This window comes from Chelon labrosus, assembly GCF_963514085.1.
Source record: "Chelon labrosus genome assembly, chromosome: 8".
In the NCBI taxonomy this organism is placed as follows: domain Eukaryota; kingdom Metazoa; phylum Chordata; class Actinopteri; order Mugiliformes; family Mugilidae; genus Chelon; species Chelon labrosus.
Window position 1 is genome coordinate 21,684,842 of NC_140358.1, and position 576,716 is coordinate 22,261,557.

A 576,716-nucleotide genomic window follows, 5' to 3' on the forward strand; every position below is an offset into this window, starting at 1 on the left:
CATGTCTATGGACTACTAGACAATGCCAGCACGCATATGCTTTCACAGTTTTTCCAACAGTAGGACACCAATTAAATGACTGAAACCAGAGTTATGTTCAGAAATAAAGCAACGTTTATGTATTTTGTTTGTCTTAAGTTGTTACTGTACAGGATTAGACTAAACTGCTCATTTTCTCATACTGATTTAATCACCAAATTGTTCACACATAGTCCATTTCTTTTTTGATAAACCTCGCTAATCTCAAATCACTCTGGCTATACCTATACAAAATGAAATGTGGTTATAAAATAAAGTGTAATATTTTATTTAATCATCATCCGTTTTAAATAAGTGCATAGTAACATAAAATCAACTGCAAGCAATGACTTGCTGAGCTGAAACTTCCAGATATTTTGCAAAGGCAGTCTCTCTCTTCACTAAACATGATTTCTTCTTGTTTCCCCTCTCGCCTCATTCTCCCGCCTCCTCCCTTCTCCGTCGTCGCCGTCCCCGTGTGATGACGCAGACGCCTCGGCGTTCACTATGGCGGCTGTGTGTTAGATAATTGTTTTCATAGCTGCACGAAGGATACCAGTTTGTTTCGGAGAAAGTCGCTAACTACCGCTTTTCGCAATGACCAACAGGACCTCTTACTTTTACGACCCGGACGTGGGCAACTTTCATTACGGTGGGTTTGCTTATCGCAGGTGGACGGGCCCACACATTGAGCCGGTGCTAACGAAAGCTAGCTACATGCTAATAACGATTCATTTTATTTCTGTGTGTAGTTGGTTACGTGTAACGTTTTACCTGTGCATTTGGAGACGGATTTGCCCGTTTTCACTAGCATGCTTTTATATGTGTGTTGCATTGTGACTTAATGTAAACAGGCTAAGGCTAGCCCTGTTTACTCACAGGCTAGCCTTAGCCGGGCTAGCCCTGTTTACTCACAGGCTAGCTTGTTAAAGTACCGTCACTGTTGTGGCACATTATGTTTGATATTAGCCTCTCTAGACGTTTGCTAAAACACATGTTCACTTTGTGCTCTCACTTCTAGCTCTGAATGCTGTGTGTTGAGAGTAAAGTAAAATAATATCACAACTGACATATTGCCACATAGTACAGTCGCTCAGATTCACTGTCAGTAATGTAATAAAGCTATAAAAATAGCAGAGTATACACACACAACATGTATAACTACTTTATATTGCCTGTTATTTCACTTTTGCAACCACTATATATATATAAAATTATTTCCTGCACCTTATTTTATTAGTCAGGTGATCCAGCCTTGTTACTCTCAGCCATATTTTAACCCTGGAAGTATGCACATCTTTATTTATTATTTGTTGTTCTGGACACTGTGCTTATGAGCAACAGTATCCCAAACTTTTCCATGCCAAGGTCCCCCAAACAGCATTAGCTTCTGGCCGAGGACCCCCTTTTGCAAACCCACAGACAGTGCTTCAAAATATGTAAAGAAACATCAACTTTTATAATGTTTTTTCTTACTTTTATTCACTATTCAATAACTATTACATTTGTTTAGCATAAGTGCTGCCTCATATTTTCTGATTTTAGTTGGCCAGGAGTTCTTAGGTTTTTTTTGCAGCAGTGTCCTCCACATCAGGGCCTGTTGGTCTGTTCCTTCGGTCTCTTTCTTGTCAAAAACCTGCTTGAGGAGCAAAGCAGTTTGATAAATGGCACAAACCGCCAGGTCTGCACAGATTATGAACGACGTTTTGACTGGCAGGGAATCAGAAAGATGAGCATGGCAAATAACATTTCGATATGATATATTATTAATTATTATATTTTATAATAATGATTAAAAATAATTAGATTAGATTTTTTTCTTATCTTCCCTCCAATTGTCTGAGGCCCCCCTAGCGCCCCCTGGCAGCCCCCCAGGGGGTCGCAGCCCCCACTTTAAAAACCACTGTTCTAGACCCTCTAGAACTCATTATTGAAATATTTGCTCCATAATGTGTCTCCCCTAGGTGCTGGCCACCCTATGAAGCCTCACCGCTTGTCCCTCACTCACAGTCTGGTGTTGCACTATGGGCTCTACAAGAAAATGATGGTGAGCAGTAATAATTCAGTTTCTGTGGATGCATTTTACTCTGAAATAACATTTTATTAATTAACACAAGAGTGCATACTGTGCTTATTTTAATATATATATATTCTAATTAGGTGTTTAAGCCTTACAAAGCCTCTCAGCATGACATGTGTCGGTTCCACTCTGAGGACTACATCGACTTCCTGCAGAAGGTCAGCCCCAACAACATGCAGGGCTTCACAAAGAGCCTCAACACATTCAACGTGGGAGACGACTGGTGAGTACTATTGATTTTTGCTAACAATGTTTGAATTCTGTAAATACACCTGCTGGCAGAGGTGTGGCAAAACCAAAATATTTTGTGTCTCTGTGTGTTAGTCCTGTGTTTCCAGGTCTATTTGAGTTCTGCTCAAGATACACAGGAGCATCTTTGCAGGGAGCTACACAGCTCAACCACAAGGTAAGACAAACACAACAGTGTTTTTGGCGCTACTGTGGAAGTCTGCGGTCTGTAAGCTCTGATTCACTAGGGTTTTGTTATTATTTCAGTTGCACCCACGTTGACTTCCTGTGTTGAACTGATGATTAAGGAGACATGCGTGTAGCACATGATACATAAACCACTGGGTCCTTATGCTCTGGAAGTGTCAACACTTTTGTTTTTGTTGTTGTGTTGAAATGGCATCGACATGACTGCTACTTTTAACCCTGACCTGAATCCAAATGTTCCTGTCATGTCATAAGCACATCATGTACTCATATTTGGAATGTACTGTATGTGTCACTCCACTTCTATTACTCTTGTTAAGCTTGAGGCATTACATCTCGCTAGAAGTGAGAATCTGTTCTCGCTCCTAGGGCTGCGAGAACAAGAAAAAGTCTTCATAGGGCCCTCCCACTGCAGCATACGTCAGACACGCTAAGAATTGTGGGAGATGCGGGAGATAGACAATCAGAGGCAATTTTCTTATTCAGATTTCAGATGTCGGCCAGTCGTGTCCGTTGGCTCACGTCGTTCATTCAGCATGCACCCACACACAGTATACCGATTAGCAGTCACACTGCAAATATTAGCATCTACAGAGTGGCCGCTAGTATTTATGTGGCATTTATTAACCACACCCACTCCAATTTCTGACCAATCCCAGGATAGTTGTCTGACACCACACGAGAAAAAAGTTCTGCCTGTTTGATGTGTCGAGAACAAGCTGCAAGAACTCCTAAACGAGGGCTGCGAGAACAAAATGATTTTGTTCTCACAGTCTGAGGAGCAAGAACAAACTTCTCACTTTGCGCGGAGTATGTAGCAGCCTTTAATATATGACTTATGGCTGTTAAGTCATATGATGTAAAATACGTATTGAGTCCACCACTGCTTTCACTACATTATGGAGATTATTTTTATTATCACATAATCAATAGATTATTATTATGTTTAGACTGAATGGATTAATTGATCATTCAAACATAGACTACAAAACATTTGTTACATCTTATCAGAAGTGACGTCCTCAAATGTTCTGATAATCACTGCACTTATGACTCAACTGTTCATTTTGTTTTTGGCTTTATTTTCCAGATCTGTGACATTGCCATCAATTGGGCTGGAGGTTTGCATCATGCCAAAAAATTCGAGGTCAGAGCCCAGTCCGGTGTCATTCCTTTCTGCCGAGCTTATTAAATGTAAATGTCTCTTTGTGTAGTTAAGGACTAAGATCTGCTTCCTGTCCTTGTAGGCTTCTGGGTTTTGCTACGTTAATGACATCGTCATCAGTATACTGGAGCTCCTCAAGTAAGAAGACACTGAACACCTGAATCACTTTCACTCTATGTTTGCTGTGTTCTCTGTTTATAATTTCCCTCTGCGTGTGCTGCAGGTATCACCCGCGGGTTCTGTACATCGACATAGACATTCACCATGGCGACGGCGTCCAGGAAGCATTTTACCTGACTGACCGAGTCATGACTGTGTCCTTCCATAAATATGGGAACTACTTTTTTCCAGGAACAGGTGAGTGCTGCTTTAAATATATAGCTAATGGTTTGTTAGTTGTCTACATACAGTATATGTGTGCAGTACTTACGGTGTCCAGTATCAGGAATTAATGGACAATGTGGAGGCCCTGCTGATGTACGCCTCGTTGGGATAAAAAAATAGAGCCATTAACACATTTTGGTGGTTCTTGGTACCATATGAGGGTTAGACTAATACCTGGAACCATCATTACGATCCCATAGGCTTCTAACGTAGTGGAAACGTTGTTCGTTATGCCAGTAAATAGAACAAACCTTTGGATTTGGCGATGGGAATTTTGCAGAATGAAGTCCGCTTAGCTCATTTAAAAAAAAAAATGTCACTGTCCCTAAATCGATATAAAGATTTTCTCCAACTATAATAGGTCATGGGGGTGGCACAGTGGTGAGGTGGTTAGCACTGATGCCTCACAGTGAGAAGGTCCCAGGTTTGAATCCATGGGCCGACTGGGTCCTTTCTGTGTGGAGTTTGCATGTTCATCTTTTGTCTGCGTGGGTACTCCGGCTTCCTCCCACCGTCCAAAGACATGCTGGTTAGGTTAATTGGTGATTCTAAATTGGCTGTAGGTGTGAGTGTGAATGGTTGTTTGTCTCTCTGTGTTAGCCCTGTGATGGACTGGAGACCTGTCCATGGTGTACCCCGCCTTTCACTCGATGACAGCTGGGATAGGCTCCAGCAGACCCCGCGGTTACAGAAGATGAATGAATGAATGAATAATAGGTCGTGAGTACTGCCAGCGGTTGCTGAGCAGGGAGATGAATAGCAAGTGGGATGTGTAGTATAGGCAGTGTAGTTTCTGTAGTACTTCTGGCACCTATACATTTTTATTTATTTATAAAATATAGTTGTCAGCCAAGAGGTCTGTAGGCCAGACTAGAGAAGCACTTTTAAGACCCTGAAAATGGTTGTAATTCCCTCACCTTTCCCCCAATTGGACACAAATTAAAGCCAAAAGTCTGTCCTTTAAACCCATACTGATTAATAACTAATAAGAGTGGGTCAATGTCCTAACTGTATATTGCAGCAGAAGCTGCAGCGTGTTAACATGATGCAATAAACTGTAAACAAAAGCTTTGGTTGCACCCTTCTTGCTGTGGTTCCCCACCGCAGATACAGGCCGAGCCACAGTATTCATTTAGAAACTACTCTCCCGCTCTGCAGCCAATCAGAACTGAGCATTTAGCCAGACGATGACATAATACATAATGTGTTTCCTGTAGGTGACATGTACGAGGTCGGGGCAGAGAGCGGCCGGTACTACTGCCTCAATGTTCCTCTGAGAGACGGCATCGATGACCAGAGTGAGTGCAAAAAATCAGCTTATTGATTATAACGGTACATTATTATTGTGTTATATACGGTTGTGAACCAGAAATCACGTGAATCGTCATCTGTGTTTCAGGCTACAGGCAGCTGTTCCAGCCGGTTATTAAACAGGTGGTGGATTTCTACCAGCCGACCTGCATCGTCCTGCAGGTCAGTCAGTGGTTCTGCTTCCTGCTTTAAGTCGCTGCAGAGCTAAAGTAGACTCATTTAGTCTGTGTGTGTGTGTGTGTATGAGAGAGAGCGGAAACTACAGATGTTTGTGTGTCTGCAGTGTGGAGCAGATTCTCTGGGCTGTGACAGACTGGGCTGCTTCAACCTCAGCATACGAGGACACGGGTAAGAACAGCATTATTACCTGTGTAGTCTTTCCATTCACGTCAACATATCCTGTATGGACAGCATAAAACACATGTAGGTCATATATGGAGTTTAATAACTCTGACAGATGTGCCTCCTCTCATCTATAGCCTGTGTCTGTGTGTGAATACTGCCCTCTGTCTTTCAGTGAGTGTGTGGAGTTTGTAAAGAGTTTCAAGATCCCTCTTCTGGTCCTGGGCGGAGGAGGATACACTGTGAGGAACGTGGCTCGCTGCTGGTTAGTCTGACTCAAAGAAGAAACAAATGAATGTGTGGCATTAACAACGCACAAACCGCTTTTTTTAAGTCTGTTGTTTTGTCTGTGAGGTTCACTTCTGTTTGTGGTGTGTTTTAGGACCTTTGAGACGTCTCTGTTGGTGGATGAATCCATCAGTGATGAGCTGCCGTACAGCGGTGAGTTGGACTTTGTACTTTAGTCAGGTAGTTTCTCGTCGTCCAAAAGGATAAAATGAGTCTTGGAGGAAATGCAGTGTGTTGAGGCTATTATATGTGTGTGTAACGGTCCCAAACCATTTGTTTCACAATGTTCGGTTTGGTATGAAATTCCCTCGGTTCGATGCGCCCTTCGAGCCAAACTGTTCCCGTCAGAAGTCTGTTTTTGTCGACACACTTGAGCTCCCAGAATGAAAATCCCACCTGGAACATGGCAGAGCACCAGTTGTTGTCCATCAGCCACAGCATGGGAGCAGGGCTACTGTGGAGATGAGTCACACTTTTAATCTGCTTCCCTGCAGCCAGAATCATCTGTGACTTCTCTGCTCATGCTGTACTGGTTAATAGACTGATCAGTGCATTGATTATTAGTATTATTATATTCTAGCTGCATTTTTGTCTTAGACGTGAGAACTGCTTTTAGCTAGTTGCATATTAACACGTTAAGAGTTTTAAACTTGGGAGGAAAAAGAATGGAAATCATTGTTCACATTGTCTTATCCTTATTGATGGGATTTGCAGCTCTTATGAGGGAGCTGGATCTCGTGGATCCGTTCCTTTTCAAGAGACATTTAAAACACTGGCTGCCAGCCTAGGGATAACTCATTTTATCTGGGAATTAATCACTGGGAGGAATGATAGGGTAAGATTTGGATCATTCAAACCATATTCTATTGGTGGGTTATCTGACTTAAATCTGAGTTAAATTAGTTTGAAATATTAATTCTCAATACGTAGGTTTGGTAAAACCCTTACACTGTGCGATTGTGCGCTCATTTTGAGACGATTTGCCACTCGTGCGACTATTTTTTGAATCGGGCCGAATTTCAGCTCAATCGCGTGTCGTGCTTCGTGCAGTATACGTGGGGTAACGAGGAGAGATTAACACCTCACGACGAGCTCCCGATCACAAATCGCGTGCTCGCAAGAAAATCAAACTTGTTTGAAATCCTGGTCGCTCCTCATGAAGGTATCACACAGTAGAAGCAGTGCCACGAGCCGATTTGCCTCAACCTCTCGCACAGAGCATGCGCGATCGCTGAAGTTACGTCAAAACGACTTCGATGTGCATCTCCCACTTCCGGGTTCCTCTTCTTCTTCTACTTCTTTTCGACGTTGCAGTTCCGGATACAAAAGTCTGACGTGTGGTATATAGATGTACAGTGTGAGCAGTCAAGTCGCATCAGAGCATCAGGCCGTATAGTGTGAGAACATGATTCATAGGCTGTGAACTTTTGAACTCAGCGATCTAGTCATGCAGTTTGAGATGGAGCTGAATCAAAGGATTTAAAATATCTTACAGTGTATGCCCGGCCTTAGCATTAACAAGGAATCGAAGCAAAGGTTAGCTGCTTGGGAGGCCGCTATGCTCAACACTGTACCACCAACGCCATGACAAACAACATTTGCAAGAACCGTTCAAAAGATTCGGTTCATTCATGAACGTCACAACTCTACTAATCATTTCCCCGTGCCTCCTGTTTGTGTCCTTCTGCAGAATATTTTGAGTACTTTGCTCCAGACTTCACGCTGCATCCTGATGTCAGCACCAGGATAGAAAACCAGAACTCCAGACAGGTAAAAAAAATAAAATAAATCATCATCACACACCCAAAAAGCAACAGTTTTTTAATATCGTGCAATGACATGAAGCCGATACACGAGCTCCTCCATCTTCCTCACTGTGTTCGTGTCATTTCAGTACTTGGAGCAGATCCGTCAGACGGTGTTTGAGAACTTGAAGATGCTGAACCACGCGCCCAGCGTCCAGATCCACGACGTCCCGTCAGACATGCTGAGCTACGAACGCAACGACGAGCCGGACCCCGACGAGAGGGGCGGCGAGGAGAACTACACCAGGTCAGTACGCCCGGGTTTGGCTTCACGTATTCAAACGTTTTTCCGCGCAACAGTTTTCTGAACTTCCTTGTTGGTGACGTCACTTCCTCAGGCCGGAGGCGGCAAACGAGTTCTATGACGGCGACCACGACAACGACAAAGAGAGTGACGTAGAAATTTGACCCCGACACCTCGACTGCGCTGCAGACTCTTAGCATCGCGGTTGTTCCCCCACCAGAACTCAACAGAACAGACGTAATGTTGGCGGACAGACGCAGAGGAAGAACGAGCCTAAATGACTTCTGTGCAAAGTACTTTTTATGTGTCCTTTTTATGACTTTGAAATGTAAGGTGCATCTGCTGTGTTACTTGCAGCCGTGTAAAAAGTGTATGGTCTTTTTTTTTTTTTTTTTAACAGTATAAAAAGGGCAGTTTTCACACTTAGTTTTCACAGTTAAGTTCCCATGAAACGGTGAGCTGAGGGCTATGAGCTAGGGAGACACACACACGAAACAAAAGGAAAAAGAAAAGCAGGCACCATCCATTCATGTTTGAGGTGTACACGCCTCGAAGTGCAACATTTTTAAATCCTTTTCCAGAAAATTATGACTTCTAAAATGACATTTTCCGCCTTTTTTAGTATTATGCGGCCACAGTATGGATGATCTACAGTACAAGAACTTACATGCTAATCAGATTTATTAAAAAATGACGGGCAAATCTCATCTGCAGCAAGACTTGCAGGTGTTGAAACACGACCGGTGACGCGATCTCTCGTGGACTGAACTTAAATGAGCACACACGACCCCAGATGGAGATGCACTCCCTGTTAATCCGTGGGATTTAAGAGCAGCTAGTGTGAACCCTGCGTGACAGAACGCGGCTCATATATGAAGGCACTCGTTGGAAGAGGGAAAAAAAAAATGTAGATGAGCACCAGGTGTCTGGGAAAGGCATGAGGAGCTTTTGATTTATTTCATGTTGCTAGACTTGCTAATGCAAGTGCTAGACAGGATCCATTCGTCACACATCAGCCGGTTCAGATGGCTGCAATCACGCTAACGTACAGATTATTCAGAATGCCATATCAGGGATTTTATTTAACAATCCCTATGGAGCCATTTTATTTTGATCCTAGCATTATTTCAGCTTTGAGAAGACAAGCACTGACTTTTTCCCCACATCACTGTTTCTATAAGTGAACGTCTATACACGAGGCCACTGTGCTGCAGCTGATTCAACCAGGACATACTCTTGTGTCTTTTCATTCCATTTTCTTCTGCTTTCTCTTTCCTTCACTAACTCTGCGTGTTGTCAAAGTGGAAAAGGACAGCTGTTATTGATCGGATGTCAAAGAGTCCAGGCTCATTACAAATGTACAGAACTGTTAATTAGTGGCATTAAAGCCACAGTAAAAACACTTTCTACCATCCGTTCCCTTCTTTTAACCAGAAACAGTTTTTATGTGATTTTTTTGATATTGTTGTCTGCATCTTTTTGTAATAAAAAAATAATAATCAACAGTGTGAATGAGTCAGTATATTAAACTCAGATTTTCTGCAGCAACCCTCCTTCCCGCCACCAGAGGGCGACATGATGACAACATAAATGAAGACGGTTAAGAAATTAAAACTGAAGTCACATAGACTTTATTCCTCATTCATCCAGTGATACATAGAACTTCTTACACAACAAACAGTACTTAAGGAGAATGCACACGACTACCTGCAGCTTAATATCTCCACAGAGTCTTAACTTCCTCTTGTGCTTTCAGCAAATCCATCGTTTAAGCCTGTTCGATCCAAACGCCCCAGAGTGACGAGCTAAAAACCACTGGATCCAGTAGGTACGAGACACTTGAACGATTCAGTGTAAATCCAGTCCTAGTACATCTGTTTTATACTGTCACTACATATGCGGCGGCATTTAAGCCAAATGTCTCGAAGGCACCGATCTCAGCTTTCTATGGACATCTTAAAATGAATACCTGTCAGAGTAAAACTCTGGACACACAAGGTTAAATGTCAGATTTTTCACTTACATGCAGATCTAGACATAAATACAAGTATTTTCAGGGGTGAAATGATCTTCAAGGTAGGCAAGTCAAGCATCATTTTTTAAAAGATCTGTTTTCTATGAGGCCAGAAATAGGGTCTTAGCGCAGGCTGGCACTGATACCCAATTTAATTTGAACACAAAGAATGAATAATACATGCATTTCAAGAGAAAATGAAGACTTTCTCCTCTGGAGTAAAGCGCTGAACATCTCATCTGCACTGCAGATGTGATTCAAAGTAAAATAAGTTATGTAGGTCTGAACGTTGTTTTGTGTGCCGAGTGCAGATCAGGTTTCGTTTAGTTTTAGTCCGAGTTGCTGATATTATTATTATTATTATTATTCACCTCTGATTGCAGAGGTCCCAACACTGATAACTAATAACTTCAAATAAATAGCTTCATTCACTTACACATGTGAATACCTTTTAAAAACACATACTAGGCTCAATTTACACACAGCAGTCTCTGAGCAGTGACCAACATCTCAAGAGTTTTGACGAGTAAAAAGCTTGTATTTTGTTTTCCAGTTAACTTCACTGGCACACGTCAGAGGCAGCAGCAGCAGCTGTGATTCAGAGACAGAAACAAAAGGATCCTTAGTAATAATTCAGTAAAAGCGGAAGGAAACGAGGATGGGAGCTGGATGACGGTGACAGAGGATTAAGGAGCAGTGCTGGATTGTGGGTACTGTAGTTGGTTACTGTGTTGTAAGCTATACAGCAAAAGAGAAGTGCAACTTGAGTTTCAAGAAAGTTTCTCTAAAGGAACATTTCTCTCTTTCAGAACAGATGGCAAACATATCCCGTCATCTGTGTGTTTTTAAAATGTGCAAATATAATAGATGAGAAAATAGGAGATGGTGCTACTGTGCTGTGATTGGCCACCGGATAGAAAAAGCTGGAAAACGCAGAGCCGGCTGTGTCTCTCCATACCAGCTCTATTAATACATCCATGATGTAGGAGTAGTGTTCTGCTGAGATCAGACAGGCAGGCACACGAAGAGACGGAGAAAGGGGAGCAGAGCAGAGAGACTTAGAGGCTCAAACATGAGCCTTAAACAATGACCAGACTGACAGAGACAGAAGGGCACAGCGGTAACACACAGCGGCAGATGGACGACACGGCGAGTGATATTATCCCAAGTGTTTTTTGAAGGTCAAGCTTGTTTCCTCAAAGAAAAAAACTTTAAAAGCAGCTCTGAAGATCACTAAACCTCTGAAGGATTAATTTCAAACGTATAAGCTAACACACCTCTCAAATAATAAAGAACAATCTCCATCACTGCATCACAGTTTACCGTCTGCGCCTTAGTGTTGAAAGTTTTGCAAAGCTAGTGTGCCTCGTACATCAACCATAAAGTGGAGCTTGTTTAATAAAGCGTACTGAATCTGTCCTGGGATGTGTGCTCATCTCATCCACCTGTGTTTCCGTGTTGCCGGCTCGGTTTTACAGCTCCTCGCTCTCGTACAGCGGGGCGGTGTGCTGGGCGGGGCTCTCCACCGTCAGAGCGGGAACGTGGCTCAGGGACGACAGCAGCTTCAGCGTCTTGGAGCCGGGGGGCGCCGTTTTCATGGGCTGCGTGGTACGAGCTGCGAGGGGGCAGAGGAGAGAAGTCAGGTATTACATCAGTAATAAATCTGTAAAAACCTGGTTGAGTTGGAACGCTAAATCCACATCTTGTCTACACTGAATCTGGCATGTTGGTAATCTCCCACATCCAGGAGAGAGAAGCCGGCTTTTCAAGGCGTCTCTTAGAGTCCAGCAGATAACACCAGAGGAGACACCACAAGCAGCAGCAGCCAGGGTCCATTCTGGTGGCTGGACTCAGACTTAAAATTCTTCTCATGCCAGGTGTCTGAAAATAACCCTTCTACTCTGCACACCATGGCTCAGTGCCAGATATGGTGACCAGCGCATATTTGAAGGAACAATGGTCCCACAGCTCTCTTGATATTATTCTCACAAAGGCTAAACGTATTCTTAGACTGACCAGTTTATTTTTAACACGACAAAAGGGCAAAAGCATCATCCCCTGAATAAATAATACATTGCATCTAATTCAATTTGTTTTTAATTCTGCACACTAATGCCAGCCCTTATCTCCTGTCAGACATGCAGGAAAGGCTACTTATCTTCGGACCATTTAACGGTCGATAAACTTGTATTAAAAGTAAAACATGCCAGTGTTGTCAGCATTAGAGCTGCAGAGCAGTCGAGGACAACACTTCAGTTTGTTAGACAGGTGTCAAATGAACTGCTGCTAATGTACAGCACATGCAACGTGCAGCAGTTCCGGTGACGGGACAGAAAGTAGCACATGTAAGCTTTCAGTTTGCAGGATGCACTCGTAATATGTAATTATCAGCTATGATTCCATGTAAAAAGGTCCCAGGTTCGAATCCACTGGCCGACTGGGCCTTTCTGTGTGGGGTTTGCATGTTCTCCCTGTGTCTGCGTGGGTTCTCTCCGGGTACTCCGGCTTCCTCCCACCGTCCAAAGACGTGCTCATTAGGTTAATTGGTGATTCTAAATTGGCCATAGGTGTGAGTGTGAATGGTTGTCTGTCTCTCTGTGTTAGCCCTGTGATAGACTGGAGAGCTGTCCAGGGTGTACCCCGCCTTTCGCCCGATGACAGCTGGGATACGCTCCAGGAACAAGCAGTTACAGAATATATAAGAATAGATCATATCAACAATACATTATATGCAACCCTAAATTTTTGCAAATCAATTGTAATAGCAGCACTTAAAGACTTGAATCAGATATCACTACACTAAAATGGACCTCTCCCACTCCTCTACAGTCTAAGTCAGCTGTACGTCTACTGTATTTTTAGCCAGACAGACTCATAATTAATTTTGTCTTATTCCCTAAATGGGTCGTGGGGGTACTGGAGGCTAATCCCAGCACAGAGAACATGCAAACTCCACACGGAACGGCCCCCCAGCCAGCCAGAGGGTGGGTTTGAACCTTCTTGCTGAGGTGACACCACAGTGCTGATTCCACTGTGGTGAATAGATCAGGGTCTGTCTAAATACTGCACATAATCAGTCGGCTGAAAGGATTCCTTGTACTAATTGGGATATGCACATGCACAAATGTTGACTCTATGAAACAATGAGACGATAAGTCAACTCTCTGGAGAAGCTCTACTCCTCCACTGTTCCACTTCCAGTGTCATTTACAGAAAATACACATTTCATCAGTCAGTGAGTAGTGATGTTTACTGACTGTATAGTCCATTTGTTTAGTAGTGATTGTCTCTAATACACACAGGCCTTGATGTGGAACTCAGCTATTTTCATGCAATTTGAATTTCCTTGCTGCAAACTGCTCTGATTATTAAAAGAACTTTACATCAAGTCTACATCTTTGGAGACTTGGTAATATGAGTTCTGCTCTGGTCTAAACTCACTTTCAGGTTTTTGTTAATCAGGTGCTGCTCATGTGTAACAAGGAGCCCTCCACAGAGCAGATGGCGTGTTATGTGATCAAGCAGAAACCCAATAGCCGTCTTGTATTTTCCTCCATAGTTATGGTTCGGACTCAGTGATCACGCAGTATTCTTTAGGTGAGCCAAACGGCACCAAGGCTCACGATCATCAAGTTTCCGCTTGATCACATAACGCAGCATTTGTTTGACGTGTTCCAGGGGACAGAGCTGGATTCACTGTGGCACTGAGCACACAGCATTCTCCATCTGCTGTTTGATTTTACAGCCTGCGCTTCTATGGTAACTGGCAGGGTATCTCATACGGCAGATAGCTGAGACGGGCCCTTTAAAGCGCATTTGCATAGGAAAAGATGGGACACACTCACTGCCTACGTCCAGCCTGGCGTTACATGTGGACATGCCGGCTTCGTTAATGGCGGAGAGAGTGTACCAGCCAGCATCTGACTTCATCACCCTCTCTATCAACAAGCACTGCCGGCCTGAACCGTCCTGGTACAGGCTGTGGAGAAACAAAGAGAGATTATGAAGTTAACACAGAGGCTAAAGCGTTCTGATAGAGGCTGAATATGTCAAAGAACTAATGCATGTGCAGGAGATAAAATGCCACACTGCCCCAGTGTTGAAGACAGTGTGAACATTACTTTTTTAAACCACTTTAACAAAACATAAAGATCATTTCTGAGCATAATTATAGACTGAAAGTTACAAATCCATCTCTCTAGCAATACAGCAGCCACTTTATCTTGATTAAAGACACTAAAAAGTTAGGAAGTGCAAAAAAAGCTGCAGTTTCTTCCTTCGCTCCCCGTGTTAAAATGTCCGACTTTACAGCAGAAATATATTTACAGCTGGGTTTTTATGTAACTCACCGATTTCACTTCTATTTTTGAATTAGCCAGGAGTTACTGATGAAAAATACTGAGCCCAGGATGCTGTCGCACCCAGGCAACTCACGGAGGAAACCACTCACAGTCATATTACTTATATCAACAGCAGGATGGAGGCAGGAAAAAAAAAGCTTGGTGTGCACTAGTGGAGTGCAGTTAGAAACAAACTAATAACTTTAGCAGATGCACCTCATTCTGCTGGGATCGATGCGCAGCATGTCTTTGTCTTTCTTCCAGAAAAGCTGCGGAGGAGGGGAAGCGTCCACTTTACACTCTAACCTAACAGTGTCGCCCTCTAGAGCTCTGGAGTTTGACATCTTCTGGATGAAAGTTGGAGGACGGAGAACTTCCTGAGCTGCAGAGAGGAAGAAGAAGAAGAGGTTGCACTTTACAAGGTAATACTGCAGTAGCACATACATGAAAATGGGCAACATTTACAAAAATACACCATGAATATAGTGTCATTTTTACCTATTACATCGAGCCTCATGGTGAATCTGCTCTCCCCGGCTCTGTTCCTGGCTACACACTCATACACACCGGCATGATGCACCGTAACAATCTCTATGATGAAGGAGTGCATCCCTTTCTCACACACCAACATTTTATGGTAGTCGTCCGGACGGATGGCTTTACCGTCCAGGTACCAGCAGACATCTGGCGTTGGGAGGCCTCCAACCTGAATTTATAAAAGATTAACTGTTTTATTCCCTGTTGCTTTGCTTTGAATACTCAAATTTGCAATGGCTTTATTTGTATGAGGGAACCCTCCATCTTGTATTCAGGACTTCAATGTCTTGATAAACTTTAAAAATGACATGTGATGTTTACTTACGTGTGTGTTTTAATGATTTACCTTGAAGTCGATCCTACAGAAACGTCCCTCCTCTACTGTGAGGTCTGGGGGAATCTGCAGGAAGCGAGGACCGTAACATTTCTCCTGTATAGCTGATCCCTCGTTACTCCTCTCGTCTGTCCCTGAGTGGTGCCTCCCCCTGCCGACACATGGTTTATTTATAACCTCACTTTCAATGACTGAATTTTACAGTCCATTGGTGACACAAGTAACCATATTAACAGGAATCCCTGTTTCTGTCCTTTGACAGCATGGATACTGCACAAGGGACCGGAGCCTTCTGTATCCCTGTTGGGCAGTTGGGCGTTATTAGACCCGAGATTTAAGAATACTTAGGGCCCCACACTTTGTAGAGATTAAGTTAACACAGGTTATAAATAGGGATGGACAAATACTTTCCTGGAAATGTTCAATCCTTATACTCATTTCTGCATAAAACTTTAAAATAGCTTTGTTTTAAATCAAGCTTCTTCTTCTTCTTCTGGAAACAATCAGCAAGAGAAACAACTGATGCAACTTTTAAAAAACGGACCCAGATTTTCAACCACTGTGAGATAAATTAAAGAATTATCTTATCTTATCTGATTTCAGTAGCAGCTTGTATGATGTAAACACCGGGTAGCACGCATGACTGCACAGAGCAGAGCTGTACTAATATTATTTTTCATTTAATTTAATTTAATTTCAGACAGGCTGATTTATTTTTATAACTGCTCTGATAAAGTAAATGCAGTCATGCTGAACAGAGACCTCAGGGGGATATCCCATGTCCAAGGTTATAATGTTACCATGGGTTAATAATTAGATGCAGTATTGATAGAGGCGTATTTACCATAGTCCACCTTTGTGTCTTCCTTCTGGTGATTCTGGCTGTAACAGAAAAGAGGCGAATATAAACAGAGGTAATTCTAAGTTTCTTATTATACTGGTCAATGGGATGACAGAATACCAGGAGGGTAACTCTGCGCTCTGTGTGTATTGAGGCACAATAGTTCTGTTGTCGCCAGTAAAAGGGGCCCTTTTCTCAGAAAGCAGGCTAGAAATAGCTGCTGACAAACCTTGTTGGCTTGAGAGGACGACGTGTTTGTGGAAATGCATGCATGTGTGTGTGAGTGTGACAAAGAATAGATGCAATGCCCTGTACGGGACAGAGGCTTTTTGACAGAACAATCCTGGACTCACACACTGAACCGGCTAAATGAGAGAATGAAGCAGCGCTCTGCAGCTACTGATTATACTGCCAGGCTTTTTCAGCTTTGGGCCTGAGAGCCCATCGGGGGGCCCTGAGAGGGAAAGTGGCTCCCTGCGCAGTCTTTCAAACCTAAATGACTGTATTAATGTGAGATCTTTACTTAATAGCTATTGGGGATTTGGACCGGAGGCAATGTAAGTGTCAGCACTGCAGTGCAACCTAAAACCCACTGTTGACACAGAAGGATTTTTAGAATAAATAAGATGGCCAGTGATAAAATAAACGTTGTACCTGGTCGAGTGAGTCTGAAAGACTGTCTTGGTCAAACATGTCGGTAGCGTTGTCTGGACCCAACAGCCTGCGAGCCATACGCTCCTCATAGGACAGTTTCTGTCAAAATGAAGCTTCATATTGGTAAATTATGATTTTTCACACACATATAGAAAGTGTGTTACTGCTATTCTTTCTAAACTAAAGTTACTTTTGTTTCACACACTGTACGTAAGCTACAGCCTGAGTGTTGATGTGGGAGAGGGGGGGTCAGGGTTTTGTGGGGATGAAATGGAGGGTTTCTTCACTTCCAACACAGTTTGCAGGACACACACAAACACACACAAACATTTTTGCATGGCTATCTTACTGAGGACATTCACTGATATAATGCATTCTCTAGCCCTCACCTAATTGTAACCTTTACATTAAAGGGGAACTACTGTTTTTTACAAACTGGACCTTTAGATTTACGTAAATCCATATAGTGGGAGTGACTGGGGCACCGAAACGCAGCCTCTAAATAATGCATTATCTGCCGCGAAACTCGTTCATTTCACCAGTATTTTGTTATCGTACGCTAGTGCTTTTCCCCGTTGTCATCATCATCTAGGGTACTAGGGTACGATTAACAATTTATTGGTGAAATGAACAGGTTTCGCGGCAGATAATGCGTTATTTAGAGGCTGCGTTTCGGTGCCCCAGTCACTCCCACTATATGGATTTACGCAAATCTAAATATCTCTCGAATGACTACAAATTACACAAAGTTATATGGGTGAGTAAACGATCGTATTTTATGCCAGAAATAAGGTCCAGGTTGTAAAAAACAGTAGGTCCCCTTTAAAGTCTTAACCCTCCCTTGTAAAAAAATGAGGACCGGTCAAAATGTCCTCACTTTAATGGTGTAGTCCTCAGAAAGATAGCTGTACAAGTACACACACACACATACTGCCCACACTGCACACCTGGCTGTTTCTCCTCCTGGCCTCCTTTGAACGAAGCTTCTTTTCCAGATCCTGGATCAGGGCGTCTTTGGAGCCTTGGATGTCTCCATCTGTGGAGCGAGCGGAAGAAGGACGGGGGGCTACAGACTTCTTCAAGATCGGTTTGGGAAGACTGGTGGACGGGAAGAGAAAGAAGGGAAGTAGGGGAGAAGTCAAACAGAAGGCACAGAGAAGACACCAGGTTTAATCCCATAATGATTTATGCTACACATAGAGAAATGGGCTACGTCCTAATTTTAACAGATCGGCTGTTTCTCAAAAACTTGCATAAATCAACTTGTAATTTGATGTTGCTTTTAATCTCTGCATATCAGATGGATAATGGGAGAAGCAGAGGTCATGTAACTGAAATTATTTTCCTAGCATATACCCCCTCAGTTGGCAGTTTATTAGGTACACCTAGCTAAAACCAATACAGCCTAATACATCAATAAATACCACCTTTATGAATATTATAATGCTCAGTTTTGCACTTGTCTGTAAACAAGTGCATGCCAATTGGATGTGTACTTCAACTCACATGCTTGGCGATGCCTTATAGTTGGCGGGCAGGGAGACCACAGCAGGCGGTACCCTGTTCTGACTGTTGGGAGCATTGGGCTGTGGGACAGAGGAGGAAGAGGGGGAAATAGGAGAGCGAGGGAGGGAAGGGGACACTGGTGACGGTTGTTGCAGAGGGAAGGCTGGAGAGGAAGGGGCCCTTGCTGGGAGGAGAGGGCTGGAGGGTGCAAGTGGGGAGCGGGAGGGAGAGATGGAGGGGTGGGGGAGGTTGGAGTTGGGAGACAGTTTAGAGGAGAAAGGGGACTGGGAGGGCAGCACAGAGCAGAGGTAAGCAGCAGATGCAGATATAGTATCCTGGTTAGCTGGCAGCGTGGCGCTGCCGAGGCCTGTGGCGCTGGGGATGCTGGGAGTGAGAGTGATGGTGGAGCGCATGGTGGTGCGTGGCAGAGAAGAGGAGGGGGACGGGAAAGGAGAGGAAGAGGTGCTGGCAGAGGGACTGAGCAAAGAGGTGCTGGAGGAGAGAGGAGGTGCAGCAGAGAAAGCTGGGGTGGAAACAGGAGAGCTGAGGCTGGATGAAGTTGGAGACGACTTGGCCGTTCCGTTGACCTGAGTCTGGATGTGTGTCTGGGACGCTGACTGGGTTTGGTTCTGAGTCTGACCGAGGTTTAGTGACTGAAACTGAGACTGGGTTTGGTTCTGAGTCTGACCGAGGCTTAGTGACTGAAACTGAGACTGGGTCTGCAACATGGACTTCGACACCGACTGAGTCTGAGAAAAAGACTGACTGTGTGTAGTTTTACTTTGACTCTGTGCCTCCATAACATTTTGACTAGTCTGGACAGCGCTGAGGTTCTGCTCCGAGTTATTCTGGTTCTCCTGGGCCTCCCTCAACACGCTTTCATAGCTGGGCGCTTGGAAGGACGGCTGTGACTGAATAAAATGCCTCGGCCGCTCATAGTTGAAGGCGCTGGGAGGGAAGGCACTGGGGGTGAAGGTCGGCAGGTCCGAGAGGTTCATGGTGTTACCTCCTGGCTGGGCGGACTGGAAGGAAGAAAACAATCAGATTCACAAAAATGAAATAAGAACGAGTTATGAGTTTTAACTGCAACAGAGAGCAAAAGAAAAGTGAAATATTCTTACTGTGAAGTTGAGCTTGCTTGGGGTGAACAGCTTGGGTGTTGGGGCTTTCTCGTTGACTTGTGCTGCTGGTGGTGGAGAGGGTGGAGGAGGGCTGGGCGTACAGGCTCTGATTATGACCTCTGGTGACCTTTGGCCCTCTGAGCTCAGGGCACTCTCCTCCTCGCTGCGACCAAAAGGTTCCTCAGAGGAGTGGTTGGCCGGCTGAGGCTCAGGATAACTGTCAGATAAAGAAACACATGTTTAAAAACCGACTGATGAGTGAGATAGAAACGGTTGTGATGATGAGAAATGTCAGATGCATTAATAAATAATACCAAGAGGACAAACTGCATCAGACGAACATCGACAACCTTCTATCACATACAAAGTCTTATGCACATCCTCAATTAAATAATAACCTTGTATTCAAAATCCCAACATTTAAAGGGGAATTACTATTTTTTGCAACCTGGACCTTATTTCTGGCATAAAATACTATCGTTTACTCACCCATATAACTTTGGTGTCATTTGGAGTCGTTCAGATGATATTTAGATTCTGTGGTGCGCTGCCTATATCCATATAGTGGGAGTGACTGGGGCACCAAAATGCAGCCTCTAAATAACGAATTATCTGCTGCGAAACTTAGTAGGTCAATGTACAGACCCCAGGTGATGATAACAGGTAACTCTGGACTCAACAGTTATGTGTATCCTAACAAAATATTGGTGAAATGAACGAGTTTCGCGGCAGATTTAGAGGCTGTGTTTTGGTGCCCCAGTCACTCCCACTGTATGGATTATATGTGGCGCTCCACTGGATCGAGGGACTCCAAATGACACCAAAGTTATATGGGTGAGTAAACGATCGTATTTTATGCCAGAAATAAGGTATAGGTTGTAAAAAATGGTAATTCCCCTTTAAAGTCCCTATTTGTCCTGAACTATTTCTCTAATGAAATAATCAAATCATTGTCCCATGTCACATGTTCACACATAACAGATAGATACTGTGCAACATGTTGAAAACATTTAAATAAGCAGGGTTGGGTTCCTTATCTCCTAAAAAGAGAAAGACGTCAAAAGTAATAGACTCAGTTTGGTGTCCTGATGTCAGACTGAGTCTAAAACCATCAGTAAACCTACAAAAACATTGTTCTTCGACGAAAGAGTCCAAATAAACATCCAGGTGGGGCAAAGATCCATAAACTTATGACCACTGTTGAACCAACAATGAATATCCTAAGCTACAGTCTATAGTGGGTTTCAAAATGACTGCCACTGCACCAGTGGGACCGTCTAATGAGAGGAACAGATACGAGTGGTCCTGCTCTCGTTTCAACCCACTCGGTAGTTTTCTTCCTCTAATACCAGGCCTGGCTGGTCCTCTACTTTTCTAATAGGAAAGAATGCTGTTCCCATGACGACCACGCAGTCCCGGCTACGCAGGAAGAATGATGACAATAGCAGTCCCTTTCTTCTCGCTCTCTCACAGATTTACTTGCTTGCACACACTCGTTCACATGCTCGCCGCATTTCCCCCTGCTGTCTCCGGATGGCACAAGATCGCTTTGACGCACCAGCATCGGCTGACCGAGAGTGGGAAACTGTAATCTTGATCAAAACACACTAATAGACATATAGTTTTTATTTTATTTTGTTAAATATGGAGAACTTTTGAACTTGTATGTGGCCATTAGGTAGATGGATACACATTAAACCAAAGAGTCCAGAAAAATCATTTTAGTTCGGTCCAACTTTCAAGCAAAATGTTTTACAGACGTAGTGTTTTTGGCTCAAGGCCTAATGTCCCACCAAATTTCACTGAGGTTTTTAGGCTTAGACCCAGACTTAGTTAAACTTTATTGATCCACAGGGGATATTGCTAGGTCAAAGTGGCTCAGTTGCACAGAACAGAACAGAAAACACTCTTGAAAACCACTAGTTAGAAGAAAAATAGGTGTAAGAGAATTTACAATTTCTTTGCAATATCCTAATAACTTGCAGAGGAGAGGATTTATAAACTTCACTGTAAGACAGTCCAACCGGCACTGAACTGTAGTTGGCTGATCATATTTACGATAAGAATCTATGTGATACTACGAGCTAATGCTTGGAAATATTAAGACTGAGGCTGCAGAAAGACATTTTGACTTCTGTCTGAGCAGAGAGATTACACAGTAGTTGTTTCTAATTACCTAAACAACGTTAGGTGCGCTAGCGTACACACTGGGTACACACTCTACTGAATTATTTGTTACACCTGTTACTGACAAAGTCAATATTAGTAAATCTATGTAAACAGAGACCAGAGGTGAATAATCAAAGCTCAAAAACATCTTCATCTTGCCTCAGCTGTTGTCGGACGAGAGGCAGGGTGCACCCTGGACAGGGTCCCCAATTAACCTAGCGAGCATGTCTTTGGACAGGGGGAGTTCCCATGAGAGAACCCATACAGACACAGGGAGAACATGCAAACTCCACACAGAAAGACCCCAGTCAGCCTGGATTCGAGCCCAGAACCTTCTTGCTGTGAGGCATCAGTGCTAACCACTAGTCTTATTTTAAGTGTGTATCGGTGGATATTAACAAGCCTGGTGTGTGATTTAATCCTGTGACAGCATATGTGTGTGTGTGTGTGTGTCTCAGTGTGTGTATTTGTGTGTGTGCCATCAAGTGGGCAAAGCTATATTGGTCTTGGTATTCGGACATCAGCTGGCAGGTGCAGACACTATACTGGTGACCCAACCCTTCTGACACACACTCACACACACACACATAAAGAAGTGCATAGCATTATGGGTAGGAGCACGTATGACCACAGACGACAACAGAGGGACAAAATATAAAGGTTCGACTTTTTTTGATTCAGAAAAGACTGGAGTTAGACATTTTTTTTCATACTGGGTGGTGAGAGGTCATTTTCAAAAATATATTGCCATGTTTGAAATATTTTATATTACAAAACTTAATTTATTCTAATGACAGCTGCAGAACTTAAGGATGACATTTTGATAATAACAGCGACCGACCCAACAAGGTTACGTAACTGGATTTACCAGCATAAACTCAGCAAAGAGCTGATCAGTAACATCATAGCGCTGCCTTCACATACTGTCATTGTATCAGTAGTTCTGTGGACAACATTTAAATCACTTTGAGCATTTTTTGATATTTTGATGACAACCTGACAATGGGGCGAAGATGCTAAAGCAATAAAAAGTCATGTACCAACTGGCAACATGCAAAATGCTATAAAAAAAAAAATTAATCTTCACCCTGCAGTTTGTGTCCTCTTTCAACTGAGATTGTTATTATGATAGGAGAAGGAAAAAAAAAAAACCCAAAAACATCCAAACCAACAGATGCACTCCAAGCTAGAGATAATCCATCTCCTCTTCTTCCATTACAAATCAAAACCGCTCTCAGATGAACTTAAAGTTGGCCAAAGAACCTCAACATGACCTTAAAACCCAGACTTCTGCCAACACTTTCTGAACAACTGTTGTTGTGTGCAGCACAGAGGAGTGGGGGGGTTTCTGAAGGACACAGACGCCATGTCTGCTCTTCACATTACAGATGAGCTCATGGTCCTGGACACTGATATAGAGGGCTCAGACTCGGCCAAGCATACTTCACACCATGAAGCTCTCGCTGAATCTCACTATGAACCCAAGTATCAAGTCAAAGTTAACGACACACTCCGTATCAAACATCAAAAAATACTGAGCACACTCTTACTTTACACCCACTAAGCAGCAGCAGCAATAGGATATCCCGTCCCATTTACAGTTTCAACATTACCACACACACACACACACACACACTGGTGGAAGTTTGAGTATATTTGTGGTTCAATATCCTCAAGTTCATTGCGTTCACATGGGAGAAGCTACTTTTTCCCATTCTAAATGAGTTCCAGTGAACGCACCAAATTAGATGCGTCTACATGAGTCACATTAAATATATGTAAACATTAAATAACTTGTCAAAAAGGAAATATTGTTTATGAAATATTGTATTTTGGGTTAGTTGCGTACATTGTCCAAACAAAATGGTGAGAAAAGTATACAGCTGACGTTTTGAACTTGAAATTGAAAATGTCAACGGCGCGAAAAAAAAAACTTTCATTTCAATTACCTGACAACTAGTCCCCCGCTGGGCTGTCCGAAACAGCAAATGATACAAACCCCCCCTAAAATAGACTAAAGTTCACTTTCCAAGCGCTCTAAACATAGTTTGACCTTTTAAGGACGACATAGCATATTAGGTTTCCATGATATCAACAAGGAAGGGAAATTAACCTCTTTAAACATTAACCACCGCGCAGGAATACATCACTAAGATGAAACGTTGACTCCAAACTACAAAAAAAAAAAAAAAAAAAAAAGTTCCTGGTGGCTTGTAAAGTGAGAATCCGCTACCGGTGCAGAGACAAGCAGGGTCTTACCTCTTTAAACGTTTCTACACCGCTGTCCGTACACCTCAGTAATGGCTGAATGAAAGCAGACTTTCTCTGCAGGGACACGGGATCTAGACTCCGCGCAGAGGAGCGGGAGGCTGGACTGCAACAGGTGACACCGCGCGCTCACGAGGAGCACGGAGGGACGTGGCCGCGCATGGTCCGGCGGACAGGTTTATTTTTCCAAAAGCTCAGCATCGTCTCCATGCTGGTTCAAAACACAGACGGCTCCTCTCTGACGCACTGCTGCCGGCTGGCTTGTTGTTTGATTTCACCGCATTTGTACAGCATTTAGTTAGCGTGTTGTATGTGTTTTGTGTATCTCTGATTAATTATTAACACGGCATACTAATAATTTTAAGGAAATTCTCACGGTTGACTGCTCCGCGCGTTTATAATACAACAGCGACCTCATCTGGAGGAAAAGAGAAACGACAACAACTAGTCTGGATAGATAGATAGATAGATAGATAGATAAATAGATAGATGGATAGATAGATAGATAGATAGATAAATAGATAGATGGATAGATGGATGGATGGATAGATGAGTGGATGAGTGGATAAATAGATAGATGGATGGATGGATGGATGATGGATGGATGGATGGATGGATGGATAGATAGATGGATGGATGATGGATGGATGATTAGATAGATAGATAGATAGATAGATGGATGGATGGATGGATGATAGATAGATAGATAGATAGATAGATAGATAGATAGATAGATAGATGGATGAGTGGATAAATAGTTAGATGGATGGATGGATGGATGAGTGGATAAATAGTTAGATGGATGGATGGATGGATGGATGGATGATTAGATGGATGGATGGCTAGATAGATAGATAGATGGATGGATAGATGGATAGATGGATGAGTGGATAAATAGATGGATGGATGGATGGATGGATGGATGGATGATTAGATGGATGGATGATGGATGGATGGATGATAGATAGATGGATGGATGGATGGATGGATGGATGAGTGGATAAATAGTTGGATGGATGGATGATTAGATGGATAGATAGATAGATAGCTAGATAGATAGATAGATAGATAGATGGATAGATAGATGAGTGGATAGATAGATAGATAGATAGATAGATTTTAATAATAAAGTCAGAACAATTGATACAGATAATAGCTTAAAGCTAAAAGTAAAAAATATATATCATGTCATAAAATATATCAGATTAGTTGTGATGCAGGTAGAATAAGGCCAAGGGTCAAAGGTCATTGAGAGCAATAAAAATAAAAAATACTCTCACTATCACACACAGTGAAGAGCACCATAAAACTATTAGTGCTTCAGTGGTTTAATATATCAGTGTGTGCATAATGTTTATGGATGCTACTTGACTGGGACTGATGTGCATGTGTACTCACTCGGCGACAGGGATGTTATCTTCCAGAGGGCTGTCTGGCCACTCCGGAGGGGGGAGGTTCACACAGTCAGGCAGCACAGAGGGAAAGTCCTCGCTGGTCGTCCTGGAGGACAAAGTCTCCCGCTGGAACACTGCTTCGTTTTCCTCTCCGAGAGAGATGGACTCGTGCTGTCTCAGAGCCTCGATCTCCAGCTGCTCCTCCAGGTCTTCACGGAGCAAAGCAAGAAGGTGACTCAGGTGAACTTGTAACAGATGAGTTAGGGTAAATATATATATAAACTCACCATTGTAAACCTCCAGTATGGCTGAGCAGGAGACAGTGCCGAAGGGGTTGTTGACCACACATTTAAACATGCCTGAGTCTTCAGGGAAGGCCTCAGTGATCACCAGTGTGCACAGCTCCTCTGCAGATTTTAACACAAGGCCATCACTGTGTGCATGTCTTCATGAGTCAGCAGCTGCGTTAGACACATAATCAAAAGTGTGCTATGCCCCATTAGTTTGGGATCCACGAATCAAAATCCAATAGTGACTGCTCATTCCCTCTATGCATTTGTAAGAAAGCAATCGATGGAACTGAAACACTTGTTGAGGCAGAAGACTTCTCAAGCAGTTACCTGTGATGTCCATTTGGTGCCGCCAGCGTGTCAAGTTACAAAAACATAAGTAGTCTCAGTAATTTAACAACCACAAAGAAAAAAAATATAGAAATATGTGAATACACTTGTTTTTTAGTTTGTTTTCTTATTTTTATCCCTGTGAACAAATGGTGCATCCCTCAGTTTTAGAACCACTTCTAACAATACTCAGTGCAGTCAGTATTCGACACTCACCCGGCACAGATGCAGAACTTGCCTCTGCAAAAAACAAGAAGAGGAAAAAATGTTTCTGAAATAAACTTTTACATTTTGAATGCATAATGTTTAACTTGAAATAACACAAATCTGAACTGCTGTTAATATGTAAAGTCAATCGCAAGCAGCACAAATGTAAGGTAACTCTGTCTTAAGGATGAATGAGGTTGACCATCAAGTGTAATATTACAGGGCTCACCTGCAATGTTATACTGCATAAAATCCGTTCATAAATCTTTATAAACTGCTGTTTTTGGATCAGCCATTGTTAATATCAGGACATTTGTGTCTAACCTGACCCAGAGTCAGCCACAAACTCCAAAAACAACTGTCAGATCAAAAGTTTGAGTGAATTTCAGGTGTAGATCTTTACTAAAGAGATACTTAAGACATGGGCTTCAGATTATTTCCATTCATAAATTATTGATTACAAGCACAAATAAATTGCAAGATGTTCGATTTTGTAGCCAACGCATGCAGTCACATCGATGACCCGAGTGCACACTCACTCTTGCGCAGTATCCTAAAGTCATCAGAGTCCAGGACTTGTTCATCCTCTCTGTACCACAGGACCTGCAGGGGCGGGGTTCCCCTCAGTCTGCACTCCAGGACCACCAGCTGACCTTTTACTGTGGACAGGTCATGGAGGCACTGATGATGATGATGATGACGGGGATGGTGAAATGAAAAGAAGAGACAGTGTGATTAAAACCAAAAGATTACTTTAACAACTCTGCTCCCCAAAAACACACATACAGTGTGTGCGTTTGTTTTACCTTAACAAATGTAGGAGCCACTCCACTCCCTGAATACTGCTGATTGTAGATGGGACTCTGAGTCTGGACACAAAACACATTTGGATAAATTCATGCATTCATTTGCATAAGGTCAGCTGCACCTGCATACATTTGGGGGGGAGTTGAAGTGTTGTTTACCAGCATAAAGAACATATGCACATAAACTAATAAACAGATACAGGGTTAAAATGATTCATTGTGAATAGATGTGATTACCCTCTGTGGGCTGACACACAGCGGCTGCACCAGGCTGGAGTGTCTCTGTGCGAGGAAGGTGGAGGAATCGGAGCTGGAGGAGCAGGAGGAGAGCTCCCGGGAGGAGGATGCAGAGGAGGAGGAGGAGATGGTCAGAGACATGGTGCTGGTTTTCTTCTGCACCCTCTGGACGCTACAGAACGGTACAGAACAGTCCAGTCATCATAAACATGTGTGTAATCTTAGTACTCATGTTGTCACAACTTTTCAAAGGGTTAAAACGTGTTAAGACTTGTTTAGAGGATAAAGGTTACAATGAGGTTAGTAGAAACCCAGAAATTTTGTAAGTGTGTGTGGGTTGATGTGTGTGTTCTTGCACAGCTATCTATCTGAGGACTAGAGTTGTAGACCATCAAAGTGAGGACATTTTGGGAAAGTGAGGAATTTTTGACTGATCTTCACTTCTTCTGCCAGTTTGAGGGTTTAGGGTAAAGGTTACAATTAGGTTAGGATATTAGTTTTGATGAGTTGATGTTATGTCAATGAATCTCCTTTAAAAAACAGCCATCCAAACATTTGTGTCTCTGTGCAGGTATAACTTACTGTGCCATGTTTCAGGCGTTCCAGGAGGCAGTGACAGAGGTTCTGCAAACACAAAGGCAGACATCTGAGACATCTCCTGATACACATCGCTCAGCAACATGTCTAACTGCATACACCCAGGTGTTAATACATATATCTCTATGAATAATAAGTAGGGATTTTCAGAACAAGCCTGGTCAGCAGTTTTTTCCTACTGAAAGCTTTTCAAACAAAGGGCAACAGTGGAATAAAGCAGCCACATAAGAATTCAGAAATACTCTAAAAACTCAAAACTATGAAAAACTTGCTGAAGAAACTTTTTCTGAGTTTTAAACTAATCAAAAGTGAGTCGTATGTTATACAGTTATACAACAACGATCATGCATTTTTCGAGTGTTCAGGTCTATTAAGAACATGGTGACTTTTAAGTACAGTAAAAACACGAATATCACCTAAATTTGTTCCTTTATGCAACAACATAACATCTAATTTTCATTTGAAAAGCAAATTTGATTTGCAAATCCCTACAGAAGAAAAGAAAAACAGTATTTTTAGTTATATTCTATTTTATTGCAGGTTTAGAGGTTTAGTGTCGGAATTCAAGCTCAAAATCAATCAAACTGCAATAAACCACACTTTCACGCTAACACAGAAGAAGGATATGTACACAGGACTCCACTGCCAGGTCAGCAAATGCATCATTTCATGTGCACCAAATCCCTAAGTGTCTCCATTGTGGTCTTGCTTAGTTTGGTAAAGTATGGTGTGTGGTACCTCAGCTAGTTGAAGGTGTGTGGAGTCTCTCATCGTTTTACACCCAACAGGCCCACAATTTTCAGCATGCTGCCCTCTGAGCCTCTGTCTTGAGCCCAGAGAAGGAGCTGATGGAGGAGGCTCAGGTTCAGGTTTCCAGGCTAAATTAAACTCTGCCACCTACTAAGCACCGCAGAGAGTCTCTCTGACCTGAGAGAAATCTCAGCTTCTCCACTAACAAGACACATACAGGCAAACAGAGAAAGATGAAAAACCACTTCACTGCTGATTTCTGTCTCCTCTTCCTCTCTTTGAGATTCACTGTCTGTGGACACTCTGTACAAGGATCCCAGAGCACAGGTCAAACTGTGTATATGTCTACATGAGAGGATCATAGATTTAGAAAAAAATAAAAATAAAATAGTTGCAGCATGTATGACATCCATGTGTACATCCAGTTTCCCCCTCAGATAATCTCTCCAAACAGGTGTGCTTGTGTATGCATACCTTTTTAAAGCCCTCTGTTGATACAACAACAACTGCAGCTAAACCCCTTTGTATCAATTGTCTCGGTTACGTAATTGCAGAATTTCTGGCAGCGGCAACAGGCTGTATTCACACAGTGTGTCAAATCTGCTACCTGGCAAGCAACAGACAATAGAGGTACGCAAGCAGGGGCAGCAAGTTCAATCAGTACATTCATATGCAGACTAATGTTGCATGGATTTTCAGGACATGAGAAAATATTTCAATTTGATACGAGTAATGTCAAGCGCCCATTCTGTTTGGTTTTATTCTGACTGAGGCCCAAACATAGCTAATTAAGACATGTGGGATATGCTAGTATTATATTAGATCTAAGAGTATTCCTTCGACATGACTTTCAGAATATACTGTGCATCTCAGTTGGGCTGTGTGAAACAGTTTGCACCCAACAGCCTTTTTCCTGTTAATAGCCAACACTGTGTGCGGTACACACACCCACTAGCCAACATTTTGCAAGGCTGATGTAGAGCTGCCTGCTCGAAAGAATTAATTTTCATTAGCCATGCAAAAATCTGGAATCAAGACAGCATGCATAATGGTCATTTCAGCTTGCTTTTCTAGAAAGTTGGGCATCCAAGAGAAGTCATATTTAGAAAGAAAAGATAAAAACCAAAAGGGACAAGATATTCCCACATTTATCACCTTATGTACATTAAGCTCCAGAAGCACATAATCCTACATTTCCAGTGCTGCAGCTTGATGGTGTCTTTACAACACACTTTCCCTGCTTGATAATGACAGATTTAGGCGTCTTTCCAATGCCTTGCCAATACCACAACCCCTATGGCCATCACTATGACTTTCATGTCAGAAATATTGGCCTCCAGACCGACAGAAGAAATAATAAAACAAGTGCTTTTTTACAGACTGAGTATATAGAAGATGTACTGAGAGGATCTACAAGGAGCAGACCCAGAGGCCCAAAAGGTCAAGGCACCCTTAGCTCAGTTAAAAGACATGAAACAAGCAGAAACAGAGCACAGAGATACACAAAAACATCACAAACAGATGCAAAACGACCACAGATAAATTTAACTGAATACCAAAGACACAAACCACCACAAAATCATCGCAGAGACACTATAACTATCACAACAAAACTAAAAAAAAGACAAGTAGTTATTTCTAGTAGTTATAGATAAGCACGAAAATACCTCAGTCTGAGCTCTGATCTTAAGTCAGTGTAGGGAAGTCCCTGACTGACCCAATAAACTAGTTTTAGAGAGGTTTAGCAACAGATTTTACCACCAGATTTGTGCCAAAAATAGCTGCTAACATACCTTCGTCCACGGCTTATTTTTGTCTGCGTGGTGAGTGGCATTGGTACAATATAATCCGTTTGCGAGGTGACTAATTTTAGACCAGGTGTAGAATTAGTAAGGCTCTGTGTATGGTATGTTATTGATCAATAGCTCTTGCTGTGTGATCTTGCATTTGAACTTTCACGCTGGCCTCAGAATTGTGCGAATCGTCAGCGTAACATAACAAGCAGATGTTCTGCTAATGCAGTGTCGTGACCCGTGGCAGATAAATAATGATGGCTGATATTTTTTTTTAGCAACATGCAGCCTCCTGGGATGACGTTGGACACACTGGTTCTGTTCCACTGGAAAGAGTGAAGATGTTACTGTTCACTTCCAGTATTACAGGAACTTGTGCTGCCAGAGCACCTGTTCTCACCAGGAAGGAGAGAGCGAGCCTCTCAAGATGAGTCATGGTGGGGAAGTTCGTCATTCTGTTCGCTCTTAAACGCAGTAAAGTGCTGTAAGTTAAGATGTATGTGTATATTAAGATCCTTATATCTGCATCAGTTTAGCATGAGTAATCTGTTCTTTTCATTAACAGCATGTGCATATGGAGTGTATTTATTTCCTCTATTTTCAGATCTGTACCCTAAAACACAGAACTTTTACTGTAGGTTTCAAATTAATTTATTTTTTATCAAAATGAAATGTCCAGATTCTAAAAAATTGTCTATCCTAACTATACCTTTTAAGGAAAACCTACACCTACCAGTAATCCACCTGGATAATTTAAACAAACCACCCACTGTGTAATTCCAGCCCTGCATACCCCCCGCAGCTCTCGGCTGTGGACAGATTTAGCACAACCGTGGAACATTTTAACTGCAGGGCTGGATAAGTGGACCCTACCGTTATATAAGTCTGTGGGTTTTGATTGACAGGTAGCATTCTTATCTGTGAAGAAAAAAATAATAATAATCTGTCCCTGCATGAGGCTTGCATTCTGTGACTAGTACAACAGTACCCAACATACTGATGCACATGGTATATATATTTACTGTGAACAAGACCAAAAGAAAACCACAACTACATTTTTCAGACAGAAGCTAAACTCCATAAGCATTTTCTGAATGTGCAGCATAAATGGTTGCTTTATGTAGCATTTATAGATACTGTATATACTGTATATTGTTTTGGTGGTTGTTTAACGTCATATAATCTACTAACTGGGAGACTATGCTATCAACTCCATTTCCCTATAAAAACCAATTTAATGTTTACATGTTTCTGTGTGACATGTCACCTATACATCACTCTCTGGCCCAGCACTGACCAGAAAAAGTCATTTTGTAGGTGGTAGGGGTATTAGGGGCATTTCAGAGCTTGTAATTTCCTGGAAAACCATTGATGACTCATCCTGCACTGGAGGGTGTATACAAAATTTCCATCCAAAGTAACATGCCCCTGTGTCTTTAACTTCACTAGCAGCGCTGCTAGCTTCTGCGCTAAAAGCATAGACTGTACAAAAAAATGGACAATGCATCCTCACTTCCTCCCATTGGTCAAACTGATACGAGTATCCCGGGGATACGGCCAGCGCCATCTTGCATGTTTGGAGACAGTGTGAGCAGTACTGTGTGAGAGTAGAGCCACGTTTATCGGTGACCCTGCCACACTTCCTCTAGACTCACTGGCATTTGTGTTTGGTTAATACTGCGCTCTGCTCCACCTCCACCAGTTACAAAGAAATGTTGGATTAAATACTGCACTCATTGTCAAGGGCAACTGTCAATCATCATGATGTCACATCCTATTTTTTATAGCGTCAAATAACTAACTAAAACAAAACTTGAAAATGCATCATTATTATACGCATTTGCCCAAAAAGCTGATATAAAATATTTCTTACTTCTTCTCATGAAATGATTGTGACAATGTGATTTAAAAAATAAATAAATAAATAAATGTATTTGATGTGTACTTTAGTGTTTCAGTTTGGCCCACGTCCCATCCACTAACATGGAGGGGGTGGAGTTTATGACCCATACTGCAGTCAACCACCAGGGGGAGCTCCAAGTTCTTTGGCTTCATTTTTGAGGAGCTGTCATTGTGACCAGTGATTTTACAGTCTATGGCTCAGAGTTATATTAAGGCATTTTGTTGACAGGCTTTTAGAGAAGACTGTAGAAGACCATAGTATTAAATTCCAGAAAGCTGCATTAGGCAGGTTTGCTGTTTGTATTTCCTTACGGTGGTAATAGACTCAATTTCTTTTTTTCCTCTGCAACAGAAGTCTACAGCTATGCAACCAAAGTTCTCAATATGAACACACTGAGCTAAATGCTTGTGTCAGCATGCTAACAGACACTAAATAACAAGGTTGATGTTTTGTCCATCATGTTCTCCTTATACCACTGTGCATAAAAGGTGGACGTAGCCCCTGGGTCTGAAAGGCGAAGCCAGAGTGGGAGCAATTTCAGTACAACACATAAAATGCTTAGCCAATAATTTGAAAATATTTAAATTAAGAAGATTTTTGAGAACAAGGTATGTCTATGGGCACGTGGGTCTATGTCCAAGAAAAAAGATGAGACTGGAATGACATTAATTGTTTCCAATGATGATAAAAAAAAATAAAAAATGCTTTGGTGCGAACCAAAGATTCAAAGACTCCCACTTCTATGAATGTCTATCTGGTTACATAGCTCTCTATCCAGGTGTTGTAAATAAATAAAGACAGTAAACAATCCAAGCACATCTCCTCACTGATTAATATCTACACAAACAATGTTATGATGACGAGGTGAAACCTGACTGTAGAGGCCCCAGTGTGAGATTCAGATTATTATATTATTACACAAGAGCAGCTGTATTTTTTGGCTCAAAAGGGCAATTTTGAGCCAAAAAGTACAGAAGCAGAATAATTCCTCTACTTGGCCGCTTAGAACTTTTCTGAGTTGCATTGTAATAAAAAAAAAAAAAACACAACGTCCAACCCTGCAGGTCTCCTGACTCCTCAACTTGGTGTGCGGGACCAATTTAGCGCCGACTGGGTCACCTGATATCTCCTACCGCCAACCAGAGCTCAGCGGCTGAACACAGCGTCGCAAAGGCATGCCAGGCTTGTCCCGGGCTTGTGTTGCCTCACCCTGCAGGCTATATAACTGACACACTTTTTGTTTTTTCACTAGTACCCTTTAAACTCGTGAGCGGATGTAACAGATTTTTCAGCAACGTATTGGAGCTAAGGTGTTTGGATCTTGAACAAAATCCATGCTCGCACACACATATCCAACCTCAGATAAACAGTCAGATAAACAGTCAGATAAACAGATAGACAGATAGACAGATAGATAGATAAGCACATGGGCGCTGCACATATATTTAGCTGAGGACAGATCATCTCAGCTGTCCTTCTTTCTGAATGCAAACTCTCTCGTTCCAGCGCTGCCTGCAGTATCAATAACATGCACAATCAGGAACCTAATGGCCCTCAACCAACTGAATTACGCCATTCGATATTCTGATTGCCATGACTTGCTCTCTCTTGTCTCGACCAATCAAAAGAAGCATCAAGGAGCTGGGCGTAAACCTTCACCCTGTTTAATTTCCATCCCGTGCCAGACTTAATTCTTTTGGACACAAGCAGCAAAAGCAAATAAGGCTAACAAGCTGGTGTATAAGCTGGGCTGGACGTCTTACTCCCTGCTTTATTTGTGCTACCACTGATCTAGCCATGCACATGTGAGACAGGCCCAGCTGCAGCTTCAACACAACTTTACTCCACCTGTAGTGAATCTTCAGCCTTACCTGTCGGGTCTTTTTCCAACGGGGTCCAAAGAATGACAATATAAGCAACAAATGTACCGATCCACCAGGAGGATGATCAAATTATTTATCCAGTTGTTAAAAGCAAAACTTCGGTGTGACTGTGCGGCCTCCTGTCATGGCTTAGTCACTGGATTCTCCCTTGCTCTGGGTGAGCTGACACACACATTTACACACAAATAGAGGTGTGTGTGTGTGTGTATTGAAGGGGTTGCGGCGGCGGAATGGGGTTAGGAGGGAATCTGAGGCTTGTGAGGATTGGGGGGGTGGGGGGTTGAGGAGGGCAGGTGGGGGTTTAGCTGGAGCGGTATGAGGAGCAAATTTAGAGTGGAGTAAAGTGTTCGTCAACAGTGACAGAGCAGAGCCTGTCCTGTCACCGGGCGGTGGAGCTCTAATCCGCTCCCGTGTTCAGTCTAGACTACCCAAAACTACAGTTTTAACCAATTATTTGTTGCACTTTTTCACAATTTAACATATTTTAGGACAGACAAACCGCAAAGACATGTAATCAGAAATGACAACAAGATGGCTGAGGTGTCATGGCTGGAGGATCAACGAGTTAACGTCATCCAAGAGTGGGAGACAGGGGCCAGGAAACCTGCGACTGGTGCCAGTGAGTCGTCAGGGGACACTTGAGACCCGGAGACAGAGAGAAAGAGAGAGAGAGAGAGAGAGTTGAACACACGAGTTGACATAGTCGACCTTTTACCCACCATTTATTTGCTAACCGGAATGAAGAAGGTTAGAATTTAGCTCATGCTGAATCTGTTCGCCAACGGAAACACAAACGTCAATGAAGCAGCTCAGGTTGGCCTAACACTAACAAACAGCCCGACGTTCTTGTCAACTGTTAAAGCTAAATTTTAAGATGCACTAAAACTGTTAAATTTCAGTAAATGTAAGTACATACGTGTTATCTATTAGGAATTATTTGTTGTGCTCATTTTTATATTCAAGAAAAGGCAAGAAAATAAAACAAAAAAATGACAAAGTTTGCAGAGGACCTGTCACACATTTTACGATATTGCGCAAAAAATATAGGACAGAAGTGGGCGTGGCCTATAACAATACATGCAGCAGCCTTTAAATGAAGTCAGAGGTTCAGTCCTGCTGGTCACAGCCTTTCTCTGCAGAGTTTGCTTCTTCTGCGTGTTTATTCTTCTCAAGGTACTCTGGCTTCCTATGCACAGTCTAAAGATATAAAGTTAACTAGAAATCATAGACTGTATTAAGATGGACGGCGGAACATCTCCTCAAAAGTGAAGCCAAAGCAAGTAGAGCTCCCCCTGGTGGCTGGCTGCAGTATAGGTCATCAGCTCCTCCTTCTCCTCCATGTTAGTGGATGGGACTTGCGCAAAACTAAAAGACTAAAATACAGGATCATGATGACAAGTTGCCAAGCCTAACACTCCGTTAAGCGGTCATGTGGGCCCATGAAAGTTGGATTTTTTTTATTTATTTTTTTAAATAATTACAGTGTCAGTTTGATCAATGCAAAGAAGTGGGGGCATGTTGTACATATTTATATACAGTCTATGATCTGAACTGACTGTATGAACGGATGTGAACACGTGAATAGTTGACTGTCCTTCTGTTCTGTTAACATTCGATCTTCTGTAATGACAATGTGCACATTTAAAATTAATAGATGCTTAGATTTAAAAGACCAAATCATCATAGATAAATCTAAAAGACAATCTGCTGACCCTGTTTTACCAACTAGCACAGGTTGACAGATGGAAACAAAACTGTGAGTCTGATAGAAATCAATTAGAGTCATTGTGAAATGTGTAAGAAACAACAACACCGCAGCCACACACACATGGATTCCACATATTTATTGTTGTCTCACTGTCTTTCGCCTCTTTACAGGGGAACACAAGCAGGAGGGTTACAGTATATGACGCATCAAACACAGGTCCAGTGCAAAAATAATAACCAAAGTAACAAAAGAATCTTTTTCTATAAATGGTACAGGAGGGCAAATATATATATATATGTTCAGATATACAGTAGATCTAGATAATATTTGGTCTTGGTAGAGCTATATAATATTTGTGGGAACACAACTGTTCTGTGTCTCAGACATCAGCAAATACCAATTAGATATCTATCAGCGTTATTGGTTCTTTATAATTCAAGATCGTGGTTATTTTGGCCAACTGATGAGTGATGAGTGTAAGGTGGATATTTAATATTAAAGCACTATTTATTTAAACCACTATCCCTTCCCTTCTTCTTCCTCCTTCCCATTAACATAGCCATTATTACCTAGATATTTAGATTTAGCTACTAGCTAGATATTGATTAAAATAAATCATACCTAAACTTTTACCTGTGAATTAAATTGAGGTCTTAAAACATCCACGTTCCTTCTATTAACTATTCACACCTGACTCAAGCCACCGTCTCTCCTCTCTCTAAATATCCTTCCTTCGATTTTGAACACCTGTTCTCGCACAACTCCCACGCATGCACACTTACTTTAAATCCCATCAACAGACCTTTTTTTTTTTTTCCTCATACACAGGCTGGAAAACAGTCGACACTAAACTGAATACAGAAAACAAATCCTGCTATTTTTTTTTAATCTGCGTCATGCTTCATCCCACTTCACCTAACAGCAAGAAAAAACAAATCCCTCCATTCTTTAAAAGTATTTGGTGCAATAAAGACGTGCAATGTCTCAAAAAGTAGTTAGACTGACATTTGTGGAAGCATCTCTTTAACTAGGAGTCAGAAATATGAGGACAACATCACAATACTGAGTATTAATGACATGACCCCATCATTCCTGACAGTAGTCAGTAAATAAATAGTAAGAATATAAAATATAAATCTTGCCTGACACCCTCTCAGAAACCTTCAGAGAGAATAGTGGATGGGAACAAACAAGTAAAGACTGTCGAGATCCTAGAGAGTTGAATATGAGCGAAGAAAGAAAAAGCAGCAGTGAGACGAGACGTGTCGGGAAAAGTGAGAGGAAAAATAGTTTGTAGGAGAGTTTGAGACGTGAGTCACTGCGGGTCTGAAACAGAATCTGTCATGATCTTAATCAGTGGAAGGTGTGGGAGGATCTCCCACTCTCACCAGAGACACAGCTACACAGCAACAAGAAGATGAAAGGAGAAAGAAGACAGAAGTTTGCCTCTGGTAAACCACGAAAACTTTAAAATGAATGAATTAAGGCTGACAGGTCAGACATCGTTGTGATGTGACACTGGTCAGCTGGTAGGAGAGCTGATTTCTATACGCTTACGTGAAGCAGGATGGAGAATGATGCAGAGAAAAAAAAATCACAGTCACAAACGTGTTGTTAAATGTGACAATTTTAAGTCTTCTGTGGAGCCATATAGATATTTTATAAACATAATAAATAAAAGACCTCAAACTTAGGGAGAAGAAGGGAAGGAGACACATGCTTTGAACAAATAGTCATTACAATTAAAGAGCAGGCCATTGTGAAATAATTGCATACAGAGATGCTAAAACAAACAAAAATTGGATGGAAAAAGTACAAGTATACGCAACCAAATTTAAGTATTTCAACTGGAATAGGAGCATTAATTAATTAAAGGCTTAACTTTGTTACTAATTTTATAAAAGTCAACTGTTTGTGCTTACCCACATGCATATTTCCTGAAAGGCTATGACAGAGTGTGTTGGATGGATGAGTGCAGCGGATATCAGCCACATAACTACTGTACATTTAGCTTTAATCTAAGCTAGAGCTGAACTGAAGCTAGAACCACTGTGCCAGTATGGGACTAGCTCTGGTCCGGTGTCCTGTCCTGTGTCCTGTGTCTGGACTCTTTAATGGTCAGGGTCTTGCTTGGGAACCTGGCCAAACCTGCCGGTTCTGCGCCGGTCGCCTTTCAACAGCTGAGCGCACCCGAACAAAGCTAACCGCAAGCTAGCACGGCGGCTGATTCTAAACATGGCATATCCTGCACCAAACCGAGAAAAATATACAGTACATGTGAATGCATTTATGTTAGCATTATAAAATAAAACCTTAATGACTTCTGTCACATTCACTCAAAACCATTTGCTGCAGCTGTCGGCTGCAAATCCTATTAACATTTCTAAAGTGTGCAGAAACCCTTGAATCTATGCATTAATAATAGCTCAGTGTCATAATTACATGTAGAAATGTGACACAGCTTGTTCCTGCTAGCCAAGTTTCTCTTTTAGCTAATAATAAAAATTAAGCTAGAAACTACAAGCTAGCTAATGGTTCTTAGCCAATGCTAGCTAGCAACTCTGTTAGCCTGCGAAAACTAGTTCACAATCCTGTAGCCATGTTAAGCTATCTGGTCTTCAGTATCAGAGAAATGCAACAAATGTGATATGAGATTTGGTAGAAAGCAAAAAACAAAACAAACAAAAACAAAGACAATCAGCAACTTTGTTTTCCAGTTTGAAATATTCTCACAGAACCAGCTGCAATATTTTTTTTTCTCAAGTCTGTAACAAAAACTAAGTCAAATAATCACTGAATAGAAAAAAAATATTTTTTGATTATTAGCCACAAAACCCAAGGCCCAATACAATGCAGAGGATAACGTAAAACAAAGTTAGCATTTCAAGCTATATCTCATGGAGGAGGATATAAATGGGTAAATGAATCGCAAATTCACATTTTAAGGAAAAAAAAAAAAAAACCTATCATAATGTAATGCATACATGTTTGGCTATTACATACACGGACACTAGTATCTTTAACTTGCATAATTAAATTTTGTTGTGTTGGTCGCCATTTTGTACAGTTTACACGCTGCCTTCAAACGGAGTTATATTTACCTATGCACCATCTAGTAAGTGGACATTTTTGGAGCGGCCGGAATTCAAAAGCTGTCATGGGTTTGCTGATGTTTTCAGAAATGTTGGTGGTGGACGGTAAGTTATACAGTTTTTTTATAGGGGAAATTCCCAGCGGCCTCATCCTTTTAGTGTGCCTTTACATTAGCATGCTAGCTGCTAGCCTCGGCTGTTTCTAGACGGCAACAGTTGCCAAGCAGCAATGTTCTCTTGACTTATAGTTGTTCACAACTTCCCATGAGCTCAAGAGATCCATCTGAAGGCAGCGACGGTACAACTGTATATCATTATTATTATTTTTCCATCATGATTCAGATATCAAATCAAATAGTTGTGATTAGAATCAAGGAAGCAAATCAGCGAAGCTTTGGTCTTTGGTTTCCTGTTTGTTGTTCAATTTGTAAATGACAGTAACACGTCACGGAAAACATAAAAATTATCATACAGCGTATTTCTAACGCAACTCATTGCATCTCCTCGGACTCAAGCTCAACAACAACAACAATAAAAAAAAGATAATTTCATCAAATTGATCCTTCAAAAACTTGTGTGCGTCCCGTACTGGGTAGTGTAACAACAACAACAACAAAAGCAGTAATCTCTTCAACACTGACAACAGAATGGCTTCAGAAGTTTCCACTTTGATCCATCGGTCATTTCAAAGTGGGACATGTAAAAGAGACGACATGTACAAGAGGGCCATTGTGCAAAACACCAGACTTATACACACTGGGAGAAAATCAGCCTAGAAACAGAACTTCTGTGTTTGATCTTGAACGCTTCAACCTGAACAAGAGCCTTCGAATTCACTGTCAGTAGCTCGGGTTCAAATTCACAAACATCCAAAGACCAAGAAAATAACACGCGTGAACTCTTGTTTCTGGGACTGAATTCACACATTCATAAGCCTATAATTCTGTACATTTATAAAATATTTAGAAAACAGTGCATTTTAAAATATTATATACATCCTAAGCTGTACAAAAGAGATGCAGAACTGGAGAAAAGCATCTTTATCCTGTTACCGTGGGACTGTACTTGTTATGCAATACATTAAAAAAAAAAAATATGTGGATTCTACAGTTAATTAAAATATTATTTACGTCTTTATCGTAGAGAAATAACACTAAAAGGACATGGTCCAGATCTAGAGTGAATGCTCATACGTAGATGGAAGAGGATTTTTGGGGAGCTGGGATCAAAACACATACTGTTACGATTTTCTTACCATAATTGACAACGGACTGGATCTGTTTGGTAGGATAAAATACTGACTTACTGTCCTCGTATTACGAATGAGAGCAGAAGAAATTACATAACTTTTGATTGTGCTTAATATAATACTTGAAACAAACAACATATTGATTTGGTAATCTGTTTGGATCCTACACTTTCAATTATTGCATTAAATATTGATCTGTCTTGGGGTATTACAGACAATGTAGCCTCTCGTGGATCTGGAAATGTATTAAAGGGGAATAAATGGGGATAAAATGTGGAATGACATTAAGTTAACTGTCTTATTTCTGAGGAATGCCAACATGATGGTCACGAAGCACAATAAAAGACCAGAGAAAAGGAACATCACTCTTCTGGTCTGTGTCAGGACGTTAAATGACATCAGGAGGCTGCGTAACTAAAGCAGACATAAGTGAATAACACTTACAGATAATTAGTCGATACAGATGAACACTTAAGCAAAAAAAAAAAAAAAAAAGATCTAACTTATCCAGAAGAGGTGAGTTAAATGTGGAATAAACCGCTACAGAGGAACAGGCTTTTGAGGCCAGATGTTGACCAGATGTCCAAGTGAAATCACTGAACCCCAGAAGACGTAACATACAAGACATTGGTGCTGTGGTCAGTGGAGCCTATTGGGAAAGACTTTTCACATTACAGACGCAGGCACTGCTAGTTGTACCTCTGAACGTTTCTGCGGACGGGTGACGTGTCGGCGAAGTAAAGCTTTTTTTTTTCGCGCTGCTGCAGCTGAAGGAGCAGTGATCCAGGCTTCAGTAGTCAAGCATGAAGTGACGGATTCAAGCTTTTTTTTTTTTTTTCCTCCTCCGCAGGTGGACTCATGAATAAACTCCAATGTGGATCCCTACACATTTACATGGACTCTAAACAAGGCTTGAGGGAAGAGTCGAGGAATATCTAGTTGATCCTTGTGTGGCGTCCACTTCTCACGGAGAGCAACGTCAGTCGGTGCAAATCTTAAAAGGCATCGCCAGGAAAACTCAGAAAAATGAAGGCCGGCCCCCACCAGTTGATCCCGGAGCTGTTACCAGTTGAACAGCGAGTTCTGTCCAAGAGTCATGAAGTAAATCTGACTGCTGCCTCCTGACTGCACTGAAGCAAAGAACACCTGCGACAAGAGAGAGATGTTAACAAGGAACTGTCGTAAAAACAAAAAATTGTTCTGACTTTCTCATAGCTATCAGAAATACGCTGGAGGTTTGCTCGAGTCTTTGACGCAGATGTTATATTTTGTTTCAGGGGCTTGTTGTAGAACGTTAAAATGGATATTTTTTGACAGTGTCAGGTAGTCACTACTTTATTAGCCCACGGTTTGGGTGAATACTTGATTCTGATTGGATTCCTGATACAGGAAACCTACTGAGTAGCTCCAGTGAAGCTGTTTGTTCACTGTTTTAAGTGGCTGTATCTCAAGTGAGTAACCATAGCAACAGAAACAAGCTAACAACATCTGTTAAAATATATCTAGTCTGACCTACAGGAGATTTGGATCAGCTGGCAGCGAACAGCTCCACATTGGAAATAAATAAAAGCAAGTAAATACGAATATCTCAGTGTAAGTAAATAAAAAATATAAAAAGAGGGAACATGCTGGAGAATATATGGCTTGTTTTAGACAATCATGAAAAGGACTGAATGGAAAAAAACTGAAGTGATTCAAAACAACTATAGGTAAAAAAAAAAAGAAAAAAAAAGAAGCAAGTGTAAGTTTAGTATCACTCCCACCTTGTCATTCCTTTCACACAGGAACTTGAGTTTCTGGGCCTTCTTGTGCATAAAAACTCCCTCCAGGTTCCCCGTGTTGGCTGATCTCAGTTCAATGGCCTTTTCTCCCCAACCCATCACCTGGTTAGACTGGAGGTAGGCTGGAGAGAGGGGAGAGAAAAGGGGAAAGAGAGGGGCAGGAAACACTATGAGAGGACAGAATACAATAAAAATGTATATAGAGTTCTCTCTATGTGTCTATGTATGAAGAGCACTATTCCCCACAGATAGTCCTCATCCAACACACACAAGCAAGCACACACACTCTCACACACACACACAGAATGACGGTCATCTTATTTTTAGCCCACCCTGTCCCAAATCTGTCTCCACAGAATCTGGTTCAGGTTAAGTTCTCAGCGCTCTGGACAGCTGCTGATCTAGAACGATTCTTTTTAGCAGTAACTTAGGAGTAAACTGTTAAAAAAATTATTGATCTTTTAGTTTCTTTACATTTCAGAATGTGCCGTAGTTCCTGGTGCAGCCACATGGACACACTGTGTGTATGAAAATAGCTTTTACACTTGTTTTTCTGTGTGCATCTGCTTAGTAATAAATAGGGTCCAAAGTTACCGACGGATGCAGGCATCTCCCCCCACTGCAGCACTGTGTCCTTGGTGATGCGGCCATAGGTGTCAATGTAGACGCCCTCGTCTTCATAGCAAACCAGAACCTCTGTTCCAGATTTGTTTGGCAGAATGATGATGGCATGGGGGTGAATCGAGCCCTGTATCTGTAAAACAAACATTATTTCAAATGTATTAAAAAAAATTGTCCAATTACTGCTAATTAATTGTTACAACTATTAAACGGAGTATGTTACTACCATAAATACTACACAGACTCCTACAAGGTGTCTGGGAAGTGAAAATACTAAATGACTTTAGACAGGGACAAATTTAATTTTTTTTAAAATGTCATGACATAACTCTGTCTATGAAGAAACCCATGAGGAACTTTCAATGACAAGATTTCATCATAAAACTGACGTCCCTGACTGACGCATACAGGAAATATTAATATCAGTTTCGAAAGCAATGTATAGGAATATGCAAAAACATCTAAAACTTAACAGCACAATAGGTCAAGTCTTTGCACTTCAACACTTTTCTGTCATTTATCATTGTATTCACGTATGCAAAACGAAAGTATGATCATTACCAGCTCTGTGGCAGTGAAATTAACTTTCATACAAAAACAAATAGATAAAATCACAATCTGAACAACGATAGAAAAGGGCAACGGATAAATTCAGTCCATCCATGCAACTGCAAACAGATATCATCCAGCAACGTGTTGAAACTTCAGGACTGAACAGGACTGAAACAACTGTTCTACATTTATCCAACCAGTTTAGGAACAGCAGTAGCCAGTCAGGGGAAAAAAAATAAAAACTTAAAAACTGTTCAGAAACTTTTCCGTCAAATCCACTCTCTAAATATGCCCCACATATACATCCAACTACTCTAGTAATCTAAACTCACCGGGTCTAAGTTGATTTGAATTAAGTTCTAACCACATTTGGGACATTTATCAAACAAGCTAGAAAAGTCTACAGTTCAGAAACTCCTATACAACCAGTTCAGAAACTTTTATCTTATTATTTATCTAGCAGTTCTGAAATATTAATCAAAACAGTTCAGAATTTTTTTTATCCAACAATTAAGAGACTGTTTAATTCAAAAATATTGAACAAACAGTTCAAAAACACGTATCTCATCAGTTCATAAACATTACTTTAAAAGTTCATCAACTTTTGTGTAACAGATCAGAAGCAGTTGTCTAAAAGTGAACATCTTCAAAAAGAAAATATCTGCACAACTGATAATCCGCAACAGGTTTGGTCTAGAATGAAAACAGGAATAAAAATCTAAAAGAAGAAACAAACAAGACTATGTTCTGTGCTGCGTTACAAAAATACGGTTAAATATAGTTTCTGTGTTGCAAGCTTCATACGTTACCGGAGTGTGAGCCACCACAATCCTGAGCATGAGAACCGGCATCCACAGACGCAACGCAATCTTAATCCTCTGCCTTGGAATCAGCATTGTTACATAGCTCGCTGACAACAACGGGAGATTCTTGGGTGTGTGTGTGTGTGCTGCTTTAAGTGGGTGAGTGCATTGTGTGTGAGAAAGCAGGTGTTTGACTTGTAGGATGTTTATATAAATTGCTAAATTGCTTTTCACAGCCAAGAAAGAAGTGTAAGTGTTAATGTGAGTGGATGCTGCAGATATAGTGTGCGTGGGAAGGGGTGCAGATAAGAAGTTGTGTAAATGAGTGTGGTGTCAGAGCAAGGCTATACAGCCACAGAGAAAGGCTGAGAGTAAAGTGTCCTCTGGGTAGTCGAAGAAATTGTGAGTGGGTTTGAAAGCGCACAGTAGGTGAGTGTGTATGTGGAAGAAAGCTGGACTGTGCGGAGGGGAGAAAAATGAATTCGCAGCTACAGCAGCAGTATAAGGCACCGGTGTAGTAGGCAGCTGTGTGCAGTCTCGCCTAATATACCAGAGGAAGAGTGAGGGGGAAAGAAAAAAAAAAACTCTCTCAACAGGAAGCAAGAGCAGGTCAGCACTCAGTTAATGATCACCAGAGAAGGAGGACAGGAGGGATGTATTTTTAGAGCTTATTTCTATTGTCGGGCGTCTTTTCCCTTTCTCACTCCAACTGTCCCTTGCTTATAGAAAGTAGCACACATTAGAGGTGGCATGGGGCAGTATGTGTGTGTGCCTTTATGTTTAGAAAACACCTAAACACAAAATAAATTAAAAATAACCCGACTATACACTATGAATTATTATTAGCAGCATCACACTTAACACAGGAGCTAATCCTGAGTCTCCAGCTGCCTCTGCTCGTGCTAAAAACATATTTAACAGGATGTGTGACAATGTGGATGTGACTCACCACTGGCTACAGCAAGGTTTACATGCCCACATACACCAGAGAAGAGGAAAGAAAAAAGAAAAAGAAAAAGAAGGATAACCTGCTTCGTCTCTAATTGTAACAGCAGTGGGCGATTTGCTCACATTTAAAGACACGTTCATTTGCACCACCACTGCATTGCAACCTTTGTAGAGATGGAAAAAAGTTTTTCAAGGCTTCCGTAAGTCATTAAAACTCAAAGAAGTCTTGTGATTAACTGAGACTGAGGAAGTGAATGTAGCTGTGGTTAAATTTAGCAGTTCAGCGATTTTAGAAATCAGGGTTTGGATCATTGATGCGGTTTTCTGGCCCACAGCTTCTGTCAGCTTTCATTGCCGAGTAGTTAGCTTCCCTGCTCTTAATATATTTTACAGAAAGATATGTACATCACTTTATCTTCTTAGTGCAGAGTGATAAACATTGTGAGCAACCATTTGGGGAGGGGTGGAAGGGGCTGGACTCTATCCCAGCTGTCATTGGGCGAGAGCCGGAGTACACCTTGGACAGGTTGCTAGACTACTAACCTAACTAGCATGTCTTTGGACGGTGGGAGGAAGCTGGACTACCTGGAGAGAACCCACACAGACACGCGGAGAACATGCAAACTCCACACAGAAAGGCCCCAGTCGGCCAATGGATTCGGACCCAGAACCTTCTTGCTATGAGGCATCAATGCTAACATCAATGGCGCCTACCAATGAACATGAGGAAAATTTTTAAAGCGAAAGAGCTAAAGTAGATAATTCCTCTTAAAGGGGAACTCCGGCGCAAAATGAACCTGGGGTCAATAACACATGTGTACCGAGTTCGACCGTTCTCTGGTATTTGTTTTCATGCATTTGTTTTGTTAGTCAAATGTGACCAGTTTTCTACTCTCTTCGTTCAGTGCTTCTCTATGCTCTCAGTGCTTTCTTCCGGCAACAGACAGTTCAGTTTCCCCAAGATGGCGCCCGCCTGGATATGCGAGCCAGACGCGAACGGTACTGTGTTCCTTTTTTAATAAACTGCCTGTATACTTGCAAAGTTCTCAATGGTTCGGTTTACATGTAGAGACCCTAGTTATGCTACCGTGTAAGTGTGGTGATATTGTGAGCCTTGTTAGCGGTATAGAAATAGCGATTTCTTTGTATGTGTAGGTGTGCCCCGAAGGCTAGCGTTATACGCTAAATAGTGGTTTGCAAGAAAACTGGTCACATTTGACTAACAAAACAAATGCATGAAAACAAATACCAGAGAACGGTCGAACTCGGTACACATGTGTTATTAACCCCAGGTTCATTTTGAGCCGGAGTTCCCCTTTAAGTTGGTAAACAGGAAAACAGAGCTAAATGGATATTGGATGATCAGATCGACAAATAAATGCAAAAGGAGCTCTGACTCTCGGCGGTGGAAGTTTTAAGCTACGTCTTATGTGGGCGCTGAAGGAGAACCAATCAAGAATTCAAGCTTGGGTGGTACTTCTGCAATGGCTCTACAGAGAGACCACACTGTAGCCTACGCACTGTTGTAAGCATTTACATGTAAATAATAAAGCTGAGACAAAGGCAAGCTGAAAACATTTCACTTGCTTTCTGTTATGAGCTTGTTGCCAAACTGTGCTAATTCAAAAGGGCATCACTCATGACAGTCCTACAGAGGCAATTCCAAGAAATGTCTAAAAACTGTGGAGTGTCTCTTTAAATATTTTCCAAAATTACACCCCCTCCAAAGAAACTAACATACCAATAAACTAATCCTCATAAAACAGCCATAAAACAATATGTTGCAAAGATCAGAATGTGCACAAACATGTTTTTGACCCTGTCCTTATTAGATCGATTTCGACAGTTTTAATGAAAGCTCAAACGCCGTAAGAGGACTAAAACACAAAGACGTCTGAATAGAGAGGCGAACATGAGTCACAACACTCTGCTGCAGCCCACAGATGGAACAGAGAGGAAGAGGAAGAGAGCAATGCTACTTTGGTAAATGCAGAAAGAGAGAAGGTAAAAAAAAAAAAAAAAAAGAAATTAGGTGAAAATGAGAAAATGAACAATGACACACTGGTTGACAGGGTGACAGAGTGGGAGGAATAAAGGGAAAGAAAGATGAAAGACAATGATGTTTGACAGCTGTAGGCTGTGTGGGAGGAGAGTGGAGGGAGGTGGAGAGAGGAAAACAGGAGAAAATAGAGGAGAGCAGTGACTGACATCTGTAGAGGGTGAGTGGGCGGAGGAGTATGAGATACAGTACATCATGAGAGACATGAGGGGAGTGAGGGGATCCGGTTTACTGGGGAGATAACCGAGCCAAAAACAAAAGTCAGCTTTAACAGAGACCTCCAGCTACAGTGAGAACGATGTCTGTGTTATTGTTATATATAGGCAACCTCAAAGATCTCTTTGAAAGTTGATTGCCTATGTGTGGCTTTCATATACAGTTGCTACAGAAAGCAACTGGCTCTGCTGATCCTGCAATACATTCATTTAGTGACATATAAAAAAAAGGCTCAGCACAAAGTTTAGGAATAGCAATCAATGCTATACCATTTAGTAACCTGGGAAAAACTGTCAATTTAAGGGTAACAGCCACCTAAACATTACTGAAGACCAGGTATACACATGTAAGACAACAGTAGAAGGGGTTCAATGTGTTGCCCTCGCCTACAAAGTCCCCAGATCTAAATCTGATCGAGCGTCTGCGCCGCGTAAATCTGATCCACAGCAACTGAACCTCGAAAAAGACTTGCTGCTGACATCTTGTTGCCAGATAACACTGAGAACCTGTGGCATGTGGATAACCAGCAACACATTCTGTTTGAGGTTTACAACGCAGTTCATCAAAACGGCAACCTTTACAACTTGCTGCATACGTCCGTGGTGGATACTTACGTGCGTAGGCAGGTAGAGGTCGTACGGCGTCCCGGAGTCCACGTCTATGGCGTGGAAACCAGACAGAGAGCCGTAGATGACTTTTAACCTCTGACCTTCCTCCACCGTCAGGTCAACAGACAGTGGCTTTTGGGGGAGAGACCTAAACGACTGGACAGAGATATTCACACAATGAAAAATGTTAGATGGGATAGTGTGAGCACGTAAAGACAATCATTATCTTCACCTGCAACCTAACGAAAGTTGCTCCATTAACAACTACTTAGCAACTGACTATCGATTTGAAGAGCAGCTGTATAAGACATGGCATATTATCACTTCCAGAAGGTAGTATATTTTTGGCCTTTTTCCATGAAGAGAGGATTAAACTCCATAGAACAAGAAGGAAAAGTAGTCCAGGCCACAGAGGACAAACTTAAGTGGGACGCAGCTCTGCGGAGGGTGTCTGCGTGTATGTGTTTGGCAATAGAAGTGACCCAAATTTCTTTTCCCAATTTGTACCAATGTTTTGTCCTAGATATGAAAATATACGTGGTACAGATAAGACAATGGAGGACGGCGGGGTTAACCTGTTGGGTGATTTTAACTACGTCAGACAACGTGATCAAGGACGAAACTGAAGGAATCAAGAAGCTAGTTGAGCAGGTTAGATTGTAAACATATTGAATGCTTGAGATTAATTTTTATCCTCTGTATGGAGGCTATCTTGGACAGGACATATTATGTTTGTTAGGCTTTACATAGTAAAATAGTCTAAGTTTCACTTCACTCTAAGTTAGCATGCTACACCCAGCTTGCTAACATGACTACAATTGATTTATCTTGACCTGAAGTCAAGCGTTAGCTGGAAATGTTTAGGGTTACCAATATTTATATTGGTCTGATCATGGTCATCCCAAGAGGCTAACACTAATGAGTCTAATAAGACCATTGCATAATATTGTGGTCAGTGTACACACTGTATTGACCTATCATTACAATCAGGGCAAAGAGCTCCTAATGCTTTTCTTGAAAACACACACATAACATTTTATATTTAAACGCTACCAACCTTAAAGGCCATGAACTTGTGGTAGGGTTTTGGGGCCCAGGCATACACCTCCACCGCATTCTTCAACGCAATCACCAGGAACTTTATCTTCTCGTAGCGTACTGAAAAAAAAAACAAGGCAGACAAAAGAATCTTAAAAAGGTGAGTCCTGATTACATATTGAGCATGCAGTTCCAAAAACTTTCACCTTTATAGTTTGCACCGTAGAAAATAAAAATTGCAGCTTGTACTTACCCACTTTATAGTGTACGCAGCCCTCCAAGTCACCTACTGACGTCCAGCCCTGTCTCTTCTCCACCTCAGGGTCATTATGGAGGATTTTATTCCTTAACCAGGACAAGTAGTAGAGACGCAGCTTGTTCTTTTTACCTATAGTCAGAAGCAGAAGGATGAAGGTGAATCCTGCTTTATTGACACATAGAAGAGTTATCATTCATCCAGTTCTTCTGACTCACTGAAAAAATTCCCTCACATTATCATATGATACTTTGGGATAAGAAAGGTGAGAGGTCAAAATGCACTTTGTTTACTCTGTTTATGTTTGTATCATTGTTAGGAATAAATCAAATACACCAATCAGCCACAACATTAAAACCACTGTCAGGAGAAGTGAATATCATTGACCATCTTGTGATAATTCAATGTTCTTCTGGGAAACGTTTGGACATGGCATTCCTGTGGATGTTACTTAGACATGTAGCACCCGCCTAGACCTGGCCTCGAAATTCACTAGATCTCAAACTGATCAAGTATCTGTGGGATGATCCACAGAGGCCCCTCCCCTCAAAGGACCCCACTAACAACGTTCTGTTGCCAGACACCACAGGACACCCTCAGAAGGCCCATGTCCATTCTCTGATGAGTCACAACTGATCTGGAGGCACAAGGGAAACCTACACAATATTAGGAAGGTGATCATAATGTTATGTCTGATTGATGTATTGTAACATTATAAAGCAACCCTCAGTCAGTTACTTCCTAGTTTTTCTAGGTCCTCTGAAGGATGTATATCCTGTAGGTGTACTGCACTGTGTACGGTCAAGTACTGAATGTCATATACGTGAACTTGCACCAACAGTACCTGATATAGTAATCAGCACGTTTAGTCCTTCCAACACATCCATCTGTTGAAACCTTCTTCTGCTGATGAGTGAGTAGACTTTCCCTTGACCACTTCGATCCAGCAGCCACAAGCCGTTCTCTGTCCCCACCAACAGATTCACACCTGCAGGACAAAACAAACACACAGATCAACTCTAACTCTTCATGCATCCATCTATATATACACTAGCCTGGAGCAGCCAGACTCAATTCACAAAGTTTGTGGATGAGAGAACTTCAAGATGGCTTCCAAGCTTACATGTATACACATAACTGTAAATCTGTATTTCAGTGAAGCATTCTTTTGTTTCATTCCCTGTCACGTCTACATGTTGTATAAATAAGGTATTTCAAAGACAAATATAAAGTTACACACCCCACAGTCCAGCACAAAGAACCTCAGCGTTGAACTTCTTCTTGTACTTGCGGATCTCTGGAGTGTCGCTTTGTGGTCGAATGTTTGTTGGGTTCACATTCACCACAGAGCCCTTCCTGTGGTTCTCTCTCTTGATTGGTTCGCCCTTACTACCCGCTGCACCGGGACAAAAAAAAAACAAGTAAAATATGGTTGAGATTTGTTTAGTTGCACCAAAAGAAAAACTGTTCTCGCCTACAATTATCTCTACAAAACAGCGACAAAATATTACTATTATTATAGAGGATTAATTTAAACTATGTTTAATGATTTGTTGTCTAACATTTGAAACTGTATATCTGATTATCATCATTAATAATTACACCAATATCTGGCAGCTAGCACAGCTTGTCATGCAGTAGTACAGGAAGAATATAAAAAGCTATTATTCTTCAATGGGAAGCCATTGCCACACCCTCAAACTCACAAAGGCCAAACTTCAATTGGACAATAGTGTGTGGAGCTGACTGCGGCATTTAAAATGAAAAAGTAATTAATTAATAAGTATTCTAAAGTGTATGTTTGTGTATTGTACAGTAAGTGTACTCACTGGGGCTCTGTGGTGGCGATGACGTGGGAATCAGTCTTGGATCAATGAAGGACAGGAAGGAGGAGGAAGAAGATGTCGGGGTGTTTTTGCCAGTAGGACTGCCGACATCCTGATGAGCACAACGACAGACACAGTCACTAAGTACAATTTCTTTTTTTTTTAATTGCCTGATATCTTCGCTGCATAAACAAAAACACAATTACTACTCGCGGCTTCACAGATCAGTGACTACAACTCTGCCATCTTCCAGCAACGATCCGTCTTTGTGTTTTCTACGTGAGACTTATTCCAGTCTTTTAACAACAAGGGCAGTCTTGCTTCTAATTGTGTATAAGGAAATATAAAATGCAAGGTTGGCTGAGCAAGAAAGGTTATTCTGAATGTAGATGGAGTAATAAAACACAGCACGGTACTGATGCTGATCACGCTACACTGTGCCACCACCTCCCCCTGGTGGATAAATGTAATTAATGCAGCTGGATACATGTATTTCCTAAAGCCATAAAAACAAGACCCAATGATAACTTGGACTTTACCAAACTGAATAAATCTCAACAAATTAATGTGTATGTGTGTGGATTCCTGAAAGGTTGTCTATCTGTTTGTGTTTGTTACAAACTGATCCCATTAAACTTACATGTAGTTCCTGGTGCGTGGGCGATGCAGGAGCCGAGGGCGATCTCAAGTAACTAAGTTCATGTGTTCGCTGCTGCTGGCCCAGTGCATTATGGGTAGGACTGGAAGAAGACGTTTTCTGCAGAAGATCCGGCAACAGGTAGGTATCATCTGAACTTAACCCCGAGAACTACAGGACAGTCACGGACAAAGCAGCAAGATAAGGGGAGTGAAATGGATGAAAAGCTCCAGGAAGTCTCCTAAAGAGGGACTGCTCAGCGAACACAGAGCTTGTTATTATGTGCGTCGGGTACCTGGTTAAGATTGTGGTGAGGTTGCAGGACGATGCCATCGGGTATTCCTCTGAAGTATTTGCCTTTTCCATTGGACAGGCCAGACCTTGAAACACACAGGTCAAGACTTTAGACCAGAATCTGACTACATGCGCTGCATTTAGTAGTTAGAAACAACATCAATGCATCTTACAGATGAGCAGTTATAAAAAAAGTAAAGAAAACAAGGCAGAGTTACTTCCTGGGAGCAGCAAAATATTATATTCTACTAATATAGTTTTCTTCTGTATGTTTGGGATGACCAATGACACATTTAACATAGGATTCAATTCCTGCGTGATGCAAAGTGAGAAGTTTTGAAAGCGTTGGTGGTTTAACTTTGCCTTGGTAGTCAGCAGAAATATTTCAACATGCAGAATTTCTCAGAATAGGCATTTCCTTAGTAGGCACAATGACTTTTTACTAATTTCTCTTCTCCGGTTTGTTAATAATGGTTTCACAACTGGTGCACCGTATCTTGTAACAGGCCCTGTCTCGTAACTGTGTCGTTTGGAAACAACGGGGAGATCGCCCTTTTGGGCTGGCAATGTACACTGATCAGCCTTGACATTATTACCACCTTCCTAATGTTGTGTAGGGCCTTCTGAATGTTGTTAGTGGGTGCCTTTGGGTCCTATGGGTCCTATGGGTTGAGGGGGTCTCTGTGGCTCTCAGGCTTGTTCCAGTGAATCCCACAGATACTTGATCAGTTTGGGATCTAGGGAATGTTTTTAGAGTTGTTCCTAAGCCGTTTTTGTGTGTGAGGATGGCTGCTGACATCAAGGAGTGTCATTGCTATGGGGTGGGGTTGCACAATATAACATCCACAAAGCAAGAACTAGACCGAAGGCTTCACCTGGTCCTTTCTTCGTCGTCGCTGCTTCCAACCTCATCACTAGACGAGGAGTATTCCGTGGCCTTGTTGAGCCGAGCCAGGGCGGATTTGACTCCCTGCGTGGGGCGAAGGAACAATATGAGTAAGAGAGGTGAAGTGAGTCAAAATAAATCACAGCTGAGTGGTATGTATGAAGATCAAAACATGAGGAAATCTTTAGTGTTAGTGAAAAGGGGGAATTTTGTTGATGGCGTGGGACATTTGTACATCAACATCCGGTGTTCTTGTCATTTTTGAAGTGATCTACTCAACCTAGATTTCCACTCCATTTACATTGAAGAGTCAGATTAGGCAGATTTATAAGGAGCATGTTGATATTTGTACAAATGTCAAAAGAAAAAAAATTGTACTTACTTGTGTCTGTCCACTGGTTATGTTTTCTGTCCTCCTATGCGGCTGCTGCAGACGGTGCTGTAGGAGAGGACTCTCCAACTTGAAGTAACCTAAAATACACGGACACAAACACACACGTTGGCAGGGGTTACGCAGCGTGAGAGTAACAGCTGGTTGGTGTTAAGCAAAAACACCCTTAACAGACTGATATTAGTGGCGAGATGCGTAATTACCATGGACAAACGAGGCCATTTTCAAATAATGGCAGCCTGTGCCGGCCTCTACGTGGGATCACTCGGTTAGACTGCTTTATAGCCATAAACTGTAATTGCGGAGCTGTGCTGGAGTAAGTGCTAATCACAGGACTAAGAGACTACTCATATTGTCTACACTGCTAATTATTTTAGAATAAACGTATTTTTAGATGAGACAAATTGTGTTAAAAAGGTGACCGCTGATATTGAAACACATCTAATGACAGTGTTTATTTCTAACCCTTGACACGGCGCAATGACAGGTAAACACATCTCTGGCATATTTGCAACATTAGCATTAGCATGTGGCAATATTCACTCTATTCATAGCTCTGATATGATTTAAATATCTAAAAAGCTCTTTAGCAGCTAAATCCTCCACCATCTTCACCAGTTAATTGCCAAATGTTTGGTGCTGGTTGGTACTATACAGTGGGCTTTTAATGATTTTCCACTGGAAACAGATGACTGGTGCAATTGAATAAAAACTGTAAAGATGCAGGCAGTAAAATTCAAGATGCTGGACCAAAAACAAAGCTACAAAGTTTTACAGAGCTGAGAAGAACTGCAAAGTTTGGACATAAGTCGCTGTGGCGTTTAAACTTCAAACCACCCCTCTCAAATTCCATCTTTTTATTGTATGCTATTATTAAAATATCGACTGGAGCAGTGTGTTTAATGTATTTGTGGATTTGGGTTAGTACCAAGTTGTTCCAAGAACCACTTCCTAGATGGTACAAGAAGAATTGTCTCTGTTGTTGCTACGGAGGTTTCAGCATTGTGCTGCAGTTTTGAGCACAAATATGATTGTTTTGTAGAACAAAACAGGAAAAGGCCACTGTTTTTTTTTTCATTGCATACCAAGAGTTTCCGGCAATGGCAGAAATGTGAGAAGCTGAGAAAATTCCTCTTTGCTTCAAGAATCAAAGGGCTTCATGGGAAATACATGACAAACAGGCTACTAATCCCTCGCTCCACAACCAACTGCATTATCACAGTTTTCTTATCAATCTTTAAATTTAATACATCAATGCCACAAATCTGCTCCGCAATAATAATATAGTTCAAAGAAGTAAGCAGCTTGTTCTTGGCTGTGAATGAGCAGATAAAGGTAAAGGCTTTTTACCACAGCAGAGCTGCAGGGGGGAGTCTCAAGGAGAATCTCTGATCTGTGGCTCCACACAAAGGTGGCCGAAGCCACCAGCCAAAACTGAGTGGGAGGTGTGAAAAGTTGCTTCCTTCCAACTACACACAGAGGGCAACTTTGAAACACTAAACACATTCCCCCCCCCCCCCCCCCCCCCCCCCCTCCTCTCTATCTATCCCAACAAAAGTAGCCTCCCTGCTGCCAGCCACAGAGGACACAGAGCTTTGCTGGCTCTTTCTTCCTCTCTGGACACACAGAAGAGAGGGCAAGCTTTGAGTGCATCGCAGTGTTGTTGTACAGCGTACTCCTATCAGCCACAACATTAAAACCACTGACAGGAGAAGTGAATAATATTGATCATCTTGTGACGATTTACTGTTCTGCTGGGAAACTTTTGGACCTGGCATTCACTCATGTGGATGCCAGACTTAGACATGTAGCACCCACCTAGACCAGACCAGGCACCCCCACCCCATAGCAATGACACTCCTTGAAGGCAGCAGCCATCCCCAGCAGGATGCAGCTTGACACAGACACACACATAAAAACGTAGGAACAACTCAAAAAAAGAACAGCACAATGTTGACCTGGCCTCCAAATTCACTAGATCTCAAACTGATCAAGTATCAGTATATTAGGAAGGTGGTCATAATGTTATGCCTGATCAGTGTATGTGTCAGGCATGAGGTGAGAGTGCATAGGTCTGTCGCTAAGAAATAAAGCTAGCTCTTTAAAACAAACTAAAATTATTTAAAAAAAACATAAAAGAAAAACCATGAAAGAATCGTCCACTTTATCCAGGACCAGCTCCAGAGCGTATATATTGAGGGGTTCATTTTTATTTACTGGTAACAGCACATGACTGAAGGTGACACAAACCTGGGTGGTTGCTGCTGGAGGATGAGGTTCCGTGAGACGCAGACCTTCCACTCTTATCTGCCATAGACACTGGACTGCCACTAGATGGCGAGAGAGGCACACAGACAGAATCGCAGATTAAACACCAGAGGTACAGTCAGATCTGCTATATACACATTCATGTGTCTGATCTTGAGCATATCTTTCACACTGTCACTGCAATGACCCAATTTTCCTCCCTATTATCTTGGTCTAATTGAAAGTGATCACCCAAGCTAAACTAATCTGACCTGTCCACCGAGTTGTAGTGTGATAGAAACCCTCACCATATATAAGACTCACTCTAGCAGAAAGAATACCTGCGTGGTTAAAATACCTTGTTAATACCATGGCTACAATACCAAAGATAACTGATGAGGTATGTATGTTAGCATTCTCCTGCAGACTAATGTTATTAGTGCTTCTATTGCTTCCAATTTAAGGACAAATGGATTTATTGTTTCTTAATGATGCTGAGCTATCCCTCCAAATTCCATTGCTCCAGGCTTCCAGCTCAGTTGATGTAAATTGAGCTGGTACGTGGTCAAGAAGAAACCCACTGACATCCATCTGTTGTTTCAACCAGTAGAATACATACGTTATTAGAAGAACATGTGGTAGACGGTAGTTGTGTGGAAGTAAAGGAGTAAAATGAGATTTATTCGGATATATTTATATACAAAGTAATTACTCTCAAAGTGACATGTCATTTTTTTTATTCCTAAGACTACATTAAAACACATGAACTACACTAACTGGATGCCACCAAAAGGAGAAATGAGTCACAAGGCAACAATCTCTGACGGAGCACGGACATCTCCCTAGAAAGACACACCAACGTGACACATCAAGTTGTTGGCTGGCCGGGTGTCAGTGGCTGTGACCCTAGTTTTTCCGGTGTCTCCCACACCGTTGCCACAACCAGTGTCAGCGGTTTTTCAGCCGATTCAGCATCAGAATGAGCCGATGAAGAGCCATCACTCTGGCCTACACGCAAAAGACGTTCCTCTTTGTTTTTATTTTCTATTTTCTTTAAAATAAGCAGCAAAATGATCATCTATGATCAGCATGATTCAGGAGAGGCCAGCGCTGTGTGACAGCTTCTAGACTTTCTTAGCTTCCTAGCCTCCCAGCTAATAGTAGCTCTTCCTGTTTCTCCTTTGAATGACGAATACTGACTACTGCCACCTGCTGGTGTGGAGAGTTACTTCCTTTCACACGGGTACAGACGGTACGTGCTAGCTGGCTGCTGTCTGTAAAACCGCAAGCTAAAGGATGCTAAAAAATGCACCTTAAAGCAGAGGGGAATTTTGCATTGCAATTAACCATTAAGGGATATAACATTAAATACATAATACATTAAATTTCTACTCAAATTCCACAATCCTGATACCAAATGTGACACCAAAAAGACGCCTTAAACCAATGAATACATTTTAACATAAACAAAATAACTGCTGCACCCCTAAACATTGCCTTTAACAGACTGAACCAAAGCCTTTGCGAATGCTATGTGTGGAGCATTACTACACCCTACTCCAGCTTTCTTCCTTTGGTAACAATTGTACAACAGAAACACAAGCGCTGTCATGTTTTGTTTGACATTAACTTGGCACTTAAGTTTCGGTTCTAGAGATCCCTAGTGCAATAAGTGGTCTACCTCGAGGCGGCCCTCTTGTGTCCCATCACCAGCTCTCTGCAGTAGAATTTAGAGGTAGTGCGTTCTGGGACCTGGAAGATACAAAAGCAAAGTCAATTTACCAGATTGAAAAAAAAGAAAAGGAAAAGAAAGAAACACACATGGATAGAGGATACAAAGATCATAGTCTCCCGGAGGTCTTGACTGCGTGTTTCACTTTTCATAAAGAGCTCTTAACAAGAATCTTACATGCAGCCAAGCAGAGTTTCATCTAATTATAGGAAGGTTATGAAAGCTTTATATACAACAACGTTTGCAGTGCCTGAAAGGCTGCAGAGCTGTGCGCAATAAAAATTTTAATAACCCACAGAGAGATATTTATTACTGAGAATCTAACGAGACCATTTGGCTGCGCTATTTATTAACAGTTCGGAGTTGCTCCTCGAAACACATGAAAGCCAAGTCCAAATCTTACACTATCTTATAACAAGGTATTGGTTTTGACACTAAAATCTTTTCTGGATATCAAGCAGGACAAAATACTATCATGGGATATTTCTGTTCTGACCTTTATTTTGAAAAAATACTGCACTCATGATAAAAGAAGAAGTGTTTCTGTGAGTCTCTGTGTTAACGTGCCAAAAGGCATTGTGTTCTTTTTCTTTTTTCACGTCCTACCAAGCAGCTGGCAACCTTCTGACCTCTCGTCTCGTGGGTCACACGAGACAGTCGCGGAGAGGAAGACACACCCAGCAAAGCAGGAAGACATCTGTGGGAATACCTATCATCCTCTTGACAAGATGCCCACATCCTGCATCGACCCCTTCTCAACACACACACACACACTTTTCTGTGGCTATCTTTGTGAGGACAATCACCGACGCGATGCATTTCCCTCGCACTGATGTGACCGTCTGAAGTAAGCGGCTTAATCTAAACCTAATTCTAACTTTACCCATAAAACCAAGTCTCTAAAACAGCTTAAACAGCCAGTGGGAGGAGTGTGAGAGAAAGTGTGGACCTCACTCTGATTGTCTAACTCTCACTGGTCATACAGTGTGTGTGTGTGTGTTGTACAAACACAAACACACGGCTTCCTGTCTATTACTGTGGTGCACACATTACAAAGCCCTGAGTACTTTAGGCTTTTGACGGCGTAGCTACCCCGACAGCGCAGAGCATACGCAGACACGTAGCTGATGTGCACTTCCCCAGAAATGTTACCACGCACCGCGGCGACGCAGGCCGCAAGAGCTGTGATTGGTCCGCTTGGCAGTAGCGTGTCTTCGCTTCAGTATTACCGGCTGCTTCTCCATCTTCTCCAATTGTTTTGGATCAACAGAGATGGAAAATACTGAGGAAAGGTTGACTGAGGAGGGTCGAAGGTTCAAACATTTGCATGACTCGTCTTCGGCGAAATTTGGGCGAAAGTTTCAGTCCCTATTGTTGAAAGTGAAGCAGGAAGTGAAACGCAGCTACGTGCGTAGGCTACGTGCATAGGTTACAGCGGGTATGTCCTGCAGTACCTAAATGAGGATTGGTAAAGTGAATGCAAACAGATGTCAAATGTGTGACTGCACAGTGTTGCTGGTGCCCTCATCAACAGTTTCATAGCCTCTCTATTGGTTTAAAGCAGCTACAGTCACCTCACCATAAGAGAGAGTAGAGTTATCAACTGCTCTATCGACTCCATATGGCCGCCTGTGGTCCTACAACACAACATAGCAGACATACAGCTTTATTGGGCCCCCCCTCTGGTCTCTGTGGTAGTTATTAGTTGTTTTATCAACTCCATATGGTGTTCCGTTAGTAAATACACCTACCAGCTTATTCTCTTTGTAAAGCACTTAGCAGGGGACCAGAGATATTAGCAGGAGAGAGCGAATGAACGGTGCGTTTTTTTTTCTGCTTGTGAGGAAGATGCTTTTCGTTAGCGGCACTCCGCCACAGCTCCTCTCCTTCCTCCCATCTCGAGTGCACAAACAAACTTTCCCCATAAACAAACACACACCCACGTTTATACCAACCCTCATGCTGCGCGCACCACTTCCTCAGCTCGGTGTGACCAGAATATAAGATGCCTAACACACGCATTATGCCACGCTCATGTGATGCTGGCTGCATCCTGTGACTGGCATGACAATAACAACAACTTCCTCCTTTTGAAGGCGGACAGGAAAACAAAATAAACATCAGGTTGGTTTATGTCTCATTTATGCCAGACGTCCAAAACTGCTGGCGCTGTAACCCGATGCGTTATTATTAAGGAGCTAAAAGAACAGATGATTACTCACTTTAGGTGGAGTCTCCATGGGGTCCCAGAAGACACTGTCAGTTGGGGACATGGGGGGATATGGGGATAAGGGGGAGATGGCCATATCTGACAAAGAGCTGCTGTGAGGGGCATCTCGACTGGAGCGGAGATTGGCATTCTGGGGGCGGAAAAAAATAATCCAAGGATGAATTTGTGGCTAAGCACTTCAAGCAACATTATCCAAATTATTCTGACTGGAAAACAGAGTGAGTGCATAATGTGATATAATTGTGTATACCTGGTTGAAGTGAGCTCTCTGCATGGCAGGAGTACAAGGACTGGAGCTGCTTCCAGATCCCAGCCTCGAGTGCATCTGGCTGGGCAGACCGGCTGCCAAAAGCAACCTGGCCAAGTTTGATTCCTGGAGTTCCATCTAAAACATAAAGCAACGCATAAGACTGCCTCGTTTCTGTCTGTGTGTGTAGACTCTAGTCAAAAGGAGGTTGGAATGAAGGTTAGAACGTGGTTAAAACATTAGGTATGTATTCTAATACTACAGTCCTGCACTAAATCTCTCTTCATTGTTCTTATGTTCAGTTCGTGCTGAAACAGCGTCAGAAAGGTAAAGGTAATTCAATACAGATCATTCTGGAGGATGTAGCTGGTGGTGCTGTTACATTAGTGGACTGGTAAGTGAGTTTGTATCTTGTTGGAACCTTTTTTTAGGTGTTGATTGAAGAGCATCGTAGTATCTAGAAGCTGAACTAGTGTCTGATAGTCTAATAGAACTATATTCTGTAAACTGAGAACTAGTCGCTCTGATAACTGTTGTCATTAATTCAGAGATCTGATCTGATATCATTCCAGCGCACTGTATATCGAAACTGTCCACGCAACAGTGGGAGATGTATCTTACCTATGCTTTCCTCCGCTGTATTCTGTGCATTGCTAGAGCACAGTGTTTGATGTGTTAGTCTTAATCACGATAAGGAAGTGTGATGGGAAGCAGCTATGACAAAAACTAATTTGCAGACTCGTAATTGGATGATTCAGCTTAGAGGGAGGCATTGCTGTTATTTTTTGTAGTCCTTGCAACCTGTAGGCCTATTTCTGTAGTATTCATTCTTATGAGGATCTAACTGGGCTCAAAACTATTCCTATTTTTTGGATCATTTGTTTTTCCTCTTAGGGCGAGGTAAAGTCTCAGTTGTTTCTGCTTTACAAATCACCATATACCTGTGTAATCTGTTACATTTATAGAGAAAATGACAATATATATATATATTTTTTATTTATAAACCAAAGTCAGTCAGCCACAGACGGCCCTCGTGACTGGCTGTTTGATCACTTCTGGGAATGATGCCTGTGGTTTGTGTCTTGTTCGTGTTCCTTGTGCGGTTTAGCTGTCGTGATAAGAACAGAGAGCAGAAGCCACATGCTGTCACTCCTACACAGTCAGCATCAGCAGTCAGGCATTTACAAAAATACCTGGAGCTGATAAAATCATCACAGCCTCACAGAAAGAAAAACAAACATGTGAGGAGAGTTTTTAGAGTTGTCACACACTGGCCCGCTAACGGAAAGGTCAGTGCTGGTGGGATCCTTACACCAGCACCAGCTCCACTACCACACTCTGCTTCCCCTTCTCTCTTGGCGTAAAGGTTCGAACTGTCCTACAATTTGGCTTTGCTTTCTCCAGGTTGTAGTGACCTTTAGGTAAAAGAAGTCCAAGCAGTGAGATAAGACTGAGGTGAGAAAACCAAGCAGAAGAGAGGAAAGGGGACAAAACTAAATAAGTGAGAAAAGAAGAGCTTACAGGAACAGGAAGGAAAGGCAGACAGGAAGATGTAGAGGTGATAAAAGGTGCTAGACGCCTGAGGAGAGCAGGGTTTACCGCGGAGCGCTGGCTGTTTGCAGGGCGGCTCGGGGAGGCGGCTATAGCAGCAGCGGCAGCAGCAGTGTTCCCACTATTTGCTGTTAGCTTCTGGGCGGCTGCCACAGGCATTTCTCTCTGCCTCTGCCTCTGCCTCTCTTTCTCCCTGTGTCTGTGGTCGTGTTGCAGCGACAGGAGCTGGGTTTGGTCTTTGGGCAGGGTGCGGTGGGATCTCCTGCCTGCCGAGGGCTGCTGATGCTGGGCCAGAGGCTGGGGCTTGGCTTGCGGCTGGAGCGGAGGCTGGGAGTGCTGGGCCCTATGGCGAAGCAGCTGGCTCGAAGGAGCGGCTCTCTATGTAGCAAACATGAAAAGCACACACACACAAAATGACGGAGCCTGGAAGCGCATATAGGAAATAGGATGCTTGATGCGTATACTGTGTTGTAAGGTAATAATGCAACACAAAAACAAAGCACAGGGACAGAGAAGATACTTACTGAACAATGTTGACCTTAGTAGAACTAGTATTAACTGTTAAATGTAACGGTCCAGATGTTTTCTATACATCAGGGACATACGATGGTATTCCTGTCACACAATCTCTAAAGCAACTATTTATTTAATTTAATTTTTTTGAGTATTTTAGAGAACAAATCAATGACATATTCCTCTTTTAATCCATCATCCAATTGCCTGTCGCCACTCAAAGAAAATACTTGATTTGATTTATTCTTTTTTGTTCAATAACGCTGCTTTGATGAAGTGTAATTTATTGGTATCATCTAATCAGTTTGATACGGTAGAGTGGACTAATATGCACTAATCAAATTGGACTTCAGAGAGATTAAAATCACTTCAGAATCACATGGGATGTGTTATCACAGCTTCCAGTTAGTCTAGCTTTTTATACTGTTAGGGAAAACCGAAGGAGACAGTGAGAGCTAATGGTTTGAGACTGCTCGTCGTGTATGTCTGATCCACTCAAGCGCATGTACGACTGACTACATATCGTAACATATTGTGTCACATGTGCCTAACTCTGAGTGCAAATAAGCTGTGTGCACGTGCGATGCTGTCACAGGATAATCTACACCCCCAGGCTGTAAAAGAAGCCGACAAGACAACCCACTGACATGGCACAGAAACCCCGTGAAGCGAAAACCCTGGATCATTAGGCTAGATGTGACTGTTTGGTGTAAAACATAGACCCACATGTGAAAACATTCATAAAACAGCAAACAGTCTGGCGCTGGCAGCGAGGCTTGGACATATGACAGCATCTGGAGCTGGCAGGCTGGCTTGGGAATCTGATTTGCAAGCATAACTTTCTCCAGAGGAAATGCAATAAAAGCACGAGTATAAAAACTCCTGTCATCTACGCATCTCACGGCTGATTTTCTTTAAGTTACAGATGTCCTCTTTTAAACAGAAGACGTTTTATATCGGCTGCAAGATGAATTTAAAGAGGAGTGACAGATATTTTCATACATATTATGCTTGTGTATATTGGCCATACTGTAAAAAATTTTATGTTTTTGCACATCAACACCCACTGTAGCTCCGGGTGTAACTAAACAGCCCACTGAAGAGGAATGCAAAGACACACAGTGAGCTTTTAAGTTTGATTTGTGCTGATGCTAGCGACAGGAAAGCAAACAAAGCAGATGTACTGTAAATGCAGCGCATTATACATACGATCAACGCTCGAGAACTCTGGTAAGGAGTGTAAAGACTGTCGGCTTCTATGACATGCCCAATAAACACATCGCAAAAGAGTCTCTAAAGTGCTAGAAATAACGATAGCTTCTCATTTGCAAACACAGACACGCCATGCACTTACAATCAGCATGCAAAGATCTGACCAATCAGATGCAACCCTGGATAACATGCACTCACTAGATACAGCTAGCTGTCAGCTACCCTGGTACTGACAATGTGGTGGTGTAGTTAGCTAGAATGGTGGCTGTGGATGGAGAGAGCAGCAAGAAAAACATTGGTATACAGTCTATTTATAATGTCTGTCTATCATAATACGCTACTGCAATATAACACATTTATAACAACACTACTGCACATCGGAGATTTTCCTCGTATTGTGCAGGACGACACTCCATGATAATACTCCATGTGCCACTGGCCGCATACCATCGTTCAAGACGCTAAGACATGAATCTGGCGTCCGCATGCCAACTGGCTGAGGCAGGAATTTTGTCAATGCTTCCAAAGAAGAGATGCCATTTTATATTTAATAATGTTTTCCTGAGAATGAAAAGACAAAACAGGAGGCGCACAGAGCCGGAATACTTTACATACTTTTCTAATCTTGTTCAGCTAAACTGCACATTGGCCATGGGAACACATCAGCTTACTCAGTCCACGAGAAAAAAAAAACGAGTCCAAGTTAACAATCTGCTGTCACCACTGAAGAATGGTGAGCTCAACAAGAACACCAAGTTGTTCTATTTACGTGAAGTCAAGTAAAAATAAAGATAGAGAAACATGCATTGATATGGGAATCATATGGAAAGATTTGTTTCCTGTTAAAATTCAAATGTATAGCTCATAGTGGGACCATATCTACTTGAATGTCCTAGCATGGCAGTAACTACACAAACAACAGTTGTTCAAAGGGGAAAATACAGTTTTTATCCGTTTTTTGCTTAGCACAACTCACCAAGATTTAAATACTACAATCTGAACTCTCATAAAAAACAATGAAACCAAAATATACTGTTAGGCCATTCTGCGATTGCCCATCACCACTGAAGCATGGTGAGCTCAACAAGAACACCAAGATGGCATCGACCATTTTTTCTTACTGTAGAAAAACGGCAGCGCCACATTGTGAGTTTTGGAGTTTAGTTAATATAATACTGATGCATACACAAGTGTCCATTTTTCTGATAGAAAAAGGATGTGACATCATGCTAACCACAAGTTGCCATGCCAACCGCTCCATGAAGCGGCCCCGTAGGACCGTGAGAGTTGGAATGAATGAATGAATGAATGAATAAATGAATAAGTACAGAGTATCATCTAACATTTCTTTGTAACTGGTGGAAGTAGAGCAGAGCGCAGTATTAATCAAACGAAATGCGAGTGAGTCTGGACAGTACTTCGCAGACTCACTCGCTCCAAACTTGCAAGATGGCGCTGCCCGTATCTCCATAAAACTAGCATTAGCTTGGCCAAAGCCAGGAAGTGGGCATGCGTTGTTCATATTTATATACAGTCTATGCTTTGTAGATCACAGTCGGTCACTGGTAAATAAACCTGGCTCTGGTTGGCCTTGGTTGCTCCCTCATATATGTCCCACCCCAAATGTTTCCAAGTGAGACAAGCAGAACATAAATTGACGTTACCCATCACCAAGAACTAGCTCTATTTTATGTTTAAAAAGAAAACACAAACAACGACACCCCATCTGGGTTCCGTTGTGTCCCTCATCTACAGGCTATGCAGCAAAATCAAGAGGACTCACAACAACAGTCCATCCAGGGAGACACAAGAGAAGAACAGAAAGATGTCGGACTTGGGGGAGGTAGTTAAGAGGAGAGGGAATGAGTTTACTAGATAAGTGACAGCAAAATGAAACATGGTTCGCAAATTTGTATGTGTGAAAACCCCGCTGAGATTAGACGGTAACAATTTAGCAGGAAAAAAAAAACAAGACAAGTTGAAAGAGAGATGTTAGAATGGAAAGAGGTTCCATGCTGCGAACGATGGAGGGATGGATGGAAAGAGGAAACTAGCGAGGAGAGGAGAGAGAAGGCATGCTGGGATGAGCAGAAACAGAAGACGATAGAGAGATATGGAGAGGAAAGGCTTTAAACAAAGTGACGGCACGCTGTGATAAGCATTGGCTTTAAAGCCTGTCAGGAGCTGACACTAGCGGTACAGTACCATGTCTGTCAGCACAGTCTCCCTGAATTATTTTTTATTCTCACACAAATACTACATTTAAATCTACGTGTCAGTCTCCGTGATTGAGAAGCCCGCCAGACGTCCACAGCACAACTGAAACCGCTTTGTCTTCTTCCATAATAGTAAAACATAGACCTCAAATGTGAATGTGTCCTTGTTTCATCTCTGTGTCTTATTTATATTTACCCGTCTCACACTTCCATTTCAGGTACTCTAATAACAAGTTCCTTTATTCATGCAAACTCTTTCTTCTGCATTTCTGTCTTTTGATCAAACATATGCTCTGTTCAATTCAAAAGCCACCAAGCCTCAAATAACTGACTGGACCCATAAAAGCTCTAAAAACTACTGTCAAATTCCCATCTGCAAGTCCCAAAGCTCCAGGTGACGTCTTTGAATGATCAGTTCTGTGCACCCAACAACAAGTTCACCATCAACTCATGCAACACTTGAGAAAATGAAACAGGAGTTTGGAATTTTTCTTCAGAAAACGATGACTCAAAAGAAAAAGACAACAAAAAGGGTTAGCATTTAGCACAGAGGCTCGCTCAACATGCACCCGACCCCCGCACCGTGTGGCATCGCGGACCGAAACCATCGGCGGCATTAAGGGTCGGCCCACGCTGGGAACACTTCAAAACAAATTCCACCTGCTCTCAGTCAAACGGAAAATGGAGAAATGAATGACAAGTGAGTGAAGGTTCGTTACCTGCTCTGCCGTGGAGTCCAGAGGCCTCACTGAAACGTCGGCACTCCTCTGTCTGCCCGCCTGGTCCTGTTCCACACACACACACACAAACACACACATCATACGAACAGAAAGCCACGTGGTTGAATTAAGATATGACTCATTATATTCCTTGAAGTGAACTTTTCATTTAACCCTCGCAACCAATTGTATTCTAATTAATCAAACTCTTAAATCCTCCTCATCCATCCTTACACGTTATTGTATTATTTTAGGTCTGTACAAGAATATAAAAACTATTCAAACCACATACACACACACAGAGGGTTACTTTAATTAGGGTACACTAAGGTCTTGAGGAGAACTCTGAGAGGTGGGAACTAAAATATTCAGAGTGTGCAAGATGGCATGGAGCTTTTAGCCAGCGTCCTTAACTCTAAATATTTCATTATGACCTCATTTGGAGTTTCTCCTGGAATAAAAAAAAGTCCAAATTGCTCTTTTTTTTACATTCACAATGGTTAATTAAATCTACCCCATTTACATATTTGCAGCCATTGCACCATTGCCTCTAAATTGTGTTTATTCAGCTTGGATCTGAGCGGTCACATTAAGCGGAGAAAGGGCTCAAGCAACAGCTTCATTTGATTACAACGCTTTGATGGCATCGATGGCTGGACCTAAAGTGAGCCTCTGAGCAATAATCAAAGGCGAGCAGTCACACAGATCATCTGAGGCCCAGGAGAATATTTAAACAGCTACTGCCTCTAATGGATCTCTACCGCTGCTCCAGAACCGAGAACAGCGCCGCCGTTTTATGTGTGTGCATCAGTTGTTATTTATTGATCTCCGCCCTGATGTTAGTTAGACCTGCACAAAACTCAGATTATAACTCCAACCAAGATTCCATAAACACTTATATTAAATACTTTAATTTGTAAATTCTTTTAGTTAGTTAACAGCTACAAAGATAGAATATATTAAAAGGCTCTCATTACTAATGAACAGACATCACTTACGGTGCTTTTTCCTATTTTGTATTCATAATAGCAGTGTGTTGTGTTTTTAGAATGAATGAGGAAAAACTCAGTTGATGCAGAAGCACACCTGTTGGGTATAGGCGGTCTTTAATGGAACTCAGGACGCATTGCGTTCACAGTACCAAAGGAATGCAGACACATGCGGCCCAGATCACCTCCAAATGTGGATCGGATCTCCCAAATGCGCCCGGATTGAAGCTTAATACAACGTCTGAACAGACCCTTAAAGAACAAACTAATACTGAACATTCATTTCCCAGTGAAAAATAAGCACAGGTTTTCTTATTCTTATTCTTATGGACTGGAAGAAGTGCTAAGTCGGCAGCAGACACAGTGTTAGGGTATCAAATGGAACCCACACCGTCCCTCTGTGAGCTGGGGGTGTGCCGACCACAATCTACTCTAGGTAATGCACTGACTAGAGGTAAGTACCTCATACAACCCCACTTCAAAGAATACCTATCCCTTTAAGGGAGGGGTTTGGTTTCACACACTAGAGTTGAGTAATTATCAATCACTTTTACCGTCTTGCGTGGAGAGATGCAAAGCCTCTCTATTCAAGCCGCCAAAACCGCCCTGAAACGCACTGTGTTGTGCTTGGCAAGCCGATCGATGTGCAAAATGACTGGAGCCACTGCCCCAGATGAGTTCTTCAGCTGACAAAATACAAGACATCACATCACGCACTCACTGAACCTGTCACATAATTAAATGCAGATGCATTAAAACTTAATGAAGCGTCTGATAGATCCATTACGCACGCTGAACTTAATGCCTATGAGGCAGTCTGTGTAATCAGAATCTAATATGTACAGAGCTCCCCGCCACACACACACAAGCACGCCAAATAGACCGATAATAGAAGTAGACAGATATTAACAGCATTGATATACTGTATCTTCTACAGCAAGATATCAGTTACTGATTTGCTCTTTGATGGTAATATGCACCCACTGAAACTCGCTGGTGTGTGGGATAGATTCATTAAGCACGTGTTAAAATTAATGAGTAAAAAATGAATTTCTAAAATAGTAAAAAAAGAACCGTGCCTTTGTTTAAAGTGACTGAAATTGGTAAAGACACTTCACCCTGTCTCGGCATACTTTGTCAAAAGCGCACGCACGCTCGCACGCATAGGCACACACACAGTTTCAATAGCTTTGTGACATTACCTCACAGACAATGGGATTAATTTCCCACAGACCTGTGTGATGTTATAAATTAGGTTTTAACAAGGTAAAAGATAGCAACTTTACGGACGTGAAAGCCCTTTTGAGAGGAAACTGCACAAAAGAAGCCAAACAAAGGGTTTCTTTTTCAACCTCGAGCTAATTTACAAAACTCCGACGGTGCTCGTATGAACCTCCTCTTTTATGCATATTTAATTCCTGAAGATGTCATTCAAGTTGCGGTGGCATACTGAAAGTCCTTTTCCGATACAAAGACGCTCCAATTCCTGTGCTGCAATAGGATTAAAGTTGATAGAAATGCGCCGACAAGTCGTATCCCATCTCATAAAGTTTCGTCTTCCGCTGTTCATAATCATAAACTTCACAGATGCGCCTTCTCTTCTGGCCCGCTGCGTCGAGGAGAGAATGTTTTTATCACCTGGGTGACGGAGGCTGACAGGTGCAACCGCTACATCGGAGCGGTGAACATCAGACACACCTTGAGCTCACAGAGGTTCCGAGGGAAACACGCTCGTGCGTTAAACTCACCGCTGCATCAAATATGAATGGAGCCTAACGCACACATACACAGACCTAGTGTTTTAACGCGCTCACTTGCCACGATGCATTCCTTCCGACAGGTAACTTAGGCTTTATGTAACTTTGCTCAACCTGCACAGAGATGTTTTATTCATTTTCACCAGTGCAGGCTTAACACAAAGGTCAGATTTTTTGATATTTAAGTGTTTAAAAGGTTAGTGAGGACATGCCAGTCTATTGGGAATGTATTTCAGTAACGAGTAACTTATATCGACATTTCTTCACTTTTGTCTTTTACCACAGTAGGCAGCTGTGTTTGGCGACAAAGGCTCAAATAAACAGACTAAATGACAACTATTTCTCCACCAGAGATTTTGGCAACCACATCAGATCAAAAAGGAAAAGTGACCTTTGTCTTACATTTGCTGATCAGATGCCGAAACAACAACATTGGTGCATGTCTGCTTGCAAGATGTGGTCATTTTTCATGTTTGCATTATGTACTTGCCCCAGATCAAGAACAAAAGACTAAAACTCATACTTACTTAGAGGCACACGAGTTCAGATGATTGTGTTGCTAAAAATAAAGGCCTATTTCTCAACTTCTCTAAATTTGTAATTTACATTTGAGGAAGTGGAAACACCATTGCATTAGGTCAAGGGCTGCTGCACCTCCGAGTAACTACAGACACAAAGTTAGGGGTTCAGTATTTGTTTACCTGTCTCCTGTCACACCTCCTGTTTCTCTCGTCCAGGAGGATTATGTTGTCATGGAGATCCGACTCTTCCCCGGGGAAGATCTCCTGAAGATCCGCCCACTGAAAGGCGCAATCTGTCAGCTGCTGCCTCTGATGCTGGAAAAAGAAAAGATAAATGTTGACTTTAACACATGCACCAATCAGGCATAACATTATGACCACCTTCCTAATATTGTGTAGGTCTCCCTTGTGCCTCCAAATCAGTTGTGACTCATCAGAGAATGGACATGGGCCTTCTGAGGGTGTCCGGTGGTGTCTGGCAACATAATGTTGTTAGTGGGGGCCTTTGGTTCCAATGGGATGAGGGGAGGGGCCTCTGTGGGGATCTAGTGAATTTGAAGGCCAGGTCAACACCTTGTGCCGTTCTTCAGGTTTTTTTAGTTGTTCCTAAACTGTTTTTGTGTGTGTGCCTGTGTCAGGCTGCATCCTGCTGGGGATGGCTGCTGCCATCAAGGAGTGTCATTGCTATGGGGTGGGGGGTGCCTGGTCTGGTCTAGGTGGGTGCTACATGTCTAAGTAACATCCACATGAATGCCAGGCCCAAAGGTTTCCCAGCAGAACATTGTATAGTCAATGTTCACTTCTCCTGTCAGTGGTTTTAATGTTGTATAAATATATAGACAAACAAAGCCCACATTCTTAACAACTGCCACTTGGAAAAAAACCCACAGCTCTTTGATCATTGACCTGACACACATTTGCAACGGTTGCAGGTACTGTGGGCTCACATGAAAATTTCCAGTGAAGGTTCCATAGCAGATAAAATGGGCTGTGTGATATGATATGACTCAGCAGGTGGAAGGAGACTCTGAAAGGTTTCTTGTGAAGATGCAGATAAGAGTTTATTTATTTTTTTATTTTAAGCATCACTCTTATCTGTTGACTGGCCTGCCAATGCTGAGTTGATACTGAGAAAATCTGAATATAAACGTCACTTACGTCCTCTAACTTTTGCCGTTGCTCTTGTTGCTGTTGGATCCTCTTCTGTCTGTCGGCCAGAAGCTGCTGCTTGTATCGCTCCTGCTCTGCCTGCTGCTGCCTGTGCTGCTGTAATGCCTAGGTGTGAATTAATAGATAATTAATAGACTGCAGTTAAAGAGTGAAAATGACTCCATAAATACCTTACAAAAAGTACAAGTGGCTTCTGTCTTGACTTTGACCTTAGGTCTAATCGCTAAGTGTGAAACAAGATTAAAGTTCAGAGAGCAACTTCTGATAAACTACGTTTTAAACTAACAAGGCTCATTTCCCCATTTGAGCCGAGATGACCTATAAATGTGTAAAACGTGCTTCTAATAAAAGGTTGAACAATATGAATTAAATTAACACTTAAGTCTCGGTTTCACTACCGTCAGTAGTAAAACCGAGACGACTAATACCACAACTGAAGAGACGACTAATAACAACTAATAACAATGAGCTGCTGGTAAAATGATTTCCATCATTCAACTGTTGTTGGGGTTTTTTTCTGATCAAGTGAACTTTTGCTATTTGTGTCTGTGACACATGTGAAGTGATTTGCCTCTTTCGTAACCAATACTAATAATAAATATTAACTATACACATAAGCACTAATGAATGAACGTTACCGCAAGACCTACCTGTTGTCTTTGTTGACCGCCACCTCCTCCGTGACCGCCCTCTCTGCCTCCTTCGCGATCTTCTGTCTGTAATCGAAGAAACTCTCGTCTTAAAGTCCATTCCCCGGGAACATTGACTATGGAGCTGGGAGAGGGACGGACAAAGAGAAAGAGAGAGAGAGAAGTGGTGTGAATACGACACAGTCCTCACATGTACTTCATTGCATGATGCTAAGAGAAAATGGGCACAGTTACATGAATATACACTTAAAGCTCGTCCTGGGAGCAAGTGCTCAGTTCGCAGTGCCATCTGCTATTTGACATCCGGGGACAGCGACAGGGAGGCTAGTGCATCTGTCCGTGCACATAAAGTACCCGAATGCCTCACAGTGGCTCATTAGCAATGCGTGTGATGGAGCAATAACAGTAAGTGTAAATCTACGTTAAACGTGTAGACCAATGTCTTTCTACATACATACATACATTAAGGTGCCGGGTTTGACAAGGCTTTTACCTGGGTTCTCCTTCCTCTTCTGTGACCTCGTCCTCGTCTTCATCACTCCCACTGTACTCATACTCTGGACCCTCTGGGAAAGAGAAAGAGACAAAGAGGAGCAGGGAGGAATTTGTTGGGTTATTATGAGGTTTTAATATCGCTTGAAATTAAGCAGCAGCAACATACACAGATCAGGCATAACATTATGACCACCTTCCTAATATTGTGTAGGTCTCCCTTCTGACTCAATAGAGAATGGACATGGATCTTCTGAGGGTGTCCTGTGGTGTCTGGCAACAGAATGTTGTTAGTGGGGGGCCTTTGGGTTGAGGGGCCTCTGTGGATCATCCCACAGATACTTGATCAATTTGAGATCTAGTGAATTTGAAGGCCAGGTCAACACCTTGTGCTGTTCTTCTTGTTTTTTTGAGTTGTTCCTAAAGCGTTTTTGTGTGTGTGTCAGGCTGCATCCTGCTGGGGATGGCTGCTGCCATCAAGGACTGTCATTGCTATGGGGTGGGGGTGCCTGGCCCATTCATGTGGTGCCTGGTAACATCCACATGAATGAATGCCAGGCCCAAACGTTTCCCAGCAGAACATTGTATTGTCACAAGATGGTCATTGTCATTCACTTCTCCTGTCAGTGGTCATAATGTTATGCCTGATCGGTGTAAAGCCAACACCAAAGTGCCAATGACTGTTGCTCATAGAATGACCACTTGAGGCTGGCTTTAAAATTGAGTCAATCCCCACAGACCCCCATGTAGCAGAAAACTTTATGGAGAACTAATACTTTTTGTGTAACAGGAGGCTACGATCACATGTTGCTGGCTGTCATTTGCCTTGGCATCACCCGTCCCGTCCCCCTCAGATACACTCTCATTCCACCTTTTTGACCATTTTTTAATCATCTGAGCGTTGAGTGGAAGGAGCCACGTCCAAGATGCCGGCAGCTGCTGCCACCCACAGTCAGCTTCAAAGCCGCTCATCAGGAAACCTATAGGTGACGCCGCAGAGGGTTTGCCCACTTTCACACTTAGACAATGCCTGCACCGTGTCTGAGTGTGAAGCAGCAGGTCATCTGCTGCGAAACGTAGCATTTAGCGTTAGACAAGATGTGGTCATGGGTGGTGCTTTGGGTTAAACGCCTCTGATGTATCGGCACTAGGGTGGGGTGGGGATTCTCATCTGTCTCTGGTTTCTCAACAATTAAAAGTTGCTCCACGCCTGCCGTCTGGATGCCTCCTCGTCTGCTGCCAGTAACAATTCTGTCATTATCAAAGCCACACGAAAGTACAGCGTTAGCAATCTTGTGCGACAACAAAGTGAACGAGAGTCTTCTTTTGTGGCTTTTTTTTTTTATTATACTGCAGAGCGGCTTCAGAACAATTATGCTCAATCAATTGTAATCTTGACACACTGAAAACACTAACAGCTAGTTTCTTTCTCTTATATACTTTCTACCAGGGGACTTTTTACACATGCATGCTTTAGAACAGGCAATTAATATATTTTGAATCGGAACTTGTTCATAGTTTTACAGCCACATGTTAAACAATCGCAAAAAAATATATTTTGTTATGTAGTTTTGAGTGTGGCCACTGAACTAACATCACCGTCCCACGGGAGGCCGCGACGATGGGCCCCCGCCACAGCAACACATGGTGCGAAAGCAGCTCGGGCTAACATTAACTTGACACGCCATATGTCGCCCTTAACAAGCGGCGAGGCAACGCAACGCAGGTGTGTTTGTTCAGAGCGGAAAGAAGGAAGAAGACTGACTTTTCCGACAGACAGAGGAAATCCCAGCTTTGTTGCTGTGATGTCATGCCTGAAAGTCTTGGCTCACGTTGCGTCTCTTTGAGCCAAAGCTGCGGGAGAGTGGAGCAAATCTAAGCGTTAACGTGTACTTTTGGTGACCAAGGGAAAAAAAAAATTCTGGAGTGAATCGTCTTCCAAAACATAGACCATCTTTGTCCAAACTGCACTCTTGGGTGAGCTGAAAATGACACATCCTTTTCGCATCATATCCGGAGCTTTGATTTTTCTTTTTTCTTTTTTTTTCTGGAGTTTTTCCCACATGCACTAATGCTATATGCATTTTATTGCAATGTAGGCGAATAGGGTAAACACACACACACACAAATCTGGTCATGAACACATTGCATGCACACGCACATGCACGACACATACAGCATGCAGAAAGTCTCCCAGTCATTAGTGTGTTTTTATAAGCTAGCAGAAGATTAGAACCAGATGGTCACTCTGTTTCCTCCTTCCTTCCCCTCAGCTTCTCTCTCTCTCTCTTTCTCTCTGGTCTGTCTCGCTCTCTGTCTCTGCCTCTTTCGCGTCATCACTGCCTCTCTTTCTGTCTCTTTTTCAGCTTTTCAAATGAAGAAGAATTAACCTCATGGACAAGACAAGGATTTCTTATACTCCCTAAACACCAATGTGAAAACAAAAGAGGAACAGTGTCGTAAATATCTGTCTCCTCTTCCCCTCCCCTGACTGCTCCTCTCGCTGTTTGACTGCACATATTGGCATCACACATTCGGCACATGTAACTCATGCAGAGCAGGGATGAGGATAAATTATTCTCACACTAAATGTCTCTCCGCCTTCCTCCCTCCTTCTCTGTATTTTTGATTTGTTGTTTCGGCCTGTTTCCATCCCACTTTTGTCCCGTACTTCATTTCTGTGTTAGTTCCAAGTAAATATGACAGAAAAGAAAAGCTCAGCTGGTCAGATATGCACCTCCTTTAGACCTGACCCAACATTTGACCTATCACTCTCTTGTTCGACTTAAAATCAAGTGACCAAATATCTAAGAACCTCCAGTACCGATCTTTTAATATTTAGCAAGGACCGATCCAAGTCCCGATCTGATCGTATAGAAACAAAATGTCCTCCCCTGGAGATTCATAAAGGCTTTTCTTATGTTGTATTCTCCTAGTCGCTACTCTGTGCGATTGCAGTGGTGGCGTCACTGTGTTGGTGGCATTGAGTGACAATCTCCTTGCAAACCACCTTGCAAAACATCCACATTGCACAATTTACAAATTTCCGTCTGACGTAACTTTATTTCACTCATTCATTCATCTTCTGTAACCGCTTGGCTACACCCCGGACAGGTCGCCAGTCTATCGCAGGACTAACACAGAGAGACAGACAACCATTCACACTCACACCTACAGCCAATTTAGAATCACCAATGAACCTAACCGGCATGTCTTTGGACAGTGGGAGGAAGCCACAGTACTCAGGGAGAACATGCAAACTCCAAACAGAAAGGCCCCAGTCGGCCTGGACTGTGACTTTATTTTCCACAGTAAAATACTTCTACACAGCGGCCGCAGTCATTTAGTCATGGGATTTTGGGTCATCATCTCCTTCTTCTTCTTCGGTTTTTGTAGCTAGCCAACCGTCACTAAAACAGAAGTGGACGAAGACGCTTTGACGCTACGGGAACGCGGTTTTGGTTTGTGGCAGACCTAAAATAAATAACCATAAAAGATCTGGCTTGGCTGAAGCCTGATACTGATCCACTACAACAAAATCCTATTATTTAAAAAAATTGTCGGGATCAGCCCCGTCACCGATCCCCCCGATACCAATCGGGACATCGTTAAAAACCTCCATAACTATAGCGGTGGTGCTTCCTTCTGTAAAGTGTTCTTCTTGATTTTTAAGCACTGCGCTAATAGTTTTAGTGATGAATGAACGAATATAAAGCTTAAAGTGTAATTTATGCTAAAGAAGTTGTTTAAATTGTGGGTAAGCCTGGCGCGCTTTTAATAAACAGCGTGCTACAAATGTGCAGAAATGAAGCATTTTGTGGCAGCCAGAGTAAAACAGCTGCTGCTGCGCTATCAGTGCAGCTGGCTCACTCTCTCAGCTTCAGTGTGCAGTTCTTTCTTTCCAAACGACCGGCCTGAACTCCACACAGTACAATGAACTTGAAAAACATAAAATTCCTTATACTGGAAATACACAGGAATATGTCAGTACGTAAAACTTTGGTTACTATAATTTACCAAGTCTCAAACAAACTACACATTTCTAACTGTTTGTGTTACATGAAGTCAAACCTCTTTGAACCTCTTTTCCAGTGTGTTTCTACTGTAAAGCATCTGGCCACTTTTGTGTGTATGTCTGTTTTTAATCCAGTCCCTAATCCATGAAATAGTAAATAAGCAGCACATGTTCCCCATCATGACAGCAGCCCATGTCAATATTCATCAACTGAACAGTTCATGCAACAATGCAATAACTAAATTATTTGTGACTCACTGTAATTGAGTCCAGTGAACCAGTCTGATAGGAAGGACTGAATAAAAGAAGACGAAAAGAAAGAAAAATCTTTTCGTCCATTGAAGCGTTTATCCATTTCTCCTCACCTTTCTCCCGCTTCTTCCTGGTTCTGTCCAGGTGATCCTTGAGCATGATGCGGACTTGTCTCTCATTAGCCAGGTCTCTGATGAAGGCGTGTCTCAGGAGGGCGTCTGTGGTGGGTCGGTGCAGGTGGTTCTTGACCAGACAACTGTCAACGAACGACAAGAAACGCTTCGACCTGTGAAAGACGAAGAAGAAGCAGACTGTGAGACAGGGCGTAAGGGGGGGAGGAGGACCGAGAGGAATGTGACCATGAAAATCAGAGTTGCGAAAGCCTGTGTTGTGCCAATGTGAGTCTCCCTGCCAGGATTGCTCCACCCTCAGGGATAGCTACTAGGTAAATGCGTCCCTGTCCAGTTCTCTTGATCCTACATTATTTAACATGTATTTAAATTAACACTTTTCTTTTAAAAGGTTGAATTTGGCTAGCTTCACAGTACATCATATTATCTATAAGTTACTTGTATTGTTGGTTGTGATCGTTGCATTGTGAAAAGCCGTTCACTTTATGAGAGAAAACATACGGCTGCCTCAGTTTTTGATGAAACATTCTGGATTCAGGGCAATAGAATAACTTTGATGACACCTCCAGTAAAAAAACTGACATTTATTTTGAGCAATTATTTTGCAAAACCCAACACAACTCTGTAATATTGAAGAGTAATATCAGTGCACACTTCCTGGCGATGATACCTTGCACATTTGGCAAAACACCTGCACTAAATGGTTTATATATGTGGTTTTTGGATAACCGATTAAAGGGTTTTACCTCATATAAAATAAAAGATTCTAGGATTAATTAAGTTATTTTGATTGTAGTTTTTGAAGTAGCTTCAGTAATGCACACTCATGACGACTATATTGTTGACATTATATAGTTGCGCTCATCCAGCTAATATCAGCAAATGCAATTAATTATTTTGTTTAGTCAGGCATGCATTAGCCGCCATCTGTAGCCCAGTTCGTGGCAAAAAGCTTTGCGAAATAAAGCAGGCTATAAATAATGCGGAGTTTACAAATAGGAAGTGTCATAACTGAATAGCTGTTTCACACACACGCAAAACCGCTAACACCTGTTATGCCCTAGTTAAATAGGTGGAAGCCATTTTATTGACTTGAGTTCTTATTGTGAAACTTGGCGCAATACACTTCACGCACTGCACTGTTCAGTTTCGCCTAAGTAGGTGTCAAAAAAACAAGAGTGGTCTGCGTCAACATCAGCCCTGAGATGACTGTAGTGTAATTAACAACAACAACAACAACAAAACCAGAGTATAGACAAATCGTGAGCTAAGATAATATGTAAACCAATACGCAGCCAAAATCGCACAAGGAGACGGAAGACTGTGTGAGCGAGCTACAAATCCCTTCTTAAAGTATTACCGAGGAATATCTATTCCATAATCTTGAGCTGATGTTGAACTTTAAGGAAATATACACCAGAAGCACTCCTGAAATCGTAGAGGCATGTCGTCAGTACCCTGAGCTCATAGAAAACGGGCAAGGATTATGTGTTGATGCCGCCTTTAGCGAGGCCTGGAGGAGCAGCGCACCCCAGACCAGTGGAGCTATTAAAAGCTGTCCTATGAACTACAGTGTTTCTGATGACATAAATACTGAATGAAAGACAGCATGAGTCCACTGAGGAGTTCAATCTGAAGTGGTTATCCATTATACATGGAGGAGAAGGAGAGGAGGGAGAGGAGGGTGAAGGAGGGAGGGAGGACGATAATCAAACCATATTAGAGATTGAAAACTGATGTATGCAGTATTTGTTTTTGAGGGGGGTCGGGGGGTCTATTGAATTCTAGAGTTTTTAAAAGGTCTCATGTACAATGAGCCTGTCTGCAATGGGAAGGGACCTTCTTCCGTATTGCTTCACCAAGTTTCTACAGTAGTCAAGCACAGACCAAACCAAACACTGACTCTAGACTTTGTTAGTCATGTTTCTTAGCAGCCACTCTAGGTTCTCCAACATGTAAACTTGGAATGGGAGGGTGGCATGAAGGGTATCTAGTCTGCACTAAATCCTACTTAATGGACCTTTAAGGGTGTACTCAAGCAAGGTGGCCAGGACTGTGCCAGAGCACATTTGACCTGCCAAATCTGGTTCAGTTCAGCTGGACTCCGGCACGGGACGCAAATTATAATCAAGACTCATAATAATGTAAGCATACTTGGGCAAAGAACAGTGTAGGCATTGTGAAAGTTGGGAGAGGGGCAACTGTACTTGGGCACAGTTCAAGGCCAGTTTGGTTAGACCTACATCTTATCTTAATATGTCTAGACATGCCGGTGGCTTTGAGCTTCTACTCTCTTCATGAGAAGAGAGTGCTGAAATATCTTTTGTCTGATACATGAAACCCACAACAAAGACCACGCAGGGGAGAAACCCTAAACGCTGTCATCTACATCCTGTTGTGTGTGTGTGTGTGTTGTGTTATGAGTGTGAGTGAGGGTCGGTGGGCGGGTGGGTTCACAAGCTTACCATTTCTTTGATTTCAGTTTGGGTGGAGCATTTCGAGGAATCAAAAACAGCGCTCTCATTGGATGCATGTCGCACAGAGCTAGGAAAGGGTCCAGAGAGGGAGGGAGGGAGGGAGAGAGAGAGATGAACAGATGGGAACAGGAACAGTTAAAAGGAGAGAAAAAAAATAATCCTAAGAGGAAACATACACAGTGAATGGTACAAACAGAAAATTCAACATATCAGTCAGTCATGTATATGTAGATGTATTTCCAACTTACGAGGGGCTCCTTCTGCCATCTCTAGCGCCGTGATGCCTAAAGACCAGAGGTCACTCTAAGAATGAGAGGGAAAACGGTTAAGAGCTTAGTCTGAGCTCCATTCATTTCCTGTTAACTTTGGATGTCCTCAAATAGTGAATCAGTTTGTGTATAGGGGTGAGAGTAGACGTCCAGGGATTATAGAAACTGTTTCACAAACAAGGCTTCAAGACAGGATTCTGATATTTTACAAAAGAATCTGTTGCATCCTCTCAGTGAAGTACTGGATTTAAAATGTCAATATCTAATTACTATGAGAACGACACACAAGTTTAAGGATTTTGGATAAAGTTAGCCCAGCAATACAAAAGTGATTCTGGTCGTGATTAAATACTTTCATTAATATTCATGGAAATCTGTCTGTTGAACTTATATACTATTTATAGACTTAGTCACTCCATGCGTCCTCAGAGGTTGAGACAACACACAAAAAAAGCGTTAATTAATTCAAGACACATTCCACATGAATTGAAAGCCATGCCGGGAGGTGAACCTATTCAGATGTTAATTCCTATGGGTAAATCTTCCTGGAAATTAAATTTGAATCAGCTGTGAAAAAAAAAACAGCTCCAGTGATTTCCTCTCTGATGATCACACAGATAACATGATTTGCTATCGCAGAACCTTTCTGATAAGTGCAGCACCTTAATGATCTATGCGGCTGAGAGGACAATGATCTGCACGGACTAGATAGCGGTGCCGTCTGTGTTCTTGTGTGAGTTTATGAACGGCTAAATTTGTTAACTAAACTGCTAAAGTGCAGACGTTCTTATTCTTCTGGCATCTTTTGGCAGCTACCAAACGGCTCCAGGTGCCTTCAGACCGATGTAGGGCTGACCCTGCATTACATCTAGGCCAAGAAAACCAAGATTAAGAGACCCCTATATTGTGCTCATCTATACAGCAGACAATTCAACCATGTTTGGCGTCTCTTTCTCATGGGCATACCTGCATCCATCCTGAATCTATCCATTATCACACATTTTCTGCTTAATGTCTCCTGTTTCATGTTCATAACTACAATGATCAAAGCCAAAACATGATCAGAACTGTGCCTGAACACATCCTGTGTAAACACAATGACAGCTGCTTCAGCCAGCCACAATGCTTTTGTAAGTAGGAGGGGCACATTAATTTCATCTAATTGCACAGCATTCCATGGATATGTTGATGCATGCTGTTGATTAACTTCAAGATTAAAATATTATTTCTTTGTTTTTATCATCACATGACATTTGGTCAGAAACTATTTGTGTATATTTGGATATATCTCTCTTTCCAACATCTTAAAAAAGACACTTAAATGTGCAGAATGTTGTCGGGAACGTTGCTATTTCTGTGTCATGAAGTACCCTGTAGTCATATGTGGCTTCAGGGTTCTCATCACACGCGATGACCTCCGGAGCCATCCAATAGGGAGTACCGATGAAAGTGTTCCTACGACCGATGGTCTTATCCAGCTGAGCCGACACTCCAAAGTCAACTGGAACACAGAAAGGTAGCACCGTTTCACATACAATACAACCGCCACAATCTTTTCTGGTTTCTGAAGTGTTTTTTGTGGTTGTGTGACTTATGTAGGGGCGTATGACTGCGCGATTGTTCTGCAGTTCTGCCTGAGGTTACGTGCATGTGCTAGACGAACCGCAGTCCGTGTGTGTCAATGTGTCATACCCAGTTTGACTTCGGCGTTCTCTGTGAGCAAAACATTTTGTCCCTTAATGTCTCGGTGGATCACATGATGGGAGTGAAGATGGGAAAGACCCTGGAAGACAAACACGCACACACATAAACACAGCAACACACACAGTCAGATGACCAGCGCCACTATAAATATTAATCTCCAAACACTGTCTTCAAAGAGAAGTTGCATCATGGGTCCATTCTGGAGGAGCATGAATAGAGAGTGCGATTTATTTCAAGCTTGTTGAACCCGATTCTAGTAGGAGGCCCAGCGGCACAGTCTACCAATCAGTGGCACAGTTTCAGAGTGTGTGTGTTTGTACTCTCGCTTCTTCAAAGGAGGTTAAATAAACAGAGGAAGTGAGTCTTATTTCAGACAATGACTTCACCATGCTGTCTGTGTGTATTTGTGCGTGTATGTTGTGATGTCGAAACAATGGGGAGACAGCGTGGCTGACAGCAGCAGAGAAAACCCTGGCGATGGTCCCGAGCCCTTTGTCTCTCAAGTTTTTTTTTTCTATATTACAAAAATAAAAATAAAATCCCCGATATCATCCCTGATAATATCAGCTTCAGCGACAGACTTTTTTGAACTTAGCTGATAGTCCAAGTTGATGTACTGCTTGTGTACATGCAGGTTTGTTAGTAAAGCCACAAACACAACCGCGGAAAGCAGCGCAGAGTCTTTCTCAGGACCTTATGATCTCTCATAATGATAACCATAACATCTCACAAACATGTGTTCTGAACTTGCCTTTTAAGTTTACAAGTGAAAAATAAATGGATCATTCCCACAGAGGATATGACCCTAAACATAAAGAAGTATCGGTGTCAGTTTGGATCCTTCCTCTCTCGTGTTTTGGCAAAGAATCACTATGTCTCTTGTACAACAGCAGTAACTCATTCAGCCTTCAGTTCGCATCAACAAGCAAATTACTACCTATGTTTTTACCAGCGCTAAAAAAAGCCTTTACAGTCACAACACCTCATGAAGAAGTTCTCGCTTGATTCTTTATGTGTATTTGTTCATGCAGGGTTATTTGAAGACTGAGGGTTCAATGGCCACATCACATGAGCAATACAGCTCAAGGGATTTGTGGGTCATATACTTTTTACATAGCATGTACACTTCCTCAAACTAGAGTTACACAGGGAAAAGAGTTATTTTTAAATACAGCATCATCTTCTGCACGTCAATATTAGTTGTCTGGTATTTGGATGTGCATGGAAATTTACTAGTTTGATGTGCTGCTGCATTAAAAAAAAAAAAATCTCTGCTTCTTTTACAGTAAGTCTAAGGTACGGGCCTTTGTAATTGTATTTTCATCAATTTTTTTGCATAATAACCAGAATTGCCAGAACTTTGGGGAAAAAATAAACAAGAAAATGTAAATTTTGCTTGGCTGGGGTGGAAAAAAATCTGTCAGTGCATTGGAAACAGACATAATGAATTAACTATGATGGATGTGACATAAACATCTGCTGACCTTCCACTGAAGAAATTATGTACAAGAGGAAAACACTAGATCTGTGTGGTGTATTAAGACCGTAACCTTCTTCTAATTAAGACACTAAAACCATTCTGCAATGGAAACTTGGTTCACAGTCAGCAGTTCAGAAGGAAAAATCCAACCAGAGCTTAACATACTGTACAGCTCAGTGCTAATGTCCAGTGGAAGCTAAAGACTACACTTTGTGGAATAATACTAAGTGCAACAAAGCCTTCAGAATTTACTACAGCTTGATTAAGAGCCTGAACACCTAGAAAAGGAGCAAGAGCCTCATGAGTATTGGAGCATTTAGAGTTGCTATATCATTCACTGATATAACTGAAATGATCGAGACTGATGCCCACAACATAAAACTGTTTCACTGCATCTTCCAGGAGAATGACATACTTATGCTGAGAACCATGAAAGATGGTCATTAGGGATTAAAACTGCAATAATGCCATGGAAAGAATCTGAAGTACAGTCGTAGCAAATAACTTTGCCCCACAGGGGACAGTAATACTCCCTGTAGGGTCAGAACTACCAAAAATCCCTAGAGTCAGAAGGAGAAAGCAAGCAGACACAAACAAGCAGAGATGGCTAAATAAACAAGTCTTTTAAGCCCTGCCAGATGTTTCTTTCAACAAGACCAAAGACTTGTAGAGTCTCTCAAAGACATTCACCACTCACCCAAGTAGCTTCTTCAGTTTCTAAATGACTGGTGGGGAGTTCGGGTTAAAGTGTGGTGAAACGTCTTCAAGAAACTCCACAAGTCCAGCTTTTTTTGGCTATATAATGACCTCAGTGACTGAGAACCTTCACAGACATAACAAGACCAAAGTTATCTGCATTTTACTGTCAATATGAACTCAGTTATGAACTGAGCAGGGAGCTTTCTGAGCAGCTGGGATGTTGAGTAATACAAACTTGAATCATATCCCTTCAATTTAAAACATACATCTAAAAATGATTTTTAAAAAGTGTGATTGGTTTGTTTTAATGCATGTTAACTATGGAAATCATGTGATTAATCGCTACTAGATATTGTAATCTATTAACAGCTGTGGTTTAATATAACAGTCCTGCACTAAATCTTATCTTCGTGAAGGTTATGGTACAGAATTAGTTTCAAATAACTGAGAAAGCTGTGGTTTTATTCTGGAGGCTGTGGTTTGTAGTATAGTAGTGTTGAATTGTGTTGTAGCCCCAGTGGGCTACACTGAATACCAGAACAGACAGTCATGAAACAGAGATTTAGTGCAGAGCTCATTCATTTACACTAATGGTTTGTCAAGGGAGTGTATATATTCTATACATAATATGCTTGCAGTGGTTATGCTTATGTTTTTTTAAGTTGACCTTACCCTGAGCACCTCTCTGCAGATGTAAGCAATCCAGTCCTCTTTCAAACAGTTTCCCTTCGTCTTCTTCACCAAGTCTGTCACAGAGCCAGCTCCACAGTACTCCATCACTAGCTAGATGGGCAAAAATAGACATGTTAGACACACACAGGGACTCTTCAAAATAACTATGAACATTACTGTCTCATGGTTATAAAAAAGGAAACACAAAAAAAGAATGTAAAAACTTTACAAACCCAGAGTTGATGGTCCTGTCCAGCAGGGCTTTTCTTAATAAAGGCACCGTAATAGGTAGCGATGTTTCTATGGTGGGAATAACTTTTCAACATGTTGATTTCCAACTTTATCTCCTCTTCTTCTTCCTAAACATCAGGGCAGACAAAGAAGAATCAAACTTTATGCAAACACAAGTCCTACTGTCAATGTGATTAACAGTAGCTACTGAATGGGAACTCGTTGGCGGGATGGGGGGTGATATTTCTGTTTCGGGGGACTCTTTGAACATATTTTTCTAAGAGCAGCTCAGTAGTAATGCAGAATGTCACACTAGTTTACTTTTAACTATAAAGCAAAAATGTCGTGTTTAATTTTAAGGCTGAAGGATGTCTGAAAAAGTTCCCAGAGTTCATACAACACATCAGCATCCAGAAAGATACCATCTCCAATCAGGCTGTTGTGCAACCTCTAGATGACCCTTCACCATATATCCACCACTGGACCTTAACTGGACAACTCCCATTTCTCAACAAAACAACTAAGGTTGGTCAATGTTTTGAGACACAAGGGCAGAAAGAAAGAGGAAACAGGGTGCAGCCCTTTCTGTTTTCTGACTATAAATCCCGGAAATGACTTGTGACTTCTCCAATTCAGTGAACCCCTAAATCTACTTTGGACTGGAGCAGAGCAGAGGAGAAGAAGAGAGGTGGTGGAGAAGGAACAGTGAAGCTGGACGAGTTGGATGTGGCTGTTAATCAGAAAAGAGGAAACAACAGAAAGCTTCTCCCAGTGGCTGGCCTCCTTTAAATCTCCACAGGACAGGATGGGAGAAAATGACAAGGCACAGTTTGAACTTTCACCTCTATGTGAAACACAAAGCCTTCTGCCTGTGACTGCAGCCTGTGTGTGTCTGTCTGAGAAGGCAGATAATGGCCAAGAATTTCCTGCTAAAGACTTTGTCTGAAACACAGAAGACATTGACTTCCACCAACTGCAGGAAGTCTAGACAAGTTCAATCAAGTAAATCTTGCACAGAAATGACTTAATCCATGATTGCATTTAGCTAATTTCCTGAAGATTTCTGACATTTTTTTTGCATCTTTCTTTGCGTTCAATTTCTTTCAATTCATGTATTTGGTTATTTCTTATTTTTTACGTACCATCTCAGTTTTGTAATGCCCATGGTGCTCTGCACTCTGCACTGCATAAACCCAAAGATATTCAGTTTTCTATAACATAAAGCATGACGCTGAACGTCTAAAGACATGCAAGCAGCTCTTAGAGGATCTTCTTTTCTTTTTGGCTGTTCCCTTCAGCTTTCGCCACAGCGAGTCTTCCATCTCGCCCTATCCTCTGTATCCTCTTCTCTCACACCAACTACCTTCATGTCCTCCTTCACTACATCCATAAACCTCCTCTTTGGTCGTCCTCTGGACCTCCTGCCTGGCAGCTCTAACCTCAGCCTCCTTCGATGTTTGTCTACGTTTATTAGGAAGACATACAGGGGATGCTCATCCAGCCTAGGGTTACATATAAAAATACTCCTGTACAAAACCTCCAATAGTTAATGAAATATTTCCGGATGGACCACAATGGTGGACTATCATAAAATGTCACTGCCTCCTATGGTGAACTGCTGCTGGTAAACATAAAAATAACTGCAAACCGATATCTTTCACCATCAACTGATCATTTCAACCGTACGATCTACATTAGTCAAGTAAACAAGTCAAGTGAAGAAAATGTATTCATAGAGCACATTTAAAAACAGCAAGCCGTGGTACCACCTGCAGCATGGTATTATCATCCATTTAACCCTGTTTATTCAACACAGTTTCTCTCTAGCTGTAAACCACAGCCGATATTTAAGAAAAGAAATACCACACATTTCACCAGTTTGTCTCTTTGTGCAGCTGTAAGACCAAAGAGTAAAATATCAAATCATCTGTATTCATGTCTAAACTTAATGTAGGTGTACTCTGTAGTCGTGCTCCCAGTCTGTAAACCAACCCCAGTCCCTGTAACTAAAAGTATAGCTCCAAGAATTATTATTTATTTATTTTTTTCATCCTCAAACTGAGTTACAACGTAATGTGTTATTAATATTTTATATCACTAAGACGATCAAACACTGTGGCTTTAAAACTGTGAAGTGATCAGAAGTTTAATATCACAAAAATCTGTCTGGAATCTAATAAAGAGGAAAAAAAAATATTGTGGGTTAAAACAGAATTACTGGTGGAACTCTGAGAAGCGAAAGAAAGAGAAGGGTATTTCTTGTAAGCGAATTTTGTAAGGCCAGCAGTATATTAAAGAAGACTCCTGTTTTATCCGTGTTGTATGTGTGTGGAATTAAGAGGGGTTGTCAATGAACTCAACGTCAGGGGGAGAAATGACTGGAATCAGTTTCAAAACCAAATCGTGTTTGGAAACGTGAAAATGCTGCAATATTGGTTCATTTGTGTCAGAGGGAAACTGCTGAGAAAACATAAGTTAAATAACATTTTGTCTTTTTTAAGGATAATGTTACTTGAAAGGTAACAACTATGACAGTAAAGAGAAAAGAAGAGCGGAAGATCTCAAAATATTTTACAAATAATTCATTTAGGGCTGTGTTTATTCTCTCCTTTTTGTTTCCCTAGATGTTCTCTTAGCCTCACAGAGCCACAGAAAACATTCTTTCACATTTCTAAACTTAAACTGAAATCTATTCAACCTTAAATTCAGAATAAAATGTTTTGAAAACTAATATCCTCTCAGAATGGGAATTTCTGTACTAGTGATAGCGTTCCTTTTCTCCATAACAGAGTAAAATCATGTCTGGTATATCTAAATAGAGTGTGGATCATATAGTAAAAGGTATAATTTACAGTGGCTGCATTATTATCTATTAGTTGTGGTAGTGCTGAATTTATTATTTCTTATTGTAAGGGACATAGCATGCGTTCAGTTAAATACTGTTTTGAAGTCTGTTTTACTACGTCTGAGGAGACCAGGGCCGGGTATCACTACTGATTTACTGAATCCATTTGATTTGATTGTTGTACAGATACTTCAGTTTCAAAACAAATGGTTTCAGAGCTTTGTGGTATTTCCCCAGTATTTCACCTCCAGTTGACTCGTCTGGCTTTCGTTTAGTCCAGCTCTGATGTCATACTTTTTAAATCCAATCAGCTTTCAGGCCTACTTTCAGAGCTGGAGCTTCCGTTATGTTACAAAAAAAAAAAAATGTATTTGAATCAATATCAGATCTTTGAAATCAAATCTGATGTAAAACGGAAAATGTGAGGAGACCATGTGTAAAATGATCCCTACAAATCTAAAGCCCAGGCCTGCTCTGAATGGCTCAGTTGTTAACGTTGTTTATACAATTTGGTACACACACCAATCAGGCATATGATTATGACCACCTGCCTAATATTGTGTATGTCTCCCTTGTGCCTCCAAAACAGTTGTGACTCATCAGAGAATGGACATGGGCCTTCTGAGGGAGTCCTGTGTCCTGTGGATCATCCCACAGATACCTGATCAGTTTGGGATCTAGTGAATTTGGAGGCCAGGTCAACACCTTGTGCTGTTCTTCAGGTTTTTTTGAGTTGTTCCTAAACCATTTTTGTGCGTGTACCTGTGTCAGGCTGCATCCTACTGGGGTGTCATTGCTATGGGGTGGGGGTGCCTGGTCTGGTCTAGGTGGGTGCTGCATGACTAAGTAACATCTACACGAATGAAAGCCAGGTCCAAAAGTTTAACCGCAGAACATTGTATACTCACAAGATGGTCAGTGTTATTTATTTCTTCTGTCAGTGGTTTTAATGTTGTGGCTGATCAGTGTATATGCAGATACGGACTTTGACATTTTGAGTAAAGAATGCGAAATAGAGTGAGGCGCTGTATTAAGTGATGAGTGCGTCAGGGTTTTGTAACACCTGCAAGCGCCCACTCTAGACCACAGCAGTCTACACGGTCTTAATCAAGCACACAAACCCAACACGTTGCAGAGTCTTAGTCATAACTGTGCAATATAATTGTGTATTACAGCAATGAGGAACATATAACTATAGCAGCTGGGGGGCAGTGCGGTCAGAGCAGAATCATTTCATATCACCAAACAACCATTTTAAATCGATGTAGGTTACTTTATAATTCAGTCATTCAAATTATTTACAACCTAAGCGGAAGTGGACAGCATAAGAGGATCTGCGCCCTCCAGTTTGGGTGTGTGTTGGGTGCGGGGCTTAATAGAGAATGATAGAGGGAAATAGAAGGTGGAAGGTGGACTTTCTAATCATGGCCTGGTTTTTTAAGAAGTTTTTCTGTAGGTTATTTATAACTTAGTCGACCGCTGCTTTGTTATTGTTTGGCCCAACCCGCCTGAAACCGTGACATTTTGCTATTTAAGTGTACATAAACATTATGGGACGACGTAGGTGTCATTAAGCCAATGTTTTTTTGATATGCCGGAGGAGGAACATCGGACTAAAAAAAAATGTGCATCACTGTCCACTTTGATATCCTCAAAGATGAGAGCCAGAAAAGGTAGAAAAACAGTGTGTTTGATTTAATGTGAAACACTTTTACCTCTGTGACCTCCATGACTTTGATAGCTGCCAGTTGACCTGTCTTGACATGTCGGCCCTGGTGGAAAACATGAACAATGAGTTAACATCGCGACATATTTAAAAGAATGAGCGCCCCACATAACAATAAACTATTACCACCATTAATACACACGTGATCTATTCAGGTTTTGTCACAAAGTTGTAAAAAAATATAAACAAAAAGCAAATATAATGAATGAATTGGGTGGTGAGATTAATAGAAATTAAGCTGTGGCACTGCAATCAAACCTGGGATGACGTAGATTATGAAAAGGAAACTCTCTCTGCAATTTCCATTTTAGTAACACACACACACCCACACACACACACATTAGAACCTTTTTCTGAGTGAATACTTGGATTGTGGTATAATTTCCAATATACCGTGGACACGGCTAGGTCTACCTAATTTCATTTTCTCACGAGAGGCACAGTCAGAAAGAACAAGACATGACGCAAGATGAGAGCGAGAGAGAGCAAGGGAGAGAGAGCAGGCCTGCACCGGAGGACCGGAGCTGTTAAAGTGCAGTCAGGTGAAAAGGAGGAAAATTGAAAACCTTGTCATGAGTCAAAAAGCTGACAAGATACTAGAGTAGCTACTCCATAAGCCTTTAAGCTGTGATGTATGACAGGGTTGTGAGTGCGTGTGTGTGTGTATGAAATAGACCATAGGGCATGACAAATCCAACTATACTCAATCAGTCAGCAAATACTCAGGTGCAGACACACACAGAGTCGGTGGGAAACTGGGCGACGAGGATGAATGGAGAGGTTGAAAATGACACTTCATTTTAAATATGCGCTTATTTATTTTTTATTTTTTTCTCTGCAGCCACGTCTCTTTGAAACACTCGACCTATTTCCAATGAAATATTACTCACTGGAACAATTTCTCCATTATATAGCAGGCCACAGAGGACAAGTAGTGTGTTGAAACCTGCGTGTCTAGATCAACTATTTCCACATCAGAAAAGTCTTTAGGAGTTTCCAAGAATTAAACCCCACAGCACAAACACATCAGTCACAGTGAAGCTGCGTTCTACATTCGCTGTTTGTCTGTTTCCCTCTCTGATCGCAACACCGAGAGGTGCTGAGGTGGATTACCGAACTAGCCTGAATGACGCAAAATAAAGAGAAGTGACAAATATTTAGTCACGCAAGAGGTAAACTTTTTATCTCGATTTTAGTTTTAGTACAGGTTCAAGTTAATGTGAACTATTCCCTTTAGACACAACAACAGTACAGCAGAACAATATTGAGTTTCTCCAAGTTTAATGCACAGACTTAAACACAACAAGCGACAAGTGCACGTGACACAACCTCAGACTAAATATAGATATACCTGTAGACACTGAGACAGGCTAAGACAGTTTAACAGTGGTTGAATTTTGCATCAGAGTGATGAAAAACACCAAATTATTGTTGTTTAAGTTTAAAAAACACTGAATTGAAATGACATCTGTGGGCAACAAATGGGAAGTTTGCAGAGTTGCAAATATTACAGCAAAAAAAAGATTTATTCACAGTTAGTATGTGCTGGAAGCTCAGAACAGCAGTGAGAAAGATTTGGTGCTAAAAACTACAAATGTGCTGGCTAAAGGAAGCAAACAGATGTCTCGCACCAGCAAGAGTCAGCAGATGTTATGACGGGAAAGCAACGGCCTGTTTTTAAAACAAAAACATCAGTGCTGGTCAAACCTTTAAGACGAATGAAGCGGCCGGTGTTTCTGCTAGCTATGCATTCCCCTGCAGTTACAATAAAGCCAGACTTATAGTTGCACGGCACTTCTATGTCACAGATACACCGTGGGCACACCATTAGTATTGGGTAAGTAAAGACCCTATGGTGTCATCTACACCATAGCTTGACAAGGACCTCTCTTGAAGTTTAACTACGTATTGCAGGGACACAGAAGGCAACAGCTGTAATTGCTCCAAAAAGCATTTTCTCATTCGTCCTTTCCTGGCTGGACAAAAAAAGAAAATCCACCCCTTCTCATAGGCGTTATTGCAGAATCATGCCAGTACACGTGCTACGGTACAGGGTCCGTGTAGACCTGTTACAAGACTATAAACCCAGCTTCAGTGCAGGTAAAATCTCCTAGAGCAGGACACTTGACCAGGGTGGCAGTGAAACCTGTTGTGAATCAGAGAAACTTGCCTAACCACATGGTTTAACCTCAACCATGAGCTTATTCTAGGCCTAATTAAGCGGTTTCACTGCCTTAACCTTACCATATAGCAACTTAAAATAAAATTAATAACACACAATAGAAACAATAAGTAAAGAATGTTAAGAAGTATCCAACATGGGACATAAAAATCTTGATCTACTGGAATCTGACTATCCACCTCTCCTCCTCCTCCGAAAGTTTCTTTATACCACCTCACACATGGTCATACACGTTGTTTATAAATTTTGGCAATCACCTTAATTCTGAATCCCTGCAAACTGGGACATTTAATCATTAATACATCCGTGTTTACCTACTGTGACAAGTCAAGATATCTACTGTAAACCAGGCCTATTGTGAAAGGATATTTATATGGTGCTATTATATATAACCAAAGGGGCATTTTTAACCATTTGGCAATAAATCTCCAGTAATGAAAGGTAGTAGCACAAAATGATCTTAAGTTGTCTTAATACGTGAAAGCTTACAAACATCTTCCCCCTCATCAGGGCAAGCGTGCATCCACAGAAAACCCAGACAAGTAGTCATCTTACTGTGTAGGGTGCTCACGGGCACTGGATCCTGCACCCTTGGGGCAACAATATTTCTATTGTCTATTGTGGCCTTATCCTGAATTTACATGAGTGCACAAGTCCCTAAACTCCATTCATGAACGCTTCGACAGGCATTACGATAAAGTTTATTAAAAACACCGCAGAACCAGCAGCCATGAAACAGCCTTGTCAGATACCAATATCATCCTCATATACTATACGTCATATTGACTGTGAGGTGTACTGTGTAAGGCTCACTGACCCCTCTTTATTCTGGCCTTGATTCTGTCCCCAGGCAGAGGACGGCGTCTCCATAATTGCAAAGAATTGTAGCATACCAGCCAGCCAGCAGCCTGACTGTGATAAATAAGGAAATGGCCTTCCTGTCCCCTCAGACTCTACGGTGTCTGCTCGCTGCCACCACAGCTAACAAATGTGAAACGATCCACTCTCGACCCGAGCTACTTATTAACAATATGCAACGCAGGCGCGCGCACACACACACACATTTAAAGGGCTCTCCGCACCAGAATTAATTGGAGTGAGCTTGGGCACTTTTTGACCCTGAAGTCCACTGAATCAAACACACAGGCTCAAACACACACACACATGACACATTACAACGTCAAGTGACAGGAATCAAACACATACACAAATAAATACAGACTGAAATGCCTTATGTGTTTCTGTTACTTGTTCTCGGACACACACATACACACTGGAGCAGAATTAGGAACACTACAAATACTGTGTCAGTGAAAAGGTTACTGTAATATATTCATTCATATGCCAATTAGACACAAGAAAGACATTTATAATGCAGACACTGCAGAGGCAAACGAGAGAAACACTCTTACTGTACCTATCTGTTACTGTCTAACTATGTGTCTCACCACTCTCTTTATATAAGTCTCCGTCTCTCCCTCATCTCCGTCTCGTCGGGTCTGTCCATTACAGAACAGTCTGTTTGTTACATATGTGTACTTACTGCTTGGATGGACTCCCGCCTACAAACTGAAGGAATGGTGTTGTTTAATTGCTGCAAGCGTGTAAACTGTGCATGTGTATCGTATACATCTGTCTTTAGGAGAACCAAACGGGTGAAGACATTTTTTCCCTTTCAAATAAATAGACATTCAGAGAGCTATTGGAAGACTTGGTGTTGCGGTTCAAGTTAGAATTGGATTTAGTTAAGGGCTAGCACTGCTGCATGACATTTAGCTGTGATTGGTAAGGTTACGGAAAGAGGCTGAGAATGCTTTCTGTCATTGAACGTCTGGAGCTTATTAAAGTCTAAAGGCCATGACAGACCAGGTCAGCCTTTTTGGCGTGTCGGGCCCTTCGTTGAGCATCTGTGGCCGCTTTGCCGCATGTCCCACAATGTTGCCACCCCTGTTGGTGGATTAGGTTGAATCCGCAGTGGAAAGTGTTGGTGTAAGAGATTGGTTTGACTGTCTGATGAGCAAATGAACACTGACAACAGCCACTTGATAATGTGAAAAGTTATTTTATTCCAGGCACAGAACTTATGTGCCATCTAGCCATTGGCTGTAGTCTAGTTTTTGTGGTTTGTTCAGTGCAACCTTTGGGCCCTGACACTTGCAACATGAGGTGTTGTAATAACAGATGTACCAATTCATTCACAGAAAAGCACACACGCCGATGTCAAGCACTGGGAACAACTTAGAGTTCAGTCTCTTGATCAAGAACACTTCAGGATGCCGCCCATGTACTGGAAATCAAACCACTAACCCTCTGATTTATGGGACAACCCGCTCGACCTACTGCCCTACTTGGTGTATCCTGGCCTTTAGAAAATAACTGTCATAAAGTCATCACTAGGGATTGGTATCGGGGCCAATCCAGACTTTTTTGACACGACCAATCTCTTGTAGTTATTTATTTAAGGTCTGCCATAAACCAAACCCACGTCCCTGTAGCGTAAAAATGTCTTCTTTCTCTTCTGTTTTAGCGGCGGTTACTAGCATCAAAGCTGCCAATAATAGAAGAAGAAGATGACCCAAAATCACTAAACATGTCTGCCGTGTGGAAGTACTTTACAGTGGAAAATGAACTCAGTCAGAGGGCAATTTGTAAATTGCGCAATGAGGATGTTTCGCAAGGTGGTAGGAGGAAAAAATATTCCAGAGTTTATGGTGTTAGATGACCAGCCCATTTGTGTAGTGCCAAGGTGTGCTACCCTTTCCTCGCTATATTAGCTTTGACAGCGCTATTTATTGGAATTAATAGAGTCATGGATCTTGGAGAATACCAGTAAGACAATAAAATCCTTCATGAATCTTCAGGGGTGGACATTTTGTTTATTTAAGATTTTATCTGGACTCAGATTGGCCAGTACTGACTATTAAAAGATTGTATCGGATCGGGGGGGCTAAAAAAAACTTGACTGGGACATCTCTACTCATTACAGTCATATATGTGTGGAATTATAACCCTGGAATGTGGAGTTTTAGAAACAAGGTGTGCACTGATCAGCTATGCAAGGGCCATTATAGAAATCCTAGGATTAGCACTGTTGAAGGTTGACTCATAGGAGGGACTAAGAATCTGGAAATGCCAGCCTCTATCACCCTGATTTTTGTACTTCTTCTTCTCAGTTTTACCAGTCCTTCAGCCGTATGGAGGTGCAGTCCTGAATCACTGATGCACTTTAATTATAACTTTGGCATTTAAAAAGTACAGAAATGAGGCCAGTTTCGCCTGTGGATGTTCCAACTATTGGACTTGCACATAGTCTCACTGCTCTGCTACACGCAGGTAATCAGCACAAACCATAGCTCTAACCCTCTTGGGGGTCTGATTTCCTTATCTCTCGCTAGTTTTCATCTGTCTCTTTCTCCCTCTTCCTTCCTCCCTTCCTCTCTGTCAGTCTGCCTTTCACCTCTGCCTTCCTTCCTTTGCCCTCTCTCACTTTACTCTCTCTCTTTTTTTTTTCCCTTTGTCTCTCTCCCCCTCTCTTTGTGTTTCACCTCTAACAAGCACAAACACAGCCTCTGTCTCGACTTATCGACTGTGCTGGAGGACGGTTTCTCTCTCTTTTTAGTCGGCTCAAAGCTCAACACACCACTGCTTAGCTTTGAAACCATCGCACCAATATATCTTTTCAAGCCTTTTTAACGTTCCAGATTTAAAACTATGTGCAACAGAAAAACACTTGAAAACAAGTTGAGTGGTATAATTCTAAATATGAAGAAGGAACTTATCATTTGTAGCATTAAGACGTTATCCTGTTTAGCTTAGGTTGAAGTTAGTTCATTTGGAGCAGTTGTGCAGCAGCAGGAAGTCCCCAGCCTCTTATAAGAAAATGGAGTTGGTCCAAAGCCACATTTGGATATACCATTTATTTATTTATTTTTTTGACATGTTGGTCAGCACATCTGAACATGAGTAAGCCAACGGCAATGATATGTGGGTGACAAGAAAGGGAAGCAATGCTACTGAAACCAGAAAGCTTTGAGGAAGTGTAAGTGATTCACTCTGGGAATGGTATCACGGCCAGCTGTTTCATGGTTACAACACGGGTGTCACTGCAGTTTTTGGAGATGCTGAAATGGAACCGCAGAACACATGGACACGGCTTTAACCTCTCACAAGTTGAATTGAAGTGCACTTGAAACGTTTTGAAAGTTATGTTTTGATGCGGATGTTCATGAACCAGGCAGGTCAGCTACTCACAAACTGTCTGCCCTTTCAAAACTTCCCGGCCTGTTTAATTTAATCAGAGTAACTTCAAAAATAACATATTTACATACTCGCGATTAAATACCAGTAACTGGGTCAGTAAACTACATGAGCTCTTATGTCAGTGTTAATGAGGGAAGAACCGTTTTGCATCAAAGATCAGATCGAAACGTTAGATGAGCACACGCACACACACACACATTTATCTTACTATTTTTGTGAGGACATTCATTCACATAAAGCATTTCCTAACCTCTCTTCCTTACCTTAATCTCAACTAGGCGCCTATCTTACCCTAAACCTAATTCTAACATTAACCTGAAAAGCAGAGCTTAAAAGGCGACTTCGTGAGGACTGGTCAAAATGTCAACACTTTCCCAACGAGTCCTCACTGATGGACTAAAATTGAAACTGGTCCTCACAAAGGCGCGCACACACACACACTCACACACACTCAGATGACTCTATAACAGTGGCTTGCAGGGAAGGGAAGTTCCTTTTGCAAATAGGGAAACGCCCTGTGTCTCTTGGTATGTGTGTGTGTGTGTGTGTGTGTGCATGATGTGCACATATTGAGGAGAGAGGCCCTCTCGGTGCACTAAGAACGTCCAATACAGCATCTCAGTAACTTCACGCTTATTTTAAGTTTTACAGATTCAATAGCTACCATGTGTCACTGTAATATTACGCATCGTATTGCTTGTTAGCTCTTAAGGAACTTCTCATCCTTATTATTATGGTGCAGTGATTTTTTTTTTACTTTTTGACAAAACAAATTATTGATAAAATGAAAATAAGTTAAAAAAAAAGTGCCCTCAGATTGTCAGGGTTGGATGATACTACAGAAAATTATACCCCAGTGCATGTGTGTCTTTCATCAGTTAGACACAAAAAAAACAACTCTTGACTTTGCCAACTCAGTCAATAAGGTGTAAAAGACAAATAAAAATTTAAAAAAGGCTACTTACAATCAGTGAAAAGCGAGAAATTTGTTCTCACTTCTCGGGCTGTATGAACAAAATTTTGTTCACACAGTCCTTGTTTGGGAGTTCTCGCAGCTATGATTGGTCAGTAGGTCAGTGGGCCAGCGGGCGTGGTTAATACGGAAATGCTAGCAAGCCACTCTGTGAGCTCCCAGATGCTAATATTCGCAGTGTACCCGCTAATCTGTATACTGAATGAACGGCGTGATCCGACAGGAGAAAATAATAAGAAAAGTGCCTCGACTCGGCCATCTCCCGCATCTCCCACAATGCTTAGCGCGTGTGACGTATGCTGCAGTGGGAGGGCCCTAAGAGAACTTCAGCGCAGTTCTGCACTTGAGCTTGAGCTTCTTGTTCTTGCTCACCTCGAAAACAAGAACAATTTTCTCACTTCTCACAGCATGTAACAAGCTGTAGCCTGCAGGAACAGCGTTTCAGTCCTTGTCCTCAAACTTTCCCCTGCTACTATGGCGCTGCTTTCGAGTCAGCCAAAAAAATATAAGGGTGGAGTCTACAGTACTGAATGTGACTGGTCAAACACAAGCTTCATTATGCAGTTGAACAGACAAAACTAACTCTTATTAGATTCTCTCTACTGTGTAATCTCTGTAAGTCTCCATGTCTACATCCATTCACACATCAATCACACAGATGACACCGTATTTTCTATATTCACGCAACAATCAAATCTGAATCAACACTGTGACTTATTAATCGGTTATTTCACCATTATGGTTAAACATAAAAGCAAGCGCCCTCTTTGAGTTCCTCAGTAGCCCCTGACTTCTCAGTTCCTGGGGCAATGTGGATGAAAAGGCCGGATTGTCTCCAGCCCTCCATCTCCTCCAAATGTGTCCGTCTCAGTATGCCAGAAAAGCCAGTCTGCTGACCAGGAGGTTGTTCCACTCAATTCAAATGAAAACGAGGCTAATAAGGCTCACTGTCCTCCAGCGTCTGCTCCCACTGACACCGGAGCTTGACAGACATCAGTTCAGACTACCAACTGACAATTAGTGGATTGAAAAAAAAAAACTAAATATATGAGTCATGGGAAAAGTTTCAAATCCCTACAATCAACTCCTGATGTTAGACCCAGGTCAACTGTAAGGTTTCAATTTAGAGCAGAGCTAATTGGCAGCGTAGTCGGAGTTGGACTCCAAACCCATTTTACAAAACAACAGACAGCGGAACAACTACAAACTGCACATTACGCTACACATATAAACACTGTCACGGTGACTCCTGCTCCATCTCCCTCCTTTGCCTCTTCCTCTTCAAACTCCCTATTTGGCTGCACGTCTTTTCGGACTGCTCACATCCCATCTAACCTGCTCTCTGTCATCGCTTAGTTTTCTTTGCACTGAGGTCAGGCTTCTTCGCATGTAGTCGAATACACAGAGGAGCTTTTTTACTACATATTTGCCAGAGGGCTAATGTTGCTAATATATCACATGGTTCCAAACATTTCTTCCAGCAATCGCCTTTTCCATGCTTGAATCTGTTGCAGTGTTTTCCCACACATTGACTTTGATTGGGTTGGACGCCCAGGTATATTAATGGCCACCAAAGTACATCTGGCCAAACATTTTGGCATTTCTTATTTTTCCTTTGGATGTCATTGGTCATTGATTAACTACAGGACGATCTCTTCTCTCGCTCTTCCCCTCCCATACCTGTTTGTACTTCTATTACACATGCTCTGGAGAGAGAGAGAGAGAGAGAAATACATTCTCTGTTATTATGTTCCAAGACGCTGACACAGTGTTGCTAGATGATATCAACAGCTTGTACAAGTGGATAAAAGTGTTAATTATTTAACTCTGACAATAAATGTTTGAGTAGCAGGAAACACACATGGGAAAGCTAAACAGTCACACCAGTGCGATTTGTTTTGAATATTTCCAGGTTTTAGCCTGTGCGGGTATGGCTGCGAATCAAGAAGATGGCTGTGAAGAGAGCTGTATGAAAAGGGCATGCAGCGATGAGAGAGCTGGGCACAGGGCAGTTACTTATTAATTATTTTAAGAAAGTGTGGGTGTGCAACCTTCCGTGCACATGCCCCCATACACTATCGCCACAAATAGAAATGAAATTAGTGAAACACTGTGTTGGCTATGTTCTTCTAGTTGTGTGGTTTGTGTTAGTTTCAGCCTGTGCCCTGCCCCATCTGATTTGTTTGCCTGACTTCACTGACCTTGTTCAACCCTGCCACTTGCTAACTGTGAACCTGTTAACTTGACGTCAGACCAGCTCCTGTTCATATAACCAGTCGTTTCTCGTCTGCTGTTTCGATCCAGTAAACTGCTGCTTCACAAACAATCTTCATAAGACTGCAAAGAAACTAGCAAATTTCTCAGCTACAAACAAAAACCACCGTTCCACACCGTTGGCTGTGAGTGTGCAAGTGTGCGTTTTGCTGCAGCACAGTTTCTAAAATATATGCATGCCTCATAAGGGTGGTGACAATTATCTCAGCATGTCTGTAAACTTAAAATGGGACTTCCTTTGCCTGCGGCTGTGCACTATACTCTAAAAGCTCCGTATGATCACACTGCGACTCACAGCTACGTCTATGAGACATGACATAGGGTACAGGAGAAGTGGACTGGTGACTGTAGCGTCACGGGTTTGAATCCTCTCTACATCCATGGCCAAAGTGCCCTCGAGCAAGACACTTAACCTTCAAAACTGTTCCCTGTGCATGTTGTATGGCTGCCCTCTGTGTGTACAAATGCATGCGTTAAATGCACAACAAAAACCTCCTTGTATAGTACATATATACTTGACCAATAAAGCTGAATTTCAAATTTCATATTTATTTCAGATAGTTAATATCTTTGGGTTTTGAACATTTGATCAGATAAAACGAGACAGGTAGGTAAATCAATAATGTAAACGATCGTTAGTTGCACCTTAATGCAACTATCATCTGACCGTTTGCTGTGTCCAGATCTTGTCTTCTGGAAGACTTATGAGATGCATTTTATAAAGCAACTAATTGCTAAATTTCAAGTCATAACGGTGACATATCACGGAAATGTTCCTCTTCTGTACTCTCTTATTTTGTAATATGTATATTATGACAGCGACGTCTAAACCCCAGATCAGCTGTTGCTGGGTTTCCTGCCCGTCTTGCATTACTACACACTCTAAAATGCAGTGAATATAAATAAACAGTGGAAAAGCCCAGATGCTTTGTCAGCATCTTCTGCGCTCACATCAATCCACAAGTGAGTGTTTTTCTAAGGGGCTGTGTGTGTTTGTGCGGCACAAGTTATTGTTCTAAAGGCCCCGGTCCTGTCCTGGTTTCCCATGATGAGAATCACACACACACACACACACACACACACACAAACTAACCATTGAAACTGTACACGGGAAAGTAGATCTGCACAGTCCTTATTAAGGTCTGATTGATTCGCTGTGAGCATTACACACTATCATTATTACTTTTCCACCATCAATTCTCATGAACCAGAATCCAGTTTTGATGAACTGTATTACCAGCAAGACATATGCACATATCATTCAAAATATCTGATATGAATAAGGGAGAGCGACCGACTCTGGAGCTTTCAAGGGCAACAAAAGCAGCGCGTAAAAATCCTGTCAGATACAACACAGGGTGGTCTGCAGATTATACTGCTGTTGAATTATCGCTCACCCTGAAGGAAACAGCTCACCATTCATACATGGCAACTTCCTCCCTTGCTAAAGCATCGGTGGACGTGAGTCATAGGATGAAATTTGTGATTATCTGTGTAACATCTGTGTTAAAGGCAACACAGACCTCACTGTCCTGCACGTCTCTTGCAACATTTCCCCTTTCAGGAAATCAAGTGGCAATCAAGGCACACACACCCACCTTCTGTCTCACACATCTAAACACACACACACACAGGAGTGAGCTCCTCCGAGAACTCTCCGTGGATTTCATTCATTCTTTAATCCTAAACTTTTAGCCTTTAGCTTAAGGCGAACGCATACCTTAAAACTACAAGATACACTTTTTGAGAGACCGTACCAAAGTTCCAAAATAGTTTCAAAGCTAGCTTATTTGCACATGATATAGATTTATAGGTACAGGAATTTGCTCCCACTGTGCATGTCTTGTTCTACATGAACCACAGTCATCCTCCACAATCTATATAAACACGTATTTGTACATTTGTTTGTATTTTTCCACATGTCAGGTAGAGGGGCAGTCATGTTACTGGCACCGTAAAACAATGAAGCCTTTTTATTTGGGTCAAATTTTAACATATGTCTAAAAGCGACTTCTCACAACAAGGCCTGAGCTACCTATTGTACGACCTGTCACCCAATGAAACAAAGTTTGTAAAGCTCAAAACTGAAACCAATCCGCATAGGTGTAGTAACAAGAAGTTTGCGGTATTGCAGAAGCCTGCGAACCCAGGGCAGAGCCAGCTGCAATAACCTAAATAAGGCCAAACACCTCCTGCAACCACAAACCACTCATACTCGCACATACACAAACAGATGTTACGATAAGGAAGTGAGCCCCACCCAGGGCCTTTAAAAGATGCTGTAGATGCATGTGTGTGTGTGTGTGTGTGTGTGTGTGTGTGTGTGTGTGTGTGTTATGTTTGCAAGATCTACAGGATATTTCAGTGAGCAGACATTTCTTCTGTTTCTTCCTAACTAACTGGAAATGCACGTAATATTTACCAGAAGTGACGCATCAGAAACCGAAATATATAGTATGACTGTGAGTGTCATGACTTACGGTGCACAGCTTGTGAGCCAGGCCTTTATTTATTTAATTTTTTTTTTTTATTTATTTATAGAACTTGCTGACATGCAAACAACATTTAGGTGGAAATGTGACACTTCAGACTTAAATATATCTGCTTACACCAGTGTTGCTATGCACAGAAGCGTTTAAGTCCTGCAAAAAAAAAAGAAAAAAAGAAAAAGATGGGCTGAGAAGCATCACAGTGGGGAACTCACCTTGTACACCTGACCGTATGTTCCATTGCCAACCACCTCGACCAACTCAAAGATCCCTGCAGGGTCCTAGAAGAAAAAAAAAAAAGCAACATTGGTTAAGAATAGAGCGAATGATGTGAAGCAACGTGGTTTGATATATCTGCGTACGGCAGCATGGGGAATGCACGGTGCAACAGGTCTGCGCCAAGCAGGGTTAGGGTTACGTGAAACAGCTGCATATGCCTGCTGTTGAGGATAGATGTTGGAGGTGTCTTTGGATGTGAACCGAGGAAGAGGAAGCGCAGGTACTGAGAAGAATTGAGGTTACACAGAGTTATGGTTTCAAAATCACTGTGTGCATTTAAACTTTAGAGCATGGCTTGCTTCAGTGAGAGCACAGAAGAGATACAGTACAAAGATTATTCACTCAGCTAGGAGAAACTGATTCAAGCAGCCAATACTAGCATAAAACTGCATTTTTTTTTTTGTTCTTTTCCTGTGAATAAATCCACATTTTCACTAACTTGACATCAACCACTTGTTGCATTGTTGCATGTCAACTTTTCAGCAAGTCACCCAAGAGGAAAATCCTGTGTAAACACTGTAGCTTGTAAAACTTTCACCAAACAGGACACAGGGCAGACAGAAGGCATGAAGGCACAGGATAAAACAAGTCGGTATTTTAACACCGAGTTAACACACACTACGCTTTTATAGCAGAAAGTAAATACGAGTTGTTTTAAAAAAAATAACTACTGCTCAGTTGTTGTTGCCTGAAACTGCCGTTGACTCTCAAGCAACACCCACCACATCCTACAGTGTTTGCTCAAACATTTCATTAAAAGGACGACAAGCATTTTTTTCCCCCCCCCACTAACTTACTCGTAAAGCAGCGAGGTCTATACTGTCCAAACTTCGAGTGGTGTTTTCTCTCGACATCGCTGCCCCGTAACTTTGTCAGCGGGTTGATATTTGGAGACAAGACATGGACGGTCTCCGCGGACTTTCTCCTCTAACGTTACAAACTAACGGGATTTTCTCTCATTCTGAAGTTTAGCTAGCAGCGGCAAGCTAGTCAGCGACAAAACACACCCACTTCCGGGTGTGTCTTTCAGAATAAATGTAACGGTCGGAAGACTGTTTTTTTTTTTTAAATAAATTTAATAATTAAGTAATACATTTATTAACAATGGTGGATATAATGCTAAAACTGTCTTATATCTACACTACATATATTTATGATGATATTAAATTTTAAAAACCCTTTAATATGAAATTAACTTACGCTATTTCCGGTTGCATTAACATTCATTTTTTTGACACTACAGAGTTTTTCCTCCTGAGAAGTTTTTTTCTTTTTTTCTTTTTTTTTCAGAAAAAAAAACTTTGACATCCAGTATATCGCTGTGTACCCTGGAAACACAATGGGGTTAGACTTTTCAGATCTACTACTTATATAGTGTTTATTCTAATGAAAATAATGACAATACACAAAAGTTTATTTTGACCAGGTTAAGGGGAGAGAAAGGTAGGGGAGACGGGGGTGGGATGAAGGGGTCGAGGGGATGGGATGAAGGAGAAGAGAGATGTAAAGGAGGAAAAGAACAGAGAGGGTTGGGGTGGAGGGGTTCGATAACTGAGTCAAACATGATTTTCCTAAAAAAAAAATCATCACATTGCCTTTTTGAAAATCAATATGGTACAATTAATATACATTAAACATTGCTAATCTTAGCTCACAAATAATTCAAGGAGTGTATGTGTGAGCTTGTCTTGGGTGTCGCTTCAGTATCCACTGATCACTATGATATATGATTTGCTTGCATCTTGTTAACATATATTAGCTGCAATTTACCCAAATAATTTTAAGTATATGCTAATACCTGGAGTAGAGTAGTAGTAGTTATAAGCAGCAATAGACATTTTTTTCACAGTAATGGCTTCTCGTGAGCTGAGTGTGGGCCAAATTTTTCTAGATGCCATGCAGCTAGCAGCGAGCAGGGTTTGACTGGATGACAATGCTGTCGTCAAAACAATGGGCTGGGCTCTAGTAGGTAACCCACCACATATGCCGCCTTGAAATTGAACTTATGAACTTGTGATTACAACACGGGAAGTGGCGTACACAAAATGGTTGGCGTTCAAGTGGTAACATCGAGCATAAGTCGAGAGAATAACGCTGCTAGGCAACTGGAAGTCACCGTGGCTAACTAGTTTAGCAAGCTAACGACCAATTAGCTGGTTTAATGAAGGAAATGGCCTAATAGCATTGTACAGGCATAATGAAAGGATGAGGCCGATGGGGATATCTGCATTTTTTTTACTCATATAAATTACAAAACGACAAAGAAACAGTTATACAACAAAATTGCAAAGTATTACTTCCGTCATGTCTGAAAACATTAGCAAACACAATACATGTCACATCCCGTGAGCCCTGACCACATCAAAAAATTTCCACTTACGAGTTACGACATCAAGAATACCACAAGAGAAGGCTGTTCATGTTCAAGTTGAACTGTGAATATGATAAACACAGAGCTATTTGAAGATAGCAATGCATGCAATATTTTGGCAATCTTAAGCTAGCAAACTTGTGAGCCTAATAAGCTAATAAGGTAGCTAAGTCATGCTAGCTAATTAGTAAGCTAATTAGCCTGCATCTGACAACTCTGGTGATGCATGCTGATTCATTACCACCATATTTTTTATTATTTTGAATTATTTTCTTATTCAAAATGGCGGCAACCATTTGAAAAATAGACTTTTACAGGTGCTGCTATGAGTTAGCTAATGTCACTTTTAGCTGTATTGGGTCTTGTAGACTGTTGACTTAACTTCTAGCTGTTTTTTCTTTAATAACCCTCAGAGCTGAGGGGAAAGTACACTTACCAGTAAATGTTTCATGTTTATTTTAGATATAATATAATCAAATAACATACACTAAGAAACACTGTATTTTCATGCAGTCATAAAGGACTTCATGTCAGGCAGATCTCCCAGGTGGGCACAGCCTTACGTGCCATGAAATATATCCCCAGGACATTACAATAAGTATTTTTTTTTTTTTACATGTATAATTGTGTTTTTAAGTGTAAAATGTAATAGAGTGATGGAGCTTGACATTCCAGTCTCCTGACTGAACCAGTGACTCACTGTCAGGGTGGTGATATAAGGGTCATTATGCGGTGGGACACAGTCACTGTGTGTGTGTGTCGGTGAGAGAAAGCAATACTATGCTGTAGGAGAATGAAAGACGGCAAGTGACTCTCTTGCACCCTCTGTATGTGCGTTTCTGTGTATGTTAGCGAATGTGACAAATTAAAGAGTAAGAGCGGAGGGGAGAGAGGATGGCTGTGAGTGTGTAGTGTCGTAGTGAAGAATAGACTCTCTGTGGTCTCACACAGTGGCCCTGTTCACACCAGGGTCAGCTGCCTGCACGCACACACACACACACGCGCACACACACGCACGCACGCACACGCACGCACACGCACGCACACGCACGCACACACTTACTTGTTGGACTTGTATCCAAACTAAACAAGACAACATTCTGTGAAACAACTGAATAAGAAAATTCCAGAATGTTAGAGGTCCTTTGTGTGTCTACATATCACTCTTATTTCTGTGTGTGTTGCAGACTACCAGCAAACAGTCAACTTATAAGGTGTTTTGTATCGAGAGGAAGCTGACATTCCACTTATATAAACCATTTCCTGAGGGCACTTGCATGAAGGGAAGTGCTAATATATATATAAATATGTATATATAGCACTTCACTTCCCTTTCAGACTATGTCATAAAACCAGCTGTTTTTGTTGTTTGAGGTAATTGTGTGATGAGTTTTTATAAGGCTGTTGAGATCTGTATGGATTGTTTTGACTGTGATATCTCATTTATGGATGATTATTCACTGTGCTGCGCAGAGCAACACGCTGAAAAGGGTTGAGTGAAATGTGTGTTACCAGTAGTGAAAGAAAAAGCTGCTGACAAGACACATGGCAGATGCTCAAGAAGGTGAATCCTGCAACTGAGAACAGAATAATTAAAAGCAAGCTTCCCATTCTTTGAATTCAAGATGGCAAGAACATCAGTGTCAGATTATCAGAGAGATAGATAAATGGCAGTAAACAAATTCTCTTCTTCATAGAGATGACAGCAGAGACATTTTCTACCTACACCAGATAGAGGAAACAAAAAATGTTCATGGGAAACTCATTTTTGAAGCCGGTTCATTTGCCATATTGTGGAAAGGCAGTGGCTTGGCGTCAGCATCAGCAAACCCTTCTCTGCTGGTCTAAAATTTATCAAATCATTTGCCATTAATCTTATTAAATTATTTCCAATAGCTTATTCTTTTCATGTTATGGCTTGTCTGTCTCTCAGCTGTGGTGCCTCAAGCAGCGTAACTTTGCATTAGAGCTTTTATCCAATCATATTTCACTTGTTGCCAGAGTCAAATAAATCTGCAGGCGGCTGAAGCTTGAAACACATTGCAATGACGCTGTTCCTTTAATCAATCACATTTCAAGTTCGTATTCTTTATTCGGTCTTCTCTGCGGCCTACGGTAGCCTCAATGTTTTCGCTTCCTCTGATTGTTGGCTCAGAGAGTCAAGCTAGTGGTTCATGTCCATCTGTTGCGAGCTGCATGACCAAATCGTCCCTGTTAACGTTTTGATAGCTATTTTTTGAACTCACAATAGAGGAAGGAGGAGAGGCTGTCGATTTGGTTGCAGATCTACTCAGAAAGACATTTTCATGGTGGACTTTGAAGGAAAAGCTGGATATTCAGAGGAAAGCCTGCCCAATCCTGGAGCTAGCTGACCCATCCGGGAAAACTTTCAGGGCAGTGACTATGAGCGCTATCCTGGGTTGACAGGCTCCGAGGAAAACTCTAAATAGTTTCTTAAGTTCTGGTGAATAAAATTAATATATTTACATCTTTTATGTATATTTTTGGCATTTTATTGGGTCAACATTGATGTTTCTGCTGGATTTCAACATATGTGGCGCTGTTGTGCAGCTGTAGCACAGAGGAGACTTTGTGAATTGTTCAAAGTGAGTTTCTTGCTTTAGTAATGGCATTCATCTCGCTATGAGACAAAACCTCCTGTTTTATTGTGTATCCTATGTTGTTGATGGTTTCTAAAGCAGTGGCCTCATAACGGAATAAGGTTGTAGGTCTCCCATGTGCCTCCAACACAGTTCTAACTCATCCGGAACTGGAAATAGAGCTTTGGTAGCAGGACTCTTGGATTGGGCATTTCCCTAACGGTTACTTGATCTGTTTGGGTTTTGGTTCTGAGTTTGGATGTCCGGTCAACACCTCACGTTATTTGTTTTTTGAACTGTTCCTAAGGAGTTTTTGTGATGTGGTAGGTTGCATCATCCTGCTGGACAAGGGTGGCGGGTACAGTGTTTAAGCAACATCCACATGAATGCTCAGACAAAATGTTTCCGATGAGAGGACTGTAACATGATCAGTGTTTTCATTTGTTTTATGTTTTCATTGGTTTTACTGTTGTACAGTGTACAGTGTTTAAAATTAGATCAATATCATTAGAGCTTACCAGTCTGCTGAAGAACTCTTGACCAGGGCATTCAACCATAACCCTATTGCCCCAAAAGGATGCTCGCTAACATGAAATTGCTGAAAAAGACCATTCGAGCTTAGCATGCATTTATATTATTATCTCCTAACTTGTTAACTGGTAATTACATTTACATATACAGAACAAAACAACATAACGTGGCTTTGTACCACCTTGTACCGCCTTCAGAGCAGCTGTAGCTGACTGTACATGCAGCATCACCTTGCTACATATTCTGTCTGCGTAACATGAGTATCAACACTCCAACAGCCATTAAGGATATAGAGGGATTCAAATCATTTTACACATTACCAACTATTTCAGCGACCCAAATGGATAGGGATATTGTCATCCCGGAAATGGTCTAATTTCAAACACCATGCAGCTGCAAAAAGAAAGTTTGAGAAATTTCAACAAGGCAACTTGGAAAGTGGAAATGAGGAGCTGTAGCTCAAATGGCAAGTGAGGTCAAGGCGATGTAGTTGGCATGTTTTGCCTCAGCAGCGCACTAAATCCAGCATAGCGTGTTGCTTGACTTCTCCAGGACTTGAGATGGACAAATTCATTGATCAGATTCCGGCCCAAAAAACAGGTGCAGCACAAAATAAGTTTATTTTTGGATTTACCAAAGTAGCAAGCCACCACAGCAGCATCTTCCTCACATGACATAATGTTTCTCCGTGTGTTTATCTGTTAGAGGATATTTGATTCTTGCAAGTTTGAATTTGCATTTTTCTTACTTTACTGATGTACAAAACAAAACAACCCCGTGAGGGCTCTTATTAACAGGTATTAAAAGTTAATTAGCAACTGGACCTTTTATTTGACAGCATTTGACTGACTGACTCACTTCTGTATTGGTCTCTGTGCAGTTTCTCATTCACCTGCTTACCACGAGGGGGTGCTGTTGCTTAGTTTGCGTTCCACTTGCGATGGCTTTCATTACTGTAATGTAATGCATTTGAGAGTGACAAAAATCCACCACAGCTGTGAGAAAGGGCTGGTTTCAGATCACGATGCCAGTTCGGGAAGAGGTTTTACACGTGTTTGTTTTTAATTTGTTTTGGTGTTCGGTCCTTTGTTCCTGTATACGGTCTTCGACATATTTATCACAGAGTTGGTCAAGAATGGAAACGTTTGAAGAAGGATATACGTGTAAACCAGCCACAGGCTCAGTTAGCCACAGATCTGTTAACAGTAACTCTATAATAAGACTGATAACAGACCTACGTGTGAAAAAGATTATTATTGAAAAATCCCCTTTGGTTATCCGTCCTATTATAAAATGCATGAGAATCAAGGGGTGACAAAGTAATCGCTCGAATAGTCATAGAGTGGATGTAAAAAGTCATCCCTGTTAAAATAGCACATTATTATGATATTAAACATCCATCAGAACATTTATACCTTTATTATAAAAAAGTACACACAGGCTGTTGATGGCTAAGCATCTATTTCTTGTGCAGGGCCCTCTTCATATTCCCCTGCAGACTTTTCATAGGATTCTGGTCTGGGCTCTGGCTGGGCCTTTCCAAAACATCAATCTTTTATTGGTGAAGCCATTATTTTGTGGATTGATTGATTGCAGCTTTCAAGCAGACGGCATAAGGTTCTGTTCCAAAATTGACTGGTACTTGGAGCCGTTCATGATTCCCTCCAACTTCATTAAGGCCCCTGTTCCAGCTCAAGTAAAGCACGCCCAAATTATGATGAAGTGACCACCACCGCCTCCACAGTGGGTAAGGCGTTCTCTTTGCTGATGCGCTGTGTTGTCGTCGTGCACTGAAATACCTTCAAAAGTTCAGTCTTTGTTCTCATCAGACCATAACACATTTTCCCACATATCTCTGGGAGACTGGATACATCTTTTTGCAAGTTTTAGCCTTGGGCTTGGATGCATTTGATCAGAAACAGCGTGCATCTTGCCACCTTGCCCCACAGCCCAGATAGATGAAAACAAAAGAGGATAGTCGTCTCGTGTGGGGAGCAACCAGCACTTGACAGAAAGAGCTACAGCAACTTTGGCAACGTGGACACCATCAAACTCCTCAAACTCTTCTGACTCCTAATCTTAACAACACTTTTTGGTGAGAATGGCATTGTTTGCATGACCACATACAATGAAATAAAAAACAAACAAAAATCCATCCCAAAGTCTTTAAATAAATAAATACATTGTTGTAACTTGTATATGCCAATACAGTTATAAAGTGCATCTTTAAAACTCACAATTTTTGTGACATAAGAGTTTTAACAGCCACTTTCTGCACTATTCTGATATGTTTCCCATACATCCAAAAGCTGTTTAGAGTTTTCCAGTAATGCAATAATGACAGAGTTCCAGTAACATTTGCTTTTAACAGGAGGCAAAATCCACCTAAACAAAGCACCAGGAGGAGGATCTGTCGGTGCAACTCCCAAATGTCTCATGCAGAGACCCAAGTACACATCTTCAATATAAATAGCTTTAACATGTGAAGATGCCTCCAGTATCTTGTTGGATAAATCCAATGAGAATGCATAACCCAGTCCCATGGGATATGGTGGATACGTGGACTCAGGGTAGACAGAAGTGGGCAGAAACCACTTTGAGTTACGGTTTCTAAAAACAGAAGCACCCCTTATTATGAGTCCAGTCAGGTAATCATGTCGGGGGGCTTCCAAAAGCATGTCAATGAGTTTGGGGACATTGAGGAATACATCTGAGTCCACCTTCATGGCGTAGGAGGTTTTGGGGCAATGAGTACTGAGCCATTCGAACATAACCATAGTTTTAATGGTGAGGTTATTGTAGCTGTCCACAAAGTCACTCTGGAGAATGTCATGATGTTTCTGGCTTTCAGATAACACCTGAAAAAAAAGTAAATAGATTACTGAGTTTAAAGAGCAGTAGTATAAATAACTTTGTAAGTACCCACATTTTAGTTTGATCATCTTCTGGTCAAGTCTCTAGCAACTAGTTCAACATCTAGTCCCAAATGAATCTATTTATTAGTGCCGAAGATTTTCTTTGCATGACGTCCACGTCTGAAATATAAAATAACTGTGTAACTGTAGTCCTGCTACTACCAAGACAGCTTTTTTCTTCAGCTGACACTGGTGGAGGCAGTGGGTTTCACATCTTAGGGCTGCATCTAAACCACAGACAGTATAAGGATGGACAGCAGAACGGCTCCTCAACAGTGAAGCCAAAGCAAGTAGAGCTCCCCCTGGTGTCTGGCTCTTTTTTTTGTTTTAGTTAATTATTTGACGCTAGAGAAACAGGATGTGACGAGTACAAGTTGCCATGACCACTCTGTGAAGTGGTCCTGTAGGACCGCGAGAGTTTGAAAAAATAAATTAATACAGTGTACAATCCACCATTTCTTTGTAAATGGTGGAGGTAGAGCAGAGCGCAGTATTAATTAAATGCAAATGCGAGTGAGTCTGGAGGAAGTGTGGGCGTGTCATCAATTCGCAAGATGGCTCCGCCATATCTCCGGGAAACTACCGTCAGTTTGGCCAATGCAAGGAAGTGGGGACACATTGTCCATATTTATATACAGTCTATTGTCTAAAACTCATAGTCTGGGCTTGCCTAAACACCCAGCGTTCTATTTCACATAGGCTGCACCTTCTGAGAGCTATCAGCTCACCCCAATAAACTGCGCGAGACAAGGAGTATTCAGACATGCCAGGCGGATAAAAATGTATGAAGAGCAGCGAAATGAACGAGAACGCTGCGGACAAGACATCATCAACACCATTTTTCTGCGCAACAGGTGCAAGCCACAGAAGGGGGCAAATCTAATCTCTTCAAAGGGTCTGTTGCAAGGGCGATGCACAGAGTCGCTGACCTATCACCAGGAAATAGAGGATTTCACTACCCAGCTGTGATAGTACATCTCCGAGGGGACTGTGTCTGAGGGGACAGTTCTTCTCTGAGGTGTCCTCAGAAAGCTTGAAGTTTAAGAGGTCCAAACTAGGTTTGGGAGACAGATCTCTGCAATCTGCCCGACTGCTACTGTCTCTCTCTCCCTCAAAATGGAGACTGGTTAAAGCATCCGCTCACCACTGCAGCTCTTCCACAAGCAGACGAGCACAGAACTGGCAGGTGGCCTGCATGGTGAGTGCTAGGCCACCACGAACAGCATCAAAGCCAGGATTGCAGCGGGGGGTGGAGATCTGGCAGGAAGATTTAGCTGCTCCAACAGCTACTGCACAGGCCCACACCGCTGGACTTCTTTAGTCTTCACTTTTCTTCGTACCTCTGATGTTTACTGCTTGATTGTTAAAGAAAACTGCGAGCAGGACTGTGCTCACACAGTTATTATACACTGCAGGTGTGGACGTATTATGGTGCCCTACTGGGCACAAGGCAGAAAAGCAAATCTTAAGGATTGCACATGCTTTGGGGCTTACCAAAGTTGTGGTCTGGAAAACTTCAGCAGTATAGCAAAGACACTACTTTTCACATACACATTGTCATTTTCTTACTTACAAAAATCCATTTAGAGCTGTCGTAGTAGTAGTTTTATACAAATCTGCTGTTGCTCATTGATATCAGACTAATTAAATGTAAATACCAAGAAAAGAAGTGTGCCTGGAGTTGATTCCTTCTCTTGTTTGATGCTTGAAGTGGCACTGAAGGAGAACGTTAACTTCAAAAACGCACCTGCTCTGTCCCTTTTCCCTCCTTGGATCGTCCCAGCAGGAAGTAATGGTGGACCACCTGGCCTTGCACTGTGGCTTCTTTCCCCCATGTGTTGCGGATTACATCACGGGCCTCCACATTGTCGGCTGTGACAGGAATTATAAGAACCAAGAATGGGCTTTCCTGGCGACATCTGTTTGGCTCATCCAATATGTAATTGTAGTGGTGCGGGTATGCCACAAAGTACCGTGACGTTGACTCCTGGGGCGTTGAGATCTCTCGAGGCGTTGAGATCTGTTGAGGCGTTGAGATCTGTTGAGGTGTTGAGATCTGTGCAAGAAGAGAAGGTATGTGTTGTTTGAGTTGCACCTTGTACACAATTCATATTAATTGTCAAAACAATATATAAATCTATTCTATGTTCAAAAAATGGCAACACTTTTTAATTGGCACATATCTTGACTGCAAGGCTGTTTTTTGTGTCAATTCAAAATAACAGCCAACGTAGCAAACGTACGGATTTTTACTTTACTTAAATTTTGGAATTCTTATTTCTGAAGAGGACATATTTATACAGGTTTTTAGGATGTCAGGTGCCAAATGTAACACTTAATTAGCAATAAAGAAAATTTGTTGTGCAGCAGAACGCACATGGAGGGCTACAAACCCTCAACGTTCAATGCATAGGCAGCTCATGACAAAACACAATGGCTGCCTTGCTTTATTTATTTATTTATTTTTGTCTTCTTCCGTCTCCTATATTCTCCTGTTCATTAGTATCAGAGAACGTCTCTGTTAGTATTCAGTCAACTCACTCCTTCAAAGAAATACTTCCGGTATATACACCGATCAAGCATATCATTATGACCACCTTCCTTGTGTGGGTCTCCCTTGTGCCTTCAAAACAGTTGTGACTCATCAGAGAATGGACATGCGCTGAGGGGAGGGACCTCTGTGGATCATCCCACAGATACTTGATCAGCTTGGGATCTTGTGAACAAGATTATTATTGTTAACGAAAACGAGCGAAATAACGAAAATTAAAATTGAAAAAACAATTTGTTAACTGAAATAAATAAAAACGAAAATTGAAAGAAAAAACGATAACTAACTAACTGTATTGCGTGTTTGGAAAACGAACTAAAACGAACTGAAGTTATAGATAGCCTATACCTAATTCCCTTCATTTTCCTCTCTGTTAGTTAGAAGCCTCAACTGGTTGGATTCATATGATCGATTTATTCTGCTCTGGCAGTTTTACGCCACCTGGCGGCAGCAGCACCTTACTGCACTTCACGGTCCGTGACGTCACCTGGCAACACCATGGCGGTTGCAGCAAAAGCTGGGAGAACGCGGCAAAGTCCCGTACGGGACTTTTTTGAATATGACGACGAGAGAGATAAAAGCAAGTGTCTTGTAGTGAAAACAGACTGTGACAAAATATGTGGCTTGATTCTCAAGGGGAGAAAGTCCACGAATCTCAAAGTCCGTTTCAGAAGCTCGCACAAGGCGGCTAATGTCGAGTTCCAAAACAAGCTAGCCTCTGTGAGTCTGCCGCCTCCCCCCGAGAGAAGGATTAAAGGAATAGTTCACCCAAAAATAAAAAGTCAGTCATTATTAACGCCCTCATTTTTTAAACGTATCTTTTGTTGAATTTTATTATACAATACTCACCTTGACCTTTCTGAATCCTGCACCTGACAAATAACCCAAAGTATGAAAAAATAAAACTAATACTTAAACTAAGCATTTTTGGAAATATAAAAACCAGCAAAAACTAATTAAAACTAACTGAATTGGAGGTAAAAAAAAAAAAAAAAAAAAAATTAAAAAAACGAAATAAAACTAAAATAAAAAATCCCAAACTCTTATAACCTTGTTAGTGAATTTAGAGGCCAAGTCAACACCTTGTGCTTCTTTTTTTTTTTTTTTTTAGTGGGAGTTGTTCCTAAAGCGTTATTGTGTGTCTGTGTCAGGCTCCATCCTGCTGGGGATGGCTGCTGCCATCAAGGAGTGTCATTGCTATGGGGTGAGAATATCTGGGCTGGTCTAGGTGGGTGCTACATGTCAAAGTAACATCCACATAAATGCTAGGTCCAACAGTTTCCTAGCAGAACATTGTATACTCACAAGATGGTCAATGTTATTTACGATCCTGTCAGGGGTTTTAATGATATGGCTGATTGGGGTATATGGGGCAAGCTAAGTCCCTCTTATCTTTTTCAATAGTAATAATTTTGTAAAAAAAAAAAAAAAAGCAGATTGATTGAAATTTTGGTGGATCTGGGAGCAACAACAGCAGGTTATGTGTATTTTCCAAAGCCAGAATACATGAGCAAACACTTGGTCGTGGTGAAATGATGATGTTTTATTCCTTGGTTTCAATAAGAAGGGCACTAGCAACCAAAACTGGATACGAATTCACCTTTTGTATCCCTGCTTGCTTTTTCTGGAGGAGGCTTGTAACCAACAAGGAATTGTGTATTTGAAAACATTTTAAATATGACTGAAATATGTGCCAGAAAGCTTCATGATTTGATGTTCTCTAGAGACCACTTAAAAGATCATCACTGTTGTTTCCTTCTTCTCTGTCAAAATACTGTCTGTCTCTCTTCTTCAGTAACCATTATTTTTACTATGGTTGACATTTTAAGCTAGGCACGGTGTTTGACACAATGTGTTGCAGACGTGTCGTTGAAGCTGGGGTAGAACAAGTTTCGTTGTACATTCCTAGGTGGGTCTAGGGGTATTTCAGATTCAGATTCAGATTACTTTATTTGTCCCCGGGGGCAATTTAAGGCACAAGTGAGCAGCATGACGTGCAGGTACAAGACACTTTTAAGGAACAAAAAATCTAACAATACACAGTATCTGCAAAAAACTATGCCATAAATGTATTAACTATCCAAACTGTCCATGGGGGATGTAAACATGACTGTAAGAGTTGCAGAGGTAGTATGGTAAATAAATATAATAAAAAATTAAAATAAAGGGCGGCCCAGTAGCGTGGTGATTGATGCCCCCCTGGGACCCTCCAGAGGAAAAGTGGTTACAGAAGATGAATGAATGAATAAAAACAAACATAAATGAAAATGAAAAGATTATAATAAATAAATAAAGGTGCTTGGAAGAAAAAAACTCCCTCTGAGTTCTGCAGGCAGGGCAGTGGAGCTGCCGTCCAGAGGGGAGCCACTGAAATGCTGAGTGGAGGAGGTGCAGTGTTGCCAGATTAGAAATATCGTACCAAAACCTCAAAATTATCGTTTTTTGAGAAAAATTATCGTACACGAACCAAACGCATACAGTATAGCTATTTTCAAACAATTTTATTTTCCAAATGATTTTACAGCTAATTTAAACAAGCTGCAATACGCTCACACTAACTGTGTTGACGTGCAGGGGACACCATGTGGTGCCTGTGTGTGTGTGTAGGGCAGGCCTACTGTACGTGCTTGCGTGCAGGCAGGCGAGCCTGCGAAATGATTCGGGGTCAGAGAGAGAAGCAGTAGGATGTATGTTTGGACGAACGACTGAAAATTCAGAAATTATCGTACATTATGGTATTTTTTTTCATTATTGATCGTACATCGTACAGAGGTCTAAATTATCGTACAAATACGATAATTATCGTACATCTGGCAACACTGAGGAGGTGTGAGGGGTCTTTGGTGATCTTGCCTGCTAACATGAGAGTCATGAATGTGTGAGATGGTCACTGGTTTTGATTCACTTTCCTCTTTTACTTAGCTATTAAAAAATTTTTCGGAATATACAGCACTAAATGCATTGTTCTATACTTATATAGCGTAACTTATAGTGTTATAAAGCTGTATAAAGCAGCGGAAAGAAATAATAACAACATCAACACTGGTGTGTTTTGCCAATGAGTCAGAGAGTTTCAGAATAGATAAACAGGGCAGAAACACCACTGACACATTTTGGATTTTTCACCGCCACGGTCATCATCAGTTCAAGATGACGATGATAATATGAGGGCCAGTGAATATACTTACATTTCTAGCCGGGATGGTCAGGTACTGGGGAGGTCGGTTCAAATGCCACTCCTCAAGGCCTGAGCTGTAGATGAGCAACATTAAAATCCCAATCATGAAGAGCAGCATCACGCAATGCCTCAATCTGCCTCTTGTCCTTGAAGTCTTTTCACTGCCAAGATCAGAATCAGAATCAGCTTTAATGGCCAAGTATGTACACATACAAGGAATCTGACTCCGGCAACTTTTCTCTCTAGTACAGAAGCATCTTAAATAAGTGAAATAAAATAAAATAAAATAAAATAAAATAAGATAAAAATAAAATAAATCTCAATTTGTACACATAAAATATAGGATAATATACACCAAACCAGGGTTATTGTACAGCGAGTATATACAGCAGGGTTATTGATTATTGTTCATGTGGATGGACTCACACTCTGTTCAGAGTTCAACAGAGCGACAGCCCGGGGGAAGAAACTGTCCTTGTGACGGGTGGTTTTGGCGTACAGTGCTCTGTAACGCCGGCCTGAGGGGAGGAGTCTAAACAGGTTGTGACCAGGGTGTCAGGGGTCTGTGGTGATTTTCCTGGCCCGCTTCCCGACCCGGGACCGGTACAGGTCCCGGATGGATGGAAGATCAGTACCGATGATCCTCTCTGCAGACCTGACTGTTCTCTGCAGTCTGTCCCTGTCTTGCCTGGTGGCGGATCCAAACCAGACAGTGATGGATGTGGTCAGGACAGACTGGACTATTGCATTGACAGACTGGACTATTGCAGTGAATTATTGCAGAGATAAAAGCAAACTTCTTTAATGCCTCACACCAGGGGGCAACAGTCCATCGATAGACTGAAATCAGAAAGTGCTTTACCTCTTCTTATCATGTAGGAGTTCTTCGACAAGTCTGCAAAAACCACAACCAGAACCACAAACTGAGCAGCATCTCCTGTAAGCATTAAAAAACTTGTTGTCAAGTTACTGCAGCACACTCTCCAGACTGATGTGAACATTCTCCCATACAGCGATTAGTCAACAGCTCTTTAACCACAGTGTGAAACTCTGACTACTTACGGATTTTAGGTCCAGACCGAAACAGATACTCACACAGAATCCTATCCAAAGACAATTCAATGCGCTTGATATTTACATGTCAGCGCAAATCATGAGCATTCAAGAGGTGAGCCAATTATATAAAAAAAACAAAAACAAAAATCATCTTCCTGTCACATGTCTCTGTCAGCTCTGGTGAGCTTGTGGTGAGACTGAGAAACTCTGATGAAAAACACTGTATACTTGAAACTCAAGTTTAAATGGTCTGTACTCGCTTGTCATTTTAGTTTTTGTTTTGTACGACAATACTAACTCTGACCTCACAGCTGCTAGTAACAACCGTTTTTCCATTGTTATACAAAAAAAGAGGAATAAATCTTTTAAAGGGTGCATGTGTTTTTTTTTTTTTTTTGCAAAATGTCTCACTGCATTCGTACCAGACTATTTTACAAAAGCACAAAGTGCACAAAGACGCTCTACGTCAGTACTGTGGACGCGAGTGCTAAAAAACAAACAAAGAAAAGACACGGCAAAAAGTAAATAAATGCAGTTTTCGACGATCGAGGGAAGGTGTTTTTAAATGCACTATATGGTTTTCCTGTTTTTAGTCAAATGTATATCACAATATCTCAGAGCTCACATAAGACTGGCAACCTTATGAAAATCAGATTGAGGTCACAGTCAAGTCGAGTCGTTACGGAACACATAACTGGCAAAAATAGTTTTGAACCTTATTAATTAGACAAATCCAAATACCACATGGCACATGCATTTAGTCTTTCATTATTTTAAATGTGATTTTATGCATATTAAATAAATGTGACAAGATATAAATTGACATTACCACTAAAATCATCTGGTTTCCACTGCAGAAACTCAAATAGGGCACTTTGTTGAAACTGTAAAAATATTATTAGATATTTTGTTCGCAAAAAAAAATATATATATATATACAATAGAAAAACAAATGCATGAAGAGGAATAATTATTTGTACATTGCAACTCGAGACGTTAGCTTCAATGTTTGCAAGAATTGGTCCTCATTGCAATAAGTCCGCCTGATCGCATCAAATGTTTCCATCTTTAGAAAACCCCAGCGAGCCTCAGCTGGGCTTTTCCATCGTTTCAGTTCAATGCATTTAAAGTAAAACAAAAAAAAACAAAAAACACGCTCACCCTTTGGGAACACAGTCCTCCATCATTGTCAGAAGTCAAATGACACTGGTGTCAGGTGCACTAATTTCCCAGACAGACAGTAGATCTGAATGAGGATGTTGCTTTTTGTACCCTGTGGTTTGTGGTGCGTCGAGTTAGAGAAATGCGCTAGACATCTTTTTGACCAGACACAGGACTGATAGTGCTCTGGAGAAATATGTCTGATGCTGATTTCTGATAGACTGGATAAAATTTAGAGGTTAGCATCCGAAAAACATCTGTTGACCCTGCTTACTGTCTGTACTTTTGGCGGCTTGACCCATCAGGCCTTCTTACTAACGCTGAGTCACTCTCTCAGCTCTCTACACTGTCTCTCTAAAAAAAAAAAAAAAAAATGCAAATGCAAACTGCATAATTGTATTGTGTTGAAACTCTTATCCACATAATGAAAAATGACTTCAGTTCACTAAAATGTCTTCTGTGAGTCAAACTGAACGTTGGAACATTTCACATAATGATGACAATGATGGGTGGAAGGCTTTCAGAATAAATAGACAGTCGGGGTGCTGAGTTTGTGGTAACATCAACCAGATAACACGTGCAGATTAGCACGACAAACACAACTGCAGGGACATTCTTTGCAATGTGATTGCATCTCGTTGCAAAGAATGTCATTGGTGGTGGCAGTGGTGCAATGTCTTGTGGAAGCTCAGTGACGTGTGAGCGTCACAGTGTGTGGTCAGTTTAAAGTTTGCTTGAGAAATGCACCTTAAATACATCCACGGTCGTCCTCATACCTGCTGTTGTATGGGCTTATGGGCCATAGTTTAGCAACACTAAGAGTGCACCAAGTTAGGGTTGGTTGTGGTTTTGCTTCAAAGTGAAAGTAAAAGCAGTAAAAAGAGAAGCATCTACTATCAAAACCCACCAGCTAGAAATTTCCTGTAAAACATTACAGTAGAGGTGTAACGGTACACACAAGTCACAGTTCGGTATGTACCTCGGTATGGGGGTCACGGTTCGGTATGGGATCGGTGCAACGGGAAAAAGCAACAGAATCTCGCACATATATAGACCAGATTGTTTCATTTATTTTTAACAGACACCAATTGACTGGAAAAAAAAAATAAAAAACACCTCCTGTTAAAAAAGTAAAAAATTGAATAAAACAAAACAAAATAAATTAGGAGGGTTCTCATGCTATTCATTCATGTTGTTCATTCAGAGGAAAAGAAAAAGGCACAATTTCTTGTAGGCATAAACAGGTAGTCAGGTAGCAACTGGCAACTTCAGTTAAATTCATAATAAGAAACTAACTAAACTAACTCGTTACACACACGTTTTTTTTCCTCGCACCAGCAACAGACATATCAGGGTCATGCTGTTAGCACGTTTGATGTACCGTACCTCCTCAAAACATCGTTGGTATACATCTTTGTCTGGTACACCACTTGCGTGCCATTCGCCGTAATGTTGCAATGCAAAACCACAGTGGGAACACAGTGGGGATTTAACCTTTGTGTACTACTGGGGATGAAAACAGGCACTTGGAGTCAATTTTTGCTCTTAATTTGACCATAACTTTCACTCTATTGCAGCAAATGGAATGATTTTTGTTGAGGAAGCTTAATTTTACATCAATTTTGAAAATATGATCTCAAAATTTTCAATAGATCAATAATACACTGTGGGCAAAAACTTAAAATATATCGGATAAATATTTTTTCAACTTTTTTTGAATTAAATCTGTTAATCAACTTCAGTCCTGATCAAAAGTGCTAAATATTAAAAAAAGTACCCGAATTTTAACCCTTTAAATACCAATTTAGAAAATAATGTCACTGATATGGAGAAAAATACACACAAAATGACCTATTTTCAGTATAAAAAATGATCGGAGACAGGGGATTTTCATACTGTTAGTGGCTCAGAAGGGCTCAAATTTGGCAATTTTACTGTTGACCACGAATTATATAGGCCTATGTTATAAAAAGCTTAGTTTCTGTATTTGATATATGGAGTTTATGAGAATATTACTGTGTGTGTGTGGTGTGTGTGTGTTGGGGGGGGGGGGGGGGGGGCTGTGACCTTCAAAATGAAACATAAAGCAATAAAAATAGAAGCATCTACTGTCAAAAACCGCCAGCTAGAAATTTCCTGTAAAACAACACAGACAGGAGAAGTAAATAACATCGACCATCTTGTGACTATGTTCTGCTAGGAAACGTTTGGACCTGGCATTCGTGTGGGTGTTACTTAGAAATGTATCACCCACCGAGACCAGACCAGACACCCCCACCCCATAGCAATGACACTAACTCACTCACACTGTAAGGGTTGTCTGGCGTGTAGTTGTGAGGATTCAGATTGCAACCAAAAAATGTGGAAGTACCCTGAATCTATGGTTTGTCACTTCTAGACTAGTGCAGATACATGGCAACGCAATACTGGGTAAGAGGACATTCTCTATGTGTATGTATGAAAGGCTCAGTCCAAGCTTACAAAAGACTTATTACAAATAGAAGTGATTAAAACGTAATTCTGATGACAGAGTTTCATTTCTTACCCACCGGCTGTTTTTAGCCCGTTGCAACATGGGAGAGAGATTTTCACCACGTAACAGAAACCACAATATTTTCCTGACTGCAACCAGTGCTTTCAGTGTCTAAATATGAACGCAGACAGATCGTGATGGAAACAGTTTTTACCACTTATCAAAACGACAAATCTAATCTTATTGATCCAAATCTTACCCTATCACAGTGCTTATTTTGAGGATAAAACAAGTTATACCCAGGCTGGTATCTTAAAGACAAATTAATATCAAAATAAGCCAGTCTTTTGAACAGCTCTTTGACAGGAACGGAGCCAAAAGATGATGATAATAATAATAATAATAATAATAATAATAATAATAATACATTTTATTATAGGTGCCTTTCAGGACACTCGAGGTTACCGTACAAAATTGTTAAAATAAAACACAATCAGAACCTGGTTCTCCACCAACTTCCTCAAACTCAACAGTAGTAAAACTGAAATTCTTCTCATTTAATATAAATAACTTCTCCATACTCCGGCTTCCTCCCACCATCCAAAGGCATGCTCATTAGGTTAATTGGTGATTCTAAATAGGCCGTAGGTGTGAGTGTGAGTGGTTGTCTGTCTCTCTGTGTTAGCCCTGCGATAGACTGGAGACCTGTCCAGGGTATACCCCTGCCTCTCGCCCAATGACAGCTGGGATAGGCTCCAGCAGACCCCCGCAACCCTTAACAGGACTAAGCGGGCATAGAAGATGAATGAATGAATGAATGAACTTCTCCATTCAGATTGACAATTCCCCAGTCTCCCCCTCCTCCCAGGTTAAGAGTCTGGGTGTCATCCTTGACACCACTCTCACTCTCCATTCTCAAATTAACAATATCAGTCGTTCTGCCTACTTTCACCTACGTATATCTCCCGTCTCTGTCCATCCCTCTCAACTGACAATACTGCCACTCTGGTCCATAGCCTAGTCACGTCCCATCTGGACTACTGCAACTCCCTTTTATTTGGTTTACAGGACAAATCCATCCATAAACATTGAAAACTCCACTGCACAAATCATCACCAGAACTCCCTCCATGAGTCACATAACACCGGTCCTGCAGCAACTCCACTGGCTTCCTGTCAAATTCTGTATCACCTGCAAAATCCTACCTCTCACCTTCAAGGCCTTAAACAACCTCGCCCCTCAGTCACCTCAGTCACCACCTTCAAATCTCAGTTTAAAATTTATTTATTCAGACAAGCCTACTCTATTCCATAGTCTCACTTCTAGCTGTTGTCATTTTTATGTAACTATATGTTCTATATATAAAAGATCCGGCTCCCTTCAAAGAACTACCAATCCCATTTCGAGTATCCAGTTGTGCAGTACTTACCCTGTTGGCAATGCCTTAAATACTGCATGATGAAAGTATTCCAAAAGGTATCTAGCTAAGCACGCCATTTATTACTGTACTGGGTATTTATTGCCTGTCTCACGGTTTGCACTACCACACTGTAGGATAATCTGTTGGTGAGTGATTGCTTTATATGATGCAGAGCATATTCACAACCAGTTAGTTCTGATGTGTTCCTTCTGACGTCATGCTGTTTCCTCACAGTTTCCTTCACAAGAAGCACAATTTCCTGGTTTTGGGGTTTTTAACAGAAGGGATCTAAAACAGTTTGCATCGGCTGACATTGCAGATATGAGCCGTCTCATGATGACAGGTATCACTTCTCTAAATGCTACTAAATCAGATTTTAAGGTCACCATGTTCAGCATTTAGTAGGAAGACACAACAGATTTGTGTCTCATTATGTATGTGATGCAATACGTTTTCCACAAAAATAAATAAATAAATCTAGTAAAATATTTGAGAAATAAGTTTAAATCATTTTACTTGCCAGATTATTGGTATACTGGCTCAGTTAATGACAAATAAGTAGATGTCTGATATTACTATCCCTTTAAAATTTTGCACCAATGCACCACAATCACATTCTTGTAACCAATATATAATATTGCCTCAAAGCTATATTTCCTACCAAAGTAAAAGCCCCTTCAGATTTAATGCCTTAGGCTTAATTTAGTTTACTAATTAAATGAAACCTTTATTTTGCAAAGTCCTTGCGGCATCTAATGTATTCTAAGAAACTGCAAAGGAAGCTGAAAGCGAATGACAAATTGCAGTTTTTACCCACAGCCTCACGACTACCAGCAACACAGGACACGAAACAATCAACACCCCTTGTGAGAGAAGAAAGAAACATGTAGAGCAGTAATAGCACAGTACTGATCAGTCATTCAGTGTGCAGTTCATTTTTGTGTCGAGAGGAGGGAACTGATTTGGCTTCTTGTGCTTTGATGTCTCCGCAAAATGAAATAAACTGCGCAACAACGGTATTTACTGAAAAATGTTGCAGTCCGACTGAACGGGAAATGCTTCCTTCGTAGTGTAAATCAGGCCTTCATTGGTCACTGTGTTTCACACCTAGGAGCAGACAGATAGTAGTGATAGGGAAACAATATTACTATCATTAATATACAGCCAATGCATTATGCAGTTTAGCAAAAACATGTAAATTGTCATATATATATATATATATATATATATATATATATATACACACACACACACTGCCTGGCTACAGCACACACTCGCTGTGGCATTGTTTTGATAAGCTTCTGCAATGTCACAAGATTTATTTCCATCCAGTGTTGCATTCATTTTTCACCAAGATCTTGTATTGATGATGGGAGAGTCTGACCACTGTGCAAAGCCTTCTCCAGCACATCCCAAAGATTCTCAATGGGGTTAAAGTCTGGACTCTGTGGTGGACAATCCATGTGTGAAAATGATGTCTCATGCTCCCTGAACCACTCTTTCACAATCTGAGCCACATGAATCTTGGCATTGTCATCTTGGAATATGCCCGTGCCATCAGGGAAGAAAAAACCCATTGATGGAATAACCTGGTCGTTCAGTATATTCAGGTAGTCAGCTGACCTCATTCTTTGGGCAACAAAATGTTGCTGAACCTAGACCTGAGCAACTGCAGCAACCTCAGATCATAGCACTGCCCCCACAGGCTTGTACAGTAGACACTAGGCATGATGGGTGCATCACTTCATCTGCCTCTCTTCTTACCCTGATGCCCCCATCACTCTGGAACAGGGTAAATCTCGACTCATCAGACCACATGACCTTCTTCCATTGCCCCAGAGTCCAATCTTTATGCTCCCTACACTGTTAAGTATTTTCCTGGAAAATAACAGTAAAGAACTGGCAGCAGGGTTGCCATTATGTTACTGTAAAATTAATATATTTTTACTGTCAGTAAAATTGACAGTTTTGTGCTGTTATTGAAAAATACAGCATTTACTGTTTGTTAAGATTACTTTCACAATACTTTACAGTCAACTGGTTTGTTTAAAAATACATTATCAGTCTTCACAAAATCTACTAACTACGTGCTTTGTGAAAGAACAGCATGTAATTCATTCATTCATTCATCTTCTGTAACCGCTTGTTCCTGGAAGGGTCACGGGGTCTGCTGGTGCCTATCCCAGCTGTCATCGGGCGAGAGGCGGGGTACACCCTGGACAGGCCTCCAGTCTATCGCAGGGCTAACACAGAGAGACAGACAACCAGTCACACTCACACCTACGGCCAATGTAGAATCACCAATTAACCTAACAAGCATGTCTTTGGACGGTGGGAGGAAGCCGGAGTACCCGGAGAGAACCCACGCAGACACAGGGAGAACATGCAAACTCCACACAGAAAGGCCCAGTCGGCCCATGGATTTGAACCCGGGACTTTTTCGCTGTGAGGCATCAGTGCTAACCACCTCGCCTCTGTGCCGCCCGAACAGATCCAGCTTCCCGTGTGTAGTTTGGGTTAAATTTCCCAGAATGCAAAAAATACATCATGATACCGTCATTTAGAAGGTTTGGATGAATGATTAGCGGTAAAATGCTGTATTTTAGGAAAACAGTATAGTTCTGTTAAAAGAACAGTAAATCACCAAAAAAAATTTTGTTTGTATTAACAGTAGAGTGATGTATTCACAAATAACAGGTTAATACTGTTGGAATTCTGCTGTAAATTAACAGCAATTTCTAACAGTGTAGCAAATTGAAGCCCTATTTTTTCGGTTAGCCTCACTGATTAGTGGTTTTCTTACGGCTACACAGCTGTTCAGTCCCAATCCCTTGAGTTCCCTTCTCATTGTATGTGTGGAAATGCTCTTACTTTCACTATTAAACATAGCTCTGAGTTCTACTGTTGTTTTTCTTTGATTTGATTTCACCAAACGTTATCGCCGATCACAATCAATCAAGATATTTTTCCGACCACATTACATCCTCAAACACGATGGTTCCCCACTATCCTTCCAGTTTTTAATAACGCACTGGACAGTTCTTAACCGAATTTTAGTAGTTTCTTCAATCTCCTTAGATGTTTTCTCTTCTTGATGCATGCCAGTGATTTGACCCTTCTCAAACAGACTAACATCTTTTCCACGACCATGGGATGTGTCTTTAGACATGGTTGTTTTTTTGACTGAATCATTAGGAAATACAGGTCTGTCTGAAAGACAGGAAGCAGGCTGCTCACGACAAGAAGATGAGCAGATAAGATAATAAAGAGAAAGGAGAAGTAACCGAAGTGGAGTAGCAGCGTAGACGGCTGACAATACAGTCTGCAAAAACTGAAATTTAGAAAGAGGAAGTCTGGGAACAGTTGATTAGGTCAAGACAGCAGTCATGCAAAATGTATTAAACAACTCGTATAATTTTTATTTGCTCTCAGTTAAATTATTTCAACCAATATATCCAAAGAATAGTCAAAGAAATGAGCAGAAAGGACAACCACTATACTGTATATTGCCAACAAATATAACAACTCAAATATTTAATTATTGTATCAAACAATCTCAAATATTCAGAATTCATTGGTTCTAATAAGACAATGACAGTACCTTTGTGTAAATTCAAAACATTATCCACGTTGCTTAAATATTATGGTAATAATCATGATTTTTTTTATTTATTTTTTTTAAAGCTCACTTAGAAGAATGTGGTCTGGATTCAGCTTGGAGAACAGCTGTTTATGCAGTGAAGCAATTGACTAGATGCAGGTTACTGCATTGTAAGGTGGCGTGCTGGCTGGAGTCCAGTCTCGCTGCGCCTTTGAGCACGCTCCTAGCTCGAGTAGTAACTAGCCTTTCAGTGAACTAGCTCATACAACTAACTGGTCTCCACCTAACTGTGCTTTCTCTGTTATTACAAACTACCTCGTCTTGTCATTCTCACTGAACTCCATTCTTGAAGTCAACCAGTTCAGTTTTGAAGAGCCACACCCGGGTAGCTAGCTGTAGAGAAATGCTTCCAAGAGGTTGACTAGTTGTCTTAAGGTGGTCTGGTACTCTAAGATCATTGCTTGATGTCTGCCTCGTCTGCCTGACAAGCCACCTAGTCGACAGGCAGATTCTGACAACTTCCGTAACTAGAGGAGCAACTGGCATTCAAAGATTACGCTACGTTTTGTTTTTCAGAAGACCCGTATACTCATATGCATACTGGATACTCACTTGTCATTAGGTATCTAGGACCTTTCATTGAGTTTTGTAGTTCTTCAATGCACACATTCATACCTGTCTACAAACTCAGCATGATCTTTCTCCCAGCATGGCCAGGACACACGCTGTTCAGTAGCATTCGCTTCCGGTAGTCGTGGCTCAGTCTGTTACCAGTTTGTAGGTCCTTTTATGAACAGTCTCTAAGCAGTCTATGGCTATTATACCCAATACGTGTGAAGCCAGTCCCTTACGCAGTCGTTAAACAGTCATTTGTTCACAGCACTGGGAGAGGTGGCCCAAAAGCAGTCCGCAGGCAGTCTTTTCTAAAAACCAGTCCAACAACAAGTCTTTACACAGTCCAAGAAACCCGAAAACCAGTCGACCAACCAGTCTCCCAGTAGCCAGTGAAAAACGAGTCTGTAAACCGGTCCTGTGGTCCAGTACCAGTGGAGCAGTCCGTCTACCAGTTGTCAGAGCTTAGTTCTCTGCTGGTGAGTGGCACAAAGGTGCTGTTCAGGTGGAGTTCTGGCTTCTTCCCAGGGGTACTGCTCTGAGATACCTGGGAAACACACAACACCACGGTGATGAGCGCTAATTCAAGGATTCAAGGATTCTTTATTGTCATTACGACACATGTTGGTACATGGGAAGGAACGAAATTGGTTACTCTGGTCCCGATTCAAGCCATAAGTAAAAAAAAACAACAAAAAAAAACAAAAGTATAAATATAGAATATAGAATAAACTTAGCTTTCCAAGTATTGTACAAAATAGCAGGTGTGTATAAATATAGGCGGTAAAAAGTATCAACATAGAATTTAGAATTAACTAACATAGAATTTAACTGCAATGAATTGAGGTAGTGTGCAAATGGAGTTAAAGTGACAGTGCAAAACAAACTGCAATCTGTGCAGATGTGTCCGTGAGTGGCTGTTGGAGAGGGGGCGGGGGACGGGGACGGGGGCTACGGAGGTCTTTCAGCGTTCGACAGTCTCACAGCCTCCGGGAAGAAGCTGTTCCTCAGTCTGGTGGTCCTGCTCTTAGTGCTCCGTAGCCTCCTGCCTGAGGGGAGCGGGACGAACAGTGTGTGTGCGGGGTGAGTGGGGTCTTTCCTGATGCAGGTGGCCCTTTTCCTGCATCTGGAGGTGTAAATGTCCGTGGTGGTGGATAGACTGTGTCCCACAGTCTTCTGTGCAGCTTTCACCATCCTCTGCAGAGCTTTCTCCTCTGCTGCAGAGCAGCTGCCGTGCCACACTGATGCAGGAGCACAGGACGCTCTCCACCACACATCTGTAGAAGGATGTCAGGACTGAGCTCCCCAGTCCGGTGCGCCTCAACCTCCTGAGAAAATAGAGGCGCTGGTGTGCCTTCCTAATCAGGCAGGAAGTGTTGGTGCTCCAGGTGAGGTCGTCGGTGATGTGGACGCCCAGGTACCTGTAGCAGGAGACCACTTCCACCGCAGACCCTCCGATGTGCAGGGGAGGGGGGAGGTGTCTGCCCCTTCTGAAGTCCACGATCATCTCCTTGGTCTTCTTCACGTTGATGCAGAGGTTGTTTTCTCTGCACCAACCCTCCAGGTGTTCCACCTCCTTCCTGTAGTCAGACTTGTCGTTGTTAGCGATGCGTCCAACCACAGCTGTATCGTCCGCAAACTTCACAATCAGACAGCTTGGGTGAGTTGCTGAGCAGTCGTATGTGAGCAGGGTGAACAGGAGGGGGCTCAGCACACAGCCCTGGGGGGAGCCGGTGCTGAGGGTGATGGAAGTGGAGGAGACGTCGTGGATCCTCACAGACTGCAGCCTGTCGGTTAGGAAGTCCTAGACCCAGTTACAAAGGGTGGAGATCAGTCCAAGTGTTGTAAGTTTATGTACCAGGGTCTGTGGTATGATGGTGTTGAATGCTGAAGTGAAATCCACGAAGAGCTTGCGAACATAAGAGTTCTTGTTCTCTAAGTGGGTGAGTGCTGTGTGGACCACAGAAGATATGGCGTCCTCTGTGGATCGGTTCTTCCTGTATGCATACTGGTGTGGGTCCACAGTGACGTCGATGCAGTCCTTGATGTGGGCCATGACTAGTCTTTCGAAGCACTTCATGACTATCGGGGTGAGGGCTACTGGCCGATAGTCATTCAGGCTTGTCACTGTGGACGTTTTAGGAACGGGGATGATCGTGGCAGTCTTCAGGCAGGTGGGAACTGACGCCTGTTAGAGGGAGGTGTTGAAGATGTCTGTCAGCACATCGGTGAGCTGGTGTGCACAGCCCCTCAGTACCCATTCAGCAGCGTCATAGGGATGTTGCAATAGCTAGACATGGCGCCCCCCGGGGCCCAGGGTGGAGAACTGCACTGTGGAGGGGGGTGGGAGGGGAGGTGACATGGAGGAGGGCTGTGGAGGAAGCTGGAACTCGTAGCTGCGACAGAAATGTCTCATTTGGGCGGTGTGGCCCCCTCCTAGTGGCAAGGTCATCTGGTTATAGTCAGGGATTTCTGTTGCCAAGGCAACATGTGAGTAAAAAAAAAAAAACTGATTACTTTTTTTTAAGCTGGTATTATTACATGAGAAACGACACATAGTAATTTCTTCATGCATTATCATGTGGAGATATTTAAAGGGCCTGATTCTTAGCTAAACTGTGAAAACAAGCAAGATGAAGAACATTAACTTAAGATCTGACTCAAGGTTATTATCGTTAACGAAAACGAACGAAATAACGAAAACTAAAATTGAAAAAACTATTTCATTAACTGAAATAAATAAAAACGAAAATTAAAAGGAAAAAAACGATAACTGAAACTGTATTGCGTGTTTAGAAAACGAACTAAAACGAACTGAAATTATAGATATAATTCCCTTCATTTTCGTCTCTGTCAATTTAATTATAGGCCTCAGCCTCAACTGGTTGGATTCATATGATTGATTTATTCCGCTCTGTCAGTTTTACGTCAGCTGGCAGCAGCAGCAGCACCTTACTGCATCTCACGGTCCGTGACGTCACCTGGCAGCACCATGGCGGTTGCAGCAAAGGTTGGGAGAAAGCGGCAAAGTCCTGTGCGGGACTTTTTTGAATATGACGACGAGAAAGATAAAATCAAGTGTCTTGTAGTGGAAACAGACTGTGACAAAATATGTGGCTTGATTCTCAAGGGGAGAAAGTCCACGAATCTCAAAGTCCGTTTCAGAAGCTCGCACAGGGCGGCTAATGTTGAATACCAAAACAAGCGAGCCTCTGTGAGTCCGCCGCCGACGTAATGAGCCCCCCTGGATTAAAGGAATAGTTCACCCAAAAATAAAAAGTCAGTCATCATTAACTCACCCTCATTTTTTAAACGTATCTTTTGTTGAATTTTATTATACAATACTCACCCTGACCCTTTTGAATCCTCCATCTGACAAATAACCAAACGTATGAAAAAACTCAAACTAATACGAAAACCAACAAAAAACTAAACTAAAACTAAGCATTTTTGGAAATATAAAAACTAACAAACCCACATTAAAAACTAATTAAAACTAGTTTTATTTCGTTTTGACTTTTTCCCCTGAAATTCAGTTAAACTAAAATAAAAAATCCCAAACTATTATAACCTTGGTTCTAACTCATCTGGAACTGGAAATAGAGCTTTGGTAGCAGGACTCTTGGATTGGGCATTTCCCTAACGGTTACTTGATCTGTTTGGGTTTTGGTTCTGAGTTTGGATGTGCGGTCAACACCTCGGGTTATTTGTTTTTTGAGCTGTTCCTAAGGAGTTTTTGTGATGTGGTAGGTTGCATCATCCTGCTGGACGTGGGTGGTGGGTACAGTGTTTAAGCAACATCTACTGTACATGAATGCTCAGACGAAATGTTTCCGATGAGAGGACTGTAACATAATCAGTGTTTTCATTTGTTTTATGTTTTCATTGGTTTTACTGTTGTGGAGGATCAGTGTATGTACAGTGTTTAAAATTAGATTGACATCATTAGAGCTTACCAGTCTGTGTTTATCTGTTAGAGGATATTTGATTCTTTCAAGTTTGAAAAGCACAAGCACAGACATTGCACAAATACTTGTGTGTTTTTGTTATCTGCTTATCCTTCTGGCATTTTTCTTACTTTACTGATGCACAAATCAAAACAACCCCGTGAGGGCTCTTAGATGCAGTCTCTGTATCCTGCTCAATGTCATTTGTTCTGTCTTTATTAACAGGTATTACAAGTTAATTAGCAACTGGACCTTTTATTTGACAGCATTTGACTGACTGGCTCACTTCTGTATTGGTCTCTTTGCAATTTCTCATTCACCTACTTACCACGAGAGGGTGCTGTTGCTTAGTTTGCGTTCCACTTGTGATGGCTTTTTTGGCTTGCGAGCTACTTTTACAATGACCAAGTCAAAGTGATCTACCCGAGCAATTAGTGTGACTATATATATATATATATATATATATATATATATATATATATATATATATATAGTCAAACAAATGTCATATTAATTGTTGCTACAGTGTTAAAAGCTCTATCCATCTTTGTTTTTATTTTTAGCAAGAAAAATTATTGCACCTTTAGAAAAATAGCTCTGTCTCTTTAAGAAAGACGGTAGTTTTGAGTTGTCGTTGAAGTTGTGCGTGGCTGTGGATGTGTGCCGCTGAACTGAGGGCATACTGCAAATATAATGTAAAAATAAATAAAGATGAACGTTTGTCTTGCTGTTTGTTTTGGAGTTGATTCATTCATTCATCTTCTGCTGGAGCCTATCCCAGCTGTCATCGGGCAGGAGGCGGGCGTGTTTTGGAGTTGCAACGGATAAATGTTTTAGACTAACATCTAAAAAAATTTTTCATTGCGATCTACCCGTAGACCTACTACCTTCGCGATCTGCCGGTCGATCGCGATCGACGTAATGAGCACCCCTGCTGTAATGTTATGAGAGTGACAAAAAACACACCACAGCTGTGAGAAAGGGCTGGTTTCAGGAAGAGGTTTTACACGTGTTTGTTTTTAATTCGTTTCGGTGTTACTTTGTTCCTGTATACGGTCTTCGACATATTTATCACAGAGTTTGTCAAGAATAGAAACGTTTGAAGAAGGATGTAAACCAGCCACAGACTCAGTTAGCCACAGATCTGTTAACAGTAACTCTATAATAAGACTGATAACAGACCTATGTGTGAAAAAGATTATTATTGAAAAGTCCCCTTTGGTTATCGTCTTATTATAAAATGCATGAGAATCAAGGGGTGACAAAGTAATCTCTCAGATAGTCATAGAGTGGATTTAAAAAGTCATCCCTGTTAAAATAGCACATTATTGTGATATTAAACATCCATCAGAACACTTATACCTTTATTATAAAAAAGTGCACACAGGCTGTTGATGGCTAAGCATCTATTTCTTGTGCAGGGCCAGGGCCCTCTTCATATTCCCCTGCAGACTTTTCATAGGATTCTAGTCTGGGCTCTGGCTGGGCCTTTCCAAAACATCAATCTTTTATTGGTGAAGCCATTATTTTGTGGATTGACTGATTGCAGCTTTCAAGCAGACGGCATAAGGTTCTGTTCCAAAATTGACTGGTACTTGGAGCGGTTCATGATTCCTTCCAACTTCATTAAGGCCCCTGTTCCAGCTCAAGCAAAGCACGCCCAAATTATGATGAAGCGACCACCAACGCATTGGTTCTCTTTGCTGATATGCTGTGTTGCCGTCGTGCACTGAAATACCTTCAAAAGTTCAGTCTTTGTTCTCATCAGACCATGACACATTTTCCCACATGGCTCTGGGAGACTGGATACATCTTTTTGCAAGTTTTAGCCTTGGGCTTGGATGCATTTGATCAGAAACAGCTTGCATCTTGCCACCTTGCCCTACAGCCCAGATAGATGAAAACAAAAGAGGATAGTCGTCTCGTGTGGGGAGCAAGCAGCACTTGACAGAAAGAGCTACAGCAACTTTAATGTTAGCAGCGTGGACACCAACAAACTCCTCAAACTCTTCTGACTCCTAATCTTAACAACACTTTTTGGTGAGAATGGAATTGTTTGCCCCGTAAGACTCGCAAGTTGCATGACCACAAACAATGAGATAAAAAAAAAAAAAAATTCCATCCCAAAGTCTTTAAATAAATAAATACATTGTTGTAACTTGTATAGGCAATACAGTTACAAAGTGCATGTTTAAAACTCACAATTTTTGTGACATAAGCGTTTTAACAGCCACTTTTTGCACTATTCTGATATGTTTCCCATACATCCAAAAGCTGTTTAGAGTTTTCCAGTAATTTAATAATGACAGAGTTCCAGTAACATTTGCTTCTAAAAAAAGGCACATTCAAGCTAAACAAACTACCATGAGGAGGATCTGTCGGTGCAATTCCCAAATGTCTCATGCAGAGACCCAAGTACACATCTTCAATATAAATAGCTTTAACATGTGCAGATGCCTCCAGTATCTTCTTGGGTAAATCTAATGAGAATGCATAACCCATTCCCATGGCATATGTTGCATACGTGGACTCAGGGTAGACAGAAGTGGGCAGAAACCACTTTGAGTTACGGTTTCTAAAAACAGAAGCACCCCTTATTATGAGTCCAGTCAGGTAATCATGTCGGGGGGCTTCCAAAAGCATGTCAATGAGTTTGGGGACATTGAGGAATATATCTGAGTCCACCTTCATGGCGTAGGAGGTTTTGGGGCAATGAGTACTGAGCCATTCGAACATAACCATAGTTTTAATGGTGAGGTTATTGTAGCTGTCCACAAAGTCACTCTGGAGAATGTCATGATGTTTCTGGCTTTCAGATAACACCTGAAAAAAAAAAGAGATGAAATAGATTACTGAGTTTAAAGAGCAGTAGTATAAATAATTTTGTAAGGACCCACATTTTAGTTTGATCATCTTCAAGTCTGTAGCAACTAGGTGAACATCTAGATCTAGTCCCAAATGAATCTATTTATTAGTGCTGAAGATTTCCTTTGCATGACGTCCACGCCTGAAATATAAAATAACTGTGTAACCGTTATCCTGCTACTACCAAGACAGCATTTTTCTTCAGCTGACACTGGTGGAGGCAGTGGGTCTCACAAAACCATAGACAGTATAAAGGATCGATATGTGGCTCCACTCTTGGACCGTACTGCGTCGACTCTGGCTCCAAACTCGCAAGATGGCGCTGCCCTTATCCCTGGGAAACTAGCATCAGTTTGGCCAATGGAAGGAAGTGGGGACACATTGTCCATATTTAAATACAGTCTATGGTCTAAACTCATAGTCTGGGCTTACCTAAACAACCAGCATTCTATTTCACATAGGCTGCACCTTCTGAGAGCTATCACTATTGGGACAAGAGGGAGCACGGATGTGGTCAGTGCTTCACAATCCCCCCAATAAACTGAGCGAGACAAGGAATATTCAGACATGTTAGGCAGATAAAAATGTACGAAAGGACAGTGAAATGAACGAGAACGCTGCTGACAAGACATCATCAACACAATTTTTCTGCGCAACAGGTGCAAGCCACAGAAGGGGGCAAACCTAATCTCTCCAAAGGGTCTGTTGCAAAGGCGATGCACAGAGTCGCTGACCTGTCACTGGGAAATAGAGGATTTTACTACCCAGCTGTGACAGTACATCTCCAAGGGGACTGTGTCTGAGGGGACAGTTGTTCTCTGAGGTGTCCTCAGAAAGCTTGAAGTTCAAGAGGTCCAAACTAGGTTTGGGAGACAGATCTCTGGAATCTGCCCGACTGCTGCTGTCTCTCTCTCCCTTAAAATGGAGACTGGTTAAAGCTGTAAATGGTGTAATGTCATCATAGCTCTCGGTTCTGCATTTGGCCGCAGCTATAACCTGGAATCTCAGCCTTCTTTCTTTAGTCTGTTTTATACAAATCTGCTGTTGTTCATTGATATCAGACTAATTAAATGTAAATACCAAGGAAAGAAATGTGCCTGGAGTTGATCCCTTCTCTTGTTTGATGCTTGAAGTGGTACTGAAGGAAAATGTTATCTTCAAAAACGCACCTGCTCCTCAGGCTGCTCTGTCCCATTTCTCTCCTTACTGGATCGTCCCAGCAGGAAGTAATGGTGGACCACCTGGCCTTGCACTGTGGCTTCTTTCCCCCATGTGTTGCGGATTATATCACGGGCCTCCACATTGTCGGCTGCGACAGGAATTATAAGAACCAAGAATGGGCTTTCCTGACGACATCTGTTTGGCTCATCCAATGTGTAATTGTAGTGGTGCGGGTATGCCACAAAGTACCGTGACGTTGACTCCTGAGGCGTCTCTTCAGGCGTTGAGATCTGTGCAAGAAGAGATGGTAGGTGTTGTTTGATTTGCACCTTGTACTGTACACGATTCATATACTATACTATCAAACAATATATTCCACTTTATTTACATTCTTCTTTTTAAGGGTGTTTTATATTTTTCACAAGTGTTTTATCTAAATTTTGTTACGTTATTTATATGTGTGCCTCTTAAACCGGGAGTCTCTACAAAATTTCGTCATGTTCTCATAATGACAATAAAGACTCTTGATTCTCTTGATTCTTGATATATAAATCTATTCTATGGTCAAACAAAATGGCAACACTTTTTAATTGGCACATATTTTGACATCAGGTTTTTTTGTGTCAATTCAGAAAAACAGCCAGTGTACCAAACATACGAATTTTTGCTTTACTTCGCGTAAATTTACGAATTCTTAAATTAGAAGAGGACATATTTATACAGGTTTTATGATGTTAGGTGCCAAATGTTTGTCGTGAAGCAGAACGCACATGGAGGGCTACAAACCATCACCGTTTAATGCAGCGGCAGCTCTTGACAAAACAATAGCTACGTGGTGGCTTGTAACCAGCAAGGAATTGTGTATTTGAAAACATTTTAAATATATGTATGCCAGAAAGCTGCATGATTTGATGATCTCTGGAGACCACTTAAAAGATCATCACTGTTGTTTCCTGCTTCTCTGTCAACATACTGTCTGTTTCTCATCTTCAATAACCATTATTTTTAATGTGGTTGACATTTGAAGCTGGGCACGGTGTTTGACATAATGTGTTGCAGACATGATATAGAACAGCAGCCGTGTCGTTGATGTTGGGGTAGAACAAGTTTTGTTGTGCATTCCTAGGTGGGTTTAGGGGTATTTCAGATTCAGATTCAGATAATCGGACAATTTAAGGCACAAGTGAGCAGCATGACGTGCAAGACACTTTTAAAGAACAAACAATATCATAATAGACAGTATCTACAAAAAACTATGCCATAAATGCATTAACTATCCAAACTGTCCAAACATGGAGGATGTAAACATGACTGTAAGAGTAAAGTGAATAAAGTGCAAATGTAAACAAGATTTACAGGGATTATATATTTATGTGTTATTGCAGAGGTAGTATGGGTAATAAATATAATAAAAGATAAAAATAAACAAAAATAAAGGGCGGCACAGTGGCGCAACCCTCCAGAGGACAAGAACATAATAATAATAATAATAATAATACATTTATAGGCGCCTTTCACGACACTCAAGGTCACCGTACAAAATTGTTTAAAATAAAACACAATTAAAATACACAAAACAGTTAAAATAAAACACAAAGTACACAAAATAGTTAAAATAAAACACAGTTAAAGTACACACAAGCGTATACATAGAACATATAGTTACATACAAATGACAGATAGAATGGGCCTGCCTGCTGCGTTGATTCAGCTTCGGTAAGAGGATCAGATGGTTAAAGTTGCAGTTCCTCCCTGCCGATGCTGAAATGTTGGTGGTGCAGTTTTGCAAAGTGCTGTCAGCGGGTCTGAGCCCTGGTAGCGGTTAACTTAGCCGGCGCAGCTGAGCCGCCGGTGACGAACAGCGCAGGTAGTCTCAAACAGCGTATGTAGGTTAAACGGCTGGCAATTTCTGCGGATCCAGCAGAGCTGCGATAGTGAACTAAACGAGAAGTAATGCAACGCTAACACTTCAACCCGGAAGATGATTACAGAAGATGAATGAATGAATAAAAATAAATGGAAAATGAAAAATATATCATAAATAAATAAAGGTGCTTGAAAGAAAAAAAAAACGGTGCGGTGGAGGACTGTCTATGGGCTGCTTGTTGGTAGAGCTTTCACCTAGAGTCTGTTGTTTGTGTGGTCAGGGGGGCAGGGAGATGTGAATATACCATGGTTGTGTGTGTGCTAGAGATGAGTGGGTGTACGTGTGTGTGTGTGTGTGTGTGTGTGTGTGTGTGTGTGTGTGTGGTGGTGGTGGTGGTGGGGGGCACTGGTTTTGACTCACTTTCCTCTTTTACATTGCTATTAATTAGCATTCATTTATAGTGTTTCAGTATGATTTAATCTCAGTTACAACTGTTTCTGTATTCTGAAAGTACAAAAATAATAAGCATATGATTATTTTTGTACTTTCTATGCCCTCTGTCGATTAAAGCACTTTGCAAGTTAACTTTTTTTATATGGCTACTTTTAAAAATATGTTATTACTTTAGTATGCAATCCGACCAACGTCAACAATTTGCTTTACATTCTGTATGATCACACCTTTTGAGAAAATCTCCCACACTAGTATTTTAGTATAAAGCGCTGGCTTCATAAAATGTTTGGGGGATTAAATTTCTAAATTTCAAACATCCAAATGTCAAACAGCCTGTCTTGGAAAGAAAGAAAAGAAATATCCCTCTGCTACAAACACATTTTGATCGTAACAGAACAGCGGAAAGAAATAATAACAACATCAACACTGGTGTGTTTCGCCAATGAGTCATTCAGAGAGTTTCAGAATAGATAAACAGGGTAGAAACACCACATTTAAGATTTTTCACCGCCGTCGTCATCAGGTTAAGATGACGATGATAATATGAGGGCCAGTGAATATACTTACATTTCTAGCCCGCTCCTCAAGGCCTGAGCTGCAGTAAAGCAACATTAAAATCACAGCCATGAAGAGCAGCATCACCAAATGCCTCCATCTGCCAAGATGAAAGCAAACTTCTTTAATGCCTCACATCAGGGGGCAACGGTACATTGATAGACTGAAATCAGAAAGTGCTTTACCTCTTCTTATCACAATAGTGTAGGAGTTCTTTGACTAGTCTGCAAAAACCACAAACTGAGCAGCATCTCCTGCAAGCATTAAAACACTTGTTGTCAAGTTACCATGGGCGTGGTAGTGGGGGGAAAAGGGGACCTGACTACCCAGGGCCCGAGTAGGGAGAGGGCCCATGAAAATCCTGATTTTTATTTATTTATTTTTTTGAATGAATTGGTTCAATTAATTGGTGTCATAATGTATTTCAAATATATTGATAACATCAACTGAGAGAATGAACTTTGTGTCACAATATTTGTGATATTTACGTGCAAATCACAAGCATTTAAATGTTTAAATAATAAAAAATAAACAAAAATGATTGTGGGGTTCATCTTCCTGTCACGTCTCTGTCAGCGTCTCTGGTGAGCTTGTGGTGAGACCGAGAAAACGCTGATGAGAAACACTGTATACCAGAAACTGAAGTTTATATGGTCTGTACTCGCTTGTCATTTTAGTTTTGTACAATACTAACTCTGACCTCACAGCTGCTAGTAACAACAGTTTTTGCATTTATATATAAAAAAGAGGAATAAATCTTTTAAAGGGTGCATGTGTTTTTTTTTGGACTGACAGTGGTCTGGAAAAATATGTGTGATGCTGATTTCTGATGGACTGGATAAAATTTAGAGGCTAGCATCTGATAAACCTCAAACATCTGTTGACCCTGCTTACTGTCTGTACTTTTGGCGGCTTGACCCATCAGGCCTTCTTACTAATGTTGAGTCATTCTCTCTCTCTCTGTTTACACTCTCTCTCTCTCTCTCTAAAAAAAAAAAAAAATAAAAAATAAAAAATGCAAATGCAAATTGCATTAAATATATATTTATATATATATATATTTTAATGTTACCTATAATGTGGTTGGGTTGGCTGTGCTGAAACTCTTATCCAGATATGGAAAAATCACTTAAATTCACTAAAATGTCTTCTGTGAGTCAAACTGAATGTTGGAACATTTCACGTAATGATGATGGGTGGAAGGCTTTCAGAATAAATAGACAGTGGGGGTGTTGAGTTTGCAACGTGATTGCATCTTGTTGTGCTCGAATGTCTTGTCTGTGGTGGCAGTGACTACCGTGTCATTGTGCAATGTCTTGTGGAAGCTCAGTGTGTGGTCAGTTTAAAGTTTGCTTGAGAAACGCACCTTACATACATCTATGGTGGTCCTCATACCTGCTGTTGTATGGGCCATAGTTTAGTAACACTACATGCTATCTCAGAGTGCAACAAGTTAGAGTTGATTGTGGTTTTGCATTGCTGTGCCCTTCAAAGTGAAAGTAAAAACAATAAAGAGAAGCATCTACTGTCAAAACCCACTGGCTAGAAATTTCCTGTAAAACATACAGTCACATAAAGTAAAGGCATTGTCACAAATGCCATTACCAACCACTGTACTTCTTCTCAATATACACCAAAAACCAGAGACAAGAGAAGTAAATAGCATTGATCATCTTGTCCTTAGGGCGGCACAGTGGCGAGGTGGTTAGCACTGATGCCTCACAGCAAGAAGGTCACCGGTTCGAATCCATGGGCCGGCTGGCCTTTCTGTGTGGAGTTCGCATGTTCTCCCTGTGTCTGCGTGGGTTCTCTCCAGGTACTCCGGCTTCCTCCCACCATCCAAAGACATGCTCATTAGGTTAATTGGTGATTCTAAATTGGCCGTAGGTGTGACTGTGAGTGTGAATGGTTGTCTGTCTCTGTGTTAGCCCTGCGATGGACTGGCGACCTGTCCAGGGTGTACCCCTGCCCCCTGCCTCTCGCCCGATGACAGCTGGGATAGGCTCCAGCAGACCCCCGTGACCCTTAACAGGACTAAACGGGTATAGAAGATGAATGAATGAATCTTGTCCTTAAGTACATCCATGGTCGTCCTCATACCTGCTGTTGTCATGTGGCGTATGGACGATAGTTTAGTAAAACTACATGCTATCTTCAGTGCAACAAGTTAGGGTTGATTGCAATGACACTAACTCACTCACACTGTAAGGGTTGTCTGGCGTGTAGTTGTGAGGTTTCAGATTGCAACCAAAATATGTGGAAGTACCCTGAATCTATGGTTTGTCACTTCTAGACTAGTGCAGATACACGGCAACGCAATACTGGGTAAGAGGACATTCTCTATGTATGTACAGGTGAAGGGCTCAGTCTAAGCTTACAAAAGACCTATTACAAAATAGAAGTGATTAAAACGTAATTCTAATGACAGAGTTTAATTTCTTACCCACTGGCTGTTTTTTAGCCCGTCGCAACACGGGAGAGAGATTTTCACCACATAACAGAAACCACAATATTTTCCTGACTGCAACCAGTGCTTTCAGTGTCTAAATATGAACGCAGACAGATCGTGATGGAAACCTTCAGTGTTAAGGGAAACAGTTTTTACCACTTAACAATACGACAAAAAGCAACCGACAAATCTAATCATATTGATCCAAATCTCACCCTATCACAGTGCTTATTTTGAGGATAAAATAAGTTAAACCCAGGCGGGTATCGTAAAAGCATATAAACATATAAAATGAGCCAATCTTTTGAACGGCCCTTTGACAGGAATGGAGCTAAAAGATCCGGCTCCCTTCAAAGAAAAAGCAATCCCATTTGTAGTATCCAGCTGTGCAGTACTTACCCTGTTGGCAATACCTTAAGTACTGCATGATGCAGGTATTCCAAAAAGTATCTGGCTATGCACACCATTTATTACTGTACTACCACACTGTAGTATAATCTGTTGGAGAGTGATTGCTTTATATGATGCAGAGCAAATCCACAACCAGTTAGTTCCGATGTGTTCCTTCTGACGTCATGCTGTTTCCTCACAGTTTCTGGACATTAAGCAAAATTTCCTGGTTTTGAGGTTTTTAACAGAAGGGATCAGAAACCGTTCACATTTACACATCAGTTGAAGTTGCAGATATGAGCCGTCTGGTGGTGACAGGTATCACTTCTTTAAATAAGTTTGCCAATTAGTAAAATATTTGAGAAATAACTTGTTTTAAATCATTTTACTTGCCAGATTATTGGTATACCGGCTCAGTTAATGAGAAATAAGTAGACGTCTGATATTACTATCCCTTTAAAAATTTGCACCAATGCACCACAATCACATTCTTGTAACCAATATATAATATTGCCTCAAAGCTATATTTCCTACCAAAATAAAAGCCTCTTCAGATTTGATGCCCTAGGCTTAATTTAGTTACTAATTAAATGAAACCTTTATTTTGCAAAGTCCTTGTGGCATCTAATGTATTCTAAGAAACTGCGAAGGAAGCTGAAAGCGAATGACAAATTGCAGTTTTTACCCAGAGCCTCACGACTACCAGCAACACAGGACACGAAACAATCAACACCCCTTGTGAGAGAAGAAAGAAACATGTAGAGCAGTAATAGCATAGTACTGATCACTCATTCAGTGTGCAGTTCATTTTTGGGTCAGCCTGTGTCGAGAGGAGGGAACTGATTTGGCTTCTTGTGCTTTGATGTCTCCGCAAAATGAAATAAACTGCGCAACAACGGTATTTACTGAAAAATGTTGCAGTCCGACTGAACAGGAAACGCTTCCTTCGTAGTGTAAATCAGGCCTTCATTGGTCACTGTGTTTCACACCTAGGAGCAGACAGATAGTAGTGATAGGGAAACAATATTACTATCATTAATATACAGCCAATGCATTACGCAGTTTAGCAAAAACATGTAAATTGTCATATATATATCTATATATATATATATAGATATATATATAGATATATATACACACTGCCTGGCCAAAAAAAAAGTCGCCACCAAAAAACAAAGGACACACACTCTAATATTTAATTGGACCGCCTTTAGCTTTGATTACAGCACACACTCGCTGTGGCATTGTTTCAATAAGCTTCTGCAATGTCACAAGATTTATTTCCATCCACTGTTGCATTCATTTTTCACCAATATCTTGTATTGATGATGGGAGAGTCTGACCACTGAGGAAAGCCTTCTCCAGCACATCCCAAAGATTCTCAATGGGGTTAAGGTCTGGACTCTGTGGTGGCCAATCCATGTGTGAAAATGATGTCTCATGCTCCCTGAACCACTCTTTCACAATCTGAGCTCCATGAATCCTAGCATTGTCATCTTGGAATATGCCCGTGCCATCAGGGAAGAAAAAACCCATTGATGGAATAACCTGGTCATTCAGTATATTCAGGTAGTCAGCTGACCTCATTCTTTGGGCACATAATGTTGTTGAACCTAGACCTGAGCAACTGCAGCAACCTCAGATCATAGCACTGCCCCCACAGGCTTGTACAGTAGACACTAGGCATGATGGGTGCATCACTTCATCTGCCTCTCTTCTGATGCACCCATCACTCTGGAACAGGGTAAATCTGGACTCATCAGACCACATGACCATCTTCCAATGCCCCAGAGTCCAATCTTTATGCTCCCCAGCAAATTGAAGCCTTTTTTTCAGTTAGCCTCACTGATTAGTGGTTTTCTTAAGGCTACACAGCTGTTCAGTCCCAATCCCTTGAGTTCCCTTCACATTGTACGTGTGGAAATGCTCTTACTTTCACTATTAAACATAGCCCTGACTTCTACTGTTGTTTTTCTTTGATTTGATTTCACCAAACGTTATCAAAATATTTTTCCGACCACATTTCATCATAATAGTGTGTTGGACAGTTCTTAACTCAATTTTAGTAGTTTCTTCAATCTCCTTAGATGTTTTCTCTGCTTGATGCATGCCAATGATTTGACCCTTCTCAAACAGACTAACATCTTTTCCACGACCACGGGATGTGTCTTTAGACATGGTTGTTTAAGAAATGAGAAGCTACTCATTGCATTAGTTGGGGTTAAATAACTTGTTTCAGGCTGAAAGATAATCACCCATGCAGTAATTATCCAATAGGAGGCTTGTATCTCTTTGCTTAGTTAAATCCAGGTGGCGACTTTCTTTTTTTGGCCAGGCAGTGTATTAAACAATACTGTAATTGTAAAAACAAGCCAAAAATGAGAATAGAGCAGCTACTTGTGTCTTCCAATGTTTTTGAACGACTGAATTGTTAGGAAATACATGTCTGTCTGAAAGAGAGGAAGCAGGCTGCTCACGACAAATAGATGAGCAGATAATAAAGAGAAAAGAGAAGTAGTGGTGTAGACGGCTGACAATACAGTTTGCAAAAACTGAAATTCAGAAAGAGGAAGTCTGGGAACAGTTAATTAGGTCAAGGCAGCAGTCATGCGAAATGTATAAAACAACTCGTATAATTTTTATTTGCTCTCAGTTAAATTATTTCAACCAATATATCCAAAGAATAGTCAAAGAAATGAGCAGAAAGTAAAGGACAACCACTATACTGTATATTGCCATCGAATATAACAACTCAAATATTTAATTATTGTATCAAACAATCTCAAATATCCAGAATTCATTGGTTCTAATAAGACAATGACAGTACCTTTGTGTAAATTCAAAACATTATCCACTTTGCTTAAATATTATGGTAATAATCATGATATTTTTTTTTGTTTTAAAGCTCACAAAGAAGAATGTGGTCTGGATTCAGCTTGGAGAACAGCTGTTTATGCAGTGAAGCCAACCTTTAGCTAACTGGTAGTGGTCAGGTTCAGTCCGTTAGCAGGTTAGCAGGGTTGTACTGCCATGATCCATCCATCCATCCATCCATCCATCCATCCATCCATCCGTCAATGAAAAGATGAACAGAACAAAAGCAAAAAGAGGCTTTCGAGCACACACATACAGCAGTGTGGGTGCTAACAGAAATTGCAGTTGACCAAATCACCGTCATGTATATGTCTATACATAAGTTATGGAAGCTGTACAGAGATTAATGTAACAAACAGACAGTAAAAACAAAGCCTAGTAAAAAAAAAAAATCCTCACTGATCTTCTAAAAGGATAAAACTGTTTAATAAAACGTAACAAAATGAATGCTTTTGGAGGGACGCCTCCTTTTTTTCCCCCTTCGTCAGTCGTCGTCACTACAGGAAACAAATAAAACCGTATCAACAGAAGATGTTTATTAGCCTCCACGTTAAAAGAGGCTGCGACAAATGATAGTGTCATTTACTCTTTTATCTATATTTATTTGATTATTATTATTATTATTTTTTTATCTAAATGGGTGGTCATGCAAATAGAAAAAAGCCATGTCCTGTATGCTTTTAGGTTGGTGGTAAAAGTTGACCGTTCATCGCTTGGCCGGTTGGTTTGAGTTGACTAGCTGCAGGTTACTGCATCGTAAGGTGGCGTGCTGGCTGGAGTCCAGTCTCGCTGCACCTTTGAGCACGCTCCTAGCTCGAGTAGTAACTAGCCTTTGAGTCAACTAGCTCATACAACTAACTGGTCTCCACCTAACTGTGCTTTCTCTGTTATTACAAACTACCTCGTCTTGTCATTCTCACTGAACTCCATTCTTGAAGTCAACCAGGTCAGTTTTGAAGAGCCACACCCGGGTAGCTAGCTGTAGAGAAATGCTTCCAAGAGGTTGACTAGTTGTCTTAAGGTGGTCTGGTACTCTAAGATCATTGCTTGATGTCTGCCTTGTCTGCCCGACAAGCCACCTAGTCGACAGGCAGATTCTGACAACTTCCGTAACTAGAAGAGCGACTGGCATTCAGAGATTACGCTACGTTTTGTTTTTCAGAAGACTCGCATTCCAACAGCTGACAAATCATCTGGTTTTCACAACAGCTGACTTCAGAAATCCTTTTTTTTTTTTTTTTTTTTTTTTGTGTTTTTTTGTGCACCAAGGTCCATCCTGACATCATGTTGGACAAACAGAGTTCCACATACCAGATACTCACTTGTCATTAGGTATCTAGGACCTTTTCATTGAGTTTTGTAGTTCTTCTATGCACACATTCATACCTGTCTACAAACTCAGCATGATCTTTCTCCTAGCATGGCCAGGACACACGCTGTTCGGTAGCATTCACTTCCGGTAGTCGTGACTCAGTTGATTTCAGTCTGTTACCAGTTTGTAGGTCCAAAACCAGAGTGCTGTCCCTTTTCTCTAAGCAGTCTGCGGCCATTATACCCGATACATGTGGATTCAGTCCCTTATGCAGTCCTTAAGCAGTCATTTGTTCACAGCGCGGGGAGAGGGGGCCCAAATGCAGTCCGCAGGCAGTCTTTTCTAAAAACCAGTCCAACAACAAGTCTGTACACAGTCCAAGAAACCCGATGAAAACCAGTCGACCAACCAGTCTCCCAGTGAAAAACGAGTCTGTAAACCGGTCCTGTTGTCCAGTACCAGTTGAGCAGTCCATCTACCAGATGTCAGAGCTTAGTTCTCTGCTGGTGAGTGGCACAAAGGTGCTGTTCAGGTGGAGTTCTGGCTTCTTCCCAAGGGTACTGCTCTGAGATACCTGGGAAACACACAACACCACGGTGATGAGCGCTAATCTCCCCTGCATTGAGATTACTAGCATGAATCTACAGCTACAGCCTTACAAATTAGAAAACAAGTGCTTCCTTCTACATTATATGGTATTACTGCATGCCAATAGTGTGCCTTGTCTTATATACAACAAATACAGCACTGTATATGATAGGTATCTCCCAGTCTGTTAGAATAAATAAATATCTCAGGTTGGGTAATATGAGGATACTATTTTCTTTCTATATTCTCTTTTATTCAAACAGACCTCTTGTTCCCCAGTGAACTGCTCTGAACCCCTGGGGAGAAAAGAGGGGTTTTATTTTAATTGTGTTTAAACTCTGAGCACATGCACACAAACAACAGCATGGAAATTTTAGAAAAGGATACTCTGTGCAGATGTTGGATGCTAGAGACTAGCTTGGTACAACAAAAACACACAGGGCCATCAGCCTTCACTCCCACCTGTCCATTCAGGAGCGTCATAGGGATGTTGCAATAGACATGGCGCCCCCCGGGGCCCAGGGTGGAGAACTGCACTGTGGATGGGGGTGGGAGGGGAGGTGACATGGAGGAGGGCTGTGGAGGAAGCTGGAACTCATAGCTGCGGCAGAAATGTCTCATTTGGGCAGTGTGGCCCCCTCCTAGTGGCAAGGTCATCTGGTTATAGTCAGGGATCTCTGTTGCCAAGGCAACCTGTGAGTAAAAAAAAATTTTGCTTACTTTTGTGAAGCTGATATTATTACATGAGAAACGACACATGGTAATTTCTTCATGCATTATTCTGAAGAGATATTTAAAGGTCCTCCTTCTCAGCTAAACTGTGAAAACAAGCTAGATGAGGAACATTAACTTAAGATCTGACTTCAATTCTCTTGGACCTAAACTTTGAAAACTTCGCACTTGGTCAATCGTTGGAGCCGGGCAGGCAGCTTTAACTACCTGAAACCAACTATATTGTCTGATTTGATCAAAACATGGATACAGACAATAAGACGTGAGGACTCAGCAGGAAGAATGGGAAAACTGGGGAACGTGACTCTCAGTACGCCTACAACTGAAGCAAGCATTTTATCACTAGTACGTCAACATCCAAATGTCAATTTTAGGCCGCTGCATTTCTGACAGTTAAACTAAAGCATTTGGACATTGTGCAACTTCTGGTCTATTCTTTTCTTTCTAACTCTCCATGCATTCCAACAAGGTCTCCGTCTATGCCCCCCTGCCGTCCCCTCTATTAAGGCCTGGACTCTACTCTACTCTACTCTACTCTACTCTGGCCTGGAACTGCACATTTCTGATCTGTTGAGCTGCATGTTTGTGATCTGTTGAGCTACATGTTTCTGATCTGTTGAGCTTCCAGTTTCTGATCTGTTGAGCTGCATGTTTCTGATCTGTTGAGCGGCAGATTTCTGATCCGATGAGCTGCACATTTCTGATCTGTTGAGTTGCATATTTCTGATCTGTTGAGCTGCACGTTTCTGATCTGTTGAGCTGCGCGTTTCTGACCTGTTGAGCTGCACGTTTCTGATCTGATGAGTGGCAGATTTCTGATCTGATGAGTGGCAGATTTCTGATCTGTTGAGCTGCATGTTACTGATCTGTTGAGCTGCACATTTCTGATCTGATGAGTGGCAGATTTCTGATCTGTTGAGCTACATGTTTCTGATCTGTTGAGCTTCCAGTTTCTGATCTGTTGAGCTGCATGTTTCTGATCTGTTGAGCTGCACATTTCTGATCTGTTGAGTTGCATATTTCTGATCTGTTGAGCTGCACGTTTCTGATCTGTTGAGCTGCGCGTTTCTGACCTGTTGAGCTGCACGTTTCTGATCTGATGAGTGGCAGATTTCTGATCTGATGAGTGGCAGATTTCTGATCTGTTGAGCTGCATGTTACTGATCTGTTGAGCTGCACATTTCTGATCTGATGAGTGGCAGATTTCTGATCTGTTGAGCTACATGTTTCTGATCTGTTGAGCTTCCAGTTTCTGATCTGTTGAGCTGCATGTTTCTGATCTGTTGAGCGGCAGATTTCTGATCTGATGAGCTGCACATTTCTGATCTGTTGAGTTGCATATTTCTGATCTGTTGAGCTGCACGTTTCTGATCTGTTGAGCTGCACGTTTCTGATCTGATGAGTGGCTGATTTCTGATCTGATGAGTGGCAGATTTCTGATCTGTTGAGCTGCATGTTACTGATCTGTTGAGCTGCACATTTCTGATCTGATGAGTGGCAGATTTCTGATCTGTTGAGCTGCATGTTACTGATCTGTTGAGTCGCACATTTCAGATCTGTTGAGCTGCACATTTCTGATTTGTTGAGCTACATGTTTCTGATCTGTAGTACAGTTATTCATAGATTATGCTAGCCTTCCGATCTCTTGAGCGTCTCTGGCCTAGAGCTGTATGTTTTTGATCTGTGGTCCTCCATACCAACCCAACTTTATATATTCATAGATTATCCCAGCGCTTCCCTCTCTTGACATTCTCCGGCCAGGAGCTGCACATTTCTGATCTGTTGAGCTACGTGCTTCTGATCTGGTACTGCCATCACAGTTTTCCATAACAATCTAACTTTATATATTCATAGATTACGCCAGCCCTTCCTTCTCTTTGGTGTCTCTGGTCAGCCTCAAGCAGAAGGGTGTGCCCATATCAGCTGGGTTGGGCTCAAGGTTTTTCCTTACCACCATTATTTTTGTGTTTGCTCTGGACATTTCAGACTCTCGGTTCTGTAAAGTGTTTTGATACAGTTTCTATTGTTGTGGGCGCTATGAAAGTAAAATTCAATTGTTAATACACAGCTATAGTGCAATCGTTGACCTGATGATGTCCATGGCGATTCTCATTAGGGGGCGCCAGGGTGGCAGAGGTGGTTGTCATAGCAATGGTGGAAACAGTCGTCTGTAGGTCACCAAAGAGGCCCTGTTCACCAGAGTCCATAACCTGTTAATAGAGAAGCACAATATATGGATTATGACTGTAGTTTTGAACCTACGTATTTGTAGTCACACGAAGACTGGACCTAACCACAAAATGACCATACTAATACATTTAGTGAGCCACACTACTGCCCTGGGTGAAAATTTAATCTGACAAGAACATTTTGCAGTGGTTCGGATTCAGAGCACACCTGACTGTCGTTCAGTGTATGCTGCTGAGCGTGATAAATGTCTTGGATTCTTCAGCATTCTTGTACAAGTTAGCTGGGATTTGGGTTCCTTGGCCCTTAAATTTAAGTTCTTGGATACATTTGTTTTGTATTAGGCTCTCCCAGCATGAATAAACAGACTATCAGATATCAGTGTCTAGCTACTACTCTGCTGGTCTAATAAATAAAAACTGAAGGACTAAACGTAACATTTAACTTTGAAAGAGCTGTCCAGACATGCTGCATGCTGTTTTTTTTTTGTTTTTTTGTTTTTTTCCAGTGGTGCTTACATTAGTTCTAGCTTTGTTCACATTCACAACCAGATCAAGTGTTTTGAACTGGTTATCAAAGGCCAGTCAGTTCTGACAGAGGCGGACTGAGGCATTTTTATTCTGACTGGGCTACTAATTAATTAATTATTAGTGACATACTACTGCCCATGAACATTACAATTAATAGCATCCTAATTTTGCAGTTCTATATTCACTCTGTCATTGGTTCTCAGTGATTATTCTTCAGGGTTAGGGTCAGGGGAGAGTAAATTTCCTTTGCACTTGTTTTTTTTTTTTTTTGCCTCCAGGACATTTACTGGCGATAGTGTTTTTATCTTTGTAGCCATACACTAGCTAAACTTGTGTTTCGTCCAGTCCAAGGGTTTTACTGAATATATATGAATGCATGAGGAAATGCATCCATGTTTAAATCTATTTTATCTTCTTCTTTGGTTCAAACTTGGTTTTAGTGAGAAAATAACTATTTTTTTTTTAACTGTAGTATTTTTTGTAAATAATAATAATAATAATATGTATAAAGACAAAAACTTATTTAAAACTTAAAAGCTGTACTTACCTGGCGTCTGGACAGCGTCTCTCTGCGTTTAGCAGGCATCTCATAGACCACCTGTTTCCAAAACTTAGAGGACAGCTCATTGCTCTTAGGACCCCTCCACTTGATGATGGATAAAACCTGAGAAGAGAAGAGAAGAGAAGAGAAGAGAAGAGAAGAGAAGAGAAGAGAAGAGAAGAAAAGTTTTGGGAGGTTAAAAATACCCTTCAGATCCCTCCCTCCATTCACTCATCCTTCTTTCTCCTTACCTTGATCGTGTGTTTAAGTGTCTCCACCTCCTGGTAGTTGATGACATTCTTCAGGTCTGCACACTCTATCATGATCACCTGGAAGGGAAGATAAATTCATAAGTATTATTGGGCATAGATCCTCGAACATGTGGGAATGTGATCAAGTTTCTAATTCGTACCTTGATCTCCCCCGTAACCAGCATTGAGTGGAGGCGTGTCTCTATCTGGAAGATGCTCCACCCTCTTTTGGCGACAAACTCTGGGGTCAAAACGATGATCAAGCGTCTGCTCTGCTCCACGCTACGAGCCAAGTCCTCAATATAGGCTGGGAGAGAAATATGTGGAGTGAATGTCATGATATTGGGTTGAGGACTATTTCTATGAAATACATTTTCGCAGTTCAGTTTAGTGAGTAATGTCCAGACTAGTACGCTGGGGGAAACAACCCATTGACAAACACGTGGCTAAACACATAAGAGCCAGAGAAGTCAGATGGTTTGAAAGGGGAGTAAAGGAAGCCATCTGTCAAACTGGAAACCCCCTGTCTGGACAGACGAGACGGACTGAGACATAATCTGCCATCAATCTACAATACAGGCTTAACAACTGTGCCCAAGAGTTGTACCACTCATAGGGCAAAGAAGCTTGTTTCTTCCAAGTACAGGTAAGTAGTAGTTGTTGTTAACAGACCCTAGTCATGTGATTTTCAGGTGGGTAACACCAATAGGTGTTCCTATATAAACCCCAACTCCCCACCAGCCCTTTAAAACCAAAAAAGCTACTTGGATGAGTGGTGAAAGGCCTTGTTTTCAGATTTTTTTGGACATACTATGATGTGGATTACTTACAACCATTCAGACATATTCCTGATTTAACTAGAAGGGTTCCCTCATCCCGTGTCTCTCAGTTAGTTTTACTTCCTGCCACCTTTGTGACTGTTTTCACCTGTGTCCTGTCACCTTTGCCTTCCTTGTGTCCATATGCTCTCCTTGTCCCTTGCTAGCTTTCTCTGTGATATCCTGTGTTTCTCATCTTTAGTTTTCTTAATCTTTTGTTGCACTCGTTTCGAGCTCTGGTTTGTACTTTATGATGATATGATAAGATTTATGACGCTGTAGTCTTTTTGGACTTTTGGTCAGTTCTTCTGTACGTTGTGTTTGAGACCGCGTTATCAGCATTTTACAGAAAGCTCGCCCCTTCACAAAGAGCATCTGGGTCCCCACTTTTGTGAAACATAACAGTGAAATAGATGAAAACCCAGTCAGAACAATGTATAAAACAAAATCACGCTGTTTTGTTAATAATTTATGACAAATAAATCATTCTTTGTCGTGTTTTGTTTTGTTCCTCTGTATGGGTGATAAAACATTGCTGTCACAAAAGGAAGGGAATAAAGTAAGAGATAATTTGAAGCTAGACATGAACACAGTGACATCCAGTAGAAGTCAAAATGTGATTAGCCTAGCTTAGCATTAGGAACTGGTAGCGTGGAGAGTAAAGCTGGCAACTGACTCAGTCCAAACTCGAAAAAACAAAACTAAGGAAATCATACTGTGTAACTGTTTCCTGGTGAACACAACCTGGGTGCAGCGAACTGTAACTTGTGTAAATAAGACAACTGTAATGTTGATGCCAATAATACAAAGAAAGCCAAGCCAACTACTTGCCTTTAATTTTGTATTTAATGCACAAATATAAGGTCAATTTGATAAGGTCAAGGTTTGCTAGGCCCAAACATTTCTGTATAACCTCTTTTAATACAACTTTACAAAAGGCAAAATCAAGTAACATGTGCATACATCTTCATTTGTAAGCATTAAAGATGCTGGCATGCATATTTTTGAACTTTGGAGACTGACCACAGACCTATCAGCCTTAACATTATGACTGACGGGTCATATTATTAGTCAAGTGAATAACTTATCTGGCCATTGTGGCACCTGTCAACTGACGGGATATGTTAGTCAGCAAGGGTATTTTTTGTCCTCAAAGCTAATGTTCAAAGCAGAACAAATTGGTAAGTGGAAAGATTTCAGTGACTTTGAAGGGTGGAGCAAGGCTGGCTAGAGGGATCCAATCAAACAGATGAGCTACTTCTAGCTTAAACTGATGAAAATGCTAATGCTGGTTCTGGTAGAAAGGGTTAGAGTTAGAACATCAGTTTGTTTTGTATGGGGCTACAGACCAGTCAGGGTGTTCTTGCGCCTACAATGGACCTAGGAGCAACAGAACTGGACCATGTAGCAATGGAAGAAGGCGGCCTGGCCTGATGAATCATGTTTTCTTTTGCATCATATGTATATGAGGGTGGGTGCCACCCACACATGTTGCACATATGGAACCAGGCTGCAAGAAATACCCCTTTGCCGTTGCCATTAGTGTGTGCTCGGTCTGCAACGATGTTCAGGAGGTGGTAGGTGTAAAAGTAATGTCCTGATCAATACCAGGAGCCTTGGTTTCCCAGAAAAAAAACATTAAACCGTAACAAGATCATCAGTGTTATTCACAAGTTGCCTCTTGTGTCTTGTCTTTTATGCTAAATTCCTGGCTCTAGTTTACAGACATAAACCGATAACGCTCGCAAAGGAGCTAATTAGTGTATTTCTCAACATGCCAAACCAGTCCTATTAGTCATAAATTAGTTGTATTCATTGCTGGATTATGTGGAAAACCAAAAATGTAAATTTAACATTATAATCTGTTGGATAAACTTCTTCTATCCTCGTATCTGGCTCTCCTTTGCTGGCTGCATCCTTCAAGTCATTTTGTCTATAAATGCTTTGAATGACTGACGGGGGAATACAGCAGAGTGACAGAAATGCTTGTGCGAGACTTTTGGCTCTGACACAGCGCAGTGTAGTCAGCTCTTCAATAAGGATCAGAGCTGTGCTCACACGCCTCCATCAGCTCTTACTTGGAACTTAGGGAGGAAATTGTGAACTCCTGGCGGAGATGGGGCAGGTGATGAGAAGTGGAAAGAGAGTAAATCTGAGGTGGAGCTTCTGTACGTGTCAGCATAAATGAACTTCACTTCGCCAAGACCAGCGAAAACCCATCTCCCCAAAATGACTCATTTCCATTTATTTGTTCGCATTTAGTTTTTTTTTTGTTATTATTATTATTTTGGAGCACGCGGCCACTGAAATTGCTCATTATTTCTCAAATTTGTAGTTACTGAAAATGTCTGTGTTCCATGAGCGGCAGATTCCCTCCCTCTCTCCCCATCTCCTCACTTGCTAGCTAAATTAATGACGGAGACTCTCCAACAACACATTGCAATTTCACGCTCAATTTGAGGGGCGCAAATAGTACCGCGCATCCCCAAATTGACTCCCTTTCTTTCTGTTCCCTCGTTTGCCGTTCCATCTTTCTTTTTTTTTATCTCTCTCCTCCGCTCACGCTCTCACCTCTCCTCCTAGCCCCTCTCGCCCTTCACTTCCTCTGCCCACTCTTCCGTTTGTAAGGATTATGTACGTCAATTAATAAACAGCGCGCAGTGAGGACCCCGTCGTCACCTTCTTTCTGTTCCTGTTATTTATTCCTCGCTCTCTTGTTCATTTCAGACAGCTAAGTGGAGTGCATAATTGAATGGTGCATTGTCGCGCTGCTCTGTTGTGGCTTTGGTGAGCAATAAAAAGCCACCTCTATCTCCCTCTGTGATGCTCTCGGCTCAGTGTGTTCGCCACACTGTGTAACCTGTAGACCATGTGCAACTTAGACAAAGCGATGTTTGTTCTTATGCACAGCGGACATTTGTTTTAAGGATGTTTTCAGGGCAAAGAGAAGGAACCCCACACTGGGAGAAATATGACTTTTTGAGTGTGTGTCGAGGCATAATTTTAGCTGAGGGCAGGCTGTGCAGGGCAAGGCAGTTCATTATGAACCATTTATTTATGTATTTTAGGGGAAAATGTTAAATAATTCAAAGAACGCACATTAGTCTGCTGCTTTCTAGCTACATTATAAAGTTGTCTCAGACACTGCGTTATTTTTGTTGTTGTTTTTGAAGTTTTTAGGACAAGGAGGAAGGTGATTTGGGCAACAAAATGCTAATTCGCAGGCGATAATCGCTCAATATTTTATTCCACGCATTAATCTCACACTTCAGTTGAATTAACCAGAGACCTCGGCGACTACTGAATCAGTTTTTTGATGTTTCTAATGCGCCAAGCTAGTAGATCACACGTTATTACACGCTCAGTCTCCTGAAGCGCTAAGTCACCTTGCCTAAATTATAGCAGCCTATCAAAGTACACACGGACTGATTTGTAACTGGCCCCATATCAACAGTCCACAAATAGTGGATATGCAGCATCCATAAAAATGAAAAATATCCAAGTGCCGCTGACTTTTAACTGCATTTTGATTAGTAATAGTTTAATTTCTGACCTGTCTGCAGGGACTTTGATACCTGTAGCTTTCTGCCTTTGCATCCTTATTTGCCTCTAGACTGCTAACTGTCAGATAAAGGCTAAAGGACATAAAGATCATTTAAAAGAAAAAAATGAATGAAAATATGTCTGCTCATATCTTGGATGCTGACCTAGTATCCAAAACTGTCTTCCTAACAGGACCACTGAGTTAAATTGTCCTTATTTGTGTCAGAGTACATCAGTTTCAGTGCAATAGCGGACAATGGGGCAACATTAGTATTCACTTTCAGCTTTGTCTCCGGCTACATGGTTGATGTAAGACCAATATTTACCAGACTTTCCTCTGTGTTTGTGTTTCACTGACAACCGAGTGAAATATCTGGGCTGGAAAACATAGAGACTGGGAGATCTGAGTCTGGCAACGACTGTGATTTAGTTCCCGTGAGCGATTCTGTCATCATACGATCCGTTTTTAATGAAAAAAATACAGATAATTGCAGCTTTAATGTCGCACTCTGTTGTATAAAGTACTAGAAATAAATAATGTTCTTACACCACAAACAGTTCTGTGAAACAGATCAACCTGACTCCACTCCAATCTAAATGATCCATTCATCATTCCTGCTGCGGGCAAGGCCTGAGTGGAGCCTAAAAGTGATGGATTTGTGTGTGTGCATATGTCTACCCGTCTGAGAATACTGATATACCTCTGTATAAACTGTACATCCTGAACATCTTCCGCTCACGAAATGTTTGAAAGTTGACCTGGAGTCGCTCCATTGGTAACTGATTATGCTTCAGCAAACATCTACCAGGCCAATGAAATCATTTGGGTGGATTTCATTACCAACTGCATGCAGAGATACTTTTTTTCCCTCTATATCAGCTGAAACACGCCCCATAATGAGATTCAGACTGAAAGACACTGTGCAGACTAACAGCTGCCCCTGCCCACGAACATGCACAGCTCTGGAACGCTGCATCAGCCCACGATAGAGAGACACTATCTACTGTATCAGTTGATCTACTTACTACCACTGAAACTAATGAAACGGTGCTCTCAATAAATTCTCAGAACTTTAGATCATCGTATTGTTTCTCGTGGTGTACCGCTTTTTCATGGTTGCTCTAGGACATGGCGGGCACGGCTGCAAGTTGCAAAAGTTGCACAGAAAAGGGTTACAAAAAGAACGGTGACTAAGCGCTGTGCACATTTACAAGAGAAGCAGTGGTGACCCTATTCCATTGTGTTTACACCGAAAACAGCGGATGTGGCGAGGACAGCAAAACATACATCATTAACAACGGTAAAATGAAGGGCCACAGATAAATGTGTGTCTGTGTCAGGTAAGACCAACGACTGACTGACAGAGCAACGCGGTTATATTTTACCCTCCGGTTGTGCAGGGTTGTAATGTAACCTTAGAAATGAGGACAAACGACGTGTGTGTGTAAACAATATGCATTCCATCGGTCTTGTGCAGCGTGTGTAAGTGCATCTGTGGGTAGTCATATGGGACAAGCTTGAAAAAAAACCTCACAGATTGTGGTTTGGGTGTTTTGAGACTGCGTGAGAAACGGAAACTGTGAAGCTCCACTGTAGCGTTCTGAACCACCTGTGTATGTGCGTTCTGACCCATGGGAGCCAGACATACGTGTGTGTGGCTGTAACTGTGTCATGATGAAGATCTGCATACATTTTTATTTATTCTGACAGACTGATGAATTCTGGGTGTTGGGGATTATATTGTTTGACGGAGGGTAAGAGTTAAGAAGGGAGGCAGTACGCGTGCGTGTGGGTGCGTGTGTGCATCAGGCATCCACTGTAGACTGATTGATACTCACTGCTGCTGGGTATTAAATCTCTGTCTGGTATAAACAGCTTGTATCCATAATGTTTCTCCAAAACGTCCGGCAAGATCTCCAGAGCAAACGTTTCCTCGTCGCTGCTCGATCTGCAGGGAGAGCGCATACAAAACTGTTAGTGCACCTGCTGGTGGCTGCACATGCATTTAAAGGGTTAAAACGAAATAAAATGACTTTTTTCTTCGCTTAAAATTGTCAAACATGAGTCATTAATGAGTTCTACAGTGCAGAAGCTGCAGGGAGCAGTTCGATATACAGTAGCTAGCATGTTTGACATTTGTTTAATGCTCATTTATTAATTTTACTACAATATGTACACTGACAAAACATAACAAAGGCACTTGGTTGCGGTTTTAAAAGATTATGAGCCCTTACAAAACTTTATTGTGTTCATCAGCAGCAGCAGCAATAAAGAAAGAGTGTTTTTTTTTTTTTTTTTTTTTATTATTTATTCAAATTAAACAACAGTTATTTTTATTTAAACATTTCTAAGCCACGGGTTTGAGGTGGGTACTTTCCGTCCTGCAGCACTGACAGCTGTGTGTTCTAGAGTCGACGTGTGTCATTAACACGACAACTGGCGTTCACAAACAGCAACGCGCAAAAGTTCTAGGTACTTGAATGGATCTCATGTATTCTGCGGTACTGTCAGCTACACGTCTGACAAGTATATTTAGAGGTGTGAGAATGAGTGCAAACATGCAGAAGAGCAAAGAGCCCTGCAGCAGAGGACTATGCCAAAAAGACTGTTCAAGTGGACCAATACTGTTTTGATTTGTTTCTGTTTGCAGCACTTGGTAAGATGTTAAATAAGAACAATTCATGGCAGACAGTGTGGTATGTACATTTTTGGAAGTATCCACACTTCTGAAGTACCCAAAACCTTTGCACAGTGCTGTTCACACTGGGTGATCTGTGGAGCCTGACCTGCCCAGAGAGTCGAGATCCACTTTAGTGTAGGACAGATAGGCGTCGTACTCCTTATTGTCTGTGGAGAGAGTGAGAGACACACACGAGCATGAGCGCAGTAAGTGAGACGTGAAAGAAAATGAGGGAAAGGACACAGACGGTGTAACCTACGCATGTGTCAGGCTAACTCTGCTTCTACTTCTTGTTTCACTTTCAACAACGGTGACTGAAGCTTTCCCTGAAATTTCGCCGAAGACGAGTCACACAAATGTTTGTATGTCTGAGCCTCCTCAGTTGACCTTTTCTCGATGCGTTCTATCTTTATTGATCCAAAACAATCGATTTGGAAATTGTGGCGCTGGAGAAGCAGCTGGAAATACATGGAGGAAACATGCTGCTACCAAGAAGACCAATCACAGCTCTTGTGGTCTGCGTTGCTGTGATGCATAGTTATATTTTTGGGGAGGTGCACGTCACGTTACAGAGTTAGGGTCTGCGTAGGGTCTGGGCTGATGCCGTAGCTACGGCGTCAAACTGACGCAGAAGTATTAACTGCGCATTAGGAGAGCTCCATCAAAATACCTTGACTCCCTCTGGTTTTACCTCCTATCGTGCCAAATTCACTATGAGAGTCTCTATAAGTAATGCATCAAGAACTGCCCTCCTCCTGGATGACGACACTTGGATCATTCCTACGTTTGGACCTGATGAGCCTAAAAGAACACAGCGATTCATCTTTGAAACTTGGGAGTACTCTCCTTAGAAAATGAGGCAGCCTGAGGACCTTAACTTAAAATCAATACTTTAAATCAACTTACATCTTATTTTTCTTTTCTTGCTATTTTTCTCGGTTTTGTTAAGGTAGCCATCATTTATTGCTTTGTCAGTTTTACTTTTGAAAAGGGCCGCATAAATAAGCTCATGATTCCTCCATCAGTGGATGAAAAAAAAAAAAGCTCATTTTCTCTGGCTTTGACTTTGATGTAGTGAAACTTTTGTGTTTCTTTTGTGCTTTTGATGCTCACCAACATGTGTCTGTAGTAACTTACTTTTAACTTTTTTCTTTTTTATGCCTCTGAGCAGAACAGACGTGAAGCAGAGGCATTCAAATTTTGTGTTTCCTGTCTTAAGTACTGACGTCTGCCAGTCACATTTCCAGTCAACATGAACATAACTCATGAAGGACAAAAAAGACACAACTTGGTGGTCCACAGCTCGTGAGCATGAAATCTCAGGAACAACTGTAGGAAACGTCCTCAAAATTGGCACAAACTTGAAATCAAGGCCGAACTGATTCTGACCACATTTCACACAATTATCTAATATTAAAATAATTCTATATCCAAGATTCAAAGGGCCACCTCACTGTGATACCGTGACACTCTGCAAAAACACTTTTATTAAATTCCTCACATACACAGATGCTGATACTGAAGCCTCGTTCTGATCTTAGTAGCCTGCTGTGCCAGTGTCCCGAAGCAAAAGGAGCTCGAGAACGAAGCTCTCGAAACGTCTTACCGTCTTCCGTTTCATCACTCCCGAAGTGTCTCCTGTAGCAGAGCATGATCTCCAGATTGTAACACTTATAAAGTGCAGTTAGGACTCCCAGCAGCAGCAATATGACCCCGAGACCACCGGCTAACTCCAGACGATACATATCTGTCAGAGAAACGGATCGGGAGTGGGAGAAGAAGAGAAATTGATGAGATTTATATCAGTTAATGTTCTGAGGAATAAGCAATTGTGCCCGGGCTTTGTTTGGTTTGTGTTTATTTTGCTACGTTTTGCTTTTTTTTTTTTTTTTTTTTTTTTTATATAAAACTGCCTTGGTCTCATCTGAGCCCATCCCTGGCAGTATGACTTTGGGAAATCTAAAAATGAGAATTTCAATTACCTTCAGATTGGCACATTTTCTACACCGGTGATGAAGACTGAAACTCATTCACTCGCACAAACACAGACACAGGCACAAGCAGGACTGCTGATATTTGCTTTTCATTTGACGTGGTGATTTTCTTTTATTTATTTTTATTTTTGGATGAACCACAGCTGCATTAAAAGGCATCATTAAGAGTCTTCCTGCCGGTAAAACTGAACTGAGCTGCATGAGTGCCGCACACAATGGCACCAGCCTGCACACAGAGACACTGAACTGTAAGACATGTTAACACAACTTGAACCGTCTAATTAATTAGTAACCAATAACGCTTGTTTGCTTCATTTGCTCAGCAATTATCTTTGGACTTCAGGTCAGATGAATGAAAATCAGAGAAAAAACATTCAACCGAAGCTCAGTGAGGCAGAATTTGATCTCATTATTTGATCTGTGATGTGTAGGGGTTAGGTACATGTATGTCTAAAGCTCTCTCAGCACTAATGTGGCCCACACAGGTCCGAGGTGGAGCGGAGGTGCATTTACATTTAGCCCTTGAACACTGACCTGCAGTCCTTTGGGACTTTAGCCTTTAACTATTTCAGTATAGATATAATTCCTTCTATGCGGTGAACAAAGCTCGTGTCCAGGAGCTACTGAAAGAACTGGGTCATGATGTTCCCCAGTAGAATAGCACATTCCCTAAGCACTCTGTCTGTGATTGCGTCTGGTCCACAGGCTTTGCAAGGATTTACTCTGGACAAGACAAGAGGAAAGCGGCCACCAGTAGGAAAGCAGTCGCAAACTATTTTAATAAATTAATGATCTGAGCTAGATTTAAGGTGGAATATCTCACATCACGGCCTACACTGTCATTTTTTTTGACGCTGTACCCTGTACACTGTTGTACTCGGTGTCAATTCTCCGCTGCTCCGTTGAGTCTCTGTGTACTTCCAACAAAAGCATCTGGAACCAAATAACTCACGTTGTTGCTAATAAATGTTGAACAACAGTTACTTTAATTGAAATCACTGCAACGCCACTGCAAGACGAGACACCAGAGTAAGTCATGTGTGGGACAGCAACCGAAACAACACAGGCGTCCCACTAAGGAGGGGCCGGCCACTGAGGGATGTGGAGACGAGGAAATGCTTTTTGGACCAGCCGCAGCCGTTCTGGTGGTCTGCGTCATCGTGACATGCATTTACATCTATATCTGGGGAGGGGGGTGCAGAGCAATGCTGTCCCTGTAGATTAGATCTGATGCAGAAGCATAAATCTAGCTTTACACTAACAACTATATCCCACTCTACACTCTCATATTATTTCAGAGCTGCTGTTGCTGTGGTGTTGGTGTCTTTACATGGTTTTACATGGCAGAATTTTGACTGGGTTAAGTCACAGATACACTGAGGTGGTCCTCTTCAACCACATCTAGTCCGTTCAAGCCTCAGACAAAAACAGACAGAGAGGTGAGATTCAGCGTTGTCAGATACCTCAGATTGTTTCAGCCCCCATAGTTATTCCAAAACGCACACAAAATTGACCAAAAATACAGTATGAGATACTATGAAGCCATTTGATGACGTCATGTGGTCGACTGATAAACAGATTCTCACATTTTTGGGAAGAGTAAATGCACCTTGGTTTTGTTTCAGACCAAAAAGTAAAATGATCCAAGACCAGCTCAAAATCAGTTCGCCTGCCCAACTATATTTTCTTCTGCAAAGTAAAATTCAAAAGCTCCAAGTTGGGTGTGAAATATGACAACACTTGTGAGATTTATTATTAGCCTGCTGGAAGCCAGCCTGGTGTTAGCCCTGCGATAGACTGGCGACCTGTCCAGGGTGTACCCCGCCTCTCGCCCGATGACAGCTGGGATAGGCTCCAGCAGACCCTTCACAGGACAAGAGGTTACAGAATATGAGTGAATGAATGAATGAAGCCAGCCTGAGCTTCCTTCTTCTACAAAATTTTTTGGAGTGGAACGTAGATCTGGAGTCACTCACTTAGGAACTGATAACGCTCTGGCTGGGCCAATCGAATAATTTGGTTGATTGGTTGTAGGACTGTCCAGTTGTGTGAAGAGGTATTTATGTATCTGTATTGGGTGAAACACGACCCATAATGAAATCCAAAATGGTGTTTTACGACCAAAATTAAATGAGGCGAAGCCCGGCTAGCCTGGGAGAGTTTTCAGATGGGATGTTCACGAGAAAAGTTGTTTAAAAGTGAGAATTTAGACGCGTGACAAGTGTTCATAGAACAAACGATCCCACCTCCAATAAAGAACAACGCCCAGTGGCCGTCCCACACTTTGGGAACCAACCTGGACTGTCTCCACTGCAGCGGGTTTAATAGCCTCAAACAGGACTAGCGAGGTGAGGAGCTGAGTGTTACACAGAACAGCAGAGAAAAGAGGCAAAGTCAGCCGCGTCACAAAACGTGTCGCCTTAACTGGGAGAGACAGATGAAATCACGTCAATGTGTCACAGACACACACATACAGGATGTCAGGTTGGGTGTGTGTGTGTGTGAATGAATGATAGTGCTATCATAGGCAATATGAGGGTATGGGAGATTAATGGAACATGGCTGGTGAATGACACCATGGGAAATATGATCCATTACGGTCTCAGTCTCACTCACGTAGCCTACACACACACACACCCAAACAAACACACACACCAACTTTTCTCATCCCTAAAACTTTTGCTGGAGGTGCTTCATTTTCAAACCACAGTTTATTGATTATTTGAAGTGATGGAAGGAATAGTAGCTTCTACCACATATTCACATCCTACGATATAGAGCACAAACACAATCCTGTTGATACAGATAAATGAGATTAACTACATTATAGCAGCACCTAATATGATAAAATGATTTTACCATTTCCGCCTAGCAGAGATTCTGCAGTCTTTTGTGGCTCTGTGGATCCCTTCCTTTGTTCCTTGTTTCTGGTTAGTGAGTCACAATGCCACCTATTGGTCTGAACCAGTCTAATTGCTGAACTGCAGTAATTATGGAATTAATTTGTTTTTAAGCACTTTTTTTTCTTCATGCACCTTTTCAAGCACCTGTCCTATGCCTTATTTGCTGCTGTCTCCTGTTGTTATGTATTACCCATACTACCTCTGCAATGACATGTACATATATAATCAGTGTAACTCCTGTTTACACGTACCCTGTGTGCAGTTTGTTTATTTTATTCATACAGTCATGTTTACATCCCCCACAGACGGTTTGGAAAGTTTCAAATATTAATGGTATAATTCTCGTATTTGTATTGTGTATTTTTTTGCTTCTTTAAAAGTGTCCTGTTTTTGCAGGGTAAAAAAAGCAGGGCTCTTAAGTCTCACACATTGAGCGTGAGTTCAAGTTCACACGCCACACATGACCGGTCTCATGATGAGAAGTGTTAAAACTCGCCACAAAACGTTAGTACTGATGCCTCACAGCAGGAAGTTCAGGGTTCGAATTCATCGGTGTACCCCGCCTCTCGCGACCCTTCACAGGACAAGCAGTTACAGAAGATGGATGAATGAATGAAGTCACATGGTTCTTTGATTCCTATTTAAAAAGTCCAGGATGGGCAGTTATGGAAAACCGATCTTTGAGTGACAGCCCAGCAGGATGATATGACAGCTGACAGCCTCATTAAAAGCTCGTATTACAGCATAAGAGCAGAGAGGACTGCTGCTACTGTATCGGTCAAATTGGTGTTAATCTTTCTTGATTTGAGTTGTTCCTATCTACTTGTCTTATCTCTGAGTGTGTGCATCTGGCCACATCGGGGGAACCAAGTTATTTAAACATAGTATATAGCGGGCAACGGTGTTTATCATTAGCACAGTAAATGTTGATATATATGCACATACAGTACATATGTTGTTTTTTTTCTACTGTCTTCATCTATTCATTTTTATAATTTCGTTCATGTAATTACCGTTTATGTTAGAACGCTCCTTTTTATTGCTGTCCTATCAGATTGAATGACTAAAAGCAGACACAAAAATATCTCAATAACAGGTGAGGCCTTCTTTTAGATTTAACTGTGACCCTGGTGCTGCCTTTCTTTGAAATAGCCTCCCACAATGCATCTGTACCACCACAGCATGTATAATCCAGCTGAAGTTACCACACTTCACCAGTAGACGTCTCTCCAGCTCTACTCTCACCCGAGCAGTGCAACCTCCGCTAGACACGCCACATGGTAGATAGAGGTGGGACAGCGACAGAGTGGGGGGAAAGGGAAGGAGGGAGGGGGGAGGAAAGGAACGGCGGACCGAGGGGGAGAAAGAAAAATAGTCAAATTAAACTAATTGCCAAATATTTGCTCTACAGTAAAGTGAACTCATATTGCTTCCATTAGTAATGAGACACATTTAGAAACCTACGTCTCTCTCTCTCTTTCTCTCCCCATCTCCCCCTGCCTCCATCCATCCCAATCGCCTCCCTTTGTGCCCTCCCCCCTGCCCCCCCAAACTCTGTCACCACTTCCCCCTCCATCTATCTTTTTCAGATATTTTCCATTAGTAATGAGTCACTTGCTGCCGTCTCCTGATATCAGTGCACGGGAAAAATGGGAGCGTAATCTTAAAGTTGAATTTTAAGTACGCTTTTTACTTATTAGGGATTAAAAGAGCCGGCGATTGCAATGGTGGCGGTGGCGTCTGCGTGTGACAGGAATAGGAGAAAAGAAATCTCAATGAGACGTTTTACATGAGTTTTCCTCCCCGTCATGCTCTTTCTCTTTCACACGCTGAGACGCAGACACTATGTTGAATTCCCCAAACTTCGCTACACCCCCCTTCCCCGCCTTCTTCTCTTTTTTCTTCATTTTATTTTATCTGGCTTTATTAGGAGTGCATTCAGCGTTCTCTGCCAAGGCAATATGTCAAAAAAAAACAACAACATGATGCAATAAAAATAGCCTGGTAGTTTGTCCAGCGTACCATCTGTTTCAGTTTGGAACCACCATTGGAAGCTTAATGCTTGAAGATTCAGTTTCTTAAAAGACCACGCTAAGTCAAGGACAAAGAAGCACACCGTAAAATATAGATTCTAAATCGCAGAAGAAGCTGAGAAGTATTTGCACCAACATGGAAAATAATTCTTTGAAGGGCCTAGACATCCATTCTAAACAGATCATCTCTCCCTACGGTTTCTCCTGTTACTAGTTCATAAAGTTTGGTGACCACACATGGTCTCTACACAGCTTTAACTTCAATCTGAGAACACCTGCGTCCTTATTACTTGTTCCCTTTGGTCGTGTCTTTGTGTGTATACACAGATCAGCCACAACATTAAAACCACTGACAGGAGAAGTAAATAACACTGACCATCTTGTAACAATTCAATGTTCTTCTGGGAAACCTTTGGACCTGGCATTCATTCATGTGGATGTTACTTAGACATGTAGCACCCTCCTAGACCAGACCAGGCACCCCCACCTCATAGCAATGACACTCCTTGATGGCAGCAGCCATCCCCAGCAAGATGCAGCCTGAAACAGGCACACACACAAAAACGTTTAGGAACGAGGTGTTGACCTGGCCTCTAAATTCACTAGATCCCAAACTGATCAAGTATCTGTGGGATGTTCCACAGATACTTCCCTCTCTCTCTTTGTTTGTCTCAGTTCAACTTCCATCCTCCCCATCCCGCAATTTTCTTAGTTCCACTTTCATCTTTCATTATAGGAACTAGGGGTACGAGGAGCCGAAGCTTCCCCACCCCCCATGAGTCTTGCTCCCTGTGTTCTTCTACCACGATCCATCCACCCATCCCTTCAACACCTCTCTTTCCTCCATCCATCTCCCTCACATTCTGTCTACCACTGAACCTCCTTGCATCGATTAAGGTGCTGTCTTTGTTAATGAAATGTCATAGATTACTCTACTATTACCACCGTACATGTCACTATTATCAGTATTACACAATACCAAATTAGAAATGTTCTTTCTTTAGTGCATAACCTCCTATGCTTCATAAACGTTCTGTACCAATTGTTTTGTGTCATTTGTCTTCAATAAAAAAAAAAAAAAACCTAACAATGGAGCTAAAACTTCATTTTTGTTGAAAGTCTTGTGAAATATGATCAAAAGCTCCACTGTTGGTAAATGGACTTTGCATAAAGACAATCACTTTCCACACAAAGACTAGATATCGAGAGAATTATGGGGTTTTTGTCTTTCTTTCTCATCCCAAATAGGTCCTCACGTAAATCAAATGAAACAAAAAATAAGTCTACACTTGAAGCCTGTGGTGAACCCTGACTCAAAGCTTCACAAACCTTCACAAAGCTTTGAGTGACACCCGAGAAACTATGTCCATGTCTTCCCAGAGTCCCCATCTGTCCATCTGTTTGTCATTTTCTCTCAATCCGTCTCCTCTCCTGTCAGCGCTTTCACTCTCTCTCCCTCCACGTCTCTCTCTCTCTCTATCTCTCTCCCTCGTCTCTCTCTCTCTCTCTCTCTCTCTCTCTCTCTCTCTCTCTCTAGTAAGGCTCTCGTCATGGCGGCTGAAGGCAGCTCTTTCTGCTCTGTCAGTTACAATAAGCGGATGTGTACGTTGTGTGTGCAGTAGGTGCGCGCGTCTGTGTGAGTGCACGCGTGCAGCATAGATGCATCAACCCCATTACCTTGGGTCATTGCAGAGTGAGAGCACATCCTAATTCAATCACACTCGGTGCATGAAATCAAGCTCCGATAACTCGCGCTAACTTAAGATAACTTGTGCTTTGTTCTGGGCTGTCATGTTTCGTTCAGGCACCCCAGTTCGACCCTGTTACATTTGAGGCTTCGGGCAGGAGGCGCAGGAACATTCAGCCCGCTTACCCAACTCTGATGCAGCCCAGACTAGAGGTGAAGGTTACAAATAACTTTTGCTCATTCGAATGATATTGTTGAGTCGTAAAGATGATAGCCGCCGACTGTGGAGATTTTTTTAAACATTACTGTTCAATACAGCCACATTAACTAACATTTCTGCAACTTTGTTAAAGTTTGGTTAAATGCTCAGTAACCAACAGAGAACCGGCTCAGTTGTCTTTTGTACACCGGCTTGTTTTGGGAACCACAGAACTCGTATCTGCGTCGTATTTTTGGTTTGAAATAAGTGAAATTAGCTTCTACAGTGACCAGAGTGGACTGGACGTAAGGGAAACATGGTGGGTGTCACTGTCGCCCATCATGGGACCATACGTTGACATGCAAACTCCACACAAAAAGGCCCCAGTCGGCCCATGGATTCAAACCCGGAACCTTCTTGCTGTGAGGCATCAGTGCTAACCACCACGCTACTGTGCTGCCCTGGGACCATAAAGTTGCAGGTAAACAAGATCAGGGCTGCCCTTGATTCTGCATCTTGGCTGAGTTGTACAGTGCTGTCATGAAAAATATACATATATTTATTCATGCAACCGCTTGTTCCTGTGAAGGGTCGTGGGGGGGCTGGAGCCTATTCCAGCTGTCATCAGGCGAGAGGCGGGGTACACCCTGGACAGGTCACCAGTCTATCCCAGGGCTAATACAGAGAGACAGACAACCATTCACACTCACATGCAGACCTACGGCATGTTTTTGGACAGTGGGAGGAAGCCGGAGTACCCCGACACAGGGACAACATGCAAACTTCACACAGAAAGGCCCCAGTTGGCCCGGATTTGAACCCGGAACCCTTACTGCTGCTGTAGACAACCGATTAATTTCAACCTTAGTTCCAGTTCCACATTCAAGTCTGGAAGGTGGCTAAAGCAACAGCAAGTTCTGCATATATTAGTTTTTTCAGTTTCAGTTTCATCATCATTCATGTTGCTGACATCAGTTTAACCAGTTCAGAGCAGAAAACTTATTTCAACTCAACGATCATTGCTTTTGAAAATGTCAAAGCAGCAGTCATGGACTTATTTGGCATTCACACAGATATAGATGCATCTGCTACGGAACGGTCTTCACCCACTGATTTGATTTCAGTCTCCTGTATCATATTTTGTGTAAACTGAGCTGATATTTATGTTTTGGGCCTAAACTCTGAGAGACAATGTAGTTTTAGTTTTAATTATCTTTGTGCAGTGGTTTGTCTATCTTGGTTTCATCAGAAAATATGGGGATTTGTTTTGGTAAAAACTGCAAAATCAAATCAAGGAACTCATTAGGTAATAACTTTTACAGCTGACAGGCTAAATAATGAACCTACAGACTGGGATGTCTCTGTTTCAGCAGCAATGAATAATTAGACAGCAGTTTATGCAAAATGCATATAAATTAATTTCTGACTATGTCGTTCAAATAGTTAAATGATTAATAATATAAGAGCTGCCAGGAGGAGAGTTACTCTAAATAAGACAGGAAGCTTCTAATGAGCTAAATCTGAGTTAAAGCTATGCTCTCATTGGCTCATTTACTTTCAGTCTAAAGTCCCGTTCACACCTGGTTTGAATTTTTGAATTTTTTCCTGAGTGATCTGAACACAAATGGCCACCGTTAACAGGTCTGAGGTTTGATCACTCTGACCAAATTTGGAGGTGGTCTGGTGCGCTTGTGACCACATTCTTTCAACAGTGTGAACACACACAATACGTCACTTTAAGGAGGGCCTGCTCAACAGTGGGGCGTTGAGGTAAGCGGAGTTTTCCCTCATTCATTATACACCAATCAGCCACAACATTAAAACCACTGATAGGAGAAGTAAATAACTTCGACCATCTTGTGACAATTCCATGTTCTCCTGGGAAACTCTTGGACCTGGCATTCATTTGAGTGAATGTTACTTAGACATGTAGCACCCACCTAGACCAGACCAGGCACCCCCACCCCATAGCAATGACACTCCTTGATGGTAGCAGCCATCCGCAGCAGGATGCAGACTGACATAGACACACACACACAAAAACGGTTCAGGAACAATTAAAAAAACATGAAAAACAGCACAAGGTGTTGACCTGACCTCTAAATTCACTAGATCCCAAACTGATCAAGTATCTGTGGGTTGATCCACAGAGGCCCCAGGCGCCTGACTTTGACTTACTTTTTGTTTTCCTAATCTATTCCAGCATTCACTCACTCAAACACACAATGCAAACATGACTGATTTACTGATTGCACATTTGATTTAAGTCAACACAACACATTTATTTCAAAGATTCATGTGTGGCTCCACAGGGTGCTGCACAAGTTTAAGCTTTGGGAGAAAAGATATGGATTGTTGCTACTCCACAGTAACTACCACTGTATTGTTTGTTTATGCCACTGATGTAAAGAAGATTTGAAGATTTGAGACATTATTCAGAAGAACTAAAAAAGAAAAAAAGGCAGGAAAGAGTGAGTGTGTTTCAGAATAGACTTCCAAGCAGCACACTATGTTTTGAATACAGCGCAACACATGCATAAAGAAGAGCTCTGTCTCCACAATCCAAAACACGCTGCACGTACTTTTCTGCAAAAACTTCACGGGTGATCTTATTTGAACCTGACGGTGCAGCTACAGAGGAAACACTATTTTCCTTCGGGCAGAGCTGTCAGTTTCAAAGTGTACCGATACCTGCTTCAAGCTCCTCCTACTGCAGTGTACCCGTGTGTTTGTGTGTGTGTGGTAAAGTCAAACATGTGACCGTGCTTTCAAACTATCCCATTCCACTTAATGTCTCCCATGTGTATATGCATCATGTCTGACCAGACACAAACACATATAGAATATGTTAGAAGTGCAGCCTCTTGCTTTAGTTTCAATCACTGCGCACACTGTTTCCTGCAGGTAATTGCGGTGTTAAGTAATGAGGACCCTACGAATCTCATCCTGACCCCCTCTGGAGGTGTGTGTCTGTGTGATCCCATGTGCTTGTGAGTCCCTAGAGTGCTAGTTAAGTATAGTAAGATAGATTTGACACCCAAGGCATTCAGCAGGAGTCAGACGGGGAGAGAGGAAAACCTGTTTTTAGTCCTCCTTCATCACACCCAATCCTTTTCATACACCCCTAACCTTTCCTCATCTTTATCTCTCCGTCTGCATCTATTACTTCTCTATTTTCTTCCTCGTTCTGCCTCCCACCGTTTCTGTGCCTGTTTATTTCTTTTCTCCAATTCGCCCCGTCCCTGCTTTTCCTCCAGTACACACATTTGTTTCATATAGTGGGCATTCATGCGGCCCCCTTCTCCTCCGAGATTTGAGGCAACAGAGACAATCCATCTCCTCCGCCAGCGCTGCTTTGCCATTCTCTGTTTCTCTTGGTCTCTCTAGGTTTCTCCCTCTTTCTCTGGGTCTTGGCCTCTGACGGAAACAGGCCCGCACTCTCTGCTCATCAGATGGAAAGCAAGATACCGCAGGACTGCTGCAAATGTTTTACAGAGAGAGTTGTGCCCTCATGCATTTTTCAGCTGAATATTTAAAGCGGTAAGTATGCGATCCGTTTTCTTTTTTTTTTTTCTTTTTTTTTGTCACCATCTGTGGAGCTCAACAGTCGTTGCTGTGCTGCTTTTTCATTGCACTTTCCGGCACCCACCTGTCAATCAAACAAGGTCCAGCACCGTGACTTCTTCCTTCCTGTCTGCAGATGAAGTCTGAGATTATAAAAACGGTGCTGTTTCAGAAGATACTTTTACATCTCACACATTTCTTGGAGACGGCGCACATTTAAAGCCTTAATTATCTTGGAAGCTGTTCACGTCCACAAATATTTACTAGGCCATAAAAGCGCTTTCAGTTCCTGAGCTGCAGGGGTATTCCTTGTTAACAGAATCTTAAAGGGATAGGATCTGTCCCAGTTAACTAGAGCAGATTTGGCTTTATATTTAGCAAGGTAGAAAATAAAGGACTGCATTTGGGAGAACAAAAAGTGGAATCTGTGAATCCAGAGCGTGACTTTTTGTTTATTACTGCTTGTCTGTTTGACAGAAAGATATATGTGCGTATTCTAGTCACATTGAGCATTCCTTTAATGTTTAATTTAGTCAATGGAACAGTTTGACGCAATGGGAAATTCACTTTTTGCTCTTTTGCCAAATGATAGTGGTGTTAACATTGCATAAAGTTCAAAAATACATCTGTTAGCAACTTTGTGTCTTGACCAAGTGTCCTATTGGCTAACTTCAATAGTATCTAGGCACTGCGACTTGACATTTTCACAGTGTAGCTAATTTTACTCTCAGGTTCGCGGGTTTATTTATTGTCATTCCGAACATGAAGAACTGTATTCATAATATTACAGCTAAAAAAAAGCTCTTTCCGAAGTATCACAAAGTGCAGTGGATAATAAAAACTGCAACTAAACTAACTTTGATCTTGCCAAACCTTGATCTTCCCAAAATAATGTTCAACTTCTCTCGCAACTAAAAACTTTTTTGGAGTGCCTCAAGGCTCCATCCTTGGCCCACTGCTCTGTTTTTAATTAACAGCTAGATAATTACTTTTTTAGGTTATGATGATGTTGGTGATGGTTGTTGTTAGTACAATCAAGCAGAGCGAGACTAAATAACAAAACTCAAAAAAAGCTGGTTCCTTTAATGAGCAATTTACCAAACTATTGTGATAAGTTGTCATTGTAGCTGTCACTCGTACAGATTTATTGTTTGAAGAAAAGCAGCAATGATGAGATGGGATTATTTGTGTGTGTGTTTGCCACATTTAAAGGGATTCTTTAACTACCTGTAATGAAACAAAAAAAAGTAACTAAGAGGGATCGAAAGAGACAAAGTGATACCTTTCTTTTGCAGTATAGCACTCCCGCTGCGCTTCCCTATGTGGTTCTCCACGTAGCAGGTGTAGTTGGCCAGATCTGCCTCCTCCACAGCATCAAACGTTAAGGACAGTTGCACCTCTTTCTCCCCTAAATGCTCCCTTAAGATCCTGGACAAAGAAAGAGACATAGAGAATAATCACACACTGCGGGGAAATCTTCTGTTCCTAAATGTTCTCTTTAAAACACTTAAGGCAGATGAGGAGAACATAAACTTGTATCGTCCCTTTGCTCAGATTGCTTCAGTGATAGAAGTAAATATATAAATCTTAGAGACAAAGACAGATCCATGTCTCCCAGATTTCTCCATTAAGGCATGGGATAGAGGAGAAGAGGTGCGGTATAGCACTACGGAGAATATAGGGTAGATATAAAAAAAAAAAGGAGGACAGAGGGAGCAAGTAGGCATGTGTAGAAAATACTGGCAACAGCTGGAGAAAGCCTCTCTCCTTACGGTGAGGTCATACTCCTCTAAAAGCCTGTGAGGGGGAGGAAGAGGAGGTGGAGGCTAGGATGATGTCTGGGTCGTGACGTGCACCTTTAAGCCTGATTTAAGGTCAGATGCTGCAATAACAAGTTGTATCTGGGTTCAGGCTAACTGTGCAGAGATGGCAGATTCAGAGCAGTTGGCACAGATGGTCCAGTAGAGTTACAGGGTGGCAGGTTTTTACCACTCTGCTTTATAAAGCTACAATACTGGAATCTAATTTCAAATGATCACTAATGCACATATTTTTTTATTTTTTTTCATATTTGTTATGAACTTTGTTTAATGTTTTAATCATTTAAATAATTTCATTATTCACCGGTCATATTTTTACTCCACAATACTCAAAGGACTGAATGCATTTTTTTTATAAAAACAGCACAGTGACCTATGGAGATCTCTGGACATATTCATTGCTGCGGTTTATATTCAAATTTCATGTGGTCTTTGAACTATGCAACACAATGCAGGCGTCTCCTCTTGTGTCTCGTTTGATTTTGCCACAGTTGATGATGCTTCCCATTCAACCACAGCTCAGTGTGCAGTTCACAGTGAGAACTGTGGGAGGTTTGATACTTGAATTTTGATTTGCAAAGTAAAAAGTTAGCATCCAGGCAGAAGACGGTTGGATTTCACGTTTGCATTAGAAAAGTCTGTACTTGATCACTGCTAGCTGCTAATTAAGTTCAGCAGCAGCTTTCTCACCCGGAACAAACTAAATAAACGTGATGCAAGTTATAGTTCAGGTAGGTATTTAGCATTATGATTTCGCTTCCACCGTATTGCTTCCCTTTCTCCTTGTCCCCTTTTCTGAATTGCTTTTTTTCATTTTGAACAGTGTGCCGTTGTCATACTTGACTACTTTAAAGAATCATGCACACGACTAGACAATGGGACTGAATATGCAGAGTTGTGTCAGGTGGCGGCCCCTTAGAAAGGTCTCCTATAGTCACTGAAAACTTACATTATCTCTGATGTAGCTTAAATGTTTGCAGGCTGTGCCTTTAAATATGAATTAAAACTGTAAGTGCTGGTAATAAGCAATGTCCATATCATGTTTTTGTATGAAGCACATTTAAAATCAACAAATGTTGACCAAACTGCTACATGAAGACTGCAAAAACACTATAAATAAACACACAATCAATACAAGATGTGCAAGTAATGTTAGCATCTTTTGCAGGTACATCTACCAATGTTTGTCATTCAGGTTTTTTTAATGACGTAACTAGAAACCAAACCAAACCATCTAGTTAGCTAATGACAATGATACACACACAGACAGGTTAGACAAGCATCCTCACAACAGTGACTAATAAAGAGTCGACCGGTGCAGAACATTGCTTAAACTGCTATTTCTAAGGATTTTGGGAAAGTCAATAAAAACTAAACATCTGAACCTCTTGCTCATGCACACCACTTGAACGCAGGGACATCTAAAGCACAACAGCATGTAGAATCATACAGTCACTAATTACCATCTGAGGATGAAAGTTAATTGAGCTGGCATATTTCATGTACACCAATCCCCTTAAGATGAACAAAATCTATTCCACTTTTTCAGAGGGTAAGACATTTTATAGCCAGTGTCTTGTGACGAGAACTGAGTGTCAGTTTTTAATACGTGAGTAGTCACAGCTTCAACCTCAGAGCAAATTGTTTTGGACTGGGCCAGGGCCAGAAATGATGAGTGTGAACCAAGACAAATCTGGACAGGCTTTCAGAGGGTCACAATATGTGACAAGACTCTTTTGAATATAGAAGGTCCTGTGTCTGCAGCCAGCGCTATATTTTTGGATTGGGCTGCTTTCACACAGCGCAGGGACATTTTTAATCTGCCATATACAGCACATTGGCAGTCATATGCAATAATATATGCAAAATCCAAATACAAACACTGGTATTTAATTAATATGTTGCAACAGGCGATGTCATAGAGTGTAAAAAAAGTGGACGCCATGACAGCCAAAGCATGTGGAGCTCCCCCTGGTGGCTGGCCGTATAGGTCATAAGCTCCACCTCCTCCATGTTAATGGAGGGACTTAGTCCAAACTAAAACACTAAAGTCAAGGATTATTTTTGTCACTTTAGGTAGTTAATATAATAGATATATGTTCAAGAGTCCATTTTCTGAGAAGTTTAGTTTCAATTTGTTATTTGATGGTGGAGGATGTCAATTTTCAGTGACAGTAGATGACCCTGCCTAAAGGGCCTCCATCTCCAGCTCTCAGTCCCATTTCCTGTCATGTGGCATGGTCCTTTAAAGTTAGCGAAGTAGAGTTAATGAAGCAGATAATCACTATTCATAACAATACTAAATAGCTGAATGGATTCTGCTAGTCTAAGTCTTTACTATGGAAAAGAGGCATTTGTGTAAAATAACTTCCATGGTTAACGTTAGTCAACTTATCTGCAGAGATGTGCGCAAGAGCCTCAACCTCATGTGAGCTGGCACAGGCCAACCATGGCAAGCAGGGATGAGGCAATGTGTTGTATTTTCTTGTGGCTCTGTTAGTTATTCACCATGAAAATGTAGTGTATCTGCCACTTTATCCAACTGCGTGTGTGCAAAGAAATCTGACACACACTTTAAGCGTGGGTACTCCCTGTGGGAACTGAAGCCCAAACCCTAACCCTAAGTGAAATCTGAATGCATGGCTGCCATAATTATGTAGGATAACATTTGTTGGTTATGAGCTTAAAAATGTCAAATGATCCTGAAGAAATATACCAAACGACTAGAATGATGTCTGTATGTGTGTTTTCACTTCTTTCTCTCCTTTGTGTGTGTCTGTGTCAGTGGTTTCCAGTGAGTGCATCACTTTGGTGTCTACCAGGACAGAGCCTCAGTGGTTTCTGTCAAAAGCTGACACTCGCTAAAATCCTCAATTTAAAACACATCGCCTTCTGTCTTCCTTTTTTTCATCACATTTCCTCCAGTAACTATCCACCCCCACCAACCCTTGTCAGACCTCCTTTGTTTTTCCACTTGCCTCCCTCCATCTCGCTTCGATTTACAACTTAAAGGCTGTCTTGATGACTACTATTAAACGCTACCTGTCACTCCCGTTAAACTGCACTGGGCTGAGATCTCTATATATCGTGTTGGTGTAATACTAATGCGATTAGAGACAGCGTTTGAAACGGAATCCATTACAGGTTACATTTCAAAATAAAAATCACCCTTTGCAAATAATCAGGGACTTCTCCTCGCCATCTCATTCTTCTCCCCTGCTCGCCTTAGAACAGTTACTGGCCACGGACCACTAAAGGCAGTTCAATTGAAACTCTTTCCCAAAGTGTACACCAGGGATCAGTGGATGGTCCTGTTCTCTTTATACTCTACCTGCTCACAGTCAGCGACTCTCACAATATCCAGCTCAATACAGTCACCTTTCAAAAACTAAACTCCAGTCTGACATCAGACATCATCACTTGTCAAGGGTCCCACCAAAACAACACAGTAGCTTTACTTGGTCTTTCTATTATCTCAGTGATTTCTCTGAAGCTGTAACCTTTCATTCAAATACAATGCAAGCTACCACTTTTGTTTAAAGAACAATTACTTAAAGATGCAGGCATTTGATACATCCAGATTCTACTGCAGTAGTATTCTAGTAGTAGATTAGAGGATAAGAGGATGAGGATAAGGTCAGCAATATTCAATGGCTTTCTCAATAGCTTGCTGATTTCTAATTATAAATGTTTAAAGGAGTACCACACAAATGTTACAAATCTATTTTACACATTTGTATCTCTAAAATTTCACTCCCCTTCTCATGACCACATGTCCTGCAACACATCACCTTGCCCCCTGTCCCACATCATTAATTTCACTCATCACATTGTATACAAAGCCCTTCATGACCAGCCTGTTCCTGCTGTACCTCACTGACCTTCACCACTTTTTAGTGAAAGCATTATGACTACTTCTGCCTAATACGCCGTTCCTTCCTTCCTGTGTTGGACTTGGCAAGACCTCTGATGTGCCCTGTGGTACAATATCAGGCACAGACTTTAGTAATGGTTCTTTACTAATAAACTGTATTGTACACAATATGTACAGTACATGTGCAAACATACGTGGCAATAAAGATTATTCTGATTATTGATTCTGATTCTGATTACAGCCTTTTTCTTTCCCATCTCTCCAAGTACTTGTTCCTGTGCTCATGGCTCATGGTTTGTCCCTCCTCAGGCACTGTTGGTGGGTACTCAAAAGTCTTGCTGTTTCAGAACGGCTGTGACCCAGTTGAACCAACCGTTCACTTTGATTCTAATAAATCACGCACTACGCGGTCTTGTTATGAGGTAACCTATATTATTCACTTCACTGTGAGTGGTTATAATAGTTTGGTTTGATATTGCAAGTCTACTTGCAAACAAAAAATATTTTAAAACAATGCTTTTCTTCTACTTGACATGGAAACCTAGAAAAGCTTTTAGACGGCTAAAGCGTGCACGGAAAAGCAACGCTGGTACTTTTAGACAACTTGGAAAGAAGAAGCATTTGCATTATAAAGTCTTTACTGATGTGGGTACAAACTCTCATGAAAAACATTAAAACTGTGAGGTTTGACAGGAGTTGGACTGGACCGCTGACATGAATATCAAGCAGGTAAAGAAGCCTTGCAGCCTCGGTACACATATGGGTCGGGGCTACCTTCAAGTGAAAATCTGAAGCAAGCACTGGCCCAAGTGGAAATAACTGTATTATGAATTCATTGCACATGAACAAACCATGAACTATGATAGCTGAGTTGCAGAAATGTGAAAAAGCTGGACAGCAGTGAAGCTGCGCTAAGCCAACATCTGGAGTAAAACTGATGATGAAGCTCTTATCGTTGACTGTGTGTTAAGGAATATTTTGACCAAAATACTTGAATAATTTAAAAGATGCATTTACATTTTCCAAAGAAAGAAGAACAGAAGAAACAAGTCTGAAACTCTCTTCACACAAATTCACAGTGAGAGTGTTATGTTCTCTGGTTGCTGTAGCAGTAATGAGGTCAACAGTTCTCTCCCATACTGAATAGGAACAAGCATTTGTAATTACAGGTATTCACATAATCATGGAGGCCACAAGACAGCGTTGGCCACTCTGCAAACGGACATGGACATTGTCCACAGGGCAGCGCTACAGCAGGTGGAGGCAGCTTAAAATGAGCAGATTAATGTGCAGCACAGCAGGAGTCTGCCTGCTGTAGTGTGATTGTTGAATTTAGAATAGCAGTGTGATTAGATCAGAGGTGGCCAGAGGACTAGACTGAAAGATTGAGAACTCATCAGGCAAAGGTTAATTTAATACCACGGGGCGTGATTAGTCTCAAGTTTAAACACTCCCACTCATGCACGCCGCTGTTCTCTTTATCTCCAGAACCATTTCCCCGGGAGTGAACACTTTCAAAGGCCAGTAAGTGGCTCAGCAGTCACAGATACCATCCTTGAGGCACAGAACCTGGGTCAGCAAGCAGCCCTCCTGCTGAAGTGTCCAGCAGCAAGAAACTAAAGCTCCCCCAGCTTCTGCTTTCGCGTAGCTGACTCTGACCTCCCTGTAGATGGAGCAAGGGAAGAGGAAAACGGGTTTTTTCCCTTCAGGGAAGATAAACACTTCCATTATTATCGGTGTGCTGAGCTGATGACATGAAATGTGATGGCTCTTTGAGCGGGAGAGAACATTTTGTCTAGAATTTACTTTAAAACACTTTTGTATTATAGGAGTTATTTCCATGTCAGGTGAGTGTGTTCGCGTTCATGGTTAAAACTAAAAGAAACAGCGTCTTTGAAATGTTAGAACACTTTTTGTTGGAAGTGGGAAGGCTGGACAATAACCTGGCAGCGCACAGTGTAGTCATTGTAGACGGTCCATTAATCAATGCCAGACTGTCTCCAAACTGCCATTGGCAGGGTACAACTAGTGCTGTTAAGGAAAAAAAACAAACAAACAGGCTTGTCCCTGCTATGCCATATGCTGTCATGTTCAAAGTAATAAAGCTTCACATTGTACTTTGATAGAACTTGACAAGACTATGAATGAGACTATAAGTTGAAAAGTAAACCAGTTATAGGTTAGTCATCTCACCATGGCTCATAACACAGAATTAAAATTATAGTAGTAGTAGTAGTAGTAGTAGTAGTAGTAGTAGTAGTAATATGACCTACTGCCTTCGTTGTACATAATCACAGTTGTCCTGACTAATTAGAGTTGTTATGAACAGCATCACAATGATAGCTAATCTGGCTTACCTGTGGACGGACTGACAACTTGACTCACTGTCCAACTACTTAGAGTGTTTGTTGTTTCTTCACTGAACCTTTCCTTTGTCATATTGCAAAATCTCATTGACTACTTTGGCTAATGAAGAGCGCAACACAGGTTTAAGGTATATAATGGTAGATGGACTTGTATTTATTGTGTCATTTTGACTGTAAAACGCCTTTCTAAGTCTTTTCTTCAGTCACACAAGTGCACGCACCAGGAGCACTTCTTGTGTCCATTCCATGTACACTTCGGGATGTGGTCCCTATACTGGGGATTGCACCACTAAACTCTAGCTTGTGGACAATCCACTTTGCCTATCTTGCAAATGAACTTAATTTTATACATTGATTAAATATTTCAGTGGGTGAAACCGCACTGACTTCATGACTCTTCTTGCATTAACAGGTAGAGTCAAGGCCGCCACCGCACTGCATTCATTTACGTGTAATTTTGTCATAATTGGAGTATGACGTGTTGAGTGAGGTCATTTGAAGTAGCTCATTTATTGCTAGTTGACATTTGACCACCAATATGCAATCTGTCTATTCTTGAACCCAAGTGAATCTTTGAGACTTTATGTGAGAAATTTATCCACATTGTTCCTGAGATATTGTATTCGCAAGAGCTGGATGTAAGTAAGTGCAGCCCGGAAATAATAAGAAGTGCAAACTCTTTGAAACCAAATGGATCAAATCAAGGTCGGGCCGACACATTAAGTCTGTATTGTGCTCTATGGAATTGGTACCACTTGCTTTGAAAAACCTAGAAACACAAAAAAAGTCTTTTATAAAGACCCACAATTCCCAGTTATCCCTCTGCATTTGAACACAGCAGAAAACAAGCAAAACCATTAACAGTCCCCACCTTTGAACAAGCTGTTGCTTTGAAGATAGACAGGCTAATGAAACAATTCATTTTCGTCACAATTTTTCCTTTTAACTTAATCTTGTACAAATTCTGGTGATGTACTGATATGAATAAAAGCAACTGATGGATTTTAAACATAAAACTACTTTCTCACACTGACTGATGTGTGTGTGTGCGTGGGTGAGTGTGTGTGTGTGTTTGAGGAAGAGCGCCTGGGTGTACATGCACTGCTGGTTGCCATGGTGATCCTTTCAGGTTGTTCTAATGATATTTGATGCCCCGCAGACAATCAAGCTTTCCCCAATAGAGTCCGATGTAATTGGTCCCAATAGGGGAGAAAATGAATTCAATTTAACTTTATTATTAGAATTCATAATTTTTTCGGAAAGTTGAGAAGAAACCTGTCAGAGAGCGCTCAACGAGTCATAAATCATAAGAAAGCAAATTAGATCCTGACAGTGTGAGGAGTGCAGCTGGAGTCGAGGCTTTTCAGAAATTAATTAACAATTGAAACCTATGAGCTTGAGAGAGTGTAATGGATACCGTCTTGAAGCCTGTTGCAGCAGTGGCACATCATGTGGATTAAGTCCTTACTCCACTTTGGTTTATTTGCAATTTACATGTCCTGTGGTTTCTTTTCCCCCCACGCCTCGATAGACAATGATTTGGGATAATAGCATGTTACTATAGATGCTGTTGTATTTACCTGACTTCGCTTTCTTTTATATGTCCTGCGAGTTCTTCGACAAACTTTTCTCCTTTCATCCAGTAGATGATGGGCCTTCTGTTTTCTCCACTGTAGCCAAAGAAGGCCTTGCAGTCCAGACTGAGAGGCATACCTGCAACGCACAACACACGACTGTTGGCAAAAGTGTAGTGACAGACAAAAAAAAATAAATGTATGGACTGAGCTGAGGCAAAAACTTGTCCCTAACATGGAAAAAAACAAGCTGACAACAAGACACCATTATGAGACAGTAAAACAATATTAGAAAACAAGAGGGAGCCAATAAAGCTGGAACATTTTGGCATATTTCCTTTAATTCTGCACTGGGGTGGGAAGGTGGTAGTGGAAAGCCAGCTCTCCCCCTAGGGAATCAGCACACAAAACTACTTTAGGTGTGCAACTAGGCGCCTAGTTGGGTCCTCTTAAAATGGCAATCTGATAACTACTGGATCCTTCTGGTAGCAGTAAAATCAGTTTAAGGAGAGGTATTGTGAAAAGATTCAGGGTAATAGCAGTCATCAGGACACATGGTCTTATCTAACATTTTATTTTTTCTCTACAGTTTTCTGCGTATTATGAGTGGCTCATAATAAAACTCTTCAGATGAAATATTGGTTTAATTAACGCCACTTAAAAGTATGACAAACGCCAAGCCAAGGGATCAAATCAGGACACTGTGTAATAGAGTCAAAAACCAGTTCCAGCTGATTAATATTTCTTGCTAATCAGGATTCTGCAATTACATGTTCAGCATTACAGATTTTAACCATCACTCCTCAACAAAGACCTTCCTTGACGGAGTTCCGAGAGCATTTCCTAGCTGGGGCTCACTTGCCTGTTTGCACTGATATGGCTAATCAACTTGCTTAATAAACCTGTAGAGAAGAGACAGACACACTTCTCACACAAAGTTGGCACTTGAAGCTTGGAACAAGTAAAGCCTGGACTGTTCGTGTTGATTTTATTGCAAACAGCCAATGCACAAAACAGCCCAGTGATCAAATTAGCACAAGAAGTTTTGTATGATTCTTTTACCAAACTACAGCTTCGGGAGTAAGACATACCCCTTAACATCAGAATATGATTTTTGTTTTCAAATGTGTGCAAAATGAATTTGCCTGCTGTAGAGCATCAAAGCTGCTGGAAATATAACGGAAGAAGAAGAATTTCTAGGATTTCTGGGATTCCATTTTAATTTATAATTGAAATAATTGACACAAACACACATAACTGTATATATCGACAGTATCCATGCAAGCTGTCACACACACACTTCAGTAAGACCTTGAAACCCCCACCACTCTGTGATTACAGCTATCAGTGGTGATGATGGGCCATTAATGAGCATTCTAATGAGCACGATCTCGTTAGGCAGTCAATTAGCAGATAATTATGATCGACCTTAGTATTATCATAATGATAGCACCATCAGCACAGTCAAGAGCCAACGATGAACGGTAACGTTGAGTGTACATCTTTGCGTTCGTTGTCAGACAGAAGGTTTGAACTGAAGGTTAGCGCAAAACATGTTTGCATTTCAGACATTCGCTGTAGCCGATGTTTTCACGTGGAGCGGGTGGGAAATGTAGGTGCTTCTGTGGAAGTTTTGTCTTTGTCCTTTAGCAAGGTAACGCCGAATTACCATTTTCAGGACAAGCGGTTACAGAAGATGAAAGAATGAATGAATGAATGAATGAATGAATGAAGTCCGAATATTCAGAGCAGCAGAGGTAAGAATCTTTTACAAACTGGTTACAGGTTGAATAAACATGAGGCTTTGTCGGTTGGCCATGGCGTATGGAAATGCCTGGTGATTGCTTTATGTTTGGTGTCACCGCATCACTTATTTTGATTGATGGGAAAAGAGGAGGGGAGTGGCGGCTTTGACTTCTGTCAGTCTCTAAATTATCATTTTAAAAAAGCGAAGAGAAAAAGAAGGGGTCACTATAGCCTTGTGTGTCTTGCATGTGTGTGTTGTTGGTCCGTCGGGGTGTGAAGTGTTGTGCTGAGGCAGGCGGTGCGTACTGCAGCACTGACGTGTAAACACATACTGCAGAAATCTGTTTATAAAATCTGAGTGAAAGAGTGAAATTGGTTTAGCTTGATTGTGTGCTTGTCTTTCTGTGTAAGGAGGTGTGTGTGTGCGTGTGTGGGTGTGTGTGTATGTGTGTGAGCGCTGCAGTAATTGATTAGCACCCTGAGGGTGTGTTTGTGTTCTCAGCATGTTGTGGTGATTAAAATCATCAACTTTGTTTGCACTTGTGTGTAGGTTGGTGGGAGTGCCTGTTTGTGTGTGTGTGTGTGTGTGTGTGTGTGTAGTGTAATCAGAAATATGAGCCCTGAAATCCAGTCTGCATTTCATACAGCTGAGTCGAGTCATCATTTCTATTTGTGGCTAGAGCAGCAGTGCAGAAAAAGGGCTGGAGTTGTGTTGTTGTCAATAGTGTCAAAGAAAGACTTTGTACGACTGATTGATGGGAATTTTCTCAAGTTGGTGCATCATCATTCACACTGCTGCAGAGTGCGATCACACCTTGATGCTGCTTCCTTTGGTGTGACACATAAGGGAAGAACTCCCTCTGCCCAATCACAAGTGAGTTAGGAAACAAAAGTCACATGACTGCCAAGTCAAAGCCAGTCTGATTCCATTCTTTGTAACTTTTTTTTATTTCAGACTTGTCTGTGCTCCTCAGTGTAGCTTCTCTGATATTCACAACACGTAGATGCACATAAAGAAGCAGCTGAATATGAGCAACGGTCCAGACTGTGCTTTGCCCTTGGTTCATTTTTTAATGCTGCCATTCAAGCATGAGGAACTGCTGGTTATCAGACATCAACATCTGTTTCCTTCCGTCTGTAAAGTCTTGTAATTCGAGGTTGTTTCCTGTCAAAGGTTCATATCACATTCTCACTGCAAAAAATTAAAATAAATAAAAATCTTATGTTGTTTTCTGCATTTGAATTGTTCTCACCAACCAGGGTTAAACAGATGAAGATGGAAGTCTCCATCATCCGTAATAAACCTCTCTGAACTCAGTGGTGTGGCTATGCAGTTAACATCCTTATCAGAACTATCCATTATTCATTAAGCTCTGAACTTTGGTGCCTTTCAGGTTTGGTTTTACAGCTACAGCTTGACATTAGTTCAGAGCAGCTGAATGTTGATAGAAAATCATTGTACGGAACAAGTTAGTGTAAAGCTGGTGGAAAATTCAGCATCTAAGAGCCAGATATTTCCCTCAAGATTCAAAATTTAAACATGAAGGTTGACTGTATCTACTGGATGTATGTTTTAAAGTCAAACAGTTTGTAAAAAGTTTTCCCTTTGGTCCACTTTCTTCCCCAAGAGAACCAAGATATATAACTACAAACCACACTGCTTACTGGTCACATGTATGTGGGGTGAGAGAAAGTAAATACAGGAACATATCTATGCAATTTAACATGGAACACCAGGAGAGTTGACATTTGCTAATAACTGGGGCTATTATCTTGATGATATATGTCTTTAAAATACTACACTGTTTCATAATCTATAGAGAAGAAGAGGTAACTTCAAACTGCTGTTCAGAATGGTAAATGGTCAATGGTTACATAGCACCTTTCTACCTGAGTGCCACCTAAAGCGCAGTGACATTCAGTCGCCCATTCATGGGTAGCGCTGCCGTGCAAGGTGCTTGCCTGTCATTAGGAGGAACGTTGCCATGGACGCTTTGGCATGTGGATTACCCAGGGATTTAACCATCAACCCTGCCATGGTCAGTGCCCTCTAGAGTTGCCCTAAGAACAAGGAAGCTGATGGCTACAGGAGTACCTGGGTACAGCTGGGGATTGGATGTTGCCACCACTCCAGGGTTATTTTGGGACTGGTTTTGGTGGAGTTCTGGTCCTCACCAGAGCCTGATTACCATGTCCACACCTGCCCAAATGAACCCAACCAGTCGTACCAGAGTAACCAGGCAGAAAACAATTTGTGGTTATTAGAATTTTAAAGGTGAGTTTCAAAGTATTCATTCATTCATTCATTCATCTTCTGTAACCGCTTGTTTCTGTGAAGGGTCGCGGGGGGACTGGAGCCTATCCCAGCTGTCACTGGGCGAGAGGCGGAGTACACCCTGGACAGGACGCCAGTCTATCGCATCATTCGCAGACAGACAACCATTCACACTCACACCTAGGGCCAGTTTAGAATCACCAATTAACCTAATGAGCATGTCTTTGGACGGTGGTAGGAAGCTGGAGTACCCGGAGAGAACCCACGCAGATACAGGGAGAACATGCAAACTCCCCACAGAAAGGATTTGAACCCGGGACCTTCTCGCTGTGAGACATCAGTGCTAACCACCTCGCCATTGTGTCACCTTCAAAGTATTCAGTTAATAACTTTTTTGTTTATAGCAAGACTCCATCTACATTGCAAATATCTAAGTATGACTTATTCTGATTTATGCCACTGCAAAATGCCAAATTCCAGGAGGAACTGATTTGTGTTATTTCATATATATGAAAAATGTGAGGAAGGAACACAGGGAGGAGGGACATTCATAGAAACACAGAGTCTGTCTTCTTTCCCACTTCCTATGTAACTCTTGTAGCTACTTCACATCATTAGTCTGTTTCACTTGTCACTCTTTGGGGTTCCCTGTTCTCTCCCTGTTTTTCGCTTCTCGTCTCTAAAATAGATTCTCTCTTACCTCTTCATGTCTCCCTGCCTTTCTTCCTCGGTGTGTCAGGATTTTCTCTTTGCCATTATTCACCATCATCTCTGTCCATCTTTTCTTTTGCTCACTCACCTTCTTTCCAATTGTCCCTGTCTGCACAAAACCCTTTTTATATTAATAACGTTTATAGCGTTCTGATACAGACCCAGCTGTGTCTCTGAGGCGGTGGAGGTGTTTTCACATGCACAAATGCATGTGTTACTAAGGATATCTAGGTGTTTTGTAATTCATCTAAAACTACATTAAGAATTGTCTCAAAAGGTATGACAGACACAATCTTTTTGAGCAGCATTAGATAATGAGGGAGAGATTATTATTTTTTGGAGTAACCGAATTCTGCCCGTATTTCGAAAGGAAATGAGAAAGGAGCAGATAACATTCAGGTGAGGGATCGTATGAGAGAAGTAGGACAAACCTTAACGAGGGAAATGAATCACTGAAAAGTCATTTTCACACACACACACACACACTACATCCACTGACTTGACAAGTACGTATGACAAGAAAGGACCCAGAAGTTAATAGACCTAGAATTGCAGCCTTTGACTGTCATATATTTTTATATTTCATGTTGTCTCTGATTCAGCCTCTTCATTAAACCTTGGCCTACTTAACACAGAGATTAACGTTAAATAAAGGTTATTGAATTGATCTGTCCCCTTCCCGTGGAAACTCAGAGGTGCCGGGGGAGCAGTGGAGCCGGTGAGCCAGATTTTTATGCACTGATTAATTTAACACGTCATACTTCATGGAGGGCGAAGATGGACAAAGGGGACAATACCGTAAAATTATATACACTAAGCCCCAGAGGGTGAGTAACCCACTATTTCCTAGCAGAGAGATGGAGTGACTTTGAAGGTCCACTGAGTGCCACATAGTGCCTTAAAATGGGAAATATGAGAGTGGGGGCCTGGGTACCATTAGAATCATCCCTCTGCAAGTATTTTAATCTTGATGCTAGCAATGATTCTATTTTCTGTTTTCACTGATGGATGAGTCAGAGACCAGGACCCATAAATAACATGTATAACCTTTATCGCTTAAAATGGAATATGCCCAACTATGATCTTATACAAGCAAACACATTTGCGGTTGATTGAACCCCTAAAACAGAGACTGTCTTCAAGCTGAAGTTGAACTATATTATCTTAAAGCTAAAGCTAGTGCAGTATAAATTAATGTCTGTTATATCCTGTCCCTTGCCAGACGAGTTCATACAATATTGATTAAGCTAACTGGTTGCAGGTATATTTATAAATGTGCTATCTGGTGATATTCCCACATTGGTGCACCAGGAGTATTTCATGTCGAACACCAATGTATTGTCAGTGCAAACAGCTCGTAGCAGCTACTAGCAGTATGACAGAGCCTATGGTGAAGAAGAAGCGAGAGTTACTAATGTAACTAGGTTTCTATCAATTCAAATTCCTAGTAAGCACTCACGATGCTCCTGAAACTCTACAGAAAGACACTCATGATCGGAGGAATTATGATTAGGCATGCAGTATATATCCTACACATGTTGACAGTTTGTGTAACTGACAGAAGGAGAGAAAAGATTTAGCACAGCTTTAACAACAATAACAACAATGGATGGAGGATCTGACAGGATCACCTACTGTGCAATGGTTGGACATTTGATAGAGAAACCAAGCGTGAACACCAAAGAGAAAATGAGGACATATAAATCCTTACATGCCTATAATTATGTCCTGGATGGTCATGAACAAGACTTAACTCTTTGAGTGAGACTTTGTGTTGTGTGAGCCGAAGTTCTGCCTAGCTAGCGACAAGTCTGGAAAACAAACCTGCTTCAGACTTGGGTTATTGCGAACTTTTGTACTCCTCCAATTCAAACACCCTACAACACAGTAAGATGACAATTTGATAATGGCAGCCGCTGTGTTTTTTTGCCTCCAGCTAACCGCCGTGACGTAGCCAGTTCCACATATGGAGGTTTACAGATTTTAAGTGTGTGGAAGGTACAGCATGGGCACCACCACAACACGTCAACCAGTAGTCTTGAGTAATTGGTAGAAAAGTTAAACAAGCGCTTTCTTCCCAACTACATGTGTATAAGTGGTGTGTCAACACAGATCCTGTCATTTGTCGAACTAAAAATAAGATCATATGACATGCCTAGAAAGTCTTCTGTTCTCCATCCACCTTCCGTGAGCCGCTCGTTTCAGGCCCAACTAAGCATGCAGCAAAGAACGTAGACACTTTTGACTGCTAGCCACGAGGCTTGCATAAGCACATTGTTTAATTCTGGCAGCAGCATGCTCCAGTAGCACTGGCTTAACCAATGTACTCGTCCTTTCCGCTTAAATCTTGTTTCTGTGCTGCGGCATTAAAAAAAAATTCTGCAAGAAGTGCACGCGGGTTAAAAAGCACTAGTGGTCCTAATATGTCCAGACAGCTCCTCTAGAGCCAGAGTGAACTGAAGCTTTAATTTAGGAGCACTTCTTGTTAAATATTGCTAAAAACTCTTGTCACATACTAGTGGTTGTGAATATTGAGGTCTGGACCTCTGGGGGTTCACTAGATATATGTGGGAGGTGGTGAAAATTTTGAGGTGGCAAGAAGAACATAATTGTAAGATAGCTAATTGAATTTGTTTAATTACCTAAAAGCTACTTTACATCTCTAGTGCCAGAATAGGGGTAACTGGTAACAGCCAATATAAAATGAAATCCTGAGATTTATTATGGGTAAATCTGACATTGATAACAAAATCAAACATGTGGGGGAGTCCATTATTCTTACTCTGTTTGGAGGGGAATAGCATAATCAGGAAAACCACAATGGATGCAGCCTCGTTGAAGAGAGTGCACTTGCCTCTGAGCCACATCACAATAATAAGATCTAGGATCATACGGCCATCATCGACAGAGGTACAGCGCTGTGAAGCGGTTCCAGGTGCATATTCCCCCTGAAAGTGCTTCCAAACATAGAAACACATGAATCTCCTGGATACATGGATACAGTCACCGGATGATGCTCATTAGCGCAGGGGGTTTCTGAAGGGACAGCAGCTCCCCCGTGGACATGGGAATATCATTTCACCTGTTTAAACCGCGCCTGATGAGTCAAACATAGTTAATTTGATTGAAAAAGAGGAGAAATTTGGCTTCATCATACGCTACCAGGCACATAATGATCCATATTCGGGATGATATTTCCTCCTGCTGCGGACAAATTTAAACCGCAAGAGGAAAAAAAAAAAGAAAAAAAAGCATAACACTGGAGGGGTGATTGCTGCTTTGGCTGCCTTCTGGTGTTTTATTCAAAATGTTCTTAATGATGCATCTTTTTTTTTTCTCTAAATAAAATGCAGTTATGTTTTGCAGATCCTTTTAAGGGTTTGGCTGAGGTCAAGATACACAATCTGAACCAATTACTTTACTACAGAGGCTCCATTTAATATCAGTTTCAGTTGTTTGTGTGCATATGTGAAAACTGGTCCCTGTGCATGTTTATTATATTAAAGGTTCATAAAATGAGCAAATGTATTTTGAGATTTAGTGAACTTCTCTCCTTAAATTTTCGTTTTTATCCGTAGCTTTTGCTAACATGCTTCCACATGATTCAAACAGGAGAGTTTTATCTCCAGCCAACTAGTGGGGCAGTCAACCATGCTACAAAGAGCGCGGCCGACCGACTACCGAATATATTTTTCACCAGAGACTTGACATCGCCCTCACATCACACACGTCACACACTCTTGAGTAAAAGAGAAAGTCATCTAAAGCTGAAACACAGTCTGCCCATCTGCCCGTCACTCTCGGTTTCTGTCTCTGCTTTATGAACGCACACAAGTACACAATTTGTCAGAAGTGATACGTCTCTGTCCATCTGTTCATTTAAAAGCATGCACAGTGTAAGGCCTTTAGGTGGTTTTGAACACTGTGTGTGTGTGTGTGTGTGTGTGTGTGTGTGTAGACCAGGTACAGGGTGTGGGGGTTGTCTTGGTAACAGCTGAGTTTTGGGTCTTGGGCTCCAAGGGAACGCAGCTGCACATGGCAACACAGATGGTGCTTCACAAACACATACGCGCGTGCACACAGTTGCACACACACACATATACACACACAAACTGAGGCCAGATACTCAAGATACAGACATGCATGTTCACACTCTCAGGCTACACACGCACACGCGCACACACACACACAGCCACGTGTCAGTAAGTGGGCAGCTCAGCTGTAACCTGGGAGGCTTCTCACGCTTTCATTTAGTATATTTCCAGACATCCTGCCTCTAACAAACGATCCCATATTAACTTTCAATCCTCTCTATTTTTGGGGAAACTATTTACAGAGCAGCGACGCTCCTCCAAAAACAGCGTCTTTTGTGCCAACTACAGTGTTTGGGATGTTGTAGCGCTAATTGTCTATTTCTATCTCTGTTACCAAGTGGCCATTAGTGTTGCTGATTTTAAACCTCATCTCCTCTGCATCGCTTCATTCATCCACACTATATCTACCGCTGTGACGTCGCTTATACTGGTTAGGTGTAAGTTCTGTCAAAAGTGTGCGCTGAAAGGATTTCCGCATTATGACCAGATAAATACTGCAAATCATTCTTTTTGGGCTCTGCTCAAAAATGCACAAAACAGATTAAAGCTTTCAAACAATATGCATAAACACACATTTCTTTTATACATACATTTATACATATATACATTTCGAGTTGAGTTGGCTCATGGAACCCAAAGTTCAATAATGCTTCTACCACCAAGCTCATCTCATTTGCTCACTTGATAAAACTGACATGTAACGATTCTTTTTGGTGGATTCAAAGGGAGTTGTTTCTATTACGCTATCGTATATTGATTCAGAAATTTGGAGACTTTTTTTCCCCCCTTAACCACTTCCAGCCTTTACGCTAAACTAAACTGTGCTAATCTACTTAAGAGTTTAACCCCAGAGTTGAAGAAAGGCAAGACACGAGAGAGACGTTGATGAGATGAAATGTGGAACAGCTCCTTCCAGTTCTACCTTCTCTGTTGTAGGTGTTGACATGGAAACAGTATAAATGGCGGGAATACGCCACGATAAACTCTTTAAATAACTAGAGAGATATTTAACCAATGGTTTCTGATCTCTTTATTTGGTGAGTGCTTATAAAGAAGTATTAGGGCCCAGTATCGTGTTTCTGGCGTCTCTGAATTTCAAAATAAGAGCAAAGTTAGCAAAAAGTCATAAAATATAGTTAGTATATCAGAATATTGGCTTTTATTTTTTTCTTTCCCATGATTGTCTGAAGAGTTGTGCTATTGAGGAACTACAACAGAAAAAGCCAGTGCAAGTTTAAAATCTATCAGTTTCTCTTTAAATTATCACTGGAAATAAATATGACCAGTTTCACTGAAACATTCTCCAAAAAAGAAAATGAATATAAAAGTTCAAAAGTTAAGGAAACTATTTCAAATAATTCACATGATAAATCTTTTCCTTTTCATTGATGGAAATCCATATTTAGCATGTTTACCGTGATATGAAGTCCTCTGACAGTCCCCGTGCAGACTTTCAATATAATTTGACGTTACTATCCCGCTGGAGAGACCGAATATTATTTAATAAAAAAACGAGACGGAGATTCACTCCTGGCAACGCAAAGGCCCAATTTCCTGTCTAACAGGAAACGAAGCTGCCACCAAGTTGGCAAGATTATTCTGCATAAAATAAATATTTTTCTCTCTTCATATCTGACTTTATCTTCATGGCCCTCACTCGTTTCCTCTGTGCACACACGCTCTCATACCCACAGTCACACTCCACCTGAGGTGATTCCCGCAGAATTAATAACTCTCAGAAGGAAAGTAATAAAGGGAAACCCACCCTCCCTCTTTGTCCATATTTGGCCATATTCTGACAGCTCTAATTAACTAAGTCCTTAATGCGTCTGTACCTGACATTTGATTGGCTGGGGGGCTGGCCTTGTTAAGAACAGTTTTAAATTAACAGATGAAATTAGATAGGAGATCGCAGCAGATACGCTTGACGAGGTTAATTAAATGACCAGTCACGAGGGGGGTGTTTTAAATCCAACAGCACCGACAGATTCAGAGGTGATACGCTTTCCCACACTCCCAGTTTTCCACAGTAGCTATAAGTGGCTCTTTAACATATCTTAAATGTTAATTTGCACGTGTTTTAATGCGATACCACTATAGCTGAGAGCTTCTCTGAGAGGCTAACATCCTGCATGCTGCAAAGCCTGCAGCTTGGTCACACTTGATGGGAAATCTGATTTATTCACTGAACAAATAAGGAAGAGAGAGAGAAGACAGTTGGTTCTTATTAACTTTAGATTGCGTGCTGCATGTCTCCGAGGGGGTTATTTGCCCTGATCCTACACAACCAAACAGATTAGCACAATGGCGAAGAATATAAGAAAAGAAAAAGATTTACTGGGAAGCCGTGCAACTGTTGAAGTTGTGGAGGTTCACAGCTGGATTAATTAATTTCTTCTTTGTTTATGATTACTTAAGGGTAGCAGAATGAGCTGTGAACACGGCATGATGTTTTACAGCCCTGCTTAACAGACACCAAGGAACAGTGGCAGTCATTTATTGGTATTCATTGTGAGTCATGTCTATCTCTTCTAGAAGAATTATGAAAAGTGTTCCCTCTCCTTTGACCTCTAGAACTGTTACTAGACTGTTACTTATATCTGATATGGGGCGGCACATTAGTGGTGATTAGCACTGATGCCTCCCAGTGAGAAGATTCTGGGTTTGAATTCTGGGTTTGACTTTCTGTGTGAGCTGTGTCTGCGTGGGTTCTCTCCGGGTACTCCAGCTTCCTCCCACCGTCCAAGATATGCTTGTTAGGTTAATTGGTGATTCTAAATTGGCCGTAGGGGTGAGTGTGGTTGTGAGTGTGGCTATCTGTATCTCTGTGTAAGCCTCGACCTGTCCAGGGTTTCGCCCAATGCTGGGATAGGCTCCAGTCCTTCCATGACCCTCTGGTTAGAGATAATGAATGACCATCGACCGTTCAGCTCATCAAACTAGTGCACAAGAAGAGATCTATCTATTCTGAACATTCAAATTAATGGATATGTTCACAATGGCACGATTCTAAAGAATGAATAAAGTGTGACCAACTGATCAGTATGATTGAGGAGAGTCCAGCTCAGCATGAGAGTTTGTAGATCCTCTTATAGCCTCCCAGCTAATAAATCCTACATTTTTCCATAAGGACAGGGAGTATGCAAACTCCACAAAGAAAGGCCCCAGGCCGACATGTTTAAAGCCAGAACCTTCCTGCTGTGAGGCATCAGTGCTAACCACTACACCACAGTGCCGCCCAAGGATAGACATTATCAGCTTAATTTATTTAGGGCAAGTGTGCACACATACATGATATTTATTCTCTTAACCTATCCATTTGTACACACAAAGACAAGGGAGAGCATTCCATTCAACAAGGAGCTTGGTAGTAGTTTACGTGTTGGTTGCCTTGCTCAAGGACATATCAGCCATGGATGTAGAAGGGATTTAAACCTCTGACTACGGTCCCAAGTCAACTTCTCTTACCAATATACCACAGCTCTCCCTATACATATCATTTCTGATAAGACACCACTGGAAATAAAGGCAAAACAAGATGACTAAAATTGATAACAGGAATGAGCAGATGGTTTTAGCCTTCGGGGCGGTCGGCTGTGAGCTGAATAGAGAGGCAAGAATCAGGAGGAGGAGTAAAACAAGGAATAAAGGAAAGAAAAAAGCATGTAAGCCCACATGAGGGTAGGAGTGCTAATAGTTTTGGTCTCAGTGGTGGTAGCTGGTGCATGCGTGTTGGGGCTTTCATGACAGAACTGGGTGGCAGGTGATGGCTGACTGACAGCTGTTACCTGGGGGGTCCCAAAACATCCAAGAGTGCTCCACTTCCGCGGGGTAGCCCCAGCGGTTACCAAAGTAAACCGTGAAGAGGACGGCATGGGAAATTGAATTTGGGTCCCTAAATTGTTTGAGTCATCTGTGGTTTGAGCAGCTGTAGGCCTTCGAGTGACTGGACGGTTTTAACTCTGTGTATGGTTTCAGGCGGTAGCATTCCCAGCTGGGCAGGTGGAAATAGACCAGACAGAAAGTTCTTGTAATTGGTTTAATGATGGCTAATGTATAAAACACACACACACACACACACACAAATATGTTCCCCTCGTTTTTATCTAAAGCCAGTTTTTGCCTGCCAGGCTGCTTTAACCCACTAATCTAAAAAAGCCTCAATAAAAACTGCCTATGCAGCTGGATATGAAATATTGCTTTTTATTAAGGATTAAATGTGTAATACAGATATGTTAAAGGTTAAAGATATCAGTGTTTTCTGGATAAAAATACCAAATGTTTCAATTTACCTGCTATGGTACAAACTTTTAATAAATGCTTACATTTAAAAATAATGAAAACATTTATCGATACCGTTCGGCGTCCCATTTTAAGCACGAAAACCTCATTATTGCCCTTCAAAGTTGTGCCAAAAGTTTCTGCATATCACTATCACGAGGTCATAAAAACCTTTTCTAAGAGCAGTTAGATGAGCAGCGGCGGCTATTACACCAGGAAGCTGAGTGAAAGAGACCTCTTAACCTCCATTACACATCTAAAAGTGATAGAAACAAACTATTCCACTTAAGACGCCTCCACGACTTCTCTCTCTTCTTGCTCCTACTCCCACAGCTGTTAAAGGTGTAAAAATGTTAAGAGGGATAAAAAAAAAAAAAAAAGAAAAAAGAAGGAGCAGCCCTTTGAGAGCGAGCACACGCATGGCGACTAAATGAATAAAGCTATAGACACGCGTACTGTATGGTTTAATGGATGAGTGCACAGATGTAGAGACTGAAAATGATCCCTTGCTTCATAAAGAAAGAGAAAAAATGCACATGTAAGATAAACAAGGACTGCTTCGTCGCTTCTTTTATCATCTGCTGCAAGAACACGTTTTTTAAAAAATACACAAAAAGAAAAAAAAGTCAAACCAATTAAAATGTGATGAGGATGGGCTTTTATTAATGAATGAAAGCTCATGTGGTAAATGATTGCCTTTTCTAAATGATTTAATAGTTGTGTCTCACTTTGCGCTAGCTGGAGGTCTGAACTCACCCACCACAAAGGAAAACTGCTGAATTTGAGAAACTCTTCGGGAGCTTTGGGATAATCAGAGGATTAAAAAAAAACTAGTTAGTGTACACAAATATATCAGAATATATTTTAAACCTTTGTGTATACATCCTTTGCTTTAGCTGGTTGACGGTTGTTTTCTTCACAGCTGGCTACGCACCGCAGAAACCACTTAGTCCAAACAAAGTAACTTAAAAAGACTTTCACAAACCAGGCTAGAAGCTCATTTTTCGGTTCGTAGAGCACTTTGTCCCTCACTTATGGTCGACAAATTACATCGGTGGGCCACCGCTTTGCATAAGCAAACAATATTTATGAGTAAATACTGTGAGCCAAAAGTATTTGTGAGAGAATTTTCATATGCACGGCAGATTAAATTATGAAGTGTGTCTAAACTTGTGTTTAATGTTGCATTACAAGAGCAGCTCTGGGTTAAATACCTTTCCCACATGACCATGTTATCACAATAGCTATCATAGTGGATTGTGACATCACCCATAGGATCCTTGAAGAGAGGTCTTCAAGCTCGATGAGGGTTGCTTGGGCTACCGCCATCTTGTCAAGGTCTGACTCTCCAACTCCCAGATAATTCAAAGATGTGACACACTCTTAAGGCCCGGACACACCAAACTGATATCAAAGAAGATCACCTGACATCATCTGAGTCTGAACCAAAAAGTTGCACTTGGACACTACAAAGACTACAGCCAATGGCCGACTGGCACAGCGGTTCTTAGTCTGCGTAAAAGGGAATAATACTTCCTTCCAGCTGATGCCAGTAGTCTTTATTTGTCATTTAAAAAGGGGATAATACACCGACCAGCCACAATATTAAAACTACTGACAGGAGAAGTAAATGACATTGACCATCTTGTGACAATACAGTTTTCTGCTGGGAAACTTTTGGATCGGGCATTCATGTGGATGTTACTTAGACATGTAGCACCCACCTAGACCAGACCAGACCAGGCACCCCCACCCCATAGCAATGACACTCCTTGATGGCAGCAGCCATCCCCAGCAGGATGCAGCCTGACACAGGCACACACACAAAAAAACTTTAGGAACAACTCAAAAAAACAACAGCACAAGGTGTTGACCTGGCCTCCAAATTCACTAGATCCCAAACTGATCAAGTATCTGTGGGATGATCCACTGAGGCCCCTCCCCTCAACCCATAGGATCCAAAGGCCCCCACTAACAACATTCTGTTGTCAGACACCACAGGACACCCTCAGAAGGCCCATGTCCATTCTCTGATGAGTCACAACTGTTTTGGAGGCACAAGGAGAGCTGAGGTAGGTGGGTTACCTCTAGAAAGACAGCTAGCAACCTGAGACAACACCTACCTGTCACTAGAAGTGGCCAAACCGTTAATTATGCCTTGAACTCTACTTTAAGTCTTGATATAATTTGAAACACAAAATCTCCTTACAGAACTTGTGTATAGAATAATATTTTTTTTTTGTATCAGGCTGTAAACGTTTTTATTTCTGACATTCTACCATAACCATATCTCGGGGATTAACTAACTTTTTTGGAGCCAGCATTAAGAGGCCATTTGAGAAACTGACCCTGTCACACGCAGCGCCAGTAGTCCGACAGCGAGACACGACCTGGCAAGGGCTAAATGGCAACTGTAGTGGATGCAGAAAAGATTAGATTAACTGTTGTCACGTTAACAATGAAAAGACATTAATTTACTAAGACAATGTGGCGGAGAGGCAAACGAGGCCAAAGCAGAGCAAGTCAAATGAGGGAAAAGTGGAGAGAAGTCAAGATGACAAAAAATGGAAAAACACACACACACACAGCAGAGAGAAGACAGAAAGATGATGATATCTACTTAGAAGTTGATATAAATAAATATCCATAAAGGAATATAAGCAATAATAAGATGGCAATAAAAGAAAACAAGAACTGGTGACATTACCTTAAAGAATATCTATAGACTGTAGGCATCTACTTCTAGTAATAATCTTTACTTTGTATATACTGTAGATTCACTATACAGTTGTTGCACAGTTGTACAGTCGTATATATCAAACAGTTAAAGTTGTCTATTTATATATTCTTTTGTGTATTTTGAATCATAATATATTGAAGTAGAACTAGTTAGAGTAGTGAAAGTGGTAGGGTGGTAGTAAAGGTAGGTTTTGTGTGGTACAGCTGCAGTAACTTCAATGACAATGATGAAACAAGGATTAAAACAAGTTTTAAATCTGTGTGCAATTTGATAAAAAACCCTATTTTGCAAAGGGGTTTGTTCTGTCCATCCCATCCACCGGGGCAGTAAGCAGCCAAATAAGGTCCCTGGGAAGCAGCTGCGGGGCAAGTAAGCCCTACAGCCCCAAGCAGACTTCTCAAAGCACTAATCCATAACAGCACACCATAGGCCAAGCCCGACACACACACACGCCAGGTGCTGTAGATGCTGCATGATGGAAATCCAGTCGTACTCACACTCCAGTCATTAATCCTTTCAAGTTCATTCATACACATATACACAAACATAGTGGTCCAGTGTAGGTAGACTCTCAAAGGGGATTTCTTTTTAATAAAAATTCAATTCTGTCTCCGCAAGATACATATCCCACAGAGAGAGTGAGAGTTTGAAGAAGATAGAGGGGGAGTGGAGAGTGGCAGCAGGAGGAATAATTACACCGTGATGAAGACACTGAGACGACAGAGAAACACACTGTGAGGACTGTTATTTTATTCTGATTTCTGCCTTTTTAACCCGAGATTAAAATTATGGTTTCACAACTGAAAACCGTGTTGAATTAAGATTAATTACAGATCGTAATTGCTCTTGACATTTGACCAGTGATTTTAGGCTTCTGGAGCCATATTGTTAATTTTCAGTGCATGGTAGCACTGGGTAAAACTAATCAGGTTACAATACAGCCGTAATAAATTGATTGGTTGTGTTTTATAAAAGAGGAGAGAGGATGAGGATAGAAACTGAATGACTGTGTGTCTAAGTGCAGCCTCAAAAATGAAACTTATTTTGCACCACATTTACAAGAAACTGACAAAGGAAATAACTGAATGAATATTCAGATCAGGCGTAACATTATGACCACGTTCCTAATATTGTGTAGGTCTTTCTTGTGCCTCCAAATCAGTTGTGACTCATCAGAGAATGGACATGGGTCTTCTAAAGGTGTCCTGTGGTGTCAGGCAACAGACATTTGTTAGTGGGGGGCCTTTGGGTCCCATGGGTTGAAAGTGAGGGGCCTCTGTGGATCATCCCACAGATACTTGATCAGTTTGGGATCTAGTGAATTTGGAGGCCAGGTCAACACCTTGTGCTGTTCTTCATGTTTTTTTGAGTTGTTCCTAAGGCGTTTTTGTATGTGTGCCTGTGTCAGGCTGCATCCTGCTGGGGATGGCTGCTGCCATCAAGGAGTGTCATTGCTATAGGGTGGGGGTGCTACATGTCTAAGTAACATCAACATGAATGCCAGGTCCAAAAGATACCCAACAGAACACTGTATTGACACAAGACGGTCAATGTTATTCACTTCTGCTGTCGCGTGGTTTTAATGTTGTGGCTGATGTGTGACCTTCCATAAAGGCCCTAAACACCTAGTATCTAAGTCATATTCTTCTCACGAGGACTCGAATCTAGAGTTAAACCTAGAGTTTAACACTTATTTCACATGAAAGACTTGTGTATTTGAGTTGCTGTCTTGTGTCTAAACACACACACAAACACAGCATATCACCTTTTTCAACCCGAGCCTTGCCCTCTAACATCTCTAACCAGTGAGAAGAACTGTTTTCTCACTTGTGTGAAGTGGGCAAAGCTCAGCTAGACAAAAGGTGAAATACCATTTTTTTGTGTGTGTGCCTCCAGGCTTCCAGACAACAGTGTATGAAATGATTGCGTGCGGTTAATGCCACAGCTTTCCGCTCTGTGCAGTGGTATAACAGTCATCAGACATAGCAGGACAAATCCTGATGGGCTGTTAGATCATTAAAAATAATAATAGTTTAATATTTCCAGCCCACAGACGACTGAGGCTGAAGGCAACATGTATTCAAGTTGTCTGTACACTCAACCAATATCTCAGGAATCTCATGGTGGGATTTCATCATTTATTTGTCTGTGATGTCATGACTTCTGTGACCTTACAGTGTGTCTGTCCAATTCAGCCCATAACTCAATAATTCATAAATTAATGAATACATACATGAATACAAATGATGTGATGATGACATTTCATATCTAAAAGAAAAACTGTGACCTACAACCAATCAGATTCAAGTCCATGGTTCACAGCTGATACGTATGACTATGTCGTTGTTAGTCTTCTGTCCGTTAACACATAAAGCCCACCCAAACGATATTATTGCCCCAGCAGATCTTCGCTGGAACATAATCACTTCCCAATGGAGTGATTCCAGACCAACAATTTGTGGGCGGGGGAAGTTGGGCTGGTTTCCAGGCTATATTATAAGAGTACCAACCATGGACTGTATAAATATGGACAATGTGTCTCCTGTCTCCACTTCCTGGCACTGGCCAAAGTGACACTATTTTCCTGGGGATACGGGCGGCGGCATCTTGCGACTTTGGAGCCAGAGTCTGCACAATACAGCCCAAGAGTGGGCTGAGTCTTGTTACAACTCTCACAGTCCCACGGGACGCTTTATGGAGCAGCTGGCATGGCAACTGGTAGTCACCATTATGTCACATCCTGTTTCTATAGCGTCAAATAACTAAAATGAAACTTATCCAAACATTTGACAATTGAACATGCACCAACATTATATTAACTACATAAAATGACAGAAACCATCCTCGAAAAGATAAATATTTGACGTGTACTTTAGTGTTTTAGTAGTGTTTTTTAGTTTTAGTGTTTTAGTAAGGCCCAAGTCCCATCCACTAACATGGAGGAGGTGGAGCCTATGACCTATACCGTAACCAGTCACCAGGGGGAGCTCTACTTGCTTTGGCTTCACTTTTGAGGCGCTGTTCTGGCATCCATCTTTATACAGTCTATGGTACCAACACACTTAACCAGTTGGTGGAGGAATATATCTTCAATGAGGTAAGTTATTTTTTATTTTAATTATTGTATTTATGACTGTTATGCTGCTGTCTGCCTTGTCCAAAATGCATTTTGAGTTTTTGTCCTTTGTCCTTATATGTCAATATAAATATTTCAATCATTGCTAAATCCTTCCTTTGCACTTTTTATTGAACCATAGGTGGGAACTAACTACTGGTATTGTTGCAGCTTAGCGAAGTTATTTTATTCACAACAGGAAACGCGCTACGCCTTATAAACACAAGCTTAGTCAGTGCTCGACATGGGGCAACACTACAGTTGAGCAACAGTTGAGTTTCCTTGCTAAGATCTTCCCTGAATCACTGCCAGGGACTTAAACCTGTGACCTTACAGCCCACAACTCCACACCTGACTTACTGCTGTTATTTTTCCCTGTAGGAACACAGTCAAACAGGTGTTTTAGCCGACAATCCCGTCTCCATCAGACACACATCTCTCCCCCTCATCATCTTTTCTCTCTCTCTTTCTCTCTCTCTGTCTCTCTCTCTCTCTCTCTCGGCCCCTCCTTCTCCATCAAGGTTGCAAACAAAGGCTGATTACCATATTCATGAGTCCCCCAGATGACGAATGAAAGCGGGGGTAAAAGAAAGAACAAAATCCTTTTTTTTTTTTTTATCGTGCTTTCATCGCACATTGATCATCCTTTCACCTGCAATTATTTTCTCAATCCCTTTGATGCTCTTCCTCCTCCTCCACCACTTTCATTTTCCCTCTATTTTCTCTGGCCTGTCTGTCAACAGCCTGTTTATATCAAAGCACCAAGACAGATGTGTGTCAGCGTCTGTGTGTATATGCGCGCTCACACATTATGACACTGATGGAAAGGCTAAACACCTTGTACTATATTATGTAATCTGATATTTTCTGTCTTCTCTGTGTGTGTGTGTTGTGAATAAATGGAGAGATTGATGAAGACAGGAGCTAGGTGTATGTGTGCTGACAATGATAGAGAGGCAACTCATACTCCCATAATATAATAGCCTTACTGGCAGGTGTGTGTTTGTGTCTGTGTGACCTTGAGCAACCTTCCTTCCTTGCTACCTAGCTTCCTAGATATGTTTCTTCTTACTTCTTTGTTTCTGCTTTTTCTTTTCCCTATCAACCTATCTTCTTCCACTCCTTCTTTTCCTAACTGATCATTTGTTGAACCGGTCCTGTGAGCAGTAAACCTACAATATAACACTTTATGCACTGTATCTAAAATCCCAGGTCTTTCAAGCTTTGAATTTCTCCCAATTTTGAACCAAGTGTACCGTACATCCAGAGGCAGAGAAACATTTTTGAGTTATAGATGGTGTAAACAACATTCATGCATGCAGTATTTTCTCACTAAAGAAATGTAAGACTGATATGGTATTCCATTGACTTTCATTGTTCTTCTTCAATACACTTTCTTCGTTTTAATTTAGAGTTTATTTCTAATATCCTGAAATATCCCAATCAGCCACAACATTATAACCACTGACAGGAGAAGTACATAACATTGACCATCTTGTGTCAATTCAATGTTCTGCTGGGAAACTTTTGGAGCTGGCATTCGTGTGGATTTTACTTAGACATGTAGCACCCACCTAGACTAGACCAGGCACCCCCACCCCATAGCAATGACACTCCTTGATGGCAGCAGACATCCCCAGCAGGATGCAGCTTGACACAGGTACACACACACAAAAACAGTTTTGGAACAACTCAAAAAAAAAAACATGAAGAACAGCACAAGGTGTTGACCTGGCCTCCGAATTCACTAGATCCCAAACTGATCAAGTACCCGTATCCAACAGTTTTGGAGGCACAAGGGATTAGGGAGGTGGTCATAATGTTACGCCTGATCAGTGTATATTTTGTATATATCTTTTTGGCCTCCCCATTTTGACCCTTCTTATCTCTCTATTGGTTGCTCTTTTGTACCTTTCATGTTCACCCTTCCTTATTATTTCCTTCTGTCATTATTCTTTTTAGAGTCCTCCTTCCTGTTCTCAACATCCCTCTGTTTGCTCTGTTGATCTTTTACCTCCACATTCTCTTATAATTCATTTTATTCTTTGCCCATTGTCCTTTCTTTCTTTTTTCTTTCACTGTTGTTTTTTTTTTTTTGTACCCACATACTCTTTCTCCCTTAATCCATCTTTAATTCCATTTCTGTCTAAGCACTGGTTTTCAGGTTTTATTACAGTGATGTGTTTTTTATCACCCTTAACGGGGCAAGCAAAAACAAATGAATAAATCATGGTATGTTTCTGTAGAAGATAATTTGACACGTCGGAGCTACAGTGCTGTATTACTCTGTCCTGAATTACGTGGCTCAGAATGACTAACAGCTGCAAATGCAACCGGGGCCCTCTCTCGCGGACAGAAATCTGAAATATAGAGAGCCTCCTCGCGTTTCATCCCATACTCCTCTCACCTCGCGTTATCTCCCTGCAATAGTTTGAACGTGGAATAATGACATGATGCATCAACGTTTTAAAGCACGGGAACGAAAAGAGAGAATAAGCTGAACGAGAAAGACAAAGGGACAGTTAGAGATATAGAGGGTGGCGAGGGGAGGACAGGCGGAGGGTGGACAGGCAGATGGAAGGAAAGCGAGATAGAAGCAGACACCTTGCAGGGAAAGAGGTAGACAGACGTGGAGAGATAAATACGATGGGAGAAGAGAAAAAAAAGACAGACAGAGAAAGAGAGACAAGAACAGAGAAAAGAAAAAGACAGAAACCCCGCGTCCTTATCTCACCCTGCCTTTCACAGCCAACCTCACACTGGCATCTAATACTACTCTGTATGTGTGAACTGTTGAACGTATCAGAGAGCAGGACTGGTTTGTGTGGCTGTGTGGTCTCGACTCAGGCTGAAACTAATGAAAATATCCATTGTTGATAAATCAGTGTGGGAATCTCTTACCAGCGTGTCCTGTCAATGAGTGCAAATATCAAGAATACTTTTATTCTAAGTCAACTATTGGATTAGTTGATAAATCTTGTGTTTTCATGTGTGTATAGAAATGTGCTGGCTTTTTCCAAACATAAGCTGTAGGCGTTTTTTAACAACTCGTTTAGACTACTGCAATGCACTTTATGTTAGGCTTAGCCAGACGTCACTGTCTAGACTACAGCTGATTCAAAAACGCTGCTGCTCGACTTTTTTTAGGTACCAAAAAGCATGATCACATTACCACGATTTTAGTGGAAATTCATTGGCTCCCTGTCCGTTTCCGGATTGATTTCAAAATTATTTTATTTGTATTTAAATGTATTCATGGCATTCCTCCTCAGTGTCTGTCCGAACTGCTCCAGCCGTACACTCCCTCACGCTCTCTTAGGTCGGCAGATCAGTCATTGTTGGTTGTCCCAAAGACAAAGAGGAAGATGAGAGGTGACCGCGCCTTTGCAGTTGCTGGCCCCAAACTGTGGAGCAATTTGCCTTTGCACATTAGACAGGCCGACTGTCTTCCTCATTTTAAATCCTCTCTTAAAACACATTTTTCTCTTTGGCTTTTAACTCAGCGTGAGATGTTGGTTCTTATTGTTTACATGGTTTGATTGGTTTTATGATTTAAATCTTGTTTTTAATTTTTCTTTGTGTTTTTATATTCTCATGTCTGTGTACAGCACTTTGGCCAACCTTGTTGTTTTTAAAGTGCTTTATAAATAAAGATTGATTGATTGATTGATTAACATCAGTGAGGCTATTCAATCCATATAACGCCAAAAATATACAGAATGCACATACATGCATGACAGTGTACACTGGCCTGGAGTCATGAGGTGGCATATGACCACAATGTTATGTTGAGTGTTTTTGTTGCATATGCATTTTTTCTACACCTTTAGAAAAATAGCGCTGTCTCTTTAAGAAAGAGTGTAGTCTTGAGTTGTTGTTGAAGTTGTGCGTGGCTGTGGATGTGTGCCGCTGAACTGAAGACATGTTGCAAATATAAAGTAAAAATGAATAAAGATGAACGTTTGTCTTGCTGTTCGTTTTGGAGGTGCAACGGATAAATGTTTTAGACTAACATCTAAAACATTTTTTTTAATGGCACGTGATCTACCCGCACTACCGTCGCGATCTGCCGGTCGACCATCCAAAACCATCCATCTTGTGTGCATGCTAAGCTTCCAAGCCAGTTTTAGCTTTGAATCTTGAAATGAGAATTTACAAATTTGCAACAATGATAATAGACCATTATTGTTCCATGTAACTGACTTGTTATTCACCTTTCTTTATTATTATTTCATTTTTAGATCGATTTATAGATAGATATACTTTTGTTGTGTAGTCATTGTTCAGTTTAATTACGTTTAGGCATGTGGACACTTGGTAAGGTTTAGAAAAAGATGATGTTTTTGGGTTAAAATAGACCTTTGCCCAGTGTTTAACAAATGATATAAAGAAAACCCCACAGCTGACTTTTTGGCATCATTGCAGTCAGGGCAGCAGAATTGCACAGAAATTCTGGAAAAGGTCATTTCTTTCGTCCATTTTTGCTTATTTAGAAAAAAAACCCTTCCCATATTCCATCTTTCACACCTCCCCAACTGCGAGGCCAAAACGAACAACCTTGGCCTCTATGAATGAGAGGGACTTGGCAGAATGTCATGATCTTAGTGAATCTGTTCGAAAAATCTCAACTGTAAAGTTTGCTACATACTCTGCAAGAGGTGAGAAATTTGGCTTTGCTCCTAGGGCCGTGAAAATAGAATGATGTAATTTTGTTTTCTCGCAGCTTGTTCTCGACACATAATCTGGGCAGAACCTTTTGCTCGTGTGGTGTCTGACAACTATTCTGTGATTGGTGAGAAACTGGAAGTGGGCTTGGTTAATGCGGAAAAGCAGAAATGCTGAAGGCCACTGTGTGAGCTCCCAGATGCTAATATTCGCAAGTCTGATAAAACTAATGAAACAGAAAGTCTATTTTAGTTTTAGCAGTACTGGGTGGTATCTTTATTGTCCTATATTTAAACTGGTGGCATTTTACCAGATTCTGGAAAAGGTTTAGACTGTTCTTTAGACATTCACTATGCCAGGCCAGGAATTAGGTACATACTCAGGTATTGTACACACATTTTCCTGTAGCTAAGAGAGGAGGCAATGACAAGTAGATGGATTGATGGAAACAGGAATCAAACCACGGATAACTTTCTGGATGGAGGAAGAGACGGATAGACAGACGACAAGAACTTTTGACAGACAAGCAATTAGCTGGGCTCCAGTGACTTAAAATATGAGTGACATTTATGTCTGAGAGCACCGGTTAGACAAATCACTGGAAGGAGATGATGAACCCTAATAATTAGTTGAGCTCGTGAGGAACTGAAGGGACATTTTACATGATCAGTGGTTCTCATCTAAGTCCTATCACACTTTATCATGCTTCAGTTTATGTACACTTTCACCACTACATTCATCCTGTTTCACTTCCTTTAGTACATTCATCTCTTAGTACGTCTGTCAACCTGGTCATGATATATCTATGACCAACAAGACTGAACCAAGGGCAACTGGACTTGTATTTCCTCCCATTCTTCGTATGTTTCTGAACGTCATCAACGATGTAACCAAGAGTTTCATAGGAAACTTAATCTCAGTGGCCACAACTGCCCCTATGTGAAAGGAAACAACTCTTCATACCAGCAGATGTTAGTAGTCTCTATTAGCCATTTAAAAGAAGAAAACGGAGGAAATACTATTTTCAGGGAGGCTAGGAAGAACTACACACTGTTGTACGGTGTATACTACAGTATATTAGGTATAGCAGAGGTCTTCAACAGGGGGTCCGCAACCCCTAGGGAGTCCGTGGAGGTACTGCAGGGGGTGAACTCGTGAAAGTTTTGGTTGATCAGACTTTTTTTTTTATATTCCCCCCCGCAATTTTTTCCCCAAATTTAAATGTCTTTAAATACACATATACATAAGTAGGGGGTCAGCGCTCCATCTCTCCATCAGTTTGGGGGTCCTTGGCCTGGAAAACATTGAACACCCCTGAGGTATAGTATGTATAGTTTGTTGGTATAACGTGAGAGAGAAGAGAAAAAAAAACTATTAATGTATTAAAGTAAATACAGTATTCTAAGGGTACAGAGAATATTTACAGTCACTGTACCAAGCTTTTAATAACTAGATAACTCCTGTGCGAATCGGCCATGTCCGTAATTTGTAAAGTAAAAATTACGCTGCAAATTACCTATCCTATTTCTCGTAACACAGAGGTCCTGTGGTAACACTAATCAAGTGCAAATCCGCAACTCTGTGTGATTTGGGGGTGAGTTTTTACTTTTTCAAGACTTTAGTATGATTGTATGCTCTTTTCTGCCTTTTGTCACTTTTTGAAGGGTGTGCTGTAAATCAAGGTTTGGACAACTGTTAGGGTGCAAAGTCGAGATGTCGCTGACCCATTCACACATTTAGATGGATGGAATCTTTAAATGAAGCATCAGTGTGTTCATCTGCAAAGGTGGAGCTGATTTAAAGACTGCCAGGTCATTCGTAATTTCTTCCCCGGGATCAATAGCATCAAAAATATATTTTTTATTATCCATTAGAATTTGCAAAGTAACTAAAGGTGTCAAAAGTATAAAATGTCCTCTTGCATGCAGTGGAGTGAAGCGGAAAGTAGCAGACATAACTACGGATAGTAAATTTGAGTTGAGTTTGCTTATCTTGTGCAAATGCGCCACGTGAAACACAGGCGTAGGGGGGTAGTTTCTGATTGACATGACGAATAAGGCTTAAGTACAGTTTGGTGGGGGAGCAATCAAAGTTAAGTAAGCAAAGTTAAGTGGGAAATGAAAACAAATATTGCACAGAAACGACATGGTGAGTAAGAAAAATACCTACAAGTCCAGTTGCCCTCGTTTCAGCTTGTTTTTTTGGATATACTGTGACCTTGATGACTGAGAGCCTTCACACACAAAAATACCTAAACAGACATATTGTCCAGAGGGTGTCTGTGTCCTTTAGCTGTGGAGGGAACTCAGCAGCAGTCCTAACAAATGCTGGTGTTGAAGTGTTTGACCGCTGCAGGGACAAAGGTACCTACAGAAGAAGGTGTAGCAGCCTCTGGTTGAAGGAGAACCAGGAGCTTTCGATGTGCCCCCTTGAACTTGCTTTAGCTTAGCTTTATCTCATCACATCCATTTTTCTAACTGAGCCAAACAGCCAATCAGAGCGCTCTTTCCCACTGATGCGATCCTCTGCCACAACAACAGTGTGGGACAAAAACGGCTCTAAATGTGCTTATTAAGGTGGAATAGGCATTGCTGTTGTTAAACAGGACCACCAGCACAAAAACACAGTATTCCTCAGTTACAACAATACAACAAGTAATCTAATAAATGTGTCTGTCATTTAAATAATTTACATATTGTCAACTTAACTTTTAAAGTATATATTTACTCATGTTTCTGTCAAATGCAAATCGTGTATATTTTGTGTATTACATTTTATTGTATTTATTTAATTATTATTTCTATTTTTACACAGTGCCACTATTTTTATTTTATTTCTATTTTTACAGTGTCGCTATTTTATTTTATTTTTACATCACACCACTATTTTTATTTTATTTTATTTCTATTTTTACACAATGACACTACTTTATTTTATTTTTACACAATGTTGCTATTTTTATTTTATTTTATTTTTACATCATACCACTATTTTAATTTTAATTTATTTTATTTTTACATCATACCACTATTTTTATTTTATTTCTTTTTTTAACACAATGCCACTACTTTATTTTATTTTATTTTTACGCAATGTTGCTACTTTATTTTATTTTATTTTTACATCACACCACTATTTTTATTTTATTTTATTTCTATTTTTACACAATGCCTCTGTTTTATTTTATTTTATTTTATTTTTATTTTTATTTTTATTTTTATTTTTATTCTATTCTATTCTATTCTATTTTATTTATACACCACTATTTTTCTTCAACTAGCGGTCTTCAAGAGTGCAATTGAGCCACTGTGACCAAACAATTTCCCTTGTGGATGAATAAAGTCTAAGTCTTAAACTCTCTAAGCTGATCATATTTACTGACAGTACTGTGTGAACATTCTGACAGTCCAGGATTTTATGGTATTAATTCAGCAGTGTGAATGGCTCCTCAAGCACCATTTGCTTTTCTGGTTTTAGTTTAAAAAAAATGAATAAATACTTCTATCATAAATCAATCTTTAATTATGAGCTCCCTTTGTCTGCTTATTGCCTGTAGACCACATCAGTATAATAACAGAGAGCATAATGAATTGTGTTTATAACCCAGAGCATTATGGAATAATGAGCAAAGTGTGGGGGGGAGTGCGGGGAAGAATGCGCGGTGGCAGAGACGGAGAAATAAAAGAAATCTCTATGAAACAAATGAGGGACAAAGAGGACAAGAAAGAGAAAGTAACAAAGGGATGAAAAGGAGGAAAGAAATTAAAACAAGTGAGGAGAAAGGGTGGGGGGGGTGAAAGAAAAAAAAATAACAACATAACTGTGGTTGCTGATGTAAATCTCCCCCAGGTTAAAACAAGATGATAATTAAAAATGTACCGCAGGGTCACACTATGGCTGTGTGTGTGTGTGTGTGTGTGGGGAAGAGAGTGTGTATAGTTGGCGTGTCTTACTGTGTGGCCTTTTTTTTTTTTTCTTTAAGTGTGTGTGTAGGTGTGTGTGTGTGTGTGTGGCGGGGCTGTGAATGCAGTGCCCATTAAAAGGTGTCCCTGCTGCAATCAGTGTACAGAGGCCTGAGGGCCTATTTGTTACTACATCAATCTGGAGTTAATGGAAACACACAAGCCTCGCGCACACCTCCAAACGCATTTCTGCCTACAGTGCTAACATTGTCAGAGAGACCGCTGAACAGCAGGACGCGCAGATGCATGCACGCACTCGTGCACTAAAACGTACACTCGCACAGCTGACAGCGAAGAACACGACACACACTGTTTAGTACACAAGAAAATCCTAATGAGATCCTTGCAATGTTTAATTCTCGTCTCTTTATTCATCCAAGCCTCTTTACCTGAACAGCTTATGGCGTTTTCACTCACCCTCCTCCATAACTTCCTCTTGTCTTTGTAATAGAGCCGCTGGTGCCGAAACAACCTTTTTGAGACGTTTGGAAGTTGCCAATAAAAACAACTTTTACTCCAAATCCGAAAATCCTCCAGTGAAGATGAGTCAAAGGGAGAAGACTCAGTTTGAAAATGTCATGGTTCTGACTGTCGGCCAGGTTTCATCAGCAGATAAGGGTCCAGTGTGGGCTCTGCAAATGTTTTAGCGCAAACTAAATTGGGCCGAGAACATATCTGCACACAAGTCAGCGTTAATCGCTGGCTTGAGGAGATAACAGAACAAAAAAAAAAAAAAAAAGACGTTGCAGGACCGAAATGGATAGAGTGCTCACCGACAGAGAGCAGAAGGCCCGCAGAGTCCTCACAGATCTTTCAATTATTCAGCCCAAGACACTAAATCCCTGCCAGTTCGGCGACCGCTGTTCTGTGGCCACACCTGACCTCTGACTTTTCCACAGATGGAGGATGTGACCGTTCAGGGTTCAGTCAAGTATCTCTTTACCATCTTCACAGGAAACGGAGCAGCTGGTGAGGTGATCTGGGTGAAGTGGCCACAGTCAGGATCACCAGGTAGCACTGACTGACCCAAAACATGTTTTTATCAATAATAAAAAAGAATAATAAAGAAGAATTTAGTCTCCACAGTCTGTGAAAAATACACTATGGATTGCAACCCATATTACAAGGAATGAGGTTAATATCTGACAATGCCACAATTCATTATTTATGGCGAAAACATGCTGAACCAAGGCAACTGGACTTGTAGAGTGTCTTGAAGCGATTTCTCCACTCATCCAGGTAGTTCTGTACCCTTAACGTAGGGAGGTGGTGTCTCAAAACAACTCTGTCTTTACACATGGTCGATACAATTTTGAGGAGGTGCATAGCTGCCAAAAAAGCTCTGGCAATACTCTACAACCCAACTGTGGTTATGACTGGTGTCCATGGACATAACTACCTACCTTCTTCTCTGTTTATGAAGCCAGTATTGTGTCCAGCGCATTATTGGTTCTAAGCAAAAAAGAGATTTCTGAGCATGACAACATTCTAGGTACCTGGATTGTGTACTCTAAGAAGTAAAGTTTCACTGTCAATGCTCGTCGTCTTGACTAGCGGAAAGGGGAGGGTCCACCATACAGTGTTCAAACTTGCAAAACAGCAAACACCACACAGATGTAACCTTACACAAAGTGTCACAATATCACTAAGCACTGTTATGTCTTTTGGAGTAATTTAGCAAAGTCTCAAAGTTTCCTGTACTGCAAAATGTAGCAGCTACTGTTAGCTTGGCTGTTGAAATTAACACACTACAGAAATGTGCACACAGTGTGTCCACAGTGTACTACCTGCAAGCGTACTGATTAAGTAGTAAAAATGTGAAATCAAGGTGATGAACAGAGGTGTTAGGCACCGGCACACATGGTTGATGACCAGACCAGCTGGCATTTTCATCTTAACCGTGATCTTTGTGATCAGAAAACCTCCAATATTTGTGTAGTTCCACATTTAGGACTGTCGGTGTACAAAAACAATCAGCTGTAATCAATCATAATCATGTCTTACAGAAGTACGCCAGAGCTTTGTAGCCACTATGCACCTCCTAAAAATTAGCAATGATGTCTATAAAGGCCACAAGATATCGAAACTACACGTATCAGATGCCAGAAATAGTTGCAGGAGATAGTTGACAGTGAAGACAACATTACCTGAAAGAATTATTGAGCAAAGCACTTCTTTTCTCAGTGGCTCCTGCTCTTTATTAGAGCAACTGAACCAACGTAAATAAATTAACTGCATGAAATAATTTCATCTCACGGTGGACCTGCTCGTTGACACTTGTATCACAAAGCAAACAAAAAACCGCAGATCTATTTAAATCCTTCAAACAACGTGCAGTACATTTGAAGTGTTAATTAAAACCTACAATGCAGAGTTCTATGCAGGAGGTCTTTTAATGCCCAGCAAGAGTCCAGGTACTGAGAGCAGGTGTACGTTTGTACCCGGGAAATTTATATCAGCTTTATTTGGCCAAGTATGTGCACACACAAGGAATTAGTTTTCTGCATTTAACCCATTAGTGGTAAGCACACCACTAAGCTGCACCAGAGGAGCAGTTTAGGGGTTGGGTGCCTTGCTCAATGGCATCTCAGCCATGTGTATAAAGGCGATTCGAGCCAGTGACCCTACAGACCTAAATCCACTTTTTTAGCCACTACTCCACAGGTCTAGTAGAAGGTTAAGGAAGGTTGAGCTAAAGAGCCACTGATGTGTCGTGACAAGGAAAAGCTGAAGATGCATCCCAGTGGGACACGCTGCTCTGTGAAGAAACACCAGAGCAATGAGCACTTTGCACCAATGATGGATCCACCATTCCAGAAATGAGGACCTTAAGGATTACCACTTTAACCCACGGATAAAGAAATAGAGCCAAGGTGTTGTTCCTTACCAGGTGTGATTTCAATCACCGTGTCTTGTCTCTCTGGGGGGAAAAGGACCTTGGGAGGCTGAGTGGTCTGCAGAGCTGCAAGAAAAAAAGAGAGGGAGAGAGATACAAAGGAAAGGTCAATGAGCTTTGTCTGGTGGACATGCATCATCATATTATGGACTCCCAGACAAAAGGCAAAAAGACAACAGGGAAGGGAGAAAGTTTTCCATTTGTGCAAATTAATAGTAACCAGGCTGTTAGGACTGTAGGACTGGCCTGAGTAGAGAAATGAAAATGTCATGTCTTTTAAAAAAAGGACAAATATTGAGTTTCTGTGGGGGGAAAAAATAAAGGTTTTCATGGACACCTGAAAAACACAGCTGCAGTGTAGCTGCAGAGCTACCCGGCGCAATGTTTTGTTAGGAGAAGCCCAGAGGGAGAGCTGATCTTTGCCCCGCCAATTGATCACTGGCCCGCAGCATGACAAAGCCAAACATAAAGAGAGCGGACCTCATTGACTGTCACACCTGCTCGATGCTGCCCCGGCCAAAGAGGCAGCTCAGAGCACAACTTGTCTCACCTCATGATTTCCTCCCTGTCTCTGTGCAAACAAACCTGTTGACTGACCGCCTTTGTTCTCTGATGGCCGGCAACACTCTCTGCGCTCACCCGGAGCACCTTTCAATTTCACCTCGCTGGACTCTGAAAACCAATGCTCTCTGCTGTCCAACACCGTTTCCCTCGCTACGACCAAGTGTCTAACAAGTATTTCAGTATTTTTCCATTCCTCTCTGAAGGCAGCCCTACACCATATGGAATATATGAGTCGGAGATTGAGAAGTTGATTTCTGGAATCGTCTGATCAACATATTCTCGTATGAAACAAGACGAGGAGCCAGAATGTGTAAATGACAGGTATTTCCGGTACATAAAGTACAGCATCTGTTCCTTCCTGATCAGAAAGTGACACTGCGAAAGAGAATATATGATGTGAAGATGTGCTTTAAGGTAAGCATCGCACAAACAAACTACACTCACCGTAGCCAAACTATAAGTGTAGACCTAGAAAAGGAAGTCTGTTCACAATGAAATCTCAAAAACAATTGGGCGAGATTGCCATAAAATATTCTCAAATGGCAAAAAGTATTGTATTAAGATTTGTGCTTTACAGGTAGTATTCACACTCAGACTGACAGAAAGCTATTTTGCAAGGTGCCACTGGGAACAATTAGAGGTTTAGTCGTTTGCCCAAGGACACTCTGACATGCGGGCAGCAGGAGGCGGGATCCAACTAAGCTCGAATATGATAAAGATAAAAGTACGCTACTCGAATATCTGTTCTGGCTCCCCTCATTAAACATAAGAAACCAGACAGCTGTGTTGTATGGGGTGTATTCTGTTGTCAAATGCTCGCTGTTGAGATGTGCTTAAGCAACAACATAAAGGTTGGAGCCATTAAATGTGAAAATGCAGGCTTTAGTCATAGGGAGGTGCAGCGCTCCGTGTTCTGACAAAGATGAGTCACTGTCCCCCAATGTTTGCCGTTCAAATGTGGGTTCGCTGGTAATCACACTTTCTGTATCCATCAGACTCTAACAACCGGAGCAATGGCAACGAAGCTGAGTGGAGTCCTCTCGAATCCGGTTTAATAACGCTGACTTTTAGCGAAACTTTACTCTCCCATTTTGAGTCGATGCTCTTTCTGTGACTTTTTCCAAAGTGACAAGAAGACTCTTCATGGAATAATTTATCATTGTCTTTTCTTTTCTCCTTTCTTTTCTTTCCCACTTCAGCTTCAGCCTCCCCCCCCAACAGCCCCTTCAATCCTTCTATCATTCCATCCCTCTATCTGTTTCTCTGACAAGACTGATCGTTTCATTTGCATTCTGAGCGTTCTGCTGCGCCCTTTTAAGATTAATGAGACAACCCTTCACCTAGACCTACTCCTCTCCTCCTCCTCCTCCTCCTCTGTCCTCTTTCCTCCCCCTTTATGTCTTCCTTCCCTCCCCTACCTGCGTAGTCACTATTTCCTCACCACTTTGCTCCACGTTACAGAAATAAATCGCAGCGGTTTTGCAGATTCTTTTCCTGATTTCTACCATTCACCGCGAGAATGCGTATCCAGGCTTTTCATGCAGTGACGGAAACATATTGCGGAGCGAGCGCCGCTTTTGCAGGGTTTACTCGGGTGTATTCACCTGGTCTTTTGGTGACTCATTGTGAACTTGGCTGCGTCAAAGTGAGAAGGAGACACAGTAGGAGTTGTGGCATAGTGATTAAGTAGTGGTGCAGTGCGTCTCTGCTCCATACATATACACCTGGAAGATAATCCTCAAAAGTCTGCAATACCTTTGTGTTGATGCGAGCTACGTTGTCCTTACTGACACAACATTAAAACTATACACAGCCTTATATTCTACCATAGCGAAATTGTTGAATACTTCCTCCTCCTGTTTTGTAGTCAGACACAGCCCTGCTGGATGTTAAATGACCAAGAATCTGTCACAAGAAGGAATATGTAAGTGTTTGGGGCCTGTCTTAATGTGAATAAAAATCTAAATATCAAAAGGTGCGCAGCAAATAGACGATAATAATGGGGTTGCTGTTTCCTTAAAGCGCTCGGCTTCACAGTCACAAAAGCAAGAGTTTTAAGACCTCAGAACTTTTCATAATAGTCGCCCGCTTTGGAAATTACAGGATGCTGTCGATGTCGAAAGTGTGGGTCTATGCCTACACGTCTGGGCGGAAGGTGCAATCGGTCAGAGGTAGAGGATGACTGTCGACAGAGTCGCAGGAAGCAGTGATTCACAATTTCAGCAGCCAGAACTCTTCTTAGTGCATCTGGTTTCCTGTTTCTCACTTGTCTGAGGGGCCATGAATACTACACAAAGCTTCCGTTTGATTCAGACAAAAGTTGTGCACACGACAAGACGGAGATTTTGCAGTCCATTGTGAAGTTGATTGTGTGATGTTTGAATTGATGCTCAAACTGATTAGTGCAAAGATAGGAAGAAAGACGGAAAAGGCCAGAAACGTAAAGCACTTGTCTCAAGAGTCGAATGCACATTAAATGCACCAACATGATGAGCTGTTAATTCCAAAATATTGATCAATGTAACTTCCAATTTCCTCTCTTGCCGTTTGGTCTGTTTGTTATTCTGAAGGCCGCTCTAGAAGTCATCCACAGCGAATGACGTTGTTTAACCATCTATTGGGCTTTAGCTTATGATTACAGCATTTTTCCTTGAATCTTTTGTCTGTGAAACGGCCGAAAAATGACTTATGTCTTCATTGTTCAGTCTTTGTCAGTCTGACAGTCCAAACCCAAAGATATTCAGTTAAAAAACTAATTAAATCCTCACATCTGAGAAGAAGCCAGCACCAGAGAAGCTTTTGTGTGATAAATGATTGATTAACAAATACTTTCTGATTCGTATTCTGTTGGCTGACTAACTAATTACTCACCTAAATGTCAAAATTATTACAGGAATGTTCCATAACAAATTATAACAACGATAATTACTGTTTATAGCACTTCAGACAGCTTTATGCTTCAGTGTCAGTCATAGTCAGGCAAGGGTACGTCAGAGCCTATATGAGTGCCCTATGCTGTCCCAAGCTTTTATATCTATATTCTGGTTATTGGACATGGTTTGTAATTGTGCTGCTAAAACATTAGCTGGCAGCTTGTCAGCTGCGTTGAGTTTGAATTATCCTGAGTACTGCAAACAACGGTGACTAGAACTGAGCTGCTCATGTAAGAGGTGGAGTTAATAGATGTTGAATCACAGTAACATTTACATAAAAGCAATGCAACGCAGGAGAGATGTGGGAGTAGACAGGTGTGTAGGAGGCTAAAGAAGGGTGAATTTTCTGTGCTTGTCCGGTCACTGAGAGATGTAGAGAAGGCAGTGCATTTGGGACTAGTGATGGTTGTTGAGGGCTGCATTGCCATGATGCGTAGTTCCATTTCTGCGGAGGTGCACATGACGCTATGGTATAGGTTACAGTGTAGGGTGCAGAGGACCACATTATGACCATTATGACCACCTTCCTAATATTGTGTAGGTCTCCCTTGTGCCTCCAGATCAGTTGTGACTCATCAGAGAATGGACATGGGCCTTCTGAGGGTGTCCTGTGGTGTCTGACAACAGAATGTTGATAGTGGGGGGCCTTTGGGTCCTATGGGTTGAGGGGAGGGGCCTCTGTGGATCATCCCACAGATACTTGATCAGTTTGGGATCTAGTGAATTTGGAGGCCAGGTCAACACCTTCTGCTGTTCTTCATGTTTTTTGAGTTGTTCCTATGGCGTTTTTATGTGTGTGCCTGTGTCAGGCTGCATCCTGCTGGGGATGGCTGCTGCCATCAAGTAATGTCATTGCTATGGGGTGGGGGTGCCTGGTCTGGTCTAGGTGGGGGCTGCATGTCTAAGTAACATCCACATGAATGCCAGATCAGTGTAGATCCAATGCAGAAGCATAAGTCTAGCTTTTGTCTAACAGTTGTGGAGCATACAGTCTGCAGAAGTTACAGACTTGCCGTCTTGGACTTCCAGAACGCGTCCCACAACAGCAATGAGCTTCTTCATCTTGAACTTACTTCTAAACCATCCTGGATAAAGGGGCACCCTTATAGCTCTTCAAGCAGACAGTACTGACTTGCAGTTTTCAATTACCCAAAACATAAACACCACAAAAGTTGTTAACTTCCTAAATAACCACCAATCAAGACTTACATTACATGTGCAAATAACAAGAGCCGTCAAACTCATCTCATCTATTGATCATTCTCACACGGTAACGTAAATATTCAGTAAACTAACAAGAAAAGTTTATTACAAAGACTCACAATGAGCCGTTTCAGACCTTCTTCATCTTCACTCTTGGTTTAAAATAATATTTGACCTTTTCCAGCTATGCAGTTCTCCATATACAGGAGATTAGGTCAAGGAGAGCACTACCCACAGACGTTAGACAGAGTAGTCAAAGTTTATTTTAGTTCTTATTTCCTGACATAATTTCAGAGAATGTAAATCTGGCATTTTGTGAACCACGGGGTAGCCCTGAGTGTGTGCGCATGCATGTCATCAGATATGAAGGTATGCGAGTGGCAGAAAGTCTGGGTCATATGAAAGTCATTTGATTAAATTCTTTTTGATTTGAGAGGACTTTGACTCCCGGAGTGTGTCAGCTCATCAGGTGAAAGCAAACATTGGAAATCTAAAGACAGCCATTGTCCGTGGCACTGGAAGCTTTTCTGTTAGAACAGAACGAGAGATTTATTAACATTTAAAACAATATTCACAATTACACTGCCATTTTCCCAGCATGATATTAATTATTCCTGCTGTCTGGCCTATAATGTCTTCTACTTACGGATCACTTCATTTTGACCCTGTGCTGCTTTCTGCTTCATCTGACCTTCGACACGCCGCACATTTCATTTTTGGGAGGGTTTGCTAATCTCATCGGAGGGACGTTTTGTGAAAGTATTAATTCATTAGGGCTGTTTTAGAGAGCCGTGCACTCATGCAGAGGAAGACGTGGAAACGGTGGGTCTGTATATTTTTACTGTCACAGTTGATTAGTATGCTTGAGAGAGAAAAACTGTGGGGTCAAACCTGGTTCAGGTTTAAAAAACAACAACCCAAAAATACTGAAAAATCACGACTTGTGATTGAAGGGCTCCCCATGGAGCATTCTTCTATTCACTCAGAGCAATGTTTACATTCAGACCTTCTCACTACTCTCCAGAATTTTGCATTAATTATTAATTATTACCACCCGCTAGCTTGCTCGATTCTTCTTCTTCTTCTTCTTCTGCTAGTCAGTGGAATACGATCAAACACAGACAGGACTGTGTTGGCCAAGACAGATGCTACAGACTGTATAAAAATGGATGCTCTGTGAGGTCACACATAGGTTTCCTAAAGAGCAGAAGCTCAGTGTGGGTGGCTCTGGCTGCTGCCATCTTGGTATTTACTCTATCTATCTATCTATCTATCTATCTATCTATCTATCTATCTATCTATCTATCTATCTATCTATCTATCTATCATTCAGATGAAGGGATTGTGATTGAAGAAATCAGCCCAACTTCTTCTGGTTTGACCACAAGCTCGTGATGGCTCATTGAGATTTCTGAGCCATGTTAAATTCAATCCTGGTATTTTATTTTTTTTATTTTTTTAATGAATTGGTATTTTCTAAAATAAAGCCCATTAAAAACACCGTTATTCCATTGAATTGTGTTGTTCACCTCAGCCAGCTAGTGCTGCTGCACAGTTTTTCTTAATGACGACCAGGCTCTCCGCTGCATTTCAACCCTTATTAGAGTGAAAATTACAGCAAATGTGATAAATTATTTGGTCACACAGCTGATTAACTCTGTTGTGACAGCCCGGTTGGCCAAATTTGCTACACCACTTAGCTTAACATTTCCGTTATTTCTCCTTTCTATGTTTTTTTTTTTTTTTCCTAGTAGAATATACTGCACATATTGTGCACAAATTTCAGGATGCAACTTCTCTTTTTGGCGAGGGCTCATCGACATTAACAACTGTAGCTGGTGTTTGGTCACATCAGCTGTCACTAGGAAACTCACATTTTCATGACAGGCAATTACAAAAGTTAGCTTTTGTTGGGGTTTTGTCACTCTTTTGTCTGTACTCTGGCAACTTGTGAAAAGAGAGGGGATGTGTTATTAGTAAAAGTAATTGGAGTCATTATCAGAGACACCCAACATTAAAGGACTTTGGTTTGGGACAGGGCCCCTAAAAATGAGATCACAGTCTCCCTAGTGGCTAAAGTTAGCGACCTACCTTGGTCTCTTTCTTGGAGCTTTGTTACCGGCCTTATAGAGTCAGTTATTTTAGAGTTGTCTTACTGTTAAACTACATTTTAGTATGTCATGAATAAACTTTACATTAGTTTTATGACAAGGAGTACATTGAGAGGCAAGCACAACATACTTAACCAGGTCACATATTTATCACAAGTTTCAGGTTTACATCATCTGATGAGACCTGAGTCAACTCAGGGTGCTTTGACATCTATATTTTGTTCCGATTCAGAGTAATTGATCCAATGTCATTACAATGTCGCATTCGACCTTGGTTCAGTTCATGGTCACATGGCAATCGAGACAAACCAATCGAGATGAAGTTGTGGCACAACCTCAACAATATGTTCCTGCAAACAGTTTTGTGATTTCTCGTAATTTTGTAGAAAATTGGAACTCGAACCAGGAAATATTCACAATGAGAATGGAGCATAAGCAGTGAGTGCAGATTTGTGTGGTTCATTTACCAGTGTTCTGTATATGAACAACATGCTAAGTTGGATCAAGCGTCTACGAGTTGAAAACAACGTTTAGATGGATGGAAGTGAGATGGTGCACTGCTGTTGCCAGACACCTTTACTGGGTGTGCAGCAGTAAGCGCTCTTCCAAAGAGGCATCAGCTAAACTGCCTGGTTATACAATCATAAGTTAGTCGCATTGGTCTGTGGGTAATATGTGTTCACGCTGCAAACGAACAGCTCTGGAGAGTGACTGCACTCGGTCAGAGACCACCCTCTGTAACCAGCTTGGTTCATTATTTTTCGGAACGAGTGCTGTGCAATCATTCCTGGTTTAACTTTGGTGTGAAAGCACCCTCAGTTGGCTAAATAAATGCTTCAAGATGTAATTAAAGGCTCCAAAGTACGAAGAATAAGATACTATTAGGCATGTAGTCAAATCAAACTGAGGCTATTGCACGTGCAAATATCGTTTATCACTCTGTGGAAGAGGATCATTTTTGCAACTTTAGCATAGCATAGCATAGCATAGCATAGCATAGCATAGCATAGCATAGAATAGCATATAATGTATATTATTATATTATATTATATTATATTATATGCAGTCTCATTTGACAAATTGATAAGATATGTACAGCTACAGTACACACTGTCTGTAAATAACTACAGAAATATAAAGTGAAATAGTCATATCCTAAAAATAACAAGCAGAAGTTCAACAACCTCCAAATTGTACTGAAGTATTTAAGTAAGCAGATATTTGTGTCAGCCTTCCTACTTTCTAAAAGCAGCTGTGAAAAATGTGTACATTTTCTGCTGTTCAGTGTGCATAATCAGATACTACTATACTATATCCTGTACATCAAATTGATTTGACCTTTCGGGGGAAATATAAAATGTCTGAGCAGAGAAGCGGGAGGCATTTATGTTTAGTGCCGGTACATTTGGACTTGTATGTCATGGCCTATTCACAGCAAGACTGATTTACTACTGGTAAAAAAAAAAAAATCCAGTGTAATTTAATTTAAAAAAAAAAAAAATGTGTGAGTTGGTCACTGTGATGGAGGCACCCTGGGTGAAATGTTGAGACAAAGCAGAGAGCAAGATGCTTTTTGCTTTTATTTTGAGGAATTAAAACTGAGTGAAGCTAAGACAATAAACAGACTGGAAACAATAGTCTGAAGCAGTCAACAAATCAATAAGTCACCATCCTTAATCTCCTTTTATGCATGTTCATGTTGTATTCCTCTCACTCTCCATCTTTTCATCACTTTATCTAATTTTTCTTTGTAAAGTTTCCTCACTCTTTATGAAATGTAACATCTTCTTTACAACTGCACATTTGTGAATTTTTCTTGTCCTCTAAATGTTTTGGACTTAACACTTTCAGATAGAGAGAGAGAGTGTCCGTGTGTCCGTATGCTTTGCACATTCAGAGTTAGGAAGTGAATGTTCCCACTGATATGCAAATCTTCATGTGTGGGTGTGTGAACACGTGTGTGTGTGTGTGTGTGTGTGCATTTGCCTGCATTTCCACATGCTTTTCTTTGCATTTCTTTATCTGTGACTGTGCCTGTGATTACACATGTGTCATTCATGCATATTCATTTCTGAGTTGTGAATCAGCTGTTTTTTCCTTTTATGACTGAGATGCATTTACGTCAGTAATGTTCATGAGTTTGTTTCACACACTAAGAGTTTAGTTGCGGCCTTTTATTTTGTGTTGCTAAGACTAGTGGCAACAAGACGACGGAGAACATGCATTTAAAGGTTTTTAAATCTTGATAATCATCTAAATTCACAAATTTCGGATTGCTGGAGTAATTTGCAAAGTTGCTCATGTGAAGACTAAAAAAATCCTGCCCTTGTTTAATGTAGCACTGTATGCATTACATTAGCAGTTCAGTATCTTCAGGGGTGACGTGTGGCTACTATGGGGAAAACTGCAGTTTTCCAAAATTTCTTAGCACCAACCTGGATTTTAAAGTTGTTTTCACAGTTGTACCTAAAACAACTAGGGATTGATTCACTGATTAAGTGTAGGATAATTAAAACTGGATAATCTGGCCTGAAGTCAAAGGACGAGTATGTAGCTTTTATTGCTCGCTATCCGTAAACACCACATTCAAATTTGGTACCTTGTTTGCACCTCAACAAAGAAGAAGGCGCAGCAGTGGTGAATGAAGAGGGGGATACCTTAGGGATACCTTTAGTGGTTTTTTGACTGAGCCATAGATGCTATTTGGGTTTATTACTACTTTTACTCAGGTGAGCAAGCATCCATATTTTCTTTACCTTTAATTTCAAGAGAAACCAGTAACAAAGCACCAATAATACTTTTTATTTTATTGTATTTAATGTATACTCTCCCAACATTAAACTACTTTACTTAGGGTCACAGAAGTAACTGGGTGTGGTTTGATCCTACATGGTCCAACATTTACTCAATACTGAGATATTTTATCAAATCACATTTGCCGAATAACACTAGCAACAGACAGGACTTTGGTATGTGAACTCTGGCCTCCAGTTTGGCAGTTGTGGGCTTTGGATGCCCAGCAGCCACCCCGACCTCCTCACCTGCTGACTCTGGAGCGGTTCATTAATGTTGTGCAGTCCAGAGTGTAACAGGAACACAAGTTATAGAGGAGCCTGCTTTCTATGAGACAGATAACTATTTGACCAGTCATGTTTATAAGTTCATGCCCCTCCCCTCAACCCATAGGACCCAAAGGCCCCCACTAACAACAGTCTGTTACCAGACACCACAGGACTCCCTCAGAAGGCCCATGTCCATTCTCTGATGAGTCACAACTGTTTTGGAGACACAACGAAGACCTACACAATATTAGGAAGGTGGTCATAATGTTATGCCTGATAGGAGTATATACTGCATGTTGTACCGTTTTAAATAATCCACTTCTTTAAATGCCATCCCAAAGACAAGCTTTCTTGTCAATTAAGATTTACAAATAAAATGTGAAGGGTGAGTCATCAACATGAAAGGGGGGAAAAAAAGCCTCGCTAAAACAGAAAGCTGAATCACAGCACAGATTATGTAAGTCCAGGCTTATGGAAATGTCAATACGATGATTTGGTGTTGTTTGAATCACACATCGGACAATTTCTGATGCAAGAACCACTTTCTGAAGAGAGCCGGAGGCCGAGGGAGGAACACACTGTGTACAACGAGTGTGTGTGTGAGATCGATGGGCTTTAATGTGACCCTGGTGCAAGTGCTGAGGTGGGGAATGCATATGCATTGTAGAGTCTTATCACAGATACCATCTGCTCAGGAGCAGTTCCACACTGAAGGGACACCCTGATGGAGGAAACAAGCGTTCTCCCTTAACTCTGCACATTGAGCAGAATGATTAGAGGCATAAATTAGAAATGAAGGGCTCCTCTGGAGGGAGGAGACGGGGTTGCAGAGGAAAAATACAGACGCTTGATGAGCTTGAATGTGACAGGTACAGAAAGTGAACTGGCAGCCTAGGATGTGCAGAGGATGGAATTCCATGTTACACTGTAATTTAAACAAAACACAGCCAGGTTCTGCACTTGGTTTGGTTAATTCAAGGCTCAGTTTTCGACAGTTTTGCAATGATTTAAGATTTATCCGTTGATTTCCCCTCCCAACAATCAGACTAGGAATGTGGACCAGACCTTACTTAGGCCTGTCTGGTTGTAGACCAATCAGGGCTGCCACTATTAACATCAAACATGAGTCTTTGGGTAAAGGTAAGGTTATTAAAGCGTATTAAAACTGACAGTTAAAGTCCAACCTTTCCAGGTGCGGCTGAAGAACACCCATTAACCATGTCTTCCCAACCATTTTCTCAACTACACATGTTTAGCCCCCACCTTCTTTTGATTTTGTGTTTGTACCACAGTCCTCATTTTGTCTACAGTCACTTCCACGTGTGATCATATGAGGTGGTACATTCAATGCTGCCTGATCTGGCACAACAATCGAAACAATATCCTGCAGTGTGTGTTGCCTTTACAAAAACAAGGATATGGATCAAATGATCTTGATCTGAGAGAATCCTTATGTGAGCTTGTATGTCTTAGTACGGTCTTCTGACAGTTAAGCCCAAATCTTTAAGCCACTGCCACTTTCGTTGTCTTTGTTAGAAAAGTTTAAAACTTAAATTCTTCCTGGGAAATATTCATCTTCCTTTTTCATTGACACATTGTCACCATGAAACCGCGTGTCAATGAGAAATATTATAAAATAAACTTATTTCAAAATCTAATTTTATCAGACAGAAATGTCACTAATGCAATACCTGCAATCTCGGCCTGGTGATGAGTCTCAGCAGAAAGGAAAATGCTCTTTGGGGTATAACAATGAAAAATCCAATTGGCTGTGACCCATGAGGTCTCTCTATATGTCGCCAGCTGAAATAGCCCCGCAGCCAGTTGTAAAATGATAAAAAGAAAGCTATGAGAGCAGGAAAAACAATATGAACAATAAAGAAAGAGACCCAGAGTCTAAAAACACAGGACTGGGAAAGATAAAGAGCAACGTATGAATGCAGTCTGGACCGGCTACATCCTTGAGAAGCGCAGCTCTACCACTATGTCCACCACCGACTCAGTGTGTGTGTGTGAAAGAAAGAAAGAAAGAAAGAGTATGGTTAGTGATTCTAATTAGTTGATTCAAATCAGGGAAGGGACTCTTACCTAACTGCCGCTGGTCCCACCGACAGCATGGATGGGAACACACACTATTTCCAGCATAGGGGCTGGAGGGGCCTCAACCACCCATTGAGATTTAGCTAATTATCTTTCTGCTATCTGTAGGCTAAAGGTCTCTCTCTCTTTCTCTCTCTCTCTCTCTCTCTATAAAGAGAAAAAGAGAGAAGTAACATTTAGTACACCTCTTTTCTTTATCGCTATTACTTGTGCTTTGTTTTACCACTACATTATGAATTATGAATTCATTACAACACACGACATCATCTACCAAAGGGCTATGACATGGAAATCCAGAAAGAAATCTAAAAATAAGCCAGATTACGCAGAGTTTATCCAAATCTCAGCAATTGTCCTGGTAAATGGTCTATTATCAGCGGCGCCAGCCAAATGAGAGCTTCACAAAACCTACCTCGGAAAGTAAGCATGCTAAATAATCAACTAATAAACATTTGAAGTGTGCATATTAGTCGCAATTTGCTCGTTAAGGAATAAAAATGTAGGGTTAACTCTAGGATCCTCTTGATCCCACCTCTGTAAACAATTGTATACATAGAGAGCATGCAGAATACCGCTCAAGCAGAAGGCAAAAACAAAGAGCATTAAATCGCAAGATGGCATGGTAGGCTAAACTGCAGAGGGCAACAACTTTTTATGAGCACCGTTATTTTTTGCACTGCTGCAATTGCTGAAATTAAAGTAAATTATAGTTGAAGCACTGACCAGTTTGTCAGTGCTTGCTGAGAAATCAGGCAGTTTCAGCTGAGCTATTTGGGCAGAGTGGTTGTAGTTGAAAGAGTCTTCTGTAGTTGGGGTCAAATCTTGTGCAACGTGGTGCCTCAAGCTACAAAACAACATGGCTAGAACGGAAGCAGAAGCCTCCGTTTCTAGCCTGTCACAGCAAGACTCAATCGGTATCTGAATAAGAAACCATTTGGATTTCATCATGGGGCGTGTTTTAACCAATACAGAAAAGAAAGACCTCTGCACGCAACCAATCAGAGCCATTTTGTTGTAACAGTGTCAACTCACAGACTGTATAAAGACGGACGACAGAACAGCTCCTCAAAAGTGAAGCCAAAGCAAGTAGAGCTCCCCCTGGTGACTGTCTGCAGTATAGGTCATAAGCTCCACCCCCTTTGTGTTAGCAGACAGTCTGGTACACCGCGAAAGCCAAAGTGTTCCCATTCTGCTGATTTAAATGAAGCCGGCGGCTCCATACTCTCCATTACTTTTCTTCTTCGTTTGTTTTTCTTCCTCTGCTGGCAGCTTTTGGGCTCATTACCACCACCTGGATTGAAATGAGGACTCGACATTTTCTTATTTTTTTAATAGCCTACTCACTCAGATGTATTTGCTGTATGACTGCATGCACCGAAACGTGACGCCCGTACCGTGAGACCGCGGGATGAATACAAATACCGTTACACCCCTAATCATCACTGTTAAGAAGTCACAAGTAATAAGTAATAAGTAATTGGAATTTGATCTAATGTGGCATTTTCTACCTAGTGTCTCAAGAACCCACGATATTAGGTTTTCTGCAGTCTCTAAATTGATTATGATGTACAATTAAAAAAGTACAAAGTACAGCTGAGTTAAATATATAGAACATTTTCTGATCAAACTAACTTGTTGTGCTGCCATTAGCTTTGGAGTGAAGCTGAAGATCATCTACTGTAGTAGCTGTACTAATGTTGCCCAGTCTTCACGGCCTGAACGCATCATTCTCCAACCTGCCTATGACGCCTCTTATATTCGATCATTATAGCAGCTAAGTCACCTGTGATAGAACAACTTGCTGTCACCAACAGCTTTATTTACATTCTTTATCAAACTCGAATGTAACATGCATCCGCTATATCTTGTATTTCCACCATGATTAGATTCTACATGCCCACTTTAGTCAGATGTATATGAATACGTATCTTTGACAGATGTATGTTTTTTCCTTGCCACCGTCTCCTTTATGCTTGCTCTGGGTGTTTCAGACCGGGTTTGCCATCAGCTCTTCTACAATAACATTACTATTTTTGCTACTCCTACTACTATAACTGTCTTCCGACTAGAAGTATTACTTATACTTTACCACTTCTACCATCAACAGTGTGTGTACAGATGTGTTCGCGTTTGAAAAAACTATGTGTGAGCTCTTGACCTACAAAAGGTCCTTGTACAACTTTTCAAAAAGGTGAGTTTGGGCCAAAGTGTTGCTTATGATGACAAATGCATAAATGACATTGAACAAGAAGTGAAGTCTCTCTCTCTCACTGTGTGTGTGTGTGTGTGTGTGTGTGTGCTACTGCGTCTGCAGAGAGGTGATAAGACCTTTAATAATGAGCTTGTTCATTCTGTCATCAGTCAATGCGCTGTCGCTGCCTCGGCCATATTCACTCATTAATGCATTTTTCATTTATACACAGACATTAACAGGGACAGAAAGAGAGAGAGAATGAACATTGAAAATGCTTGAGTGGGGTCTAGACAGTGACAAAGCCTCTTTCTCCCTGTCACACACACATTTTGTCAGCGGCGAGGTCACGCGCAGTCATTAAACTGTACATTTACATACCGCACGCGCCCCCCACACACCTTCACCTTCCATCATTAGTGTTAAATTTCTGAATTAAATATCACTTCATTTCCTGAGAGGAGAGCCTGTCAACGGATGAATTATGGGGGACATCTTTCTCTATTTCTCACACCCCTCGCTTAAACTAATTTGTATCTTTCAAGTGAAAACAAACTTGACGCCCAGAGCAAACGCTCGGTGGCTCACGAAGCATGTTGTCGCAAGTTGCTGCAATTTGTGGCTTTAACGAAGGTGACGTTATTTCAATAAGCTCTTCCTGAAGTTCGGTTCACCAATTTCCGTTGTTTACGGTGGCTGCCTGAACCGAGCGCCTCTGCAAATTGGGAGAAAACAACAAAATACATGTTGCTTGTGTCTGACATACAAACACACACTCATGCACACAATCATGTTTCCATCTCTGACAAACTTCCACTAATTCAACCTATCCGAACTCAAAGCATCACTACTACTTATCTAATTCTGACTATTAACCCAGCCCTAACAGAATCCGAATCATACCCTAATCTTAAACTCCTCATACTCTAATTTAATGAATTCAATTTCATTGTAGGGACTCGCCTGTTGTCTTTGGAAAGGATTTTTTTGTTCCCAGAAAATGAGTAATACGAGGACACACACATACACACACACACACACACACACACAGAAACTTAATGAGGATAGAGGCGGCTGCCAAAGAACAAAGTAAGCATATCACAACCCCACAAACATCGAGGGTAAAAACACCGAAACACACACACACCCACATACCTCCTGATCGATGGATTCTGTCCCTTGGCCCATGCTCAACCTTGCTGTGATGCACGATGGGCGATTATTCAAACCTTTACGTTCTAACGAGAAACACGTCTCCGATATCCATTCCATTAAATACTCTTGCTCATCAATGTTGTATTAATCTCTCATTATGAAATATGTGTTTCAAATACATAAGAGAACAGACACACACACACTCACACGAATAAGGAGAGCGTGGCGGGAAGCATTTCAATGCCATACATATTCATAATGTAAAATCAATGTTGGGGGTTAGGATGTATTGATCTGAATGTAAAAGCTGTATTTTGTTGGTCAGTACTGAGGCCACCTGGTCATGAACAGATGATAAACACCATTAGCTATGCACATTTATGTGAGGGAAGCAGCTTATACAGTGACACTTTTAAAGAATTCCACGTATGTTGAGTCACATTTTGTGGTTTACTGATGAAAGCATTAACATATTTATATATTTGCATTATTATGAAGTGAATCTGTTTTGACAGTCCTTGAAAGAAATGTTGTAACTTACTGTTAATGTAATCCCTATAAACTGATCTGATCTGGATATGAACTGAATTGAACTGATGGGTTCCGAACGCAAACTGAACATTTCCTTCAGCTGCAACTTTATATTAAAAGCATTTAACTGCCAAAACAGACTCTTATTTTGAAATACTTTGTATTAGTAGTAATTTGTATTCCTTCAGGAGATAATTAGATCAGCGTATATCCATGTAGTGGGAGTGACTGGGGCACCGAATGCAGCCTCTAAATAACGCAATATGTCTGTAGGTTAATCTACAGACCCCAGATGATGATAACAGGTAACTCCGGACTCAAAAGTGAATAGCACTAGTGTATCATAACAAAATATTGGTGAAATATGGTGAGTTTCGTGGCAGATAATGCGCAGATAATGTGTTATTTAGAGGCTGCGTTTCGGTGCCCCAGTCACTCCCACTACATAAATATACGCTGATCTAAATATCTCCCGAAGGAATACAAATTACACCAAAGTTATATGGGTGAGTAAATGACCGTTTTTATGCCAGAAATAAGGTCCAGGTTGTAAAAAACAGTAGTTCCCCTTTAAGTCTTTCAGTACGTTTTACTTATTTTGGCCTCATGAATTGTGGTTCATGATTGTAAACATTTCAATAAGCCAAGTGGTCCACTCTTTTCCAATTTTAACTAAAGACACAATTAATTAAAATTAAAAAGGCTGAACAAAGGAAGTGACAACTTCCTGATTCAGTATCAGCGTTCACTTTTTGTTCGGACAATCGGATGCAGCACACAAGACGTAAACACAAAACTGATATAAAATCACAAACAGTTGATTATTTACACATCCAGCAGACTAGGATTGATGTGGAGTAGTTTTTCTGGTCAACCTAAGTCTAAAATCCACTCTCTTTTGTGTTCTGTTTTGGGTCCGAGAGGAATATGATGCACTTCAGCTGCTATGTGGGTCTATTACGTTCATTAGGTAGCGACTGCATACTTTAGCTTTAAAAGTTTTCCGAAGTATTTTAAAGGCTCCCAATGGAAGATTAATTCCTACCAACTCAAATGTTTCTCCCCCCTTGTGATACATTAAAGTTCACAAAGGGTTTTGGAGTGATTCCTTAATGTATGTATAGAGAGCTGTTAGGCTGGCCAGGCTCCACAATGTCTGCACCCACAACTCCTGAGGTCATTTTGAGAATAGCAGAGTTAAAGCACTAGGGGCCCCCCAGCAAACAAACATATGTGTGTGCACACACACACACGGATACACACACAACCTGCTGCTGTCCCCATCTGCAGAAAATACGCACACACTGTCACGGTACAGAGGGGTTTTGAACTGTGGCCAAGTGGTTCTACTGAGCTTGCTGCTGCTGATGTCTGGGTTCTTTTCATTAAAAGAAGTGTGTGTGTGTGCGTGTGTGTTCACAGATACCAGCACTGCACCAAAAAACTTTTTTATTCAGGTTTGGACACAATAGCAGTAACAAATTGTCAAACTGAGATAATATGTCCTAAAACATAATGATTCATATAGGGGTTACCATGCTGATGACCAAGCTGGAAGTTCATGGATTAAAATGTCCAAAAATGTCAAAGAAAGGCAACTGGACTTTCTTAAAGACATTTCGCTACTCAGTCCGAGTAGCTTCTTCAGTTCCAAGGGACTGGTGGGGAGTTGAGGTTTAAGTAGGAACATTTGTGGGTGTAGCCCATCAGAAACCTGCTTGACTAGTGTCTGTAAATGACCAGATGCTGGCACGACTATGGTCTGTTAACAGCTAGATACTTACCTGTCATTGAGGGGGGACTGCTTGTTGCTGTCCTCTATCCCTAATGAATGGTGGTCTAACAACCCATTATCACTCAAAGGCTCCAGTTTCTGACTGATAACGTTCCTATTTAAACCTCAACTCCCAACCTTTAGAACTGAAGAAGCTAATTGGATGAGTGGAAAGACATCTTCAAGAAACTCTACAAGTCCAGTTGCCTTTCTTCAACGTATTAGGATATACCTTGACCGGATGACTGAGAACCTTTATGTCCTGTCCTACGACATAAAGTAACTCTAAATTTTGCGTTCGTGGATTAAAATTTAACCTTTAGCAGCATTTGGGGCAAAGTTGTTTGATCAGTCATTCATTCGTTCTTGGCGTGTTGGTAAATCATTACAAGTCTTTATTTTCATTGCTGTGCTTTAGACTCAATTAAAGAATCTTTCTGCATTCACTAGTCTTGAATGCAGATTTCCTGAACCAAACATTTAGCAAAACACATATTCATTAGACCTGATTTCCCCTCATCGGGGGTCATGCTATATGGAGCGCCAATACAACTGGAAAGTTGTGTCAGCTGTCAGTGTTTACAAAGTAAAATAAAACTGTGAAAGGTGTTCCTGCAGAGTGAGCATCGGCCCTCTTGGTTTTCATCGCATCACACGGCAGATGAGTCACACATACTCAAAGACACGTCTCCAGAAACGCCAACACAGGTAAAAAAAAAAAAAAAAAGCAAAAAGAAAAAGTGGCGTATGAAATATTCAGAGGAGTGTCATGCTCAGACTTGAAAGGAGACGGGCGCAATGCAAGAGTCACTACTTCTGTCTATATTGTGACTCTGCACTATGAACAGTCTAAGAAAACAAAGGCTTGATGTGCTACTCAACATATTGTGTTAAACATTGTGCAGTTATACTCATCTTACATGGACAAAACACAGTGCACAACATTATATATAATACAGTGGGTATTGCGTATTCTTTAATTAGTTCTCTAGTTATTCTAAAGAGTCTTTTTTGGAATTAGAGAATTAAAAAAAAAAAAAACTAAAATAAAGGCAAATGGACTTGTAAAGTTTCTTGAAGATGTTTCACCACTAATCCAAGTAGCTTCTTCAGTTCTTAAGGACTAGTGAGGAGTTGGGGTTTAAATAGAAACATTTGTGGGTGGTGTACACCTGAAACTAACACAACAAGGGTCTGTAACAACCAGATACTCACTTGTAATACATTAGGTGACTATATGACTGTTACAGACTTTAGTCAAGCCAAGAAATGTCAAACTAAGTTTGGAAAACAACTGGGTGTAGTGCATAAAAGTCTATGACACTTGACAAGCACTTTAAAGCAAACAACCCCTTCTACTCTTTAGAGTCACTGTGGTCAGTAGTAATGATAGCGATTTGTCTTTTATAATGGAAGAAGAAGATATATGTTCTGAGTGAAGTAACGCTGGGGTTTATATTTAAAACTGTACAGACAGCCTCATTTCGAACTAAAATGGACTGTTGCTCTGTCACCTCCTTGCTGCCAATGCACAAGATGAAATAAACATTGAAGATGCTTTGCTACAAGCAGAGACTGCAGGAGCAACTTAGAACGTGGCAACTGAAGATCTCTCCCATAATGGAACTCTGTAAGAGTGGTCAGCATGCATGCAGGAAGCCTTTCTGCATCCTCAGCAGGTATCTCAGGGTCACATACATTCTTATGCACATACATTCAGAAATACAGCAGTTCCAATGTTCACGTTTCAAACTGGACGCACCTTATGCAGCTCAACTTACTGTATTGACACATCTACCTGAGCTTCATCACAGCTACACACACATTCATGTTCACACACTTCCACACAGTGTATTCCAAAATACTTCACAGTTTAATCTTGTTCACATTTATATTTGATAGTGTACCTCAGTTAAAGCCAGACGCTGGCACAAACAAAGACACAACAAAAAAAGGCAACAATTCTTGAGATCATGAAGGAGGTCACGTTTCTTTTTTTTTATCTGTTGTCAAAGCTACAGGACATCTCAGACAACATCTCCCACCCGCTCCATGATGCTCCTGGACAGACTCAGGAGTACTTTCAGCCAGCGTCTTATCCAACCAGTGTGCTCCACAGAACGCCACGGGGAATCTTTCCTACTGGTGGCCATCTATGTTCAGTTTCTGCATAAGATCTGCATATAGAGTCCAGCATGTGGACTGATCCACATGATGGATGGAGCAGATATTGGCCCTACTCAAAGATAAGTTCTAGTTTATGAAAATGTAATAAAAATACAGAGATATCAGTAGTGAGAAAGTGATGACGGTGCTGAGATTACAAATCATAACGGAACTGTGTGTGCCCCCTCAAAGATGGGGAGTGTAAAACACTCATGGGAAATGAGAATCACCAATCACCTTGAACCTCTTTGCATTATCAGAATTTGAGCCAATATCTTCAGTAGTATTTTAAAAAAAATAGCTATTCTGCTCAGTTATTTTGCACCATTCCTGCTTGAGGGTAGACCGCAAAAAGTGAGTCAGAAAAGGATTCTAGTGTGCATGCTCAAAAAAAGAAAAGAAAAAAGAACATGTCCGAGAGCAACTTTTGCCGGAATTAATGGTGCGCTATCTTCACACTGCATCAGGCACATCTCTCTTGGTCTGGGTGCACGGATGTGACACTGTTTTGTGACACTGGAAGCAGCGGTCACACAGAAAAGGAATCTCTCAAACTGCAATAATCTGCTCTTGCAAGTTGAAACACCCTTGCCCAAACCGTTTTACTTTTTCTTTGTGTATTCTTTGTTGGTCCACCCTAGGATGCCTGTTGAGCCATAAAGCTTAAATACACAGAACCACTGAAAAATAACTATAAGCAAACTTTGCTTTGCACTGTATTTATTGGGTCTTCTGCCTGAGTCAGACAAGCTTAGCCTGATCCATCAGATTGTTTGTAACACAGAGCCACCTAAGAAGCTGTCCTCGGTAAGTGTTTGGTGAAGGCAAGAGTAAAGCTGGACGCCTGGTAAGACTGATTCATAAATGATCTTCCGATCTCACAAAATTCCAGGTGCTTCAAACGGTGAGGATTACCCAGTATCAGACAAAAAAGAAGAAATGTCTGTACAGGATTTATATCGACTCCCTTGAGGTGCCAACTCACAAACTTGTGTTGTTCGCTTAAACTACTTCAGAGAGAGACATAAAGAGGACAAATGATAGCTTTCTGTCCCGCTTGATACCCTGCCTTTAAGGCGTCAATTTTCACCATGCTCTAGTGAACGGGGTTGATGATGATGTTTAGCAAATGAAGTGACAGCTGGACGTTGATCATTCCAGCTTCGCATTAGCACCAAAAAAAAAAAAAAAAACCCTACTGGATATCGTCTCAGTGGATCAGCTCTAAATTCAGCCTCACCTCTGAGGCTTGGCTGCTCAAAGCTCCAGGACAGGACGTCTGGAAACTGTCATGATGTCTGAGAGGGATGCTGGTAGTTAGCAAGAGGAGCGGTACTGTGTGTTCAGACTTAGTGTGTGTCTCCTGCCCTGAGGGCTGCTGCAGTGTGTTTTAACTGGCAACTCGGCCTCAAGCCAGACAACTTTTTCTACAAGTCTAATGAAGCCTGAGTATACACTCAAGTTTCACTCAATGTGTAATAAATCTAAAGTATCAAATAAAAATCTCATAAAAACTCCAGCACATAATGTATTTTCTTACAGTTAAACAAAAAAATCTATTTTATAAACCAAGACGTAGTATAACGCTGCAAGATTTGTAGCACAGACTTGTATGTGAAGAAGTGTAAACACCATCAGGCAACATTTCTAGTAAAACTTGGAGAAGGTTGGGATTAGCGTTGATGTTGATGTCTTATACTGTATCCAACTTAAAGGGGAACTACTGTTTTTTACAGCCTGGACCTTATTTCTGGCATAAAATACGGTCGTTTACTCACCCATATAATGTTTGTGTAATTTGTAGTCCTTCGGGAGATAATTAGATCAGCGTATATCCATGTAGTGGGAGTGACTGGGGCACCGAAACGCAGCCTCTAAATAACGCACTATCTGCCGCGAAACTCGTTCATTTCACCAATATGCTAGTGCTATTCCCCGTTGAGTCCGGAGTTAGCTGTTATCATCATCCAGGGTCTGTAGATTGACCTACAGACCTCATTTACCTGTAATTTGCTACTGCTATGGTTCGTCCACAACCTCAGAATCGGACAAATATTCAGCCATGTTGCAAAAAAAACTAGCAGTAGCAAATTACAGGTAAACAAGCCGACCTTTAGCTGGTGCGCGCGGCGCTTAGAGATGACATCATCCAGATCAAATTATCTCCCGAAGGAATACAAATTACACAAAAGTTATATGGGTGAGTAAACGACCGTATTTTATGCCAGAAATAAGGTCCAGGTTGTAAAAAAAACAGTAGTTCCCCTTTAACGCCTTCCAGTCAGTGTGGGAGAACAGGTTTAATTGTTTTACTTTATACTGTGCCTTCAGTAAAAATGCATGGTTTTCTATTTTTACAGTTTTTGCATGAGGTTTCGGATCACAAGGTTGTAACATGTGAAATGCTCCCCTTTATACTAACACTGCGTGCTAAATCCTCACGTGGAAGCATTTCCCGACCACTGCTATGATGCATTCGGCGACATCTCGGCATTGTTTCAATTCTGATGACATTCGTAGAAATGTAGGGCTCGAAATTATAGGACATTACATTACATATTCTCTTCAATCTCAGCTATGGCATACTGTATATCACACTGTGTGTTATGTACCAGTACAGTGTAGACAATGTAAACAAATAACCATGCTGTTCTTACAAGCATGCTAAAACGGCCTTTTATTGTAGTCTGAAAGATGGTCATCCATGACCGGTGCCAGTGCTTTATTAAAACACAAAGCTCTCTGATATGTCTCAGTTTGATTGATGCCGTGTGGCAAATCAGATCAATATACAATGCTGGAAGACCTTTGCTTAGATTGGACGATAAGTAACACTGAAAGGTCAGGCTTGTATTACAGTTTTTCTGTGTTGCACCTGAGAGTTTGTTTTACCTCGAATACATTTCTAGGCATAAAAATAATGAAGTACTGAAAACACCATTTGCAGATACAGCGCAAATCTACTTCATCCACAACCCATCACGTACCCTGTGTCTGCTTACACATCCAATACTGACGCTCTTGCTGTCAATCTGGGATGTCCCGTTGGAATGTTAGGCATGTTGTTGATTTCAGGTTGTCTGCCTCGTCCCTGTCCCTCACCTTTCACATTGTTGAGTTTTCTTGTTAGTGTGCCACACAAAGTTTGACTTGACTTTACTGGCTGGGAGAGCGGGCAAAACTTTGCCATGGCCTAATATACGAGTGGCACAGGGACAGTCTTTTTGAGCTACTGGCTTCCAACCAGTGTTTGTATTGTCTTTACACAGAGGCCAAACCTGGCTCGAGTGTGAGGGAGCCAAAGTCATGCACAATCTGGTCAAAGCTAACCACATCCTCATATTTCCTCATCACACAATGGCCTTCAGTCGTTATCTTTTATGAATACAATTATGGAGCATTTGTACAGTATCCTGTCTGCATGAGTATATTCACACTCAAACTTATCAAACACTTCTAGTGGTACCCATGGTGTGTTTTCACTGTCTGTCTTCCTTTATACCATATGCTATCTGGTACATTGAGATGTGTGTTATGAGAAACTAAATGCTGGGAAAATAATGACAGACTGTCAGTTGGCTGGGTGATGTCGGCTGCTCCTTGCGCAATGTGTGCTCATTATTTCCAAATCCTGCTGTTGGCTGGGTTGGTTTGGCCAATCAATTAAAATCCAAACCAAACCTGACCATAACACAGCTAACCTGCCAGGCTGAACTCAGCTAATGGGAGCCGGGCAGTTCCTGTCAACCACATAAAATGGAGTTATTTCTGGTTCACTGCCTTGCTACTATCATTCAAGAAAAAGAAAGATTGTTTAGTTATAGATGCATATGGGATTAATTCTAAGACAATAAATACAACTCGCTGTGTGTACGTGCATAACAGTTGAGATGCGGCGTGTGCAAATGTGTGTGTTCAGGCATGCTGAGTCAGCTGTGAGGGTGGACTTTATTGATCCTGTCATTGAAAAACACGACTCACAGACGCACGTGCGCTTAAAAAATGTGTCCCTCTGCTGCTCGGCATAATGCAGTCCTTCTGCTTTTCGTTTGTCTTTCTGTGAGGGGCGAGATGCGGCAACAAAATCCCAAGGCGCACTTTTTGTGATGATACAAATAACGTGTGGGTGGAAGTGTGCGAGACTTGGCTTTACAACCCGCAACAGCAAGACTTGAAAATCCACCCGAACGCTGTAATGAGACCACAAGAGGGCTGACCTTTCAACCAAGTCAACATATGGCACGATACACCTGTCCGTCTCTGTCTACTCGCACACACAGGACACGGCCAATATGTGTGTGATCTTTTCTTCTTCCAAAAGAGACCAGATGTCCTCACAGTGACAAAAAAAAAAAAAAAAAAAAACAGTGAGCAAACACACTGTAAAATGAATTCATGTCGTTAATGTTTTCCAAAGAAAGTAAAGTTTCCGACATGCTTTCTTTTTTATGAATGAAATGCACGGTGTTGCTCAAAAGCATTGTGATCCAAAAGCGTGTCTGCATGCGTTCGTGCACTAGTGGACGAGTAGAAAAGGAAGGTACCAGTTATGAGGCAATCTGCCAAATGGAGCATATTGCAAATCTGTGTGTACGTTTGTGTGTGTGTGTCACTTTGAGGTTCCCCAGAGGTATTAATATTAGCAGGCATGCCAAACTGAACATATTGCAGATTAGGCAGGTGGAGGGGGCTTGAGCAACAATGTGCCTCCATCACCACCAGGGAAACAGATAACAAAGATGTTCAGCCCTCATGTACAGAAAAAAGCACACATGACACACAAACACATACCGTCCCTGTCTTTATGGAGTTTGACATACAGCACCTGGGCTACTTTTGATGTGACTGTACTGTTTCTAACTAGGTTTAGTGTACCATATTGTCCTTAAAGCACTCTGTGATGAACTTGGATGTCTATTTTTAAATAAAACTCCCTTAACTTTCAGTTCAAGTATTCATCTAAACCCTCAGGTTACCTTTTTGCAAAAACCTGAACCGAAATGACAATTTAGTTGAAATATTAGGGTGTTTTACATTCTGGCAGGTGCGTACCATACGGGCAGGCAAACCGAGTAATTGTCTGGGGCCCCGTGAAAAAAAAAGGAGTAAGCAGATCCTCCTACCTTTTGGAATGTTTTTCAATGACAGCCATAAACCTCATTAAACATATAAAGGCCCTACAGTCCATTGACCCCCTTCTACCTACCGTATGACAGACTTCATTAGTTTGGACTTAAGGGATTGCACATGAACGTCTTTGCCTAGTGCCCCCCAGAACCTAGGATCACCACTGCTTTCTGATCATTTTTTAGTGACGGCAACATTTAACTTAATTGAAACAGAAGCATACAACGACTCAATTCCTGATTAGATTAAATTTCATGCATCACTGAGACCCCTACCTGTCTTCACTAAGAACAATATTTCTGTTCATTAGCTAGCATGACATGGATCAATTTTTAGGTAGATAAAGCCACACAAGGCTGTAGGAAATCATTTAAATGCCTAACTGGACCTTTAGATGATTGTGATTCCCAATCACAACTACAGCTTGTCATTCAAACTCAGTTTCAGACGCCAAAATTAAATGTGAAAAAACAGAGGTCAACAAGAAAACAGACCTTCTCAAGTAAAAATGCATTTATAACTGGCAGATTAGGGATAAAAGCATGAACAAAAACCTTCTTATCTTATCTTGGTGACACAAACAAACAAGTGATGCAACAAGGATGTAAGACAACCATTAAATCAAAATCCCAACATTGCATACAAGTCTCCCTATAATCATTGAGCCTGTCTGGTTTTCACTTTGTTCTCCAAGGTAGACGCTGCTAATGTAGTATGTCCACCCGAACATGCAATCAGTTGCAATGTTAGTGGTACAATACATGCTTTCTGTTGTGTCTAAGTGTGATGATTTGTGTGGCTTTGCAATATTCAGTGTTAAAAATGCAATATTCAGTGTAGCCAAACAAGAGAGATTAAACACTTTTCTGTGCAGTTCAAAAAAAATAAAAAATCTTCATAGCTCACTTTTTTTTTTCGCCACAGCTGCTGAATTAAAGAGATACACACTTGCATATTGTCACACCAATTAGGCTGCTCAGACTTCGAATCACATGATCGAACTCTGCAGTGAAGCAAGATTTCTTTGGCTCCTAAATCACTCTGCGTTTGAATATTTTGTCAGAGCCGAGGCCAAGGCTACCCAGTGGTGGAAAAGCTTATGAATATCCAAAAGCCTTTGGGTGACTGACTCAGGCCAAATCAGCCTGGGGCTACATGTAATTTGAGGGCACTTCACACACTTTGTGCTTTGAATACTTCTACTACTGTATCTAATCAAGAGGCAAGCATAGAAGCGTTGAACTGTACATAACACAATGGACCTTGTGTAAAATGGAGAAAAACATTTACTTGGCTATTATTCAAAAATATGATTAAGCCTAAGAAAAGACCAAGAAGCTAAATGCAGTCTCTATCACTTTGCAAGGCTTTATATGAGAATAGTGTTGTTTTGAGCTACATGCTAAAGAATTCTTATCAACCTCTCAACAACATATTGGTGTTTTACAGATATAGTTCAAACCAAAATACCAGTGTATACATTTAAGACCTATTTGTGGATCTGAATGACAACTGGTCTGGACCAAAGGCCAGTGCAAAACATAGACTGTATATAAATATGGACAATGCGTCCCCACTTCCTCGCATTGGCCAAAGTGACGCTAGTTTCCCGGGGATACGAGTGGCATGACCCGCCCGCACTTCATCTAGACTCACTCGCATTTTCGTTTATTAAATACTGCGCTCTGCTCTACCAATTAAAAAGAAATGTTGGATTATACACTGCACTTAAATATTCATTTATTTTTTCCTACTCTCACAGTTCCACAGGTCCATTGCACAGAGCGGTTGGCATGCAAACTGGTAGTCCCTGTGATGTCACATCCTGTCTCTATAGCGTCAAATAACTGACTTATCTGAAAAATTATTCAACGTGTACTTCAGTGTTTTAGCTTGGCCCAAGTCCCATCCACTAACATGGAGGGAGTGGAGCTTATGACCTATACTGCAGCCAGCCACCAGGGGGAGCTCTACTTGTTTTGGCTTCACTTTTGAGGAGCTGTTCCAAAGTCCATCTTTATACCGTCTATGGTGCAAACCATCTAAAAGTCAGTGGGAACACAACAATCTAAATACAAACCCATCTAATAGTTTGACCGATTGTTCAACTAACCTGTCATCCGTAGAACTTAGCTGTCTCCCTAAGAAAGGCGCCTTGTGGTTTATAATTCAATTTCATAGTCGACACACAGCATGTCTTACATAATGTACGATGCACTTAAAGACAATGAAGAGGGCCTTTGGTGCAGCTCAATCAAGCGTTAGACAGATCAATAATAGAATGCAAATATAAAGAATCTGTACATTCCTGACAAATACTAGAGGTGCTAGAACGACTGATCTGATAAGTTCCGGTACATGTTCGTATAAAGTGTTTGAGCAGCTTCATAAAGGGGTAAAAAAACAGCTACTCAACAGTACCAGTTAGCAATGATGTTAAACAGGTGTACTTAGTGGTACGATGCCTGATGATTCATAGGATGCAGTACAGTGTGTTGGACCCAGGAGGAATGACACCGAACAACCCATCTAGACAACGGCAGCACAGAACATGTAACGTGAAAGAAAACAATCAGCAAATTCTTGACAAGGTAATCTCCATTTCAGCCTTAAGCTAGCACAGATATCCCTGCCCGTGCAAATGTGTACACACACACACACACGCACACATTTAGTCTTAATAGAGCATTATCTTGGCTGTAAGCTCTTAGATTTCCATGCTGAACATTTAGCTTGCCTATTAATACACTTTAATAGGGGTCAGTGCTGCTGTGTCGAGGGAAAATGCACACATAGATGCGGACGCTCACAGTTTCTGCTCTCAGATCTAACAATTTGTACACGCAGAGAGACGTACACGCAAGTAAGTGTGCGCTGGAATACACACAGAATACTCTGTGGTTAATTCTGTCTTTAGTAGTGACTGAATCAGGTTAAAGAAAGTAATTAACTCATGATAGTCTCAACCACACCACCAATTAACATGATGTGTGTGTGTTTTCGTGGTCATGTACACACTGGTTATTGTGGTTTGTAAATTAACGAAAGATTGTGTACATACATGTAAGAGCTTGGGATGTATTTGTGGCCGCTGTGAGTACATCTGTGTATGTGTGTGTGTGTGTCCTTCCTGGTGTGGATAAATTAATAGATTTTTTTTTTTTTTTCTTGGTCTGGGTGTATTGGGAAATTAATGTGACAAAATTAAGTGTGATTGCCCTAAAGGCCTTTTCCATTATTACTTAACACTGGCTTATACTTAACACAGGAGTATAGACAGCCTGATGGTAGCCTACACGGGGCAGTAAGGCTGAATGCAGCTCAAAGAAATAAAGGGAGGAAACTAAAAACATGAAGAAAGATTAGCAAAGAAAGTTAAAAGGCCATTCAGTCAGGCAATCTGTCAGCCAGTCAGCCAGTAAAGCTGTCACTCCACTGACAGCGTGGAACAGAGCACGTTACAGCAGTAGAGGCAGAGTTTGTTGATCTCAGTGAATCAGATCTCAGCTGGCGTCTGGCTGTTTGCTGCCTGCTGTCAGTCACTTTCCCAAAACACAACAGCTTATTTTTCTGTGCACCGCAGCGATGGCCGACGCGGAGAGAAGAGAAAAAGAGGCCGGGTAACACACTGTCCAGAGTTCATCAATCAAACAGCAGTGTTTTGCATTGCTGGCTGAATCTGGAGGCTGTGCGAAGGCCGTATGAAGACAGTGCTGGAATTAATTTCTGAAAGGCTATTGATATAGCGGCGCATAATTTTGCAACAAAATAGGCCACTAGCTGACATTAAATCAAAAGCGCGTGAACCGGAAAAGTACTAGAAATATAGAAGCAGGTTTGAAGCTGTATTACTCTGACTTGACTAGTGAGAATCAAGCCAAGCGGAAAGGAACAGAGAATCTATTTAGTGTACTGTCAGGCCGTGACAGCCATTTTTATATTATGTTGTACATTTGGGTGAGTGTTTCTTTCATGAGGGGACCCAGTATCTTTAAGTTTATTTGTATAACTTTGTAGAGATCAGTATAGCCTACATGCACCAAACCAGTGAATACAAAGTGTAATGAAAGGATGAGACCACTACAAATATGTTTTTACTCAGGTATACACCAATCAGGCATAACATTATGACCATAGATACTTGATCAGTTTGAGATCTAGTGAATTTGGAGGCCAGGTCAACACCTTGTGCTGTTCTTCATGTTTTTTGAGTTGTTCCTAAAGTGTTTTTGTTGTGTGTCTGTGTCAGGCTGCATCCTGCTGGGGATGGCCGCTGCCATCAAGGAGTGTCATTGCTATAGGGTGGGGGTGCCTGGTCTGGTCTAGGTGGGTGCTACATGTCTAAGTAACATCCACACAAATGCCAGGTCCAAAAGTTCCCCAGCAGAACATTGTATTGTCACAAGATGGTCAATGTTATTTACTTGTCCTGTCAGTGGTTTCAATGTTGTGGCTACCTAAATTCCACCTGCGTCATTTCATCAGTTATGTGGTCGTGGGTACCACAAGAGGGCGCCGTTCATTCTGAGTTTACTTGTGAACCTCCTAAACACAACACCATCTGAAGAAAGCATCAGTACACAAGGTAAGCAATCGTATGGATGGGAAATACACAAGGGCAGAAGTTAACGCTGACGGAAGTATAAAGACGTACTAGATTACAACTTAAAACAGGAAAAGACAAGCCAAGACCAAAATATCACCCAACACGCACAATCCATAACGAAATGACTGAAAATAATCAGTGTGCGTGATCACGGTGTTGGAGCAACATTTCCCACAGCGCAATTGTGTGTCACGGTCTATGTCAGACTTTGGATGCCAACACAGTGCTCGTCAGTGTCATGTTATCGTTGGTTCTTTTCAAGGAGTTAGATAGCTGCAAGGAAAATACTGAGGAATCAACACGAATCAAGATGCTCTCTCATTAGCAAAGGCTACTGTCAATCCCAAAACACAGACTGGCTGAAAACAACAGACACTGGTGGGAAAGAGCCATGCCTCGGCCAGTCAGTCTATTAGTTACTCAGCCTCTTAGTCAGCAAGTCAACAAACAACTGGCCGGTGACTCAGTGATTTAGCAATTCAGTCAATTAGTCCGCCTCTCATTCTCTCAGCTTGTCAGGCATTGAGCGAGGCATCCGGCTAACCAGCCAGCCCACTTAATGAATCCATTTTCATTATTCTACGAGGATGTTTCTTCCTCGGCAGTGTTAATCATATTAATGTGCTGAATGCAGAGCAAGTTGGAGAGAGTGCCGATTGCTAGCAAGTGACCGAGTCTGAAAACACAGCACAGAAAGAACTGAGGGCATTAGAAGCATCCACCTCCTCCGTCTCACTGTGGTTTTGACCTTCTCTTACTTTTTCCCCTGTATTTTGTTTCCACCATGCACCCAAGAAAAGAAAAAAAAACTCTGACAACGAAAGAAAGACTATAATAGAAATGTAACTTCACGACAGCATCAGGAAATCCTGCATACGTACTCTGAAGACAGATGGTTATGCATTTTTAAATCCGAGCATCGCACCGCTAAAGAGCAGCAGCTGACAAGAAAACAGCCTCTAAAATGACACACACACACACACACACCCACACACACACAGCAGGGGGCATGTATCGGAAACAACTTGAGGCATTTATTTTTTTTCCTCCCCTCTTATTTGGTTGAAGCCACCTGAGGCGAGACACGCACAGAGGCAAATACACACACTCTTATTTAGTTATGCCACCTAGGGCGAGACTTCTACATAACATCTGTCCAACATTTATCTGCCCTGACGCAGCCTCTCAGCGAGAGATGAATGAGATGGAGGAAAGGGGGAGGAGAATGCAGAAGTGGAGGAAATGAGGACGGGAGAGTAACAGAAAAAAAAAGGGCAAGAGGGCGGACAAGCAGACGAGGAAATGATCGCTGAAGGGGGAGGAATGAAGGATGGTGGATGGAGGATGAGAGGAAAAAACAAAGGGAAGAGAAGAGGAAACTGTGGAAGAGATTAGTGAGACAGTTGTAAAGAAATAAGGAAGCGAGAGGCGGACAAAGATAGAGGAACAAGAAAACAAAAAGGAACTTAAGGCCACTGAGGTTTGATCGAGGAAAAGTCTCTTGCTGACAGTTTGTGGGAAAAGTAATTTTTTACCACAAATAATGAATTTCCTGCTCTGTTGCTTTGGTCAGAAGTGTTTTATTTTATATTCCTGGACAAATTATCCAGAATATGTTCCAAGAGATTTACTCTGTTAAGGTTTTCGTCTTGGTTTCGCCTGATTTGTCTTATAATCTTCATGGCTTTGACGGGAGAGTGTATAATAGCTTTACCATGAAAGATTAATAATAAAACTGTGAAAACTAAAAAAAAAAAAAAAAAACTGTCACAGTCAAGTTTTCATGTCTGCGGTTCAGACGCAGGCTCAGGTGCAGCACTGATCTCCTGCGTTTTGCACAGCTTGCTCGGACAGAAGGAAGATTGTCGGTACACTTCGTCTGAACCCTAAGAGTTGGAATGGCAGGTAGATGAGGGTGAGTTTCCATGACTATACAAGTATGATATCTGCTGGTGTCTTAGTTAAACCTAGGAGTCTGAGTGAGGATGTGATGCTGGTTCTATTTTCATACTCAGACCTGACATCTCGGTTGCGCAGTGATGAAGATTTTCCTAAAACATGGACATAAAGCACCTGTTATATGATCAGATCAAACAGATGTAAGGGGACTCGAGTTACAATCATGGATTTCTTTATTGATACTGATCAGGCATAACATTACGACCACCATCCTAATCTTGTGTAGGTCTCCCTTGTGCCTCAAAAACAGTTGTGACTCATGAGAGAATGGACATGGGCCTTCTGAGGGTGTCCTGTGGTGTCTGGCAACAGGATGTTGTTAGTGGGGGCCTTTGGGTCCTATGAGGGGAGGGGCCTCTGTGGATCATCACACAGATACTTGATCAGTTTGGGATCTACTGAATTTGGAGGCTTGTTCCTAAAGCGTTTTTGTGTGTGTGTGTGTCCGGCTGCATCCTGCTGGGGATGGCTGCTGCCATCAAGGAGTGTCATTGCTATGGGGTGGGGGTGTCTGGTCTGGTCTAGGTGGGTGGTACATGTCTAAGTAACATCCACATGAATGAATGCCAGGTCCAAACGTTTAACATCAGAACATTGCACCCAAAACAAAGCCATTATTTTAAACAGTTAACAGAGTGAAACTGTCTCAACTCTCATACTCTCTAAACTCCACCTCCACTGTCATGTCTAAAGTTGCTGGTGGGACTGTGAACAATGACCAAGACATCATGGCCTGGATGAAACGCTTTTCGGTTCTGGCTACACCGAAAGCCCCAATTCATTGACGATTGCCCCCACAGAAGTGAAGGGCACATTATAATGCTGGTCAACGTACCCACCAGATAAAATAACATACTAATAGGAATTATGTTTTTGAACGTTTTTATGTGGATAATTATGGTTCCTCTCCATTATGAATAATGCAAAAATATTCGGGGGGCTACGGTTGGGATTTTTGGGCCACTTTGGGACAGTGGAGCAAAATTTTGATCACAAAAAGTGGTTATTATGACTAAACAGTCAAATGATGTTTATTAGATAATTTACAGTACTGTTTGCTTGTTTCTGAACTAATATAAGACAAATTTTCATGGTTTCCACCAGTTGCTGAAAGTAAATATCTAGCCTTTTTTTTTTTTGCCTGTTATGTAAATGCTCCGTGTTCACCATCTAGCTGCGAATGTCCGTTTGACATTTGGACACGGAGCAGGTAGAGTACAGACCAGCTTCCCGTCGTGGCTGGGGCTCAAGGGCCAGAAACCAAAAACAAATAATTGAAAACCGATGAATGCGTAAGCACAGAGCGCCTGCGGAGTCGGGTGATAATTCTTTGTGGGTTTGTCAATATGAGCAACCTCTTTCACTTCATGAACTCATTTGATTCATGTCTTATATAAAGATGTTGGTAAGCGCAGATTTAAAATGTCAACTTTAATTGTTGGACCAACGCAAATCTCCGGGGGTTGAGATTCTTCCTTTGTGGCTTAGTGGTCTGTGGATGGACAGCGTCGAATGCTGCACGACAATCCCTCTGACAGTTTTAAACCTGGCAAGCAACTATACACCGTGTCCTACGGAATTGTCCAAGTTTAACACAAAAGCTAGGCATTACACATCCGACAATCATCCATTTATCGAACTTAGAGGTGATCATAAGGCAGTTAAAAGGTTTCTCTACAATAAGATTTAAAATTGCACTGCGTGTGTTCCGGCTTGAGGTATTCTGAGTTGCTGTACTCAGTGTGTAAATGTTCTGAATGTGTTTAAGTCTTTTTTTAAAACATGCTTTTACTGAAATACATAGACGAGAAAGTGGGACGCTGTCCACCCACATTCATAGAAAAAAGAAAAGTTATTAACACAGTTGGAAATTCTTAATAATCCTGATATGAATCCCGCTGTTTGACTGTAACCTTTAAAGCTGTTTTCTCATTCAGAACAAGTAAGACCGTGCCAGAGGCTCAGCTGGCTCTTTACACTGACGCTCATTAATTCAGTATGTTACTTTCCTGAATTTAGCACGCTCTTAAACACACATGACACTTCCTATATTCACCCACAGTCTCAAAGGCCACCTCTTGAAATGCCACGTGCTCGTGTGACTTATACTTTTTACGAGTGCGTGTTTTGTCTGCAATTACATTTACCTCTATAATTCAATATTTCATCAGCTTGTTTTGTAAATGTGTCAGATGCGTGTAATTAACCAATAAATCTCTTTGTGTTGTCAATTGGATGCGGATCCGGCTGCTGTTTAACGGCAGCTTCTATACTGCTTTGACTTTAATGTTAAACAAAAACCTTTGGTGCCATGAGCTAATTAATGTAAATGAATGACTGGGATAATTAGGACCCTGCATATTGTTCAAGACCCTTTCGGGTGTTTTCACACCCAGGGTCATTGTTCTGAAACCAGGAGCCTTTCCCCCGCAGGTCAGTTTGTTAGAGCTGCCGTGAACAAAGCAATCTTTTCCAGAACAAATGTACTGAGCTGACCCCGGTTAGAGAGGGTGGTCTCAGCCCGATTGCAATAGCACCCCATGGCGGTTTGTCTGCAATGTGAACTCATGTTACCCTCGAACTGATACGACTACCTTATAACAACATAAACAAGTAGTTTACTTGATTTGATTTTGAAGGCATCAGCAGTGCACCGTCTCAATATATATAGCCTAAATAAATGCTCTACATGTGGCCAAGATGCTTCATCTTTGCCAGTGTCCTCACTCAATGATGATGCTCCACTTTTGATTTGATTATTCCCTGGTTTCCCTGAAATCTGTTTTTCCTGCAAAATTATGACCAATCACCAAAGTGTCTGCAGCAACGCTGTGTTGTCTCGATTGCCTTGTCTCAGTTGCCCTGTGAACACGAACTGAACCAAGGTTAAATGCTACACTGTAATGTTACTGTATTGATTACTACCTAAGTTGGAATGAAATATAGGTGTAAAAGCAACCTTAGACTAATCTACAAATATTAATGTCCAGGGCAGAAAATGTTTTTTAGGATTGTTTTTTTAATGACCTTCCAAATTTGATATCTATGAATACTTGAGTTTTTTTATTATTATAACTTAAACTATCCTTAAAGCCACAATTTTTAGCAAGTACATCATATTGGAACAGGCTGAGGTATTTTGTGTATATATAAAAACTATAAAAAAGTTCAAGTATGTTCCTAGTGTTTCCCCTACCACTATTTTTTGTTCTCTTTTTGTTCAGAGAAGACATTGTCTCCAGTCTCTAAAGTTTATTGCAATGACAGTACTTTTCCAATTTTCCCAGAAAAACATAATTCTGTCTTCTTGATTAAACAAGATCTGCAATGTGTTCTTGCACTCTTTCAGAACTACAAGGCAAAGTCACAGTCGCGTTGTGCAATCTTTCTAGTTCTAGGATTCTACTTCAGTCCTGTTGACTACCAGGGAGCAGAAATCCAAGTGTTAAACGCCTGGCGGTCGTTGAGAACTCAGTGAACCATAGTCACAGGCACGAGTCTTGCTTCGGAGTTTGGAAGCGTTTGAAAAGAGATCAGTGTGAGGATGACTGACAAACAGTTGGCAGTTGTTCTGATTGAACCCTTTGATTGAAATGCCCCGGCTGTAGATGCGGAAAAAATAAAAATTCAATAGATCAGTGTTCTGTCAGAGCTGTAAAAGGTTGCGGTGGTGTGAGTGGTCCAGGTAACCTCGGTAAGTTGCCCTTTAAACACATGTAAACGGTTTTATTGCTCCTTCTAAGCTTGAACCATTCTAGAGGAATACAGGGACAGATTTCTAAATTTAGACTCTTAACATTTTCACCCCAGCTGAAATAATGAGATTACACAGATTGTCCGTTGGGAGGATGGTTTCAGTCCCGTGCTGGCTCAGATTTATTTTGGCGTCCTTCCCCATGTGTTCTCCAGTTTTTATAGAAACTGTCCAGATGAATTTAAGTAATTCTGAGACTGGTGAAGCTGAGTGTACTTTGCAAAAACTTGGACCTAATACGCTGTCTCCTTGAGCAGTCGCATTCGCAAAACCATGAGTTTATCCACGTTCACATTAGAATTAACATTTCAGTTCTAAATAAATAAAGTGTACAGAGTGTTGGACGGCAAAATGTCCCAGCTGTCCCCAGAGGAAAGCAGTGTGCGACCTCAAGGTAAATGGTTTAAATCCCTCAATGAATGCCAATGAGCAAGGCACTCAGAGCTCCAACTAATCCAGCTGCTTAATATTGATGCAGCGCTTTGCCGTTCGATAGACTGCGAGTGAATATTTCAGTGGCCGTGTCAGATGAACAGCTGCCTCGGTCTCTGCCGCGTTTGTTGTGTTGCTCGCCCGAGTCTGAGCGCGTTGATGTTGATTGTGACAGTTTATTGAATAGATGTCAGATCTTCTCAATGTCTGTGTCTGGAGTAATGTTGGAAAACAACATGCAGACGGAAGATCAACCACGTATATAGACACATACAGTCTCTCTGTCTTGGCCTTCCTCTTTATCTGCCTCCTTTTGTTCTCCTTTGCTCTTATTACTCATTCTTTCTTGAATTTGAACAGCATGGCTCAATACCTACTTACTGTAGAACTGACAAAGACAAAAGGGAAAACTGATGGACACACGCATATAAAAATAATCATTCAACAACAAACGTGGTCATTACAACAAATCAACAGACTTTTTGATGGAGGGGTGCACACCAGGTCTTATACTGCTGCCAGCTGTTAGCATGTGTGCAGACACCCAGCCAGCCAGCCTAGCATCATCATCTTTTGAATCACTATCTGTTCATTCAGACGGCATTAGCCTTTTGATGCTTGGCTAGAAGATCAAGGGCTCACGACGCGGCAGAGGAAGCGTAAGGAAAAAGGTACCACCGTGCATTTAGAGATCAAATCAACCTGCCAGGGCTTATGAGCAGCTGTTGGTATGTTATCCCTTCACACTTCAGGCGCAGACTGTCTGGTTCATTTTGAAGGGATTTTCAGCTTTATGAGCAGAACAGTTAATACGATACAGGCGAGCATTCATTTGAGGTTGAATGGGCTGGATTGGACATTGTAAAAGCATCAATGGGTAATTTGATTTGTGACTCGTATCTATTCTTGAATGGATAAAGGAAATGGTTGGGAGATGCTAATGGTCACCAGCAGGTTGGGATGTACCTCTCAGCTTCTTTATTCTGAGATTCATTTAAAAGCAATGCAGAAACAATTCATTCCGTAATCTTGATAGCTTTTAGGTGGTGTTAAGACAGTAACAAACTGATGTCGTCAATCACTACAATGATATATAAGGGCATCAAGTGCAGGTAATGTCAATGAGACACATCAGCCTTGATGGATCAGTGGATCTGTTGTCTGTGAAGGTTCTCAGTCAACCAGGTCATGGTACACTGTTGCCCATGAAGTTGGAATAAGTTTGTTTTCAGAAACATTCCTCTTTTTATTCATATTTACATGAGTAGAAGTAAAGAATATTTTAGAAGTAAATTTATGGGCAGCAGTGTATATCCAAAAAAACGGCAACTGGACTTGTAAAGAGTTGCTATACGTCAAGTTGCCTCTCTTTGACACTATGACAATGTGACAATGAGCCAGATTGCGCAATACCAGGACCCTGAAACTGGAATCCGCCAGCAATAGTTTGATTACTGTGAGATGTTAAAATATCTTCTGCAAAGAATACATATTTGTACATGCCTACAGACTCATAGCGTGGCACTTGCCTGCTTATGTAAATACACCCATCCGTTTCTGTCAAAAAGTTGCTGAATACGTCTTTCAATTGCAACTCCATTCTCCTCCCTACATCCGATCCGACTTTCTACCCGCCCTTCACTTTAACTTGCCTCCGTCTAGACTAAGGGTGGAGATAGAGGGAAGAGGGATGGAGGAAAGGGGAGGAGAGATGAATAGAAGTAGTGAGTGAAGAGAAAAAGTGGAGGAGGAGGAGGAAGAGTAGGAGGAGGAGGAGGAAGGAGAAGAGATGTAGACAATATGTGTCTCTACTAGGTTTAATGATTTATATGGTGGAGAACCTCATCCTGGTAAAAAATAGCACCAGCCTCTCTGTAACAATGTGCTGTGAGTCATGCAACAGCCTGTTAAACAACGAGCACCGGAGAGGTGGATAGGGAAGATAGAAATAGAATAGAGAGATGGCGGAGAGGAAAGAGAGAGATAGACAGGAAGAGAAAGAGACTGAAACAACAATGCCTGAGTCATGCATCGATCAACCGAATAACACTGGATGTGGCAGTAGTGATTATACGAAATCAAAGCAAGCGTAAGATGTTTGGAAAGCATTTCACAGTTTACGAGAGCTGACTGTAAAATTATTCGTGACATTGTCCAGTAAACATACTGCAGTGAAGAATGCACAGACTGGTGTACTGGGCAAAACAACTTCTCCAAAAATGGATGTCTCAACATAGGACAGCCAGCTCTTCAGGCCCAGCCTATTATAGAGTGTCTGGTAACACTCTATTGGGATTTCATTATGGGGCATGTTTTAACCAATACAGAGAAAAACATACCTCTGTCTGAATTGGATAGTCCTACAACCAATCAGAGCAACACAGTTTGTGATATTAAGCAGCAACAATTAAGGCATTCTGGACAAATGTTAAATGTATGTACTTTAAAGTTATGTCGCTCTCAATGTCTTTTACAACAGACGCGCCAGTGGACTTATGCAGTGCACTAAACAGCTCGCTAATCCAATGGCGGCCATTTTGTTGTAAATAAACATTAGTGCAACAAACCCAAACCCAGTCTTTAAGAACAGAAGAAGCTACTTGGATAAGTTGCGAAATGTCTTCAAGAAACGTCCAGTTGTCCTTATTTCAGCTGGATATACCATGACCTGGTTGACTGAGAGCCTTCACAGACTAAAAACCCAAAGGCACTCAGATGATGTGCATGACTATGTCGCTGATACTCTTCTGTCAAATAATTTGATTGACCTGGCAGATCATCACCAGAGCATGATCACTTCCAACCAGAGAGACTCCAGACCAACTGTCTGCTACAAAAATATTGTGGATAAGGAAGTTGGGCTGGCTTCCAGGCTACTTAAGTTCAGGACCCAACAGTCAACCTACACCTGAAGGACAATGGACACTCTTTTCAAGACATTAATCTCCATATTTTACTTTGGCCCATGTCCCATCCACTAACATGAAGGAGGTGGAGCTTGTGACCTATACTGCAGCCAGCCACCAGGGGGAGCTCTACTCACTTTGGCTTCACTATTGAGGAGCATTTCCGTCGTCCATCTTTATCAGTCTTTATCGATCTATGCTTACAACACAGTCTTATCTGTTCCCAAAATGTTTTGCCCCCATCCACACCCTGAGTTTAGAGTCTCTGGCCATTAATGGGGCGTTAAAGTACTTCTAATTCTGAAAAAAGCAGGGAACCACCTGGGTTAATGAGCAAACTCCTCTAATTACAGGTATCTGGTTGTCAACAGACCCTTGTCATGTGAGGTTTAGGTGGGCACCACCAAATAAACACCTAAACACCCCACCAGTTATTTAGAACTTAGACGAGTGGTGGTATATCTTCAAAAAACAAAAACTCAAAAAAGTCTGGTTATTTTGTTTTAGCTTTGTTTTTGTTTTTTTGATAGACACATTGTATACGCACACTAATTTGAACTAGACTGCAAGGGTTCAATGACCTACTGAAATAGAGACACTCAAACTCTTACATGAAACCAATAAGTAATGGCACAAGGACAAGTACCATTATGCCAGCGTTCCTCCAAAGCACTTGTTTGGAATTTAAGATAGAAGAGTCTCAGACCTTTTTAAAAGGGCATATAGTTCAAACAAAGATAGAGGCATTATCTCGGGTATATATAAAGGGCTTATAAATATGAAAACACAATCGACCCTATATGTTAAAACAAAATGGGAAGCGGAGGGAGGAATGGATATAACGGAGGAAGAGTGGACAAAAATATGGACATATCAATGGCAATGTAGCAGCTCACAGAGCTGGAGGGAGTTTGGCTGGAAAAGTTTGATTAGATATTTTATCACGCCTTACCAAAAATCTCACTATGAAGGGAACCCCCCGACTTGCTGGAGAAATTGTGGGAATACAAATGCAAATCATTATCATATTTTTTGGGACTGCAATGTTATTGAAACTTATTGGAAGGGAATACATAACTCAATACAAGACATTTTTGGAAGCCACCTGCCTTTAGAAAGTAAAATATTGTTTTTTGGACTCGTACCCGAAGGATGGCCTAAAAGAGACAAATATCTGTTTAGTATCTTGTTAGCGGCGAGCAAAAAGGCCCTCACGAAAAAATGGCTATCACAGGAGAGCCCAACTTTGGACATGTGGACAGACATCATAATGGACATTTACAGGATGGAGAGAATAACAGCTGAGGTGAACTACAAGAGGGACTTGTTAGTTTCACGCTGGAGGAAATGGATGAATTATATAATGCCACGCAGACCGGACTTGGACCTTATAAACTTTGGATAATACACCCAGTATACATATGACAACAACATCCTACTCCCTATATGTTAATGTTCTTAATGTTTTTTTGTTTGTTTGTTTGTTTGTTTGTTTTTTTGCGTGTGTTCCAGAAAACAGAAAAGTACATTCAGGCAGAAATATAATAACTGAGAATGGAAACAGATATATGTGATGTATTGATTACTGAATGACAATAAAAAGTAAATTAAAAAAAAAAAAAAAAGATAGAAGAGTCTCCACATCGAGTGTGTTCCAATATAACATCTAAAATAAATTTCATGTTGCCTAATGTAACTTCAATGAGGATATGCTCCAGCACACTCTAAGAAATGAAATGATTCACTTCATCTAGTCATGGCAACTGGCCCCACAAAACATGGCTGTACGAATGGCTGTGTGAAAATGAATACACAGTTAATCGTAACAACACGTTTGAAGTGAATCTAAATGAACTGTGTAACGAAAAGGCTAGATTGTAGAGTTAAGCTGTATTAACATTTTCAAACTGAAGCTGCAAATAACTAGTTGTACCAACTTAGCATGACTGAGTTGAATTTGAGCTGTATGTAAACGAGTCGTGTCTTTTTGAACTCGGCAAAGACGTTGCAATGAAGAATTCCTGACAGAGGGAAGCAAACCAATGACCCTTGGGTTTTACAGCTGCTTCTCTAACCACTATGGCCTCAGCCCCCCCGTGACATCAGTTTGATAGTGACTAGAATGTGAGACAAGAATATTAAATTACTACTGTGCATTTGCGAGTACGGGAAAGTACGCTGGTTGCGTTGCCTAAAATAAGCAGTGTCATGTGACCTCGAAATCTCACAGAACCATATTAATGTGATAAAACGTGTTTATTTTGACTGTCAAAAATTAAGTAGGAGTAGTAATTTCACCATGAAACAATTATTTAATTCAAACAACACTGGTGTTTCATTTCTTAGAGTGCAGCGAGTCCTTCTATTCTGTAGAAGACTAACAAGAGCAACTGGAGAGGGGCTAAGAGAGAGAGAGAGACAGAATGAGAGAGAAGAATTAGACAAAGGTAGCGGGAGGTACTTGTAATTGTCTATAATTAATTGGCGTCTCATTAATCATATTCTCATCTAACCTAATGTCTCCACGGTTCCGGGCGATGGGCAGAGAGCGGGTGGAGGGCGGTGCATGTGCATGTGTGTCACGAGCAAACAGGGTGTTGTTGTAGCAGCGGTTAATGAAATGGGTGGTTATCAAGGAAAACAGGCTTCATTAAGTCCAGAGTAATGACCTGTGTCACATTTCATCTCATCCTCTCTCTCTCTCTCTCTCTGTCTCTTGGCTCTCTTTTCCCTCCACCTCTTTCCTTTTACTCAGCACGGCATACTTACAAGAGATTTACAGTGAAATTCAATTTGGAGCCCACCTCTCCTAAGTTTGAGCACATTTTGTGTCTGGAATGAAAGAAAAAAAAAAAGCTGCTTGTTGGGATATTGGTGGCTGGTAACTGGTTTTACTTTGGGCAGTATTATAACTTCAAATACAGACTTATTTCTAAAAATATCTAGTAAGTCCTCTAAGCTGTTTCCCCACTACCAAGACATTATGACCACCTGACTAATATTGTAGATAATTAATTAGCTGCTCTCTAAAACAACTCTAGGTTGCTGAGGCATGGACTCTCCAGGACCACAGAAGGTGCCACGATAAATCAATTATCATTGTTCTAGCACATCCTCAAACACCCTGTTGCTGGTTCCCCAATGCTGATGGCCAACGTCTTGGCTCGGCTTGGTGATGTTCAGAACCAGTTAACTGGTCATACCACCCTGCTAATAATAAGTAGGTCTCCCTTGAGCCTCCAAAACAGTTGTGACTCATCATAGAATGGACATGGGCCTTCTGAGGGTGTCCTGTGGTGTCTGGCAACATAATGTTGTTAGTGGGGACCTATGGGTCCTATGGATTGAGGGGAGGGGCCTCTGTGGATCATCTCACAGATACTTGATCAGTTTGGGATCTTGTGAATTTGGAGGCCAGGTCAACACCTTGTATTGTTCTTCATGTTTTTTGAGTTGTTCCTAAACTGTTTGTGTGTCTGTGTCAGGCTGCATCCTGCTGGGGATGGCTGCTGCCATCAAGGAGTGTCATTGCTATGGGGTGAGTTATCTAACATAATACTTCTAGATCTTTAAAAAGACTGAAAGTGATCTCGTACTTGTGTTTTACACACCAGAAACAAAACAACATAAGGACTTGGGTTATTTGAATATAATGGTACGACAGACATTAAGTTTGTCATGAGTGCAGCATTAAAGCTATAGCCTGTAGGTTCATTAAAAGCAAAACCATTACATCTGAACCCCAAAGCTTACAGAACATTGTTAGTTTCATATCTGGACCAGCAGGATAAATCTGGTTGGGAAAAGATAAGAGCAGCATTTAGTCCTTTTTCCACCAAGGGTCCCTTGGCCAAGGTCTTTAAGCTACAATGGCTCCCGTGGAGCTGCTCAGAGCGTTTGCATGTGACTCTGTGAGCATGAACAGGGGCTTTGCAAAAAAGAGAATTGCTTTTTCTAGTACTTAAAAAAAAAAGAGATATTCTGTGCACAAAGCTGACACATTGACCTGAAGTTTTTATAAAAGAAAGCTCAGCCTGTGTCAAAAATCCATTTGGAAGAGTTTGCACTAAAAAAAAAGAGGCGGGTTTTGGTTTGGTTTTTGGAAAAAATAAATAGTCTGTCAAACTATTTATTCAGCCGACAGTGAGTTTATTTATAATGCAGGTGTTGGAAATGTGGAAAACTTCTTAATTGCAGATAGAAAAAACTAATCGTCCCACTATCCCCGTCGCTACTTTGCCCATGCACATTATTGCTCGTAGCAGTAGAGGGATGGCATCCTGTACGCAAGTGTGTTATGAAATGAACATCTTCTTAGTGGCTGTTTATTGCGGAAGTGAGGGAAATAAAACAGAGGTCACCATTGGCTCAGGTGAAATGTTTCAGCAAATCTCACAAAGCAGGACGGCACAGAGAGAGATTGACAGGGGAGGCGATAACATTAAGATTAAAAGCAAAGGCGTGGAGTGAAGTCACTGTAGGTCAGGCTGTCCGGCCACATCAGGCTTGACGCACACAAGAACACAACAAAGACATGCAGGCACCACTCAGCAGAGACATGCAAGGACAATGCATCTCTCTCTCTCTCTCTCTCTCACACACACACACACACACACTCCAGATAGTGCCACAGAGACACATGATGAATCTGTCTGGCTGAAGTAGAAATAACCTTCTCAGAAAGATTCCCCCATCCCTTGTTAAAAAGATACAAATTACTCTCAGTCAGATAATATACAGGACAAAAGATATTCAGGTCGCTAAAAGGTTACACTGACATGCTTTATTATTCACTTTCACTCTTGTTGCTCTTTTCACTCCCCGTCTGTGTTTATCTTTTTGCCGTTTTTATTTTTTTCTTCGATTATTTTCTTTGCTTAACTTTCCCACCGCGCTCTCCTCTTTTCCCGCAGTTCGCCGACTCTCGTTTCATTGCTCTTGAGCAAAGCACTTAACCTTTAATTGCTCTACTTATTGGTCCACTGTAGAAAACTGCTGTGATTCGGTTTGCCATTTCTATAATGAATGAGCACACTCAGCAAACCTTCGGAGGAGAAATTAAAGGTAAGGGAACGCTTCGATAATCAGATAATTGAATTATTATCTGCTCAGCGAGTTCTAATTATTGTGATAAAAACAAATGAGTTGGTGGGAATGGATGTTAAACGGGGGGAGTGTGGGGGCGTGTTGCAGCAGAAAACATAATCTGAACTCACACGGATGCACACGTACGTAATTGGGTGTTTTGTTCCATTCAAGGTATGACTATGGATGGATTAGTGCATACTCTTCCTGCGGTTCCTCAATAATTAAGATGTCCTTGTAGATGTGTATACACTTATAAGCACGCAAAGAAAAGGCTGAAGCAAAATCTTGTTTCTAAAAGGGTAACAAACAGCTTGTTATAGCTGTGATGGATAGGAAATGGAAAGGATGAGCTGAAGGAAAGAGTGCAGAAGTGGCAGACAGAGGGGAAGCAAATAAAACGAAGAGGCAACGATAAAGGAAAGGGGTATATACTGTAACAGGCGACACAGGAGAAAAGACAAACATAAAAGTATGAAATTACAGAAGAATTGGGGAGGAAAAAGGCAAAAACAGAAAAGGATGAGAGAAATGAAACTCTGGAGAGGATAGAGAGAGATAATAGATGAAACAGAACAGACGGTGGAGAGGATGTAACTGCCATTTAAAAGGCAATAATGGACCTATTAAAAAGTGCTGTAGGTTAGTTGTAATAGGCCTGAAATATTAAGAAAAAAAGCAGTTGAGTCTCCCTCCTTTCCTCTTTCTTATGAATGATTGTTTCTGGGTTGTGGATAATGGGTTTTAGAGAAAAAGGGGGATGAATAATCACTGTTTGGAAGACTTTTATAGATTCAGTATTAGGCTATTTGTTTTTTGATTACGCTTAATGACTGTGGATAGAATACCTTAGTAAGAAGTGGGCCTAGTGCGGAGTTCTTGTACTTTCAAGCTTTACCCACTGCTTTGCTGTTAATGATTCCTGCATACCATCACTCACTGATAGGTACTCATGGGCGCTATGGATAGAAACAGAGTGTTCTCTTCCTCTGGCCAAACAGGCCCCGAGAGGACGGTTACTGCAGATCTTTTGACTTTCCTTCCAGAAAGAAAGCAAAGCCCAGAACTAATAACATTAACTTCGGTTCTGTTTTATGCAGGTGTCCCAATAAGCCGTGATAGTGATCTGGCCAGGAACACCTGAATGGAAAGCACCAATGATTAATATCATTGATTCCTGCACTTTTTCTGCAACTCATGTCAAAAGATGTGCAGCAAAGATGGTCCGCGTGCAGCTGCTTTCTCACTCTCAAACCACAGATGCCTTTTTTGCCGGTAAATGATCTGCCATCACGGTACAGTACAAATGTGGAGTCAGCAGAGAGTCCCTGGCAGAGAAAGTTCTGGCCAATGCACTTTGACGCTGGTCAAAATTCTCTTACGAATGTACGTGCAACTGATTTTTATTAAAAAATCTGACCAGATTTTAGAGGAATGGCTCAGTAGCATCGGACATACGCTTATTTGGTTATTCTGGGTCTGCTTAGCGTAGCTTAGCATAAAGACTTGAGGCTCAGGATAAAACTTAGCTGTCTCTCTCCAAACTTAAACAATCTACCTCACCATGGGTCTTTTTTTCATGGAAGCTATTGCGACACATCACAGTAGGAAAATAATCTGGCTGCTCCAGGTTCCTGGTCCTTCCAGAGAGTGACTTAGCAGTCCAACTAGCTCAGTCGGTAGAGCATGAGACTCTTAACCTCATGGTTGTGGGTAGCCCAATGAGCTAAAAGAAGCAGTTTTGGGACCGTTGGGTCATATACCTTGTCCATTGTTGAGGTTCCTCCTAATCCCCAAAATTCTTTCTGGATGCCATACAAATGTCAGATCACTGCTGTGTGAACTAATTAATGGGTTAAATGATAGATCAGTAAAGGGACAGATATTATTTTCAAACTGGTCACTATGGTTTAGAATAGAACAGAGTAGATCATTAACTTCACTCGTAACACCTGCGCTTATCAAATGAAAAAGTCTTAATAACACGTGTATCTACCTGTAGCTCATTTAATTTGTGGACATCTTGACAAACATCTGTGTACATTGAGCGGTACGTCTGTGCAGCTTCTCCCGGTGTAAAACAAGTTGTCAGATATATTAGCTGAACAACCAAACCCGACACCTTCACTGTGATGAAAACGCTCTGGGAAGCTGCACGGGATTGATGTTCATTACGAAATAGTTCCAGCTTCGAACCGTAATGGATCACACCATGGACATATGGCACGGTTGAAAGTCACCTTTAGAGATGGTAATGATCTTTTCCTGTCTCTTTTTGTCTGAGCCAGGCAGTGTGTCAAGTCAAATCTCTTTCATCTTGGAGACTGGGTGGGGTTTGTGGAGTTCAGTTCTACTTCTATTTTCAGGTACTGTTTGGACCATACTGCACAGACTCTGGTTTCAAAGTTGTAAGATGGTGCTTACCGTATCCCGGGACACTAGCGTCAGTTTGGCAAATGCAAGGATGTGGAGCCGCATTGTCCATATTTATGTCCATATATCTGAACGTGTGCAGAGCAAGAATGGTTTTTCTTCTGAATATTACTACATGTATTTAGCAGTGGTGATAGTGCTCTGTGGTACCTTCACCCAGTGTATTGCTTGGGAAACACTTGGTTTGCAATCCTGTTATTACAGACAAATGGGATGTACTGAGGTAGTGTTAAATACTGGCCAAATATCTTTTAGAAAAGGGTGTATCCACCTAAAAATAAATAAAAAAAAGAACTATCTCTAAGAACAGATCACATCTTCCTTTTAGATAATTTATGAAACATTTTTTTGAAGTATGGTAGATAGTGTGAGTGAGCTCTCTGCTTGGTAAACTAATCATATTCACTGCATATTGGTTTTTGCTGAGAGAGAAGAAAGAGATGATGAAATGTCCTGTTGTCTGCAGGACGCAGATAATAATTGCGCGGATAAAGTTTGTCAAAGTCTACCCAGAGTAAACAAAGTTCGTTATTAATGTCCCAGTGTGGATAACCTGGCGTAAACCAATTTGCATAATCGCTCCACTTTTTTTTTTTCTCCCCCACAACTTGTTTTTATTCCCTCATCAGGTTTTTCTTGTTTTGTTCTTTTTTGTTGTTTTTCTTCGCTCGGCTCTCTGTCAGAGGTATCGATGTGTGAGACGCAGAAGGGTCTGCATCTTAAGGTTGTCTAATGCAATTAACTTGACCACTGGGCTTTGTGTGTGTATGTGTGTGAGGGAAAGAGAAAGACACACTAGGAGAGAAAGTTAACATTGGTGCTCTTTTGAGTCTTTTTCTGAGCAAGTGTGTGTCGGTGAAAAACATGTGTTTGTGCCTTACTTCAGCACCGATGGACAAATTAAACTTGTATGCGCATGTGTGGGTGTGTGTGTGTGTGTATACATAATGAACCTCTTGACTCCCTTATTTTCCAGACCAGTGGTTGAATCATGTTGAATCACATTTCAAGTAGAAGAGAACAAAGGGTATCAAAACATGCACACATTTGGATGCAAGTTACAAACCAAGACAGCCAACCGGAGTAAAATTCGGTGTCTCCAAAATATAAATATAAAGCAGAAACATCATGTACACCCAGGGTTCAATCTATGCCTGCTGACAGAAAATCATACCACAAATAGAAAGATGGGTTTTTCCACAGCTGAAACTAGGTTCACTGACTCTGCCGTCCTAACACAACTTGTCTGGTGTCTCAGTTTCTGGAGGACAAGAACGGAGGACGTAGCATATCATACTAATGCGGTGTTGTAAGTCAAACTTCATCCAAAAGTACCAAAACATGTCAAAAAGTACCTCAACAAACCAGTTTCTGTCTCTCTCTAGCATGTCCTCGTGTACCACTGGATAAATCCTACGCTCATAACAATCTTGATAATAATTAGGTTGCTCCAAAAGATTAATTTGTGGATTTAATGCTATGACCTTCTGGCCTTCTTAGTTAATATAACCAAAGATGAAATGGTTTACTTTCATAGTCAAGCCCTTCTAAGCATGTTTGTGTTATTCAGCGAAGCTTCAGTAAAACCACAGTAAACATATACAATCTTAATTTCAAAACCACAGTTTTGAAAGCCAGGAACTGACAAGCCAACACATCAAGCTTCAGAACCGTTCATCAGGAGTCCTATGGGTGACAAGAAGGTTAACTTAGGCTGTAGGTTTAGCTGTGCCAGCAGCGTGGCTCCAGGTACAGCAATGTCAGCAAGTCTGTTGGGTCCACCACTTGGATCCACAGTGCAATATCCCAACATCTACACTGATCAGGCATAACATTATGACCTTTGTGCCTCCAAAGTGGTGTCAGGCAACAGAATGTTGGTAGTGGGGGCCTTTGGGTCCTATGGACTGAGGGAAGGGGTCTCTGTGGATCAGATGATCCTACAGATACCTGATCAGTTTGGGATCTAGTGACTTTGGAGGCCAGGTCAACACCTTGTGCCGTTTCTTGACTTGTTCCTAAACCGTTTTTGTGTGTGTGCCTGTGTCAGAGATGTCTGCTGCCATCAAGGCGTGTCATTGCTATGGGGTGGAGGTGCCTGGTCTGGTCTAGGTGGGTGCTACAGTAACATCCACACAAATGCCAGCTCCACAAGTTTCCCAGCAGAGCATTGTATTGTCACAAGATGGTCAATGTTATTTACTTCTCTTGTTAGTTGTTTTAATGTTTTGGCTGATCGGTGTATTTGATGAATTTGCGTGAAATTGACAAACCATACATCTTCCCAGTTGAAGGAATCCTGCTATTACCTAAATTGATCCTCTGACTTTTCTTCAATCAGCATTAAAATACAAAAACAAATACCGTCATAAATTTCGGATGCATGGCTACGATAATGTGAAAGTTGTGATAATTGCAACAGATGCCGCTGTAGCTCTGATGACAAACATAATGATTATGGTGATCCGCTGACTATCATAACACCAAACTGGCTACACAATCCCACTTATATTATAGAGAATAAACTGTTACTATAACCAACAGCCCTCCCCATGTATTTTCCCAGAGAACTACTATTTTAACATTAAAACCATTTTTTTTTTTTTTTTAAGAAGATTAAGCAAAGGTGCACCACTATTTCTTTGTTTCACCATCCTATTTTGTATTATTTTCCCTCTCTGTGTATATAGACGGAGTGAATTAAATTAAAACTAAAGCTTGGGGATGCGTGATAAGGGAATACACAATCCAAATTTTGTTGTCATATTTTATCAGTCCAAGGACATTGTGAGTTGAAGCTGGGCTCACTGTCTGCCTGTCTGTTGTGCTTTTCCTTTATCGTTATCCACAAAAAAATAAATGAATCCAAATAATCCAAAAACACATTACCTACTAATAGTTCAATGCAGCTTGTTGGAATTCTGTTTACAATATTAACAACATGCTGCCTTTATTTAACAAAGGGACTATGTTTTACTGTTGCAAGCATAAATTTGCATCACTATGGAGTTATTCCTGAGGTTATTTTGAGGACATTTGTCAAAAACATGTCCCCATAAATCATACCATGAATGTGACAATGTGTTACTGTTTTTATTTCACACAGACTTTTTAGGATCACACTTTTAAAGTGCAAAAGAACAATCTTGGAAAATTCGATATTATGCAGTCAAAACACCACGGGGGTTCTGTATGCATACTTGGTAAAATAAAATAAAATAGACTGCTTTATGGCGTTCAGGTTGTGGACTGTACCCTTAGCAGGTCAAGCAAAGCCTGAAACATAAAGAAAACTGGCAGGGGATGATACTGTTCTTACATGGATCATAAAGTAATTATCCGGTGCAATGTAAATATTAAGATGGATAACCTTGCTAAGAGCATAACCTCTGGTCCACATTTGTAAGATATTATTTAGTTTTTCCTTCAGGGCACATATGGGTTTTCTCTAATCATGAAAATGTGGAAATATTCAGGATTACACTGAGATAACTCAAGAAAGTCCGCTAAAGTGTACCAGACTAACAGGCCCAGGGCCACTTCTTTTGTCTTTACAGTGATGTATTATGTGGTTTGGAGAACGTGTTGGACCATCTACATAGCATCTTGGAGATACAGTTAATTATGTGTTTATTTAGTTACGTGTGGAACTGCATTTTACCATCTTCACTGCTGTAGAACGTTAAATATCCTAAATCTATGCTGTACATTTGCTAAGATTCTGAAAGTGCTTTCACACCAAAGGCGTTGCCCCAAAACCTGGGAGCGATGTGTGTTCTGGTGTGAACACAGCAATAGCTTTCTGTTCCAGAACAAATGAACCAAGCGGAGCCAGGATACAGAGGGTGGTCTCAGCCTGATTGCAATCGTTTATTTGAAAACACGTTACCTACGGACCGATATGACTACCTGATACGACTGCCTTATAATTATATACCCTGCAGATGTGTCTTTGAGAGAGTGTGCACCTGACAGGTGTCTGGCAGCGCCCTCTCATCACATACAGAATATGTCAAAGTTGTTTGAACGTACTTATGCTAATCTTTCAATGCGATTATTTCCTGATTTCTTGAAATCCTTTTCTTTCTGCTAAATTATGACCAATCACAAAACTCTCTGACATAGTGTTGAAGACGTGCCAGAACTTTGTCTAGATTACTCAGTGAACACAAACTGAACCAAGGTTCAATGCAACATTATACTGTAGGAACTTCTCCCTGAATCTGAACGAAATATAGGTGTGAAAGCACCCTCAACCAGAAGCACCAAAAACCTGAAACAAAGCTGAAACAAGGGAAACTGGACTTGCACGGTTTCTTGAAGGCACTTCACTCATCCAAGTACCTTCTTCAGTTCTAAAAGACTGGTGGAGAGTTGGGGTTTAAATAGAACCATCTGTGGGTGCGATGATTATTCCACTTACAGCTACAGAGCTGGTTGTTAACAAATCCCCACACTTCTTTTAGAAGTGAAGAAGCTACTTGGATGAGAGGTAAAAACGTCTTCGAGAAACTCTCCAGTGTCCCTTGTTCCAGCTTGCTTTTTTGGATAAACCAATTCTGGTGTTTGATCACCAGGGATGCATGATCAAAAAATACATTCTCAACAACACCCAGGATTTTTTTCTGACGTGCTGTCAGATTAGGCTTTGAGTACCAGCAACTTAAATTACTTTTTTAGGGTTAATCAGAAATTAAGGTCGTACCAAAAACAGCCAATGTTGTACTTCAGCTTCCTCCCTAAAAGGTTACAGATGCCACTTTAGTTCACATCATTATTTTGTTTGTAAAAAAAAAACACCTGGCTGTAATTTCTGTTAAAGATTATGTAAATAATGGACAAAATTGACAGCATGTCAAGCTGAAAGGGTTTATACATATTCAGGTTTGGCTATCCTATGTATATACAGTATGCATATATGATCTAATGTAGTGTCCGGTCTGGCATAACCTTAGTTTGACTCGGTTAGAAGCAAAGTTACATGGTTACATGGTTACATTCTTAACATTACAAAAATGTTATTTCTTCAATGTTGAGTGTGAAGTTTAAATGCACATTCAGCGTCCCAAAAATATTTCAATGGTAATTCTGCTCCATTTATTTATTTACTAATGTTTTTGTAACAGTTAAACGGTATTTACACCTCTGTACTTGTCAAACTTCATTAGGATGTACACCATTTAAGAAAACATTTTCTCTTTAAAACTGAACCTTTACCATCTTCACACCTTCAGTGTGAATTTTCACACAACCCTACTGAGAAGCGGTTCCACGCCATCACGACCAAAGATCATTGAGCCTGTACTTTCTTTGGCAAACATTCAGTCATTCAAACACAAAGAAACATCACTGGTTATTTCTCTAGTATCAATTTCTGCAGTATTTTCAGTCAGAGGTACATTGTTAAAGTCATTCTGTGGTCTTCCTGTGAAGAGAGTATCCCTTTGCTATAATAAACAATTGTGTTTTCAAAAAAAAGTGTTTTCCTAGTAAAATACATTTAAAATGGTGCATTGTAATTGAAATGAAGCATTGAAAACCTCTTTAAAGGCCGAAAGAATGCATATTCATATCGTCCTTTTGAGATGTAAATCTTTAGTGTGCAATAAGAATGGAACATTTTTTGAGATTCAGTCGTCTACATCAGGGTTCCTAGACCACTGGGCAGGGAGAGAGAAACAATATTATTATCCCAGTCTGCAAGGTGTGTTCTCATTATCAAGCAAGTCTCTAGGGCAAAACAAGTTGGGGCACCTTGATGCCATGACTATTTTAGAAGTAAAACTGTGCCTTGAGCACAAGTACCACAAATTGGTTTGGGGATGCAAACCCAAATGATGAATGCTTACATTGGTATCATGCGTTTTTAAATGTTATGGTGAAGAAGTCCTGAGCTCTAACATTTAAAGAAATGAATTCTCCCTCACAGCCACTGCACCCCTCTCGTTATCCTCACCCTACTGTCATAGGGTTTCAGTTTCAATTGCAATGTCATGTTAATGAGCTGTGTGTGTGTACTAACTTCATCAGGACCCTCTGTCTTTGGAGAACCGAACTAATTTCACAATGAATCAGGAGGTGAGTCTCAAACTAGGTGATGAGTCCTACCATGTGCACAAAACCACACATGCATGCATACACAATATATATACATGGGATGGGCAATATGGACCAAGCCGAATGGCAATACACAGTATATATAAGTTGTAAGTGTGAGATGACACAAGCACTTTTTAAAGCATTCATTTATTCCTTCATTTTCTGTAACCGCTTGTCCTCTGGAGGGTTGCGTAGGGGGCTAGAGCCTATCTCAGCAGTCACTGGGTGAGAGGCGGGGTACACCCTGGATAGGACGCCAGTCTATCGCAGGGCTAACACAGAGAGACAGACAAACACTGACACCTACGGCCAATTTCGAACCACCGGTTAACCTAATGAGCATGTCTTTGGACAGTGGAAGAAAGCTGGAGTACCCGGAGAGAACCCAGGCAGACACAGGGAGAACATGCAAGCTTCACACAGAAAGGCCCAGCCAGTCGATGGATTCGAACACAGAACCTTCTTGCTGTGAGGCATCAGTGCTGGGTTTTCTTCTGTTTTAAAATGAACCGTCTCTAGAGTGTAATACTGAGTGTTACCATTGTATTGCATTTCCATTCCGTGCAGTGTCAACGCTATTAAATCTCCTTGCTTATCTCCTAGTTTCTGTCCTGAATACTTATTTAATACACAAATACAATATTCTCATGTATACTTTTAGTAGAGCTGCCCGCTTTCCTCAGTTACTTATTCTATTGTTTCTGTTGTCGGATAATGAAATGAACAGTAAATAGTGACTAAATTATGACTACATAGTCAAAAAAACAGTCACTTCGAAGCCAATTAACCAGTTTCCACTGTGCACTGCAGCTTGCTGGTGCGTTCGTGGACATTTTTTGCATCTTGGATAGCAGCACTGACCCTTATTAATCCTTGCCCTGCCTCTTTTTTCTTTGTCCATACAGTCCATACATTTCTAGAAATCAATGGCATGTTACCCTGTGGGCAGCTTACTATTCCAGCTGGGTAACTGCTAAGGCTGGTCATGTTGATGCCTTAGATCTTATTCCTACCAAGTTGCCTTTAAGTTGTAGTTGACAATCAACACCTGTCCTAATCTGAAGATGTACAGTATATGGCTGTAACTTTCCTGTACATGGGGAGGAGATAATGGTCTCTGAACTAATAGGTCTTTCTGTGATGATCTGGTTGAGGGGTCAGGGCAATGCAGAACAGCAGTTGGGAGAGTACAGCAAGTCGATACGTGACACACTTGATGTAACTTGTGTGAGGACTTCGGAGTTGGCCTCCAGCGTTGTTTTCCACAGGCACACTGCAATGGTGATGAATCAGCGCCCTGGAAGCCATGCTCTTTAGTATCCATGGGTGGGAAATTGATTTACAGGCTTTCTTGCACTGATAGTCTGCCTAGGCTTAGAGTCTTGGATGATTGCTCTTTTTGACCAGCAACCACTGCTCAGTCCCTCTGGTGTTGTTTTCAGTGTCATTCTGAGCTTTGTTCATGTGCTGACTTGTGCACACTCCACTTTCCTGCGATGAAGCCTGAGAGGAGCTTTCCTGTTGTGGGTAAGCAAGGGATTGACAGGTAGTTCAAAGGTGTTTTACCCTTGTCTGGTTCCTTCATGATCAAGATTGTCTGGCAGTGTGTTAGCCAGCCTGGATGAGTACTGGCTGTTAGCAGCCCTCTCATTTGTGCTGATATCTGATCATGACATGTTTTGGTGGTATCTAGCTCTTCATGCCTCAGACTCATGTGATGTTTGACTTTGTGTGTCACTGGTTCCTGCAAGGTTGCTGTGATCAGCTCTTAAGTCCACCTGGCAGATACTTGTATTGCCTCTCGGATGCATTATTGTTCAGTCTCAGCTCTGGATGGGTATTTGGAGAGCAGGCCATTTATTCTCTTGGCCTCTGCCTGGCTGGTGTGTCTCAGTGCCTAGCAGCCAGAGCTGTGAGACTTTGTATGGCAGTCTAGAGCCTCACCGATGCATATCTTGTTGTCCTTATCCATCCAGGACCTGTCTCTTATGTCACCCTTGTGCAGCTCTGTTAGCTGACATCCTTCTGGGTTTTTTTTCATCTACCTACTTCTCCACAGAGGGGACTCTATGCATGTTGCATTCTTTATCTTCTTATTAATTACCTCCAGGGTGATACCATATGCCACTTGGTTATATTTTTTCGCCTTGTGGTTTGGGATAGTCAGTAGAACTGTGTTAACATCTGGATATAAATGCATCTGTGTAAGTACAGAATGTGCAGTGTGTTTTAAACTGAGAAAATGCCAGCGACAGAACAGGAGGGAAAGAGCAAGAGAATAAGACAGATGACGTGCACACTAGTGCCACAATGGCATGCAGGGGAAATAATATTGCATTAGGCTAAACATAATTCCAGTGAGGTTACGAATATTTTTAGACCATCGAAATCGCCTCTCTTTTTGTTACTCTCTCTCTCTCTCTCTCTCTCTCTCTCTCCCACTGTCTTTCTCTCTCATGTGCCTCAGTACAGAAATCCTCGGCAGTTAAATTTAGCCTGAATGCTGTGTACTTTGCTAACACACATTTTACTTTGAAATGCCTCTGAAATATTGATGAGATTTTTTTGAAAAATGGCTATGGGTGAAAAGAGAGTGAGCAAAAAGAGGGAAAACACCAAGGCTGGGTTTAAAATGATGAACTGTGGTTGAGGTGCAGTAAGCAAACGAACCAGCTCGGACACGTATATCTGGAAAACGTTAACGGGAATAGCTCAAATATTTAGCATAGAATAAAATGAAAGAAAATGACTGTCAGGTCAAGTTATAGAGCACAATGAAAAGATGAGCTCGGAATAACTGTGATATGAATGCTAGAGCCGCCACAATCACATACAAGGTCTCTGCAACAGATACTATTTTGTTTTATGTAATGCAAGTTGAGTGAGTCGGAAGTGATTTAAGTTGTGCTAAAAAAAGGTACACCAGTACCTCGCCTGTACAATAGTCCCTGTGGTGGGATATGGCACACAAACACAAAATGCACAAATTCCTTAGTGTTAAAATGTGCGTACTGTGTCAGCAACACTTTAACAATCCTCGCTCAGTTTGAATATAATGAATAAACAGGCTGCAAGGTAGAATTTAGATATAACTTAATTCAAGTAGCACGTAAAATAATTCAGTATTTGCAGTATAGCCATCTTGACAAAATGATCTCCATTGGCAACACATGGTATATCACACATGGACACGCACTGTTTATTCTGCAAAAGACCTGTAACACAGTAAAAGTGTGTTTAGTGTGCAGACAACGTCAGCGTTCCCTTCGCACTTCACATTTGTCCTGCTCTGCTGTAAAATGACTCAGGCTGATTAGACTAAGAGTAGGGGCGGCTTGGGTAGAAGCGTGCTGGGAACAGGGTTTCGTCTATGAATATAAATCTCTCTGTGTAAGTAAAAATAACAAAACCTTACAGGTAGATAGTCGTACCTGTCCACTAGAGGATGCACAAGTTCAGATATTTTGAAGTAGACAATTAATGCCTTCTCTGTGTACTGAAGCTAAAGGTCCAATAACTTTGACAATGAAATTCACCAGCAAATTGTTGTTTTGCAGCCTCCTTCTCTATTACTGCAGGACATTTGGTGAAGCTGTAAATTGACTGTTGACAGAGGATTTGGACCGTACCTCTGTTAGCATTTGTAGATACCTTTTCAGATGAGTGTGAACTGGAGGAGTACTTTTGTTGTATTTCAGGACTGACTTACATATTCTGCATGTCACAATAGTATGGGCTTCATCTGTAGTGAGGTATTTTCACGCCCTTGATGAACTGCTGCTGGTTTGCTGCAACGACCCACTGGACTCCTCACCTGTCTTCTCTGAGACGTCCATGTTGTTATACATATATTGACATGATGCTTAAAGCGTCATGGCCCAGCAGTGAAGTCGACAAACCAACTAGCCAGCTAGCCTGTACAACCCCTACTGTCAACACAGTAGAGATAAAAAATCTGGAAAAGCTTGTGTGTGTGAACTCTTCGTGTCGATTCAACTCTTAGTGTAGCGATTACAAGGAAATCTGTGATCCGTGTTTTGGCAGTTTCAGTTGTGGTACTGTCAGTAAAATCATATACTCCCTCTGAGGCCAGTATCCGTTTTAAAGTATAACAATATATAGGTGGGAGAACAGTTGTGCCCCATCACAGAATATGGATCTCATGATTGGCCCTCGATTTGCTTTTACTGTCAATTTCCAAACACGTACAACAGCTGTCCACATGAGTGCGCACACAGCGCCGGATACATCATACTTTTGTTTGTATGTTCATGCTCGCAGGCAAACACACACACTTAGAACAGAGCTGTGGTGTGGTAGGGATCAGATTGCTCCTGAAGGCAGCTCAGGGCTGGTGGAGCTCTTCACTGTGGGACATGACAGATATAAAAACAAACAGAGAGCTCAGTCTGTTTCTAGCTTTCCTTCTGTCTGTGTGCACAAACGTCCTTTAATAAAGAAGAAAGTATTTTATGGATCGATTCAGCTTTTTAATTCATAGGTACATTTTATTGCTTTGTACTTATGGTGTCGTTATAGATTTTTTTTGTAGTTATAGTTTTTCTGTTGCATTGAGACAATATCTTATAGATGAGGGGTGTAACAAGATGTGATCTGGGGGCACTGAAATACATCCTCTCACAGCAACACTTAGATAAATGTTGTCTGTCTTTACTTTAATCTCTGAACTTACTAAGATGCTACAATCACGTTTATGTGACTTAATGTTCACAGTTTTCAAGTAGAATTCACTTTGGATCACGCATAATATATATGAACCTAAAATAGACTTATAAATCAGCGCTGTCCTTTCTCATCACACCTTATGAAAGTTGCGATGGGTGAAATGTTTGCAGCTTGGTAGTAATATATTCCTTCCAAAACCACCTCTCAGCTGCATATATAGAGCTATAGCATGTGTAACGTCCTTTGGTTTTTCCTCACAATAAGGACAGCGACGAGTCAGTAACTCTGCCAAGAGTAATTGCTTTTGGGTTATTGTACTGGTGCTACTCGTGTCAGAGCAGCGGGACATCCTGAAACATTTCTCATGCTCACAGACAGCATTTCTTCATTACTGGGTTCTGCTTATGTAAGCCAAGTCATATTTATATAGACTATTGTCACAAATCCCAAAGTTGGGACTCGGAGGGCTTTACCAGCTGTAGAGCATACGGCATCCTTGGTTCTGTATCACTGTCTGCCTCCATTAGCCCTTCCTCCTGTTCCCCCTCTCACTGCTCATACATGTGTTTGTTTAGCAATACAGCCATTGGCTTAGATGACCTAACATTTGTGGCAACCTTGCGTCACCTGACAATTAAAATCAATCACAGTTAAACTCATGCCACCATATTGTGATTGCTCTTTCTTGGGACATTCTGTTCTGGACTTTAACCACTTCAGTCCCAGGGTTACAGTATCCGTTGTTATGGAAGACATTTAGTTTCAACCCTGCTTTACATTTCCACATTAGCTTCAAGCATTCAACGTAGCACGGACGTCAATATCCATAATCTGACCATAATCCAGTCAGCCATTCCACTGCCCCCTAAATTTAACAATGAAAATAATAAAACAGTTTAGAAAAAAAAAATCATTTCGAGAAAGTATTTAGAAACCACTAGAATACTATGTAATCCCACATGTTACCCAATCAGTCTACCAAGGATATCCTAGGGCTAAGAACAGAACAGCATTGTAAACACAAGAGATTATCCAGCTTTGCAAATTGTACACGTTCCTCGGGGACAGCCGTTTATTAGAAGCTGCAGATATTGAAAAAGTAACTGGAGTAATGAATGAGGTACAATGAGAGTGTGCCATTTACAACATCTATTCCCAATTGGAGTTTTGTCTCAGTCTCACAGGCGTCGTCAAGTCTATTTCCAGCACTTCTTTTCAGCGAAATGTATTTTGTTGGAAACAAAATCGTAGCCAAGAGCTGATCTTCAGGCTCTGTCTGTGTCTTTACTTTAATCTCCGTTTAGCGTTGAAGGCATCACGATAAAACCTCCTGCCAAGAGAGACAGACCTACACTACGTACAGGATCAAGGACAGAGATGTTAAGCCGAGCCACACATTGACAGATGTCTCGGGGGCAGGTTTTGTTGAGTATTGTTTACAGTGTTAGCATGCAGTTGCTGATACTGAGCTGCAGCAGATGAAACCCTTATTCTACCACGTGCTGGTACACAGAATGTTGCTCCTAAAATCCTGAACTCCCATGACATAGAGTGGTGACACGTTACACAAATATGCAGCTAGTCAAACATAAATTAATGCATGCACACATACACACACACACAAACACACAGTCACTGGCCTGGAATGGGAACTGGCACCAAAGTCTGCACGTACAGAGGCAGACAGAAAGAGCCAAAGATGCAAACGCAGATGAATATAGAAGGAAGGGAGGGAGGGGATGAGTGAAAAAACGAAGGGTCGGAGAGATATTCTGGCTTTCTAAACAGGGCACGGTAAATTGGACTCACAGCAGTTGGCATGTACAGCGTTCCATCAACACGCACATACACAACCGCACGGCACTTGGTTCATTCGTGCGTATGCTGCGTCACCGAGTTTGTCTATCCCCATATGTTAGCCTGCTTCAATTAGGTTACTTAGACAGACGACAAAGAAAGAAGGAGGGACACAACAGCTGGAAACTTTATAGCACTGAATATTAGATGACTTAAAACTTTATGAAACAAAGTTTATATTTAGATCAAATTAAATATTTCAACATGGCCACCTCAGACCAGTTGTTTGTGTTGTGAGAAAAATAACTGAACAATATAATGATTAAACCTGATCATTTGCCACGTAATGTATATTTAGACTGGCATTTGATACACTGATAAGCCACAACATTAAAACCACCTTCCTAATATTGTGTAGGTCTCCCTTGTGTCTCTAAAACAGTTCTGATTCATCTGAAAATAGATGCGGATCTTCTGAGGTTGTCCTGTGGTGTCTGACAGACTTGTGACGTTAGCGAACAAACCGAATCTATTGACTGGCTCTTTAAAACGAATGATGGGGCGCAGTTGCGAGCCGTTCTTTTTAAAAAAAAATTCAATTTTTTTGGCTTCACACATGAGTGTTTGAGTACCCAGCGAACTCGAGAAGAGGAAGGACACGCTTACTTGAAGTGAGTGGCTGTCGACTCGAAAAGACAAAATGAGCCAGAGAAAATGCAGAATACATTTTACCGAATTTTCCACGGGATAAATAAAGTATCCATATATTGTCTGAGTTTGAATGATTCTGATCAAAATTCTCCCTTATCATTCCTCCCAGTGATTTCTCGACTAAAATCTGGTATCTTAAAAATAAATAATCTTTTGAATGGCTCTTTGAAAGGAACGGATCCAGCTCCCTTCAAAGAGCCGTAAATCCCATCTCTAGTGTCTGACACCAGGACGTCAATAGCGGGATGGGTCCTCTGGGTGGAGGGGAGGGGCCTCTGTGGATCAGGCTTGTTCAATGCATCCTACATCTTTGTGGTATGGCAGGCTGCATTGTCCATGCTGGGTAAGACCCATGCTGTCGGAGAGTGTTGTTGCTACGGGGTGGGCATGCCTGGTCACCAACAACCTTTAGATGAGGGTTTTGACTCGAAGTAACATCGGCATGAATGGCAGGATCAGCAGTTTCCCAACAGAACATTGCATTTTAACGAGATGATCAATGTCATTCACTTCACCTGTCAGTGGTTTTACTGTTGTGGCTGATCAGCGTATTTGGCATCTGTCTGTTTTCCTTTGTAGTGTTCCTTTACATCTGTTTACTTTAATTACATTTTAAATAAGTGTGAACAATATAATGTTGTTAATATACGAAGAATAAGGCGCTAACAATCAGTCAAGACTGGATATTTCTAGTTTACTCAAAGGGAGTTCAACGCTCCCTCAAAACGTTTGGGATTATCTCATGATACGCTTTAGGTCTTGTCTGATCCACAGAGAAAGGTTAAGATACATTCTGATATAGTGATATGTATTATGTTGTACACCATCACTTGTTGTGACCACAGCACAAGTTGTTCCACTCAGAAATTTGTTGTTCTTTGGAGCGTTCACTATCTTCTACTACCAGGACAGCACGCAGGAAAAAAAGAATCATATCTGATCGCAGTGCTTAGATATATTTAAATATGACAACTCACTCTGAGAACAAACAGCAGCTATTTCCTTTAACAGCAGTTACAGTATGGAATAAGGGCACGGTGAGAAAATGTAGAAGATGTGACTGTGGTTTTGCATGTTATTTTTGTTTCACAGGCGAGTAGAGGGAGGGAACTCAGGAAATGTGGTAGCAAATAAGCTCATGGTAATGTAGCCATGCCTGTTCATATCAAGTGTGCTTATATTTTTTTATTTTTATCATTGCTAATAGACACCATAGGACAGCAAGCAGACATGCGCACACAATCATAGACTCCAACCATCTCCCCCAAACACTCAACTAAAGTGCAGGTGAAACTTAAACTCAAACGGCAAAGTGCAGATGCTACCACAGAGTCAAAGTTAAGTCCAAAGCCACTGAAGCTTGAAACAATCTATGTCTAATCTGGGCACAAAACAAATACAATAAAAGAAATACAACAGAGCAGTGCCAGGAATGTGAACGTACGCAGTTGTTTTAGGATAGATTGGTACTTGCATTCGAGGGAATTTTAAAACTGCTGTAGTAATGATGAATGATGTATTGCTGAGTCTAGGCATCTGTCAAAAATAATGGATGCTCTGGAGCCACGGAGAGATCTGTTGTATATTAACAGCAGGCAGAATACATATTGCTACCGTGTTTTAAGTCCAGTCTCCAAAAAAAATATACAGTCACTCATTCATTTTCTATAACCGCTGTCATTGGGCGACAGGCGGGGTACACCCTGGACATCGCAGGGCTAACACAGAGACACACAACCATTCACACTCACATCTATTCCCACCAATTTCAGATGTCTTAGGACTGTGGGAGAAAACCCAAAACCACTGATTGAATTGTGGCCAAATGAGACTTCCTACTACACCTAGCAACCTCAGTTTGCTGTCCCACTAGCCTGACTTGAGGTCCTCTGGTAAAAAATACCCCGGTTGTTCATATTTCCGTTTAAGTATCAAGTCCTATCCGGTTTTTGCCAATTTACTGTTTTACTTATTCTATTGTGTCCTGTCCAGATGTATTCAGTCTCATCTCCTATGTACCTTATCCTTCTTCTGTCCTATATTTATTTTAATTCAGCCATCGATCAATCTTCGGTCCTTTGGGGATAGTTGCACTTATAGCTATTGAAATCCAAAACACAGTTTACCTAGATGTATACAATAATATCATTCACATACTCTCTCAAAACACACCACTTCTTTGCAGAATCATCCAGCCGTACGTCCTACCTGTCACTTTGAGTTGCGTAGTCCGTCGCACCAGCCTGGATCCATACTGTAATTCACAGGTGTAATTTCCCCCGTCGCCCTCCTCTATCTCAGGGATCCAAATATTTGTGGTGTTAACAGTGATGGAGCTTCTCCACTCGACCCGCTCGCACTCCTAACGGGGAGATACAAGCAGAATTGAATCAGTTGCACTCTACGGAAGACTTCTCCAAACTTTGGATTTGTCTCATACCTTATACCAGGTCATCTGTGGTTGCTTGTATGGAGCCAAATAGTCTTCTATATCAGGACAGTTGATCATTTTGCTGTGAGTTATCTCGGCTTTCTCCAGGTGGCGGATTTTGCTGCTGAAGCACTTGCCCTCGTCGCTCTCTTCCACCGTCATTGACATGGACACTTTCATGCAGTACGTCGAGTTCCTGGACAGATTACAAACAAAGCAGAGGAATAAAAATGTTACAAAGCTCTCCAGTGACATTAACATATTTCATCGTTTCTATATCAGTTCTTGACACAAGGCACATAAAAAAAAAGTGAAACATAACCCTTAACATCTCGAGTTCCAGTTCTGGATGTAAACTACTTTGACATCCCGAACATAACACATACTGTGTGCGCGTCCATATTTCTAAAGCAAGTCAAGCACCCTCAAATCAGTCTGAGTGGGTTGGCTTTGAGCAGATTTATTTATCCATCCGAGAGTTAACGTGAGTCATTCCACTGAGACTTTGTGTGACATATTCTACTGGTTGGAGCCAACTGCAGTTTTAGTGAAATTATAACCTCTTTAACACCTTATTGACAGCATTGAATGAACAGGCATGGAGAAGACATAACAAGTTGTACAATATCTGATAAACATAATTTCACAAGAACAAGAACAGTTTTAGGCATAATTGAGGAAAGGGGTGTTTTTTATATGATTTGTTGCCCACAGTATTTTGTCCAAAGACAGGTCTTGTCCCATTCAAGGTCTTATTACAACAAAGAGGAAATGTTGCCCCAGCAGGCATTATTTACACCTGGGCTCAAGCTTATTTGGCACAGGTACGAGACCCAAGGTCTGAAATAACTGAGCCTAGCTCTGCCAAACTAGTGTTTCTCAACCCAATCACCAAACCTACCTGTTCTGCAAGTTTCTTCCAGCCTTGATTTTTGTAAACACCTGTTGCAATTAAGAGTTTTGCGAAACAAGAAGTGAAGAAATAACCTAGAAGAAACGTAGGCTCTGTGGAGGTTTAAGAGAAAACAAGTGTTGCTATTTGCACAAAGCTACACCTGTCATGGTGTGATAGTCTGTCCTTGAGACAAATTATTTAATGGAATAAGAAACTTTGAAGTTTTGTTTCAATGTGTATGATGCAACGTGCTGTCAGCATCATCTTAGACGTCTAAGATGTCTTAAAATCTGTACATGGTGATAGTAATTGTTTGTGTGAGAGTGTAATGGTGTGTGTGTGTGTGTCTGTGTGTGTAGGCCTGGCTGTGTGTGCTCTCCCAAGTTCACCTCCAGACACAAAACGACCCATTGATCTTCTTTCTTTTTTGCTCTCTCTCTCTCTCTCTCCCTCTCTCTCTCTCTCACACACACACACTCACCTATTGTGCCCTAACCAAAACCTCTCATCTGAGTGGATCTAAGCCACTTATCCCATCAATGCTGTGTGTACGTATGTGTGTGAACGTGTGCAAGTGTCTTACAGAGGACACTGGGATTGTTGTCATTGACCTGACCAAGACCACTGAGCATTGAACTAGAGGCCTGGAAAGCTTTTTATCCGTCCATCCCTCAGTTTCTCGCCTCCTCATCAATCTATCTCCAGCCTGCAGCATCTTGTTTTCTCCTCCACTGATTCGGTTACCTTTTCCAGTATGCTCCTGTGGCTCCCTCTCTGTGTGTCTTTATCTTCCACTGGGACACTGGGATCGTCCAGTCTTTTACGAAAACCTCCATGTCTCTGTTGATTTTTGGCCCATCCACACCACAGCTAGTAGTGTTAATTTTGTCAACAGTATTAAATGATCACCACCTCTCTACAACGTAATAAATAGCAACCCGCGAACATTTTGTATAGAGGATGTGTGCAGACGTAACTTTCCAACCAGAATACGGCCCCTCGTTCAGACTGAGTGGTAAAACATGCCGCAATGTGGCTGCCTCTAGTCTGAGAAACTTCAAAACCAGAAGTAAAAACTGGTTATCCGCTTTAATTAAAGGTGGTTGCACTTAACAGTGATCTGATTTTCACAATCTGGGAAATACAGCAAAAGCCTGAAGGCACGCAGAAGCCTTTATGCTTGGTCGTGCTTCAAGGCAGGATATGAAATTAAAGTGACAAGGTCACAAATGAATATTGTTCCATTACAGCTTTTATCTGGAAAACTGTAGGGTAGACTTTGTAGCTAATACTGCCACTCACTAGAGATAGTGATAATATTATTTTTAGAGAGTTAAGTTACCGGCTAACAACATCATCAAGGATATCCTCCTCTGGGGTTATTAGAGACACAGTCTTTTGTTTTTAAGATTTTGTTTTTAGTATAATCATCCCCTACCATGCTGTACTGTGGTGCACATAGCACCGGGATTAATCATGATGCAGGCAACTTGCTGAGATTCCTTGAGCATTTATAAGCACCAAGGATATTAACTTTGGACTTGCATACTTGGTAGTTCAGACTTGACCAGTTTGCCCCCGAATTGGAATAGCACCGTACTTGTTGATGCCTGCAACATGCAATCTGGGATTCCTGGCTACACCAAGTCCAAGTCAATGCAAACCTTGATAAAACGAACAGCGAAAGACCACATCTCAACCTCTCGACTTTACTTGGTCAGATATGTACTTTGAATTGGACTACTGCTTGGGCAGTGACCGATGATGTTTTACAAGTCCACAAGAACACAAGTACAAACAAGAATGCATATTGATAAATGCCTATTGTTTTTGGTTACATACAATTAGAAACATAGTTTCAAGTAACCATTTATCAGTTTAAGAGAAGCAATGAAACAATGAAACTGACAGTTGAATTAATTTATAACAACATGTAATTTGGCTCCAACAGAAGAAATATTTGGCGTTAGACATTATTGGCATTCTGGTATTTTTGCATTACTACAGATACCACTCCCCTGATGCTGCTTAATATCTCATGGATGTGTAAACAGAGACACATACTGGTAAAAAATAAGTGAATGATGTGTTTACAGATGCTCAAAACATCAGTTACTTCTTGTTTAATGTTACCCTGAATGTTGAGCTGCCCATCTTAAGCTATACCCAGACTATTAATTATATTTTTGCGACTTGGGTCTTGGTACCCACAGCTAAAAGGTTCTAAGATTGAACCCACTGGGGTCTTTCTGTGTGGAGTTGCATGTCCTCCCTGTGGTGGGTGCTTTGGCTTCCTACCACAGTTCAAAGACATTCTAAATTGTCTGTAGGTGTGGATATGAGTGTGAATGGTTGTCTGGTTCTGCTATCCCGGTTATACACTGGCCTGACCTGTACAGGGTGTACCGTGACATGTGACAACTTTACCTCACCTACTTTTCAAAGTTACTGCATGTAGATTAGATTCTGTACTAATATGTAATTGTGGAAAATATACAGATTGTAGAACATGTGTTAAACTTCCACATGCACCACCAACGTGGATATGTGATGAAATATCCAAACCAAAAGAAACCTGTCCTCCCTCGCAAAGGCGCAGATACAAAAGAAATTTCAAAAGGAGAAAAGGATTTTATGTAAAAGCAGTCTTTTATCTTGCAGCTTTGATGATGTTGCTCCATACATTCATGCCAGTAATGCACACTGAACTGAGCTGAACAGAAAGCACTAAAGCAGCTTTCTCTCTGTCTGCTGCGTCCCCTCTACATTTTCTCTTTTTTTGTGTGTGTGTGTCTGCCTTTGTCACGGTCTCTTCCCCTCAGCCTGTCCAACCCGGAAACCGGAAGCCAAACACTAAGTGGTACAAACGCACATCTATGTAAAGAAGTACGTATTATGCACATCTCGCTATAAACACAATGATTCAATTAGACTGCAATGCAAATGCTGTGTCAGAAGCACTTAGTGCATGCTGTTCAATCCTCACCAGTGCAAATTGTGAGTCTGTATGTGGGTGCATATTCATATGTGGTGCTGTGTGGAATACATTTAAATGTTTTTAGTTAGTAAAAATGTTCCGGAAGTTAAAGACGCTTCAACGTTAAGTGCAAGCGCTGCACATTTTGCTGCTGTGTTGCATGTCACCGACACAATGGTCTTTGGACTTAATGATGAAGTTATTTTGATGTTGGAAATTTGATATTCAGTGTATAAACATTTTCCCATCGCTGTCTACCTGCAAGGCAAACAAGTAATATTCAGCTCGGAATATATTTGGGATTACTGAAGAAGTAAGGACGTATAGTACAGTCACTAAAAATGAATATTCAACAGACTCAAGCTAACCTGATTATGTACTTCCCACATTTCATTACAATGCGTTTGCAGGTTTTGAGAGATTCTACGAAAAGCAGTAAATTACCAATTAAAACAGAAGCAGATGGGGCAGGATAAAAAAAAAAAAAAGGGGTATACCAAGATATAAAATAACACCATTTCATGCCAAACATCTCTTAGAACAGCGTGTTCCGGTGTATTTTTAGACAGTTGTAACTTTAATTGGCTTGTTCCGGAAAGAACTACGGTGAAGTTCTTGGGAAACCAAACATATTTCAAATCAATTCATCCGTTTACTTGCCAACAGATGCCGGCTCCTGATTTTTTATGATCCTCTGGGTGATTTGCCAGCAGACATTGTAGGTTACATGCCATAATTTGTCCTGACGGTGCAGTGTGAGGTTTCGCCTTAAATGTACGTTGTAGCATATTTTTGTGGAGAACTTTAGATTTCAGTTCCAGAGCTTGGGAAATACGTTCTGTTTTGTCTAGAGTAAGGCCATAGTAAATATAAGGCAGTTAGTTAAGCTAGCTGGAGGGAAAACAGAGACATCAATGCTGCAACAAATAACAAACAGTAGTTTTATGGACTAGATTCTTTCTCTGCTTGGAGGAACAACTTTCTAAAATAACTGCTGGTTGCCTAGCAATGCCGTGAGGGTGTCAACAATCAGCGTGGCCAGATCGGGCCCAGTTGGGTAGTTTCGATCTTTTTTGTGCAGCGTAAAAATGGGGTTGGGAAGGTGAACCTGTTTGCCTGTTTTTCTAATTGAGTGCTGATTTGAAACACTTCCCACATGGAAGTTGGAGAAGCTCCTTTTTTTATGATAGGCTACTCTAGTGGAGGGCAGTTAAAGTATAGTAAACAAGATATCAGTCTAACATTTTGGGTGGTTTTGTGTGCATTTAGGTGGTATTGAAAAGCTTTTGGACTGAAAAACCATCATCTGTACCAGATTCACATAGTGTAATAAATCAACTCCTTAGTCACAGTCAGAACTCAGATTTTGTTGATAAGTCTTGACAAGACTAGCAAGTAAACCAGTCATGGACATCTTAGCTTTTTGACTAATTATGTAAGACAACAGTGCTGGGGCGGGTTGTCCACGAATCAGAGGGTTAGCAGGTTTATACCCGGAATGTGCCACATGTCTTTGAGCAAGTGCTCCCAGTACGTGGCACTGGTGTGTGAATGTGTGTGAATGTGTGTGTGCTTGTGTGAGCGAATGGGTAGACGGGTCTGTGACTGTAAAGCAGTTTGAGTACCAATAGGTAGAAAAGCGCTATATAAAAACAAGGCCATTTACCATTTACCAATACAGGAAGCTCCTAGCCAGAGGTGGTTCTAAGAGTTTCCTGTCTGTATGCTAAGCTAAGCAGGTAGAGTAGCATTACTTTTTATACCTAACTTTTGACAAGAAAGTTAGTGTTTTACAAAAAACTATTAAAGATTTAGCTTTTTAGGGGATGTAATCACATATATTATATTATTGTTCTTTAATTACCTGTATCTGCATAATCTTAGCAGCAGATCTTCTTAACAAGGACAGTAAACACACGCAAACACATTACGCGAAGAGATACAAATTACATCTAAAGCACATTAAGATATTATTAAAGTTATATTTTCTACGACTCTCCCCTATCTTCAAAAACATTCAGTGTTTAAGAGCACAGTAAATGATATTAAAGAAATATCTCAGCCTCATAAGACAGCTGCTAATGTGCATATCTGTCAAGAGGAAGGCAGGGAAACATTTATGTGATGCGGGACTTTATTAAACAGACAAGAAAATATGAGGAGAAAAAAACGAGAAAAAAGATTTTCAAATGCTGAATAGCAGAGGCAATATAGTGCTACAGATTAGATTATACAGAGACGACATTTGTGGTTCATCTTGATCGTATTAGAGACGCGCTTGCGTTTCATGGCTCCTGGTCATTTCATCCTCATGAGAGGTGCACACACTGCGGGACAACAAAGCGGCGGTAACTGGTGTTTATCGGGATCGTTTACGAGACACGTTATCGGGTTATTGGCAGTCTAATTTGTTTTCAGCATATTTGCCGTACTCGGGCTTGCCACTATCTGTAGGAAATAAAGTCCCACTATGTGATTTGGAAGCGATTACGGGATCATTTCATCCACACAAATAAAGCCGACACCGTAGCCTGTGCAGAAAAGGGTTGCAGAAAATTAAAGGGTGAGTTCAGTCAGTTTGCAAAAGCAGTGGTGACTTGTCAACGAGAGTTAAGAGCCGTTAAATGACTCTTGAAGGAGTGAGTTGGTTTTAGATTGGTTTGGATTGTGTGTTATTGAAGGAATAGTTTGACATTGTTGGAAGGCTTGTTGTGTGTTTTGCTTGGGGTAACTTGGGAACGCTTAATGCTGTGGTGAGAAGACTGCACTCACAGTATATAGGATTTTTCTGCCTTAACGGATGAAGAGCTTTACATTTTTCTTGCCTTCCATGCCCCATTTACACAACATTCACACTTCCATGATGGCAGAGCTGCCATAAAAGGTGCTGGCTTGCCCATTGGGAGCAACTTGGGCTTCAGAGTCTTGCCCAAGGACACTTTGACACATGCACATGTGAAAGACAGTTCAACCCTGGGGTTGGTGGATAACGGCCCCCTCTACTAACTCTGCCATAGCAGCTACAGCTACCCGAGGGAAAGCTTCATATGTTGCCTGCAGACATAAATTCATTGTACATTTTTCCCCCTCATGGTTTCCTAAATTTCAGCTTTGTGCTCCTCTTGTGACAAACCCGTTGCACAAAGCACATACCTTCCAAATACATTTAAGCCTGACTTGACAATTCACCGCCACTAAAATCTGTCCAGTAAAGCTGCAACCTGTCTCGTGGGCTATAAATGAGGTGAAAAAAAGAGATTTAAAAGGTGAAAGGAAAGATTTGTGGCCACCGTTCTGGGTCTAATGTGAGCGGCTGACACACATAACCCTTTTTGTTATAGGGAAGTTTCTACATTAAGCTCAAGGCGTGTTGGTGAGTGCCGGTCATCTGCCGAGTGCGGCTTGTTATTTTGTAACATGGCAAAGAAAGGGTACAGTTGGTCGCCTTTATTTGCATTTGAAGAGAGCAATGAATAAAACATGGCATTTCGCTCTAACCGGCGCGTGGACGTGTGTGTTCGTGACTCCTTCCCGTGTGCATCTATTAAGACAAATGAGGAATGTGCTGTCATGCTGAAACAGGGAACAGGTGCGAGGAGAAACGCCTTTCAGCTGAAAACACACCTGATGAATCTACAGAATAGGGAGCAAGTAAAACCGCTTAGAATGAAATAATGTACAATATAAAAATGTAGGACCTCGAGACTGCAGAAGTCCTTCTTCCCCACTGCCGTCAGACTCCTTAAAAGGGAACCACTGGTTTTTACAACCTGGACCTTATTTCTGGCATAAAATACAATTGTTTACTCACCCATATAACTTTTGTGTAATATGTATTCCTTCTGGGGGTTATTTAGATCTGCGTATATCCATGTAGTGGGAGTGACTGGGGCACCGAAACGCAGCCTCTAAATAACGCATTATCTGCCGCAAAACTCGTTCATTTCACCAATATTTTGTTATTGTACACTAGGGCTGTAATTTGCTACTGCTATGGTTCATCCACAACCTCAGAATCTGGACAATATTCAGCCATGTGGCAAAAAACTAGCAGTAGCAAATTACAGGTAAACAAGCCGACCGTCGTCCAGGTCAGAAGACATCGTCCGTGACATCTGTAGGTCAATCTATAGACCCCAGATGATGATAACAGCTAACTCTGGACTCAACGGGGAATAGCACTAGCGTACGATAACAAAATATTGGTGAAATGAACGAGCTTCGCGGGAGATAATGCGTTATTTAGAGGCTGCGTTTCGGTGCCCCAGTCACTCCCACTACATGGATATACACAGATCTAAATGCCTCCCGAAGGAATGCAAATTACACAAAAGTTATATGGGTGAGTAAACGATTGTATTGTATGCCAGAAATAAGGTGCAGGTTGTAAAAAAAAGCTGTGGTTCCCCTTTAACAGCTGACAGCTAACAGCTTCTGTTTACATTTTTCAGTTCATTGTTTATATTCCAATTTGCACATCAATCCTTGCACTAGTTATCTTATATGTTGTATTATATTTTCATATTCCATTTTCTAAGATTATTTATATTGCATTAGGGTGGACGGCAAGAAGAAGACGAATTTCATTGTACAGGGAAACATGTTTCTACACTGGTCACATGACACTGAACTCTTTGAATCTTGAATCTTGAATAATATACACGTCTGTTAATTGGATTTTCACGAATCTAAGTCCTGATAAAAGTTAATATTCAAGTTGGAAGTGTAGTCTGAGGCTATAACATTGGCACAGAGACAGTATATGTATTGGGGCTATAATGATTTTTTTTGTTTATGGGTGTACTCTGACATTAATTTGAAAGGATTGCTGTTCATCAGTTGGCGTACACAATAATTTCCAAAGTGTCCTTAAGCGAGGAAGCAGCATGACTCCAACAACTCCGGGCACTGTGCACTTTGGCTGACCGCTAAGATATTTGTGTAAGATGTGTGTTTGTGGCAGAGAGCTCTCTCTCTCTCTCAAAAAAACAAATTCCAATTATATAAAATGCAAAATGAGCCATAAACGAATCTCCAAATCAGCTTGTAATCCACCATATCCACTCCGTCAATAAATCAGGCTCACCCTCCCTGCAATTACCCTCCTATGATCAGGGCAGGCTGCTGGAGGGTGCTTTGAATTATGGAGCTAATAGAGGGGGATGTATCCTGGCCAGCAGGCAGCGTGTTTATACCTGGACGGAGCTGCAGATTAATTTGACTATCAATCTAACTAACAGGCGGAGAGAGAGCGAGGACACCTGCGCATGCTGAGACGCTCACACACACGCACACACACACACACAAGCGTGGTCGCATTTCTGTGCATGGACTCCTTGGGACACATTTATATATGGTTGTGCATTAGTTTACAAGTTGTATCATGCTATGCTTCCTCGTACAGAGCTTTTTTTTCTGTGTTTAATGTGAGTTGAATGTACATTCCCAACAAATATCAGCAAGACATACCAATGGAACTTTAATTATATCAAAAATACATTATTAGCTTAAAGTCCAAACTCCTTCAAACATTCATCATTAGAAGCGGGTGCGTCTGCGATCATTAGCGTTAGGGTATAATGACTACAAGTCCCTTTAAGTGCATCATAATGCTGTGGACCTTCATGAAAAGAATCATTTCCTATACTTTTATAATTATGCTTTATTAAACAGAAGACACCAACGATGCTCCAAGAGACACGCAGAAGCCCATGTCAGCTCACTGACACATGAATATTGTTCAAGGCGGCTGCCACCCTGCTCTGTGTCAGTGTGCGCGCTGTGCCTGCACGGAGGCTCGCTCGCCGGCTATTGTGCGTTGCGTGTATGTAAAGCCACGGGTCATGCTCTCTGCCGTTTAAAGTTAAGTGTCAGTGCACTGCACAAAAGGGCAGATCGGTGCATGCGTGCACGCACGTTCCCCTTGAGTGCTAATGTTTTTTCTGTGTATAAGGTCAACAGCTCCTAACTGTGAAACACAGATCAATACGTGCCGCTATTGACAAGCAACCATCTATGTCCCAAAGAGCAGTTATACCAGAAACAATACACGCTTAAATGATTACTATACCCATAGGCATTACATACATGAATATGTTCCAGAATAGAAAACACACTTATCAACCAGCTTGATGAACAGGCAATCAACTGATTTGAATTTTAATTGCTTGTTGATTTTGGGCATCCATAAATCTGAGAGAAAACATTGCATCTCTGAAAGTTATTACATTAATTTAGCCGAATGTGTACTAAAATAGCAAAAGCATCTACATCATGGGTCCTTACAATTAGAAAGTGAAGCAGTTCTCAGCCTAAACTTTCTGTGCACGCAATATAAGAGAGGTGCTGAGACGCTGCAGGTACGTACTCAGTTACCTTGGGTGTGTTCCTTGCATCTTGGTGCTATATAAATAAAGCACCTGGCTATAGATGTGAAGAAAACATGGTACATCAGATCAGGCCACCTTCATTCATTACTCCGTGGCCCAATTCAGATGCACACCATTGTAGGTGCATTCCACAGTGGATGGACACCCTGACTGGTCTGCAGCTGCGCAGCTCCATGTACAGTGTAGCTTTAAATGCATTTAACTATAAAAACTAACCACAATCCCACTGTGTTTTAAAATAGCAAAAGCATCAACATGATAGGGCCTCAGAATTAGACAGAAAGGCAGCCGTCACCTTTCACTCTCTGTTCACGTAATGCATACAGCATTAACATCCACACTCTCAGTTAATTAAAATACCAGAAAGTAATTGCCTCATGGTGATCTGAATCATTTGCCAACTGTGCTCAGTTCAGTCACTGCTCAAACTTAACAACAACGTCGGTTCACCACTTCCACGCGGGCCATGCTTGTAGTTGTACTGCAATATCAACATATTATCATTATATAAAGAAGATCATAACTGTGTGTGATGAAACGACAAATATCTAACGGCCCATTCAGCTCTGTAGTTTCTGCAGGTTATAAATTAGTGAAAATGTAAAAACTACAGAGAGTGGGGATTAGCTTGTGTTACCCAGCATGAAAGCCAATGTGTGTGAGAGAAGAGCTGGCCAAGGTGACTCTGTTGAGTGTGTGTGTGTGCGTGTTTGTGTGCAGCAGCACTGAGTGCCCCCGGGCCTGTATATAAAATGAAGTTGTTGTGCAGGCTTGATTTTCTGTAAAGTCATCCATGTGTTAGACTGTTCGTGGTCTCATACTTCTTTTGATATTAACGCAGAGCAGCTATGTGACTCTGCCTGAGTGTTTATCTGCACTGCAGCGTACGGTATATTTAAATGTACTACAGAGCAGGGTACTTTATTTTTCTATTAAGCAGAGAGTTTATGGAGCACATCAGTATATTTTCTTAGAGGGGATCTGATTGCTGTTGCTGTGTCTTATTACACCAGATAAATGATCGTATTCAGGTGACGCGTGTTTCACACTTTTCCACTGATCAACAGGTGATGGTAATGCACAAAGAAATCTCTACAACTGCAAGATATGAGAAAACAGCAAACAAGCAAACATAGACTTTACGAGATACATGAGGTGGGAAATACACTGATCAGGCATAACATTACGACCACCTTCTTGCATGTTTCCCTTGTGCCCGTGGGCCTTCTGAGGGTGTCCTGTGGTGTCTGGCAAAAAAATGTTGTTAGTGGGGGCCTTTGGGTTATATGGGTTAAGGGGCGGGGCCTCTGAGGATCATCCCACAGATACTTGATCAGTTTGGGATCTGGTGAATTTGGAGGCCAGGTCAACACCTTGTGCTGTTCTTCATGTTTTTTTGAGTTGTTCCTAAACCGTTTTTGTGTGTCAGAGATACTTGCAGCCATCAAGGAGTGTCATTGCTATGGGGTGGGGCTGTCTGGTCTGGTCTAGGTGGGTGCTACATGTCTAAGTAACATCCACACCAATGAATGCCAGGTCCAAAAGTTTCCCAGCAGAACCTTGTATTGTCACAAGTTGGTCAAATTTCCCTGTCACTGGTTTTAAAGTTGTGGCTGATCAGTGTGCAGCTTCATCGCATTTTCTTAACCTCAAGGAAATACACAACCAGTTTGGCTGAGTTACTGGATGCAGACACATAACTTTACAGGGCACCTTTAAATGCAGCAATGTCAGTCCCAGACACTGAACTATGGTGTTAATTAAAGCTGGGTTAAATGTCACAGCAGCTAAAAGACTTTATGCTTCCCATTAGTTAACTAGCGGATGGCTGTCACCTTACCTGACACCTTAGTACAGCATGTTGGGCTTTTGGGAAATTAGAATACAAACTAAGACTCGCGTTTTTCACTCCACAATAACAGGTTTTTCTCATACTACCTGCTGCAACGTTATTTTACCTTCACCTTGGTCCTGACATTGATATGGAAGTTACTTTCTTATATACCACGAAAGTTTGGGCAGAATAAACAAGGAAACATCGCATTGTCGTTGCTATATGTTTCCCAGACAACACATTTGGTCATCCAAGTGACATAAAAGAAAAGACATTAGACCAGAACACCTTCTTCCGTCACTCTGTGGTGCAGTGCTGATGCCCACATGCATACTGTAGGCGCTTTCCACAGGGGTCAACATGGGCACCCTGACTGCTCTGCTGCTGCACCGTCCCATACAAAACAAACTGTCATGATCTGTGTGTTCTGACGCCTTTCTATCAGTACACGCATCAACCTTTTAAGCAATATGGGCATCTGTGAGCCTCGGCTGCCCGTGACCCTACCACTGGTTTTGCTGATTTTCCTTTCTTGGGCCACTTTTGATAAGTACGGACCACAGCAGAGACAGAACGCACCATAAGAGCTGCAGTTTTGTGCTATAGCTGCTCTGACCCAGACGTCTAGCCTTTAAATTTCATGTCCCTTGTTAAAGCCACACAAATCCTTCCACTTGTCCATTTTTCCTGCTTCTAACACATGAGCACATCAGAGGACAAAATGTTCACTTACCGCCTAATATAGCCACCGACTGCCAGGTGACATGATATCAAAATAATCGGTGTAATTGACCTGATCTGTCTGAGGTTATAATGGCTGATCGGTCATAGTCTCATAGGGCAATGGTATCATATTATGTTGTTACCATTTTTTTGCACAAGAAGAACCTAAATAAAAAGCCTGCTTGGACTTTGGTCATATTTTTCAGTGCTCTTCCTTCATATAAACTGAATAATGTGCCACACTTAATGTTGATTGTGCTGTAGTTGTTGCATACAAATAAAGCAAATGATATTTCACTAGGCTATTCAGCACCTCAAAATGTGTGTCTTGCGTCGACATCCTGAGCCAAGCAGCCCTTTGTATATCTTTCCTTACCATTAACCAAGTGTTTCAGTGGCCTAACTTTAAACAAACCCTACCCATTGCAGATTTGTAGTAACTGCAATCTTACTATAGTTGCCATGCACATGCATTGGTGTTTGACCATGTAGTAATGATACTAAATTGCACAAAATACACAACTGACAATGCAAATGATGCATCGCTAACTTCCCACTGCGGCACGTCCAGGGACACTGCATGGTCTTTTCTCTTGTGCACCTCGTACCTCCCGATCAGCTTGCATGGTCTCTCTTAGCCTTGCTATGCTGATGATACCCAGGTGTTCTCGCCCTTTCTGTCGGCTGACCCTGCGCTCGAATCTCAGCCTGCCTCAGATGATGGAACGTAACCTTCAGTTCTTCTCTCCGAGGCTTAAGATTAATTCCCCCCAACATGTCTGCAATAAATCTGGGGCCTCGTGATTAATGACCAGCTAATTTTTGCTGAGCACTTTGAATCTGTCACTCAGTCATGTTGCTTTCAACATTAGGAATATCAGGTCCTATTGGCTGAGAGGGTCATTTATCTCCTTGTCCAGGAAGCCCAGTTAAACCTCTGAAATGGTCTAAAGCACGGAGACATGTGGTTTCGACCAGACGACAGCTCATGTTTTTGTTATAGTCCACTCCCTACCACCATTCACATTGAGTTTAGATCAATAATGTTCACCTATAGAGTTGACAGAATCCTGGCATCATTTAGGTTAAGGAACCATCTTGTTCACCGTCTTTGAATGAATGCCGACTAGTCTTTAATATTGCTGCATGGCCAGTAAACATCAAATGTCCAAATGCTTCTCCAGTAAATTCCCATGGTGGTGGATAATGTTAAAGGGGAATTGCCGTTTAACCTGGACCTTATTTCTGGCAAAGAATCTGATCGTTTATTCACCCATATAACTTTGGTGTCATTTGGAGTCGTTCGGAGAGATATTTAGATCCAGTGGAGTGCTGTGTATATCCATATAGTGGGAGTGACTGGGGCACCGAAACGCAGCCTCTAAATAACGCCTTATCTGCCGCAAAACTCGTTCATTTCACCAATATTTTGTTATGATACGCTAGTGCTATTCTCAGTTGAGTCCGGAGTTACCTGTTGTCTATTCGCGGAGGTGTAGCAGTTTGTTGTTCTTTGGCCAACTGTTCCTCTCTCTGCCTCCGCATCCTCCTTTTAACGAGCTCCTCATCCATCTACTCTGTCTCAAAACGGTAAGGACGTCCATCATAAACAAAGTCGTCGTCCACAACCTCAGAATCGGAAAAATATTCAGCCATGTTGCAAAAAACTATCAGTAGCAAATTGCAGGTAAACAAATCGACCGTCGCGGGTGCTCACGGTGCTCAGAGATGACATCATCCAGGTCAGAAGTTAGTAGGTGAATCTACAGACCCCGGATGATGATAACAGGTAACTCCGGACTCAACGGGGAATAGCACTAGTGTATCATAACAAAATATTGGTGAAATTAATGAGTTTCGTGGCAGATAATGCGTTATTTAGAGGCTGCGTTTCGGTGCCCCAGTCACTCCCACTATATGGATATACGCACCGCTCCACTGGATCTAAATATCTTCTGAACGACTCCAAATGACACCAAAGTTATATGGGTGAGTAAACAATCGTATTTTATGCCAGAAATAAGGTCCAGGTTGTAAAAAAACGGTAATTGCACTTTAAGGTGATTGAAGAACAACATCTGATGATTTTTTTCTTTCTCCATCTCTTTTTTTCCCCCTCACATTTCAATCTCTTTTTAAATGGAGTAATCTCCTACGCCCTTACTGGCATCGTATTGTGCTGTGGACAGTGCATCCCCCAATGTAATACATTTAAATGAATACCATTTGTTCACAAGGAATGACTCAGTTGGATCATTTTAAGATGACGGTATGCTACTTTAGAGGGCGAAATTCCGCTCGGTGCTCATTTAGTGAGTGACTACGCAGATCAGTGTCTTCCTGAAGGACACTTATACGATGGTTGTGTTGCTGTGAGGATCAAACTACCACCTCTGCTTGCCAGTGCAGTATTTTCCACACTAGACCACTTTTCACACTTCCTCCTCTGCCCTCCTTTCTCTCGCCTTAGCCCTTTCCTCCATATCTCTACCAAGTCAGATCGCATTTCAGAGCACCTTAAAACCCCTTGAACATCAAAGTGTCAAAACCAAGGCTTTTTTTTTTCTTTTTCAAAAAAACGAGCAGGCCAGCAGGCACTGGCTCAAGTTGGCATGCACTGGCACATGTTAGCCCACATTGGCAAGATAGTGGTATCGACTCAGTGGCTGCCAAGTCACTGAGGACTGCCAAAGAAACTTCAAATGACCGCTCTCCCCTTCTCTGCTCCTATTTCGCTCTCCACTCCTCTTTATTTTACTCTCTTACTGCCATTGTCTTTTTCACTCCCACTCTGTCTCTCTTCATCTCTTTATCTCTTCTTCTTTCCATTCACTGTCTTTATCTCCTGCTTGGAGTCTGCTAATCTGATGAAGAGAAAGGTTAAACATTTGGCTGACATTAGAAAACACCCTTGTGACAACTATGCGTGCGTTCCTTGTGTGTTAGTGTCCACAGAGTGTAGAGTTTATCCTCCAATGCAAAGGGAGGCAGGTGGTTCAGCTTACTAGAAGACATCACAGGGGAATAGCTGAGAAAGAAAGACCAACAGGGGGAGGTACACAACTATGAATACAAATTCAGCCTTTTACTCAAAATAAAAAAATATTTCATTTGTAAATCAGTTAAAATGCTTGATGGAACAAGAAATATGAAAATGATGGGGAAATTTCAGCAGTCAAACAGTATTTTGTGTGTAGTCAATGAAAGACTGAGGCCATGTTTAAAAGAAATCAACCCTGACTGTTGGCGAAACAGAAGTTTAAAGAAGAAATTACAATGAGGTCTCCATTATATAAGTCAGACAGATTTCATGCCCAGCTATCCACCCCATACTCCTCTCTTGGAGTTTCTTTCCAGACCACAGAAAGTCACGCATCTGTAAAATGTCAACATGTGCCCTTTCTGTCGATATTGTTCAAGCCCATCTACCTGAAACGATATCTATATGGTCGCAAAAACAGACAACTTAAAATGTCAGTAAAATGACATGTCCGCTCACGACGATCGGTTTAAATAAGCATATCGGTTAGCTAGACCGAGAGAGTGTGGTCTCAGTTAAATATGGAAAAAGATACAACAGGAAGTTTTTTTTAGTGTCAAATGCCACTGTTTTACATGCCCATCATCTACCCACACCACCTCACTCAAAAAATGGTGATTCTGAACCTCAATATTATTACAAAACTAATTTATTGACAGGTTTAAGCTGGTCTGCATATTCAGGATAGAGGAGGAGGGACCTGAGTTTTGAACATGGTTCCCAAAACTGAAAGAGCAGATGAGGTTCCTGACATTCTGAAATGGTCACTCAGAAGCCACATACTTGAACACACAATCACTTTTGTTGTGTTCCTCTGAGAGGGCCAAACTTCCCACTAACCCAATCAATTAGCTTTAGTCAAGTAGCCAAAGACAGCCAAGGCACTGGCCAGTAAGAACCAGGCAGTCTGACAGTCAACCAGGCAGTCAGACATCCAGAACACCAGCCAATCTGCCCGTTACCACGCAGAAAAACCAATCAATCGCTGACCCTACCGCACCAAAGGAAACGAGCCCAATGGTCCAGCCAACAAACCACAAACTCACCATCCCAGAAGCCGTCCAGCTTTTCAGCCAACCAGTTATCATTTTCCCGCACAGAGAACATGCTACATTTCCACCTAATGTGATGTGTTGAGGAGAAGAATCAGCAAAGCCAGAGGCATGAAATCTCTCATCTCACGCCACCTTCACCATCTAACACTTATTATTTTGTTCACTCTGGGTCCTTCTCTCCGCCGCTTTGTCCCGTGTCTTTTTTCATTCTTCACCTTCATGTCTCCCCGCGCGCATGTGTCCCCATCTACTTTTTGTATTCCTTTTGTGCCTCGCTCTGAGAGAGAATCGAGTGTAGCAGGGTAGAGGTTTGGTGCAGTCTTTCGTGCAGTGTTACAGCCTCAAAAGTAAACTGAGACCTCTCACTGTGTGTATCAATTTCTTTCTAAGTGATGTCTGTGTGTGTGTGTGCACTGCTGCCCTAATCATAGTGTGTTGTATGGAGGGTCTTGGGCAGTCACTGCATGCCCTCTTCCCCTACTGAGGTCCTTATACCTGCAGAGAAAATGGATTTTTGCTTTTCTTTTCTCCTACACTCATTTCTCCATCTCACCCTACCTTCCCCTCGTCTCTCTCTGTATAATTCCATCTTCTCTCTATCAGCTTTCCTCTGTTTTTCTCTCTGTCTATTTACCCTCTCTCCCCAACCCTCCAATTTAACTACTTTCTCCTTGACTCTGTCTTTACCCTCTCCTCACTCTCCCTTTCCCACCCACCAGCTTTCATTTCTTTCGCCCTCTCCCTGTGCACATCTCTCTTTCTTTGAACCTCATGTCTCAGACAATGTTATTTTCCAGTTATTGTCTCCTGAGAGGGAATGTCACTCCACTTTTAATGCTCGTTCACCTTTGGTTTTATAACAGCGTCTCTTGGTTGTCCCCTCTCAGTGGCTCGTACAAACCTACACACTCCAGCACACACTGGGGATCTGCTGCGGCTTCAAAATCAACAGGTAAAAGACACATCTCGGCGTCCTCAATATGACATGAAGCGCGGCAAAGGATGTGGAGAGGGGCTTCGGTACACCCTATAGGCCGAGCATTTTCTCCCACAGAAAATCTCCCCCAAAAATCCTCATTCTAACAGCTGCAACCACAATGAGTCTAGAATGGTCCAACAAGGAGACATCACGTCTTCTGTAGAGGACAGCCCCATATCATCTGTCCTCGTCTATGCACTTCTGTAAGTGTCTACTTCCACAGCACATATACACCGATCAGGCATGACGTTATGTTACTCTGGCTCTACCTATAGGACCCAAAGGCCCCCACTAACAACATTCTGGTGCAACACTAGGATATAAATATAAAATAAATCACAGCCGCTTCATGGAAACCTACAGGTGCAACTGGCTGCAATGCTCGGAGCAGGCCCAGGGCATAATGCATGAAGCAGTGAAGGAGTCAGGCCTCTCAGTGGAGGTCATGAAAAGGACATGGTAATTATTTTGCCTTGAGCCACTTTAGTTCTGACTTGGATTTAAGAGTCCAACTTAAAAAAATAAATAAAAAAAGAGCAGCCCAGTAGTTCATATAATTTGCTTTGTTCCTCACACGTGGACTAGCTTCTGTGTGAACTCGGGAGAAAATTCGGTCACACAACACTAGCCAGGATTGTGTGGCCAACACACAAAAAAAAGAGGACACTGTTGAACTGGGTCAACACACATCCCACATGTTTACGCAAGTCATCGTCACGCTGAGATTTAACGCTTTTTTGCAGTTTTATTAGCAGCCACTAAGACTGATTGTGGTACCAAAAAAATAAATAAATAAATACATCTAAGTACAGACCATCATTCTGAGAGACATGCAATCCACGGGTACAATATAGCGCTCTGCGGTGGAGGAGGTCAAAACTTATAGAAGCAGCTAAAAGGAAAGGTATATGGAAGGTATAGAAAAGAAAGTTCCAAAGAAAAGCTCATCATTTTCCCCTTGACCCCCTCTGTCACGGATTGTTAATTCAGTAAAGACGAACGTAGACATCTCATCATCCACATCTATCACCGCTGACAAACACAAGGCTTGGAAAGATGAATAGAGGGATGGGTTGTTGAGAGAAGGGAAGGTTATAGATGAATGGTCAGCATGAAGAGACTAAGACAGGAATTGAGAGACAGAAAACAGATAGACCGGTCTACCATTTACAAACAATGCAAGATGATACAAGCAATCTGTCCAGAGGCAAATATAAAAGCGGTTCATCTTTTTCCCAGTACTTTTGTACTACATACATACAACTGATTGGCATCTGTTGGCTCTAGTTAAAATGAGATAAGGAATCCCAGTGAGACACAGCAATTAGAAGCTCTAAAAAATGCAAACTAAGACTGCACAGGGTTGGCACTTACAGAGTGAAAAATGAACTGTCAGTGTCACTGGTGCGAGGTACATGTAATACCTTAAGTTTTATTTATTACCTGTGCATAATCATGAAAATAAAGAGGCCGCACAGGTCTTTACCTTCCTCTAAAATAATCTTGAGAAGGCCAATGTGATGTCTTGCAAACAGACTCATCAGCTGTCACTGCGTAACATGCTGAACTAAATGTTAGTGTACTGATCACTGAGTCTGACGACTATTGCAATGTTCACTAAACAGCTGAAATGTGCAAAACTGTCAGTTCTCATTAAAGGTGACCTACCGTTTTTTTACAACCTGGCATAAAATACGATTGTTTACTCACCCATATACCTTTGGTGTTATTTGGAGTCGTTCAGGAGATATTTAGATACGCGTATATCCATATAGTGGGAGTGACTGGGGCACCGAAACGCAGCCTCTAAATAATTCATTATATGCCGTGAAACTCGTTCATTTCACCAATATCGTTTTGATACGCTAGTGCTATTCCCCGTTAAGTCCGGGGTTTGTAGATTGACTTATTAATTTGTTTACCCGTAATGCATATGAATAGTAATTAATCTACAGACCCCGAATGATGATAACAGGTAACTCCGGACTCAACGGGGAATAGCACTAGGTGAGTAAACGATCGTATTTTATGCCAGAAATAAGGTCCAGGTTGTAAAAAAACGGTAGTTCACCTTTAAATTCAAGTACTTGTGACCAGATAACCAAATGCTAACAACAAATCCGGTACAGGTTTATATCTATTGCAATGGACCAATTTCCACAGATCGGACAATAATTCAATGAGAATATATGAATCCTTGTGTTGTTTCTCCAAATTATAAATCATTTGTGTCTGTAGTTAAGGTCTGAATTATTGTAGATGACTCCAAAATGTAGAAGCTGCAAAGAAATCAAGGTAAAACGTCACAACAGTCCCTCGAAAGTTGATATACTGAAGAGGAGACTCAATGTGGAGCCTTGGGACCGTATGGAAATAAATTAAGTATCAAACTTTATCCATTTTTTTATACGACTGCATGCATTCTGTCAATCTAAGACAGATGCTGATGTTTTATTCTTATTACCTTGTGGCTTGTGAAATTAATCCTGATGAAGTGACTACTGTTTCAAGGAGATGGGAAGCAACAACAGCATCTATCAGATCAAGGGCAATAAACACATTTGAAAGTGCACTTTCTCTGCGTTTTTTTTCTTTTTCTTCTTTTTCCTGGACATGATTACATACTGTAGATACGACCTTCTAGTAATATAATAAGATCCAGTTGGTGGCTCCCCCGCTAGGATAGGAGGAGCTGCTGTTGTCCCTTTTTGCGCTTTCCTTGCGCGTGCGTGTGCATGCGTGTGTCTGTGTGTTAATAAGAGACCCAGAGACAATGACAGACACCAAGCCCTAATTAGGTTGTCATGCTGAGAGAGCAAGGCAAAGACAGAAAGAGAAAGAGTGTGAGGGAGAGAGAGCTTATTAAGGAGAATAGGTGTCAAGCTCTGGCAGGGAAAGGAGGTGGGAGGAGAGCAGAGGAGGGGGTGGATGATGGGGATGAAGGGTGAGAGGGAATCGGGCGCGCCGACGGGGAAAAACGGGAACGGGAATGGCATGGAAGATGGAACAGGGGGCAGGCAGCAGAGCGGGATGGAAAAGGAGAAAGAGGTGCTGGGGATGACGGCAGTCGTGAGCCATGGGAGGAAGAAAAGCAGACGAGGTGTGGGATGAAGAAATGAGGGAGTAGGGTGGCGGCAGTGATGGAGACAAAGGTGGAAAGGGAAAGAAGCAGGAGGAGGAGGATGAGCAGGATCACGTAGCGAGAAAGTGAGTAGTCAGGCATTTGGAAATGGCACCTTAGTAGACAACAGATTAGCCACTTTATTTTAACGTAAAACCAACTGGATAACATATGAGATGTTGCCAATAATCCATCAATGAACAGGATCACAAAACTAAGAGCTTAAAGCTGAACAGCAGATAGTTTGGGTCATAATTGTACCTTATACCATCTCTTCATGAAGGTGAAAACATTTGAAAGTTTGACCTTGAAAACAAATGTTTGAAAAACGGAAATGCAACCAAAAAAATAATTAAAAATGTCGGGGCTTACAACCAAATCTCATGACCTTCATCAGCAGATAGCAACAGCCCAGCTTTGGGACCATTTCTCTCATGTTCTGTCAAATGTGGGCAGATTTCTCTTGTTTCCTCTTGTTCTGCTTCTTTGTCACTTTTCCTACGTTCACAATTCTGACATCTCTAGACATGGACCTAAGATATTTCTTGCCTACGCTCTCAGACCCAATCAATCCTTGAGTACCGTTGTGTAAAAATCAGTGCCATTCTGTCTTTCTGCCTCTCAGACACATCACCTGCCCTTCACCCCCGTGACGTCTGAGATATTTCCTCAGCCGCTTCCAATCTTTGCTTCACCCCTAGGGTCTGAACTCTAGGATGTATCATGCAGGCCCACACATGGTGAAGAGGCTCCAGTGCCGTGCACCGTATGTGACAACTTTATGTGAGCTGTTTGTTGGATACGTAGGTCGTGTCATGAAAAGTAATTAGGTCCGTCCACTGATGTAGGCTGTTAGATGAAATGGTCTACCTTTTTGGAAATTATGCTGATGCAAGTGGCATTGACCTACTACTGTGTTCTATGTTATACATAGATCAGGCATAACATTATGGCCTAATGTTGTGTAGGTCTCCCTTGTGCCTCAAAAACAGTTGTGACTCATCAGAGAATGGACATGGTCCTTCTGAGGGTGTCTTGTGGTGTCTGGTAACAGAATGTTGTTAGAGGGGTCTTTTGGGTCCTATGGGTTGACGGGGTGGATCATCCCACAGATACTTGACCAGTTTGGGATCTAGTGAATTTGGAGGCCAGGTCAACACCTTGTGCTGTTCTTCATGTTTTTAGTTTAGTTAGTTAGTTTAGTTGTTCCTAAACAGTTTTTGTGTGCTTGTCTGAGTCAGTCTGAATCCTGTTGGGGCTCCTTGATGGCTGCTGTCATTGCTATGGGGTGGGGGTGTCTGGTCTGGTCTAGGTGGGTGCTATATGTCTAAGTAACATCCACACGAATGCGAGGTCTAAAAGTTTCCCAAGAAAACATTGTATGGTCACAAGATGGTCCAAGTTATTTACTACTCCTTTCTGTGGTTTTAATGTTGTGGCTGATCTGTGTATGTAATAAATGGACATACAGTACCTAAAAGAAAAACTTTGAAATCTGTGTCTTATCTTCATAATAGTATTTATTCAAATCATCTACAAATGCGGCCCAATTTAGCTGTCCATTGTGAAGACACCCTAACTGTCCACCTGCAGGTAAAACATTATTCTAGGCCACACAGTCAACTGGTATACACAAGTTTGTACCCCACTATCACCACTGTACTATTAAAGAAATGTACACTCACAAATATATATCCCTAAAGGGCTACATGGGACTCAAGCCACTTTCTAATGTGGTGCCAAGAGCTATGTTGTAAATATTCAATTTACTGAACTGGCAGCATTTCCTTTAACTGTTGGGGCAAACACACATTCACAGTCAAACACACACTACCAGCACCTAGCTATAGCACAAAGGTTTTGATATTCTCACAATCCACTAATGTGCTGCTGACTGACGAGTAGCCCAAATATGTATCTCAAAGCACTGATGATACAGTAGTATTGATTTTTGAGGGTTGGTTTATTGTTGTTTTGAATAAAACGCCACATTCTTTTAAGTTAAACACTGCCTTGTACCCATGCAATGTAAATAGACCACCTCTGAAGAGGCTTCACATTCACAGCCAGATATGTATTCCTAGTTCGTTCCCATGTGATGATATCAACACTGCTTTAGGTCAGAGTCGGACCAGAAATATTTTGATTGCATGCCGGTAAAATCTTTTGTTTCGTCTTACGATGCCAATGTGCTGGGGCTGAGAGTGGAACTTCAAAACAAAGTCTGTCTTTTGTACAGTGTGCTTTGACCCAGCTCCCATCGGGGGAGAGCAGCCGTATTTATGCGATATTCACAAAGTGTTATCAAGAATGCACTCAGCCGAACCAGAAATAATCCTGACTCATACGTCTTTGGAGAAACTAGGTTTTAGTTATTTTTTCCTCAGGGTTGATACATGGAAGTGCCAAGTTACTGGCCAAACAGAACACACAACAGCCCCGGGTGTAGGTGTGCATGTTACCTCAGTACACAGGTGTAGAATCCATTGTCTTCCATTTCGGCTGATCTGAACCAGATGGAGTCGTCTTCTTTACTCAGCCTGTGACCTGAGAAGATGATGGGCTCCTAAAGGACACGGTGCACACAATATTATAGATTAAACTATGGAAGGAAACTGTAGATTTATTCATATCCACTGTTTAAATTAAAATAATGGCTTTAATTCTTACTTTCTGTCCAGGTGAGAAAAGACAAGGAAGTTGCTGCATATTCATTTATCATTAAACGTAAAAATCACCAGGCCTCAGTAAGGCCTCTTTATATTAGACATGTATATTCTATCACCACGTTTTCCAACTCAGATTCAGTCCACACTGCTTGGAAAAGGGGGACGATTTTTATTTTTTTTACTACAGCACTCGGGACCGCGGTATGATTTATCAGTCCTTCTGGTTCCTCTGTATTGGCGATTACTCAGCCAGACACAGACAAGTGCAAAGAGAGTAAAGACGGTTATAAGGCAAGCCCATTCGGCAGCCGGCTTTACTTTAATGTGACATTATAAAGCGGCAAACTCAAAGTTCATTTATTTGGCAGCGCTGGCGAGAGACCCGGAGTGCTTTTCAGTTACCGAATGACGTAACTGAACTGACGACTGAAACGTGTTCCACAAAAAATAGTGTTAGTTTTCATACTGAGACGTTTCCAAACAATTCACGATTATAGTACTAGCATTTTTACACCTATTAACAAGGACTTCATCCAACCAGACTATGCAGTATATTGCTTTTTTATGACTTTTACTATTAATATTTATTTTATGTGAGCAAAAAATTTAATGGAAATTCAAGTTACACACGTGCTAATTTGAACGATTACCACTTTTTCTGCAATTCAACCTCCGTCCACCGGTGGCAGCACTGATCATGTGGCGAGTGAGTAAGAAATGCTGCCTTATTCTTTTAATTTCTACATACAGACCCTTCTTTGCCTGGGTTTCTTTTTTATTTATTACCTTCCTGCCTGCAAGTAGACTGATGAATATGTCCTGTATCAGTATGATGGACAGTGTTGTGTCACTGTCAGTCACACTACATGTGAAAATGCTTGATCGGGGCAATTCAGCTTCATTAAATAGGGCTGGGTTGTCAGTAAAACACTTTATTTAAATGTTGTTGTCTTACTTTTAGTAATAATACTACCAGTGTGACTATTTTATTTAAACCCTGTTCTTTATAATGACCTACATAAGACAAATAGATGGTTTTTGGTTTAACGTTGACAGTCCAGTGTTTCACAGTCTCCGTTCTTTGCATCCTACCAATCCAACACCTGCATATCCAACAAAGTAAGCTAACCTCTGCATCTCCTTTGTTCTTGTACCAGATGAGGCGCAGCTTGGCGTTGGTGGCCATGGTGTAGTTGGTTCGGATGTAGCTGTAGAACAAGGCACATTTGACCCGAACGGGCTCACCGGCCAGGACGTGGTACTCCTTCAGATCCACCGACCAGTCTATGCATCCGTCCACTGTGAGGAGGAAAAAAAATAACAGAGAAAGAGAAATATTGAGAACGTGTTGATTGATAATATACAACAATATAAAACATTATACACTGGACAGACTCCAAATTGGAAACGCAGCAGGGGAGAAGCATTGATGGAAACAGAGAACGGGGTTGGAAACTCAAATACCTCCGGGAGAGAAACACGAGCAGTCATCAAAAAGACTTACATAAGACTTTATATAAGACATAAAACTAGTTTTCATAAGGTGAGGGGAAAATGCTTGACAGGGAGAAAATAGAAAGAAGATCTGAGGGAGAGAGAAAGTGTGAGTGACAGGGAAATAGTTTTCCCCTGTTTCTTTGGCAATATTGTTCTTTACCTTTAAGGCAATAAAACAGTGAACATAAATTTTAAAGGTGTTTGACTGTTTTCCGAAAGAGGGGGCGGCAATGGAGTAAGAGATTAAAAGAGTTACATCAAGAAAATGTTCTATATTTTTATATATATATATATATATATATACATGCTGAAGGCGCAAACAGACGGAAATAAAGAGAGGATCCTGTAGCAGCAGCGATTGAATCAGACAAACTTCATTACTTTTCTTTCTTTTGATTTAAGTCTCACAAATGAACGTTTGCCTTAGCTTTACTCAATACATCTATTAGAGAGTAAAAAGGTGTAATGATGGCAGAGAAAGACATGGCGACAAAGATTCAGAGAAATGTAGAAAGAGGAGGAGGTCAAAGCCTAATAAAAAAAAGAAAAGAAGAGAGGGGAAAATGGCTGCGTGATTCCAGGGTGAGACCAGGTCAGCCGGAACGAACAGACAACAAGTTGTAGATGGAAGACAAGCGGGAGCTGGTGAGACGTAGAGGTCAGCATGGAAAATGACAAGGAGCTTTCCCAAATGGACTTCCCTCCGCTTGCTTCCTCCTCCTCCCCCCATTTCCCATTCTCTCCCTCTGGCCTCCTCCTGTTTTTTTATCTTTTCTCTCCATTTCTTGTTTCTCTGACTTCTTTTTTCTCTCCCTTCATGGTTTGAAGCTTCGATAGATGGACTCTACAGGGACTTGCCACGAGGCCTTCCCTCTGAATTACAGCCCCCAGCCTGCAACAGAAAACCCTCTGGACATGCCACCTCCAAATACCTCCTCACTCTGCTATCAAGCTCTCCTATTGTTTATTATTCACTGCTGGCGATGACCAGTTCGTATATCATCTGGATATGAAAAGACATTGAGCTCTGAGCAAAATCAAACATTCAGGTTGTTGCTGTAACATCGTCTCGCTTCGTAACAGTTTACCACGAATGTCATGCCTGCTCTGGAAAAATCTAGGATCTGGGGTGTAAGTTAGTAGCTACTCTGACGAAGACAAGCTTTATGTTGAGAAATGCACCTTACACCGATCAGCCACAACATTACAACCACTGATAGGAGACATGAATAAAATTGACCATCTTGTGACAATTCAATGTTCTGCTGGGAAACTTTTGGACCTGGCATTCATGTGGATGTTACTTAGACACATACCACCCACCTAGACCAGACCAGACACCCCCACCCATCAAGGAGTGTCATTACTATGGGCCTGACACAGGAACACACACAAAAATGCTTTAGGAACAAAAAACATGAAGAACATCACAAGGTGTTGACCTGGCCTCCAAATTCACTAGATCCCAAACTGATCAAGTATCTGTGGGATGATACACAGAGGCCCCTCCCCTCAACCCATAGGACCCCAAGGCCCCCACTAACAACATCCTGTTGCCGGACACCACAGGACACCCTCAGAAGGCCCATGTCCATTCCCTGATTGACTGTTTTGGAGGCACAAGGGAGACCGACACAATATTAGGAACGTGGTCATAATGTTATGTCTGATAGGTGTATTTATAAAAAATCCCTCTTGTTCCATCACAAAACTGACAATTTATATTCTAGAAATATCATTGAACTGTACTTCCACATAATTCTTCTAGCTCATACAAATTTGGCTCCTTCCACACATCGCAGTAAATCAAAAGGCAATTTAGACTTGATGAAGCTCTGCACCTAACTGGACGTCTTTGGATTTTAATTGAACTTCTCCGTTATAGACTAATTCTCATGAATGTGATATATATACAGTATATATATTTATATATATATATGAAAAAAAAAGAAAAAAAAGCGAAGTCCACTTCTATGAATACGAACAGATGGAAACAGATCATTTTCCCAGCAGACATTTTGGCTCATCGTTACAAGGAACAGCTGCTGTAAATGATGACACAAAAAATATCTGCATCTGATACCTATCCAGTATATATTTAGAGCAAACGGTTCCACAGTTGTGCCGCACGGCTCACCGGACTCCTTCATGGAACCGAGCCCTCTTCGCCAAAATCATCTCACCTGTGCTTGTTACCGCGGCTACCAGTGTAAAGGCGTCTGAGCGCTCTGTGTATAATGCGCCAAGTGCAATTTGTGTCAAGTTAAGTCACTACCCGAGATTTAAAGACTTTATCTGCATGTTCTGCTCGTGGGCTTTTAAAATTTACAGCCGCTCACTTAATTGGTTACATTTATTGATTCAGCAATATGCATTAAGTCATACGGCAGGCAGGAGAGATTTAGTATCGCTGTGCACACACACGCACACTTGTCGATTTACTGCACACACAGTCACTCTTTCACCCTCTGAAATTAGTACTCATCCACATCTCCTGCTATGTTACACACACACCACACTTAGTTTTTATGCCTGTATATCTGTCAACCTTGTTGGTGATTAAAGGGCTGAATGATTAAGTGTGTGTTTTAGCAGATGTTAATGCGTTTGTGAGGTGTGTGTGTGTGTGAAGGATTAAGTGATGAACAGGCCATCCTGACTTTGGTGGTTGTAAATTGATGAGCTGACACGACCGAAGGTGTGAGTTCAGTCCATTCAAACACAGAGCATCCCTCTTTTTCTCGCTCTCTCTCTCCCACACACACAGAAGAAGCACCCAGGGCATCACATTAATAGAAAATCACATTAGTTTGGTCTACTGAACTAATGCCTTTTGTTTTAGACAATGTTTAACACAAGTCGCACACACACACAAACATTCGTACACACGCTAGAACACATGCGAACGATGGGAGCATATGTGGCTGCGGGTCATAGCCGCAGCATACTCCCGATAATTCATTTATGGTCCCCTCTGCGTGCTTGTGCATGTGTATGTGTTGATCTGTGTAAGTGAGTGTATGAGCTTGTGTGTGCATGTGTTATAATACAAGCCTGCGATGTATGTTCGCGTGTGTGTGCCTGGGAGTGCAGCTGCGTGTGTCTGTAGACATATTAAATGCGTGGGCGAGGTGTTAGCATGGGCAGATATATCATTCCCTTCAGCTCTATCTGCATAAGGACGCTCCAGGACGGCAGAATGAAAACGACCCTGGGTACGTTTGAGAGTTTGGGAAAGTGGAGCAAGTTTTGGACAAAACACAAGAGTCACAAACACAAATGGTGAAGCTTTAACCTTTTAAGGTTTCTACATAACGCATCAAAATAGACTGGAGCCTATCCCAGCTGTCATTGGGCGAGGGGCGGGGTACACCCTGGACAGGTCTCCAGTCTATCACAGGGTTAACACAGAGAGACAGACAACCATTCACACTCACACCTACGGCCAAGGGAACAGGGAAAACGGGATTCAAACCCAGGAACGTTCTCGCTGTGAGGCGTCAGTGCTAACCACCACTCCACTGTGCCGCCCCCTATTGGAAACAAGTGGAATTAAAAGATGGTAAACTTCAAAGTTTGTTGGTCATAGGTATTCTTTTAAACTAAGTTCCAGGATGTAAAACACACATATTTGAATAACAAACTTTATGCTGTTAAAGGTTCTTTAAGAACATCGTAGAGGAAAGCGTAGGACGCCAATGAATGGGTGACACGCTGTCCTAAGGTTGCCGCTCTAGTATTTTCTCCTCTCGATTTGTTGCTGTCAGAGCTTGTCAATCAAATCCAATAAAAAATAAATAAATAAATAAATAAATGAAAAGACGTCACTTTGTCATGTGAATATGGTATATCTTCTCTTGATCACAGCTGGAGTAGTTGGCAGTCATGCAAGGCATCAGGGGAGCAGGTCGGATCTTTTTTTTTTTTAGGTTCTTGCTCAAGGCACCTCAGCCGTGAACATAGCAGGAATCAAACCAGTGACCTCACAGTCCCAAAGCTGCTTCATTGTCAAGTCCAGTGTTTATATGAAGGTGGAGGTTATGCACCATCCGAGTGATGTGTAAACAGCCTCTTTGTTCTTTGTGACACTCTGGAAAAATTCAATTATCACAGATCACTTGCAACAGATTTTATTCTGTGTGGAAAAGAGCTGAGGACAAGAACGCTGACCCTGGATTTGATATGTGTCCCGTAGATGTGGTGAACCTCTCTTACAGTTTGAGGAGAAGCTCCCAGTTCTGACCAGCTTCTGACAGCAAGTGCCTGTTGGGGGTCGCTGTCCATGGTGCTGAATTTCATACAGCGGAAGGGACATGAGGAGGAGGTTTTTCTGGACCCATCAATATTATTTGGACATTTTGATGAGTGAAAGAAGGTTACATATGAGAATTTGCGTTGTGTTGTTTTTGTCAGTTTTGATCACCTATACATTATATCTGTCAAGCAGCATATTTTTCTAAAGCACCAAGACTGTATAAATCTGACCCAGTGTGAAGGTGAGGGCCTAACTTAAGATCTCGGGAAAAACAAACAGAAAAAGAATGAAATTATGGCAACCAGAGAAACTAATTATTCCTGTTTTTAAATGGCTACCAGGGACTAATATTTTCCTATTACACTGATCATCAAAGGTTTACGGTACCCTTTCAATCCGATGGAGAATTCCTCCTGATCAGACTGGTCTGTTCTGACTGAGGAGGATGCATGATATACTTTCTGATTGGGTTAGTCTGATTATTGATATAACACTTAACTCCAAAGTCTATATAAAAGTATATAAGTGCTTGCATAAACTGCCCAGGTTTCTTGTCGGGTGCACATCACATCACATGCCCTATAGTTTGACAGCGGTAATGACAGTCATGAGCGCATACGTTTCATTCCACTTAATAGCCAGAGCAGCGTGCAGTTTGTGCAGGGTGCAGCATTTTTCAGTTCAGCCCCTGTCACTCAAACACAAAGCCCTTCAGAGCCCCCAGCCTGTCTGCACGCCTCCCACAATCCCCTGCAATACCACTACAGCTGCTGCCATAATAATAGCTTGACCTGACCCACACACACACGCACACACACACACACAGGTAATGATCCCGACATTCACAAACAGGTGCAAACGCACACACATACAGGAAAAAAAAGAAAGAAGTCAGACACATACACACACACACACCGGAAAGAGACGCACACGGACACACACACACATACACAAAGGAACATGAACACACAAGTGTCTGTCACCACTGCAGGGCAATTTACACCCTGGGTGAGGGGGAAAAGAACAAACGGAAGGAAAGGGAGAAAAGAAAAACAAGAGAGAGAACGAAGGTGAGAGCGAGATTAGAATGAGAGGGAGAGAGAAAGAGAGAGAGAGAGAGAGAGAGAGAGAGAGAGCGAGAGAGCGAGAGAGCGAGAGAGAGAGAGAGAGAGAGAGAGAGAGAGAGAGAGAGAGAGCACCTGCCATTTGTCCCAGTGGTTTGTGCTGATGTTCAATTTCAGCTCACAGCCAAGTTGATGGTTACTTCTTTTCTCTGAACACATTTTATGAGAATAGGCTTTAGCCTAGATAGAGCTTTATATATATATATATATATATATATATACGCCTCGAGGACATACTGTATTTGTGTGTGTGCGTGTGTGTGTGAGAGAGAGAGAGAGAAAGAGAGAAAGAAAAAGTGTGACAAAGACTGTGTTTGCCATTTTAAAAATGACTCCTCGAAATAACTTGCACCCATGCACGAGCCGGTGGAATCAACACTAAACACACGCACGCACTCGCACACACACACACAATGAATCTATTTTGTGAGCTGTATGAATATGGTAATGCATGTGTGGGTTATGGCCTTCATTCATCGCCGCGAAGTTACAACAGCATCTATCAGCATACGAGGCTTGTAGCCCCACTGCACACACACACACACACACAGCCACAGTAAAACGTTCAACTTTATATTAACACACACACACACACACACACACACACACACACACGTTCACGCATACACATCGGGGCTGAATAAATGGAGTTGACCACAATCTGCCCTCTGTCTAATGCTACCAAACAGACTGAAATTTATTCACTCTTGCATGGGAACACACACGCGCGCAAACACACTCCTTCGAACGATATTTCGGAACAAAAGAAATATGTGGCAGTTATTAAAAACAAAGCTGCTGCTGCTGCTGCTGCTGCTGCTGCTAATGCTTAAGCGTGCATGTCGGACAGTCAGCAGTGAACAAAGGGAGTAATAAATGTAACGTGCTGTTTTTCACGCAGCTGGACTCTGATGTGTCTGTTAGAATAACAAATCAAATTAATTAAATATACATGAATAACTTCATTTGTTCAGGATCAAGTGGGATTATTTGACTCGCCCTTGTTTTCAGACTTTTTTTTGGATAGCCCAACTTTCCTCCACCCGCAATTATTTTGAGGGGTCACTCCGTTAGAAACTAATTATGCTCCGGCCAATGAAATCGTTTGGGTGGGCTTTATGTGGTGGTTGGAGAGGAGGACTATTCAGTTGCATGCAGATGTATAAAAACACATCCCATAATGACATCCAAATAAGGAAATGGATCAGAACCTGGTGCGACATGGCCTTCTCTGACCTGCCACGCTCTATGTCTATTGACAGACAGCCACACCCAACTAATCTACATATTAAAATTAGGGCGACTTTTGCTGAGTAGGTAGAGCGGGTCGTCCATGAACCAGAAGCTTAGCAGTTCGACACGCCTCTGATCACATGCCAAAGTGTCTTTGAGCAAGACTCTGAACCCAAAGTTACTCCCAGTGTTTGACACAAAGCTCTGTAAAGCACCAACAGGTAGAAAAGTGCTCCATAAATACACGATCATTCACCATTTAGCAAGACCAGATCACGCTGTGGGCGTAATCAAGTTAATGAGAATTATTACCATATGGAAATGCAACGATGCACACCATTGTCCACTTAATATGTCCAAATGAGGATACGTATTATTAGCTTTGTTTGGTGGGGACCAGGGTTGCTGGTACAACAGAAAGTGTCTGTCCTCTTTTCCGTCCTTTCTTTGCCTTTTTGGTGGTCATTCATTGGTGGACCACAAATAGGTCACCCACCACAGGGTGCGCTTGTGTTTTGCTGTTTTCACTACTTTCAGTGGTGGATGCCAACCATCAGACACACACAAAGTACCGTCTGGGCCCCATCTTGTCGTCTCTTTTCCTATGCCATAACTCTTCTCCTACCCTGATTATGACCCAATAAACAGAACAGGCTTTTCTATCTCTGTCTAACAGTCTTTATACGTATCAGACCTGTCCAGGGTGTACCCCACATCTCGGCCAATGACAGCTGGGATAGGCTCCAGCCCCCCGCAGCCCTCCAGAAGACAAGCGGTTACAGAATATGAAAGAATGAATGAATGTTTATATGTCTCAGATTCCTTCCAGAAGAATCCCTCGTTCTGTGGCACCTATAAAGTTCTCTTTCTGTCACTAAATGGTCAGAGCTCGCTGGAACAGAGCGCACTAACTTAAAGAGGAGGAAAACTGGGATTCGATCGGTCAGGCTGGTGGCAAGAACTTCCAGCCGAATTAAATTCCTGCCACGTGCCTCTTGATACAGTCACTGCTTCTGCCATTTGCAGCCGATTTGCGGAAATAAGGTTCAGTGCATTCTGCAGACCGAAATTTTATGAAGTATCTTTAGAATGTGCTGCATGTTGGGTTGCAAATCAGGTCACGAGCAAGAGAATGGGCAACTGGAGGAAACGCACAGAATGAGGGAGTAGTTTTGTCAAGAAGTACTTAATGAAAAGTAATGAGTCCCATTTCCCTGGGAGGCAGAACACATTGGCCTTCCTATTAACTATAATAACTCCTCAAGAGGTGTATGTGGATGGATGAAGGGATAGACACAGGGAAATATGGACAGAAGATAGAGAAGAGAAACAAAGGGATGAACGTGGATGAGCAAAAAAGGCTCCAATCAGGAAAGATAATAAGAAAAAAAGTAGGTAACGCTTCCTTATCGAGCTACTTCTCATTGAATAATGATAGTGGAAACAAAGATAAAAATGAAGAAGATCATAAAGGGAAGATAGGGGAAAAAAAGCTGTTTGTTGCATTTGCAACATGAATGAATCAATGTCAAATTAACTGTAGTACCTGGGTATAATTACGCTAATGGATGAGATCAAGATGGAGATGACTGATGATCTATCTCACATTAGAGGTAATGTTAGTGTTTAGGGTAAACTGATTGCTTCCTAGTGCAGTCAACTCTATTATAAACCAAATATCAATACTGGAGGGACGTTATCTCTGGTCTGTCACTCATCTACAATTTCAATAAATGTTATTTTTTTGTCCTGGTCTGTGTCTAACAATCTGCACTTTTTATCAGCAGATACATTTATTACAGAGAATATACAGCAACCAGGCATAACATTAAAACTACTGACAATGACCATCTTGTGACGATTCATTGTTCTGCTGGGAAACTTTTGGACCTGGCATTCATTCATGTGGATGTTACTGTTAGACATGTACCACCCACCTAGACCAGACCAGGCACCCCCACCCCATAGCAATGACACTCCTTGATGGCAGCAGTCATCCCCAGCAGGATGAATTTAGGAACAACTAAAAAAACAAAACATGAAAAACAGCCCAAGGTGTTGACCTGGCCTCCAAATTCACTAGATCATCTGTGGGATGATCCACAGAGGCCCCTCCCCCCATAGGACCCAAAGGTCCCCACTAACAACATCCTGTTGCCAGACACCACAGGACCCCCTCAGAAGGCCCATGTCCATTCTCTGATGAGTCACAACTGTTTTGAACAAACAAGAGAGACCTACACAATATTAGAAAGGTGGTCATATTGTTATGCCTGATTGGTGTATGTGCGCAAGAAGCGTGAAAAAAGTCTTCAAAATGCCAGGCTTGGTGAAAGGCGACAGTGAAAATTACCTGTGAGCCGCAGCACTGACTACATTTCCCGTGCCATTTGTGGTTCAAGTGATAGGATTGTTGCCAAAAAAAAAAAAAAAAAAAGAAATAAACACAAGTAAGACAAAAGACGATGCAGAAAATGTTGCCAAACGATGAGAGAACCGAGATACAAAGGCAACAAAAATAAGAGAAATGGCAGATGACGATGCTGAGAAATGTAAATAGATGCAGCAAATTAGACAACATGTGGGAGGACACATACTGTACGACCAGATCAATAGACAAAGACACAAAAGAGAATTTCTTACAAGACTGACAGAAAGATGAAAATGGCAGACTTGGGATGAAGAAGCAGGAGCAGATGAAAGAAAAGGGGAGACAAAGACGATGAGAGAGAAAGAAAAATAACAGCATTTTGGAACATGGATGTACTGGATCAATCAACTGCATCCGGGCTGTAATGTACAGATGTCAGCTGCTACTTCCATGTTTTCCTTTGTGTTTACCACTGAGTTGTTTGCATCACATTCGCCGTAACAATTTACTGTCGGGTGCAAGAACAGCTCATTTTCTCCTTTTTGATCATTCTGATCATTGACATCCAACGTTGGCTTGCTGGACAGGTTCACGCGCAGGAATAAGACGATATGTTTCAGGTTTGTTCAGATAATGATTGTTTTTTTGTTTGTTTTTATGACTGGCTCATCTCACTTGCTGCTGTTACATGTTTAGTGTGAGTGTGATCTTCTGAAAGCAGCAGCGTGAGCGATGTTTGTGTCCTTGCACACTTCAAAACAACAGTGGCTGTTGGTTCACTTTAAACAGCGTAATGTACGGTTTCCTGATGAGAATAATGCTGCAGATATGTTCTGTGACACAACATTTATTACATGTGATCATTTTATAACATACAGTATTAGAACACACTGGAACCTAAATTACAGGCATTTTAAAACCTTGTTCTGCTGGGAAAACTTTAGGACCTGCCATTCATGTAGATATTAGCTTAGACATGTAGCACCCACCTAGACCAGACCAGGCACCCCCACCCCATAGCAATGACACTCCTTGATGGCAGCAGCCATCCCCAGCAGGATGCAGCCTGACACACAAAAACGCTTTAGAAACAACTTAAAAAAAACCATGAAGAACAGGACAAGGTGTTGACCTGGCCTCCAAAACTGATCAAGTATCCGTGGGATGATCCACAGAGGCCCCTCCCCTCAACCCATAGGACCCAAAGGCCCCCACTAACAACATTCTTTTGCCAGACACCACAGGACACCCTCAGAAGGCCCACGTCCATTCTCTGATGAGTCACAACTGTTTTGGAGGCACAAGGGAGACCTAGACAATATTAGGTGGTCATAATGTTATGCCTGATCAATGTATGTAACACTGCAACGGGTGAGGCAAATGCTTATTATTGATTAACACATAAGAGGAGCAACAAAAAAAAGTTGCTCCAGCTCAGATTTCATGTCACACGTCTCATCCGACACCAGTGTTGGACGTCACCTTGTCGCTTCATATCACCTGAGTCCACTGAAAATGTGTCGCTCTCTCACCGCTAGTGTGAACGCACTACAGGGCAAGCATCGATGACACAGAAGTGACAGTGATGGACAGACACATCGTAAAGGGAGGACCTGGGGTGGAGGTGGGGTACGAAGAGGCAGACGAATGCAACTTTAAAAAAGAGATTTGGCAATGGATGCTTCAGCTGATATGAGCTGGCTTATTGATTAACTATCGGCTGATGGAGAAGGACTTGTGAGCTGAACTTGACTCCGTGGCCTGCCTGAACCGACGGTATGCTTCGTATTCAACAAGGCCAATAGTCAGCCCCTCTAGAAGTTCTCTCAATAACACCATCTACAGTTTATTTGCCAAGAGTTGGTATCTCCCAGTAAAACTTTCCCAGAAATAAAATAAGTCAAATACAATCAGACACATTTCATTAATATTTCACATTTGCTCATACTCGTCTTATTTTCAGGTTGTAGTGTCGTCTCTATGTTGTGAATCCCATGCAAATCTTTTTGGGGTTTGCTTATTTTAAACTTATAAACCTTTTATGCCAGGTTCAGGTTGCTAGAACCGATCCTCTTTGTCTTGAACTTTTAGTCTTGTTGACATTGTGGAGTTCACATTAAACAAATCAGCCCACGCTGATTACAATTAGTCTTTTTTTGTCCTCCCATATGAAATCAGTACTCGCTCAAAGCTCATCCGAGAAGTAAAAAGTCACGATTGCTATTGCACGGTGGTTTGTGGTGGATGCGTGTCGTTGTCCAAATCCCTGCTGGTCTCAATCTAGCAGGAGACATTTGTTGGTTTGAGGGATCATTCTTAATTTAGGATCAATCTCCTGCCGTGCTCACCTAAGGAGTTTTGGTGATGGGCATAAGCAAGGCATGGCTCCCCACCAATCTGGGGAAAAGACTCTTACAGGTTGATGGATAGTTTTGTGGTTAGAGAAAGAAATAAACAAAAATAATAATAAGTCTTTTATCTGAATATGTGAAGTAAATACGTAGCACACACACAAAAACAGTTTAGGAACAACATGAAGAACAGCACAAGGTGTTGACCTGGCCTCCAAATTCACTAGATCCCAAACTGATCAGGTATCTGTGGGATGATCCTTAGAGGAGCCTCCCCTCAAAGGCCCCCACTAACAACATCCTGTTCCCAGACACCACAGGACACCATCAGAAGGCCCATGTCCATTCTCTGATGAGTCACAACTGTTTTGGAGGCACAAGGGAGACCTACACAATACTAGGAAGGAGGTCATAATGTTGTGCTTGATCTGTGTACGATTCCACAATCTGCTACGACACGATCCAAAATAACCTCCCCCAAACAGACAAAGCTTTGCAGGATTGAATATTATTTCATCACCCTGACAGACATTCCCACTTATTTGAAGAAAACAAGACTCAATACTCGATTAAACAACTTGGCAGGGTGGAAATGTCTCCTATGCTCAGTCGTCAGGCATCTGAGAACTCCTGCTCTGAATGAATCGGGGAGAAGTCTTCGCCGAGCAGAACCAAACAAGTTTCGAGCTTCAAAAACATCGTCCTCTGGTAACCGTTTCTTTGTGGGGTTGTGTGTATTTATATATAAATATATATAGACACACACACACACACACACACACACACACACACACACACACACACACACACACACACACTCGTCTCCCGCTCGCACCATTTGTCACTGTGTCGATGGAGCGTGCAGCACAGTCACTCCCACATTTGTCAGTTCTGTGGTGTGTTACGCACACACACACCCCTCACACAGGGTCCCCTTTGCTTTCCTCCTGCCTGTCATTAATAAAGAGAAGTAGCTGCACACCTGTTCACTGACAGCACCCTACAGAGAGGGAGGGAGGGAGGGAGAGAGAGAGGGGAAGGAGGGAGGGAGCGGTGGGCAACCGTGTGACAAGGTTTTGAAAGAAGGTAGGATGACTTTATTAACACACACAAAAAAGAGAGTGATGGTGAAGAATTAATACATTAAAATGAAACTCGATGCTTTTCTGGCTTGTGTCTATATTGCTGCAACGTGGTAAGATTTAGGGGCAGCAGAGAACTGGGGCATTTTTGCCCTTGGTTATACTTGCTACATACAATACAAGCTGCGAGAAAGAAGCTGACATGTTTCCTGACATGGGGCTTTATCGTGCTGGACGTAGCCATTACAAGGTGATAACTTGTGGTCATAAAGGGATGTACGTGGTCAACAACAACATTTAGATAGGATGCACTTCAAGCCATATCCCACTGGTATTGGGTTACCAAAGAACGCCAAGAAAACATTACACCACCAGCAGCTTTGATACAAGGCAGGTTGTGTCCGTGGATTCATTCTACTGACGCCAAATTGTGAGCCTGCCATTTGCAGATTAATCAGACTAGATGTCGTAGCCTTTCTCCTACCAGTCTGGTCATTTTCCTCTGACCTTTTCCATCGACAAGGTGTTTCTGTCTGCACGACTGCTGCTCACTGGGTATTTTTTTAGTTCTTCACTATTCAGTTTTAAATAAGAACCACTAAAGAAATACTTAAAGGAGCCTGTGCAACCAACAATCATGCTAAAGGTCAAATTAACTGAAGCTTCTTGCATTGCTGATTGCTGAGTCAAGTCGGACCGATTGTGTAATTGCATAAAAGGAGTCAGAGGTATTGCGTAGGAGAACAGATATCACAGGGCTAACACAGAGAGACAGACAATCGCATCTACCGCCAATGTAGACTCTTCAATTAAACCAACAAGCATGTTTTGGGATGGTGGGAGGAAGCCGGAGTACCCGGAGAGAACCCACGCAGACACAGGGAGAACATGCAAACTCCCCACAGAAAAGGCAGCCTGGATCGAACCTGGAACCTTCTTGCTGTGAGGCATCAGTACTAACCACCACGCTACTGTGTCGCTCTTGATAACGAATCAGAGAGGGCTCAAAAGGAAGCAGAAAGATAGGACTCCTTATTCTTACAAACTTTTTTTTTTCCACTCAGCACAGGGGTTGGTAGGGCGTAGAGAGTAAATGGCAGACACTGTATGTAAAGTCAGGAGAACAAAAACTCCTACACCTGTCACACGCTGCTGACAGATTCCTGGCAGCTTCACGTTCAACCTCTCTCTAACTTTCTGTTCCTCTTTGACTCTTCAAATCTGTTCTCAGCGTCTTCCCCTCACTCCACCTACTGCACCTATTGCTCGGTCTCCATCATCACTTTGTATCCCTGTCTTCTATCTCCCTGTGTGCGTGTCTCTCTGCCTCTCTACCTGTCTGTCTGCTGAATATTTCAAATGAACCACAGTGCGGAGCGCGCGGCTTGACGGTAAAACTGCTGAACGGCAGCAGAAAGCAGGCCGGGAGGAGCACGTCTCCATCTGATGCAAGCGCACAGCACACAGGGAGCGCACTCCCCAAAATACACATCTAAAAATTCAAAATGAAAAGTGATAAATTGTTACAGAAGGTGTACATTCAGCCCCAAGGTTGCTTTAAATCTCGTCTCCTTTAGCGGAGCAATAACCGAGTGAGAAATCACCTCAGAGGAAACTGTGTGTTGTACTCTGCCCATAAAGGTCACAGCGGGGGCCAAAGGATTTATTTTCAGGACAAAAACTGTGAAGAGTCCATGAGAGAGAAAAGGATGGAAACACTGAGAGAAAGAAAGATGAAGAGAGGTTAGCTGAGCAGGGCCGCTACGCATCAAGGTCTTTTTGAGTGCTGGAAGTTGGAAACTACACTTGACTCCGTGTGTGTGTGTGTGCTCACAGTTTTCTATATTTGTGGGGTCTGAAAGCATTCAGAGTCCATTGTATTCATAAGGCCTAGTCACTTTGTAGGGACCAAAGTGAACGCAGAAGGTTAACCCCTTAAATGAGGTTTAACGCTTGATTTTAGAGTTAGGCTAAAAATTTGGTTGAAGTTAGGGTTTGGGTAAGAAGTTAGGAAAGGCAGTTTGCAGTCCACATAAAAAGATAGCCGGAAAAGGAAGCTGCATGTGTTTGTTTGTGGGCTTTCATTCAAGCGTCCTTGTGAGATGCTCCAAAGCAAAACAAAGTCAGTTTTTGAATTTGAAATAGCACAAAGTGGAAAATGCTGTTATTCAGTTGTTAGGATTTGGTTAAAAGGTTAAGAATAGCAAAATTAATATGCCTTCCCTCGCCAGTTTATTAGGTACACTAGTGAAAACATTCCTGCAAATAATTCCCCTCCATTGGTGAAGGTTCTGGTGTTCAGCTTTAGTTTCAAATAACTGAGAGAGCTGTTGATTCAACTTTGTTTTCATTTTGGAGGCAGTGGTTTGTAGTGCTTTTGAACTTTATTGAGTTGTGCCTCTCTTTGCTCTGTGTTCTGTCCACTGGTCCTTGTGGACCTTTTATCTGGGTGTACCAATACAACCATTTCCTGCTCTCCAATCTGCCTGCAAACCCGAGTCCTGCAGTAAATATATCCTGGTCACTTGTCCTCTCCTTGATGATCCGGCCGTGTAAGATTTAGAATTTGTCTATATGTCCATGCTTGACTTGACTGTCCCTCTCCGTGCACCAGGATCTTTACCAGTCGCCTCTACTCCTAGATCTCCGGCCCGGCTCAGCACCTCTCCACTTACTCCCGGCCTGCCACTTCAGCCTGCTTCCTACCTGCCTTCACCTTAGCCCGCTGTCCACAACAAAGCATCACCCTTTATGACTACACCCTCAGCCTTTACCTGCAAAGATTGACATAAATATCACTTTTCACCACAAACCTCTGGATCTGGGTTCTCCTTCTGGGTCAGCCCGGTTTTATGTTATTTTGACAATCTCATATTAGGCTAAATAACAGAAACACTTTCGTGTTTAATTCAATCCACAAACTACATCCTCCAGAACGAGTCCAGTTGAATTACCACCCATGAATGCCTTTATTTTTTAACTAGTGTACCTAATGTTTTGTCAAGCGGGTGCATACATATATTCATTTTTGTATGAAGAGGAACTCGGTTGAAACTAAAAGCTAAATTTGGCAGCCGTTCGCTGGCTGTGGGTTTCCTGTGCGAGCGTATCCATGCCAGTCCTTCTGAAGTCGGGACATGCAGGAGGGGGATACTGTGCCACCAAACCTGGCAACCTCACCCTTGTCCGGTCACCTTGATTACCTGCTGCTACCGCCACAGTCACCCCTAGCACACACACACACACGCTGCTGACAGGGTGGTTGTGCGGACTTCTCCATCCTCACATGAGTACAATTTTGAGGCACTTGAACTTGACTTCAGAATTAAGAGAATCTGAGAATAAGCAGATTGATATTTCTGCTCAGCTACATTTAACTTGCATATATTTAAAATATTATTAATTATATTTATCTGGCAGCTGAAGTTAGCAGTGACTTTTCAAAATATCTTGTTATGTAAAAGATTTCTTTTAAGTAACAGGTACTTTGAGAACATTTTAAGTACAAAGTAGTATTTTGCAAATGGTGCTTTTACAGGAGAATGTTCACCTTTACTTGTAGTGGAGCATGTTTATATAGATACACAAAAGACATGGAATGTGTTTCCGCCGCTGCTCATTTTCACGCGTTTTCTGACCAGATGGGAAAACTCGCCATGCAGCCCCCAACAGCTAATGTGTCCAACGTTTAGACGGAATCATCGCACTCTTCCATTAATAGCACTTACGCTGTCACGAGCGTTTTGTTTAGTGAAGTGCTGCACAAATTATCATTGCGATTTAATGAGATGCATGTAATTGACGGTACAAATGTTTAATAACTCATGCACTCATCACAGGCCGTGTTTGTTTGCCTGCATACATCCTTGAAGTAATTAATACGCCAAGTGATCCAATTAAAGGAGCCGGATAAGGAAAGTGTTAAGTTGAGCAATACGGGGGCACACTGAAATTGATAAGCATGTCTTCTAAAGATATCTCAATTAAACTACATGATTATTTAGAGGATAAAAGAACCAGTTTTCAGCATAAGGAGGCAAAAAAGGGTTAGTCAGTCTGATAGATACTCTTTCACTTTGTCATTTTGGCGCAAACTTCACATAATAACCTCTTCTGATATGCACCAACTTGTTTGCTGATTCACATCAGAGTAGAGCTCACTTTGGTCTGGGACTGATTATAGATTCAAATTTTTCTTGAGGGCACTGCTTCTACCAAGTGGTTTGTGACATAATTAATAAACATATTAAGTTGATGTAATTCATTTAATTTGAGTAAATGGAGTCAAGACGCTGATTCATTATTGACTTTTCATGAATTTATGCTGGACTTCAAGCGATGTTAAAAAAAGGAGTGATCCAAATGCTCACGTCAGTTTAGCCTTTTAATGTTAACCACAGATCAAATGTACACAGCAGACACAAGCACAAATGTAAATGAATGCTAATGCTGACAACATGCTGTATGCAAACATGTTCGATGGATCAACAAGTGATACCATATTAGCTAATTACAATGTAAAAAGGAGATGCATTTCTGGCTCAACTTCTTCCAAGGAACGTGGAGGACGAAAAGAAAGATAGACCCTTTTATGGCCTGCGTCATGCCTACGTCATGCCTACGTCATGACTGCGTCCCAGGGGTTGAAGACAAAAACCACAGCAGCTACCTTTATCAACATGTCATCCTGCTGTATTGTAGGGAGCCAGAATCAGAGGAGCTAATCTGAGCTAATAGCTCCAAACTGAAATTTTACCGAACACAGGCTGCAACTCTGAGTCAAAAATATCAGAGAAACCTGTGATAAAACTCAATCGATGGAGGGAATGGGCCGAAGCAATCATCAAAAGTGCTTGTGTGTGTGTGCGTTCACGAAATAGCGTTTGCTAGCTCCCACCAGAAAGGTAGCTAACATTAGGAACAGTATGCTGCGCTGATACTTCGACAGCAAGCTTCATTTACTTCATATTTTGCTGAACATAACACAGAACAACATTTTGATTTACATTAGCCTCTGAGCCATTAGCCTATATAACTATTGCATATATAACACATATGTAGTTAACTATAAGGCTGACAAATACAAGGTGTAGGTTACCTACCCAGCCATGCTAGTGCAGTTAGCTGTCAAGATGTAGCCGTCGGTTTTTGTTCATAATAATACGGTTTGTTTTTAGTGTCCACGCTTGGTTTCTCTATCAAGTGGCAATGTCAGATCCTAAATCTGTTATTGAGTACGAGTCGGCCAATCTAGTCCTGTCTATTAATGTTAACTTTACAAGTAACACTCTCGGTCCTGGAAAAACAAGCTGCTAGTCAGAGTTAGCTAACATATTCCTGTGGACCGTTTTGCCTCCAGCGAAGCCCCGCCCACTAGAAAACGTCATCAGCGTCACAGGAGGGTGCTGAGTGACAGGAGTCGTTTACTTGCTACCACTAACATCTGTACCAGTCTTTAGCGTTGAAATATGGTTAAAAAAATTGTTGTGTTGCACAGTGCATAATGAGCATGGAGCAACCACAAGACATCAAACGAGATATCAAGGTTACCCGCTGGGTGAAGAGACTAATTTCTATTCTTTATTATTTTTTACTAAATAAAATTAGTACTATAATTACGTATTGTCGAGTCTGATTGCCATTTTCAAAAAATGTATTTTCAAAACTTATTTCTCCTACATTAATAACCATGAATCCTACAGTTTTAACAGTGGATTTTGGTTATTTTTCATGTTTGTTCTATTTCCCTCTTGCCATATTCTTTTCACATTTTCAAACAGCTGAAACTGAATAATGCATCCGCTTCTGTGCATGCATGTGCATGTGCCTCCGTGTGCTCCGTGTGCACCTGTTTTTCCTCCTCTGTGCCGTGAAGAGGAAGTGCTGCCCTAATTACTCGAGATTCCCCGTGGACCTCCAGACTAGTTTACACTCATCACAATAAATTACACTCACCTACGTCTCTACTGCCACACCGAGCCCTCTTCCCTTGGTCTCTCGGTGCGTTCACACCTTTTACTATGGCGTGGTTTCTATTTTTTACGTTAAATTATGCAGATCTCAAAGCAGGACATTCAGAGCTCTGGGAAACATCAGCTTACAGCCAGCCAACTCACACATTTTGTCGGCCCACAAGAATGCCAGGTCCTATATGTTGCAAAACTATAATGGTTGCTTCTAGAATCTCATCTACTTAGTGTATGTGTTTACTTTACAGCTATATATTTTAGTGGGCACGCTTACATGCCTATGTGCAGAGATTTATATATTTTTGAGCAGTATTTCAAAGGTTTGTTTAACAAGCTTTGTGCATAAAGATTAAGTTAGGTATAAAAAACAAAAACAGTAAGCATGAGCGTGCTCTTGATCTAGACGTGGAATATGTTCCCATGTGAAGTCACACGTGGTTATTAACCAGAAAAAAACAGTACATATAACATGGATAGATTGTTATTAGGAACCCAACTTGAATATTATTGTGCATCTAAATATACTCTAAAAAGTTGCTTTTCTTCAACTTCAAGTGCTTCTCAACAAAAGTCAACAAAGCCAATGGGCACAGAATATGACTGCAATAAAACCCTTGCTACTTATTTAATGGCCTCCAAGAGTCACAGAGGTTACTTTGTGAGTTTTTATATTAATCAATGGCAAATAGTCCAGTATATATATAGCACTTATCTACGAATCGGTACTCAAAGTGCTTTACGGTCACACTGACACAAGCATAGACACATTCACTTACCAAGGATGGAACCGCTAACCCTGTGGTTCGTAGAAAACCTGCTCATCCTACTGAGTCACAGCCACCGTTAGGAAAAGTAAATTATATTGATTAATATTGTAGATTTTTCTACAATAAGTAATAACGTGATGGGGAGGTGATGGTGTATTAGACTTTACGCACCATATGCACTGCTTTATCACGACTGCCCTCACAAAGCAACAACACCAAGGACTTTACTGATTAAAATCACTCAACATAATGGACAAAAAAAATCGGTTGTGTGGCACCAAGCTGCAAAACCACTTTGTGGGTTGGTAAACAGCAGAGCTGACTTTGATTTTGTAGGTGATATAATTGTGGTCAAGGGAAGCTACCTTCATTCCTATAATGCACCACATATAGAACGAGGTAATCATGAGAGCACTTTTATGCATCAGTGATCATTGTGTAGGATTATGGAGAGCTAGCAGAGTCTCACCTCCAGCACTCCTAAACCCATGTTTCAAATGGTTTGAGGTCGTGTTTCAGCACAAGATACGGCCGATAAATGGTCACGGCCTGAATGGTTCGTTTTGAAAAGGAGCAACGGGGCTCAGTGGTGCTGCATTAGTAGTACATAAACATATCTCAGTGCATCATCTGGCCGCTCTTTCAGCTACAGGTCTGACCCATCACAGACCTCTCAGGCGCTGATGAACACCAAGAGCCTTCATCCTGAGCGCCGAGTAAATGGAAAAAGGTTAGTTAACATGTACAGTGATCAACGAGAGAAGCCGGAGAAAATGGAGAAAAAGAGCGGCACAAGAAAAGGTGGCTCTACAGTCCACGCGGCGTTTGATTGGCAGGCGATCTGTGGGAAGCCCCGAAAATAATGAAAAATAACAATTCAGATTATAACACAGACGGAGGCACGAAAAGCATTAAAACCCCCAATTACTTGGAATTTTGAACCTGAAGTGTTCAACGCTCTCCAGCACCTTTCAGCCTCGAGTCCGTCTCTGCCGCTGTAAATGGCTGTCACTGTGTCTGTCAATCTAAATAATGCAAAGAGGAACACAGCAGCAGGCAGACGGCTAACGGGGGCTTACAATACTGTCACTCTGGTCAGAAATAAACCGTTGTTATAATGGCTGAGCGAATCGCAAATATGTGTCCATTACGGCGCTGATTAACAGACTGAATGTGTCACTAAAACGTCCCGCATTTGGAGAAGTGAAGAATGAAAAGACAATAAGATGGACACAAGTGAAAATGGAGGGGTGGGGGGAGGGGGGACATCTGTAAATAGAACTTGACAGATGTATGACTTCTCAGCAAAGGGGAGAGCGGGGAGTGAAGAGAGGAAATGGGAGATGACAGGGAGAGGGGTTTTCTTGGAAAGACAGATGAGAAGATGGAAAAGAGTGGCAGAGAGGAAAGGCAGAGCGGGCAGGAGGAGGGGAGAGTGATAACGTACGAGAGAGAGGGTGGGGAGGTGGGGGGGCTGGCTTATCCTAATAGTGAGCTGTGAAAAGCAGGAAGATGGCCAAAGACATTTACACGACTAGGAACAAAAAATAAAGTTGTGAATATACACAACGACCACAACATTAAAACCACTGACAGGAGAAATAAATAACACATGATCTTTTCTGGGAAACGTTTGGACCTGGCATTCATGTGGATGTTACTTAGACATGTAGCACCCACCTAGACCAGACCAGGCACCCCCACGCCATAGCAATGACACTCCTTGATGGCAGCAGCCATCCCCAGCAGGATGCAGCCTGACACAGACACACACACAAAAAAGGTTCAGGAACAACTAGAAAAACATGAAGAAGGTGTTGACCAGGCCTCCAAATTCCGTAGATCCCAAACTGACCAAATATCTGTGGGATGATCCACAGAGGCCCCATAGGACCCAAAGGCCCCCACTAACACCCTCAGAAGGCCCATGTCCATTCTCTGATGAGTCACAACTGTTTTGGAGGCACAAGGGAGACCTACACAATATTAGGGAGGTGGTCATAATGTTATGCCTGTGTCACTTTCCTGTGACTGGATGTCTGCCTGTATAGACCATTAAAATCTACTCCATTATGGCCGCAATTAGCAGTTAATTGAAGAATCTTTAGCACACAGACATTTATGTGTTGTGGCTTAATTTCAAATTTGAACTCTCTAGCTCTTAAACACAGTGACATGAGTTGAGGAATGGTTTTACCTCAGCCGTCGGGACAATTTCTGTCCCTAAAATGTGGTTCAGTCGGATAAAAAAAGAAAAAAAAAGAGAAAAAGAAAAGATGCCCCGTCTGAGGGGATACACATGTTTGTTCATTTCACATGGCTCCAGTGCTTTCAGCGGTCTCAGTGAGGCACTAAAAAAAGCATCTTCGAGCTCTTAACATTTGTCTTTCTCTCAGAGTGACACGGCTTAAAGTGCAATCAGAGATTTCTGCTGCAGCTCGCTCGCTGAAAACACGGCACGGAGGCAAGTCGTGGAGCGATGCCGACCATTTCGGAGGCGCTCAGCTAAACGTTAAAAAAAAAGTGGGTTTGTAAACACGACAATCTCAGCAAAAATGATAAACGCTTCTCTTCAATGCTCTGTTCTAATTTCAGTGTTGGTGCGTTCAGTTTGAGATCTTTAAACCAGGAATCTGATCATTGGTATTTATATCCAAAAACGTTAAAGAAAGGCAACTTGCGGGAGTCATTTCTCCACTCATCCAAGTAGCTTCTTTAGTTCGAAAGGACTGGTGGGGAGTGGGGTTTAATTCCCCACCCATCCCACCAGTCATCCACGTCATATGCCATGAAAACCTTGGTTTTTATGTTGGTGCGCCAACGGTAACAACCCCAGCATTACAAAAGAATCTCTGTGGCTTTGATCAGTTGTGACCTTTTTCCTGTCAGCTGTATCGTACTTTAGTAAATCAGTAATTTAAGATTTGATTAAAAGAGGAAAGTTTTGTAGTTAGTGTCTAAGTTAACCCTGTAAGGTTTATTAACTGGCTCATAGTTAAAACACAAACAAAGTATCATGTATGCAGTTTTGGCAAGATGGTGAGACCAAGTTCGGCTGCAGAATATTTATTTCCAAGAGCAACATATGTATATTTTTATACGCAGATATCAAACTGCAAGCTAAACTGAAAAAGTATTTGTGAAACTCACAGGCTTATATAGCTTAGCTAAACTAGTTTGTGGGCTAGTTAGTTGTAATTTCTGTCCTGATGGTTATATGTGTGTACATTGATCTGAGATTTGAGACCAAAGCCCAAACTGTTTGTCTCTTTAGCAGCTAACAGCTGGACGCTAACTTTGTCTGTCTGCCGTTTTGAGCTCGGCAGGTGGTGCACATAGTATTTCTGGCTTGGAACAGGCATCTACTGCAGCTGAACACAACCTTGGGACGGTGAGGTGGAGACTGAGATGATAATACTCCGCTGGTTCGTCACTACAACCGGCCCCTTTCACAACATCACATTATTTGTTAATGTTGCTCTATTAATTCAGACCATTAGTATTATAGTAGGCTTATTATATCATATAAATACAGCCTGCAGGGCTCAGCCGGGTGAGTTGCGGTGCAAAGACTGCCTTCGTGTTGCTTTTATGAACCAAGTCCTTGTCCTTTAAATAAATCCAAATAATGCCCTTTTTTTTTTTCTTAGCTTTGGTTTAGTTGAACTTTTGCCCTCTCCTCAGTGAATGCCAAAGGCTGTTGGGTTTTTGTTTTATTGCCTTACAGCTCTGTATTTGTTTAAATATTACTATTACTTATAACCATGTGATTTTGGGTAGTTTAATTAAATCTACAATGACATTATGATAATTCTGCAATTTCTCCAAATGTCATCACGTCGTGTGACTGACCTTTGACCTCCTGATTTAAATGTCATCTGGGAACTATGTACCTCTGCACTCAAGTCGGTTTAGAAAAGATCCTGTGTTTTGTTACGCATCATTAGGCTGCAGCACGACACATCAGGAAACAAACTCCTTCTAAATTTTTCCAAGGAAGCTACAAAGTCCCATATGAAAGAGGCAGCATGACATTTTGAACAGAACCCTGTTACTTTTGCTTTGCCTGGCACGCGTTAAAAAAAGTAATTGCCAGTGGAGGAAAACGCAGTTGAAACACAGGGAGTAAAAGAGCTGAGGAGATATACCGAGACAGAAGGAAAGGAGCGAGAGAGTGATTCTGCTTCTGAAGGACAGAGAAAGAGTTGCAGACACTGCACTTCCAATCAGATAGGAAAAGACCCAGTCATCAAGGTTTAGACTCGATGCATGTGTGTGCGTGGGCGTGCGCATTCGGGCGGAGGGAAGAGTGTGCAGTGCCGGGTACGTGAGTACAGGAGGAGTGGGGCGGCACCGTGGCTGCATGTGCTGGAGTGTCATTTAGCTAACGTGTGTGTGTGTGTGTGTGTGTGTGTGTGTGTGTGTGTGTGTGTGTGTGGGACAGAAGCTGTCAAATCAGTGCTGACACACAGCAAGTACATTTTGAATAATTTATGAATATGTAAGATCAGATCTGCAATATGATGGATTCTGCAGTGAAATTAGAGGAGAGGCGAGGAGCATGTGGAACTCTGAGGTGCTGTCAAAGTCAGGAGAAATGGAAACTTAATTTATTGCTCTGCTGAAATGGATTCAGAATATAAAGTAGTGGATAAACAAATAAGATAATATAGTAAGTAAAAGTAAGATCACGTCAGGTGTCAGGTTAAAGAATGTGTTATTATTACTCAAGAAAAAGAGCAAGTGAAAAAGCCTCCACCTTCATGTAGTTATTTGGATATATTCCAATATATCCTGCTCTGTTCTGCAAATAAAAAAGTTGTTTTTGGTTTACACTACCTTTCTAATGATCACATGGTAAAATACAACTTGATCCTGTCTGAGCAAGTCTTAACTGAGCACAGACAGCACAGGCAAGACGGCTAAAGTTATTACACTCATTAGCCTGGAAGCAGTGTTGCCAGATGGGAAATGGAGAAATACTGCTTTAAAGGTATTGTATTTTGACCCAAAAAACAGCTTGAGAAATCACACACTAGGACAGAGCATTTAAAAACAAAGCAATTCTATGTGCATGGAATTGCAATAACCTAAGGAATCCTGAACTATCAAAATAAAAGCATCAGAACTACACACTGCATGCAGAACTGCCACGACAAGAGAAACTGAACTGTTTTCTTACCGCTGTCTGCGTCTGTGCTGCCAGACCCTTTTCTTTTAGTGCTTTTTTTTCTCCTCCGAATCCAAACTCACGTTCACTAAAAGTTTGCTGCGATGTCAGCGCAACTGTGCAAACAAACAGGATGTGATTGGCGGTGAGGGGGAGCCAGGCAGGTATGAGCTGATCGGGCATGAGCAGGCATCAGTTTCTGGTGATGTGCGGGTCGGGAAGTAAATGCCAAAAACAGGGGCGTAGCACCTAATTCTGGGCCCTGTACACTCTTAATGTCAGTGGGCCCCTATCCATGCCAGTGCAGGAGGTGCACAAGCAAAAAAAAAAAAAAAAAGTTTTCATGGGCCCTCTCCCTACTTGGGCCCTGGGTAGTCAGAATCATTTGGGCAGTCAACGTAGTCATATGTGTCGTTTGAGTGCTGTGGAGTTGAATTTGTTTACGACTGAATGGCTGCCATCAGACAAGTGAGCTGCTTAGACATCAGACGTTAAACGTGATTAAGGCTTGATCGACTATCCAGTTGCTTGCAGAGTTATTTCTTCTCTTTATCAGTTAAAACCCGTAAGGAAATTCCAACGTGTTACCAGACTCATATTCTGATGAGAACTGACTCTATAGCGATATACTCGATGTTCTTTACTAATGACAGCAAGTAAACATTTTCAATATTCTCCATAGTATTGGAAAAGTTTCACAGCTGCAGGGCAGTGGGATGGAGCTGGTTGACCCAGACTGAGCATGCATTACATAGTGTGTGTGTATGTGTGCATACTTTAACCATCTCAATGGAAGAGTGGAAGTAGCAGAGCTGAACGGAGCCAAATTCCATGGCACAGCCCGTGGGACGAGCTCTCTCCACACACACACACGCACACACACACACGGGCACAAAGGACGCACTGCCATATGCGATGCTGGTCCAACTTAAACATCCATCTTGACTGACATGTCCTCCCCTGTGTGTATGAGTGTGTTGAGAGGAGGAGGAGGGAGAGGAAGAGGAAGCAGATTGAAATGGTGGGCTGACGGCGTACAGAAAGAGTTGGGCACTGAGGGGGCGGTAGGTCTGAGGTCAAAATATGATATTTTTATTTTTTCCTTACAAACTCTCTTACTTTGGGAGCGCCTCATTTGCTGCCTTCCACACACCAGGTGGATGTGGAGACTTTTGGGAACAAACCCAGTGGTTCCAGGTGGTGCAAAGGGACAACACTATCAAATGCCGCTTAAGCAACACAGGAAGTACATTTTCAGCACTTAAGTGAATCTAAATGAGATATATTTATAAGTTTTCAACAGAAAACAAGCATGTTTTTGCATATAAGAAACTTAAGCCACCATGCACAAACGTACAGCACCTCTAATTGCTTTGCCACGCAAGTTGCCTTTTCTCACTTATTATTGTTGTTTGTGCTGTCGATGAGCATCGCATTACATATGACTGATCATGCTCCTCTAAAGCCTCAGTTTCAACTGACCAAATTAGGACTCTGAAATTGGAAAATCTTCGCAGCTGTTCTGAATGAGGTGTGACATTCATGGTGAATTATCTGCTTCGGTCTGGTGGTGAATAAATGAGAGACACCAACGGGACACGCGGCCACTACGTTATCAGGTCACCAGACAAAGACGGCTAACGGTATTTTCTGGGCTTCATTGTAATTCCTGTGTTCTTCTTCTCACGCTAAAAGCCTGGGTCAGTTCATTTGATGGAGGCTCTGTACTGACCTTCTAGAGACTAGGATGTTGAATGTGACCTACTGTGCATGTAGGCCTAACCAAAGGGAATCTTTTATATGTTTTGACCTAATGAGAGTCTCACTTTTTAGATTCTTGGGTTTGCAAAAGGATAACAAATTACTTCACAGTTAAACTTGGTAACAGATCATACTGTATATACTGCTTTTGACACAAATAGCCTATGCTACATTTATTTATGGTTGTGTCCGTGTTCATTGTGTTAAAGGAGTTGTAGTTGTGCAACAAAGGGATCACAGACTCCGAGACAGACCGGAGACTATGGTTGTTTAACGTGATCACAGTGACCAATAAAAGGACAAGAGAAATGAGCATCTTTCCCTCCTCCCAAGTCCCGAAAGCAGCAGTCGCGAGCGTTTATCTCAAGCTTGTCACGGCCCCCCTGCTGAGCCATCACATTTGTGAACGCGGAGAAGATCCGCTCCCACGCAAGGAGGGTTGACTGTGCACTCATATCAAATGAAGCACATAAGTAGTACCTTCACTTAGCTAATGTTAGATCATGGAGGAATCCTTGTCGTCATCAGAGCAAACCAGACTGGTGAGATCATAAACTGACAAACCAGTGTCACATATGCATTCTGTCCCTGGGTAATTAGCCGTCGTACTAATGTACTAATTAGCTGTGAACACAAGGATACCTTCTGGACAATTTGCACTGCCTGTTAAATTTCAAACATCCAATTTCTAATGTCTGTTTAAATCGAAAGTTTTGGATTAACTTGATAGCACTACAAACTGATGCAGTCTTTCATCTCTCCAAACTGACTGAGTCCTCAGAGCTTTTGGTATGCGACCCACAAATATTTCGGAAAATGAAAACCCACTTGTAGTTTAAGTGTTTGAATTTTTTTGTACAAAGAGCCCTGAAGCGTGTTTTAGTTGAAAGAAGCCGTTAATCCCCAAGTTGCCTAGTTAGATCGGGGATGAAATCAAGACGCGCTCGTCTTCAGAAAATATCTTCCCATACAAAATATCAATAAACCATCTCATGGTTCAGCAACGGAGCAACGAGATGTAATCGGACAGCTGAGATTACTATCGCACGCGCTCTCCCCCATGGCTACGACATAATACAGAGAAGATAAAATTAATCTAAAACACATGGAAGTGACAAGAGAGTAGGGGAATAGGGAGAAGGGGAGGCTTGCGGAGGAGTGAATGGAAAACAAGGGTGATGTGGAGGGAGGAAAGCGGAACAGAAGTGGAGAAGAGAGAAGACGGGATGCATGAGGGGAAGATGAAAGAGTCTGGGAAAACAAAATGTGAAAACAGAAAGACTGGAAGATGAGAAAAAGAAAGGAAAACACTAAAGCATGAATAAGAAAAGGTGTGAGAAGAGAAGAGAAGAGAAGAGAAGAGAAGAGAAGTTCCCTTTAACACTCTTAATTGGTTTATGAGAAGCAGAAAATCCGCTCAGTCCCATGAAATGCTAAGGGCTGATGACAACCTTGTACATCCAAAGAGTCACCTCTTTTTATCAATACCCATGTACTACACACACACACACACATGTCTGAGCATGGTACTATAGCTTAAAATCCCAACTTGTTGCCTGGGAGCAAATGCAGCTTCATTATATGTATGAAGATACCAATTCCCTACACACACACAAACACACACACACACAATACAAAGCTGTACAAATGCATTTACATACACCTCCCTCCCTCCCTCGTGTGTATGAAATATACGTAGAGGAGCTGTCTGGTCCTATAACTGGAGAGGCAACACTGCTTAGTTAGCACCCCGCTCGCCATAAACACACACACACACACACACCTTCACACTCACTGAATCCTCAGGTCCACTATAAATCCTCCCTCGTCAGCAGGCTTTGCTTTGATCAGGTAAATGGGTCAGCTGAGGATGTTTGTGTTCGTGAATGAGCAAAGGCTCTCTGGGTCTTTGTTTGTACGAAAAACCAGAAATGAGTTCTTTAAAGGGCCGCAGACACTGGGGGGAGTCTACTGTATGCTGCAGGATGCTGCATTAGTGCTGCAGCAGCAGTTAGCCTCTCGAAGGAACACAGTTTGGGCTCCTCTGTCATGTTGATCTCACAGGAAAGCAGGTGGAAGAAATGTTAGTGATATGTGTTTTACATGAACACCAATAGATGGTTGTAGAGAGTCTATAGTCATGGTAGCAGCTCTTTAGCTAATTAAACAAAGCTTTTGTTTGGTATGGCATTCATTTTGAAATTATTTAGTGGCAAATCAACAGTTTGGACACATTTAAAGTGTGACCAGACAGGCAATCAAAGTCCAATGTCTGTTGACTTGTTGGTAGTTTGTGGACTGACCAATAAACCAGAGCAATATGATGCTAAGCTGGCTAAAACTTTGGAAAGAAGTTGGAATCTGATATTTTTCCCATGTGGCCATTACGTTATTATTTTTATTTTTTTGTCATCTTTATGTGAAGATCTTCACATTGTGCTGGCATGAGAGATTTCTTTCTGGAGGAGAACCAAAAGGCAAGACCTTGACTGGTTTAGGAAGTGCCCGGTCTGAATTTAGCTCTGCTTGAGTTGTTGGCATATTGCCATTTTGGAATTAAGCCACAAAGAAGTGTAGCTCAGCTAAGACGCACCTTTACATCGCATAACATTAGCTTGCTAGGAGTTGGAAAGATGGCTGAAAGCAGAAACTGATAAAACAGCGGCATGTATTGTGGGTAATGCAGTTTAGTTGGAGTTTTCAACAACTGCGGATGGCAAGTACCAGCTGCATTTGAACAGTTCTGGTGTACAAAAGAAGTCACAGCTTGAACAATAGTAAAACACAAAACATGCCAGTTGTGCACACCAGTCTGTATGATCACGCTTCAAACACTGGTGTGTCACTGTAATTTCCAGGAAGGATGCGGGATGAGACTCTTTAAGGAGTGTGTTTCTATTTCAGAAAGTCACTCCCACAGAGTGACAGCGAGCCTTCTCATTATGTCAGATGTGCAAAAAAAATCTGCTTGAAAATCTAATGGAAAATGAGATGGGGACACATTTCAAATGCTGAACTAACTACAGATTGCAGAATGCAAAATAAAATCAAGAAAAGAACAGTGATGCAATATAAAAATAAACACAACAAATTAGAATACTATTCTGGTGTGTCAGTCACATTATCAGCGCTGGCTTTTCCTTTTGTCTATTGAAAAGGTTCAGAGAGAGACGCATTCTGTAAACTCTATCTACCTCTCTTTAGCTTTTCCCTCCATCTCCTCTTGTTCGCCTCTCATTTTCTCTCCCTGGCTTTGGCTCTGCGTCGACATTATTGCCATCATTAATTGTAGCCTCGTCTGTGATTGTGTGTGCGCGCAAAAAAAATGTGTATCACTGTCCCCGCAGTCGGCTCGAACCGCTGCAGGGATCCTACTTACAGTAGCCAATTAGAGGCTACACACAAATGTGCGCCACATACACACAAGGCATTCGTCTAGTGGGCTGTTGTAGCTAATGTCTGCCCAATAACTGACCATCAAAACAACATTTTTCATTCAACAATCTATTCTCACAGTATTAAAAGATAAAGAGAAATTTATTTTCTTTATCTGTACTGTTTGATCTCCCTGTTTCTTGATTTCCTGGACGGTGAGGAGCCAATTACCATCCAGGAGTCTCTTTTAGCTCTTTTCTTCCTGTCTCCCGCTGGCTAGTTAAGAGCTGACCAATCAAAGGTCTCTTGGGGCCAAATTGCCATCACACTGATATCCCACGTGTTAAACACACACTTCTTATTCAGCCTTAATTCGAAGAGAACAAACAACGCACATGAGCTTCAGTTGTTAGTTCACTAAAGAATAAATGCAAAGAAACAAAGACTACTGAAATGACATCACCCACTCAGGACAAAGAGATGCGCAACTGCCGCCAATCCTTTAGCCACACACTGCCAACTTGATCAGAAATGCTAGTTTCCAAATAGCTAATACATTCCTTAGAGGCGTGATGCATCACCAATTCATCACACCCTTTGGAGGCAAACAGCACTTCTAATGGGATTTTCAACGCTCATGATGTTGTACTGAAAAGCTTGCTTAATAATCTTTATAAGTTGCACCATTGCCCATACTGCAGGCACGTTAGTCAATCAAAGAGCCGTTGCAGATCGTTTTTCCCAACCATTCTGCGCATTTATGTCTAGTACACACTGTTAAAACTACTCGTGATCAACATTCGGCGTGATTAATGGGTAACATGCTTGTAAACTTGTAAACAAACTGTTAGCACAGGTGTTTTAATGGCAGCTCTGTTCCATTAAGTCTCCCAGTTCAGTCCTGTCACTGATCCAGAATGCACAGAAGCAAGACCTCGCCCAAGTTGAAAGCAGCTATAATTAAGACACTCGTGCTTCCACTGCTGTGTCAAGTCAACATGTCTCCTGAGAAAGACGTCTAGTTACCATATAATCAAAAACACACTGATCACTAATTATCAGTAATGAAAAGATGCAGTTACAGTAGTCACCTCTTCCTAACGCCCAATACACACAAAACTCTCATTCACAGCCATGATTTTGTCTGTAACAAGCAAAACATCACGGACCACTCTAAAGCTGTGTGCCTTCTCTGTGTTCATGCACCTTTTTGTGTGCCACAGTATAGTTTGACACTAGTGAAAACTCAAATGCAGGAGCCCTGCTTCTGTATAATAATGGATTTCAACTGTGGCTACATTTGTATTTTAAAGCTACCTGGTGTGCAGTCACAAAAGCACCGCTCTCTAAATGCCTGAGCTCTCAACCTCCTCCTCTGTGTACCCGTGCACATTCATGTTACACAACAACAAATGTGACTAACCAAGTGAAAAGTTCCATCTGGGCTCCATCCAGAGCCTGCGCCCTGTAAAGAGCAGGGGAAGTCTCATTGATACCTTAACCGCGGGGAGAGATGTTCTCAGCCAGCGTCTACAGCCAAAACCCTGCAACACTCTGCAGCGCAGGGAGCGATCAGACAGGGACGTTCACAGAGATACCGAAACCTGAGGCCAAACTGAGTGGGAAGACTCAAAAGTTGCTTCATCCTAACTGCACACAGAAAGCAGCTTTGAAATACAAAACATCTTCCCTTGCATCTCGCTTACTCTTTCTGAATCTAGTTTTATTTGCTGCATCGCCTCGCTTTCTTAATCTGTACATCTGTATCCTCCTCGTGTGCGCCGGCACTATCTTTCTTTAAATACTCTTCTCTCTAAAATGCCAACGATACATCCTTTTCGCAACCTGAAGGAGACAGAGACGAGGGGTTGAAATAGTGGGAAGGGTTCCACTGATGTCCTTTCCTCCCCTTCCAATTCATGTATTCTGCAAGAGCGGATGCACGCTCACATGCACACTCGTATGGGCATACTGCATATTTCATAGAAAGTGGGAGCGCTCTTTACGCAGGCATTCTGGGAGGTAAAATATGTTTTCATGAAGAATTCCTTTGAGAGACACTATGGGGCTTCTCATATAATATCACCAGCGAGGTTTCACAGCTCTTCTACTTTTCTATAAACTAAATGCTCCGTCTATTCGAACACTAAAGGAGTTCCCAAAGATAACTGTGAAATCATAGTCATCATAGTCTGAATTCCACTATTTGAAAATCTTTAGTTTCTTTGTTTTTTCAAGACCTCAGAATTTCAGAAAATTCATGTATCGAACCTGCGTCCTCATACGGGGACATTAAGTTTTAGGTTTGTGGCAGCTTATTCTGCATTCTGCATCATGTAGACCTGTTGTCCTCTTAACTTGACACTTTAGCCTGCCATCTAGCAAAAGGTCAATACACTAATAAGTGTAAAAACATGATGGCGAGAATCAATGTTCAGGTATTGAAATAACTATTTTTATAATTTGTTACACGTTGGTGACTTTATTGATATACAGTGAAATAATCCTTGTGTCCACATATTTTTACTTCCTGTTCAAAGATGATGCTTAGTTTTTATACTTCTTAGGTCCTACTAATCCTAAATACCTCAGAGAAATTAAAAATGCATACCTAACAAAAGCTCAGGTCTCAGGAGGTTAAATAAAATTGTTTTAGATCAAAAAATCTGGTCAAGGCCTTAAAACCTGCCGTAGACTCTTATATTCCTATGATTTCAGTTCATATTTTGGCAAAGCTGTGCAGAGACCACTGACAAACAATGTGCATATAACATAATAACCCATTTACTGCAAAGTGGAGCACCTGGCCTAGATAATCATGGCAGAAATGCATAATCTTAAGCCACTAAACAAGCTGAACTACAATACAGCTGTCTGAATGAAGATAGCAGCTATAGAAACCAAAACCATTTTGTGACATGGTGTAAACATGTTTATTTCTGCTGTATAGTTGGGCATTGGAACATCGGGATCTATGGGGATTGACTCGCCCCCCCAGGAGCTTTAGGGTCTTCCGGGAGACGCAAAAATGGGGTTCAGTCAAAAAGATCCACAAACTGTTACAAACATCAGTCATGAGGAGTAAAAAAGTGTCTAAAGTTTGTTCAGTTTAATAATCAGAATATTTCAGGCCTACTGCATTGATTCTGACTTTAATCAGTCTGAGAGCATGGAAATTTATGCCTTTTTACGTACGACTAAAATCGGCCTAAAGCTTTCAGACTTGTTCATTATTGTGTTGAATTTTGTTTTCTCACCATTCCTGCAATGCTAAATGTCCTCATGTACTTCAAGTAGCATGGAGGCCAGCCCAGACCTCCCTCACCCATATATTTTTGGTAGAGGAAAGCTGGCCTGGAAGGACTCTGTTGGGAACCGATTATGCCCCGGCAAAAATCTATTGGACCTATCGTAACGTTTGGTCGGGCTTTATGTGGTGCTGGACAGAAGAGTAACAGCTACATAGTCAACGGAAAAGCGCGGTGTTGAATCAGTTTATGACAAAATGGCTCTGATTGGTTGCAGGACTATCCAATTGCGTGCAGAGGTTGTTTTTTTTTTTCAGTTGAAATTATAGACATGGCTGTTGGAGGTAGAGCAGAGCGCAGTATTGATTAAACAAAACTGTTGTGGGGTCATTGATATCGCGCGTCCACATGGCTCCACTCTCGGACCGTACTGCGGAGACTCTGGCTCCAAAATCGCAAGATGCCGCCGCCCGTATTCCCGGAAAGAAAGCGTCAATTCGGCCAAAGCAAGGGAGTGGTGACACGTTGTCCATATTTATATACAGTCTGTGGTTGAATCACACCTCCTAATGAAATCCAAATACAATGTTACCAGACTCATATTGTGATAAGAATTGAGTCTGGCTCCACCAGGCTACACCTCAAGTACTCTTTTATAAATCCCGCAAAAAAAGGACAATCCAAATCTTTTAGCCACAATGTGGTCGAACCTGTATTGTGGTATAAGCTATAAGGTTTATCCGAGATAAAATCAGGAGGGGCTTTGGGTTCCTGATCTCTCCGATGCAACCTCCTCGAATGAGAATGACCCAACTCTAAATTCTTACAAAGACTTTGAAATTCATCTAAATTGCCTCTATCCCTAAATCACATTCTACTTTTCCTCACAACTCTCACTTTATTCAGTCCTTCGTCATTGCCCTGAGTGAATAAAAGCCTCGACAATGATTGACAGAGAGCGAGGGAGATAAATTGATAGCGATAGAGGGAGACTAACATTGGGAGAAAGTGGTCGCGAAAAAACAGATTACAACGGAGGAGAGAGATGCCGCCACAATTGTGTGGGACGGCGAGGGGAGAGGAGCATGTGTGTGGCGGTGCGTGCGTCCATGCAGAGGTTACACCGGGGCTATGGGCAGCATTGTGAAGGGGACGATTGGTGTTAAATTGGGGTGAAAAGAGGCTTAGGTAGAGATAGAGAGACTGAGTGAGAGAGAGAGAGGGAAAGCAAGGGAGAGATGGTCACCCTTCACTCCACACATGGATTAGAGGCTATAGAGACATTGACAGGCTCAAAACCTGGCTTACACCGCTAAAGCCCCGCAGACACACACAACCACGCGCAACTCCGAAAGTGTCAGCCCTAACAGCTGCAGTATATTTAGCCGTGGAAGGGAACGCTCAACTGTTTGGCTGTCAGAATTTCTCGGTTCTGCCGAGATTTATCGGCAAGATTTTTAAGGTCTCGACAGACCGGGGGCACGCTTCGAGGCTACTCAAATGGGCAATATTCTCCGAATCTATCACAACAATTGTTTTTATGGCGCGTCCCACCCCCCACCACCCCCCGTTTATTATCCACAGTGGCTTAGCATGCAAACAAAATCATATTTCCTTCTGAATGAGGATCCCAAAAGTGCTGTATGACTTTATTGCCGCCTATAGAAAATTTGTTGACTTGCCAAGTCCAATAAAAATATGCAGCGGTGTCCATTGAGATTAAGAAGCAGTCTAAGCAGAGTATAATCAGCTTGTCTTAGCGCATTAAAGTCTGCAACCATGCTCTGTGAGGATGCACTGATTATTTATAAAGGGTTTATAGGTTGTGACTGATGAAAATCTGTATTAATGCTATTTAAATTGGTAATAAGTAGTTTATATTTCCTTCTGAAGGATATAATTAGTTACAACTTGTGAACCCCAAGTCTTTTTAGACAATAATACCAAGAAAAGTGCAACATATTTGCTGCTTTGGTAAAGAGACACTGGTTGGTTCAGCTCCAATCCTATCCAATTTTATTTGTTAAGCACTTTAAAAACAACCACAGCTGACCAAAGTGCTGTACAGAGAAATAAAATAACATAAAACATGAGTAAAAATAACAGTCATACAATCCAAACAATAAGTAAAATAGAGTCCAATGTCTTGCTACGTGTCAAAAGCCAAGGAGAAAAGGTGGGTTTTAACACGGTCTGTCTGATGTGCTGGGGCAGATCATTCCATAGATTTGGAGCTGCAACAGCAAAAGCACGGTCACCTCTGAGCTTCCGCTTAGTTTTAGGCTGTCTCAGGAGCAGCTGATCAGCTGACCTGAGACAGCGAGTAGGTGTGTAAGGGTGCAGAAGCTCAGAGAGGTACGGTGGGGCAAGACCATTCAGCTGTCTCCTGTTGAACATTCGATGGCTCCAGCCACCCCATTGTACATCTCTAAGCATTATCCCTAACATAATAACCAGATTTAAAACCAGTTTCTGGTAAGCTACTGGTGCTTACCTTTGTTGTCCATTACCTTAATAATACCCATACCCTGGCAGAGAGTCGCTTCACAATTTATCTCAAAAGTGCAAGGGTTAGAAGTTAGTTAATCTTGCCATTGATTTGTTTTGTAGTCAGAGGATTAAAAGTCAATTTATTCCTTCTCAAACAGACAGAGGAAGGAGACTGAGAGAGGGAGAGGGAGAGAGAAAGGGATAGGCAAACAGAGAGGCAGAAATAGTTCTCTTTTTTTTTTTTTTGCAAATGAGTTTAGTTTAATTAACATTGTCATTGTTTGAATGGAGAAGACAATCTTGGGAGAATCACGAGATAATGTGCTGGTGATGTTTATCTCTTAAGCTAACCCTAGGCCATTTATAATGAAAATTTTCACTGAAGCTGATTTATTGCGACAGCCATTTTATTGATTTCAGAAGCAGCTGGCTAGATAGATTTCACGATTGTGAGAGTAATAATGCCAAGGCCTTAATATATTATTGCATCTCTAATCATTACCCAAATAACTTCAATTTGGGCTTATTTAGTCTCCATAAATATAAATTAGGGACATTCCTCTGCCTTTTAAGAGGACCTCTCATCATGGTTGATCTCATGGTGCAACTGTCACCTGCAGACGTGAAAATGCTTTGAATGCTAATGACAGCAAACTCTGTGAGCACAGCCAGTGACTAAAAAGCCACCTTCCTAATATCGTGTAGGTCTGCTGAGGGTGTCCTGTGGTATCTGGCAACAGAATATTGTTAGTGGTGGCCTTTGGGTCCTACAGGTGGAGGAGAGGGGGCCTCTGGGGATCATCCCAGATACTTGATCAGTTTGGGATCTAGTGAATTTAGAGGCCAGGTCAACACCTTGTGCTGTTCTTCATGTTTTTTTGAGTTGTTCCTAAAGTGTTTTTGTGTGTGTGTGTGTCTGTGTCAGGCTGCATCCTGCTCGGGATGGCTGCTGCTATCAAGGAGTGTCATTGCTATGGGGTGGGGGTGCCTGGTCCGGTCTAGGTGGGTGCTACATGTCTAAGTAACATCCACACAAACGCCAGGCCCAATTAACTTATCTCTATTCACTTGTGTAAGATGGTACGAGGACAGTAAGAGGACGATTTTCAGACAAAAATACTCTGACAATTAAGTGTACATCCATGACATTATATTATGAAAAATCAAGCGTCAAACAACTCTTTTAAACCCCTCGTTCTTCTGCCATAACATGAACAACAAATCAAGCGTAAACCCCTCCTGTTCCGTCCAGCTGTCTTAAACTCCACATGTTAGAGTACACAGTACACGGCCGTCAAGCTGTTACCCATTTTATTTTTCTATGAACAGAAAGAAAAAACTGCCCAGACCCACAACAATGCCCCTCCCCCGTTGTGAAAGTGTGATTGGGTTGTACACATCTGGGCCCACTGATGGCCTTGCAAGCATATTGCAACTCAGCTGTTGCGCAGAAGTGGGTAAGCAACTTTGTTGAGAAAGGTGCTTCATCAATCATTGCTTTCGGGCTTTTTTTTTTCAGGCACGTGCGGCGTTTTGAGAACATCAGCACTCTGGCTGCTGTTCAGTTGATTGGTTGGACCTTAAGTCTGTTACTGTTCCTTCATTCTTGGCTCTGACTCTGTTTTCATTAATCACTTCCAAGAAGAAGAAATAAGAATGGTGGTTGGAATGTGAGTGTAACAGCTAACCGTATAATCACAGCTCAATGTCACATGAACTCCTCATGGATTCTTCATTTGATCTTAGCGCTTCAACATTTTCTGTACGTTTGACATTTTGTTATTGTCCTATTGATGTTTCCTCTGATCTCGTATTTTATTCCCATTTCTATAGATTAAATATTAAAGGACCCACAGTGTTTAATCTCTACTCGTTTCATGCACCCAGTCATAATGTCGCCTTTGCAAAAACACGGCTCAGTATCTTAAACTCAGACTTCACACTAGTCATCCCTCTATCTGTTTTTCTTTTAATCTCATCCTCTGATTCGGTGACTACGTATTTAGTCAGGAACGCAAATTGGTTCTTCAAAAACACCTTCTCTCCTTTAAGAAACACAGCGGCCAGCCTTTAGACGTGGCTCCGCTACCATCTGCTGCCATCAGTGGACTTTCTTCTGCGTCACTTCAACACATGCCGTGATGGTCTTCTGCTGTGCTACGCATATATTTCTGCGGTTCAGTCTGTAAAGACATCTGCCATCAGTCTTCCACTTGCCGGTCACATCAGCAAGAATCACCCATGAATCTCCGCAACATATTTAGGTCTAGATGCTTGGTGATGAGTCATTTATTGCTGGTGAAGTAACTGCTTTAACAGTTTCCCTGCAGGGAACATGCTAGCACTGCTCAGTCACACTCTTTGGCTTCGGTGTAGTTTCTCTTTACGCTTTGCTCGTCACACATTCAGTTCTCAGGTTTATAGATGCAAGAGGGAATAAACAATGCTACCTGCTTTCTAAAGATGGCTGCCCACTGCCAAGAAAAACAAAAACATCGTAAGAGAAGGGAAGACACAGGTTGAGAGAGAGAGTAAAAGGGCACAAGCTGGAATCAAACCTGTATTGTAGTGAGGACTATAGGTCACAGGACGCCCAGCCAGGTGAGCTATTAGGCTGCCCCTGTTGTCTGTTGTTTTCTGACATGTTCCATCAGATTTGCCGTGTTCCCTTGACAACTAAATATGTGTTCTAGCTGTCCATTACTCGCTTTGTTCACAGGTCTTATGTTTAAATGGCAGGCTTCTGGATCACAAACAACACTCCACTGAGTTGTAAGAAGACAATTTTAAGTCTGATGATGGAGCTCAACCCAAAATGTACTTTGGGAAATCAGGAAGTGCTCGACGCAGCAGCGATGTGGAAAGCACAGTCTGAAATGTGGTCGCAGTAAATAATTGTACCATGTGGAGGGCAGTAATACGTCGGGTCGCGCCAAAACAAAACAAGTGGATACAGAAATGGAACAGCAGGTTCAGCTGCAAAGCCCTGCCAGGTGCTTCTCTGGACAAAACCAAAATTTATCTGCATTTACTGTCCATATGAACCCAGTTACCAGTGGATCAAGCACACAGCTGAGAGCTGATAGTTCTCTGCTCCACGGAGAGCCTTATGAGTAGCTAAGGTGTTGATAAGTAACAGAAAATTGAAAAATATCCTTTTAAAACAGATTTGCATTAATGCTTGTTCATTTATTCATTTTCTAGACGGTCGCGGGTGGGCTAGAGTCCATCCCAGCTGCCATTGAGCAAGATGCAGAGTGCATAGTGGACAGTCTATCAGTTCACACCTACGGCCAATTTAGAGTCACCAATCAACCTATAATGCATGTCTTTGGACAGTGGGAGGAAGCCGGAGTACCCGGAGAGAACCCACGCAGACACAGGGAGGAGGGTCTGTCTATTGACGGAACAGAAGGGCCCCAGTCAGCCAATGGGTTCGAACCCAGAAACCTTCTTGCTGTGGGGCGTCAGTGCTAACGTCTACATCACTGTGCTCGGAGCATAAAAGCTTGTTATCTATGGAAATCATGCTAGTCATTGCAAATAATTATTTGAATCCATTGATAGCCCTAGATGTAATACTTTGCAGGATACTTTACACCTCTGGTAAGTAATGTGCTGTCTAGCTGGCTTGCAAGCTAACCACAATAGTTTGTTGTGAAATGTTCACAGTGACATAAATAAGGCAAAAAGGTCAAAGGAAATGTTGGTCTTCTCAGTTACTACTCTAGCCAACTCATAGCCACATCTTATTTAAGAAAAAAAACCCATACCATTTACTTCTGTCTCATAACTCCCTGAAAATAATTGCTCTTAGGTGGAGAGGTATACTTGGTATTCATATAGAGGTGGATAATTAAAAGTGGACTGTGCCACGCAGGTTATAAATTACTCCTCACTTTTTCACACTGACCCTTCACCTCAACCGTTCTCAAACTGTTTTCGTCAAAATTTAATCACTAATTAACTGGTGCAATTTCACAGGTAAAAACTAACCTAAGTCAACGTAAAAAACAAACCCACTGATTGGTTCAACTTCATTGGAATTATGTGATTTAACTTTAAAATGTCCCCGTTTCAAAAGCTGGTGTAATCACATTCATGTTCTATTGTTTCTTCTAACAAATGTTCACATGTTACCTCGGTGGCTTCATCGGTATTATACAAGCGCAATTTTGAGGTTCTACCTTTTTATTATCTATCCTTCTGATCTTCTGTTTCATTTGGTCCCCTTTGTTGTCATATTCTTTGAGCACTTCCAACCCAATCAACGGGAAAAAAGCAACTTCTGTGCTCAGATCTGAAACGACTTTGTACAAATGTGCAGCTAATTATAAGATTAAAAAAAAAGAGAGACTTTGGTGGAAAGCGCTGTTAAAACAAGATTATTCGTATGCACTTGAAAAAAAATTAGGGGACAGTCGGGAAATGTCAATCTGCTAAACCGCAGCAGGGAGATATTAACATTCGGACCTATGACATTTTAATGGAGAGGACGGGGGAGATAATTTGGAACGGACCATATTGTTGTTCATTACCGGGCCTCCCTGTGCGAGACGCACCGACACGCAAACAAGTACACAGAGCGGCAAGAGTGTGTGCGTGCCTGCGTGTGTGTGTGTGTTCAAGCATCCCTTGTTATGGTGTGTATCTGAGAGAAATGATGGATAGATGTCACCGGCAGGTCTCCACTCTCCTTCTCCCTCTCTGTTTACTGAGTGCCTGTGTGTACTGCTGTGTGTGTGTGTGTGTGTGATAGATAGGCGTGAGTGCAGAGGTCTAAGTGTATTTGTCCAGACTCCATTAAACACCTGTTCACTGGCGCAGAGTGTACGGCCCTGTGGCCTCAGGCTGCTGCCAGAGTAAAGCAGCAGTACCCTGAACACACTACAACCCATAGAAAGAAGAGTTTTTATGTTACACATTATTTTTAATAACATGGAAAGAAACAAGCATTGTTGTGAGCATGTTGGTTCAGGTAATTGGTGATGAAATATGACTGAGAGGACAGTGTTCCTTCTACTCTTGGAAGTGCATTTGTGCTAAAAAACTATGTGCGCAAGTGGCCTATTTTAAGACACGAGCAGGATTTTCACGGAAACCATTTACAACAGTCATCATGCACGAATCATGCATGAAGACATGTCAATGTTCTTTCAGTCTACCAGGAAGGTCCACTTAATTTATTGAAAAATATATAGATGTACTTTGCTTTCCAGGAACGGTGAGCCAGGTTTCAGGGTATTTGCTGCACAGCCCTGGATTTTCCAGTGTGTTGGCGCCTGCAACGTACCATTGCGGCTGACAAGCAGGAATGAAACGGCAGGCTGGCTACACACTGTAACCGAAAGGCAGAACAGACAAATGGCCCATTAGCCCAAACCACTAACAAAAAAACTAAACAAAACAAAACAAAAAAGTTGATGTAGAGGGACTTCAAAAAAATCAAGCATTTATACCAAATTGTTGTCCAACTGGATCGAGCTTTGCACAAGCAAAGCGTTGAAAGAAATGTCTGAAAAGACACGGCCCTCTATTCAGCTGAATGGCAAGGGACTGTTGACACAGCAGGAGTGCGGGCAGTGTGATCCGGCAGAAAATTATCGCAACGTAGTCATCTACCAGAGCACTGTGTTGACTCTGTTCGACTGCTTTGCAGGGTGCTGTTTTCTTTTCACTTTTAAGCAATAAATGAATGAAAGCGCAAGTACAAAAAAAAAAAAAAAAGGCTTCTGCAGTAATGACATTCCATAGACTGTGAAGTCTTCCGTGTAATATTAAACCAACTGTGGAGGGTTTTGATATCTGTTCACCCTCCCAACTTATGGATCTGTTACTCAAACTGGGATTCTTAATATAATACCTAATATTCTTAATGTATTCTTAATATAAATATGGTGAACGTGTTCCCACTTTGTTGCATTGGCCAAACTGACGCTAGCTTTCCTTTCCAGGTTGGAGCAAGAGTCTGCGTTATCGATGACAGGTGCACACTTCTGCCAGACTCACTCTTGTTTTAATTAATACTGCGCTTTGCTCTACCTACACCAGTTACAAAGAAATGTTGGATTATACACTGTACTTATTTATTTCTTTATTTTTTCCTACTCTCACGATCTTACGGGACTGCTTTATGGAGTGGTTTGTATGGCAACTTGATGTCACAACATCCTGTGACAAATAACTGACTAAAATGAAACACACAAAAAAATACACTCGAATATGCATCAGTATTATATTGACTACCTAAAATGACTGAAACCATCCTTGAAAAAAAAAATCTGATGTGTATTTTAGTGTTTTAGTTTGTCCCAAGACCCACCCACTAACACAGAGGGGTGGAGCTTATGACTTATACTGCAACCAGCCACCAAGGGGAGCTCCACTTGCTTTGGTATTTGGTATTTTAGTATCCCGGTTTTGAGGCTTATCCCGGCTTTGAGCATATCCGGGATATGGTGTTTACATGGAACACAGAGAAACCCGGTTATTCATATCCCTGTATACATGATAAATACCAGAAACCTGTTTTCTGATCACTGCATCCTATCTGCGCATTCGTGCGTTACGTCTTTTTCAATGTTTTCCAACGCGACCTAACTTGTTCAACAGTGCGAGGTGGAAAACCAGCGTCACGTAGCTTGTCCTTTTTCTTTTCTTCAGCTTGAAATCGGGAAATGGTGTTTACATGGACAAACACAAAAACGGGATACTTCAAAAACCCAATCAAAACCGGGATACTAAAGACCATGTAAACACAGTCACTGTTGAGGAGCAGTTCCGTCGCCGACCTTTATACTGAATAATAGATGTTACCAGTTTAGCTGGTAGTAATGTAGCTGATAAGCAATCTAGTGACTGGAAAGCAGCAATGAAGCAGCTGATACTAATCAGCTAAGACACATGCAAACTTGAGAGGATTGGGAATTAATGTTGAGCTCTGTTTTATCTCGCCATGCATGTTTGACCTTAAGTGCTAATGTTTTTGGGAAAGCCACCTTGAAAAATCATGCCCCCATGTTTGAGGAATTTAACTGGTTAAGATCCCTTTGGTCACCTTCAAATTCCATTACTTTCCGTGTCATGGTATAGCAGCAGAAATATTGTGAATGCGTTTCCTCAAACCTTCATCAAACAAGTGGTTGCCAATGCTCAACATCACTGGGTTTATGTTTTATTTATTTACTTTTTGCCTTGATCTGCATGTGAATAGGATTATTTGTGATTGCATGATGTAGAGTATTTTATGTATGTTTGGATTATGTTCTTTTAAGAGCACCGCTGTGATGGGTATTTGCAATTTCATTGTATCCCGCATACAATGACAATAAAGGTTGTTCAGCTGTTTTCATTATTGATTTAATTTATTCTAATTCAGGGAAACTACAAAAATCTTCCTTTTCTCTTGTATTTTGTGTATTTTGTGTCATTTGGATAAGGTATAGATAATGAAGACCCGTTGTGTCACATTATTTCTGGAATACATCCAGAGTACACGTCCTTTTAATTTCATGAATATATATATAAAGAAAAAAAATACCTGGCATCTCTCCCTCTAGGACCCACTGCACTGTGGGACCGTCACAGCTGCACGGCTTCAAGTGCCTGTGCTGACCTTAATAGGCTGTCTGTTGTCCCTTCTAATTCTGTGAAGCACTTTGCTAATGGCCTCAACATCAGCCTGACACGACGGTCACCGTAATAACCCGAGCGTCACAGCACCACTTAGCAGTAACATTAGCTGTGGCGGCGGCTGTCTATGCAAACGACAGATGTAGCGCGGACCCTCACAACCTTATTTAAAACAGCGTGGAGGCCACGTCGGGGCACGGCGGCGAATATCCAACCCTGTATTAGCTGTCTATCACTGCTAATTGTACGGAGAGCGTTTTAATAAGCCCACACGGTGTCAGCTGTGCCAGTTATCGTATGGATAACGCTCTCTGCATCCGCGTCTCTGTCATGGCTGTCAGTGCAATTGAATTAGCATGACTGAAGCACTTAGCATTAACATCAGTAAGGGGTGGTAGCTCATGACTCTAACTGCAGCGCTTTACATTTATGGAAGTGGTAATGATCGCCCCGGCATCCATTATCCCCTCCCGTGTGCTCTCTTTTTTTAGTAGGTGCGACTTTTTTTTTTTTCCTCTCCATCTTTCTGCGTTTACCTGTCCTCGGTGCTCTTCGGTCCATTTTAATTACGCCTAATGATTGATTCTGTGTAGCTCTGACAATTACATTGTGATTACAGGACTTGCAAATGACAGTCAAGTCTCTCTCTCACACACACAAACACACATCGCAATGGATCCCTAATGAAGTGTCAGCAGTCTTGCGGCAAGCAACAATGGAAGCCAAACAAATGAAAAGCGCGCACACACATGGCCACATGTCAAAAGGCTCTCCTCCTCCAGCTAATAACATGTCACAACTGCTGACACCGCACTATCTACTTAACCAACCTGCTTGTGTGTGTGTGTATGTGTGTGTGTGTGTGTGTGACAGAGGAGAAAGATTGACACAGATTTAGGAGGAGTGGGCAGCGCGTGAATTAAGTCCACCATTGCGCTTGAATGGCTTTTTATTTGTGTTAACGTCTTAAGCTGTTAGCGAGAAGGTTCGGCAATTCATTTATTCTTTCACCGAGCCATTCTAGCCTCAGACACCGATCTTATAAAAGCTTCTTTGGAATACGTCGAAGTGTTAAATGACCCTTGTGTTTGCAAAATTGTAGCCTGAAAGCATGAATGGGCTTAAGGTAATTACTCTCACTGCGGTTGTTGATGCATAATTTAACCAGCCAAAGATGAAGTAGACCACACTTATCTGCGCTGAATGATATCAAACTGATAAGGAATTCCACCCCTGGTTGGAGCCATTTGTCAACTCCCCATTGTTTTTGATCACGTGTCCACATTAATCTTTTGATGACTGGGTTCCTTCTTTTGTCAACTGATGCGCACAAAGAAAAGTAATGCAGGCGATGAAACATACCTTCCTGTTAATGTTTTTTTACACAATCTAAAAAGCTCAGCAATGTCCCTGCACAGGCAGCAGAAGATGGCAGGCAAAGAAACATTAATCTGAAGCATTTTACATTTTAAAATCTTCATTAAGTTGGAATAGTGGGTATTCTATATGTAAAAGAAGCATGTAAACAATGCACTTAGCATGTTTACCTCAATGATACACACTTTTATCTGGCCAAAAAAATAAGTATTTGTCAACATGATGTTTAATTTGTGTGAATTCCTGTCTAAAGCCATACTTTTTGTTGCACAGACAATCATTAATCTCCGCCTCCATTCTTGTGAATAGGCTAAAATTAAAGTACATACACAGGGGACCTTTTTTTTTTTTTTTTTTTTTGGGGGACATTTTGAATTTGTTAGTTTAATTTGTCCGGTCACAATTAAGCTTCTGACTGTGACTGTGTACAGAATTCCTCCAGTTTGGATGCGAATACCCTCAAATTAAATCTGAGAGCCTGCATTTGAGTGGATAATCAAGACATAACTGTAACTTAAGTATATTTCGGCAGCAGCTAAAATGTGTTTTATCTAATTTTGATAAAAACCTAGGGCTCACTATGTCGAGACCAAGCAGGATTTAAAGGTTTATCTGGTATTCAACCATTTTAGCAAGAGATTGATTGATGTGTTAAACTATTTTTTTGGACTTAACTGTTTCACCTTCCGTTCCCTCTAGCTGCAGTAGACTCACAGCATGGTTAGATAAAGAGCTAAAACAATAAGCCATTGTGAATGTATACAAAAACTAAAACTCAGATGCGCTGCACTCTTTTACACCAAATGCTGACCCTTTCTTCCTGCATCTATACTGTGTTGGTTATAAAATGTACAGAAACATTTTCTTTATTTTTGTCTAAAAAGTAAAAAACTCAAAACATTCACACTGGAGGTGGGAAACCAGTGATGTGGTAAGGTTTCTGGTTGAGTAATGGTGAAACTTGAAACATGTACGCAAGCCCAGCTTACTTTACCCATATTAATAACTCTTAACCCCTTAATTTTCCTGTAATTTTTGCCTAAATCGCCAAGAAAAAGCTCACCCAAAGTAAATTTAAAGCTGTTCTTGAACCATTTATAGTACACTCTTTTTAATTTTTCCTCCCCAGCAGTCAGAATCTGTCTAAGTGCTACTGGCACTGAGCAATAGGAGTTTGAATACACTGAAAAAGAAGGATTTTACTTTCGCCTAATTTCTTTTCCAAAAATATTTGCCTTCAAAATGACTGTAGTTTGTTGCTGTGGACTGGAAACAGAATGGGACCACAGCTTGAAGACTTACCTAGACCCATTTCAAAATGTTCTTATTTTCTGAGGATAGGAGCAGGTGTGCCAAAACTGTGCCAAAACTGTACCCTTGGCAACCAGTCAGTCATGATCTTGGGCTCAAATGAAAGGTCACACTTGTACATCTAGTGTTTCTGTGGTGTAATTACATAACAATATGGACACACCAGTGCACAGGTTGCTTTCGACGGCGTAAACCCCTGCGCCATAGCTACACACGTTGAGTGCCGCGCCACTATAAGCGCAAATGACTGGTCGTTCTGGGTAGAAACGCCATCTGTCAACCTGCATATCGTTGTTTTCAGAAATTCATTAGCTATTCAATGCGCCACTGAACTGGCTCAAGCTTCATAGGAAATAATAAGAGCAGCTACCTTTTTTGCACCAGCCACTCTCTGGCTGTTGTGTGACTGTAGACACTGTAAACAGTCATCTATTAGGTCATAATAGGTGTCATTCTAAAGTTAAGGGCTGTTTTGGTATGACAGCGTCGCTAGTCAAGAATATGTGGAAAATATGCACTTCTAACGGAAATTGTTATGGTTTGCTGCAGCAATACATGTGTCCTGAAATGATATGCATCATTCTAATCTCTAGAAATTAAGCTTTAAAACAATGTATGACATGTGTTGGCAGGGGGCTGAGTTAATGCCTGGTTTAGTTGCGAAAACGGGCCGGTGGAAGGGCAAGGGGTTAAAACTAAATTCAGCCTCTCATTAACTGGTGTATTTTGAAAATAAAAGCACATCCAAATTTATTGGGTGACTTGCCAATTTAATTTCTAGCATATTTTTGACACATATTTGCAGTTCAAAGTCTCTCATTTTGCGTCACGTTTCACAGTGAATCCTGCTTTTTAATAACAAAACAACATAAAAATACCTATAAAAGCAAACGTGTAGGAATAAAGTTGAGTTGATAATGTGCGCTTGTTACAGGCGGCTGTCCCTGTGCGAAAAGCCACAGTCAAATGCCCTCACCAAACGAATGCGACGTCACTCTTTAGTCAGGGCTGCTGCTGCTGCCTTTGAGTTTATTTTTCGGTGTTGATTGTCTCTGTGAGAGAGCCTGTGATGGCGGCACATCAAAGTCATCATTAGAAGAGAATATTGAGTCACACAGGTATATGTGTAGACACAGATGCAAATATATATATATATATATATATATATATATATATATATATATATAAAAGCAGTGCTGTCATCATTAGCTAGGTAAACACTAACACACAAACATGCAGTGTCTTTGAGGTGTTTGTCAGTGCGACTTGTGGCTGTGGCAGATGGTCTAAATTATACAGCTGAGGAGAAACTGAAAATCACTGAGAGGTGCTGAGCTTTTCTCCTCTTTAACGCTCTGTCTTTTTGACTGCCTCTTTTCCTTTCCTGTCTTTTTCTGTTTCTCTGTCTATCTCTGATGTTCAGCTCCTGCAAGGACATGACAGCGTATTGTCCACACTACAACGCTGCAATGTTTACACTGGTGTCTCATTGATCGTTTCATATTTTACAATATGCTCCCTGGGAACTTTACAAGGAACACATTTGCACCCTTATCCATGCCATTATCCAATCAGCAAACCATGTAGCTGCAGTGCAGGGCTTCAGATACGGCAGGTACAAGGTCTGAGGCTTCAGTTGATCACATCTGAATAAGGGAGATCGTGTCGTGTAAGTGTTGGTGCCTAATAGTCTGCGAACAAAAAACATCCAGTGTAGCAGTTCTGCAGAAACAGACAGAAAGGCCACATCAACTCATTAAACCAATCTTTACAAGTGTGGCGAACAGAAAAGCCTCTTGAGCCAGATTGTGGTGGATGGGCTATGATAGCAGAAGATTACATCAGGATCCACTCCTGTCAGCCAGGTCCAGGAATCTAAGGTGTAGGTGCAGTAGTCTCAGTATACTGTACAATGAAGAATAAAAAAACACGACCTGGTCTGATGAAACTCTGCTGAGGCTGCAGATGGTAAAATTTGGTGTCGCAGCATGGAGCCATGGATTCAACCTGCCTCGTGTCAAACGTCCATGCTGGTGCTAGTGGTGTTATCGTTTGGGGAATGTTTTCTTGGCACACTCTGGGTCTTAGCTTGATTATGTACCACGCAACAAAAATCATCTGAATGAAATACAACTGAACATCGTTGGGAAGTGGCAAAATGGGATTTTCACATCATGAGCATACAAGCGATAAATTTGCAGAATCACAACAGAATATTGCCAAAGTCTTGTGGAATCCATCAACTCAAATCAGCGCCTTTAAATCTGAAAAATATAATTTTGCAGTGCACCTTCTGACCACCTGAGGTATGATATCATTCCTCTTTAAGCTTTGTTTTTGGTCTCGACCACTACATTTCAACAGTTTCTGTTAATGTCCGCAGCATAGACTGTATATAAATATGGACAACGCATCCCCACTTCCTTGTACTGGCCAAACTTACGCTAGTTTCCCAGGGATACGGGCGACGCCATCTTCCCACGCTTCTTCTAGACTCACTCGCATTTTCGTTTAATTAATACTACACTCTGCAACTGGTAGTTGCCATCATGTCATGTCCTCTTTCTATAGTGTCAGATAACTAACTAACAGAACATTTACTGTAAAAAAAATAAAAAAATGACACTTGAACATGCATCAGTATTATACATACTACCTAAAATGACAGAAACCATTGTTGAAAAAGTACACTATATTACCAAAAGTATTCGCTCACCTGCCTTTACTCATTCTATGAACTGAAGTGCCATCCCATTCCTAACTCATAGAATTCAATATGATGTCGGTCCACCTTTTGCAGCTATTACAGCTTCAACTCTTCTGGGAAGACTGTCCACAAGGTTGAGGAGAGTGTTTATAGGAATTTTTGACCATTCTTCCAAAAGCGCATTGGTGAGGTCACACACTGATGTTGGTCGAGAAGGCCTGGCTCTCAGTCTCCGCTCTAATTCATCCCAAAGGTGTTCTATCGGGTTCAGGTCAGGACTCTGTGCAGGCCAGTCAAGTTCATCCACACCAGACTCTGTCATCCACGTCTTTATGGACCTTGCTTTGTGCACTGGTGCACAGTCATGTTGGAAGAGGAAGGGGCCCGCTCCAAACTGTTCCCACAAGGTTGGGAGCATGGAATTGTCCAAAATGTTTTGGTATCCTGAAGCATTCAATGTTCCTTTCACTGGAACTAAGGGGCCAAGCCCAGCTCCTGAAGAACAACCCCATACCATAATTCCTCCTCCACCAAATTTCACAGTTGGCACAATGCAATCTGAAATGTACCGTTCTCCTGGCAACCTCCAAACCCAGACTCGTCCATCAGATTGCCAGATGGAAAAGCGTGATTCATCACTCCAGAGAACGCGTCTCCACTGCTCTAGAGGCCAGTGGCGGCGTGCTTTACACCATTGCATCCGACGCCTTGCATTGCACTTGGTGATGTGTGGCTTGGCTGCAGCTGCTCGGCCATGGAAACCCATTCCATGAAGCTCTCTGCGTACTGTACTTGGGCTAATCTGAAGGTCACATGAAGTTTGTAGCTCTGTAGCAATTGACTGTGCAGAAAGTCGGCGACCTCTTTGCACTATGCGCTTCAGCATCCGCTGACCCCTCTCCGTCACTTTACGTGGCCTACCACTTCGTGGCTGAGTTGCTGTTTTTCCCAAACGCTTCCATTTTGTTATAATAGAGCTGACAGTTGACTGTGGAATATTTAGGAGCGAGGAAATTTCACGACTGGATTTGTTGCACAAGTGGCATCCTATGACAGTTCCACGCTGGAATTCACTGAGCTCCTGAGAGCGGCCCATTCTTTCACAAATGTCTTGTTTCACAGTCTGCATGCCTGAGTGCTTGAATTTATACACCTGGGGCCAGGCCAAGTGATTAGAACACCTGATTCTGATCATTTGAATGGGTGAGCGAATACTTTTGGTAATATAGTGTATGTTTTAGTCTGTCCCAAGTCCCATCCACCAACATGGAGGAGGTGGAGCTTATGACATATACTGCAGCCAGCCACCAGGGGGAGCTCTACTTGCTTTGGCTTCACTTTTGAGGAGCTGTTCCGAGTCCATCTTTATTTACAATCCATGGTCAACAGCCACTTGCTGGAGCCAGAAACACAAATATTTTCCTATGGAATTCCTGTGAAGAATGTCAAAAATGAACGTTAATATAGATACTAAATTATTTATAGATGTAATGATTCGTGCAGTCTTTACAAATATCTAAGTAACATACAGCACATTTGCATACAGAGCACTTGATTATTATCCATCTATTCAGTAAAGTCTGCTCATTTCCAGAGGAATATGGATTCCCCATCAGCGGATGAATGAAAGGCAAACAGACGGGATTTGATTACTGTCACATTTCTTCATCTTTCCTTAATCTCCTCTACGTTGTTTCAGAAATGAAACGCACTGATCTCACATCTCATCACAAACTAATATCTGCAGAGCATGATCGTCTATGTATGGAAAACCCATTAGAGCATAAAGTATTTGCTCTGGTTTGTGACTCCGTTTATTTTCAACTGATGATGTAACGAATTCAAACTCAAAGTTTGTGAATTGGGCGAACAGAATATCAGTGTTTGGTCTGCACGATGTGTAGCCGATGCTGCTTCAAAAACTGAAGTTGTACACCAGCAAAGCAAGCAAGTCATCTGACAAGTTATCTGACAAGTCATCTGGGCTTTACTTCTTTCATCACTCCATCTTTTCAGCATCACTACACCACTGAGCTTTTACGGACCCTTTAAATGTTTTCTGGACCTGAATGTATAACAAATTTTAATGTTCAAACAAGAGAACTTAAAACAAAAAAAAAAACAAAAAAACTTTTTTTCTCTCCACTGAGATGAGCTAATTAAATTTGTGTAATGGGCAAAATAACGAAAGGGACAAGATGAAATTAACTGTAGAAGATAATGAAGTCTGGCTGTGATTAGTACCAAAAATGATGTGTTATACAACCAACTCTATTCATATGAGAGTAAACCAGCAAGAAACCTTATCACATAGTGATGGAAATAATTCAGACAAAATGAAGTCACGTTAATCCCATTTAAAACCTTAAATTGGACTATTTCCAGCTTCACACATAAGGGCTTCGTTCACATTTTATGCATCTGTGGTGACTCTATGAGCACTGTGCTGATATAACCTCAATAAATAAAGCACTATTTATACAGTAGGCAGTTTGCAATAGGTGGATCAACTGGCCGATTTATGTCTGGCGCAGCCATTTCTGCAGCGGCAGAGTTCAACAGAACACATTTACAGCGACAGCGAGAGCAGAGATGTTTGGGTTCATTACGGTCGGCAAGCTCCCCTCACACCAGACGAAGGTAGCATATGTGAATGTGGAAATCATTCACTCTGAAATCACCAGGGTGAAATTGGTTATGACTTGGGCTCTGGAAAAAAAACAAAAAAACAAAAGTGCAATCTTTACAGTTTGGATATGACAATGTTGTGGAGCCCTCGGCAGCGTCGCTAGCTGCCTTCCAAGCTTGTGGTCATAAAACTGGCATGCATTATTTTGAATATGAATTTAAAAAAATATAAGCATCCTATATACTAGCGCTAAGATATAGGTACCGATGCAGGTACAAGTGGTACAGTATGCATCCTGAGTTACTAGTCATACCAGACCAAGTAAGAATGTGTTTCATTTATTTATTTATTTATTTTTTTTTTTTAAAGTAACATTTATTTAATTAAGTAGATATATCTAGAGCTATCTAAAGTTATAAAAGTGAAGATAATCTACACTGTTTCCCATAAATTTGGAATAATAATTTTGTTTCCAGACACATTACTCTGTTTATTCCTATTTATACATATCAGTTATATACTTTATGTATCAAGAATAAATCTCACTCTCACAATCAGTTCATGAGAAGAAGTAAAACATACTTTATTCCAACTTTATGCGCAAAACTGTATTAATACATTACGAGCAATCACAATGTTTGGCTGAGTGTCGGTCACTTCCGCTGTTGCAGACTCTCTGACAGCCTCTGAATATAGTCCAATCAGAGCGAGCCAAGCTGTGTTCCATTGAGTACTGTTGGCCAGCCTCTTCTAGGCGCATTTTAGTCTGGTTGCAGATTGCCCAGATCTATTCCATGAACTCTAGTATTTTATTTATTTATTTATTTTTTTAACTGCTGACACTGCAATGCAATCCAAATGGGCTCTAAGTACGCTAAACATGCTTTTGGCACAGATAATCATTTATTTTCCATTCGCTGTTGTAGCCAGTGAGCTGGTGATCAAGAAATTCCTGCAAAACACATCCGAATGCACTGTCCAAGCTGTTGCTGGAGATGGAATTAGTGAAGAATAGGCCTTATGAGAGGAGAACTGATCAGTTTGAAAGAGAGATGTGTAAACGTTTATATCATAGACTGTATATAAAGATGGACGGCAGAACAGCTCCTCAAAAGTGAAGCCATAGCAAATAGAGCTCCCCCTGGTGTCTGGCTGCAGTATAGGTCATAAGCTCCACCCCCTCCATGTTAGTGGATGGGAGTTGGGACTAAAACACTAAAATCTACATCAAATAAATTCTTTCCAAGGATGGTTTTGGTCATTTTAGGTAGTCTTGAGGCGCACTGCGCAGAATCTGGCTCCAAACTCGAAAGGAAAACTAGCACCAGTTAGGCCAATGCAAGGAAGTGGGGACGCATTGTTCATATTTATATACAGTCTATGGTTTATATGCACTTATTGTATAAGTTATGCACTGGTTTGATTGTAAATGTTTAAAATGTAGCTGTATGGCTTGCAGCACAAGGAGAAATATTCACGCTATGTTGCCATCTAGTTACTAGTTACACACATGAACTGAACAGCAGAAACAAACTGTTCAATGTGACAATGTGTCGTTAGCCTGCTGTTAATTTACCGATGGAACCAGTCACCTCAGCCATCAACGCCAGACAGGAGCCGCCACTCGGATTCAACAGGGTTCTCTTAAACCATAACATTTATAAAGTGGAATGGCCTTTAACTGTTTTTCTATTTTTCACACCTTTTACCTCTGTTTTATATTGTATATTTCTTTCTCTCTGTGTTTGTCCGTCGTTCCCTTCATTTGGCATTTTGCTTTCATGTATAATCGTTGCCCATTTTTCTCCTATGTCGGCTGTCATTCTCTCTTTATTCTTTTCCCTTCATCTTTCTGTTCTCTTTTTACTCTCTTCGTCTGTGTAATTACGCTCCACAGAGTGGCTCTTTACTTGCTTACACACACAAACAAACCCACGCACACCCATGAAGAATCCTTGCTGCAGACGAAGGCACACTTAAACAACAGATATCACTTATGTATGCTCACCCACGGACACGGATCTGCATGACTCCTCACCCGCACCACACACGCACACATATGCACAGCTCTTTTGCGCCCCGTGAGGATAAGAGGGCGCCCATAATTGCCAGAAATAAAACTGCCAGAATTCATGAAGTGCAGGTGATTCGTGGCAACAGACGAGCTATAGACAACGGGCCAAACTTCAATGAACAAGGTGATCTGGCTTTTCCTCGCTTCCACTCTGCACCCTTTCAGCTTGCATGCGCCACATCTCCCTGGTCACCGAGCTGAAGTAATTAATCCTGCATCCCTCGAGGCTTCTGAATGCATACTTGAGTGTGATCAACAGCTTGGAAATCCTGAAGTGCTAATACCTGAGCCCTCATTGATGTGATGTTTTTTTCTCCAAAGTCAGTCGTCTGAGAAAAGTTGCTCAAATTTCCAGTTTTTGAGGTAAATCTCTTCTCTGAAATGAAGCAAAGAAATGTCTGAACACAAAGACACAGCTGCTACCTCCTACTACAGTCAAAGGTACGTTTTCCATCATTTCACTTACTTTAACAATATTTAGACCACTGAATAGACTTAATAATCGTGAAGGAGACGTGAGCACTCAATGACTGACACTAAAAATCTCCCGTAGAGTCAACTAATTATTACTTGAGCATCTTGTTTTGATGCAGGAACTCCATTCAAACCAGCCAAAACATTTCTTTTCATCCAAGTGTACGAAACGCGGCTATGACCTATAACGAACAAGTCTCCCGAGCATTCGTCTTCTAAATATGAACTTTAAAGGATTACAAGAGTTCACACCCACATGAAACTCAATTAAGCGTCTAATAATGATGTTGACTTTTAGTTCAGGTGAAAACACATTCTTTAATTCCCTACCATCTTGAGAATCATTTAACGCGTGAGATTACTTTGAAATAATCAAACCTCCTGTCCTTTTGGCAGGAACTGTGTGTGTGTATGAGTGTGTGTGTGTGTGTAAGCAGATAATATGCAAGCTGGGAACAGGAAGTCACCATACTAATGAATTGTTGGCTGGCAGGCCAGACAGACAGAAGCTACTGCAGACTTGTGAACACAAATCTGTGTTCACCTGGTTTCACCTCCAATTTGGCTTCAGCTTTTTCTTGGGGAAAAATGAGACGGAACAAAATGGTGAGAGGGGAGGGACTGTTATCTTTCTTTCTTCCATTTCTTTCTCTCTGGAAGAAATGGAGCTTCTAGCCATAAGGTGGCACTCTTTATAGACACGTGAATAAAATGAAATTAAACAGCAGTTGCCGATCCAATGTAAATTCTTCAAAGTTAACCTCTGGTGTAACCAATCAGGCATAACATTGTGACCTAATATTGTGTAGGTCTCCCTTGTGCCTCCAAAACACATGTGACTCATCAGAGAATGGACATGGGCCTTCTGATGGTGTCCCAACAGAATGTTGTTAGCGGGGTCCTTTGGGTCCTATGGGTTGAGAGGAGGAGCCTCTGTGGATCATTCCACAGACACTTGATCAGTTTGAGATCTAGTGAATTTGGAGGCCAGGTCAACACCTTGTGCTGTCCTTCATGTTTTTTTGAGTTGTTCCTAAAGTGTTTTTGTGTGTGTGTCTGTGTCAGGCTGCATCCTGCTGGGGACGGCTGCTGCCATCAAGGAGTGTCATTGCTATGGGGTGGGGGTGTCTGGTCTGGTCTAGGTGGGGGCTACATGTCTAAGTAGCATCTGCATGAATGCCATGTCCAAAGGTTTTCAAGCAGAACACTGAATTGTCAAAAGATGGTCAGTGTTATTTACTTCTCCCGTCATAATGTTATGCCTGATCAGTGTACATTCCAAGTCCAGCGTCCAGAGTGTTTTTTACAGTGCAACACATGCAAGGCACATGGACAGTGTGAGTGTCTCAAAGAACACCTGCCACTTTGGTTGTGGTATTCAAAACAAAAATGTTGGAACGGCGGCCGTGACGCAGACGATTAATGAGTTCCGTCCGACGTCTCCACACAAACAGCAGAATGTTGAGTTAAAACAAACTTGTCTGATGTGTGGAGAGATGTGTGCGGTGGTGGCGTTGCAGCCCGGTGCCGTTTGTGCGTGATTTAATGAAGGTGAACACAGCGGATGGCCGTGCATAATAGCGCCGCGCGCCTCTCCAATCAGAAGGCGGCAGATGTATCGACTTATCTGTCCTGCTGCCTTCAAATGGTGGCTGAGATTTCATTGAAATGGAAGAAAAAAAAAACTTTTTAGACAGCAAAAGGCTGCTTTAGACAACAGGAACTTTAAAAATCTCCCAAATAGTTTAATAGATACAGACCGATTAGTTCACGTTGCTGCTTTTCTTTGTCTGCCGGTTTAAACTCCTTGTAAAAGGAGGATTTAATTAAAAGAGTTGATTTATGTTTTCAGCATTACTGCTAGAGGCATGCCCGTGCTTCACGTAATTAGTTTTCTTTTATTAATAATATTGTTAAATCTGCATTAGACTTGGGGTCACATTAATCTATTCTCGGCTCAATCCTGATTTATTGTCGTCCACCAAAATACCAACAGATGGCTTTGCCCTCCCTCTCGTGCCTTGTCCACCTTGCCCTCTGCACTCGGTGGTATCTGGTACATATTTCTGATCCCTTGCCCGGTGCTTCAACATTTACCTTTGTGTCTCTTTCACCAATCACATAACAATCCAACTACTGACATGTTCAACAGGTAACCAGGGATTATCTGTGTTTTACAGATTGGAAACTTCAAGCATCTGGCTTCAAGTGAAATACAACATCATAACGAGTTCCAGGAAGAGTGAGCATTACCTTGATTTCCTCTCATTTGATCCCTTTGCTTCAATTATCTCCTTATTTCCATCTCCCCTCCCCTCCCCCTGGCTCTCTCTCTCTCTCTTTCTCTCTATCTCTTCAGTAATTAATTTGAAAATGTGTAATGGGGGCTTCACAGAGGCAAGCCTACCAACATCTCAATTAAAAACTTTACTTGTAAACAAGATAACAGCTCCCATTTTGTCTGAGTAGAGATGGGAAGTGTCCATCAGGATTTGCCATCTTTTTTTTTTTTCCTCTCATGGTTTTCAGCTGGTTTGTCTTGATAAGCCACAAGGAAACCTTAAAGCTAAATTTAATAAGACTTAAAATATTCTAATAGAAATGACACAGTAAAGCAGACAAAGTAGACACTGGGAGCTGTTGCGCACATGATATCTCAGACAAAGCGGTTTGGTACAGTTAAATTTTACTTCGTTAAACTGAATAAAAACTGACATTTCGCAGCAAAGATGGAATGACCTGGTTCTTAACAGATGCCTCCTTGTCTGGAACATAGACTTTCTGTTCAACTAAGTACAGAGCGTCTGTCTCAGTGGATCTACAATATTTCAGGACAGAGACTTGTTAGCACAGGGAGCTCCACAGGGAGGCCTGCTATCTGGCTTTATTTCCCCTGTAGCTCAATGAACTCTGGATCAAATGTCTCAGAACAGTCTTTTCAAATATGCAGATGACGTAGCTTTAACAGTCTTTTCACAAAAAATGTAATACGAACGAAACTTTGATACGACATGTGAAGCAACTCTGCAGGGAACGTGAAGTAAGAAGGAGATTAATGTTACTGTAGCTCTGTAGCTCATCTCATACGGCAATCAACCATGTATTTTATTACGGCCTCTTTTAGGTGGAAAAACACAACTATACCAGTTTTAATATGTGAGCTGACTGACGACTTTATACTGTTTTTGCTGTTTGAGAAATGGAAGACTTGTTCTTGTACATTTATCTGTACATCTACTACTTTGGACTGCATTTGGGAACTCGAGAATGCTAAGTTCATGTCCATAATCCTGATGTTTATCAGGTTACCTGTTTAATCTTTTATAGGGCACTCAATGAAATACTTGGAAATCCCAAATTTTAAATTCCAGAGTGTATTTTCCTTGTCAAAATACACATTTATCATATTGGACAACATTAGGCCACTCCTTCTTTGTACCTAATAAAGCAGTTACTCTCAGCGTTCATGCAGAGGTGGATGTTGCAGACCACATTTGACCTGAGAATGTTTCCTTGATCTTTGGGTAAAAACAACATGCTTCTAAACCTCACTGAGAGGCACAGGGACGCAATTTAAAATGTGCGCTGAAGTTACCAAATACGGTTCCTTGCCCCATAAAGGGTTAGAAAGGGTTACAAAGTACTGGGTATTTACATTTAGAACCGATAATTGTGCAAGTGATTGAGTTCAGTTTGAGGAAAAAACATTTCATGGTGGACCCAGCGTCGGACGTATTGGTCGACTGACATCCCTAATGCCACGCAGCTATCATGTATAAATATAACGCCTCATGGCTGCTCAGTGTGCAGTCATTTTAGCATTAAAAGAAGTTGGAAGAAACTTGCAGCTGAAGTCCTGCTTTAGAGCTTATTTTACTGATGATGATCCCATTTAATGGTCAGAGTACAGCTATGAGTCGCTTGGTTTGTGCTGAGTTTTGGTCAAGTCATTTGTGCTTCAGTTCATTACTCAGCCTTCACTATGCAGCTAACACCGACGAGCAAAACCTGGACAATCACTTACAGAAAAAGTAAAGAGTGTTAATTATCTCACTGCACGCCAAGGTCTGGGGTGTATTATTATACTGCTGCACAGTATGAGCACAGTCGGTTCTTGTTCTTATCAGGATGTTCTAAAAATGGGCAGGTGCAAAATCCTGAGCAATATTGTCAAGGGTCAAGTCATTATGGCCCGACAACTGGGCCAGAGCTTTTCCACAATAGCAAGGCTTAGTGGTTCCCATTCTACAGTGGTAAGTACAGACCACGGTACTCTGATTGAGGGCATAGAAAGGCTGAACCACAAACTTGCACCACGGTGTTAGGGGATATACCGGAACAATACATGTTTTTAACTTAGAACATACAGTACATAACGGAGCAATTGCTAACCTTTGGGTGGCAAATACTACCAGGTACCTTTAAAGGTCTTCAAAAGTCTATTGTTGTGGTCAGTGATATATTAGGTAAGAGTGTTAAGGTTTTGGTTAATACTGTTTTTAGCAGGCAATGAAAACTATCAATTTTTTGCTAAAAAAAAAAAAAAGCTGCAGAATTCAGCAGTGTAACATCAACCTCTTGAACCTTACATTTTCCCAAGTTCGTCAGAGAAAATGTGCCCCAAACTGCCACCTATACTTTCACAAATAAACAGAATCTATATTGGACTCCCTCCTGAAATACCTAAACCATAGTATTAGACAATGATTCGCAGTATATGGATGAAAACTGATTTGATGAGAAATGACACCAGGAAGTATCACAGCTATTTAGAACTCAACAAAGACTATTACTTTGAAAATGTGGCCCACCTTCCTAAAAACATCCCCCCCCCCCCCCCCCCCCCATTATATTGTCCTTCTTGCTCTTGTTGATCAAAATCACCTTGAGGCAAGTGAAAAGTAATTTTCCGATGCCGCTGACTGACATCCAGCAACGCCAACCATTTTGGCGTGGCGTTTTCTCTTTAGTACCATTTCATTTTAAAAGCACAAAATGACGGCCGCCGCAGTTACCCAGGGTTCAGCGGCATGTGAAAACCCCCCGAGTGCCACACGAGGACAAACTACAGTGTTTATTCCCCCAATGAGGAGCTGATACACTTATGTCTGCCTCGCTGGATGAACTCTGGATGAAGAGATGCCCACAGAGAGAAGGGCACGGGCAAACGAGGGAGAGATGGAACGCGGTGGGGAATAAAGAGGAGGAAAGTAGATGTGATGGAAATGTTTGCAGCGCCTCGCTCGTGATCTGTTTCTCCCTGCTTCCTTGAGTTTCCGTTTTCTCTCGTGGTGAAGGGCAGAGAGGGCACTGGGCTGCTGTCCTCACACAGGTCATGGCCTCCCAGCCTGGGACAGCATCCCCCCCCTAATCTCCCCTCCCCTGCAGCAAGAGCTGCATACTGGCAGAGATCAAGTTTCATCCACCTGCCAGGCAGAGTTGAAGTGACACCGCAAAGATGCGAACTTGCACTGAGATACACCCAGGACATATTGCAATAACAGAAATAGACAGTTGTACTACTGAGAAACTGTGATGGTCCGACATGCCAGTACATCCCTGCATGTATTTATCACCAAAACATTTGTCGCCTGAAGGAAACTTTTTCTTTTGCGTGTTATTTACTTTTCTAAACGTGCTTCTTCACACCCTGGAACTGCCAATTCATTTCATTATCATTTACATAAATACACTTGGATGAAAGCCCCAACAGACTGCGTGGCGTGGTGTCATATTGCTGCTGAAAAACAAAGCACAGATTGTGTCATTATAATACCTGTGTACACTCACAGAAGGGATATACCGGAGGGAACATATTTACTTTGTAATAAGTAAGCCAAAGAGAAAACATCTTCAAATAGCAAACAATTTGGCGAGTTTCAACCATGTTTGGATGATTCTGTAGATCATGGTTATTTTCCAGTGCCCAGAAGAAGTGCGCCCTTTATGTGACGATTAAGAACATTGGTGGGGAAGTCAGGGTGTTTTGTTCTGAATGCAATTTCTTTTTTTTTTTATCTGGGAAATCTGTAGGAAATGGCGCCACGATCTACGTAATACTCCGGTATACTCTGGGGCGAACCTTCAGGACAGACAAACCAAGACATGTTTTGGGGCCTCCGTGAAAAAGAGAAAAGAAAATGAGAACAGGTTCCCCTTAATGGATTATAAGAAGGTCAAGACTCCAGCAACACTTGTAGAAATGGAACAACTTCATTAGTCCGACAGCGTTTCGGCTCATAGCCTTCACCAGAAACATGACTCAAACTGTGTCAGTCTAAAAAAGTTGTTTCATATACGACAAGTATTGCTGAAGTCTTGACCTTTTTATATTTCTTTTCCTCCTCCACGCACCTTGGTAGTAGGTGAAGTTGTGCATTCTACAGCTGCTAGATGGACTGAAATGATATCAGTTCAATATCAGATTGTCAGGTAAGGGATAAGGGATGTCTGATTGTGTTGTACATATTGCAACGCAGCGACATGTACGTCTTTGACCAGGGCCCACCAGAAACCTAGGATCGTCATTGGTAATACTGCAGAAAACAGTGAGATTCACATGATTTAGCGAGCGACTGACTGTAATATATGCTTTATGAATCTCAGTTACAAAGTCCCACACCATAGCTTCAACTTTTGCTGAACCCTAAACCAGACGCTCACTGTAGCGTAATCGTCACTGAACCTGGACGTCTCTGCTTTTGACGCTTAGGTGATTAAGCCTTGATATCCGCAATCTTTCCCCGGCATTAAAAAGGTTCAACATTACAAAATGTAGATATTGCAAAGTTGTATAACATCAGCGTTCTGTTCCCACAGGATTGCTACAGAACAGACGTTGGTATAGATTTTAATCATTTTCTGCCATCTGGGTGGTTTCGCTCTCATTTCACCACGAGCCCCTAAATCTGTAACCTGAGGCATCTTTTCACAAGGAGTTGCTTCTGTGCGTTTTTGCCTCACATGATGTGAATGATGCTGAGAGCTTTATCAAATGCCTTCCGAGCGCACTGTGACCAGAAGGATTTTTTTCTCAGACAGTGATGGACAACCGGCAGCTGCAGCTTTTGTGCTCCTGAAAAAAAGGTGTTACTCCAATATCTTTCCCTCCTTCATTCCTTCTCTCCAGCTGATCCCCATGATGCAGCTAACCTGAATATAATACTGCTCATCCCTAATCTCATCTGTGTTGAGGCTTGCGTATAAAGCTTGAGCAGATACGAGAGAGGCATTAGGAGGGCTGATGTGAAGCTGCTAGCGTTAGCGTTCACTCCCCAATCGCACCCTCAAGCCCATTCACGCATGATTTAATAAAAAAATAAAATGCTTCCCTTGATACTAGACAACAAGGTTAACTCAATCTGTTGGGTCATTTATTGACGTCCGTACCTTCACTTCATCATTTAGTAATCTTTGCATTTCTGATTATTCATCAGACTATTAGACTATCAGACTATCAGACTATCATCCATCATCGTTGTCCACCCACCCAGAATAAAGTGGCACAGACACCGGTCACCCATTCATCAGTTAGCTAGTCAATTAGCTAGCTATCCATCCATCCGTCCGTCCATCCATCCGTCCAGTCAGCGAGTGCCGAGTCGGGTTGAGGCAACCAGTCGGATCAGGTCATGCGAGTAATGAAAAGGAAGAGACAGATTCGCAGAGAACCATGCACTCATGACCCACATATCATCCCTCTCTGACTCACTTTATGGCTCCTCTCAAATTTCTTTCTCCACTTGCCAGCTTTTTTTTTTTTCTCTCTTCTTCTCTAAGGCCCCACTGTTTACACCCTTGACTCATCTTTTTCACAGAAAGAGGACTTAGGGCTCTTCAGGGACTCAAATTACTGTGGATGACTGGGATTTCTCTCCCTCTGTCTTTGTCTGGGCAATTTCCTTGATAGCAGTCATGAGAGACCACAACAGCCAAAGTCTTAGGCGTATGCCTTTGGAATAGCTTCAGAAATATACACTGTATATATTTTTGTTTGTATTTGAGGTTTTGTTCAGTATTGCTCTTGTAGAGTTGTGTTGAATGTATGATTTCAAACACAAAAAAAAGCTGCTAAAAGAAGTGAAGGAGCATAGTCTCTTCCATATGCATGGAGTCTCTCCATGCATTAAGTTTGGAGTTGTACCTGCGTTGCGCCACTCTCAAAGTCATCACCAGTAACCAGAGGTAGTAGCAGAGTCTATGAACCTAAACATTAAGCGCGGGACTTTGTGTTTTTCTGTAGGGCCCTCGTGTTCCCTTGTGTTTTACATTACAGGTTGGGTGAGAAGAAGTAAAGGGGAGAACAGTGGTGGTGCTCGCTGATTAAAAAGGCCCTTGACTGGGACTGGTGCGTCATCGAGGTTCAGTCAAGAGCTTATGTACACTAGAACCACGCTCAGATTGTCGAAAAGGCCCAGCTGTGGTTATACAACTACAGCACTTCTCTGGTGAACAGCAGTCCAACTTGGGGCTAAATCTGGCGGCTGCTGCTTGTGTAACTGACGAAAAAGAAACACCACTGGCCTGAAGAAAAACTTTGCTCCGCATTTTCCTCCACACTGCCATCCACTGTTTTTTCAGCAGTTTATTTTTATACTTCATGATTTCGTGCACGTTCCAATTGTTCCTGCAGCATCTTTATTCCTTTGCACACGATAAACACATGCTGGAGTCAATCTGCGTCTTCCAAGTAAGAGCCGGAAGTTGAAGCTCGTCCATTTCCTCTAACATACAACCTTCATCGGTCGACAGGTACGACTGAACCATACAGAAACATTTAGAAAGCACAAATTACAGCTAGAAATTTGGGAGAATGACTGGAAGGTGTTTATGGATGAAAGACACAAAGTTGTTAGTACCTGCAATGCTACATGGAAAGATTTTCATGGTTTTAGGACGCTAACAAGGCAATCACTTTTGCTGAGTTATACAAGCTTATTGAACAGAGGCTCTCAAAGTTCATGGACTTTGCGGAGTAACCAGAAAGAATGAGATTGCAAAATACAAGTGGGGGAAAAGAGCTCCTTTCAACGTCTAGATTTAAACTCAAGGACAGGGTGAGGAGCTCAGACACGGAGGAGATCGAAGGGCTAATTAGTTTGACCATCCAAAATGATCCCTCTTGGCAGGTGGAGTATTCAACTGTGGACAGAGAATGGAGCAAACCCAGAACATTACTGTTTGGCTTTTCATTACTATTATGACATTTCAAGACTAGAGGCTTGGGACATTGCTTGAGAGGAGGATTTTGGGCTTACCTAGCCGCCATGACCCTGAACCTGATAAATGACAAAAAATGGGTGGAAACTGGATGAATAAACTTAAGGCACTGTTACTAATACGACATCTGTGCTCCATATTTCCTTTCTTATATCATGTATTAATTCTAGCTATGTTATGTTTGCCATTTAAAGGGATACCTTTCCCTAAGAAGAACATTATACCTCAACACCAGCAATAGTTCTTGTCTGTTTGTTAGCACGTACCTAGGTTTATTGTGAGTGCAATATATCAGTTACATCTTGTGATATTTTCTTAAGAATCTGTCACAGATGTTCATTGGGACTCAATGAAAAACTGACAATCGTGGCACAATACTGCAGTGGTTATGGTTATGGTTATGGTTGTCTCACAGAAAGAAGGGTTCTGGGTTCGAACCTGGAGTTTGTTTCCCCGTCAGCCTGTGGGGTTTTTCTCTAGGTGCTCAGGCTTCCTCCCACAGTCCAAAGACATGCTTGTTAGAGTTTATGTTAGGGTTAACTGGTGATTCTAAATTGGACGTCTAAACTGTGAATGTGAGTTGTTGCATGTCTTTCTGTGATAGACCGGTGACCTGTCCAGGGTGTACCCTGTCTCTCCCCCAATGTCAGTTGGGATAGACTCCAGCCCCCCTGTGGCTCTCTACACGATAAGCGGTAATATATGACGGACAGATGGCTGAACAAAGGCCATGATAACCTTGCAAAACAAGTTTTCGGTTCAGAATATATATGCTAATTATTATAAAGTTAGGGGTAAGTGTTTTGCTTGGACAAGCGGAACTACATCAAAGGCGTTATGTCTTATTTCAGAGTCTGTGCTGCTAAAATTATGAAAAAATAAAGAAATCACAATCTGCCAAAATCTGTTTGAGCTGTATGGTTAAGGATCGGAGGGGTAAACAAATGCAAATAGCGGTAAGATATAAAAACACATACATATTCAAAAACACCCAAACTGTTCACACATGCACACAATCCCTTCGGAAAACTGTTTCTACTGTGCTGCGGGGAAGTTGGTGTTTGGAAGCTTTTGATTTGGAACATAAAATAGATTTTTTGGATATATGTCTCACCCACGAACAGTGTGTGTGTGTTTATTTTTACACGGCTGCAAGTGTATGCTCTTATTTGAGTATCAGTGGGAGAGTGTATGTGTGAATATGTGCGAGTGGGAGGACATATCCTTATATTTGTTGAGAAAACCGTGTGTGTGTGTGTGTATATTCAGTCTCTCTCCACAGTCAAACTGCAACTAATTTTTGCTGCACACACAAAATAAGCCCGGAGCTTTGCTTATGATCTGCTGTGTAATTGAATCAAACAATCACGATCCTTATTTTTTTTATCATCCCCTGCTTTTGGTAAGGGGGCTTGTTGTAAAGGGTTCTGTCAGAGATAACACACAGATGCACATTATACGCAGTGATTCATTTCCTAGAAGATAACACAAAACCACCAAAACTGACTCACCTCAAACATCACAAGCAAGGACAGACAAACACTCACATGCGCAAACAACACACACACACACACACACACACAGTTAGACGAATGGCCCGCTGACAGATGTGATGCGATGTTGAAGAACGAGGCTGTTTGCTCTGAGAGAGAAACTCTGGCACATTACAGACAAGAGGAAGAAAGATGTAAAGAGAACGATGACAACGGAAACTGTCACCAAAATGGTCGCTTCTCGCTAATAAAAAAGAAATTCAACCTTGATTTTAAGTTGATGGCCATACAGTACGGTACTGAAGCACATTTTATGCGACGTGAATGTCTTTTATTAAGCTTTAAATGGACAGTATGTGTGCCATTTTCCACACCCAGAAGACCATGAACTTCATCAGCTGAAACTAAACCAAGCACATCTCAAACACTTTAGTATACTGCCATGAGAGCAGCAGATTGAAGACCTCTGGTGAATATATGCATATGAACAATAAAATCTGAACGATATCTCAGCATTAGTATCCACAAGTCTGCAGTTAAGTCAGGAAATGTTTTGCACACAATGGTGTGAGATTACCATACAGAACAACATCAGCCGCTTGGCCCTGTTCCACTAACCCACTGCCACCCAACACGGCATATGCTTTAAAGTCTGCTTCAGTTATACCACTCCAATTGTTCCAAACATATGTCTAGAGCCGGCTGTGAAATAGATGCGTCTTTGTTTAAAACAAGTGCTTGTCGGACTGCTTACAAAAAACTAAACGAAAGTTGGCGGGTCTTACATGCATTTAGATAACTTAACCATTTCAATGTTTTGAAGTTACAATCCATCCATTATCTTAACAAAAAAATATCCAAAACCAATCTGATAATCACACAACTACTTCAAGCAGTGAGGCCGGCCATGTGGAGGAGAGAATGTAGACAAGGTCTGAAGGGTTTTAGACATTCTCTATTCACAGAGGCATTCTTTATCGAACCACTTGTGTCAGAGATGCTGGTCTCCATCTGGATGATGCAGGCATTTCACTCAACCTTCAAGTGTAACCACTCAGGAAAAGCTATAAACATGTTTGTTTGGACTTCATCTTAGAGCAGGGGTTTCCAGGCTTCTGGTGACTGTAGGGCATAGACAATATAAAGATGGATGGCAAAACTACTCCCCAAAAGTGAAGCCAAAGAAAGTAGAGCTCCCCCTGGGGACTGGCTGAAGTATAGATCATAAGCTCCACCTCCTCCATGTTAGTGGACGGGACTTGGGCCAAACTACAACACTAAAATAACCATCAAATATTTTAGAAACAGGATGTGACATAATGGAGACTACCATAATGCCATAAAACTGTCCCGTGGGGCCCAGAGAGTTGTACAAAAAAAGTACAGTGTATAATCCAGCATTTCCTTGTAACTGGTAGATGTTTAGCAGAGCTTAGCATTAATTAAACGCAAACACAAATCTAGTGGAAGTGTGGGTGGGTCACTCTCAGACCTTACTGCACAGACTCTGGCTCCAAAGTCGCAAGATGGCGCTGCTTGTATCCCTGAAAATAGCATCAGTTTGGCCAATGCAAGGAAGTGGGGAGACGTTGGTGCATATTTATATACAGTTTATGCTGTAGGCAAGTAGGTAGAGCAGGTTGCCCATGAACCAGAGGGTCAGCAGTTCCAACCCAGGTACATGGACCACATGCCAAAGCGTCATTGAGCAAAAAGACTGAACCTCAAGTTATGTATGTGCTTGTGAGAACAAGTGGATAGATGTCATTTTGACTGTAAAGCACGTTGATTACCAATAGGTAGAAAATTTCTATATGAGAGCAAGACCATTAGCTGGCAAATGGACTTAAACACAGACATGCTTAGCTATGAAGGCATAGTTCACTTATAGATACCCAAACATTGTATGAATCCAATACAAAGTTTCTGTCACCAACCCCATAAAGCTGTGATAGAAGATACACACAGTGATTTTAAATCTAAAGTTTCTCTCTTCAACAGGAACCCAGAAATGCAATACACTACACTTGTGGGGCCCGTTCCAAAGGAAAGAAACATTTATCAAACACGTATTGCAGCACTGAAGCGGTCTTATATTCCAGTCCATGTAGTATTAACATCTTAAGACTTGAAATGCCTTAATACAGACTGTGTGTGATGTGCAGAAGGTATTAATCAGTGCCAACGTGGGACGTGTTAGTCTATTTGAGGACGGACAAATTTCTAAGTTAATCGCTCTTTTCTGATATATTCTTTCTTGGCAACGTCAGATAGACTGGCACTGGACAGCAAGAGAAGAAAAAGGTGAGAAGGAACAACTTGTAAGCCCCTGGGGCACAAAAATGAAGAAACGATGATAAAAAATTAACATGCACATGGAGTTAAAGAGACTAATAGAGGAAGGGAAAAATGTGGAAAGGAAAATATAAGCTGCAAAAAGTGACAAGCTTACAAAGTGCTTTGCTGACTTTGACCGTGTGAGCATGCCATGAAATACTGTAACGAAAAAGAAAGGCACGACCATTCGACCTTTATTTGTCTGACAAGTCTAGCTTTTTTCTGTCATCATTTTTAACCTCTGCCTCTCTCATCAACACAGATGAATGTCCTGGAACATTCATCCCAGACGTCAGAGTTCATCTTCCGCTGAGGATTAAATTATGACCTCTCCAACTCTATTTCTTTTTTAATTCTTTCCCCTTTGTTCCCTCCATGCTTTATTGATCAGACCTATGATTCTTTAATCACTCATGACCTTTCCTCTTCTCCCAGAGGTATAAAGCACATTAACCATTTAAAACGGTTATGACCCCTTAAATATCATGTGTTTCATAGATCTGACATTTTAACCAAACACAGAGTCATTGCCATACCTGCAAACCCTCCATTTTACCTAACTTTTCTCTGTATTTAAGCTTCCACCACCCATTTTGTTGTATTAGGAATATAACTTTCCTAATTTGATCTGTAACTTACCTCAATTGCCAGCCTGGACAATCTGCACATATAGTACACTAGTTGTTCCATCTAAAACTGAATCACAAATGTAAATCAAAGATTTAAGCTGGACTGAATAGCATCCATTTATATATGCTGGTCAACAGGGTAGTGGCTGTGTATGTTGCAAAAAATAGAGTAAGTCATGCTGATTTATTGACCTTTATCACCAAGGGAATGACCGAGGCAGGGAAATGATCTGACTGCAGAACTCGTAATTGATATAAACCCACCACTACATCTAAATGTACGGTAATGTAAGGTAGATATACAAGGAAATGCCACTGCAAGAGAACTAATAGTTTATCCAGATATATACCAATACTGATAATACTGCGAATAAAAACGGAAGATGGGTGCATTCCGGCTCAAACGTCTCTTGTTATGCCGATGACACTCAACTGTATTTCTTTGAATGTAATGCCTGAAATAGATGCAATCTATGCATTATATTTTAATAAGACTTGTCTTGAAATCATTTCACCACTCATCCAAGTAGCTGAAGAAGCTCTGTCATGTTGCTTTTGTTTCAGCTTTGTTTTGTGGATGTACCTTTGCTTCATTTTCCAAATAAATGTGCCTAAACTAAGGGTCAGGGCACATCATCACCTCCTGTCTCTCTCCACAAACACCTATCAATACAAAGGCATGAAAGTCCCGAACAAATTACTTCTGGCTGTATTGCCTGGTCAGACTTCTTGACTGTGTCTGAATTCATAAGGAAACGTTAATAAAATAGAAAAATAAAGCAGTTAATAAATAACATCAAAGCAAGGGAGAGGGTATGAAAAGGTCGATAAAGATAAGGACCCGGTTGCATGTACTGTATATGATGACCTTATATGAAATAGAATTAAATATAAGCAAGAAACAGAAACTGGAAATCAACAGTGACCCACAGACAGCGGGAGAATGAGAACTGAACGAAAGAGAAATAAGAGATTTGCTAACAGCTCACAACCTCTCATTCTCTTTTCCAAAACCATCTGTGACGCCGTCCCGCACGTCCCATTGTATATACGTGTCTACGTGAACCCCACTCAATCCCACGTTAATTATAATCAGATTGGTTATTGATCACACACGCGCTCCGAGTATTGATCCAGCTTGCTCAGTCTGGTAGAGAGGGTCGTGGAACCCTTTCTCCAGAGTCTGGAGGCAAAGAGCGAGTGAGAGAAAGCGAAAGCCATTTCTGTCGGCGCCTTGAACATGCCGTATGAATGATTGAGTTCACACCAAGCAAGAAAGTGTTACAAACCACCAATAGGTACCTGACGTGGAATTCTTAATCAGTTGTGCTCAGACTAATTAGAAAGTATTAAGTAGAAGTAAATACATTTGTAAGAAACACGGTACATTTGTGTTTTTGAACGGTTTAGAAGAGCTTTGATCAGGCACAACATTATGACCACCTTTCTAATATTGTGTAGGTCTCCCTTGTGTCTCCAAAATAGTTGTGAATCATCAGAGAATGGACGTGGGCCTTCTGAGGGTGTCCTGTGGTGTTTGGCCTGAGGGTTAAGGGGAGGGGCCTCTGTGGATCATCCCACAGATACTTGATCAGTTTGGGATCTAGTGAATTTGGAGGCCGGGTCAACACCTTGTGCTGTCTTTCTTTTAGCTTGTGAGGCCTTTTGATCATCACAACCTACGCAAGCCTGCAATTTGTCCGACTATCTTCGCATTTTTGCTGTTAACATGTGCCCCGGGATGAAAAAATACCCCCCCACCCACGCCTGTGGTATGTGTAAACACTGACAGTGTTTGTCACAGTGGACATGAAACTTTCCAACGGCTCATTTTCTGTGCGCGACCCAAACTCATCAGAAAAAAAAAAAACGAGTGGGAAATACTTCAAACCAAAAGGCGCCCCAGATTGCGCGTTTAAAGACTAACAGCCATTTCACTGACAATACAGCAGAGTATATGTGAGTGGGATGAGCCGGCAATAAACAGAACAGCTTGATGGCCTTCTAGTCTTGGCGAGGCCTCCGTTCATCTACATCTTTTTTCATAAGTTCACAGCTTGACTCTGATTTCTGCCTCATTACACTATGAACAGAGAGAATGGGCCTGTCTCTGTGTGTGCGTGTGTGTGTGTGAGAGAGAGAGAGGGGCGAGATTACTGTCTCTGTTTCGAAGGAGTGATTCTCGCCAGCAGTCGGAGCACGAACACACACACACACACTCAGACGCACATAAACCCCCACGGTGAAAAGCGTGCACACGAGGGAACAAATACTCACACGGAATAACAAATGCGGACTCTTCTCCACATTTACACGCATGCTACATGGCTAAAAATCACAGAAGAGGTCAACATCGGTTCAGCATTTACATAAAAAGAAAGGGCTGTTTTGTTTTGTTTTTTTGTTTTTTTAAATCCACTTCTCTTAACCGCAAGTGGACAACGGAGACACAAGAGAGGGGGAAGCAGAGAAGAGAAGAAGAAAAACCCTTGAGTACATGGCCGTGAGGGTAGACAAGGGAAAAAGGAAATTAAGATAACGAGAGGGGAAACATGGGAACACGACATGGAGTCCATGAATGAGATAAAGAAGATGGAGAGACAGAGGTGGAGGAACATCCTGGTCAATATGTTTTGCTCTTTCAGTCAGTTTCAAAGTAATCTAATAATTTCCTCATCCGTGTAAAATTAACATATTAGCCCTTCCGCTAGGACTAGACATACTCCGACAAACACCCACACATGCTATCAATAACACTACACTGTCTCTATTCATCAGGCTCTGTCCTCCTGTTGTTTTAGGTGCAGTAATTACACATTTTTTATTTATGTAGAGGTCAAAGGAATATGAATAGTTTAGTGATAATTACACCAGATCACTAGATTTTAAGTAAAGAACTCCAGCAGTCCAGTAGTCAAGGAGGATACCTCTAATCACCAGTGATTCATGTTTTATTCATTATCAGACTAAAGAGCAGTTTATACTTCCGCGGGACATTTGCGCTCTCTCTGTAATAACGCCACCCAATCGCTAGTCGGCGCTGCGTCTTTTTTGCCAGTTGGGTTAATTTTTGTTTCGACTTCCTGCTTCACTTTCAACAATGGCGACTGAAACGTTCGCCGAAATTCCGCCGAAGAAGTTTGTATCTCCGAACCTCCTCAGTTAACCTTTCCTCAATGTGTTTCATCTGTATTGAAAATTGCGGAGATGGAGAAGCAGCCGGAAATACTAAAACCGCAAATTACAGTACATGTGTCAACGGGTGCATGTTCAAACGCACTGGAAATCCATTTCAGGACTACAAGATGAAACAAAACCACTTGAAGCTGTGATTTATTTTCCACACCATCATGTGCAAGTACAGTACATCCACACATGTAATAATAATGTGTCAACTTCCTTCCTTTTTGTTTTTTCTTTCTTTCTAACAACTGTGTTCAAGGTGCCACATCCTATACTAGCCCTGCACCAGCCTGATGTTAGGGGACAGCTGTGCAATGCTTTTAAATATGGTTCCAGATATCATATTTATGACTTGAGGAATTATTTGAGCCGCAGGGCACGTATTAATGAGCTGATACCGTCTTAATATCACCAACCCTTTGAAACACATTGTTAAAAAATAAAAAAGTGAACCGAACGGATCCATTGTGCTGAGATCCTGTGGGATTAGGTCATTTAGGTGGGTGTTCCACTTGCTTATATTATTCAAACTGCAACTCTTTTAGCTGTGGGATATATGTATGCTAATAAGCAAAACAATAAGGATTGCTTTATTGTGTGTGCAGGGTTCAGCATCGCCCTGTCAGGTAGGGTGTTGTACTTGCCATTAGCAAGGTCCAGCAGACACAAATGAAAACTTTCTCTCCATTTAAAGGTGAATTGTGACGTGTTGGTTTGATAAAATAAAGATCACGTTTCCCGTAGACCCTAGTGGCTGAAAGATGTTGCTTTAAAGTATCTCATAAAAGATGCAATAGCTCATTAGGTCTGGAAATCAAATAAAAAAGGCATCCATTCTCAATTTAACAAGCTTTGGGGTTGAGCCTTACTCGATCCAGTACAATCATCAAAGTCTAGCGGTAGCCTCTAATCAACTTGTGCCCTTGCTGTACTGGTTATTAGTGGCGGATGAAGTCAGTAACCAGGAGTAACCAGACAAAGTGAGTTAGCGTAGTGGAGCAAAAGGAACCAGAGATGAAAAGGAGATTGACTGAACATATTATTAGAAGGTGAGTCTGGTAACACACCATTGGTATTCATGGAGCATATTAAAAAATATAGGAAAAAATATATACACCGATCAGCCACAACATTAAAACCACCGACGGGAGAAGTAAATAACACTGACCATCTTGTGACAATTCAGTGTTCTGCTGGGAAACTTTTGGACCTGGTATTCATATGGATGTTACTTAGACATGGACCACCCACCTAGACCAGACCAGGAAAACCCACCCCAGACACTCCATCCCCAGCAGGATGCAGCCTGACACAGGCGCACACACAAAAACAGTTTAGGAACAACTCAAAAAAACATGAAGAACAGCACAAGGTGTTGACCCGGCCTCCAAATTCACTAGATCCCAAATTGATCAGGTATCTGTGGGATGTACTGGAACAAGCCTGATCCACAGAGGTCCCCCCCTTCAACCCATACAACCCAAAGTCCCATTTGCTCTAGCTGTTTGCACGCTAGAGCAAATGTATTTACACTGAAAAAAAGGCTTTGAAGACTTAAACTGTTTGGACAAACATTTCCGGTGTGTTTGCACCTCTAGGTGAGGTAGGGGTGGTCAGAAGTGTGCCCCCCTGCAAAAAATGAGAAGCTAAACCACTGGCCCTCAGCAACAAAACAAGTTTTCAGACTGGTTTTATATTGATCTGTCTTCCTTCTTTATATTCTATCTTTCTGACCCAGATAAATATGTTTTAGCTAAAGGCTTCAAGAATTATCCCAAATAAGGAAGATTAGAATTGATAACCAGAGGCTTTGTTTTGAGCTTATAAAGTTAAATATGGATCTATTCTTGGATTAAATCCCACATATATGTCATCTACTGCACCCTGCAAACCTTTCAGGCATTTGAGATGTTTTGATCTTTTCAGGCCATGCAGTATCACAGGCGTCAGTCAAGTTACTTTTCGCGTCTAAAACTTTTGCATGGTGGTGTACATCACTGAAGTATAATGAGTGTCCTTAATATAACTCTCTCTTTTCTTGTTTTCTACCTTCCCTTCTTTCCTCGGGGCTGTGGGAAGAGCTGACCATGTGTCTGACCTGCAGCCACAAGGTTATCTGGGTCGTCTCCTCACGTCAGGGTGGAGCACACAAACTGTCTCAGAAACAAGTTTCATTTGTGAATATTGAAATAACAGATCACGTACCACAATGGGAGCGAGACAAACTTGCTCGTGTTTAAATGTCAGTTCTACCTGTGAGGCCTGTGCTACCTCCGTAGTTATTAGTGCTGTTACAGCAGTCGCTGAGTGGGTGGTTTCATCCACCTTGTCCTCTGTTTTTTAGTGAGTTGTTTTATAGAAAAAAAATAATAATCTAAAGCTACAGCCTGTCTGTGTCTGGCCGCAGAGAGTTGTATTTAATGTCTGTTTTATTTCTGAGAAAGTGGCCATATCAAAGCCCATCTGCTGTGGTTACTTCTTATATTGTTGCTCCCAATTATTTTGGAAGGACTTTCATTCAGATTTAATGGCTGAATGTATATTTCAATACTGTAATTGTCAAAAAAAAACAAAAAAAAAACATTATGAACAAAAATGAAACATAAATCTGGCTAGTTTCTTTTAAAGAAACACATTTTATGAAGTACGTTTAGGGAGATGTATTCCTGCTGCTTTAACTGACAATAGTTAATGCTGTTAACCAAAGAATGTTAACAAACAAAGAACACTGAGTCTGGATGACCTTGATCAGGGTCGCATGAAAATTTATCTGATGGGATGTTCTTCTGGCCACAGATCACCCTAACTTGTAATTTTGATGGAGTTCCGCAAGGTTCTGTGCTTGGTCCACAACTCACGAAATGAAAACAAATCAAGGACTTAGCACAACTGAATTAAATGCAAATGATTTCAAAACATTTTAATAGATTTGAATCTCTCAGACACACAAGTCACATGTGGAGATCATCTCGTCCATCACACAGAAGGTATATGCAAGAAAACAAATATGACAATCACTTTATCTAAATAAGGTTTTTTATTTGCTGCAAAGATGCAAACATTATGGGTGAATCTATGAAGCTCCACTGAAGCTCCACTGATTACACAGTTAGCATCATCAGGGATTCATTACAACACTTAAACCGGTTAAAGTTTTTAAATGGTATTAAAGGAAAAATATCAGAAACAAATCCTTTCACATTGATCGACTGCCTGTTAAAATTCAAGTGAAGAAACAAGAGCGTCTCTTGGAGGCTTCCCTGTCAATGTTTGACCACTTATGTGGTTGAGCATGCAGGTTCACTGCTTTGACATCTTCTTACATTTCATAGTTCCTGACACACTCACTGCACATACATTGCAGAGCACACTGCTGCACTTAATGCGCTACCTTTTATGTTCCTTTTATGACACATTTCTGTGAAAAATACTCTGTATACAATGTTCGTCATCCAGGGCTGTTGACAGGTGACGTACGAATCTTTCAGAGTTGCTGGCACATGACTCGCACAAGCAGCTGCCAAGACATACTGGACATTAAACGTCTCTGAAGCTTGCGAACCCCCTTAAAGTACTCATTTTCCACTTGCCTGCTTTTATTTTTGATGACTTCTTTGATGTTTTTGTATCTGTGGGCTCTGCAAAAGCATTTTCCAGTGATCACAGGGCAATCAAGTTTGACTCTCCGTTTGTGATGGTCCATTTTGATATCTGTTCAGCTACAGCGGCCATCAATGCACACACACAGCTTAAAGTAAGAATAAGAAAGAACACTTCCTCATTTTCAGATTTAGTTTTCCAGTCATAATTGGGTGTAAAATTGCTCACATAAAATATATTTTTTAGCCTGGCGTTATTCGTTGTGCAGTCTGCACCTTCCTTGTCTTCCTTCAAAAATCAGCTGTTGAGGGTCACATATGTAATTTTGGTTTGGTCGGCTTGTATGTGCATACTGTGTATCGGTTACATTTTTGTGCAATCGTACTGACTATTGTATATAGTGTAATTTCCAGCACTTTGATTAACTGCAATATTAATTTTTATATTTAAATTTTTTGTAGCTGCCTCCTACATGTACGCAAAACACACGTTTGTGGTAGAAGGGTATTCACACACAAGACATTAGGATCCAGGACTCTGCGGCGAAGTTTAATGGCATTTTGATGTGATAATGAGGTGTGGACTAAAACTGCATTGCTACAGGGAGGATTATTAGACATTACAAAGAAAAATATGGAGAAGGGAAGCAAATAAGAAAGACAGAAATTACTGTGGGGGTGTTTGTGAGAATGTTTTGTGGAAGCAAACAGACATAATCTGCAGCAGAATATCTTTCTATCCATGCACAGCAAATACCAAACTCAACAACAACAAGTCATGAATAAATACAGTCACAAAGAGGCTGCAGTTACCACTATTGCTATCAGTAAGTCGATTTAAACTTGTCCAATGCATAACTCTCTGATGAGTGTTCAGTCAGTAAAAATAAAATGTCTACGGCTGCAGATCCACTGTGTCGCATGGTCCGATAAAAATGCCTGCGACGGAATATGATCTTTCTTTTTATTTTAATGTAAACATATCGTCAGTGATCTGTAGCTCCAACATTATGTTATACTGCCGCACTCCAGACTTTGGCTGATAACACATGGTTCTGACACCACATTTTTCAAGGCAAGGCACCAAATAGATTATGGATTAGTGTGTGATCTCGATTTGAGGAACACCGTCAGCATGTTAACATCGTGCGTACTACTGTATATGTCATGCAGTGAATGTGAAAACACAGCTGTTTTCATACTGAGTTTCCGTCAAACATATGTCGCGAGAAGCTACAATTTAAGTATCTTAATGAAGAAGATTAACGTGCATGTTCAAAAACCCATCCAACATTAACATCTGACACTTCTCTGGTGGATGAGCAGTTAGATTACAGGCTATAGACTTTGATGAGGACTCATTTACTGCAGCTGACAGAGCAACATTTGGATATGTGCAAAATATAAAAAAAAATACACTGACGCAAGCTTAGATGAATACAGGAGTCTGCGCATGCATGCATCTACACACAAGCACACGCAGGATTCTCGTGCATTCATTATTTAGAGGGGTTAACCTACTGTTCTTCCAGGGTCACTTTAAGTTCTCAAATTAATTATAGAAATCACACTCCAGAAGTTTTCTCTCGTAACGCTGTGCTCAGCAGCTCACAAAAATAAAACGCAAGGTATCACTGAATATGTATGCATACAGAAAATACAAGTCAATATTTAACAGTTATGCAAGCTATTCCTATTTTGTTTTGTTTTTATCTACGTTGTCATTTAGCTCCTGTTATCCAGTCAAGCATATGGCTGTCGTTCCTCTGTTTATTGTTCTCTTGAAATGCTTTCACATCCGTTTGGATTCCTTCGGCTCCGATGCACATTTACGTTCTTTCTCCCTGTATTTCTTGGATGCATTGTTTTCACATGCAAACACACAAACTCGTGTATTTGTCACTAATGTTGCCGTAAAGTTTGGTTTCGTTGTAATGTACGCTCACTTGCCAGTTCATTAGGCACACTAGTGAAAGGGAATGCATTCTAATGTGAAAGGAGCGAATATGCAGATATTGTATGGGGTTTAAACCCTCTGAACAGCTATTGTAAACAAGTATTTCCATTTACAGTGAAGTGGTTTGGATACATTGAGAGACCACTGGTTGGTGTAAACAGTCACAACCACACAAGCAGAGTTTCCCCTGCAATGGTCCCCAAAGCCGCCTCCCCCCAGAGTCTCCACACCATAGACAGCGGCCGCTCACCTGCCGTGTAATTTAACCTGACGGAGAAAACGTAGCATGTGAAGCTATTTGCATTGTTCACTAATAAAATTTTACATCACTGCAACTTTTCAAAAGCCCATGTTTGTGTTCTTGGTTTTTTAGACAACAGAGATTTACAGTTATTTCAAGGGAGTTGGTTAAAACTGGAGGAAACGAATCCAGACGTAACGTGAGCTAGCTTAACTTCATAAGTGATAGCTAGCACAGTTAAATTGAAATTCAACAGTTTTCTTAAAATACGTTTTATTCGCTGATACTTTATTTAATCTTACATGCAGCAAATTTGTCCATAGAATACCACGTCTCAACAGCTTATGTTTAGTACTCATGTACATGAACTGCACAGGCTGCTGCTATTTGTCGCTAAATCCAATATCTGCGTAAATTAAAGACAGACTGATACAAAACGCATAATCTTATTTGATGTGCCATATATAGCCATGATTAGGGGCTTTTATTAAGACATTGCCCACCACCACCCACAAAAAATAAAAAAAAAACAGGGTCTCATGAAATTTTGCGGGAAACGCTGCACAAGGTTAATGAAAACTTCTTTGGGGGAAACTAGTAACTTCCTCTGCTCTCAATTAATTTCCTGTATTAAATTGGTGCTGTCCTTAGGAAAAATAATCTAATTCTTTCTTTCCTCTCACCTCCCTCTGCTGCGAGTTCAGGGTCAGCTGTAGAACAGCATCCTGGAGCGAGAAGACATTCGATATCTTGCTCGAGGACACTTCAGCAGGAAGGATGCTTGCCAATATGGGGCTTGAACCGAGGTCTTTAATTACACTGTACCCTCCAACTCCTTCCTGCACTACAACTCTCTTCTATGTCGTCACTCCGCCGCCACTCTCACGGGTATACGGCTCAGACATGGAGCATGCTTCAGCTCCCTGACCACTAGCGTCACTGCAGGCAGCCGAAAGCAAGGCGGTCTGAGGTGAGTGTGAGCGATCGCGGCGGAAGATGCTGCGGTACAGACATAAAAAAAAAAGGTGGAAAGGTTACATTTGTTTCATCACTCCATCTTAACCTTTCCCTAAGTATCTAATCTGCTAGCTCTCACTCAGAGTCAGAGTCTCTCTTCCGCCTTATTGCACCTTTTTCTGTTTCAACTCTCTTTTCCCATAGTCCCACCCTTCTATTCTTCCTCCCCTCTCCTTTCATCTCCTCCTCCCCAGCGCGCCACGTTTGTTTTGAAGTGAAATGAGTGTGTTTGAAGGGAAGCTGAATAGAGGAGGTGGAAGAGGAGGAGGAGGAGGAGGAGAGAGATGGGGGGGGGGGACTGTGGGAAGACGGCAGGTCCTATATATAGCGGTGAGCGTGGGTAGATACCGTATTGACAGGAAAGACACACGATTTCTATCCGAAGCAAAGCACGGGGAGAGAGAGAGGGATAATGAGCCAGAGAGCGTGAGAGAGAGAGAGCGAGAGAGAGAGAGAGCGAGAGAGAGAGAGCGAGAGAGAGAGAGAGAGAGAGAGAGAGAGAGAGAGAGAGAGAGAGAGAGAGAGAGAGGAAAGGAGACAAACGGTGTTATTTGTGTGTGCGCATAGCTGTGTCTTTGTGTGTGCGAGTGGCGGAAACGGCGAGAACAGCAATATATTATCAGTAAAACAAGCCAATTCAAGTAAACTCGCCAATGCTAAAGTTTTTGGGCTACCGTAATTCACAGCCCCCACCCCCATTAGAGGAATCTGTCTACTTTATTTATTTATTTATTTATTTTACACAGCTGCAGACTCCTAAGGTCCACATATGCAGCCAAGCCATTTTCAGACTCACAAAAGTTCACTTCAATCTCCTATTAAGACTGTAGTTTTTGAGCCAGGAATGTGTGGGTCACATGACTCAATTGTGTTTTTTTTTTTTTACGGGGTCACCTATCTGTGTAATAGGGGCTTATAAGTCATAATCTCCAAGCTATACTGCTGCCGAGTGCTCCCTCAGGTCGCCAGTCCAGTCCATCACCATTCACACTCACATGCACACCTACGGTCAATTTAGAATCACCAATCAACCTAACCAGCATGTCTTTGGACAGTGGGAGGAAGCCGGAGTACCCGGAGAGAACCCACGCAGACACAGGGAGAACATGCAAACTCCAAACAGAAAGGCCTAGTTGGCCCTGGAACCTTCTTGCTGTGAGGCAGCAGTGCTAACCACTGTGCCGCCCCGTACACATAACGCAGGGCTGCTGGTTGCACAGTGGAAAAGGCAGAATATTGACTAACTTTGTCATGTTATTAAAATTACAGTTGCAATACATGGAGTTTGTCAGGAATATAATACAACAGTAGCTCCACTGGTGTATCTCTCTGAGTTGACCTGTCAAGGATGAGAACTTGTCCACACAGTCCTGTTGAGCATTTGTGAATAAACTGCATCTCAAATTCCAAAAGCTGCTTTAAATTAACCATTAGCAATCTATGTATTCCATTGTAAAAGGATTTAACTAATATTGACTGTTTTGCGGCGGCTTCTCATTTACTCTCCTCTCTCTCTATGAAGTGTTAATCCCTCCCTCCGTTCTGGGACTGGACAAATTGACACCATGACTTTAACTTCCTCTTTTCTGCTAACCTGTTAAGCTGCATCTTCATTCTTTTTTTTTTTTCTTGTTCTCCTTGAACTTTTCCCTTCAATCCTCTCTCTGCTGCCTTACCACATCTCACTCTTATTATTCCTCACTGTCCCCAGCTTCTCTTACCTCCCACCTTCTCATCTTCCCCTAAATCCTTCACTTTATTTCGCCCTCAGTCCCATGGAGTGAGGCCTCCTCTCAGTGGCGGCTGTAAATGTAACTCTGAAGTAAAGTGACGCGCATGCGGGGATATCATCACCAGAAGCAAATCTACTAAAGTGAAGAGATAAATGTCAAAGTAACAATAAAGCAAGGTGCAATAATAGTTTTACGGCGCTCCGTATGTGTGTGTGTGTATGAATTTATCTCCCTCAGCCAGTTCACCGGTTATTGTTGTTTCGTTCTCAGGGGGGAGAAGAAAAGAGGCACAACTCTTAACTTCCTTGACTTTAATTGCACTCACATAAGTCCGGCTCTCTGCTCCTCACTTGAGCAGAGCCCTGAAACGATGCCAGCGCGAGAGCTGGACATTAATTCACAAAAACACACTAGACACTTTAAAACATTCGAGGTTCCACTGTAAGGAGTTTAATTTTTCACCCTGGAGCCGTAATTTACTGAGTTTGTGTCATTCGGAGAAAGACCTGGCGGCAACTTTAAGAGCTGCTTTGGTCAAAGTTTAACATATGACGTATCAGTTGCACTAAAGAGCTAACCCGCAAAGCAATCACTCTGACCAGGTGTTCACATCCATTTCCCGATAAAACTTCATCCAATTATATCAGATACATTTCTGGTTCGAGTCTGGTGGCTGAAACACGGCGCAGCCTTTTCTTTCAGTGCATGCATGCACAATCAATGCGTTCCTCCCACGGGGACTGTCACGGTTATTAAGTAATCAATAGCACTATTCCCATTAACGTTATTCCAGAATCAATACTGCATTCAGATCACAGCCATAAACCAGTCCATGCCATTAATAATCCAATCAACTAGTGTATGATCGCTGGAGAACGGGAATAGCCTCAGAGCAGTGTTGCGTTAACCGCAGCATTGATAAATAAAGTGAAGGTGGGTATCAAAGTGCTCCTAATGTGTCGCTGAGCATTGGCGGCTCCTGACCACTGAAACCCCAGGGGACAGGCTGGGGTTTGCTGTTTATTTACATGGGCTTGTTAAAGGAACTATGAGCCAAAGAGCTTATTTTGCAGCGTTTCAGAAGCCAGGTCAACCAGGTTATCTAATACACTAATGTATAAAGCAGGACAGTGTCTCACTTTAAGATAACAAGATCAGCTTGTTCAAATCAAAAGAAACATACTGAACTGTTGTTAGTGGGAGGGGCCTCTGTGGATCATCCAACACATATTGATCAGTTTGGGATCTAGTGAATTTGGAGGCCAGGTCAACACCTTGTGCTGTTCTTCATGTTTTTTTTTTTGAGTTGTTCCTAAAGTGTTTTTGCGTGTGTGTGTGTGTCATTGCTATGGGGGTCGGGGTGCCTGGTCTGGTCTAGGTGGGTGCTACATGTCTAAGTAACATCCACAGCCAGGTCCTAAAGTTTCCCAGCATAACATTGTATTGTCACAAGAAGGTCGATGTTATTTACTTCTCCTGTCAGTGGTTTGAATGTTGTGGCTGATCTGTGTATAACATTTGGTATCACAGAACTTATGACGTGATACAGGTACTCATCAGTAGCCGGACTGTGGGGTGTGTTTCAACCGATTCAGAAAGAAAAAAAAAAACTACCTCTGCACGCAACTGGATAGTCCTGCAACCAATCAGAGCCATTTTATTGTAAACAAATACGACTCCATGGCTCCACACCTTCACTGTTACTCTTCTGTCCACCCCTACCTAAAGCCCACCCAAACAATTTGATGCGTCCAGAAGATCTTTGTCGGAGCTTCATCAGTTCCCAACTGCCCACCACAAAAAATTGGTTTGGCTTCCTGGCTAACTTGTGAGTATGCTAACATATAAACGGTCAAAGTGTCTTAAATACATAACATATACCCTACAAACTCCTTTGCTGCCTAACCTATGAGTGCACTGGAGCTGCTATTATTTGAAAGTTTGTAGCTTGTAGCCGTGTTTAGTTCCTCTGTATCGCTCCTGTCTCTGCATCGCTGTTCACGACACTAATTGGCAACGCTAAACAGATGCTTCATTCTGCTGCTTCTGCCTCATTGAAGCTTTCCACTAGAGGTGTTCAGTCCATGTATGAATGAATCTTGGTCAACAAAGTTTCAAAGCAAACTGACTACACTGGATCACCATCATTGATAGTGAATGAATCAATAGCTTTTAGCAATGAAGCACCCCCTCACTGGTGACTAAAGGTGGGGATCAAAAACTAGTTCCCACTTAGAACCGCTTCCAATTTTTACAATCCTTTGGAATTATATGACTCTGGCGTTATCGATTCCTCTGAATGATGCTCCCACGTAAGACTGACAGCGCTGTGGAGGTGTCCATGAAAGTGAATATTTAACTTATCTCTAGGGATTTTTAGCTGCTACGACATTCAGCAAGAAAGAATATTTTATCCACATTCATTATATGCGTCCATCCCCACACCGTGCAAAGGCACAAATACAAGCAACATGCCCGAAGGACCTGTTTGCCGAACATGGTATTCAGCTCCAAGAATGCCATGTTTTGCATACGAGTGCTGCTACCGCCCCAAACAAGCAGCACTGTGACCTCTGTTGACAGGGTTAATGTTAAATAGCAGGAATTCAATATTTTCAAGTGTTAAGAAGAGGGTCTGGCCTGAATGCCTGATTTTCCTTTATTTCTTATACTTCTCATATTTTGTAATTTATTGTTTAATATGTTTAAGAGTCAAAAGGAAATTGTGATTGGACTGCTTTGGTGCTGAAGACCGTGCAGAACTACTTCATCCACAATGAAAACTGAACAGGAATCGATAATGGAATAGATAAAAGAATTGGACCGATGATAAAATCTAATCACTTCACATCCCTACTGGTGACTGAGAGAGCTGTTGTGAGCTCAGCTGTGGTTCACAACGTGTTCCCTCCATGTTAAAAGATGTTAAAGATTGCAAATGCAACAAAAACAACCCAGGAAGCTTTTTGTAAAGGCTCATGTTTTCCTGAATTTAAGGTAACAGTTTGAACCAGCGACGGACTGAACACACCAATGAATGACAGTCTGAATCATGGTTGGCGTTGGGACTTGTGAGTCTTCTGAATGAAAGGGTTCAAAGCATAGACTGTATATAAATATGGATGACGCGTCACCACTTCCTTGCATTGGCCAAACTGACATTATTTTCCCAGGAATACGGGCAGCGCCATCTTGTGAGTTTGGAGCCAGAGTCTGCACAGTGGCAGTACAACTGACAACTGGTAGTCGCCATTATGTCACATCCTGTTTCTAAAGCGTCAAATAACTAACTAAAACGAAACCTATCCAAAAAATCTAAACTTGAACATGCATCAACACTATATTAACTACTTTCAATGACAGAAACCATCCTTGAAAAAAATATATATGACATGTATTTTAGTGTTTTAGTTTGGCCCAAGTCCCATCCACTAACATGGAGGGGGCGGAGCTTATGACCTATACTGCAGCCAGACACCAGGGGGAGCTCTACTTGCTTTGGCTTCACTTTAGAGGAGCTGTTCCGCCGTCCATATTTATACAGTCTATGGTTCTAATCAACACAGTTATTCATAATTTCCTCCCCTACTTACCCCTGCAACTCATATTGTTATTATTATAGGCAGCAATGCAATGTATTTACTGGGAGTCATGGTGCTTACTTATTTAACCTATAAAATAAACATCAGGTTTAAAGAACGACTTTATACTGTTCTAAAATGCATTAAACCACAATACAGTTTTAATCTCGCTCCACATGGGAGTTCACATTGCCACAGATATCCAATCCAAAGGTACTTACAGCGCGCCAAGATGCTATAACTTCAAACACTTAGTTGACACATGTTATCGAAGTTCTCTTTGAAGCTTTATCGCCCTCCTTCCTGTACAAAAACTCCCCAGGCTCTAGCCATAAAAAAATAATAGCTAGTTAAGAGCTTCCTGATAACGGCAGTCACGTTGTTCACGCACCAGCAGGAAGAACACGGAGGCGTAAAGAAAGCCTGTTTACCTTTAGCACAAGCTAATCAAACTTGCAGATATCCTTTAATCAGCCAGCGTCTTTGTGTTCTCGTCTCAGTTAAACAGGAACACGGTCTTCTTCTTTCTTTCTTTTTTTTTTTTTTGTCAATGGCTGCAGCCTGCTTAGCAGAAAGCGTTCTCAGTCACAGAGCGAGGTTTAATGGAGGTTAAGAAAAGCTTCACCCTAGAGCAAGTGACTCTTCTCAGAGCCACGTCCCCACCAGCAACAGACACACACACACACACACACACACACACACATCAACGCTACCCGTCAGGTACGGCGTATTCTTTATCTAAACAGACAATAATCTAACCATCAGAGGTAGTTCTGTGCACGCGCAGGAAGCAACAACATCGACAATACCTTCAGATATACTCCAGACTAAAACACACACACGCTAACAAACACACAAAAACAATAAAGTAGGTCTAGGCTGTGCCAGATCAGTGCAGCAAGGCGAAGCTAATGGATGCAGACAATAGGTGTGTGTGTGTTTAAGACTGTCTGTGTACTTCCCTCTGTGATCGCACGCCACGCGTAGACAGACCGATCGTGTGTTGTTGCAGCGCTGAGGGGCCATGTGCGACCCCGACCTCAGCCACTGGCATGACCTCAACCCGATGATGGAGTCAGGTGCGTGCGCGTCCGTGACAGCGCTGTTTAGAAACACAGCACGCATTAAGGTGTAGAGTGAAGCCGGTGAGACGTGAAGTAATTGAAATCTGGAGGCGAAGCCAGCATACGTCCTCCGTCTGAGCTACGCCGGACATCACAGCGTGCCGTGTCAGAGCTTAGACAGCATTTGTCATACTTGGCGGTCTGGGCTGCGTCCACAGATTGGACGGATTAAAATACTGGCAGTGTACTTGTTCACACCATCTTGTTTGTATTAGATGCGAAAATCCAAAGCTAAGCTGCATATGCAATCTCAAAAAACGATATATAGTTTTCTTTATCGTTAACAGTATGCAGAGCCTCTAGGGAATTCGTCTAAAGCATTATGTTGCATGAATACAAGAACAAGTTTGGAAAGCAGAAAACAGAACACAGTAGAACAATGTAAACTTACAATATGAATAATAATGACATAAAATAGAGATTTGTATGCCAATGTATCCCACCTATCACCGGGACAGCACACATTGTACAGTGCAGCTGTGGTTTTTAACCTCAGGGTTTCGACAGTTGGGACGGGGCTCGGCTCAGCACGCACACAGGCTGAAAACAACTTGAGGTCCTTGAGTCGACAGCAACAATGCTTGTTCACCATATGTGCAACAAAATCTGAAAAAATCGAGTCTTTTTTTTTTTTTTTTTTGGAAAAAGTTGAAATAAATGCTAATTATCCACAAGGTCTACATGAGAACTAGTGTAACTAGCTCCTTAGCTGAAACAGAGCAGCCTCTCTCACTGTCGAGCAGCAGGATGTGTTTATTTGGTGTTATTAAATTGGTCTCAACGCTCTGTGTTTCCTGTTTGGTGGATCTGACCACATTTGGGTAAAACTCCACTTACAGTAACTTCATTAGGTCTAAGAAGTTGTTAGTATAGAAGAAGAGGGGTCTTCATATTTCATCCCCACTTCCACACAACTCGTAAGTAGGTGAAGACGAATCCCATAAAGCATCCTGACCTCTTCATATTTCTTTTCCACGTTGGAAATAGGTAATATTGCGAAAGAAATACATATTTTTCTACTAAATTGGTAAATATGGCATTGGTCAATCATGTTATCCTCGTTTACATTTAAAGACTGGTCTATTTTAGTGTACTGGACTGCTGTCCATGGTGCTGAACCCTGGATTCCACAAGATGCGGGAGCTGTCCAGGGTTCCTATTTCTGATGAAGCTCTAGTATTGGTTCACGGAGCTGACAAGTCTTTTTATTTAAATCATTGATCATCTGTTTTTGTGGCACCAACTGGTCCTGATCTGAATAACAAAGTTGAAGTGAAGGAAAAATACTTATTTTATCTGAATACATATGCGTTGAAGTTGCTTTGCAACTGTCAAAGAAAAAAAAAGTATTATTGCAAATCTGGAGTATTTAAGCTGCAAAGGAGTTCTCCAACAACTTTTTCTTGAAGCTGTGGGTCACATGAGATGGATTAAGAAAAGAATCAATACGCCAGTCAAAATATCTCAACTATTAGCCTGGCTGAATATAAAACAAGCTCTGAAGTAGACGCATCCTGCACTACCCCATGTCCAGTCCATTTTTTTTTTGTGAAGCCCATCCATAAATTTTCTGAAGAATGGTCGGAGTGGAGCTGTGGTGACAGGTTATGCCCAGATAGACAAGTCGCAACTTAAGATAGTACACATATGTCCCTTAAGGGGCTGCAGGCATTGACATGGGGAGTTATGTAAAGATTAACCCCTGTGTAGTTGCCAGGAATAGGCAATTAACTATAGAGACCTGTTACTTGGAATTTTTTTTAACAATGAGATCTATGGGGAATAAGCTGGGATAGGCTCCAGCAGACCCCCGTGACCCTTAACAGGAATAAGCGGGTACAGAAGATGAATGAATGAATGAATTTATGGGGAATATATCAGTTTTGGAGTTAGCCTCAAATAGCCACTTGAGGAACTGCTAGTGTTGCCTTCATTTTTCTGTCCCCAAGTTTTGCAGAAGTTTGCATCCCCAAATTTGTAACGCAGGATTTTTATTCATTTTTTTTATAAATCCGTAGTCATCAAATCCTCATGACATCACCATGGTTTCAAAGATATTATTGCGTCAATTACTGAAGGCTTGAAGCAACTGTTTTTGTAAGATGTTATGTAACTGGATTGGTTAAAATTGGTTATTTTCACCTTTAGGTATATTTCATATACGTGTTAATCTTCTGCCTCGGTAAATCATTTCACTCCTCTGCATATACAGCGTTATCATTCCCACCTCAGCATTGCTCATTGCCCAAAGGACGCCACAAAGCCACGTCTGACATGTGAAGAGAGACATCACCGGTGTTACGTATGTAATGTGCGTAATTAAACACTATCAAGCCTAAACAGATGATGTCGAGCCTTTACCCTGGAAAGAGAGGAGGGAACTGAATGTAAAGAGGACGGAAATAGAGAAACCAAAAACAGACACAAAGCTGTGAGTCATGAAAGGAAGAGACAGAGGAAACATCGAGATAGAAAGAGAAAAAAAAAAAAAAGAGTCTCCAAACGGCGTTAAAATAAAACCAGCTAAATCAGTTGATTATATAAATAAGCTTTGAAATTTGCGAGGACAACAGAGAGAGGGAGGCAGAGGGAGGAAATGAAAGCCCACAGGGAAGGAGATAGCCGTGGATGAAAGAAAGGAAGAGAGAGGAGTGGGTAAATTCATTTTGAGGTTTGAAATTAAAACAGCTAAATGATCCGATTATCTAAACAAACCCGCCGCTTTGTGTCGGACACCAGCGAATTCAGAGACAGAAGTGGTGTTGGAGGAGGAGGAGGAAGAGGAGGAGGAGTAAGGTTTAGGAAGCAGCAAGACCCATTAAATTAAGAACAGCAAAATGAACTGATGTTCCTAAACAAGCTCAGAGATTTGCGAGGCTAATTACTGCAAACGAGGTCGGCACGCCACAACAATCTGCAATCACAGACGCTAAAAGAAGCAGGCAAACGTGGCATCATAGCGAGATGTGGTCAAGACGCACAAGGCGCTCTCTGGCTTTCTCACAAACAAACACACACACACACACAAAAAGAAAAACACACGAGAAGATACACTTGACAATTTCCTCTGTTTCACACTGGTTGACAGGCATGCCTTTGAGCAAGAATCAAAGCGGGTAATCCGAGCAAGCGTTATGGGACTAAAACTCCCATAATGCCCTGCAAATTCAAACTTGCCATGAGGGTTAAGATATTTATGTGAAAGGCCACAAATCTGTTTAAAAAAAAAAAAAGACAAAAAGAGAATGAGCTATATTAAGAAGTGTGACCCAACTCAACTCGACGGGCTCTGCATTTAAACCCATCTCTCATCTGCATATATACATATTCTACATTTGCAAATTCAGGGGGGGAAACAACTCAATTTTCTCTCTCTCTCTTTGGTTTAAAGCTTATGTGAATAATGTAATACACAGACACACACACACCACCGAACTCCAGCCCAGAGGCCACATCTGAATACATGCACCAGGTTGCGTCGGCCAGCATGTCCACAAGCATCTGAATGACAGAAACTTTCTCAACCTTATCCATTAGCCGAGGGCTGCCAAGTCAATTTGCCTCCGCAAAAGAATAACTCTGATGAATTTTAATAAGTGCGGCTTTGGAGGAAAAGACAACCTAAAAGATTCAAAGCCTAATGTCGGTGCTTGTGCAGGGTGTTGATTTTAACAGGTGCTGCTGAATGGAGGACTGGAAGGATGTCTATGCAGCTGCTTCACTTGTAAACAGATTTTCTTGTTAAGGGGGCATTTTTAATGAACTGCATGTACAGTTGAGGGGTTGTGAACTTGTCAACCACTAATCAAACCAAAAGTTGAAGAACTGTAACTCTGCTGTGAGAAATAAAACAAAAAGATAAATAAATAACAACAGAAAGCAAAACGCGAGTGAATGAAAGGTCAGGTTTCACATTTTAACTGTGAATATTTTTTATATTTCTAACGTTTGCTAGCCTCAAGGGCCTGAATTTTACCGTTTACCGTTGCTTGCCAACACTCTAGGATTCTCCATGCACTTGTTGACTTATTGCGAAAGTACTGACGGTAATCATTCAGACTTAAAATCCCAAATATCATGCTTATGATCAGTCTGGGCAACACAATGAGTGTGGGAGCAGATCGAGAGGTTTAACAGAGGGTCTGCAAACCTGTGAAATACTTCAAAATGAGTGACTTTGGCATTAGGCAACCGCACACTCCTCATTTATTCTCGTTGAGCGTTGGGAACCCCTGGCCTATAGCGACCTGAGAAGCTCTGAGTGATACGCGAGTGCACTGATGTGTGAGGGCTGCTGTCCATGGTGCTGAACTGCATGGGCTGCGGGAGCTGTCCCTGTTTCTCAAGGCACTGAAGACCGTAGAGTCCAAATGATGATGCTACGTGGAACTGACAAGTTTTTCTATTTCAAATGATTTATAATTTTCCCCTTTGTCATATTATATGAGGTTACAACTCTGATCTAAATGGCAAAGATGAAATGAAGGAAAAATAATGCTGTTGACTGACTGAGCGACCGATTTGCAAATCTTAATTTAGCTTTTAAGCTACAAAGGAGTTATTACTTTCATTATCACTAGCTGTTACTTTTTCTCAAAGCTGTGGGGCACATAAGAGACTGATTAAAAGAGGAGTGAAAGTGGCAGAGACGGGTGAATTGGGGGATAAATTGGCCAGAAACACCAGTAAGAGTTGAGATATGACAGTAAACAGAAACTAAACTGATGTGTACAGTAGATAAAATACATAAAATAGATTTTACTGTCTGTGTATAAAACAGTGGAACCATTTCCCATGGTTATATATGCAAAACAAAAACGATTAAAGTCTATTTTGCAGTCACATAAACTTTATAGACTAATGTAAACTGTGGGAAGTCGCCGATGCAGCGTGCCCAGTGATGGGAAAATGATCAGACCTCTCAAATATTGTATCTAAGCCGTCATTTGAAACGTTAACGGCACAGAAGAGCCTTTGTTAAATTTCATTAGTCGCAATAAAGTTGAGATAACCTTCATCGCAGTCAAATGACATCCAACCGCGGGGAAATGATGCGCTCAAATAAAACCTTCAGATCACTCTGGTTCCATTTTACGAAGCGCTGAACGGGAAGTGTCTCAGCAGTCAAACTGTGAATAAAACGTGAAAGGGCTGATTCTGATACAATCATCAGAGTTACTCTTCCCCTCGACGCGAGACAGCCGCAGTACCTGTTAGTAAGCCTATTACCATCAAGCCTCCCCTAATCAGCTCTCCTCTTACAGATTGTTTCGGCCTAATCTCTTGCCAGCCCCTTAACTACGGAGCTCTCTTAAATATCGATCAAGATAAACCGCTTTTAGGCCAAATATTTAGCTACTCAGAGTGGAACTTTCTCAGATTAGTTGGGATTCTGCGCCACACTTTTTTATTGCCGTTCCAAAAAGCATCATGTTTTGCACCCAAACATAAATCCGTTTCCATGCTGGTGCTGTTTTTGCAGTCCGTGTATGCTTTTTTTACATTTTTTTTCTTCTACTTCTTTCAACTCGGCGTCTTCGAGTTTTCCACCCGCTCCATTTGGAACGGAGTCCACTCTCCGCTTGCATTTTAAATGACTTTTAAAGTGAAGGAGCAGCTTGCACTCTGTCTGTGCGGGCACTAATAATTTGATAAGGGTAAGAACATCTTGTCTACCTTTGTGGTTTTTAGTGTAGGCACGCAGATGTGTGTGCCCTCCTCGTCTGACAGCCAAAAACACCTTTAGTGAATAAAACATCGGGTATAAAGCCTCGGTACTTTAATACAATCTGACGGCCCCAACGGTTGCTAACATTTGGGTTGCGGATGTCTGTTGGGGGGGGTTGCGCAGGGGCACGGAAAGAGGGATGGATAACATACAGTGGCAGTCAAAATATATAATTTTTTTTATGACTGACCATCTGCTTAATAGTCTCCTGCATTGCAGCAATGAGTAGCAACTTTCACCAGGCACAGAAAGCCCACCATGAGACTTCTCCACATGTTGAAGCTGCATGGGCTGCTGCTGCTGTTCCCTGCGCGGCATATAAAGAGTTTCGAGAGTGGTATCTTTTCTCAGCCTCCCCCAAACCATAAACACAAGAAAAAGTGGGTGGGATTTTACGGTCACTGTCTGTTCTAACATAAACTGTAAGAGTTAGCATGTTTTACGTCCAAATAGGATAACTAGTTAACTAGATTTTGTTGTTTTTTATGCTCCATTCGATATAATAAAGAGCACGTGGCCTGTGGCTCAGTGGGTAGAGTTGGTTGTCAACAAACCACAGCGGTTCAGTCCCTTGATCCTTGAGCAAGACACTGAACTGGTAGGCTCTGGTACATGAATGAAATGGGTAGATGTGTCATCGTGATTGGAGAGCTCTGAGCACCAACAGGTGAAAAGGTTTCATATAAATACAAGACCTTTTACCGTTCACTAACCATTCTCCAAGTGGTCCTAAAAGTGTCTAATTTTCTTATAATGAATGTGAAGAGACTTGTAGGGAGCCCAGCCAGAGAGGCATGAATGGTGTTGGAACCTGACTCCGAAAACTTCATGAAGCTGGTGCAAAGTGATTTATTTCCAGAATAAAAAAATAAAATAAAATAAAATAAAAAAACGGTGCCACCATGCTGCAGTTAACTTGACTTAAATGAAGACAAATCTACTCATATTAACAAACCTTAACTCAGTTACACTCTGACTTCCATCTCCCTCCACAGCTAAAATGCCTCTGCCTCTATAGAGCCCTTAATCTGCAGGAAACTAATCTAGGCAGAACCATAACAAGACACAGCAACCTTTCCTAAACAGGTACGTGACAAATGCATTAAATTCTGAATGCATTCTGAAACTGAACACCTTTATCCTGCACTACCTACGACAAAGACAACACATTCTTAATTTACATCCCCCCTCACACATGGCTGATTTAACCCTCTGCTTAAATATCATTTCCTTGGAAACACTGGTGAGTATGGAAATTAAAAAAGAGCATGATGAACTTATTCAGGTGTTCAATACTTGTACAACTAACCAAATGTACAACTAACTGTGATCTGCAAGTTGCAAATCAATCATGGAGAAACGCTACGGCTTAAATAAACTAATCATAAGCACGGTTATACCACTATAACACTAATATGTGAAAATGTGAACAAATGGCGTAATCTCACCCTCTTTGTCACAACGCTGCTTTAAAAACACCAACACCAACATATAAAAGGACAGGCGCAGCTAGCTAATAGAAGAGGGGGCTCCGTGCGTGTGTGGAAAAGTGCCGCTCGCACACAAACGAGGACCGGCTTCAGTCGCGACAGGAAACGCCTTCTCCCACATGCTGCGAAAGCAACGACACACTTCCTCAGAAGTGCGTTCACAAGTGCTCGCTTTCGCTCATAAAAGCCAGCACTTCTCTAAACTCTCGCGCGGGCTAATCTGTTTACATGTGAATTTTCAATATCCCAGTCATACATAAATACTCGGAATATTATTAGCATGCAAACAAGGTTTAAGCCGCGGGTGAAAACAAACAGTAACTGGAATGAGGTGTAAACATGCCTCAGTATTAAAATGACTATTTCCCATCTATCTTTTTCGGGTTTGTTATAATTGGGAGGTGTTGTGGGATGAGCGGAGGCGAGCGAAGATGGAGCTTTTTTTTTTTCTTTTAGGTGGAAATAATCTATCCTGACTTTGGAAACCAGTGTTCACTCAGCGAGGTCAATCACTGTAGACTAAAAACCTAGTGCGGGTTATTTAAATAGGGCATGCAATCTGCGTACAGCACGTGTGGGGTTTATCCTTGACAGCTAAAAACACCTCTAATGAATAAAACATCATTTGTGAAGCCTCGCGACATAATCCCATCTGAAGGTGCCGACCACCAGCAGAGCCGCTACTCTCTGGTGATGGACTTCATCATCCAGCTGACGCGCAGGAGAGAAGACTTTCCCCACCCGCCGCAGAATCCAAATGCGAAATCCAAACGTACCAGGATAATGTGATGGAAGGGTACAAGCAGGAGACGACTGGTCGGTGATATGATTAAATCATGTCGTACTTAAGTGTCGTGTTTATGCGACGGTCGTGTTTCTCGCAGCACTTGAAAGCAGCGCGCGGCAGAGAGGTCCGAAGTCTCTGAGACTATGAGGTGAAATCGTGTCAAACTCACCGAGAGGCACGAGGCCCCCGTCGCAGCACTGTAATTGACTGCGTGTGTGCGTGCGTGCTAAAAATACACGAACTCACCAAGACACTTTTGTCTTGTGTCACTCTGCTGGAAATAGCTTGAAGGGTGACATGGGGGAAGGCAAGTTGAAGTAAGGAGCGGACGGACGGATGAATGAGAAGTGGGAGCAGATAGAGAGGAAAAAACGGAGAGAGAGAGAGAGAGAGAGAGCATGTAAATCGTGGGAGAGAGGAGGAGATGGTAAGAGGGAAAGGGGCAAAGATAGAAACAAAAAGATAGAGAGAGCGCCTCTGGCCTGTTCTCGTTCCTTCTTGTTTAGGAGCGGTTTAATGGCTGCGACACACACACACACACAAACACACACACATACACGCAGAGTCTCTGGACTAGACAACAGACTGACCACGCATCTTATGCTGCATTTAGGTGACACTGGAAATATGGATTCAGTGTGTGAACCTGGCGAAACAACAACTAATGTGGCCTGACATGATAGCAGTTTTGTAATTAACCCCTCGCCGTTCCGACGGCCCCGCAATTTTCCCGACTAAACCGGGGATTAACTCAGCCCCCAGTCTGTGTGCCAACCCATGTTATACAGCGCTGGGAAGCTTAATTTCCTGAGGTTTTAATGATGCACACCATTTCAGGGTACAATCCTAACCGCCGGCTCGGTAATCACTTATAGCAGAGGAGTCACAAACACACAAAAAAAATGATACCATTCATCTATTTAGCCTCACAGTATTCCAAGAGACAATAAAACTCCAACCAAAATGGTCCTGTCGCATTGCAAAAGGTCCAGTAAATGTCCTCCAGTAAAATAGTTAGTCCACGCCAAGCCTTAGATCTATAAAGTGAGAATGTCTGCTGCGGCAACTTTTCACAATGTTCTGTTAAAAGCGCATATTTGTATCATATCTTGATCGTAATGTTAGCTAGCTTTTATGTATTAGCCACACCGTCATACCAAAACAGCTCTCAACTTTTGACTGACACCTCACTTGACCCAATAGACGACTGTTTTCCATGTCTGCAGTGGTCGGCTGGTGTAAAATATTCATTTTTTGTCAGTATTTTTGTCAAATTTGTAATTGTACTAGGTAAGACTTGGAAGCTGTGGTCCCATTTTGAAGGAAAATACTATTAGGCTGCCGTAAAATACTTCTTATTCAGTGTATTCAAACTGTTGTTACTCAGTGCCAGTGTTATCTTTCAGAAGAGGCCAAAACCACGCCTGTACTCCAAATAGTTCAAGAACAGCTTTAACTTTACTCCGGGAATACCTTTCTAAGGCAAAAATGACAGGAATGTTATGGGGTCAACCCAACCACGTTATAAAATAAAAAACAGTTCCAATGAGCAAAGCAGACTGTGAGACTGTTTTTTTTTGTTTTTTTTTGTAAAAAGACAATGCACGTTTCTGAAAGCTAACTTTAAAGCATCAGAAGAGAAATTTCATTCATTTTGCAAACGCATAGTTGCAGTCTAACCAGTGGCAGATCAGGAGATCTGGGTGTGATGTGGTGGTATGTCCTATTGCAACTCAAACTCTAACCCTGATGTGTTGTATTTATTTATTTTCTTTTAAACTTGTAGCCTTCAATTGGCTCAAGCAATCCGTAAATCCATCATGAAATCAAGAGCCCCTTTTATGATGCCATGACAGCCGTTCACAGCATTTACACTCCGCAATTATATCTACGGTTCAGGGAACGATTCAGATGACTTTACTTAAAGATCCACAGGAAACGATCAATGCGCGTAATCCTGTGTTATGGTTTGTGCTTTTACGTCACTGGCAGGAGTGTCTGTGGTTGCACACTCTACTAAAACCACATCAAACCACGTCTTAAATTAATGCAAACTCAGCCTTTATTGCTTCTACTTCACAATAAATGACTAAAATCCCTTTATTGTGTCCAGTAATCGTGGGTGTCTCCACTTCAACCACTAATATTTTGCAGATTCCTGTGAATCTTGTGCATTTCAGGTAATTCTGAATCTGGTTTTAGACCGTCGAACCCTGCCATCAACAGTAAAACCTATTATTTAAGCGGTAATTACACAACTGAACAGTCCCTGCAGTGGTTACAGTTGCTTTCTTCATGCAGCTTACATTAGATAAATATAAATGGCAGCATGGCTAGGCAAGTGAGAAAACATGTTTCTTGGTAATTTGGAAGAATCAACTTAAAATCAACGCAAGGCATAGGAATTTGGGTTTATAAGAATAAATTATTTGTGCTTATGTCTGTGATGGTTTGCCTGACGCTGATAAACGACTGGAGGTTATTGTTTTGCCCAAATTTCCATTTATCACACCAATCCTTGTTTCGAGAACTGCAAAGCAAGTACATTCCACGATAAGATAAATGGTAGGAGTGACATTTAGATGGCAGCAAATACGGAAGCTGAATCAACAACTCGCAGTAAATGTCATTCTTACAGTAGTCGCACATAAACTGCAACTTTTGGCTGTTCAGACAAAATATCAGATTTGTTTTCCGCTTACTTTCCCCGCTCCTCTCCCGCTGTGATGAAACAGCAGCCGGCACACACTTTCTAGGAGAGTAATGCAAGTAACAACGCAGCAATTTGACTGACCTCTCTCACACCGCCGCCCACTGAAAGTTAACTTCTCGCCCATCCCTCACAGAGATGAGAGACGTAGAGTCCCAGTATCGGACAGAGCAATAGATAGCTCCATAAAGGCGGAGAGATTTGTAGCTGAGGCCAGTGCGTGTGTTTGTGTGGATGTGGGTTTGATGTGGTGGGACAGAGTTTATGAACCCATAAAGTCTTCAGGGATAAAAGTCACCCGATGCTAGGAGGTTAAACGGCAAACAGAAAAAGCGAGAGAGAGAGAGTGGGAGAGAGCCATGGCACAGATGACAGAACAAGAGTCCCTCTGCAGATGTTTCTACTTCAGTTAAAATCCGGTTCCTTCAACCACTTCCTAAAAATCCTAATGCAAGTTAGTTTTTCTGTGTGTATAAGAGATGCTTTTTGCTGCATGTGTCAATGTGCATCTAGTTTTACACCCCAGGTGTGTTACTTTGAAAATATATATAGAATATCAAGTGGCTAGATAGCATAAGGTGTGAAAGCGCAGTTAAAATGCACAAAAGTAAGATCAACTTGAGGCTAATCAACAATCATTTCTGCCTACTCAGAGTATGATTGTTGCTAGGCACTAGTCAACCCCCCTGTGATAAGGTAATACAGTGTAGTTCAATCTAACTTTTTGAACTTCTAAATAGATCCTGGGTTACAAAATGCTGACAACTGATCAAAACATTTAATCGCGATTAATCGCAGGATCTCCAGTGTGAAGGTGCAATTAATCGCAAATTAATCACACTTTTAATCTGTTCTGTAAGGGGTTATTTTTCAAGTTTTTAATACTTTTCTGCAGGTGGATTGTTCCTGTCAGGAGAGCCATCTGCCGGGGCTCTGGAGCTGAGCTTGCCATTCAGAGGACCCTTTGGTTTGCCCTTTTTTTCCACATCACTGCTTCTGCTTCGCTTCCCGATTTCCCAAACGACGTGTCGGGCCGACGGTCAAATCAGAGAACGTTAAAAGAATTTTCTGGTGTTAAAAACAATGATCGCTAATGTTGACAGCACTAATTTAATAAAACTGAATAAAACTTTCACTATTCAGTTTGACTCACTCCTTTTCATAAATGTCTCATTGTTTGATATGTATGATATGATTTACTACCTTTTTATTAAATGTTCGGACAAATCAAAGGCTCCTTTGACACATTAAAGCTAATTATAAAATCTAACACTTGCAAAGCTTTTCTTGTGTTTGATCGTCCTTCACAAAGAAACTTGAAATAAAACATGTTTTGTTGACAAAACTGTTTCCTGAAGATCACTTTTTGGTTTCTTGCCATGAGGAATTTGTAGAATTTGTCTTTACAGGCAGTGTCCCAAACAGTGGGTGTAGAGTACGTCTGTCTGAAGGAAATAAGAGAAACTGCAGGTGACTTAACGTAACACAGCTGCCAATTCAAATAGCTTGTGTAGTCGTAATTGCAGATGATGAATTTCACCATCCAGTCATCGGCTCCTGATTCACTCAGCTAGCAAGCAGCGTCATTAGCGACAACAATAAAACAACAACTCAGACAGTTCAGCTTCTCATTAATATTCAGGACACAGGTGGAGGACAGCAGCCTGACACTGACACACACACATGAATGTGCCAGTTCACATGCACACGCAAAACCATGACTCACTCTCCTTAACCCCCCCAGTCCTGCTTTCATCAAAACACCAAAGCAGCAATGCATTGTTTTTAGTCACTCTGGTTTCTACTACACCGTTCCACTACTGAAGCTCCTCTCTCTCTCTGTATGTGTCTGTCTTCTGATGCTGATTGCACCCAGCGGTGTTGATTAACGTTACAAAAGGCAGAGAGGCTGTTATTAAAAGTAATAATAATTTAAATTGTTGCAGCTTAGTATTATTATTATTTATTCTGATTGACTCACAACATTTTGTAAGGAGGATATACACCGATCAGCCCTAACATTATGATCACCTTCCTAATATTGTGTGGGTCTCCCTTGTGCTTCCAAAACAGTTGTGACTCATCAGAGAATGGACATGGGCCTTCTGAGGGTGTCCTGTGGTGTTGCTAGTGGGTTAGAGGTTTGGGTCCGGTGCATCCCACACATACTTGATCAGTTTGTTTTCTGAGTTGTTCCTAAAGTGTTTTTGTGTGTGTGCCTGCGTCAGGCTGCATCCTGCTGGGGATGGCTGCTGCCATCAAAGAGTGTCATTGCTATGGGGTGGGGGTGCCTGGTCTGGTGGGTGCTACATGTCTAAGTAGCATTCACATGAATGAATGCCAGGTCCAAAAGTTTCCCAGCAGAACATTGTATTGTCACAGGATGGTCAAAGTTATTTACTTATGTTATATCCTGTCAGTGGTTTTAATGTTGTGGCTGATCGGTGTAGTATATCGTCACAAAATTTAATTAAACAATGCACAATGGAAAAATATTTTAGTTGTTAGTAACTGCCTTGCTCGCGCTATGTTTTTAATTGGATCTTAATCAAAACCGAAGCACAAAAGAGCGACACAAAACGAGTGGAAAACAAAACCGAAGTTTCAAATGGGACTCCAACCCCAGTTTTCTGATTACAAGTCACATCAGTGACTGGAACCACCAGCCCGTCTCCATATAAACTCCTAGTGTAGACTTTTGCCGGTGTTATGCTCGTATTGCACCTTCATTCACGTCACAGTCAGAGGTCAGTGTCCATTCACACCAGTGCTGGCGCCACGAGGGGAACCATTTCAATCACTGTGCCCCTTCACCCGCATAGAGCACGTCAATATTTTCCACCCGTCATCGACATCATCACCACAAAAGACAACAATATGCTCTGCTACGTATCCAAGCAGCTTCTTCACTTCCAAGGATGACGGAGGCGTCTCCAGTCTCAGACTAGAGCTCTTCTGATGGTACTGCAGTTTAACTTTTATGCAAAACTCAAAGGAACACATACTCCCACTTGCCTGTGCAGCATCGGCGTTGTAATTGGGTGAATGCTGGAGTAACTGGTTGGAACGCTTTGTGTTCTGCAACATGCTCCTGCAATCATCATAACATTCATTCTGGAAATACAAGATTATTTGCATTTTTTGTTTGTGCTGTCATCTCGTTACGTTTTAATTTAATAGAGTATAACATTTCAGTCACTGTAAAACGTGTGTCCTTGCATTTATCCATACTAGGGTGATGTTTCCTTTTGTGTTTAGTCCCTAACCCTAACCCTTACTTAATATTGTCTCCTGTGGTCCATACCCCATCCTCCCCAACCCCAAAAATCATGCCCCCAAATATACCCCCTGCCTTCCCTCTCTGGATCTTTGTTCCGGCATTGACACTGACGCCCACAAATCAATTGATGAAAACACCGGGACTATTTTGCAAACTTGCCGAGTAGCTGATGGGGACCTTCAGGAAATTCAAGGACAAAGGTTATCCTTTCTATTCAAGCAACAGCAGTTTCTTAGGAGTGTACCTTGAGGGGACACATGACCTTTCCAGTGATGTGACCTCAGACATATTATCATTTATATTAGGTGGCGCTGTAAGGTCTTTCGTCCTACTGTGTTTCATTCCTTAACTATAAACACCCTAACCTCACTTCTGACTTGGACCAGGAGTTCAGTTGACACAGAATTTTTAAAGCAGCTATTTCACGTCATTCTTGCCACTATCTACATTATGTTTTGTGGAACCCAATAAATAGGACAGTGTAAATGCATGTGACAGAACTCACAACAAAAAAATAAATGCTCAAAGGGTTCTAACCTTTCCTCCAAGTTTTTGGAGAACAGTGTTCACGTATCCAGAGGTGGTTTTATAACATTCTGTATTAACTGTCTGCCTCAAGGATACATAAATGTACGTTTCATCCTTGACACATCGAACGTGTTCTTTTACTCTGACGGGATTTTCTCTCGTCGTTGGTAATGAATTGCACAAGTGACTACAATGGGCATGTAGTGATTGTGAGAGATAGAGGTGAGAGTGAAAACTCCAACAACGGCGCAGCGGTCGTTCTTTTTCATTCAACATCCGATCATTCCAATATATTTTATAATTTATACTCCGCATCGTATGGAGGTTGCCTTCAAACCCATTCACGAGGCACCTTGAGGATTTGTGGACGACAATTTGTTGGCGTAACAACACCCCAGTTGACGAAGATTCAGAACACGTCAGTTCCTGAGTTTCTGTGGGACAGAGCGCAGAGGAAAGACAATGGTACCACTAAGTTTGACGTACTGGGACAGCCATACTGTGGAACATTCAGCCTCCGGGCATGATGAAAATTTGACTAATATTGGGTAACCATTCCACTGAGTCACTGTAACTCTCCTTCTCCTTGCGGTACAACCTTCATCCCTTCCTGCTTCTCTGCCATTTCCTTTCCTTCCTTCCTGTCTCTCCGCTTCCCCCTCTTGCCATCCCTTCCTCCCTCCGGACAGCAAAAGCTCTTCTATCTCCCTGAAGGTCTACTGTCAAATACCCGCTTACCTAGGCACTCTCTGAGTTGATAGGATGTGTGTGTGTGTGTGTGTGTGTGTGTGTGTGTGTGTGTGTGTGTGTGTGTGTGTGTAAATCCCTTGAGTTCTACACCAACCAGCCTGCCACACCACTGCGTCGCTGGGATTTGACAGTTTTACTCAACTCTGTCATTTGGGAAACACACATTGTGATGAGCGGGCGGGCTCAGGGCTTATCGTATAGGAGGAAGCCTGCATGCGTTCACACGTACGAGACTGTAGCAAGAGGAACTGAAGAGAGGAATATAGCAAGAGTTCTTTATAGAAGTATAGCTCCTCGTGCTCAGAGAAAGGCCGGTAAAGCAAGGAAGTACAAGGCGCCAAGAGTACGAGAATGGTTAATAGATGCATGTATGAAATCGACTCTATCAGGGCTGCTCAGGCAGGATGCATCTGAATGATGGATGATTACATTTAAAACAAGGGAGGAATCAAACTGCACGCACAAAAAGAAATCTAATTAAAACCGAGTGGACAAATTGGTTTGTTTTATGGGATTCATTTTCCTTTTATGTAGAAACTGACAGTCGGTACAAAAGTTGCCTCCGTCTTTGACCATCATTCAAACACTTCATGTGAAATTTGGGAAAAATATTTGAGTTTTTAATTCTTTAAAATCGTTTTTCCAACATCGCAGAAAAACCGATACGCGAGTAAACACTTAGAGGCGAGGAAGGAATCTCGACAACACCACTCGAGGCGAATATCAAAAGAATATCAGAATGCAGCACACTTCAGGACAAGACAGTACTTCCCACTGCCCTGGTTGTATGTGTGGGTGTATTCTCAGCTGGCCTCCTTATGTGCTGTAAGTCACTAATAATAATAATGGTGGGTGAAAGAAATAAAATGCACCATCTAGATTTACTTTCCAAAAGCCTTGACCCCCATTACATGCATGGCCATACACATCAATCACCTTAATTGCATTTAGTGAATATTAAGATGAATTGTGAGAAAGTGCTATATTAAGATTTGTATTGATTTTGATAGCATGTTTAAAATTAGATTAAATTAGAGCTAATCGCGCGATGAGCGTTTGGTCACGATGCTTCGTCTCCGGGGCTTTGTGCTCCGAGACAAACTGTACCTATCAGCCCAGACTCCCTCCAGTGAACAGGGCCTTGGCTAAAAATGGCCTCTGGGCGACCACATCTACTCACTCTTTAGTGTGTACCCTTTCCCCTTCAAATAAGTCTGTAAGTACAGGACACTCGTTAGAATTGGCATGGCAGTTGGGATACTACAAGTCAGTTGTAAACATGTGGAAACATGCAGAAGGAAAGCCCTCGTAGGCCTATAGATTGCAAATTCGGCACACCGCCTCACATCCGAATGCATTCATTCATTCACGGGAGACACCGAGTAGCTAGCTAGTGTTTCATTGTTGGCTAATCAAAGCGGCCTGGCACAGTCACCCTCCTCTGCTGCCGGCCACTGAACAGTTCCACTGCAGCAGGGTAAGACTGTCAGTGTAACAAGGCCTTCAGGGTTGTGATACTTTTAGAAACTAGGTTGAAGGAGTTACTCATAATTTGGCCTTTGGAGCCCTGAATTATGAAATAAGGTAGCTCAGTTAACCTGTCTAGAGACAGAGTGGTATGAATGAAGCAATGTGAGATCGCCGTAGATGACGGCTTGTTTTCAATTGTTCCAACCGCGTCAGGCTAAATAAGAAATTGACATGCTCATTAAGAGCAACATTCTGCCGGAGTATCATGGAATTAAATGCAAAGATGTTTGGAGGAGCGAAAAAAATAAAGAAGGGCTCACACTGACTCAGAGTTTTAGCCTGGGGGGCAAAACAGAACACCAGGCCCAGTTTTGTGTTTCTGTTTCATGCTAGCATTAAAACACAGCTTGCCTCCTACCACGCAAACAAAAATAGATGGCATGCTAGCACACTACCATTAAACATCCGCCATCCACCCAGAGATAGAGGAGGAACACGGATTAGCGGGCTACCCATTAGCTATTCATATCTCAAAACATTATACCGCTAAAAATAGGTCGGATGGTGGTTTAAACACTGCTCCGTGGCCTAAGGTTGTTCAGAGCAAACAGAGAAGAGAGGACACCGTGATCTGCGTATTTAATATGTGAAGCAGGCTCAGAGCAATGTGGGGAAAATACAAAGATGAGGGGTGGTGGAGGCAAGACCCACCCCCAGACACAACACACTTAAGATCTACGTTAAAAGCAACCAAAATGCATAGCCCCAGATGAATTCTGTTATAGATATCAGCCAAAAATACTCATATACCAAAGCATTACATTTTACCACTGAGAACAGTGTTTTAATAGATAAGTTACTCATAGAAAATGTTGATTAATGAGACTACGTTGGCTCCTAGAAAATGTGAGAAATACAGCTTTAATTAGGCTACTGTAGTTCTAAGGAGTTAGCAGTTGGATCTGCATTGTTGGGTCAGTTTTAAGGTCACTGATAGACTGACATCATCTCATTAAAGTGTCATTTAGTGTAGTTTTACCCCAAGTTAACTTGATTCATCTATTGCCATGCTATTAATGGACACTTTATCCCACACTAGATACACCGATCACCTTCCTAATATTGTGTAGGTCTTCCTTGTGCCTCCGAAACAGTTGTGACTCATCAGAGAATGGACATGGATCTTCTGAGGGTGTCCTGTGGTGTCTGGTAATAGAATGTTGTTAGTGGGGGGCCTTTGGGTCCTATGGGTTGAGGTCCTATGGGGAGGGGTCTCTGTGGGTCATCCTACAGATACTTGATCAGTTTGGGATTTAGTGAATTTGGAGGCCAGGTCAACACCTTGTGCTGTTCTTCATGTTTTTTTTTTTTTTGTTTGTTTGAGTTGTTTAAACTGTTTTTGTGTGTTGGTCTGTGTCAGGGAGTGTCATTGCTATGGGGTGGGGGTGCTGGTCTGGTCTAGGTGGGTGCTACATGTCTAAGTAACATCCACACAAATGCCAGGTCCAAAAGTTTCCCAGCAGAACATTGATGGTCCACAAGATGGTCAATTTACTTCTCCTGTAAGTGGTTTTAATATTGTGGCTGATCGGTGTGTTTGAAACATGGTAAAGATCTACAGAAAGACTTTTACTTGAAATGCATGCATGCTGAACAAGTGCACCAACAAATAACCTGAGTTGGCTACTTAAAGGTTCTCTAACCAATTAATGCGGCCATTGTGTAGCTATTATAAATCAAAAGCTATAACAAAGAGCTTTGGTTGGGTCTCATATTGTTAGCATGCATTCATTTGTATACGTTTGTAACATGGGTTGGTGTCTTTCTTAAACTTGTTGGTTTTCATAAATGCATAGTTTTGAATAAGCGTTTTGCAAAGCTAAACGAGGAGATGAGTAAAGGTCATCTTAATGAGTTCTTTGGCAGGTTTTACTCTCAGTGAGACTGATATAAACCTAATAGCATATGGGAAGAGACTATAAACTATAATGTAGTCAACTATAAATAACACTCTGAAGCTTTCATTTAAAAAAAAAAAAAAAAAAAAACCTGTGGTGTGCAGTTGCCTAATTGTTGTCTATCAGCTGTAGCATGGTTGTAGGCCTTGACATAACTCATACTGCACTTTCTAGTTGGCTAACATCCAACCCAGGCGTTCCCTGATCACACTGTAGGGGTCAAGCTACCAGCCAGCACGTGGAGTTAAGTAAAGCAAAACGCCACCGTTGGCTTTGTCCTGTGACTATTCAAATAAAACAGACTGATTTGTGTGTGGGAACTTTTGTCAAACTGATTCAAGGTTTTGCCCGCATTCAAACACCCACCTGCTAAAACTGTATTTAATGTCGAGAGACTGTTTTATTAAGCTTATATTATTATAAGCACCTTTAGACTCAGTGAGACTGCATTTTACTTGAAACATGCTAAAAAGAAGAATCCAGTGGGGAAAAAAAACAAAAAGCACAAGCAGCACACAAGTCCTCAATGAATCCTTAAAGATTTCATCACTGCTGTGCAGCCATGCCATGACAAAATTTCTGCGTGAGATAGAGAGACATGGATGAAGTATGTGTTTATCTATCTTCATATTTCAAACTGGTACTTTTGTGCACACACACAGACACACACCCACACACACACAAGGTCCATGCCTCGGTAAAGTTGCCGTCTCAGCAGAGTTGTCTGACAGCCCGACGCCGATGATGAGGTCAGAGGTTCGGGGGCGGAGTTTGATCCAGATTGACAAAGACAGCCCTGACACAATCCCTACCAGTCAACCAGCCTCCCACTAGACTTAGTGTGTGTGTGTGTGTCTGCAGCAGAGACAAAGCAAGTGCCTCACTGTAAGCGGGAACGTGTCTTTCTGCGCCTCCACGGCTGCGTGCGTACGTCCGTTTGTTCTCGCTTGTCCAGGACATATCACAGCAAAGTGACAAAACTTAGGGAGATTTCTTGACATGTACCTCTTTATATATAAGAGTGTGTGTGCGCTTGTGTTCGGGGTCGCGTGTGTGTCTGTGTGTGTGTTGGGGAGATAAAGCAAAACTGACACAGAAGAGAGACAGATATATTTTGACAAGAGATTGTGTCAATCTTTTAGTGAGACGCTATCTTCCCTCGGGATTTGCACCGGCTTTCTGTCTGTCAGACAAAAACACACACAGTCACAAGATCCTGGCTCTGTCCAAATACTTCTACTGTACTAGAGTGTATGTCTTTTGTCTTACAGGACAGGCAGCGAGAGATATTTGAGCTGCTATTTGTAGGAATCTTCTGAAACGCTCAGCTTGAAGCATTTCACACCAACCGTCTCGAGTTTCTATTGGCTTCATCAGCTTCAGCTATGGAGAGATGTACTTCTCGCATGCTACAGCCAGGGTTAAGCTTGTTACATACTCTGCAAGAAGCAAGAAATTTGTTCTCCCTCCTAGGGCTGCAAGAGCAAGAACAAAAGTTTGTTTTTGTGAGGTAATGTATACTTCACAAGAAGCTTTAGTGCTGAACTCCAAGGATGTCCTCATAGGGCCCTCCCACTGCAGTATACATCACACATGCTAAGCATTGTGGGAGATGTGGGAGACAGACAACAAGATATTATTTTTAGATTTCGGCCAGTCGTTTTGACGACCATGGCCTTCGGACCACGCCATTCATTCAGCATGCACCCACACACGGTACGCCGATCTCTACCCAAGACAGCAGTGCAAATATTAGCTTCTGGGAGAGGCTAGCATTTCCGCTTTTCCACATAAACCACACCCACTCCAATTTCTGACCAATCACAGAGCAGTAACCGGACACCACACGAGAAAAAAACTCTGCCCGGTTGATGTGTCAAGAACAAGCTAACGTCATTTTGTTCTTGCAGCCCGATGAGCAAGAACAAACTTCTCGCTTATTGCAGACTATGTAACAGCCTTTAGATAACAAGAACAGGGAAAGGGCGACTGAAGAAAAAGGGTAGATATCACAGTTTAAAAGTAAGAAACAATAATCCTGTACACAGTAACTACATTAAGGTACAGTGAGGGGATCCAAGTGTTTATAAAACAGGAAGACATTAATACGTTATCATGCAATTAAAGCCGAATTAAAACCACATAAAACGCATAAAATATAAAATTAAAAGAGCTCCATACATCTAAACCCACTCATCATTTTTACAGCATATGTGTCACCTATAAACCTAGCAGCGTATGAGAAGACTCGCACCAATTATAAAGTAATAAACAGTGACTAGCACTCTGGAGCTATGATAACGGACCCGTGGAGTGCACTAGCCTAATTGTTTTCTATCAGCTGTGGCATGGCTGTCAGGTGAGCCTTGGAACCTGAGGAAGATTTGTGCGATTTTATTATTTAAATCTTTTTTTTTTTAATTATTATTATGCAATAACTCATACTGCACTTTCTAATTGGCCCTCTTGAGCATCTAACCCACACTTCCCCTGCTCACACTGTAAGGGTCAATCTACCAGCGACCATGTGGAGCTCAGACTGAACAGAACTAGGCATACGGCCCTTACTGGTTTGTGACAATTCCAATAAAAGAGACTGATTGGCGTAATTCTTTATATATATATTATTAATAAATGCGTTTTGCCAGTTTAAATACAGTTTATAGTCAATGAAAGATGGCTGAATGATTGCATTTTCCAAAATAAATGGCAAAAAAAAATGGCATTTCTTTGCTGAACTGAACCGTGGTACCAAAAGAGAAGCGCAAGTGTGAAACACAAAAACAAAAACTAAAAATACTAAAAATGTCATTACACTGAAAGTATTGGACATGCGATAGTGGGCGTTAAAAATGCAAGGACTCACCAAAGTTATCTACATTCATCCAGAGGGGAATTTCATGACAATCCATTCAGTGGTTGAACAGACTTTGCCCTTAAAGCCGCAAATCTTGCAGATTTAGCGTTATTTCAGATAAATGAAATGTGTGACCTTCTGGTGGCCCTACATGGTAAGTCAAGGGGGGTTGCCAAAGTCATCAGGCCTCTAAGGACCGTGAATGTGTGCGGCCCAAGATTCATGGCAATACTTTCACCGGCTGCAGAGTCCTGAATAAATACGCGGTAACGCCAACACCATTACAAATACGCTCCCTGTTGAATTGCACGCGCAGAAACGTCAACAATAAAACAGCGAATCTCGTTGAGCGTGAGCGACGGCTACTTGTGCTACTTTGTGCTTGTGTGTTTCTGTGTGTGTGTGTGGAAGTGCTGACAGGGGACTGTATCATTCTCCAGATGGAGATCAGTTTGACCTGCAGGTTGACCTGTTTTTTCAGACCCAACACATCCTCTTGGGTCTCTCTCTCACACACACTCAATGAGACGCACAAGTGCACTGCACTCGTTGGGTTTGACACAGACAAATGTTCTACACTGAAGACGTGTCTGTCGTCATGTGCAAATGTTTGTGTGTGTCAAGGATGGTTCATAGAAAGCTAATGCAGAGGCTGTGTGGTGTCAGCAGATCTTTGTTCAGACTATGTCTATGGGAGCAGAAAGCATGCACTCGGTGTCTCCCACAAAATTTCACGAGACCCTGGTGTTTTTTTGGATTTTAAAAAGTGGTGGTAACGTCAGTTGTCTGAGTCGTTTTGTGTGTGTGGTGGGGCTAGGGGGAGACAGCTTTGGGGACGGTTCGTTAAAAGACCATGGCGGAGTAAATTAGACCCTGGTGGGCCGCCATAGTATTAAAGTTGTATGGAAAATCCTGACGTTCTTTCATTCACTCCATCTTTCTACCCATCTCGCCTGATCTCTCTCCTCACTTTCTTCCGCCACTCTTCAACTCACCTCTTCTCGTTCTAATCCTTCCCCCTCTACCGTTCTTTCCCTCCATATGCCCTTCACCTTCTCCCCCTTCTCTCCCTTCTCTTAGCCATCCTGACATCATCCTCCTACCTTCCTTCTGAAGTTCTTTCCCTCCTTCCGCACCCCTTTTCTTCCGCCGCTCTTCCCCTGCCCTATGTGGGTTAAGTGCTTCATATATAAAAGGCTCTCATTTGCATAATTATCTAATGTTATGCATTACACATGCGCGTGACACGCCGTTCGCTCAGATCACCGGGCTGATCCACGCAGAGGTTAGCCTGTGATCTGAGCGAGGTGATGCCTGAAAAGGAAATCAATGTGAAATTATTCGACTCACTGTTCCAAATCTGATCAAAGATTGTTCCCTTGTACTGTAGATTAGAGCAGATCATGCAGAATGAGATGTGCACGGCATACACACACCTCCTCCTCTATGGCACAACGCCATGTCCCGATTTTCTTTTTTCTTATTTTTATATAGAGCATGAGAACACCTGAAAAATGGGAAACCTTTAAGAACAGTGAGCCTTCACTAACACGTCTTTTTTAATCTGGTGTGAGGAGATCAGTGCAAGGTTAGTTTTAAAAGGGAACGTATCCCTTGTGGGAATGTGTGGCCCACATGAAAAGAAAGGGAGGGGAACGAGAACCACTTTTGTTCTTCATTGATTTCTGCATTTGCTGACACTATGCTTGAAAAAATGAAAAGAAAAGAAATATATCATCTCAATAAGCAACCAACTGTGATTTACACTGCAAAGACATCTTAAAAATCTGCATACACTTTGGTTTCAATCTCTAACCCTTAATCTGATTTCAAAGCCCATATACACACACGTTACTTAGACATGTAGCACCCACCTAGACCAGACCAGACACCCCCTCCACCCCATAGCAATGACACTCATTGATGGCAGCAGCCATCCCCAGCAGGATGCAACCTGACACAGGAACACACGCAAAAACGATTTAGGAACAACTCAGTGTCAAACCGGTCCCGTCCTAGAATGCAAAGATGATCCTGTCACATGTAACTGTTGGGCATTGAATGTGCATGGTGTGGCTGTGCTGCTCTCAAATGATGAGGCTGCTAATTAGATTCTGCAATTCAATTCAATTCAGGCGATACCAATACATGTGTAAATCAAAGTGTTGCATATACATTATGTTAATTATGGTGTCTTGATGCTAAAGACACATCTTGGCACTCAATCTGGAATGCTACAAGCTGTTGATAGTTACTAGACGATAACATTTCAAACTAAAAGGCCAGCAATGGAATGCGCTTTTGGACGCAAGTCAGTTTTCACACTGGATCTCCTATACATATATTTATTGTTACGTTTGAATTTGCTGTTATTTACCCTGATCTATAAAAGACTTCTGACATGTGAGTTCAACCTGTCAGTAATTAATTTTGTGTGAACGTGCATGATTATGACTTTTAGGAAGAATCATTGACTGCGTTTACATGGTCTTTAGTATCCCGAATTTGATCGGGATATTGAAGTATCCCGTTTTCGTGTTTGTCCATGTAAACACCATATCCCGAATTCAGAAATCGGGATATGCCCATTTCCCGATTTCAAGAAACCCGGCTTTGCTACCTGGAGTACTCCGATAGAAGCCGGGATACTGAAGCATGTATACACCTTGTATACCCACTGTCTGCGCAGGCGCGAGTGACGCCAAGTGACGCACTAGATATACAAACAACATGGTGGCAACGAGAACGTCTCACTTTTGGAGCGACGAAGAGACATAATTTTCCCTTAAAGTAATGAAAGAACTAAACATAACGACGTGTTTAGATGGCAGAAAACACCGAAATGCTGATGTATTCAAATCTGTTGCGGAAAAGCTACGTGACGCTGGTTTTCCACCTCGCTCCGTTGAACAAGTTAGGTCGCGTTGGAAAACATTGAAAAAGACGTAAAACACGCATACGCAGATAGGATACAGCGATCGGAAAACGGGATACTGTTATTTATCATGTATACGGGGATATGAATAACCGTGTTTCTCTGTGTTCCATGTAAACACCATATCCCGAATATGCTCAAAGCTCATAAGCCTCAAAATCGGGATACTAAAGACCATGTAAACGCAGTCACTGACAACCCTTACAGTGAACAACAGCCACTGGGATAGTATTGTTATTATTACAAATGCAATATCTACTTTGTTTTATAATGCTTGTTGTTACTGTCGTCTTTAGCTGGGGTTAGGATTGACACTCTAGAAGAAACACACTGTCTTTTGTATCGATTGCATTATTTTAGCGTCTGAATTCAAACTGAAAACTCTGACATCAAACGTGTTGGCTGTTGCCATTAGATGGAGTTGCATATGGAGTTGTATTTTCACTGCCATGATGCATCGAAAGGTCATAAAAGATTTGTGTGAGTGATAAAGTGAAGTATAGAATGAGGAAAATTATTACTTCTTCTTTTCTGCGCATTAATAATCCACTTCAAGACCAAACCATCCATATCATATAATATCAAGTGGAGACACTGTAGAAAGACTTTTATGTTTCACACCTATTCCTTCTACCTACAGCAAGTCTGCAATATTAAGAACAGTCAATTCTTGCATGCCCATGTGAAGGACTGCTAAAAAAAAAAAGAAGGTATACAGTAACAATGACATTTATTGGACTCCAGGGCCATCTCCTGAGACATATTAGAGTGTTAAACGTCCCTTTAACAGTCCGTCCTAGAGGTTTTGCACAGAAAATATTGTTGGCCACTTGGCAGCATATTGACTCAGGTCCATCACTTGCAAAGATTCACATAAAAAAACACTGGAAGAATTGGGTGTAATATACATTAAAGCGATTGAAAAACAAGTTTCATAGACCAAGATAGAATGAATATATCATAGAAGTGTGAATATATATATATATATAATGAGTTGACTCATGTTAATTACAGATTCACTTGGTATGTGTGTTTAGCATAATTATTCATAAAAAAAGGCAGATCACTGCACAGTCAATAAAACTCACACAGACCTGACTGTGGATGGGATGACTGAAAATAATGTGTTCATATTGTGTAACCCAGCAGGTACACCATGTCTAATGACATTAACACTGGCCCAGATGGCTTTACACTGAGGAGTGTGTGAAAGCCAACTGGAAAATGTATGCGTGTGTCAGTTGGGTTGTATTCTCCACATATGCCATCCACCATATTGTTTGAGTTTCTGAATTCTGACTGTGTAATAGTTGTGTCCTCAAAACCTCTAGAGAGGAATGAATAAGGCCGTTACATGATGTACACACAAACTACAATTTGCCGAACAACAATTCCGATGATGGTGCAAATGGGAAGATGATCTCTGTACCTTTTACTGCTAAGTGCCTTTTGTACAGAGAGTAGTAAAGTAAACAAAGTGGTGAATTTGGAGCGTTTCCTAGCTTTATTATCATCTTTCCTTGACCTGGGGTCTGGTCACACCGTTAGTTTGCTTCACATCGCATTCTTGACACATTTGACACCTTGTGTGTTTCATTCAAGAGAAAAAAAGACAGATTTTAATGACGCTTTGCATTAGAGGCAACAGGTGGAATCATAATATTGTGGTTAAACCATAGACCGTAAATAAAGATGGACGACAGAACAGCTGCTCAAAAGTGAAGCCAAAGAAAGAAAAGCTCCCCCTGGTGTCTTGGCGCAGTATAGGCTCCAATAAGCTCCACCTCCTCCATGCTGATGGAAGGGCCAAACTAAAACACTAAAGTACACGTCAAATAAATTATTTTCAGGGTTTCTGTCATTTTATTTAGTTAATATCATGCTGATGAATGTCCAAGTGCCCGTTTTTCTGATAAGTTTAGTTTTAGTTAGTTATTTGACGCCATAGAAACGTAACAGTGAAGTGGTCCCGTAGGGCCGTGAGAGTAGGAAACAATAAATAAATAAATAAATCCAGTATATAATCCAAAACGTTTTTTGTAACTGGTGGAGGTAGAGCAGAACACAGTAACAATCAAATAAAAACACGAGTGAGCCTGGTACTATTGTACAGGCCGTACTATGCCCGTTTCCCTGGGAAGCTAGCATCAGTTTGGCCAATTCAAAGAAGTGGGGAAGTATTGTCCATATTTATATACAGTCTATGGGTTAAACCCAAAAAGATATTAGATTATACTGTCATGTCGTGAACTATCAACAGTTTTTTTTGTACATGTTACTTTATTGATGCATCCATGCTCCTGGAGGGGCAGAGAGAAGAAAAGTTGGAAGCTGAAGTGCACAGCCAGTGTTGTGTGATGTGACCGAAGCTGATAGGGATCCATTAGTGTGGACGTCATAAATTCTGGACAAGAGTCGCCCACAGACAGACAGCAGTCAATGCTAGTCAGCGTCACACATAACAGAATAAACCAAACAGTCGGGACATTGACACAAGTCATTACTCCAGACTGAAAACTATAGAATTGAGAGAGCAGAAACCCACACTATAACGGTTAGATGTTCACAGCAACGACTGGCACAGTGACAGGCTTGATTCTCACACCTGCTGTATGTATTTATCACTTTTATAAAAGCATCCCGCAACCAGCAGAAGGAGAGTGTCAAGCAGAGCATTTATTATATTGATGTAAACACAATTAGAAAACCAGTTGTCTTGAGGTTTAGGACAGGAGATAAAAATGTTATTTCCCCCCATATATGACGGCACAGAGTGAGAAATCTCTTTAAGCCAGTGGGAGGCATTTATATAAAGGAAGAAAAAAAGAAATAGGAGACAAAAGTGTTTAAGGAGAAGCGGGATCAGGGCGAGTGTATGTTCACTGGTGGTTTCCTTGTTGTGATAGCTGCTGCACATCATTATGTCCCTGTGTATAAACTGTATCTGGACGGGTTCAAGTAAGCTTTTATATCTAGGAAAGGGCAAGTTATAGAAGCTTGTGTGTGTGCACGTGTGCTTGAAAAGGAAACTGTACTGCAACCTCTGTGTCCTTCTCTGAACTGGAGTGACTCATCAGAAAAACATCTGGGACAGAGCTGTCAAAGCAAAGTCTCCCACTGCCTTTCTAGTTTTATCTCTGAGGGGCAAGAAAAAAACCTGAATTTATCTTTATATAGAAACAGAGAGTAGATTTTTATTTATTTTAATGTGTTTCATCTCAATACAGAGGGGATTTGAATAGTTTAGAGAACAGTATTGTTATTTAATATACACCGATCAGCCACAACATTAAAACCACTGACAGGAGAAGTAAATAACATTGATCATCTTAGGGCAATGCGATGTTCTGCTTTAAAACTTTTGAAACCTGGCATTCACATGCATGCTACTTAGACATGTAGCACCTACCTAAACCAGACCAGGCACCCCCCTATCCCATAGAAATTACAATCCTGCAGGATGCAGCTTGACACAGGCGCACAAACAAAAAAACATGACAAACAGCACATGGTGTTGACCTGGCCTCCAAATTCACTAGATCCCAAACTAATCAAGTAGCTGTGGGATGATCCACAGAGGCCCCTCCCCTCAACCCATAGGACTCCACACAATCTAGCCCCCACTAACAACATTCTGTTGCCAGGCACCACATGACACCCTCAGAAGAGCTACATTTGTCTCCAGACAGTAGTCCTGTAAGTATGTGGTCATTAGATTAGATTAAACTTTATTGTCATTGCTGTTGTACACACACAAAATGCAGTTAGGCATCTGACCAGAAGTGTAAATAGCAAAAGACAGACACTAGTCATGTGAAGTGTCTGGCCGTTAACAGACACGAGTCAAGCAAGTTTCTGATGGGTGGGTCACCCACAGATGTTCCTATTTAAACCTCAACTCCTAACCAGGCCTTGGATGAGTGGAGAAACATCTTCAAGAAATTCTACAAGTCCAGTTGACTTTCTTTAATGTTTCTGGATATACCATGACCTGGATGACGGAGAAACTTCACAGACATATAAGGTCTTGTCACAAAAGCGTGGTTCACATTAACTCTGCATACTTTTATTGGATCCATGCATTGATGGACAACTATATCAATCCCATGGCTCTGCAAGTCTAAATCACTCTCATCATAGATCTACATGTTAAGTATAACCTAGTGTGTTAAACATGGTTGCGGTACTTCCAGACATGCTGATGACAGAATACTGATCTTCCTCGCCTGCCACCGACCCACTTGCCCCACCCAAATGTCTGACTGAGGACGTATAGGTTATCAAAACATGGCACAACCGCTTATAGATTTCTGCCTGAGGCTTAAAAAGAAGGCAGAGAGAGCAGCGTGCAGAAAGAAATACTTTAGAAACCACTTTTGACTCTGAAACACACGGCATCCAGAAAACCAAAAATGGCTCCATTGTTATGTCTTTTCATTGCAACTAAACTGCCAAGGCTGAATGTAAAATGTCACTTTGCAGATATGTACAAAGAGCAGTATATACTGTACACCCGCAACAAACTGAGGTGATTACTCAGTTGGCATAAAAATATGCAGCAGGAAATCCTCTGCTCACACTTCAGCCAGAAACACAGCGTTGCACAAAAGCAGGCACAAACAGTACTCGACACCAATTATATATCTTTCTCCACTGCAAGCACTATGAGTAGTTGGCAAGAGGTGCAAAGCTTTTTGTACTTTTGTATAGTCTTATGTGTTTATTTGTGTGGAGTCGGCCTCACCTGTGTCACCGCGACCTGTCACGTGAAAGAATAGAGACACTTATGGTGCTTTGACCTCGAAAACACAACAACTCCTGTTTGTCACCTGCCCCTCTCGCTTCTCTCTAGGTGTGAATATTAAATCATGCATAGGTGGCACAAGAGAGGGCAACAGTTGCCGACGTGCCCTCTCCAACTGTCACACAATGCTTGAAAAATTACATGGTTCAACAGAGCATGTGTGACCCTAATTAGAGGGAGGCTCGGCGGTACGTGTTGTTTGGGAAGTCTTTCAAACTTTGACTGCACTTGGTGCTGTTCTTTTTATTTATTTTTTTTTCCCAGAAAGTCATTACAGAGAGTGCGAGGAGCACTGCCCGAGGTGCATAATCTACAAACAGATCTAAGAGTCAGTGTGCGTCATAAAACACAACCGCCGTTATCAAGAAATCAATAATTAAAATCTTGATTATAAAGCTACCGTTGCCGTCAAAGCTCTAATAATCATCTCTATGCATTGACTATAAATTGCTATTAAGGGTGTGTGGACAGTTTGGTATAACTAACCTACAATCCAATATAAAGTGCTACAGATACATATTTACCAGTGCAGTATGCAGCGTTGCAATGCCAAAGAGGTTGAGCTCAGCAGCAGCAGCTAGTGAATGTGCCAAACAAGCGCATCCTCATACATAATCACCATTGCCAGTGACCTCCAGAAGTCTTTGAGATAGGACACGTATGACCTTCGAGAAATTAGCAGGCAAGCTAGGTGGTAAAAAGAGCAGCAAAGTCCGATTTTGGAGGTGGACAGGTGGATGGAGTTTCTAGTACATGATGTTGAAAAAGTTCAACACGCAAACTGGGCCAGATAAAAGCCTTAGATGTTTTTAAAATCTTCGAGATCCAATCAAACTGCTCTCAGAGATAACATCCTAGTGCGTGTCTCACAAGGCCCGCCTGAAATACAGCTATCATCTGCCCCCCTGCTCCAATTTGAAGTCCAAAAGCTTCAGGTCAGGTCAGGTCACGCTCTCTCCCTGTATGTTCCCACATCATATTCTCTCGCTTTTCTGTCAGACACTATTACTGTATTGACTGAACTCAGAGAAATCATCTAAAGCTGCTGCCTCAGTCTAGTCTAACAGTTTCCTTCAAGGGGTACTTTCATCTTCCCTGATTCACTGTCAATATCATGAAGACAAAAAACAGAAGCAGCTTTCATACCAACAGTCTTTCCTGACAAGGTCTTCCCCACTTATATTCTATTTTACACTGGGAATCTCAGGATGTTGACAGCTCTTTAGGTGTCTAAAATATCTCTGAGAGCAGCTTGCGAAAAATATCCCTCTTTGACTTTTTGTACAACTATATTTTTCCAGCAAACTTGTAAAGTATTGTTATGATAAGTAATATTCCCTTTGTACAGAGTAGGTGTCAGTTCTTAGAACGCCACTTGCACATGACTTTAAATGGGTTTCATAGCCCTGGACTATGTTAAACCTTCTATTACCCTGCTGCCTTCATTTTATGGCATTTCTTGACATGCCAGTTCCCATGGAAACGAACTCTGTGTCACCATGTGCTTCGCTCATGGGGAGGTGAAATGGCTCGCCATCAATTTGCGGCTGGTTGGCCTTTTCTGAGAACCCCAACGGCCCTCGCCGGTGTCAGCATGTACCAGGGAATGTGCTTTAGACTGCATTTAACTCAAGATGGCGGGTGGCTCTGTCTAAGGGTTCCTAAACGTTCCCATCTGAAAGATAACTCACAATATGGGTCATCTAATATTTTGTCCGAACAACGTCAATCTGACAATTGCTGTTACTGTTCCTACGTCTTTGGACGATGACATTAAAAACAACTGCCAGGAAAATTTGGTTTGTGTGTCACTGCATAATAGACTACATGGACAAGCCAAGACAGGCCAAGCATCTAAAATATCACAGCCATAAGTATTGTTCACAACATCTCATTCCAAAGCCTTTAAGAGTGCACTTTTCTAAGAAGTCTTTAATGGACAAGATTTTGCTACATGACTGCAGGAATTTGCTCCCATTCAGCCAGAATTACCAAGGTCGAGCATTGATGTAGGGTGATAAGGTCCTGCTCGCTTTCAGCATTCATCTTTAGATGTTAGATGGGGTTGTGGTCAAACCTCAGTGATTTCTGTTTCTATATATTAAATCATTGGTTGTGCCAAGGTTTACCGCACACAACAGGCTTTTGCCACTATTTTTGTCAAAGAGCCCTAGAGTGAATCTGAAGGACACGTGTGTCTTTGTCCCTACTGACAAATCTTTTTCATTTGGATCAAAAAGAAGACCATGTAAACACTCTGAGACTCATGTGTAAAAACACATGTAATGGCATTCATTGTGTAAAAAAAAAAGATACTCAAGGATTTTCGTACAGCAGTGCATGCTGGGAAGTACACAGATCAGCCATAACATTATGACCACCCTCCGAATATTGTGTAACCTTGTGCCTTCAAAACGGTTGTGACTCATCAGAGAATGGACATGGGCCTTCTGAGGGTGTCCTGTGGTGTCTGGCAACAGAAAGGTGTTAGTGGGGGCCTTTGGGTACTTTGGGTTGAGGGGAGGGGCCTCTGTGGATCTGACTTGTTCCAGTGCATTCCACAGACACTTAATCAGTTTGGGATCTAGTGGATTTGGAAGCCAGGTTAACACCTTGTCCTGATTTTCATGTTGTTTTCACAATGTTGACAAACTGTTTATGTGTGTGTGTACCTGTGTCAGGCTGCATCCTGCTGGGGATGGCTGCTGCCATCAAGGAGTGTCATTGCTATGGGGTGGGGGTGCCTGGTCTGGTCTAGGTGGGTGCTACATGTCTGAGTAACATCAGCATGAATGCGAGGTCCAATAGTTTCCCAGCAGAACATTGTGTTGTCGCAAGATGGTCAATGTTATTTACTTCTCCTATCAGTGGTTTTACCGTTGTGGCTGATTAATAGCTCATTTTAAGTTAAGTCCACTGCACATTTACTAAGCTGAATTAATTGTTATAGCTACAGGGAGTGAACAGTTCCACTTGAAACTAACCTTATCCAAGATAACTTACTGGGAGATTTTACAGCAGAAAGGACAAAGAAAGAAACAGATGCCGCTTTTCCACCTGAAAAGTTCTGGTTCCAGAACTTGTTCCATGCTGGTACAGGACAGGTTCCCTTCCAAAAACTACTGTAGGTGCACTATTACCTAAAATACCAACACAAGCTATTACCCCAGATCAAAACCAGTTCAGTCAGCCAGTGGTAACCGGCGATGTTTTGAAGCCTGCGCTGGAGAAACACACCTGCAGCAACAGCATCATGCACCATATAATTTGAGTCAGTGAAACCGATTAGGACCTGTGAATCAAATCTTTGCACCTGCAGAGTGTATTTTGAACACCTGTCTTTTTCTGCTGTCCAAGTGGGATGAAATTACAACTTAACCACTCTAAATTGTGCTGGTCATATGTAGGGAAACTTTTAATTTTAAGGAACACAACCACTGACCCTCTGAGTTTTTTCTACCCTCACTAGCTCTGACTTTTAACATCTGTTTTATAACCAAGTCACGTGGAAAGTGGCATTCTGGGGCTGTGTTGATGCCTGTGTCGTGTTGTAAGATTCAGCTGAGTTCAAACTCATCCTCAACCCCACCAAAGGAGAATTAAGACATTTTGCAGCATAAATTGAATAACAATGCGTTCCACTGCAAGAAAAATACTGCACGCCACGCCACACACGGACTTCCAGGCACTGAAATGGATCTTGGTTGATCTCGAGAACAGTTTGCACACAGCGACCAACGCTACAGATCAAAACACTGCAGAACTTTTTAATTCTGCTCTTATATTGGTTGGAATTTGTTTTTCAGCCACAAAGATCGAGAGTGCTGTGCTGTGGCCTGTTTCCAATGGTCCATAGAGCACGCAATGCATGCTACGGCATTAATATTTTATTTGCCATCAAATCTTTCATGACAAACAATGCACTGAAAATGTGTCAGGGAATTACAGGAGCCTATCGTACAGTATATCCACTAAATGTTTGTGCCTGCGCTCTAAAATCTAGCCAGTGGTTGTTGCACGGCATGCCTAAGGGTCCGTAACTCCGGCATGGCTTCTGGCTAGAGGCTAATAGTCGATTCATGGGTCAGTGAACCTCCTCGTAGAAACGCTGCGAACAAACGCCGTGAGCGTTTTTAACACAATAAAACTCAGCATATTGTGATGCAAACCCTGCATGAGTGAAAAAGAGCCGGTTGCCAGGTCATGCTGAAAATAGTACACTTAGCACAGCAGGAAAATGATGGAGCACATCTGTGTGCCACCATCCTGTATGATGGCTTTGTTATATTCAGCTGTGGTGACACGAATGGTCCGTTATGAGCTTCAAGGAAAAGGTTAAAAGTAACACGTAAGACCAGTGTGTGCATTTTACAGCAGCTAATGTTTACTGTTGTTGCAGATGACCAAATGTGAGCAAGACTTTACTTTTAGTTCAGTTGCATTAGCTGCTTTTTGTCCTTCCATAGAATATTTTCTCTGCGTTTGAATACTGGTGTTGGAAGTTTGTCATTGCTAATTTAAAACATTTATTCAATTATTAACATATTACTCATTTACTATTAGGCATTCATGTCTTACTTAGATTTGAGCAATTACATTAAAAATGTAGCTGTTCCCCACACAGAGAATTGAATAAAATGAAAGCACCAAGACAAACCAGCCTGCATACCAAGAGCCCAAATCACATTACTGTTAAGAATCTGATTCAAGTGCCGCAAGAAAGCTAAATTTAACCACTTGTGTCGAGGTTAAATGATAAACATTCTGTATGATTTCCATCCATGCCCAGCGTACGATTATAGATTGCATGACAAGACCCTGTTTCCCTGTTTAAAACTTCAAGGCCTCTGCTTCGAAATCAGATGTCCAAGACCTTGCATGTTGTGATGTTGTGGCTAACAGACTAACAGGGCATGCATGAGTGAACGAGCTGTTGTGTTGTGGCTTTTAGAGCCAGCCTTTAACAGCAGGCTCTTTAAGCTTAGGTGGGCCTGAATAATTTTGAGTTATTCCTCCTTGTAGTATACAAAGCCTCCCCATCTTTCTCCTTATTTCGGTAGCTGATTTTCAATCCATTTTATTATGATTATACTTTTTTTTTTTTTGGTGTAGGGATCCATAGTGATAGATGCATTTGTCACATAAACAATGACAAAGTACCATTTGTATCAGCCATTCTATCAGCGTGTGAGCATATTGCATTGCTTTGTTTTTCCATGTTGAAATGTGGCCAACATTACCTGGAGCAAAATAGCATATTGCCATATACTAACCACACAAAATACTTTCGTCTCCGTCAGGAAGATTGGATTGCGCTCACAGATTTCCAGCCTGCCTGTTTAGTCCAGCTGATGAGATTCCTGTCCTTATTTGCGGTGCCTCCGTTCCCGGTGAACGTCATGCTAACAAGTGACTTCAGATCATCTCCTGTACTAACACTACTAGCTACAAGGTTTACTAGTGACTTATCTTGATGGATAACGTTTCCAAGTCTGTTGGACTGTTTAAACATGCAACTACAAGCACTCATAATTGAAGGAAAAGATGTTTCATGACATTCTGGAAATTTAAAAGCCATTTATTTTGGCATATAAGTCCTTTTCACTGTTATTTTTCAAGGTCTAGAAACTGATGCACATATATTTACATATATTTACATTGGTCACCACAGAATTTAGTTAAAAACTGCGGCTACTTCTGTCTTCAAACAAACTGAAATCCAGCCAACGTCATGATTACGTGACCCGAAATTAAGAGAACAATTACAGGGCAATAGGTAATGCCTGGCAGGTTGGATATTGACTGAATTTAGTGAATCAGCCAGGAGCTTTTGAAGTGGTGTCAGTTTAAATTTTAAGACATTATGTTTTAATTAAGAGGCAATCAATATGTCTGAAATCTATAAGCTGTTGTACAATGTTTTGATATCGTATCCTCAGTCAGATGTTTGGGTGGGGCAAGTGGGTCAGGGGTAGGCAAGGAAGATCAATATTCCGTCACACCACCATCAGCATGTCTGGAAGTACCGCAACCGTGTTTAATGCACTAGGTTATACTCAACATGTAGTATACACACAACTCAGATATGTCTGTGAAGGTTCTCAGTCATCCGGGTCATTGGTATATCCAAAAACAATAAAGAAAGACAACTGGACTAGTGGAGAAACAATTTCCCTGCACTTGACCCATTTGTAGAGCGTACACTCGGAGCAGTGGGGTGCTGCCTCTTTTGTGTCGTGCCCAGGGAACAATTTGGGGATTAGGTGGACGTGGACAAAGGGAGCAAGCGAACTTGTGGCCCTTCGACCCGAAAGCTGCTTTTCTGAGCACTACTCCACATCTCCCTACAGTACAGAACTGAAGATGAAACTCTTTTGAGAAACTGTACAAGTCCAGGTGCCTTTCTTTAATGTTTCTGGATGGAGGCAATCAATAACTTCGCTGCAAAACATTATGTGACGTTCCATTCAATCTTAAATTCAATCAGAAGTACATATTGCAGATGAAACGTGTGCCAAAGACAAATTTTAACTCAAAAAACATAACCACTTTTTCTTCCTAAAAGGACCTACGCCTGATTCATTTTCCGGAGTACCTTTTCTGTCTTGGATACACATGTGTACAGATGCTGTAAATACCAATATCTCTTAGCTACACAGTCTCGGGCCCGACCAGCTCTCACGAGAACGGCCCCGTCTGTGCTTTGTTGCAGTGTGTGGCGGTCTCTCCCCATTGATAGCCAACTGAGATCAATGACATCACTGTTAGACTGACTCAAGAGACCTTGATATGATGCATGGGCCTCTCTCCGTGTGTGTCCGTACGTGTGTGTGCATCGGCAGTGGTGTGAGCGTGCGGGCGCTCGCAGAGGCTAATTCATAATGATGACAGGAAATATTCCATCATATCTTCACACTCAGTCATCTTTACCAAACAGTGGGGGAAGGAGAGAGAGGGGCCGAGGCGAGGAGGCGGGAGGGAGGCGGAGTGGTGGGAGAGTGAAAGAAGGAGAAGGTAGAGCGAGACAAAGATGGACAGGGATGGAAACTGGAAGATGGAGCGCGCAGGGAGAGATGAGACGAGCGTGCTCATTTAGCTCCATCACAACCATGTCTTGAGGAATAACGAGCACATTTATGCTGTGCCAGTTATCTCACGCCAATAACTACAGTACACATTTGTCATTTCTCCTAATTTGTTAAGTCACAGTCAGCTGGTTCAGTCTGAAAGTAAACATACACTATGTGTGGGTTGATTTATTATATGGTACAATATAACACTGAAGACGGTCCAGGAGTAAAGGATTACAAATTTCAAGTTTGGACATGCTTCCCTACAAAACAACACACTCTGCCATGGACACGTGTTTAATATAAAATTGCAAATTGGTTTGATCGACAATAGAACGCTGGCAATGAAATGCATTAGTTGGTGAGGTTTCTCTAGAGCCAGGGTCGTATCTCAAGACTAAAATAATCACCTCCATTTGGCCATCTTCTACACTGTAGTGTGCTGGGGAAGTAGAGTGAATACATACACCAATCAGCCACAACATTAAAACCACCGACAGGAGAAGTAAATGACAAAACGATGTTCTGCTAGGAAACCTGGCATTCATGTGGATGTTACTTAGACATGTTCCACCCACCTAGACCAGACCAGACCAGACCAGGCACCTCCACCCCATAGCCGTAACACTCGATGCATGTTTACACCGATCAGCCACAACATTAAAACCACTGACAGGAGAAGTGAATAACATTGACCATTTTGTGACAATCCGATGTTCTGCTGGGAAACCTTTGGACCTGGCATTCATGTGGATGTTACTCATACATGTACCACCCACCTACACCAAATGCCCCCACCCCATAGCAGTGACACTCTTTGATGGCAGCAGCCATCCTCAGCAGGATGCAGCCACAAACAAAAACGGTTTAGGAACAACTCAAAAAATGTGAAGAACAGCACAAGGTGTTGACCTGGCCTCCAAATTCACTAGATCTCAAACTGATCAAGTATCTGTGGGATGATCCACAGAGGCCCCTCTCCTCAACCCATAGGACCCAAAGGCCCCCCCACTAACAACATCCTGTGGCCAGACACCACTGGACACCCTCAGACGGCCCATGTCCATTCTCTGATGAGTCACAACTGCTTTGGAGGCACAAGGGAGACCGACACAATATTAGGCAGGTGGTCGTAATGTTATGACTGATCGGTGTATATTCATATGTTATATATATATCATATGCAGTATCGTATTTTACAAAATTGGTAACAGGGTGAGCAAGTAAGCATCACAAGTAGCAAGCCTTGCAGGCTACTTAATATTTGAAGGAATACGAAGAGCATCTGACTGAGCAGCACGTCGCTGTGCAGCTGATGAGCCCCCCAGGTAATGGAGAATTTACCAGCCCATTTCAGGTTCACCCCTTCTTCAATGGAACGCAGGCATTTGGTAATCACGAACAAATGAGATGGCAGAAACATTCAGCGGGAGACGCGGCGGTGCTCGCTCTGTGGGGTAGACCGAAGAGTTCAGCAATTTGGGAGGACCTTGGCATTAAGCCGCCGCCATATCACACTGGGAAGAAACGCTGGAGGTGGCTCTGTGTTGGAGGCACAGCTGACTGGGGGCAGACCCGCGACACGCAAGAGGGGTTTCATCTCTTATCTCCGACAGTATGCTGATAGGACGAAGGGATGTTTGAGCTACTCTGCTTGCTTTACCACTGACCCTGACAAGGATAGTTGACTAGGGGATGGTTGAATGGATGGATGGATGAATGGACAAATGGATGAAAGCCACATTTACATGAACAGTTCAGCCTCTACGGTAGAGTGGCAGACTGCGCCGGTTGTGTTTGTGTTACTTTGTGCTGTTTACTCGCTAATAGTTAACATCTCATATGGTCACAGCGTGTCGGCTTACCGCGTTTGCTCAATGTGATACGTACCGATCTTGGAACGTATGTGGTGTTTGTGTACGTTCGTGTGTGAGAAAGCCACGGAGAGTTGAGGGGTAGAATGTATTTTGTCACGCTTTTGTCAGATGAGATTCGTTTGTGATTTGCGAGCTGCTAATAATTGTGTTGTTACTGTTGTGGCAGATGTATCGCCCATTAAAGTGTATTAGTCTTTGATTGTGATTTAAAAGTCCCATTTGGCTGCAATGCAGAAAACTGATTGATATAAAACCCTAAACTTTTCCATAAAGCAATCTTAAGAATTACTGGGCATGCAATATTTTTTTATTTTGGTGCATTAAATACCAAATAATTCAAACACTTCTTACACTACTCTACACTGTAAAAAATTAAGTTTTCCTTGAAGTTTATTTAATAACCCATGAAAAAACCTTAGCTTATCTAAGTACTCATGTATCTATCAACATTAGATGACACAGATTTTAGATTTTTCTTAACATGAAGTGGAGGCATAATATTATCAACTGCATCTCATCAGCAGCTTCACCTACTCTGCTGTAAGTTTATTACAAATTCAAGTGTATTTCAAGGTCCGCATGTTTTTCTTAGGCAGGAAAACACACTCAAATAAGCAGGGAGCCCCAAGTGTAACATCAAGTGATTCTACAAAATCAGCTTGCTAATAAATTACAAGTTAGTGATCATCAAGAGCCCAGACTCATTTAAATTGCATGAGATGTGCACTATTTACTACAAATGTATACTAATACGATGCATTTCATGTAAAACCGATGAGTAAACTGAATTAATTTCCTCGCAATGCTCGTCTTGCTTGTATTACCTTGATGTTTGAGCTGCGGCGTGAGCTGAGGTTTGCTGTAAACTGTAAATGTAAATATGTCAGTTTGTACACTGGCTGATACACAGTGGGACCCAATAGGTTCTCAAGAGGGTGAAGCAAGTGATTCTCATTTGGGTCGCAAGCAAGTTTCTAGCAGCCTTGTTAGGGTTAGTCATGCGTTAATTCATATTACCTATATTGATATTGATATTGAATTATTACTTGTCCCAGTTGGGTGGTGTATCGATCATTTAACATGACGGGGGATTTGTCAAAATGTGACATATTCACTGATTGGTATCCTAATGAAGGGTGTCATGTAAGCTTCCAGAAAGATGTGACCATCTTTGATCCATGTGTTGCTTCATTTTCACTTACCTGGCAGTCAATCGTGAACATCATGTACTGTGCATGGATGCTTGGTGCTATACTGATAATTCGCTTCTAAAGTTAAAGGTCATTATTTGCGGTAAGTGAACGACCATAGCTAAGAGACAACTGGTCAAGGCTGCCATCAAATGGGGTCATGCTTACTATGTTCAATGAAATAGTCCATATAAACGGCCTTCTCTTGCGGTATTCAGGAGCTCTTAAGAGGAAATTCTTTGAAAAGGTCAGAGTTTACGAGTTGTCACACAAGTAGGTAGGACATTGGAGAAACAGAAAGCACTTCCAGGGAATAACACCTGTACATTTGGGTTAAGTGAACAGGTCTTTCAAAGGTGAATGGACAGACGAACTGACGAAAGACAAGACAAATATGAGATCGATTACGGAGGAGCATCCAGTCACAGAGGAGGGACAACAGACAAAGACAGAAAGTACTACTAACTGAAAGATGCAGGGTAAGGGACCATTTCAAAATAAAACAGGAAATAGGGAAAACCAAACAGAAAGTCCATTTCCAACTCGCTTCCTTTCATTAGACCTTTGCATTTCCTACATAAATTTAAGCCTCAGTGGCTTCGAGACACCAAGAGTTGCTTAGCAAGAATTATTTTCACGCCTTACAGCCAATGTCACCACTCGAACGCCAAGAATTTTTGTGTAGACATGACTTCATCATGAGCTCACAAGCTCCAGAGAACATTGGCAAGTCAGGAACAGTCGGTCCCCGTAGCGCTTCTCATTCCTGAGAACAAGCCAGCAAACACAATGTCAGCCAGAAACCACCAGTGTGGTTGGTAACATGACAATATCGGGAGCGTTTGTCTGTTCTCTCAGTCTCCTCAGCTTTGTAGTCCATTCAAGAAGAAACACTGGGGTTAATTAAGTGGGAAGAGGGTGTAGCGTACCATTCGCCACCGTTTGTGTAACTGCTAACATTAAAAGCTACCACGTTCAGTCTTGGCGAGCTAGCTCCTTGGTCCTGGTGCTGTGCATGCTGGTTCACCGTTAAAGGTTCAATGGAGAATTTGATGAAAGCAAGCCAACAGGAAATCTGTTTTTTTTCTTCCATGACAAGGTCAAAACGAACGCTGTGGAGAAAGGTCTTGGCCTATCGGTTCACAACACGGATTCTTGCACTGAGCAAGACGCACTATGACATGCAGTAATTCTACTGAAAAATGTCTCCACTTTCAAAACTGATATGCCTTTATTGTTTCTTTTCTATCTGTGCTTGCCATCGTGCGTTTTTCTACTTTGTGTCTTCAGGAAAGATTCCGTCGCTGGTAACAGTCCCTCTCTCTATATTGAAACGATTCAACTTGTGTGCGTGTTTGAACAGTTCGAACCAGCATGGAAGGAGGGGTCAGGGTCTACCAGAGGTCAGCAGCCACGTACTCCACTGTATCTGCAGCTTGTCAAGCATGGTGTTGGATATGCACAAGGAAGGGAAACGGGTGGAGGAATTTCCATCCTCATGTAAAAACTTTTCTCTCTTTCCCTCTATGTCAGCGGTCGACAGCATGTTGGGTTGAGAATCTCGGGGAAGTCGCTCACCAGTTCTGCGTGGCTGCTTCCCAACTGGAATAACATTACAGTCACACACAATAACATGTAGGAACACACTCTGATACGTCATATATAGATATATATGACAGATACGTCTGCAATTGCGGTACTGAAGAAACATACGCGCAATAGTGTATGTATATGTGTGCGTTCCTATACACAACCCCTAACAGACGGGTAGATAGCCCGTCATTGACTCTTCTCTCCCTCTCCGTTAGTGTCAACAGTCGGGCTATAGTCGTCTCTCACTGTCACTCATTTTCTCTCTCATTCTGTCTTTTTAATGTCAGCACAACTTTTTTTATTTTTTTTCCCCCATCCCCGCCTCTTCCACTCGGACAAGCGGCAGATGAGATGGGGTCCGCGTGATTTGTTTCACCCGCTGTCCTGCCGACAGGGTTGGTTTGATTTGTAGCGCGCCCTGACCCTCTGTCCCCGCGATAGAGCGCATTTGATTTGTGACCCGCTCTGTCTCTCCGTCTCGCCGCCGTTGTGAGTTTGATTTGTGGCGCCCTGACCCTCCTCCTCTTCCTCCTCCTCCTCTTCCGCGGCCGGGGTTGAGAAGGGTCGGACATAAACATATGGCTTGGCGTCCTGCAGTAACTAACCTTCTCAATTTTTTTCATTTTTTTTTTTTTTCTGCCAGCAGAACGGACCTTAAAAGAATTAGAGTGCCTTCTGCCTGGCTGCCTGTCTGTCTACCTTCCTGATCTCCGCGATTTGCATACTACGTTCCAACGGCTGACATTTGGATGACAAACTAACATTGCTTGGCGTCGCATTCCAGTCCATGAATTAGATTTACTCTGCTTATAAAAGACAATGGCTGCTAAATGCCATATCTCTCTATGACTAAGTGTGTGTGTGCGTGCGTGTTCACAGTCTTGCTGTTGTCTATAAGAGGGTCTTTCTGTCTCCCGTACGTCTCTGCCCGAAAATGAAAATGCCAATCTCTTTTCTTCCACTCCCCACCCACTCATTTACTCTCCTCCATCCTTCTCCTGGTCCCCCCTTTTGCACTAAACTCGCAGACTTGTGAGCATTTACTTGCAGACAGCTAATACTGCACTTATTTACCAGCCACGCTTATTCACCGTGACCTTTAAAAGGGAGAGAAAGACGGAGATGATCTAATGAGGACAGGGTGGCAGCTCGGAGATGGAGGGAGAAGATGAAGAGGGTGAGAGAAGATTGTATGACTTCTGTAGCGTGTGTGAGTGTATGGGTGTGTGTGTGTGTGTGTTATTAAGCATATTTTCAGTTGCTGACATTTAGCCGCCCAACATGGACCGTCACTTTCAGTTTAGCTCTGCCCACTTACGAAACAGAGTTAATATCAGACTCCTAGAATTGGATTACTGGCAAACCCTCCCACTGACTGACAGAGTAATCGTCTGGTTATTTTTTTATCATTCATACCAGAGCATTATTTATTCATTTTGCCCTTGGTTACATGCAGAAAATCCTCCTTTTCAATGAAAGCGAAAGCACCCGAAGCTCTGAAATGCTGTAGCAGGGAACACGGCAGAGGACGCAACGAGCAGCAATACATTTTCTGTTTTTCTGCAATCAAAATTTTTCCCGTGATGAAGATCAGAACTGATGGAAAGTCTGCTCGACTCCGGTCTCATAATACAACGAGCTTTGAATATGATCTTGACCCAGCCTGACTTAGATCCATCGTGACAAGTCTTTGCAAGCACCAGAGAGAGACAGCAAATGCATCTTGAGTTATATTTTCTCTTCTTTCTGTGTGTCCAATACATGAGAACTGTAGTTATGTGCATAAACTGCAACTTGGGCCATGTTTATGAGCATAAGACAAAGGTAAGCCATGTCTCCACAAGTCCACCAGCGTCACTTGATAATTATTTCTGAACATATTAGGTGTGGTATCAATGAAACGCCTCACTTTATGTTTTCCCTTCTCACTTATCATGAACTTTTCTGACTCCATTTATCACCAGCACTGATGTGCTTCATGGTTAAAGTGTCTAAACAGTGCCCGTTGACTGTTCTGTTTGTCCATCTGCTCTGCTCTGCTCAGAACAACATCAGATGGTGTTTTTCAGTCAACTCCAGCACAAACACTACGCCAGAGAGCTGGCATTACAAAGGAGATACAGCATGTCAACTTGACCCCAGCCCTATAGCAGAACACACAGACGCTAAAAACTAAACTCACTTTTCCTTTCTACTGAAACCAGACAGGTTGTTCTCGACATAACTCAATGTGAGGCAAGGAATATGGTCTTCTGTAGGTGTCACGTTGAGTAGCAAGGAAGCGAGGGTGGACCCAAATGCAGGACACAGAGGGAGGCAGAACCAGGAAGCAAACTTATTTTGATAAAAACTCACAAACCAAAACTTAAGGCGCCGCAGGAAAGGCAAGGTCAAGCCAAAAACAGTTAAGGACCAAACAAAAGCAAGATGAGAACACAGGAACACAAGAAACAGAATGGCAAGACAAACGCGGTAACAATGAAGCTGATTTGATGGAGAACAAAATGAAAGGCAGGGCTATACACATGGGCACAGGGGCTAAGGAGACACAGGTGAAACTAATGTGGGGTTTATAGTTCAGCAACAATTTTACAGCGTAGCTACGTCGTCAGCCCAGATCCTACGCGGACCCTAACGTCGTAGCCTGACGTGCACCCCCCCAGAAATGTAACGACGCAGACCGCAAGAGCTGTGATTGGTCCGATTGCTAGCAGTCGGCTGCTTCTCCATATCCACAATTTTCGATTTGATTGTTTTGGATAAATAAAGATGGAACACAATTTGTGTGACTCGTCGTTGGCAAAATTGCAGCGAAAGTTTCAGTCGCCGTTGTTCAGACTTGCACCAACTAGCGTCTGGGTGGCACAAGTATAAATGGCTCGCACCGGCGTCGGCTACATGCGTAGGTTACGCTGTCTAATGTCCCGCAGTACTTTAAATGAGCCTTAATGAGGGCGGAGCACACAAGAAGAAACCAATCCAAGAATCAAACATGGGAAGTGAAACACCAAGGAAGAACTTTACAAAATAAAAACAAGAAATACAAGGGTCACAGAACATATTCCATATTCAAAACCAAGGCAGCAGGCTTTGTCTTCCTTAATTTTGTCTGAATATGTTGGTAAATGTATGTGCACTATAACCAGGAGGGTATGAGCTTCAAGCTACTGCTGCTTGCGAAAACAGCTTTTCCTAATTAGCATCTACCATCGATCTTGCAGTGACACCAGAAGAATAATAATGTCTCGTGTATGTATATGTATATGTATGTGTGTGTGTGTGTGTGTGTGTGTGTGTGTGTGTGCATGTGGCCACAGAGAAAGGGCTACTGGTGGACCCAATAAGGTCACTTCACTCTAGGAGACAGGATGTCACACAAGTGTGCGCACACACTGTTACGTAGGGATAATTAGCAGATGTGAATGGAAGGCGGCGGGCAGGAAAAGGTAGATGGGGAGAGAGACAGATTAAGTTGGAGAAAGAGAGAGAGAGAGAGAGAGAGAGAGAGAGAGAGAGAGAGAGAGAGACGGAGAGGTAATTGGTGCACCTGTCTGCGGGGGAAAAGACAGCTTTATCCACGCACACACACACACACAGGCCAAGACACACAGGGACACGTGTAGACAGAGACGCTGACATGCTGGCCTGGACAGACGCTGAAAAGTCAACAAATTCTGACGCAAACATATGCATATTTATATATATATATATGTGTGTGTGTGTGTGTGTGTGTGTGTGAAAGAGAGAGAGAGAAAGAGAGAAAATGTCACGAGCGACTTTATGGTTTAGAGCCTGGCAGCCAAATGTGACAGCCCGAAACCAAATGTATTCATTTATTAATGTATTTTCAGAATAGTTTTTGTCTGCCAATGCTGCAACATATTCAAAATATCATGTTTTGCTTTAATAACGTTTGGTCACAGTGGAAGTCAAGCACAGGGTTACTTCTAGACCAGTGTCTAAGATATCAATCAAACTGCTGTGTCTGAGAAAGGATGAAAGAATGCGATCTTATCAGGAGTTATATAGATGTACTACAAAAATGATACTGGTCTTTTTCTAGGGTTAGGGTTAGGGGCTGACTTGCACACATGTTCAGTTTCCCTAAACTGCAAGGGCTAGCTGCACACATACGTTAATTCGACTCTAGTCCTGGCTGTCTGTACAGTTAGCTCATGCAACTGATTACAGTATGGAAGTGTAAAAAGTGGGAGACTGAGCAGAAAACCTACGTAGTCAATGCCTTAGTATAAAGACAATGAATGAATTTTCTGACAAGGCTTTATAGGAAAACATTTTCTAACTGACAGAAAAACTCTAGGTTCAGGGTTGTAGGACTGATCCTGATCCCTTTTCACTTTTAATCTAAGTGTTGAATGGAGCAGATCAAATAGCACTTGCACCCGGTGAAAAGAAAAATGATATAGATTCAAAGGTAACATTGGGGAAGTTTTACAAGCCATTTTTATGTAAACCGGTGTACTCCCCTGCGTTCATCAGTCAAAATGTAAAGGTGGATGTTAGCGAACAACCTGTGCATCTTCCAGAGACAGCGTTACTGATGGGCTGCAATTGAGTGCAGACTATGACAAATGGTTTGCTGTTGTGTGGGAGGGTTTGTATAAAGCATTGAATGAAATTGTTGAGACACACGCGGATGGTTTAAATTAAATTCCAGAAATCTCTATGAAATCATTGACAAAATAAAAACCTCCACTTCACAATTGTTTAAAAAAAAAAAGGAACAGGAGCCTAAACCTGTTCTTGCAATAAAAGTGAATGAGTTGACGTAGCTTTCGTCAAGGTGGCGTCACGAGAGACAATTTCAAAGACAGAAATGTTTTTGAAAAACTAAACAGACACACGAAACGTACACAAGCTGAACTCAGCACTGATGAAATGAAAATAAATCAGGGTAAAGCCACAGAAACACGTCATCTGATGGTTCAGCCAAATGCCATTTCAAGACATCATTCTTGGACTTCTGCTGGTGTTGATCGTGAATGAATGTTGATGTGGCACTTCCAGCTGTTTGTGGAACTTTATGGATGAACTACGGATTTGTTTTTACCTAATTAAGACAAAAGCTTTTTTTTTCTGTAATGATAAAGATGTTGTTTTGTAATTGGATGCATGTTCCTGGAAATAATGACTGCTGGTGTCTTACTAGTACTTCCGAAAACTGTTTATGCTCTAGACCTACTTTAATTGGACCCTCCAGCAAAGACAAAGGCACTCTATGCATTATAAAAAGCTTGATGTATTACATTTGAGACTAGCAGGACTACTTTAATATATATATGCCTTCTCATATTCTCACTTCTGCTTTACTCTTATAGGTCTGCATGAGGAAAGGGGTAAAACAAAGACAAAGTGTTCCTCCCACTCTTTTACATGTGCATGTGAGCATGTGTGTACTCGCCCCATGTGTATTTGTGTGGGTGAATTGTTCTCACTCCCAGCGTGAGTGTGATCTGGATCCAGGGCTTCCACTAAAATCTGCCAGGCTCCTGGCCAGGCATTGTGTGTCACACCAGACACAATCAAACAATCACATGCACACACACCTCATAAAGAATACGCCATTGTCCTGCTAGATATGCGCACGTCTGACCAAATGTGACCAAGGTCTGACTGCACACGCACTGGTCCATGTGCGAGTGAGAGTGCACCTGTACGTACGTGCTGTCGCCTTAGAGGACGGCGTGTTTCATCCCCGTGCGTGTGTGTGTTCATTCACACATTTGTGTGTTTGTGTTCGAGTGTGCCATCAGGTAGAAACTTCAACAAGATAAAACTGGGTGAGTGGGATTCATCATTTCTGTGCCGACGATTGTTCAGTCCAAGCGTACACACACAAACACACGCACACACACACGCTTTACACACCCGAGCGCTCATATTCATCTCAAATGTGCAGTCAACACTTGACTTTGAAAGCGCATTCAAGCACACACATAAACACGTGCAAAAACACACACCACACAGATCCAAAAGCGTCTTTGTCTACGTTTTCACAGCAAAAGTTGGCTGGCGAAAATGTATAGAATACGTCAGCAGCGGAGTTGGCTGCAGCAACAGCACATTCTGCAAGCCTTTCATTCTTGGCTTAGATCATTTGGAAAGGATAACTTTTTTTTTTTCACTTTTGTAACTTCAAACTGAAACTAAATAGGGGATTTTGAAATGATTCGAGAAGCAATTCTTTGAATTGGCTTAAAAATCCCCTCGGGCCTTCTCGGCAGCTGGTTCGGGTTGTTGACTGTGATGAAGCAGTTTGTAAAAGGTTACCTGTTAGATTTACACTTGTTGACACAAAAGCTGATGCAAATAACGTACTGTACTGAACAGACAAGACTGTAGTGGAGCTATATTGGCAACCTCATTTGCAAACAAGTGGTCATGTGCTTCTGTGTCTCTGTCTCAAAGATAAACAACACCCACCATAAGCCTCTCACTGTTTTCCAGTGGTACTCAAACAAAAGTCTATAACCATGCTAATGCTAACAGATCTGTGAGTCTGCACAGCACTGCTCTGACGTAAATGCTCACAGTGACAATGCTAACAGGGTTTTCTCAACACGGTATTCTTACCATGTTGACACATGCTGCAAGTCCAACTGAGGATGGTGGATGGACGGAAATGGAAATTGTATTCTATTCATAGAATGACAAATCTTCAAATTCGAATGTACACTGTATATGCAGGACACAGTCACAATGACAGAGTCTTAGTAACAGAGCATAAAAACACAGAACTGAATACTAAGTAGAAATTAACGATGACCTGGGTGTCTGACTTGTACCTGACCAGATTGATTGCTTTTTATTATTTTGTATGTCTGGTTATCCATCCAGTATTTATTATATTATATTTCAAACAATGTCAGCCTGACAGTGGCGCTAGGAAAACAGTCAGATGAACAAAAAAATAACCACGATGCATCATCTAGGTACCACATCTGCGCAAAATACCTACCAGGAGAGTTGGGTTAGGTAATTGAAACATCTGATCTGCTGCTGAGAAAGTGTGAGACCAAAGTCTTTGACATTCATCATCTAGGGAAGAGCTCGTGGCAATCCATCCAAGAGCTGTTGAGAGTTTTCAGTCTGCTCTAAATTAGCGGATCAGCCCACAGACAATCCCATCCCTAAAGCTGCGCCTCAAGCATATTGATGTAGCTTCTTTAAATTTTAAACCCCCAAATCCTTCTGGTGCCATTGCTCCCATGTAAACTATGTTTAGATCACCACTGATCCAACTCTGAACATCTACTGTACGCTGCATGTTTCACTGCTTATGGCTGCCATGTTGTTTTTTTGTTAGTTTTTTTTTTTTTTTTTATTAATAACCACAAAGAAAATGCAGCTTCAAACAAAGGTTTATGCCAAAGAACAGATTAGCTGCATGGCTCTGTTGCAGCTTTTTGGGGTAATTAGCTTCTTTCTCGCTACTTTCGGCTGCACATCTTCTTCCTACTGATTATGGGATACTTTATTTCCATAAATGTAAATCTTTTTACTAAACTATCCTTCCACATTTCCAGAAAATGACTGCGTTAGCGAAGATTAAATTACATCGCCACACCAACAATATGACTGATTAACAATGGAACAATATTTGGCATCCAATTATTCCTGGAGCAGAAGAAGTATTTATCTACCATTAAAACATCTGAATGTACAAGGTAAATCACGGGTGCTCATCTGGGCTGCGCATATGGAAAGGTTCAAAGTCAAAGGTGTCTTTGAAACGTGTTCATCAAAATGTTCAGATCACACAAACACACACACACACACTTCCAGAACTTTGAGGGATTACAACTCCCCCTATAACAAATTAACATCAAGTGTGATTGTGGCAGGGGACAAATCATTCTGTCTATGTGTGTGTGTATGCAGGCATTAGTATTTTGTGCTATTGTGTATGTGCGTGTGTGTTTGTGTTCCACTCCAGAACATTGTGAAACAAAGATGTATTGTCTCTCATGTGAATTTATATGCAGCCAATTTATCTTATACCGGAGCTCTGTGTGTGTGTCTGTGTGTGTGTGTACAGTTGTGTGTGTGTGTACGGGAAGGAAAAGCTCGTAGAATATGTTAAACTGCAAATGAATTAGGTTACCTCTGCATGGACCATTTTGCTTCCCTAAGTGAAATAAAGCAGGGATACAAATTGGCTCTGCGCTCTTTGACCACAAATTTCTCTGACTTCATTGTGGTCTGGCAAGATTCAACAAGGATTTACTTAAATTATGAGCACGAGACAAAAATTACTCAACGGCCAATTGAATCCGCCTTTGGAGACTTTTTTTCTTTTACAAGTCTGGCGCTGCTCTTTTTCATCGTCATTGAATCTTTCTCGATTTGCCTAATTTGTCTTACCTTTGCGAGCCAGCTCGGTTCTGGCGAGATTAGTGAGATCATGAAATCAAATGACTATCCGTCTCACCAGGCTACAGTCTATGATCTTGTGGCAGATCCACAGAGACGTTGGCCAATCGGTGTCTTGTGAGAAATGACAGGCAGCTATGGGAGTGTTTGTCCATAGCTGAGCAAGGGTGCCGACTGCTCAAGTTTTGGGACTGGGTTTGCTTGTGCTGATGGTGCACCCCTGTCTTTTGTGCAGAAATGTTCCTCACTTAGCTAGCTACACTGTTTGCTAGCTTTCAAACACAGATTGCAGACTGCTACGTGATATAGTTTGTTGATCTGATTGCTTGAAGTAAGTCCATACTATACAGACGATTCATCCAATCCTCCTGCCAAGTATCTTTTGATAGTACCTGCCATTTTCACGGTCACTGAAATTATAAGATTCAAAATAACCATGCAGTCCACTGTCTTTTCAGGGTATTCAGAATCTATCAATGTCTTGTATAGAAATATGATTCAGTCATCAATCTAATATCCATTTTTTCTTTTCAAAGAGCTCCGCCAGGCACTTAATATTACTGCTTATCAGCTCCTGAATAAATCTTGTGCATAATGTCACGTGTGTGTTTTAATGTTGTGTTTTAGCTTGTTAGCCATGCTGTGGAAGAGCTTCACGCAGCACTAGCTTGCAGTCAGCTGAGAACTGTAAATGCATGGCTTTACCACCCACTCATACACCCACCCACTTACACCCTCAGAGCACACTATATACTGTATTCAAGAGAGGTTTAAAATATCCTCCTCACTGCTCTAATGGATATGTAGAGGTGGAGACAGCAATAGGAGTACTTCACACTGATACCAGGGTTTAACACACACACACGTACACCCAGACATACACTCAGATTTTCTGAGGTTGCACTGGAGTAAACAGCTTCCATTTTTATCTCTGCGTCTGCTAGTCTGGCTTCCTACTAGAGGTACTGATAACAACAGTCTCTGTGCCCCCAGAGTGGGTGAATATCTAGTTTAATATTCCTTTTGATAGGTAATTATTTCATTGTACAAACACACACTTGCAGCACACGCAGTAATTCCTGCATTTCCTTCTGTTGTACGGTGCTATGGACAAAGGGTTAGAGAAACAGCATTGGGATCAAGGTCACTCCCTGCATGACCCTGTATCTATGGCTAAGGTCCCTTAACCAAGCACCTGACCCCGCCATGCTCCCTGGCTCACTTCTCCAAGTGTACACACCGACACGTGAACGAATGGATGGGTTAAACACAAAGGAAGAATTTCCCCATGAGGAATCAGTTGACTGGCTGTCAAGGCTGATGTCTTCTTCCAGAAAAAGGGTCACATGATAGGGGCTTGTCGGCATCATTGTTCCCAAGTCTTCGATACAGTAGTGTGGTTTATTGGAGTGTCGATACTGGGCATAAACGTAGCAAAACCCTAGCTAGCAAGCTAATGACATATCAGAGTGGACATATCTGACTTGTGTACAGGTTTAAAATGTTCACCAAGAAACCCATCTCTTTAGAAGTTGAGTCAAATTGAAAATGACTGGGAAAGGTATGCAGCCTGAATTTGAATATGAAAGGTCTGTTTTTTCTTGTCACCCTTTATATATCATCTGTTTGTTTTTTCAACCTAAATGCATGCCATTACTGTGGTATTAGGAAGTGAGAATTAACTTAGAAGCTCACTAAACAGTGTAGGTGTGAGGTCTGAGTCTGCTCAATGAGTACAACCCACTAAGGTGATATTATGTTACTTTTATCACAGCCTTGTAAAAGCAATACGGTCCAGAGTTAAGAAACAGCAGGATTAACAATATGAATGTATGAACTGAGCTGCTTTCAATACAAAAATGCCACACCGCTGCCACTTTTCCAGCCCTTTGGCTGTGATTTCTCTTCCTTCGCTTGCTGTTACGCACCACCTCCCTTATCGTCTGTGTTTGCTGGCCTCTTAACTCCAACAATATGTGGCCACAATCTGCTTCCAGTTTGACAGTCTCATTTAGCCCCAGGTGTACACGAGCTAAACTGACATATGGGCAGTGAGGCTGCCCTTTTGAATGGTTCGCTTAGTAATGACATTTCATATCAAAATAAATCCCGTGTTGAATTGCCCCATCCCAGGAGTGAAATGCATAAATGTGGGAGCTTTGGTAACTGGTGGTAACCAGGGACTTTCAAGTAATTGGAGCAACTTGCTTGTTCTGTTAAAACCCAGCTGTGTTGTAGTGGATGGCGGGTGTTTATATTCAGTCTGGGGCTTTACATAAGCCAACATTTGGTATGAGAGTTGCTTGCGTTGCACAGGCCCAAAAATAACTGACTGAAAGCACATGTAGTTTACAACATCCAGGGAGCTCATACATGTTTTTATCGTGAATTATAAAGGTTTGACCACTGACCTTCCATTGATGGCCACAGTAATCAGTTCAGCACTGTAGCAATCCATCTCACCAAACACTCCTGAAAATGCATGGCACCCCATATGGACATGGGCATTGCTTCCTGCACACGACGTCAATCGTGGCATGCTACAACGCAGAATTTAACTGCACAACGGCTGCTAGCAGGGACATCAAGGTGAGCAATTTGTACAATTCCTTATGTTAAAGACGGCTGTGGACAGCATTGGGAGCATAAGGTCACTGCTTCACATTGCCCTACATACATGGCTAAGGCTAAGGTGCCTCAAGCAAGCACCCAACCTCCTATGCTTCCTGGTCCACTGATCTAAGTGAACCCATTGCTGTGTGAACAAACGGATGGACTGAACGCAGAGGAAGAATTTCCCCTTGAAGCATAAGCAAAGAAAATAAAAAATGGAAACATGTTACTCGTAGTATAAGCTCAAGGTTAGTCAGTTATTTAGCCAGCACATTTTTTTTATTATTATTATTATTAGCGGTGTCCTCTAAAAGTAAACAGTAAAATAAAATTAGACATGTTTCCCATTAATGCCGCCTTAAGATGGATTTCACATGCACATGACCTTTTTCTCTAAATAAATAAATAAATAAAAAGTGCGAGGGTTTTGTTGTGTTTATTACCCCCACAGGTGTACCCCGTGGATCGCTCATAAGACCAATGGGTTCCTACATTTCACTTTAGCCTTTCTTTTCATCTGTTCAGACTCAAAGAGACACACACCATCATGAAGACCCGAGAACAAACCGTAACAGAAAAAAACTGCTTGTTTGAAAGAAGACCGAAGATTTTATCGGCCATAGCACAGGAAATGACTGTGTCTGGTACACCAGCATGGAAAGTTGTGAGCGAAGAAGAAATACAGGACAGTTGCCCAAGGAAGTATACTCCAGGCAATGACAGAAAAATCCTTAAACCCGTGAAAACAGTGGTCTCAATTGTTAGCCATCAGCTCTGTCACTATCAGCTCATTTTATTCTATATTCTATATTTATACTTTTGTTTTTTTACTTATGGCTTGAATCGGGACCAGAGTAACCAGTTTCGTTCCTTCCCATGTACCAACATGTGTCGTAATGACAATAAAGAATTCTTGAATCCTTGAATTGTTAGTATAGGCTTAAAATTAATGAGCACATAGTTAAAAGTAGTTACATGTGGATTATAATGATTTAAAAACACTGATGCTACAGTAACACACAGAAACCAAATATCTGTCTAAAGAGAGAAGAACTTTCTTTTCGCTTGTTTCTTCAGAAACAAGAAACAAGACAAAAGAAAAAGCTAATGACTATGTGCATGGACTACTGCTGAGTATGAGGGCTTGGTGCCTTGAAATAAGTTAGTGGAGGACTGTAATTCTCCAGTTGGTTGCCACTGAACTACTGCGGAAGAAAGGGATACAATAATTCCGACTTAATTAAATGGAAAAACTAAAAAAACGTAAAAAAAAGTTGTCTTCCCAGTTGAGCAGAAGCTTCTGTGGAAGTTTCTTCTGCTTAATTCACCCACAACTTGGTCTCAAATTTCCAGCATCTGCATGCTCAATATTATGGAGGCGCAGTAAAGTGTCCATGATCATTCATTCACAAAACCCCACTCCAACTTCCTGCTGTCCTCTGTCTATGACTGCACTGTCCTAGCATGATTTGAATGAATGGACCGGAGTACTGTCCTGCGACGGGGGAAGGAGTTGTCCCAGGTTACGAGGCAGAGTTAGATAGTGAGGAAAAACATACATTTTATGATAAAAAATATCGATGAAAATATCTACGGTCATCAAAACGAGTTAAACTGTTCATCCTCTCTGCTTTCCTTCATCTCCTCTTTATCTCTCTCCTTGTCAAACACCACAGCCGGGGACAAATGTGACCTTAATATTTTCATTTCTTTTCTTTGCCCAAGATTTATACGCCAAAATAACACCTCACCGGGTGTCAAAATGACCTTAGGTTTTTTTTTTTTTTACAGAGAATGTGTCTTTAAGCAGTATGGTGGGTGTGTGAGTGAGTGTGCACTATTTGGCACCAAAGGAACACCTACCACCTAAGGCTCTTTTTGTGTTTTTTACGTCACCCTCTCTTTCTCTTTCAATCTGTTTCCCTCAATCAATGCCTTCACACCTTTTGCTTGCTCTCTGCCACTTTCCCTAGTTTTTCCATGCAGTCTTTCTTTCCCAGACATTGTCTTTCCTGCCACACTCCCTTTTGTCTCACAGCTGGAGCAATAGTCACGGCTTTCTATTTTTATGTATCTCTCTCTCTATTGACAGTAGGGGGTTAAACTCAGTTCATAGTCCTCTGTGATGCCTGACTGTTATTCCCTTCTCATAGCTGGGGGCTGCATCTTTTAACAGCTTTAGTGCCTGTGTGCAAGCATATGAATGACATGTGAACGGCCTCTTGAGTTTCACGGTGGGGCTAAATTTAAATAGTTTGTCGGTGTGAGCATGTGTGAGCATGTGTGTTAGTGTGTGATTTATTTTTTTTTTCTTTCACACTAGCGATGCCGTGTCCTCGTCCTACCCTTTCGTGTGCGTGCACTCATCTTTTCGACACGGAACAAGATTGCTCCTTTAATGACTTCTTGTACCTGCGCGGTGACTTTGTCACCCATCTCGCCGCATTTTATTCGGATCTATGATCTTTCTCATATTTTTTTTGTAGATGGTTGCAATGTCCAAACCTCTTTTGATGCCACAGTGTGACATTTCATTTCGTGGCGACAAGCATTCCCGCTGCGCTCTGCTACCTCCGTTGCTCGAAGACGAAATCATACAGGTGAGGAAAAAACACACAGATCTATTAAAGTTTATACCTGTACAGTGTTATTCTTTTTTTCTGGCAAAACAGTGCACTGATGTTACATTAATGTAGAGCACCACTGAGAGTGAAATTGGAAGCTGTTAAAAAAAAAACAGTGCTTTTGAAAGGAGCCAAAATGATATTGAAAATGAAAGGAGTAGAGAAAGGAATCGGCCATGAGAAAAGAGTTCAACTAACTATAAAAGTCTCCACAGTGGATCAATTCTCAAAGCACCATCAAGACATGATTTGTTGGATTCCAGATGTGATGTGGAGTCAAGATGTCACACTGATGCAACATAGAAACCAAAAGGCCGTTGAAAATGAGTAAATAAACTGAAATTCAAGAGAAATAAGCGAAAAAGAAAATGCTAACGACAATGTGGATTCACTATTCTCATGCGAGTGTGAGGCCATCGGGCCAGTGGGTTGCCATTAAACTGCTGCAGAAGAAGAGGGAGCAGCGATTTGGATTTCATTAAAAGTGAAGCAGATGTGGAGTCGGGATTTCTTGTACAATTTCACCTACTTCAAAGGTGCATGGAGGAGTAAATCAGGCATGGAGAGGTCCAAACTCAAGCCGACACTTTGTGCTATGTGGAACAACCTAATCGTTAAAGTGATGCATTTCACTCTGTGCTAAATTCAATCAGTAACATCTTGACGACTGTGAGGGCAAAATTAAGAACTTTGAGTTCTATGATAAGAAACACTTGGAAAACCTTTGAATTCGTTTGTATTTCTGCCTGATCAAAACAATAAATTAGAGAGTAATGTATAACACTGAGTAATTGACCCTTTCATTACAAATTGCAAGCAAAAGCACCACTAGTGGGTTTAACCCAGTGACATTCTCCTCAAAGCATATTCAGTGAGACAAGTTGGAAATGTACATAATTTGTTGAGACATGGTTTTGATGTCTGCCTGGAGGAATATGCTTTACTCCTGTCAGTGCTAGGTGTCTCCTGTAGAGAGTGAACTGGCTGGTCATTTTGCATTGAACCAGTAATGGGTTTCATCTCGGCCCTGTCTTTGAATCCATAGACTGTATATAAATATGGACAACGTCTCCCCACTTCCTTGCACTGGCCAAACTGACGCTAGATTCCCAAGGATACGTGCAGCGCCATCTTGTGATTTTGGAGCCAGAATTTGCACATCACTATCCGCGAGTGGACAGCGCTCTGCTCTACCTCCACCAGTTACAAGGAAATGTTGGATTATACACCTGTTTTTAAATGATTTTTTTACAACTCTCACGGCCCCACGGGACCACTTTACGGAGTGGTTGGCATGGCAACTGGTAGTCGCCATACTTGAGCATGCATGCACATTATATTAACTATTTAAAATGACAGAAACCATCCTTGAAAACTAGATTATTTGACGTGTATTTTAGTGTTTTAGTTTGTCCCAAGTCCCATCCACCAACATGAAAGGGGTGGAGCTTATGACCTATACTGCAGCCAGCCACCAGGGGGAGCTCTACTTGCTTTGGCTTCACTTTTAAGGAGCAGTTCCGTACTCCATCTTTATACTGTCTATGTTTGAACCTTGCAAACGAAAAGAGTGACTAAAGAACATGATTAAATAACTTTTAAAGGAAAGCAACATTTATTAAAAGTTGTTAAGAAAATGAATCATAACTGGACAAGAAAGTACAAAGCCTTTCTGAAGCCTTGGTCACCGCAGGTCTTTAAGCTCTGCACAACTGGAAACCCTCGATCTGATGACCTGATAGACCTGGTGTACCTACTGTGGGGCCACTAAGCTTTTGTACAACTAAAGGTCTCTCTTGCTAGCAAGATATAATCTTTTTTCCTTTTAAATACATACCTCCGCATACATACTCCACCTCAGTGAGGTCAACCAGTGAGAAAATTAATTTGTTGTACGTAATGCAGTTCTTCCAGTAAATAAACCAGACCATTATAATATCAGAGGTAGCATGCTGAGAGGAACCAGATCAATGTGGCCTTTACTTTTTATCAACTGTCATGAACCAGTCAAGACATGAGAAAGAATCCTGAGCATTCATGAATGAACCCATTCAGATCTGTTTGTAGGTATTTTGTTCCAGATTCCAGATGTGCTTCTCACAGTTCTCTCATCTTTATTTTGTCACATGGATGATTTTTGTATATAATTGGGTTTAATTACGTATGTTACTTTGTCACTTTCTACATCCTGTGGTCTACATAAATAAAGTCATTATTATTAGTTCTACTATACTGAACTGACCCAAGATCTCCACACTGTGGTTTTAGCTCTTCTGATAAAGGAGGTTGCTTTTTTGATGGTTGATTGTGGGAATACTGAATAATTTCTTTAACCACAGCTCCTCCACTCACTCGCAATGTTCTGAGGTTTTCAGCTGCATCTCAAGACTTGGTTGGTGCAAGAAGAAAATACTGAAGAAACACATGAAATACAAAATCAAATCAACTATTCACCTATTTATTTGCACTTCCTCAGGAGAACTTTGAGATGCATGTGAGAGCTCTGTAAAAGCTCTAGTAGTAAGGCAAGCTTTTTTGTCAACTTCTGATTCTGATACTTTATTACATTTTTACTATTCTATTGGTTTCGGGATACAGTTTTTGAAGTATTTTGAATGAATAACCCACAGCCTGGATCAGTGCAAACTCAAACTGCTGCTAGTTGATTCAGTTAACCTCACTCACATCTTTTCAAGTTGTTTTTGGTGTCAAATCAAACCACAAACACCTACAAATTGTTTTAAGCCTGAATTAAAGTAACTACCATTAATAATTAGTCTCTTTTCACGTCGACTACACATTTGCAATTGATATTTGCATGCTGAGCGATAGCTAAAGCAGGTCTAATTATGTACGCAGGTAACAACCCTTTCCGTGCAGCTATAGAGCCTCGCTGACCGTTCGTCCGTGTTGCCATGGCGGCCTAATTAAACAGAATAATTGAATGGCGTTGATCAATAGCCAACGGGGGTGTAGACGATAGCTAGTTAATATGTTCCTCATCGGCAGGAGCCACAGCGAGGTGTGGGTGCGATTTAATGAATTAAGAGGAGATTGGAAAGGACTTTTAAGTTGATAGAAAATAATATAATGACTCTTCCCAGAAAACATTTCGTATGTCTTCTTATTTAAGATGGAAGATGGAACACAAGGACAAAAACACATTTCATCATCTGACCAGCACATTTCACCAGTATGTATATTTTAGTATGTGAGGTTTGAATTACCATTTTGAAGGCAGTGCGAGGATTATTTTTTATGCATCACTATGTAATTGTCATCTTAATTGTAATACTGATGCCTGCTATACATAAATGAGGCTGATAATGCCACTGAGCAGTGAAGACATTTGTAAAAAAAAAAAAAACTGCTTAGGGTTGCAAACGGGATTTATCCTTATCCTTTATTAATGGCTATTCTACAGGGTGTTTATATATCTACTGGCCAGGAATGAAAACAAGCAGCAGTGAGTAACATTGATCATTGAGTTACATTGCAATGCTCTGCAGAGAGACCTTGGTATTTGGCATCAAAGTGGACGTCATGTGGACATGCACCACCCACCTAAACATTGTTGAAGGCTAAAGTTTAATTTACAGCACCGAGGCACAATGACAGTGTAGCTACGGCGTAGGGGGTCCCGCCGTCAAAAGCATTTATACTTTTGCGCTGGTGTGTCCATATTGTTTTGTAATTACATACTTTTTACTTCACACATGACTTTTTACTTCACACAATGGTGAGTGAAACTGAGCGGCTCGTGTTGGAGTTGAAGTTGATAAATGTGGATCAACAGTTAGATTCACTAAAATCACTGCAGCACAGAACATAGAGAAGACATCTGAGTAGATGCATTTCGGACCAATCACAGCCGTGATGCGTAGTTACATTTCTGGGGAGGTGCACGTCAGTTGCTAAGCCGTAGCTATGCCGTCAACGTGTCGTGGTTCTAAACCCCCAACCTCCTCTGGTGACAATCCCAAGAAACAAAGCCCACTCCAGTTCCGATTCCACAAGAGCCAAACGATCCACTGAAAGTGTCCCGTTTCCAAACTCCACAGGACGCCTGCAAACACAGTCTGCGTCCATGCCAGTAGGTCAAAGCTGTTTTGTTGGCACAAGGGGATCAACAGTCTTAGGTAGGTGGTTTTTAATGTTTTGCTGTATACTTACTAGATTTACTATATACTGTTTCTACAAGCAAAATGGAGTACTTTAACTTTATTTGATGGTCTAAGACAAATACGATCTTCCTGTTCAACAACAAAACACAACCTGTTTAAGGGGCTGCACAAATAAAAAGGGATTCAATGACTGTGTGATGTCTTTAGTAACCCTAAGCTTTCAGTGCACTGCAGCTCTTTTGTCTTGGTTTCACCTGCCCAGCACAATACAAAACAGCACGCAGACAAAGTTACACAAAGCTTCTGAATAGAGCGGAGCGTTTAGAAACAGATCAGTGCAGCTTCATCCGCCATGTATATGTGTACCCACACACAAAAGGAATTTGTTCTCTGAATTTAACCCATCCAAGTGAGCACATCTGGAGTAGTGGGAAGCCATGGGAGCAATTTGGGGGGACTTAAGGCGCTAGCTCAAAGCACCTCGGTCATGAACATGGAGGGGAATATAAACCATTGACCTCACTGTCTCAAAGCTGCATCTCTAACCACAGCTCAAGGATGAAATCAAAAGCACGGTTGCCAATCAACACCTTATCTTGAACCACAGGATAGATGTGGTCTCTGAAGCTTATGATCCATTCTCATACCACCATGAAATTAAAGATAGAGCTTTACAGACACCAACTTTAACATAAAAGTGTCTATAAACTCAAAACACATTCACTTACTTAAGATTTAACTATAATACTATATATAGCTGAAAATATGACAACAGTATTTGCTAATTTGCTGCTAAAAGGCTTGCAGAATCTATGTGTGGCGTGGCGTGTTTGGGGTTGGTAGCTGACAGCTAGCAAGGATACTAAGGACTAGAAGATAGCTGAAAGTAAAACAGTTGGGGGTAGACCTTGACCTTTTAATAGACACTCAGAGAGAGAGACAGCGTGAGAGAGAGAGGGGTAGAAAGCGCCGTTGGCTGTGTCATAGAACCAGAGTAACATTCAAGAACCACCATTCTGCAAACAACGTACCCGCATCCTGCAATAAAAATCGCATTCAATAACCAGACTTCATGAACATTCTACGTCATTTTAATTGTGTGTGTCAGCCTAAGTTGACACCGGTATGTTAGCACTGGTTATTGATGTGTTATGAGATATCAGAGGTGTGCTGAAGCTGCTGAGCTAAACGGCACTCTGGAGAGAAAAGAAGACAAATGAGCAGATAAATGCAAGAACAGGTATGGAAACTATTGTTATTAAGGAGATAAAAAACAACATTCAAACATTATTGGCTTTCATATCTAAGATAGAGAGAGCAAGAAAGGGGAAGGAAATAAGAGGCAACGATAGAGAAAATTATACTACTTTTCTAGACTAACTTCAGTTTTATCTGAAATACAGTTTATACGACTGGTTTATACATTGGTCTGTCGTAGTTTTTTGTTTCTTTGTGATTTTATTACTTCTTTTACTTCTTTTACCATCGCAGAAATAATACACGGCAGCAAAAAAAATAACATGTTAGCTCGTATAGATGCACATACACCATGCAGTGGTAACCTCCAACTCTGAGCATTCTTTTTAAAGGATAAGAGCTCCTTGAAAACTCAATTAGACTGGGGGGCAAAGCCCACAAAAACCCACCACTCTCACACACTGACATGCATACCGACACACACGCACACAAGCCAGAGTTTCAGGTCTCTAACCTGCAGCTATTTCCAGTGTTAAATGGACTCTGGAGTTCCAGACGGAAGAGGCTTGCTCTGTGGCATGTACCTAATTACGCAGTTTGTGTGTATGTGTGTATGCTTTTGGCGGTACACAATATGACTTTTCCAACACACACACACACACACACACATACATAAAGTCATTGCATTGAGCCACTCATTCATTTCATATTTCTTTACTCAGTACTGGGAAAGAAAAACTATAGAGATCATCCTGCTTTGGAGACAATGCATTATTGTGTGGCAGCCATTGTCACGTCATGCCTTAATTATAAACTAGTGGCTGTTATTATGTTATATATATATATTTGTAGGGAATGCATATAGTGAACACGTCTAACAGAATAAGCTATGAATTAATACTGGGGTATCATTTCATTGTAACTGTCAGCAGTGGTGCGTTTGCAGCCATCCTGGGAATATTTTCTGGAGCATGACAAACTCGTAATTTCAGAAATTACGAGTACGTCTGACAGTTTGAACGCTTAGATGAAGTGTTTATCTCCTTATTAATTTTTCACAGTTGGTTGCTTGTTATGCTTTAAACAATAAGGCAAACACTACCTAAACAAATAAAACTTAAAACCAGACATCACAGAACCAGAAAGTGCAAAAATACACCTGCAGACTATCACGCTAACAGGTTTTTTGTTTAATCTGTACACAAAAGCAAAACGAAAGACTGAAATCAGCAGTATTACCAGACACCCAGTGGAGGCTCTAAAGGGGCCTGTCTGAGAGTTGCTCCAGCACATGGCTCTATCTAAAACCACAACCTGCAAATTTTATGTTCTGGTTTGTGTAGACCAGATGTGCTGTGTGTCTTAGAGTAACTGAACTTATGGTGTACTTGGAGTATTTAATTTATGTATTTGTTTTGGCCAGAGCTGGGCACATTCTTCTGCTTCCAGTCTTTGTGCTAAGCTAAACTAACCAACACTTGGCTCCAACTCCATAACTGATGCATAGATGTGAGAGTGGTATTGATCATCTCATCTAATTCTTGGCAACGAAGTCAGAAGGCATATTTCAAAATGTCAAACTCTTGTTTTAAGGTTTGATGATGTATGAATACGTTCCGTTTTCCACTTTGTAAAAGACTGCAAGTTAGGTGCGTTGTTTTTCTTGCTGGAAACCTGAGCGAAGTAGAAAAAACAACCCTTCTGAGGGTTAGTCGTGACTGCTCAATCGAAAGCAACTGGCGCACACGGGTTGTTGGATTAATGGTGCGGTGAAGCATCGGTCAGAACTACGTATACGACCACAGTCTGCCAAGTTCTGAAGTATTCTGAAGTAAAACTTTGCTTTATCGAAACCAAAACTGATGAAATGATGATGAAAACTCAAGGTCAGAGAACTATTCCTAATGCCATCTCACACTGTGATGTGGCCGCAGACATTCATTCACGCAATTGTGAGTTAATTCTTGATGAGAACACTGTCGAGTCAATTTGGACAAGGCACGGCGAGCGTAGCTTAAGAGAAACGCCAAACAGGAATTAAGCCAGACCGTGAGAGTGTGTGTGTGTGTGTGTCTGCGTGTGTGGATGTGTGTGTGTTTTAAGCCCTCCGCCTTAGTCCCCTCTACGGGTCACTAGTTATTAACCCCCAGACAGTCACCTTGACGCACTCTCTCCGACACACACTAAGAAAGAGAACTGACCCATTCATATGCACACATATACACACCCTTTCTCACCTCCTGCAAAAACACACACACCGTATATCAGTCCACCATGACCCGGCCCTCGACTTGAATTGGCATGAAGAGTTAATCCTAATATTGGATTATCAGTCAGTCAGAGATTATCCCCTCATTTTACGATTAGCAGCTTAGTTTAAGATTAGTCCATTTAAAGTGACACTCAAAGGTTATCACATCACTGGCGCTTGTTGTTTTTTTTTTCCCCCTCTCTGTGCAGTTTCTGTATAGTCAATTTCAAAGAAACAAGACACATACTGGGGACAGATTAAGTGCGTAATTGAATCTAATTGGAAGAAAGCGTGTCTTAATACATGAATAACAACAGGATAAAGGTGAAGAGATGTTAAACCTGTGTGTGAGCGCGTGTGTGTGTCACTATACGACGGTAAAGACTCAAGCTGAACATGTCGCTTCGTGAGATAACGGCTGCAAAATGTCTGAGAATCGAGGATTTCTATCTAACTTGTGTGTGTGTGTGCGTGTATAAAATGATTTGTGATTTGATGACAGTTTATTTAGTTGAGATTATTGGACGATGAACGAGACGATAAATGGACTAAACTCTTAACAATGTGATGGGCTGATTTTGCGTTCCTCTGTGCTCGTGTTTTCCCCCGTCCCCCTTTTCTATTCACTTTGTTCCATCCTTTCTCGCCCGTTTTTTTTTGTTGTTTGTTTTCTTTTCACTTGCTTGTCACATATTTTAAGTGTTTTTGCATCAGTGTTGTCATTTTCCTCATCTGTCACTTTTCACGTCTTTTGGTCTTTCTCTTTCCTTTGCTTGATCGATACAGGCTAATTGCTACTGAGCATCAGACAGCTGAGAGTCTTCTTTTCTCTGGAGTGCCTAATTAAGACCATCACACTCGCTACCTCTGTGTGTGTGCGGGAATGTGCGTTTGTGTGTGTACAGTTGTTGTTTTTCTGGACCAGAAACACCTGTACACTTGCATTCAGTCACAACCTAAGGTTTTCAATGCCTTTCATACGACATATGGGTTGAGGGAAGGGGCCTCTGTGGGTCAGTCTCGTTCCAGTGCATCCCACAGATGGGATCTAGGGAATTTGGAGGCCATGTCAACACCTTGTGCTGTTTTTCATGTTTTTGGAGTTGTTCCTAATTCGTTTGAGTCAGGAACCAAATGGTTGCTGCCATCAAGGAGTGTCATGCCTGGTCTGGTCTAGGTGAGTGGTACATGTCTAAGTAACCCAGCAGAACATTGTATTGTCACAAGATGGTCAATGTTATGTACTTCTCCTGTCAGAGGTTTTAATGTTGTGGTGCCTCCGTGCCTGTACCACATCGAGTCTCGTGGCAGTTCACAGAAATAGTCAAGCAGTTTCCTCAACTGATTTGTGCACAAGGGCAAACATTTATCTCTTTTTCCGTGACACTGACCCACAACTTGTGCAGTACCTACAAGTAGAAACACTGCCAATAGTCGACATGACAGGTTTGGACGGGTGGTGGTAGAGGTGGTTCCAGTCACCCACACAACTTTCATTCACAAGACTTTTTTATGTACTATTTTTACACATAGGATTCATTTTTACTCACTCTCAGCCACTGCTTGGATAACTTAAAGAACAAAAACACTTTAGCTTAGGTAGTGTCAGGAAAAAAAAGTGCACTCTATTAAAATACATTATTTCTGAAGTCGTCCTCTGTGTCACAAAAAAAAATAAAAAATTCCCATGAGACCGGACAGAAGATTTAGTTAAGATATCCTTTGGCATAAAGGGTGTGTGTGTGCTTATGTGTGGATGCACAGCATTTGTCCAAGGTCAGCTCAGCAGAAGCAAAAGAAAGTCTCTAATAAGAGTAACTCACAGATTTCACCTTTACTCTGTTGCTAACTCTCTGTAGGTGTATTGTGTCCTGTGGGAGTTTTTACTTTTTAATCTCTGTGCTGGGGAGTCGCCCTCCTCTCCACATGTCAGAAAGTGGCCTGTTGCAGTCGAGGAATAACATAAATAAGCCATGTGCTCTCTTAGGATGAAAACGCTGTCTGACTGCAATGCATAAAATCGGGTCAGATAAAAACAGGAGTTAATGTTCATGTTAAACGTCAGATTGGGAAAACCGTGTTATCTCAGTCACCTTGACTGTGACACGATTGTTGGCTGGAGTATTTCTGGAACTGCCGATCTCACTGGATCTTGACACACAGCAGCAGTCTGCAGAGTTCACTTTCAGTAGTATCAGAAAACATCCAAGGAGCAGCGGTGCTGCAAACAGAAACGCCTTGTTGATGAGAGAGGTCAAATACGAAGGGCCGGATTGGTTGGATCTCCCAGAAAGGCAACAATAACTCAGATAATCACTGAAAGAGCATCTGAAAAACATACTGAACCTTGAGGTTAGGTTCCACTCTTGTCAGCCGAGAATAGAAATCTGAGGCTGCAGCAGAAACTGGACAGCTGAAGACTGGAAAACCAAACCCTGATCTAACAAGTCTCCATTTCTGAATATGACATGAAAACGTGAATCCAATCTTCCTGGTGGAATGTTTTCTTGACACACTTTGGCCACCGTAAAACCTATTACGGCTTACATTTCACAGACTGAGTATTCTTGCAGACTACACATTTCTCCACCTTGTTATTGCTACATGATAAGGAAACAAACAGGACACAAACTAAATGCAATTTTAAACTAGTTTCATGAACATGAAACCTTAGAGGTCACTATAGTCATCTTTGGGATGTGGTAGGACAGAGATCAGCTGATGCAATGCAATCAACATGAATCCCAACCAAAGAGGAATATTTCCAATATCTCGTGTAATCTCTGCCGCGAAGAATTGTTACAAGGACACAGAAAGTTGGTGGATTGTTTCCTAGTGCTACCTCTACAGCCTTCAGTCACCCACTGTGACCTGTGGCTCTCCACCTCCTTCCTCCGCTCTATTCTCTCCAATCTCTTAGTTTTTCCACCTGAACAGACCCGAACAGGTCATCCATCACAAGAGCCCGAGCTATTGGTATGAAGTCTTCTACGAAAACTTTCATAGCTTTTGACGCACTGCACATGAACGGTCAACATTATGACTGGTGTCAGCATCAATTTCGACCTGCTGCCTGAGGACACTGAGACTCAATATGAATGTTTTAATACGACCTGTTTCACAAATTCCATTTTTTTGGTACAATAATTTATTTTTTGGGTATTTCACGAAATGGGATACAATGATAAATTAGGAAATAGTTAGGAGAATAAAAAAGAAAACTATTCCGCTTTTAGATTTGTGGAGTCTATAACAATCATACTTGTTAATTATCTAGTTTGAAGGAAGTTAGGAGAACGTCTTGGTGGAGTCATAATCAGCTTTTATTTTTCTTTGAAGGTTAACCCGCCCTATTTAACTTACCTTATTCACAACCACAACAGAAACAGTACATGTGTTTATTAAACTAATCATTTCATAATGCTACAAAATTGCTCGGCATTTTCCAGGAAAAAACATCTTAAGAAAGAACACATCAGCTTTAGTTATCCCTTAACCTTTCCTAGCATGGACTCCAACCCCTGCCATTTTTTGAAGATTGCATCGCACAGTAGCTTGTCCTAGCCCAACTCACAATACAATACCAGTACAGTTTGTAAACAAATTCAACTCCACAGCGCTCAGGTGACGTGTATGACTACATTGGTGTTACTCTTCTCTCCATCACCAAATACATCCCGCACTAACAGTTTCAGATCTTTGCCAAAGCATAATCAGTTCCCAACGGACAGACTCCAGACCAACCTTCTGCCCCCCAAAAAATGTTTGGGCGGTGGAATAAGCTTATTAAAGCCCTAATACAGATTTGCCTGACTCCCCAAGTTGCTGCTGATAGGGTCAGAGAGACTTATTGTGTACCAAACTCTCCCAAGTGTCTCGTATGCATAGAGCCCAAGGTTATTCATTTTGGCTTTGTAGATGTTGAGCTATATTTGCTGTCTTTTCAGGTGGAAGTGTAAGAAAATGCCTAAAGCATGAAAGTAAGGTTTAAAATAAGTAATTACACTCATTTTCACTCACCTTGCTTGGCTCATGAGTCCCTCACTTTGACTCTCTCTCTCTTCTCTCACCTTTGAGTGTTCATTTCCCTCCGGGTAAATTTATTCTAGCCTCGATGATTTGCTTATTTATTATTTATTTATTACAACGCTGATAAAAGCTAATATCCTTTTTTGTATTTTAACGGAGATTTTCCTTTTGCAGATAGTTTTAAAAAGTTGTGGGGTACTTCCAAAAAGTTGCAAAATCAAGTTTCCTGACCTTGATCATCCAATAAAGTGTGACCTAGAGCAAAGAGAGTGGAGAGCGGCGAAGTTGACAAGAGTGGATGTGGCTGAGCAAAGGGACGAGGGAGAGCGCGAGATGAAGGAGGAGACAGGAATGAGTGGAGATATAAACCAGCAGCAGCTGTTTCCATCCCATTAAAATGTAATTAAGGAGAACCTCATTACAGAGAAAGACAGAGAAAGCGATGGGAAGAACGGGAAATAAACTGTTTTCTGCTGTCTACTTTATCACTCATCCGGACAGAAAACCATCAGTTTATTTCAAATAAACACTTTGAAAGACACACACGCAGGGGAAAAAAAAAAGAGGAGAAGAAGAAACTCCCAAGTGCTGCATGGTTCTGTGATGCTAATTAGATTTGAGCAGATAGTTTGGCAAAAGAGACATAATGTTCTGAATCCAGCTTGGCACTTGAGAAGATTGACTATAATAATCTTCTTCCCAGTCAATCAGTCTTTCTCCAAAGTGTGGGATTGCTGTCTTTGTGTCTCATCTGCCAAACAGCACCCGCTCTGAAATGGAAACAGCAGGGGCAGATTCTGGGAGTTTTGAAAGTAGCTGATGATGGAGAAATGACTGGGAAAGAGTTTGACTGGATATGAATGTGTCGCTCTGCTCTTTAAAAGGAGTTGTGACTCTCGCTTGAACAGCATTGTTGTCTGAGAGTAGAACGGAGTGGGTCTTTGTTTTGTAGATTTCAATTTGTAAGTTCGCATCATCTGTTTGGCTCACATTCACATCCAGTTTGCATTTACTTGATGTATGAGCATGTGGGTTCCTTTTCCTGGAAGAGTAAAAGGCTGACAGAACACTTGTTTTTCCTCAATGCGTGTCCCGTGTTTTCTAAACTTTATTTTACTTTTAATGTCTTTTTTCAAACCAGATATAATGCTACTTTAACAACATAATTTATTATCATAATCACCAAAGTATGGAAGTGGAATCCAACAGGGGAAATAAAGCAATTATGAATCATTAGCTCACATTTTTCTTCACGCATGATAATAATTCCTAATTAATAAAACAAATGCAACCCGGAAAAAAATGATTCCAGGAAAAAAAAAATAAAAAATCAAGAAAAATGATTAAGTTGCTGCTAAAATTGACACCATGAGCTCCCTAGCACTATAGCTAGCAGAAGTGACACTTTTTACTTAAAAAAATAAAATAAAATAATTATTACTAATCATTATTAATTACTAATTATTACTATCATTATTGCTCAAAGCTGGTAAATTAAAATTACAATTAATTTAAATTCATTTAAATATCATCTCATTCATAAATCAAATGTTTTGGGGTTTTTTTGTGCTTTTCTTGAGCTGTAGATAATCTGAAAACAATGAAACGGTTCAAAAACGTCCAGGGCTAGATCAGTGTTTCCATGGAAACCATACTTCCACTCCACATACACTTTAAACAAAAAAAAAAAAAAACTGAAGTGCGTGAAAGTTTTAGTGGACAGTGTTTCTTCTGATGCCAGTTTTCAGTATTTATGATGGAGGAAGTTTGCTTCGGGGTTAAGATCACAACCCAGATCATGGTCTGATTCAGAGTTAAAAACCAGAGCAGCAACAAAACTAAAAGAATCACATGAATCAAAAGCTCCAAAAGAACACATGCAACATGAGTGCAATTAAACGTCCTTTCAAAATAAAGTTTCCCCGCTTTCACATTTCAAAGTTTCAAAACATTTTTCCAAGCGTATGCGCAGTTTTCAGATCCGATCACAGGTTTCAAATCCGGAAATCAACCGAATATTCTTGGAGAACAGTGACAATAAAAAGAAGGCTTCAATATAAAATAATATTTATAGATATTTTAAGACTTTTAAAAATTATGCAAGCTCTTAAAATAATGTGCCAAAAATAAGTACAATGACTTGGACATTGAGGACATTTGGTTTCTCGACATGTGGAGATTAAGAGATATGAACCAACCCACCAGTGTGATTTTTAGACAAAACCTTCTTTCCTGTCCATGTATGAAGATTCACATGTGTACACATGAACTTGCCCTGAAGCACACAGAAGCAGACACACACTATAAATGCACTCAAACAATGGAACAAAGACACAAAAGGAGGCTCTCACACGGATGTCTCTCTTCCAACAATAGGTAGCAACCAACATCCAACCTGAGACAAAAGGAGAGGGAACACGCCAGAAGACACAAACACACATATGTGATAAACACACACAGGAGGTAGATAAATCCAAACATAGACTATTCTTATACCATCAAACAGTGTGTATACTAAGGCATGAATAGAAGATGATGCTGAAGGCAGAGCTTGGGTAAACTGAACGTTGTGTGTGTTCGTGTGAGAGAGAGAGTTGTCTAATAACTAGGGCAAAGCCGTCTTGGGGATAGTGCTTTTTAATTGAAAAACAGTCAGAAGGGAGAAGCAGCTCACATTAAACAAGAGACGCACACAAAGTACGTAGGGTAAACGCTGTTTATCCAGATGCAGACCTTAAATTAGGACGTTTATTAAATGTCGTACGAACTCCCGGTAGTTGGTGACAGAGCAACTGGTAATATACACATACTGCTCATTCTACTACTCCCTAGCCTGGAAGCCTGACCAACTTCCTCGGTTGTTCTGGAGTCACTACGTTGGGAACTGATTATGCTCTGGCAAATATCTGCCGGGCCAATCACATCCTTTGGGTGGGCTTTAGGTGGTGATTGACAGAATGTGTTTTCATAAAAATGGCTTTGGTTGGACGGTTGTAGGACTATTTAATTGTATCAAGAGGGTTTTTTTTTTTCTTTTTTCGCTGCGGTATGCCAACTTAGCAGCTGAAGCAGAAGACAGGGGCTGGAATGTCAAGGTGGGTTCAGTGGAGGTGGGCTGCAGGGGCTTTGCAGCCAGTTTCACCACAAGGCTACTAAAGGAGGTTGGAATCAGAGGAAAGGCCCAATGCAAGACCATCAAGGAGCTCGCCAATGTCGCCAAAAGAAGCAGTCACTGGCTGTGGCTAAAGTGGAACGAGATGGTTTGGGCTCCAGTGCGACACACACCCATGCCTGATCAGCCTGTGGTGGGCTTGCCTCAATTTGTGTGTCTTGTGGTTTAAATGCCTAAACACCTAATGTACACAACTGATGATGTGTCGTTCTGGCAGCGCCGTGCGGTCACCTCCCGGCCCAACCTTACTCCACCCAAGATGTCACCTCCCAATCCAACCCCACCCAAGAGGACAACTCTTTAAGTATTGCACTGGTCATCAAAGGGATTATAACATTGATAAACAGCTGTAATAAAAAAGTTGAAACTCCCATCTCCCACCATAAGATAACAATTTAGTCTTTAGCTGACACTGATTAATGCAACTGATTCATTCCCCTGACCTTATCCACATGCTTTGTGTCGTCTTAAAAAGAAAGAGCCACACGGAAGTCAGTCATGCTTGCCAGCAGTGGGTACTGTAGAGGAAACAAATGGAATATGTTGACAGTGATTGTTTTGTAGATACGTTGGCAGAGGAAGAGAAACAGGCTGTGTGTTGAAAGCAGCCCATTAGCGGCGCAGCGGCCTCAGCTTCAGCCGTCTGTCAGTCTGTCACTGTCTACACAAGATGAATTCAGGAGCGGTTTTACTGCGTAGTTTACCTGTGTTTTGGAAGAATTCAGAACCCAACACACACGTACTGGAGCTGTTTGGCTAAAATGTAAGAGAATACACAGAAGTGACAGTTGGATGTGTTATAGACTGTGAGTGAAACAAAAGCCATTATGAGCCCAAACACCACCTGTTTACACAAGCTGCTCTGATCATACAAACATGATCTTAGCAGCATGGCATTGCTTATGCTAATTAACTGTATATGAATGTAATTTTTAAGAGACAGTGTTTCAGTAGTACTGGGAAGAGCCAGTTTTAGGGTAGGGGTGTAAATGTTAAACCTGCAGTCATTTATTCTTTGGCCATTTGGTGTAACAAGCTGTAGACATCAACGCTCACACGGTCTTCCCCTAAAAAGTTTGTATGGAAGACGTCCAGCAGATAGAGCAGCATTAGTATTCATTTAGAGTCCAAGATTCAATTTCCTTTGGTTGTTTAGGTCTAATCAGCAGCGCAGGGAAAAACTCTGGCTATTAAAGGGCTAAATACTGCACAACGCTCACTAGCTGGTTGCTAACAATGCAACATGGAGAGTATACTGGAGTTATAGCATTTCCAAAACAATGAGCCAAAAGATGCTAAAAGGGTCTGCGCAGCTTAATAGTTATCAGTGGGTTTGATGCAACGAGCAACTCCTGTTATGTTGCGTTTGTTAATTTGAGCTTTTCTTAATATAAACACATTGATTAGTGTACCTTTTATAGATAAGAGGCACGCAAAAGATGTGCACATCAGCGTCCTTCTATGAGCAGCTTGTGCGTGATAAACTTTCAAGTTGAGCGTGTGTAGTTCTGTCTTTACCGTAGCTCCCAGCCAATGAGAATCTGTCTCTTCCAGTTTTAACTTGAGGTGCCAGGTACCTCGCTAAGAAATGGTCTTGCCAGCTCTGTGTGTGTGTGTGTGTGTGTGTGTGTGTGTGTGCGTAAGAGTGTGCGTGTCAAAGTGTGCGTGTTGCCCCAGGAAAAAGGAAATGGTTCAAAGAGCATCAGAAGCCTTGATTAAGGAAGTGTGTAATCAGAACTGAAGACCAGCAACAGTCTGATGCTGCCTGGAAGGGCTGACACACACACAGAAGAAAGGAGTCTAGAAACAGATATTGAAATACATCCAGCACACACAGGTAGAGTTACTACGTTACCTGAGTTGAATGCAAGCAGGTTTAGAAGACTGAACTTCGCAGGGATCAATGCACCTCCAATTTTGGGAGTGATTGAACTGGATGAACGACCGTAAACCAAAATGTACACATCTCGCTACTTACTCCAGTGATAAGAATGAGTTGGAGGTGATTAATGTTCCATTTTGCATCTACAGTTTATGCAGTTGCACATTAAAATAATGAAACTGAGTTAACTCAGTCATGGGATTAAATCACAGACAAAAACAGGAACCAATGTATGATCACAAACCTTTTGTCTCTGTAATATTTTTATAAGATTAACCTGTAAATGAAAATATGTTCTTATGGAAACTGAGCTTTCAAACCACGTAATTCAAAAGGAAATCTGGAAACCTGAAAACCTTTCTGCCTCATGCATCAAAGAACAATTTTCATTCAGGTGAGAGAGTGCCATCTTTGAGTTCTTTGACTCTTTAGTCAAGCAAAGACGTGGAGATGTCTACAGTATGTCCCCTTCTGTCTTGATTGTTATAACCATGAAGACGCAGCTCATTGGAAATTGGTGCAATGACTGTTTTAATACCGTCCACAGTGCCTACCCTTTTTTTTTAAGAAAAACTTAAGCCAACCAGATTTTGACAACTCCTATTGCAATAAATGATGTTTAAGTGCTAATAAGGTCATCAGATCAGAAAAAGCTGGTGATCTACTGGACAAACAGCGTATTTTGTCATTTAATTTTGTAGATTAGTTTGGGAAAACCAAAATAAATAGAGCTCTTGGGTAAGTCTCTGCTTTGAAGGTCATGTACTTTTATTGCCACGAGCAGCAGAGACTTAATGAACGTAGAGAAACATTTACAGATTTGGAAAACTTACTAAAAACACTTCAAGGAAAATTTAATTAATCCCTACATTCATCAAAACGATGGATAGAACGGCTGACTTTTCATTAGTAAAAGCAAAGTAATGTCACAGTGGACGTAAAAAGTGTGTGACCTAAGACATGCATGTCAGGATACTACCTCTGCATCATTATATATTATGTGCCTTAATGCACTCCTACGGCGTAGTCATGGCATAGCTCCAGACCCTACAGCGTAACCTGACATGCACCTCCCCAGAACTGTATTTATGCGTTGCGACAACGCAGACAACACAACAGCTGTGAATGGTCTGAAAGGTGTTTCCTTGTTCATGTGTCTCAGCGGCAGGACAAGCAGAGAAAGTCCTCTCTTGTCCATCCTCCTACACACCGTCTACTCAGATGTTCTGAATTCAATGAAGGTAACTGTTGATCCACATTTATAAACTTCAGCTCCGTCACTCAGCTCCACTCGCCATTGTGTGAAGCACAGAGTGAAACTCAGCAACTACCTACCGCTTCAGTGGTGTAATTACTGAACAATGCCGACACACCAGCACACAGGTATAAATACTTTCTACGGCGTAGTCCCGTACAATGTGGGCTCTATGCAAACAGTATAAACCAAGCTTTAACCCTTGATTTAGATCCGCTGGTAGCTTTCTTTCATCATTTCACACGCTCAGACCTTAATTCCACTCAAGATTAAAGCCACCACCAAAGCTGAAACCATGGATTTTCGTTCAGTTTGATTCAGATGTTCTAGATAAAGGCTGAATCTTTAGTCCATTACACAAGTGTGAAGTGTCTCTTTTACCTGCCTCAAAAATACAACCCTCCATGTACAATATAAACACTCCATGCTAATGACTCATCCTCATATTTTAGGACATTAAACTCTCTGTTACATATTCCAGATTTAAATGACTCCTGCCTTCGTGGCAGTGTAGCTGTTAGCCTTGTAAAGTTATTTTCCAGCTCCACCTTCAGAAATCAGAGGAGTTAATGTCAGCTGCAGTTTTCTGTGGCCGGTCCCTGTATGTGTTATAAAATCTGTACCAGACTCCCAAATCACAACCAATATCTGCCCCAGTGGTCCTCTCTCTCTCGCTCCCTCCCTCCCTCGGCCCACCAGCCTCTTCATTCTCACTTTCTCCAAGCCCCTCGGCTCCTCAATAACAGCACTGCAATACAGGGGCGCAGACGAGAAAATAGATTTCGTGTGCGCATGCGGTCGTGGGCGTCTGTGTGTACGCGTGTGCATACGGACACAGTGTAGGAGGGAGTCCATAGACGGAGAGAAAGATTGCAATGTCTGTGGAGACACTAAGATCACATTTCAGCTAATAGTTTTCCAATCTTTCTTTGTCAGACACCACTTTAGTTGGCTCATAGTGTATCTGTACATGTGTGCGCACACACACACGCGCGCGCACACACACACAAACAAAGCAGTCCATGCATCTATGTGAATGTGTATTCCACTACAGTGAACATGATAGCTTTTGCTGATATCTCCATTACTGTTCCAATCTCCAACTGTTGTCAGCTGTGAAAAGTCATCTGTTCCTCTGTCCCCACTTCCATGTGTGCAGGGGCCATGTGTACATTCCTCACACATACAGACAGCTACACAAATATAAGGGCTATCAAAGCTAAGGACCTCTACATATATATATACATATATATATATATTTGGTAGTAGCACGATAAATATGTGCAGACTCTGAGGTCACCCAAAAAAAAAAACAGCTACACAAGTGGTCAAGCACGTATCTGATTATAAAAAAGGTCGTCATGTAAACCATCAACCAACATTTTGAGACCATCTAGGTATGCATTCTTAAAAATTCATCTTCCCAAGTATCCATTTTCAACTTATTACATTTCTCCAGTCGGTCTAAAGAACCGTGTAAAGCAGCATTCAGACCAGAATTGGCAGGATAAAATAAACACAGCAGGTGGGACTGGAAACACTGTGGGTGGCAAAAAGCTGCTGGAACTAACTTGGCTAACAGACGAATGGTGTTCTCGAGTAGACATTAAGGCTTCCTTTCATGAAGCTGCGCGGAGCTAACTTGGGTCTTTGTTGTTGCAGACTTTCAGCGGACACGCTACGAGTTACATCACGAAAATGATGATACAGTTCGACTCTAACTTTAACACTGACAGACTGTGACTTTCTCCGACTTTACTGCTTCATTCAGCCAAGAAAAGTTAAAACTGTACTTGTACCTTTGAATTTTAGTTTTATTTTTCTCTGTTTTATAAAACGCTGAAGAACGAACTGAAAAGAATTTAAAGAAGGATTTGAAAAATGGATTGAACCATTTAAAAAAAATTCTATCAGACCCCAACCTCAGTCGCAGTTGAAATAAATTGATTTGAAAAAGTCTGAAAAGCTTGATTGATTTAAATGAACCACACTTACTGGTACTGTTTATAATTATGAAATAACATTAAGTTCAGCCAAAGGCACGTCATTTAGTTTTACTGTTCATAGTTCAGAAACTGGAACTGGCCGGTTAGGACTGTTTGATCCTGACTTGTAATGTGACTCAGGACTTGAGACTTTGTGCCACAACTGGTTTTTATTATTCAGCTTGTATTCCTTTACATTTTTAGTCTGGTTGAACAATAGAGAGTTTTGTGACTTCCACAATGTTGTATTCCAAATAATGCTCATACCAGAAACCAGAAAAATAGTCTTGAGTTCATCCGTCAGCGTTTATCAGGGCTGGCGGCAAACCAAGCTGTGTGCCACTATGTTAGGGCCTAGCTTTTGTTGGTCTTTACATCGCCATCTCATCTGAACATTCCAACTTCCGGACTACTGCCACCTGCCGGTATGAAATTACGAGTTATTTCCTTTCACACAGGCGCAAAACGTATTGTATGCGACAGCTGTGCATTGGTTGTGGTCCTTACTATGCATTCAAGCATGCATTTGATCCAGAAACAGGTGACATAAGGTGACATCGCGGCCGGCGTACGTTGCTGTCAGTTTCTTTACGTCGGTTTGGTGTGTCTGTACCCTCAGTGTTCATTCAGAGGTTTCATTTAAACAGGACTAGATGGACACATTTTTATCGAGCGCTTCGGTTTCTGGAATACCACCATCCCAAGCTGAGAATGATCACGCTTTGAGTCCCAGCCAAACACATCCTGATCATTTAAAGACTCTTGACGTATCGTAACAAATTGCTTGAACTTTGAAATGTGATGATTGTCAGTAAATTATGCAGACATTTGATAGCTTGTTATCTACCTCATGATTTAATTAATTCTCTGAACCCTAATAGGACTTTCTCCTTGACACACCAACACCTGTGCATACTGATTTATCCATTAGAAGAAAACCATTTTCTCACACCAGCATCTATGTGATGCATACATCAAGCAGCCTTTGTGATCACACACTGTGGAGGAGATGATGGCAATTACTGACTGTGTTGTGTCCTAAAAGCATTTCAGAGCCACTCTGACTTTAAAGTACCATAATATGCATACCACATTTACATTCAGGGTCTTTAGGCTAAGGGGTCTGTAATAGACAGTGACGGTATATATTACTGGTCTGCTGCTTTTCATTATGCACCTAATGATTCCCTGTCAAGTTCTATTGAAAATGAACGAGGGGCAAAAAACTGAGGAGGAGGATAAAGACAGGAAGACACAGGAGAGAGAGAAAGAGGGAGAGGAAAAAAGGCACAGACGTGACCAATGTGTTGATACTCTAACACCCTGATGCCCTGTTCTTCCTGAAAAGTGTTGACATTTCTTCGAGAACGAAAAGAAAGAGAAAGGAAGACAATTATTGCCAGGAAAATACAACAGGACCTCCTCCAAGCAAACCATTGCCAATCTCAGTGGATATCACCACAAAAGGAAAACTGGCTGAACAGTGGGAAATTAACCCGGCTAGCCAGTAACTTCCAAACAGATAAAGGCTGACTTCCATGATACCTCCATGCTGGTTCACAGCATATGTTGCTTTCTGAATAACAGTAACTACACAAACGTACATTTTTCACATATTGTTAAAAAAACAAACAACCTCTCACCTCAGGAACAGAAACTAAGTTCCTTGTTTAGGTAGGTAGGTAGGTACGTAGGTAGGTAGGTGTCTTTTACTTTCCTTCAGATCTGTACAGAAAATGTATGAATTAACTGTGATTTCATTCTCAAAATTTTGGTTGGAAAGGCCCAGTGGCTTCAATCAAATGTTTATGCATCCAAAATGAAATCCGAGATGAGAGGCTTTAGCTTAGCTTCAGGACTTGACAATGAACCAACACCAAAGTCCACAAATATGCCAAGAAAAACATCTAAAGCTCAGTGAGTAACTAAGAAATGTGTGAAATAGAAAGCTTTAGAGGTCCTGGCAAGGGTAATTTTCCACTTTAGATCTGCTTCAAGTCTCCAAGTCAAGCTAACAGCACTTAGTCTTCCTACATTTCTAAAGTAGAGGGATCAAATAGTTAAATTACTCTACTGTTGCACTACCTCTACAGTTGGATGAGGTTTTAGTGGCGTCAAACGTATGTGAGCATCATGGTGACTTTAAAAATGTTTGCAAATTTAGATTTAGATTTAGACTATGGTATGTAACCTAAGTATAACATCAGTATAGTACCGCTATCAGTTACTTAGCAACAGCCAAGGAGCTTTGCAGTGAAGCCAACATGGCGGTGGGGGATCACTGCAGTATGGCCCAACTGCCACCATGTGTAGCTCTGCATTTGGCCTTAATAGGGAGAGTATATCATTCAGTCTAATTAGAATGCCAATAGCAAGTCTCCCCAAGCGAATACACTTGATACACACACACACACACACGCGCGCATGCACACACATAAAGCCCTACATTATTCACTGGTAATTACAATGCCAATACGCTGCAACACAGCAGTGTGGCCTCACACTATAGCCGTCGCTTAAACACAGATACACACACTATCCTTTAATTGCCCTTCATTCAAATGCTTTAGCAGTTATTTTCTCACACACAGTCCCACTTGTGCAATCGTCCATTTAGACTCCCCATGGAGTCAATCTGCCACACTCTCGCCACCCCACCACCCGCTGTGGTGTTTTCTGAACTCAACCACACACATGCACGTATACATGCTCACACGCAAGGTCAGGAGCTCGGGAGCGAGTTCATCAGCGTCACATCGCGCTCCCTCTTCTCTACGTCCCCAGAGACTCTGATGTTGAAAACCCATTTATTTAGTTACTTAACTACTGCTCTTGCTCTGACTTTCTCTCTCTCTATCTTTGCTAGTGAATCTCTCCATCCTCTCTGTTCTACTACTTTCATATTTTCCCCCTCACGTTCCTCTTAAATTGATGCCGTTTACCGTTGTAGTTTTCTCTCCGGTTCTACTGCGCATTCGCAGATTTTTCTGGACTAGTCTGATCATAGTGATCGCTTCTCTGTCACCTACCCCGTTCCAAAAACAACGGGACAATAAAATTAGCAGTGGAATGGAGACAAATGGGACGACTACACAGAGGCATGAATATAAGACCCATTATCTCCCTCTATTTTTTCTTTGACCGGTCTGATCTGGACTGCAGCTTGGAAAAGAGACACACTTGATCATCACTGAAGTGAGGAACGCTATGATCATCAAAATGTGCCATTTGATGTGCTGTTTATCTGCTCCTTTCTACTCCGTATCAATGTTTGTTGTTTCATATGGTGTTAACTAATCTCTTAAAATAAAAGTTTAATGCTAAAGGCTTCATGATATTATTATAAAGAGGAACAGCAATCGTTGTCTGCGATAGGAAAAATAGTCAACCAACACAATATTTATTTTTTTCATCCAGATGGTTGGACTGGTCTGTTTCTTTACTAGCTTCAGAACATTGGCAAACTAATTCTCGGTTTCTCAAACATCGCCAGGTACTTGTTCTTCACAAAAACGGACGGCAACACAAACTCGGTAAGAAAAGAAGCGCTGCAAGCTGGCGGCGCCAAACAGAAGCAACACAGCGTGTTTGTTTTCTTCTTAAATGATCAGATCTGCTAATTTCTTAGGCTGAAGCCTCTAAGCAGTCTGACCTGACAGCACTCCAAATGTTAAATGAATGTGAACAGCCAACTGGCAGCTTTGACACACTCGTAGTGGTGTATGAGCCAGCTGGAAAATCTAGTTTTCTATTCAATTATCCACTGCTTTGTACTCCTCTGCCTGCTTCTCTTTTCCCCATTGTCCTCTCCTCTTTCCTTTCCCCTGCTGTCACCTTTCCCCTCCACTTTTATTTCAGTTCCTTCTCCACTTCCTGCGCACCCCTTAATCTACCCTCACCATTTGCTTCCTCTTTTCTCGATTACTTCCTCCCGAGCAATCTTAGTCGATAACTTCTCCCAACTTCTCTTCCTCCTCCTATGCCCCCACCCACCCACCCACCCCCCTCTGCTTCGCTTTCCTTCTCCCTCCTCTCTCCTGTCCTCCTGTCCCTGCTCTCCCCTCCTCTGATCTGCTCTCCTGGCTCGGGCCCAGCTAAATTACCAGTTCTACAGAGCGATGGTGACAGAGTGCAGAACTTAATTACACACTGGCTGACAGCAAGGACTACGTGTTAGATTTTCTCTTTCTCTCTACCCTTCCTCTCTCCTTTCTGCTCTTCCCCACCCCCAGTCGCCCCATCTCTTCTTTTCTCTTTGTGTCTTCTGTTTCCTTTTCATTTCCTCGCTTGTTTTTCTTTCTCTCGACTTTCTTTTTGTCTCTCCCCTGCTTATTAATAGCCGGTTGAGGCACTGAGCTCCATGTTGCTCCTATGTGCTTATTATTGGTTGGCAGACTTTGGGGCAGGCTAGATAGCTGGAGCTGGAATATGGGGGTCATAGTGTGATGAGCACAGTAAGTATATACTGTAGCTCAGACTCTAAAGCAGAAAACTTGCTTTAGATGGTGTCTGCAGTCATCCAAAGCAAATATTCTATGGCAATTCATGGAATCATTTTTGTTGCCGTTGCATTGCCTTGCTTTGCCATAGACGTTTAATGAGCATACAATCCAGCAGATATAAATAAGGTGCGTCTTTTCATTTTCATACCCAACATTAGAATTAGGAAAAAAATGGGATGGTTTGCATCCTGTTTCACAAATTTCCGTCCCTAGTTTACTCAGAATGGTGCCAAAAACAAAACAAAAAAAATATCCAATTCTGGGGATGGAAACACCATCATGATGCTGAAAATCAGAGTAGAATGTCCTGACTGGTAGGTGCTGATGGAAAGGCTATATGACCACACTTTACAGCTGGGCTGAGCTGAAAACCCCAATTTTAAGGCTGATGAGCAACCGCAGCGGAGGATCAGGTCGGGTTCCCCTCCTGAGTGGGTCTGGGCTCCCAAAACTTTAGACCGGTCTGATGACTCTTTGGTGAATCCAACAGAAACATATTTGGGATGTGATACAATAAGAGATTCGCAGTGTGAATGTGTAGCTGACAAATGTGAAGAAATGACAATGCAATCACATTTGCCGAGGAGCAGATTCTCGTCTTGTGGAATCTACTACACCAAGAACTGACAATGAGACTGGGAGCAAAGGGAAGCTCCCCACAAAAGGGTTGACGGGGGTAAAATAAAAAAAAGTATTGCTTTGATAACAAAAGAATAAGAAAACAACCGAACTGTAAAATACCTTAAAAACTGACATAAATGGAAGATGTGCTCTACTCATTCATCTACTCAAGAAGTTGAAATGCCGTTATGTGATGTTTAGGGACCAGGTCAAACTGTCCGTTATTTGCTCCCCTAGCAACTTGGTTGTTTTGACAAATGTCATAGCTGTGTTCTTGATGAAGAGTGGTGTATGACTGGGGTGGTTTCTCCTGAAGTCGGGGATAAGCTTTGTCTTTGTCTTTTCAATATTCAGAATTAAGTTGTTAGTATTACACCAGTCCAGGAAGAGGCCCACCACTGTTGGATCATGCGCACACTTTGCGGCGTAGTCGGTAGCAAACATAGCAGAGAACTATGCAGTGGTTGTAGCATGTCCCCAACCGCTGCCATGGCTTTCCAGAACTATGCCCAGATTTCTGTAGTCTAAACATATATCGAGTCTCTCAAAACAAAGTTGAAAATCTGTTATGGAGTAAACATTTAAGCTAGAAGATCATTAAAGATGTGTTTGGCCCACAAACTACACAGCAAATCAGAAAAAGAACATCAAACCCAACGATTAAGGATGGCAGTCACAGCATCATATTCTTTTCATCAGCTGGAACTTAATGGAAAGGGAGGGAATGATAAATAGCTCCAAGTGTTATCGATTTTGGAACAGAACCTTCTGGCGCCTGCTAGAAAACTGAAAATGAAGACAACTTTCAGTATGACAATCATCCAAATCAACAAAAGAACGGCCTCAGCGATAAAAGATTGATGTTTTGGAATGGCCCAGCCAGAGCCCAGAGCTGAATGCTATGAAAGTCTGTGGGGGCATATGAAGAGGGCCTTGCCTAAGAGATTCCCTCTTAATTTGATGGATCTGACAGTTTTTGCAAAGAAAAGTGGAGAAATATTCACAAGATGTGCCAAGCATATAGACTCTTATTTAAACAGACTGCCGACTAAAGGGTGCTTTAACTAGTATTAGTTCAGGGGTTTGCACACTTATACAGTTAGGTTACACAGTGTTTTTTATTCTTATAATTTTTCTATAAAACTGGTTTTCAGTGGAACTGCATATGATGTAATTTTTGTTCTGACAGATTTGTCTTTGTTTGACTTTCTTACATCACACAGAACCCTGCTGTGTTAAGACTTTTTATACCCACTCGATGATGCTTTTCGCTGAGACATTTTGTAGGTCACTGCCTGTTTTCAAGGAGCGTATTTCCTCCAGCATGGTGTTTGTTTTTTGGATAAGACAGGTGTCCCAACATTCATTTGTTTCCAGGCTTATTTGTCCACTGCAAAGGTAATCTGTTTGTGTTTGCGCCCATGTGCTTCTTAATGTACATACCTGTAAGTCGTATTTGATGGGTTTCAGATTGATTTGTGGGGTGCTGTTCGTAAAATTCACCACGTTATAATACATTTATGATTTTAAAGACTGAGACACAGATGTGTGTGTTTGTGCTCTTGTACAGCTATCTTTCTGAGGACTAGCTCTATACTATCGGAGTGAGGACATTTTTGCAAAGTGAGGACATTCTGGCCGGTCCTCACTTCTTTACAAGGCTGAGGGTTAAGACTCAGTTTTAGTGTACAGGATACAATTAGGTGAGGGTTAGGCACTAAGTTGAGATGGTTAGAGTTAGGGTAAGGGGCTAGGGACTGCATTATGTCAATGAATGTCCACACAGAGTTAGCTATGCAAAAAATGTGTGTGCGCGTGTGATGGAGTGTAGGTAAGAGTTGTAGAAAAAGAGGAATTAATTATACCATTACAGCGTGTGTGTATTTGTAGGTGCATACTCTTATCTGCTGCTGCGACATTGCTGGAGTATATTTGTGCATACTTGCATCTTTCTGCACATTGTACGCGTGTGTGTATGTGTGTTCAGGGAGTAATTAATAGGGGCTGCATATAGTCTCTTTCCCCTGGGCCCCCTGTCAAAATGCATTACTGTCAAGCACACACACAGACACACACACACACACACACACACAGACACACAATTAGAAACTTCATGTGTTTGCTAAAATCGTCTTTACCGTGGTTTTGCATGTGGTCTGCTCTCTCACACACCCACACACACACCCACACACACACAGAGGGCAGTGATATGCAATTTCACAAAGTTAGGCTGAAATGAGCTAACTACAGAGAATAAGCCATGAAGTGTTCACATGCTAGAGATTTACAGCTTGTCGTGAAAGCCATAAAAAAATTATAAAGATATCTCCCAGCTTACATTTTAAGACATAATAAAATCGTGTTTCCATTAAATGCTGTTCAATAAATGATCAAAAAGGCAAATAAAAAGCAAATCCACAATCTCTCTGCCTCATTTATGTTTCAGCACTTAGGAATATTTAAAGATGTTTAGTTTAACCACACCAATTGCCTCTGGTTTCAGTCTGTTTTCAGTGGTTGGGTTCTGGAAGTTTCATGGTTCCACTTCAGACTTAAAAAGAAAATAGTTTTCTTCCGAATACGCCTAATATTCAGATTTCATGCAAACTGAATGAGTGCCTTTGCACAGGGGAAGATAAACATGGTCCAATAGGAAGGAAAGAAACAGCCATAGAGTTGTTTCAGGCTTGCCATATGTGCATCTGTTACCAAACTGATGCCAATAGACAGTGAAATCTTTTCTCTCCTTCTCTATTTCTTCTACATGTCCCACAAACATTTTGGACCTAGTAACAATTGGATCCAGTGTTTTATTCCCATTGAAAATATTTAATAGACTACTCAAGATATGCATAAATTGCACCACTTCAACAATTGCTCCAACCTCAACGTCAGATTTACCTAATTTGGATTAAGTACTGCTGTGGTTAGTTTACAGTATGCGGCATCAAATGTGTAAAATTACTGTTGGAAATCCTTAAAACAGATTCATTAACATCAGCGCCACTGACACATTGTTTTTTGGGTGTAATTTACAGTTCTGATTCAAAACTGGAACTGGAATCAGTGGTTTGGACAAGGAGACTTACTTTTGTTAAAATTCTCATTCATTATAGACCTCAAGGTTTTTCATTTTGGCCGTACAATTATAAAACCGCTACCGCCTGAATTTGCTCAATTTGTGGATGTTTATTTCTAAAGATTGCTTTGGACCTAAGGGATTAAGTGCCAATCTTCACAAGTCAATTGAGCAATCCAACATAGCACCTGTTAACACAGAACTGATTTATTTTTTTAGTCTGCATTGTGTGGTCACTGTATGTTGAGTAAGGGTATAATCATTGTGGATATGGTGTAAATAAGTCTATTTCTATGCTGCAGCAAAGGATGAAGGAGGCACCATCTCCTTTTTCAAAAATAATCAAGGACACTACTAGAGAAGCAAATGTTTTTTTCATAGTGTAAAATGTAAGTGTATTTGTGTTTAAACACTTTTGTTTGAGTATGCTTGCACTTGTAGAGCAGTCACTATCTTTGCATTCAAGGTTGTGTGTATGTGTGTACAATGGAACCTTTAGGTTTACAGAGTCAAAGCAGTGTCAGCCTTTATCAATATTTGACTGCAGAACCAGAGAATGGATGAATCATTAATATGACCTTGGATCACAACAAAGACACGTAGGCAAGGGGGACAAGTGGGGAGTAGCGGCGGAGGCGGCAGCGGTGGAGGTAGAGGGGTGGTGACGAAAAGCGAGAGGGACACACCGGAGATGTGGAGTTATGGTTAAGATTTTTCTAGCCTGATGGAGACCATGTTTATGTCTTTTTCTGCTTTATTTCCTCCGTTTAGAAACACAGTCTCCCTAAATGAAATTACTGCCCGGTAGCTGCAGAACCCCCTCTAAAGCCGATTAGACAATGAGAGAGAAAGTGAGAAAACCGAGAGAAGAACAGAGAGGACAGATGAAGGACAAGTGCAGAGAGGTCACAGAGAAAGAGTACGGATAGTAGCAGAGTACTATTCCTTTAAAAGTATCACCCACACAGAGTACTGTTAAAATACATCGATCAGCCACAACATTAAAACCACTGACAGATGAAGTAAATAATATTGACCATGTTGTGACAATTCAATGTTCTGCTGGGGAACTTTTAGACCTGGCATTCATGTGGATGTTACTTAGACATGTAGCACCCACCTAGACCAGACCAGACACCCCCACCCAATAGCAATGACACTCCTTGATGGCAGTAGCCATCCCCAGCAGGATGCAGACTGACACAGACACACACAGAAACAGTTTAGGAACAACTAATGATGAGTCACAACTGTTTTGGAGGCACAAGGGAAAACTACACAATAATGTTATGCCTGATCAGTATATATGAATCAATAATTCCTAATACAATACAAACTGCAACAACAAAATGTGGCTTACTTTTGATAAATCTGAGTGCGCTTTCTTTTTTTTTTATGAATGTCGCAAAGCTGAACAAAAGATTTGATATGGAATCATTTTATCAGCTGTGACGGTGGGTTGGCATCAGTCTCCAGAAATCAAACCTTTTCCCTCCTTGTGCCACAGGGCAGGCGGACAGACATAAGAGTCAGGACAGGCTCTGCCACAAAAGCTTCTCCTGGGAGAAAACTGATGTCCTTACCGTTCAAGAACTCAGTAAGTAACAGCGCCTTCAGTTCAACAACACAATTAGCTACCACCACGTTGCTCCGTCTCTGAAGACTCATTGCCCGGTATACCTATATTTGAAGTGCTTTTCATTAAAGACAGAATTGCTCATTTTATTTTGCTTCCAGAATCTCATTTCTAAGGTGACTTTAATTCCACATTGTTAGATTGAAATATAGGCCATTGTGTGGCTCACCTCAGTGTTTTCACAGAAGAGTGTCACGCCGAATGGCCGACTCTTACAGTCTAAGCTAATGAGAGAGAAAAATAAAGCGGCATCATTTGCGGTTGGCGCTGAACATTTGCTAGTTTCACTGTGGTTAAAGCTACATGTAGCAGAGCTGAAGTGCGCACACACTCATGCATACGGCAACAAGGGGGGGCAACAAAAGGGCAGCGGTGACAGGAGGAGAGAGGGAGAGAACGAGAGAGAGAGAGCAGTATTGTGGCACAGGCACAGCTGAATTCTGAGTGGAGGAAAGTCAAGTGGATGTCTTTCTGTGACAAAGCCACTTGTGTTAATTAGTCATGCCGGGGACAGACATTAGCTTCGAGTGCTGCGGTAAACACAGAAAACATTTTTATGCTAAATGTCATGATGGGCACACTCAGTCACACACAGCATGATTATGTCCTCCCTCATATCTATTATGTCATGTTAGTGCAGTTACTTTCCACCACTTAACCAGAGGCTAGCTAAGCACATTTACTTGTTGTATGGATTCATATACTTAAGTATAATGTTGGGGTACATTCACATACTTGTAGTCAGTGACATTTCAAAGAGGAATACCAGTATCAAATATGAGTAAACCTGTGGTTCTTAACTTATTAATTTTTGTGGGTTCTTGTTGGGGGGGCCTTTGTGATATTTCAGATGTCTGTAAGCTGTGGAGCCAGACCCACTTCCACTGCCCAAAACTGGTCTGGAATCACTCCGTCGCAAACTGATTATGCTCCGGTAAAGATCTCCCAGGTCAATCAAATTGCTTTGGGCGTGCTTTATAGGCGTGGTGATGGATGGGAGAGTAACAGCAACAGAAGCATACATGTCCGAGTACCAGAGAGTCGAATTTGTCAAAAAGAAAATGTCTCTAATTGGTCGTAGAACTATCCAGTTGTGTGCAGAGGTATTTTTCTTCCCTGCAACAGTTCAAACACACCTCATAATGAAATCCAAAGGATGTCTTACCAGACACCTCTTCCACCTTTTATTGTTGCCAGTTCTTCATTTTTCGCATTACAAAGACAGTGCTCTCCAGCCATGTAAAGTATAGGTGCAGTCGTGCCTAATATCATGTTTTTAATGGGTCCTTTGGGTTTCATTAAAGAGTAGTGCATCTCCATGTTTTGCACCTTGTGATGGCAGATCTTTCAAGCTTGGATGTCATTAAAGTCCCATTTCCTTTGCCATTTAAAGCCCTTTGTATATCGAAGAGACTCCTTTCATTGTCCTTGTCTACCATAACAATCAGACTGTCTTTTTACTTACCCAGGCTCAGCACTACTCTCGTCAAGAGGGTGGTGGTAATGAACATGAAGATGTTTAGAAGCTACCACAAGCACCAAGATAAGAATACTTTTAGCATTTTAAAAGACACTGTAGAGGCTTTGCTAATGCTGTTATTAATGGCTTATATACGATGTACAAAAAATAGACTGTATATAAATATGGACAATGGGCCCCCTCTTCCTTGCACTGGTCAAACTGACGGTAATTTCCGGGGGATACGGTCAGCACCATTTTGCAAGTCTGCGCAGTACAGTCCGAGAGTGAAGCCAAACTTGGGAATATACACCGTACTTATTTTTTTAATTTTTTCCAACTCTCTATGAAGCGGTCCCACGGGACCGCTTCATAGAGTGGTTGGCGTAGCAACTTGTAATGATCATGATGTCACATCTTGTTTCTATAGCGTCAAATAACTAACTACAATGAAACTTATCAAAAAAAATGGACACTTGAGTATGCATCAGTATTATATTAACTACATAAAATGACAGAAACCATCCTTGAAAAACATGTATTTGACATGTACTTTAGGGTTTTAGTTGACCCCAAGTCCCATCCGCTAACATGGAGGAGGTGGAGCTTATGACCTATACTACAGCCAGTCACCAGGGGGAGCTCTACTTGCTCTGGCTTCACTTTTGAGAAACACTTGTGCCATTCATCGTTATACTGGCTATGGTACAAACTGTATAACCTTTTAACAGTTAGCTACAATGCATTCAAAGCAACCCCAGTAGGAGGTTTGAACAGCTGGATTTTTCAGTCCTTGTCTGATAATTCTCGGATCCATTTACACTCTGCCTTTCTGATATCCAACTGATTCGTTCAAGATGTGCACGCAACTCTAAATGTGATACTGAAATAAACAAACAAGATAAACTGCCAAAACAGCATGTACAGTATGTTGACTTGATGATGCAACTACACCTCTAAGACCTTGGGCACAATATCTGATTTTGGTAAAAACAAAAATAATAATAATAACCTGACAATGTCTACAAAGTGCAACCACATTATATCATATCCAGACACCTGGCCGGATCACAGAGGAAATGAGCAGCTACTGTTCATTTCCGCTGCTCATTAGTCATCTGGAGTGAGCAGTCCGGCCGTAATGTCACACACACTAACATAGACTTTTAAATTTTTATTCTGCTGGACTCACTGCAACGGCACTAATGACTCATTACTTTTGCCACTGACCTTGTCAATAACTCAGCCAATTAGCCAATATTTACACACCCAGACGTATGAAAACACCAAACTCACAGAAATAACTGAACAAATACTGTACATAATAATGTAACCTATTTGTTTGCAGCTCTGTTCACCTTCCAATGCAAACCAGAACAGTCTCTGACTCTCTCCAGTTGCTGTAGTACAATAAGAGCTCATAAATGCTGCATACCTCTCTTTCAGTGCTCTGCGCCTCTTGTCCTCTGTTGCTGTCTTCATTCTCCAAAATGGTGAATAAGTCATTTGCCTTTTTGCCCTCACTCAGTGAAAGATTAAGTCATTCTGACTCTCCGCTACAGGATGCCTTTAGGTTTTTCTGCACTTTTTTCTAAACAGATTTTGCTGTTTCTGACAGGGTTTTGATCCAGATTCTTTGCAGCTCGTTTGCAGATAATGACTGATCAAACAGTCCACTGGAAGGGTTTCCATAATTAATTGAGAGTTAGCTAAAGGGGGACATTCTGAAGACTCAAAAGTTGTTCTTATTAATTATAACTGATCTATAAAGGATTAGTAAATGATTTATAGCCCACTAATAACTAATTCATCACAGCTTAAACACCACTATCCAAATGACACCATATTAAGATGCCCAACTGCTATTTGTCTTAATGTAGATTTCTTCTGGTGAAGTCCCTGTTTCACAGAGTCTGACATTCGTGTTCATTGTGCGGCAAAGTCGATCACAGCCAAGCGTGAAAACCGAGTGCGTCAACGTTTTTACCGTGGAAAATTTGCCGGCATCAGAAGTTAAAAATCAGCTCAACTTCAGATGCTTTCTAATGCAAAACCAGCTGCTGTGTGCAGTTAGACAGAGACGTGTGCGTGTGTGTGTGTGTGTGTGTGTGATCTGTACGTGAGTTTTGTCCTCTGCAGCGCACGCACAGTGCCTGCAGTTTGCGGCATCTCTCACACCAAACTCGAGTATCACTCCGTGTCTTTCTACATGTTCTGTTATCTTTCCCCTGCTTTGCATGCTGGGAGTTAATTTGCGATTGGATCATACCGAGATCTAATCGCTCTTTGATCACGGGGCTTTAGCTGCGTCAGGAAACGCGCACACAAGCGTAGACTGCATACTAGGACATTCAGTCACAAATACACACATACGTGATAAAAAAAAAAAATCAAATCAGCACGGTATTTAAAGACCTTTACGATAAAGTAGACAGGCACAAATAAGAGAGGCAGAGTACGGAAATGATAAAGCATAACATATGGAATACTGGAATTAAAACACTGGAATACATTTAGTTTCCAAAGGAGGAAGATATTATAGTATTTACATATCTATGGAGGCCCGTTCTCTCTCTTTGTGCTTTGTTTGTTTGTCTTTTCCTGCCTCTTTTGTTGAATCAGACCAGCAGGGATCAAGATAAGAGTTGGTATTATCTTGCTGCGCACCATCTTGGTTAATCTATTGGTTTTGTCTGGAGCGGCGCAGAGGCTAAGACCCGGCCTCGACGAAGACGGCCAACAGAGAGGAAGAGAGAGGAGCGTGGCAACGAGAGGAAGATTCGAGTTCTTAATTGCCAGCGTCACAATTAACACGTTAAAACATATGTGTGAATGTGCATGTATGTGTAAACGTGGCGTTTGCAAATGTCCGCACGGGTGTGTGCACACGGGAGGGAGTGTATGTGCAAAAAACGCGGGTGTGATTCTCCCTGAACGTGGCCAGCGTGTGTGTGTGTGTGTGTGTGTGTGTGTACCGATATTAACGAATGTGCCTGCATGACTCCCAGGCATTATTTCCAGCTTCGTCATGCCTGCGCCGCGACTGTCGAGCTCATTAGCACTTTCAGCAAAACGGGCTAATCTAAGAAACAGTTCTGCTTGTGTGTGGATGTAGTTACTTCAACACCATTAGCCATGCTGTGATTTATTTATTTATTTATTTTTTATATCATCGGCTGTGAAAAAGAAAAAAAAAAAACATACCTGACTAATGTTTTTGGAAATGGAAGCGCCCATGAGAATAACACTTTACCGCGGAGAGGTGAAAAAAATGAAGGTCACTGAAAGGTTTGATGGGTATGAAAATGAATCATACTTGGCTTCAAAGTAGAATCAGAAGCAGTAAACACGGTAAAACCTTTGAAATGTGAAAAGGGTATTCTAAAAAATGAAAAATATAAACTCAGCTTCTAAGCGGACTGTGCAATTTCTTCTAATATAGTAAACTGCAAATGTTCAAGTGACACTGTTATGAACGTAAAAACAAAATAAAGTGCTAATCTTCATATAAAAAACAACTATCAAACTGAATTGTAGCCTTATACGCAGATCAGGCAAAACATTATGACCACTGACAGGAGAAGTAAATAACACTGACCATCTTGTGACAATCCAGTGTTCTGCTTGGAAACTTCTGGACCTGGCATTCATGTGGATGTTACTTAGACATGTAGCACCCACCAAGACCAGACCAGGCACCCCCACCCCATAGCAATGACACTCCTTGATGGAGCCATCCCCAGCAGGATGCAGGTGGTCGTAATGTTATGCCTGATCGTATATGTACAGTATATTTAGTAATTTAGTTTTTAGCGGTTGATTTTCTGGTGATTTAGCTCTGTCGTCTCACAACAAGAAGGTTCTGGGTACGAATCTTTCTGTGCGGAGTTTGTTTGTTCTCTCTGTGACTGGGTGGGTTTTCTCCAGGTGCTTCCTCCCACATTCCAAAAGACATTTATTCTAAGTTAACTGATGATTTTAAAACCATAGGTGTGCATGTGAGTGTCTATAGTTGTTTATCTCTTTGTGTTAGCCCTGTGATAGACTGGCAGCCCGTGCTAAGTGTATCCATCTCCCCATGTCTGCTGGGTTAGGCTCCCGCCTCCTGTGACCCTCTAAGGATAAGCAGTAATGGATAAAGGATGGATGCCTCCTCACAGGGAGCTTTGAAGACGCGCCGCTACATAAACTTTCCAAATTGAACAGAACTGTAAAGCAAACTTTTACCGCAAGATTTATAGATTTTCACAGCCTAGACTTTCAGATAAATAAGAATAAACTGAATAGCAAGATCTGATACCGACATGATTGAGGAGCTGCAGAAAAACTGATGAAATATTTCAACCAAATGATATATTGAATGTACAATGCAGCATGAAGTGAGATGCACTAGAGTCTCTGTTGTGGAATAATCAGCATTCTGCGGGTGGAAAAGGTTTGTGAAAACAAAAAGAAAACCCTCGGATGAAAGCCTTCGGTGGTTAGCGACTGGAGAAAATACAGTTTAACACTCTGTCTAATCAATTTATTTATTTCAATTAATCACCCAGCTTCCTATTGCTGAAACTGCAGGTCAATAAAGATGTTCTGGTGGGAAATAATGATTGTTTTCTGATGTTTTTTTCTTTGCCAATAGTTTTTTCAGCAGCAGTATTATTCTAAATGGCAGTGATACAGAACTGTGTTTATTTGGCTTTTGGTGGTTCTGCAGACGGTTAGTTCAGAGCAGCGTTCTCTTTGATGACAACAGCTCTGCAGATCAAAATGTACCTGAGGCTGCTGCTGATGAGGACGTTGTTTTTGTGCTACTCATGAATGAGCTCATTTAAAACATTCACAACAGTCAAAGCACACCCAGTTAACAGTCCAACAGTCAGGACTGATGAGGCAATCTGGCTATGAACGTGCACAAGAAGAATATTTTAAGGAGAAGTTTCTGAACTAGGAAGACGGAGCATCTCAAAAACAGGCAATCTGCTCGGGGGGAAAAAACTGTCATTAATTGGCTGTGCCGATGGCTTAAGAAAAAGAAAGCAGGGCCATAACTTCTGAACAAATGTGCTGGAGATGCCACATGTGTCCATCCACTCCACTCGCTCACAAGTAGCTTACAATGAGAATTTACAGCAGGCTGCAAGCCAGATAAGACGGAGCAGGCATGAGATACTGTATGTCAATCTCCAACAAAGTAAATTAATAAATAAAAAGGTTTGTTATTGATAATACTTGCTCTGAAAAGGATCCATTTTATTTTGACATATGGTTTAATCTGCCCTATACACTATAAGTGATGCATAGTTGCTCATGACCTGATGTGACCTGATAGTGTTTTTCTACAAATAATAACTCCACTAGTTTCTTTCTACTTTAACCTCATTACCAGACACTAGTCATGCGAGTTTCTGATGAGCAACACCCCCAGATGTTTCTATTTAAACCCCGACTCCCCATGAGTCCTTTAGAACTGAAGAAGCTACTTAGATGAGTGGAGAAACATCTTCAAGAAACCCTACGAATCCAGCTGCCGTCATTGAACCTTCATGGATACTCTGATGCTCTGTGCTTATCCAAAAAAGACAGGCACATACACCAATCAGGCATAACATTAAAACCACCTTCCTAATATTGTGTAGGTCTTCCTTGTGCCTCCAAAACAGTGGTGACTCATCAGAGAATGGACATGGACCTTCTCAGGGTGTCCTGTGGTGTCTGGCAACAGAACGCTGTTAGTGGGGGCCTTTGGGTCCTATGGGTTGAGGGGAGGGGCCTCTGTGGATCATCCCACAGATACTTGATGAGTTTGGGATCTAGAGTATTTGGAGGCCAGGTCAACACCTTGTGCTGTTCTTCATGATGTTTTTTTAATTGTTCTTAAACAGTTTTTCTGTCTTTGCCTGTGTCAGGCTGCATCCTACTGGGGATGGCTGTTGCCATCAAGGAGTGTCATCGCTATGGGGTGGGGGTGCCTGGTCTGGTCTAGGTGGGTGCTACATGTCTAAGTAACATCCATGTGAATGCCAGGTCCAGACGTTTCCCAGCAGAACATTATTGTATTGTCACAAGATGGTCACTGTTACTTAGTTCTCCTGTCAGTGGTCATAATATTATGCCTGACCGATGTATATAAGTAGAGGTATGCAATCTTTATCTTTAAACTTCTCCTTAAAATATTCTTCTTGTGCACGTTCATAGCCAGATTGCCTCATCAGTTTGCAGCTTCCTCTATGAGTGGCCAAGATGGATGATTACGTCCATCAAACTCTCATGTATCGTTTCCGAAAAATCTTCTTGTCAGCAAATATGATCCCTTCTCAAACGTCCTGGAGCAAAGACTGAACCCAACTAGCTTGAGGTTTTGTGATGCAGTAGCGTGCACCTGACCTCTGAGTGCAACTAAGCAAGGATTTCCTTGCTTAGTTGCACTCAGTAATTCATTCTATAGTTTATTTATGAATTTATTATGTACTCTATGCCTTGATCTATATAAAAATCCCTGATCACGTACCGACACTGCTCTCGTCCAGGTGCCCTTTTGCAGCAGGAGACCCTGCATCAAAGCAATGCCCCTCAGCAGAGACATCAACACAAGGAAAAGGCGGTTCTTATCCATATGGCGTCCATCTCTACACACAAGCAGTGAGAGAGAGAGAGGAAGGATCTAACAGCCTATCTTTGGCCCACCGTAGTCCTCGCCCACATAAATGTCCGCTTGGCTCTGCTCTGATCACATAATTGCTCTGTGCACACCTCTCCCACACACACACACACACACACATAGACAGAAGGAGAGCCACCATCCAGAGAACATACACTGAAGCGCACTCAAGGAGCTCACACACAAATTTACACTTAAAAACCTGGATGTATGCAGCATCCACGCACACACAGTCACTGTTCAATATGGCAAGAAGCAGACCGTTCACACATGCAGGTATGCCCACGAGTGTACGCGGCATATACCAAACAAAAACTCCCACCAGCTCGCCCACACAGCGAGCTGAGGAGCGAGCGTGCCAGAGACACAGACGTGAAGAAAGAAAGAGGTGAGAAAAGACAAAGTGAAAGATGAGCAAAGAATGAGTGCAGCGAATGCTCTGAATCCCATCCACAAAGTTCAAATTCAATACAATTGTGTTATTTTTGCTGCAGCTTTTGGTCTATTTGTCAAATAAATAAAAAAAATGAATCACTTTTTCATTTCACATTATTATATCCTGGAAGTTTTGCCACTTACAACATAGTAGGAATGACATTTTGGCAAGCCTCCCATTTGTTTAACGCTCCTTGACAACAGGGCTGCTCTTCGGCAGATGACTCTGACCTTTGACCTCCCTATAGAGAAAGCTAACAGGATTTCCCTGCAAGCATGGGTCTGATTAATGGTTCTGTTCTGTCCTTTGCTGCATCTCTCTCCTCTCATTTACTTTCAGTCCCATCACTTAAATTCATAAAAAGCTTCTTTACAAATTTGACACATTAATTTAAGAGTATGCCACTGGTTGTGATTTAATCAGATTTAATTGAAGTGGTTAAAAAATTGTAATTCAAATGTTGCTCAGTCCTGACTGAAGAAGCCAAATTTTTGTATGCATGTACACCGATCAGGCATAACATTATGACCGGCTTCCTAATACTGTGCCTCCAAAACAGTTGTGTCTCATCAGAAAATGGACATGGGCCTTCTGAGGGTGTCCTGTGGTGTCTGGAAACAGGATGTTGTTAGTGGGGGTCTTTGGGTTGTGGATCATCCCACAGACACTTGATCAGTTTGGGATCTAGTGAATTTGGAGGCCAGGTCAACACCTTGTGCTGTCCTTCATGTTTTTTTGAGTTGATTCGAATCCGTTTTTGTGTGTGTGTCAGGCTGCATCCTGCTGGGATGTGTCATTGCTATGGGGTGGGGGTGCCTGGTCTGGTCTAGGTGGGTGCTACATGTCTAAGTAAAATCCACATGAATGTCAGGTCCGTTAACCAGCAGAACATTGAATTGTCACAAGATGTTATTTATTTATCCTGTCAGTGGTTTTAATGTTGTGGCTGATCGCTGTATGCAACACTGCCTTATCCAAACTGAATCATACAACGTGCTCAAGGAAAACCAGAAATATTTAAATCTCAAAACATGACTGTTCCAGCTTTCTTCAAAAATAGCAACAACAAACAGCTGTGTGAAGAACTGTAACATAATTCTTAAACGCTGACTGTGTTATATATCAGTTACAAAGGATCTCTAAAGGATTGTCATGATTGCCCTCAAATTCCCTCATTAAACCGCCAGGACCATACACTCTCCCTTTTAAGCAAGCGTGATTATGAGTGAACATTGCATTAGAGGAGGATCAATTCAAAGTGGATTGTTATAATTAGATGACCTGAGTTTGCTAAAAATTGCTCAGTAAGTCCTGCAAGTTTTTATCACTTGCTGGACTTGGCACGGTGTAATACGATTACAAATGTTAGTTACAGAACGTCTACTTGTAAAACTGCAGATCAGAAAAATCTATCCAAAGGCACAGGCAGCAAGATAATGAATCACAATGCTAAGCAGAGAACGTATAGATCAACTCACACATACTTGATTCACCGTACAGTATCACACAAGGCATTATTGAAACCGAATGCGGTGCATCAATATACCAATCAAACTCTCTCTGTCAAGGCGATCAGTGAGACACAACAAATTGATTTTGAATAAGAGACCATCAGCAGATCTGTCATCACCTGGCCTGCTGATACACAAATGAGCACAGCAGCAGCAGCAATGACAGCAGCAGTCAGACCGGCTGATCATTACACCCCCTCAGCAGAAAAGGAGAGGCATGGAAATAGGAGAGACAGCCATCTGAGCGCCGAGATAGAGTTTGGAGAGGAGCGTTATCGGAGAGAGGCAGAGGTGGTGATTGTGGAAGAACTGGCTGGAGCAAAGCAGAGGCACATATCTGTTCATCGCATCAAAAAAAAAAAGACACAAGGGGAGAGAATTGGCAGGGAAAATGAGAGGGAGCACGTATTTGACAACAGAAAGGGAGAATAAGAACTAGGAGGAGGAGAATGAGAAAAGACAAGAGGTAGCATTATCGAGAGAGGATTGAACACTGCTCGCGATGAGAATGGATGGCAGTGAAACAAAGAAACAAAAACAAAGGGAATTTCAGCGAGCAACAAAAAGCCACCCGAAAATAAAAAAGGCCTGGGAACTTTCAAGGAGAGAGCGGCTCATTTTCGGCAAAAACAGAGTGCGTCTGGAGACAGCGAGCACCAGGGCTCCTCATCCTACCTGAGTTCCTCTTGGAGATGTACTTGACGTCGTCACAGGCTCCTGAGGCGAGGAGGAAGAGGAGGAGGAAGAGGAGGTATAAAGCCTTCATGTCTCTACGCTCGACTGGCACCTTGAGGAAACGGGACACAGCGGGGAAAAAGAGTTAGACAACGTAGGAGGTATCATTCAGATTCTTATTTAAACCAGGAAATAACAAGCGAGCAGCATGCTGCCGTGACACCAGTAATTAAAGTATTAAATGAGTGTTTTCCAGCTGACCACCTCCATTGTTAAGGTTTAGTCAGTTAAAACGGCTTAATTTACAATGTGGCAGGCCTCCTTTCTGCTTAACTCTCCTTCAACACAGGACTGCTGCTCTGTAGATGACCCTGTCCTTTGACCTCCTCAGAGAAACCTACAACCATGGATCCAAATAACTGTTGGTGCATCTTTGTCCAATCATTTACTTTAATCTAAATTTCTTTTGGCTTCTGTCAATTAAAACCACTTTATTCACAATAGAAATGTTGAATGGAGACGTGATGCGAACATTCTTGCAATATGAAGTCAGAAGTTTGGTACAGTATTCTTGAGCTTTCTGCCAACACATAACCAATTCTGTTCTGGTTTTGCAAACCTAAATTTGAGATATTCGAGTATTTCCATCCAACAAAGATTCTGACCCAAAAGCATTTAAACCCATGAACAGTGGAACAGATGATGACAGGACCTAGAACGAGAGCAACCATCACGCAGTGACGGGATCTAAAACAAGGGGGGAAATAATATTTAGAGGGCCACATGTTGTCACCACTTCCCACTGGTAATTAGTCATCTCGGTTTTGTTTCGAGGTATCTTGCTAATTGCTAAACAGTTGTTTAATGAAGAAAAGACGTTTCTTCACCACAAACTAAGATAAGCTGAATGAAAAGCCACAAATCACACAAAAACACCCAATAATCCTTCCTCCCAGCAAATATTAAATGACATTTATCACAACTGGAAGGAAGAACACAAGTGCATCCAATAATGCTGGTGAGAGCATCTTACCCAAAAGAGAATCAAATGTAAAAGGCTATCCAATAAAAACTATTTTCATAATAGTTTTTATGTAATTCTGTCAGTCAGAAGTAAATAAAAGCTAAAAGCTAAAAGCTTAGGTAAACAGCATGAGGTCTGACATCTTTCTTGATGTTCCTCGATCTACATTTGATGTAATTAAAAACAAAAAGTTCTCTGCAAATGTATGTTGGGCCAAATTTGCATCGTTGCAAGATTTTGTTCTGTCTTATTATACCAACTCACAAAGGCGGTTAGTTTGCATCATGTTATGTAGTGTATCGTGTGTGTTGAGTTACTGTGGCGGGGAGGTTATAGAGGTTTTGGATATCATTCCCAGAATGAACTAAATACATGTTCAAATGCAATTTTAAACCAACACTGCGTGCACAGCAGCGTTAAGGAGTGATGCATCTTTTATGTTATATCTTTGGCTGAGTACAGACACGAGTGTTGAAAAAGTCAGTGTTTAATTGGGCTGGCTCATCATCAATTTACGTCAAGGAATAGGTTAGCAGCATCTTATGACCTGATGGTTGTCACTTTAACTTCAGAGTTCAAGTCTTAACTCTGCTGTTTCAGGAGACTACTGTCCTTTTGTTTGGGACACAAACATCATGGGTCAAAAGCATTTGGTTCTCCTTTGCCAGGATTCATGCTAATAGTATTCACTATACACCGATCAGCCACAACATTAAAACCACTGACAGGTTAAGTAAATAACATTGACCATCTTGCGACAATTCAATGTTCTGCTGGGAAACTTTTGGACCTGGCATTCATTCATGTGGATGTTACTTAGACATGTTGCACCCACCTAGACCACACCAGGCACCCCCACCCCATAGCAATGACACTCCTTGATGGCAGCAGCCATCCCCAGCAGGATGCAGCCTGACACAGACACACACACAACAACGGTTTAGGAACAACTCAAAAAAACATGAAGAACAGCACAAGGTGTTGATCTGGCCTCCAAATTCAATAGATCCCAAACTGATCAAGTATCTGTAGGATGAACCACAGATCCCCCTCCCTTCAACTCAGAACCCAAAGGACCCCACTAACAGCGTTCTGTTACCAGACACCACAGGACACCCTCAGAAGACCCATGTCCATTCTCTGATGAGTCACAACTGTTTTGGAGGCACAAGGGAGACCTAGACAATATTAGGAAGGAGGTCATAATGTTATGCCTGATTGGTGTATCTTAGCACTGCTGCTGAGTTTCCTCCCTGCCTAAAGGGCCACTTAAACCCTCTGTATCAATGGAAATGTCCTTATTTATACTCAATACTCGGATTGGAATTGTATTTATGATATCCATATGCATTCATTCATATCAACATGGTTTCTTCGCCTTTACTCAATTAACTTTGGTTGTTTTTTTAACTTTAATCAGTTAATTGAGCTCGGTACAGTGACTATAAACATTTCTTCTAGTTTAAAATATATTTTCTATAAGTTTGTTTTTTTTAAAACTGGTTTAGCACCATCTTGGGCTGCCGCTGTAAATTTACACTTTTCAATCAATCAAGTCTTGTCTTAATAAATCCATTTAGCACAGTCTATGTTAGTTGAGAGAAAAGCCACAAGACCTTCCAATTAACCTTCATCCCAGCAAATATTTGGACACATTTGTCCTACCAGGAAGGGCACAGGTGCACCTAATAATGCTAATACCGGCTGTATTCTATGGAGTCTACCAATGAGCCAGCACAAATACTACCAGGGCACTGCTACTCAATAGGAATGGTACCATTATAATGATTATTGGATGCACCTGTCTGGAACAAGTCAAAATGTTGGCTGCGGTAACAGTGTTTTTTTGGCTCCTGTTCAAAAACTATATTCCTCGGTGAAACTAAATAATCGACTTTGTTAAAATTTTAATAACCAAAAATAGACTAATAAATGTTTCATGCAAATGCAAAGCTGTGTTCCCACTGTTTAATGAAAGCAACAGTTGTGTTAACGGCGCATTGCGGTGTACAGATCCGTGTTTCTAAAACCCTTTCCCGCTTGTTTTATTACAGTTTTTATTACGGTATAATTTTTTCCACAACATCTCCTAATTTCTTGCTAAATTATACAACATGCAGTTTAAAGTTGTGCAAAAACTTTACTTTATGTATTAATTTAGTTTGAACCACCTCTATAAATCACATGAAAACGGTCGATTGTGTTTTCAAAATTATGCTTAGCTCTTAACTGCAAGCAGCCTCGCAATTTTAAGGTGATGATTAGCTGTTTGAAATGCACCTTGGGAGCTGGAGTTATTAATTTCATTTATTTATTTGTTTTCCACATACACAAACTGTGCAGTTAACATTTTACAATCCACATATTTTATACGGCACTAAAGATCTGGACTGATTATTGTACTGGGAGAGTTCTGAGCTAACCTCTAACTGGTGGATCATTGGACTAGAACGGAGGCCATATTTCAGCACAGCCAACCAAATCACTGAATGATGCAGTGATGTCAAATCCCTGCCAGAGCTCAGCCTGAAACCTGGTGTCGATCTGCATCATCATTTGTATGCATTTAAAAAAAAATTACCATTTACATGAACTCGTTCTCAAGTCAACCGAACAACGGGTTTGAGGCGTTTCACAGAAGCAGAACCATGGAGGATATAACTTAAACTTGGTAAAGGTAACAGTTTTACTACCAGCAATGTTCACATCCTTCTCTCAGAAGCAACCAACAGCACACTTCAAGCGAATACAGACCTTTGTGTGATTAACTTGCATATGTGTGCAGTAGTCGTGACTCTCCTGAACTGTTTTCTTTGCTCTTCAAATGTCAAAAAAAAACATCTTCCCTTCTCAGGAATGTGTTTGCACTGAAGGAATAGCCCCTCCAGCCAGCTGAGAGCAAAATAAGTGTTTCTGATATTTTCCCCAAAAACCGTTTTAATAATAAAGGAGCAGTTAAAAATATATCCACACGTATACTGGTTTTATTTTTGACTGTAAAGAGCAAAACTTTCTGTGAGTTTGTTTCACGTGATAAATAATTACAAGGTTTTTCAGTAAAAGTCAAAACATAAGCATAGAAAGAGGAGAAGTGTTCAAGGCCGTGCATGCTTGATGCATATTTTGCCCTCGCCTCCACCAACATGGAGGTCAGAGACAGCTACGAAACATGGACGCAGACCTGTCGGGGTTTCAGTGTCCCGCTAAAGGGCTCTTCAGAAACCACATTTAACATCAAATATTTAGGAGTGATCAACATATGGCAGTAGACCTCATACTTGCAAGAACTTAAAACAACCGTATGAAAAAAGCTAAATTTAAAAAGCGGGTTCAGATGTTTTGTCGCAAACATTCAGGCCCCATAGCACTGAAGAGAGTGGAGGATGATTCAAACATATTTTATTTTGTAGTTTAACCACCCGATTTTCTTAGCCAGCGTAGCCTATTGAAAAAACAAAGCACTTGGAAGTATAGAAATTGTCCAGCAACAATCTGCAGCTGCCAACCACCACAGCTACTAACATCTAGCTACGACGTCTTGTAGTCCACTGGCAGGCAGATGGAGTGATTCTCTACTCTTCTGAAAGTTGCACGAGCAGTGCACATTCAGTGTGCTTATGCACGCACATACCTTCTTGGGAAAAGTAAATGCACTTTGGTTTTGTTTCAAGCCACCAATTAAAAAGCATTAGGAAAAAAAAGCCATCCCAATTTTTGTTCATCCGTCCAACTCTATTTTTATTACCTGCAAAATAAAATTCAAACCTGCCTGATCTGGCAACACTACAGCTATGCTAGGTGTTGACAACGAGTTGTAAAGACAGATATGGAAGCTCATTTCTGGTTAAGCAGCGAGACTGATGTCAGTGAGTTGGTGGAGAAAGACAAACAGAGACAGAGAGGCAGAGGGTGAAAGAATGAGCTGTAATCATTTTATCATGCATCATTTCATAACTGGCCTCAGTCCAGCGTGAGGATGCTACCAGTCTTTTCGCTGCTCTGACACGCACACTGAGCCGTCCTTCTTTCACGCAGACTCGCTCATAGAGGCTGCAGTCTTCTTCCGACACACCGATTCTCACATAGGCCCCCTCATCACCAAACACTGAGCTCTCTTTATCTCGTCCCCTCCGTCGCCCCCTCTGCACTGCCTCACATCCATCACAGGCACCAAGGTCAGTCTCTGCCTCCCCTCTTTCACACATGAACCCTGACACACTTGCTAAGACAGCAGGAGCGGCAGCAGCCCGTTTGATGTTTTGATCCACCGTGAATGCACGCATTTAAATGGAAGCTGATGCCATGCATGCATGTGTGTGCATGTGTGAATAGCGCAGAAAGGATAAAAGAGGTATCTAGACAAAACTCCAATGGCACAGAATCATTCTACCGAGCAAGGAAAAAGAGGAAAAAAACGAAATCAAGAAAGAAAGTGGGAGTCAGATTTGGGTTAAAGCATATGTGAGGGGTTTTAACACACACGCGCGCACAAAAGGAGAGAGAGTGCAGCACGGCACAAACACTATTAGAGCATTACAATCCCCCATATCTTTCATCCTCCGTGTTGCTTTGCTCCTCTGTCTGTCTGTCTCTGATAATGATATCCCAACACCAGAGCACGGGGGAGATCTAAGCAGGGTCAGAGTGTGCATAATGCAAAGTGTCACACATTACACGCACTCAGAAAGGTTGAGCTTTTATGAGGATTGTTGTGTGTTTGTGTGAGTGTATGAAATCTTTCCTCCTGAGGTCCCAAGTACCAGATCACTCCGGTGCTTACACGCGATGTCTGTTTAGAGGCCTGTGAGACGGAAATAGTGAATACTGTGTGCAGAAGCAAAATCTCATTTTCATTCATTTTCCTTTGACGTCACGTTTTGTAATATTTCTTGCAAAAGCAAAGCTGTAAATCTTCAAAAAATCTGTTCTGGAGGGGACGTGTGTGGAAGTGATAGTTGCAAGCAACATGTCACTTTTAATAAATGCTTTTATTCCGAGTCAAACACTTGGGCAAACATGCATGAACACACACACAGATAGCGGGCTATTCTCGTCCCAAACAGACCGGTGTGAAGCCATTAGGACGCTTCAGCCACACATCCAATATTAAAGACAGCCTCCAGCCCTTTTCTGTCACACTATCTGTCTCTCTCAAACTGCATGAGTCATGCTGTTTGGTTACAGAGGCAGTCTGTGTTTTACATGGAAACATAAGCCGCCTTGTCATCATTATGAAGGATTTGATATCCATCCTTTTAATCTCTGCAAGAGGAGGTGTAATTGGTTTTACTCCGGTTTCATGTACTCCTGTTATCCAGTAACATTTATGTACAGTATATTACACCTATGCTGCCTTTCATGCTTCATCCAGATACTTTACGTTCAACTTCACAAGTCTAGAACAAAAACACACAAAAAAATAAAACAGAACATCTGGTGTATTTCGGTTTCCACAGAGGATATCTTTAGCAGCCTGGACTGAAGTCTCTGTGTCAAGTATTCATTTCACCAAAGTGTCCTTGAGCAATCCAGCGGATTCTCTACAACAAAACCTTCTGGGCTTCAATTGTGCTGCTAAGCATGACCCAGGGTCAGCAGCACAAAAAGAGACAAAAGCAAATGTGATGAGAGAACAAGCAAATGCCTCACTATTGCTATTAGTTTCCTCAGATAAGATATTATTATAGGTCTGCAGATCAAATGTGACTCATGGTAACCAAATGTGTTCATACCTAGAAAGCCATTCCCCATTAAATAGCAATCATAACCGTTCTGATAAAGTTGGCCTGAACTTTAAGCTGTGAAGAGATGTACTAATAGGATGTTACTGCATCAATCGTGAATAATGTTCAGCTTAGTGTGCTCCTGAATGGAGAACATTTAGCCTTATAAAACTGTTGAACCCTTATTGAAGATGCTTTTGCTGACATTTGAGAACACTCTGGTATCAGATATACCAGAAAATAGCTATTCAATACACAGCCACAACATTCAAACCACTCGCCTAATAATAAGTAGGTCTCCCTCGTGCCTCCAAAATGCCTCTGACTCATTGGGGAATGGGCTTTAACCTTCTCAGGGTGTCATGTAGTGTCTGACACCAGGATGTTGGTAGTGGGAGACTTTAGGTCCAATGGGTTGAGGGTAGAAGCCTCTATGGGTTGAACTTGTTCCAGCACATGCTGCAGATATTAGATCACTTTGGGATCGGGTTAGTTAGAGACTGGTCAACCCCTTCCATTATTTTTCATGCTGATCCTGAGCAAAGCTTGTGATGTGGCAGGCCAGATTATTCTGTGGGGGTTGGATAGTGCAGTCAAGGAGCGTTGTTACTGTGGGGTGGGCCTTCCTGGTCAGCAGCAATGGTTACATGGGTAGTACGTGTCTTAAGTAACATCCACATAAAAGCCAGGGGCAAAGGTTTCCCAAAAGGAGATCACATCTGAATCACGGTTCATTGTTATTTATTTTGCCTGTCAGTGGTTTTAATGTTGCGGCTGATCAGTGTAAGCGCATCAAGCCGGTTCTCAGATTTTGTGCCAAGTCAAATCCATTAAAGTTTGATTTTCTATAAAAAAAATAACGACCACAGTCTATCTAGTATACACCAAGAACTTAGCAGCCAATTGGCTTTGCTTATAATTACTGTCCCACTATTGGCATTTTTTCCAATGGAGACCTGCTTGAAAATTAAATTGCTAGTCGTTGGCTACATAAGACGCCAATTTGCATATTTGCGGCATCACCACAACTTACATGAAAATAAAAGGTCAAGCTGAAATGACTACCCATCTAAATCGAGGACTGGTTCATCTTGAGTACTGTTCATGAAGGGGGAGTTCTGATTTAGCATTAGCGGTTTGTTTCTTTAGCTGTTAAATCAGTAGTTAATCAAAGCACCTTCATTTATTGGCAAATACGAATTTTAATTTTATACTGACTTTAAAATGTGAAGACGGCAGTAAAGCATCTAACTAATTGGATCCAGAATAAAAATGATTAGCTCTTTTTGACAATATTCAAAAATGATTAGCTGGTGTGAACTGAAGTTATCTGCCATGTTCAAATGCAAGTCGAACAAGGTATTTGATTAAAAGATAATTAAAAGCAATGACTTCAGCAGAACCCATAAAAACAAGATGCCAAGATTACGGAAATGGAAAACTTTAACTGAATTAACAACCCTGATTAATATAATTAAGGGCATCACGAACATTTAATCAACACCAGTTTATAAATACACCATGAACATCAGTGCATATAAAAAATATTAAGTGGAGGAAGAAATGACCCACAGTCCACACTTAGCCAGCTCAGGTGCAGCTTCTGATCAGCATCTGTCACTCATAAAATGCACATAGGATTCACATTAGAGGATGAACTTCCTGCCTTTGAAAGAAGCAGAGCGAGTGGTAAAAGGCATGACCGTTCCATCTGCAGTGCCTAATTTGAGAGACGTGGCACGCACTCATCAAGCCCTGTGCAAGAATAAACACCTCTTCCAATGTGAGTGCCGTGATTAGACTTCGCACAAGCAACACCATACTCTCACAAAGTAAGCATGGAAACACCTGTGGCTTGTGTGCAATAAACGGGTTAGTTATAACTCAGTAGACTTAAAATCAAAACAACACGTCATTATTTGAGTTAATGATCCCAAAGCGACGGTAATTAAACACTAGAAGAGCATGTACAAATTTGATTATTGTACAGATGATTTGTCATGCCAGTTATCAGGAAAAACAAAAGTGTTCAAATCTTAATGTGAAGGTACAAAGAGTCGCTGTTATAAAGCAAAAGTGTAATCAGTAATTGACCTTTGGCTAAGCCCCGCCCCCCTTAGTTACTGTTGCTACGTCCGACATTCTCTTCTGGGCTGTGGTTTTCTGGTTATCTATAAGGCTCTGGTATCAACATGGCTTATGCTGTGACAGCTCTTCCTGCTGAACTTTTGTCAAACTTTTATAAAGCAGCAAATAAAGTGTCCGATAGAAGTAGGCAAAAGGGGCTGCAATATGCGTTCGAAGGCTATATTCAGGACATACAAGTGAAACGCAACGAACAACAAGGCATCCAAATAGAGGCAAAAGCATACCGGTCACAGTCAAAAAATGAACCACCGCATATCCTATTAATCGAGATGGAGGCTGGGACTGACAATATCAAGGAGCAACACTGTTCATGCAAAGCTGGGTACGTCTCTATTCACTTCTATAATCGTTATTACGAAGCAAACGGACTAACGTTACGCACGTATAACGTTGTATTTCTTCAGCGTGTGCTAGCGCATCAACAACTATGCAACTTAAGCTGTAACGGTGATGTTTTGGTTAGCTCCACAGGGTTTTGCGCGCACATCATTGGGCTTATCCATACCCTGGATATATACCGACAGTATAGCCTGCCGAGACCGAAAATACGAGACGCCTGCGTTAAAGTCAATGGAGCGCTGTGAAAAAGTGTCGGACCCCTGTGATTGGTCAATCTACATTCTAGGGCGGGGCTTAGCCAAAGGTCAATTGTGTGCCTACTGATGCATACGATTTAAGACTAACCAGGGATCTGCCCAAAATAAGTTGCTCTGTAGCGCTACTAGTAGTCAAAAACTATTCAAAGTGCGATTAATATTTCATCTATATGCACCAACTTGTCCACAAGCATAGACTGGAGTGATCAGGCTCATCAGAGAAAGGACATGGGCCTCCTGGGGGAGTCCTGTGGTGTCTCACAACAGAATGTTTAGTAGGGGCCTTTGGGTCCTATGGGTTGAGGGAAGGGGCTTCTGGATCATTCCACAGATACTTGATCAGTTTGGGATCTAGTGTGTTTGGAGGCCAGGTCAACACCTTGTGCAGTTTTTCATGTTTTTTGAGTTGGGGATGCCTGCTGCCATCAAGGAGTGTCATTGCTTTGGGGTGAGGGTGTCTGGTCTAGGTCTAGGTGAGTGCTACATGTCTAAGAAACATCCACATGAATGCCAGGTTCAAACGTTTCCCTGAATTATCACAAGATGATCAGTGGTATTTACTTCATAATGTTATTCCTGATCGTGTATATCTAATCACTTCCATCTTGGGACAATGACGGATTGACCTGCTCAATGTGTGCTCTAAAAACAAATATATGTTTAAGGGCTTTGAGGTTGCACAGTAAAGCTGTGTGCTAATCAGGTCTAATTCGAGGCAAGAAAACATTTCCCACATCATTACCCCACCAGCAGTCTGTACATTGGATAGCAGGACGGCTGGAATTGTTTATGCCAATTTCTGACGCCATCAATAGCATTCAGCGACAGAGAGGCCAGGCAGCTTTTGTGTAGTCTGCTGTCCAGGGCTGAAGATTAGCTTCATACAATTCTTATTAACTTTCTTATTAACTGACAGGACCAGAGGCCACCATCATCCTCTGCTGCTGGAGCCCATTCACTTCAAGGTCTGACAGCTGAATTTTAAGCTGCCTTTTCTGCTCATCACTGTCAGGACGTTTTATTTGCATCCTAGTTAACTTGAATGAGCCTTGCCACTCTTTCTGACATCCCCCATCAACGTGGCAAGCTGTGCCCTCGGGGCCGCAACTGCTTATCACTCCAATCTCTGACAATTCCAGACATGATAAAGCAAGATGGCAACTATTTATGTGATGCTCAAACTGGTGTGTCTGACACCAGTGATTGCATTCAAAAATCACTTAAATTGCATTCCTTAGTCAATGAAACCCTTCACTTTGTTGCAGAGGGCAGAGGATGACATACAACTTGAGGAGGAGACGATGCATGGTCGTTAGAAGGAAAACACTGATTTGAAATGATTTTCTAGAGACTGGCCGATTGAATATTGGTGGTTTCATGGACACATTCCAAGGTCAGATGTGCAAGGCAGCTGGGTAAATGCGTGATCCAGTAAATGCATGTGGGACAGAATAAAAACCTTTGATCAGATGATTGTTGGGTCTGTGTTGAGAGGTCAAAATTACCAAGAGGATTGGACAGAAATCACAAGAGAGTGTCCCCAGCGCACACAGGTTACTTTTTCCACGTGGTCTCTACCATGTGTATTTTCTCATTCATTGTGACCTTGCATGAAGCCCGACCTTTCCAGCAGACGGTGTTTTTTGCCCCATTTTGCCCCAAGTGCAGTTTGGAGCTTCAATTCAATTAAGCAGTTATATTTTCTATGTATCTATTCTGATCTGTGCTTGTGTCAGCAATCATCTTTTCTGACCGTTACTTGTGGGTGCTGTTTATCTTGTCTTACTTAATAATTAAAGAACATTGAAGGGAAAGATGAAAAGTAAGAACTTGTTTTTCAGAAATGGATTTGACATTGTTAAGGCTGAATACACCATCTGATATCTGTGAATACACTTAAATATAGGTCATGAAAGATTTTTTTTTTTTAATAAAGTGGCCTGGGTTATAACCCGTTGTATTTGCAAATCAAATAAAATTTTCATTCCAGTTCAACCTGTGCTTTCTCATGAGACAACCATAATATTAACGTGAGGATGTGTTTCAAAAAGAAAAATAGTGTTTATTTGCCAAGTTACTTCATCAAACCTGCAGATAATATCTAATATGACAAGCATTTTCCTTTTAAGCTTAGGAAACTTGCCACACCTCTTTGGTGGATTTGGGCTAAATGTCTTCTGTCACTTCATGTAACCTCAGGCGGACTCTATGGCTCTGTCCAGACCTTTTTTTAAAGTGCATCCTGTCTGATCCGATCACAAGTGGCCTGCTTTAAGTACCTGTGGTCACACCTGGCATTAAAGTCCATCTCCATGTGTCAAACTGCCAGCACCCAAGGAAAAAACAAACACCAACATCATTCGGGGTGCATATTATAAAAGCTGCTGATTGATTTCTCTGCCTGTTGTTTCAGAACCATGAACAGCTCACGACAGACATGAGAACATAAGGGAGATGATGCATATTTTGGAACAAGTTCTGAAGTCTCGCTCACTCGCTAAAAGCATGTACATACATTAAATTATTTTTTATTGATAGATTTCTCAATCTATTTTTTAGACTTATTTATATTTTAGTTAGTTAGTAGTACAACTACAAGGCAGAATATTTCAAAAGCCTTTCATTACTAACGAACAGACATTGTTTTTGTCTTTTCTGATTATCATTCAATGTTTTAATTGCATGTTTTTTTTCACAAAGAGTGAGGCAAAAATCTGACAATGCAAGATTAAATTCAATTAAATTCAATTTTATTTCTACAGCGTCAATAACAATACAAATTGTCTCAAGACACTTTTACAAAGTCCAGTCTGAAACCCCCAGAGCAAGCATGAAGGCGACGGTGGCAAGGAAAAACTCCATTTAAACAGGAAGGAACCTTGAGCAGACGGCCCAGACGGCCCCTGTCGATTCAGCAGTGCTTAATGTGAACCAGGATGTGTTCGCACCACAGAAAGAAGGTTCTCTCAAAAGGCCCAGACCAGCTCCAAATGTGGTCTGAGTGACAGGATCTCAAATGCATCCTCAATGTATCCTGGGCATATTAACACACGTACTTTCAGCTGGCCAGTTGCGATCAGATTACTCTGCACAGATGTTAATGCAAACTCTAAATGAGGTCGATGATGTTAAGATCAGAACTACGTGGGGGTCGAAGCATCTATTACATGCAGGACTCATTGTGGCTGAAGATAGTTTATGGCTCTGATCGTATGTCTGAGTTTGTTGTCATGCTGCAGAATGAATTAAGGACTAATCATAGGCCTCCCTGATGGTATTGTGTGATCATTGTTATTATTACCCATCTGGGAGCAGCAAATAAATTTCAAACAAGCTGCTAAACATTTATATGCCTGAGGAGTTATGTTTCTGGCAAATATTACTCCCATGCCAAGTCTCCTTTTCCCCTGCCTTGGTCTCAAGCTCCTAATGGAAATATAATCAGCTCCTAAAGGCTCTGCTGTGTTTACCAGTCACTAAACAGTTGTGTGCTACGGCTGAAAACAAAGGTGGACAATTCGCACTAAAACACTGTGTGCAGCTGAGGGCAACTGCAATCGGTCAGCTGCTCTCAAGGTCTGTCACAACCACTGAGCCCTTTCAAAATTCACACAGTCATTTAATCCATTGTTGATTTAAAAAAAAACAAAACAAACAAAAAACATTTTTGTATGCAGCTTTAAATCTTTAAAAAAGTTTAGTGAATTGATTCAAACTGCATTAATATTTAAGCGCATTACTTGAGAAAACCCAATTATTACAGATAGGTGTCGGGCTGTGTTTACCCGCTCGCAGAAAACGGAGACGCACAAACAGCCCCGGCTGCTTTTCTTTTCTCCTCAGCCAAAGTCTTTCCTCACATGATGAATAAGTTCCACATTTGGAAAGTAATTAAATCGTTTTGCATGTTGAACTAGCGCCGCAAATTTTGTAATTTAGATTAGTGAATTAATTGCGTCTGGAGTTTCACGAGATCAACTTGACGAATCAATTCAAACTGACTGTTGCCTAGAATTTATGTAAACATGAGTCTCAATGCACCTCTCATGGTTATTAATACGAGGCTGATGGTAGCAGAGGAGGCAGCTGCCTTCCAGTCAACGCACAGGGAACAAGAGCCCCCTGTGGCCACCCTGCTTTGGTGGAAGAGGGACACTAAATAATAAATTAGTATAAATATTTACAAATTATTTGCACTGGGGAAGCAGAACAGGGGTGTTTATTAGACTCAGAGGAATGTAAGGTTTTAGAAATGCAAAAAAAAGAAAAATAAACTGCAAAAACAAGTGCTTGCTTTTTCACTTCCTGATGCTGTAGAGATACAACGGAGCAGGACAGAAACATGTACGCATGAATGCACACGCACACATGCACTGCACGGGGTGTGTGCTAATGAATGCAGCACCACCTGTTCAGTGAATTATCTAATTGCTCTCAGCAGATCCCCATTTCCTCACTATTACGCTGTTTAACGGCACCATTTAACAGGTAAGAAGGGGCCGCTGCAGAGAGCCGTCCTCTCCCCTCACACCTCTGCAGGTTTAACATTTAGCAGCACGTCAGAGAGCACCGGTCTCTTTTCTTTTTTTTCTTTCTCTCACATAGGGCAGCAAGCAGGGGGATAAGAAATGTGTAAGTGTAAAGGGCGAAAGAAGCGATGAGGAATTGAAAAGGGGAAATGAAAGGATGAAGAAATGAGGTTAGCTTGGATAGGGAAAAAGTCATTTGTTCAGCTGTGGCTCCATCGAATCGATTAAACACCATTCTCGTGTGCCCGCCCGTTTGTTCCGCACACGCGCGCACACACAATAACATGCATAACCCAGCAGCGGGCCACGGGCCAGCATACACAAACAGAGCAGATGAAACAGGTGGACACACATGCACTGGAGTAATTCCGCATGCACACACAATCACAAAAAAAGTGGCTTGAAACATGGAAATGAATGAGAAAAAGAAAGGATTTCAATTTCTGCAAAATAAGCCTTGGAGGAGAACTTTTGTGATTTTCAATATTTTTTATAAAAAAAAAAAACTCACAGAAACACTTGTAGTGCACGGAAAAACTTTACAATGAACAAAAATAAAGTTGCTCCATATACTACAAGGGTTGCTGGAGTCTTGACCTTTTTGTATTTCTTTTCCTCCTCTGCACAATTTCTTCTACAACACAGTTCTACGTATATTCAACAAATCCTTAAATAAAAAATGCTTGATTCGTGTTTTCCACTCTTCCATACAGCTCTGTTATTATTCAAAAATCAGTGGGCCGCAATCACGGTTACAAGTGGGTCTGTGGAATTATAAACCACACATGCATTAAACATACAGGGTGCATCCGAATGCCAAGATATGGACACACCAAAACCGACAGCAAAGATTTGCAACAAAAGCTGACGGTGGACCGTCTTAATGCTCGAAGGTGGCAGAAGTCTGTAGTCATCATTCAAAAGGAGATACCGGCTTAGCTAGGAAGCTAGGAAGCTAGGAATAGCCATCAGACTTTACAATTCCTCCATCAATGGGAAATGAATACAGTGCAATATTACATCTTTTCAGTGTTGCATATATTATAGTGATTTGTATTGTACATTTTATTTATATTTTATCTTATATTGTCTTCTTTATATTGTATCATTGTATGTAGGTCTTGTTTCTTCCTTCTTTTTAGATATAATCCTGTTTTTATATTTTTATACTGTGGTTTATTGGAGTAGCTCAATTTCCTCCCGACATTAATAAAGTATTTCTGATTCTGATTGTTACCACAGCACAGACACTTATTTAAATCTAACTGGCTGCTCTGCCTTTTGCTCACACGTAAACTGTTAAAGCAAATAAATGGCTCTTGGAGTAGTATAGCCATGAAATAATGTGAGTTTGATGAGAGAACTACAGTATTCTGGTTCATTTACAGTATATTCCTCCGGACACGTCAACAATCACTCCCCTAGGCATGACTCACTGTGTCTGAGGAATGTGAAGTGACAGAAATGAGCTGTGATGGGGTTTGTTCTTCTTCGTGGTACCCCGCGACCCTCACCAAAATAGCACCGGGCGGAGGATGGCTTGTTCGTGTACACAAATATCACTGGACCTGTCTAAGACTGTAGGAAGAACATGCTGCTGCTCCTTGCTAACCTTCCCTGATAACTCTGACATTTGGAAAGTTGACATTTTTCACTTTCTAGCCAAACTGAAAGCGCACGCCGCCCTTTGCGTGCCTTTTGCCTCATCATCACGGGTCAAAAATATATACAGTAATTTCACAAATGCATGATTGTTTCAAATAAAAGGCAAATCAAGCATTATGTAGCATGTAACTTCAACATTTTCAGCCTGAATGCGAGCCTGTGCCTTATGTCACTAACCGTCTCTCGCTTTGATAGGAAAAACATAGCATATTTTTACATGTCTCCTCCCTGTTACCAGACACAAAATTAGAGCCTCTAGAAATGCCAGGCAATCTCCTCAGTTTTACGAGTTTCTTCCTTCAAAAGTTAAACCCAGGTTGACATAATGACAGCAGACGAAAACATACAAATCAGCGATCAAAACGCAGCGTCCTTCTATGTTTTGACACAGAATGTCTCAGCAAAATGCCAGTGATCATGAAAATGCCAAACAGTGTTCCAGTCAAACCGAGGAAACAGCCCACATGCTCATCTCATGTACACATACTGTATAATTACATGATCGCTTACACACTGCTCTTCAAAAATCACAGTACCAACTTCAGCGTAAATGGCTTTTACGTAAACAGGAAGTCCCTCTTTGCCTTAGTCTTGTTCCAACAACATTTTTTTTTTTTTGATTAGCTGGGGGGGTGGGGGTCACGTGTTCAGTGAAAAGTATCTGGCTGTGAATAATTGTGGCTGCCTTATGTAAATATCTCATATCCATATTGTAATTATGCCATCAATCAGAGCCAAGCCAGGATCAGAGTGATACAATATGGGCTGTCAAGGCAGAATGCAGCTCTCTCTCTCTCTCTCTCTCATCTCATCCTCTTCAGTCTGTCTTTCTCTCCCACTGCCACCTTCTTTTCTCTCTCCATCAAATCATACACTCTTACTCGCTCCTTCTTTTTCCACCTCAGGTCACACCACCACAGAGAGAAAACCATAAATTTGCCATAACTATAAAAGCCAGCAGTCACACGGCGGCTCACCAACTCTAACTGAGCTGCACCCAACTGAACTTTACACTTCCTAGAATACCCCTTTATGGCTTACGTCAGACTACGTCACGGCGGTTAATATGACGCCATATGACGTGCATATAACATATACACGTCATATGGCTGTGTTGAGTGGTTCCAGAATCGGAGGAGTGAGGTTAATAGCTTCAAACTGAAATTTTATTGCATACCAGCTGCTGATTTGAGTCAAAAAGATTGTAGAAACCTGTGGTTTAACGCAATAAAATGAAAGGACTGGACCGAGGCAATCATCAAAAATGTGTGTGTGCAGTTAGAAATAATTATTTGAAATATTTAAAATAATTATTATAAATAATAAATTAATTTGATAGGAAGCTTCACTTACTTTATATTTTGCTAAAAGTATAACAGCTAACATTTTGCGTTACACAGCCTCTTGGCCATTCGTGGCCATTAGCCTGTGTAATAGCCCCCATTAGCATATTTATTAGCCTGTATAACTATCGTATATATAACATAAATGTAGTTAAATTTATGGTTAACAAATACGAGGTGTAGGTTACTTACCCAGCCATGTTAGCTAGTGCAGTTAGCTGCCAGGACGTAGGCGTTGGTTCGGTTCACAATAACATAAGCCCGATGCAGGTTCGTTTTCCAGCCTTGACGCTAGCTCGGCAGAACTTCGGCTAGCACAACAATACTCATCCGTTAAATCCTTAGTAAAGTCTTGTATCTTGTATCATCTATTAATGTTTGCTTTTTTAATAAACACTCTGGTCCTGGACTGTACGTAGTAAAAAAAAAAGAAAACATTCCGCCATTGCGAAAAACAAGCTGACAGCAGGTGCTAGTCCGTGTTAACTGATTGTTTTGCCTCCAGCTAAGCCACGCCCACTAAAAACGTCATCAGGTTTATCAACACAAAAAATGCAATTATGCTATACATTTTGCGACATATTGCACATACTTTCTCTTTCATTTCTGGGTCTAACACTGTTTTCACATAAGATGTCTCCCAAGAGGACTTATTGTCTTTGAGCACACCAGAGACTTTTAACATTCAAATATCTAACACAGAGTATGTTGAGTTTTACTCACTGTGGATTAGTGAGGATCAAAGTTTAGATTACACTCATCTGCCAAAATTTTACTCTGGTGAAAACAAATATAACGGTCCTGCACTACATCTTAGATTTGTGACTGTTATAATACTCAGTTTATTGAAAGCATGCATGAGAAAGGTGGTAATTCAAATGTGGATCGTGTAGTTTGTGGTGCTGTTAAAATACTAACTAAAATGAGGCTGTCGAAATAATAGAAACATGTGTCAGTACAACACAAAACAATCTGATAGTTCTACAAACCACAGCCTCCAAAATGAAAATAGCTCTCTCAGTTATTTGAAACCAATGATGAATACTACAACCTTCATGAAGCTAAGATATGGTGCAGGACTGTGGAGAAATAAAGGTTTTGTACTATAGATTGATAAAACACAGGCACACAGAGGCTCCTTGAGGCTACTGTCTTAGAATTTTAAAGATTACAACACATAAAAACACATCTGTAGTATTCTGGGAGCAGTTTCCCTCTGCCTTCCTATCACTCTCTCTCTCTCTCCATCCGTACCTCCTCCCTATTTCCCTCCCTTTCCCTCTCTGGATACTTGCTGTCAGGCTGGAAGCAGGGTGCTGTCTGCCTGTCCGCCCACACAGAGCACCAGCCACGCTGATTCGACCCACCACTGCACTGACAAACACGCACGGTTACATGCACATCACACAAACACTGGTGCACAGGAATAAGCATGGGGAAGCACACATTCAGCACAGATACAGTACTCTCAAAAGTTTGTACTGTACTGCATTTGTGTAGGCAGATGGCAGGGGGAAAAAAAGAGTTTACATAAAAAAATAAAGTAGAGATTAAAGTAGTTTCTTTCTTAAAAGCAGAACGCCTTGTATACTCTATGTGTGCGTGTTGATTTTGTAGATTTAGAGAGAAGACCAAAACTGTACTTGAATTTGAACCTACAAGCGATACCTTATGGCTGATGCATTCATTAATGTGAATGTCAAACCCACTTCTATATAAAAACAGATATATACTCTAGAAGAACACTAAGCTGCATCCTCTATGATTTTAATGTAGATAGATTGAAATTTTTAAAATAGTTCACATTTATACAGTCTTTACTACAATAAACTGAAAACTTGTTGTTAACTAACCTAGCACTGCAACTGTAGTTCGATACAAGTAAATCCAAATTTGGTGGATGTTTCTTAGGGTGTTTTCAGACCTATATTTTGTTCCGGTTCAAAGAGTAATAATTAATGCAATAGTGTCACCATGTTGCATTTAACCTTGGTTCAATTTGGCTCAGGGCAATTGTGACAAAGAAATCGAGACACAAATCTGACAAGCCCAACGCTATGTTCTTGCAAAACAGTTTTGTGATTGGTCACAATTTTGCAGGAAAAATTGGATTTCAGGAAACCAGGAAATAATCAAATCGAAAGTGGGGCATCAGCAGCGAGCGTGGGCACTGGCATTTATTGCTGCTCTGTGGTTCATGTATCAGTTTTCTGTATATGAACAACATGTTCAGTCAGATCGAGCCTCTAAGTGTAGAAAACAATGCTAACTTATATATGATAAGAAGGCAGTGTGCATTGTTGGGTGCGCACCTTTCCAGTCTTAATTAGAACTATAATTATAAGTTAGTTATATTGGTCCATGGTAACATGTTTTAACACTGGACAAATAATCGCTCCCTGGAACGAACCTGGAACGAAACTTACAATTGGGCTGAGACCACTCTCTTTAACCGGGATTTGATCCAGAACAGAGAGCGATTACTGTGCTCACACCAGCCCGAACGAACCGACCTGAGGGATAAACGCTCCCAGTTTCGGACCGAGGTGTGAAAGCAACTTTAATGATATTGTTGCTCATCTGGCCCTCTGAATTCAGTTTAACTTGATAACCACAGCTTATAATCTTTCCGCAGTCCTACACAGATCACAGGGAATTTACATCGTAAAACAAATTCATTTTCAACAGTAATTAGCAATGGAGGGCAAATGACTTTGTTCTGGTGACAGGGGTGTCAGTTCACAGAACACAAGTTTTCCATTTCAAAGGCAGATGGATGACTAATTGTACCTCATTCCAGAGGACTTTTTCTGCAAAGCTTTGTACCAGTGAGCACGAGCACAAAGACTTTCTACCAAAGATATTTTGTGCTGTAGTCGCCATACATAGACCAAAGGGAGCATAAAATACAGTTATTGATTAAAAATGCCTACGTGTTGGTAAAAAAAAATGGTTTAGGCCAACCTACAGATATATAAACCAACCGATTTCAAAAATGATTCTCACAAAGACTCCGTTTCACTCAAGACTGAATGACTGAGTGTGAGTACCAATACCAACACTAGGTAACGGCAGTGATGATGATGTGTATTGTGTGGTCTGTGTTGTAGTCGCTGAGAAAACTGAGGAAGTACAGACTGGAAAAATATGACCTAGTTTGATGAATCAGATTTTTGCTGAGGCACCAGCAGCATGAATTCATGAACCTAACCTGCCATGTGTTAACAGTCTAGGCTGCTGTTGGTGTGATGGTGAGGGGGAATGCTTTCTTGGCACAGTTTGAGTCGTGGATTTAATACCACAGCCTGTCAGTGGATTACTGCTGATGATGCCGGCCTTTCTGTCCAAAATCTACCACCAACGGCTATGTTCGGTATGATACAGTTCCTTGTCACAAAGCAAATGTTGTCTGAAACAGTCTGGCTTAATGATCTGGTCAATAGATCTGAATCCAACAGAACCTTTGAGATGTGTTAGAAATGGAAAATTCACAAAATGATCAGCTGAAATCACGTTCAACATGGAGAAGAATCTCAAACTAGTGTTTCCACCGTCTTCCCAAATCAATGCCATCAAGAACTGGGGCCATTTTTTTCAAAAATCTGTTCCTATTAAAGTGGTTTTTGAATGTATGTGCACACAAACATTTGTACAGTCATTGTGTTTACATGCAGAAATGAAGCTTTTACCTAATAACGTAATCATGTTGCATTCATGCATGTCATTTAACGTTTAATCCGTTTTCCTGACGTCATACTATCATTGTCATTATCTCATTAAAATCAACATACTGTTTGCATTTCTCTCAGTCTGCATTTGTAGACTCTCTAGATTATTACACAAGTTAACACAACTCACACATATGATACCATTCATTCAACTAATGAGAGCAACCCTCACGACACACAGCTCTTCCCTTTTCCCCTCACACCAAGAAGATGAAATAACAAAACAAATATAAAATGAGAAACTCAGGCCGACTCTGGGGAAATTATTCATTACCAACTGTGTTTTTGTGCTGCAAAAATTAGCATAAGCGAACACAATGTGATCAGAGAAAGTGTGTTCCCGTCGTGGACGAGATAGACTATCCCACTCGCATATCCCTGCACACACTGTGATAATGTGGCGACAATCAAGCCAAAGACAGTTATGGAAAAAGAGGATAACAACAGTGTGTTCATGCCGTCCATTCATCATTAAGCTCCATTTACCTTAACCTCAGACAAACGCTGTAATAAACTGAGGCATCAATCATCCCTAAAGTATTTCAAAATCCATTTTCATGCTTACCTTTGAGAACTTACGTTGGTTTAACCATTATCTGTCCCTTACACATTCATAAATTGATGCAACTTGAGCCCGAGAGCATTTTAAGTATGTGCAGTCGTGGCTCTGCAGTGGCTTCTCCTCCAAGAAAATTGGTGACGCGCTGTAATAAAAGATTGATGAATACCTACACTAAGAAAACAGTTGTTGTGGAGTGACTTTTATTCTCCAGGTCTAAAAAACAGATACAAGTGTTCATCACAAAATAACAGAAAAAAAAAGACGGATATATCTCACTTTTTAAAATGAACTGAAAACAGTCCAAAAATGGAGAATTTTCTCATCTTCTAAGTCTGTATGGTTATGGTATTTGTTCAGTTCACAGGGTTATACCTACGTTGCCCTTAAGGTCATCAGAGATACTTGTCAGATGCCGTAGTTCTCACAACCTTCCACACCTTTCTGACAGTGACAATGGAGTATTCAACCAACTTTACAGCACAGAAGTAGTGGTGGTTGTTAGAAAGTGGTGGCGGGGTCAGCAGACTGTGAACTTCTCTCTACAGCTCCATTTTATTTGCTATATAACTATTTCTGTGGCATTTCATGTTTGCAACTAAGTGCAACGCTACAAATCCAGGAGAGACAGTCTTAAAATGAGACCAATTACACTCACATGGGAACGACTGCCACTACTTCTTCCCACTCTATGATGGTCTTTCAGTGTTCCTAACAGCTATGAACACTTTGGGTTCTCTGTTGTGGCTGAATGACATAGCCAAAAAGAAATGTTAGTTTTAGGTGGGAAATGGAACTTGCACCACTGTCTTTTCATGTCACATGTTATTTATTGATCAACCCACCACAAGCGACAGTCACGACAAAAGCAAGTACATGCAATGGAAACTATTGAATCAACTTGATCCTGTTCAAAACAAGTCACCTAGAAATGATGTTCTTGTACAATGAAACTGCTTTCAAAGTTATGTTGGCAGCATAAAAGAGTCTGGGTTACATTTAGAGGCATCATATAAATTGGAATTAATGTAATGCGTGGTTCACGCTTCAGCGCCAATTTGACACCCAAGCTACAGTGACAGCCCAGACCCTACGCAGGCCCTAATGCCATAGCCTGATGTGCACCTCCCTAGAAATGAAACTACACGTCACGGCAGCACAGACCACAATAGCTGTAATTGGTCCGCTTGGTAGTACCGTGTTTCCACTCTAGTATTTCTGGCTGCTACTCCATCTCCGCAATGTTCAAATTGATTGTTTTGGATCAATAAAGATGGAACACATCAATGAAGCTGAGGAGGTTTGGAGATACCAACATTTGTAGGACTTGTCTTCTGCGAAATTGGGACAAACTTTCAGAGAAAGTTTCAGTCTCCATTGTTGAAAGTGAAGCAGGAAGTAGAACAAAAATTAAACTGATTGGCAAAAAAGACATGGGCTACGTGCATAGGTTACGCCGTCTATGTCCCGCAGAGGTATTAACCATGCTTAAGAATGCATCAGAGTCAATTCCTGGGGTGGCTAGCAGGGGTACAGAGCACAAGACTTCCACACCGGAAACCACAGTTTGCATCCAGACTCCAATAGTGGATAGATAGATAGATAGATAGATAGATGGATAGATGGATAGATGGATAGATGGATAGATGGATAGATGGATAGATAGATAGATAGATAGATAGATAGATAGATAGATAGATAGATAGATAGATAGATAGATAGATAGATAGATAGATAGATGGATGGATGGATGGATGGATAGATGGATAGATGGATAGATGGATGGATGGATGGATGGATGGATAGATAGACTTGTATAGAAACATAGTTTTTCATTTAAAAAAAAGTTCTTAATTACGTTTTTTTTTAACTGGTTGTTAATGTGAATATTCTTTTCCCTTTGAAATTATTTTATATCCACTTCCTGCAAATAGCTAATGAAGTATATGTGTATAAAATACCATCAGAAAGCTCACGTGGCATACTAATCCTGTTACAGCTTTCCAGCTTGTAAATTGTGTTCACGCTGACATCAAAGTCATAATTATGAGCATAAAACTCAGGATCTGATAAAGCCTATGAAGCCCTAAATAATGCAAAAGTCCATGATCCAAGCAAACATGAACGCCTCAAATCTACCAACGTCTGGGCTTCATTTTACATAAATTTAATGGATATAATGTAATTTCGTCAAGACACTGAAATTTAAACCATCATACAATGAACTCAATTATCATAATTACTACTTGTTACATCACATAAATGCCAGTCGAACAAGCTTTTTATTTCACCGCCATCTTTTGGTTTGGGTATTTGTGTGTTTTCATTCCCTAAACCTCATTCAAAAATGGAACTTCACGTCACTTCATCCGGTGTGTTTTGAGTATCATATTTCACTTAACTGGTTTCTAAACGTTGGATGTAGCAGCTGCTCCATTGCTAGGACTTTCTTGACCAGCATTGAACTGGGTTGGTTCTCATTTGCAACAAAGTTCCAGGAATTTTGACCAAAAAAAACAAACAAACAAACAAACAAAAAAAAACAATGGTTCAGAACATAAACCATTGCTTTCACGCGAAGGCAGCTGAATTTCAGCCGAAGCTGCAATGTTCCACTAGGAAAATCAAATTACTACGGGTGATTGGCTCTGTCCTGTAACAGAACAGATGCATGAGTGAGAAGCGAATTGAGTGTCTGTTGGTTGAAAAGCCTGATGTGAGGTTTGTTCCTAAAGTACTGACACTGTCCTAATCTTGCTGCTGCTCCAAGGGATATGTTAGTTAATGTGCCTCGCAGTCTAGGATCACCACAGTGGATAGAGGATTAAAAACGTCACCGTATTCAAGCCACGATTGTCAACTTTTACAAGTCAAAAAATGTTTATGTTCAGTAAAGACTGAAAAGTCAAACTAATCCAGGTGAAATACACAGATCTTAAGTCTTCATTCATCAACCGTCCTATAATCCTGTAATCCACTAAAAAACACTTCTGTCTAGTGTTGACTAAATTCACACTGCCTCAACAAAGTCAGTTTAAAACCAACTGATTTACAGATATATACTTTATGCATAGGTCGTACACTAGGCAACAGCAAGCCTCCATATTTATTCTGAAGATATTCTTCTGCTTTGAAGGTGGTAAAAGCTCCAAAAGAGAAATCTGAACAGCTGTACACCATCTACGTTTGAGTTGGCTTTCCAATCATCCCTCTTTGAATGTTTCCCTACCCTTTCAAGTATACACACAGAAAGAGAATAAATGGGAACAGAGTAAATTTTTCATCTTCCTTTTCTCTCTTGTTTTCCAGTCAACAACACAACAAAGTCATTGCTGGAAAGACCCTCTCCTTGAGCGCCACTAAAATCAAAGGGCAAAACTGTTTGCACGACACTTACTGGAAATGTTCACTTTTTCTTTCAAGCGCTCCAGGAACTAGAAGTATTTTCAGGGGGGAAACCCCATTTGCTGCTTTTAAAACGAGGAACCACAAAATCACCAAAATGCCACAATTGCCTCTGAGTGCTGGCGTTTAAATAGCCCCCGAGCATCTGAAGCCGTTGTGCTGACGTTCGCTCATCCAATATTTATCCGAGGCATTTTTCAAACACCTGGGAGAAAAATTGAGGGTGAGATCACAACAGAGGAGCATGCCACCTCTTGTGAACTGCTGAGTTAGACTTGTTTTGGAGGGAACAAGCAAACAAACTTGTGCTCTGAAGCATTTCCAAATGGGCCTTTTGCACCAAGCGCTCATGCCATCTAGCTGATTTCTGAGCAGAGCTGCGGCTTTCATATGTAATACAGTTTTGTTGTGGCCCTTTTACACTTTTTGTATTCATTGGCTCTGATTTAGGATGCAGGAGAGACATACACACACAGCAATCACATCTAATGCACACATGCACATTATGTGTTGAGCTACACAAATCAGAGGCTAACTCAGCAGTCAATATTCTTCTTCAGCGTGTTAGAAGACGATCAATAAATAAATGGTGGCAAGGAGCTGCTCATGCAGGCAAATGCCACCACAGTCCCAGTTCTCTAATATGTTCTTCTTGCGCCTTAGAACAACTCAATTACCATTTTTACTGCTAAGCCACTCTGGGTCAAGCTCCTCATCTGCAAAACCACCCTCCAGAAACCAGCTGAGGAGTTCCACATGAGATTTCACCACACATGAGCAGCAGCAAAAAGTCTTCCAAACATCCAACGTCCAAATCTCCACCCAGCCACAGGAAAAAACTGAAAAAGAGATGATAATGTTGACCATAATGCCATGAAGGTGGTGGAATGGATGGCAGATTATATTTTAGTCCACCTCCCTTGTTCAGAGAAGGGTTTTCTAATTTGACACAGATGGCTTCCTTTACTCCTCTTTCATGCCATCTGTCAAATTGTAAGTATCTCGTCGTTAACAGACCCTAGTCATGCGATTTACAGGTGGGCAACACCCACAGATGCTCCTATTAAAACTCTAACTACCCACTAGTCTTTTTGAACCAAAGAAGCTACCCGAATGAGTGGTGAAATGTCTCCAAGAAACTCTACAAGTATAGTTGACCTTTTTCAGCTTGTTTCATTTGAGATGACCAAAGCAAAATTCTCTGTCCGACTACACAGGACTTCTCATTTCCTTATTGAACATCCCTAAATGCCAATCGGTCTTGTGTTAACTTTTGTTAAATATAAGTCTAAATAATTTCCTTAAATAGCTGGGCACAGGGGGGGGATTTGATGGGGGGGCTATTTTGGGCCACAGATTTGGTCAGCTAGTGAGAACTTAAGGCTCCTGCCCCAAGTTCTAGCACTGTAGTTAAGACAAGATCGACTCTGAAGCACAGACACTGCATGACCGGAGGACGCAGGACGGTGATTCTCCAATCCGGGATACCTCACTCTCAGAAGTCCTCCCAAGGTACCTCCATCAAGACAAGAGGCAAAAATACATCCAGGTATTTGGACAGCTAATAATATACCTACTTTCATCATAATGGAAGAACATAACACTGTTACACCCAATGTATGTGGCACTGAGGAATAAGTTACTGTATACCGTGCTATGAATACTTGTCCACCTCATTGATTTAAACATGAAAGTGGCTGGAAAGCAGTTACATAAATTGCGTTTATAACGTCATTTAAAGCAAATTTGGAAGTCACTGACAAATTGCCTCTTTCGTTGTTCATTTTGAAGATATTGCTACTGTTGTCATTCAGTGAAATACACAAAGAAAATTAAAGACTAGCAACTAACAGCAACGCAAGATCGGGGAATTCCAAAGTGGCAGTTTGACTGATGAGTGTTGTTGAATTAGTTGTTAATCGCCATGATGGATAGTGTGGAATCTATAAGACTGGGATGCAGCAAGAGTAGATGTTGTTGACCCACCATGAACACAAAAGGCACACCACTTATGACAGCAGAAGGCAGAGTTATCAGAGTTAACAAGTGCATGTTATCAGTAAATGATTTTTTTTGGAAAAACAGCCCACAGCAAGTATGACAAGGTCACTTGTATTACATTTCAGTTATTCTGGCTTATTTCCATTCTCCCCTTTTTTAGGGTCCATGGTCCAACACCCCTCTCACCCCGTCAGCCCGATGGCCAGTTATAGCAGGAATATACAAATCTGCTGCTATGCGGCCCGAGTTGTGCATTTAGCAGGTGTTTTACAACAGGTCCCTGCATAACTCCAGCAGTCAGATTTGATAAAGCTGAACATCTACCGCCGTCTCCCCCGGCCATGAACAAGAGGGTAGATTTGTCTCCTCCCTTTATCTGTAATGTCAAGTCAACGTACAGCCTCCTACTGACTGAGCTGGAAAAGATGGTGGAGCCGACTGTATGGTAGGACCCATGGGGATGTTCCAGGGATCAGGGTACATTGTCATGACAGCTAGAACCAAAAAAGACCAGCTTCAGCTCACAGTGCCAATCCTGAGGTATTAGAATTGTGTCTCCTGAAGGCTGAGAGGAAATTCTCATTTGGTGCGATCGTGATTGGAGGCCATCTAGGTTCTCTGAATTTAAATCCACCAGCTTTGTACACACATGGAAAAACACACAGGGGTAATGCAAAATGCACACACATGGCTTCTGTGTCAGGTTCAGATTATTATGTTGTGTGGCTGCAGGTATAAAGTGACCTTCTGGCCAACGATGAGAGGAAGAGGAATAAGCAACTGACAGAGGAAAAAAGAGAGCGAGATTCCATTTCAGCTAAAGGGCAGAATATCATCACCACACACAAACTATTTGCACAACCAGGGGTAGACAAAATACCACAACATCATGTTTCTTATAGTAGGTTTTGGCAAACTGACTGGTAGTTATCTACAATATATACAATTGCAATACCTTAAAATCAACTTTTCTAGGTAAGCATATTTGAATTTGATGGTGAACAAGATGTGACGGGACATAAACAGAGAGAGCAGGGATGCAAGAGAGTTTCACAAAAGTTAGTACAATCAAACACATATACAGGAACTACAGTGATCATGTACTGGGCTCTGGGAAAAATCCTGCTTGCATACAACCTAGTAAGGTGCTTCAGTATATCTCTGTAGACATACAGCTAAGGGTGTGGCTAGTAAACAATTTGATTTGATTCTGAAATTCATGAAAAAGTTTATTTTAAACATAGGGAAGATTCACCGGGCTACTTCAAATACCTATAGCTGACAAGCAAACATGCTAGTTTACACATTAGCCAGCTGGGGGGACTGGAGTCCAAGGGGGCACCAAAGGTCACTAGGGTTGAGCAAGCATATATTCAGCAAAATCCTAATGGCACCCTTACTGGTAATCAAACTGATATACAGATGTTAATAATGTATTTTGGTTCTCACTGAAAACTAGTAGGCCACACCACTGACCTCTGAAAGGGTGTTTCTCAATAGCAAGAACGCACAATTTGGACTTGAAGGTAGATTTGACAAGTAGACTCTGAAGTACAGACACCGGAGGGATGGGAGGAGTATAGTAAATCTGTCATTGGAATAGCAGCATACTTGATGACGCTCACGAAATATATTCTAGGCAATTAATAAAAACGAATAGGGTGAAAAGCTCTCTAGGTTGCCTAGCTGTAGAACATTAGACATCTGCTTTTGACTCCAAATACACCCCTTTAATGAAGCCGTTTATCCTCTGACAGAGGAGGTTAAATTACCGTGGATAGTGCAACACCGTTAATAAGCTGCAATGGCGTCCTCCATTTGCGATTTCCCAGCTGTCATGTCCCTGAAGGTCAGCTCAGTCAAGACGGCTTCCTGTCAGTGGCACAAATGTGTGTGTCAAAGTTCACCACAGTGAACTTTGACCTGAGGTGATGAGATTCCACTCAAATTTAGTGATTTGCATTGTCCCCCGACTGCATTCACTAATAATTATAGTATATATACAGATTCATTGACTTTGGTATACATCTTCTACTGAGGTGTCTACTGCTTTGTAGACAACAGGATGCTGCAAATCAATGAACAGCACTGCTATATGTGCAGGATTAGCCAAAAACAGATATTCCTACCTGGAAATGCCTTATTTAGAAGTTTTAGAAAGAAAGCTATGTTTATGAAGTGTAGAATGAAGAAGAAATGAAAGATCCTGGACTAATTCTAACCCATTAGACTAAGCAAATTCGTGGCATTAACCATGTTAACCTGTTTGTACAAAACGACAGAGTTGTACACTTCACTGAGGCAATCAGAGAGGTGTTTTCTCAGCATCAAATCATGGCTAGACTGGAGGTTTCTTTTGTTCATCTGCTTCCAGAGACCAAAACTGATCACACCGTCAGAAGATCAATACAAACAGCTTTGTTCACTGACGGACAACTTTTCAATGGGTGCATTTAAGGAGACAAACGGGAGAAAATACAAGGTATATCTCAGTGAAACATTCTTGTGAGAGGACTCAAGTCTAGGGATGTTTTGGTAATCTGGAAATGGACACCTCCACCATAATCAACTTTTCAAAGACGTGCTACTCCCTTTGGTAATGCATCTTTGCGGAGAAGAATAATGAGCACAACGTTTTGAAGAACCAATCGAAGACGAGAAGATAAGTGTCACAGACGTCCTCATCCACTGTCACTCAGCTCTACTGGACATTTATGGAGTGTTTGAAGACTGAAAAAGCCAAACTTTGGGGACACATCACCGCCAGCTCTTTGGATCTTTATCAGATCATGCTGGGATAGCATGGGTTATTGGGTTGGAACTAAATTATGGAGTCTACGCTGGTCACATTGCTGTTGACGTTAAAGCAAAGATTCAAGAGATTCACTTTCATTCAAATCGATAAGCTTATTATTATCTGAACTGAAAAAGAGTATAATATATACCTTCATTAGTGGTTTTAGATCTCACTGTACATAACAATGGATTACATCACACACTTTGAGCCCTCAGCAGTTTTCAATGTTTTCCCTATACATGTACTGAAGAAAAAAAACGTAGGTGTACACGCACCATGCGCAGATGAAGCATTTTACAAATGTAGCACAGCCAAGAGCTTCAGGACATTAAGCTTGGCTTGCTAAGACCACACACAGTAAGAGCTGCTAAGTTTACAGTGCTGATGAGCCTGAAGAGATTCCTGCTAACATGGCATGAACATATGACACACAAGCCGCGCACAGCAGCTGCCGAGCACACACACACTTCAGCTAACTCAACCCACATGTCAGATCAAATGTGGTTTAATCAAACAGTGTCCTCAAGTGTTTCGAGTGGACGGAGCCCAAGCTAGGCGTTCAAACGTGCACAAAAAGGTCACGTATGAGCAGGCACGCACGCATGTTCACACAATTTATTATGGACACGAGGCGATTTGTGTACACATGTACGCACACACTCGCAGAGGTTAAGCGCTGACTGTAATGAGATGAGTAATCAGTTGTGTCAGATAGCTTGTCTGCCAGGAGGAGAGGAGAAGGGAAGAGAGTGTGCCAAGACAGCACACCTCCTCCTCCTCCTCTTCCTCTGGCTCTGCTTTGCTTCTTTTTCCCACTTTTACTCCTGCTTTGGTATCTCTAGTGTCTTCGGCCAGATGAGAGGAGGAGATTGGAACATGTTTCTCCCTTGGGCAAGAGAGTAGAGGAGCTTCTGCCAGGATATCATGCCTCCTCTCCACTCTCGCCTCCTCTCTGCGAGGTTATAACTGAGGAGCATATGGCTGATCACCACCTCATCTGGATTGGGAAGAGACAGATGGGGAGAGAGAGAGAGAAAGACGAAGCGGCTCAGTGGGCATTTGACGGACGGCAGCGTACATGAGGCGGCCATGACCAAACTTTGGGTTAACTTGACGTGCAAAGTTGAGACAAACATGCAGAAAATGTCCACAATATGATACTATGATTAAAAAAAAAAAAAAAAAAATCACAGTCATATGGGGAAATCAATTGGAGGTAGAATTTCTGGTGTTCAATAATCAAAAGAAGAAAACTTGTGCCAAAGCTTTAATTAGTTGCTTAGCTGCTTCTTGGTTTGACATCTTCTAATATATGATTGAACTGCAACCACTTTTTTCAGCAGTCTGCACTAAAACCTTTCATTTTGTGGTATTTGGCACTAAATTATAGTAATACTCAAGGTTGCCCTACTCAATATGCTGCTATACTGCTATGATCACACTGGATGCCAGTTTCTCCAGCTCTACAGTGTTTTAGCATCTTTTAGCTAACAGTGTGATTCTTAGAAAGAACTAGCGTGGTGTTTAGCATATGTTAGCTAATTGTTTGCTTTTAAGGGACAACTTCTGTCAGGTTTTAGCATATTTTAGCTAACTGATTTTTGGAGGCATCAACCATAGCGTTTAGCATCTTTTTCGCTTGTTGTATGGTTTTTAAAGAAATCTCTTGTAGTGTTTTAGCATATTTTAGCTAATTGTTTGCTTTTAAGGGACAACTACTGTCGGGTTTTAGCATATTTTATCTAACTATTTGATTTTTGGAGACATCAGCCATAGTGTTTAGCATCTTTTCGCTTATTGTATGGTTTTTAGAGACATGCTGTAGTGTTTTAGCATATTTTAGCTAACTGTTTGCTTTTAAGGGACAATCACTGTCGGGTTTTAGCATATTTTAGCTAACTATTTGGTTTTTGGAGACATCAGCCATAGCATTTAGCATCTTTTTGCTTGTTGTATAATTTTTGGAGACATCCACTGTGGTGTTTTAGCATTGTTTGGCTAATTGTTTTGATTTTCAAGACATCTATTATAGTGATTTAGTCTTCTTTCTTTTACCAGCCTTATCAGTGACTGAAGCAGTTGCTCTTTTAGTTGCTAGCTGGTAAATCTAGTTGAGCATAACCAGTTAAAGATACAGATACATCCTTCAGGAGTTTGTGGAAACTAAAACTGAGCTAAAACAAGAGTATATGATGACATTCTATTTGCCATGTAACCAGATATGTAATGCGTAAAAAGGTAACAGTTTGCTAGACATTAACACCATCACAACTTTATGTCTCTATGGGATCTGAAGAATGCCTCTGCCTGCTAGAATCATCGTGCTATGTTAGATTGGTAGGCTGAAAGTGTTTAAGGGCTTGGTCAGTGATCTGGGCGATCGGATCACTTAAAAAACAGGTGTGAACACCGCCAGGATGCATTGAGATTGCATTGGAGAGATCTGGTTGGAGTCATAATCTGATCTTGATCTGCAAATCTAACTAACATCAGAGACGTATGTTAATGCCAGGCCTGAACACAGGTACTTAAAGCTGGTCACTTGCGATGGGATTGTCCAGATCGGATCTTAATGCAAGGTCTGAAGAGACCCTTTATGAAATTGTTTATTCTGAAAACTGCTGTGATCAGCTTAGAGTTTTCCCAAAAGAGTATTAAGGCAATTTGCCTTTGACCATTTGCAATATTTCACTCAAATTGCAGAAATATAATGAATTAGCATTATCTGCATGAAAATCGTTACGAATTCTTGTAGTGATCATCATCAGCATCAAAATGTTTGCTCAGGGAGCCTCCCACACCTTTGCCTCCTCACTGAGCTCTCAGTGTCAGATACATATTTAATCAACGTTCATATCTCATGCTTCTCGTAGCTACAGGTCATGAACACTAATTAGGCCCCTTTCCCAAAATTGTAGTCTTTCTGCCTCCTCATCCTGTGAATGATGATTGTGTAGATTTCCTTCATACTTGAAACCCAAACCTGCAAACATTCATTTAGGAAATTAGATTCAATAAGAATTTTAATTAGTATTTCTGTCTTTGTGAAGTTAATGAATAATAACAAGTCTCAACAAATTCTCTCAGCGAGTGGAAATAGTCAATCTGCCAAACTTTCAGTGGACGAATGTGAAATTTGCATAATCAAAACAAATCTAAATTTCATCAGTCAGTAAGATGGATATTTTCTTCTCTTTTGCAGCTGCGATAAGAAAATTTTCAGGAACAACTCCCATTGATTTCTGTTGAGTTTTTAATCTTAAGCATCTTTTCCCTTGCATTCCTAGTCACATTATCTCAGCATACAAGGAAAGGATGAGGTAAAAAATAATAATTAAGGAAGAGGGTATGGCATGAGGGAAGGTAGCTCTACTGGAGTCCAATGCAGGACGGAAAGGGAAGCAAAGCGTGTTTTGTATTTTTAGCATGTGCACTCTCCCTCTTGCCCCTTACAGTTTCCCCTGCATGCATTTTTAATTCCTACAGATGACAATAAAATGAACCTAAAACTTTACAAGGAAAGCCAGAAATGGGAACATATTAGACAGGAGTGGGAGGATGAGATGACAACAAAAAAGTCTAACAGCCTGAGAGAAAAGGGGGACAGGAGGAGTGGTAAACGTAGAGGAGAATTCATAAGAATATCAGTGCAAATAGCGCTGGAAAAACTGCCTCTTCATGACAGGCCAGAGAGAACGAGAGGAAGTCAGGGACGGAGGGATGTAAGGGAGATGAAAAAGAAAAGAGCAACAGCAGAGGGAAAGCCAAACAGAGAGAAAAGAAGTGCGTATTGATGGGAGAAGAAACAGAGAGAGATTTTTCTGTCAGAGTAATTAGCAGCTGCTGATTTGGTCCGGAGTCCAATACAGAACGAGCACACACAAACACACAAACGTGCAAACACGCACGCCATCTGTGGCGGACACAGGCAGACAAATGCCCACATTTTTTTTTTGTGCTCACTAACACATCCAGGGTCTCCCCTGTTTTTCAGCTACTCCATCCTTCCCTGGATCAGAAGCCTTTTTGCTTTGTGCCTGAAAGCTCTTGTTAAAGGAAGATTTGTGTTTAAGAAGGATATTCATGTAAAACAATGCGCCTTAGGGCCACAATCCAGAGCAACTAAAACACCTTCATTTATCAGACCGTTTTGGAGGGTAAAAGCTTCAACAGGCGAGGGAGATCCGGGAAGCCTCTCTTGGAAAAGTAATTATTTTCTATTGCGGCCTTGTTAAAAATCGGAGTAATGTGTCTTTTACAGCACAGTACAACACGCAGACAGTTTTAGTGCTACCTCTGGCTATTCATGATCCACCCCTGCTCCATTCAGCAGGGTATTGTATTCCAATACAATCCCATTGACTAGGCAGCCTGGTTCAATTACTAAGAGGAGCAATGTGATAATCTGGGTAAAGAGAAATGGATTTTCCCTTAAAATGGTCACTGCTCTGTGGGGGGGTGCTGGTGAGGGGAGGAGAAAGAGACAGAGGAGGACAGACAGCATCAGACAAACAATAGAAAAGGGATTACAGAGGACGGGAGAGGAAGAAATAAGTGAAGAGTCAGAGAAAGACATACAAGGGCAGAGAAGCCTGGATGGGACACGTTTACACCCACACCAAAACGGGAAAAAAGGGGGCAAATCAATGGCTATTGCTCAGCATTCAGCACATCATCAATCACTTGATTGCTAGTCAGCCTGGATTACAGAACAGAGTTTACAATTACCTCACTATAGACCAGACTGGACACACAAACACACACACACACACAGAAACACACACACACAGAGAGAGAGTCGATGAGTCACTCAGCAAGCCAGTTTGCAATGCTTTTTTTGGCTAATTTCAATCAGTAAATTTCATTATTCCCTTCTTTTCTGTCATGAGAATTTCTCATTACCATCAAGTCAGTCTTGTAGTCAGACAGTCGCTCACTTTGCCAGCAAGCCGGCCGCCTGATTGGCCAGGCAGCCAGACAATCACAGTATCACCCACCAACCATCAGTGAGCCACTTTCTCCTTCAAGCCTATTGGCACGAGACATTTCCCCGGTAAAGGGGTCACTTCTTTAGCCAGTCGGTCACTGAGTCAACCATTCTGTCATCCAACACTTCACAAAATCTCCTTAAACTGAAGAACACACTTGTACCACTGATGTTCAAGTCTACCATAAGCTCATTACTTTTGCTTATTTTGTGTTTTGGGTGATTGTTGACTGAGAGCTAGACCCTTTTCTCTAGCTCACACATTATTTGTGGCACAAAGTTGGTCTGGATTCACGCCATTGGGAACTGATTATGTGCCGGCAAAGATCTGATGGGCCAATCAGGTCATTTGGGCGAGCTTTATGTTGGCTAGATTGTGGTTGCACCATATGAGGAAGCACTTTATCAGTCTTCTGCACTGGTGTGTAGATACGGTGAAGGCAGCATGTTTCTGAAATATATGCTAGCGTTTGCAGGAATGCAGCAAAAACTTGTATTTGTTCATTCTGCTCTTTTCTCTTATGGCAAGTGAGTAAATACTAATTTATTCTCCTTTGCAAAGCTCCAAGTAATAATCTAATCTAAATATAAAAAAAAAAAAAACACATGGATGGCAACCAATTTAATTATAAACTCTGTTTTACTTCATAAAACCTTTGTAAAATGAGTGTACTCCAACAGTCTGAGCCAATTTCCTTTGTGAAAATGTAACCTGAAAACATAAGAGATAAATGTTGTTTCTGTGCAACAATAAGGTCACCAGAGTTAATGAGGCAGGATTGGAAAGATGAGAGAAATCAGCGCTGCTCACTGACAGAATACGACCCAAACAGTTGTTGTGTTTGAGGTTTGCATATTTAGAGAAAACTTTTCTTTTCCTGCCTGAAAGGAAACGTCAGGTAACCAGACTGCTGCTGGTGCTTCACTTGTTCCTCATTGACGTTTTCCAGCAGTAGCTGGTTGTGTGAATAGTTAGAAACAAAATTAAATATGAATCCTGTTCGATAACAATAATCTTCAGAGCTTAAGTCTTTTTAAATTGCCCGATATCACAGCCATGTTAGTGTATGGTACCATAAAGAAAAGACATGAATTCATGTATGTGGAAATACTATTTGTGCAGCAAAAAACCAACAGCTTGAATGAACAGCGCTTGAATGTTTGTTTGATTTGAATGATTTAAAATGATTTGATTTGGTTTGAGATAATGTGGAGTTTCCAATCAGCCTAGGGTTTGTGTTATTGGGAAGAAACTGGAGAACACTAAACTCCACAAAGAAAGAGGGGTTATGGATAGAAGGATAACACTGGAGTTAGTTGCAAACCCCGTGCAACATGGCATCACTGCGACCAAACGGTATCATGTACCGTTTGTCTCTGCAACATCAGTGGCTTTGACAAAGCAATGTTTAATGCCCTGGGAATGAGAGCATGCTCATACTCCTCATGGTTATGTTTTGTTGGCTAATGTTGCATTTTTACTGATATTACATTTTTACTGCACACATGTGTAGCGAGGTAAGAGTGAAAGTTGGGTGCACAATCATAAGGGCCGAGATCCACATGTTTGGAATTAGATTTAGATAACAATTTGGTAAATTTAGGAAAAGATTTCAGTCTTATTGTGTGCTTTAAGTTAGTTTTGAGTTTTTACAAAACAATTAACAAACATTATCCTTTTTTTTCTGATTTTAATCAGGCGGGCGACTAAATATAACCAAAACCGTTTTAAGAGTGCACAACCATTCTAAATGCCTTGTGAGCCTGTACTTAGACACAGTGTGGCTTTAAGCTAAATGCTAATGTGAACATGTTGTCAGGCTCACAATTACAATCCTAATGTGTTGTTTGACAGTTATAATAGCCTATTTAACAGGTCCATAATTTAGTTGCTATGAGTGGATGTTGACAAGATGAGACACTATGAATAGAAACTAATGAAATATGTTTTTGCAGTTCATTTTATTATGAACATTTTACTTGTGAGCATATAGTCCATTAAGCATATTATATTGTTATCTGCTGCCTTCAGTGTCAATACAGATGTTACAGATCTCTAAAACATTCAGCTTAGGTCATTCGTAGACCAAAATAATCTTTTTATATTAAGTGTAAAAAAAAAATAATAATTACAAACTTTGAAAAATGAAAGTGAACGAAAACAAGTCATACCTGTCATACGCATAATGTTAATGTCACATTCAAAAAGTAGTTAGCTGGTCATGCACATCAACTCCTTCAATTTGTGATGTTGTCAGTGCATTGGGTGGTTTCTTATTCATTCATTTTCTGTAACCACTTGTCCTATGGAGGGTCGCGGGGGTACTGGAGCCTATCCCAGCTGTTATTGGGCGAGAGGTGGGGTACACCCTGGACAGGGACAGACAACCACACTCACACCTGTGGCTGATTTAGAATCACCAATTAACCTAATGAGCACGTATTTGGACAGTGGGAGGAAGCTGGAGAACCTGGAGAGAACAGGAAAAGGCCCCAGTCGGCCGATGGATTCGAACCCAGTGCTGTGGTTTCTTATTGCAACTCCCCATTCATACAATGTGAGAAGTAACAAAATACCTTGCCACTTATATGTACATAACATAGCAGCGTATGCATGGTTGCAGACTACACTGTCAAAACAGCAATCAGAGCAGACTGCTGTTCTTTAAGCTGAACACCAACTCTAAAGAATATATAGAATGCAAGAATATATCTGACCACACTAACTGGATCTGATGTACTAAAAGGTCTGCACTTTCAACATAATCCATGAGTCCTCAATAAATTATGACTGCCCACTTGAGATTAGATTCTGTAAATCGAGTTGTTGTTGTTCAGAAAAAACAAAACTGTATAAACTTGTAGTCGGCTTTATCTGAAATAACTTCATGACTGATGAGATACTTGTTGCTGGATTCAGGTTCCGTTTATTTGACACTTTTGTCAGCACAGAAACGACTTTACATTGTCAGAGTTATGCGACATAGTCGTGCCCGCGGGAAAAAAACATATATTTTAATGGGAAATTTAATATTTTAGCAGACTATCCCAAACCCTCATTTACTTCCATTATCTGCTGCCCTTAAGCTGAACAAGCTTTTTCCGCACCTGAAAGGAAGTCACTTCCTTCAAAAGCTGCCTGTGATAAAAGCACAAATTTCTCAGCAGTTTTGAACGCACGATCCCTCAGGATCACTGCTAGTGCCATATATCCTGTACATTTAATGATCAATATCAAGGCAGTGATATTTCTCTATTTTTATACAGGTAGGGTTGGGTAGGGTAAAAATGCTCTGCACTCAAGAGGTTATATAGCTGTGACCCTAAAATTCAAGGCGCTGTAGCGTGACCCTGGAAGATTTGAATCTCCAATAATGGATAGTTATGTCAAAGTTATAAATAGTAGAGGTCTCTATGGGAAGTGTAGGATAGGAGGGATATAACCAAGATGAAGGGATTGAAAAACAAGAAGCGACTCCTTGATTAACAGATTCATCTTTCTGCTCTGAGAATTAAAGGCTCACATTTATATTAGAATTTGGTTTAGCTTTTCTACTTCCTCATACGATAAGCTATTTACTTACTGTATTTACTGTAACACATCCAGCAATTACACACTAGGCAGCATAAACATGAGCCACACCCGCTCTTGATTTTCGGCCCGTGTGAGCGTACCGTAATCTGTACCAAGCATGCATGCATACGGTGCATATAGCACACACACATACACACACAGATAAATATCTCATTTGAAGCACAGGCACATTGACACTTGCCTTGAACCACAATCGATAAACACAAGCCACTTTATAAACCAAGCACAGCATGTACATGTACACACTCACTCGCACTAATCCCAGAAAATAAACTCGATGTACTGACACAGTTGCATTCAGACTGTACACACGTACTAGAAACACCTGGAAATATGTATGAATAACAATACAAATGCATATACAATAAAAAGATGATGCACACACACTCTCTCACACGACCACACACACACAGACATTTACCCGAGCCTGCAAAAGGGACCACTGTGGTCTTAGAGGCTCCATGCTGAATGTGATGTTATTAGAAGTGGCTTAATGGTGCCATATTGTGTCCCTTCTTAGCCACACACACACACAAACACACCCACGCACACACTCAAGACACAGACTATACACTTCCCCATGACCAAAGAGCACAATCACACAATCACACAATCACACACACAATCACACACCCACACACGGCAGGGATTCAACAATGTCTCCTCCTTCCTACGTCTTTATTTATTTATTTAACAATGAAACTGCATGTTCACGGTGAGCATCATTATTCTGTGATGTAAATGTGCTAAAATTAGCAGCGTTTAATTCTTTAAACGCTTAATCCCTGAGAAGATTAACGCTAAAAGAATGTGAAAAATGAATTCAGAATGAGATAGAACAAAGACAAAGGTCAAGCTGTGAAGTAAAAAAAAATAAATAAATAAAACACATGCACAGTGAAGACCTACAGATCGCACACTGAAGGTTCCTAACCCTGACCTCACAGGACTTTACACTATATGTAAAATACAAAGACAACACCAGTTTATTTTCCATTAAAGTTGAAGGAATATTAATATAAAACACGGCGTAAACTTCCATTGCTATGCAGATGACACACAGCTATATTTATCCATGAAACCAGATGAAACTAATCAGCCTTAATCTAAACTAACTGCAAATTAAAATGACACTTAAGTCCAAAAGTCAAAACAAAACGTGTAGTGGTGTCAATGGGACATGAACCCCAATGTCTTGGATGAAAGTCCTGTGACCTCCGTCATCCCTACAACCTCCATCTAAGCACTTTGTTGCTTGTTTGCAACTAGATAGATTTCTACATGTTGCCAAAGCATGAGCTATTTTGTTTGGGGTTAGGTTAAAACTTTCACAGATAAACGGCATTTGATACCCTGGGAATATGAACCTGTTGGTCGGTTTTGCACCGGGAACACAAAATTTGAGCAACTGCTCATTTGAAACATCCAAAATCTAATCTGGATTTAATCCAAATCTAACAAAAAACAATAAGAGTCTTTGTCTGAACTGTGCTCTGGAAATCTTTTGCTTCCTTCCTTTAGTATCGTGGCCTTTCCCTGATGACATTGTTTAATCCAACAAGTGTCCTTTTATTTTTGAAGTTGTTTGAAACAAGTGAATTTACTCCTTGAACTCTGTTAGCTTCAAAATATACAAAGAAAAAAAGGAATAGGGAAAAAAAAACTACATGGAGCGGGACAGAGACATTAGCAGGAGACTAGCGGTCACAGTGTTGAGACTTCACAGTCCATGACACTCCCATATGGGAACGCCATATGCCCTCATCAATACAACATACTAATCCATAATACATACCCACACACACAGTCTGCAAACTGAATCAAGCAGCGGCACACTGTTAACACTCACACGCATCAAGGCAGAACAGACATGTACGCACAGCGTGCACAAACACACATAACACACACAGTTTAGTTGGTGTAATGACCCATTTGGCATTGAGCAGCATCTGTTTAGCAAATGAAGACTTGTAGTAGGGATGTTAGTAATTTTCTCCCTGACACAGTGAGCAAACAGCGAAGGCAGCATCCTCTTTAGCACTTACAGCCAGTGGCCTGTCTTGTTCTAACACCGTGTTGTCATTCCTCTCTGTCCTCCCCGTTTCTCCCGTCACTAGCTACGGTACACTGTCACACAGAGAGAGGATAAAAAGAAAGAAAGAAAGAAAGAAAGAAAGAAAGAAAGAAAGACAGAAAGAAACCCTACCCTCTGCCCAACTTCTACAAAACAAATAGGAAGGCAATAAAAGTCCTGGAGTCACAGACAATGATTTATTTTTCACATGTTAAGATGAAAGAAACACGAAACAGATCTTCCCAAATTATCCTTTCAGTCATGTTGCTTTTTATATTTTCCCTTCCCTTCTCGCTCTTCTCGAGGGAGGTTTAGCCGGTGACAGCCTGTACTTTCTCCTCTGCCATTATCAACCAGGAAGCCGCATTACAAGAATGACGGCGACCTCCTGCAGAGAGCAAAGGCTCCACAGATTTTATTTTCATCATCGCAAAGTAGAATATATATATATATATATATATATATATATATATAAAAACATACAGTAGGAGCAAAGGTAACGATGTTGATCCGTCAGGCGAGCGGGGCGAGGCTCCGTTTATTAAATGCAAAGAGCAAATAATCCATTTGACCACAATGGCTCGTACCTAAAACTTCCCCTGTGGAGCGCACAGAATATGAAAAGGAAGAGTGGTGCAACTCTTTATTACAGTTTACCTCAAGTATGCAGTAGCATTAGGTTTTATTACCATTTTGGAACTTTTTTACACTGTTACCTTCAATTTACTGCTGCAAGGAATCAGTTAAGGCTCACACACAAAAACTATCTAAAGGGGAATTAGGAACAACTCAAAAAACAGCACAAGGTGTTGACCTGGCCTCCAAATCCACTAGATCCAGAACTGATCAAGTATCTGTGGGATGATCCATAGAGGCCCCTCCCCTCAAAGACCCCCCACTAAAAACATTCTGTTGTCAGACACCACAGGACACTCTCAGAAGGCCCATGTCCATTCTCTGATGGAGGCACAAGGGAGACCTACACAATGTTAGGAATAATGTTATACCTGAACGGCGTATTGTTCTTCTCTGGTGTGGTAGCAAACATAATTGCCGCCCGAGAGAATACAGCACTGCATTTGCATTCTGAGAAGAAGTATGTTGGTAGGTTGATTGCAGCTACTGTAGCTATGACTACTTACATGCATTAGTACTACGAAGAGAGGCCCCATGAAAACATTTTTGTAAAATAGTTCATGCAAGTGGCAATTTGGTAAAAAAAAAAAAAAAAAAAAAAAAAAAAAAGCTGTAATGGCATTGTCTTTTTTAGACAGAGGTTGGGTGGCCCACTTTTAGGTCGGACAGTCTGGTTTTGAAATGTCACGTCTGTCTCCCGGTGTAGCTTTGAGCCACAGACTCATATCTCCTCCTTTTGAGATCATCCGTTTTAGTAACGTGAGTAACGACGTGAACAAATAGGGTTTTGTTTTACACTGAAGCCCTTTGATTCAATCTTAAAATGACCATGTCAAACAAATATCTCAAATGTCACTGGTCAGCGGAACGTAACCAAATTAGCCATGTGGCCCGTGATCACGCCACATAAAGTTCGTGGCGTATAACGTGAGACCGTTTGTTTCTACTGGCAGCTTAACACTGCCCAAAAGAAAAGCTTGATTTAACCCGGAAAGAAAACATGAAATACCTTGCAAACAAAAAAGCTTTTTAAAGCAGAAGATAACATCTGGTAGGTGCACCAGAGTCACTCATTATTATTAATCATGTCCTCCCTTTTGGTGCCATGGATCTGGCCATGCTAATTTAGAGGCCACAGCCTTTGGAGTTCACTAAATGAGTGTGTCGGTGTTCATCAAGGTAAAGCTTTGAACTGTTGCATAAATATGCAACCACTGGAAGTCTCTAAAATCAAAAAATGTCAAATCCTACATTGAGGAGATTTCCAAAACAGCCAGAAGTATTTTCGCTCACCCAAGAGTACAACACTGGATATTAATAAGATAAGATAATCCTTTACTTATTGCACAGTGGGATAAATACATTCTGATTTCTTAGCTAAACTACTGGGATCATTTTGTCAGCTCCACTGAAAAGTACGTATGTATAAGTGAAAGAGAAATTGCTTGCCTGCAGACTGTAGTTCAAACGCAGCCTGGAAGAGACAGTTTCTGCACAAATTTTAAGGTGGAAAGTTGGTCTGGAGTCGCTCCGTTTGCTCCAGCAAAGATCTACCAGGCCACAGAACAGCATCGTAGTCTTGAAAATAGCTCTGATTGGTTTTAGGACTATCCAATTGCGTGCAGAGGTATTCTCAGAGATACTTTTTCCCTGTATCGGTTGGAAAATGCCTCATACGGAAATCCCAAAGGCAAGTTACCGGAATAATATTCTGATAAGAGCTGAGTGAGGCTTTCTTTAAGAGTGGGCTGTGTGTGGCAGAGGTCAGAGGTCAATGCTGTACCAAATGCACTTTTAATTGGCATTATAGCGTGAGCCGTCCTTTGACCCTGACACACACAGAAACACCAACAGACAGGCGCATACAAGCAGACAAACACAGAAGCTGCCAACACACAAATAAATATGTGCCTGTACGTCTAACACACACACACACACACGAACAGGAGCGAGTGTAAAGGTCTTAAACTATGTCCGTTGTATGTGTGGTCACGGGGGTCGCCGTGTATGTGCTCCGGTTTGTTAGTCTGTATTTGCTGGACCTTTGAACCAGATGTCAGCTGAGGTCACACGCTGGTAATAATGAGAACAACAAAGTAGGAAAGGAATGGAAGGAGGCGAAGGAAAACTGGAAGATGTATGATGAGAAAAAAGATTAAAAGAGAGAAAGAGAAATGGATCGGGGTCAGCAAAGGAGGCAGTGGAGGTCAAAGAGCAATGGAATAAGAGTCAGGTGAAAGAAGCTGAATGGAAAGAGAATCTAAAGGGTGATATGATTTATCACCTGCACATGGGTACTAGTTTTGATCCTCTGGGTTTCCTTCTCTCTGGCTCTCTCACTCCATCTCTTTTTAAAGCTATTTCATAATGTAAATGTTAAATAAAACCTTATATACAAATATAAGAATATAAACCTTCAAATTGACAAGAATATAGAAATGATTTTAAATTAGTTTACCCCATACTACTTTCTCATTCAATTTTCTTTCCAATTTACTTATTAAAGTTTTCATTCCTTTGCATATATTAGCATGTGTTTACAACGACCGTAGTCGTATGTATGATGGTCCATTTGTTAGCAATTTTGCTATCTGAGCCGTCCTCTCTCTCTTTTTTATTAATGGCCTGCGCTGAGCAGTAATTGGCAAATGATTTGCAACAGGATTTACAATTTTACAATATAATTACATTATATATTATAAATAAATCATAGTTGTATGAAATTGTCCTAAAATGAAGCATTTACAAAGTAAGCATTTGGGTTTAGAGCTGTTTTCACTGAGACCAGACACGCTGACTTAAAAAAAAACCCACATACATACATGTACAGATCAGCCACAACATTAAAACCACTGACAGGAGAAGTGGATAACATTGACCATCTTGAGACAATCCAATGTTCTGCTGGGAAACTTTTGGACCCGGCATTCGTGTGGATGTTACTTAGACATGTAGCACCCACCTAGACCAGATTAGACAACCCCACCCCATAGCAATGACACTCCTTGATGGCAGCAGACATCTCGGACACAGGCACGCACACAAAAAAAGGTTTAGGAACAACTCAAAAAACAGCACAAGGTGTTGACCTGACCTCCAAATTCACTAGATCCCAAACTGATCAAGTATCTAAGGGATGATCCACAGAGGCCCCTCCCCTCAACCCATAGGACCCAAAGGTCCTCCACTAACAACATTCTGTTGCCAGACACCACAGGACACCCTCAGAAGGACCATGTCCATTCTCTGATGAGTCACAACTGTTTTGGAAGCCCAAGGGAGACCTACACAAAATTAGGAAGGTGGTCATAATGTCATAATGTGGTGTATACTGTACAGCTGATTCTGTCAAATGACTACTGAATCATCCCTGCTCCATCCTTCATCACTTGCTGCATCTACAGATCAGAATAAGAGCCCAATCAGAACAGACTGACCCAACATTACTTCCTGATAACAATGTGCGCTTAATTCAATAGTTTCTCTGTGGTAGGAGTTCACGCATGTGTTTTTTTGATGATGAGCATCAGGTGAGATGAGTCACCGCGAGGGACAGAAACACAGGAATCCGTAAACAAGTGTTTGAAAAGCCGAACAAAGCTGCTGTAACTGAGGTGGGGGCGACAGCGTTGTAGAAAACATCTCAGTCCATCTTGGTCATCCTCCTCTAGTGAAATGATGATAATAAAGATAGAAAAATCAGTGGGCAGAATTACTTTACACATGTCAGAAAAGCTCTATTCTGATTGATGTTTTGGGGCATTCAGTATAGTCTTGTCTGACCAGATTATTTGGAGTCATGTAAACAGTTCAGATGGAAAATCCAATCAGAACAATTTCAGTCAAGTTGAAGAAATATTGTCCTTGTAAACACAGCAAGAGTTAAACTTGTTCCTTTATTTTTTTTACCTCTTTCCCTCTCTCCTTCAGGAGCCTAATCAGACCAGTTTCAGCATGTCTCTCTTTCTCTCTCTCTCCCCCATCCCTTATTCCTTTGTCATCGGCTCACCCTGTCCCTTCTTCTCTCCTCTTACAATGTTCTGTAGTCGTAAATCAACGTCCCAGCATGTTTCTCTGATAACACGAGACATTTATGAATAATAAATGGACGCGCTCCCACTTCCTATTACTTATTGACATCTTATGTCATACTCGAATAAATGAAGGGGATAAAAAGGACCGGCAGGGGGGTTAGCATGTTCATGTTCGTCGGCACATCGCATTCTCCTTCTGTTTGTTTTACTTTCAAATAAGTAGGGGAGATTTCTAGTCATCTGGCGAGAGCACATTTTCATCCGACTCTTATTTAAGCTCCTTTTGGGGAAATTGGATTTTGTGTGTGTGGTGTTTGGGGGGTGGGGGGATAAATAGCAGAGCAAATAGTGTACGGCAAACGTGGCAAAACCAAACACTATGGATTATTACGGATGAGCGGAAAGGAGTCTTGTTCAACAATAGATTCTGCTGCACTCGGTGCAATTCATTTGATCCAGCACCTGAACTAAAAGATGTTACGGTTATAGGGCCACGCGCCATGGACGACAATAGCTGTGAGCATGTCAGATACTGTAAAAATGCTTGTCCCCACAGACATAAAACCTATTAATAATGTCTTCTGTTCAGATTCTGGCATACAAATCATTTTCTTTCTCTGAGGGAATTTATTATGACATGCAGCTTTATCCGCTGATCAAATATTCATCTGTCAAATAGTCAATCAAAAGTATGATGGACAGTGATAGTGTAATAATGTTTAAAGAATTTATTTATTTATTTATTTTGGTTTCCGTCACTCCTGTTATTATTCATTCATTCATTCATCTTCTGTAACCGCTTGTCCTGTGAAGGGTCGCGGAGTCGTGGGGGGTACTGGAGCCTATCCCAGCTGTCATTGGGCGAGAGGCGGGGTACACCCTGGACAGGTCTCCAGTCTATCGCAGGGCTAACACGGAGAGACAGACAACCATTCACAGTGACATGCACACCTACGGCCTATTTAGATGAATGAACCTAATGAGCATGTGTTTGGACGGTGGGAGGAAGCCGGAGTACCCGGAGAGAACCCACGCAGACACAGGGAGAACAAGCAAACTCCTGTTTTTATTATGTACTATTACTATTTGTATTGCCTAAACAGCTGAAGTCTATATTCTTGACCTGGATACATGTTGTAGCGTCTCACATAGAGGAAGCTACGGAGGCTTTTCTGCGAGTTTACTGAAGCTTGAACACGGGCTACTGTCGGTCGTGGCCCACGCCAACACCATAAACACCGTCAATCTGACACTTCTGATACGTGGCTCTCGCTCTGCAAACTCTCAGCTCTACCCTAACAGCTGAGGTAACTGTATATTATATAGTCCCTTGTCCATAGTTGGTCCATTGTGCCTTTTTCAGTATCATATTCTGGATACGTTCGTCATTTTCACGCTCGTGTTCTGCTTTAAAATAATCTGATTAACGAATGGGACAGAAAAGTGCTCCTCATCACGACTATCTCGAGTACATCTTCATTTGCAGAGCCGTTATCATCAAACCCCCCTAATAACCAAGAATACGCTGCTTGATTTACATATTACTGTGCAATAGGACTTTAACCCAGTAGATGGGGTTCGGTGCCTGTCTGGGACCATTATTTTCCGTTTCATTTTTACACTACAATTTGCGCTCACTGTTTTAGTTTTGTGCCACCCTCCGCTCTCAATTTCAGTCGCTGCTTGGTTACGTTTAGGCACCGCAGGTTAAGATTCCGAAAATATTGGTTAAAATGCACCCTTTCAAATTTGTTGTGCTGGCACAACTGTTACAATCATTTGAAATAAATTATTTTCGGTGTTGTGCTCCACGCCAGCAAAATGAAATGTCAAATTTGTGTCCAAGGAGACCTATCACTTTGAATAACTTAAAAAAAGAAAAAAACAACTCCCAAGTGACTGTGTTGTCCTGTGACAATAAACCAAGACAGCCTATCACTGTGTGCTTCTGCAAGTGTGTGGTTGCAGCATGACAAACTCACATGCCCAAAAGGCACGGAGGAAACATCAACGTTAATTTGTGTCCGAGTGTAAAAATCTCAGTCAGTAGCGAACCACACCCACAAGAGTTCATTTACGTTTCACCGTCATAATAACATCATCAGCTCCGTGAGTGGACCAACCGGACACCAATCAACACTTGTCAACCGTGGCCCGATGACGGTGGAAATGAACAGTGATCGACTTTCTCTGTGAAAACATTTTAACCCGCAGCAGTGGAAGCCACGACTGTGACATGCAAACCGCCAATGTTTCAAGCATGGTGATGATGATGATGACTGGGCGACATTCAAGTGATGTGATGGTGTGTTTCAGGCAGCTTCAATGAGATTTAAGGTCACGTGAAGGGTTGTAAGTGACAGGCAATCATTTTGGCCAGACATGAAACATGTAAAGCTTTAAAACAGAGGTTTCAAATGCATCTCACAGTCTTCTTCAGCGAATGAGATACGAATTATATAACTATGGCAGCGTCTATCTGCTGAAGAACACACCATAAAAATAATACATTGTAAAATGTGTAAAATCATAATGAGGCTATGGAAAATCTGTAAACTAAATTCAAAGCAGTTTTAAATGGTGTAAGCCAAGATAAAACCTTTAATTTATCCCACACTTTGAAGGGTGTGGGGCACAGACAAAAAAATCCTGGTTATTAACAAGGCAAGAGGTTTCAACAACCAAGAGACACCGGCCACAATGTCCCAGACAAGGTTGTTAAGTGGACATGGCTGAATGAGGAGATGGTTGAAAAGAAAGTTCCTTAATGGATTCCCACCAAGTCTGGAGCAAGTATATACTTTTGAGTAAGTTAGCTTGTTACTGTATGTACCATTCAGTGTGTCCTACCATGGTGCATTTCATCATGTGCATACCTAACTTTCATTCATTCATTCAATCATCTTCTGTAACCACTTGTCCTGTGTGGTCGCGGGGGGGGGGGGGGTGGAGCCTATCCCAGCTGTCATCACCCTGAACAAGTCGCCAGTCCATCACAGGGCCACATACCTAACAACTTTCATATAAATACATTTTCATCTTCATAAAGTTTTTACACATTCATGCCCAGAGATACAAACTGGCCTGTGGACCAAACACTGACCCTGCAGTAATAATTTATAACTTAATTAAAGCTGTCGGGATCTATAGGACAAGGAGCTTATGACCTATACTGCAGCCAGCCAGCAGGGGGAGCTCTACTTGCTTTGACTTCACTTTTGAGGAGCTGTTCTGCTGTCCATATTTAAACGGTCTATGATTTAGAGGTTACTGGTGGCCATTCTACAGAAGTGTAAAGGCGGCACAGTGGTATTGTCTTTAGATGGTTGTCAAGCTGATTTTCTGTGTTCACAGTGCAAAGACATGCTTGTTAGGTTAATTGGTCGCTCCAGATTGCCACAGGGGTGCACGTAAGCACGATGTAATAGACTGACGACCTGTCCAGGCTGTACCACGCCTCTCTCCCAGTTATAGCTGGGATAGGCTCCAACCTCCCCTGTGACCCTCTGGGGGATAAGCAGTAATGGATGATGAATGAATGAATGTAACCGCTTACCCTGTAGGAGAAACAGGTCATAGAGAGGCAAAATACACACTGGACAAGACAAAAACAACCATTCATCCTCACATGCACACTTACGGCCAATTTGGAATCGTAAGTGTCCCCTACTAGATCATATAACCGCTCATTCCTTTCTCACTAATCCAAATAAGTTCAGCTTCATCTACTTAAGATGTCATTTTACTCCTATAATCCATCACTGCTTTATACGTCTAGATGCATTTTTAGGGAAAATATATAATAGTGCAACTCTTGAACCCATATTTAGTCAGAATTGGAACTGGTTTATCATGCCGTGCAACGACACTGTACGTACAGCTGTTCCGCCGTCAACTTGGAAAATACTAAATAGGACCATTTTCACTTTTTTTGACAAGAGTAAAGACTGTGCAACAGTGTAAAAGGCAATCCACTTCTAAAGCTCCCCTCTCTTCACGAGGGCACGGCGCCAACTCATTTTGCACCGCAGACTCAGTGAAACAAACAGGGAGAGGAGAAAATAGAACAACTGTTGCGTTTCACGAGGCCAAATCCCCGGGCACGAGTCGACTAGATGAGCTTCAGGACACAAGTTGACATTATGTTTCATTTCAATAACAATGCCTCTGTGAAGTTGACTGCCTGGGCTATATCCCCAGTGGGAAACCCACTCAGATACACACACACACACACACGCGCGCGCTAAAAACAAACCTCATAATGTTTCCCTTTGCTTCTTTGCATGCTTAATCGACATGAATTAATCATCTAGCCTTTAAATCATAAAGCCCACACCGTGGCTTAACACATTTTCACCATAAAAACTGTTTAAATGAGTTTCCTGTTTCTTTCTCCAGCCTCCATATATGCAGAGGAAACACACACTCTCATACGCACACAGTTAATTTCCCCTGATATTCCCACTGCATCCCTTTTAAAACCTGCTCTATTGACACTACAATTCTCCAATGGGACCCTAAGAAATAATGTGCAGGAATGATTTAGTATTTCACACACACACACAAAGTGGCAGTGCCTTATCATGCAAACACTCCCCCTCTCACTCATATGTACACTCTTTCCTCTTTCACACTCACACACACACCCACACACACAATGTAATACAGTGTAGTGTTTGTGCTGCATACTCGCACACACACACACAGTTGCGGGGGGGAGGAACCTATTTAAATGCTAAGTAAGCGGTCTTTCCCTTTTGGGGCGATGTGATTATACAGCCGATCTCATAAGCAATGCTTCACAACTGGATTTGCACATGTAGAACTTAATTACAAGCGGCCTCGCTTCTCTCTGTGTGTGTCGTATTCACGGGAGTGTATCTATTGAGGAAGGTGGGATTGAAGCTATTACCTCGCTTCCGTGCGCGTTACGTGCGCGTGTGTTTGTAAAGCCAATCTATCAGCAGTTTAGCCAAGATTAATGTTTACATAAGCAGGTTTGGGCTCAGTTGCCGGATTTTCTTTCTTAAGTCTCTCTATTTTTTTCCGCTACACCCACCACCACCACCCTCCCACCCCCACGTTATGCTTTTGTTCTTATGTGGGTCGAACTCAGACACACCAACACCTATTTTGTTGTCAGTTCCGAGGAATACATAAACTACGGCAAATGAAGACAATGCAAAGAAAATATGATTACAGTAGAAACAGTATCCACTATAGTGTCTTCCCATGCCGCCGGACAATCAGGTTTTTGCTGCAAATCCGGTAGCAGAACCTCCAGATTGTATCAGGGGTTAGGTTTTAGGTGCAAAATAAAGAGAAATGGCACTGGGGTTGATAATGTGCACTGATTTAAAACGTTTACAATTCAACTTTTGCACTAATTATACAATAAGTGCAGTCGAGTAAGCTAATTCACTATTTAAATCACATAACCCATGCCCATTATCTGATGAGTCACATCTCTTTTGGAGGCACAAGGGAGACCTACACGATAGCCTCTCTTTCAAACCAGTGAAATGATTAGTTACCCTCTTGATGGAATCAGGTTTGGTCCTGACTAGTTCCCTCTACAAGGAAAGAATGGTCGGACAATTTAGACGTTCCTGGCCTGAGGATTGGTTGCCCATGACAAAAGCAGAAGATAAGTATTAATATGTGAGTTTATGCTTTCAAACCCCACAGTCCACACAGAACTGAAAAGGCAGCGTTGTAGTTAGAGGTCTTACCCTAGAACAGATGAGCTTGCACAGAAGCCATGCACTATGAAAAAGCATCACTCCATAGGCACCTCTGCAGGTGAATCTGTCACCCAGCAGATGTACAGTAATTGCTTGACACCTTTCCCAGAAAGGAAGTAGCACTTTGCACATGTTGCTGAGATTACACCGACAAAAAAAAATAACTTTTGTATTAGATCCGGCCTCGCTCTCTTTACTATTTTAAAAGCCCTATAATCCCGTTTTTTCACGCTCTGAGGCTCCCGTTCATTTCTGTAATGCTCTGATTGGACACAAATTAAGCCAGAAGATCATAAACTAGCTGACAAAAGAAGGAGAGCGCACCCTGGCAAGAAAAGAGACAATCTGAGATGAAGTCTGACTGTCGTCCTGTCGGAGTCACCGGAGCTCGTGCCAGAGTGGACTCACTGGTCTACGAGGAGGTGCAGCTTAGCATCATAATGTTCCAGCTGCAGTCAACACAGTGTGGTCATGCAGATAATTTTATTTTTTTTTCTCCACATACTCCTTTTCCTCAGGCCGCAACTTTCCGGATATACCCAGTATTTAAACACAGTGATCATGGCTATAAAAGACGATTTTTAGTATCATCATATAAACCTTAGGTCTCATAAATCCCTTTAAAAGTTTGCGCTCTAGCCCTGAGAAGCTAAAATGTGTTACATCCCTCTTCTCCTCTCCATTAATAAAGCCATGGCTGCTATGAAGAGAATCTGACGGAGATAAATGGGAAGGCCGGGAAGAAGGAGAGGAAGCGAGGAAGGGAAAAGAAAAGCGTGCTCGAGAGCCGGGACACTCTGGGATGGAAGAAGCCTCCATTGTTTCTTATTTTCTCGGGCACACATACTCACAGCGTTTCTATTTTCTGTTGCGCCGTGGGGACCAGGAGGAAGAGTCCCAGAGGACAGAAAGGTTAACCTGTAGTTTTAAAGCCTCCACAGACTCACAAAGAAGAATACACACAGGGCTGATACACTTTTGAACGTCTCCATTGGGCATTACAGCAGGAAATGTGGAAGAATTTTTAAAATGTCTTTCTCCTGTTTAAGTATTTACCACCTACAACACTATACTCCAATAGAAATCTTCACGGGAGATCCTGAAGCATCTATCAAATTTACATCACAGCTCAAAGTCATTACGCGCAACACCACTCATGAAGTTTAATTTGTGACTTGCCACACAGCGTGGAACGAGCCTGATTTCTGTATAAGTAAATTTACCCACATACATTGGCACTTAACAGGCTGTGACTGTGTCATGCCTGTTGGCGTTAATTGCTCAACTGCTGATTTGAAGCTTTTCAAACTGGCTCCGACAGGTATAATCCCTGTTGATTTAAATTTAGTTGTTGCCGTCTTTGATCAGAGCCAATGCCTTGACACCTCTCATTGAAACAGCCCGGGAAGTCTGGCAAGAAATACGAGCTAGTTTTGAAGGTCTGCATCCACACTGAGCCCTGTTTAGCCCAAGTGATGATCGCTAATGCTATGCAGAAACCACTGTAGGAAGCAAAGCCTACAAAACACCCTTAATACAAATCAGTTCAACCATGCAAGCGTACGGCATAGTACCTGCTTTTTGACGTGCAACCCATGCACCACAAAGGAGTTCCAATCACCGCTGAAATAAAAGTCTACAAGTCATTCCTGCATCTGGAAATTGCAGCATCAGTTTTGTTTACTAGCTAAAACGAGTTTTGGACTGTGTCCCTTAGACTCGAAACTTCCGTCTATACTCTTCATCTGAAACATGTGGGGCTGCTCAGAAACTTAAATCAAAATCTTGGACCACCATATCCAAGGTTTTCATTCCAACTGAGCATGACGTTGTTTGGTTGAAATAAAATAAGTTCAGATGGTTCTTGAATTGCACAAGACTGGACAATGTCTTGTAATTGGTGCTATGACATGCTCAGTGTAATATTTCAGTGGTGTTGCACATTTTTTAACAACAATTGACCAAACATTTTAAAAAGCATGCCTACCTTCCCTGGAGCCTGTAGTGTGGACATTTACATGCAGTCCAAACTGTCTTTATCTTGGTAAAATCTGGATAATTGAAAGTTTGTTTGTTGCATGCCAATGCATTTCCTAGCAAGGACAGATCTTCCTGTTGGTGCATTCAGGGACACTCAGACATCTTCTACTTCTTCTTCTTCTTGTATTCATAATGGACGGTTGGCAAGCCAGCTTAGAGGTGCATTACCGCCTCCACCTGGACTGGAGTGTGGAGCAACACATGCTGAAGTGTCCTTAAGCAAGACACTAAACCTCCAGTGTGTGCCTGTGTGAGCAGTGGGTAGACGCATCTGTGACTGTAAAATGCTTTGAGTGCCAGTAGGTAGAAAAGCGCTATATAAAAGCAAGGCCGTTTACCATTCAGTCACTGAAAAAGATGATTCCTCTGTATTCTGTACTTGGAGAAATGAAGGATTAGATGGTCAACCTGGTTCCCCAGTTGGGCGGATGCTTAATTCATAGAAAGTCTTACTAAAACCTGTATGGCCTATTCTGGAGAGAGGACCATAGATTAATCTTGTTTATTTAATTAAATCATTCAATTTTACCACCTATTTAACCTTACAAATGTATTAATGTTTATATATTAAGATCCAAAACTCTAGATTCTTTATTGTTCATACTTATTATCTGACATTTTACCATCTCAGACGGCAGCAATAGTTGGTGTTTAATATTATCTAAAAAACTGTAAGAGACAAGACTTAGCCAACAATGAAGTCTCTGCACTCTCTCCACAGTGGTAGTGTATAACTTATAAAATACTGGCAAACACTGCAAAGAGCAGTCACTTAAATACAGACAAAAGGAAGCTCTGCAGTGTGCTCACACTCAGATGGCATGAGCTGAATAACAGCCTTTTTCCACTTCTTTAAAACGGTCCGTGTATCAAAGTGGAATCAGCAGATAAACGTGTCGAATCAGTTCTGCAGGACGCTGATCTTTGCCATATTACAGCTGCTGTTTTAGCAGGCTGGAGCTGCACTGTTGCTGCTGTGTACACTATTGCTCTATTTGATCAGAATCCATAGGGATTGGCCTGTCAGACCACGTTAAGTCAACTAAAGATAGGCTAGGCACACTGGTGGATGTGCTGAAGGGTGAACTGGAGAGTCACAGCGAGGGGAAGGTGGAGGGGTGAGGGGCAAGGAGATGAGGGATAAGAAACAGAGACGTAATGGGACAAAAGAGGAACACACAGTTCCACTCCTCGTTTCACGTGTTTTCACGGTACGCCGTTTATGTTTTTCGGCGTTCGAACGCGACATTCAGATTCGACTGAAGCGAGAGAACAAGAAAGAAAATGTGAAAAATGAAACACAGAGTGAGTGGGAGAGAAGGGGATGCTGGCAGAGTGGAGAGAAAGCAAGCAGGAGAAGGAGAGTGATGAAGAGAGACGCGAGGCTCTCTTACCCGCTGCCTAGTGCTAGAGAGCCTTATGTCTTCACAATAATGTGCCAAAAAGTGGTGTAATTTGCCATTAAAATGATGCCTGGTTCATCTGTTCATTTGAGTAATAATCATGTATTTTTCCTTGTCTTGTGTTCGTATTACCTGACTTCCCCAAAGAAAACTGCTTGATTAAAATACCCAATATAAAGTTAAATAATACAATCATTTAAGCTTGGGGCTGTTGACTTATTTTATTCAGTTAACAGAGACCGTGTTAATTTAACATAATACACTTCAATGCACAGATGTAGGGTTGATGTTTTGGCTTTGATTCGATGTAGTCCGGTGTGTGCTTATAAAAAATGCACCAATTTAAGCAGCCTGTTGCAATTTATCTTTATAATTAAAATATTCCAGCAGTGCTTTTTCTTAGTCCTGGTGGGTATTAGAGCCCAGGCCGCCATTTAGGAACAAGTGGCCACACAGAGCGAGATTTAAATTTCTCCTCTTGTTCCTTTTGTCCACGAAGCCGTCAGGTCAATCATTTGTGCAAAAAGCCACTGAGAGGTGTCAATAAAATCAAGGGCCACAGCTGCTCATCACTGTGTCTGAGTGAGTGATCGTAGTTATTGTTTAGAAACTAAGATCATCACGCTAATTCCTGGTTTTCACCTGAAGACCAACGCAGAAGGTCCCTTTAACGCATTTACATAAGTCCTCAGAAGAGACCATTAATCATTAATGGATTTTAGTTAATGTATGAGCAGGGTAAAATTAGTTGAATATGACTCAACATTAAAGAGCAGAGGCTAATGGGAATGGCAGGTGAAGGTGTTTGGTCATATACCACTAAATACCTTCACTGAAGTTATTACAGTTCACCCTGAGCAGAGTGGGACGAACGTCACAGAAATCCAATCAAACAGTCGTCTGCACATTTCTCTCAAAACCACACCTCATGTTTGATTCATCCGTTCAGATCGATGAATATCTGCACCAACTTTTGTGCCGGTCCATCTCAGACTGAAAAACAGGCAAAAGATGAAAAGGCTCACTCCCTGGGAACCACGACTGTCTGTCATATCAGTTAAACCACTGAAGTCGTGGACCGACCAACTGGAGAATGAAAGCGAGTGAACATCCTCTGATATTATTGCCCTTTCTGTGTATGTGGGTGTGATATGTTGATTAGCTGGGCTGTGATGTTTTTTTACAGCCACAGGACTGGCCCTGCTCCCATCACTATTGATGTGTGTCTCTGTTTGATGGGGGCAGAGCTCCCCTGGATAACACGCCACTGCACTTCCACCACACCAGTCCACAAACACACACACACATACACAGTCAACCAACATTATTATGACTGATAAATTAGTGTTGTCTGATGCAGCAGCTCAGTTTAACCCCAAAGGACATCTTTTTATTTACTTGTATGAGAAACATAAGAAACTTATTAAGGGATGGACACACACACACATACTTTGTATTTCTGCTAGAACCTTATTTAACCATAGGAAGTGGAAGGATGTTTAGACTGAATGTCTCTGGCTACACATAAACCACAATGCTCTGTTTTTGCATGGGTGTTGTGTCTTTGGGGTGAACGCCAACACACTGAGGCAGAAACGTTCAGTTCAGTGCAGTGAGGAATGTACAGGACTCGTGCAATGGGGAAAACAAAACAGGCCATTCACAAATGCGTGGTCAGCACAGGAGAGCCAGCTTGGCAGACCTGGATTCAGCAATCCACCTACACCTGAAGGACAAAGGACACTCCTTTGAGGACAACTACTTCCACATTTTAGCCAGGGAAGACAGAACGCCATCTATGTTAAATTGGAAAATCCTTCTCTGGACAGGGGAGGTGGACTAGGATATAAAGTGCTATGCAGTCTGAACATCGACCCCAAGAAGTGTCACCCCTGTTTCACAACTTGAGACTGGAGCCTCTGGCTGATAATGGGTCATTAGATTAGCATTGATTGGGAAAGGGAAACACAATCAAAACTGATTCCTCCAATTAAAGGTAATGTTCATTAACAGACTCTAGTCATGTGAGTTTCTGATGTTCTTCTTTAAAACCCCAACTCTCCATCAGTCCTTTAGAGCCAAAGAAGCTTCTTGGATGAGTTACGAAACATCTTCAAGAAACTCTACAAATTGAGATGCTCTTGTTTCAGCTTGTTTCTTGGATATACTATGACCTCAATGACTGAGAACCTTCATGGAGTTTCCAGGAAGTTTCCACATGTATTGTTTGTAATTTTAAAGTTGTTTCACGCAACAAATGCAACACTCACACGGCACTCGCTGTGACAGCTAAATCTTCATTGTGGAAAGCATACACGGTAACAGTCTTTTGCTTGTTCGGACAAAATGGTCTAAACGCAGGACGGTGTTTATTTGCAACCAGAACAAATGTACTGTAACTTGAAAGAGACAGCAGCAAAATGAAATACTTTGGTGTTGTTCAATTGGCAATGTTTCTTCAGCTTTTTCTACCCAGGACAAAGAAAAAAAACACACACTCTCTCTGTGGGATAGAGTCTCATTAGAGCATATTGCCTCCTTTTTCAGGCGACAGCACACCAGAAAGAGGCCTGCGACCAAGACGTCTTACACAAAGACAGTTACAGCTGCGTGGCTGTGACTGGCAAGATACTGCCAGGGACACTGGTGTCCACTTTCAGGGATTGTAGTTGGAAATGCTTGATTTCACATATAAAATCCATCCTGAACTGACTTGTACTTCCTTTATTTGTGTTAAGGTTAGTTAATAAAAGTCAGAGCTCACACAGACCCGACACACCAACCTTCAACCGGATGATCTTGATTCAAATCTCCAAGACAGCAAGCCCCAACACTGCTGACTATGAGCAAGACGCTGAATCACTGAATCTTTATCAGCTGCAGGGCTCCATCCCGAGCTGACTCTGACCTCCACAGAGATGTGAACTGACCTACAGGCACCATAACAGCTCCATAACAATATGCATTGCTATCATCTGTAGTAGCAGCGGTGGCAGAAGACAATGTGCAGCAAAAAAAAATAAAAAATCTTTTTTCACGGTACAGTAAGGCGTCTCGAAATTTACATTTACACCACAGGTGCTCCGTGTGGAGGAAAGATTTGATTTTCAAGTACCTCACTGTATAAATAATTTGCCAATTAACCAGGAACCACTTAACACTTCAGCTCAAACTGATGCAGGATACGAAGCACTCACAGACAAACATGTTGACATGAAAGATCTTTGCTAATTGTTGAGATAATTTGCTTAATTAGGAGTCAATTTAGGTTTTTTGTTAACACAAAAACACCTATTAGAAACTTCATACTTAAAATCCAATTAGAGTTGGCGCAACTTGTTGTACAGATTTTTCTAATTAATGTCAATATTTATTTATTTTTTGTTCACAACCATTAATACACTGCACACTGCAAACATGGGAAACCACTAACCTGGCTCTGTCTAAAGGTGATGAAATCCTCATACCAGCAGCTCTAAAACTCACCACTCCAGCTTTACGCTTCCGTAGCCTGTGTCAAAACAGCAGATATCGTTCAATATAGATGACAGGTGTATGCTTATCCCGCTGAAGAACAATCCTTGGGTCTGAGAAAACAAAGACTGAACCATCTGGCCACAACTCCCAATGCCGTGTGTTGAGGAAACTAAGCATTAAGCATAGTTCCCCAATAATACTATCCCCACAGTCAAACATGGTGGCAGCAGCATCATGCTGGCAGCATGTTTTTACCACTGGTAGATCAGCCACGATAAAGGGAATGAAAGATGGAAAATATATATAGAGAGAGCAACTCAGGATCTCAGACTTGGGCAAAGGCTTAGATTTCAACAAGATTAAGTCACAAAGTACAGGACCAAGAAGGCGCGAGAGTAGCTTTGGGAAATCTCTGGGGATAGATGTGGAGAGGCACAGACAGATTTCTGACCTGACTTTGACACTCCTCATTCAGCCTGGCTGAGATGGAACAGTTCTGCTTGGGGTAATAGGAGACACTTCCAGGTGTGTCGAGGCTGTAGGATCGTTCCCAGGGACACTTGAGGCTGTCACTGCAGCCAAGTGTGCTTTAACCAAGTAAGAGAAGGAAACTTGTGTTGTTAATGGTAAATGTCAGTCTTTTATTTTTTTTTAACAAATGTGCATAAAGCACTTCACAGGGTCAGAAAACTTACATTCAAATGCAGTGTAGATGCTTATCCATATAGTTCATATGTATATAGCGTATAGTTATATATACACTGATCAGGCATAACATTATGACCACCTTCCTAACATTGTGTAGTTCTCTCTTGTGCCTCCGAAACAGTTGTGACTCATCAGAGAATGGACATGGGTCTTCATGTTGTTACTGGGGGGGTGCTGGGTCCTATGGGTTGAGGGGAGGGGCCTCTGTGGATCATCCCACAGATACTTGATCAGTTTGATCAGTCTGGTCTAGGTGGGTGCTACATGTCTATCCACATTAATGCCAGGTCCCAAACTTTCCCAACAGAACATTGAATTGTCACAAGATGGTAAATGTTATTTACTTCTCCTGTCAGAAGTTTATTTGACCTGTCATTAAATATATGAAAGACTTATTCGGACATCATGACAAAAATTAGAAAAGCATGTCTCTGAGCAGTTGTTCTTAAATGGAAGATGTGAAATACCGAAGGACAAATCTTTGTGGTAAAGTCATCTTAAGACTAAATCAACACTGACATGGCCTTGCAACTTATGGTAAGTCTCAATAAAATATGCTTTCTGCTTTTCATATATTCAATATGCAATTAACCATCAGGCTGAATGTATTTCTGCCTCTTGCAGGAATGCCATTAGGCAAGATCTTTCACACGACACAAAAATAAAGACCCTTTGATCTGTGAAATTCCAGGATAATTAAATGTCACGCGTGATGAACTGAAGTGTGAGGATTCCTACATTGTATGACATCACTTTGATCAAAATTGCTCTTTGAAATTTTGCAATACACAAGTCATAACAGTATCACACACGCCACGCAGCGTACGACTGATCAGAGGTTTTCTGTGTTAAGCAGAAGACGTACAATCAGAGCCACGGAGCTGCAGCAAAACCAGGTTTCCAGAAGTGGAGGAAAAAAAACAAAAAAACAACCAATATTCCCTAGAACCTATGTAGTTTTATGTTTTACAATTTATTGTATTTAAGCTGAGCCCTTAAGCCCGAGGCTATTGTTTTTATTTCCACCTGAGAAAACATCCCCATTCAGTTAGTAACAGCTCCACAACTGTGAACACCCTCTGGCTCTATGGATAAGACGTGTTTGGAAATAGTCTCTCTGTCCCCACCACCAGACCAGAAAGAGATTTAAAAAAAATAAAATAATATAATCTAACAGCCCTCTAGCAAAGAGTCAATGGTGTTTTTGAACATGTTGAAAAGGTTTCTCAACTGCAATTTTATCAAAGTTGATGCAACAGAAACAGATGCATGCTGGTTCATGTGTATATACTTCCAGGATGGAAGGGATCTGAGTAAACATCTACGGTCAATTTTAAAGAAAACCTTGCAGTGAAGATAAAATTGGGTCCAAAGCCGATTCTTGACTTGGGAAATGGCAGCCTCAGCGCAAGCTCCATAGTTGGATCGGAGATTTTGATCATTTCATGCAATGTTTGTGAGCAAAGCAATGCAGTTTCCAAGAAATTTTAAACAAAAGATCTAATTTCATTCCAATTATTCATTCATTCATTCATCTTCTGTAACCGTTTGTCCTGTGAAGGGTTGTTGTCAACAGGGGCAGTTGTCATCGGGCGAGAGGCGGGGTACACCCTGGACAGGTCGGCAGTCTATCGCAGGGCTAACACTGAGTCCATTCCAATTATGTTTGGATTAAATCAAAGGCTGAAATACAAACTACTTTTATCAGCTGCACTGGCATGGAGGAGCTTTCGGTGGATGGTAGGCATGCAAAGCGCAAACTTAACTTCAGATTGAGTAGTAGTAGTTAGTATTTAGGTATATCCAGTAGTAGCCTTTTGGTTAGCATTATAGAAAGATCATTCATTCATCTTCTGTAACCGCTTGTTCCTGTGAAGGGTCGCAGGGTCTGCTGGAGCCTATCCCAGCTGTGAGGCATCAGTGCTAACCACCTCTCCACTGTGCCGCCTATAGAAAGATCAGTGTTTTGGATTAAATATGCACTGTGTTTCAAGTCTAACCCAAACTACAGTATCGTACTTTGTCTTGTAAGCACTTTTCTAACTTTTGGTCCTCAAAGCGCTTCACGGTGACTCATCTAACCATTTGTTCGCGCCGGCACTCACACACCAGCGCCAAACTCAAGGGCACTTCGACATGATCCATGTATCGCTAACCACAGCCTCCCAGTATCAAACCAGACCAAAGCCTTTCCCTAACACCCACCTAGAGCGATGAGTGCCCAAACATAACCCTGAAAAAGCTGAGTAATCGTGACAACAGCCATCACAAGTGGATATTGTTCTACAAGAGCAGAGGAGTCTGCTTTGAAAGGGGAAAACATGCCGTCATGTTGTAATGAACGCATTACACCCAGCAATCCAAAAAATGTTAACAGCATTTCCTCAATACTTGAACAGGAATGATTACTTACTTAATTTCCTTCACATATATAACCAGTGTTGTTGTTTAATTGTACAAAAGATGCAAACTGCTGATGGCCTAAATAATCAGCCTTATTTAATCATCCATATTCGGGATGATGGGGTTTCATCTCCCTTTCGGCTCCAAAGAATAGCTAGAGGTGACTGTCAGCAAACTGTTCACCAAGCGTGAGGTATGTAACGTGTCACGCAGGGGCAGGAGGAGGAAATCTAAAGCTAAGTAATTGTGTCATGATGTGTAAAATCATCAGTTTTCCACTTATTTCTGAGGAGGTTTTCCAGTAAATAGCCAACAACCAGACCGGAGCGAGCGTCGCAAACAGGCTGAATTTACAATATTTCAAATTTACAGTAACACAGCTTATGGCTCCTCAACGGCATCCCTCCCTCTATCTCTCTCTTTCATCCTGCTGCCGTCCCGGCCGCTCTTCTTCCTCTCGTATATTTCCAGCGCCTCTTCGTGCCTCAGCATCCCTTCTGCAATTTATGGATCTCCCTCGCTCTCTCTCTCTTTCTCTGGTGTCCTCGTCTCTCTAAATCTGTCTTCCACGCTTAATTCACTGCATCTCTCCTCCTCTCCTTAGACCAGCCTCCTCCTGATCGTCTTTTTTTTTTGCAAGCGTGATTTTCTTACATTTAAAAATGATCTTTCATCTTTGCAGCTCAACACAAGGGTTATAGAAACTACTTTAACTTTTGAAAACGTGGCCGAGTTTGTTGCACCGGCCCAGCTGAGATCCAATATATCACCGGAGCGCCAGGTGACAAAATTAATTAGTGTTACCACGGAGCAATTATAATGGAAAAATTCCTTTTTGCACTATGCTCCTCCTCTCCCTTTCTTCCTCCTCTTCCTCCTTTTTTTTGGTCCTCTCCAGTGCCTGCTGAGAGTAGAGTGCTTTTCTTGTTTCTGATCTCTTCTTTCATCACTTGTTTGTTGTTTGTCGTCACCAGACGTGGAGAGTAAGTTGCTGTTTAACATCAGCTCATACTGAGGTACAGGTGCCTTTCTGTTTAAAGCCCTTCACTCCAGAGCATCCGTTAACAAGACTTTACTAAACATATGTAGTGTTAATACCAAAATGCTCCACACAAGACATAAAGACTGCATCTCACTGGCTATGACTCCTTAACCCCGTCCAACTCAGAAGCTCCTGCCCCCAGAAAAGGCTGTAAATGTTATTAAGACGCAACTGAGACCATTTTTAGGAAGCCATTTTTAGGCCTTCTCCCGTTCTACATTTGATGTGTCCTTCCTTTCTGTCCGTTGCATCAAATTTAGTACGACAGCCGTCCTAACATCTGTGTTAAATGACTCATTCTTATACGGCTGTTATTTACTCTTTTAATCAAATAAAAGTAAAGAAAAAAATGCAAAAAAATGCAGATTCTTGGTTGAGTTTTTTCAAATCTCTGTGGCCACAGGGACATGAAGACTCCTCCCGGGTGTCTGTGATCCATCGAGCCCAGCGTTGCCCATGAGGCCTTACAGTTTTGCAGTTTAAATATGTAACACTGATAATCAATGAGTCAAGGTTAGAGGAAGGAAAGGGGCTTTTCTGCTTTTCTGTACAGTTATGTCGTACCGTTAATGGGTTAATCGTCTAGTGAGTCACATTTATCGAGCATCATTTCCTCTCATCCTCCCTCATCCCCGTGCATTCCCTGCTGTAAACTACCCCCCCGCACCCCCCCCCCCCCCCCCCCCCCGCACCCCCACCTCCCTTCTACATCCTCGTAATAGATGGCTGGTGTTGGTCAGTGTGACGGAGCCGTTCTGTTGCCAGTTCATCTACCTATCGGCCCAGATCTATACGACACCGGCTTCACATAATAAATCAGCATTCTCTCACACACACACACACACACACACACACACACACACACACACACACACCTGCAGCCTCTGGTGGGTGCTCAGTCCCCCTCCATTCTGACGATTGATGCGCACCTTGTTGCTAAACGGCCGAGATAATTAAACCCCACGCATCCCTCCCCTGTGTGTGTAGGTGGGAGTGTGTGTGAATGTCCTGCTGGTGCATTGTAGCACGCACACACACACACACACGATTAGAGGACACGCATTCACTCTGTCTTCCACTCTCCTCTCGCACACACTGTTAACGCTGTAAACACACACTTTCTGTCGTTGCCTTCTGGCACACAAACACACACATACACAGAGAGAAAGAGAGAGAAAGAGAGGGAGGGAGGGATGGAGAGAGAGAAAGCACCTGCTGGGCTGTAAAGCACTCAGACAAACGGCGTCTGTGTTAGGGAAGACTTGAACAAATGGGAAAATTATACAGTGGAACCTACACGGCGCTCTTTCATCCAAAGGTGCATCACCCTAACCAGCTGAAAGGGAATTAGTTTGTTTGTTTGTGTGTTTTGCAGCAGTGTGTGTGCTGAAATGTTGTCCTCTCACAACTTTTTCTAACTTGCATTCATTAGTCTAATTTTAAGCATAGGGCTAAGGGTATAGTGAGGACATTTGAGCGGGTACAAACCCAGAAATCCAAGATAGTCCTTGTCCAACAACCTGCCAAACTGAGATATCTACAAAGGGACATGGGATTACTACAAACACGTGCAAAATGATGACAATGTTCCAAAGCAACCACAAAGAGGTAAAATGATTCCAGTGAAACAACCAGAGACACAATACAGACATGCAAAATGACCACAAAACACAAAGGAACCACAAAGAGTCGATTAAAACATCCAAAAACAACTAGAAAGGCAAGACAGAGACAGGAAGCGGCTACAAAGGGAAACAAAACGACTGCAAGGAAAGGTGCTGTTTGGTTTTCCCTATGTCTGGGTGCCTTGCTCCTGTGCAGTGGAGATTCTAGGCCTTTTACATGTCTGCGCTCAGGGGTCCCATTGTCTCATTATCAAAGGTCAAATAAATGAGGACCATCCTGAGGCAAATAAGCACAAATCTGAACTCAGCTGAAAACGCACAAAATATTGTTTTTTGCTGACTCTTTGCGTGTGTTTATCCCGCACTGCTTCTCTGGCCTGAACGTCCCTGATCTTCCCGGGGGGGGGAATGTGTTTTTCAACCGTGATGCCCAGCTTTTTGCGCACTCGTGTTACTCTACGCGGGCACATGAAGTCTGATGAATGAATAATGAGGCCTTGCATTGGATTCAAGGACCGGCGTCGACCAATCAAAGTGCTAAAGACGTGATTTGCAACTAGTTTTTTTGCATTGCACTTTCTAATTCACGGACACACACGCGCATTCCATTAGAGAGCACACACCATCTCCCTCCCTCCCTGCCCCTACCTCGCCGTCTCTCTCCCTCTCGTGCGTAATAACGCTCTCTCTCTCTCTTTCTCTCTGCCACTCGGTCTCTCACCTCTATCTCACACCCACGGACCGGGCTCACGCACGCACACACACACACACACACACACACACACACACACACACACACACACTCTCTCATACTCCGCATTAAACGCAAACAGTCCGTGAAGTAAACTCATCACACATGCGCGCGTAAAATCGGATCGTGATATCCTCTTACCTGGTGTTTCGGAGCAACTAATCCTGAATCCGACCAGACACAAACGTGCTGAAATAATTCCACCTCTGACTCTCTCTCTCTCTCTCTCCCCTCTGTCACAGACCTGACCAGCGGAGACAAATTTCTCCTCTCCAAAGTGACAGCGCGACAGAAGGGGTAAATAAACAGCTGAAGTAGGTCGCTTCTTCTTCTCCCCTCGGCCCGAAATGAGATTTATAACCTCTCGCAGACAGTCTCTGTGGCTGCAGAAGGCATAAAATCCCTTTGCACTTCTCCCTCTCTCCTTCTCCAAGATGTTTGGCTAAAGTCTGCGCCAATTAACCGCAGTTACGCATCCCCCTCCTCTCTTTTCGCTCTCCCCCGCACTCCTCCCGTCTACCCCGCTGCTTTTCTTTCAGGACGGGCTGCAAGACAGAGACAGGCAGGTACAGACCTCTGAGTTCGCTCTGTCTCTGTCTCTGTCCGGGCAGTGGTGTGGAAGAGTCGCTCTACTTTGCGCAGCCAAAAATAACTTCCAATCTCCAAACCGGAATCCCGAGAAGCACTCGCACTGAAATAATCTCTATTAAATTCTTACAATATTCATACAGTGGAGCTATTGTGGAAATCAGGAGCTCGTATTCATTCTTGTAGTACTTTGCGGTACTTTCTGCTCTTGTGGCCCCCCTGTAATATTCATACAGGGGCTGCAATGTGTCTGCAGCAGTCAACGAGAGCCCACAGAGACTCTGTGGCAGCTACTTAATATTTTTGCCTTTTATGATCTCCCCCACAGTCATGTAATATTCCTAAAGGGATTTAAAGATTCGCTGGCATGCATCAGCTTTGTTGTAAGTTTTACTGCAGGATACTTGAAGAGGTTTTGGCAGGAACCCCAGCCTTAATGACCAGATAATAATCAACACGTTCCAACTTTGCAGGTTGGCGTCTTCAATATATTGATGAACCAGTTAATCAGTCCAGAGGTGCTGTAGGAGAAGCGCCGTCTAATGCCAGAAGAGAAGCTGCAGTGCAGGGTTCACCTTTCCTCTTAAATCCTCCACAAGTCCAAGTTTGCCGAGTGGCAATGTCCGACAGTCAATCAAACGAGCAGTCCGCCTGCTGATCAATACATTTCATCAATCAATATCCAGACACAGGTCGATTATTTTAAAATGTAAGAATGCAGGAAAGGGCTTTTAATCCTAGCGCACCCGAGAAGACGTTCTCCATTTCTCTCCTCCGTTATCTCCTCTTTTCTCTTTACTTTTCTTCCTCTCCAGATACACGTCCTTTTACAGGTCAGAGTGCTTTACCTCCCTTCCCTTGCCTGGATGCGTCCCCGAACTGCAGTTCACTGCCAAAAACCCACAAAAAAAGTCCACTTGAAATGACTTTTGGAAATCCTCGCAGTAGCGCTGGGAGCAGCGGGAGCGAAGGGAAAGCGCGAAGCGTTCAGCCGCGTCTTTTGGGTCGTCCTCCAAACCGACGGGAGGTAAAAAAAAAGGGGGTAAGAGAGGGAGCTTCGGAACGGACAGAGCGACGACAGAGAACTAGAGGAGGGTGAGGAGGAAAGTGCTCGCTCCTGTGACTGGGAGAACCCCCACTTTTGGGCCGGTGGCTGAAACAACTGTGGAGAGAAAAGAGCAAATGTGGCTCTTCTCTCCCCCTCCTCGTGCAGACATAAAATAATTCCCCTCTTTTATTCGTTCCCCCCTAGATACCCTACTTCAGCACCTGCCCAGAGAAGGACAGATAAGAGACGTCAAATCTGCCATTTCTTTCGGAGGCTTTTATCCAAAGTGCCTTAAGAGAGTCCACATGAGAGCGCAGAGAGAGAAAGGGAGAGGGAGGGAGGGAGAGAGGGAGAGGTGGAGAGAGAGTGCAAAGAAAAAAAATTAAAGAAATATCCTTCTTCACTGTGGATATTCAGTCCAGCACGCGTGTACAGACCTCAGATAGTTTCCTGCTTGTGATATGGAAGCAATGATAAGACCCCACTATGAATGGGACAGGCAGCGACTGCTGATCTGAGCTGCTCTCGGTCCCCATGTGAAGGGCGCTGTTCCTTCAGCACCACCAGACCCCGCACACAAGAACCGAGGACGAGACAGAGGGCACGGAGATGTCCAGATTAGTTTCTTTTCTTGTGCTGCAGTCGCATTTTAAAGTTTCATTCTGTGTGCGTCCGCGGGTCTCGTCTCTTATATCAGAGATTTTTTATTATTATTATTGACAGGAACAACTAAAAAAGTTGGAAGGGATTTGAGTGGACAAGAGAGGTCTGAGAAGAAAAATAAAGAAACAGAAGGAGAAAAGGGAGAGAAGATATGCGAGTGACGCTGGGTTTCTTTTTTTTTATTCTTTGGTTTTTCGGGATGGTGAATAGTGCCACATTGTTGCCCCCTTTTGGCCACAGAGAGAATTATCAGGGGGATAAAAAAAAAAAAGAAACGGAAAGAGGGGAGAATAAACTTTAATAGAACAAAAACTCATGACAGGAGACAGATGTTATGTTTTTAAAGGGTTATCTATTAAAAATCAGATATATTTGATTAGTTTTTTATCCATTTTCTCAAGTTTCTTGATTGCAACAGCCCTAAAGTGTTACATATTCCTCTGTCATGCGATTGTTAACAAATTAAAATTAAAATAAATGAACGTTACCTGATCTGACACCACCATGGTTCAGGTTCATATAGGTAAAGAGCCAAACCCTGAGTCTACTTCATTAATCTGTAGACATGAGAAATAAACAGTAACTCCTTAGTTATTCATAGGCATGGATACAGTCTTGATTATGGTTTCTCTTTTTCCTTCTTTGCCCCTAAAAATAACACCATTACTACATGACACTCATATACTGAATGTAAAACTAAGTCATATGGGACATTTGCTGAAATGACTGAAAAGTAAACGTTAAGTGTCTTGAAAAATGCTAAATCACAAACTTTACCCCCTCAGATTAAAATCCTTTACGGACATCTCAGACATGAAGTTATTATTACCTGGTATTAAATGTGATCTCTATTATTATCATCAAGATAGCAGCATGTAATCCATGCATCAGTGCGTTTACACTTGGTATTATTATTGTATGTTCTCGTTATCTCAGTATGATCTGTTCTTAATGTGTGAATTAGTTCCTCGTGGCTGCTTGATTTGTCAAGGAGCATCTAACTAAAGCTTTTGTCAGACTTGCTAGCAGAAAAAGATGGCGTTAGGTCACCCATGTAAATTGTAGCACAGAGGTTATCTCCTCAGAATGTAGTCATACGGATTTAATTTATCCCCCCTGAGGTGGATTTACTTTAAATGCTCTATCCCAGTGCGTTCTGCATGCATTTACACCATGTGTTTATATATACATATACTGTATATCGCATGAACTGGGGTCAACGGGTTGGTCACTCTAACTGCTGTGCAGAGGAACGCCACAAACAGGACCTGGCGTGAGGGCGGGCTTGCATTGAAAAAACATGAGGGCCTGATTAAAAATGTGCAGTTTGGCAGTCTTGCCGACAGTGCAGCTGTAGCTATAGGAGAAAGTATGATGAGCATTCATTTGTGCATGAGTCCAGCATAGCACAGAGTAAGTCACTGTGAACGGAGTGAGAGGCATTTAATGAATTATGCAAATGAGAGACTGTCCTGTACATTTCTGAGGCGAAAATGTGCCAGAGTCTGCAGTTACACCGGGCTGTATGGACAGGGGGGTATTGAGAAGTCATGCAAATTCAAATATATTACATATGAAGAGACGTTACGCTGGACAATTTCTGTAAAAAGGAGAAAGAGTGTGAATCATATCGATGTGTAAGTCCTGTTATAGCTTGTAGTCTTGCCTGAGTTCATGTAAGATGCTGCTGGACAGGTGATTTTTAGGCAGCCAGGGCCATCTCAAAATGGAATGCTTTTGGAACAGATGGTCAACTAGATCTTTAGGGTCACTGACAATCCTTCCTGCCCTTTTCCTCACCCTGGTGCCATGCAGTTCCTAGAAGGACAGCAGCAGACAGCCAGTGAGCTACTCACCAGTGTGGAAAATATGCTGGACCTTGTCCCTGGAACAGGAGACTATTTTAACTGGGGCGGATGGTGTGCGCATGCTGTCAATTAGTGATGTCTAAAATTGGATAAAGAGACATTAGGTTGCAAAACAAAACATGTTTTAGCCTCAAGGAACAGTTTGTAATTGAATGAAAATTCAGACGTTATCTGCTCATACCACACAGCCAATGATGTCCACCTCTATTTCTACTTTCTCCAAAAAAATTGACAAATACTAAAGAAGGCGGGGTAGATTAGAGTTTTAAGGAAATTAATAAAATGTTCTCCTTTAAAGATTTATTAAGGACTTAAATTTACTTCATTCTGCAGTAATATTGTAGACAGAGATGATTACTTTGACTGCAGTTTGAGCTGATTTCTTGCATCCAAATTTGCTATATTTTTGAACTGTTGAAACTTTCAATGCTGTCTGAGCAGTAAGATCATCTAGATCAGGGATGTCAAACATAAGGCCCGTGGGCCAAAATCGGCCCACTAGAGGGCCCAATCTGGCCCGCTAGATGAATTTCCAAAGACTGAAATTCGCATTGAAGATATTAACTGCATTTTTTTCAAATAAAACTATTTGCTTTTCCTAATTTTTCCACTGGAGTTGGGCTATTTTTGTAAAAGTTACGGTCGTAACACAACACCTAGGCCCAGAAATAAACAGTAGACAGCGGATGTGCTGAAATTGCACTTTTTCTTTCTAAGAAATTTCAGGTTGTTCATAAAATGTTTTGTAAAAGGATAATTCATTCATTCATTCATTCATCTTCTGTACCTGCTTATTCCTGTTAAGGGTCGATGGGGTCTGCTGGAGCCTATCCCAGCTGTCATCGGGCGAGACGCGGGGGTACACCCTGGACAGGTTGCCAGTCTATCGCAGGACAAAAGGATAATTCATTAAATGTAAAAACTTTCAATAATATACTTGTACTTCTTTGCACTAAAACAAAGGGATGGTTGTCATATTTGTATTTGTCATTTTATATATCGGGTTATTATTCTATTATGTTACTGTTCCGGTCTGCTTGAGATCAAATTGGCCTGTATGTGGATAGATCTGAATTCAAATGAGTTTAACACCTCTGATCTAGATGGATTCCTACTATAACATTCTTTTTAAATTGCACTAGCGACTGTGTACTGAACACAATGTGGACAATTAGTTCCACCTCTCAGACCACCATTCATAGGTAGGCTAAATAATATGGCCAAAAAATAAATAAATAAACTGACAATGAGAGGCAGCTACAGGCAGATTAGCAGCACTTTCAGTAGGGAGGTTCGTCGACTGTATATAAATATGGACTACACCTCCCATAGGTTTCCTGAAGAGCAGTTATTGGAGCTCAGTGTGGTGTCTCCAGCCATAGCCATCGCGGCAATGTCTGACAAAGAGATGGAGCATCTGTGGAGCTGAGGCACCAAGGCAAACAGCTAGCAACCTGTGATGACACTCAACTGTCACGCAAAGGAGCCACAAAATCCAAAATATCACTCTCCCATGCAGTAGTTACGAATGTAGAAATTACCTTTTGGAGCCAGCGTCAAGTTGAGGTTACTGCTTAGGTAGGCTCAGCAGTTGAGCTTAATGTTACATGCTAGTATGCTAAACTGACTGATTAGCATGCTAACATTTGTTACTTAGCACTGAACACATAACATAGCTGATATAGACGAGAATGGGATTAGCACTGCAGATATTTGTGTACCAAATTAAATATTCCAATGGTGAAAACCTTAAGTTTGTACTACAAGAAATGTAAGGCCATTACCAAAGTCAGTATGTTTCTTCCACTGAGCGCCATCATTTTACAAAATTTCAAGCCAAATCCATCAAGTTTTTGAGATATGGTTTTGCGGCTGTACCAGTATTAAGACACCTTTGAGGAATAACCCTTTGGGATACGTTCTCATTCCATTTGAGGCTGTCAGAGAGGGTGAATTGGAATCACTCAATTGGCTTGACAATTGCGCCCTCGGTCCCCTGGGGAATCTGAGCAGACCTGGAGCAGTTGGGCTCGCTGAAAATGCTTGGCAGGTACCTGAGAGGCACCCATTCAGTAGTTATGATGCAGTCATTTCACTGTCAGACAGTGTCTAACTTTCAAACTTGAGTGTGGATATGCCTGTCTGCCTTGAGCATTAGTATGATGGAACCATCTGGGCATTGAATAACAGCCACAAGGAAATGATGGGCATGAACCTTTAACGGCCAAATAAACGAGGATCCTCTGTATTTTGGATTTTCTACTGTGTTGTTAGGGGAATACATTCCCACTCCTCCAGTTGCTATGAATCAAGACTGCAGAATCGGGATGTTTGGTTGTTGTTTTTATTATCTGTCCTGATAGCAGGCATTGCATGCCATTTGCTTTTGCCTGAGGGGATATGTACACAGAAGCAAAAATGATTGAAGCAAACTCCCAAAGTGAGCAAAATGGCTTGCAGTGAGGAAGCAGCATTTCCAGCAAAAGAGAGACGTGATTTAATAGGCATGACTGTACAACGCTTCTTTTTGATATTAAAACACATATATCCTCTTTTGTTTTCATCACAACAGTATGTGTGAAGGAGTCTAAACTATTGCAGCTCAGGAAAAAACCCATTTTCCCACGAAACGAAGTGCTGAAGTGAAGTCATTGTTAGTACTGGTCAGCTGCTGTAATTTACCCATTTTGTTGCTTCAGGTGTGTGAACACTGGAGAGCATACTCGAGAAAGGACGGCATGGCAATTCTTGTGTCCTCCAGCAGTGATGGGCCCCACTATGTTTTCTCCTTCTCAAGGCTCCAATTATACAGATATGGTGGAAGGAATCCACATCTCATCAGCAGCTGTTGGTTAAAATGTCCAAGGGAGAGCTCAGAAGTGTGGATAAAAGCCAACAGGCAGAGAGTCAACTACGATTCAGAGGCAGATCCACATGGTGGAGAAAAAAACAAAAAACATAACTCACAAGCAACACATCTGAAGACTACACAGTGAAAGTGGAAGACGGTGCAGTTAATAAAAGAAACTGATTAGAAAAGATGTAAAACTTGTGTTTTGCAAAATTAACCTTATGAATTCCAATGATGTTTGTATTAAGTGTAATTTATATATATATATGTATTCTTTTTTAATGGACAGCTATACAATAGGCAGCACAGTGGTGAGGTGGTTAGCACTGATGCCTCACAGTGAGAAGGTCCCGGGTTCAAATCCATGGGCCGACTGGGGCCTTTGTGTGTGGAGTTTGCATGTTCTCCCTGTGTCTGCGTGGGTTCTCTCCGGGTACTCCGGCTTACTCCCACCATCCAAAGACATGCATATTACGTTAACTGGCGATTTAGCCGTAGGTGTGAATGTGAGTATGAATGGTTGTCTTTCTCTCTGTGACTGGCGACCTGTCCAGGGTGTACCCCGCCTCTTGCCCGAAAAAAAGCCCAATGACAGCTGGGATAGGCTCCTAATTAACAAATAAAGAGAGAATGTGAAACTAAAACCTATATAAAATAAACCTATAAACCTACTTTGTAAGAATGCGTTATTGCAGCTAACTAAAGCTATGTTATTCCTGGTAATATCTAATCTTTAAACACTGCAGCCATACACCTTTCTAATGATGTGGTTAAATAAGAACCAACCACAAGCTCTGGCCAGCTCTCCCGTTTTAAGCCGCCATCTCAGCAGCCCAGCAAATAAATAATAACATTATCCAAACGGCCCTACAGTGCAGCCACTTAAATCCCCACTGAATAACCACATTTTCCAAATGACCCGAAACAGCAGAAAAAAAAAAAAAAAAAGATGCAAAAACTGTGTCCAATCGTGTTCGCTGCTTGACTTCTCTCGCACAGTGGGACGTCCGTAACAACATTAATCTCTCGGAAAATTTGCTTCAGCGGGACACATTAACAAAAAGCACGGGGTCAAAAGGGAAGAACAATTTGACGCGATGCAGTTTGACGCCAAGACACCAAGAGAGAAAAGTGCGCTTAATATTTGTTTTTCCACTTTGTAATCTGTTCCCATTGTGGCCTCTGCACGTACCCCTACAGTATGTCTCTTCTTTTAATCTACACATGCACCATTAGTATGCCACACTAACCAGGTTAGCAAAAGCCCTGTTCAAGACTAGAACACTGTGTGGAAGCCAAGATAATCAGTTTGCGTAGCAGCCTGGTGTTTATCAGATCTAAGGAATTTTACATTGCAGCCAAGCTGATTACACGAGAAGGTGTTACTTTAACCATATTTCTCAAGTTTCAGTGAAAAATACGAACAATAAAATCTAGCCTAGATCCAATCTAATCATCAAAACATTTACATTCTTTATTGTGTTTCTTTATGATACTGTACCACACTTTTGGGCACTGGCAAACAGTACCCTGCATCATTATAGCAAATCTGCTCTTTATTGTGGTGAAATGTCTTATGGGAGAGGAGGCTGACTGGGACATGTGGCTTCAGTCTTATTGTTTTAGCATGATGTTATGTAAATGTGTGCTTTACAGGGATCCGCTCAGCTGTATATGCATGAAAAAGTCAAGCAGAGGCAGCTTTTTATCCAACTCGTGGACTTTAATAAGCAAGCTGGCTGCAGGTGATAAACTCCACAAGTGGCAGTCATCGTCTCAGCTGACAAAACAGAGAGTCGTCACTTAGAAACGAGAAGCCGGCCTTTGTTTACTTCTGCGTGAAATCAGACTTGTGTCAAACATTACCACGTATTGCACTGGTAAGTCTGACACTTTATATTATACCACATTTGACAGGTGTAATGTGATGTGAATACACAACTGGCACCAAATAGTTTCTTTTCCAAAACAGTTTCTCTGGGTTTGAAGCCAAATACCTAAGTAGCGAGCGTTATCCGAGTAATGGGAATTAAGTTTTGAGGTACATCCCAGAGCAAACTCACAGGCTGTGCAGCATATACTGTATGCACTTGCTGTTACTCCCCTTGTCTTTCACTAGATTTTTAAATGTTCTAATGAGATTTCCTGAGATGGCTGTCCAATTAGTGAACTGAGAAACTATTAAAAAGGTGGGGGTGCGGTGGTTAAATGCACGGAGGGAGCGGAAGAGAGGTCAGGAAAGACGCAAGACATGAAGGGAGAAAGAAAGGAGGAGACGGGGGTTAAAGGGTAAACAGGCATTTGAAAGACTGTTTAATTGCTCACTCCAACAGCGGTACACTCTCTCCACCAACACTCACACACAATCGGGCGCATACTAACTGCTTTTCTTCTAATGAGCACTTAGATCGCTGAAGCTCCGCCAAGCCATGTGGTGAAAAGTGGTCAGCGTACGCACACACGTCATATAAACTCACATCCACTCACTGTATCCTTCTAACAAACCCCTCATGATCTCTTTCTTGAGCTCTCATTCTCACACACACAGACATAAACACACAATGCTGGACATCAGTTCTTCAATCATTCTATAATTGAGACTTTCCAGTTAAGCATGCAGAGTGAAAACAGAACAAGCTATGCTTTGCATGTGGGTATATACTATATACAATGACAGCAAGAGCTGTGACTGCTAAGCATGAAAGTGACATTTGGAGTCTGATGTGTCTGCATGCAAATATCTGACAAACATGCATTATAGAGATGACGCTGTCCGTGTTTCTGATCCTGCCTGGGCTTGAAGTTTGCGACTCAATTACTATCCCTCTCCCCAGCAATTTACCTGAGAGAACACAGAGCAGATGTGAATTCATGCAACTGACTCTCCTGGAACGAGTTTGTGCTGATATTTGCTGTTGCTCTTCGCCTGAGTCAAATATGGAGGCATACTCAACCAGAGCTCAGCTGAGGATAAACCAACCCACTAGTCAGCTCTTGTGGCACAATGGATCAGTAAAGTCTTCAGATGCCAGACCTTGTCTTTGCTGGTGCAACCAGTACTTACCATTCTGTACCTTTCACGTCAGAACTGACTGAAGTTGCATAGTCAAGGTCACCCTCCAACCATCTGTCCATTCATGTTCTGCCACACTGTGGAGGCAGCAGGCTTAGCAAGGAAGTCCAAATGTCTCTCTTCTTGGTCACATCTTTCAGGTCCTCTTGGACAATCCCATTGCGTTCGCATGCTCAAATAGATATGAACTATTCATGCAGTGTGCTCTAGGTCTGGCATAGGATTTCCTACCATATGTCAAGACACCAACAGCATCTGCAGCTTGGGTTCCAGAAACAACTTCACCTCATCTGTTAGTGATTGTTCTTACCACCTTTAAAACATCTCATATCCACTTTATGTTCTCTTAGGTCCTCTTAGCAGCTCATCTTCAGTGACCGCTTGTCCTGTGAAGGGTCACGGGGAGACTGGAGCCTATCCCAGCTGTCATCAGGCGAGAGGCGGGGTACACCAGTCTATCGCAGGGCTAACACAGAGAGACAGACTGAATTCACACTCACACTCACACCTACGGCCAACTTAGTATCACCAATTAACCTAACTAGCATGTCTCTTGACAGCAGGAGGAAGCCGGAGTACCTGGAGAGAACCCACACAGACACAGGGAGAACATCCCCCCTCTTGGCAGCTCTTAAAATATTAATCCCAAGACTGCTAAGGGGTTTTTGGACAGTGTTATTCCACTTAAAACTTCCGGCAAGCCTTCATATTCACAAACACAAAGGTTCATGAGCTGGGATCAACTCAAGGTTTCCTCTTTTCTTTTCTTGTTGCCTCAGTGCTTCCCCCAGGGATTTCAGGTTCTGGGTTCTATAAAGCACCTTGAGACGATTTGGACTGTTACTGCTGCTATTTAAATGCTATTTCTATTCTGTATGCAGTCACTGTGGTTCTGGTATCAGAGTCCACACACATACACACAAAACTGCACGCAGCGTCCTGATCAAAGCAGAGCCATATGTCCGGAGCCTGATGATGAAAATGAGAACTGACAGACGATTAGACAGCTGATTAGATCAGTGTGTTTTTCTCTGTGTGCGGGTTGTGTGTGTGTGTGCATGCGTAGGAAGGTGAACGAACATCCATCTGTGTGTGCTCCCGCTGTAGTCAACAGCTGACAGAGCAATTTCAGTCATTTCAGACCAATACTAAAAATGTTCCTCCATCTCTTTCAGTTAAGCACTGGCATGCAGCCATGCGCATACCTGGGGATCCGAACATCAGCAGAGTTGCTTCCTTTTGGCTTCCACTGACATAGAAAACGGAAATATTTGCATACTGTTGCGAGAGAATCTTTCCGTTACAAAACGCAGAGAATCCCTTAAAACAAGACACCGTGAAATAGCAGCATATGATGTGGGCTCATTGTTGGGAGTGAGCTCTCTGACAGTGTGATTGTGTGGCAGCTATCTTCCACCTCTTCAGAGATCGGTTTGGACAGTTTCCCGCTGCAGTCACCAAATGCTGCCTTTGCTTCTGTGTTGTTTTGCAAAGGATTGAAGCTGCCTCTCACAATTACATCAGTCACTGCATATGAGTGGATCCTGTATGTATTTATTTTTTTCTGCAATGCATCAAACACTGGATGACACATACACTGTACACAACATCGCTGCTAATATATCACTATGCATATGCTAAAACCTACCACATTTAGATGGCTGTTGAAACGGAAAGATCTTTTAGTTAGTTGCATGCTGACACTGTTTCTTACCAAACAGATTATACATTGGAATAAATCTCAAGCTACAATGCAATTTGCTACAGTCGGTGGCTGCCATTTTAGTACAGACCTCTATAAACCAGACTCTATATAAATATGGACATTGTGTCACCACTTCCTTGCAATGGCCAAACTGAGGCTAGTTTCTCTGGGATACGGGCGAAAGGGGCATGTGGCGACTTTGGAGCAACACTTAGCATAATACTGATGCATGTTCAAGTGTCATTTTTTCAACTATCTAAAATGACAGAAAACACCCTTGAAAAAAATTGTTTGACGTGTATTTTAGTGTTTTAGTTTAATCCAAGTCCCATCCACTAACATGGAAGGGGTGGAGCTTAGGACCTATACTGCAGCCAGCCACCAGGGGGAGCTCTACTTGCTTTGGCATCACTTTTGAGAAGCAGTTCCACCATTCATCTTTACACTCTGCTTCTCTTGGATGGCCTTTTCATTCCCAATCAGTAGCTTGTTTCCATCTACTTCCAGGCTATAGCTTCACATTTCATGCACAGTGTGTGTCATTATGAAAAAATATGCATGACCCCAAAATGTTGGACTAGTCTTTTACATTACCCAGTTACAGCTGCATAATATACAAAGACAAATATATAATATAGTCATTCACGATCTATTCAACTTTCAGTGTTAAAATAGGAAATACAGTGGTGTACATGTAAGGAAAGGTCATGTTGTCAGGCTGGCTGGCTACCTATTAATGGGATATAGAAACTTGTTGCTTTATTTACACCAAGCCATCGTTCACAGTGGTTCCAGTGTTGCTTTATTTTGTAAGGCCATGCTCATACTGTATCCATCTTGCAATGTCAAAATTGTTTTAAAAACCCCGTTCAGCTAATGGCACACTCTTACATGATTGAGAAAATTCAAGCTTACAATATCCAATGTCTTTTACAGAGAGTGAAAGATTCCATATTTTATCCCAAAGATAAATACTACATTGGCGACTACACGGTTTCTGGTGAGGTAGGACCCAAATGCAGGACACAGAGGGAGGGGGGGCAGGAGTAGGGAGGCGAAGTACAATTTAATGACAATCTAAAAACAGGAACAAAGGGCGCTGGTTAATCCAAAAACCAAAGGCAATAAAGGTGAAAACAAGAATCATAAGGGGAGGAACGGAAAAAACGAGGATACAACAATGAGCTGATAACAAGTTTGTGTTACAGGGGTAGAACTAATGGCTTGACAGAGAACAAAGGGAAAGGAAGGGCTATATATATATATACACATGGGCAGAGGGGTTAATGAGACACAGGTGAAACTAATGAGGGCGGAGCACACAAGGAGAAACCAATCCAACAATCAAGGGGGGACAGGAAGTAAAATAAGACAGGAAACACAGAGGAAGAACTTTACAAAATAAAACCAGGAAAGACGAGGAAAACCAAATAGGGTCCCAGAAAATACACAAACCATGACAGCTACTCTGTGTACTGTTTGTGCGGTTTCCTTACAATTTCTCGTAACCTGGAATCCCTGAATGGTTTTGCCAAGTAACTGACTTTTAGAATTCAAAGATGTTTGCGACCCAAAGGCTGCCGACTCCAATAGCATCATTTTGAATAATATGCCTCCTCCTACCTCAACACGTACTGTCACAGTACCCTTGAGACACCAATTGTTAGCAGTGAACTGCTGCTCTGGAACCCAGAATCAGAGGCTTCAGCTGAGAGCAGATCCCAGCCGTGACTACAGTGAACCTACACAATGTCTGCTGCTGGAAAAGAACAAAAATATTCACTCATCTTTACCCGAGCTGAGTTACGTATGGATAGCTATACGGGGGAGACACAGTGTACAGTATTTTCCCGAATTTTAAATGCGCGCCTCTAAAATGGATGCTGAGATGCCAACGACGTGCAGTGTTTTGAATAGAGTGACACACTTATTCCTGTAAATGACAAGGTTCGGAGACGGTGTTGTGTCGTGAAACTTCCTGGAAATCACTTTCCCTCGAATGAAAAACTGATATCTTCTGCAATTTAACTGATGGCAGTTATTTTCAGCTGGAACTCACAATGCCACCTTACAATATCGAATTTGCAGGTTTGCTGTTAGAGAAACAAATATATAAATACATATATATTTACAACCATTGTTGCAGTAGTAAAGCCTTTATTATGCAGTCTCAGTCTGTTTTTCTTTTCTCCCCAAAAGCAAGCGATTCCTGCTTAAACATACAATTTCCCCACGGGCCAAAGAGAGTTTTTATCTGCTCGGTCCCTTCTTTGATGGAGGTAACACTGACTCACTCCAGTGTCTACTATAAAGCGCTTCAATAATGTTTTGAATGAAAGAGATTAACATTAAAGCCTCAGAGCTAATAAGGTTATAATACTACTAGTACTATTATTCATACCTACAGCATATTAGATCAACTACAGTCTTTTCTCCAGTTCGCTACAAATGTCTCCTTGTTAAATTCTACACACTTCAACTTATGCTTCTCTACCCGATACGTGAAATGAGATACGATGTGTGAATAAGCACATTTAAAGCACAAACACACATAGTCCTTGCAACACCGCTGACTGCATTCATTTTTTTTTTCTTCTCCCTGAGGGATGAGAAAGTTGTTGTGTATCACACCTGACAGTAATATTTACATCAGCCCTCAGTAAAGACCTCCCTCTGCTCCTCTGATTTATCTTGTAGAATAATGACCGTTCTGCTCTGTTCTGTCAAATAAATGTGTTGTTCTGCACCTAAGAGCACTTGTCAGCCTGCTCCGTGCATTAACACACTTTTACCCCTGTCAGTGCATTATTTAGTGTTCCTCAGTGGAAACGCACGCGCACAAAGAAAGTGAATAAATAAATCTCGCCTCGGCATCCCACTCACTTGGACTTCCCACCGCTCGTATCCCATTTCTCTTGTATGTGAGCATTTGCACTCGGAGAAGGCGCCGTATGATCTTGGCATGCACTGGCAGGCATGTCACATCCCATACAGACGCAAAGTCTCTCTCCCAGTCCTCCTCTCTCACTCTCCCATGCGCTCTCTGCGTGTTCCTGGCGTGCACAGGCGGAAGCGTCACTTCTGATTTGCTCAGGGAGCAATGTGCGAGCGTGCACATGTGCCAGTTTTTTTTTTTTTATGTGTGTTTGTGTGCATTTGTGCGCACGATTCTCTCTTTGTTTTTGCGTTAGGTGTTTGTGGCGTTTAGGACTCATGTGAGAACACAGAGTTGTTGTGGGTTTTTTTGTTTGTTTTTTTTCAAGCTCAATTTGGCTCCTGGCCACAACATGTGAACTATGAGAACATTGGGACATATGCTTGGCTCTAACTCAGCAGAAGAGACATTCATACTGTCGTGAGTGAACTAAAAAAGCAGCATAATTCCTTGTATAGGTAGTCCATGCATAGAATACAATATACAGCTCCTTATGTCATTAGATATTCTGCGTGAGGCTCGTCTTTCTAACAGTCCTGTATGCTTATGTATACAAATGAATACCAGTTACAAGTATTAGCATAAAAGTGGAGGTAGCTATGATATTAGCATGCAGTGTTTCATGTATGGTAATAAGTGTGCTACTTATCCATACCCATTACCTACAGTAGATGGTGGTCAGCACACAACCCACTCTGAAGAAGCACACCAGAGTAGTGGCATACACAGATCAGCCACAACATTATGAACACTGACAGGAGAAGTGAATAACATTGACCATCTTGTGACAATTCATTGTTCTGCTGGGAAACTTTTGGACCTGGTATTCACGTGGATATTACTTAGACATGTAGCACCCACCTAGACCAGACCAGGCACCCCCACCCCATAGCAATGACACTCCTTGATGCCAGCAGCCATCTCCAGCAGGATGCAGCCTGACACAGACACACACACACAAAAACGGTTCAGGAACAACTGAAAAAAAAAAACATGAAGAACAGGACAAGGTGTTGACCTGGCCTCCAAATTTACTAGATCCCAAACTGATCAAGTATCTTTGGGATGATCCACAGAGGCCCCTCCCCTAAACCCATAGGACTCAAAGGCCCTCCACTAACAACACTGTGTTGCCAGTATTTTCTTTTTCATTCATTCATTCATCTTCTGTAACCGCTTGTCCTGTGAAGGGTCGCAGGGCCTCTGTCACTGGACGAGAGACCACTCACACTCACACCTACGGCCAATTTAGAATCACTAATTAACACGACGAGCATGTCTTTGGATGGTGGGAGGAAGCGGGAGTGCCTGGAGAGAACCCACGCAGACACAGGGAGAACATGCAAACTCCAGATGGAATCAAACCGGAAACCACCAGCGCTTACCACCATGCCACTGTGCCGCCCATTTTCTTTTTTATTCTTTTTTTTTTTTTTTGTTCTAGTATTTCTAGTAAATTGCCATAAATGCCCGGTGTATCAAATATGATACAACAAAAACCATTGTCGGGTCCTTTGAGCACAAAGCTTCAAACAATATCAAAATTACTGACTTTCTCTCATTCCCTATGCTTTATATCTTCGCACAGTGTCTCAGCGTGTATCATCACACATCAAGCAGAAGTGCTCAAGCATGTCTCACTTCTAAACAGGCCAACGTGCATGCTCGCTCTACTGTATATGGAAAGAGAAAAACTGATGTGAGTAAATGAAGAAGGCGACTGACAGCTTTCAAATTCTGCTCACAGTAGTTTCAGTGGTGTAAACACTAATAATACTGGAATCAGCACCCTCTGCTTCTTCTTCAGGTCAAAGAATCATTTATAACGTGGTAGAAGATGTAACTTTACGTCGATAAACTAAAGATTTTAATGTAGCTCCATTACTTTCTGGTTGAACGTCATCATTTTATTTTTAAACCTGTAAACAAAAATGGGTTGATTCCCTCACACTCATCACAAAGCCTTGGTGTTTTTAGGGTGTTTCCCAGCTGGTATACACATTCAGGGGAGCGTGAAGATGGACGCTGTGTCATTGATTCCAGTGTTGGCCAGTATGCCGGTGCCGATTTTTCCGTTCCGGTCCGACCCCGCCTCTCTGCATAAATGCGGTTATTTCTGAGCTTAAGGAAAGCCAAAATAAACCTGGACAGAGTTTCTAATATTACTGGGAATTATATGCAGCCCAGCAGGATATAGCCAGGCAATACAGGTCAAAAACTGTACACCTCAATGTGCAGCACATGAGCCAATACTGTATGTGTGAATATATCCCAACAACTAGAAAATGTATCTTTTACTGGAGTCTGTCACAAGTAAATCTGTGCTCATGATATCCCAGTGTTGCATTGGGTTTTTATCATCTAAACCTGCTACCTGATTTCTGTGTCACTTAAAAACCCTCCTGATATCTATTCAAACCAGCCCGCAATGCGGTTTTGAGGTGAAGCTTTCCTGTGACATGTCATTTTGTAAAAATGTTGTGCCCATCTGGATGTTGAACATTGCCATCTCCTGCACACTCTCCATGCTAACACCTGTCAAATGCTGACTGGATTACCTTTGTAGTGATTTGCAGACATTTCTTTGAACCGCCAGACGGGTTCTTCATCGTCACTTATTGCACCTACTGCAAAGTTGGTGCATTTCCAGGTCATTTCCTCACTTTCACCTATTTAAATAACCCGTAAGGTCAAACAACAATTCATCTGGCCCACTGCTTTCTGGAGAGACACCGAACTGATAATGTGACTGGCTGTGCCCCAAACGCACTGAAGGGCAGGTAGCCAATCACTGACCTTTTAGTTAATATGGACACACCCACATTTAGCTATATTCACTTATTGTAAGCACACAGAGGCACTGACACACACACAGTTCCTCTCTTATACCGTCACACACACACACCCATTTGGCTGGCTCTCTAAGATCTATTTAACACACTCTAAGTGGGCCCCGACTTGGCACAGTTTAAGAGAGAACAGATAGAGAGAGGAGAGTCTTTGGAGCCCAAATGACCCCTGGATGCACAGAACATCTGTGGTACTGCTAACTGATTAGCCACGCTAACGGAGCTAATGACTGTGAACATTTAAAAGTGATCAGGGAGGGTTCTCAGTTAAAAAAAAAATTAAATTATGATGGCCACATGCAGGAGAGAGTGTCTTTAGAGATGAGGTCTTCTCAGACGCCAGCAGCAGTTTTACCATTACAGCCTGTTTCTAATGGTGCGCTCACACTAGCAGCGAGAGAGCGAAAAGCACATTTTTATTTTTTTATATTTTTATCTCAGATGCTTATATTGTAGTTGAGTGTTTAACCTGTTGCACCGTGGGAGGGGCCTCATCCCACAGATACTTACTCAGTTTGGGATCTAGTGAAGGTCAACACCTTTTTTGACACACTTTTTTGAATTATCGTGTGATTTCTGTCCAAATCTAAAGTGTTCGTGAGATTGTTCTGTCACATCAACTCTCTCAACATTAAACAGGACTGGATTCTCCCATCCCTGTGCAAGTTAAGTGCATCCAGTTCCCTTTCTAACACAGAATGCCCTGAAACTAATATCGGGGATTTCAGAATCCCTTCATTTCAAAAGGTTCGTCTTATACAAAAGCATTAAAAATTCCCCAAAAATCTCAGTCACCTACAGTTGGGTAAACTTTTGAACTTCCCACAATGGATTTAAGTTCACTCATTTCAAACAAAACATTGGGTTTCTCTGTTGCAAATAATATATGATCAACTCTGCACCCACACAATGGAACACATGGAAAGAAAGAGGAGCAGAGGTTTGGGAGACAGGGAGGCAGAGGTGGCAACATAAGTTCAGAGCATATTTCACAGGGGGAGAGACATAAAATAGGTGATATCCTCAGTCTGTTTTGAATAACAGACTAGGGGTCAGAGCACCACATTTTGAACACTAACACGTCCGCCTGCAGATATATATATATATATATATATATATATATATAGAGAGAGAGAGAGAGAGAGAGAGAGAGAGACGCGATTAGAAGTCAGGGGTGACAAAGCGAATGAGGGACATAGAAGTGGATGGGAAAGGGAGAGACGCAGAGAGAGAGAAATGAGGGCAATACGAGGGAATGGGACAGATAGAGACAAGAGATAGGCGAGGTAGAGTGACAGAGAGGTAGAAAGGGCAAATACAGTGTGCATCACAAAAGGTTATGTAGGGACAGATGGATTCAGGAGGAAACTTTCCAACTGTTTTATTCCCCTGCAGAAGATATGCTGTGTAAGGCAGTTTGTGCCAAATCTGCAACCAGAAACACAGAGACAAGGGAAAGTGTTACTCCTGAAGACAAGTTTTTCTTCAAATACGCCAGTAACTTGTCAGCAAGGCGTTCCGACCCTTTGCTATTTGGATTCTGGTCACTTGGTCTTACAGTTGGACAGTCAGCAGGTTATTCAGACGCGACCCCGGTCAGTCAGTGAGTCGTTAAAACAGCTATTTATCTTTCTGGAAGCGTGACAGGGAAGATGCATTTGCATAACTTCCTCCATGAGCAACGCGGGAGATGGTTAGGAGAGATTTCCTAATCTTCAAAGTCAAACCAAATGTTTTTTTGAGACATCTGGTCCGTTTGTGAGACCAGACTGGGCTTATAACACCTGATAGCCTGAAGCTTATTAGCATGGGGCAACGTTATCTCCTTAGAGAAGACGCTTATTGTGTGTTGACACGATAGTAAAGGGAACATTTGTTCTGTGGACAATAATGTGACAATAATTAAACAGGATAACTGGCTGTTGTCTTGTCTGAGAAACTAGCAGGTTAATATGTGTGACACTTGTTGCACCCCTCAAAATATTCTACATTTCTTCATAAAAATGAATCAAAACATCAGCAGAGTTTCACATATGTACTGAAAGTAGACAAAGTCATACCTAGTCATATAAAAAAAACTTGTTTCCAGTATCTGGTGTGACTCCACTGTGCAGCAATTAAAGGTTTGGAGGAATTTAACTCATTCCTTAGTACAGAACCACTGGATTCATGTGCATTAACATTATCCAAATCAACAGAGGCCTTTAGCTGCTTAGTAACTTCCCCAGGGTTTGTGCACAATCTGTCTGACTGTGGATTTGCAATTTCCAAATTCTTCAGCGATGGGTTTGTATCCTTTTCCAGCCGGATGGCACAGACAAATGAGCTTTCTGAGGATCTCAGAAAAAGATTTGTTCTTGCTCAAAACACACATCCACAAGTATGTGCTGCGAAGATCAGACTGTGACAAATCCTAAACTAAAAGACTTTTGAACATATGGACTTTAATTTGGCCTTGAAATCAACTCTGAATCCACTACTCACTTTTGCTACTTACAGATATGTAATATTGGCTCATTTTCCTGAATAAACAATAGGGTAATATACAAGCAATATTTGCATATATAGGATTCTCCTTGTCTGCTTTCAGGACCTGTGTGAAAATCCTCCAATGTTGTGAGTCATTTTTATACAGAAACGTTAAAAATTCTGGGGGCGCAAATACCTTTGTTTGAAAAATACACAGTACAAGCTCCCTGACCCAATGTCAGAGTCTATGTGACCAAAACAGGGGGTCCAGGCCATTTGCATTTAAATTATGTTGGTATCACTGACATCTGTGCAGCAGGATGCATAATGTTGCTTCCCTTGTTGAAAATTTTGTGCCACCGAACATACAGTTGTGTTTCCTTTACCAGCTGTAAGTGCTGTAGACAATGTTTTAATAGCATGAAGTGCACTGTGCCGCTGCAAGAGAGAAGAAACTGATGTTATTTAGCTTTGCTCACATGCCGTGCACCTGTCAGTATGATTAAAAAGAAGGTCAACCAACACCTCTATAATAGTTTTACAATGCATATTGTTACGTCCGGCCTAGGGGAACCGAACGCAACAAGAAAAGGATAGATGCTCCCCTCTTTCCCCACTCCCAAGGAAGAATATTGCCACAAAACTGCAGTCCAACGAAAGATCATTTATTTACAATGATGGTAGTATGAAGCTTCAGGGTGAGCATGGCCCAAAACAACAAACAAAACAATCTGACCCAAAACTAACTTACCTAACCAAAAAACAAAGAAAACAAAATACAGGTTTCTAACCTGACTCCCTATAAAATAAACAAGAGAAAAAGTAGATAAACAAAAAGAGCTACTCACCCCTACTACTACCTGGACTGCTAAACAATACAATACAACACAACAATACAAATTCAACAGGATACAGTACACTATAACCAAGCCGGGTGCAGCTGGGAGTAGGGCCCCAAGAGAAAGCGCAAGAACGTCTCAAGCGGCGGCCATTTATAGCTGCTCCATCCGTCCATTCATCCAAACAGCAGCCAGCACCTGGAGAGACACCAATGGTGGTAGCACCACCCTCAGGCAAGGAGGAACAACAGCACAGAATAATCACACATCACGACCAAAGAAATACGAAATTATGACCCTGGGTCATAACAATATGCATATCTAAAAAACAGTGCAAACAAATACTGACTTAGATTACGATGCAGGCTAGCAATTTATTGTTGCTGAAAATTAGGCAATATTCATTCATTAATTTTCTGTAACTGCTTGTCTTCTGGAGGGCCGCTGAGCTGTCACAGGGCAAGAGGCAGGGTACACCCTGGACAGATCGCCAGTCTATCACAGGACTAACACAGACACAGACAACCACACTCACACCTATGGTCATGTCACATAACGAGCACGTCTTTGGACGGTGGGAGGAAGCCGGAGTACCCGGAGAGAACCCACACAGACACAGGGAGAACATGCAAACTCCACACAGAAAGGCCCCAGGTAGAGAGAATAAATAACTCCATTTAGAATAAAAGCAAGAAATGACCTGATCCCATCTAATCAGATCGTAGTTACTCTGCAGACAGGTAAATAGTTTTTAATCGCCTTTTGCATCTCTGCATGTCCTGATCAATAAATAACTCTGTTCTGGTTTAGTTTTGTTTGTGTGGCTTCTTGCTTACGACTCGGACTGTTTGATTGAAAGAGGCCACTATCGAGCAGTCGGGCATTGTGCGTGCGTTGGTGAGTCAAATATCTCCATTAGTATTCAGGAAACCAAGCAGCCAGATACCCACTTGGTCACTCAGCGAGTCCGTCAGTCGGTATTCAGCCTCTTCCTGATGCTGATGGGATTTGAGCATCCAGAGTTCAGCCTTATCTTTGGCATCAGCAGCCTCTCCTGTGGGTCTGGTCCTGCGCTGTTACCACCCCCCTCCCTCCTCCTCCTCTACCTCTAAGCGGACTTTATCTCATCTCTCTGTGTTGACATCAGCAGTCTGCCCTGCCCTCCCTGCTTCTGTCTGACTCCATTTAAAAACCCTCTTCAGCACTGCGCTAAAACCCCATTACTGCGCTATCAACACACACTCGCGTGGAGACACTGCTACACACCAGCAGATAAACGCACACGGCCAAACGCAACAAGGCATGGGCACAGACGTAGACACGCGCACCTAAAATGCGACAATACCACACAAGGAGACAAGATAAACTTGGTATCGCACACATTTTTATGTACTTGAAAAGAATATGTGGGTCTACAGAGTTTGCTGACAGTCTCTCCCTCTCCCCCTACCTTCCCCTCCGTCCGTCTGGCTTCGTCCTTGTCGTCACACAGGCAGTGACTCATGTGCAGGTGAGTGTTGTGCGTATGTGTGTGTGTCCAGATGGGAGGTTGTTCCGAGATGCCAGAGAAGTGAGAGATAGGGATCTCAGTCAATCTAATGGAGCTGAAGGGTCCCACACACAGACACTTTCTGAAAACCACTTTAATCCATTTAGGGACCGTACTCTGTATTTGAGGGACGCACAAGTACATTGGGATAGGATTTAGGAAACACCCTTATCTCGTTGTGAGCGTGCATGTGTGTGCGTGTGTGTGTCCTTGTGTCTTTACAGTAACCCTGTCTTTGTTCTGACTTGCCCGCCCCGCATGGCTGATTTCATCAAACCTGATAGCCCTCATAGATCACCAGATCTTTCCCTCGTCCCTCTGCTGTGTGTGTGAGTTGTTTTCACATTGATGCTTCCATCTCGGTGCTCGGTGCGTTGCAGTGGATTTCTTTACAGAGAGATGCACAATATCCCTCCAAAGGAAAAGGGGCCAGCGGGGCAAAAGTATTACTTTTTCGGCTTTTCTTCTTCATGAGAGGAGCTTGAAGTAATAAACTGGAGCTTCTACGGCTTCGCTCCTATCGGCGATTGATACCATACAATAGTTTTTTAACCTTTATCCACTTCATGAGAGCTGTGTTTGCTGTCTATACACCCATGAGAGAGCTCGTCTTCCCTGGAAAATCCTCTGCAGCATAGAAAGTGATTATTTTACCTTGTTTGGAAGAAAAATAAGTCTGCAGGGTTTTTTTTTTTTTTTTTTTTTAAATTACATTATGTTTGTCCTGTGACTAAACTAGCAACTGTCCCAAAGTAATCGCCATAAATGCAACCAACGGCCGAGGACTTGGAATGAGAATCTTTCCTCTGGGTCCACGTCCTTCTACTTAAACACATATTGGAAACTACAACCCCTGCAGCAGACACCTAGGAAGGACAAAACCATGTGGGCAGCGAGACAAGGAGGTAGATTGGGAAATATTAAAATGTGGCATAAATAGCCATGGCGCAAGTTAACTTGACATGAACTATGGAAGGCCTATGAATAGGACGTAAACCAGTAAAATGGCATAACTTAAAAAGGACAGTTCATTCATTCATCTTCTGTAACCGCTTGTTCCTGTGAAGGGTCGCGGGGTCTGCTGGAGCCTATCCCAGCTGTCATCGGGGTGAGAGGCGGGGTACACCCTGGACAGGTCGCCAGTCTATCGCAGGGCTAACATAGAGAGACAGACACAGTCACATTCACACCTACGGCCAATTTAGAATCACCAATTAACCTAATGAGCATGTCTTTGGACAGTGGGAGGAAGCTGGAGTACCCGGACAGAACCCACGCAGACACAGGAAGAAGGATAGGAAAGAAGGAAAGGATAGTCTAGATGAAAAACAAAAATCGTTACAAGCTGATGGAAGAACCAAGAAGATTTCAAATGGCTTGAGGTGTGGAGATTGCCATACATTGCATATTAAGCAAAAGGGTTGTGGGAGTTTGGGCAAGAGAATCCAATGAGATGAACAAATCCATAATTGTCAGTTTGGTGATAAAAATGGCCCTGTGTCAAAGATAATCGGGCCTAAAGCTGGTGTGGTAAGGGAAGAGCTTTGACACGACTAAACAGGGGTTCAAAGAGGTGATTTGGACGGAAGAAATGAGCAGGTAACGACCAAAAAATGGAATTAGTAGGACACTTGTGTGAAGATGATTGTTACCGGTGGACCCTGACACCTCATTCATGTCCTAGTTTGGCCTTAGAGGGAAATATGCTCAATATACATGGTATTACGCTATAAATACAGGAAGATGCTGCCCATCTGATCTGTCCTGATTGGGTTTAATATAGTCCACAAATGAAAGGGCAGTTTGGTTGCCTACTGCAGCCAGTGGTGGTATGATACTTGCACAGGAGGTGGGTAATCCACAACAAACTGGTGAGGCAAGTAAAGGGGAATCAGAATTAAGAAAACAAGAGCCTTGTCTCTCTTGGTGGTCTAAGGAAACTGAGCTACAGATGAGTGCACTGAGAGGGGCTGCCAAGGCACTAAACCACTGATAAAGTGTCATATTATGGAGCTCCTTACTATATTAGAGTCAAAGCGTGACAACATCTAACAGAAATCTTGCTAACAGAGACTATGCGCTGCTCTAAATTGACAGATTGGTCTCTGGTGGCAACAGAAAAACTTAAGTGTTCTCAACTCATAAACTTTATGTCACCCAATAGGGTAGCGTCCACAGGTGTGCATGCTTTGATGCTACTAGGTAGGCTACAGTGACTTCACATTCTCATCAGTTTTGTTGATGAGTCCTAGCTCTGCTGACATTACATTCATCCATTGTCCTGTGAAGGGTCGCGGGGTCTGCTGGAGCCTATCCCAGCTGTCATTGGGCAAGAGGCGGGGTACACCCTGAACAGGTCGCCAGTCTATCGCAGGGCTAACACAGAGAGACAGACAACCATTCACACTCACATGCACACCTACGACCAATCTAGAATCACCAATTAACCTAACAAGCATTGAGAGAACCCACGTAGACACAGGGAGAACATGCAAACTCCACACAGAACATGGATTCGAACCGGGACCTTCTTGCTGTGAGGCATCAGTACTAACCACCTCGCCACTGCGCTGCCCCGCTGACACTGCAGATGTTTATATATCATCCACCATAAGAAGATAGGTTTCTATGTTGTTTTCAACTAGAAAATACGCAATATGAATGGAAACGATTCACTATAACCGTTGAAAGCAGCTGGGACCGGCAAAGACAGGGCAGTGTAGGGCAGCTGGGGTAAAGGTGATCCAGGAAAACTCTGGTGCTATCATGTAGTGCAGAGGGGACCACCATGACAGTGAGAAAAGACAAAGCCACGAGCCACTGAAACAGAACAAAGTGGATATTTTCGATGTGTCTCATCTGATTTCTTGAGATTTTTAAGTTCTAAGCTTTTGTGCAGAGTACAGCATGCTGACAATGGACAATCGCTCTGTGTCTTTGTTCACTGATCTACGGAGAAATCGGTTGTGCAGTTATTGAAATGATGACGCCATTAGGTCTGCATCAGAGTGTTGCTATGAGTCTCAAGAGCATTCCTTTTCTTTTGATAGTCACAGCTCAGTCTTCTGCAGCGGGGGCTTTTTAGAGACTCCACCAGGACTCATAGCGAGGTCACAAGAAGGTTAGACTCAGCCGTGGACTTATTGTGGAGAACTAAGTGGATAATGCCAAAATTTGAAGGATGACAGATAAAATCACACATTACTGTAGAAAATCTGTTTCCTTTTTTTATTCATGACTAAATTTAAGGTAATTAAAAATAATGTTATTCCACCAACATCAAATATGATCTCCCACTTATTCTGTATAAACTCGTTTCAACTTGTCACTGAAGGGAAATATTCAAACCTAAAAACAGTTTCAAGTGGACATATTGTTTTATACTCATTTTATTAATCCACTCATCCAAATAAAACAACAGCACCATTACTTTCCAGGTTTTTTTTTTTTTTTAATGACACAAGACATTCCTCTCATCTCGCATCGTGTCGGCTCTCCTCAAAGTGTCAAAATAAATCAACGACACGTCGGCTTGCTTGCATATCCGCGTGGCCATATTTAGATATATTTCTGCTCCTGTCTGCATTAGCTCCCCGAAGCCTCTCATGTAGGAAAGTTGATGATTCGGAGATAGTTCCCTCCGCACCACTTACAGCTAAAAGCACACACTAGACAAAATGAGAACTTTGGAGGAGGCCTTGGATCTACTTTTAACTTGCAGCACCGCTCGCTGTACAAAGTTTGGCCATGTCAGATGACCATGCAGTGTGTTCTTGAAGTTTTATAAAAACTGCATGGAGAAAATCAATTGGAATATATAATACATTTCGGGTTAAAGTGTGCTTTAGATGCGGAAAAACTTTCCTGAATTGAATTATTGAAGATGTGCAAGCAAGCTGCAAGGGAGAAGAGTAGATTTTATTTAGAATGATTTAGTGCTTGAGAAGTCCCCGCTGGTTTTAATAACTAAGAGTCTAAAATACTTACTTGCTCTAAATGTAGGGTGAAATATCTTGCTGTGGTTTGTTACTTTTTGCAGTGTGTAGACTGGGATCTACTGAATAGTCAAGTACAGAAATCCACTTACCCATTAACTTGAGCTTTATTACACAGTCAGCATCTTCAGGTGCACCTCTTCCTCTTTCACGCACATGCTATATGTCTCTCCCCAAATGTCTCTCTCTCTCTCTGTATCTTCCTCTTGCCCTTAGCTCACTTTGAACCCCTCCAACTCTCTCTCCCTCTCTCTCTACTGAGCCGTGGTTTTTATTTTCATTGCTAGCTCAGCTGTCCAGCAGGGTGACTTGCTGCTTTAGCTACCGGCTCACTCTGCCTCGTCATCCATTTTCTAGCCTTCTTCCCTTCCATATTTATTAAGTGACCCGGCTGACCTTAAGCATGCCTTTAAAAGCAGCTCCAGGTGAGAAATCGCTCCGTGTGGGTGAAGAAATGCACAAAGGAGGCATCTGAGAAGAGCTAAATCTCACCCCGGAAGAGCATTATTTGCTAAACAACTACTTAACCCCTAAAGGGTTGACCAGCAAGTCAACCATGGCTTTTATTTTTTCATATGTAGTGGCAACTTTGAGGTTTCTGCACTTTTAAAGAAAACAAAAAGTCAACTTTAAGCTAGGAAAGCTTAAAATTACTTTTAAGTGTCTGTCACGACCACCAGAACAATAAAAAGCTGGTATGTGTGCAAGTTGCTGTCCGAATTTTCCAAAAACCAAAATGCCCATATATCATAAAATTCTCCACAACAGCTGTGATGGCTATGTCCGTATTCCTGACTGCTGATACTGCCACAGTGATCCAGCTCTGAGGCTAAGGCGCTGTGATAAAGTAAATGTACCAATTAATTCTTAAAAATTGTACAAGCAAAGCGAATGATTTCAATAATGTATAGATACGTGAAGTGTGTGTGAAATTAAACGTTAGTCAGGAGAAGTCACACAAGCATGTGAAGCTGAAAACATTGAAAAGTATTGGTAGTAACAGCAAAACCATTGTAAATCCACACAGATCCTTTGAAAGTGAGCACAACTTTAAAGTCTGACTCGCTGGCGAAACAGGAACATGTCTTGACAGTGATGATGTTTGAGAGAACAAAACACCAAAGTTTAAATGTGTACACTGTCAAAGCTCACTTTCATGTAAACCCTGCTCAGTCAGAGTTGAAACTGCTGCAAGTGTTGGAAGAAATCCTTCAAAATCCTGTTCAGACATTCGCCGCAGTGACGGGAGTACAGCATCGACAAGATGCAAGATACATGAGAGAAGTACGATGTTGAGCTTAGATTCTTGTGGAATTCTTAAAGTCTTCAGTTGAGCAGCGTAACTGAAGCTCTGTGAGTAAATAAGCAGGTGTACTGCATATATTGAGCAGATGATTCGAGGGATGGCCAGGGACAATCAGGACAAACAGGTCAGAATTAAGGACAGTTACACTGTAAAACATTACAGCCCCATTAAGTTAAGTGAATGTTTTTCTTCTCTGTAACTTTTGGTATTGAACTGAATTTAATAAGTTTTCTAAATTTAAACTTAAAGTAATTCATTGTCTTGACTTCTTGGAAGTTTTATCTGTGTGGTCAATGTTCGTTTAACTCCTGACTTTAAGTTTTGAGCTGAAAAAAGCAATGGAGGAGGAGGAGGAGGAGGAAGGGTGATACGAATTGAATAATGTGAAATATAGAGGCTGCCGTAATTTTTGCATTTGTTAATTAGACAGAACTATTACTATAAAACGGAGATACCTTTGATACAAGGCTCTACGAAACAGGATTAAACCACGGTATTACAACGTCAGCTAAATAATGGCGCCATAAGGATAATGGACGGGTGGATTTTAGAAGCCGTTTCCCTATGTTTTTGGAATACTAAAGTGGCTGTTTTTGGTGGATTTAGAGAGCCATTTAGAGAAGAGGAAATTTTAATTTCCTCTTCTCTAAATGGCCCAAGTAAAATAAATGCTTCTGGCAAGATGGGAGTCGAATCTGTCTGAAGTTTACGTAACCTTTAAAACTCACTATTAGTCGTCAAGATGAGAAATCTAAGTAGAAACAAAAGCATTGCTGCTTTAGACTTAAAACGGCAAATGATATGAATTTAGTTAAATTGATCTTAACTTGGAAATGTGAGCTCATTTTACAAGATAAAATTAGTTTTCTTCAATGGATAATGTAACCTAAATAAGTTGTATTAACTCATAGTATCAAGTTAAAATGAGATCATTAGTTATAACTTAGTTTTCTGAGCTGAAACATAGGTTTTCTTCAGGTTGAGTTTACTCCCATTTTTAAGGCAGCAGGTGAACTTTCGTTTCTACATTTGCTGACTTGAAATGTTTTACAGTGTACTGGGCAGAGGGAAGCACAAGAACCTGCAGGTGGGAAAACATGCAGTAAACTGCATAAACAGTCGTTGCTTAGTATCTGCATTATGTCACAGATGAAGAACCTTTATTAGGATGTGAATTGGGAGTTTTGATGTGCGATCACAAAGTAGCAGTGGCCCTTCAGGGTGAAGCGCACACAAAAGTGACAGTATGAATGCAGGTGCAGCATAAACACAATACGAGTAAGGAAAATGCTTCTAGACATGCTCCAGGTCACAGTGTTACAAACAGGCTGGAGGAAGTTGTATTTTTTTCTCCCAGGCTTGCAAGCCACTATGTCATAATGTTCATATATTTTTTCAGGTGAGTAAGTTGTCATTTTGATGTTGAGTGTGTCTGTTTAAGACGCGAAGACCCAGATAATTGTAGATTTAGTAGATTTAGACTGCAATACCGTAAATGTAATGGGCTACAGTATAAAATGATATTAAAAATCTTTGTTTTTGGTTTGATCTAGAATTTGTAATATGAGGCTTTGATAAGATTAGATAAGATTTTATTTAAACCGAAACAGAAGATTTGGGTGTCACAGTGGCAGGCCAAGACAGTTATTAGCAAAATACAAGTTAGATAAAGCATAGCAACATAATTAGATATTATAAGAAGAATAAAAGGTACAAGAAATATTTACAGTTGTGTTTACCAAGTTTAAGTAACTAAAGTTAAGTGCAAGTCGACCAAAGTTAATTAACTACAGTTAGATTAAAAAAAATGTGGAAGAGTTGGAGGTTATATATACCATGGACATCAAGAAAACTATGAATATTGACAACTCCATTATGATAAACACTATTATTGCAAATTATTGCACAGAACTGCTTGATAAACATAGTCTAGCATTCCACTTGAGTCAAAAAAGCAAATATTATTGCATCAAATAACCCGATCGATAAAAACATTTCCTGAGATACAGAGGGTGTATGTGGTCCTTTAAGTGTGGAGGAAACCCAGCAGCAGTTCTAAGATATGCAAATATCTGCATATCTGCAAAAGGTTGACCAACATGAACACTGAAAGTACTTTCTTGTCTTCTATCTGCTATCCTTTCCTGGCTGTCAAGGCGAAGGAGTGAAGACTGGTAGCAGCCAAAAGTCCAGACTCATCATCAGATTCAGACAAATCCATATAGACGTGTTTTACTCGGTGGGTTCCATGAGGGATTAAAGCTGACCTGAATTAGACTTTGATGATAGCTGCAGTTGGTGACCTAAGCAAAGAGACGTTGCAGTCACTTTGAAACTTTAAACGAGTTGGAGTTTAAAAAAAAATAAAAAAAAATCTTCAAAGAAAAATATATGACATGCCACATAGTGTATAAGCCTACATGTGATGGCCCTGCATTGCTTCAGGCCACTCTAACATACTACATTTCTTTCTCCGGCACTAATCCTGCGGTGACTTAGATGAAGCGTGTTTTAATTCATGCTAAAAATATGAGCACATGTCCTGTATGTGTTTGCTTCATCGGGATTGAAATGATTTCACTAAAGCTTTCTCTCACACGCTCACCAGCCGGCCGTGTGGGCTGCAAGGCACGAGCGCTATTAATTTAACACACACAACTTTTCTTATTCCTATATGTCTGGTTTTGCATTTATAATTAAGTGCCTGAGGAAGTACATGTGCAGATTAATGGTCCTTCTTTGGGAACAGCTAATAGTATGCAGAATTTATGCGTTCAGACTTTATTATAATGGGAAACATATACATGTCTCACTTTTTCTCTCATCTCTCCTCTCTCTAGCACTTCCTCTCTCTCTGACATTTGTTTTATGACAGTGAAGTGGCTTGGTGTACTATTGTGGGTTCTTTATTGGTCTTTCTAGATAGCCTGTGCAATACGTAACTGTTTGGGCTTCATCAGAGTCTGAATATGACGTATTTGTGTCCTTCGGGCATCGCTGACTTTTACATTGACATAAAAATATGGATCACATTTTAGTTGGCGAGAAGATGCTGTGGAGAAACAAAAATCTCTTATGAGAAATTAATTCAAACTTTAGGATCCATGTAGGATGCAGGGGGATCTATTAATACAAGCAAAATATATAATATGTCTAATTATGTTTTCATTTCTGTATAAGCACTTTGAATCAACTATGAATCACGTTGAGTCTTTAATGTTAAGTCCTTCGTATCTACGTAGGGAGCAGGTCCTCCTCCATGACGTCCACCATGTTGTCTACAGTAGCCCAGACAAATATAACACTGGATCTAGAGAGGGCATCCTCCATGCTTGTAAAGAAGGAGCTGAGGGAAGGGTGACCAGTTGGTTGCAATCTAAACCTCACCACTAGATGGCTTAATCATACACACTGGTCCTTTAAAAAAAATAAAATCTGTCAATTCAATTTGTCCTTATGAGGATGACATAAATAAAAACCAGGCTTTTCTGTAGCACACGAGTAGAACAAAAACTGATTTATTTTTTTTAGGAAACAGGGCTGCACTATAATCAAAATAAAAATGGCAGCCTTAAGAATAATGTAATTGAATTTAATTCTGTGTCCTTGAGCAAGTAGAGAATCAGTCCTGCTCAACGGAGCTCAATCAAAATGATTGTTCTCTACTAATTTACAGGCTTGACCCCCAAACTGACTGACTGAATCAGCCTTAAATGTGATCAATGAGCTCAAAACAGACAGGTGGTATAGCACTTCTGCACCGTAGACATTAGGCAACATACTTGCGCTCAATAGGTATGGCAGCATGTCTAGTCAGACACTAGGCTCTAGAACAGATAAAATCAAACAAGACTGCCTATGCCTAATGCTTATTACAAGATCCATATTTCTTAATTATGTGTAATACTCACCAGTATACACTTATAAGACAAATGTACAAATGGTAAAATGCTGTCATGTACGTTTTTCCTGCACAAAAATATTGCTTTCTCAGTTTCCCTGCAATCCAGTCGAAGCTCTGAAGTATTACAATACCGCTTGAGCCACAAACTAATTTTTCACTTCAGGAGCAACAGCAAGCAGCGGCTGCTCTGGATCCTGAACTGTGTTATTTTTTTAGTTGTCTCAGCTCGACTTTCTTTTTCTTTCTTTTTTACCATTGCCAGACAGGTGCTACAGCATAGAAATCTTGCAGGCATGCTGTCAGGACAAGGCAATTTCCAATGCCACCCGTTTCTTCATGCGGCATTACCAACAATGCCATTATAGGTCTCCCTACACCAAAGCTAACTCAGTAACAAAGACATCAAACGCATCATGCAGTCATAATAGCCCAAGACATCACACACCCGCTTAGTTGTAGCATAGCATAGCATAGCATAGCATTAGATAGATAGATAAATAGATGTACAGTATGTACAGTAGTATTGTAGTGCTGTAACTGTGTTTCTCAGCTTGTTACTGACTTGCAAAGTTGGAATAATAGTTTCTCCTCTGGGGCAATAAAGTTTTACCAACTAATTAACTGACTCCAAGCCTCCCCATAGCCTCTAATCTCTCCCATCAGTCCAGGTCTTCAAAGGTGATTTACTGGTTCATACAAAAGATCAAAATTATAGATCGTATCAAAGAAAAATCTGAGAGCAGACGAGAGCCTAGACTGACTCATTCATTCATTCATCTTCTGTAACCGCTTGTTCCTGTTAAAGGTCGCGGGGGTCTGCTGGAGCCTATCCCAACTGTCATCGGGCGATAGGCGGGGTACACCCTGGACAGGTCGCCAGTCTATCGCAGGGCTAACACAGAGAGACAGACAACCATTCACACTCACATTCACACCTACGGCCAATTTAGAATCACCAATTAACCTAATGAGCATGTCTTTGGACGTTGGGAGGAAGCCGGAGTACCCGGAGAGAACCCACGCAGACACAGGGAGAACATGCAAACTCCACACAGAAAGGCCCATGGATTCGAACCCGGGACCTTCTCGCTGTGAGGCATCGGTGCTAACCACCCCGCCACTGTGCCGCCCTAGACTGACTCACTATCACGCAATCATATGGTTCACAGCGGTATTACCGGATGGGATGGGCGAGCGCTAACTGACTAGCATGCTATCCCCGCTGGATAGCTCAGCAACTAATAAATACACGTCTTTAACATAACAAAACATTATAGCTGATATTCTTTATATTCAATTTGTCATTTTAGTTCGCACAATGGACACACGTGGACACACACAAACACCTGAAAGTGCTAGATGTGCATTTGTAGGCGGGCGTGCAGAACATATTAACATATAATGCCGTTATATTTTCATGCACGTATGCGTACACACACTCACAGACCCGGCCGCAGTAACACACACGTGAAGTGACAATTCACGTACATTATAGCTCGGGCTCAGTGATTACACCATCTCATGCCCACACGTGTACTGGGAAATGAATTAATTTGAGCAGGAATTAGCACTTCAACATTCTGGGATGAACACACACCGTTTCACAGGCATGAGGGCCTTTCTCCTACTGACTGAAACACACACCCAGAGAGCGGTATTTCACTTACAATAGGGAGCCGGGGCTCTTATTAAACCTCTCCTCTTAACTTGCACAGATAAGAAGCCGCTTTATTAAATGTCTTTCTATTCAAACTGCCATTGATTAATTTTAGGAGGCTTTTAGAAAAAAAGAAAAAAAAATCTATTTCCTTACCACACACAGCTCCTGCAGCTTAGCAAGACTTTGACTCCGGTTCTGTTTCTTTCTACTTTTTTGATTGATTGTCCGGCACTTTCTCCATTTCCTCTGCCGCCGCTGTTGGAGCAGAGCTTTTGTAAAGCGTGTAAAGAGAAGTGCGAGATGTGCCATTAAGAGTTCGCACGTGGACGTGTAATGCAGTAATTATAAAACTACATTTCAAAAGGGAAAGTTGTGTAACTCAACCGCTGTGCCTGCTTCTTATATCTGTTACTTCTGTGTTCTCGCTGTGACATAAAGAGCTATACATAGAGTTTAGGAGGATGTGATATGCTAATTATTTTCCAGCGCAGTCCTGAGAATCCCGGGAATGCTTGTTAAAAGCGCTGCTTTGCAGAATTTGAACCGCCCTGACGTTTTAATGTGCTGCAGATATGTGAAAATGTGACATAATTCTCAACTCTCTCTCACAGTTCAGCTCCATCATGTCTCTGCATGCCGTGTCTTATATATCATTTGACATATCATCTTTTCCTTCTTGTTAATATAGAGGAGAAAAGCAGCAGCAGCCTCTTGAGAGAACAGACAGAATGACAGAGTAGCGGGTAGCGTTGTCAAAGCTGCAATTTGTTGTTTTGCTTATTGTATTGTTGGAATGCTAATTGCTAAATAAACAGTCAGTAGTAATCTCTTTCTGTAACCATCATCCATGGGTAAAATATAAAAATAAAATTCTGGAGTATAAGCATGCTTATAGTCCTTTGCCTAAGTGGAGTGTGCGTGTTTCAGTTCCCCCTGCATATATTTACGAAGCTTATGGGTCGTGTCCAGCAACTTTGGCACTAGTTAGAACCATGGTCGATTCACCATGATGAATCAGCGAAGCTCATTAGTGAAAGAGATCAATCTGATTGATGGTTAAGCAGCAGTGCATGAGAAGAGAAACTACAAAAAATAAAAAAACGGCTTTCAGGAAAGGCCAGTTCCGACCAACAGTTTGCAGCTCTTTTTATCTGGCTTCCTTGCGTGTTCTTGATTTACACGTTTCTACTTTTGAGTAATGAACAAAGACTTCTGCCTCTTGCTGGTATGAAGAGTTATTTCTTATCACGCTGATGCAGAACATAGACTGTAAGAAAAGTGGAGCCACGGCAGCTTGTCAAAGTGAAGACAAAGCATGTGCAGCTCCCCCTGGTGGCTGGCTGCAGTACAGGTCATAAGCTCCACCTCCTTCATGTTAATGGATGGAACAGACTAAAACACTAAAGTACATGTCAAATAAGTTTTTTTTCAAAGATGATTTCTGTCATTTTAAGTAGGTACTGTAACGCTGATGTATGCTCGAGTGTTCCTTTTTTTAAGAAGTTGCATTTTAGCTCCAAACTCACAAGACGGCGCCTGTGTCATCAAGATATAAGCGTCAGTTTGACCAATGGGAGGAAGGGGAGACGTGATGTTAATTTTTATTTCTACTCTACGGTGCAGAGTGTGCATGCCATTTGTGTTCAAGTGCATCTTCTCAATCCAACAAAGGTGACACATCAAGCTCCTGAAGTCTGCGGACAACTCCACCCTGATGATGTGGATGAGACCGCCTACAGGTGGGAGACTATGGCACTAACAACCTACAGCTGTACGCTGTAAAGACATTGCAGATTTCATTGTCGTAGATTTCAGGAGGATTGCTGACCCACCCGTCCCCATCATCCTGGGTGACTCCCAGGTTGACGCTGTGGAGTCTTTCCGCTTCCTGGGAACCATCCCAACACAGGACCTCAAGTGTTATCAGAAGGCACAGCAGAGGATGTACTTCCTGCGGCAGCTTAAAAGGTTCAACCTGCCAAAGTCGATGATGGTGCACTTCTACACCTCTATCATCGAGTCCATCCTCACCTCCTCCATCACCATCTGGTACGCTGCTGCCACTGCTAAGGACAAAGGAAGACTGCAGCGTATTATTCGCTCTGCTGAGAGGGCAATTGGCTGCAATCTGCCTTCTCTTCAGGATCTGTACGCCTCCCGGACACTCAGGCGGGCAGGAAAGATTGCAGCCGACCCCTCTCGCCCTGGACACAAACTTTCTGAGACGTTCCCCTCGGGCAGGAGACTGCAATCCATCAGGACCAAAACTTCCCGCCACAGTTTCTTTCCATCCTTTTTTCTTTTCTTTACTCTATTTCCCTCCTAAAAAGTATGAATATGACATTCTCTAATCATTATTTGGCAACTGCATCTCAGTGATATTCCTTTCATTATTTATTCATTATTTATTGCCACTCATCATCTAAAGCATCACAGGGGGACTGAGCCTACCCCAGCTGTCACTAGGTAAGACATGGGGTACACCCTGGGCAGGTCACCAGTCTATTACTGGACACCCAGATAAAACCCATAGGCACAGGGAGAACATGCAAACTCCACACAGAAAGGTCACAGTCAGTCCGTTGTGAGGCGTCAGTGCTAACCACTACACCACGTGGTTGTGGTTATGTGCTGCATAACGCAGTGAAATGTGTTTTATAACCTGACTGATTATAACAATTGTTGCCTGTTCAGTTTATGGTGTGTCAACTTCTGCTGAAACCCACATGGGCTCTCTGTGGCTTTGATCACCAGTGAACAACATGCACTGAGTGGGCCACTGCTGATCTAAATGAAAGAAGCACAGGGGAGAGCTGAGAGACTCAAGCTCCAATTTTATCGAGAGGATTGCGAAGCTATTAACCCATCATGGTTTACGGCCGCTTCCAAAAGAGAAAAGCTTAATCTTGCCTCCATTAAATTACCCCATTACTGTGTATGTCTTCTTTTTGCACGTGCAGTAACTTTAAGGTCACATGGACACTCCAGTTTAAAACAAAGGTACCCTCTTGTGTTTTTACTCTTAGTGACAGGACCATTAGGTAGAACACTAATTGCGTCTCGTAGGGATATGTGGGAGAACTGAGAGAGAGACAGAGACGGGGACAGAGCGAGAAGCAAATGAAGATTCAAGCTCAGACCAATAACGTAAATCATGCTGACGGATTTTTGGAGATCAGTATTAAGACACATTAAATTAACCTTTGCTAATCATTTTCTACTTCTCTCCTGAACACACTTATGGTAAATTACTTTTGGACACCACACATTAAGACACAGTGGTTTTGTTTAATGTACTTGTACTCACTCCTAATCAAGTGCATTATGTACCTGCGGTTATACCACTGTTGCCTCCCTGCAGAAAAATGAATACAACAGGACACTGTTAAATATGTACAGCTGTTATAGTTGAAAAAGAAAAAACAAATTACCACCTCATGCATCGAAGTTTCTGAATTATTTTCAACAACCTTATAAACAGCAATCCTCATATAGTACTAAACATTGTGCATGGAAAAAATTACCAAACTCTTACTATATCATATGGCTGTGTAGTACGAACAGCTCCCCTCAGCTCTGAGAGGGTTTCAACATATTTCAGTTCATGTTTTTTGATTTTCTTTACCAACCTCTCCCTCCGCTGGTCCAGTAAGTATCAAAAAAGTGTAACTGTGCACTCCCTGCCTTGCATCAAATGACTAGCTAATGAACGATGCAGGATATTTACTAGCAGTTTAAAAGCCACGTTTTACTCAAGAGTGAAAAACATTGAACTTAACATTCAGCAGGCAAGATAAACTGCCGATGATCAATAACGTGTGCGTTTGAATTAGTGACTGCCTTCCTGAAGATGTGTCGTGTGAACTTAAACATGGACCTTATTTCTGGCATAAAATACGATCGTTTACTCACCCATATAACTTTGGTGTCGTTTTTTGTCATTCGGACGATATTTAGATCCGCGTATATCCATATAGTGGGAGTGACTGGGGCATCACAACGCAGCCTCTAAATAACGCATTATCTGTCACGAAACTCATTAATTTCACCAATATTTTGTTATGATACGCTATATGGATATACGCGGATCTAAATATCGTCCGAATGACAAAAAACGACACCAAAGTTATATGGGTGAGTAAACGATCGTATTTTATGCCAGAAATAAGGTCCAGGTTGTAAAAAACAGTAGTTCCACTTTAAGCGGTGATAATATAGGTGCGTAATGTCGTTTCTACTGCCTCTAACTGGTCGAAAATGTAAAAAAAACAGTTAATTTAATAATATACATTACCTGACAGTAAAACGGTCTCAGTTTAGGCCTCCAAAACCATGTTGCATATTCAGAAATAGACACTAGAAAGGTGGGTTATGCTGCAGGACTGGTTTGGGATGTTTTTTCTCAAAGAAAACATGGATGAGTCTTGAAGCTCAGTGAGTTGGCTCAGGCTGCAGTGTTGCCAGATACAGCTGATTGTTTCCAGACCAGAATCTGTTCGAAAACCACCAAAAAAAAAAAAAAACCACACAAAACCACCCGAAATGTAAGATCAATATTTGTTTAGTGTTTGAACCACCCAGATTGCTTACCTTACTGTAGCCTGTCAAAAAAACTGCCACCACAACCACTCACATCCTACTACTGTGAAGATGTTTAATAATGTCATGTGGTGCACTGATCCACCTACTTTTCAGGAAAAGGCACAAGCAAAGCACATTCAGTGCGCTCGTGCACAAAAACACACAAACACACACTGTCTAGGGAAGATTATATGTGCTTTGGTTTCCAATTGCCCACTTTTGTAGTTACTCGCTAGAAAAGTTAAGATTCAAAATCTGGAAGCACTGTTTGGCTGATGCCAACTTGGCAGTGGGATAAATTAAAAGATTATCATATCTTATCTCGTCTTATTTAGGAATTACCCAGAAGTTAGGGTAGTTGAAGAGGTCGAGCATAAGTAGGTGAAAGGCATACACCCAACAACCTGGGATGGTACTCGCCTGTCAAAGTAGCCATGGACCTAATTATGCATAACTTAAGTAATGATATAATTTAAATGGGTGATAATATATAATTGTGCTCCCTGTATATTTGTCATGAACAGAATAACTGTTCTTGTACCAGGCTGTAAACATGTTTATTTCTGTTATACAGGGAGACATTTTATAATGGAGGTCAATGGAGATGTACGGTTTTTCACAGCAACCCTGAAGTGGCCATTAGAGGAAGCGCAGCCTCCAGAAGTTCCTTAGTTTTCCTGTTATAAGAACTATTAAAAAGCTGACATGAAACACATTCACCCAAAGTGACTACCATATTTTTTTTTACAGACAGCTTTCAGGAATGATGTTACAAAGACAGATTTGAGATCAAATAGAGCTTTACGACCTTGCCTTCAAATGGCAGCTGTGCAGACATATGGTACAGACTGTACATAGACACACACACACAGACCTCCCGGATGAGTATATACTTTGAAGTGCTACATGCCTCTCCCACTTGTTCCTCCTCCAGTGTTGATCAGGGGTCTCTTTGTAGCTCCCCTAACAACTCTCCTAAAGGCTCTTCCCCTGAATACCTACACTCTGCCAACAATTCCTCCACGCATGAAACCCTCCTTCCATCCACAAATCCACTGCTCTGATGCTCGCCTCTCTAATCCAACCCGTATTCCCTCCTCATTTTGTCCTCCACTTGGCACTCATTCTCCTTTGCCCTTCTCTTGTCATTATCAGCTTACCTGCTTTTGTAGAGGTCATCCAGTTTTTGCGCCTCTTTGCATTTCTCTTCCATTTCAAATGTCTTTCTTTATTTCTTTATTTATATAACGTGTGTTTCCTCTTTCCAGTGTCTTCAGTCCAACCATCCTCCATGTTTTCTATAAATCTGTCTAATCCAGGTTTCTTTTGAAGCACTCCTCTGTGGTTTCGTCTCATGCCTTCACTTAAATTGATCTGTCTCTTCACCTCTCTAATTTCCACAAGCTTCGTCTTAACAAGAGGGCGGGCTTTGACATCCTGAAGACGCCCACTGATCACAGGCTGTGGCTCTTTAAAGAGCTCTCCAAAGCTCTAATGCCGGTGTGTCAGGTTTTTGACACATCAGTAGTGAAATCTCTTGTTAGCATTCACCAGCGCTGTAAGAACAAGTCAGTGGGGACCAAAACCAATTCTTGTCAAAAACCAAATTGGATTGCTTGTAATTTCATCATGCACTTTCCACTTTCAGTCATGTTGGCGCAGGTTTAACGTTTCCACACCAAACACTCACCACGCTCTGGTCTGAAAACCGATCGTCTTGCTGGGTTTGGCTGATTTTCATGAACCACTCAATTAACCTCAATTAAAGTCCTTGAGCTTGAACACTGCCACTGACACACTTCTCTTTTCTAAATTCAAGAACAATTTAGAAACATGCCGAGTTTAATACTCTCATGGATTTTACTACAACTGTGTTACAGTGATTTCCTTTCAAATTCAAGTGTATATTCCACTCATGTCTAGAGCAGCAGTTTCCTCCTTTGAGCTGGTGAACCCAGAGGCCCATACCAGGATGTGAGATTAGCGGTTTATGTAGCTACTTGGGGGAATTAGCTCAGGTTTTCCAGCATCAAAAAGCCGGCTCGCTTTTAATTGGCGTTGGTTGACACGGTTCTCATCTATGATGCAAGTTTAACCTGTTGTAGAGAAGGTTAACTTCAGAGGATTAGATCAAAACCTGCTGACCATACAGATCAGATTTGTCATTCCTGCAGCTTCAAACAGATGCAGAGTTTAAAGCGCTATAGGGCCACTAGAATGACATTTGAATCTGA

The 576,716-nt window shown here is 41.6% G+C and overlaps 6 protein-coding genes across 8 annotated transcripts; 1 reads left to right on the top strand and 5 right to left on the bottom strand.

Moving 5' to 3' along the window:
• The first annotated feature begins 452 nt into the window (after positions 1-452).
• On the top strand, positions 453-9,658 carry hdac3 (histone deacetylase 3). The gene is made up of 15 exons (XM_084549427.1): positions 453-670; positions 1,983-2,065; positions 2,179-2,321; positions 2,423-2,504; positions 3,624-3,680; positions 3,781-3,836; positions 3,922-4,055; positions 5,300-5,380; positions 5,482-5,555; positions 5,677-5,741; positions 5,911-6,000; positions 6,118-6,176; positions 7,714-7,793; positions 7,918-8,075; positions 8,167-9,658. The coding sequence occupies exons 1-15, from the start codon at positions 616-618 to the stop codon at positions 8,234-8,236; spliced, it is 1,287 nt and encodes a 428-aa protein (XP_084405553.1). The 5' UTR covers positions 453-615; the 3' UTR covers positions 8,237-9,658.
• Positions 9,659-9,662: 4 nt separating this feature from the next.
• On the bottom strand, positions 9,663-27,710 carry myot (myotilin; the record flags this gene model as incomplete). Its single annotated transcript, XM_084549887.1, has 16 exons — positions 9,663-11,701; positions 13,932-14,065; positions 14,643-14,808; positions 14,925-15,132; positions 15,310-15,448; positions 16,142-16,179; positions 16,793-16,891; positions 17,740-17,890; positions 18,299-19,320; positions 19,420-19,636; positions 25,255-25,657; positions 26,087-26,110; positions 26,617-26,758; positions 26,884-26,946; positions 27,121-27,292; positions 27,703-27,710. The coding sequence occupies 16 exons, from the start codon at positions 27,708-27,710 to the stop codon at positions 11,559-11,561; spliced, it is 3,129 nt and encodes a 1,042-aa protein (XP_084406013.1). The 3' UTR covers positions 9,663-11,558.
• Positions 27,711-35,609: 7,899 nt separating this feature from the next.
• On the bottom strand, positions 35,610-101,140 carry LOC311491849 (mitogen-activated protein kinase kinase kinase kinase 4). Its single transcript, XM_084549888.1, has 33 exons — positions 101,013-101,140; positions 100,152-100,217; positions 87,748-87,804; positions 83,186-83,315; positions 82,957-83,063; positions 80,094-80,184; positions 79,772-79,902; positions 78,381-78,435; positions 78,121-78,199; positions 75,638-75,810; positions 71,259-71,331; positions 70,766-70,889; positions 70,104-70,220; positions 69,126-69,260; positions 65,679-65,744; positions 60,788-61,396; positions 59,471-59,605; positions 59,213-59,350; positions 56,940-57,010; positions 55,262-55,341; positions 53,003-53,091; positions 52,610-52,704; positions 51,736-51,820; positions 51,444-51,611; positions 50,807-50,915; positions 50,218-50,373; positions 49,822-49,965; positions 48,975-49,109; positions 48,741-48,841; positions 47,690-47,839; positions 42,471-42,630; positions 41,859-41,998; positions 35,610-41,241 (listed from the first exon to the last, which is right to left on the bottom strand). The coding sequence occupies exons 1-33, from the start codon at positions 101,067-101,069 to the stop codon at positions 41,158-41,160; spliced, it is 4,110 nt and encodes a 1,369-aa protein (XP_084406014.1). The 5' UTR covers positions 101,070-101,140; the 3' UTR covers positions 35,610-41,157.
• A 6,063-nt stretch (positions 101,141-107,203) lies between these two features.
• On the bottom strand, positions 107,204-116,653 carry LOC311492179 (beta-1,3-galactosyltransferase 1-like). 2 transcript variants are annotated; one of them, XM_084550378.1, is made up of 4 exons: positions 116,579-116,653; positions 114,372-114,522; positions 110,380-110,688; positions 107,204-108,575 (listed from the first exon to the last, which is right to left on the bottom strand). In XM_084550378.1, the coding sequence occupies exons 1-4, from the start codon at positions 116,602-116,604 to the stop codon at positions 107,976-107,978; spliced, it is 1,086 nt and encodes a 361-aa protein (XP_084406504.1). In that variant the 5' UTR covers positions 116,605-116,653; the 3' UTR covers positions 107,204-107,975. The 2 variants fall into 2 exon arrangements, with proteins under 2 accessions (XP_084406504.1, XP_084406503.1); XM_084550377.1 differs by lacking the exon at positions 116,579-116,653 and having other exon boundaries at positions 114,372-115,102.
• Positions 116,654-130,553: 13,900 nt separating this feature from the next.
• On the bottom strand, positions 130,554-135,946 carry LOC311491967 (beta-1,3-galactosyltransferase 2-like). 2 transcript variants are annotated; one of them, XM_084550059.1, is made up of 4 exons: positions 135,718-135,946; positions 135,545-135,632; positions 132,666-132,947; positions 130,554-131,454 (listed from the first exon to the last, which is right to left on the bottom strand). In XM_084550059.1, exons 2-4 carry the CDS (start codon positions 135,614-135,616, stop codon positions 130,855-130,857), a joined length of 954 nt encoding a protein of 317 aa, XP_084406185.1. In that variant the 5' UTR covers positions 135,617-135,632; positions 135,718-135,946; the 3' UTR covers positions 130,554-130,854. The 2 variants fall into 2 exon arrangements, with proteins under 2 accessions (XP_084406185.1, XP_084406186.1); XM_084550060.1 differs by lacking the exon at positions 135,718-135,946 and having other exon boundaries at positions 135,545-135,635.
• A 5,960-nt stretch (positions 135,947-141,906) lies between these two features.
• On the bottom strand, positions 141,907-472,791 carry il1rapl2 (interleukin 1 receptor accessory protein-like 2). Its single transcript, XM_084550062.1, has 18 exons — positions 472,563-472,791; positions 293,555-293,724; positions 292,219-292,322; positions 268,753-268,939; positions 268,521-268,674; positions 206,919-206,993; positions 176,449-176,581; positions 168,091-168,236; positions 156,035-156,175; positions 154,535-154,595; positions 153,587-153,696; positions 147,548-147,693; positions 147,387-147,464; positions 147,142-147,258; positions 145,965-146,087; positions 143,608-143,838; positions 143,411-143,441; positions 141,907-143,131 (listed from the first exon to the last, which is right to left on the bottom strand). The coding sequence occupies exons 1-18, from the start codon at positions 472,651-472,653 to the stop codon at positions 143,043-143,045; spliced, it is 2,187 nt and encodes a 728-aa protein (XP_084406188.1). The 5' UTR covers positions 472,654-472,791; the 3' UTR covers positions 141,907-143,042.
• Between the last annotated feature and the right edge of the window lie 103,925 nt (positions 472,792-576,716).

What these genes read in the sequence shown, in the direction of transcription:
- hdac3 (XM_084549427.1), top strand. Translation starts at nt 616, where the DNA reads ATGACCAACAGGACCTCTTACTTTTACGACCCGGACGTGGGCAACTTT. An exon ending in CGTGGGCAACTTTCATTACG is followed by an intron (nt 671 to 1,982) that starts GTGGGTTTGCTT and finishes TGTCTCCCCTAG; the next exon opens with GTGCTGGCCACCCTATGAAG. An exon ending in TTCAACGTGGGAGACGACTG is followed by an intron (nt 2,322 to 2,422) that starts GTGAGTACTATT and finishes TCTGTGTGTTAG; the next exon opens with TCCTGTGTTTCCAGGTCTAT.
- LOC311491849 (XM_084549888.1), bottom strand. Translation starts at nt 101,069, where the DNA reads ATGTCGAGAGAAAACACCACTCGAAGTTTGGACAGTATAGACCTCGCT. An exon ending in GACGACGAAGAAAGGACCAG is followed by an intron (nt 51,821 to 52,609) that starts GTGAAGCCTTCG and finishes GTGTGTTTCAAG; the next exon opens with GTCTGGCCTGTCCAATGGAA. An exon ending in CCACGCACCAGGAACTACAT is followed by an intron (nt 50,916 to 51,443) that starts GTAAGTTTAATG and finishes TGTGCTCATCAG; the next exon opens with GATGTCGGCAGTCCTACTGG.
- LOC311492179 (XM_084550377.1), bottom strand. Translation starts at nt 114,572, where the DNA reads ATGTGTACATACTTGGCCATTAAAGCTGATTCTGATTCTGATCTTGGC. An exon ending in TGACCATCCCGGCTAGAAAT is followed by an intron (nt 110,689 to 114,371) that starts GTAAGTATATTC and finishes CTTCTTGCACAG; the next exon opens with ATCTCAACACCTCAACAGAT. An exon ending in AGGGAAAAGGGACAGAGCAG is followed by an intron (nt 108,576 to 110,379) that starts GTGCGTTTTTGA and finishes CTTTTTTTTCAG; the next exon opens with GTGTTATCTGAAAGCCAGAA.
- LOC311491967 (XM_084550059.1), bottom strand. Translation starts at nt 135,616, where the DNA reads ATGCTGCTCTTCATGGCTGTGATTTTAATGTTGCTTTACTGCAGCTCA. An exon ending in TTGAGGAGCGGGCTAGAAAT is followed by an intron (nt 132,948 to 135,544) that starts GTAAGTATATTC and finishes CTTCTTGCACAG; the next exon opens with ATCTCAACGCCTGAAGAGAC. An exon ending in CAGAGCAGCCTGAGGAGCAG is followed by an intron (nt 131,455 to 132,665) that starts GTGCGTTTTTGA and finishes TTTTTTTTTCAG; the next exon opens with GTGTTATCTGAAAGCCAGAA.
- il1rapl2 (XM_084550062.1), bottom strand. Translation starts at nt 472,653, where the DNA reads ATGAAGGCTTTATACCTCCTCTTCCTCCTCCTCTTCCTCCTCGCCTCA. An exon ending in TACGCAACTCAAAGTGACAG is followed by an intron (nt 206,994 to 268,520) that starts GTAGGACGTACG and finishes TTTTTCTTGCAG; the next exon opens with CTCTGCAGACCACTCAGCCT. An exon ending in TGCTATACTGCAAAAGAAAG is followed by an intron (nt 156,176 to 168,090) that starts GTATCACTTTGT and finishes TTTCTCTGACAG; the next exon opens with ATATGTATCGTCTGGAGTTA.